The sequence below is a fragment of the Pseudorasbora parva genome, chromosome 1, assembly GCF_024679245.1.
Source record: "Pseudorasbora parva isolate DD20220531a chromosome 1, ASM2467924v1, whole genome shotgun sequence".
Taxonomy (NCBI): Eukaryota; Metazoa; Chordata; class Actinopteri; order Cypriniformes; family Gobionidae; genus Pseudorasbora; species Pseudorasbora parva.
Genome location: NC_090172.1, coordinates 61,983,964 through 62,560,679, shown reverse-complemented (window position 1 = coordinate 62,560,679; position 576,716 = coordinate 61,983,964). Strand labels below are relative to the sequence as shown.

Sequence of the window (576,716 nt, the reverse complement as noted above, 5' to 3'; positions counted from 1 at the left end):
CACGGGGCGTAGGCGTTAACGCTTGACAGAGGGCGTGGCTGAAGCTGGGTGCTGACGCGATAATAGTGACAAAAGCCAGTCACATTAACTTTCCGCTTGGACCAAAACACAAAACAACACAAAAAAGCGGCTTTTTATGACAGCTAGTCTGTGAGACGAAATGGATGCCGATTTGGTTGTATGTGCGAGTGCAATTGCCCGTGTAGTTGTTGTCAGTGCACTGCACAGGTGCTCGAAGCTGTTAAGTACATTAAATCCTGAAAAAGTGCCGACAGCGGGGAGAATATCACGTTCTGGTCCGGGAGCTGCGTCTGGATGGTTCACTGTTTGAGCAGTTATGAACGCAATTGGCTAGCGTCTGCTGTAGGATATTTGCATACGGCAATCTGATTGGATGACGCCTGCGCTGGTGCTTGAAAATTTGAGAAATCTTCAACTTCTGCCACTTGCAACGCGAGAGAAGCGCCGCGACGGAACCCACAATTCAGTTCGGCAACGGATGACGTCACCCATTCATAGTAAATGGGTTAGCGTTAACGACTATGCCCCGTGTGAATGCGGCGTAATGCTCTTCCTCACAGCAACTGTGACAAAACAATTCTTGTTCCGAGTATTATTTTACCTATGACACATAGCACACCTGCAATATGGCCATATGCCGGACAGTCATTGAAACAACCTGTTTGGATGGCCGTTCTCAGGCTCTCTAATTCTACATCATATGCTGAGATCTGCTCGACTTCCTTTGTGGTCAGGGCCCTGGGTGTCACACAAACAGCTATAACCCGCACATATTTCTCTGCGAAATGTATGTGTCTCTCCCCTTTGGCTAATGGGCCCAGCTGGCGTGAAAAAGGATCGGCACTGTTGTGTGTTCCAGGTATATGAATCACCTGGAAATCATTGCGTTGTAATATCAAAACCCACCTTTCGATTCATGCATAAGGCTTTGAGTGAGGGCTATAAATTGTTTCTAATGCTTTGTGGTATGTGACTAGATCAAACTTCCGACCATAAACATAAGGGTGCAATCGTTTGCATGCCCACACCAGAGCAAGTGCTTTGCGCTCTGTCTGTGAATACCTTTGTTCACACTCTGTCAAGCTTCTGCTCACATAGCAGACAGGAACCATTTCTCCTCTATGGTCCTGTACTAGTACTGCTCCGATGCCCTTTGGTCAAGCATCAGCAGTGACTTTTGTTGGTACGTCCTTGTCAAAGTAAGTCAAAGTTGTGGCCTCGGCCAGCTTATCCTTAATAGTTTCGAAAGCTTTCTTTTGATCACTTCCAAAGTGAAACTTAGTGTCTTTTTTTTTGTCAGTCAGTGCAAAGGTTCTGAGATGCTCGCAAACTGAGGTATGAAACGACTACTATAGCCAGCTCACCTCTGAAGCATTTTCAGGCTCTCTTGCTGCTCTCACCTTCTCTGCTGTCGGACCTATGCCCACTGATAACAGCAGGCCCATAAACACCAATTTGTCCACTTCTCTGCATTCAGAGTCAAGCCACAGCTCTCCAGTCTCTTTAGCACAGCATGCATTTTTATCTCGTGAGTCTCTTTGTCAGGTGCATGGATGTTGATGTCATCTGATATGTTCTCTACTCCTCCGATGCCCACGAGAACAGTGGCTATTTCATGCTGGTACTGTTCACTTGCTGATGAAACTCCAAACACCAGTCTTTTGAACCTGTATATCCCATTGTGAACAGTGAAAGTTGTGATGTCTCTTGATTCTGGAATCAATTCCAGCTGATGATACCCCCACTTCAGGTCTAGTTTGCTGAAAACGACTGACCCTTTCATTCCTTGCAATAGTTCATCCACTGTGGGAATCGGAAACCTCCCACGAAGGATTGCAGAGTTTGCTTATCTCATGTCCAGACACATCCTTATTTCCCCATTTGCTTTGGGCACAATGACAATGGGGTTTACCAAGGGGTGGCTCCATTGACGTTTTCAATAATGTCCATGTGGACCAGCTCATTTATTTTTTCCTCAACAGCCTCTCTTAGGTGGAAGGGAACACGCCTAAGGGGCTGTGCAACCGGCATCACTGCGCTGTCTGTGTAGGCTGACTTGTTTTGTGTTTAGTTTTTTCAACTCCACCGAACAATTTGGGGTACTGCTGTCGTATCATGGACTTCACATCACTCACCGATGCAACATTAGCTCCAATCCTCAGCAGTCCTAATTTCACTGATGTGTCTTTTCCAAGCAGTGGCTCCCCTTTTCCCCAAATAACTGTAAACTCAGCTGTTGTGCTGCATTTTCCGATTCCAATCTCACACCAGAAAATTCCTTTCACAGGCAGGGGCTCACTTGATGAGTATGCATACAGCTTTTTATCTGATTTGGCAGAACCGCATTTAATATTTTATTCTTTCAGCATTTCCCATGTTCCTTCATCCAAAATGTTGCTCGTTGCGAGTCAACTAACATGGGTAGCCTGACACCTTCAACTGAGACTGTTATGTAGCTCTCTTCTCTTACAACAAATGCAAATCCTTGATTTCTCTCATCTGATTCAACTCTTTTTACTGTCTGTTTTGAGCTTTCCTTTGTTTTACACATTTTTGGCAAATCTTCCATTGCACTTTCTACATGATTTTCCACGTGCGGGACATTTATAATCTTTTGCAAAATGACCCTTCTGGCTGCATCTGTAGCACGTTTTGTTTAAATCTGCACTTTGCTATATTGCATTCGTTTTTTTCTGATCTCTCACTCCTTTTCTGGATACAACACTCACCGTCTCTTTCCCTTCAGCCTCTGGGGAAATGTGCAATGCCGCCATCTGCTGTTCGACACGTTCGCACTGCGCTGCGATTTCAAGGGTGCAAGCACGTGTCAAATCTGTTCCTTCCTCCAGCAATTTTCTACGCACATATTCGGAGTTGCACCGACTCAAACCAGAATCCCTTATTTGATTGTCTTTATCAGCTCCAAAATCACAATCTTTTGCGGCTTGCCTTAAACATGCGGCAAATTGCTGCACGGTCTGTCCCATTTTCTGCTTTAGCTGATAAAACGTCTGTCTTGCAAACGCTGTGTTTACCTGAGGCACAAAGTATGCATTCCCTGCCGTTACTGCCTGCGCGTCTGTAAGCCCTCCTGTGTCAGCGAGTGTGGAGAAAATATCCTGCATGTCTGTTCCAGCATGATGTAAAAGCAGGGCTCTCCGTCTTTTCAGTCAGGATCAAACCCTTTCCATTGGCAAAAAGTTCAAATGCATTGAGCCATCTTGTCCACCGTGGGCCCAACGTGGCTGGATCGCTGTGGCAGTCCCGTCCATCATTAACGCAAGTCTCTTATCTCAGCTAAACTTTTCAATAAACTGAAGTTACTCTGAGTGACGGTCCTCTAACTCACTTTTGGATTTAACTAACGCGTGAGGTCTTGTGGCAACATCCTCGTCGCCAATGTTTGATCCGCCCCTTTTATCAAAGACGCATCGAGAAGAGACATCCCAGAATGCATCTCGCACCGACCAGCAAGCGTCAATTGCGGATGAGAAACCCATATAGAAACTCATGTGTAATTAAAAAATACTGTTAATGTGTCAAAAAATGTAGTTTTAAGACTTTTTAGGCGTGAATGTACTTGTTTAATGATTACATGTATTTATAAAGAGAGCGTCTAATTGGCAATTTGGTCTGCCGTTTTCGGAGTAGTGAGATCCAGTCGATCAGCGGGTGCTCAGCGCTCGTTAACCCGCCAAGAGCAGCCTTTCCTCGGCTACACCTCCTGACGTCTGCCGCTGACTCTGATGTAGTTAAACATCAAATATCAGAAACATGAGAAAAGAAGCAGGGTTGTTTTTTATATTTTGTTTTGTTATACATAAATATGCATATATAATCAAGGTATGCATTGCCTGAACCACATTTGTGTGGCTATAATATGTTTAAAAATATTTTATGAAAAAAAGAGGCAGGGTTTTGTATTTCTTTTTACTGTAGCCTAAAATGTGTGTTTTTTTTTTGTTTGTTTTTTTTTTTTAAAGGAAGAGTGGCATGTTGACAATTTCGTTTTATTATAGGCTAAATTTATTATTATTTATTTTTTTTAAAAAAGAGGCAGCTCATATTTTATGACATTTCGTCTTATTGTAGCCTAAAATGTGTTTTTATTTTTGTTTTTTTGTTTTTTTGTTTTTTATGAAAAAAAGGAAGAGTGGTGTTTGACATAATTTAGTTTTATTGTAGCTTAAAATGATTACATTTTTTGTTTTATGAAGAAAAAAAAAGAGGCAGCTCATGTTTTATGACATATTTCATTTTATTGTTGCCTAGAATATGTTTCTCAATACCAAGTGCGTAATTCAGACTTGCCAAGGTCGACTGGAGAACGAACTCCAGAGGGCGGGAGGACACACGTCAAGGCTACTCTGCTAATGAACAGCAGCGTTCTTGATACTAAAAGTGTAGAACTGTACATTTTAGGCTACAATAAAACAAAATAAAACACCACTCTGCCTCTTTTCATTTTCATAATAATAATAAAAAATGAAACATATTATAGCCACACAAATGTAGTGCAGGCAATGCATTATATTCACTGTATGTGTTTAACTGTTTAAAAGGCTCTGACATTTCTGGGTGCCTGCCGCTTTAAGACTCTTATTTTGTGTTTTCGGAAGAGAAAATGTGTGGTTAGTGGGTAGCCTACAGAAACAAGTTCAAGTTCAACAGCATACGGAAGAGAAAATGTGTGGTTAGCGGGTAGCCTACAGAAACAAGTTCAAGTTCAACAGCATACGGAAGAGAAAATGTGTGGTTAGTGGGTAGCCTACAGAAACAAGTTCAAGTTCAACAGCATAATTTAGACTACGTATCTGTGTTGTGCCGCTTCTTTAGTCCTTTCTGAGAAATCCAGCTTCCAATGTTCATGTGTTGAGTTAATGACGGAAAGTAAGTGACTGTCACTTGCTGTGTTTGTGTTTCTATAAATATTGAAGAATTGCTATGCATTATCATGTGTCAGCGTGCTGAGAGAGATTTATAGTGATAGAACGATGCCTTCAAACACTGTACTATAAGTTAACTAGTGTGAGCCTTCTGATGTATAATTTACGTGGTTACGTTTATAATATTGAGTTAAAGGAATTAATATCTTTCTCACGAGACCATATGCTGTTTGAGTAGTAGACTTGTCTGACCAGAAGATGGCGCCATTGCTCCTTCTGTAAACCATTTTTAATAAAGTTTAATGTCAACTGGTCAGTGAGATAGGTGAAGCTCCTTATATTTCTCCAAGTATTAATATTCATATTTATGTAATTGTAGATTATGTTCAAAGGATTATAGCAGTGTTTATTAAGATATTTATGTTTGATGAACCTGATTTGTATTATATGTGTGGATATAGTATTTACATTACATAGACATTTAAGTACTGTAACTGTTTACATGGCTGGACCTAATGTTGATTCATTTGTTTTATTATCAGACTATAATGACTCGGTACGCACCTCTAAGGTCACGGCCTTCAAAGGACGCAGCCCTTGAGTTGGGACAGAGCTCTGGAAAATGCTGCCATCGGAGGACACATTTCAAGGCAGGAAGGCCTCAAGCCACGTCTGAAACTAATGTTAGCTTCACTTTCTGTCTCCTGAGAGACCTTCATGTGATTTTTGAAGGCATCATACATGTATCATTCGCTGCCTTTGATATCCCACAATCCTGTGCTTTCCATTCAGTGGCAGTTGAGCTGGGGAAAAAGATGGCGTCCGAAAGTTGCGTTTGCTGGTCAGTTTGTGTGTAAATGTACGTTTCTTTACCAAGATTTTCCACTTCTGATGTCATTTCTAGCGAGAAATTACTAATTTAGTAATTAAATATGTGTTTAGTTCTCACCAAAGCTCGCTCTATTTTGCTGTAGATCATTAAAGTGTTACACTGCCTTAGAAGTCTGTCCGAAATCAGTTTTGTGAGGTGCCTTCATGAACCAACGCTTCCTTACAAGCCATTGCCTCATAAGGCAGCGACTCAGCTGCCTAGGTTTTTGGACATTGCCACTGTCTTTTGATATTGAATCATTAATAGATTTTAGAAAACTAGAATAAATATACAGAATTTAATGGTGCCATGTATGAAAACAAGCCAGGTCTGTGAGAGCCAGAATTTAGCTTTTTTGGTAGGTGACCAAATAGGTCCTTCTCAAAAAATTAGCATATTGTGATAAAGTTCATTATTTTCCATAATCTAATGATAAAAATTAAACTTTCATATATTTTAGATTCATTGCACACCAACTGAAATATTTCAGGTCTTTTATTGTTTTAATACTGATGATTTTGGCATACAGCTCATGAAAACCCAAAATTCCTGTCTCAAAAAAATAATAATTTTGTGTTTTTAATACAAAAAAGTCAACCTTCAAATAATTATGTTCAGTTCTGCACTCAATACTTGGTGGGGAATCCTTTTGCAGAAATGACTGCTTCAGTGCGGCGTGGCACGGAGGCGATCAGCCTGTGGCACTGCTGAGGTGTTCTGGAGGCCCAGGATGCTTCGATAGCGGCCTTAAGCTCATCCAGAGTGTTGGGTCTCGCGTCTCTCAACTTTCTCTACACAATATCCCACAGATTCTCTATGGGGTTCAGGTCAGGAGAGTTGGCAGGCCAATTGAGCACAGTAATACCATGGTCAGTAAACCATTGACCAGTGGTTTTGGCACTGTGAGCAGGTGCCATGTTGTGCTGGAAAACCAAATCTTCATCTCCATAAAGCTTTTCAGCAGATGGAAGCATGAAGCGCTCCAAAATCTCCTGATAGCTGCATTGACCCTGCCCTTGATAAAACACAGTGGACCAACACCAGCAGCTGACATGGCGCCCCAGACCATCACTGACTGTGGGGACTTGACACTGGACTTCAGGCATTTTGGCATTTCCTTCTCCCCAGTCTTCCTCCAGACTCTGGCACCTTGATTTCCGAATGACATGCAAAATTTGCTTTCATCCGAAAAAAGTACTTTGGACCACTGAGCAACAGTCCAGTGCTGCTTCTCTGTAGCCCAAAAGTGTCTTGACCTGGGGAATGCGGCACCTGTAGCCCATTTCCTGCACACGCCTGTGCATGGCGGCTCTGGATGTTTCTACTCCAGACTCAGTCCACTGCTTCCGCAGGTCCCCCAAGGTCTGGAATCGGTCCTTCTCCACAATCTTCCTCAGGGTCCGGTCACCTCTTCTCGTTGTGCAGCGTTTTTTGCCACACTTTTACCTTCCCACAGACTTCCCACTGAGGTGCCTTGATAGAGCACTCTGGGAACAGCCTATTCGTTCAGAAATGTCTTTCTGTGTCTTACCCTCTCGCTTGAGGGTGTCAATGATGGCCTTCTGGACAGCAGTCAGGTCGGCAGTCTTACCCGTGATTGCGGTTTTGAGTAATGAACCAGGCCGGGAGTTTTTAAAAGCCTCAGGAATCTTTTGCAGGTGTTTAGAGTTAATTAGTTGATTCAGATGATTAGGTTAATTGCCGGTTTAGAGAACCTTTTCATGATATGCTAATTTTTTGAGATAGGAATTTTGGGTTTTCATGAGCTGTATGCCAAAATCATCAGTATTAAAACAATAAAAGACCTGAAATATTTCAGTTGGTGTGCAATGAATCTAAAATATATGAAAGTTTAATTTTTATCATTACATTATGGAAACTAATGAACTTTATCACAATATGCTAATTTTTGAGAAGAACCTGTATTTTCCACCATCATTTGCAAAAAAATTCTTTAAAAATCACAAAAAAAAAAAGTTTTTCTGGATTTTTTTTCTTTCTGTCTCTTATAGTTGAATAAGACCTCTCTCATCTTTTTGAAGTGGGAGAACATGCACAATTGGTGGCTGACTAAATACTGTTTGCCCCACTGTATACTGCAGCTGTGGGTCTAAGACGAGACTCTGTGTTACACAAAAGGTATTTGTATCTCGTTAAAAGAACCACACACCACCTCATTTATAAAGTGTTCGCACGCACAGATTGTATTTTAGCATGTTTTAAAACACGTGCATACATGTGTTAAATGCAACAATGTGTGTTTCACACCACCGGTTCTTCACTAGAACTAAAGCTACAGAACTCACAGATTTGAACTTAGAGTGTGAGAACACTATAATGTTTACTGCCTCTGATGTAGAAAAGTGCTCAGCGTCACGTCAGGGTCTGAGCAGACGTACACACTTTCCCATGTCGGGGTATTGCACGGTTCTGGAAATCTACGCTATTCTTGCAGCTCAACATTATAAATGAAAGGATTTGGACGATGACTGGTGCACTTTTATATGCACCAGCTTGACATTAATTAGGTGAAGAACGGAAACCATTTAACTGTGCTCAAGTTCAAGATCATTTGCTAGTTCTAGATTTCAGAGGCAGAGGCTGGAAATAAGGGTCAAAAGTGTGTTGTAACTGCTGCTCGTATATGGAGCGGTTGTGTAGAGTTTTGGGTTATGTTGACAGTGACACTGACTGGACTGAACCGTCCCACCCTCCCAGTGCCGCTCATTTTTGCCCAGGTCCGACCAAAAATACAAATGAAATTCTGCCTACGCCACCGGAGGCGCTAAGTGGTAATATTTTTTCTCCATTCCCAGACTGATCTCATGAAATGGCATATATATGACACGCCAATTCGTATGCCATTTTGGCGTGCTATCAAGACGCATAATCGCTTTTTAGCGTGTTTATCAACGCCGTTTCATTCTATCCCCCTACACTGCCCCTACCCCTAAACCGACCCAACACACACACACACACACACACACACACACACACACACACACACACACACACACAGCCCCTAAACCTACCCATCACAAGAAACATTCTGCATTTTTACATTTTCAAAAAAAAAAACATAATTTAGTATGTTTATAAATCCATTTACCTTGTGGACACACAGACATATTCAGAAACATTTTGAACGCGTAGCTCAAACCCTTCCCTAAACCTACCCATCTGTATATTATAAAAAAACAGGATATAACAGGCAGATACGACTGCATACATAATTTATTCAGAAAGTACAAATATCCCAAATGTTCTGAGGCCAAACGATTGATTTGTGTGAAGAAAATCCCCAAAAGCGATCAGTAACGTCTGATAAAATGTAGGCAGAGTAACGTATTTCCAATGAGCCTGGGTTGAAATAAAATGTTAATCAAAATATTAATCAAAATGCTGAACAAATGTCATCATACATAGGTTATTCCGCGAAAACACCAGTCTTAACTCGGGGAGAACTGACTTCAAAATCTTTTTAAAGAATAACTGTAAAGTGTGTCAGAAAAAAGAGAAGTGAGTTCTGAGAAAAGCTTAAACATCTTTTGATGGCAGAGTCCACTTGGTTTACTGTGTCAGATGTAATGACACTCAGACACATCTATGAGAGATTTAAGTCTCCAAATACTGCAGTTATTTTTCAAGAAGACGGGCATGAGAATGAGAAGTGATAGAGAAGCTGATTGTGTGTTCAGTCACTGTTCTCAAGCTCTCTGAGCCTCTGATGGAGAGTTTATTTAAAGATACAGCATCATTCAACACTAACTCATATCAACACACACACATCAGATTCATCTCAACTACTTGCATGGGTATAGATTATGCAGAGGACGTGTCTTCCACACTTTTTATAACATTTTAATTTGTCCCCCGTATTCAAAAAACAAAAACAAAAAACAGAATAACTTACATAAATAGCATATTAAGCAAATTAAGCAAAAATAAAAGCCATCAATTAGACAAAGTTCAGGAAAAAAATGGTATAACACTGACATATAACCCCCCCCCCCACACACACACACACACACACTTCCGAAACGATGGCTACGTCCTGATCACTTGAAATAAAGGAAGAAACAGCACTACAACAAAAAGCCAAAGTACATTTACTGTACACACTGCCTCCATCTTTGACTTTATCACACAGATAAATGCATTATCAACCTCTTTATCTCATCAACACGCAACAATCACATTAAATCTGAACAATAAAGAATACGGTGAGGCGGTTCATAGTCTCTCCTACACAACAATCATTATTTTATCCCATCTTCAGCCGAATACATTGCATTAGAAACAAACTAACCAGAAGATAATAAAATACTCACAGAGTAAGAGCGGCAGTGCAGCGGAGCCCATACTGTCACATTAATCGACTGTTTAAACAGTGCTGAGCGCTAAAACAGACACTTCCTGTGTTCAAGCAGTCATTTCACACTTCAAAAAGAGACGAGGAAGGAGGAGACAATACTCAGAAATACAATGAAGAAAGAGAAAAGAAAAGAGAGATCCATTCTAATATATTTAGATATTGCATTCACTTTTGATGTATGCAAGTTTTTACATCTCTGTTCCTCTACTTGGGAAAAAAAAGTTTCCCGGTATTTGTTGTCACACTGCCGCTGCCACCGCCACACACACACACACAGACTGTGAATACAAAGTGAAACACCACGTGACATCAAATTCAGGCCACTCTTGTGCAAGCCCTTTCACACATTAACGCTGCTAATGCATAGCTGACCAATAATTTTTTTTTCTTGTGTATTTATCTCATGTTTTTCCATTTGGCTTTAACCTCGTCTGATGCACAACACACAACAGTAAATTAAGATCAATTAAGTTTGGTTATTAGGAAGGGGTGTGTATAACTCAGTCAGGTGTTGTTGCATTAACTAAAGGATCCGTCTCGACTCAGGAGGACAGAGTCAGGTTGATATGAGTTTCTGGAATGGTTAGGAAACACAAACTATCTATAATGCTTACGAGAATACTTCTGGTCAAACATCATGAAATCGCAGCTGAGTAACACATGCTTTAGCAACAATTAGCATCAAGCTACACATCACAATTTATGAGATTATGTATTCAGTGGAAAATTAATCATGTCGCTTCATCTCGTTCAGTGTGAAAGGCCTTTAAGCGGCTCTTCTTGAGTTATCCTCTCCTAAACAATGCATTGTGGCCGGCGGCTGAGCTGGCGGCTCATTTTGGAGAAATTGTGAAAGGCTCATTTAAGGATTCGAAAGGAGTCGTTTAAGAGGCCAAAGGCCTCATCTTGAAAGCAGACGACAGTGTAAAAGCATAAGACCATAGACAAGATGACGACTGTAAAAGAAGATGGATGACAAACCTTGACTCTCTTCCATTGTAGAAGTGACTCAGAAGATTTATAAAGTGATTTTGGTTCAGATCAGATGGACTGACGATTGACCACAACAGGATTTAAACGTGTCTGTTTCTTCTCTAAACGGAGCTTAGATTCATCAGGAAAGTGACTACTTTTAGAAATGGGAAGTGGTTCATTCAGGCCTTCCTAAACACACACAGATGGGTTTGAAGGGGAAGTCAATGAAAATGGCGTGCACATTTCACTGTGAAGCTCTGCTTTTGTGATATTATGAAACTAAAGATGCAGAAAAGACAAATATTTCCTCTCTCTTCTGGTTAAAACCACAGAGCAGAAACAGAGCAGAAGTCAAACCACAACTTTGAGCTCCACTCTTTTGTTAGGCCTCTTAAACTAGAGACCTTCTCTCATATTCTCTCTGCAATGAGCAGCTACAGGTAACAACACGTCTTCAAACTTCAGCTGAAAGAAACATCTGCAACACGTGGAAATGTAAGTTAGGGGATCAGCTGTAACTCTGAACTTTTCATTTTCTACCACTAAATATGAATGGCTAGAAACAACCCACAAAATACTGTGACTTCCGCTACACGGTGCCTATACCAAACCACACCAACTGAGAGAAATGACTGCAGAATGAGAACATTAAGGCAATTTATATTATAGGGCTGCTATCTATATATATATATATAATATGTTGTAATAAATGTTACTATAACAGTGGTCCAAGATATTTTTTTCCTCTAGTGGGAAAGGTCACAAACTGGTACAATTTGGGAATACTCTTCTGCAGATTACAATGGTTAAATCTCCCAGGATAATAAAAGCAGCGTCAGGATACATGTTCTCATACATCTCAATTTTTTTAGTGCAGCCTCCTCCTCATGCAGAGGTGGGGATGTATACAACACTCACAACGATACACTGCAGTTCTCTAGGTAAGTAAAAGGGTCTAAACCTTACAGTTAAAAACTCCATGTCGGATTTCCGGAAAGGAGTCCAGTAAACTAATGTCAAACAGTCCATTTTGATAACTCTCTCTAAGCTGTTTCAGGGCCTCTCGATCATATTTTATGTTTGTGTGTCCAACTGCCTTAACATGACACACAAGTACAAACGATAACAAAAACAATACAAATATGACTCGGAGAGCTCTGCAACGTCGCACACAGAGGAGTGCCATGAGCTTGTGTACGATTCGCTGCTCTCTAGGTACGCATTTTGTTGCATCTCGCATTTCGCCGGTTTCAGCGAGAAGAACGGCCTGTTTGAGTTTAAATGCAGTTTTCAATAAATTGCGTACTCTCTATTTTTGTCTCTTGCTCCTGTTTCTTCTTTTGGCATTTTGAAGCAGCACACACAACCCGGTTATGATCCACAAGTGCGAAATGTGTAAAACTTGCAATGCATCCCCTGGTCTTAAGATTTTGTTCAGGAGTGCATAGTGTGGCATGGTGAGAGGTAGTGTATAAACAATGTGTGGGTTGCTTCACAAATTGAATCCAGGCAGAGATAAAGCTACTGGTTTTCTTTTTAATCATCAAATCAAAACTCCAAAACTTACATTCATACAGTTTCTCTCTATATTTTCTAACAAAAAAAAAAAACAGACATTCTCTCTTTCCCCAGCTCATTAACAGCTTTTCTCCTTCACTCTGCCTCCACTGCTGAAGAACCTGGTAATTGTAGTCCGGGACCAGGTGGCCATCTTGGTTTGTTGTCCCCATTGCTGCAACCATCTATGTAGATGGCACAAACCTTCCCTGTACAACACACCCTCTCACTATGCTACAATATATCACATGATGATCAAATAAACAGCAAGCTTATATAGAGGTATAAAATATAAAAATATGGTTAATCTGTACACACACAAATATATACACATATATATATATATATATATATATATAGCAGAGGAGTTGATGCAGCTACTGACACAACACTGTCAAACTCGGCACCAGAGTGCAAAACTCTGTTGCAGTATAAGCTAAAACATGTGGTTAAAGTGTTCCTGGAAACAAAACAAACAGCAAAGTGACAACAGGCCTTGGCCGTGTAAAACCACACGCGATGAGATAGCAACAGCTCGGGTGTTGGTCCCATTTAGGGAACTCTTGGTGTGTGAGCGGCCCTTGGTGTGTGAGCAGCCTCACGTGTGTGTGATGGCTTCTATATCCGATTTTCATTTATCTTTGCAAATGCTGCCATGACAGCACAATAATGGCTCCTTTATGTTATTATGCAAATACAATTCTTTGTTAATATGGATATGAGAATTAGAATGTTTTATTGATGAAATCTGAAGTATCTGTCTGCATATATGTTTGTATCAGTTAACCATTAAACTATTCTGCTTCAAGCCTGATGGTCTCACCTTATGGTGTGTTGACATTTATAAATGACACATTTATCAAATAATAATAGGCTAATATTCAAACCAAAAAAGGAAGAAGTTGAAGAACAAGGAGGATAGAAACAGTGAGGGTTACCTGAGCAATTTGTCAAAGGAACTCTTTTTCTCCCTGACCTGGTTCAAGCTCAAACCGGTGCATTACGTTTTGCTACGTTCCCTTCTGAGGGAACTCCCACTGCATTGTAAGAATGACACTTATGGGGAATCTGAAGCATGAATGAAACTAAGACCAATCCTGATTGGTGCTACGTCATGACGTAGTATGAGACAGCATACCCGAAGTATAAAGGGACGCCATTTGACAACAGCGCTAGCCCTCTAGCTCTTCAGCAGCGGTCTGTTGTGTGTGTGTGAATCTGAGACTGAGACTGAGAGTATTTCTAGTTCAGTAAAATAAGAGTGAAAGATGATGAGTAAACCGTTCAAGAATTGTGTGCACCCCTGCCCTCTTTACATTACGGGTGAGGACACGCACTCTATGTGTGTGAACTGTTTGGGAGTGCAGCAGGCTCGGTTAGCTCTCAAGGGAGCTAGCTGTGAGCACTGTGAAGCACTTTCCATTAGAGTGCTGCACTCCTGCCTGGCCATGTTTGACAAGGCCAGCCAGGCTTGCGTTCCCCGCGGTTCGGGTCCTGCGTTCCCCAAGGGGGCGCGGTGGCTTAGATTGTGGGGATCACAGCAGTAAATGGCTGTTGAGATTGGGACTGCTGAGGCACTTTTCCAATCATCATCAGGTAGTTCTGATGCCCTTCCTCCCCGTGCAGAAGCCCACAATGTTTGAGCTGTTTGCTTCTGAGCATGTGCTCAGCATCAAGGCGGGTGACGTTGAGGCTCACTCGTCACCTCACGTGCCTGTTCATGAGGAGCTCATTGACTCGTGTTGTGACTGGTTGTGAGTCGTGCGGTGGCCAGACTAAACATCAGCTGGTCATCAGAACTGCAGGAAGTGACAGTAGAGAGAAGTAAGCTTGATGAGCGCTACCTGCTCCACAGATCACAACCTCAATGCCAGGGTATGCCATTTTTATATAACGAGTTATGTAAATCCTGGAACAAACCACACTCCTCCCTCCTCTCTAATCCAACAGTGTTGGATTACAGCAATATCTAGGGGGTGGGAGAGAATGGTTATGGGATGATGCCGCGGGTGGAGGAGGCTTTGGCCATTTATCTTTCTCCCAATGTGGCATCCTCCCTGAAAACCCCGGTGCTGCCCACCAAACCGGTGCTGCCCACCAAACCGGTGCTGCCCACCGGCATATAAGGCGGAAGCTCGAGCTGGTGCAAGTCTGCATACCATGGCTCTATTAAAGGCATATCAGGCCGACCTATTAAAAGACTTGGATGAAGGTGAGGGACCCACACCTGAGGATGTGGCTGAGCTCCGCAGAGCAACAGATTTGTCTCTCTGTGTCACCAGGGAGACAGCCCGCGCTGTGGGCCGCTCCATGTCAGCTATGGTGGCCACGGAGAGACATCTGTGGTTGAATCTGTCGGGCATCAGGGAGATGGAAAAATCTTTCCTCCTTGATGCTCCTCTTTCGCCTTCTGGCCTTTCGGCGATGCTGTCAATATGATTTTCGACAGGTTTCAGGGCCGACCAGCCCTAGCTGTCATCAAGCTCCTCATACCAGTAGGCACAAAATGAGAGCGTCACCTCGCCAGGGAGGTAAGCAACAGAGGTGGCGTTCTCGCCCAAAGCCGGCTCAGCAGCAGGATGACCTGAGGGCCGTCCTTCAGGCTATAGCCCAATTCGGTCGGGATTAGATTAACATGGGGACATGGGGGTAAAGTTTACCTCAGGACGTCTGTAATATTAATGGCCAATTCGCACGGGATAAGACATCTCAGTAAAACTAGCAGAAGTGGGAGGAGTAACTCGCTTTACGCACCTCCTTGACGTCATGTGCGTATGACCTTACCGTTATAACGTGAGCAAACACACAACCTGAGCGCCAGTCTGAACTCCGTCTCCAATATATATGTGTGTTTTAATAAACAGTTAGGTCCAGTCTAACGATTCTGATCGGATTATGTTGGTAATAGACACTTTCCTAGAGCTAAAATAAGTGTTGTGCCTCTAATATGTGCTTTTGATCTTCTTTTTGCTTTAAATGATATGCGGAAAATACTGGAAATTTTCCACAGATTTGTCCCACCACCTACAACGCAAGTGAATGCTTCAAGTGCCTCGAAGGTCGCAAAATGCGCTTTTTAAAAAAATGTTAAACAGGAAATGACGGAATTTTACCATACATTTTTACAGCAGGTCTATTCGAATGGGATTAGTATTACCCGAGGTCATTTTTCCAGACCTTTTTACAGAAGGTAAAAGTCTCGGTAATCTTTACTGACATTAGCCCTATTCGGACGGGATTAGATTAACATGGGGACATGGGTGTAAAGTCATTTTACCTCAGGACGTCTGTAATATTAATGGCCAATTCGCACGGGATAAGACATCTCAGTAAAACTAGCAGAAGTGGGAGGAGTAACTCGCTTTACGCATCTCCTTGACGTCATGTGCGTATGACCTTACCGTTATAACGTGAGCAAACACACAACCTGAGCGCCAGTCTGAACTCCGTCTCCAATATATATGTGTGTTTAAATAAACAGTTAGGTCCAGTCTAACGATTCTGATTGGATTATGTTGGTAATAGACACTTTCCTAGAGTTAAAATAAGTGTTGTGCCTCTGCTTTTGATCTTCTTTTTGCTTTGAATGATATGCGGAAAATACTCAGATTTTCCACAGATTTGTCCCACCACCTACAACGCCACCGAATGCTTCAAGCGCCTCCAAGGTCGCAAAATGCGTTTTTTTTTTTTTACTTTCAAACAGGAAATGACGGAATTTTACCATTCATTTTTACAGCAGGTCTACTATGGCATACACATACTATGGCATGACGTAGCACCAATCAGGATTGGTCTTAGTTTCATCCATCCTTCAGATGCGTAACGCTGTGGACGTTCCCCATAAGTGTCATTCTTACAAAGCAGTGTCTCGTTCCCTTCTCAGAACAAGGGTTATAGTCATAACCTGAGACGGTTTCCGGGTTAAAGTGGTGTGTAATGGGTTAGATTAAAAAATAAAAAAAAATTAACAATTAATTAAAAAGCAGCAACTGTTTACCCCGTTGCTTTGTAACGACGGCGAGCATGAAGGTGGCAAAATGAAGCATTGCTCACCTCACTTATATATTTTTGTTTTTGAACCGATGGTTTTGTTACCAAAGCTTCAGAAGGTAATGTCACTTGTGTCTGTCTGCCGGCAAATGCTCCGAAGAATGCTGAAGGTGAGCAGAAATGAGATCTACAGCCCTATGCTTTCAGTATGTCAGTCACGTTTATCAGGAAAATGAGTGTTGAAATCACAAACATGTCAACTCCAAATTTGCTTTGCAAAATTTACATTATGAACTAATTCATTAATGCATGGCTGTGAGAAAAAGATATAAAATAAATACACAAAGCCACATGCCTGCAAGACAACAGAAAACTGACAGATGTCAAAACTTGATCTAAACCCGTGTCACTAATGCCTAAAGGTACGTTCATGTTAAGTCAATGTAATGGCGCGTTGATGCGTGTCTGGAGGTCCTGTGGCGCGAGGGACGCGTTTTGCACGACGCGATTCCACGCGAATAACACAAATTTGAAGCGAATTGAGCGTCTTGCGCGATATGCGCGAGTGGTGCTTTTTGTGCATTCACGGGTTTGAAGCGAATTCGCGTCTACGCCCGGGTTGAAAAATTTGAACTTTGCCGTCAATTCGCGCCACGTTAACCAATGAGGAGCCTGCTTGCTGCTGTCACGTGGTAAAGTAACGAGATGAGAAACCCTGCATATAATTAAAGAATACTGATATTTTGTCAATAAATGTAGTTTTAATGCTTTTCAGTTGATAATGTAGTTCTTTAAAGCTAAAATATGTGGTTTACTTATAAAAACAGTGCCTATTTAAAAGAATACTCTTGCATTTTTGGAGTTGTGGGATCCAGGCAATCTCCGGGCACTCAGCGCTCATTAACCCCGGCGAGAGCAACCTTTCCTCGGCCAGTCCTTCTGGCGTTTGAGGACATATTTCACCTGGAGCGTCTATTTCGCTTCAAATGCTCGATTTCTATGCGCGTCCAATTTTGCTGCAGACACGTGAATGGAGTAAAAATGTTTATGCGTCAAACTAGACGCTCAATTTGCGTTTGGTGTGAACGCAGCACAACAGCTCATCATAACTGGATTTTAGGCTTCTGACAAATGATTGTTAAAGGGTCATGAAACCCCCTGTTCAGCAACAGTCAGTTCTCACCACAGTTTTGTGGTGAGGCGTTTTAACACAGGCGTGGTTTAGCGGCAGAGTGCAGGGGGGGTGAGGGGGGACTGACAGGTGACAGCCAGGGGCGTCACACCCGTGGGGGATGTGGGGATGTTTTAACCAAGGGGGTAATCTAGCGCTCGGAAAGCGTTCCACCCCTAGGGGCTGCCATTGCTAACCAAGCCATCACCTGCTGTTAGCATCCCATTGACTCCCATTCATTTTTGAGTCACTTTGACAGTGAATACCTTTACATCTGAGACGTTTAAAGACTCCATTTGTCCATTGTATATTTCTAAAGAAACACGACAATGTATAAAAGGCTCCATTACCTTGTATCTTACACTATCGCCCCGCAGAAGCTGTTTTTGTAAAAATAGGCTAATGATTGCGTCATAACCAACGCGACCCTGTCGCACAGTTGAGAAATTACCGTATAGACCTGAGGAGACGCTCGCAGGCAATCTTTTACTGTCTATGAGACAGTCGGGGGGACGTGGAGACATAAAGTCTGATAAAGTCAAGGGAGAAGAATGGGGAGAAGCCCATAGTGAGCCAAAAGCAACGGGAGAAAATATTTAAACAACGTGATTCAGATTTCGCTTTCCACATCTACTAGAAGACTCACAGCTGTCAGACAGGAGGCTCACGTCACATCTACGCCGTCAAGGCCCCTAGGTTGACTTCATTCTTTCGCCGTTGACGTCAATGGGGTCGCTGTGTCCATTTGTTTTACTGTCTATGGTTTTAACACCCACACTTTCCCCGGTGAGAGGGTTCAACACCCACACTTTTTCTGCACCTTTTCCTCAGTTTTGCACAAACGCATTGCAGCAGTCGCCCCTCCGTTTCTCTGGCCACTCTGTGTCTGCGCTCGCTCCCCTCCCCTCATTATTTTCACCAGCAGAAGGGGCTGTAAGATACGCTGACTCTACTTGGCCGTGCGCTCGCCAGTCACTACTACTACTTCATGAAGAATGTAACGAAGAGCAGTGCACCATTATCGTCAAATATTAAACAAAACATCATTAAACACTTTTCAAGGTAGTAACATACTAACTATTCATGTTAAATTAAAGAAATAATGTTGGCATGTATTTTATAACAAAGCCTCGACTGGGTCTGGGATTGTTTTGTCCCCAAAGGTTCTGCAGTCACAATACAGTGATTACATCTACAGGTCCTTCTCAAAAAATTAGCATATGTGATAAAAGTTCATTATTTTCCATAATGTAATAATAAAAATTAAACTTTAATATATTTTAGATTCATTGCCCACCAACTGAAATATTTCAGGTCTTTTATTGTTTTAATACTGATGATTTTGGCATAAAGCTCATGAAAACCCAAAAATTAAATAATAGACCAATAAAAGAACATTGTTTTTAATACAAAAAAAGTCAACCTTCAAATAATTATGTTCAGTTATGCACTCAATACTTGGTGGGGAATCCTTTTGCAGAAATGACTGCTTCAGTGCGGCGTGGCACGGAGGCGATCAGCCTGTGGCACTGCTGAGGTGTTCTGGAGGCCCAGGATGCTTCGATAGCGGCCTTAAGCTCATCCAGAGGGTTGGGTCTCGCGTCTCTCAACTTTCTCTACACAATATCCCACAGATTCTCTATGGGGTTCAGGTCAGGAGAGTTGGCAGGCCAATTGAGCACAGTAATACCATGGTCAGTAAACCATTTACCAGTGGTTTTGGCACTGTGAGCAGGTGCCAGGTCGTGCTGGAAAACCAAATCTTCATCTCCATAAAGCTTTTCAGCAGATGGAAGCATGAAGTGCTCCAAAATCTCCTGATAGCTGCATTGACCCTGCCCTTGATAAAACACAGTGGACCAACACCAGCAGCTGACATGGCGCCCCAGACCATCACTGACTGTGGGTACTTGACACTGGACTTCAGGCATTTTGGCATTTCCTTCTCCCCAGTCTTCCTCCAGACTCTGGCACCTTGCGAATTTGAAGGTATCCCAGTTATAATCATAAAAGGTACCGCCCCAGTGACAGCTTTTTTTAAACCTTTTTTTCTAATAGTGTAGAGAGGAAGTAACTTATCTTGGAATCAATATGTAAAAAATCAGCCAGATAGAGCATGCGCACACATGCGCACACACACACACACACACACACACACACACACACACACACACACACACACACACACACACACACACACACACACACACACACACACACACACGACACTTTCATCAAGACCTATTAAAAAGCTATAGCAATCTCATGTCATTAAATACGATAAACAGTGATTCTGCAGATCTGCGTCTTCCTTATCCCGTTAAAAAACATATTACAGTGTGTAACCATATTCTGTCCGTTCGAAAACCAGTAACCCTTATCAAAGTGTTAGGAATATCTGGTCCGTCTATATTTATAAATGTTTTAAAAATGGTTTCTTAAAGGTTTACAAACATTATTTAATCATTACTCGATACACATTATATTATTTTATATAATATTAATTATATTATATTATATTATATTATATTATATTTTATTATATTATATTATATTATATTATATTATATATATTTAGGGGGCCTACATGTCCATTTTGCTTGGGGCCCCAAATTTCTTCAAACGGCCCTGATTATAAGCATAAAGATAAGCTAAAAATATGGTTTATTATTCAAAATCTTATTTAAATGGGTTAGGTTAACAAACTCCCCATCCAGTTATCATATTTTCAAAGTCAGGCTCTTCTATGTTGGCTTCTTATATACGAAACCAAATGTAAATGGTCTGATAGGATTCCCAGTATCACCCATTTCAAGCTGACATGAAGATTTATTTCGAAATTTTCGGACTCTCAAACCGCAAAGCAATACGAACTTACAAATAATTCAACTCATCTTCTTTAATTTGACTACACATATAGGCTACCCTTATTTTTCGTGTCATTTTTTATGTACTTAAGAGGCTAGCCATAAACATTTACATGAGAATTATTAATAATAATAATAATCAAACATTACGAAATAAAATAAATGAAGAAAAAAAAAATCATACACTAAAAGGATTGGCTGGAGGGGGGGGGTGGAGCTGGGGAAGTTCACTGATTGGCTGGGAATGTTTCTACATTTTAGCCAATAGGAGACTGGCACGCGTTGTTTTATAACTCATCTCACAACGGGCAAAGGCATTTCTCTTCTTACAAACGTTACTTCGCATTCGCAATGAGCGGAAGAGGCAAAACCGGCGGAAAGGCTCGCGCCAAGGCCAAGAGTCGCTCTTCCAGGGCGGGACTGCAGTTCCCCGTCGGCCGTGTCCACAGGCTTCTCCGCAAAGGCAACTATGCTCAGCGCGTCGGTGCCGGTGCTCCGGTTTATTTGGCCGCTGTGCTCGAGTATCTCACCGCTGAGATCCTGGAGTTGGCTGGAAACGCCGCTCGGGACAACAAGAAGACCCGTATCATTCCTCGACACCTGCAGCTGGCGGTGCGCAATGACGAGGAGCTGAACAAGCTTCTGGGTGGGGTGACCATCGCTCAGGGCGGCGTGCTGCCCAACATTCAGGCCGTGCTGCTGCCCAAGAAGACCGAGAAGCCCCCCAAGTCCAAATAAATACACCAAAGCCTGCTTTTAGCAACTCAAAGGCTCTTTTAAGAGCCACACAATTTCTCATAAAAAGAGTTATTCTTTAATTCATTCACAATTTAATAAGTTAACCACATTTTTGTGTCGTCCATAATTCAAAAAATTAAAGCAATTTTAATGTAGTGTATTTTAAGTTTTATGTACGTGTGTATAATTTGAAAGGACCAAATAAAGTGCGTACATATACAAAACAATGTCAGTAAATTAGTGATTAAAAAATGATTAAAAAATAGCCCTATTACTATTAAGTTATTGCGAAAATATAAGAAAACAACTCGTCTGTGAGTTGTTTTATTAATTTACTTTACACCCGCCCATGATTGTGGTTTCAACCAGGTCCGCTAACTGACTATAAACTCTTCTCCAGTGTTTGTTCTTTATTCAGTTGCTGTGATTTGAAGAGTATCTGTCGACATGTCTGGAAGAGGAAAGGGCGGTAAAGGACTCGGGAAAGGAGGCGCTAAGCGGCACCGAAAGGTTCTCCGCGATAATATCCAGGGAATCACTAAACCCGCTATTCGGCGTCTTGCTCGGCGTGGCGGCGTCAAGCGTATTTCTGGCCTGATCTATGAAGAGACGCGCGGTGTGTTGAAGGTGTTTCTGGAGAACGTCATTCGTGATGCTGTGACCTACACTGAGCACGCCAAGAGAAAGACCGTCACCGCCATGGATGTGGTGTACGCGCTGAAGCGACAGGGACGCACCCTGTACGGGTTCGGCGGTTAAGAGATTCACGGAGAAGATAAACACCAACGGCTCTTTTAAGAGCCACACACACTTTCACACTTAGAGCAAGTTTCCAGGTGGTGAATTAATTTGTTTAATGGAGATGTGTCAATATTATTATAAGTTAGACACTGCATTTTAATAATATTAAGCGTCCCTGCTCATTGTAATATATTGACGGCAGGAGACCGCTTGTGATTTAACTAAACCGTGCAAACTTTAAGGACGTTGCAGTGGGCTTTGGGTCTTATCCAAACGGTCGTTTGAACTTTGCGTGTCTGTTTTACATCATCGGAACTTTATGTCGACTTCATTGCTCTTGGGAGATGAGGGGTGCGAGTGTGCGCGGTCCACTGCTGGATTAAATTGGTGTATCCGCTCGTCTGTTGTTAATCTTTTTATTTTGGGGTCTGTTATCTATATTAAGGTCTGACGTCCTGTAGAAAGTTATTAAATCCCTCCGCACCCATTCATCTATAATTGCCACATTGGCTAGCAATTCCTGGAAGAAGAGATTATTTTAACTTTTCTGTAAAAATAAAGGACAAATAAGTATATAAAAATGTGTCTTCCAATGTATACAATATGGTCTATGAAGATATGTGAATGTGCAGTTTATATTAAGTACACAGAGTTGCTTCTGAATCTAAATTAGCATTATTAAATTGAAACAATATATTATCGAGGTATGCAAAAGGCCTGGAATTATTTAACTTGTTAATTTCTAAAAATGCAGGAAAATGGAGTCGGGTGTGGAGGATGGCAGTCGTCGATGGGCGTGATTAACCTTTTAAAGCTTCTGATTGGCTCGCCTGCGTCACGGAGCGTTTAATGTGGCCAATGAAATCAGTCTATGGGTTGAAGACTCCCAATCACAGAGGCCGTTGTTCTCTTCTGATATTAGCATAGGGCAGAGCATAAAATCCCGCCTGCAGTAACTCAGCTTTATTGTTCTTGAGTTCATTGAAGCGTCATGCCTGAGCCAGCGAAGTCTGCGCCCAAGAAGGGCTCGAAGAAGGCCGTCACTAAAACCGCCGGCAAGAGCGGAAAGAAGCGCAAGAGGTCCAGGAAGGAGAGCTACGCTATCTACGTGTACAAAGTCCTGAAGCAGGTTCATCCCGACACCGGCATTTCCTCCAAGGCGATGGGAATCATGAACTCTTTCGTCAACGACATCTTCGAGCGCATCGCCGGTGAAGCGTCTCGTCTCGCTCACTACAACAAGCGCTCCACCATCACATCGAGAGAGATCCAGACCGCCGTGCGTCTGCTGCTGCCCGGGGAGCTGGCCAAACACGCCGTGTCTGAGGGCACAAAGGCTGTGACCAAATACACCAGCTCAAAGTAAAGCCGCTCTCAGCTCAACACACACACAAAGGCTCTTTTAAGAGCCACACACACTCTTTCTAAAGAGTTTGTTTTCCTGCACTGATTTTTAAAACAGTTTAATGAGTAACAGTGTAAAAAGCTCAGTATGCATGACACAGCATTTCACTCCCCCTTTTAATGGGCAGGTGCTGCGCGGTTACGAGTCATCAACCTATTAATGCTATTCGGGTCGTGGTCGTTTGAAACAAAGATGCCAATAAAACCTTTGCAATTTATATAGTTGGCTACTAGACACAATTTACCATGAAGAACATCGCCAATGAGGGATCCTCTGCTTCCAGCAGCAGTGAGCGCACATTCAGCTCCGCAGCTCGAGAAGAAACCTCAACCCACGGACGGCTGGTTCATTATTATTTCCACACAGCGCGAGGAAAGCTAAACATAAGTGGGCTAATCTGTTAAGGCGACCAACGGCACATTATAGTCCTTTTAACCCCTTTCCTGAGGCGGGACAAAATGCCCGATTGGCGATTTCCCAACACGTTGAGCTGAGCAATGCCATTTTAATAGGCTACTTTAAACCCTTTAACTCTAATCCCTAGAAGGAGCCAATGAGATAAATATTTTTCTTACAATTCTTATTATTGAACATGAAAAATGACCTCAGGCGGTTTTTTTGTAAAAAAAGAAAAGAAAAAGTTTTTAACTAAGATTTTAAACTCTACCGTACAGTTGAGATGTCAGTTTATGGTAAATCTTATTTTACATTAACAGTAGTTTATGATGCTTTTTGAATGTTGAATGAAACTTGTAACAATGTTAGTACAGTATATACTTATTGTACTATATACAACCAATCAGGCATAAAATTATGACCACCTTCCTATATTCTGTTGGTCCCCATTTTGCTGCCAAAACAGCCCTGACCCGTCGAGCCGTGGACTCCACTAGACCACACAAGGTGTGCTGTGGAATCTGGTACCAAGATTTTAGCAGCAGATCCTTTAAGTCCTGTAAGCTTTATCTTCCTATATATACACTGAATCGGCAAAACATTATGACCTATATCCTATATTCTGTTAGTCCCCATTTTGCTGCCAAAACAGCCCTGACCTCTCAAGCCATGGACTCCACTAGACCCCTGAAGGTATGCTGTGGTATCTCAAATATTCCTAAACCATTTGAGCTTTGTGTCAGGAGCATTATCCTGCTGAAAGAGCCACAGCCACCAGAATGCCGTTTCCATGAAAGGGTGAACATGGTCTGCAGCAATGCTGAGGTAGGTGGTATTGGCCAAGGTAACATCTACATGGATGGAGGACCCAAGGTTTCCCAGCAGAACATTGCCCAAAGCATGACACTGCCTCTGCCGGCTCGCCTTCTTCCCATAGGGCATCCTGGGGCCATGTGACACCCGGCCATCCAAGTGATGTAAAAGAAAGCGTGATTCATTAGACCTGGCCACATTCTTCCATTGCTCCGTGGTCCAGTTCTGAAGCTCACGTGCCACTGTTGGTGCTTTCGGCGGGGTCAGAGGTCACCCTGACTGGTCGGCGGCTCTGCCGCCCCATACGCAACAAACTGAGCTGCTCTGTGTATTCTGACACCTTTCTATCAGAACCAGCATTAACTTCTGGAGCAGTTTGAGCTCCAGTAGCTCGTCTGTTTGATCGGACCACACGGGCCAGCCTTCGCTCCCCACGTGCATCAATGAGCCTTGGCCCTATATAGCAGACGTTAATACAATTAGGAGTTTTAAACGAGTCGGTCTTGTTTACATACGGTGACTATCCTATGCTGGAGCAGCAACTCCGAGAGAGAATGCGACAGAGCATAAACAACACAGAGAGAGAAATAAGTTTAGCGCTTTCCAACATGCTCTCATTCATGGTGGCCTAATAATTCATTTTCACGGAGCTGTAATTAATAAGATTTTTATTATATAAATGTTATATAGCAGACGTTAATATAATTTAAGGAGTTTTAAATGAGTCGGTCTTGTTTAGCCTACGGTAACGTTAGCATATATGCTGGAGCAACAACTCGGTGAGTGAACGGCTGAATGCAACTGAGCATAAACACACAGAAAGAAAGAAATTCGGTGCTTTTACTTCCAACATGCTCTCATTCAAGGCTGTTTTGTTTCATTCATGTGAAGTTACGTCTTTATTGTGACATAACGAATTACCTGATGACTCTGTCAGTGAGTCATCTCTACAGTACAGTGCCAAGTTTAAACTATATAATATCTCATAACATCTTATTTGTGCATATCTCAATTGTGCATTAATGTTATGTCAAACAAAGTTTATTAAAGGGATGCAGGTTATTTTACCTTTAAACACCATTGTTGACTCATTTCCCCTCAGACAGTCCGTTAATGGCGCGCTTGTATGCAATTCTCAATACGTCCACAAGATGGCGCCATTTATCGGGAAATCCGATATTACAAAACCGATATCCGATTATGGGAAAATGCTTAAATATCGGGAAAAATATCGGGAATCTGATATAATGGTCGAACACTACTCTTTACAGCTGAGCTAATGTGGAATATAAGCTTAAAGGTGGAAAAGATAACCCTAACAAATAGAAAATGAGTAGAAATATTCTGTTAAAATCTCATCACTGTCAGTAAACATTATTATTAGGTCTGGTATAATATTAAAGCCATATATTATATAACCATGTAAAAGCAGAACACCCAAAAATATTTCTCATGTTTAATATCATTTATGTAGTTTTGTGAAACAACTTTCAGTTTCTCACAATGAACATGGCTTAGATGATGTCGGTTTATAAATGATGATACAAATGTGAGACAAAAACATTTATTACACACTTTTGGGCAAATACACATTAATTCGACATTTTTACAGAATAAAACTTTGGCCTGTATGATTACAAATGACAGAAACAATAGAAACAGATCCAGAACATCAATACTACTGAAGAACAAACATCACAGATATGATAGGCATTTTCTTTTAAAGTTATGATACATCTAAATAATAATAACACCAATAATATGGACCATATAAAAGCAGAACACAAAAATATGAAACAAGCGAAACCGAACCGGCAACCCTGAAGAACATCAATACTACTGAAGAACAAACAATCACAAATATATTTAATTTTCTTTTAAAGTTATAACACATCTAAATAATAATAACACCAATAATATGGCCCACACACCAAAATATTTCTCATATTTAATGACCGATGATATAAGGTAGATCAATTATGTTGACAGAAATAATGTAAATGATTTATTAATATGTTTAAACATTCAGAATGGTCCAGAGTTTCTTCAAGTTTCTTCCTCCGTTACGGCGAACTGACTTTGGTCTTCAACAGATGGAACTGAAATTAGAACAAACATTTATTACAAACACAATTCATTTATATTACAATATGTGTATATATTAGGAACAAACCAGCTGAAGTGTGTAAACACCAAATCACCTCAAATACAGAACACAAAGCCTTCAAAAGTGACACGATCGTCCATATGTTTCTAGTTACTAAAATCAATCATTATTCATGCACTGTTTGAAAACAACCCAGGCTCATTGGATATACGTTACTCTGCCTACATTTTTGCACACCCAAATTATATTACCTCCAGGTACGTTTACCTGCACTTTTGGGGTGAAACGTCCACCGGAGGCGCTAAGTGGTAATATTTTTTCTCCATTCCAGATGCGCAACATGACACCATGACTTCGAGTAAACATACACGCGCCAGCCTGAATGAATATTCATCAGAATGAATATTTATAGCCTAATTTTATATTTTGGAGCAACCAACTCCACTCCTACCCTAAATCTACCCACTCTCAACAATATAATACACATAACAGGCAAATAAATGTACAGTCACATGTAGCCTATTTATTGCAAAATCTGACCAGAAAACTGTATAACAGTATTAACTCGTGTTGCATTCCAAGTCTTCTGAAGTCAGACAATATCTTCATGTGAAGAACACAGTTGATCTTGATTTGAGTCGTTTTAGTCGTTGAAATGATGGTCACGCTCCTTTGCAAACAGAACACACATGCACTCGCTCATATTTCTAATTCAAATGATATACAGGGCAAGATTAGAATGACGCAATTGGTCACGAGACACACGAGAGCCAATGGCATTTTACAATCAGAGCTGACGTAATGACGCAATTGGTCACAAGACACACGACAGCCAATGCTGTCAAAGCTGATGTGACGTTTCTTCCGGCGGATGGACTCAACGTTACGGATCGCTTTTGGGGATTTTCTTCACACAAATCAATCGTTTGGCCTCAGAACACTTGGGATATTTGTACTTTCTGAATAAATTATGTATGCAGTCGTATCTGCCTGTTATATCCTGTTTTTTTATAATATACAGATGGGTAGGTTTAGGGAAGGGTTTGAGCTACGCGTTCAAAATGTGTCTGAATATGTGTGTGTGTCCACAAGGTAAATGGATTTATAAACATAAAATTATGTTTTTTTGAAAATGTAAAAATGCAGAATGTTTCTTGTGATGGGTAGGTTTAGGGGCTGTGTGTGTGTGTGTGTGTGTGTGTGTGTGTGTGATGGGTAGGTTTAGGGGCTGTGTGTGTGTGTGTGTGTGTGTGTGTGATGGGTAGGTTTAGGGGCTGTGTGTGTGTGTGTGTGTGTGTGTGTGTGTGTGTGTGTGTGTGATGGGTAGGTTTAGGGGTACCCATCACACACACACACACACACACTGCCCCAGTGTAGCGGGACAGAATGAATGATAGCGCCTCTAGTGGACGTTTCACCCAAAAGTGCAGGTAATTGTACCTGGAGGTAATATAATTCGGGTGTTGCAAAAATGTAGGCAGAGTCACGTATTTCCAATGAGCCTGGGTTGGTTTGAAAACATTGAAAAGCAACTACGGTATGTTTAATTCTGTTCGACTCTCTTTGTTTCCCTTTTTTTCAATGCATATTTAAAACCCAAAATGAATATCACCATAGAAAGTTTAATGAAAAATATTTCCTAAAAACAAAAATGAAGGTTCTAATCTGACATGATTCACAAATGCATAAAATAAATGTTCACAAAGGACATTCAGCACAACACATTCAACACAGTGAAAGAAAGAAAGAAAGAAAGAAAGAAAGAAAGAAAGAAAGAAAGAAAGAAAGAAAGAAAGAAAGAAAAAGAAAGAAAGAAATAAAGAAAGAAAGAAAGAAAGAAAGAAAGAAAGAAAGAGAAAGACAGAGACCGTCACGATACTCAGCTCTCTCTCTCTGTCTGCCTTTTCATCAGAGGCTGCTCCACTAGACGGGTTGATCTAATTCCCAGATGCGGAGCCAACGCCTCTTTATTCTTGAAATCAAGTTCTGATATTTCCAGTGATTGACTTTTCTATCAATGAGTGTTTTGTTGAGTTCTGGGAAAAGTCCACTGGCAGACTCACATCCAGACGTGCTCCACGAACTAAAGGCTCTTCCAATAGCCAATAAACAGACTGTGATCTCTCATATATCTTAAAAACAAAAAGACTCCACATGCACCTTCAAAATACTCTTATCAAATACTGGTAGACCAGAGGTGTTTAATTCCACTGGAAAAAGAGTTCTGTCCAGTCCCAGACTCAATATCGCATTTGCAACAGCACATCATTTAAAATCAGCTGAACCAACTAATAATCTTTGTACAAACTGAAACCTAAAGGTTGCTATTCTTCTTCTTCTTTGAAAACGCATTACGCCATGTCCGCCCTCCTCTTTAATCATGCAATTTATCCCAGAAGAAATCCACTAAAATAGCCGGGATTTTAGAACAGATGTGAGGAAGGATCAATACATGCAAACATAATGTGCCAGAATGAAGATGCAAATAAGTTATTTATAATTAAAATGTGTTCTCTATGACATCAGTGAAATGAAACATTTTCATTTATCCTTTAACTTCCTCAATGGGTGCGTTTACATCAGGGGTCTTCAACTAAAATAGATCGGGGTCCAGAAAAAAACCTTCTCACCGGCCGAGGTCCGGACAATTATATACCTAAAAACATGAATTGATGTCTTTTGCCAGACTAAAGAAATTAGTGTAGATTCAAAAATGTCTTTATTGAACAAAATATAATATGTAATATATATATATATATATATATATATATATATATATATATATATATATATATATATATATATATATATATAGATAGACATGTCTTTTCATATTGTTAAAGCAAACATAGGCAATCCTTCACAAAATGTATCTCATTTTGAGGTTGTTCTGTTTAAGTTGCTTTGGTACAAAATATCTAAATTCAACCAGTAGCCATGTCTGACAAAAAATATGATGAATGAAAAAATGCCTTCATCACTAAATCTGCACTGAAAATACATTAATCTCAACATTACTAGCAACTAAAGTGCCTTTTCTGCTGAACTGAGATAAAGAGTAACAATCAATGAACACAAACCCTCCTGGTTAAAAAACAAAACAGAAATCTCATAACATAATTTTACGTTTATTCACATGTATAGTTAGCATAGAAATCTAGACGCAACCTAGCGGCAGTAAATCTAATCTGCCTGCGAGTGTCGTCTAGCAACTCTCAATACAGCTCTGAGCTGTAAACGGCAAACTCTGGTCGGGTCAATCACGAGTCGTTGGGCGGGGCCATAATGACGACGGCCGAGTTGCGTTTGTGTTCTTCTAGTAAACACAGAAACTGGCGAACGGCGGCGGTCTTTCGAATCAGCTTTGACCGTGACTCTGAAAGACTTGGAGTTAAGCTTTTCTCTGAGAAAAAGACAAAGAACGGCACTGAAGTCATTCTTAAAAAGGAAAGATGTGTTCAGAGTTTTGCCGACCGGATGCGGCGAATGTTTAATCTGTCAACAAGCTCTGGTTGGTTGTAGCGCTGTCCAATTGTGTGCACGCCTTGCAGAGGGAGTTTGAAAGACAACCGTTTATCCAGAAACACAAACAGGTAAGAATAAAGTGCCACCAGTGTTGGAAAAATGAAAAAGTGCAAGAAAAATGTATCTCTTTATTTCAACTGTTCCTAAATAAAAAAAAAACTTAAATAACCTCAAATAACATCTCAAAACGCTGAGCTGAACTTAAAGATGGAACGGAAGCATTAAAATTCCTGGTTCCAAAACAAATAAAATAAAAATAAAAAAGTGCATATAGGCTACATTGTTTGAACTTCAGTGCATGTGAGAAATTGGCTCATTTATTTTCTCTGCCCTTACCTCAGACTGCTGAGGATAAAAGTGTCTTTAAAATGTGTATGGCTGAATCCGAAATTGCCCCTATACCCTAAATAGGGCATTATTTGAGGGGACAGCCATTTGTAGTGATGTCCGAAACCACAGTGGACATGTTTGAGTCTACTCATTCAATCTCATGTTGCACCGCAGTAATGAATGTACAGCCGATGTAGGCTACACACTACAGCTGTCCGACTTCACACACTCGTTTTCATTCACTCCTTCAAGTGAACTATAATAGTGGACTGTAGGGAATAGTGAATGAGGGTTAAGGGGCTAATTTCTGATTCAGCCTCTGTTTTGCGCGCCGCTTTCTGTTCTCAGTCTCTTTAACTGCACGCGTGACCGCATCTGAACATACAGTGAGCGTACTGTCTCCTAAATGGGGTCGCACACCGGAAGCGAAGCTCAGCGCCGCGTCTCAGGTATCTCACACCGGACGCTCACATACGCGCAAGCTCAGTTTTGAATCGACTTCTGACAGAAGAGCTGCACAATGTTTTACATTTATATTATATTTCCCTCAAATCGTCCATGTACATACTGATTGTGTACATACTACAAGATACACCCATCGTGCAGCTCTTTTGTCAGAAGTCGATTCAAAACTGAGCTTGTGTGTTTATAATGTGTGTGTCCGGTGTGAGATACCTGAGACGCGGAGCTGAGCTTCAGTCCGGTGTGCGACACCTTTAACTGTCAACCCAACCGTGGCGGCAACATAGGAAAAAACTGTTCTACTGAGCTGCCTGATATAAATGTGATTTTATTTATTTATTTATTTTAAATAATATATAACACTGGCCTAGTGGCTTTTGGATATTTTACTGCAAAAAAAAAAAAAAACTCCCTGCGTCCCAATTCGCATACTATCCATACTAAATAGTATTCAAAAATAGAATTAGTATGTCCCAAATATAGTAAAAGTGTTGATATAGTAAACAAAAGAGTATTCCAAAAACCATCCCGGATGGTTTAAAGTGCAGATCGACACACTCTAATGGCTGATATTACCCACAAGACATTGCAAGTTGGATGAGGATTCGATTAGAACTACAAATGCAGATAAAAAGTGTTAAAAAATTACAAACATGATGGATGTGCGAGTCAGACGGTAAGGAAGTAGATGGAAGTAGAGATGGAAGTAGAGAGGTTTAGATAAAGGGGTTTGAGTGATTAATTATCAGTATTTAACCTGACGGAAATATATTTATTCAATGTTATCCACATTATATTTCACCTGCAGCAGCATTGTGAACTTTTGTAATATGTTTGACATTAACTTTTAAATGAATCATTATATTTAAACTGCAAACACACAAAGAGAGTCTCTGCATTAAAGACCCACACATGGCAAATCAACGTGCGGCTACATTTCTCTCCGATACTGAAGGAAAGGAAACTGAATGTGGAGGTTTTGAACTGTGATGATGATTGACGGCAGTTTAAACAGTGATGGGATGCACGTAACTAAGAGTTCGTTAAAGATGATGAAGTAGTTTGTCAACGCGGTCATTCTCTTTTGCTACACTCTCAAAAGTATGTCCTTTTTCTCTTCACAAAATGAGTAGAACTTTTAGGTTATTAGATGTGTGTCCCATCTACGCAACACTAAGCGCGTTTCCATTACCCTTCAAATTACGCAAATTGAAATTGCGAATTGAAAATACGCCCAATGGAAACGCGGCAATTTCGCAAAAACTCCCATATATCGCAAAAAAGTTTTTACGCTCTCATGAGGTGGTTTTGATGTTGCGATGACGCATTGCTGCAACATAGGGCCTATATATTATATTTTCCACTCAATTGTGTCGTAATAACAAGATAATGTAGTTAAAAGGACATATATTTTCTCCTAATAAGGACTACAGGCTATATATACTGTAATTAAGACATATATTCAAGAAATGAATTAAAGCAGAAAGAGCCAGCCTGTATTTTCAGCCTTATACTCAAAGGCCGAGGAAACAGGCCAGTTACGCACGTCAATCCATTCCAGACGATCTTAGTTTGCTTCTTATCTAATAAACAGGCATCGATCAAAATAAAAACATCGATCAAAATAAAAATACAATTTATACAAAACTAAATGTATTTTTTAAGAAAGACTTTCTAGAAAATAAAACTCGAAGTGATCAAAATCATGTGACCCCAGGTCTCAAACATATTGCGATTCTTACTCATGCTGCTCACTTTTCATAATCAACATATAAATTAAAATAATAATATTACAGGCTAATGTTTAGGCCTAAACGCAGCCTATTTAGTTTCGTAGTTAGGCTATGTTTTCTTTAACCCACGGCCGATAAAAGCGCCGACGTTCTCAGTTTTCCTTCTTCCTTTAAGAGAGATGAAACAATTTACAATACTCTTGTCATTTTTAGCTATACAGATGAGTTCAAGACATAATTATATACTATAAACTGTCTATTTTTATTTGTGGACTCGGGGAACTAATTATTTTGCATGCACTCACTCCAAACGCGGTCTCCATTTCAAAAAAAATATTTTGTTTATTAAATAACAATTTTTTCTTTTCCAAAGCATTTCTAAATTCAGTTCAAATGCCAATCAAACCAAATATCTAGCCAAAATAACGAAAGTGGTGAAAATAAAAATAAAACATTTGAGTTAACATGCAAATTCAAACATTTCGCTCTTCTCTATATGCGTCAACCTGCCGCGCTTAAAAGGCGATCATTCTTTACAGATGATGGTTCAGTTTGGAGAGAAGACGAGATGGAGTTCTTTATTAAACTCATAAAAGACAATATAGGATTACAGTAATACTGGATTCTAAACACAGAAATGCTACATTATCATGAAGACCTTGAAGCAGATCTGACACACACACACACACACACACACACACACACACACACACACACACACACACACACACCTCATATCCGTGCCACTTAAGTAACCTAAGGGGCTTTCCTTGCCATTAATGCTTGGATAACACATATGTCTCCTTCCAATAAAAATAATGGCTAGTGTGATGGATGGGATGTACAAACCTACCAAGTGCCATCATTTTGGACTGACCTATCGCGAGAGGAAAGTAATATGTTTTAGTCGCATAACTGCAGCTATGGAAACGCTGTCATTTCGCAACAGTTTTTTATCGACATTTAAGAAATATCGCAAAAGTTTTTCGCAAATCTGCAATGGAAACGCAGCTAGTGACGCTCATCAGGTAAACGAGTGAAACACACACAAACACACATTTTTATCAAATCATACGTCATTAATAGCGGTTCACTTCCATGATTTAGTTTCGATTGCGTTCACATCAGCAGCGAACCGTAACGGAGTTCACATGACCTGGACCCCAGACCACCTTTTTAAGACGACTCAGGTTCAGTTTTGTGGGTGGCACCTGAGTTCAGAAGACAGCGTTCACATCATCCAAACGAACCGAACTATGACGTCAGTCGAAGCCGGGTGTGCACCATAAAGTGCTGTGCAAGCACCCTAAAGAGACTTGGTCAGCATTACTGGGAAGGCCCACAAAAATATCATATCTGTTTCTGCCGTGGGGGAACACAAGCGATTCGAATGAACAACTCGATCACACATAAATGCGTATAAATAGAGTGCATGATACTCTGTTTTTCCCGTGCATATGATACGCACTTTATGGCGTATATATGACACGCTCTCGTAGGTTTAGGGTGGTGGGGTTGGGGGTTCGTATGTATAATACGCCATAAAGTGCGTATCATATGCACGCTGTCGTACATTCCACGACATTGCACACTCGTACTATTTATACACATTTTCGTGAGATCCGGCTGCGAATGAACACGTAGACCTTGTTAGGCGCTTGATCTTTCATTTTTGTAATGATTACGATTGATTTTTGCTTGGTTAAGTGTAAGCAGTGGTGTTCTGGACCTCTAATAAGTTAAACAACCTGAAGTTTTATACTGCTGAATAAGGAGCAGTTTGTGAATACTGAAAGCCTGTGCAACACATGCAATACAATTAAACATGTGCTCTACATGATGCTGGTATTATTGTAAAGATGAAAAGAGGTAAGAGATTTCATTAACTGCAATGGCAAATATTTGTTCAACAAAAAAATGTTTATATAGTCATACTTGTCACGGGACTCGAACTGCGACAAAAAGCAGTCAACTTTGTTAAAGGGTTTTCAGGATGAGCAACAACATAATGTGTGAGGTTTTTGCTGTAAAAAACATTCAAAAGTCTTCTTTATTTCATTATGAGAAGGGCACATGTTTGTGCTTCAAGCTGATAAGTCACATTACATGTAAGACACTGGAATGACATTTTCTCGTCAAAATGCACGCTGGCTCCTCAATATTACACATAATAGCCATAAATCACCCAGTGTTTTGATGAAGATAGTTGATAAAGTAGCACATAAAAAAGTATTTGGGCGTAATTATCAACTCTAATCTCTCTTTTAAAGCACATATTAAGAAATTGTGTAATACGGTCAAGTTTAACTTAGCTAATTTTAGATATATTAGAAATGCACTTACTTTTAATGCTGCCAAATTATTTATGGATGCCATGATTATGAGACATCTAACATACTGTCTGACAAGCTGGGGACAAATGAACAAATTATCACTAAAACCATTGGCGATTCTTTATTAAAAAAACTCTTAAAATCTTAGACCAGAAGCCTAACAGTTCATATCTTTGTATTATCCTTAATAACTACAAACTGCTAAGCTGAGAAGATGTAATCAAATATAAAAATATCTGTCTGGTCTATAAAATCTTGCATAAGACTGCTCCTGCTCCTTTAAACTCATTCATAATTAAACGTAATAATAGTAGTCAGAGCACCAGGAGCACAACATGAGGTGACCTTCTTATCCCACTTCGGAAAAGCACATTTGGTCAATTATCATTTTCTGTTATAGCAATATGAAATTGGAACTCATTGCCCATTAAAATAAAATACATACATACGTATTCCTCCATTACTACACACCTTAAAAACTGTCTGTCCGACAATTATAACTGCACACATTAATCTGACAGATGGGATGTATTTGTGATGTGACCATGGTCATTGCTGCCTTTCGAATGTTGTTGCCTGCCTCACTGTTAGGTCTTGTGTCTTAATGTGGCCTTTGTATCATTATTCTGTATGCGAAATTTGTACTTTTTTAATGCATGAACTGCTTTTATGTCTTTGCAATTGATGTTTGTTTGTTTGTGCTTGTCTCAAGTGTGTGTGTGTCACACATTTGTACGTTTAGCCCTGTTGTAAATATTATTGTAGCTGACATATGCCTATTAACAACGGGCTGGGGAGTGGACTACAGCTGGAAATTAGCCGTAGAGGCTAAAGCTGCTCTTTTTTTTTTTTTTTTTAAAGGGACTGTCCACATTATAATAAACTAAACTAAACTAAACTAAACTAAACCTATAACATTGATTTACAATGACGCAAAATGAATGGCTCATATTTTTGCACAAAGAATAAAGTTATGCTTGGATACAGTTAGCCTATAGATGATAACCAGTCTGGCTTTATGCAAGGACGACATATCAGTAGGCCTAATAATATGCGATTTATTTTTGATTTAATTGACTATAAGGATTACATAACTGATAACAGTTATATTTAAGCCTTGGATTCTGTGAAACGTGATTTTTTTATTTGATGTATAGATACATTTATAGATATTGGTTTTGATCAGTACTTTAAAGGCGTGGTTCCGTGGTGTTTTTCTAGGCTTGGTTGTGTTTATGGGGCGCAGTGGTTAACATGTCTAAATACTTTTTTTTTTTTTTTTTTAAACGCGTGTTTAATGGACGTTAGTAAATGGTAAGTATTTTTGTAGTGTCACGGCTGTTAGTTATCTTTTCATACGCTGGTTAAAGTTTTACTGTATCCGAATACAAGACTGAGTAGTAGCCTAGCTTGTTTGTAAAGGTATTGTTTTATTTGTAGCATGAACATCTGGTTTATATATTTTAGTAATTTAGTTTTTCTCATATCTTTTACATTCGGTCTCTTGTCCATTGCAGTGGATGCAGAAGTCCAGCGGGATGTTTTCCTATTCTATGTAGGCTAATGAGAAATTGTAAACTATCATGCCCTATTAGACGTGAATTAAATTATACAGATGTCGTCGAGTGTCAGCTATGTCCAATTCTTGTTGCTATATTTGATTTATATGTCCCTTAATACCAAAGAGCTCTAAAAATTATTTACACTATTTCACTACTGAAAAATGCGGGAACTGAAACAAAGGAACGGAGTCGGATGTGGGGGATGGCAGTTGTCGGTGGGCGTGATTAACATTTAAAGCTTCTGATTGGCTCGCCTGCAAGCCATTGAGCGTTTAATGTGGCCAATGAAATCATTCTGGGTTGAAGACTCCCAATCACAGAGGCCGTTCTTCTCTTCTGATATTAGCATAGGGCAGAGCATAAAAACCCGCCTGTAGTAACTCAGCTTTATTGTTCTTTGAGTTCACTGAAGCATCATGCCTGAGCCAGCGAAGTCCGCGCCCAAGAAGGGCTCGAAGAAGGCCGTCACTAAAACCGCCGGCAAGAGCGGAAAGAAGCGCAAGAGGTCCAGGAAGGAGAGCTACGCTATCTACGTGTACAAAGTCCTGAAGCAGGTTCATCCCGACACCGGCATCTCCTCCAAGGCGATGGGAATCATGAACTCTTTCGTCAACGACATCTTCGAGCGCATCGCCGGTGAAGCGTCTCGTCTCGCTCACTACAACAAGCGCTCCACCATCACATCGAGAGAGATCCAGACCGCCGTGCGTCTGCTGCTGCCCGGGGAGCTGGCCAAACACGCCGTGTCTGAGGGCACAAAGGCTGTGACCAAATACACCAGCTCAAAGTAAAGCCGCTCTCAGCTCAACACACACAAAGGCTCTTTTAAGAGCCACACACTCCCTTTTTAAAAGAGTTCCAGTACTTCTTCCCAAACTGGTGTAATGGCTATACGGATAAATATGCTTTATTGCAAATTTTGCTTAGTTTCGTGAAGTTAATGGGATCCAGCTGAACAAATTTTAAGTGGTTGGTAACTTCTTGAATTTAATTTATTGCCTAAAGCTTTCCATTACCCTTAGTAAAATAAATAAAATTAGTAGCTATGATCTTATAGAACCCCTTGAATTGCGAAAAAAAAAAAAAAATACAACAAAAGCTTTTGTTTTCTGGACTGTCTTTGTTAATCAAATATATTCAATATTGAAAATATTTGAATTCATACATCCTAATAGTTGTGGAAACAGACACATTCAAATACTGATACATAAAATGTAAATAATGGTTTAGTGTGATTATCCAAGTTTGGTAATAACTTTATTTATAGCGTATGTCACAATAATATTTAAAAGTGTGTTAACTCTATGCTACAGAGTTTCCATTTTCTAGTAATTTCTTTGTTCAGAAAAATCAACAATGTTGCAGTATGGCAATTAAAAGGTCAAGCGTCGGTTCATCCCAATCAACCCTTTAATTTTAATCGTCTTTCTACGGTTAATCTTGTGTTTAAAATTAAGTGGTGCAACACAACTCGATTTAAAATAAAACCCAGATCAACAAATACTTGATTAGTGTTAAACTCAGCTTAATTTAACCAGTAGGCTATTGGTGCACCTCCCTACAGTTTTTTTTCACTTTGAGCGGTTTAAAAAATGTCCCGCTGTTTTGAGTGACTGAAATATTGCAGCAGGTGCTGTATATAGATCGACCACAATCTCATTGTTAAAATGCCCAACTTAAAAAAATAAAACAGAATTCTGAGATATAAACTTGCAATTGCGTGATATAAAGTCACAATTCTGACTGAGAAAAAAAAGGCAGAATTGTAACTTTATAACTCGTGACTGTGAGGGGGGAAAAAAATGATTCTGAGATAAAAATTCACAATTACTCTTAAAAAAATAATAATAATAATAATAATAATAATAATTTAGTGCCACAAAGGCTTCCATTTTATGAAGTCTCAAAGTTCTGTATAATTAAGGGTGAGGACACTTTGAGTAACAGGTTGTTTGCTGCTTGTCTGCTGTCTGTTAGTCATCACCTCAGCTCCGCCCACGTCCCGCCTCTTTGCCCATTCGGCTATCGGGGAGGCTATTTTTTTCCCAGGTTGGTAGGGGAAGGTACCACCTTTTTCATCTAAGATTGGCTATAAGGGCTCTACTCCGATTGGTTATACATCTCACGTTTCATGGCAGACTGTAAGCTAGTCCATACACACACACACACGCTTGTTTTTGTGACATATGGGGACATTCCTAGGGCGTATTGATTTTTGTACTGTAAAAACTGTATTTTCTATCCTCTTGCACTGCCACTGCTCCTAAACCTACCCATCACACACACACACACACACACACACACACACACACACACACACACAATGCGCCTAAACCTACCCATCACAGGAAACATTCTGCATTTTTACTTTCTAAAAAAAATTCATCCTGTATGATTTATAACCATTTTGAAAAGTGGGGACATGGCCAATGTCCTCATATTTCACCCTCTCCTTGTAACACCTGTCATACCCATGTGATGTCATTATACACATTTGTGTCGTCACTAAACACACACACACACACACAAAATTTACATTTACATTTATGCATTTAGCAGATGCTTTTATCCAAAGCGACTTACAACTCAGGAGTTCAGGAAGCGATCCGTCAAGAAGAGGCAAAGAAACACAAAAAGTGCCCCAAATACCAAGATTTATATACTCAGAGTAGCAAAAACCAGAGAAGGGAAGAAGAAAAGAGAAAAGAGAGAGGAGGAAGAGGTTATTTTTTGTTTTTTTTAAGTGCTCATGGAAGAGATGAGTTTTTAACTGTCTTTTGAATGAAGTGAGTGATTCTGTCGTGCGTATGGAGGATTGAAGATCGTTCCACCAACCAGGAACTATGAAAGAAAAAGTCCTGGAGAGGGATTTCATGCCTCTCTGTGATGGTACCACAAGGCATTGCTCATTAGCTGAGCGAAGGCTTCTGGTGGGGGTGTAGACTCGTAGGAGTGAGTCGAAGTATGCGGTGCTGAGCTTGTGGAAGATCCATAAGCAAGAATACTCAATATAAGAAACTGTCTCAGGGAAGCTCATCTGCATGCACGTCTTCCTCATCGGAGACTCGACCTGTCTGCAGCAGTTACTCTAACCAACTTGAGTGGGCAAATGCTTACATTTGATGGCATCTTACACTTTGGAGAGATGTTATCTCCTGGTTTTCACTGCACAGGACAGATGGTAGACAGCATGTATGGTGTCATGTGGGTGAGCGGTTTGCTGATGTCAACGTTGTGGATCGAGTGGCCCGTGGTGGCGGTGAGGTTATGGTATAAGCAGGCGTATTTTAAGGACAACGAACACAGGTGCATTTTATCGATGCCATTTTAAGTGCACAGAGATATCACGATCAGAACCTGAGATCCATTCATCTACGACCATCACCTTGCGTTGCATTATATAATGAATGGCTCCATGTTGAAGGATCTGTACACAATTCCTGGAAGCTGAAAAAAAATCCCAGTTCTTGCATGGCCAGCATACTCCTGGACAAGTCACTCATTAAGCATTTTTGGGATGCTCTTTATAGCCGTATATGAGGGCATGTTCCAGTTCCTGCAAATATCCAGACACTTTGCACAGCCATTGAAGAGGAGTGGAGCAACATTACACAGGCCACAATCCACAACCCGATCAACTCTGTGAAGGAGATGTGTTGCACTGCGTCAGGCAAATGGTGGTCACACCAGATACTGACTCCTTCTGGCCTGGGAGATTTTGGTGCTTATGAGTCCACAGATGCCACTGTGCTGTTGAGTATGAGGGGCGTGATGTGAGGCCGTTATGAGCAGACAGTCAGCTGTTCATCCTCCATCTACAGACACCCATCGCCGTCATGAACGAGGTAAGTGACTGTGGTGGTGTCATCTACACAGTTCATCTAGACACAAATAAAGGTGGCAAAGAGAGCGGGATCATTTCAGAATTAGGAAAATCAGTGTCTGTTTTTAAAAAAAAAAAGTTTTGAATCTTTTCCAAGCTTGTGTTCCCTGCTCAGCGTATGTCTGCTTGTTCATTTCAGTCACATTCCAAGTGAAACTGCAGAGGAAAAGTAGTTTTTCTGGCTAAAACATAACCATCACTTTGTTTTAGAGACTAAAACAGGTGACTTATTTAAACACTGTCAGATCAAATCCACAGCATTTATGTAGCAGGCTACTAGTGGGCAATGTCTGGGCTGAATAAACTGAATAAACCCACATGTCTGTATGACTGATCTTAATTTTGAGTGACTGTAAACTGAGGGCCGCTGAGACCAGTCAACCAGTTTAGTCTGGTTATAGCTGTGTTTTTCAACAGGTCCCTTAACATTCTCTAACTGTTGTCACAGCTCTTCTGTTTTTAAACATTTTATTCACAGTATCACACATGTGTAGAGCATTTCGCTTATTGTAACTCTGAAGAGAATATATGTGCAATAGTTTCTAACATGAAAGCAGTTTGGGTTGCATGTCAGGCCTTTCACACATCATGCATCAGTGGTTTATGAGCTGTCAGCTCATGCTATTTTCACCCATAGTGCACTTTTCAGCAGATCTGCAGTTCTACACGCATTCAATTATACCTTAAATATATTATAAATAAGTTACTATCACCATAAATTATTTATATTTAGTATATTGGATACATTAAAAAGTAGAAATTATACAATCGTTATTCTGATTGGGCCATTGAGAAATATTATAAACTTGATTTTCATTAAATCTGTTAATTTAAATTAAAACTGCTCTCTGAATTCTCCCGCATGTACTATATAGGAAGTGTTGTAGTCCTCGAGACCGGTCTTAACACCATTTTTTGAAGGTCTTGGTCTCGGACTTAGAGGACTCGGGATTTTATCTCAAGACCACAACTGCAAGGATAATATCTAAGGGTGTACTCCCACTAGGCACGGTTGCCATGAACCGAGTCCGAGTACGATTGTCAATGTTTTCTTTGTGGATAATTTTGTGTCGTTTGGTCCACGGTGGTCCAGAGCCCTCTCACAGCCTGTTGTTAAACGGATGTGTCGCCTTAGTGGTGCGAAAATTTCCACGTAATCGTGCTGCTCGTATTATGAGGTTTGCAAGGTACCAGCTGAAGTGCAGCAAGGACTTTGCAGCTTTAATTACGGACTCCAGCACGGTAAGCGCTCACACTGCATGTGAACCGCGCCCGAGTCCAACTGAACCGTGCTCTGGCCCACCTCTTCCAAGCGGGCTAGGGCCGGCTAATCGAGCCGCGCCCGGGCACGGTTCGGAGCACTCACACGGTTCAAACTGGCTAGTGTGAGTACACCCTAAATCACTGGTGCATTGTCTGATTTAACATCATTAATGTGATTTGATGTAAAGCGTATTGTTTTAAATGCAATCAATAACTTCTTCGTAATATGATTTATTTTGTTACTGTGCTGCCAGGTTTAAAATCAATGCAGCATTGTCTCAAAAATATCCCAAAATGTATATGAATGGCCAAAAAATTCTGAGGTTTAGTTTTGTATATAACATGGAACATAATTGAGCAATATCACAAATGCAAGAGAGCTGTTTTCATGAATATACGCATGATTGCAAATTATATTGATTCATACAAATGTTCAATAAACAAGAAGTTACTAATGACAAATTTTAAACTGTCTTGGTTAATTCGGCAACGTTTAGTTATTAAATTAATCAGCTGCTATGAACAAATAGATTGAATAAATGATGTTAATGTTTTAACGTTAAATTAATCTGAACATAATTTATGCAGGTGTAACTGTACCAATATTATTTATTTTTTATTCATTTTATTCAATATATTCAATTTATTCATTAAAGTCATTTCTCAGACAGTATAGATATGGATATTTTAGATGAATTGAAGGAGTGCTGGTCTGGTCAGGTCTTGATCTCAACCCCACAAAGCCTTCGTCTTGTCTTGGTTTCGGCACACGCTGGTCTTGGTATCGACTTGGTCTTAGTTTAGGTGGTCTTGACTACAACACTTTTTTTCCATTTAACTTGCATCCAGCCCATCAGATGTCAATAGGTGTGTAGTTCTTTCTAGTATTTTATGTCGCTTCTTAAAAAGCTACATTGTGAGAGATTATAATGAAAAATATAGTACATATTCAAGTTGTGTATATTTTATATAGTGTAGTATATATATAGTGTAGATTTTCAATGATATTCAAGTCTGGGGACTGGGATGGCCATTCTAGAACATTGTATCTATGTTTGAGCTTGAATTCATTGGTAAATTTGGAGCAAAGCTTTTGATCATTGTCCTGCTGAAACAACCAACCCTGGCATAACTTCAACATCTTGACTGAATCATTGCGTCATTCAACTTTGACAAGGTTTCAAGTATTGTGCTTGCTACACAGCCCCATAGCATGATGGACCCACCACCAAATTTTACAGTAGGGAGCTAGTTCTTCTCCTGGAGCGCTGTTCTTTTTCCGCCATACAAATCGAGTCAGTCAGTCAGTCAGTCAGACAGATAGACAGATAGATAGATAGATAGATAGATAGATAGATAGATAGATAGATAGATAGATAGATAGATAGATAGATAGATAGATAGATAGATAGATAGATAGATAGATAGATAGATAGATAGATAGATAGATAGATAGATAGATAGATAGATAGATAGATAGATAGATAGATGCTTATTTGTCATTACAAATGTACAAGTACACTGCAATGAAATGTCTTTTGGAGCAAGCCTCCGGGCTGCAGCTATTACCAGCGCTGCCACACGCTCTCCAGAGGAAAAAAATGCAGATTTTGCAAAGTCTGGTTATAGCTGTGTTTTTCAGCAGGTCCCTTAACACATTCTCTAACTGTTGTCACAGCTCTTCTGTTTTTAAACGTTTTATTCACAGTCTCACACATGTGTAGAGCATTTCTGCTTATTATAACTCTGAAGAGAATATATGTGCAATAGTTTCTAACATGAAAGCAGTTTGGGTTGCATGTCAGGCCTTTCACACATCATGCATCAGTGGTTTGTGAGCTGTCAGCTCATGCTATTTTCACCCATAGAGCACTTTTCAACAGATCTGCAGTTCTACACACATTCAATTATACCTTAAATACCTTATACCTGACAGACAGACAGACAGACAGACAGACAGACAGACAGATAGATAGACAGATAGACAGATAGACAGATAGATAGATAGATAGATAGATAGATAGATAGATAGATAGATAGATAGATAGATAGATAGATAGATAGATAGATGTTTATTTGTCATTACAAATGTACAAGTACACTGCAATGAAATGTCTTTTGGAGCAAGCCTCCGGGCTGCAGCTATTACCAGCGCTGCCACACGCTCTCCAGAGGAAAAAAATGCAGATTTTGCAAAGCATAGCATTCGTACATACAAGAATTTGTCCGGATCATAATCAATCAATCAGTCACTGATCCTCAGCGTTCCTGGTGCACGTCCGGTTCGTGGAGTGACTTGGACATTTCGTCCAATTTCATACCCAGACCGGTCATAATCCGTAGAAGTTCACCAGTCTGTCCTCCGATGGTGTCCACTCTTTTCTGTGTCTCCACAGTCCGAGCTGAGATGTTACGGTTCAGTTCATCGGTCTGTCACTCTCTGATCTAATACCTTCAGTCGGTCACGCACATCCCCGAACCACCCTATAATTTCCACAGACAGCGGGTGGGTGAATTTGCTGGCAGCTGTCTTACAAATCTTCCGATATGTCAGGGCAATCCCAAGGCCGAGAAATAGGAATCCCGCGATCAAAAATACAAATATGAATATATCCTCTGCATCCTCCACGGACAGGGCTTCCAGGCACAGGACTTGCCAGTTGTCCCAGGCGTCCCGCATGTAGCCCGCTGTGAAGGTCCCGTCCGGGCAGATGGGTTCTCCCGGAGCACCCTTCCTTTGTGGGAAAATCTTATCAATTGCGCTGAGTGACCAGTTAATCAATTCCATTTTCAGTATTTTCAGGAGTCCAGCAAGCAGGGGGTCAGAGATAAAAAAAAAGTTCAACAAGACAAAAAACAAGAGCAAATGCTAGAGCGGAGCGGGAGCAGTGGGAAAACATGTCTGCTCTGTATGAGATCAGGAAGTAGAAGACCAAATAGATCTAGGTTTCATCTGTCCACAGCACATTATTCCAAAATGATTCTGGCTTGTCCAGATGAGCCTTTGCATACCCCAAACACCTCTGCTTGTTGGCAGTATGCAGAAAAAGGCTTTTTTCCATCACCCTTCCATTGAGCTGTTCCTTGTGCAAAGTACACTGGACTGTAAAAACGATGTACAATGACACCATCAGCAGCAAGACGTTCTTGGAGCTCTTTGGAGGTGTTCTGTGGTTTGACCATTCTAACCATTCTTCGCCTTTGCCTTTCATATATCTTTCTTGGCCTGCCACATCTCTCCTTCACAAGGACTGTTCCTAGAAATCTAGACGCACCCTAGCGGCAGCCAATCTAATCTGCCCATGAGTGTCGTCTAGCAACTCTCAATACCCTTCTGAGCTGTAATCGCCAAACTCTTGCCGGGCCAATCACATCATGTATAGAGTCGGTGGGCGGGGCCATAATGACGACGGCCGAGTTGCGTTTGTGTGCTTCTAGTAAACACAGAAACTGGCGAACGGCGGTCTTTCGAATCAGCTTTGACCGCAAGCTTTTCTCTGAGAAAAGAACAAAGAACGGCACTGAAGTCATTCTTAAAAAGGGAAGATGTGTTCAGAGTTTAGCCGATCGGATACGTCGAATGTTTAATCTATCAACGACCTCCCCTTCACCTTCGTTGATCTGGTTGGTGTAGCGCTATCCTATCGCGTGCAGAGGGAGTTTGAAAGACAACCGTTTATCCGCCCCTCGGATTGAGCTGTCAATGGTGAGTTTCCAGACCAAACATCTTGATGTGGGTCTGGCTTGTCAGGCTAGTGATGGGCCGATTTCAAAACAACGTTTCGAACCGTTATGAATCGGCATATTGATTCATGATTCCGATTGTGTGTCAAACTGCTGAAATCACATGACTTTGGCGATCCAAATCCTGAATCAATACGCTGATTCATAACCGATCCAACCATAACTTTTTATATTCTTTTCCTGATACATTTTGATGAATTATCCTAGTTTGTAAGTCATTATGGAGTTCACGTGAGGTCCCGCTGTGCTTTCCAGTAGCAAATCAAAGAGAAGCACAGCTAGCAATTAGCTTGAACTTAACTTGAATATGCTTTTTCATGATTGGTTGCACCTACGTTTTCAGTCTAATGTCCATTGAGACAATTACATCTGTTTTTTGTGTTGCAATCAATCAGGATTAAATGACCACATGTATTCAAATCAACTATTGGAAGGGTGGCCAAACTTTTGCACCACCTATTTGTCACATTTTATTTTATACAACTCATTTCTGCTACACTAAGAATTTTTGTCTGAAAAACATATATTTATCAAGCTTTCTATGGGAACTAAATGGCGTATCACTAAGATATTTATTAAAAAGACTGAGCAAATTATCATGTAGCCTAATTTGTGCATAAAACTGTATCTCTATAGACCCTCCCTCTTCCTTGAAGTATGAAATGACTGTTAAAACACAGGATGTGTCTGGTTTTGAACACACAGCATTGTGGCACTATGGGGTCCCTCATCCTCTGTGAGTATTTGATTATAACAATAATTTTTTAAAAGTTAAACAATAATATTTTTTTTAGGGCCATGTAAAATCAGTTTTATTTAATTCCAGAGTTGAGTCATTTTAGTCACTTTTAACAGCTTTTTTTATGTTTGCAATTGTAATGCAATTGTATGACATGTTTTTGTTTAAAATGTTTTAATACAAGTGTATTATCAAAAAATGCAGTCAGGTTTAAAAATCGTTATTTTACAATGTAATCATGTTATAATTTCACAATTCCTTTTTTTTTTTTTTTTTTTTTTTTTTTTTTACTGTAATAACCAATAGAACCAAACCAAACTTTTATTTTGACGGGTTGTCGTGGACACCCTTGAGTTTGTGTGTGTGTGTGTGTGTGTGTGTGTGTGTGTGTGTGTGTGTGTATGATGTGCTGATAATTTTATCAAATTAAATGATAAATATATATATATATATATATATATATATATATATATATATATATATATATATATATATATATATATATATATATATATATATATATTTATTATTATATTTATTTTTTATTCTTTTTTATTTTTTTATTGTTGTTTTAAGTTATTACAAATGCAAGGGCATGTTCATTTATATTTTAATTTCAAATGCAAATAGCTGTGCATTATTTGTGCTATCAGAGGATATGTGGGTAATGTAGTCTAGTCTGTGTGAGTGAGCGTATATAACCATGTATAATATTTGTGAATTTTGTTGAGTAAACCATTCCACTGTGCTAATTTTACATTATTTTTCTATGTAAACATGTGCTTGGAGAACATTTTGACCGTTGCGTCCACGTGTCGCTCTGCTCTGTTCATAAAGCTCACTAAGCAGCGTTGCCATTTCCACTTGTTATAGGCATCTGTGGGATTAATTTTCCCATTTTAATAGGTAAAGTGTTACATCAGCTGGAGTGTGCAGGGCCTTTGTGCCAGTATCACTCAGTTCTTTTTAACTGAGAAAAATCAGCTGTTAAAGCCGTAAAGCTTGTGCAGGGCTGGCCAAGCTTCAATCAGGGTTGCACTGGCCATCCATGACCACCCTGTAGCTATTTGAGATTGCATGAACGGATTGGCCAAATAACACGGAATAGCCTACAAAAGAAAGGCGAGATCCAGTGCCGCCGCTCCCACCACGCGCTGCACCAAGTGCGGTAACACTTTAAAAGAATGGTCATTAGTTAACATTAGTTAATGTATTATCTGACATTAACAATGACCAATACATTTATTACTGTATTTGTTAATCTTTGTTAACAATAGTTAATAAATATCCAGCTGCTCATGGTTTGATCATGTTATTTCACAGTGCATTAACTAATGCTAACAATATTTCAATAATGTATTAGTAAATGTTGAGATTAACAGTCTATGAGATTTATAAGTGCAGTTCATTATTTGTTCATGTTAACTCATGACCATTATTTTAAACTTTTAAGTGTTACGGTGTGTGATTGTGTGTGTGTGTGAGAGAGAGAGAGAGAGAGAGAGAGAGAGAGAGAGAGAGAGAGAGAGAGAGAGAGAGAGAGAGAGAGAGAGAAAGAGCGAGTGAGTGCCTGTGCGTGTGAGAGGGAGTGTGGTGTGTGTGTGTGAGAGAGAGAGAGAGAGAGAGAGAGAGAGAGAGAGAGAGAGAGAGAGAGAGAGAGAGAGAGAGAGAGAGAGAGAGAGAGAGAGAGAGAGAGAGAGAGAGAGAGAGAGAGAGGTTGTGGTTCTTCATTCACCAATAAAAATAGAGGTATCTAACTCATTTTATTTCTTTTTATTTCTTTTCAACATTTGCTAAAGTGGATATTTTAAATAATGTACTTAAATATTACCGGAATTATCTTGCTATATGAAAATGATTTGCATAATTGTGATGTGTCATATTATATATCAATATAATGAAGATTGCTGCTGTATTGCAGTTGTGCAGACGAACCATAGATCAAGTTTGTAAAAAATCCATATTTTACACTCCCAACAACAATCCTATAGAGTAATCTTGTGTCTATGTACAATTTTAATAATTAAATAAAATAAAATAAAAAAGTTAAATAATTTTACTTTATTTCTTTATTTTTTCCATCCAACAACTGTTCATATCACGTGTTTTTGCATTGTTTAAAATAATATATTTCTGTATATTTTCTCTGTTTAGTGCTGATGCTGTTATTTGGGCACTCTGGACACACTCATGGTAAATAATGTCATCTTTCCTATTATCAAATCTCTGTTTTACCAGGAAATAAATATAAAACTGTGTAAGACCAATAACCTTATTTCTAAAGGCTAATTCACACTGCACTGACAAATACAGACCGACACAGACACACACCAGATAATAGCATGTCAGTGGTTTAGACATTCAATGGCCAAAGTCAACAGACACGCTGATGCGTGGAAACCCGGCAAACGTCTGTTTCCATTGGTTTGTGTCTGTCAGTAGAGTTTGAATTATCCTTGAATGACCAAATATTCTCAGCCAGCACAGCCATGTGGGGCCAGAAAGGGCTGGACTGGACTGGGGCTAAATTCAGCCCTGGCAAACCCAGCCCATCCGGCCCATGGGTTCCTCGTGAATGTTTTTGCTGGGGTTAGGGCCTTAAATTGGAGTAATTAAATAAAACTGAGGTTCTAGATCTATTAAAAAGTTTAGACATTTAAAGAGAAAAAAGTTTTGTCCTTAATGGATGGGACCCAAGCTTTAAAGCTGTTTAGTTGAATTATAATGATTTTAACTCTAGGCCAGTTTCATTAAATGTAAGATCATGGTAGTCACAGGTAAAACAATGCTCTTCCATTTCCATGGGTTTAAAGTTTCTAAAATATATAAACCAATAACAATTGAATTTTTAATAAATAAATAAAAATATTATAAACACGTGTAGGAAATATGAAAACAGCCAAATACAGAAAAATAATAGCAACATTTTTAATAAATACATTTCTTCCAAAATACCTTATTTCTTTACTGTTAGTAGCTGCAAGGTAAATTGTGGCTGTGATAAGTTGGTAGTTGTGTATAGCCGTTTTCCAGTTTACCTCGTCATGTATTTACATGGTCACGGGACTCGCGACTGTTTTCAGCTGATTCACCACAGAACCTAATGTTCTCATATCACACGACTGTGTAAAACTAAATTCGGAGTCAAAGTGCCGTTCATCAGTTCATAGAACAGCAGAAACGTAGCGTAGCAGCTTCACACATTACTGACCTTTTTGCTGCTATACGTTTACAGAACTTGTTTACTTATTGAGAATTATCAGAGGTTAACATGTTGATATTCTATTGAACATAAAAGTTTAGTTTGATGTTACAATTATTGCGATCAGTATTTTCTTTAGTTGACCTATTAACCCTTGACTTTTTAACATTAGTTTTAGTCTGGGTGTTTGTAATGGCAAGAACAACAAGTAGATCAGTGGATGTTGTCTCGTTGATAATAAGAAAATAGTCATCATGTTTTGGCTTAATTCGCTGACCTTATATTTGATTGTTATATGTGTGACGTGTTATCAATTTCTCTTTGATTTGTGTTGTGATTCTACAGCAAGAGACCCAGCACAGTTTAATGCACTGGACACTAAACACTTTTACTTTCACACAGACATCAAGAATCAGCTTATGAATCTTATCAATGGTGACATGTTTCATATCACAATGCATTCTGGGAGCCATGGATGATTTTTGTATGGTGCACCCATAATGCATTGTGGCTTGAAGCATGTCATCATGATAAGATTCATAGGCTGATTAACAATGTCATGTACAATGCGTTTCTAAACAGGGGTGGACCCAGATTACATCTGTATCCACACGTTTTTTGGCCATAACAGACACACGGGCATAGCCAGTGGGCGGACCCGACGGGCATAGGCCCACCCACTATGAGGACTTGCCCGCTCACTTTTGCCCAGGCCCGACTAAAATTCTGCCTACGCCACTGCAGACACAGCTACAACAACCAGACAAACTAATGCTAAATAGTCAAGGGTCAAGAGCCTCACTAAATCAAACACTGATCACCATAATGGTGACTTCAAATCATCAACATCTAAACCTCTGTTAATTCATCTGACAGAATTGTCAATCTTATTAGTAATAAGTGAAGCTGTTTGTGGAACTGTCCTATGATTTTATCTATAGCTGAAAGTATACTTATTTTTTATTAGTATGCGAGTGTATGCACACAGTCTAATGCACAGGCCTGCTTTCATCATTCACACACACATGAAGGCACTTGACACGAGCACAGTTTTGAACAATCTCTCGCTCAAGTTAAAACCCATGTACGTACTGAAAAAAAAAAAAAAATGTAAATGTGCATGTGCATGTGCGATCTGGGCAGACAATGTGCCAATACAGTACAGTAGTGCGTGCGTACTGTTCTGATGACAAAATTCACTTCCCCCACACTGTACACTGACCCTTAAGTGTGTGTAAGAAGTGAAGTATACTTTGGCCCTTAGACTGTTGCAGTTGTATTTCAGATATATTCAATAATGCTCAGTCATCATCACTCGATTATCTCATGAACTTCATTGACAAACACCCTGTAGTGTGCACACGGAGCAGTGTTCATTTAATCTGGGCTAACCCATGTGGAGCCTCCGTGGAAATTGAAGCCTCCCAAAATTGTCTGGCCCTAGGGCTGGACTGGTAATCTGGCATACCGGGCATTTTCCCGGTGGGACGACGCACTTTGGGGCCAATACAAGGTTATTTAATTATTTAATTATTTATTTGCCACTGACTGGCCCATCATGCAGGGACAGCGGCCCATTGGTTTGTCTTCTTCTGAATAGACAGGCCAAAGTGAGAGAGACCTCCCCTCCATAGGCGCTTTTATTTATTTAGGAGTGCATTGCACATGAAATTTTAAAATTAATATCCACACAGCGCTGCCGCTGACGAAATGCTGATGTGGAGTTGTTCATCCTCTGCTGTAGCCTGGTTAAAACTAGAGCATTCTCAGTAGTGACTGAGTTATGGTCTGGCAAAGCTTCATAGACAAATCATTTCCAAAAGGGCGTCACCAATGGACGATGACGATTGCAGAGCTACGGAAAAACATCTGAGACAGCAATTCTCTGTTTGGGATTTCGAGAACGATGTTGCAATGGCCTCTGACGACTTTTGCCGTCGTTGTAAAAGAAATATGTTAAGAGCTGATAATAGTGTCCACCGCCACTCCATCAACATTTCTGCAAAATTTGGGAAGCCTAATAGCATTTCAGACCGAAGACCGTAAAAAAATATAGACGACTCGACATCATCCGTTTCCGCTTGCCAGATTTGAAGCTTTCAGGCGGCCTGCACTGAGGCGCGAAAGCTTCAGTTTCTGAGAGGGATACTGGAGGCTTGTTTCAGACTGACTGGAACATCTATATTGACGGTCAAACAGAAAACATCCAGCTTGTTGTGAGGCATTTGTATTGCGATTAGAACGCGATTTGCAATATTTTGAAAATAAAATAATATTAATGAGTCTTTGGAAAATTGTGTCTCACAAACTTTATTCAAATTCAGTCATGTCAGATGTGTTAGATTATTTTCAGACTTGAGCATACTTATGCTAGTTATTTATTTACATTTATTTACATTTTTTACATGACTACCAGATCTAGTGTGAGGAAATAAGCACAGAAAGGCCAGATCCAGAGGTGTGTGTGTGTGTGTGTTAGTTCATGATCACACATGAGCTTCATCAGCCGGTGTAATCCACATCTGAGCCAAGTGTTGTTCTTTGCTCTTTTTTTTATTATTATTTTTTTAAGAAAAGTATAATCTGTTTAAAACAGACGTGATAGCTGATTTGATGATTTGAACAAGTGATGTTCCACGGCAGCATCCATCTTAGTAATGTACAAAATCTGCTTAACCGTCGCTGCGCTGTCGTCATCGCGTAAAGCCCGCCTGAACGTTTCTGATTGATGCTGCGATTTTGACGGATTAGAAATGAGCTTGAATGAGCTCTTTGCCAGACTACTTGAAGAGCAAATCTAAATTTGCCGGAAGTTATCTGGGTTTTCCCAGGCTACCTCTGCTGATATCTTCAGTTGATTTCATCTGGCTGCAGCTGATACTTGTTTCTCTATCCTTATAATGCAAATACAGTAATTATATTACGCAATATTGATATGTGTACGCCCAGTGCCCGTTGTTGTATCCCTTTCTAGTCTTTCCTGTGCGGGAAGTGGTGTAATGACATCACCGTTTTAAAAAATATACAGATTGGCTGAACACACAAAAACGCAAGGGAGTCTGTTTCATGCTCCAAAACGTCGGATCCGTGTGGACGAAGCACTGATACGATTGAAAAAAAATATATTTAAGTATACAGTTAAACGCGTCTCTGTGTGGATGGGACCTTAATTTTCATTTAATTTGGCCTGAAATGGCTGTGCTGGCTGGGTTATATCCGACTTCTGTTTGTGTCTGCAAAAAAATAAAAAAATAAAATAAAGAAAATGACAGATTACATTGCTTATTTTTTAATCCATGAATATATTTGCTTATGTGTCAACTCAGTGAAAGCCAAACCTGTAGTGAAGGTGGAACCGGATCAGCCTGTGTTCAGTGGAGAGACAGTCACTCTCACATGTGTCACACCGGAAGGAGGAGGAGACACTCAGTGGACATACAGATGGTTTAGAGATGGTTTATTCATCCACAACAGCACTGAGAGAGTCCACAACATCACATCTCATGTGTCTGATAGTGGTCAATACAGCTGTGAAGCAAAGAGATCAGAATTCAGTGATGCTGTTTCCCTGAATGTATCAGGTCTGGTCATATTCAACTCTTTAATGCTTATTTAAAATCTGTATTTGTGTTTTTGTTTTGTTTTTCTGTAGCAGCCACATCTGTACTTATAAGGCAGATTCACTTTAAGTGATTATTTTGTTTAAATACAGGACTAAAGATACAAGATAAAGATACTAAGATACAGTCATTATAGTATGAAACTGTGTAGCTATCAGTGATTTAGATACTCATGAATCCCTGTCTTGTGAAACCCACCAAAGAATAGTATATTAATTTGTGATATTAAATCGATTGTCAGCTAATATCTGCCTTGGAAAAATATTGAAATACTTCCACACTGTAAAACTTTGCAGTGCAAATCTTTACAGTTTTTTTTACTACATTAAAAAAAAAATTCCTAATCTATCTGTAAAATGCTGGCAGCACAGTTGAACTAAATTAAAACTCAAGTTAATGCATTTCATTTGCAGAAACTGACTGCCATAAAATGGCCAATTGCCTTTTTAAATTTATAGAGAATTTATAGAGACCGAGCAGGCCATACCCAGACCAGGGGGAAAACAAGCCAATGCTCTCTATTGACTTTGTATTGTGCGAAGCGGCCTCCTTGTCATTTCTGACTTATTACAAAAACAGAACAATGTCTAAAAGCTCATATGTGACAATGTGTACAGCAAACAAGCTAAAAAAATGAATTAAATAATAAACAGAACCACAAACCCATAAGTTTTTATAAGCTGTTGGGCCAAAAAAACAGCGTATAAAGGACTCAAAAGTGGATACAGGCAATAAGACGTAAAGCCTCAGCAGGAACATTTTGGGATCCTGACACTCAGGATGTCTCAGTATGCCTATGTGTGCAGTAAACATTCTGTCAAATGTCCAAATGTCAGTTTTATATATTATATTTCCTGTCGCTGACTAGTTTCCCCTCTAGTAGTTCTCAGTGTAATATAACATGTTGCGCTCTGTCTCAGTTGCCTGCATCCTCTTTTGTGTCCTTAAACACTTGTTGTTTGGGTACACAGCTTATAAAAATGTCTCGGTTCTTTTTTTTTTTTAGCTTGTTTGCTGTGAACACTGCACATATCAGCTTTTAGACATTGTTCTATTGTTTTTTTATAAGTCTGAAATGACAAGGGAGCCTGACATTACCACATTACCACAATTGTGGTACTGTCAATTATGACAAATGTTCAATCAAGCTGTTCATTAAAACATTTGAAATAAGGTATGTGCTAAACAAACAGACTTTAAGAATCAGTGTATGAATGTCAACAATGGTGATAAAATTATTCAGGTGTATGCATGAGACTGGGATGATGTTTCAGTCAATATTTACTCATTTGTGTCTTAATACAGAGATACCAACACCTGTAGTGAAGGTGAAGCCGGATCAGCGAGTGTTCAGTGGAGAGACAGTCACTCTCACATGTGACATACCGGGAGGAGGAGACACTCAGTGGACATACAGATGGTTTAGAGATGGATACACTGACTATACATCATCAACAGCAGAGTACAGTTTCACAGCTGATGTGTATTACAGTGTTAAATACAGCTGTAGAGGAGAGAGATCAGACCTACAGAGATCAAACATCAGTGATGCTCTTACACTGACTGTATCAGGTGAGTCTTCATATTCACATCTGTTTATTTAAAATCCATATTTCAACACTTATACTCTTCTGTATGTGCTGCATCTTTTCATATTAGAGGTCTAAATGAGTTTTTTTTCATAATTGTCTTTAGTTTCAGAAAATGTTTTTGTAGCTGAGCATTTATTCTGATCATAAATTAGGTGTACAAACAATTATACCATCAGGGCCATAGGCAGGGTTTCCCAGCCGTTTGCACAAATCGTTTGAATGAATGACTCTAGCTGTGTCTCATTTTCGTTAAATTTCGAAGGCTGCGTCCTCCAGAGGACATGTCCTGTGTAGGATGCAGTATACGGAGTGTCCTCAATCAGAATTAAACGAGTCGTCCTTCGTAGGACACACAGGCAGGAAGTATCACATTGCTATGCCAACAAGTTCAGCCTTGTTGCGCTCTCACGCCAGTTTATATGAATGAAAATTATTTATAACTTGAAAATGCCTATGAAATGTTTTTTGTCTTGACAGCAATGTACTGTTCTAAACGTTTAAAATGCACTAAACAGTTGTAATCCTGTTTACCACAACTATCTGTTTGAGGTAATAGAGCTTAAAAAAAAAGAAAGAAAAAAAAGCTTGAACTACTTCATTTAAACACCACACCTACGCTCACATGTATATCTGGCGGTGGTGCCGTTTTTTCATATAATATAAAAAAAAATATGACGGTTGTTAACAGAGACGCAAAGAATTGTGGGTTATCTCCAGCCGTGAAGGCTACACCTCATGCACACTCCGAAGTCCTCTGAAAGAAGGACGCATTCGAAGGTCGCATTTGGAGAGTCCTACTCACTTTTTTGAAATGAGACGGCTTTATGACGTATGCACCCTTCAAATGCGACCTCCGGAGGACGCAGCCTTCTGAAATGAGACACAGCTTATGTTGACGCTATCCTATAAGCCTTGGCATGGATGGCATGGTGTTTTCAACTCATAGCAAAGGAATCCAAGTCCAAGCATTAACTTTCTTTTCTCATTTATTATAAAAGGAAGACGTCGACAGTGCTGGAGGAACTCAGGGCTTACTGAGAAACTCACCTGAGTAATATGTGTACGCATGCAGTCCATTGAGTGGAATGGCACAGCAATCGAAGAAACCTGAGCCTGTCCGGTTACTGACCCCTTGGGGCGAGTGCACGAGAGGAACTGGCTACACTCAGAGATTATAGCTTAATCTAGCGAACATGTTGGGTATCGCCCAGCCTGCAGCTCTAAGCCTGTTAACGAGGCACCATACGCTAAGCCCAAGAGAAGAAAACACTCTGAAGCATAAGTTCAGTTGTGAGACAACCTCAGCTTGTAGAAAGCCTTCCTTTTCTGCTGCTCTCTGTCACAGACAAGAACTGGTCTGAGGTCCTGAACACTGCGACCGGTCTACGTAAGCGCAAGGGCGCGTACTGGATAGCGCAGTGCCACGGCAGCGCTTGCAGGTTCAGCACCTGCAGAGGTGGGAAACTTGAGCACAGATCCAAACTGGGGTCTCAGATTAACACGTGACAATTAGCCAGCTCAAATTCCGGCACACCTCGTCACCGAAAATGCCTGCAGGTCTCATACCCTGTGATAGGAGCCAACAGAAGCAATCCAGAGTGTCACTTTCATTGAATGGAACATACAACATAAAAGGACTGCGAGGGCTCAAAGAAAGCACTCAGCAGTGTAGTTAATACCACTGAGAGGCTACAAGATGGCATAAAGGCCTGCAGAACAGCTCGTGTTGTCCTACCATTTTAGAGTCAACCAGGTTGTGATGAGCTAATATAGCAGCCACCTAAACCTTCAGGGTAGAGGAGACAGCCATCGTTCCACCCTACTTAGAGGGAGGAGTGCACAGACCTGAATGGGCATTTCCTGGGCGTCTTCTGTGGATGAGTGCCAGGTGACAAAGAGGTTCCACTTCAATACATAGGCCTGTCTTGAAGACAAGGCCCTAGTGGAAGTGATGGTAGCCACCACCATGCTGGTAGGGTACAAAAACCTGTCGCGTCCTGTCAGGGCCCACATAAGTAGGATACCACCACCAGGGGCAAAGTTGCCGAGGGTGCTCCGTCTCTAAGGAGGGCTTTCCACAAAGGGATCATCCAGGGAGGTGCTGTCGCATGGAGTAAGAGTTCACAGAACCAGATCCGGCCGGGCAAATATGGGGTGACCAAAGGAGTTGCTCCTTGCCCTCAGTGATCTGCACAAAAAACTGTGCAAGACAGTGTAGGGGGATAGAATGTACAGTTTGTATGGTATAAAAACCATTACGTTCATGTTGAGTCCTCAAAAAGATAGTGAACCAGACGCGTGTGCGTGTGTGAATAACATAAAATAAAATAAATATAAAATAAAATAAGACTTTAGTTAAACATTTACTCTCCTGATCAGTCATTGAGTTCACACACATTTTTATTTTTTTGTGTGTTAATTGCAACGTGACCACAATTTTACAGTAAACTGCTGGCTGCAGTTTTACATGGTACTGTTATCTGCAGTTTGCTTTAAACTTCATTTAGAGTTTATTAATGTTAAAATACATTTCAGCAGAGGAGGATTAAACAACTCCACAAACAGCATTATCAGCTTGACTCATTACTAATCAAGGGTTTCCCAAAAGCATCATTAGCAAACTGTGGTCGCAAGTTCCATTAACGACAGAGCTTGCGGCCATAGTTGGCTCTGGAAAACTCCCAGTTAATGATGATTTAATTATCATGTCACAGCCTCATTCACTGATGTCCTCCAGAGTCAAGTCCGTTATTGAATGTTTTGTTTTTAATGCACTTTAATTTCACATTACCATAATTGTGATACAGCCGCAGTCAATTATGAAGATTTTTCAATCAAGCTGTTCATAAAAAAAAAAATTAAATAAGGTATGTGCTAAACACAGAGAGACATCAAGAATCAATGTATGAATGTCAACAATGGTGAAAAAATGATTCATGATTATGCATAGGACTGAGATGCTGTTTCAGTTAACATTTATTCATATGTGTATTAATACAGAGAGACCAAAACCTGTAGTGAAGGTGAAGCCGGATCAGCGAGTGTTCAGAGGAGAGACAGTCACTCTCACATGTGTCATACCGGGAGGAGGAGACACTCAGTGGACATACAGCTGGTTTAAAGATGGACAACCTTACGATACATCACCAACAGCAGAGATCAGTTTCACAGCTGATGTGTATTACAGTGTTAAATACAGCTGTAGAGGAGAGAGATCAGACTCACAGAGATCAAACATCAGTGATGCTCTTACACTGACTGTATCAGGTGAGTCTTCATATTCACATCTGTGTATTTCAAATCCATATGTCCACACTTATAATCTTCTGTATCCCCTGCATCTGTTCATATTAGAGGACTAAAGCAATTTTATTCATAATTTTCGTCAGATGAAGTACTACACATCTTGTGTGTTTTGCACATTTATCACTTGGTGTAATGATACGCTCGTCTCACGATTCAATATAAATCGTGATACTGAAATCATAATACGATATGTATCGCAAAATTTTTAACCAAATTAAAGAGTTTAAAAAAAAAAAAAAATTATTACCATTAAAATAATATTATTATATTATATTATTATCAGGACCCACACATATTCCCCCATTGCATCATTATACATTATATTCAACATTATATATAGTTGTTTAATGTATAATGTCAATGAAACTCCATAAACTTTCATTTTTTGGAAGTTTATGGACTTCCCTGCATCTTGGCAATTTTGTTTTTCACTTTTGCCCTTCATCTGAATTTTTTTTACTAATTAACTAGTAAACAGCTTATTTCTACATAGTTAATGCTTTTAAATAAAGCAATATACAGCATATTATCAATGTTTCTCTTCTTATCCTGGACTGAAGCACAGGCTCTACTCTTCAGCACAATAGTGACACATGGAACTCAGATAACAAACACTTTAAATTCTGGCATTACAGGCCATTAAACACGAACAGATCACGCCATGTCATTTTGTGTGTGTGTGTGTGTGTGCCCTTGTTTATATTACATTGTTGGGACATTGTCCCCATAAGGATAGTTAAACCTGAGATATTCTATATTGTGGGGACCAGCCAGCTAAGTGCAATTGGACCACAGTAAACTACTGGCAGGAGTTCACGTGGTACTGTTATGAAAAAGTTTCAAACACGCTGTTCATTAAAACATTGTAAATAAGGTGTGCGTCAAATACACTCAGATACATCAAGAATCAGTGTCTGAATCTCAACAATGGTGATATAATTATTCAGGATTATGCATGAGACTGGGATGATGTTTCAGTCAATATTTACTCATATGTGTATTAATACAGAGATAGCCAAACCTTTACTGAAGGTGAAGCCGGATCAGCGAGTGTTCAGAGGAGAGACAGTCACTCTCACATGTGACATACCGGGAGAAGGAGACACTCAGTGGACATACAGATGGTTTAGAGATGGATACACTGTCTATACAACACCAACAGCAGAGTACAGTTTCACAGCTTGTGATGTGTATCACAGTAGTGAATACAGCTGTAGAAGAGAGAGATCAGACCTACAGACGTCACACATCAGTGATAATGTTACACTGACTGTATCAGGTGTGTCTTTACATTCATATCTGTTTATTTAAAATCCATATTTCATATTAGAGGACTAAAGCTGCTTTTTTTTTATTATTGCCTTTTTTCATAATTTGTATGACCTCATTCGTACAAATTTGTACGTCTTGTCTAAACCCCAATGACAGGTAGGTTTAGGGGCGGGGTTTGAGGTCATTCATATGAATTTGGCAACTCGTCAAATACGTACTAGTTAGCAGAACAATTACACATTTGTACGAATGAGGTCGTAGAAATTCGTACAAATTAGCCACCTCATAAAATCGGTGTGAATTGCCGTGAGATTGGGTTGAACACTCATACCATTAGGGCCATAGGCAGGATTTCGCAGCCGTTTGAATGAATGACTAACTCATTACTGGTGGTTTAGTTTCATATTTATCAAAAAATATAACATTATTTAATGCAGTTGTTTTTTTTTGTTTTTTGTTTTTATAAAATACTTGATTTTAGACAGCTCTATAGTGTATTTGTATTCTAATAGCATTTATTGGTAAAATTTAAGAATTTAAAATGATTGATGAAAGCATACATCTAATAAAATTAGAAGAAGAAAAAAATAGAGAGGTAAAAAAAGCCCTCGTGGTATCACAAATATGCAGATTAAAATATGTCAGCTGACTATACACTGATGAGAATATTGCTTAACAATAAATTAGATTTACATTACAAAAAATCCCATGTTTTCCAGACAGGCAACATTTTTACTCGGACGGGATACATGTATGACCAATTTTGCAGTCGGTAGGCTAAACTTAAAGCGAAAGTCAGGGGTGTAACGATACACTTGTCTCAAGATTTAATATAAATTGCAATACTAAAATTCCAATATGATATGTATCGCAATATTTTAAACTTTTCTATTAATATTAAAATATTTGCATTATATTGTTTTATTAGGGACCCACACATATTCCCCCATTGCATCCTTATGCATTATAATCAACATCGTATATAGTTGTTTAATGTAGTATTGTCACTGAATTTTGTGTGTCATCAGAACCACTGATTGCAAACAAGCTATATAGTGTTAGCCTAGAAATGTAGACGCACCCTAGCGGCAGCCAATCTAATCTGCCCGAGAGTGTCGTCTAGCAACTCTCAATACCCTTCTGAGCTGTAATCCCCTAACTCTTGCCGGGCCAATCACATCGTGTATAGAGTCGGTGGGAGGGGCCATAATGACAATGGCCGAGTTGCGTTTGCGTGCTTCTAGTAAACACAGAAACTGGCGAACGGCGGTCTTTCGAATCAGCTTTGACCGCGACTCTGGAAGACTTTGAGTTAAACTTTTCTCTGAGAAAAGGACAAAGAACGGCACTGAAGTTATTCTTAAAAAGGGAAGATGTGTTCAGAGTTTTGCTGACCGGATACGCCGAATGTTTAATCTATCAACAAGCTCTGTTTCACCTTCGTTGCTCTGGTTGGTTGTAGCGCTATCCTATCGCGTGCAGAGGGAGATCCTGCCCCTCGGATTGAGCTGTCAATGGTGAGTTTCCAGGCCAAACATCTTGATGTGGGTCTGGCTTGTCAGGCTAATATAGTGTGCTAATAATGTGAGCATATTAAAACTGTGAACTTATTTCAATTGTCTAAAAAAAAAAAAAAAACTTCACTAGCAAACAGCTTATTACTACTGTAACGAACTGCTCTGAGACAGAAGGTTGGGTTGAAGATCCAAATGCAGTATTTATTGAAGGATAATCCAAAGTCGCAGTCTATAAAACACATAAAAGGTCATACACAGGCAAGCAGTCCGAAAAGGCAAACAAAACAGAAGGAACAGGCAAAAGGGTAATCCACGGAGAAGGCAAGAAATCTAAGACCAAGATACATGAAACGCTCAGAAATGCAGTTGTGACACTAAACAAGACTTCGCAATGAATGACAGAGATAACCAGGCTTATATAGACTGAGGTGATGAGACACAGGTGTAAATAGTGAGTGCTAATGAGTCCAGGCAAAAGATTATGGGTAATGTAGTTAGTGATGGAGTGACAGTCCGGGGTATATTGCCCTCTGGTGGTGATCACGGGCACTCACACTGGTGAATTGTGACAACTACACAGTTACTGCTTTTTTATATGCAGCATATCATCAATGTTTCTCTGCTCATCCTGGACTGAAGCACAGGCTCTGCTTGTCAGGATGGTAAAAGATGAGAAATCAGTTGCAGGTTAACCGTGTTTATTAAATGACAAGAGCAAACAAAATCAGGATCACAGAGAGGAAAAGTGAGTCCAGAAGGGGAAACAGGGATGATGCCAGTCAGGTATGAGGAAGTACTATGTCAGCCCAACAGGGGGCATAGGAGAAAGGATTCTCAGAGCATATGGCAGAGCAGGTTCAAACTGCAGCACTGGCAGTGGAGGCTGAAATCCTTTGTGGCAGGCAGGCAAGGAAGATCCAAAATGGAGTAACAGGATGGTCAGGATCTGGCAGCCAAAGTAGACAGGGAAGCTGGGAGTAAAAAGAAAAGGAGAGGGCAAAACAAACTAAAACTAAACTAGCCAGACAGGAGCTCAAAAACTGGCACCCTGAAAGTACCCAACACTCCAGTAGCAGCGCTGGACCCCTGGAGTGGTCCAAGATGTCTTGAGACGGCACCCAGCTTCTCTCTGCCGTTGGACTTGATACTTAAGTAATGTGGGATGGCCCTAAGAACCTGGGTGCCAGCTTGCATGCTGGCACCTTAAGGGGCAGGTCCCTTAAGAAAGGGCAGGTTCCATAATGGAAAGCCAAACCCTCTGCCTACAGATATACTTGGGTGCAGACATCTCCCTGCCCGGATGAACGCCTTACTGGCTCTTTTCCAAGTGGGCCTGCACCACAGGACAAAGGCCTGGGTAGAGGGGACAGTGGCATCAGGTTCCTGTGAAGCAAAAAGAGGAGGCTGATAACAAACATAACCTTGGAAAGCGGACAAACCAGTGGCTGCCACAGGGAGTGTATTGTGGGCGTAGTCTGCCGAGGTAAGCTGCTGGCTCCAGGAGGCAGGATTGTGGGATGCCTGACAGTGGAGTATCCGCTCCAAAACTTTTTTAGCTTGCTCGGACTGACCATTGACTGTGGATGGAATCCTGAAGTCGCAGAAGCTCGCAGAAGCACTGATTTGACTACAGAACTCCTTCCAAAAATGGGAAACAAACTGGGGCCCCCTGTCAGAGACCACATCTTTGGGATAACTATGAATCTTGAAGATGTGATCGACTACCACCAGAGCAGTTTTCTTAGCAGAATGCAATTTGGAAAGGGGAATGAAATGAGCCGCCTTGGGAAAACAGGGCACCACTGTCAAAACAAAGTATTGCCATTGGAAAAAGGGAGGCCAGTGACAAAGTCCAGGGCAATATGGGACTGGGGCGGATGGGTAGAGGCCGCAGCAGACCATCGGCAGTTTTGTTCTGGGCGCAAACCAAGCAAGCTGCCAGGAACTGTCTGACATCTTGGGATAGCAACGGCCACCAACATCACTGGCGGGCAGAAGCCACCCCTGGATGGCAGCGCCTTGTCCCCCGGGCTGGCAAAGAGACGAGACAGAGCATCCGGCTTAATATTCTTGGACCCAGGCCTGTAAGAAAGGGTAAAATGGAACCGACCAAAGAAGAGAGCCCACCTGGCCTGTCGAGAGTTCAACCTCTTGGCTGAACGAATGTATTCAAGATTACGCTGATCCGTCCAGACCAAGAAGGGCTCTGCTGCCCTTTCCAGTCAGTATCGCCACTCACCCAAAGCCAACCTAACTGCAAGCAGCTCCTGGTTATCGACATCATAATTCCGTTCATCTGGGCTCGGTGAGGGGATCTCTGAGAGAGGACCGCCCCAGACCTGACCTCAGAAGCGTCAGTTTCCACAATAAACTGCAGATCAGGGAACAGACAAAACAGATGCAGATGTGAACCATGATTTGAGTTTCGTAAAAGCTCCCTGTGCCTGCTCCACCTGAAAGGGACTTGAGTGAAGGTTAGAGCAGTCAAGGGGCAGCTGTCTGACTATAGTTCCTGATAAAGCACTGATAAAAACTGGTGAACTGCAGGAATCGCTGCAATGCTCTACCTGTACCTGCAGGAGAAGAGGAAGAGGCAGTGTTTTACAGCCATTTGAATGAATGACTCGCTCAATTAAACGGTCACTTGCTGCCACCTACTGGTGCTTTAGTTTTATGATTATCAAAAATATCAACATTATTTAATGTATTCGTAATTTTTCAGTGTAAAAATATTTCATTTGATTGGAGACAGCTTTATATTGTCTTTTTATTCTATTTACATGAATTCATCAAATTTAAGAATTAATTATTATCAGGACCCACAAACATTCCCCTATTGCATCATTATACAGTATATTCTACATTGTATATATTTGTTCAATGTGGTAATGTCACTAAACTCGTAAACTTTTTTTTTTTTCCTGTCTCGCATTACTTTAGCTTTCAATGCAGATGGCATCTCTCCCGGAGCTCACTATATCCCACCTCTCCCACTAAAAATGCCCTATACATATAAGAATAAACCATCTAAAATGCTTTAAATAATTATACTACTAAAACTAAATGTGATCTGGTCATATTAATAATGTTTCCACTTTGACTTTGAGGAGTGGCAGATAGTCAATGCAATGTCACAGATCTAATTGCAAAAAAGTATGTTAAAATGAGTATTCCCAAACTGTAAATTAGTTAATGCAAAAAAAAAAAAAAAAAAAAAATTCTGCATTTGCTCAGTGCACTGTAAAACAGTTAAACAAAATATAGTTTAACTTCCCTAACTCCCTTAACCATAAAGAAGGTGAAAAAGAGATACAAATCAAAATAAATTCGGAATCCAAGTCATAGTCAAACAGGCAATGGTCAGCTATTCAGGAGTCAGAAGTTAGGATTTCAGTAGTCTCATCCTCAGACATAACGCCCATAGACCATTGGCTGAATGTCTGATGAGTTGAATTCTACCGGATCTCTGCGAGATGAGTGTTTTGAGTTCTTGGTCCGCCTGGAAACAAATTTTGTGATGCTAAACTTCCTCGTAGAAGAACACAGTCGTGTTTACAACTGTGACAATGAGCATTTGCCAGGTTCAACTAAATGCTAGATTTTCTAAAGTATGTGAAGTTTGTGGCCCCATTGTTGAAGTAACCTTGCACAACATTCATGAATGAATAGTTTATAGATACACACCAGTCTATCATTGCAGGGATAAAACAAACTGTGATTGGTTGTGTCACATGTCAGTCAAACGTCCTCTTGGGCAGTCCTTGACCAATGAAAGCAGCAAAGAGTCCAGACCCTCTGCCTTCTGCTGCCTTGCATTAAACCTGTATTGACTGTTGAAACCATCATTCTCTCCACATCGCTCCTCTTTAAAGTAGCACTTGGAAACTTTTGCTCTCGGGGTCCCCCTACAGTTGGGAAAAAATAATGTCCTCGTAAACTCTGTCATCCTACAACAGGGGATGCCATCGCGCGTGCATTTGTTGACATGACAACCCTGATAGCCCTGAACTAGTGATGCGCGGGTCATCTCATAACCCGCGGACCCCGTATGTCTATTTAATGGTCGCGGGTGCGGGGCGCGTTGTAAAAATATATACAGTGGTGCGGGGCGGGCCAAATAACTTCATAAAAGCGTCCCGCGGGTTGGTGCAGCACTAACAGTTCCCCTGAACACTGCAGGAGGAGTTCACATGCAGGTGTTCTTCTGGCGGCGCGTGTGAAATGTCTTCATCCCAGGTACAGTCAGTGGCATATGTTTCAGCGTGTCATATGAATATAATTTCATTGGTTTTATTTTTTTCAAACGCCAAATAATCGCGATGCTCACGTTTACAAGCCAGCATCATTATTAGTAGTCTATTGGTTACCGTTTCACAGAATCTATATGATACTTCAGTTCAATGTTTGAGTGGTCGGTAATCACCATAACAAGCAGGACAGCATCGGTCGGGCACGCCTCCTTCAGCTCACGCCGACGAGCAAACGCTGGTCACATGTTGATCCTCGTCCTGCCTTTAATCCCATCACTTTTTCATTTCCTCTTATTGCTTTCCTCCAACAAAACCTTTTCTTTATAATTTGTCTCTGCTGCTTCGGACATGACTATATTATCCGACAAACAAAGTTGGGCTCGCATGTCCGAATGTAAGGAAGTGTGTGTGTTGGTGGAAGTGACGTATATGCCGTAAAGCAGTCGAATTTTGTAGTTCTTTTTGTTCTCGGGTTACTACCCGAAACCCGAAGTTTAAAAGTACGATTAAAAACGATACAGACCCCATCAGGCTATGGCAGACGTGTCATTCAACCTATTGTAAGTCGATGTATCATCACAAGAGTCTTGAAAATATATTATGAAGGTTGAAAAGTTACCTAGTGCTGCTTTAACATCTGTGTTACACAAATACAGGAACTCTTTCCCTTGAGCTTTTGATTCATAAAAGGTCATGGTAATATAAGATTAATTGCGATCGAAACAGATCAGATTGGACATGTAATGTTATGGGCCAGGGGGGCTCGCAAAGCCCAACATCCCAGGGCTATGTGTTTTCCAGACGGGCTACCAAAACTGCATGCTGGTGAATTTGTAATAGTGAAATAACATTCAGCAACATCTGTTGTTCACTCTCCTGACTTGATATTGGAAGAGCGCTCATGTGTGTGTGCGGCCAAGTAATACATTTTTTTAATAAATTGCGGAGAGAGAAATCATTGTGTTTGTTTGATAAATATGTTTTGAGACTAAGCCCTGTCAGAGAATTATTCCGGTTTCCGCTTTCAAAACAATCCCTCCCGTGAATTGACAAGGGAGTTGAAGATCATTAAATATACAAATCTTATCCTATAATTATAGCCGTGGGCGTTTTCTTCCAAGTCTCCAGTGACACGCCCACCAAAACTCAGCATTCAGGAGAGAGCCTTAAAACTAGTGTAGAAAATAACCTATTACTTATTAGTTAGGATGTTTTTGAATCTAAAAACCATGCAAATGTCATAAGTTGACCTCAGACAACAGCATAAAAAGGCAGTTCATGACACCTTTAAAACTAGATCTGATCAAGTGGTCTTCACCAGATGTTAGGTTATAGGTTATAGGTTAAAGGTGAAGACCAAACTCTGCATGTTTTGTAAGATTCACATCTTAATATGACTTGTTGTGTTTGCATGTTTGCTTGGTTTTATTGTATTTATATACATTTTTAAAATTTTAAGTTTTTTTAATTGTTTATAGCCTTAGATGCTGTCATGGCATAAAATAAAACAATCTGAATCTGTTTTCTGACTAGTTCACTGTAAGATAATGTCATGCCGTCTTTCTTTACAGATTTAATCACAACTTCAGTGAATATGACACCAACAACTTCTGCATTCATTGGAGAGACAACCAGTCAAGGCAAGGCAAGGCAAGGCAAGTTTACTTATATAGCACATTTCATACACAGTGGCAATTCAAAGTGCTTTACATAGAAAGGAATTAAAATAGGGATAAAAAAAAATGCATAAGAAAAAGAATACAATGTATAAAAATAAAAATAGAAACAGTTGTATACAGTTTTAAAGAGAATAAAAAATAATAAAATAATGAAATTAAAACTTTTTATAACTTATAAAAGTTATAAAAAGAATTTAAAAAAAGATGCATAGATAAGGTGAAACAGATGTGTTTTGAGTCTGGATTTGAATGTGGCTACTGTTGGAGCACATCTGATCTGTTCAGGAAGCTGGTTCCAACTGCGGCTGGCATAATAGCTAAAGGCAGACTCTCCTTGCTTTGAGTGAACTCTTGGTATTTCTAACTGACTTGATCCTGCTGATCTGAGTGATCTGTTGGGTTTGTATTTAATCAGCATATCTGCGATGTATTGGGGTCCTAGCTCATTGAGTGATTTATAAACAAGTAATAGTACTTTAAAATCGATCCTAAATGTAACTGGAAGCCAGTGTAAAGACCTGAGGACTGGTGTGATATGGTTATATTTTCTGGTTCCGCTCACAATTCTGGTAGCAGCGTTCTGTATGAGCTGCAGCTGTCTAATGGTCTTTTTGGGAAGGCCGGTGAGAAGGCCATTACAATAGTCCATGAAAGCATGAACCAGTTTCTCTAAGTCTTGTCTGGAGACAAAACATCTAATTCTTGCAATATTTGTCAGATGATAGTATGCTGATTTAGTTATTGCTTTGACATGACTACTGAAACTCAGGTCTGACTCTAAAATCACTCCAAGATTCCTGACTTGATTTTTTTGTTATCAGGCCTTTAGCCTCAAGATATGCGTTCACCTTGAGAATTTCATCTTTGTTTCCAAATGTAGTGATTTCAGTTTTGTCTTTGTTTAACTGAAGATAGTTTTGGCACATCCAGTTGTTAACTTCATCAATGCATTTGTCAGTCTGACATGTAAGATAAAGTCTCCTTGGGACCGTTCACACAGGAAATGTTCTTGTGTTCAAATCAGTTAGACAAATCAATGAAACTGAACACAGTGATCTCAAAACACATTATAAAGTGAAAGTTCTTTTTGAATTTATAAGCCATTTTAAGCACAGCGCTTACTACAGACTTGCGAACACAGACCTAAGCACTAGTCAAGAATAACAGATTGAGTAGTAGCCTGCCCAGTGCATTATGGGTTTCGAAGTTTTATTTAATTGGCAAAAAGGAAGACAACAGCCATTTTTTCACTGTTTTCCCCAGTCAGGTAGCACTGATTTAAAAAAAAAAAAAAATATATATATATATATATATATATATATATATATATATATATATATATATATATATATATATATATATATATATATATATATATATATATATATATATATATATATAGTTTCCCCTTCCTACCGCATAGGCAGCCACATTATACTGAGCCTATTTTGCCAGCATATATATATATATATATATATATATATATATATATATATATATATATATATATATATATATATATATATATATATATATATATATATATATATTAGTACTGGGCAACGATTGAAATGTTTAATCGCGATTAATCACAGTATGCGCAAAACTCAATAATGAATACGAAAGTGCTGCTAAATGCACAAAAGTGCAATAACATGGTTTGCAAACACTTTATACAAGTAAGGTGCTTTTTTAAAAGTTAGTTTAAAAAAAGTTTAAAAGTTAGTAACAGTTACAATATTTCTTGTAATATCAACTTAAACATTCATTTAATTAAATTGGTGGTATACATACATTGATTGTGTAGTAATATTCTCATCAGTGTTCAGTCAGCTTTAACATAGGCCGACTTAAATCTGCATATTTGTCATATTATCCCCAGGGCGTTATTTAATTTTATAAAGGCCATTTTTTAAAATCTTATTAAATGTATGCATCATCTTTCATGTAAAATTTTCACCTTTGATTAATAAATTCAGTTATAATAGTAAAAACACTATAGGCTGTTACTGTTAATTTAAACTGTAAAAAAATACAGCTGCAATAAATTATGTTATAAGATTTATGTTCTAAATAAAACATGCAATCATACTTTTAAACATAACCACCAATAGGGGGCAGCGAGTGATCGTCTTCATAAGCGAGTCATTGAGTCTATCATTCAATTGATTCATTCAAAACGCTGAATCATTTAGTATGAAAACACCGCGCTGAGTGTTGCTTTCCTCTGGAACTATTTTCGTCAGTGAAATCATCGGTGAAAAGGAACAAAAAAAGGTTGTTTGGATCTAAAATTTTAGTAACTTATTATTAATTAGGCAACTTGTTTATTGAACTAGGCTAGACCATTCATGCTACACAATTCACGATTGCAAAGTCGACTTGTGTTTTTAACAATATCATAAATCATAAATATCAACAACTACAAAAAACTCAGTTTTACCGCTGAGTTTGTATCGCTGCTCAATTGTTTTGATTTCTCCACGAATGTCTCTCACAAAGAGACAGGCAGCGCGAGCCTCAACGCAACAGATTCAGAGATACACTCATCAATTGCTGTTTACATTGAATATAATAAAAACAACAAACAAATCTGAATCATTCTCGCGTTTCTGGTTATTTTTACATTTTATTTGTCCCAGACAAATATGTCAAGCCCTTGTGCCTAATTTTTTGAGAAGGACCTGTATGTGTGTGTGTGTGTGTGTGTGTGTGTGTGTGTGTGTGTGTGTGTGTGTGTGTGTGTGTGTGTGTGTGTGTGTGTGTGTGTGTGTGTGTGTGTGTGTGTGTGTGTGTGTGTGTGTGTGTGTGTGTGTGTGTGTTGGTCTTTTTAATTGTAATATTTTTTAGCTACACAAAGTGATGTTATTGAAATAGGTTTATCAAAACTTATATATATATATTAGTGTCTGAACTTCATAAAATATGTTCACAGTACTGTTATGATCGCTATGGGTCAGCCGTAAACAGGAAAAAGGATGTCAGTCAAATTACCAGAGAGCTTTATTCACAATAAGGTTTTTAGCATCAGGGGTAGACAAGGGTAAAATAACAATACAAATTATCTTATTAGTAAAGAAAACAAAAATAAAATGTAACTTTCCGAACTCCAATCACCATAAACAAGATGAAAAAGAGATACAGATAAACCGGCAACAACCCCCCTACATCACTTTATTTGGTATTTACAGACGTACAGTATTTACAAAGTCTTGTGCCGGACACAAATTAAAATAAAATCAGAATCCAAGTCATAGTCAAACAGGCAATGGTCAGATATACCATTACACAAATACAGGAACTTAGACGATCAGATCATGTATTCTGACTAGACTTTTAATAAATTATAAAGCTACACTGTGTGATATTTCCCCCCATCCAGTGAATAATAGTTTCTGTTCCTCTCAATTCTGATTTTGTTTTAACTCCTACGGTGGCCGATTTAGTACAAGATTAACATGGCAATCCCCCTCTTCACATTCGACACGGTGCCATCGAGTGTTAAAACGCGAAAGGCGAAGCTTGAATTTACGGGTATGTCCCTCTTTGGCTAATGTACTTTCAAGATGGAGGGGCAACATGGCGACCGGCATTCGAACCCCTCACCCGTGTGTTTTCAATGGCATATTATAAACTTACGAGAATACTTTATTACTTGAAAGAAGTAAATATACATTAATGAGCACATATATTTTTGAAAGAACTACGTGATTTTAGCTAAGAATTAACTAAAAAAGTTACACAGTGTAGCTTTAAAACTAGATCTGATTAAGTGGTCTTCACCAGATGTCGTATAGGTCATACAAGTTTGACTCATGCTTTTTTGCTTAAAGGTGACGACCAAACTGCATGTTTTGTAAGATTCCCATCTTAATATGACTTATTGTGATTGTTTGCTTGGTTTTATTGTATTTATATGATATTTGTAGTGATGTATTTTTTATTTATTTTTTGCCATGAAAATAGCCTTAGATGCTGTCATGGCATAAAATAAAACAATCTGAATCTGTTTTCTGACTAGTTCAGTGAAAGATAATGTCATGCCGTCTTCTTTTCTTTACAGATTTAATCATATCTTCAGTGAACATGACACCAACAACTCCTTCATTCACTGGTAAGACAACCAGTCAGACATGTGAGATAAAGTCTCCTTTATATGGGGCCGTTCACACAGGATATGTTATGTTAGACAAAGCAATGAAACTGAACACAGGGATCTCAAAACACATTATAAAGTGAAAGTCCTTTTTAAATTGACATGACATCTTTAGCACAGTGGTCATGGAACCAATTGTACTGATAAAGAGACTTGTGAACACAGCCCTAAGTCAGTGAAGAATAACAGATTGAAAGCAATAACATGTCATGTGAGAATGGCCCCTTACACTTTAATGACATTCATTACTCATACGTTTTACAGTATTTCTTTAATTGTCTTTCTATGTCTGTCTGCCTTTAGTCGATCTTTGCACAAATGTAGCTTTGCTTTGGTCAAATTATCTTGTCATCTTATTTATTCTACACAAATAAGGATTTTTTTTTCCCGATAATGTGCTGTTCGCTGTTATGATAAATTGTTATGAATAGTTTTATCATGTTTTAATAGTTTTATTATGATATTATGAAGTCCATATGACTTGTCTTCTGTATTCCAGGTCAGAGAGACATATAGACAAAAATACTGAAGTGATGAGATTATTTTAGTCTACATCAGCCTGCGATCACAGCACATCAGATAGTATTTCTGTTAAAAAATAAAACTTCAGTGTATTGTGACTATACACCAATCAGGCATAACATTATGACCTAATATTGTGTTGGTCCCCCTTTTGCTGCCAAAACATCCCTGACCTGTTGAGGCATGGACTCCACTAGACGCCTGAAGGTGTGCTGTGGTATCTGGCACCAATATTTTAGCATCAGATCCTTTAAGTCCTGTAAGTTAGGAGGCATGGATCAGACTTGTTTTTTCAGCCAATCCCACAGATGCTCGATTGACACCTCAAACTCGTTGTAGTGCTCCTCAAACCATTCCTGAACCAGGCAGGGTGCATTATCCTGCTGAAAAAGGAAGCCGGCTCCATGTGGATGTTACTTTGCATGTACCACCACATGTCAAAGTAACGTCCACATGGTGCCGGCTTGCCTTCTTCCCATAGTGCATCCTGGTGCTCCCCAGGTAAGTGATGCACACACACCCGGCCATCCACGTGATGTAAAAGAAAATGTGATTCCTCAGACCAGGCCACCTTCTTCCATTGCTCCGTGGTCCAGTACTGATGCTCTCGTGCCACTGTTGGTGCTTTCGGCGGGGTCAGTGGTCAGCATGGGCACCCTGACTGGTCTGCAGCTGTGCAGCACGTATTCAACAAACTGCAATGCTCTGTGTATAATGACACCTTTCTATCAGAACCAATTTGAGTAGAGCTACAGTAGAGCTACAATTGAGCTCCAGTAGCTCGTCTGTTTGATTGGACCACACGGGCCAGCCTTCGCTCCCCACGTGCATCAATGAGCCTTGGCCGCCCATGACCCTGTGGCCGGTTCTCCACTGTTCCTTCCTTGGAGCACTTTTGATAGACACTGACCACTGCAGATCGGGAACAGCCCACAAGAGCTGCAGTTTTGGACATGCTCTGACCATGTCATCTAGCCGTCACAATTTGGCCCTTGTCAAATTCGCTCAAATCCTTACGCTTGCCCATTTTTCCTTCTAACACATAAACTCTGAGGACAATATGTTCACTTGCTGCCTAATATATCTCACCCACTAACAGGTACCGTGATGAAGCGATATTGAACAAATGATGAGATAAGAGTAGTGCTGGGCAATCGATTATTCGTGATAACAGCAAAATAACAGCAACAGACACTTTTTCGGATCATTGCGTTACCCATGTCGCTGTCTGTTGCCATGGTTGGTCTTTGTTTTAACCAACTTAAAATGTTCAGTGTTCATTGTATATCTGAGAAGTGACATATTGTAATCTGCTGATTTTCCACTTTGGTCTCCGTCGGTGTAGTGACAATTGATCTTTACACAAATAGGAACGTACTCGGTTACTTTCATAACCTCGGTTCCCTGAGAGAGAGGAACGAGTATTACGTATGGGGAAAACTCCTTTTCTCGAGAATATGAAGCAAAACTTTATTAATAAAGGTATCCATGTAAAGCGTAGTGCCGCTGTACGGCCATAGCCCAGTACAAGGAGTGCTCTGATTGGCCGGGCCGCGGCAACTGCAGGAACATATGGTGAGGCGGCTGAGAGGAACAAACCAATGGAGGGCATTCCAGAAAGCCCGCCATAAAAGGTGCTTATATTTGAATACAGGAGGCTATATAAGACCCTGATTCGCCATAGGTGTCAGGTTTTAAGATCGACTGAAGCGATACCTGAGAAGCATAAACACGGCACGGAACGTAATACTCGTTCCTCTCTCTCAGGGAACCGAGGTTATGAAAGTAACCGAGGACGTTCCCTTTCGAGAGAGGTTCCTCGTATTATGTATGGGGAACACAATGTAAAGTGCCGTGTGTGCTGACTGACCCAATATACCCAAAGCACATGTCAGTAAACCCCCGAGAGACCGTCAGAGGCGGCTTATGAATGAAGAACCGGAAGAGTCGGATCGTTTGAACAGCTGATCGGACATAGTCGGATCTTATGATGAATGAATGATGCTTAAGGACTAATGAGTACAGGCCAAAACGTAAGGCAATCTGTTTGCCAGGGTCAAGATAGAGCCTAGATGGAGAGAAGCCCTGCTTGTAGAGCTGGAACCTCCAATTTGTAGAATCTGATAAAAGTGGACGGAGAGGCCCAGCCTGCCGCCACACAGATATCTTCCAAAGAAATGCCACAAGACCAAGCCCAAGATGAGGCCATGCCTCTAGTGGAGTGGGCTTTAACGCCTATAGGGCAAGTCAGGTTTTTAGACTCATATGCCAGCGAGATCGCGTCCACTATCCAGTGTGAGAGTCTTTGCTTCGTGACAATCTCCTAGCCCCTTTAAGAAAACGTACAATGAGCTCACTTTTCCCTAGTGAATGTCCCGCGATCTGAGCGTGGTTAGCTGCTATGGCGGCGACATAAACTTTGAGCGCGGAGGGGGAACGACCCGCGTCCAGTAGCTCTTGGAGAAAAGCGTGCACTTCTGCTGTTTCGCATGAGCGTGCGTCGATATTTCGTACGGCACACCAGTTAGATAACACCGACCACTTCAGAGTATAGAGCCGCCTGGTCGCGGGGGCTCTAGCTTCCGCAATAGTGTTCATAACTCTGTCAGAGAGGTTTCCCGATACCAGTTGATGGGCCATATGTGGATGGCCCATAGTTAGGGACTGGGATGCCAGATCTTCCCCTTCGCCTGTGTGAGGAGGTCTTTCCTCAGTGGAATGGGCCATGGGGCTGTGTCTGACAGCTGGATCAGATCGGAGAACCACGTTTGGTTCCTCCAGAGCATGGCTATCAAAAGCACCGTGGATGCTGTCTCCCTGATTTACTTGATGGTTTGCGGTAGCATTGCGATCGGGGGGAAAGCATATAGCGGGAGACTGGGCCAGACATGGGCCAGGGCGTCCCTGCGTTTGGAGAAAAATATTGGACAGGGAGTGTTGTCTTCTGAGGCGAAGAGATCCACCTTCGCTCTGCCGAAGGTGTTCCAAATTAAGATAACCGTTTGTGGGTGAAGAGACCATTCCCCTGGGGGAATGGGTCCCCTGGATAACATATCCGGACCCAGATTCAGAATACCTGGCACGTGAGCCGCCCTCAGGGAGCTCAGGTTGTGCTCTGCCCATAAAAGGAGATGCTTCGCCATGCGGTGAAGAGAATGTGATCTCAGGCCGCCCAGGCGTTTTATATACGCTACCACCGACATGTTGTCTGTACAGACTAAGACGTGGTGGTTCTTTATATGCGGAAGGAAAGCTCTCAGCGATAAGGTGACCGCTTTCATCTCTAGACAGTTTATGTGCAGCCGTTTCTTTGTTTCTGTCCACAGGCCAGAGATCGGCTTGCCCTCGTGTAGGGCTCCCCACCCTCGAGTGGAGGCATCTGTCGAGACCACTTTCAACTTCGTAACCGTGCCCATAAGCACGCCCCTCCGATACCACTCTGTCCCCGTCCAAGGAGCCAAAGCTTTGACACCGCTGTGGTTCACTTTGACGGGAAGACGGCCCCATTTCCATGCGTAAGGAGGGACACGGGCGTGTAGCCAACGCTGGAGGGGACGCATGTGTAACAGTCCCAGCCTGAGCACTGACGGTGCTGAGGCCATAAGGCCGAGCATCCTCTGAAAATGTTTCAAGGGAACACGAGTCCCGGCTTTGAATGAAGCTACCATGTTCTGAACGGATAGTCGTTAGCCGCACGTTCATGAGTCTCGAGTCTAAAATTATGCCCAGAAAAGATATCTTTTGAGTGGGGGACAAAAGATATCTTTTCTGGGCATAATTTTAGACTCGAGACTCATGAACGTGCGGCTAACGACACCACGACTATCCGTCCAGAACATGGCGGCTTCATTCAAAACCGGGACTCGTGTTCCCCTGAAACATTTTTTCCCCTGAAACCCCTGAGACCCAAACAGTCTAAGTGGTTGAGGAGCCAGGATCTGTGTGTTAGTAGTTGTGCTCGAGACTGGGCTATCACTAGCCAGCCGTCGAGGTAGTTGAGCACCCGCATCCCTTTCAGCCTGAGCGGGGCTAATGCCGCGTCCATACATTTCGTAAACGTGCGGGGCACCAGGGATAACCCAAATGGCAGGACCGTGTACTGATACGCCTGCCCCTCGAAGGCGAATCTCAAGAATGGCATGTGGTGGGGGGCTACCGGAACGTGAAAGTACGCATCTTTCAGATCTATCGGGAAAAACCAGTCCCCGGGGCGAATGTGCGCAAGGATCTGTTTCACCGTCAGCATTTTGAAAGAGCGAGACATTAGAGCTTTGTTCAAATGCCTTAGATCTAGGATGGGCCTGAGCCCTCCGTCCTTCTTCAGAACGAGAAAGTATCGGCTGTAGAAGCCCGACTCGCTTCGGGATGGGGGAACGGGCTCCACCGCACCCTTCTCTAAACGTTTTCGAAATCTCGGTGCGAAGCACGTGACTGATGCTGCTTTTCACCGAGGTCTCGACCACGGCGCGAAAGCGCGGGGGCCTGCGAGCGAACTGTAGCGAGTAGCCCCTTTTCACTATGTTCACAACCCGGTTTGATACACCGGGCATGGCTTGCCAGGCCTGAGCCTGAAGCGATAGTGGCTGGAGCCGGCGCGGATAAGGGTCGCCTACTAGAGGGAACTCGGTAGCGCTGCCATTTTGAGCTTGTGACATAGAGGGGGTAATGCTTATGTGTGGCGGCATGCATTGTGGCGTGCACTTTTTCCTTGGCGCCGTCGACGGTAGAGAGCGCTGGGGTAAAGGCAGATCTCGCGTGAGAAGAGTAGGGCGACTTCCACGATTTAGTAAGCTCGTTGTGTACCTATGGGAAGAAAGGCGCGGGCTTCTGAGGAGAAGAGAGGCGGCGGCTTTCTAGGTACCACTCGACCAGTCTGCTGCGCGTTGGCTCTTCGGGCTGGGACCACTCGAGTCCGAGGTCTTCCACGGCCATAGAGAGCACGCGGATGAGTTCCGCGTCAACATTGGATTTGGAGCTTGTGGCGGTCTGCGTCGAAGCGGGGGGCTCCGAGACAGAAACTGACCACTCGCTACCAGAAGCGGCTGTGGAGAGGCTGTCCTCGTCTTCCTCTGGCGACGGGCCACCGAAGGAAACCGAACAGGCCGCTGCATGAGAGGGGCGCTGTTCCTCCTGGGTGAAGGTGACCGGTGAGGGCGAGGCACGCGGGGAGTCATCCGGCGTGCAGTCTCCTGACCGTTCTGGCAGTCTCTGGTGGCGGCGTTTCTTGCGGCGCGGCCCAGCGGCAGGAGGAGGGACCTGGTCGAAGGTGGCGAGGCGAGCCCGAAGGGTCTGCAGCGCCATCACATCGCACTCTGGGCAACCGCCCCGGGAAAGCACGAGCTGCGCGTGGTACCGTCCAAGGCATGCCACACAGATGACGTGACGGTCGCCGCCGAGGAGAGGAGCTCTGCATGAGCCGCAGGAGGTGCGAGGCATTTGAAACAACGCCTCGCACTCTTTTAGAAAGAAGAAAGAATAAAAGGATACAAGCGCCGGATGGCTTAGCTGGAACGGCAGAGAATGCGGAGAGGGAATCCGTCGTCCTCAATTGCAGGTTCCGCTGGTGCTTTTCGACGGCGGTGCTTCTTCCGGAGGTCAGCGAAGGTGTCGCTGAAGGAGATAAAATCTGACACCTATGGCGAATCAGGGTCTTATATAGCCTCCTGTATGTAAATATAAGCACCTTTTACGGCGGGCTTTCTGGAACGACCCGTACAGCGGCACTACGCTTTACATGGATACCTTTATTAATAAAGTTTTGCTTCATATTCTCGAGAAAAGGAGTTTTCTCCATACGTAATACGAGGAACCTGTCTCAAAAGGGAACTCAGATGATCCAATCATGCTTTATTCATGATTCATTGAAAGCACTCTCAGATACAGTATGTTTGTCTTCCTTCTCAGATTTACCCACATCTACAGTGACTGTAACACCAGCCAGATCTGTGTTCACTGGAGAGACAGTCAATCTGAAGTGTGAGACTTACAGTGACTGGAGAAGGAGAAATAACCTGACTTATTATACCACATATGACTGGAGATATAACGGGACTCAAGATTGGAGATATGAGTGGTATAAAGACAGAGTAAAGTTACAGACGTCTGAGCGTTACACTGTAGACAGAGACACTCTCACTATCAGAGGAGCTGCTCAGTCTGATCAGGGTCAGTACTGGTGTAGACGACATAGAGATGGAAGACCAAACTCATCACAAACAAGATCTGATGTTTCTCTCTCTGTGATGGGTGAGTTGAACATCATTGACCACATAAACTCATTCATGATCATTTATTCAGATGAGACACTTACACTGAATCAACAAGCTTCCGCAATTATTATATAAAACATAATTAAGTTAAAAAGAACAATACATAACACACACATACACACACTCATTCACTTTTAGTTTCATGATTGTTTCAGATGATCTGATGTCGATTATATTAAACCTGTAGTGAGAGTTTAGACGGAGGAGAGACCATCACTCTCTCGACATCTCTCCTCTTTAATATCTGTTACACAAATACAGGAACTCAGACGATCAGATCATGTTTTCTGACTATAGTTCACTGAAAGAGTTTGATCTTCTTTCTTCTCAGATTTACCCACATCTACAGTGACTGTGACACCAGCCAGATCTGTGTTCACTGGAGAGACAGTCAATCTGAAGTGTGAGATAGAGACTTACAGTGACTGGAGATTGAGAAATGGCCTGACAGACTGGAGTTATTACTGGACACAAGACTGGAGATATGAGTGGTATAAATACGGTTTAAAGTTACAGACGTCTGAGCGCTACACTGTAGACGGAGACACTCTCACTATCAGAGGAGCGGTTGAGTCTGATCAGGGTCAGTACTGGTGTAGAGGACAGAGAGATGGAAGACCAAACTCATCACAATCAAGCTCTGCTGTTTCTCTCTGTGTGACGGGTGAGTTGAACATCATTGACATCATAAACTCTCTACATGATCACATCCAGTCCAGAGATGGTGGTTTTGTTCAGAAACTACTTACTGAATTCAGCAGTATATACTTTATCTTCCTTTTTTACAATGGGGTTAGATATGTGTTGCATTATTCCAAATAAAATTGAAAATTGAAAATTAAAAAGTTATTATAATAATAATAATAATAATAATAATAATAATAATAATAATAATAATAATAATAATAATATACTAAAATAAATCACATGAAATTAGCAAATAAAAAAATATATTTCTACAAATGTGTGTTGATCCAGCGTCAAGATATTATGATCCAGCGCCGACTCGACTCACCGTCTACTTAAGCCAATCAGATAACAGCCACATTGCGCTGACCATTCATAGCATGTCCTTTCATAGCACGCTCTTGATCCAGTCAATCATGTTTGCCTTTGCACTCGGGGCGGGAACAGATTCATTCTGCACCCCTGAAAGGAACTGTTCTACAGGCACTTTGTTCTAGCTGAGCTAAAGTGCTTTTGGTGTGGGTAAAACACAGTTTCCAAAAGAGGCTTCTTTATATTTCCATCAAGATAAACTCAGGATTTTACAACAATTATGATCATTGACCAGAGATCACAATCATGAACATTAACACCGTCTCTACACCAGACAGCGCGTCAAAAGCAAGTACCCGTATGACCAAGCAGGGCGGGAAAGAGCCATGAGAGTGGCGCAAGAGAGGAACAGGCCTGGACTTATGTTTTGTTCAGGCCTCATCCTCTCTCGTCCTGGCCTAGAAATCTAGATGCACCCTAGCGGCAGCAAATTTAATCTGCCCGCGAGTGTCGTCTAGCAACTCTCAATACCCTTCTGAGCTTTAATTCACCTAAATCTTGCCGGGCCAATCACATCGTGTATAGAGTCGGTGGGCGGGGCTATAATGACGACGGCCGAGTTGCGCTTGCGTGCTTCTTGTAAACACAGAAACTGGCGAACAGCGGCGGTCTTTCGAATCAGCTTTGACCGTGACTCTGGAAGACTTGGAGTTAAGCTTTTCTCTGAGAAAAGAACAAAGAACGGCACTGAAGTCATTCTTAAAAAGGGAAGATGTGTTCGGAGTTTAGCCGACCGGATACGGTGAATGTTTAATCTATCAACAAGCTCTGCTTCACCTTCGTTGCTCCGGTTGGTGTAGCGCTATCCTATCGCGTGCAGAGGGAGTTTGAAAGACAACCGTTTATCCGCCCCTCGGATTGAGCTGTCAATGGTGAGTTTCCAGACCAAACATCTTGATGTGTGTCTGGCTTGTCAGGCTACTCTTGTCCTTCTCTGTCATCGCTCCTCCCTTTATGCTTCCGAGCTCCTCCGTGAGAGGATTCGTGTGTGACGCACATTTTCAACATTTTTTACTGAAAGAGCTTGATCTTCTTTATTCATAGATTTACCCACATCTACAGTTAGTGTGACACCAGCCAGCTCTGTGTTCACTGGAGAGACAGTCCATCTGAAGTGTGTGATAGAGTCTGATCACAGTGACTGGAGATATGAGTGGTATAAAGACAGCGTAAAGTTACAGACGTCTGAGCGTTACACTGTAGACAGAGACACTCTCAGTATCAGAGGAGCTGCTGAGTCTGATCAGGGTCAGTACTGGTGTAGAGGACAGAGAGATGGAAGACCAAACTCATCACAATCAAGATCTGATGTTTCTCTCTCTGTGGCGGGTGAGTTGAACATCATTGACATCATAAAAAGACAGGTCACATTATTAAACAATAATAATAATAATAATAATTCCAACTTTCACATTACCTCATTACATTGCAAATATAATGCAGTTCTCTTTTTTTACTCTTTTAATTTGTGTAAATATTGTATTAATATTGTATAAATATTTGTTTTCATATATCACATATCTGTGTCATAATTACCAGCATTTTATGTAGTTCATATTCAGATATTTTTATGATCATGTAAAATCCATATTTCATCACTTATTCTCTTCTGTATGACCTGTTGCAGACAAATACTCAGTGATGTGTGTGCCGCAGCTGAACTCTGACTCTTGAGGATCTGAATCTGTTCTTGTTCTCCTGCAGATATAAAGCTGAAGCCCGAACTCACATCAGATCCTGCAGGAGCTGCCCTGACAGGAAACACAGTGAATTTGACCTGTGGCATGGATCCGTCCACTGGACGCTGGGACTTTTACTGGTACAAACACACACTGAACCCTGAGACAGAGAAGACAGAAACAAACCCCTACAGCCTGAAGATTGATTCAGTGTCTGATGGAGGCCAGTACTGGTGTAGAGCTGGAAGAGGAAAACCAGTCTATTACACACAATACAGTGATGCACTGTGGGTAAATGCTACAGGTGAGAGAGAATGTGTGTGTGATGCAACATATCCAGATCAGAGACCATATCTACACAACGTCTAAAACTATAAATGCAATAATCTGTGTTTGTACAGAGAGTCCTAAAGCTGTGGTGACGGTACGACCTGATGAACGAGTGTTTAGAGGAGAAACAGTCACTCTCAGATGTGATGTAAGGGGCGGAGGAGACACTGAGTGGACATACAAATGGGAAATAGAGGAAAACAACAGCTGGTATAAAAACTCTGTCAGCCGAACCTCAACACAAGAGTTGATCATCAGCAGAGTTAAAGACTTTCACAGCGGTAAATACACCTGTACAGGACTGATGAAGACTCAACGCTCTCAGCGCAGTAATGCTGTTACACTGACTGTATCAGGTGAGTTTGTGTTTGTTGTGATCCGCTTCTCCATCAGTTTCTCTACGGCTCTTTAACTCATGATGTTTTGTTCAGCTAAAGCTCAGGCAGTCGTGCGAGTGTCTCCACAGCCGTGGCTGACTGAAGGAGAATCAGCGACTCTGATCTGTGAGGCTCCTGTTTCAGGCTCCTCTACAGGCTGGGCGTTTAGCTGGTTCAGAGATCATGATCATCTGTCAGACAGCAGCAGAGGAGCTGGAGGATCTTACACTCTCAGTCCTGCGTCTCTACAGCACACAGGAGTTTATACGTGCAGAGCAGAGAGAGGACGACCAGCCTATCACACACACACCAGCAGCACACAGCCACTGTGGGTCACCGGTGAGGATTTGTGTTTGTGCTCGTCCGTATTTCTGTTTCATTGCAGTCTCTGTGTGTCAGTTTAGATTGAGATTTTGCTCTTTTCAGGAGTTTCTGCTTCAGTGTCTCTGGTCATCAAACCCAGCAGAAGTCAACACTTCTCATCTGAGTCTCTCGCTCTGAGCTGTGAGGATCAGAGTAACTCTGCTGGATGGACAGTGAGAAGATACACAGACAAAGGCACTCAAACTTGTTCAGATCAAACAGGATCTTCATGTGTAATGGACTCTCTCAGCACATCTGACACTGGAGTGTACTGGTGTGAGTCTGAATCTGGAGAGAAACGCCGTCCTCGAAACATAACTGTACATGGTGAGTCCGGTTTATAATCACATCATCTGCTAATGTTATAATCTAAATTATAATTACAGTCTATATACATTTTCCACACAAAAAAATTACTTGTTCAATTTACTTAAAAAAGATGTGTCAAGTGGTTGCACACAACAATATTGTGCATTTTTTACAAATAAAAATGTAGTTATATGAACAAAAGAACAAAAGCTGACAACATTTCTTTGAGAAAATACAAACCATTTGAATTTGTCACTGTTAATAATATGTACACTCACCTAAAGGATTATTAGGAACACCATACTAATACTGTGTTTGACCCCCTTTCGCCTTCAGAACTGCCTTAATTCTACATGGCAGTAATTCAACAAGGTGCTGAAAGCATTCTTTAGAAATATTGGCAAATATTGATAGGATAGTGTTAGGGGTTAACAGCTTATGACCCAGGACCAGTGATGAAGAAATGAAGATAGAGTCAGGATTGCAATTAATTAAAAGAAAAAATTACTTAGAATAGTTTGCAGTTTCAAAAGCAGAAGCCAGCTTCAAGTCTCACAAGGAGTTCGTAGGCCTATCATACATACAATTGTCCCAACAGTTATACCGTTTTCAAGGTCTATCCACGTCATTACTGCAATGTGGATGGTTCTGATTGGCTCAGAGACAATGCACAGTCATCATAAATTTACACTCATGTCAGTTAATCTGATGCACGTTTCCATAGACGTGTCACTTGTCGATGCTTTCACCGCAGAATTAGACCCATAGTGATCTTCCAGATCTGGAGCAGGCGCCAGCTTGCCCAGAACAACAAGTCCACCCATCTCTTAGGGGGCCCATTGTACACCATTCTGATCTGTAACACAGAATATTGCGCACATACACAGATACACAGGCTCTCCAAGGTTGGAGCTGATTAAGCTCCAGTTCTAACTAGTTCTTACCAAAACATACTGATAGCATGTGCTTTCTTTCAGTGAGAGGTACAGACAATAGTACAGGCAATATTTATCTTGAGTCTTTAGTGTTTCAGTAAAAGGAAATATAAAATAAATAAAATATAATAGATTAAATGAAAGACAAATCCATATTCCATATCTAGGGCAGCCGTTCTAAATTAAACCACAACACAACAAAATTTAACCACAACACAAAGAAATTGGCACAACACAATGGAATTTAACCACAACACAAAGAAATTGGCACAACACAACGGAAACAAGTCACAACACAAAGAAATTGGCACAACACGACGGAATTTAACCACAACACAAAGAAATTGGCACAACACGACGGAATTTAACCACAACACAAAGAAATTGGCACAACACGACGGAATTTAACCACAACACAAAGAAATTGGCACAACACAACGGAAACAAGTCACAACACAAAGAAATTGGCACAACACAACGGAAACAAGTCACAACACAAAGAAATTGGCACAACACAACGGAAACAAGTCACAACACAAAGAAATTGGCACCACACAACGGAAACAAGTCACAACACAAAGAAATTGGCACAACACAAAGAAATTGGCACAACACAACGGAAGCAAGTCACAACACAAAGAAATTGGCACAACACAACGGAAACAAGTCACAACACAAAGAAATTGGCACAACACAACGGAAACAAGTCATAACACAACGGAATAGCCCACAAAACAACAGAAATGCTCCAGACCATGAGGAGGCTCTCGGAGTGCAATTGAGTAAATTTTCCTTGGCGATTTCGTTGTGTTGTGACTTGTTTCCGTTGTGTTGTGGCGATTTCGTTGTGTTATGGTGATTTCGTTAAAGACCCTGTAAAGTCAAAATTAAGTATGTGATCTGAGTTTGTCACACCACAGAAAAATATGTTATTAGCAACCCAGCCAAATTTGAATGATAAAAGAAGTCATCAAGTAAATAAAATAAGAGATCAAAATCTTTAAAAAATGAGCAGTATTCTCTGCTCTAAAAACGCTGGGGCGTGTCCGCTGGTTGCGCTAAAACCACCCCCACTCGCGGGAAAGCTACCACCGCCTCACTCAAATGTCACCGCTACAGCCTGAATGGATGTTCTAGCAGCTTATTCATTGGGTTTACAAAGCCATAGGCCTACGTGTTTGAGCCTCCAGAGCCAGAAACAAACTTAAGCACCATTTGCATGGGATTAGTATTATCTAGGGACCTCTGTGATTTAGAAATTACTCCCCCACATGATCTGAGTTTTGCGTGGCGCATTCGTACGGGATAAGCAAAGCCTGTGATTTTACTCAAATTTACTGACTTCTCCCAGATATGATGTCAAGACTTCGTTATAGATATAGCTATATGAAATCATAAACAGGCATCGATATCTTTTTGATTATAAATAAACATAATTTTGTTCAGTTAGATAACAGACGCCATGAACTGAGCACAGACCAGCAGCAGGAGTCAGAGTTCATTTATCACGAGTGAGAAGCTGACACACGGCGGATGATTCAGTTTCAATCCTAAATATAAAAGCGCCCATTTAAAAGCGCCCTTGTCATTGTACTGTTCTGTTATGTTTTTCATTAAGAATAGTATTGATGTTAATATTGAACGCACCATTCAATCAGTTTACTCCCAAATTGATACTCATTCTAAAGTGAAAGTATAATCCGTGCGGCTGCGCGGGAATTCATAACAGTGCGCATTATGAATGCAGCCTCCATTCTTTGTGAAAGATAAAGATAGCATAAACGTAGCCAAATGAAGTTAAGCTAGCAATAATATAGAATAAAGTGTATTTTGCCACTTTATAGACAGATATCAAACTAAAAGATAAAATACAGATATACAGATATATACAGGTTTACAGATATAATAGATGAAATCACTTGTCTAAGGAATCATATTGATGTAACCTGATGTAAACAAAAAATCACGTTAGAGGGTTGCAGGATTTAGTTACTGTGGACTAATATAACGTTACCTGCTGTAATTATAACACAAGCACTCAAGGAAACTTACACTCATTGGTGGGCACGTAATGATATTGCGGAAGATGCCGTCACCGGCTGTCGGCAGGACGAGAGGATGAAAGCGGGAGATAGTCGGTTCAGCCCCATTCACCAGTAACAGCGGATTATCAGTGAATCAGAGTTTTCTCAGACGAAAGTTTATAAAACTATCCTGTGTAAAATGATCACTACAGAGGCGGTTGTTGGTGGTGATCCTCAGCTCTCCATCAAAGTGGCTCTTCATAAAATGAATCCACCTCTTCTTGATTTGATCGTTTTTCAGAAATTTAAATAAGGACACCGATCTGTTTTGTAAGTGACTACATCCAGATGTATGCATTTCCGTGACGAAGGCATAGCTAGGTGGCAAACTGTAGGCTATAGTAACTAATAGTACTCGCGATTGAGCGGCAAACTGATGCGAATGTGCTCTAGTTATGAGCCTCAGAGGTTCCAGTGCGTCATCCACAGTAGGGGCGGGGCCAGGCTCAGAGGCTCCTGTGCGTCATCGTCAGTAGGGGCGGGGCCAGGCTCAGTGGCTCCAGTGCGTCATCGTCAGTAGAGGCGGGGCCAGGCTCAGAGGCTCCAGTGTGTCATCGTCAGTAGGGCCGGGGCCAGGCTCAGAGGCTCCAGTGTCATCGTCAGTAGGGGCGGGGCCAGGCTCAGAGGCTCCAGTGCATCATCGTCAGTAGGGGCGGGGCCAGGCTCAGTGGCTCCAGTGCATCATCGTCAGTAGGGCCGGGGCCAGGCTCAGAGGCTCCAGTGCATCATCGTCAGTAGAGCCGGGGCCAGGCTCAGAGGCTCTAGTGCGTCATCGTCAGTAGGGGCGGGGCCAGGCTCAGAGGCTCCAGTGCGTCATCGTCAGTAGGGGTGGGGCCAGGCTCAGAGGCTCCAGTGCGTCATCGACAGTAGGGGCGGGGCCAGGCTCAGTGGCTCCAGTGCGTCATCGTCAGTAGGGGCGGGGCCAGGCTCAGAGGTTCCAGTGCGTCATCGTCAGTAGGGGCGGGGCCAGGCTCAGAGGCTCCAGTGCGTCATCGTCAGTAGGGCCGGGGGCCAGGCTAAGAGGCTCCAGTGCGTCATCGTCAGTAGGGCCGGGGCCAGGCTCAGGCTCAGAGGCTCCAGTGCGTCATCGTCAGTAGGGGCGGGGCCAGGCTCAGTGGCTCCAGTGCGTCATCTTCAGTAGGGCCGGGGCCAGGCTCAGAGGCTCCAGTGCGTCATCGTCAGTAGGGCCGGGGCCAGGCTCAGAGGCTCCAGTGCATCATCGACAGTAGGGGCGGGGCCAGGCTCAGAGGCTCCAGTGCTTCATCGACAGTAGGGCCGGGGCCAGGCTCAGAGGCTCCAGTGCGTCATCGACAGTAGGGCCGGGGCCATGTTCAGAGGCTCCAGTGCGTCATCGACAGTAGGGCCGGGGCCAGGTTCAGAGGCTCCAGTGCGTCATCGACAGTAGGGGCGGGGCCAGACCCAGAGGCTCCAGTGCGTCATCGTCAGTAGGGCCGGGGCCAGGCTCAGAGGCTCCAGTGCGTCATCGACAGTAGGGCCGGGGCCAGGTTCAGAGGCTCCAGTGCGTCATCGACAGTAGGGGCGGGGCCAGGCTCAGAGGCTCCAGTGCGTCATCGAGCCACCGTTTTAGCCCCGCCTAAAATCCGGAGCACAGCAATGGTTAACTCCACAATTTAGTACTACACAGTTCACAGTCTTTGCAATGTGTTTTAGCAATACATTTCTAACATTTATAATGTGTTATAGAATTTTTTATAGAATTGCCTTTACAGGGACTTTAAGTTGTGGTTTTAATTATGTTGTGTTGTGGTGATTTCATTGTGTTGTGGTTTAATTTAGTACGGATGCACTACTGGGCCACTGTAAAAACCTAATACACAACTCTCATGACAGTTTGTAACTAAACTCACAAAGAATAAAGTATAATTCAATTGATAATATCAATATTTAACTTGAATTGTTTTTGCTGTATTCTTACTACTTGCAGTAAGCACAGATGTCTTGTGTTTGTAGATGGTGAAGTGATTCTGAGTTCTGTTGATCATGTGATTGAGGGAGAGACTCTGACTCTACACTGTTTACATCGATCTACAAACCCCTCGATCTTCAGCGCTGGTTTCTATAAAGACGAAACACTGATCCAGAATCAGACGACAGGAGAGATGAGCATCACTACTGTCTCAAAGTCACATGAGGGTTTCTACTACTGTAAAACAGAGAGAGGAGCGTCACCCCACAGCTGGATCTCAGTCAGAGGTGAGAGTCACGGGAGTCTGTATCTCAGAAATCAGAAAGAGCATGCTTATGAGAAAGTATGTTTATACACTCAAGGAATGTGTCCTCGTGACAAGTAGGAAAGTACAGACATTCACAATTGATTTGAGTCATCTCTAGGATAATTAGCCTATGGAATAGTATGAAAAAATATTAGTCTCTCCAGACTATTGAACCTATTCAGTTTAAATAGGTTATACAATTTAAGATTTTATCAAAATAAATGTATAATAAAAGCTGAGTGTTTTCATGGCAAAAGTGATTTGTTAGTGATTGTCAAACACAATTGAATAAATTCAAGGCCCACATTTCTATTATGCAAAGCTGTTTTTCTTTTAAATTAAAAAAGCAAGTCTCTTTTGAACTTCACTAAATGAAAGTGCATGTGCCACTCAAACCAGAAACAGATAAAGCAACAAGCGATCATCTCAGACAGACTGTGCTTCATTCAACATTAAACCACAAATCTGACTCTCCATAAATTAATTATTTTTAATTTGAAATCAGAAAGGAAGGAATCTGAATGTGATCAGTATTTTTGGAGTTAGGACTGGGTTCTCTTTTTATGTCAGTCACTTCGACATTGTGTCAAAAACCCTTTTGGGGAAATTCTTTCAGTAACCTATTTCTTAGTGAAAGAGTTTCCCCAAAAGCATTCCAGGAACCAAGGTTACTAAGACGTTTTTCATCCCCTTTTAAACATTCAAATAAATGACCATAAATCAATGTACAGACAAACAAATATTCTATTATAATTCTTTATAAAACTATATTTTTATAATTCTGGCCTACATTTGTCTCTAAGCCTTGTTTGCTGTCATTAAATACATGAATGATAATTAAAAGTAGGGCATTTTTCAGAGAGGCTAGCAATAGCAAGCTAGATTTTAAGCATAAGATCCCACCTTATCTATAGAGCGTCTCCAAAGCCACGCCTCCTCCAATACCCATGAACACAGCAGGGAGCAAACAAAAGCTCCACGAGAGACACTACCTCATGTCTCACAGCATATAACATTACGATAATAATGAATATAAGTCAAGTTCCTAAACGTAATTTAGGGAGGAGTGAGTCCATCTAATCTTCCAATCAACAGCCAAAGTATATAAACAGCTGCTTACCTCTCCTCAGACTCAGCTGTTCGAGCTGTTCCAGCATCCCACCATCTCCCCAAACTCTACCTTTACCCCAGGTACCTTGCCCTACATAATCATATCGTCGCTGCCCGATGAAACTCACGTATGTCCAAAACGGTTACTTTTCAGCAAGTGAAAAAAACACCGTATTTCAAAGGCAGTTGAATGTAGCGTTGTCATACTTGCTATGGCATCATTACATGTAACCATATTCTTGCCAGTGTAATGATATAATCCACATTTGACCAAAATTGAGTTTAAATGGACATACGTGCATATTTTACAGTAACAGTGGTCGATATGCTTTCTTCCGATCATTAATTAGAATGGCCAAGAAAATAATTTAAGCCTAAAGTAGCATACCTACCCTCATTGGCAGCTGTCTGAGAACCGTCACTTTCAAGTGAATCTAAGAATGACAGAGAGAAAAACTAGTTAACATTTCAGTAGGGCTCCTCCGATCACGATCAAATCCACTTCATTTTCAGCGTTTATTTGCGCATCTTCTAAATTAACAACGGCTGTGTGTAGTAACAGCTGATCTATGTGAAATCAGGCACCTGAGGGAATTTACCGCTGATTAGAGAACCGGCTTTACTGACGAGATGCGCATTAACGACCGGCTGATCGTGATCGGAGCAGCCCTACATTTCAGTAATGAATACAATGTAGACTTAATTGTTTGGCTGACTCAATTCTATTTTCCTACAAACCTTCCTCCTCATTGTTGACCCTCGCAATCGCCTCTATAACAGCCCTATCATAGTTATTCGGCTGTCCAGTGCTGAGCTTCGATGAAACTTCAGGAGACCGGCGAGATGCTTCCACAGGGTGGGAGATAGGCTACGTGGCGTGATTGTCAGCTTTGACACCAAATGGATATACGTGAAAATCAGATGGCATGATTTCACAACTTTTCAATGGTCATTTAGATATGTGAAGCACACTGTATACGGAAATGAACCTGGACATTCAATCCGTCGAAAAATCTCAAAATCGGCAAAATGGACATACGTGGTTTTCATCGGACAGCGACGATATACTATATTTAGTCACTGTGGGGGTATATCAGAGCTCGAGATGAAGCTGCTTCATTGAGCCTCTCATCAGTGGATGGCAAACAAACTCGTTAAACAACCTTAAGCCTAGTTCAGACTGCACGATTTTCAAACTCGTCGGGTCACTGCTCTATTCACACTGCATGACTATCTGGGGTATCATTCAGTCACTGCTGTGTTCACACTGCACGATGGTTTGACGACAGAGGAGTTCACACTGCATGACTGAACAAGAGGAAGAATCGCCGCTCTCCGGTGTGCAAACTATTGGATTCGGCGATTCTCTCTGACCGCGTCTTTGATCATTCATACTGCGTGATTGTCACTCGCATGCACGAGCACCGATTTGCCTGTGATCTCGGGCATTTGTTGGCGATTTCACAAAACCTGTCGGCGACTCAAAATCGGGGCAAAAATCGGGCAGTGTGAACGGATGCCAGCCGAACTTAGCCCCACCCACAGCATTTTTAGGTCGGGCGATTCGGTCTGGCCTTGCTTCATAGAGGAGTAATTAGGTGTGTTGGACATCAGCTGCGGCTGGATGCATGCGATCGGCGAGAGTAGCCGAGTGCAGGCGGGGAGGAGCTGAAAAAGGTGACGTGAAGTCGGACACTTTCTGCTTCCCGTGGTGACGCTTGCGCTGTGATTGCAAACTTTATCACAGCTGAAGTTAAATAAATGCAATGTTTCTCAAATACACAGATGTTTCAGATGACATTTTCATTCAATACTTGATGTACTGCTTAATAAAGTGTCTGTTCGGACAAGAATAAAGTTCATGTAGATTGTCTACAAACCGGAAGGTTGGTGGTTCGATCCCCGGTTCCACCTGACCAAGTGTCGAGGTGTCCATGAGCAAGACAGCTCAGAGGCTTAACCCCAGCTGCTCCCGACGAGCTGGATGGCGCCTTGAATGGCTGACACCGCCGTCGGTGTATGAATGGGTGAATGCGAGGCAAGACGTAAAGCGCTTTGGATGGTCATAGTGTCTGTTAAAAGCGCTATATAATTGCAGTCCATTTACCATTTACCATAGAAACCAACACTATCAATGAAGTGTTGTCAACGGTTTTTATCAGTTTTAGTTTGATAAACATGACAATATAACATCGCGACTACATGAAAAGCGGTTTTACTGTTATAAATAAATGATTTGTGAGCATTAGCGTAACATAAGGTTTTAGAATAAACACGAAACGCACATGATCGCTGTCATGCGGTGAATCCGGCCAATCGTGGATCAGCTGTGTCGTCATCAGAGCTCGAGAAACCTCCTGCAGTCCCCCTTTAGAATCTGCAGCGGCTGCATCAGCCGGCTGCTCTTGAATCGCTCTCACGGTACTTTGTTGACGTGCGTCACAGTCACGTGCCGTCGGCGCTGTCTCAAGGACAACATTTCTAACCGGCATGCACTGCTTTAAGTCAGCCGCCGATCGGTCTGCGCATCGCTAGTTGAAGTCGAACAAGCCTATTATCTCCGAACAGAAACTGTTCGGACCAATGAAATCATCAAGGGCGGGCTTTAGACGATGACGGACAGATGATCAACAGTAACTTAATCATGCACGTCATCAAAGGGGCTTGGATGTATATGCATTCACCATCTCAATTTCTCTCTGAAATGATGATCATGTTGGGTAAGTACTCTGTGTATCATTAAATTATTTTACAACACTGGCAAAAATCGTGTATTCCAGCCTGATTTCAGCGTACGTGCAGACAGGGTTGCCAAGTTTTTACAACAAAACGCGCCAACTACTAGCCTTAATAGCTTCTCGGGGGGTTCTCCGGGGGAAAAATGGCGTTTGGGGGGTAAAATGTGTGTTATTTTGGCAAGGTTGCCTGCTAAAATTCGCACTCATGGGTCTATATCACATAATAGTCGCTTCAACCCGCGGACATAGAAAAGAACCCGCAGAAAAAACGCGGTCTTGGCAACACAGTGCAGTTGAGCTCTGTTGACATTTGACAATGCGTCCCTTCGTTGCTCTCATTTGTTGTAGGTCTATGCAATTGATGTCTTCCCTGGTTCGGTTAAAAAACGCCTCATAATCACAGCCCAATGGAGCATCAGACTCATATTCTGACTAGAGCTGAGTATGACCACGTCAGGCTAAACCTTAAGAGCACTGACCTGTACCACCTGACGGCATTGATAGTGTTGCCTTTTGTAGTGCTGATGTCCTCCAACACAAGACTAGACCAGTTCTTGGTTTGGAAGGAATGGGGGAAAAATATATAAAACTTATACAGGAGACCAGAGGTTAAATAAAGAAATAACACTTTACTGTCGCACAGCAAACATAAAAAAGTAGTTGGATCAGTGGGGGGAAAAAATAAACAAAAGGTTAGTAAGCAAAACACAACCACATATAACAACAGAATAATACTACTACTACTAATAATAATAATAATCATAATATTAACAAGTTTTAAATACTATAACTCCGTTTTTCATACCATATGATACAGTTAATTGCATTCAATATGTGTAAAATACAGGTTCAGGTTTTGGGGAATTGTAGTCTTTCATCCCCATGAGACAAAAAAAAATATATATTTTTTTACATCTTTCTGTCTAGAAAGCACCAAAATCAAAAATAATTTCACATTTCTTTCTGGAGAGTTTTGTGCAAAGAAATGGAGAAATTGAGTGTTACATGATATGTGAAAAACTGAAGCAGACCAATCAGAATGAATGCCCTTCATGAGGCACGCGCACTAATGCGCAAGGTCTCTCGCTCCCCCTCCTTCTCTGCCGTGTGCGCTACACACGATTTGAGTATCTTGTCTCGCATGGTCGCTCACTCCAGATTCCGGGAGATTTGAACTAATTTTGCGGGCATCAGGGAGCCGCCCGCTATCAATATGCGGGAGACTCCCGGAACTTCCGGGAGACTTGTGATGTCTGCAGTAGGCAACTGACTGCAGGCACATCAGGACACAAACGAGCAGGCTTATGTGCCTGAGAGCCCAAGCCCAATTTAACCACTAAACTGGCATACACACACATTGAGACGTCTATACTACCATGTTTAAAAGGAGCTCGTGGGCTGCCTTTTCCTCACATGTATCTGTGATTATCTCAGAGAAGTGATTTACTGCGCACGCAAGCATCAGTTGTGTGCTCAGTTATTAATGGCATTTAAAAATGGCATTCAATATTATCCAGTAGAATGCGTGTAGTGATTCCGTTTTTGTGCTCTTACTTTCTTTAGCAATAGTGATATAAATTAAAGCCAGCAGCTGATTGGACAGATGCACAGACCCGTCACATATATCCAATCACCTGCTTTTTTATGTTTCTTATGGGCCAATGAGGGTCTTTTTTTTGTTCGCGCTGAAGTAAATATAGTAAAAAAAATAAATTAAAAAAGTCTGGCCAATCCGGGGCCCCCTCTACACGTGGGGCCCCTAGGCTGCAGCCTAGGTAAACCTGTGCGTTAATCTGCGCCTGGTGGCTACTGTTGGAGCACATCTGATCTGTTCAGGAAGCTGGTTCCAGCTGCGGCTGGCATAATAGCTAAAAGCAGACTCTCCTTGCTTTGAGTGAACTCTTGGTATTTCTAACTGACTTGATCCTGCTGATCTGAGTGATCTGTTGGGTTTGTATTTAATCAGCATATCTGCGATGTATTGAGGTCCTAGGTCATTGAGTGATTTATAAACAAGTAATAGTACTTTAAAGTCGATCCTAAATGTAACTGGAAGCCAGTGTAAAGACCTGAGGACTGGTGTGATATGGTCATATTTTCTGGTTCTGCTCACAATCCTGGCAGCAGCGTTCTGTATGAGCTGCAGCGGTCTAATGGCCTTTATTTGGCTCAGTGGCAGCATATACAGGTTAAATAGGAGTGGTGCAAGAATTGACCCTTGTGGGACTCCGCATGTCATGGACGTCCACTCAGACTTATGGTCTCCTATACTCACATAATAACCTCTCCCTTCTAAGTATGATCTGAACCATCTGAGGACCATCCCAGAAAGCCCAACCCAGTTTTACAGCCTGTCTAGAAGTATGTTGTGGTCAACAGTGTCGAATGCAGCACTGCGGTCGAGTAGAAATAGAATTGATGTTTTACCTGTATTAGTATTTAAGCGAATATCATTTATAATCTTTATGAGTGCTGTCTCTGTGCTGTGATGCGGTCGGAAACCAGATTGAAAATTGTTAAAGTATCCGTTTAAGAATTTGTTCAGCTGACTGAAAACAACTTTTTCAAGGGAGTTTGGAAAAGTCCCATAGAGAAGTGAGGAGTTTACCACTTCTAGGAGATCTGCTTCTAAACAGTTAAACACACTTTTGAAAAAAGAAGAGTATTTCGGAGGCCTGTAAATAATGATAAGCAGGATGCATGGAGCACCTTTTAACACAATACCCAGATATTCGAGAGACAATTAGTCACCAAATGACACTTGCTTACATTGATAGAAATCTTTAAAAAGAGCAGCAACACCGCCACCTCTCCGAACTGCTCTGCAAACACTCATAAAAGTAAAGTTAGGAGGGGCTGCTTCATTTAGGACTGTTGCACTACAGTTTTCTTCTAGCCACGTTTCATTTAGAAGCAAAAAAATGTTTGTGGTTAAGTTGCTGACTAGAAATGATTTGTTCTTAAGTGAACGGATGTTTAAAAGCGCTAACTTCACATTATTTTTTATGAAATTTCCCCCCACATTAATTTTAGTTTGACAAATAGCCTGAAACACACTTATGACTTGTGATGTCTGCACGAGCAGGTTCGCAGAAGTATAAGGAAATACCCATGTCGATATGCAGGTAGGACATTGTATGATGATTGTGCAAACATGTTATGGTCCTACATCGGCTATCAGGATGTGAAGAGACTTCCAAACAGCATAGCAAAATGTTTCTGGAACAAATTACCAACACAGCCTTTAATGGTTTGATTAAAGCACATAAACAATAATGTTGATGTATACAGTATACCCTGTATACTTTAGGCCCTGACAGCCCACCACTGCGTATACTGTACAATGAAGTAATCCAAATAATAGATGTAGAAGTGTGCAGAAGTAATCTAAAACAAGTTTAGTTTGTAGAACAATTCTATTAATATCTACTGGGCCCTTCAGCACATTGTTCAACAACATTACTGTGTATTGTGTTTGTGTTTCAGTGTCAGCTCAGATTTCTGGCCTCAAAATCTTCAGTTTTCTTCTGGCAGCTTGTCAGTATCTGATCGCCACAGTCGTGCTGCTTTACAAATGTTACAGAGCGAGAGGTAACACTTCTGTCTGATCTCTCTCTCTCTCTCTCTCTCTCTCTCTCTCTCTCTCTCTCTCTCTCTCTCTCTCAGTGTTGAATAAATGTTTGTATGTGTATTTCAGTTTCATCTGCTCAAGACCAAAGTCAGTTTGCCGTGACAGAGGACGAAACTTCAATCTGATATTAACAATAATAGTTTTAATTTTTACACATGGTATTCTTATTGTTTATGCGTGTTACCACTATTTTATTTCATTTCTAGTAAAGCACTTTGAATTGTCATCGGGTATGAAATGTGCTATACTAATAAACTTGTCCATTGGGTATGCCTTGCCTTACATCATTTGTAATTAAGCATGAGAAATATTTTAGTGTTCTGCTTTTATATAATCCGTATTGTTAGGTTTGTCATTACATTCAAAGAACAAGATGGACATCATATCTTTGTTTTTTTCTGATGTTGATTTTGTTAGATGTTTGATTTTGAGATTTGCCGGTTCCGTTTCACTAGGCTAATTTGTGAACATACGGAACAAAATGTTATTCTGAACCACAGGTTCTGTATAAATAAATTTAAATGAATGCGTAAATGCCAAAAAGTTAATAAAATCTGCATTTTATACAGTTTTGAACGTTTGTGGTCATTGTGCAATTTCGTATTGATTTTGTTAAGCAACACTTGTTCTTGCATTATGCATCTTTCAGTATGATCTGAAAAAAGACCCTCATTGCCTTCAATCTGCGTCCTGTAGATTGTAACTACATGACGTTTTAACATTTAACAGCTCTTAAAAAATCATGCCTTTTTCTATAACTTCTACTCAGTAAAATCCAGAACAACCATAAATAAGAAACGTTTTAAGCTCTTTTGAAAGCGTGTGTGTGGCTCTTAAAAGAGCCTTTGTGTGTGTCGAGCTGAGAGCGGCTTTACTTTGAGCTGGTGTATTTGGTCACAGCCTTTGTGCCCTCAGACACGGCGTGTTTGGCCAGCTCCCCGGGCAGCAGCAGACGCACGGCGGTCTGGATCTCTCTCGATGTGATGGTGGAGCGCTTGTTGTAGTGAGCGAGACGAGACGCTTCACCGGCGATGCGCTCGAAGATGTCGTTGACGAAAGAGTTCATGATTCCCATCGCCTTGGAGGAGATGCCGGTGTCGGGATGAACCTGCTTCAGGACTTTGTACACGTAGATAGCGTAGCTCTCCTTCCTGGACCTCTTGCGCTTCTTTCCGCTCTTGCCGGCGGTTTTAGTGACGGCCTTCTTCGAGCCCTTCTTGGGCGCGGACTTCGCTGGCTCAGGCATGATGCTTCGTTCAGGGAAATTCAAAGAACAATAAAGCTGAGTTATTACAGGCGGGTTTTTATGCTCTGCCCTATGCTAATATCAGAAGAGAAGAACGGCCTCTGTGATTGGGAGTCTTCAACCCATAGAATGATTTCATTGGCCACATTAAACGCTCCGTGACTGCAGGCGAGCCAATCAGAAGCTTTAAAATGTTAATCACGCCCATCGACGACTGCCATCCCCCGCATCCTTCGTTCAGTTTCATGTTCCCTCTTTGATTTAGGATTCTATTATTTTAATGTTTACTTCTAAATGTAGACTCCATAATTCAGTATAATTTCATAGAATTTAAGCATAGTAGACATACAAATGCATAAACAAGTGAACTGCAGCTGAAAAATTGCACTTAAGTTTTGCTAGAGTACAGACGCCCCAAACCATACGTAGTTTATTTATCTGCAGTTGTAACAGAATCGAACACTGGGCAAAATAACCTTAACTTTAAATAATTAGAGATAACTTTAATTCAACATAAAACATGTTGAGTTTTATTTCAAAGTTGCTCTTAGTGTAAAAGTGTGTGTGGCTCTAAAAAGAACCGTTTGTGCTTTTCCTTCTCCGTGAGTCTCTTAACCGCCGAACCCGTACAGGGTGCGTCCCTGTCGCTTCAGCGCGTACACCACATCCATGGCGGTGACGGTCTTTCGTTTGGCGTGCTCAGTGTAGGTAACAGCATCACGAATGACGTTCTCCAGAAACACCTTCAACACACCGCGAGTCTCTTCATAGATCAGGCCAGAAATACGCTTGACGCCGCCACGCCGAGCAAGACGCCGAATAGCGGGTTTAGTGATTCCCTGGATATTATCGCGGAGAACCTTTCGGTGCCGCTTAGCGCCTCCTTTCCCGAGTCCTTTACCACCCTTTCCTCTTCCAGACATGTCGACTGTTACTCTTCAATTTACAACAACTGAATAAAGAGAACAAACACTGAAGTAGAGGAGTTTATAGTCAGCTAGCGGACCTGGTTGAAACCACATGGGCGGTTAAGTGACACCAGTTATGCATTTACTAGACTTTGATGCTTAACATTTTGAATGAATTGGATTTAATGTAACATTCTTGGCAACCGCCATTAAACGTGAAAAGAAGAAGATGATTCTTCTGAAGACTTAACACTGAGAAAACAGTGGTGTTTTTTCCAGTTTTTTAGTTTTTTGCTTCAAAGACACATTGTTGCAATAATGGACAATGGTAAAAAATGTTTTTGTGAAAAACTATTTATTTCTTATCCAATTTATGTTCATATTTAATGCAAAACCATCATATCAAGTGACCATATCATCTTGATCCTCATCTCCATCTTCCACCTCTCCCTGCCGGATTGTCACTGGCCTCTTCCTCTTCACATTATGACACCTCGTTGTTTATACCTTTTTTAAGTGCAATAGAAAATGCGCAGCTCATAGCCTATGTGCAGTTATAGTATGTGAGCTACTATTGTTATAAATCCATTACAAATTCAGGCAATTTATGATTCTAGCTCTTTTCCATAAAAAATATACGTTTGTATTCAACCTTGTATGTGTGGTATGGCCTTATGCGATTCTGATGCAATGCTGCTTAAAGTAAAAAAGGTAGAAAAACACCTTTACTTATCAGTGAAGACAATTTTTTTTGTAGGTGATAAAAGGGATGGAAATTAGTGAAAATGTACTTTTCCACTGGAGAAAATATGGAGCCATGTGACCTGTGCAAAAACAGGACACAGAATTAACCCGTGGGTCATGTGATGACTTATTTGCTCTTATATTGACTAATTTAATTTTTCCCCGTTAGGTTTGATCAATAAATGGGTAGCTTGTTGTGGTTTTATTAAAAATAAACATCATTAGATTTTGTTGCCTTGAGGCAATCGTAAATCATATTAAGATTATATCTTTCAGATTTGTAACATAATACCATCTTGAAATGGAAGTTGTCTTTCAGTTATGGATGTGGCTCTTAAAAGAGCCTTTGGGGTTTGTGTGTCTGATATGGATCTAAGCGCGCTCTCCGCGGATGCGGCGGGCCAGCTGGATGTCTTTGGGCATGATGGTGACTCTCTTGGCGTGGATGGCGCACAGATTGGTGTCCTCAAACAGACCCACCAAATAAGCCTCGCTAGCCTCCTGAAGGGCCATGACAGCAGAGCTCTGGAAGCGCAGATCCGTCTTGAAATCCTGAGCGATTTCTCTCACCAGCCGCTGGAAGGGCAGTTTGCGGATCAGCAGCTCAGTGGATTTTTGATAACGGCGAATCTCTCTCAGCGCCACGGTACCGGGCCTGTAACGGTGAGGCTTCTTAACGCCACCGGTAGCTGGGGCGCTCTTACGGGCGGCTTTAGTAGCCAGCTGCTTCCTCGGGGCTTTTCCTCCGGTGGACTTACGAGCGGTCTGCTTGGTTCTCGCCATTGTTTCTGATGAGCTTTGCGGCTGCTCTGAACAGAACAAACGAATGAAGAGTTCACAAGAACGCAGCGCTTATTTAACCCTAGAGCTGCCATGCGCTGATTGGATGGAGTCTCATCGGAGGCATTCGATTGGCTAATGTCCTGATAACAGTTGGCCAATGTCTTTGCGTTTTCTGTTTTTAGACGACAGTTTGTGGTTCCCGCCCAAACGTCCTTTGTTTCACTAACACCAAAATTAAATAAGCCAACTCAAGTTATAATTGTGTACACCAAAAGACTTTTGAAGTCTTATTTTACATTTACATTTAATAATTTACCAGACGCTTTTATCCAAAGCGACTTACAAAAAAGGGGAGAGTAATAGAAGCAACGAAAAAGACAAGGCCAACAACCTGTAAGAGCTGTATTGAACAGAGCACGCCTAAATCCACAGCTTCATCAGCATCATGTATATACTTATATCACCACATTATTTATTCCATTACATTGTATTTATATAAATATAGCAGTTTAAAATGTATTAAACCATGCCAATGAAACCATATCATAATACATTACATCAGCAGTGACTAGAATTGTTTTCTCCTTTTCATTTTCAGGATTGAGAACCAGTGCCAATTAAAATTGCATTCTTCTGCATTTATTTTTAACAGAAAAGACTATAATAGAAAATCAAGTTAGGAAAAATCACTGAGATTTGTTACTCTTAAGAGAAAAACATTTGCAGGATTATTATAGAAGTTAAAATTGAGGTTATGCAAAAGTGGGCATTACGCTTAATGCCCACTGAAAAATCTGTCTTTCAGAAAGAATTTGTGTGGCTCTTAAAAGAGCCTTTGGGTCGCTAAAAGCAGGCTTTGGTTCCCCTGAAAAACCCCTGAAAAACCATAATATAGAAGAAAGAAAAAAATATTCTACCTTTTACATGTAGCAGTCCTCCAATGCAGAAATAAATGTTTTACATGTTTGATATTTAAGAAAGTTTTTAGGAAAATATGATATAATAAAAACATATATTTATATATATATGTAATATTTCAACGTTGGGCCACAGAATCTCATCAAATGTAGAAAATATCTGAGCGATCATTTGCAGGGTTTACTGCTCATGTATAACAGCTGCAAATATTTACATTAGTATACCACAATATTAATTTGAAATGTCTTCATTTGATGAAAAAACTATTATAAATGTTCTGATTTTATTTAAAAAACCTGATGAACTGAATGAAAACTTTGGCCTTTATGTGATTTAGGTCCAGGAACATCACCTGTGCATTGGATATAAACTATAAACTAAAATTGTGTTGGGCATTTTACTTAGTTAAATGATTTATCCAGAGCATTGAAACAAAAACACACACAAAAAAAATTCACCCAAAAGCAGTACAGACAAAAAAAAACACTGCAGGTTAATTTTAAAATACCTAAAATGTATGTAACAACTGTGTGCCTTAGATAGTAAAAAATGCTATTTTATAAAAATACTCTTTCAAGGAGAATTTGTGTGGCTCTTAAAAGAGCCTTTGGGTCGCTAAAAGCAGGCTTTGGTGTATTTATTTGGACTTGGCGGGCTTCTCGGTCTTCTTGGGCAGCAGCACGGCCTGAATGTTGGGCAGCACGCCGCCCTGAGCGATGGTCACGCCACCCAGAAGCTTGTTCAGCTCCTCGTCATTGCGCACCGCCAGCTGCAGGTGTCGAGGAATGATACGGGTCTTCTTGTTGTCCCGAGCGGCGTTTCCAGCCAACTCCAGGATCTCAGCGGTGAGATACTCGAGCACAGCGGCCAAATAAACCGGAGCACCGGCACCGACGCGCTGGGCATAGTTGCCTTTGCGGAGAAGCCTGTGGACACGGCCGACGGGGAACTGCAATCCCGCCCTAGAAGAGCGAGTCTTGGCCTTGGCGCGAGCCTTTCCGCCGGTTTTGCCTCTTCCGCTCATCCTTGAAGTTAAAGTTAACAGAATAATGAGCAGTGCCGCCACACACTGCCTTTAAAGGAGAGTGCCAGTCGCCCATTGGTTTAGAGTCTGAGGAGATTTAAACCAATCACTGAACTTCCCTCCAAAGCCCAACCCCCTTTCAGCGGGAATGATTTGGCCCAAGTAGTTTAGACAGAAGAGAAAAAAATGTTATAGAAAATTCAAACAAGTACAAAATATGGATATTAATCGCTGTTCATACCAAACACTATATATTCTGTTCAGAAAAGCTTCTGTGTTGATTGTATTATTCTATATTTTTACTTTTTATTCGTTTTTTTTCCCTTTTTCCATTGTTCCACTTTGAGATTCTTCGGAATGAAAAGTGCGTTATAAATAAAATATTATTATTATGTGCACAGTGGTCTGATACTGTAGTTGTATGTCCCTATTGTAGTACTGAAGTTTATCACTGCCCATATTGTTGTTGGGTTGTTTGTATTCTCACAATCCCCGTGTTGTGGTTATTCTGTACTGCTGTCTTTTAATTGTTTTGTTCTTTGCAATTTTTTTTTAATAAAAACAAACGGTTTTTTTGACTCGTTTTTTTGTGTTTTACCTAAACTTTGTGAAAACTTTATTGTAATGTTCAATTGATTGGCTTGTCTTCAAAATTCTAAAATCTATAAAATAAACGAGTTTTGCTCTTTATTTAGAGTTCGTGGGTGGCTCTTAAAAGAGCCGTTGATGAACAAACAGTAGATTTTTATCTCTTTTTGGGAGCTGCCCTTTTAGGCTTGGCGGCTTTAGGCTTTGCTGCTTTAGGTTTAGCCGCCTTGGCCTTTTTAGGGCTCTTGGCTGCTTTCTTAGCGGCTGCGGGTTTCTTTGCCTTCTTGGGGCTCTTCATCGCCTTCTTAGCGGCTGTGGCGGCGGGTTTCTTGGCCTTCTTCGGTGATTTCTTCGCGGCTTTGGGCTTCTTTGCTGCTGCAGCTTTGGGCTTCTTAGCGGCCGCGGGTTTCTTGGCTGCGGGCTTCTTCGCTTTAGGAGCCGCTTTCTTGGCGGGTTTCTTCTTGGTCTCGGCTTGCTGCTTGTTGAGCTTGAAGGAGCCGGAGGCCCCGGTCCCTTTGACCTGCACCAGGGCGCCTTTAGTCACCAGACTCTTGACGGCGATCTTGACGCGGGAGTTGTTCTTCTCCACATCGTAGCCGCCGGCAGCGAGCGCTTTCTTCAGGGCGGCGAGGGACACACCGCTCCTCTCCTTCGACGCGGACACAGCCTTGACGATGAGCTCGCCGACGCCTGGACCTGCTTTCTTGGCTTTCGCGGCGGACTTCTTCTTGGGCGATTTGGCCGGGGCGGCAGCAGCCGGGGCTGGGGCGGTTTCTGCCATCTCTGTCTCTCTCTGGTCAGATCTAAAGTCTTTCAAACGCTGTCTGGTTTGAGCAATGAATAGCGCTCGCGCGGCGCTGCTCTTGAATTACACATGAGAACCTCATAGACTCAACCTGCCCGCTCACGCGTCCGTGCGCGTCCACGAGCTGCTCACGCTTGTGTTTTCTTCTCGTACATTTGAGGAAAAACTGAAGCGGTAAAATAGTTTGTCACAGTCTAATTAAAGTGAACAGCAAGCAGAGGTTCTGGCCTTTCATCAGAGACTCAAATACGCGGAGAGGAAATGTTACTTTTGCCTTCGTCAGGTCAAATCCAAGGCGAGCATCAGGCACGGCGAAACTCTACATGTAAACCCGATGGATAATTTGAATGAAAACGTTAATAAAATCCTAAACACGTCCTCTGTGTGTCCAGCAAACAGTCTGAAAGAGACTTTAGTGAAAGCAGCATCAGTGAGGGTGTGAGGAGGCTTTCATACAGCTGTTGATTTGGGCAGCTTGAAGCACACGAACATCATCCGGAGTCTCGAGTCTGTCTGTGACTCTCATGCCCGGCCAGCAGTGTCCATGTTTTAACTCATTGTTAATTTACATCATATCACGACATACAAATGTTAATTGGAATATTCGGTTTCGTTATCTCATATATTACAGTTTTTTTCGAAAGCCAAACGACAGTGAGAACATTTGGAGCTACATGTGCAATACTAACAGTCTGAGCTAAACAGTTCACATCCAACACGATCTCATGGTCATGAATAGTACGAGTTTGCACTAACTCCAAGTAACACAACTCTTAATACATGGCTCAGAACAGGCTCAGTGCAGTAAACACTATGCACAACCCTCACTGAGAGAACACACACTCAGAATACACTGAGAGGAAAAATATATAGGCTAGCATCAAAAAAACAAACAAAAAAACTTCTTATCTTTACAGTTCGAACAATTTCAGTGATTTCATACAAAGTTACATTTTCTTCAAAGAACAGTGACATTCTTTCACATGATTTATTACATTTTTTAGAACATAAAATTTTATGTCTTCTTTTTCTTTCACCTGCCTCCATCCTAGCCTCTACCTTCATGTCCTCCTTCACTACATCCATAAACCTCCTCTTTGGTCTTCCTCTTGACCTTGAAGGATATTTTCATTTATTTCAAGGATATGTTCATTATTTTCATGTAGTCGCATATTATGATATGAAGTATTAGTCATGTGGCATATTATGATTCACAGTATAAAGTATTAAGTATACAGTATTAATTGTGTTTTTCACCATGAAGTATTAATGATTGAGTGATGTTCATTATGAATTGAGTTGTTCTTGAATTTGCTTATGATGATTTAACTTCCAAATGTACAGAAGATTAGGGAATCTGCTGAGATTTTTGCCGGACGCTATAAAGAGTGTGAAACGAAACTAAGGATAAGGATAGGTGGTACGGCGTGGTACGAGGTCAAGCAAGGGTTAGACAGAGGGGGTAGGGGATCTCCAAGACGGAAAATACCAGAGCTGTACTTTCTTTCTTTGTGTGTGTGTGTGTGTGTGTGTGTGTGTGTGTGTGTGTGTGTGTATGTTACCCTATGTTCATAGAAATGCTGCCAGGAGACGGATGACGCGGGACACCCCAATTGGAGAAGTTGGAAGAAATTGGACAGTACAGAAGAAGAAAGGAACGAAGAACAAGAATATAAAATATGCGTGATAAAGTTGTGAATTCATTCAAGAGCAGCCATAGAAGTCATCAGGATTTTCCTGATGCTGGTCTGAATCCTGAGCTCAGAAACCTTTTTTACTCGCTGTTACTTTAATAAATGTATACTTTTGATTGATAACTCGACTCATGGCCTTTTATTGAACTTGGGGAGGACTTTGGGGAAAAAAGTCCAACAACCTCCTCAGCATCCTTTTACCGATATATTCACTATCCCTCATGTCCAAACTCAACCTGGCCTCTCTTTGTCTTCAATAGTCTGAAGAAATTTACGGAATTACAGTAGCCTACTGAGAAGAAAAAAAGTCGAAACTAAAAGTAGATAATTGAGAGATTATAAATAATTGAGAGGCCTTTCAGCTGAAATTGCAATCAGCAGAGTTTGAAAGGCACAAGGCTGAAATTATGTTTTGTAGGCTATGTGTGTTTAACAGTTTCGACAGCAGTGTGTTAGCATTTGAACAAAGTGTTATAAATCCACAGTGTTGTTGTGTGTGGTTAAAGTCATGGGATAAGTGTGTAGAGTTTTGAAAACTGTGTTCAAGTAATGAAAACAAACCAGAGTTTGGTCCACATAAACTGCTGCTGTGCAGACCATGAGTTTTGCACGTGTGACTCCAGTTCTGGCCACTGTTGTGTCGTTAAGCAATCCAAAAAAAAAAGAAGAACAAAAAAAAAGAACCTGTAAACCATATGTGAACAGAAATTATGGAAATGATTGTTCATCATTTAAAGCAAGAGAGCACTTGTCATAATTTCCTTTTCATTAACTACACAGGGCAGACATTAGGGGGCTATAAAATAAATGCAGCCTTGGTGAGCAGAAGAGACAACTTTCAGAAACATTAAAAAGGTCTTATTGGCTGACACTTTTGACCAGTAGGTAGTGTAGCCTACACTGTAAAAATAAATAAATAAAATAAGTTCCCAGATGGATTCTGTAAAAATACAGTAAAAAGAACATTTTGCAGTCAATATTATTTAAATTACAGTATATTGCTGTTTTTATTATATATATATATATATATATATATATATATATATATATATATATATATATATATATATATATATATATATATATATATATATATATATATATATATAAAACTGTGGAAAAACAGATCAATTATGTCAAATGATGTATACTTTTTTAAGTTATCTGCAAATTTAAGGTCATTTTATAAATCTGCTCTGCCTGTAATTTAGTTTTAAAATGCAGGTTTTCCATTATTTAAAAACGCAGTAGGCACATAAAATCAAAAAGAAATATTTGCATATTTACAATATTAATCCTTATTTTTACAGAACCACTCACAACTTCAACCTCTAAATTACGTAGACCTACTTCTACATAATAGCAACCATTAGGCAGACAATTTTATACTGTAACAGAAGATACAGTCTATGGAAAAAGCAATATGTGCAGTGACAATTTCTAGTTAGTCTTTTTTTTTTTATTGTTAAACAGAAAAGAGCTAGATTGGGTCAAGTGTTCACAAAAAGATGCATCTTTAGCGGTCTCCTGAAATGGCTGGAGTTAGTCAGGTTATTCCACCAGCATGGAACAGTCAGTTAAAGGTCTGTGAAAGTGACTTTGTGCCTCTTTGGGATGGCCCCATAATGCACCATTCCCAGGGATTAAAACAAATGGACGCAGGGCCGGCGTTTGCTATAGGCGAGCTAGGCGGTTGCCTAGGGCGACAATTGTGTTAGGGGCGCGAGCGCGCTCTAGTGCCGCCCATTACTACCCATTAGAATTGGAACAAGCGAAATACAACATAATGTTCATTAAACATGATCATCATAGGGCGCCCCCTCAGCCACACGTTTTATTACTTATCAACCTGATTATTAGATTGAATTGATGGTGATTATTGATTATTAGTTCAGGCGTTAGGTCAGGCAAGTGCTCATCTTGCGCGTTCATCAAAAATGAGGCGTCTAAACCCCGCGGATGCACAGGGACGGGAAAAAGAGAAAAAAAGAAAGGAAGAAAATTGAAAGAAAGCCCAGTATAGAGGTTAGTCTTCTTATCTCAGCCAATAAGTTGTCAAACAAAATAAAATTACTTAGTATCAATCTTATCAACTAATATTTATTTTATAAATATTATTAATATTGTCACTAAGCTATCACTTGCTAGTTTTCTACATAATTACTATACGTATTGCAAACATAACTTCACTGACAATAATCTACAATAACCTACATGGATGTCATTTAAATATCAAAAGTCCAGTGCGTTATGAATATGGATAACGTATGCATGTTATTTATGAAAAGTACAAACGCTCTCTACGTGGGCGTCGGAAGGAAATAAATACGGCCTCTCGTTTTTTTTTTTTTTTTTTACTGGAGCAGCCTAATGAAAGAAAAACTCAAATCAAAGCAAAACTCCATCTCGCCTAGGGCAACCAAAGAGCTAGAGCCGGCCCTGAATGGACGTAATGTTGTTCTCGCAGCTTGATCTGGTCTGAGCAAACATTTTTTCTTGCGGGTGTCCGAGAACTATAGTGTGATTGGCCATAGCCTACATTTAAAGTGGGCGAAGTATGGGTACTGGCAAACTTTGTACTTCTTGCCTCGAGAAAACGAACAAATCTTTGTTCTTGCAGAGTAGGTCTATGCTCCAAGCTTAACCGGCGGCAAATTTGAATCTGCGTTACACACACACACACACACACACACACACACACACACACACACACGCACACGCACACACACACACACACACACACACGCACACGCACACACACACACACACACACACGCACACGCACACACACACACGCACACACACACGCACATTTGCAACTCCACTTGGAAAACCATCAAATTTTGGCTACATTGTTAATAGATGTGGGTAGGAAACTTAGGGAGAATTAGCAGTGCAAAATTATAGCATTTCGTTATTATTATTATTATTATTATTATTATTATTATTATTATTGGCAAGACAAGGTTGAAAGATAAGTACAATTTAAAGTCTACACATACTATAATACTGGATGTACAAATACTAATTTAACCTAAAAAAGTCACTTTAATTATGCAGCAGATTATCTCAAATAGTAAGTTGTTGTTGTTTTTTTGTTATTGTTGTTGTTGTTGTTGTTGTTTTTATGACTGCTGATTTCCGGCATATTGTTGTAAAACAAGAGGCATTTCACTGTATAGGCCTAATGAAAAAACGGGAAAATTAAAATAAATAAAAAATAGAGAACAGTAAAATTACTTTTATGTTTTACAATGTATGTTAGTATGAGGGAATTTAATGTTAATGGACACAAACTCTTTACTGTTATTTAGCCTAAACAAAATACTATTAGTTATAAAAAAAATTGATTGTATTCTTTCATGTTCATGTTGTTTATAAAATAATACTCTGACATTTGCAAATGTCTTATTCTGCCCAAATAATGTAATACAATGAACAAGTGAAAACGTGTTTCTCTGAATGAAAACAAAAATGACATTCATCAAATATTTCTAAAACAAGATATATATATATATATATATATATATATATATATATATATATATATATATATATATATATATATATATATATATAAAACATATTGGCTCATAATAAAAAGAACACATGCAAACAACAAATAATAATCTTAAACCACAAAACCATCATGGCATTTCTGCAGAAAGACTTTAAGTCTTTTCATCCCTCAAAACGAAATTAGTTTTTTTCAACTGCTTACACAAAAAATTGTTACTTGTCACACAATTTTTAAAACCTGACACACAAACACCAGAACCACACACTAAATCTGCAAAACCATACACTAATTTTTGGCCTTTTACTCAGTTTTCAATTTCATTAAACACTTTTTGCAAAACACAACACACAATTTTCTAGGCAACACACAAAAATCTGACAGGAAGTTTCTTGATTTCCTTTTATAAACACAACCAACCAAAATGCCACACTAATTCATCAGTGCCTCACACTAACTCCTCACATGTGCAAACTCTTGTTACTTTACTTAACAACAACCAATCATAACTTTAGTAGTGGCCTATAAATAGGCCAAAGGTCACGTAATAGCTTTTGGACAATGGATGCAAACAATGCAGACAGAGTAAGAGGAGTTGGGAGGGGAGCAGGCAATGGAGGAGGCATGTGGAGACATTGATGCTGCCTCCATCCAAGGTTGGATACGCCATACAAGAAGGTTCTTTCCACGGTGTCTGGCAAGAGGAAATATAGCATGTGACGTGGATGAAGTATTGTGGCCGGACCCAGCCCGGAGGAGAGATGGAGCCTAGATACACCCAACAATCTCCACATGCAAGCACACACATTATGTTTGCTTTTACACTACATGCTACAACACTAAATATTTTTGATGTGTTTTTTTTCTTTTCAAACTGTGTACACTAATATTACATTTACAACCACAAAGAGCAAAAAATAAATAAAAACATAAATAAAAAGTTTGGTTTCAATTTTGCTTTTGTTTTTACAGGTTTTTTTTTCAACTGTAAAAACAAGTTAAAAATTGTGTGACAAGTAACAATTTTGTGTGTAAGCAGTTGAAAAAAACTGTACTTTATATATTCAACAGCTCTCTCCCAATTACATTCATTCATGTACATGTGAGCTTTTAAAAGAAGAGCTTTAGGTTTTGAATAACAGTGTGTATATGACATAATCAAAAATATAACATTATGGTAAAGGTGTTTACAACGTAAGACAAATGTTTGCTTTTGAAATATGTTTGTGATATTTTGACTGTGTTGTTTCATTTTGAAAGAGATGTGAGGCATTTTGCATCTTGTGTGTGGAATTCTTGAAATTGTGTGTTAAGTTTTGAAAAAAAGAGGAAACCTTTGGAAAATGTGTGTAAGCAGTTGAAAAAAACTGTAATACGTTTATTATTATTATTATTATTATTATTATTATTATTATTATTATTATTATTATTATTAATGAATTAACATTAAGACAAATCACATATTTTGACAAATGCACAAAACAAACTTGAATTAATGACAAATCGTGAACTTGAAGACATTAAAACAGATTTAATATCCCCTCATTGCCTTAAAAGTAACTTTTACTTGTTCAAAGGTATGAACAGATAAGTTATTTTATATAAAAGTATTGTTTTTAAACATTTTATGTCGATCCGATTAAAATCCACTGAAGCAGCTTTTAACAAAAGATCTTCACTTGTGTGTGTAGCGCCGCTATCTCCCGGTTCTGCGGGGCTGCAGCTGGACACATTGGGGGCTGGCTTGACCGTTTTGTATTTTCAAGGCGTGGCTGGCTTGGCAATGGCGATTTCCTCCGTTACGGGTTTACTCTAGTTAAACTCTATCTGCGTGTTTGGTCATTAACTTAGAGAGATTTGATTCCGGGATCAAAACGAAACCAAACGCGCTTTACTGCTTTCTTCGTCGGGTAAGTGCTTCCACTGGGCGTTCGAGCGGTCGTTCGCTTAGTTTGGGATTCCTCCGGCTTCTCCCCTCTGCCCTGTTAGCCTGTCGAGTGTTTGAGAAATCTCCCTTCTGCATTTAGTTTGGTTTTGTTGTTGTTTTTGTTTATTCTTTAATTAGGATGATTTGTATGTGGCTTTGAGCTACTTCATGTTGTTTGTTTTATTTAGTTTTTTTTTCTTTATGAGGTATATGTAAAGTCTTTCAGTTTTCCTATTGTCTTTGCTTTTTGTTTATTATTATTATTATTATTATTATTATTATTATTATTATTATTATTATTATTATTATTATTATTATTATTATTATTATTATTAGTAGTAGTAGTAGTAGTATTAATATTATTATTATTAATATAACCAATTAATAATATAACCATTTTTTTGTGAGTTTGTAGCACTGAGTTTATATAGTGTGTATTTCTTTTGATAAGTGCTTCAGCCAGGAATCCTCCACGTTTCCTGTTTTCGTGTGTGCTGGATTGAGCAATGTGTGCACTGAGGAGCATGGATATTGTGTTGATAAATTATTTATTTATTTATTTATTTATTTATTTATTTATTTATTTATTTATTTATTTATTGTGCTCGACCATTATAGTAATTTATTAAAGTAATTTATGGTAATTCTTTTTTTTTTTCTTTTTTTTTTCTTTTTTTTTTTTTTTTGCTGCCAATATATTGGAGAGCAGGGTGACCAATATAAAGCTTATATCAAATATACATAATTTTATATATTTTTTAAAATGAATATTTAGTAAATTAGAAATATGAAAAAACAAACTCACACCCACCCACACACACACACATACACACACACCCCTATACATTTACACACTTGTATTTCACTTCTGGAATTATGTAATTACTAGACTGCACTATTATGGTTTGAATGTCTGTTTGTCTATCAATAAAAAAATTAAAATACAAATAAAAAACAAGTAATGTGAAAGCCAAAAAAATCTTTAAAATAAACATGCTTGTACTTCATGGCAACTTCTTGATTCTGCAATCATATTACAGTATTATTTCACAAATAAAGTAATAATTCAAAAAAATATTTGAATAAAACGACTGTAACACTATTAAACACTAACAGGGCCCTCAGTAATCTGTTTGTGCGCACTGGTAATCATAAAAAACTTTTGGAAAATGGGATTGTGGACAGAGAACTCTGTTATTGCCAATGCCTATATTTTAAAAATGCCAAATATCAGCTGATATGTTGACCTTGGCGACAGGGCCTATAGCAGTTTGGGGGCTATAAGCAGTTTTCCAAAAGGGGACTCCTCTACAGTTTGACCTATACCACCCCCAACCCATTCCAACACACATCCTATACTGACACCTTTTTGACCAAATGACATTTGACCAAATTGTCTTAATATATTTATCTTTCAAGATATAATAAGAAGATATCTTTACTTATGCAAACTTAACATTTTTGTATCAACATTTAGTGAATTAATGCTTTAATAAATGAGAAACACCTGCCATTGGGTTATTAAAATTACATAAAATTACATAGAGCATAGTATATTAATATTAATTATAAAAATAGAGAATACATATGGTTCTGAGCTGGCACGTTTTAGTCCAGATTAAAATGCCAATAACTTTATAAGTGTAAACACGTTTTAAAAGTATTTAGGAAGGCTTAATTAAATATTTTGTGTTGTTTGATTAACACTAAAATTAATACAAAAATCTGAATGGCGGTTTGAAAACATAAATAGTTAATACCATAGGCCGTAAAAAAAAAAAAAAACACTTGTGTACAGAGTCATTTGACTATGCCCGTTGATCACACCTCTTGTGCAGTAAAAATACAGATCAGACTCCAGACCAGTGTTCACATTTTAAAAGACTCAGCTGGTGATAAGTGATTGCATACAGTTAAGTAAAAAATTTAATGTTTTCCAAAAAATTGGGTCAATGTAGGTCTTAAAGGGCCAGACCTAATGTGATTAATGTCAATAATAAATAATAAAATAATGAAATGGAAAATCACCCCATGCTTGACTGATTACATTTAATATATTAATTATATATAGTTAATTTATAGTGAACACTATGCCATTTTTTTCCTTTCTTTTAAAACGATTTTTGAAAAATAAAGCACTTTTTGTCATATTATTTGTAATTTACATGTTTGCTTATTTTTAAATTAAATCTATTGTAATTATAAAATTACATTTTAAATTGAAATTACCCACATCATGAAATGCAATTGTATCTATCCAAACCTGTTCAGATAGTGAAAGGCATTATTATATTATGTATTATTAAATGCTAACATTTGTGATAATGGGATTGTTGCAAACATTTCCGTAAGGATGTGCACAGTGATGTCATTTCTATTGCACACGGCAAGAACATGACTTCTTCATACTTCCCTTTTCTCAGTCAACATTGGCAATGGCTCTTTTGACTCTGACAGTGATTCATAATGTCTGGTTTAGAGTGATCTCCATGATGCCCGATTCAGATATAGCATTGAAACAAATCAACTTTTGTTGAAGTCTGATGTAACTTTGCATTTATTCCTACAATAGTGCACTGTCAAAAAAATAAATGTATAAATAAATAAAACACCTACTATATTGTACATTTTAAGGTACAAGTGGCTGTCACTGGGCCTGCCCCCTTATAAGTCAGGGGTAGGCAAGTTCAGTCCTAAGCCCCTTTCACACTGCGATTCCGGCAAATACACGGATAATGCGGCCCGGCATTTGTTCCTGGGTCGCTAGATTTGGTCCATTCACTCTGCCAGCGAAATACCGTAATATGTGCGCTTTTCACACACAACCCGTAACGGTCGCGGGTCGAGTTGACACGTGACGTCCGGATGTGACGTATAATGTACGAGTCGAAAAAGATTGGCGCCAAAGAATAAGGAAAGGCAAAACAGAAGTGTTCTCATTGCTTTGTAAACATGGCTGTTGACCAGCAACTAGCGGCATTGTTGTTTATGCTAAATGCCCAATTTCTTTATGTTTTTCTATATTGACTTCTTTCCGGAGAGTTAATGAGATAACGCGTACGCTGGAAGAAAAGCTTGCTGAGAGTAGGAAACAAAGTGAAGCAGCGAGACTTAGAGCACAGAGGTGCCATCGGATGCTAAAAGCTACCACTCTGTGTAAACTGGGTGTTTCTGATAGAAGAATGTGGATGCTACGAAGACCTCAAGGTGCTGTGTTTTGGCTGTGTTAATGTCCTCGAAAACTTCACCGCCGATCAGTGGCGTCAGCACTTCTGCAACTTGTTGAGCGAAGTCTGAGACGAAAGTCTACAAACTGGAGAAGCCACTTGAACCACGCAGTAGATTGGCTATTGTTTTGTGGTGGTATGCTACCCCTGGCGAATACCGCACAATCGGTTGTCTTTTTGGTGTGGGGCTGTCGACTGTTTGTACTCTGGTTCATGAAGTGACCGCGACATTGAAGAGAACTTTTCAAACGTTTCATCACCTTGCCCAGAGGAGAAGCTCTTCAGAACACTATAAATGGATTCGCTCAACGTGGGTATCCATTATGTGCTGGTGCAATAGTTGGTAGTCACATCCCTATTATTGCTCCCCGGGAAGATGCTGCAGCTTACTACAATCGTTCAGGCTATGAAAACGCTCTTCTAACTTGTTTACACCAAAATAAAACATGTCAACAATTCTCAATAAAAAATACTTTATTTTGGATAGAATATAAAGTGTGTTGTGCCTGTTTACATAAAATGTAACCATTTCAAGTATACAGAAAACAATTTTTGTTGTGATCCAGCACTTGGTGAAACTTTTTTTTCAAAGCCTTCAGCTTACTTATAAATTGCGCTTTCTCTCTCGGGAAACCACGCTGATGTATTTTTATTTGCTCATAAACGACCGCATCACGTACCGTTCCACTGAGCTGGCGAACGATCTCATCTTCAGCGCGGATAGTAAGGAGCTCCGTGGTCTCAACTTGTGTCCAGTTTGCGCACATTTCTGCGTGTTTAATTTGTGTGCGAAAACTCTCTGCGTTTAAAACACCGACTAGCTCTTCTGGCACTGCAGGGTTGTATTATTGAAAAAAAAAACAAGCTCTAGGAGTCGCACGATAACTACGTCATCACTACGTCACATCCGTTGCGGCATTAGTTTCGGCTTTTGTTCACACAGCGCTCGTCCCGGGTCGGATACCGCAATATTACTAGGTCCCCGACCCGGGTCGGATTCAGTAATCAATCCCGGGACGTGGTTGCTTTCACACAGAAGACGACCCGGCAATGTTCCGGGAATATTCCGGGTCCGATGTGCTAGGAAAGGGGCTCTAGAGATTTGATGTCCTCCAGAGTTTAGCTCCAACCTTTCTAAGCCACCACAGTATAAAACTCATGTCTCCCAGCATGCCTCACAGCATTATAACTGATGCTCTGTCTCTCAAACAAAACAACAAACAAAACAAAAAAACAGTAATACAAATTTCGAAGGAGGCATCCACTGTATTACTTCACACAATGAGTTACATCAAAACATATATTTTTTTTTAAACCCATTTGATGATTGTTCATTTGATATGCAAACATGCAAATAGTTTCCCAACAAGGTTTTTTTAAAGGCTGAGAAGGAACAGCACACCATGCTGTCCTCTATCTTACTCTACTACTTTGTCATATTTTAACTACACCAAAGGAGCACACTTGGACCCCCTGGTGGTGAGGATGAAAACTACACTGTAACAAATTATATGATCAATAAGTTATGACAACAAATGTTTTTACATTGTTTTAACTCATCAAAATAAGTTAAGACATTTTAAACTTTTTTTTGTTAGTTATACAAGATGTAACTCATTTTTTAAAGTCAGTTTAACATAATTTAATTCGAAATAACTTAAACATCCAAGTCGATTGTACTGCAAAAGTTCAAAATTTGCCTTTTTTTTACAGTGTACAACCAATAAAACCATGTACAGTTCATGACACTGTAACAGCATTAAATATGTCACCATTGTTGTGATTCATATGCTGATTCTAGATATCTGTGTGGATCTTAACTTTTCCCCCATAGAACATCTGATCCCTGACAAGAAAATATTGTTGGTGGATATTCTTTATTTTTATTCAGTGATGAGTTTAGTCAAACATTATTCTTCATGATACATTTTGTTTATGGCTTTTTTTGTTTTGAACAATTATGAATTTTGTTTACACTGTAACAAAAACCACAAACTTACTTAAAAATCCAAGTCAAACTGACGAACTAAAAGAAACACTGATCTCCATAATGGTGACCAAAAACTTTCAAAAAAACATTAAAATCTAAACCTCTGTTAATTCTCAATAAGAGCTTCTAAGGCTATTTTCACAGCAAACGCGAATTGAGCGTCAAAATCGCGTCTACCGCATGTAGTTTGACGCGTGAACATTTTGAATCCATTCGCGCGTCCGCAGCTAATTGGACACGCGTAGAAATCGAGCATTTGACGCGAAATAGACGCGCGTTAAAGGCACTCCAGGTGAAATATATTAAGCATTAACAGCCACATGTGGTTCAGCCAACGCACTACCTGGATTATCTTCACTGCATGTATTTAAATAAAATATAAAGTAATGAAACTTCACTTTGCCCTCAGTCAAAATTATTTGGTAGGCAACAATAGATTAATTGGACCAAAGATCGCCCATTAGATGTACACAAGACGAAGTATATGTCATGTTAACCTCTACAGAGACATCCGAGCCAGCGGCAAACGCCAGAAGGACTGGCCGAGGAAAGGCTGCTCTCGCTGGAGTTAACGTGCGCTGAGCGCTCGGAGATCGCCTGGATCTTTTTAAATAGACATCTTAATACTATTTTTTTCTGCAATTGTTATTGTACATATTTTACATATCTGTATCAGCAATGCAACCCCCCTCAATACGCCATATAGTGCATATCATACGCACGCGAAAAACTGCCCGCCCCTCATACGTCAAAATGAGCTTTGGCGTGCATAGTATGCAGTTTTTCGCGTGCATATGATACGCAATTTATGTCCCACCCACTTTTTAAAACAAAGTTACGCCACTGACCATAAGGATGTCTTTCAGGGTTGGAGCCAAACTCTGCATGACAGTGACTCAGGACCAAACTGAGGAAAACAATGGTATAGTTGTAAGGACCAATTGTGTACCTTTAAAGGTGCAGTTATATGTTTTGTTCTCCAAGGAACATTGTACCTCCACTGCACCTTTTTTTCTGAGAGTGTGGACATGTATGAACATGCCTAATAAGACTTTTCTTTAAATGTCTTTAATGCTCTTTATTATTCTGAGGAAAGAGTTCCTCATAGTATAAGTGCATTTAATACATTTATTAAAAGAGGATCTGCTGCTGTTTTTGTTCTAAAGTCTTGTTGTGTTCTGAACTCAGGGAAATGTGCATGATAAAAGTGTTGTTTGATGCTAACTCTGACCTGAACTGCGTCTTCTTCTCTGTGTGTTTGTACAGGAAGTGTTGAGTCTATAAGACAGAGTGTGTGTTTGACAGCGTGTCATTAATACATCAGTATGGAGATCAGTTCACTTCCTCTAATGCTCTGTGAGTATGATTTTTATCATTTATGCCTCATTTATGTACTTAATGATGTAGTGAATCAGATCATCTCATATACTGAATTAGGGCTGGGCGATATGGCCCAAAAAAAAAATCCCCGATTTTTTCACCAAAAATTCGATTTACGATTTAAAACGATTTTTTTTCCCCTCCTACTTAAAATCAGTCTGCAGATGACAAAGAAATTGTTCAAAACAAGTTTTAACTTTATTTTGTTTAGGTAAAATTAAATATTTGCAGCTTGGTAGAAGTGCCACCTGGGGTGCAAAACTTTCCGCATGTGAATAACCCCCGACTATTCCACAGTATTAATGGGCACCATATCTTTTGCAATAAACAGTATACATATCAAAGGTTTATGAATTGATATGCAGATAAAATTAACTTTTATTAACAACAGTAATGTGCAAAAAAAGTATAGGGAAAATTTAAATGTAGCCTAATGCTCTTATTAAATATAGATTAGCATTGTTCTTCAATAGTCTCACACTGAACTGATCGACAGCTTCAGTGATTATTAAAGGAGCTCTTTACTTTACTGTAATTTAGTCACAATTTGAAGAAAAGTTTAGTTTTTCCTGAGACTGTGACTTCGTACTTTTCTCCATACATTAGGGAGTGGAAATCGCTAATAAATCAATAAGTGCTCTTCTGCTGGTTATAGTGGTGGGCATTTCATATCTTTTTTAAAATAAAAATGCTACAAAATGGATTACACATTTAAAAAAAATAAACTAAAAAAAACATTCGACTATTTCTTTCACAAGACCCCTTTAAACTTTTAGTTTTACAAACCATCACATTAAAAATAACATTACAATCGGATATCTAGAGCTTTGAAGTGCTGGAAATAAGTGTGAAGCTCTTGAAAACCATTGGAAAGTGCTTGAATTTCAATCTCAAAAGGTTGTACGAATCCTGAGATAAATAATGACAACAACAACATTAAATCCATGTGGTTTTACTACAGTACAATCGTGGTAAATGTTGGTGTTTTGTGACTGAAACCCCTGACCTTCGCTCTATGGGAGGCCGTTTCAGCATAAAAACGTTCCAGCGTTACTCGTCGTAATTATATTTTTACTAGTAATAATACAATTAAAGAGCTCTATAATTCAATTTGTATAGTAACAATTACAATTATAGAGCTCTATAATTCAATTTTTACTAGTAACAATTCCAATTATAGAGCTCTACAATTCATTTATTACTAGTCATATGTCTCCATTGGCTTCCATTCATTTTTAATTATAGAGCTCTGTAATTCAATTGTTACTAGTAAGAATTACAATTGTAGAGCTCTCTAATTGAATTCTTACTAGTAACAATTGGGATTATAGAGCTCTCTAATTGAATTGTTACTAGTAAGAATTACAATTGTAGAGCTCTCTAATTGAATTCTTACTAGTAACAATTGGGATTATAGAGCTCTGTAATTCAATTGTTACTAGTAAGAATTCAATTAGAGAGCTCTACAATTGTAATTCTTACTAGTAACAATTGAATTACAGAGCTCTATAATTAAAAATGAATGGAAGTCAATGGGGACATATGACTAGTAATAAATGAATTGTAGAGCTCTCTAATTGGAATTGTTACTAGTAATAATACAATTAGAGAGCTCTATAATTATAATTGTTACTAGTAAAAATTGAATTATAGAGCTCTATAATTGTATTATTACTAGTAAAAATATAATTACGACGAGTAACGCTGGAACGTTTTTATGCTGAAACGGCCTCCCATATTCGCTCAGCTCTGTTTGATCTGATATAGGTTTATAACAGAATTGTGCGCCGACCGCTTCCACTAGATCACAGTAGCAATGGTGTGTTGATTTAAACGCTCTCTCACTGGATCACCAGCGCTGTGTATCGTGTCTGTCACGAGATTGGCCCGTGTGTGAGCTCGCGCTGCGTTCGTGTCAGCGCAGCTTTAAATGAGTAGCGCCTAGCGCGGTTCCGTTCAGACTTCAAACACACTTTGCAGCGGGGTATTGTTAATTGTTCTGTGAAAAACTGAACCAATTACGAATGACACGGTATGTTGTTAGACGCGATCCTTGTTGTTTGTGTACCTCTGTGGCAAACGCGCGCGGGGAGGGCTGAGCCATTACGGGAGCTCAGAGGGGAGCGTCGGCGGATTTGAAAGAGAAAACCGATTTTCATTCACAAAAATCGTCGTAAACTAAAAACTCGAATTAATTCATAAAATCGATTTATCGCCCAGCCCTATACTGAATCTGTTTTTCATTCATGCTACTAATAATTTGAGTTTTAAATCCATCTGTAGCTCATGATATCTGTGTAACACCTCATTTATAAATAAAACTGGGTGTACAGTACGATCATTTCCAAGCAAAATGTACCATCTATCAATACGGATGCAAGCGATCGCTACGATCAATTCCCACATCAGGCCTCAGCTCGTGTACACAAGTTTTTAAAATCTGGTGGAGAATTGTATAAGAGCATTTTGTTCATTTAGATTATTTTCTTGAAGCTTGTTAATCGAGTATTATCCATTAACTCTTTCCCAACAAAGCACAGAATTTTCCATTATTTGTGAGAAAACGCTCTTGGCCAAACGCTGAACTTTCCGTGTTTGCACTGTCAGACACTAGGGGGCGCTATCACACATCTTTGGAATGAGTACAAAATATCCTGATCAAAACACACGCAAGGAAGATGCAGTAAAACAAGCGATTGCAGATGCATTTGCAAAATAACATGTTCATCAACATTAAAGGTGCCATGTGTAAAAATTGAGGTTAAAATATCCCAAAAATGACCTACACGCATCAAAAGATGATGTCATTAAAAACATGTCAAGTTATAGTGCTGCAGAGATATCAACCTTAATTAGCAGTAGCATTACTAGCCCCGGCCCGTCAGGTGTCGTAATACCAGTCTCGGCCATGGGAGGCGGTATACGGGCAACATAACCACCAGCCAACCTGCAATACACGAATAACTCGCACGGCTTGTGGGCGTACTTGAACCTGATGTCAATCGTGTGGAAAGTACAGCCCACTACTTCATTTCAGTTCAGGGAAGAGAGTGGACGGATGGCCAAAGCCCTTGGCCCCTTAAATGTATCTGATATGATAAAAATAGCTGTTTTTACCTGACTGGAAAAAGCGGAAGTGCGACTGTGTCCCGTCCCGTCATAATAAAAGTCCCGGTACTCACGAGCCGTTTAGAATAGGCGCCCTCCAGTGGACGAAAAGTTGCATGGTGCACCTTTAAACAACATATAAATCAAAACTACAGGAGCTACAGGACTGAAGCATTAGATCTAATGCATCTGTGTTTGATCATCACTCTGAATCTGATCTGAATGCAGTTTTTGACCAAAAAAAAACAAAAACAAGATTTTCTCTGTTTTTGTTTTGTTTTGTTTTTTCAAAATGTTGCTTTTTTAATTAAACTTACCCCTATTCAAGTGTTGATAAAAAAGGAATACATGAAACTTTTTCTTTTCTTTTTTTAAGAAAGTGAGCTTTCTTTTGATATATTGCATGCTCAGATATTCATAAAATAAAATATAATATGTGCTAAATTTAGGTGAAAAGATCAAAAACTCTGGCAGTGGCTGGCATCTTAAAAAAATGCTGGTGAGGAAAGAGTTAATATACAGTACATAGATAAATATAATTATTTTCAATTATAAGGTTAGCTGTGTTTTTTGAACGTAAGATCGATTTCTCTTTTGTGAGATACTTCCTCTTCTTGGCCAGGTTACGTATCTCCATGTAGTAAACTTTAGGGAGAACTGGGCAAGGCTTCTACAAACCGTGAATTTTTAGGGGCATGCTGTTCAAATGATGATTGTTTTGAGCCACCACATTTATCAATGTATAATTATTCGTACGATGGGATTGGCAGCATACAAATGTTTCATAAATCTCATGTGAACCCTATCATGAGTTCTGAGCTCGGATCTCTTTGTTGTCTTCAGTAGATCTTCACTAGCAGTTTGTGCATCTTAGGCTTAAAGATCCCATTCTTGAGAACATGAGTTCATGTTTTGCGTGTAAAAAAACACAGTATTTTTCACACAATTGACTTATCTGTACAGCGCTGTTTTCTCTGTCCTAAAAACGGCCTGATGATTTCCTTGTTCGATGAAGTCCCTCCTTCAAAAATAGGTAACGAGTTCTGATTGAGCCAGCGCTTCCCACGCTGTGATTGGACAGCAGCTTAGCACGTTGCCCGGAAAGGTCCCGCCTCTTATCATAACGGGTAGATACGCGCGCTCAATGTTATTGCAAAAATGTCTATATTGCCTTATCAATTTGAGTCGGAATCAGACCCGGAGAATATCGAAGAGGTGGATGTTTCAGAATGGTAAGCTGTCTATTCAGGAGTTTAAACTGATCATTACAAAAACCAACAATCGATGGTGTCTGAATGAATTACTACACTTTTATATGCTAAGTCTTTCGGATTAGTTTCAATTACCATATAAAGTTAGTTAGCAAAGCTAAACAGTGTTGCACTTTGTGTCATGAGTTACATAAACTGTTAAACGGACCAACTTAAATAATAAAATACACTTACCGGATGTGGCTCATTAACAACGCCTTCTCCAGACAAAGAGGGAACTGCGTCATCTTTGAAGAATAATCTGTCTGCGAATCCGGCATTAAACTGATTGAGATTGAGGAAGCAGTCCTCTGCAAAATGTGCTGCACATAGTTTTAAATTGTGATTATAATTTTCTGGAACCGAGTTAAACATAAACTGTAGCCATTGATCTCTACGTGCAGCGTCTGTGGGAAGGCCAAACAAAGGTGATTTGACTCCGGGATGAAAATAACAGCATTTCAATGGCATGGCAACAAACACACTCTACAAAAACAGCTTCCTATTCTCGACCTGCGAGAGCAAAAGGACAACGCCCCCGAATTTGCGTGTTCTTGTGGGTGGAGGATTCGTCAACAAATGGTTTTAGTTACGTCATTAAAGCAGGAAGTGCAGGGCTGTAGTCCAAACCGGCCGTTTGCTGTAGGCTTTGAAAGGGCACTTCTGTTAAATAAAATATCTCGCTTGGCATTGAACTTTGAGCTTTATAATTTTACAGGTATTATTTATGCTCTAACAGCAACATTACACACTAACTAAAGTTTGAAAGATGGAATCGCAAAGAAAGGAGCCTTTAATTGTGATGCGCAGACATTACTGAACAATATACCACTTCCCATATAGCACTGATGACATGCAAAATAACATCCGTTTGCGTAAGCTTCTCTTCACTGTGGTTTCAGTTATCATGACCGCATCACTAGATATTCTAAGGAATGAAGATGTTTTCTTCCCACTTCCTCTTTCACCCTCAATATCTCCAGTTATTATTGACTGCCATATTTAGATGTGTCTCTTTTTGCTTTTTAGTGCTGATTTCAAACATCCACCCTGGACACGCTCAAGGTGATTTGATATATTTTCTTCAAATCTTAACACAATGGAAAAGAAAGCCTTTATAGCACCAAGCAGAGGGTGTTTATTTTGAAATATTTGGACTTGTAAAAAGCGCTATATAAATATAGGTGATTTTGATTTCTGATTGTTTTATGTGACGTTATAGAAAGACCAAAGGCTGTAGTGATTATAGAGGCAGATAGATTTGACACTGCCATTATCAGATGCGAAATACCTGGAAATAAAGAGGAATGGACATACAGCTGGTTTAGAGACGGATCATCTCAGTCCTTCAGATCTGACAGAGAATTCAGGATTGCAATTGATGACTCTGACAGTAGCAGTACCATCACCTGTAGAGGAGAGAGAAGAAGTGATGGACATCTGTCTGAGATCAGTGATGCCGTTACACTGCCTGCATCATGTGAGTCTGATCATCTTCACTGCACAAGTTAAACTGAGAATTGATGATGTGATAAGAAGGGCTTTCATTTTTACAGAAGAAAATTAAGTTTATTGTTCTCGCCTTATAAGAGATTTAGTGATTTATTGATACTTTAACTGTATTGCACTATTATTGGACATAGATAAGAAATCTTCACCATCTTCTTTTATTCACTTATCTTGGATTCTTCCTGTTCTGTTTTTCATTAGTTTTTCCAGGGGCAATTAAAGCTGTTCTGACTGTTCAGCCTGAACCATCACAGATATTCAGAGGAGACACTGTCACTTTCACATGTGACATACCAGGGGAAGAATGGATATACTATTTGCTCTGTGAAGTTACAGCGTACAGCTCTGGTGATAAAGAATTCAAAATCCCTGTACAGTTCACACATATGTGCAGTTGTAAAGGCTGTAGAAGACCAGGCTGCTCTTACTGGAGTGATGAAGTGACTGTGGCTGTGTCGGGTGAGTGATTATCACTGATAGAAAGGATCGCCTCAAACGACACATGAACAGTTAATAAAGAGAAAAAAAACATTTCTAGAAGCTGCATGTTAGACAGACTAATTGGACAGGCCATGTCTCACAGGATCTTTATATCAATGCATGTTCATGATATGTCTCGTGACAGAAGAACAGCCATGGATATAGACAAGAAATACACACACTCCCATTTTCACTACCTTCTTTTATTCACTTATCTTGGTTTCTTCCTGTTTTATCATAACTTCTGTTTGTTCAGCTTCTCCAGAGACACCTAAAGCTGTTCTGACTGTTCAGCCCGAACCATCAGAGATTTTCAGAGGAGAGACTGTCACTCTCACATGTGACATACCGGGGGAAGGATGGAGATACAGATGGCTGTGCCATAATAGGCAGGATGATACTATGGGGAAAGAGTTCAAGTTCACTGCACAGTTTAAACAGAAATGCAGGTGTCATGGCTGCACATACACAGCCTGCTCTGAATGGAGTGATGCAGTGACTCTGAATGTGTCAGGTGAGGGATCGTCACTGACATCAGGATCTTGCTAAACTGGTATATCAGCTCAAAAGGTGGCCATTGTCTTAACTCCATTTCTTCAATTACAGAGTCACCTACAGCTGTTTTGACTGTAAAGCCTGAACCATCACAGATATTCAGAGGAGAGACTGTCACTCTCACATGTGACGTACAGGGGGAAGGATGGACATACAGATGGCAGTGTGATGATATAGATCACAGCTCTAATGAGAAAGAGTTCAGGATCACTGCAGAGCGCAGAGATATGTGCAGGTGTAAAGGCTGTAAAATAGCAGGCTGCTCTTACTGGAGTTATGTAGAGACTCTGATGGTGTCAGGTGAGTGATCATCACTGATAGAAAGGATCTGCTCAGAATAACTATGAAGCCCCAGAGTTTGAATAAAATGATGTTACATAATTAAAGAAATGAATGGATACACCATAACACATCCACATTGGCATAAACAAAGACACGCACATGTGCACACTGGTCAGTACATGAATAGGAGACCTCCTGGGAAAAGTATTGGTCTGTGTGGGTCCTAATGCCCCAGGATAGTGATAGGGACTATACTGTAACAAGCACCTAGCCTGGTGTTACCAGACTCTTGTACATTTCATTTGTACATAGAGTCTGGCCACTCTCCATTGACAAGGGTTTATTTCCGCGAAGGTGGGCACTCTGTTGAGGTTTAAAACTATTGGATCTGCCCTGAGCCACTCTGGATCTGCCATAACCAAAACTAACGTTTGGTCGAGACGTATGTCATGCGCCCTTCGCCTGTTTCACACATGGAAATCCGACAACATAAAAGTGCACTTGTCCAGGCCACCTCAGTGATAAAATCATAGGATAAAACCTAAAACTTGTGCATTCGGATTGTGATTTATTCACGCCACGGTGGAGGGGAGAGTTTTGTGATCGGGAACACGCTGCTCACGTGATCCGTAACATGATTGTATGCTGTAAATAAAATGTCATATGCCTGGTATTATAATAAATGCTGCTATAAATAACAGATTAATTCAAATGTTTAAGTGCTTTCATTTTAATTTGTTTGAGCGGTGATGAAATATATTGCTCTTGTAAATACTTGCCAGCATTTTAAAGAAATAGAAATACATCCAAATAACAGCAAAGCAACCGTATGGTGTTCTGCAGTGGTCAAAAATTATTATAAATAGTGAATTTTGAAGCAATATATTATTGAAAACTCAGAGATGTGGATTCGGACAGCTATTACATCACCACATGACCTTGGGCTTTGTCAAAAGCAATAGGTAACTCGGCCGGGTGAGAGACGGACAGCAATAAAATAACTGACCAGTCCCTGTAACTTAAATGATGGCAATACCTTCCGACCCCACGAGAAACAGTTACCGTCCGAAAAGTTTCAGCAATTCATCAGTAATGGAGCGAGCTAGAAAATCAAACGCATGACATCAACATCATCGTTCTCAGACTCTCCCTCTGTTCGCTGATTGGACCTGTAAAAATTTGTTCGGAGAAAACCTAAGAATACACCGCAGTCCCAGACGTAGTACTGAAGGAAACTGAAAATTGAGCGGAAGTCTATAGGAGGGCAGAGCCAGGCTAACAAGAACCATCCTTCGAATGAGATGTTAAACCCTGACTCTCTGTGGTCATTAAAAATCCCAGGATGTCCTTCGGAAAAACAGTAAGGGTGTAACCCTAGTATCCTTGCCAAATTTGCCCATCATGGCCTCCTTATCATTCCCCAATACAACTAGCTTTCTCACTCTGTCTCCTCTCCACCAATAAGCTGGTGTGTGCATTTTGGTGCAATATGGCTGCCGTCGGATCATCCAGTTGGATGTTGCACATTGGTGGTGGTTAAGGAGATTCCCCTCTTCTATCTGTAAAGCGTTTTGAATACCCCGAAAAGCATGGATGACCTTCGTCAGTCAGTCCTATGATGTTGGTTGATACTACGGGGCCTACTGAAGCTGGTGGGGTGGGCCCGTATGCATTTCAAACCAGCCAATGCATGATCATTGATACTAAAGGGAAAGGGAAAGTTGACAACCAGTTCACATTTTACATCACAAATACAGTTATCCCAACTATCACTGAAAAGCCAGTCAAAAGCCTAGGCAAGCTGTTTGACAGCTCTTTTTCCGCCATATCACCCTGTTGCCTGAGACTGCTTTCCCAATGAAGCTAAGCAGGGCTGAGCCTGGTCAGTACCTAGATGGGAGCCCAACTGGAAAAACTAGGAGCTGCTGGAAGAGTTGTTAGTGAGGCCAGCAGGGGCTCTCACCCTGTGGTGTGTGGGGTTCCTAATTCTCCAGTATAGTGATGGGGACACTATACTGTCAAAGAGCACCTTTGAATGAGATGTTAAACCGAGGTCCATTGACTCTGTGGTCATTATAAATCCCAGGATGTCCTTCAGAAAAAGAGTAGGGCTGTAACCCCGACATCCTGGACAAATTTGCCCATTGATCTCTGTCTATTACGGCCTCCTAATAATACCCATCTCCTGATTGGTTACTTGTTTCATACCCTGTTTGTACCAGCATGGCAGAATCCTGCGGCCCCTTCTTGTATATTTAGCACCAATTTCAACAGTTGAGATCTTGGAGAGGAAAGTCAGTAAAGACTTGTTTCCATAGAGTGGTGCAGTACAATACAGTACAGTCGGGACGGTAAACCCTGATCCTGCTTGTGTTTCCACCATCAACAGTACACTTACTTGATAGGTGTGGTGATGTCAAAGTAGCGATCAATGTCATTTTTGCGTGAAGAAAAAGTGACAGTAAACAACAATAGAGGACATAAAGCAGATTTCCTTCTTGCTTCTCGGCATGTGGTTGTTTGTTAGAAGACAAGCACTGACATTAGGCATTGCTCAATACCAAGTATGCAAATTAAAGACTTGCTAAGTCCGAGAATTAATTCCAGAGGACGCGAGTCCACTAATTCTGCAGATACATAGTCTCAAATAGTGTACAGAGGTTGATTTCATACACAGCCTAGGAAACTAGGGCAAACAAGACAAAAAGGAACACGAAACATAGAGACAATACAGTAGAACTAAATAAACATTTAAATAAATGTCCATGAACAGAATGTTTGTGACAGCTGTGCCATGTGTATTGAAAAAGTATTTTTTTCTACTTGTCAAAGATTCATTCATTATTTTTCTGATGCAGACAAATAGTCAATGATGTGTGTAGCGCAGCTGAACTCTCACTCTTGAGGATCTTAATCTGTTCTTGTTCTCCTGCAGAACTAAAGCCGAAGCCTGAACTCACATCAGATCCTGCAGGAGCTGCACTGACAGGAAACACAGTGAATTTGACCTGCGGCATGGATCCGTCCACTGGACACTGGGACTTTTACTGGTACAAACACACATTGAACCCTGAGACAGAGAAGACAGAAACAAACCCTTACAGCCTGAAGATTGATTCAGTGTCTGATGGAGGCCAGTACTGGTGTAGAGCTGGAAGAGGGAAACCAGTCTATTACACACAATACAGTGATGCTCTGTGGGTAAATGTTACAGGTGAGAGAGGATGTGTGTGAATTTTGTGTATGAATTTACTTTTGTAATATTATTACAGGGGCAAAAAATACACAGTAATAAATTACATATGTACTGTTGAGAAGTATTAACAAAATTGTTCATTTATATGTCTTATGTGGTTACCTGATCATGTTGTGTAATCGCAAGATGACTTAACTTCATTTTCTGGCCCCTCCTCTCTTTGATATTGTAATCTCATGGGAGCGGTTGGTATCTTTCTATGTTTATCAGAGATTAAAGGATCCAGTGAACTGCTGTCTATTGTCCCGTGTCCACATTACTACACAACGCAGACAAGTCATTCATAACTGGTGTTGCTGGATGCGCTTTAAGCTGGGGAAGTGCGAACCGACTGGATGCTTTATCATACAGTATCATATCACTCACGGACAGATGTGTGTGTTTGTCACGTTCTCCTCAACAGCTCGTCCATCATCTTCTCTTCTGGCCGTTGGTGTGTCTGTAGGATTGAGTGTTTTCTTCTTGTTCTTCATCTCTCTGGTCCTGCTGTGGAGACACAAACACAAGAAAGGTGTGGAGCAGTTCATGACATGATGAAAGATTAAACCACATGAACAGCAACAAATGGAAGTTTCAGAAGTCTACACATTCACTACACACTCTTAGAAGAAAAGGTTCTATATAGAACCTTAAAAGCGCTACGTATTTGGAACCCCTAAAAGGTTCTATATAGAACCCTTTTTAAGTGCCAAAAGGGTTCTTTCTTGTCATTATAGAACCTTTTTAGCCTAAAAGGCTCTTTGGAGTTGAGTAAAGAACCGTATGGTATACACTTCATTAGGTTCATTGGGGTTCTATATAGAACCATTTACTCAACTCCAAAGAAGCTTTTATGCATGTAGGGCTGGGCGATAAAATGATCATGATAATTATCGCAAAATAATTTTCCTTGATAAAATGATAACAAGAGTTCGATAAATTCTCGATATAATAGGTGCCATGCGTAATGCTACGCATGCGTTTTGCAGACCGGCCTTCTGAGTGCCACACGCGGTGTTGTTTACAGTCACAGTGGCTGACAGGCTTGAAGGATCGGAGTGAAGTGGAGCGAGAAAAATGAGTGATAGAGAAAACAGATAGAAAACTCAGTGCTCACAACCAGCTCGGAGGACACATATCATTGACAAAAAAAAAAAAATGCTCACATTCAGTGGTTTGGAAATATTCTGGCTATCCCATCCGACATAAAACAGAGCAACTGGCGTGCACTGCTTATCATAGGTTCACCACACGGAATATAATTATTAAATGATCTTGCTTATTCGAAGTTCTTCCATATAGCATTGAGCCCAACACAACAGTAAATCTACATTAGCCTAATATCAGTTCACGCATAGGCTCATCACATTTTTAGTTGTAGTGGGTGACTTACAACAAGCTAAAGTTACCAAACTGTAATCAATAAAACATCGGACTTGTGGAGAAATACATTGATAATTGTTTGTCTTTGGTGATGCATCATCGCCTGTATCAAAAGACACAATTTCATCCGATGTTTAAAGTGAATAAAATAGTCTTGACAGCTTACTGGAGTTCCACAACTACTGAACTTTGTACTCTCTCCCGGCCAGCCCACTATCGGTGAGGTGTGTGTGTGTGTGTGTAAGGTGCGTGCGTGTGTGTGTGTGTGTGTGAGAGAGAGAGATGCGCGGTGGACCAATCCACTATGAGGCAAGAGAGGAGGGACTCAAAATGTTTCTAAACTTATGCTTCTAACTTTTTTTTTTTTTTTCATTTGCGTTTTTAGTGTTTTACTACTTACACAATTAAGTATATATAATGATATTATTGATATATAGTATAGAGTAAAAAAATGCTGACCAAAGTTAAGATTTTTATTTTACTTATTTATTTTATTTATATTGTCGATGTCATTTATTTAAGGATTGGCATGCTAACCAGAAGATTTTTTTTATTATTACTTTTTTTTTTTCATTGACAGACATTATGTTTAAAACACTTTGCATTTACAGTCAGCAGAGCCAAATGTTATATTTCAGTTATAGATTTTACTATTAATATTTATTTTATATATTATATTTATAATCTACTCTATAAATATTGCTTTTATTATTAATAAATAAATCTACCCAAGTTTTAATAAAGTGTTCACCTGTTTGGGAAGTGTTTGTCATGTTTTGACAATAAAGGATAGTTTAAAACTAGTTTTCTACATCTTTCACTCAGGAGCAATAAAATGCCTTCAAACTTTAAAGAAATAAAGATTTTACATTTATTGTGATATTTATCGATATTGACTGATATGGAAAATTATATTGTGATATTTTTTGGGGCCATAATCGCCCAGCCCTAACTACATGTTTAAAAATGAGCAGCTGAAAGGCGTTTGGTCGGTGATTTCTTCTTGGGCGCGGTTGTCTCAGCTGCTTCTGGAGCGATTTCTGCCATGATTTCTCTCAGCGAATCTGGCCTGACTGTGATCAACAATGAACCGGAGCTGCGCATTTTTTGACCACAGCATGAGAACCGAGTAGACTCAACCTGCTCTGTTCAGTGTCTGCTCCTCCACTAACGCCTTTGATTGTGTTTATTTGGAACAAAACTGAAGTTGAAAGACAGTTTAGTAAAGCTAAAACAACATACGAGTAGAGATACTGAACTTTATTTAAAGACTAAAACACGCAACTATGAACATTTTATTTTGGCATCATCGGATCAAATCCATAGCGTGCGCCGGTAATGAGCAAGGCTGTGTGTATATTTAATGTCATTTTGTGTATTAACATTGATAATATATTGGCAATGTCTTTAATGAAAGGAAGATCTCTGAAGGACTTACAGTGCAGTGTTTCATTCAGAAGTTGTTTTGCTCAGATTGAATCTCATCTGTCACGTGTGTGTGTGCGCGCGCGCGCGCGCGTGTGTGTAGGCCTATGTGTGTGTGTGTGTGTGTTTTCTTCATCTCCAGTCACTGCTGAAGCTTACATGTTTCAAAGCTAAATTATTTTTTTTTTTAAAAATCTGACTATCTGACTGTCAAATATTCAAAGTTTATCCAAACAGTCAACGGCTCTGATCATACACACTTAAATTTAAAGAGCAATACTGTCAAATCACACAAGAATGCATGATGTATGAATGCATTAATATTACATTCTGTCATGTTTTTAAAAATGTGGATCCTTATTTTAAACAGTTTATCCTGTCATATAAAAAACAAAGCAAAAAAGGGGAAGATCATGTCATTTCTCTTCACTTATTACTTTGTGTGTGTGTGTGTGTGTGTGTGTGTGTGTGTGTGTGTGTGTGTGTGTGTGTGTGTGTGTGTCAACCTACAACCACAGTATAAAAGAGTATAAAAGGCCTGAGAGCAGAAGAAAGTCAGTTGTACTTCGACATGTTTTTCACTGCGGCTCTGTGGGTTTAACCAATCCAGACTCTGACCAAAATAATGACAGTCAGAATACTTATTGTCATTGGACTCAAAACCAGTTTTGAATCGCATACAGATTTCTCTTATGAAATACAGATCATCATTGTAAAGACCACCTCTGATATTATCACATTTTAAACTTCTATAAGGCCTTCATACACACACAGTTATGATGAGGTGCTGCAGGAGTTTGATTGACAGCTGATGAAGATGAATGATGAAGACTGGCTTTAAATTATTCTCACTGACATCCGGTCACTCAGGTATCTCACATTCTCATTCTGATGAAATCTAACAACAACAAAATATCTGTGGTTGAATTACCCTTTAACGTTTTGTTGTGAAATCACCCAGAAGTTCTTGGTAACACTGGTGTTCTCATCCTTCCCTTTTCTCAACCGCTGAGACTGTCAACATTTGGCAATACCTCGATGGACTCTGACAGTAATTTGTAAGGGTTGTGTTAAAGTGATCTGCATAAAGATCAGATCAATTATTGAAATAAATCACTTCTCATTCAGTCTGATGTAGTTTTGCATCCATCAATAACAAACCATCGGTATAATACACATATGAATATATTAAGGCTTTTCTTATAATGTAGGCAAAGCTCTTTATTGAGGAACTCTTTCAACATTTCTTAATAGAGGATTCTGCTACTGCTTTTGTTCTAAACTCTTGATAGTTTCTGAATTCAGGGAAGTACAGGTTCTTCTAAAAAAGTTCATTATTTTTCATAATGTAATGATAAAAATTAAACTTTCATTTAAATTAGATTCATTGCACTCCAACTGAAATATTTCAGGTCTTTTATTGTTTTAATACTGATGATTTTGGCATACAGCTCACGAAAACCCAAAATTCTCAAAATAATTAGCATATCACATGGAAAGGTTCTCTAAACGAGCTATTACCCTAATCATCTAAATCAACTAATTCACTCTAAACACCTGCAAACGATTCCTGAGGCTTTTAAAATCTCCCAGCCTGGTTCATTACTCAAAACCGCAATCATGGGTAAGACTGCCGACCTGACTGCTGTCCAGAAGGCCATCATTGACACCCTCAAGCGAGAGGGTAAGACACAGAAAGACATTTCTGAACGAATAGGCTGTTCCCAGAGTGCTGTATCAAGGCACCTCAGTGGGAAGTCTGTGGGAAGGAAAAAACGTGGCAAAAAATGCTGCACAACGAGAAGAGGTGACGGGACCCTGAGGAAGATTGTGGAGAAGGACCGATTCCAGACCTTGGGGGACCTGCGGAAGCAGTGGACTGAGTCTGGAGTAGAAACATCCAGAGCCACCGTGCACAGGAGTGTGCAGGAAATGGGCTACAGGTGCCGCATTCCCCAGGTCAGGACACTTTTGGGCTACAGAGAAGCAGCACTGGTCTGTTGCTCAGTGGTCCAAAGTACTTTTTTCGCATGAAAGCAAATTTTGCATGTCATTCGGAAATCAAGGTGCCAGAGTCTGGAGGAAGACTGGGGAGAAGGAAATGCCAAAATGCCTGAAGTCCAGTGTCAAGTCCCCACAGTCAGTGATGGTCTGGGGTGCCATGTCAGCTGCTTGCAGCTCGCTATCAGGAGATTGTGGAGCACTTCATGCTTCCATCTGCTGAAAAGCTTTATGGAGATGAAGATTTGGTTTTTCAGCACGACCTGGCACCTGCTCACAGTGCCAAAACCACTGGTCAATGGTTTACTGACCATGGTATTACTGTGCTCAATTGGCCTGCCAAATCTCCTGACCTGAACCCCATAGAGAATCTGTGGGATATTGTGAAGAGAAAGTTGAGAGACACAAGACCCAACACTCTGGATGAGCTTAAGGCCGCTATCGAAGCATCCTGGGCCTCCAGAACACCTCAGCAGTGCCACCGGCTGATCGCCTCCATGCCACGCCCCATTGAAGCAGTCATTTCTGCAAAAGGATTCCCCACCAAGTATTGAGTGTATAACTGAATATAATTATTTGAAGGTTGACTTTTTTTGTATTAAAAACACTTTTCCTTTATTGGTCAGATGAAATATGCTAATTTTTTGAGATTGAGATTTTGGGTTTTCATGAGCTGTATGCCTAAATCATCAGTATTAAAACAATAAAAGACCTGAAATATTTCAATTGGTTTGCAATGAATCTAAAATATATGAAAGTTTAATTTTTATCATTACATTATGGAAAATAATGAACTTTATCACAATATGCTATTTTTTTAGAAGGACCTGTATAAGCATGAAGTATAAGCAGAAAAGTGTTGTTTGATGCTAACTCTGACCTGAACTGCGGCTTCTTCTCTGTGTGTTTGTACAGGAAGTGTTGAGTCTATAAGACAGAGTGTGTGTTTGACAGCGTGTCATTAATACATCAGTATGGAGCTCAGTTCACTTCCTCTAATACTCTGTGAGTATGATTTTATCATTTATGCATCATTTTTGCATTGTTTATAATGATGTAGTGAATCAGTGATCATTTGTTTTTCATCTTGCTATCACATGTGAATGTGTATCAATAGTATGAGTGTGCAATCTCGTGAAATGTATAAGCCAAAATTAGTTTTCGCCTACATATGCTACACAGTTTTTCCGCATACCCACTTTATGGCGTATATATGACACACTCTTGGGTAGGATGGGGGTGGTGGGGTGGGTGTTTCGTGCCATTAAGTGCTATCCACGAGATTGCACACTCGTACTATTTACACATTTTCGTGAGATCGGGCTGCTTCATTACATATTGAATCTATTTTTCATTCATGCTGTTAATAATTTGAGTGTTAAATCATCTGTAGCTCATGATATCTGTGTGTGAAAGTGAAAAACACTTGATGTTGATCTGAATGAGATCAGTGTATTCAGATCCCGTGTACATTACCAGTGATGTCACTTCCTATAGCACTGATGGTATAGTAAATAATCTCCACAGTCCGTTAGCGTGAGCTTTTCTTCACACTGTGGTTTCAATCAAATCATGACAGCAGTTTTTCTTTATATTTCCTCTTTCACCCTCAATATGTCCAGTTATTATTGACTGCCTTAAATAGACGTGAAAGAATAGAGATCTCTTGCATCAAATCATAGTTTATGCTGCTCTTCTTTTTTCTTTTTTTTTTAAAGTTTCCTGTATGAGCCTATTTATATAACATTTAAGTGTGTGTGTGTGTGTGTGTGTGTGTGTGTGTGTGTGTGTGTGTGTGTGTGTGTGTGTGTGTGTGTGTGTGTGTGTGTGTGTGTGTGTTTGTACTTGTTTTTATTACACTATCACTAGATATTCTTTAAGATGTTTTCTTCACACTTCCACACCCTTCATTCTTCCTGTGAAAGAATAGAGATCTTGCATCAAATCAACTTCGTCGCTGCTTCTGTTTTTTTCTTTAAAAAAAAAGTACCCTGGATGAGCCTGTTTTAATGTGTGTGTGTGTGTGTGTGTGTGTGTGTGTGTGTGTGTGTGTGTGTGTGTGTGTGTGTGTGTGTGTGTGTGTGTGTGTGTGTGTGTGTGTGTGTGTCTTTTTGCTTTTTAGTGCTGATTTCAAACACCCGCCCTGGACATGCTCACGGTGATTTCCATATTTATATTTTCTTCAAATCTTCACACATATAACACACGGACAGAAAGCATTTATAGCAGCGTGTCAAGAGTGTTCCTGTCATTTATTGGGTCCTCACTGATGCTGATGAGCTGTGTACGAAACTAATGTCTCATATAATTAATGTTTAAACTATATCTGGATGTTTTAAGTGAAGTTATAGAGACCAAAGGCTAGCTTGACGTGGTCATACTCAATTCTAGAATATGAGTCTGAAACTGCTCCATTGGGCTGTGATTATGGGGCGTGTTTCAACTGAACCGGGAGAGACATCAATTGGATATACCTACAACCAATCAGAGCAACGGAGTGACATTAGTAGTCAAAATGTCAACAGAACTCAACTGCACTGTGTTGCCAAGTCAGTTAGTAATCGGACGGACAGTAATCATTTGTTTACTGATTGTCTACAACAACCTGTGCTGCTTTTGCTAGTTATGTATTGGTTTACTAAAGAGGTAATTAACAAAATGTCAATTTTGCAAGCACTTATAGGCTACTAAAGCGTATTTCTGAAAGCTTCTAAAGCTACATTTAAAATGAAAATAATGTATATTGTAATGTAATGTAACATCATCAGACAGAAAGAGCAAAACTAATATTTACTGAATGCAGAACGAACCTCGCAAAAGACTTTGCGGTTGAAAAAATGCGGTTGAAATAAAATGCTGCGTGAGCTCAACCAATCAGCATGTTCAGCGCCCAAGTCCCACCCCCGAAAGTTCCTGAACTTTGAAAATTTAATTGATTCCAGAACCAGGAATTGGAATTTTGTATAATTTATACAAAAATTTCAGAATCAAACAGCCCTAGTCTCACTTACTTCCTGTGGTGTGTGCGCGTTCTCAAGTGGCCAAGACTGCAACTGTGGGTATTTGGACAGGTCAAACATATCAAACATTAAACAGTGTATACTGTACTAAACTATAAATGGAATGTTATGTTCACAAAAAGAAAACTTACAATTATACAAGTAATGCAGTATAAAGCACTAAACTACTAGTTTACTGAGAGTATACTTCAAAGTGTAGCTGCTTTCATAAACTAAAAAAAGTGCTACAATTATTTGACTAGTAAAGTTTCAGTATACCTATATGTTAACTTGTAGTATAATTGCAGTACAAATGGAAAACGTAGTTCTATAAGTTTACTACTGTTACCCTTAAAGAAGTATACTTTTATACTTTAAAAAGTGGGCCATTTTGGCCCTAGTAGTATTGAAAAAGTACATTGACAAGTAAACTAGTACACAGATTAGTACATAAAATATACATCAAAATATACTTGAACTTTACTAATATACTTATTTTTCATAAGGGTAGTCCCAGAAAGTCCAGCACAGTACATGTAGAGAGTTTTTTTTATGGATATATAATAGTAGTCCTAAGTGTTAGGATTATTGTAGAAAATGCCTCTTCAGTCGTTTCTTTAAAAAATGGTTACAGACTCAGCAGTTCGGGTTGAGATGGGCAGGTTATTCCACCAGCAGTGAACAGAACCCAAGCTTCTGGAGCGCACATAAGTCTGGAGTAATGAGTTTAGGTACAGGGGTGCAGAGCCAGTGATTGTTCTGTAGGCAAACATTAGTGCCTTAAATCAAAGTCCCTTTAAGACAAGTCCTTTCACTCGGCGGCCATCTTTGAAATACCTCTCTGGCATGAGAGTGCAGCTCCATCTCTTCAAACGGGCAAACATCAAATTATACAAAACTTTTTGACACGCTTACGATTCAATTTCATATTTCAAATCACCAATGAATCTGACAACAACTGTCTCATACATTTGGTTTCTAGGTGCTTGAATTATGACGACAAACCTGCAGTTTTCAGTCTGAACAAAGCTAATGCGCAATCCTCTGAACACTGCCTGGTTCTATAGCAACTGGAGCTTTTAAAGGCAGCTGCAGGGACGCAGTGACTTTACTAATCAACGATTGGCTCTTTCATTTAAAAGGCGGGGCTTATTCGCCACATTGAGCTTTGCAATATCTCCTATTCATAAGTAATCAGAGTCCACTGTTCCTAAATATAAAGTCTTTGCTTTATTTTGAAAAAACGTGGCAATTGGCACCCAGTGCACATTTATGAGGAGAGGTTATCTCTTTGGCTTGTGAAAGATCATTCTCACTGATGCATTCTGGGATCAGCTGCAGCGGTTTGACTGATGCGGTAAGGCCATTACAATAGTCCCGTCTGGAGAGAACAAGAGCTTCGACAAGGAGTTGTGTAGCTCCGGTAGGAAGGGCCTGATCCTCCTGATGTCATTTAAGGAAAATCTGCAGGACCGGCAGTTAAAATAAGTTATGCTCAGAAGTATGATGACATGATAAGAGGGGCTTTTAATTGCAGAGAAGAAAAGGAGAAGGTTGTAAATCGAGTAAATGATGAGTTTATTGTTCTCTTATTGTATTTCAGAGCAGTAAGTGATTTAATGATATTTAATTTGTATTGCGCTATTATTGGACAAAGACAAGAAATACACACACTGCCATTTTCACTATTCTCACTTATCTTGGTTTCTTTGTATGTTGTATCATAACTTCTGTTTGTGCACTTCTTACAGAGAAACCTAAAGCTGTTCTGTCTGTAAAGCCTGAACCACCACAGATACTCAGAGGAGAGACTGTCACTCTCACATGTGACGTACAGGGGGAAGGATGGACATACGGATGGCTGTGTGATAGTGAAGATCAGCGCTTTAATGGGAAAGAGTTCAAGATCACTGCAGATCACACACAGAAGTGCAGGTGTTACGGCTGTAAAAGATCAGGATCAGGATCAGGATATTCTTGCTCTCAGTTTAGTGATGAAGTGACTCTGACTGTGACGGGTGAGTGATCATCACTGACATCAGGATCTTCTCAAATGATGAACAATTAATAAACTGCAAATGAAAAAATAAACTGTACTAGTAAACATTTCTGCTTCATGTTAGATAGACTGAACTGTGAGATACATAAGGATTTTAAAAAGCCATGTCTCACAGGTTCTGTCATCCTTTACTCGCCCTCATGTTGTTCTAAACCTGGGATCTGTTATTTGTTCCTCACTTAATATCTGAGATGAGTCGACAGATCCCAGATCTTCTAATCGTTATAACTGATCTCTGATTTGTTTCTTAAAACGAATTTGCCGATTGGATTAAATATCATTAAACTGTCTGAGATTATGGCACATCCTCATGATCGCTGAAGAGGGAAGATGCTTCGAAATCATGATCAGCAATGCAGCGATTGGCTGGCGGCAAGACAGCAATGTAATGACGTCATATCATTAATAAAAGCCACCTGGCAAAAAAACTGGACAAAAGAAAAGAAAAAAACTTTATAAGGAAACAGCCAATAAGCGACCAAAACAACATACAAGTTTTAATAGATAAATGTAAACAATAGAAAACAAGATTCCTGATTATTTGTTTATTCACAATTTTTAGTATTTGTACAGGCTTTACATTTTTATTTCAATGTTATAACTAGCATTTAATTCAATTTGAAGCAGATTTGTTACATGTAAGGGAAAATGTACACCCAGCCAGTTGTTATGGCAGAATAAACCCCCGATAGAGCGATCAGGACCCCGACTCTTGCGTCTCTCTGAGGGGGTTTATTCTGCGATAACAACCGGCTGGGTGTACATTATCCCGCTTATTACACGGCTAGCAGTTACTTGTCTCAAATAAATTATACACAAATTGTATACTCATATTGTATGAGTTTAAATATTTTATAAGCTCTTATGCCAACCCGATAACACATAAATGCGTATAAATAGTCGAATGTGCAATGTCGTGGAATGTATACGGCAAAACTCATTTTGGCGTGCATATGATACGCTGTTTTTCGCGTGCATATGATACGCACTTTATGGCGTATATATGACACGCTCTTGGGTAGGTTTAGGGTGGTGGGGTGGGGTGTTCGTATGCATAATACGCCATAAAATGCATGTCATATGCACGCGAAAAACAGCGTGCCATAGACACGCCAAAATGAGTTTTGGCGTATACATTCCACAACATTGCACACTCGTACTATTTATACGCATTTTTGTGAGAATACCCTGCTAATGCAAAGCTTCCGCAAAGAAAAACTGTTCCAAGCCTTTATCTATTGCTGAAAATATTTATTTCGTTTTTTTACCCTATATGTTGAAATTAATGCTGAAAGGCATAGGTCACCCATAAATTAAGATTAGCCCATGATTCACTCACCTTCACGTCATCCTAGGTGTACATGACATTCTTCTTTCAGATTAATAAAATCGGAGTCATATTTAAAAAGTTCTGGCTAATCCAAGCTTTGGCTGTAGTTGTAGCTCTGTTTTTGAAGTCCATAAAATGCATCTGTAAGGCGGATGCCAAGTCATCTGGCCTGAGAAACAAAGAACTCTCCAGAAGAATTAACATTTGAACACTCCCCTGCGACTCCACCACACATCACCTTCACACTCTGCATATTACCACCTGTACTTGCCTTTTCTCCCCCTCCAGGAAAACCAATACAAAAGCTATATAATGGTAATTGTGTACAATTAAAAAACTATGCATGTTGAGTATCATTTGAAATGTCTCAGTGCATCTGGTAAAGTGGTCTCATTCTCCCAACTATAATTCAAACCCCCAAGAAATTTTAATAAGTTAAAGGGTTAGTTAACCCAAAAAGGAAAATTATGTCATTAATTACTCACCCTCATGTCGTTGGACACCTGTAAGACCTTCGTTCATCTTCAGAACACAAATGAAGATATTTTTGTTGAAAGCTGATGGCTGAGAAAGGCTTCAGAAAGGCCTCCATTGGCATTCAGTACATTCCCACTGACCCACTCACAAGACCCAATTAGGCACTAAAGACTTCATTACAAAGTCCATCTCGATACAGTGGCTGTACAATAATTTTACAATGTTCGTATGTATAATACACCATAAAGTGCGTATCTTATGCACGCAAAAAACCGCGTACCATAAGCACGCCAAAACTCATTTTGGCGTATACATTCCACGAGATTGCAAACTCGTACTATTTATACGCATTTTCGTGAGATCCGTCTCATGGGTCTTGTGAGTGGGTCAGTGGAAATGTACTAAATGCCAATGGAGGCTTACGGTGCACAGTTCACGTTTTCTTCGAACCATCTCTGATGGACCGTCACGTCTCCTGCCAGCTTCTGAACCACAGACAGTATAACATTAGTGTTATTGTATGTATTTGAGTGAACTTGGATAAGTTATGACAACATAAGTTTTTACATTGTTTTAACTCATCAAAATAAGTTAAGAAATGTTAAACTTTTTTTTATTAGATACACAAGATGTAACTAATTTTTTAAAGTCAGTTTAACATAATTTAAGTTGAAAAAACTTAAATATCCATGTCGACTGTACTGCAAAGGGTCAAAATTTGCCTTTTTTTACAGTGTACATGGCATGAATAAGATACTTACATTACCAGCACATATTTTTTTTTTTTTTGTAAAGTGTCAGACTGTATACATTTGTGTTAATGTACGTACAATATTTGTTCATCAATATTGAAATGGTTTTACGTAGGCCTAAAAACAACGGAAAAGAAGCATTGCATATAACTTGCATGTTTATTCGTTTATCATCATCACTTACATGAGTATTACGCGTCTCAGTGTGGGCGGGGCCTGAGAGATCATTTAAAGGCCTTTGCAGGTGTTTTGAGTTAATTAGCTGATAAGAGTGTAGCACCAGGGGTCTTCAATATTGAACCTTTTCGCAATATTCTATGGCCCCATCCACACGAAGCCAGAGCCAATCCAATCTTCTTCTTTTTTTCAGAAAATATCGGATTCATGCTTCTAAAACGCCGGATACGTGTAAACGAAATGATGATACGTGTGGATGGGGCCTAATTTTCTGTGATACTGAATTTGGGATTTTCCTTAGTCGTCAGTTATAATCATCAAAATTAAAATAAATAAACATTTGAAATATATCAGTCTGTGAGTAATGAATGAATATAATATACAAGTTTCACTTATTGAATGGAATTAGTGAAATAAATCAAAATGTTGATGATATTCTAATTATATGACCAGCACCTGTGTGTGTGTGTAATTTATATATATATAAAGTTTTTTCTGTTTCTCAGGATGATGATGTTAAAATACTAGTAACACATTAAAGCAATGTAAAGGCAGACTAATTGATTAATAGATATTTTTAAAATTCCAATTATTGGTAAAAGTGATGACTTGTAAATTAATAATCATACATTTCTCACTGTACACTGCTATGGTGGAGCCGTGGCTTAGCCTGCACTTTACTGGAGCACCCTCAGTGGTTTGATTTCAGAACCGGGCTGTTCCCAATACAGTAAAGTCACAGTAAAACCAGGGTTTTTTTTGTTTGTTTGTTTTTTACAGTAAAGTTACCCAGTGTACATACTAGCCCAAAATCATCAGTAAAGTATTGTTGATTTTACATGACATTTCTGAGAGTGCAGTGACATGAAGAGTTTAGGGCATATCAAATCAATTCCCTTATGTTGGCTTCTTTGGGTGCTGCTGTATATCATAACCTCTGTTTCTTCAATTACAGAGAGACCTAAAGCTGTTCTGACTGTAAAGCCTGAACCATCACAGATATTCAGAGGAGAGACTGTCACTCTCACATGTGACGTACAGGGGGAAGGATGGACATACAGATGGCAGTGTGATGGTAAAGATCAGCGCTCTAATGAGAAAGAGTTCAAGATCACTGCAGATCACACACAGATGTGCTGGTGTTACGGCTGTAGAGGATCAGGATCAGGATCAGGATCAGGATCAGTCTGCTCTGACGCGAGTGATGAAGTGACTCTGACTGTGACGGGTGAGTGATCATCACTGACATCAGGATCTTCTCAAATGATGAACAATTAATAAACTGCAAATGAAAAAATAAACTGTACTAGTAAACATTTCTGCTTCATGTTAGATTGAACTGTGAGATACATAAGGATTTTAAAAAGCCATGTCTCACAGGTTCTGTCATCATTTACTCGCCCTCATGTTGTTCTAAACCTGGGGTCCGTTATTGGTTCCTCACTTAATATCTGAGATGATTCGACAGATCCCAGATCTTCTAATCGTGATAACTGATCTCTGATTTGTTTCTTAAAACGAATTTGCAGATTGGATTCAAATATCATTAAACTGTCTGAGATTATGGCACGTCCTCATGATCGCTGAAGAGGGAAGATGCTTCGAAATCATGATCAGCAATGCAGCGATTGGCTGGCGGCAAGACAGCAATGTAATGACGTCATATCATTAATAAAAGCCACCTGGCAAAAAAACTGGACAAAAGAAAAGAAAAAAACTTTATAAGGAAACAGCCAATAAGCGACCAAAAAAAAAAAAACGTACAAGTTTTAATAGATAAATGTAAACAATAGAAAACAAGATTCCTGATTATTTGTTTATTCACAATTTTTAGTATTTGTACAGGCTTTACATTTTTATTTCAATGTTATAATTAGCATTTAATTCAATTTGAAGCAGATTTGCTACATGTAAGGGAAAATGTACACCCAGTTCGTATGTATAATACGCCATAAAATGCATGTCATATGCACGTGAAAAACAGCGTGCCATAGACACGCCAAAATGAGTTTTGGCGTATACATTCCACAACATTGCACACTCGTACTATTTATACGCATTTTTGTGAGAATACCCTGCTAATGCAAAGCTTCCGCAAAGAAAAACTGTTCCAAGCCTTTATCTATTGCTGAAAATATTTATTTCGTTTTTTTACCCTATATGTTGAAATTAATGCTGAAAGGCATAGGTCACCCATAAATTAAGATTAGCCCATGATTCACTCACCTTCACGTCATCCTAGGTGTACATGACATTCTTCTTTCAGATTAATAAAATCGGAGTCATATTTAAAAAGTTCTGGCTAATCCAAGCTTTGGCTGTAGTTGTAGCTCTGTTTTTGAAGTCCATAAAATGCATCTGTAAGGCGGATGCCAAGTCATCTGGCCTGAGAAACAAAGAACTCTCCAGAAGAATTAACATTTGAACACTCCCCTGCGACTCCATCACACATCACCTTCACACTCTGCATATTACCACCTGTACTTGCCTTTTCTCCCCCTCCAGGAAAACCAATACAAAAGCTATATAATGGTAATTGTGTACAATTAAAAACTATACATGTTGAGTATCATTTGAAATGTCTCAGTGCATCTGGTAAAGTGGTCTCATTCTCCCAACTATAATTCAAACCCCCAAGAAGTTTTAATAAGTTAAAGGGTTAGTTAACCCAAAAAGGAAAATTATGTCATTAATTACTCACCCTCATGTCGTTGGACACCTGTAAGACCTTCGTTCATCTTCAGAACACAAATGAAGATATTTTTGTTGAAAGCTGATGGCTGAGAAAGGCTTCAGAAAGGCCTCCATTGGCATTCAGTACATTCCCACTGACCTACTCACAAGACCCAATTAGGCACTAAAGACTTCATTACAAAGTCCATCTCGATACAGTGGCTGTACAATAATTTTACAATGTTCGTATGTATAATACGCCATAAAGTGCGTATCTTATGCACGCGAAAAACCGCGTACCATAAGCACGCCAAAACTCATTTTGGCGTATACATTCCACGAGATTGCAAACTCGTACTATTTATACGCATTTTCGTGAGATCCGTCTCATGGGTCTTGTGAGTAGGTCAGTGGAAATGTACTAAATGCCAATGGAGGCTTACGGTGCACAGTTCACGTTTTCTTCGAACCTCATCTCTGATGGACCGTCACGCCTCCCGCCAGCTTCTGAACCACAGACAGTATAACATTAGTGTTATTGTATGTATTTGAGTGAACTTGAAGTTAGGACAACATAAGTTTTTACATTGTTTTAACTCATCAAAATAAGTTAAGAAATGTTAAACTTTTTTTTATTAGATACACAAGATGTAACTAATTTTTTAAAGTCAGTTTTTAAGTTGAAAAAACTTAAATATCCATGTCGACTGTACTGCAAAAGGTCAAAATTTGCCTTTTTTTACAGTGTACATGGCATGAATAAGATACTTACATTACCAGCACATCATTTTTTTTTTGTAAAGTGTCAGACTGTATACATTTGTGTTAATGTACGTACAATATTTGTTCATCAATATTGAAATGGTTTTACGTAGGCCTAAAAACAACGGAAAAGAAGCATTGCATGTAACTTGCATGTTTATTCGTTTATCATCATCACTTACATGAGTATTACGCGTCTCAGTGTGGGCGGGGCCTGAGAGATCATTTAAAGGCCTTTGCAGGTGTTTTGAGTTAATTAGCTGATAAGAGTGTAGCACCAGGGGTCTTCAATATTGAACCTTTTCGCAATATTCTATGGCCCCATCCACACGAAGCCAGAGCCAATCCAATCTTCTTCTTTTTTTCAGAAAATATCGGATTCATGCTTCTAAAACGCCGGATACGTGTAAACGAAATGATGATACGTGTGGATGGGGCCTAATTTTCTGTGATACTGAATTTGGGATTTTCCTTAGTCGTCAGTTATAATCATCAAAATTAAAATAAATAAACATTTGAAATATAACAGTCTGTGAGTAATGAATGAATATAATATACAAGTTTCACTTATTGAATGGAATTAGTGAAATAAATCAAAATGTTGATGATATTCTAATTATATGACCAGCACCTGTGTGTGTGTGTAATTTATATATATATAAAGTTTTTTCTGTTTCTCAGGATGATGATGTTAAAATACTAGTAACACATTAAAGCAATGTAAAGGCAGACTAATTGATTAATAGATATTTTTAAAATTCCAATTATTGGTAAAAGTGATGACTTGTAAATTAATAATCATACATTTCTCACTGTACACTGCTATGGTGGAGCCGTGGCTTAGCCTGCACTTTACTGGAGCACCCTCAGTGGTTTGATTTCAGAACCGGGCTGTTCCCAATACAGTAAAGTCACAGTAAAACCAGGGTTTTTTTTGTTTGTTTGTTTTTTACAGTAAAGTTACCCAGTGTACATACTAGCCCAAAATCATCAGTAAAGTATTGTTGATTTTACATGACATTTCTGAGAGTGCAGTGACATGAAGAGTTTAGGGCATATCAAATCAATTCCCTTATGTTGGCTTCTTTGGGTGCTGCTGTATATCATAACCTCTGTTTCTTCAATTACAGAGAGACCTAAAGCTGTTCTGACTGTAAAGCCTGAACCATCACAGATATTCAGAGGAGAGACTGTCACTCTCACATGTGACGTACAGGGGGAAGGATGGACATACAGATGGCAGTGTGATGGTAAAGATCAGCGCTCTAATGAGAAAGAGTTCAAGATCACTGCAGATCACACACAGATGTGCAGGTGTTACGGCTGTAGAGGATCAGGATCAGGATCAGGACCATTCAGCTCTCAGTGGAGTAATGAAGTGACTCTGACTGTGACGGGTGAGTGATCATCACTGACATCAGGATCTTCTCAAATGATGAACAATTAATAAACTGCAAATGAAAAAATAAACTGTACTAGTAAACATTTCTGCTTCATGTTAGATAGACTGAACTGTGAGATACATAAGGATTTTAAAAAGCCATGTCTCACAGGTTCTGTCATCATTTACTCGCCCTCATGTTGTTCTAAACCTGGGGTCCGTTATTGGTTCCTCACTTAATATCTGAGATGATTCGACAGATCCCAGATCTTCTAATCGTGATAACTGATCTCTGATTTGTTTCTTAAAACGAATTTGCAGATTGGATTCAAATATCATTAAACTGTCTGAGATTATGGCACGTCCTCATGATCGCTGAAGAGGGAAGATGCTTCGAAATCATGATCAGCAATGCAGCGATTGGCTGGCGGCAAGACAGCAATGTAATGACGTCATATCATTAATAAAAGCCATGCACCTGGCAAAAAAAAAAAACTGGACAAAAGAAAAAGAAAAAAACTTTATAAGGAAACAGCCAATAAGCGACCAAAAAAAAAACGTACAAGTTTTAATAGACAAATGTAAACAATAGAAAACAAGATTCCTGATTATTTGTTTATTCACAATTTTTAGTATTTGTACAGGCTTTACATTTTTATTTCAATGTTATAATTAGCATTTAATTCAATTTGAAGCAGATTTGCTACATGTAAGGGAAAATGTACACCCAGTTCGTATGTATAATACGCCATAAAATGCGTGTCATATGCATGAGAAAAACAGCGTGCCATAGACACGCCAAAATAAGCCAGAGCCAATCCAATCTTTTTTCTTTTTTTTTACCAATTACCAATTATTGGTAAAAGTGATGACTTGTAAATTAATAATCATACATTTCTCACTGTACACTGCTATGGTGGAGCCGTGGCTTAGCCTGCACTTTACTGGAGCACCCTCAGTGGTTTGATTTCAGAACCGGGCTGTTCCCAATACAGTAAAGTCACAGTAAAACCAGGGATTTTTTTTGTTTGTTTGTTTTTTACAGTACAGTTACCCAGTGTAAATACTTGCCCAAAATCATCAGTAAAGCATTGTTGATTTTACATGACATTTCTGAGAGTGCAGTGACATGAAGAGTTTAGGGCATATCAAATCAATTCCCTTATGTTGGCTTCTTTGGGTGCTGCTGTATATCATAACCTCTGTTTCTTCAATTACAGAGAGACCTAAAGCTGTTCTGACTGTAAAGCCTGAACCATCACAGATATTCAGAGGAGATACTGTCACTCTCACATGTGACGTACCGGTGGAAGGATGGACATACAGATGGCAGTGTGATGGTAAAGATCAGAGCTCTAATGAGAAAGAGTTCAAGATCACTGCAGATCACACACAGATGTGCTGGTGTTACGGCTGTAGAGGATCAGGATCAGGATCAGGATCAGGATCAGGATCAGTCTGCTCTGACGTGAGTGATGAAGTGACTCTGACTGTGACGGGTGAGTGATCATCACTGACATCAGGATCTGCTCAAATGAGGAACAATTAATAAACTGCAAATGAAAAGAAAAACTGTAGCAGAGGTGTAAAGTATTTGAGTAACTTTACTTGATACTGTTAAGTATTATTTGGGGGGATTTTTACTTTACTTGAGTACAATTAAAAATCAATACTTTTACCTAATAAAATTTTTTAAGAAAAAAAAGTAAGTTTTACTCCTTACAATTTTTTTTTTCTTTTTGTGCTTCTTTTGTGGGAATCACTTCATTTTATTTCCCTTTATTACCAAACCAGTTGAATTGCACTGATGCCCAGTTTAATGTAAATGTTATTTATTCTGCCAATGAGATTCGTTTTCACATTTCATGAAATCGGTCAGACATGTTCATTGGCCCTTTGGGAGAGACGTCATGTTGGATCAATTACCACAATGCACAGCGTCTTGACCTGGAAATTAGAGTGAGAGGCTTTTCAGCCCAAAAGAGGCTTGACACAATTTTGAAAATCAGCTTTTGCTTAAGTTAAATCTGAGGTTTTACAACTTTGAGTAGCCTGTTGCATATTGGCATTAGGTAGTAGTCTTATAGTTTGATTATTAAATACTAGGGGTGTGACGAGACACTAATCTGACGGGACGAGACGAGACACAAGATCGGGTTCAAGCGAACAAAACAAGACGAGATCTTTACATATTTTTAAGCAAATCACAATGATGAAATACATGACTAAAAATGTAAAATTGTTTGCAGGTGCATTTGAAATGTTTAACTAATCATCTTGTAATGAATGTATTTTCATTTTTAGCCTACTTTCTGAGTATGAATTATCATATAGCCTACAGTAAAAGACTTTCTAACTGAATTCCTTCCCACAAATTGATCATAGATATTAAGTGCATACAATAACCATAATCAAAGCTCAATATTCAAAGTGCAAACAGAGACAAGCATGATACAGGCATGAGAGATGGTTACGCATAAATAGTTTTCATATTGGGAGATATTCGCATGCCTAAGGGAGTCGCTTTCAAAAGCGGTAATGTATTAAAATCGCATTTGAATGCGCGTTCCCGTTTACTTTCATTTTATATTTCGCGATCGTTCGTATACTCTGTTATTAGGGAGCGGTGGTGCTGAACGTGCAGTTTAAAATATAAGTCTGGCGCTTCTGCTGCGCAACGAATCCTCCGCCACGATCTCGTCTACAAACATGTAACACACACTTGTAATACAAGTTCAATGTGAGCTCTTTAATAACTCGTAACCATAGACCGTAAAAATGTATGGACGACGCGACTTCATCCGTTTCCGGTAACAACAGTTGAAGCTTTCAGACGTCCCACACAGCGTTGACATCTTGGGACTGGAGTCTGCGCAGTAGAGAGCAGGAAGTACAGTCGCGATATCAAAAGCCCTGCCCACACTCTCACAGATGCAGGGCAATTAATTGTGTTGGTGTGAAATAAACAATTATGGAAATGTAGAAATTAAAGCTAAAGCTCCAATCTCCCAAAAATCCAGGAAAAAGTCTGTTAACGCCTCAGTGACAAGTTCACTTAGAGAAGCCGTCGATCTCAGCTGTCAATCATGACGTCACACCCCCCCTGTTACAGCATCAAATAACTAACTAAAGTCATTTTTAAAAAAAACAAACACTTGAAATTAAATCATCGTGATGATAACAGCCTACAATGAAAAAAACTAACTTTGGGGAAAAAATATTTGAAGTGTAATTTGAGAGTTTGCCTCGCGTCCATTAGAAAACACGAAGGGGCGGCTGGGACCGGCCACCTGGGGGCGATCAAGGCGCGGAGGCTTCAGTTTCTGAGAGAAGTGCTGCAGGCTTGCTTGATACCATAGACTGTAAAAAAATATAGACGTCATGTCTATCTGACGCAATGACTATAGACGGCAGATAAACGGCTATCCACATGTCACTCAAAGTAACCACACCCTTAATTATACAGAACTAAACGAGTTGAAGCCACAATTTGTACCAGCCTGTAAACATGTTTTTTTTCTGCTGTAAAGTTGGGAATTTTGACAGGGGGCTCAATAAAATTCTGCTCCTTCTGGAGCCTAGTGGCCAGTCGAGGAATTGCAGTTTACATTACTTCCGTAATGGCTTCAAGAGAGATCGCGGGAGGTTGCCGCTTGCTCGTAACACACAAGCCTGCTCCTCTCAAGCCCCTTTCACACTGTGATTCCGGCAAATACACAGATAATGCGACCCGGCATATGTTCCCGGGCCGCTAGATTTGGTCCATTCATACAGCCAGCAAAATACCGTAATATGTGCGCTTTCACACACAACCCGTAACGGTTCCGGATCGAGTTGACACGTGACATCCTGATGTGACGTATAATGGCAAGCGATCTCAGCTTCAGCGCGGATAGTAAGGAGCTCCGTGGTCTCGACTTGTGTCCAGTTTGCGCACATTTCTGCTTGTTTAGTTTTAGTTTCTTTCGTATACGAACACTCTCTGCGTTTGTATTATTGAAAAAACAAGCTCTAGGAGACGCACGATAACTACGTACACGTTGCGGCATTAGTTTTGGCTTTTGTTCACACAGCGCTCGTCCCGGATCGAACCCCGCAATGTTACTAGGTCCCCAACCCAGGGGGTGTCTCACATTACCCCTCTCCTCTACCTTCAACAAAAGCTTTAAAATTTAAGATAATAATCAAATTGCAGATGATTAGCTGACCTTAAAGTACTTGTATAATTTGACCTTCTGACCTTTTATTTCAGAAATATCTGGACCATCAAGAACTACAAGAACAACAAGATCACCGGGAACAAAAGGAACAACAAGATCACCAGGAACAAAAGGAACAACAAGATCACCAGGAACAAAAGGAACAAAAGGAACATCAGGAACATCAGGACCACCAGGTGGTCTGATGATTGCAGTGATTACAGGCCTGAGCACTTCATTTCTGCTCGTTTTTTACTAAAACTAAACTAGTAAACATGTTTCCCTTTATTTATGGTCTCAGGCGAGTTCAGCGCGACTCTAATCACCATTTGTCTTTATACAAACGTACACTTAAAGTTCTTGTTAAGAAACCAGTTCAATATTAAAGAAATATAAACTGCTGAGCTGGGAAAATATGATAAGCAAACGTATGCCTGATGTATGAGATTATCTAACTACTCCCACGCCAGGGTTGGGAAGGTTACTTTTAAAATGTATTTCACTACAGATTACAAAATACATGCTTTAAAAAAGAACATGAAGATGAAAACAGTCATAGATCATCAGGTAATGACAGACAGCTCAGATTCAAGGGTTTGAACATTTCTGAATGTGGCGATCGGTATAAATTCAGTCATTGTGTCTTGTGGAGTATAACGAAACAGTTTATTCAGGACAGCACTAAATAAAGTAACATGCAATGTTTCTGATCCCAGATCTCCCAGCCCTCCTCGATGATTACCTGAATTGACCTTTACAGCTTACATTGAATTTTGATGTCATTTATTTCATTTAAACATTAAACTATCACTTCCGTAATCTAAAATACTGTTTGGCTGTAACTGCACAGCACAATAATTACAACATTACATGTCATAAGTATTTATTGAGTATATCAAATATTTATGGGATATATTGCATGCAAATGATTCACACGATGAGAAATTGATTAGAAGTTATGAAGAGTTTGACAGTTTCACTGAGAATCAACTCATCAGTTTTTCTCAAGCCTGCGCAATTGCAGACAATACAGTATGACAGTACGAACTCTGTTGTTGCTGAATAATGTTCTTGTGTTTGTGTTTCAGTGTCACGTTCAGCTCAGATTTCTGGCCTCAAAATCCTCAGTTTTCTTCTGGCAGCTTGTCCGTATCTGATCGCCACAGTCGTGCTGCTTTACAAATGTTACAGAGCGAGAGGTAATACTTCTGTCTGATCTCTCTCTCTCTCTCTCTCTCTCTCTCTCTCTCTCTCTCTCTCTCTCTCTCTCTCTCTCTCTCTCTCTCTCTCTCTCTCTCTCTCTCTCTCTCTCTCTCTCTCTCTCTCTCTCTCTCTCTCTCTCTCTCTCTCTCTCTCTCTCTCTCTCTCTCTCTCTCTCTCTCTCTCTCTCTCTCTCTCTCTCTCTCTCTCTCTCTCTCTCTCTCTCTCTCTCTCTCTCTCTCTCTCTCTCTCTCTCTCTCTCTCTCTCTGGCCATTATTGGTGATGACTATTTTAGAATTCTTGAAAAATGTCTTCTTGATGGAATGCTTCCGACAAGTTGCCAACGTGCTGTTTTATCATTACTCCCAAAAAAAGGTGATTTGATCCTTTTAAAGATTTGGAGGCCGGTAGCGCTTTTATGCACTGAATATAAGATTATTTCTAAATGTCTGGCTAACAGACTAAATAATGTGTTACAAGAAATTGTGCATAAAGATCAATCTTATTGCATAAAGAAAAGATCTATTACAGATAATCTTCAGCTAATAAGGGATGTGTTTGATTTTACCTATTGTAATAATGTTGATTTGGGTTTGTTATCTTTAGATCAAGAAAAAGCCTTCGACAGAGTTGATCATGTTTTTCTTTTTAATACTTTGAAAGCCTTTGGTTTTGGGGATATTTTTTTTTTTCAAAAATTAAACTTTTATATACAGAGGCAACATGCATGATTAAAATGGCCGGAGGTTTAAGTACCCCTATTAGCGTGGAAAGAGGTATTAGGCAGGGTTGTCCGCTCTCAGGTCAACTATATAGTATCGTGATCAAACCCTTGCTGTGCAAGTTGAGAAGAGAGCTGAAGGGTCTACAGGTTGATACCCTGTGTCCAAACATTAAACTTTCTGCATACACTGATGATGTCACAGTTGTAGTTTGGGAGCAAAATGATATTCAGAGGCTTAAGGAGGCTTTAGAGAGTTATGGTAAAGCAATGTGGGGGAAATGTGAGGCTTTGTGGTGTGGAAGAGTTTTTAAAGGTCCTGTACTTCCTGGTGGCTTACAGTGGAAAAGAGATGGTTTTAAATATTTAGGAGTATTTATAGGGACTAAGGAGTATAAAATAAAAAAATTGGGAGGGCCTAGTGGAGAAAGTGTGTGCTCGGTTGTCTAAATGAACGTGGTTGCTACCCCAGTTATCCTACAGGGGGAGGGTACTGGTTTGTAATAATTTGATTACGCCTTTTTTGGCATAAAATGGCAATACTCGAGCCTCCTGATGAACTGGTGAAGAACATCCAGAAGCGACTGGTGGAGTTTTTCTGGTCAGGACATCATTGGCTGAAGGCGGCAGTGTTATATTTGCCTACGCAGGAAGGAGGCCAAGGACTGATCGATGTCGTATCAAGAATAAAGGCCTTCAGAATGCAGACGACACAGAGACTACTCTACGATGAGGATGTGAGCTGGGCTGGAGTTGCCTGTGCCCTCCTGAGGAAGGCAGGAAACATGGGGCTAGACCGCCATCTTTTCCTCATGGATATCAACAAACTAGACCTTTCTGGACTGAGCTCTTTTTACAGATCAATTTTAAAATCATGGACACTGTTCAAGTCTTCACGGAATATAAATGAGACACAGAGCTTATGGCTGAATGAAGAACCATTACTTTTTTAATCTAAGACTGGATTTGGACATTTGTCCAGTGTGATGGATTAACACAGAAAGTGTTAAATCAGATTATAGAGTCACTGCCACGACTATAGACGGGCAGTGGAATCTTTTGATGAAGAGGTGGACAAATGTGTGTTTCCAGACCTGAGTGTTTCTGCTGAGACTGGAAAATGGCAAGAAAGGGAAGGTAGTTTGCTAACTTTTAAGATACCACAGCTGTTGTTGTTTCGGGATGCTGGAAAAAAAGACTTTTATACACTCTGTGTTAAAATATGGCACTTGAAAACACTTGAGTGTGTCAAAGAGTCCAAATGGCTGGAGTTGTTCGGGCTAGGCGCTTCCCCTAAAGGTAGCTGGCGGGCCCTGTACAAACTACCGCTGGAGAAGAGGTCTGGAGACCTTCAGTGGAGAATTGTACACAGGATTATAGCTACAAACAGATACAGAGCACACCTTGATCCACAGGTAGCGGGGGGGTTGTCCTTTATGTGGAGAGCAAAAAAACGTTTTTCATCTGTTTTTAGAGTGTGAAAGGCTTCAGCCACTTTTTTTAGAAGAGTGGTGTAATACTCTGAGGGAAGTGTTTACACCAGGTTTATTCATCTATGGCCCAAAATACAGTAGAAAAAGGAGGGATATTCATGTTTTAATTAATTTTTTATTTGGGCAAGCAAAACTGGCCATATGGCTTTCACGGAAAAATCTTTTAAGAGGTGATGGATCAACGGATGTAGTGGCCATTTTTAAAGGTTTACTAAAATCACAGATCATAATAGAATTTACTTACTATAGATAAAGACATAGATAGGTTTAAATACAAATGGGGAGTAAATCAATGTATTTGTGATGTTGATGATGATGGCATGTTGCAAATTCATGTTTAATCTTTTTTTGCCCCCCCCTCTCCTAAGATACATTATTGTTAATACATTCTCTCTCTCTCTCTCTCTCTCTCTCTCTCTCTCTCTCTCTCTCTCTCTCTCTCTCTCTCTCTCTCTCTCTCTCTCTCTCATAAATGTTTTTGTATTTCAGTTTCATCTGCTAAAGACCAAAGTCAGTTCACTGTAAAAGAGGAAGAAACTTCAGTCTGACATAAACATTCATTTGATTGACCTTATATAATTTGTCATACACTCAAAAAATGATTCTAGCTGTTTGCTGAGTTTATTTAAATAAAATAAGCTGAAACAACACAAATCTTTAGTTTTTTACTTAAGTGTCATTTTACTTGATTTTATTAGGTTAAATGAAAAAAAAAATGTGTTAAATGTTAAGTTAACCTAAACAATTTGTGTTGAGACTACATGAATCATTTATGTTGCGCTGACTGAACTGGGCAGTGTATTTCTATTTCCCAGCATGCTTTGCATAGGGATGTCTCAGGAGAGTAAATGTTGAAATGAAGTGCTGTTTAATGTGTTTTTTAGTGAAGGGAAAGACATGTTAATGTTTTCATGTTATATTTGACAGTTATATTTGACATTTAAAAGTTATGTTGTGTTTTTTTTGAGGTTACCATTATCGTGAAGTGTAGATCTTGTGGTTAAGCTATGCTGTTCTGAAACTGTGCTAATGCCAGTGATGAGAGATGCTTTACTTGATTATAGACTTGCATGTTACAATTAGCAATTGATCAAGTGTTGTTGACTAATAATTTTTATAGAAATAAAGAAAACTAATTCATGTGACGCAGCTCCCATAGAATACATATGGGCATCAGTTCTATCCCTCTCTATCCTACTTTATCTAAATGGATTGACATACAATAATTTAGTCAAAACTACTAAAAAAATAATTTAATACAACAAGATTACAACAAATTTGTGTAGTTGAGCTGACACTATTAAAGTAAGCTGTGCCCAACCATAGTTAATAAGTTGAATCAACTTAAAAAAAATTAAGTTGACCCAACGTAAGTACATTAAATTGGAATAACAGAATTGCATAATGCTGAAATAAAGCAAGTTAATTATGTGGAAATATTTCCATGATTTTTATGTTCATTCAAAGTCATTTTTTTGAGTGTAAAACATGAGTAATATTTTAATGTGTTCTGCTTTGATCCATATTATTGGTGTTATTATTGTTATTGCTTAGATTTGTTGTATCCTTAAAAGAAAATGACTTTATCATATCTTTGTTTGCTCTTTCAATATTAAAATCTTTTCATCTTCTGTTCTTCAGTTTTCTTGGTTTTGTTTCACATATAAAAGATCAAATGTTTTGTATAAATAAATAACAGTTGGAATGAATGTGTATCATCATTTGTAAACCATCCTCTAAGCCTAAAACACTGTCTTAATGTCATATTTTCATGGCATTTCATTGTAAGATACTGAAAATTGTCCTACAAACACAAATTGTATATATATATATATATATATATATATATATATATATATATATATATATATATATATATATATATATATATATATATATATATATACAGGTCCTTCTAAAAAAATTAGCATATGTAATAAAAGTTAATTTTTTTCCATAATGTAATGATAAAAATAAACTTACAGCTCATGAAAACCCAAAATTCTCAAAAAATTAGCGTATCATGAAAAGGTTCTCTAAACGAGCTATTAACCTAATCATCTGAATCAACTAATTAACTCTAAACACCTGCAAAAGATTCCTGAGGCTTTTAAAAACTCCCAGCCTGGTTCATTACTCAAAACCACAATCATGGGTAAGACTGCCGACCTGACTGCTGTCCAGAAGGCCATCATTGACACCCTCAAGCGAGAGGGTAAGACACAGAAAGAAATTTCTGAACGAATAGGCTGTTCCCAGAGTGCTGTATCAAGGCACCTCAGTGGGAAGTCTGTGGGAAGGAAAAAGTGTGGCAAAAAACACTGCACAACGAGAAGAGGTGACCGGACCCTGAGGAAGATTGTGGAGAAGGACCGATTCCAGACCTTGGGGGACCTGCGGAAGCAGTGGACTGAGTCTGGAGTAGAAACATCCAGAGCCACCGTGCACAGGCGTGTGCAGGAAACGGGCTACAGGTGCCGCATTCCCCAGGTCAAGACACTTGTGGGCTACAGAGAAGCAGCACTGGTCTGTTGCTCAGTGGTCCAAAGTACTTTTTTTCGGATGAAAGCAAATTTTGCATGTCATTCGGAAATCAAGGTGCCAGAGTCTGGAGGAAGACTGGGGAGAAGGAAATGCCAAAATGCCTGAAGTCCAGTGTCAAGTACCCACAGTCAGTGATGGTCTGGGGTGCCATGTCAGCTGCTGGTGTTGGTCCACTGTGTTTTATCAAGGGCAGGGTCAATGCAGCTCGCTATCAGGAGATTTTGGAGCACTTCATGCTTCCATCTGCTGAAAAGCTTTACGGAGACGAAGATTTTGTTTTTCAGCACGACCTGGCACCTGCTCACAGTGCCAAAACCACTGCTAAATGGTTTACTGGCCATGGTATTACTGTGCTCAATTGGCCTGCCAACTCTCCTGTCCTGAACCCCATAGAGAATCTGTGGGATATTGTGAAGAGAAAGTTGAGAGACGCGAGACCCAACACTCTGGATGAGCTTAAGGCCGCTATCGAAGCATCCTGGGCCTCCAGAACACCTCAGCAGTGCCACAGGCTGATCGCCTCCATGCCACGCCGCACTGAAGCAGTCTCTTCTGCAAAAGGATTCCCGACCAAGTATTGAGTGCATAACTGAACATAATTATTTGAAGGTTGACTTTTTTTGTATTAAAAACACTTTTCTTTTATTGGTCGGATGAAATATGCTTATTTTTTAAGATAGGGATTTTGGGTTCCCTTATCGAGGGAACTTCCCACTGCGTCGAAACGCTTTGGGGATGCTCCCTAAGCATCAGCGAATCTGAAGTCTGAATAAACACTAGTCCAATCCGATTGGTCGTGCGTGATGACGTCATTGTGACGGCGTACCCGGAAGTATAAAAGGGGAGCCGGCGCATAATGGCGGCAGTTATTGCTCTTCAGCATAGCGCTCTCTGTTTGGTCTGTCTATTTACTGTTGTCTGTCCAGTTGCGAGTGTGTGTGTGAAAGATTTATTTAAAAAGTATGGAAGAGAGAAGGAGTGCATTTAGGCAGTGTGTGCATCCGTGTCCCCGTTACATCTCGGGATCGGATACACACCTGTTATGTGTGCAGTGTCTGGGTTTTCAGCACGCTCGGGAGCCGCCTGTGAACACTGCGAGCGGCTGACACTCAGACTGCTCCGCTCTCGGCTGGCCGTGTTCGATGAGACCGGCCAGCCTTGAGCCCCGTGGTTCTGGACCCGCGGTCGCTGAGGCGGCTCGGCGTCGCAGATCATGGGGCTCACAGCGGGACTTGTCAGAGGGTTTCGGGACTGCCGCGGCACTTTCCCAATCCTCCTCTGACAGTTCCGACGATCTTCCTCCCCGTGTGGAAGCCCGCTTGGCGGCATCTTCCCCCGGGTTGGAGGGTCCGATGCTTGAGCTATCTGATTCTGAGGAATTAGATGTGCTCAGCATCGAGGCGGGTGACGTTAAAACACCATACACACTGCTTCATTCATAAAATAAGGTGCTCAGGCAGTCCCCGAGGGGGCTGCCTGTAGTAACCCGGTGTTCTCCGTTCCCGTGCGGAAGCCCGCGATGCAGGGAGAACCAGATGCTTGAGCGATCTGATTCCGAGGAATTAGATGTGCTCAGCGTCGACGGAGTGAAGCAAACGAGAGCTCGCCACCTCATAATGCAGGCTCGATCTCGCGTTGCCGAGGCAGCGCGTGCATTAAGGGTCTGCAACAGAAGTGAACACACGCTATATGTGTACATGTGATACTGTTTAGCGAGGCTTGCAGTCAGCTCCTGAGGGTGCTGGCTGTGGTCGTTGACAAATGTCTCGTAGCGTACAGAAACGTGCGTTTTCGAGTGTTTCAGCCTCGCGCCTGTGGTCTTTCATCTCGAGGGATGAAAGCCAAATATGTTGGGAACGATTCGAATCTCGCGTTGCTGAGGCAGCGTGTAGATGACGAGTAGTTGAATACATATTTAAACAGTATGGCTGGTGATTAGGGCTGCTTTTAATTCTGAGGAATTTAAATTAAACATTATCTGACTTTGAGGAGTTAGTAGGGGTGTCCATGGTTAACCGATTGACCGATTAACCGTTAAAAATTGCGTAACCGAGTGAAACATTTTGCTCGGTTAAGTGGCGTCAATGACGTGCTTTGAATTTAGTTGTAATATATGTTTGCACCCCTAGAGAGTGATGGGGCAAAATGCAAGTATTGCAATGCAGTGCTTACCGCATTTTTCAGGCTATAAGTTGCTCCGGAGTATGTGTCGCATCAGTCAAAATATGCGTCATGAAGAGGAAAATAACATACGTCGCACTGGACTAAAAGGGCAGAAGCAGAGCGCGAGCCGCGCGCGCTGTGCATAACGGATCAGAAGAAAGAAAGTTTGAAGTGAGAAACTTGTGAATGACTAGAGGAAAGCAGACGTTACTTTAACTGTAATGAAGAAAACAAAAAAGCTAATCGCGGACTGAAAGCAAGATGGCCAGAGCTGAAGGAACGAGTCCACAGATGCTTGAACTCTCTGCCGGGAGAGGCTCAGCCGCGCGAGTCAAATGCTCTGTCTGTGTGAAACATTCTCGGCTGCATATTTTACTACATAATAATAATAATAATAATAATAGATTTTATTTATAATGCACTTTTCATTCCGAAGAATCTCAAAGTGCAACAAGGGGGGGGGGGGGGGTAACAACAAAAAATGAATAACAAGTAAAAATATAGAATACTACAAACAATCAACCAACACAGAAAACAGAACAGAAAACAGAGCCGATGGTGAACAGAAACAGAGCTGATGGTGAACAGAAAACAGCTGATGGTGGAAGTCTCTGTTAGCTCCGCAGCACACTGGTCCACTCCATGTTTCAGATTTCTCCCAGCGGCAGTGTCCCGATGACATCGCCGAGGCAGGACAGCTGAAGACCAGATGATGGGTCTTCATGACGATTCAAACGATGGGGATCGCCGCAGCACCATGCAGGAGGCAGAACATTTTTTCGGGCACTTCTGTGGACACACCGGGGTCGGCGCAGAAGTCCAAGCCGCTCCACGGCCGCAATGCAGGGCGGAACAGCGGCGCAGCCGAGAAGCGGAACATCCCAACATCATGCCGGACGCCGATTACGATGGCCCAGATGACGCTAGCCCGGTGCAAACTTCAGCCACCATGCAGCTTAAGCCCGAGGGAGACCACCAGTGAGCAGTCGCGACGAGAAACATCAAATGTCCACCAAACCAGAACCAACCAACCGCAGCAATTCAAACGTAAACATTAGAAGCGGTGGAAAACGGCGAAACGACGAACAACGTCCTCTCAGTGGCTGCCAGCAATCAGCAACAGCCCCAATTGTAGCTCTGACTGTTAGACTAGTCACAAACATAAGGAAATAAAATAAAATCTAAATCTAATAATAGTACATTAACATGATCATTTGTGGGTGGAGAAGCGGCGAACAGACGACGCCAGCGTCCTCTCCCCCACGTTATTCTCATGCCCTAATCATGCAGGCGCCCTCGCGGCCACTCGCATTGCTCGTGAACTGAAGCGCGCATCTCATCCTAATTTATCGAAACTCAGCATACGCCTCGCAGACATGAAATAGATCTTAAGAAACTTGAAATGTCTTTTAACAATTTAAAATTAAAAGAAATAGGCTACTCTCTGATTATGTAATCCATGATGTGCATTTCTCTATATAGGCGCGTTCACTACGGAGATGGTGGTCATCAAATTAATAAGCTAAAAATAACCCTGACGCACACTATGGTTAACCGAGTATTAACCGCTAAGGGCCTCGGTTAACGGTTAATGAAAAACTTGAAAACGTGCAGCCCTAGGAGTTAGATATGTCGATTCAGCCTATCATTCAGCATGTTCATGTGATGGGTGATTATGGTGGCATTTATTTCTGAGGAATTAAATGGGATTTATCTAACTTTGAGGAGTTAGATTATCAGCCTATCATCCCAGTTGTGTTCACTATTTGGGTGTTTTTGGTGGCATTTAATTCTGTGCAATTAAATGGGATTTATCTGACTTTGAGGAGTTAGGTATTTCAGCCTATCATCCAAATTGTGTTCGCTTGTATATTTATTGCTCCCGGGGAGCGTTCAAGATCGCCTCCTCTGTGGAGTCTTCTGGAAGTCGATGCTGCGATCCGCCGTCTACGACGCTCGGGCCACATTGGCTTCCAGCGAACGCATGCTGCTCTAGCCGCCTCTAGAAAGACTGCAGCTGGGCAGCAAACGCGTTCGCACACCGAAAATCCTCCCCGACTAAGCCCTGCCGGGTGGCCGCTTCAGGGGGTCGGGCAGGAGGCTCGGTGGGTACCAGAGACCAGCCTTGAGAGGCTGGTTCCCCTAGTAGAATATATCAGCGCATAGTCATTATGCTCCTGAATATATCTGCTTGGGCCCTGTGTACCATGGGCAAAGGGTGCAGACTGCAGTTCAGTGTTCCAGTACCGAAGTCATCGGTGTGGTCTGAATGGTGGTGTGCCCAGCCCAGTGGCCTGCTGGCCAGCCCCCTCTCCAGAGGAGCGATCGAGGTCGCCTCCTCTGTGGAGTTTTCTGGAAGTCGATGCTGCGATCCGCCGTCTATGACGCTCGGGCCACATTGACTTCCTGCGAACGCATGCTACTCTAGCCGCCTCTAGGGAGACCTCGGCTGGGCAGCAAACGTGTTCGCACACCGAAAATCCTCCCCGACTAAGCCCTGCCGGGTGGCCGCTTCAGGGGGTCGGGCAGGAGGTTTGGTGGGTACCAGAGACCAGCCTTGAGAGGCTGGTTCCCCTAGTAGAATATCTCGGCGCATGGTTATGCTCCCGAATATATCTGCTGGGGCCCTGTGTACCTTGGGCAAAGGGTAGAGACTGCAGTTCAGCGTTCCACCACCGGGGTTCATCGGTGTGGCCTGAATAGTGGTGTGCCCAGCCCAGTGGCAGGTAGGGAACAGGAAGTGTGCTCCCTGAGGGTAAAGGAGGCTATATTGTGTATCCCTCCGCCAGACAGGGAGTCCGGCTTTATGGTCGCTACTTCATGGTTCCCAAAGAGGATGGAAGGGTGCGTCTATTATTAAATCGGAGGTACATGAACCGTTCTCTGAGGAGATTCAGGTTCAAGATGCTCAATATCCCATCGTGAGTCAGATCCAGTTCGAGGACTGGTTCGTCACGATGTATCTAAAGACGCATATTTCATATCTCCATCCTTCCTGCCCACAGGAGGCCTGAGGTTCGCTTTCGGGGGCGAGGCGTACCAATATCGGGTTCTTCCCTTCGGCCTCACTGTTAAGCACACCACTGTGAAGCACTTTCAGAGAGTGCTGGGGCACATGGCAGCAGCGTCCAACGTGATACCGTTCGGCCTGCTACACATGAGACCCCTCCAGTGGTGGTTTTCCCCCAGAGGGAATCCCTTTCGTATGATCAGGGTAACGCGCAGATGCCTTCGTTCCCTAGTCATATGGAAGAAACCTTGGTTTCTGTCCCAGGGGCCAGTGTTGGGAGCGTCCTGTTGCCGGAAATCCATTTCAACAGAAGCCTCCCTCACTGGTTGGGGCGCGGTCATGGACGGCCGCTTTGCGAGGGGCCCGTGGGAGGGCCGTCATTCCTCCTGGCACATAAATTGCCTGGAGATGATGGCGGTCTACAAAGCTCTCAGGAGCTTTTTTCCGGACCTCCGCGGCCAACATGCCCTGGTGCGGACAGACAATACGGCTGTCATAGCGTACCTCAATCGCCAGGGAGGGTTAAGGTCGCGCCCTCTGGGCAGACTGGCGCATCTAATCCTCCTGTGGTCCCAGTGGAAACTGTTGTCCATCAGGGCAATGTACGTCCCGGGGGTTCAAAATCAGGGAGCAGACATCCTGACGAGGCAGGGGCTGAGGCCCGGGGAGTGGCGGCTCCACCCCGAGGTGGTGGAGGCCATGTGCATGTCGGAGAGTGTCCGTCGGCAGGGGATCAGTCTACTTCTGGTAGCGCCCCGTTGGCCGACTCGAGTTTGGTTCTCAGATATCATAGCCCTGCTGGCAGGTCATCCATGGCAGATTCCTCTGAGGAGGGATCTCCTGTCTCAGGCGGCGGGTACGATATTCCACCCCCGGCCAGAGATCTGGAACCTTTGGGTCTGGCCCCTGAGGGGGCCAGGTACCTAGAGGCTGGCCTGTCGGCAGAAGTGGTAGAGACCTTACTCAGTTCCAGGGCTCCGTCTACAAGGGGACTGTACAGCCTCAAGTGGAATGTGTTTTCCACTTGGTGTAGGGGGCGTAAGGTGGACCCAGTTAACTGCCCAGTGGCTCCAGTGCTGGAGTTCCTCCAAGATCGCTTCTCTGCGGGCCTAACCCCGTCCACACTCAAGGTGTACGTGGCTGCCATTGCGGCTTTCCACACTCCTCTGGGTGATGGGCCTCTGGGTAGGCACCAGTTGGTTGTACAGTTCCTCCGTGGGGCTCGGAGGATGAGGCCTGTGGCTCAGTCCAGAGTTCCAACCTGGGATCTGGCAGTGGTTCTCGAGGGGCTGGCTGAGGCCCCCTTCGAGCCATTGGAGTCAGCAGAACCGAAAAATCTGACCCTCAAGGTGGCTTTTCTCCTCACCATTACCTCTCTGAGGAGAGTGGGAGATCTCCAGGCCTTGGCAGTAACACCGACTTGCCTGGAGTTTGCCCCGGGTGGAGTGAAGGCCATCTTACACCCTAGGCCAGGCTACGTGCCTAAGGTCCCATCGAGGGTGGTCAGGTCTTTGGTTCTGCAGGCATTTCATCCTCCGCCTCACGTGACGGCGGAAGAGGGGAGACTTCACCTACTCTGCCCGGTCAGGGCAGGGTGTATCTGGCGAAGTCTGCACAGTGGAGGAGATCACAACAACTGTTGGTGTGTTTCGGCTCACCCAAGAAGGGGTTGCCTGCGTCTACTCAGACAATCAGTAACTGGATTGTCCAGGCGATAACCATGGCTTATCAGGTGCGCAGTTTGCCTTCACCTGTAGCCGTGAGGGCACATTCCACCAGAGGTATGGCCTCTTCGGTGGCACTCCTTTCTGGGGTCCCCTTGCAGGATATCTGCGAGGCGGCGGGGTGGGCTACCCCACACACTTGTATCAGGTTTTACAGCCTGGATCTCCCTGCGACGCCTGGCGCGAGGGTGCTCCAACCCTAGTTGTGCCCGGTTTCCGGCTTCACACTAGGACAGGCGCTACCCTCGGTGTGGCCTAGTGGGTACTCGTTCCCCAAAGCCTTTCGACGCAGTGGGAAGTTCCCTCGATAAGGGAACGGCTCGGGTTATGTATATAACCCTTGTTCCCTGAGAGGGAACGAGCACTGCGTCGTTCCGCCACACCTCGGCACGCCTGGAGCGCATGCTTCAGAGCAAAGAACTGCCGCCATTATGTTGCCGGGTCCCCTTTTATACTTCCGGGTACGCCGTCACAATGACGTCATCACGCACGACCAATCGGATTGGACTAGTGTTTATTCAGACTTCAGATTCGATGATGCTTAGGGAGCATCCCCAAAGCGTTTCGACGCAGTGCTCGTTCCCTCTCAGGGAACAAGGGTTATATACATAACCCGAGCCGTTTTCATGAGCTGTATGCCAAAATCATCAGTATTAAAACAATAAAAGACTGAAATATTTCAGTTGGTGTGCAATGAATCTAAAATATATGAAAGTTTAATTTTTATCATTACATTATGGAAAATAATGAACTTTTATCACAATATGCTAATTGTTTTTAGAAGGACCTGTATAAGCATGAAGTATAAGCAGAAAAGTGTTGTTAGATGATAACTCTGACCTGAACTGCGGCTTCTTCTCTGTGTGTTTGTACAGGAAGTGTTGAGTCTATAAGACAGAGTGTGTGTTTGACAGCGTGTCATTAATACATCAGTAAGGAGCTCAGTTCACTTCCTCTAATGCTCTGTGAGTATGATTTGATCATTTATGCATCATTTTTGCATTGTTTATAATGATGTAGTGAATCAGTGATCATTTGTTTTTCATCTTGCTATCACATGTGAATGTGTATCAATAGTGTGAGTGGGCAATCTCGTGAAATGTATACGCCAAAATGCGTTTTGGCCTACATATGCTACACAGTTTTTCCGCATACCCACTTTATGGCGTATATATGACACACTCTTGGGTAGGATGGGGGTGGTGGGGTGGGTGTTTCGTGCCATAAAGTGCGTATCGCCAAAACTCATTACATTCCACAAGATTGCACACTCGTACTATTTATACGCATTTTCGTGAGATCGGGCTGCTTCATTATATATTGAATCTGTTTTTCATTCATGCTGTTAATAATTTGATTTTATTTATATTTATTTGTTTATTTGTCAGGGACAATGCAGTGCACATTATTACATACATAATTATCATAGACAAGCCACAACAAAAAATGTGTAGATGTGTTGCATAAAAGGTTTCTAGCCAATAGGCTAATTTGCAACCCCAGTCCCTGGTCAGGCCTTTCTAAAAACATATACCCAATTTATAACCACATTACACAAGACAACACATCATATCCCACACAGACAATCCATTAGAACTAAAATAGCTCAATTTCCACATATTTGATTTTCTTTCAGCCAGAATTTCACCTTTCTATTAAATGTTTTCAGGTCCGTTTCTGTTTTTATTTCTGTTGGTAAATCATTCCAAAAACGGGTCCCTATCACTGAGAAACTTGACTGGCCAAAAGATTGTTAAATCATCTGTAGATGATGATATCTGTGTGTGAAAGTGAAAAACACTTGATGTTGAGCTGAATGAGATCATTTACATTTACATTTATGCATTTAGCAGACGCTTTTATCCAAAGATCAGTGTATTCAGATACCGTGTACATTACCAGAGATGCCACTTCCTATAGCACTGATGGCATGATAAATAATCTCCACAGTCCGTTAGCGTGAGATTCTCTTCACACTGTGGTTTCAATCGAATCATGACAGCAGTTTTTCTTTATATTTCCTCTTTCACCCTCAATATGTCCAGTTATTATTGACTGCCTTATATAGACGTGAAAGAATAGAGATCTCTTGCATCAAATCATAGTTTATGCTGCTCTTCTTTTTTTTCTTCTTTTTTCTAAGTTTCCTGCATGAGCCTATTTTAATAACATTTAAGTGTGTGCGTGCGTGTGTGTGTGTGTGTGTGTGTGTGTGTGTGTGTTTGTACTTGTTTTTATTACATTGTATCACTAGATATTCTTGAAGATGTTTTCTTCACACTTCCACACCCTTCATTCTTCCTGTGAAAGAATAGAGATCTTGCATCAAATCAACTTCGTCACTGCTTTTGTTTTTTTTCTATTTAAAAAAAGTACCCTGCATGAGCCTGTTTTAATGTGTGTGTGTGTGTGTGTGTGTGTGTGTGTGTGTGTGTGTGTGTGTGTGTGTGTGTGTGTGCGTGCGTGCGTGCGTGCGTGCGTGCGTGCGTGTGTGCGTGTGTGTGTGTGTCTCTTTTTGCTTTTTAGTGCTGATTTCAAACACCCGCCCTGGACACGCTCAAGGTGATTTCTATATTTATATTTTCTTCAAATCTTCACACATATAACACACAGACAGAAAGCATTTATAGCAGCGTGTCAAGAGTGTTCCTGTCATTTATTGGGTCCTCACTGATGCAGATGAGCTGTGTATGAAACTAATGTCTCATATGATTACTGTTTAAACTATATCTGGATGTTTTAAGTGATGTTATAGAGACCAAAGGCTAGCTTGACGTGGTCATACTCAATTCTACAATATGAGTCTGAAACTGCTCCATTGGGCTGTGATTATGGGGCGTGTTTCAACTGAACCAGGAGAGACATCAATTGGATAGAGCTACAACCAATCAGAGCAACGGAGTGACATTAGTAGTCAAATGTCAACAGAACTCAACTGCACTGTGTTGCCAAGTCTGCCACCCCCACCCCCTCCCAGTTAGTAATCGGAGGGACAGTAATTATTTTTGCGCGACAAATGTCTACAACAATAAAGTATGGAGGAGATTCAACCTGTGCTGCTTTTGCTAGTTATGTATTGGTTTACTAAAGAGGTAATTAACAAAATGTCAGAAAAGAGCACTGATAGGCTACTAAAGCGTATTTCTGAAAGCTTGTAAAGTTACATTTAAAATGACAATAATGTATATTGTAATGTAATGTAACATCATCAGACAGAAAGAGCAAAACTGATATTCACTAGATGATGTTCTAAACTGTGTAGTTGTAGTAGCTACTGATAAATAGTATTAAGTAATTATTGATGAATAAATCATCTTTTCATAAATGTGATGCCTAAATTACCTAGTTTCGCTGTACATGCATGCAAAACAGTTAAAATGTTATATTCTGATCAGTCACACCATCTCACATTCTTGCCTGTCACTCCAGGGACTCAAATCTTTCCATAATGGATTTCTTTAACTTTCGGGTTACTTTGCTCATTCTGGCCGCTCTCGGTAAGTTATTTAAAAACAAAAAACATGTCAAGCGTGTTACGTTTTACATTTAGACTTGTTTGCATTTAAAAAACTAAAATTGTGGATCTAAATCTCATGTTAAGTCTCGCTTTTACCTGTGTCCTGACTTAAACAACAAAATCGTTCTCTTATAGGATGCTGTTCCCAGGCTCTGCTTCTGGGAGACAAAACTTATGGCGTTGTAGGTGAGTGTGTGTGTGTGTGTGTGTGGATCTAATAAGATATTATACTTTTTTTCTATAATTACTAATGTCTATGTTTTCATTTTCGAATTTAACATCATTTTGGTCTTGAAGTTAAACATGTATAGGTGGTGGTGTAACTGTCTGGAGAGCTTTTGTTATCAGTAATTTGTTAGTTTTTCCAAAAAAAAAAAAAAATTAAATATTTTTTTTTCTTAAAAAAAAAAAAAAAAAGGGACAGTGTTATTATTATTTAAGAATCTGCCCATTACCAAGACATTTTTATATCATGTGACAAGCACAGTTTTTGAGTACTTTAAATACCATCTATCCATTAAATCCAATGTCTTTAAATCGAAATATTTGTTATGTTGGTATGAAACAATGAATAAAATGCTCTGATGTGTTTCTAAAAACAGAACTTGTCAACTAAATTTCTTCTCATCTCATTGAACCAGGGGAAAATGTAACCTTCAAAACAACAATCGCCACGACAGTGGGTCTTTCGACCGTATTATGGTCTTTCAACAATGGCCAAAGCATTGCATCAGTATTCACACACGTACCAGTAACGAACATCCTAAGAACCAATCCGTTATACACAGGCAGAGTCAGCTATAATACGACGACATGCGAGCTTCAGCTTGGACCGCTGAAGAAGAAGGATGCAGGGAAATATATTCTCAATATAGTCAATGCTGAGGGAGAACCACAGTCAGGAGAGATTGAGCTTACCGTTCTTGGTAAGTATTGAATATCAACTGAAATCTTTTCAGGTATTTAAAAAGAACATTAGAGAAACTGGGGTAGTGAAGACTAGTGGTTGAAGGTCTTACTAGAGGGATGAATAGTAGTGGTTAAGTCCTACATACGTTTGTTAAAAGCATTACTGAATACTTATAAACTTTAGCCGTTCTTAAAGACTCATGCCAACAATGTTGCACTGAATATAATATATATATATATATATATATATATATATATATATATATATATATATATATATATATATATATATATATATATATTAGGGGTGTAACGATACGCGTATTCGTATTGAACCGTTCGGTACGAGGCTTTCGGTTCGGTACGCGGTACGCATTATGTACCGAACGGTTCTTGGACTAATTAATTAGATTTGGAAAATAAAAAAGTGTGTGAAATATAATAATATGCGTTCAACAAGGTAGCCCAATAACCAAAACGACATAACAGGCAATGCCCCTGACACCGCCGAAGTGAAAGGAAAAAAAAAACACCAAATATGTTTTAGGCTGCTGAGTCAGGTGCTCGCTTAGCCTACTCAGTAGGCTACGCGCTGAATGCTCGTGGCAAAGATGTTGGCAAGATTGATGGATTAAAAAACAACGGTATGTCGCATTTGCTGATGGTACAGCAGCGGGAATAATTCATGTCATGTCAATCAAAGCCGACAACAAGACGATCTTGTTGTCTTTACGCTGACAACAAGACGATAAAAAGGAGAAACAGCTACAAACTATCCCACAAACTATCCCCGCAGCATTTAGACAGACATTTCCAACTTATTCAAATGGCAAAAGACATCACCGCGGCGAGTGGTCCATTTATAGCCGCGGATATGAGACCTAACGCCCGTTTCACACATACTCCGTCTGCAGTGCGTGTGCGTTGCGTATTTTTTTCCGTACCCATGTTAAGGGATGACAGCTTTCACACTGCACGCGGGTGCTGTCCGTCAGTCCGTTCCAGGTGCGTTGCGTCTGCAGCAGTGCACGGATCGTTTTCGTACCGAGTCTATTTTTTGCTGCGCTGCGCTGCGTTGCGTTGCTGCATTAAAGTGATAGAACATTGTTCGCATTAAAATAAACATGTACTGACGCGAAAATCTAGTAATTTCAACACGGATGCATATCATTTAAAATATACTCTTGTTTCAAAGTCAACACATGGCTTTTTTTCCTCAAGTAAAGCAACAAAACGACACCTTACCTGGCATTTAGGTAAAAAATGTGCCATAATGGAGAGCACTCGTACTTTCTTGGAGGTGAAATGCAAAGTTATTTTTGACCTGCAGGATTTCTTTTCAAAGGGTTTAAAAACGAAAGAAAAGACGAGAGTCGGCTGTTTTTGAATAGCCTATTCTAAGTTTCTAATTTAAAATGTTTATGATTTTAGGCTATAACCTATGTTTAAATGTTTTGCCTTTTGTGTGCGCTAAATCTAAAGTATATTAATATATAAATATTAATTAATGAATTGAAAAAAATGTTGTTTAAATGTAGGCTTGTAGCCTACGTTAACCTGTCTACTCAGAAAGATTAAACAAAGAGAATTGCAATTCTGATGAGCCAAGATCAGTAACAACTTCTGGATTTTAAATAAAAAATCATTAATAAATGCTGTGTTTGTGGTATGTAAAAGCGGATCAGTTGCGGACTGCAAACGCAGCATATGTGAAAGGACTACAGGGTGTAGGGCTCCTGCAACGCACACGCAACGCAACACGCACCGCACACGCACCAGTGCGTGTGCGGTGTGTATTTTTTTCCGTACCCATGTTAACGGATCACAGCTTTCAAACTGCACGCGGGTGCTGTCCGTCAGTCCGTTCCAGGAGCGTTGCGTCTGCAGCAGTGCACGGATCGTTTTCGTACCGAGTCTATTTTTTGCTGCGCTGCGTTGCTGCATTAAAGTGGTAGAACATTGTTCGCATTAAAATAAACATGTACTGACGCGAAAATCTAGTAATTTCACCACAGATGCATATCATTTAAAATATACTCTTGTTTCAAAGTCAACAAATGGCTTTTTTTTTCTCAAGTAAAGCAACAAAACGACACCTTACCCATTTAGGTTAAAAAAAAAGTGCCATAATGGAGAGCACTCGTACTTTCTTGGAGGTGAAAAGCAAAGTTCTTTTTGACCTGCAGGATTTCTTTTAAAAGGGTGTAAAACGAAAGAAAAGACGAGAGTCGGCTGTTTTTGTATAGACTATTGTAAGTTTCTAATTTAAAATGTTTGTGATTTAAGGCTATAAACCATGTTTAAATGTTTTGCCACTTGTGTGAGCTAAATCTAAAGTATATAAATATGAATAAATGAATTTAATAAAATGTTGTTTAAATGTAGTAGGCTACGTAACCTTACTTCTATTAAAGAGTACTCTTTAATAGAAGTAAGGTTACGTAGCCACTATAGGCCTATTTAAACAACATTTAAATGTAGTAGGCTCGTTACATGCCTCGTCAGAATTCCAATTCTCTTTGTTAACAAAGAGAATTGGAATTCTGACGAGGCATGTTCAGTTAAAACTTTTGGATTTTAAATAAAAAATAATGAATAAATGCTGTGTTTGTGATATGCAACAGCGGATCAGTTGCGGACTGCAAACGCAGCATATGTAAAGCACTACAGGGTGTGGGGCTCCTGCAACGCACACGCAACGCAACACGCACCGCACACGCTAATGTAAAGAGCTAATGTCTTATTCCTGTAACTACATAGAAGATGGGTAAAATCATACAAAAAAAAAATCATACTTTGTTAGTTTTAATAAAAAATTATTAAAAAAGGTAATTTCTGCCAATTTTTTCTTTTTGTTGTATCTAAAACATACCGAACCGTACCGAACCGAACCGTGACACCAGTGTATCGTATCGAACCGAACCGTGAATTTTGTGAACCGTTACACCCCTAATATATATATATAAACTGTTCACAAACAGTGATTAATAGGGTGGATAATATGGAGTTTGCATTGGGTTTTATGGAACGAGGACTGATGGGATTGAATCAACCCTAATGGATAGTGATGAGTCACTTAATTTAAACTTGTGATTGCAAAATGACTAACTATAATGACATTCACCCAGTGGCTGTTAATCAAGCTTCTACAGAGGTCTTTCTTTGGTCTTGGAGATCTAGATGTAAAATATATGCTGTCAAATCTCAGGGTTGGTTATCTAAAGGTTGTTGGTTTGATCTCCCAAGAAACAAGTCATGAGTCATGACCTGTCACTATTATGTCTTGAGCAAGCTTAACCCTAAGTTTCTCTAAGGTTTTATTATTTGGGAAACTCTAAGCAAGAGAAAGAATATGTTTCTGAATAAACACTATCCATGATTTTCTTTTCTTCCATCCAGAGCCAATAACTGATGTCAAGATTTCATCCAGTCTCCCTGAAGCTATAGAGTTCAACAGCACCGTGGTTCTGACCTGCACTGGCAAAGGCTCCTTTACTTACAAGTGGTTCAATGGTTCAGACGCTTTGACGGTGGATGGCACGCACATGAAGCTGAACGCAATCGGCAATGAGCTTACTATTACTGATGTTCGCCGTACAGATCTAAGAGGACCCATCTTTTGCAGAGCAGAGAATGCACTTAAGTCAGGGATGAGTGCTCCCTTCAATCTCACTGTGAGCTGTATGTATCTGATCACACACACACATTCATATTCTGACACATAAATACACAAGCACTGTTTGCCTTAAAGGGACAGTTCACCCAAAAATGTTATTTACTCACCCTCATGTTGTTTGAAACCCATATGATGTATTTTAAAACCCATTTGCGCAGTACTTTCCATGGAAGCTCAGCTATGACTCAGCTGCTGTATACATTCAGAAGTTTTTTTGAAGGGGAAAACAACTGTTTAAAGATTAAAAAAATAATAATAATTTAAATAATGACACTACATTTTTCTGAACAGTATGATGGAATTGTGTTTTTAAATTCACACATAAATTCACACATTTCTGCACATAAAAATATCAAAATGACCAATTAACAGCTGTACTGGACCTACCGAAGATACTTCTTTCGTTTTTACTGCCTGCAGTCTTTGTCTCTGCAGATGGTGTGCGCTAGAAAGCACACATGACAGCAGAGATCTAAAGAGACTTTCTAGTTCAAACAGGTTCTGGTGCAGGAAAAAATGCAGGCTGAGATTAGATCAAAAATACAGTTGTTAATGAATGAGCCTGTAAACAGCAGAAATATTGTGTTTGTGTGTTCATGTGTGCATTTACATTCCAAGCAGATCAAACCCTTTTTTTTAAAGCATTTGCCAGTGCATGGTTTGGTGATAAAGCAAATGCACTCAGGGCTTGACATTAACACACACTAACCCGCCAAATGTGGGTGGATTTCAGCACTTCTACTAGTCACTTTGGCGATTGGATTTAATTTGTGTAACCCCTTCTTCCTGTGCTTCTAGTACTGTAGCAAAAAGTAGCAAAACTACTGTAGTAAATGTGAACACAAGATAGGGCCCTGGGTCTGGTTAAAAAAATAAAACTAATAAACGCCTAACTTCATTGTTGAGCTTCTTTTTTATAACTATTGGTTTTAAACAAAACTTATTAGCGGTGCCTCCATTTAGTAGTAATGCTAAGTTTACTTTCAATTATCCCACTAGGAATGTGACCTTTAAATCACGGTTGTAACTTCAAATAACACAACAAATTGTGAATGAAAGAAATTATATACACTTTACTGAAATAAACAAGAGATATAGTATTCAGTAGAAGGAAATAACTTGGGGTAAATGGACAAAAGAGTTAAACACTATACAATACAAAATAAACCAGTTCCAATATGAACCCTCTAGTCAAACTGGCACAAGGTCAATGTAACTGCAGTAGAATGTCAGTATAATCAGTGGGCCCACACACACACACACACACCCCGGTCTCACATTCACTCAGTCATAATAACCCAAAAATGTGTTGCAGGCCTGTGACGCTGCTTGAGAGCGTGGTGGCCAAAAACAAAACTGGCCGCTTCACTTTAAAAGCAAACACAAAAATATAGAGTACCTGCGCGGGCTTTGTAGTTTGAAATCCAGTTGCAACGAACGTCAGGCACAACTGTACCAGGTGGCAAAGTCAGGCAGATGGCAGATAACACTTCAGCATGGAATCCAGTGAAGAATATCACGAATCATCAGCAGGAATAGACGAGGAGGTTATCCCGGTCAATAAACAAATGACTAAAGAAACAACTGTCCGTTTCCTGTGTAAAATATTATATCACCAGTCCCTGTAAGTTACAGGGACTGGTGATATAATATTTTGATATTATATCACCAGTCCCAATGTTTGTAATTTATTTGATAAGTTACAGTAACTTATCAAATAAATTACAAACATTACTAGTGACCATAACATCGGGTGCAAACATCCTAACAATCACTAACTGTTTGCTAAACATGCTATTCGCGATTAGCGCTTTTTCCAGCATTATGTCAAATACACAGCATAAACACAAAACAGACAATTTACCTTCAGATCAGTAGATAAGCATCCCAGCAGAGCACAACGATTTGTCATCCATAACATTGGGTGTAACTTATCACATTTCTTAGAGAATGCGGTTTGCAAGTTCTTGTTTTTTCTTTCCTCCTCTGCTTCAAGTGCTGCGCACATCTCCTAAGCCCCGCCCACTCATGAACAGTCAACACGGGGCAAATACCCAATCAGAAAATAGTCAAATAAAGATGAGCAGGTATTTTAATGCATGCCAGTTAGTGTGTATGAGCCATAGACCGTAAAAAAATAATGACAACTCGACATCATCCGTTTCTGCTTGGCAGATTTGAAGCTTTCAGGCGCCCTTGCACGGCGCGTACATCTTGGGACCGAGTCTGCGCAGTAGCGATTTCGGGACCGGAGTTGCGCAGTAGAGCGCAGGAAGTAGAGCAGGAAGTACAGCTGCGATATCAAAAGCCCGCCCACACTCTCGCAGATGCAGAACAATTAATAATGTTGGTGTGAAATAAACAGTTATGGAAATGTAGAAATTAAAGCTAAAGCTCTAATCTGCTCCCTAAAATTTCGAAAAAAGTCCGTTAGTGCCTCAGTGACAACTTCACTCAGAGAAGCCGTCAGTCTCAGCTGTCAATCATGACGTCACACCCCCCGTTTTTATAGCATCAAATAACTAACTCAAACTAAACTTATTTTTAAAACGAACACCTGAAATGAAATCATTGTGATGATAACTGCCTTTAGTGACATAAACTAACTTTGGGGAAACATTTTTGAAGTGTAATTTTATTATTTAGTTTGTCTCGCGTCCATTAGAAAACACAGAGGGGCGGCTATACTGGGACCAGTCACCGGGGGGCGATCGAGGCGCGAAAGCTTCAGTAAATGAGAGGGAGACTGCAGGCTTGATATGAGCAGCCTGTATTTATATATGCATATAAATAAACTTCCCTCTGGGCTACATTTGTATATATGATATATATGCGTTTCATATTTTGTCTTTAAAAAGGCATCTGAAATAATAAAGTGTAATGTAGTGCTGTCACAAACCCACCTCCCCTCACTCACTCGTTTAATTTTCTCTGGATAAAAATTGTTGGTGTTACAGGGCTTGAATTTCTACGTGGGATTGCACATAAATAGCTCATAATTTAATTAATTCCCACAAATATTGAGCTCATACCCAAAGTGCCCACACATAAAGCTACCTCTCAGTAGTAAATTTAGTTATTTATCGCTGCTTATTGCGCATAAACCTTTGGTGCTCTTTGTGTGTCAGTCAAAAATAATTATTTAAATTAAACAAATGTACTCAGCAAAAAAAGAAACGTCCTCTGACTTTCAACTGTTTTTACTTTCAGTAAACTTAATGTGTGTAAATATTTGTATGAACACTAAAAGAGTCAACACGATAAGACATAAACTAAAAATGTTTTACAGACATGTGACTAACAGAAATAGAATAATGTGCCCCTGAATGAAGGGAGGCTCAAAATCAAAAGTACCAGTCAGTATCTGGTGTGGCCACCAGCTGCTTGAAGTACTGCAGTGCATCTCCTCCTCATGGACTGGACCAGATTTGTCAGTTCTTGTTGTGAGATGTTACCCCACTCTTCCACCAAGGCACTTGCAAGTTCCTGGACATTTCTGGGGGGAATGGCCCTAGCCCTCACCCTGCGATCCAACAGGTCCCAAACATGCTCAATGGGATTGAGATCCGGGCTCTTCGCTGGCCATGGCAGAACACTGACATTGCTGTCATGCAGAAACTCATGCACAGAATGAGCAGTATAGCTGGTGGCATTGTCCTGCTGGAGGATCATGTCCGGATGAGCATGCATAAAGGGTACCACATGAGGGAGGAGGATGTCTTCCCTGTACCGCAAGGCATTGAGATTGCCTGCAATGATAACAAGCTCAGTCCGATGGTGATGTGATATACCGCCCCAGACCATGACGGACCCCCCACCTCCAAATCGATCCCGCTCCAGAGTACAGGCCTCGGTGTAACGCTCATTCCTTCGACGATAAACACGAATCCGTCCATCACCCCTGGTGAGACAAAACCGTGACTCATCAGTGAAGAGCACTTTTTGCCACTCCTGTCTGGTCCAGCGAATGTGGGTTTGTGCCCATAGGCGGCATTGTTGCTGGTGATGTCTGGTAAGGACCTCTCTCAGCCTATTACGGACAGTCTGAGCTCTGATGGAGGGATTGTGTGTTCCTGGTGTGACTCGGGCAGTTGTTGTGGCCATCCTGTACCTGTCACGCAGGTGTGATATTCGGATGTACCGATCCTGTGCAGGTGTTGTTACACGTGGTCTTCCACTGCGAGGATGATCAGCTGTCCTTCCGGTCTCCCTGTAGCGCTGTCTTAGGCGTCTCACAGTGCGGACATGGCAATTTATTGCCCTAGCCACATCAGCAGTCCTCATGCCTCCCTGCAGCATGCCTAATGCACGTTCACGCAGATGAGCAGGGACCCTGGGCATCTTTCTTTGGGTGTTTTTCACAGTCAGTAGACAAGTCTCTTTAGTGTCCTGCGTTTTTAGAACTGTGACCCTAAATGCCTACTCTCTGTGAGCTGTTAAGGTCTTAATGACCATTCCACAGGTGCATGTTAATTAATTGATTATGGTTAATTGAACATGCATGGAAAACATTGTTTAAACCCTTTACAATGAAAATCTGTAAAGTTATTTGGATTTTTTACACATTATTGTTGAAATACACAGTCCTGAAAAAGGGACGTTTCTTTTTTTGCTGAGTTTATATTTAAGTTCAATAATATTTTATTAAGATTTTGTATTTATATATATATATATATATATATATATATATATATATATATATATATATATATATATATATATATATATACATATATATATATATATATGCTGTAGGTATAATCACTTATTTATTAACTTTTTGAGCATAAACTGGAAATGAAATAAATGAACTTAAATCGTAACTCTCGAATGCTTTAGAGCTAAAATTTCTTTTCAAAGGAGATACTTGGCAGAATATTGCTGAACACAAAAAAAATGTTTAAAAAGTGAACTTAAAAAATTACAGAATTTTATGTTTATTGTTATGAAAAATCCACATAAAAATCCTCAAAAAATGAGGATTCAGTAAGATTGAAAGAAGTTTGGGCGGAATACCAAAAGTTTCCTCTAGATTGATCTACAATAAATTTCCAATTTTCCACCGCAAGTCCAAGTGTGAAAATGTTTCACTCCCGAATAACTATCAATGAGCAATGAGGCAGGACTTTGTGGCGCTGAGGTGCCTGGTTGCTTGAACCATGCCAGAGTAGCTCGACCATAGTGACATTAGACCTTTAATTTTAAGGCTTAATATTATTTAAATTGATGAGTAATACAATTCTTACCCCTCATAATTGTCATGAAAGGCAAAATGAGTTGGTATAGACCAAAACCACTTTTGGTATCAGGCTATAAACATATTTTATTCTGCTGTAAAGTTAGGCATTTTAACATGGCGGGGTCAATGGGATTGAGTCCCTGTTGGACCCTGTCTTTAGCGACCAGTCGATGAATTGTTGTTTAAGTCACATCCATGTTTGCTTCAAGAGAGATTTGCTGCTTGGCGAGTATTCACATAAACGCAGTCAGTTAAGTTTTAAATGAACGTAAACATTTGAGAAAGAAAGCGCATAGCCGTTTAATGAATCTGTGTGTCAGGACTTAAAGTGACAGCAGCAAAATATACCTGCTTCCAAATTATGAGATACTATTAAAAATATCTACACATCCTATTGTAAATATATCCTCCTCTTTTATAGATAACATTTGCAGCATCTTAATAAAAAGGGAGGATGTCAAATGCTAACATGGCACATTGTTTGATATTTTTCTTCTAGTGAAAAATAAATTCTCAGTTATTTCATGTTGTACCTTTTATGTCAAAAACTAGAATAGCACTTCCTTTAAAAAAAATAGAATGGGAGGTTTTAAGACTTTAATCTTAAAAGGTCAAGAATCCTGGAAACATAGCTGCTTGCAAGCGCTTTAATAAACCTTTACTTGACCTTCTTTTCATCATCTCCTTTTGTCCTTGTGTGTCTAGATGGCCCAGAGAAAATCGTCATGACGCAGAATCCAACCGATTCATTCCTTAAGAAAGGCTCTAACTTAACACTCACATGCTCAGCCGATTCTGACCCTCCCGCTCAGCTCCGGTGGATGTTTAACGGTGCAGAACTGCTTCAGAAGGCCAACATCACCCTCAGCAATTTGGATGTAAAACACAGCGGCAATTATAGCTGTGTGGCCTACAACGTGAAGACCAACCGCAACGTTGCCTCACCGGTTGTTTTGGTGACTGTTCTGGGTGAGTCAAAAACCTAAAGTCATGCACCGTGAAGTCATGTACCGATGCTTTGAATACAAACGGAAGTTCCATTGTTTCTCTAGTGCAAGTATTACAGGAGTTATAATATATACAAATACATTCCGTACACTCTTAAAAATACACTCCCATTGAAAAGTTGGTTTTATTTATTCAGCAAAGATGCCTTAAATTGATCAAAAGAGACTATAAAGACATTTATAATTAGGACTGGGACGGTTACCGTTTAACCGAAATACCGCGGTCACGTGATGCCTACCGTGGGTCTGAGATCGTCACCGCCACCACCGCAAAAAAAAAAAAAAGGTTTACATTCCAGCCTTCATATTTTTTTGCTAGAAAAACTAGCATGTTCACTTTATCGTGTTTTTTTTTTATTTTAATAAAAATATATAATTTACTATAGGCTACTCATTTTATCTCTTTACATAAATATATTTTCTACTTAAAAACTACATTTTGTTATTTTACTAACCCGAATAAGGACTCATTTACGTTAGTTTGCACGTGAGGGGAAACATTTGCTTACTTCCACTTAGAAGGAGTTGTGCACTTTTTATTTTAATATCTCCTTTCATACTATTTTCTACTTAATTAAAACTATAATTTCGAACTATAATATTGACCCAGTGTTTTTTTATGTGAACGCGGTTTTACGTGATTTTTACCACAGGGGTGAAGCACAAAGCTTTTAAAAGGGAAATAAATTTGCTGATGTTACATCGCAGCCATGAAAACAGGCTATGGACTCATGCCGAATGACAGAGGGAGGCTGAGCCCAAATTTATTTATTTTTTGACAAAAGATTAAAAACATGAGTTACTGATTCTGCTATCCGCTGCCACTTTTAAAAGATAAGGATCTAGGTTATCTGGGTGGGCCTACAGATGCTTTGTGGTCAATGTTCTTCAAAGCTGTGCAAACTTGACTTACTAAAACAGGTTTTAAAATAAAGCACATCAAAATTCCCAATCACTGGGATACCCACAAAACATGGGTTAATTTCATTTGCATTTAAACTATCAAATAGGACCAGCATGGATAAAGTGTTTATTTAACTGATTGATCATAACAGCTTTATCCTTTATTTTATCTACGTCAATCTGAATATATTCTGGAAGTCTAGAGGCTACATGAGTACTACCTGACAAGGATTTAATTAATTTCCAAGATTTTGAAAATGTTATTTAAATTTTCTGAAACCGACTTTAAATAAAACTCAGATTTAGACTTTCTAATCATCAACGTGCACTTATTCCTCAGTATTTTAAATGTAGACCAATCAGCAGGAGCATTTGAGAATCTGGCTTGCGTCCATGATTTATTTCTCAAATGAATTAGCTCTGAAAGACTGTCTGAAAACCAGGGATTGTCCCTACCGCTGATCCTGATATTCTTAACGGGATTCAAATATAATTGTTATAATACACAACTTTGATAGTCCATATGCTACTGGCCTGGAAAAACCTAGCAGCAAAATTGAGTCCTTAATTCAGAAAAAAATCATTTTCCAGTAAGTAGAATCCTGATAGTCCTTGGCCTCAGCAACCCAAAAATAAGACAAAATGTATGGCCATCCAGTAACATCCAAAAAGATGCACAAGATCCAAACCTCACCTTCAGGCCTCAAACCAGGGTCCACAGCTCTGATAATCCATGTACTACTGAAGGCCAGGAGAAATCCAACTGGGTCAAATCCATAATTCAGGTTTGGAATAAGGCTGTAATCCACTGTGAAATAAAAATACCATTAAATATTGGTTGATTCTAAACTTACATTTAAAGCTCAGGTATTAAAAATTGTTTGTAAGAAGATAAAGTTTAATCTTAGAGAGATTGCGTTTTAGAGATGTTATGCATTCTGTGGTCATTTTCCCCTTTATCTATGGTCTCAGGCGAGTTCAGCGCGACTCTAATCACCATTTGTCTTTATACAAACGTACACTTAAAGTTCTTGTTAAGAAACCAGTTCAATATTAAAGAAATATAATCTGCTGAGCTGGGAAAATATGATAAGCAAACGTATGCCTGATGTATGAGATTATCTAACTACTCCCACGCCAGGGTTGGGAAGGTTACTTTTAAAATGTATTTCACTACAGATCACAAAATACATGCTTTAAAAAAGTTATTTGTAATATATTTTGTTAGATTACACAAATTTTGTAACTTAATCTAAATACTTTAGAAAACGAATCAGGTATGTAACACCAAACATAGGACTTGGTTTTCCTTTATATATCATTTAATTAACTATTATTATAATATCAGCGACAACACACACACACACACACACACACACACACACACACACACACACACACACACACACACACACACACACACACACACACACACACACACACACACACACACACACACACACACAAAGAAGGGCAGTTACTAAATAAATAAAAAAATATGATCTTTAAACGAAATAAGAACAATTTACACATCATCCCATTCACTTAATGCATTAAGTTTTAAGCTTTTTTCTGCCAAGATATAAAAATAAAAAAACCTTACAATTGTATTGTGAGATTTAAACTTGTGTGTTATAAAGTCAGCATATAAAAAGTCACAATTACCGTTGCTTTGGAGATGAACATGAAGATGAAAACAGTCATAGATCATCAGGTAATGACAGACAGCTCAGATTCAAGGGTTTGAACATTTCTGAATGTGGCGATCGGTATAAATTCAGTCATTGTGTCTTGTGGAGTATAACGAAACAGTTTATTCAGGACAGCACTAAATAAAGTAACATGCAATGTTTCTGATCCCAGATCTCCCAGCCCTCCTCGATGATTACCTGAATTGACCTTTACAGCTTACATTGAATTTTGATGTCATTTATTTCATTTAAACATTAAACTATCACTTCCGTAATCTAAAATACTGTTTGGCTGTAACTGCACAGCACAATAATTACAACATTACATGTCATAAGTATTTATTGAGTATATCAAATATTTATGGGATATATTGCATGCAAATGATTCACACAATGAAAGAATGTTTAGAAGGTATGAAGAGTTTGTGTTTGTGTTTCAGTGTCAGCTCAGATTTCTGGCCTCAAAATCCTCAGTTTTCTTCTGGCAGCTTGTCCGTATCTGATCGCCACAGTCGTGCTGCTTTACAAATGTTACAGAGCGAGAGGTAACACTTCTGTCTGATCTCTCTCTCTCTCTCTCTCTCTCTCTCTCTCTCTCTCTCTCTCTCTCTCTCTCTCTCTCTCTCTCTCTCTCTCTCTCTCTCTCTCTCTCTAATAAATGTTTTTGTATTTCAGTTTCATCTGCTAAAGACCAAAGTCAGATCACCGTAAAAGAGGAAGAAACTTCAGTCTGACATAAACATTCATTTGATTGACCTTATATAATTTGTCATAAAACATGTGTAATATTTTAATGTGTTCTGCTTTGATCCATATTATTGGTGTTATTATTGTTATTGTTTAGATTTGTCATATCCTTAAAAGAAAATGACTTTATCATATCTTTGTTTGCTCTTTCAATATTAAAATCTTTTTATCTTCTGTTCTTCAGTTTTCTTGGTTTTGTTTCAGTGATTTGTGAACATATAGACCAGAAGTTATCAAATGTTTTGTATAAATAAATAACAGTTGGAATGAATGTGTATCATCATTTGTAAACCATCCTCTAAGCCTAAAATAATGTCTTTATGTCATATTTTCATTGCATTTCATTGTACTGAAAATTGTCCTATAAACACACACTATTTATATACATGTCATTCTCAAAAAATTAGCATACGTGATAAAAGTTCATTATTTTCCATAATGTAATGATAAAAATTAAACTTTCATATATTTTAGATTCATTGCACACCAACTGAAATATTTCAGGTCTTTTATTGTTTTAATACTGATGATTTTGGCATACAGCTCATGAAATCCCAAAATTCCTATCTCAAAAAATTAGCATATCATGAAAAGGTTCTCTAAACGAGCTATTAACCTAATCATCTGAATCAACTAATAAACTCTAAACACCTGCAAAAGATTCCTGAGGCTTTTAAAAACTCCCAGCCTGGTTCATTACTCAAAACCGCAATCACGGGTAAGACTGCCGACCTGACTGCTGTCCAGAAGGCCATCATTGACACCCTCAAGCGAGAGGGTAAGACACAGAAAGACATTTCTGAACGAATAGACTGTTCCCAGAGTGCTGTATCATGGCACCTCAGTGGGAAGTCTGTGGGAAGGAAAAAGTGTGGCAAAAAAAACGCTGCTGTGGAGAAGGACCGATTCCAGACCTTGGGGGACCTGCGGAAGCAGTGGACTGAGTCTGGAGTAGAAACATCCAGAGCCACCGTGCACAGGCGTGTGCAGGAAATGGGCTACAGGTGCCGCACTCCCCAGGTCAAGACACTTTTGGGCTACAGAGAAGCAGAACTGGACTGTTGCTCAGTGGTCCAAAGTACTTTTTTCGGATGAAAACCAATATTGCATGTCATTCGGAAATCAAGGTGCCAGAGTCTGGAGGAAGACTGGGGAGAAGGAAATGCCAAAATGCCTGAAGTCCAGTGTCAAGTACCCACAGTCAGTGATGGTCTGGGGTGCCATGTCAGCTGCTGGTGTTGGTCCACTGTGTTTTATCAAGGGCAGGATCAATGCAGCTAGCTATCAGGAGATTTTGGAGCACTTCATGCTTCCATCTGCTGAAAAGCTTTACGGAGATGAAGATTTGGCTTTTCAGCACGACCTGGCACCTGCTCACAGTGCCAAAACCACTGGTCAATGGTTTACTGACCATGGTATTACTGTGCTCAATTGGCCTGCCAACTCTCCTGACCTGAACCCCATAGAGAATCTGTGGGATATTGTGAAGAGGAAGTTGAGAGACGCAAGACCCAACACTCTGGATGAGCTTAAGGCCGCTATCGAAGCATCCTGGGCCTCCATAACACCTCAGCAGTGCCACAGGCTGATCGCCTCCATGCCACGCCGCATTGAAGCAGTCATTTCTGCAAAAGGATTCCCCACCAAGTATTGAGTGCATAACTGAACATAATTATTTGAAGGTTGACTTCTTTGTATTAAAAACACTTTCTTTTATTGGTCGGATGAAATATGCTAATTTTTGAGATGGGAATTTTGGGTTTTCATGAGCTGTATGCCAAAATCATCAGTATTAAAACAATAAAAGACCTGAAATATTTCAATTGGTGTACAATGAATCTAAAAAGTTACAATTTTTGTTTGAAAGTTACATTTTTATCATTACATTATGGAAAATAATGAACTTTTATCACATATGCTAATTTTTTTAGAAGGACATATATGCCAGTGATGAGGTTTGAGCAGATATTTCCACAAACATTTTTTTTTTTAACTTAAAGGGATAGCACACTTAAAAATGAAAATTACATTATGATTTACTCACCCTCAAGTCATCCTAAGTGTGTATGAAAGTCATTCAAAGTTAACATCAGAATTATAAGCAGCGCCTCCACACACTGACTTTAAACGAGTGCCAGTCGCCCATTGGTTTAGAGTCTGAGGAGATTCAAACCAATCACTGAACTTCCCTCCGAAGCCCAACAGCCAGAGCCATAGAAAAATGTTTTTCAACGGTTCTGACAAAACCCTTAAAATCATTCGTTTATATTTAGTTGTATCACTGCCCGTATTGTTTTCTCACAATCCTCCAGCAGTTGTGTATATATTCGGCATATGTATTATACGGCTTTTTTTCCTCATGAATACAAATGATTTATTCAATTTTGCCTAAACTCGGTGACTTGTGTGTCCAGATTGCTCAAGTCAATTGTCTAAAATTAAACGTTTGGATTTTTATGTTCAAAATAAATTAAAATAAGAGTTTTGCTCTTTATTCAGAGTTAGTGGGTGGCTCTTAAAAGAGCCTTTGTGTGTGTTGAGCTGAGAGCGGCTTTACTTTGAGCTGGTGTATTTGGTCACAGCCTTTGTGCCCTCAGACACGGCGTGTTTGGCCAGCTCCCCGGGCAGCAGCAGACGCACGGCGGTCTGGATCTCTCTCGATGTGATGGTGGAGCGCTTGTTGTAGTGAGCGAGACGAGACGCTTCACCGGCGATGCGCTCGAAGATGTCGTTGACGAAAGAGTTCATGATTCCCATCGCCTTGGAGGAGATGCCGGTGTCGGGATGAACCTGCTTCAGGACTTTGTACACGTAGATAGCGTAGCTCTCCTTCCTGGACCTCTTGCGCTTCTTTCCGCTCTTGCCGGCGGTTTTAGTGACGGCCTTCTTCGAGCCCTTCTTGGGCGCGGACTTCGCTGGCTCAGGCATGATGCTTCGTTCAGGGAAATTCAAAGAACAATAAAGCTGAATCATTACAGGCGGGTTTTTATGCTCTGCCCTATGCTAATATCAGAAGAGAAGAACGGCCTCTGTGATTGGGAGTCTTCAACCCATAGAATGATTTCATTTGTCACATTAAACGCTCCGTGACTGCAGGCGAGCCAATCAGAAGCTTTAAAATGTTAATCACGCCCACCGATAACTGCCATCCCCGCATCCGACTCCGTTCCTGTTTCCCGCACTTTTCGGAATAATTTCAGTGTTCTTTGGTATTAAGGGACATAAAATAAATATGGCAAAAATGGGACATAGCGGACACTGTGTAATTTAATACACGTCTAAGAATAGGTCATGCTGGTTTACATTTCTCATTACATAGAATATGAAAACATCCCACTGGACTTTACATCCACTGCAATATACAAGAGACAGTAGACTATGTTAAAATAGAATGTAAAAGATATGAGGAAGAAAGAATTACGTTAGAAATACAAGCTGGAAAACTAAATAGGACATTAGACAATTTGCTGGGGAAAAAACAACGTCAGGGAAATGCAGTATCCTATTGAATTATTTGATACTGGGACAATTAAAATAATGCAATATAACGTTTTTTCCCCCTTTCCTCCCCAAATTCAAATACCCCTCTGTTTAATTTTCCCGCATGAATAAGTGAAAAATTGTGAGTAATTTCAGAGTTCTTTGACTAAATTATTCGATTTTAACGTTTAATGTAGTTTACTTCTCAGTGCAGATTCCACAAATGCACTGTAATTTGAAATACAGACATATAGATGCAAGAACTAACATTCATCTTTTTAAGAAAAGGGAAAAAAATGCAATAATCCCTAGCAAGCGCCAAAAACTTCCAACACATTTCACTGCAGTTGCAACGCAGAATCGACCATTATACGTTAAAAAAAAAAAAAAAAAAAAAAGGATTCAAACATGATATATGATTATATTAATTCATCATTTATAAACTTGCTCTTAGTGTGAAAGTGTGTGTGACTCTTAAAAGAGCCGTTGGTGTTTTTCTTCTCCGTGAATCTCTTAACCTCCGAACCCGTACAGGGTGCGTCCCTGTCGCTTCAGCGCGTACACCACATCCATGGCGGTGACGGTCTTTCTTTTGGCGTGCTCAGTGTAGGTAACAGCATCACGAATGACGTTCTCCAGAAACACCTTCAACACTCCGCGCGTCTCTTCATAGATCAGGCCAGAAATACGCTTGACGCCGCCACGCCGAGCAAGACGCCGAATAGCGGGTTTAGTGATTCCCTGGATATTATCGCGGAGAACCTTTCGGTGGCGCTTAGCGCCTCCTTTCCCGAGTCCTTTACCGCCCTTTCCTCTTCCAGACATGGCGACAAATACTGTTCAACTCACAACAACTGAATGAAGAACAAACACTGGAGAAGAGGAGTTTATAGTCCACTAGCGGACCTGGTTGAAACCACAATCATGGCCTGTTCTGCGTGTCACCCAACACGCTGCTGCTCATTGCTCCTCCTCTCTGGGCGTCATTGGTTGAGTTTGACTAGTTAAGCTCCACCTCTTGATCTAATAAGTGGAGGGAGAATTATGGGTGGGACTGGGGTGTGATTGGACCGTCTAACTTCATCTCAGAGCCGTCTTTTTCTATGGCTCTACTTCATCCATTACGCACAAGTTACATCCCGAGAAAGGGAGTTGGTCGCGTACCATTTATGGAAATACTTTTATAATAAGATGAAATACTTTACTTGGAAAAGCAGCACATTGTACTGTTCTTAAAATTTCGCTGGCCAAACGTATTTAAAACAATTCCTAATTCTAATGTATCCATTTTAGATAGATAATAATCAACACATCAGTGTTAACTCATGGAAATGATCTTTCAGTTATGGATGTGGCTCTTAAAAGAGCCTTTGGGGTATGTGTCTGATGTGGATCTAAGCGCGCTCTCCGCGGATGCGGCGGGCCAGCTGGATGTCTTTGGGCATGATGGTGACTCTCTTGGCGTGGATGGCGCACAGATTGGTGTCCTCAAACAGACCCACCAAATAAGCCTCGCTAGCCTCCTGCAGGGCCATGACAGCGGAGCTCTGGAAGCGCAGATCCGTCTTGAAATCCTGAGCGATTTCTCTCACCAGCCGCTGGAAGGGCAGTTTGCGGATCAGCAGCTCAGTGGATTTCTGATAACGGCGAATCTCTCTCAGCGCCACGGTACCGGGCCTGTAACGGTGAGGCTTCTTAACGCCACCGGTAGCTGGAGCGCTCTTACGGGCGGCTTTAGTAGCCAGCTGCTTCCTCGGGGCTTTTCCTCCGGTGGACTTACGAGCGGTCTGCTTGGTTCTCGCCATTGTTTCTGATGAGCTCAGCGGCTGCTCTGAACAGAACAAACGAATGAAGAGTTCACAAGAACGCAGCGCTTATTTAACCCTAGAGCTGCCATGCGCTGATTGGATGGAGTCTCATCGGAGGCATTCGATTGGCTAATGTCCAGATAACAGTTGGCCAATGTCTTTGCGTTTTCTGTTTTTAGACGACAGTTTATGGTTCCCGCCCAAACGTCCTTTGTTTCACTAACACCAAAATTAAATAAGCCAACTCAAGTTATAATTGTGTACACCAAAAGACTTTTCAAGTCTTATTTTACATTTACATTTAATCATTTAGCAGACGCTTTTATCCAAAGCGACTTACAAAAAAGGGGAGAGTAATAGAAGCAACGAAAAAGACAAGGCCAACAACCTGTAAGAGCTGTATTGAACAGAGACGCCGAAATCCACAGCTTCATCAGCATCATGTATATACTTATATCACCACATTATTTATTCCATTACATTGTATTTATATAATTATAGCAGTTTAAAATTTATTAAACCATGCCAATGAAACCATATCATAATACATTACATCAGTGACTAGAATTGTTTTCTCCTTTTCATTTTCAGGATTGAGAACCAGTGCCAATTAAAATTGCATTCTTCTGCATTTATTTTTAACAGAAAAGACTATAATAGAAAATCAAGTTAGGAAAAATCACTGATTTGTTACTCTTAAGGGAAAAACATTTGCAGGATTATTATAGAAGCTAAAATTGAGGTTATGCAAAAGTGGCCATTACACTTAATGCCCACTGAAAAATCTGTCTTTCAGAAAGAATTTGTGTGGCTCTTAAAAGAGCCTTTGGGTCGCTAAAAGCAGACTTTAGTGTATTTATTTGGACTTGGCGGGCTTCTCGGTCTTCTTGGGCAGCAGCACGGCCTGAATGTTGGGCAGCACGCCGCCCTGAGCGATGGTCACGCCACCCAGAAGCTTGTTCAGCTCCTCGTCATTGCGCACCGCCAGCTGCAGGTGTCGAGGAATGATACGGGTCTTCTTGTTGTCCCGAGCGGCGTTTCCAGCCAACTCCAGGATCTCAGCGGTGAGATATTCGAGCACAGCGGCCAAATAAACCGGAGCACCGGCACCGACGCGCTGAGCATAGTTGCCTTTACGGAGAAGCCTGTGGACACGGCCGACGGGGAACTGCAGTCCCGCCCTAGAAGAGCGAGTCTTGGCCTTGGCGCGAGCCTTTCCGCCGGTTTTGCCTCTTCCACTCATTCTTGAAGTCAAAGTTAACAGAATAATGAGCAGCGCCACACACTGCCTTTAAAGGAGAGTGCCAGTCGCCCATTGGTTTAGAGTCTGAGGAGATTCAAACCAATCATTGAACTTCCCTCCAAAGCCCAACCCCCTTTCAGCGGGAATGATTATGTGCAAGTATTTTAGACAGAAGACGAGATTACAACTTTGAAAAAGATTTGATTGAAAATTATAATCGATAATCGATAATCGCTGTTCCCACCAAACACTGTATATTCTGTGCACAGTGGTCTGATACTGTAGTTTTATGTCCCTATTGTAGTACTGAAGTTTATCACTGCCCATATTGTAGTGTTGGGTTGTATTCTCACAATCGTGTTGTTTATATTATCTGTAGTTATGTTTCATATTTGGACTGTATTTATTATTATTATTATTATTTTACCAACTATGAATTCATTGTTGTTTTTTGAGCTACCAAGAGTTTAACGTTCAATTGCTTGGCTTATTTTCACAATTATCTATAATACACGAGTTTTGCTCTTTATTTAGAGTTAGTGGGTGGCTCTTAAAAGAGCCGTTGAGGAACAAACAGTAGATGTTTATCTCTTTTTGGGAGCTGCCCTTTTAGGCTTGGCGGCCTTAGGCTTTGCTGCTTTAGGTTTAGCCGCCTTGGCCTTTTTAGGGCTTTTGGCTGCTTTAGCGGCTGCTGGCTTCTTTGCCTTCTTGGGGCTCTTCGTCGCCTTCTTAGCGGCTGTGGCGGCGGGTTTCTTGGCCTTCTTCGGTGATTTCTTCGCGGCTTTGGGCTTCTTTGCTGCTGCAGCTTTGGGCTTCTTAGCGGCCGCGGGTTTCTTGGCTGCGGGCTTCTTCGCTTTAGGAGCCGCTTTCTTGGCGGGTTTCTTCTTGGTCTCGGCTTGCTGCTTGTTGAGCTTGAAGGAGCCGGAGGCCCCGGTCCCTTTGACCTGCACCAGGGCGCCTTTAGTCACCAGACTCTTGACGGCGATCTTGACGCGGGAGTTGTTCTTCTCCACATCGTAGCCGCCGGCAGCGAGCGCTTTCTTCAGGGCGGCCAGGGACACACCGCTCCTCTCCTTCGACGCGGACACAGCCTTGACGATGAGCTCGCCGACGCCTGGACCTGCTTTCTTGGCTTTCGCTGCGGACTTCTTCTTGGGCGATTTGGCCGGGGCGGCAGCAGCCGGGGCTGGGGCGGTTTCTGCCATCTCTATCTCTCTCTGGTCGTATCTAAAGTCTTTCAAACGCTGTCTGGTTTGAGCAATGAATAGCGCTCGCGCGGCGCTGCTCTTGAATTACACATGAGAACCTCATAGACTCAACCTGCCCGCTCACGCGCCAGTGCGCGTCCACGAGCTCCTCACGCTTGTGTTTTCTTCTCGTACATTTCAGGAAAAACTGAAGCGGGAAAATAGTTTGTCACAGTCTAATCAAAGTAAACACCAAGCAGAGGTTCTGGCCTTTCATCAGAGACTCAAATACGCGGAGAGGAAATGTTACTTTTGCCTTCGTCAGGTCAAATCCAACGCGAGCATCAGCCACGGCGAAACTCTACATGTAAACCCGATGGATAATTTGAATGAAAACGTTAATAAAATCCTAAACACGTCCCTTGTGTGTCCAGCAAACAGTCTGAAAGAGACTTTAGTGAAAGCAGCATCAGTGAGGGTGTGAGGAGGCTTTCATACAGCTGTTGATTTGGGCAGATTGAAGCACACGAACATCATCCGGAGTCTCGAGTCTGTCTGTGACTCTCATGTCCGGCCAGCAGAGTCTACATGTTTTAAACACATCGTTAATGTACATCATATCGCGACATAAAAATGTTAATTGCAATAAAAAATAAATTAAAAAAAATAGTCTCCTGATTCGGCATTCATCTCATATACTGAAGCATGTGAATACAAATCATGGAAATTATTGCTCATCATTTAAAGCAAGAGACAGCACAGGTCATAATGTATTTTTGACAACTCTACCAATTCACAACACATTCATTACAATAGGCCATTTCGTTTGATTTAGACAGAAAGAAGAGTTTCTCACTTTTTTAATTTTACCACAAATGTTTAGATGGTTTCCACAAAAATTAAGCATCACCAAGAGCAGCACAACTGATAATAATCATAAATGTTTGTTGATCATCTAATCCTCATATGAGAATGATTAGTTAATGATGATAAATTCAGAAATAAATTACACTTTACTATATATTCACATAGAGAACAGCTGGTTTACATCAGAATACATACATACATACATACATACATACATACATACATACATACATTTTTTTTTTTTTTTTTTTACTTTGCATAAAATCTATGGAGACTTGATGCACAAGTGTTTGTAGTAAACCAATCATAAAATTGGCATAAAATATAGGAGAAAAATATTATAGATATTAGTGGTTATTGCTCAGCAGTGTATTTAATATCTTACCAAATTAAAAGCAAGAGATGTGATAAATTATATCGGTCCAAAAATATACTGGTATTACAACATTTCTGTCCCCCTCACTCCTGAAAAGATGGCTACGCCCCTGGTAAGGCACATCAGTTCTGGCTGTTTAGCAGCCTGATAGCCTAATAGAAAAAGAAGTCGTCCCCCAGTCAGCTTGTGTGGGACCGGTGCTGCAGAGAGAGCAGTCCGTGGCTCGGGTGGCAGGAGTCACTGATGAGCCTCTGGGCTTTATACATCGTCTGGAGGGAGGAAAGCTCACCTCCTACAATGTGGTTTGTAGGTTGCCAGCAGTGCAGTTTATGTACCAAGTGTTCTTGATGCTCCCCACAGTGCAGATACAGAATGATCTAAGGATGTTGGGGTTCATTCCAAACGTCCTCAGGCACCTGAGGTGTTGAAGTGCATATGTGTGCGCAAACCACACGAGATCTTTAGTTAAGTGAATGTGAATTTAAAGCTGTTGACCTGCTCCCTACAGGCATCCCGTCGATGGTTACAGGGTGTGTTCTCTGTCCTTTCCCCTGAAATCCACCACCAGCTGCTTGTGTTGTTGATGTTGAGTTAGAGATGGTTCTCCTGACACCAGTGTTTCTTGAAGCATCTCTCTACATTTTCCTCTTCCAGTGTAGCCTAGAGGATTCAAAACTGTTACACAAGAATTTTACATGACCTTATTAGTGAAGTTAATAAACGTAATTTCGGGAGGAGTACGTCCATCTAATCTTTCAATTAATACCAAGGTATAAATCCAGCAGCTTACCTCTTCCCCTTTTTAGTTCCTGAAGCATTTGGCCTGCCCAACTCTGCTTGACTGGCTACGCTGCTCATTTCACCTGTTGATCGCCAGATGGCCGGTCTCTCCGCTCCACATAACACCTTGCTCAAGAAGACCTCTCTCTTCTTCCATCTAGAATCATCACAGGGCTCAGTCGATCCTCATCTTGATGCATCGAGGCCTTCATCAACATCATCCTCTTCAGCAGTAACGTTAAGCCTCATACCTCCTGTTGAGAAATGGTCCATCAACGCGCTCAGGCAAGCGTTATCCAACCCTGGTTTTCCATTTAACCCAGAGGAATTCCACGAGAAAATCTGCTCGTGCGGCCCTTAATTCGGCCGCGTTATTGTGGCCGCAGACATTAGTTCCGCGGCCTCTTCGACAGTGACTGTTACCTTTCCTCCTCTCATAGGTAAGTATAGCTTCTTCTGTTCTTCTTTCCACGCTTCCAATATTTCTGTTCTTTCTGGCTTTTATTCTCTGTTAAATCGAGAAAAGCTATATCTCTCACTCTATCACTCTATCTACATCTCTCCTCTGCTATTGGCGCAGACCCAAAGCGTGAGGCTGCCTCCGCAAACGGTCTCAGCTGCTTTCAATTTCTAATCTACAACCATCCATCCAACCATCGATGATCTCTAAGTTTTAAACAAGAACCCCATCCGTTTCCTAATCAAAAGCAATAAACAGATCAATTTTAAAAAACTGCCTTTAGATTCCTATCTTCAGTCTCCCAACACCCATCCAGCAATATCACTATCTTTCCTTCTCCCTTGCCACAGGGAGGCGCAGATCTCCTCACATCTCGACCCGCTATTTGCTGATGAGAACAACCTTCCTGTCACCAGGCAGTGAAGTTCATTAAAAAAGCTTTAGCAAATACCCACCCACTCTGGTATTTAGGCTTACTTGTATTCACCTCACTTCTTCCGCAATGGAGCAGACACCACCGCAGGCCAAAAAGGATTGCCAGACCATCAATTAAACTACTGGGTGGGTGGTCTTTAGAGGCCTTTCGATTTAACTTTTATTCGGACCTCAGCCTCATCAAATAAGCCACATTCGCTTGATGCTGCAGTGCTCTGCCAATTTGATACTGCCGCTGCAGTATTTGGCTTTACATCACCATTGTAGTCCTTCACTTGATGCCACAGTCCCTCGCTTGATGCTCCAGGGCTTTGCTTGCCACTACAGTGCTCCTCCAGTTTAATGCTGCCACTGCAGTGCTCCTCCTATTTGATGCTGCCGCTGCGTTGCTCCTCCAGTTTGATGCTGTCGCTGCAGTGCTCCTCCTATTTGATACTGCCACTGCAGTGCTCCGCCATTTTGACACTGACGCTGTGCTCCTCCTATTTGATGCTGCCGCTACAGTGCTCCTCCAGTTTAATGCTGCCACTCCAGGGCTCCTCCTTTTTAATGCTGCAGCTGCAGTGCTCCTACTATTTGATGCTGCCACTGCAGTGCACCTCCTATTTAATGCTGCCACTGCAGTGCTCTACCTATTAAATGCTGTCGCTGCAGCACTTCGCCATTTTGACACAGCCACTGCAGTGCTCCGCAATTTGACGATGCCGCTGCAGTGCTCCGCCATTTTGACGCTGCTGCTGCGCTCCGCAATTTGACGCTGCCGCTGCAGTGCTCCACCATTTTGACACTGCCGCTGCAGTGCTCCGCAATTTGACGCTACTGCTGCAGTGCTCCACCAATTTGATGCTGCAGTGCCCCTCCAGTTTAATGCTGCCACTGCAGTGCTTCGCTAATTTGTGACTGCCGCTGCAATCCTTTGCTTGATACTGCCGCTGCAGTGCCCAGTGCTCCACAATTTAATACTGCCGCTGTAATGCTCCTCCAATTTGATGCAGCTGCTGCAGTGCTTCTCAATTTGATACTGCCACTGCAGTGCTTCTCAATTTGATACTGCCACTGCAGTGCTTTGCTATTTTTTGACTGCCGCTGCCATGCTTTGCTTGATACTGCAGCTGCAGTGCCCTGCTAATTTGTGACTGCAGCTACAGTGCCCTGCCAATTTGAGACTGCCGCCGCAGTGCCACGCCATGTAAAGACTGCCACTGCAGTGCCCCGCCATCTTGAGACTGTCGCTGCAGTTTTTTGCTCAATGCTGCTGCATTGCCCCGCCGTTTTGAGACTGCCGCATGCATTGCCACACCATTTTGAGACTGCCGCTGCAGTGCCCCGCCAATTCGAGAATGCTGGAGGCTGCTGCAGTTCCCCGCCAGTTTGAGCAGTGCTTTGCTTGATGCTGCTGCAGTGCCCCGCCAATTCGAGAATGCTGGAGGCTGCTGCAGTGCCCCGCCATTTTGAGACTGCTGCTGCAGTGATGCAGTGCACAAACTCGTGAAGTGAAGTTAATAAACGTAATTTCGGCAATCGGAGCTCGGTTAGAACATCCTCTCTGAGCCCCTCTATAGCAGACAGCAAGCCAAATCTGTTTACCACTTTCACTAAGATTATATGGGCACACAAACTCGTGAAACACTAGTATACATGCATGCACATCCATGTGAATACTATTCTTGTTGCATTTTGCAATCAAATACCTATTAAACCGTTATCACCAGATAAGCAGTGTTTAAATGTTTTATGACAATGTCTACAGGTCTCCGATTCTTTTTGGTCGACAAATGTAGACTCCGAAATGAGACAGCTCCTGATAAAAAACTCACCTGCCTTTACTTAGTAACCCTGAAGACACTGATCAGCTGGTTCAGGTGTGTTTGATGGGTTGGAGCTGAACTCTGCAGGACTGTGACCGAAACTGCACATCCCTGCTCCAAGGCCTGAAATAGAGAGGTCATATAAGGGAGACATTCAAAATGTGTACCTGTTGGTTTGCCTCCAAGAACAGAGTTGGGAAACACTGGTCTAAACAGCAAATGTGTGCTTTCACAAGAATGAGTTCCCACCAGAATCTATAATGCAAACATACAAGACCCAAGTTTACAAAAGCAGGATCACAGCACCTCAATGAACACATGAAGCATTTCTCTGGCAACAATGAGGCATACAAAACTAACAAAAACAATGACTGACATGATCATTAAACACTTTTCTAAACATCACTACTGACAGCAATTTTCCTTAATACAGAATGCACATCCTATGGGTGCAGTTAGTACTTGAGAAAAACATTTATTCTGTATTTTAATCAGAAAGATACTGTAGTTACAGTATACGGGGGTAAAACTTGAAATTAGCTCGTAACACTGAATGTGCTGTTACCTTGTCCGTTGTTTCATCTGCATCCTTCTGCAACAAATGTGCACTATCTTCCTAGAAAATATTAATTGGTTATTACTAATATTCCAAAATTTAAGTCAAAAATAGCTTGAACTCACATAATCTATTCCTTCCCTTCTTTATTATTGACACCAGCAGATTCACTGATAAGAGTCATGCTAAAGCACAGTAGATGCATTCAAAAGGACATTTAAAACATCCCAAAATACATTTTGTAATTATTTATCAAAAGTATAATGCTTAGTAAAGTCAAACTCCCAGTCCAGCGCAATATTCAGTATAGTACTTTTTTTTCCCACATTTTTATAACAATTATGAAAATCAAACTACAGATTTGAAGACACCTAAAAAAGGAATATCCCAGTGTTTTACAAATGATTAAACATGCCCATCATTAATGTTGTGTTAGAAATGTCACGTCACAGACAAGGGAAAATGGTGCAAGGACTCAAGTGCAGGAAAAATGTATTAACAAAATAAAACATAAATACAAAACAAACACCCACGTGGGGGCAAAACACATAATAGAACATAAACTCAAAACTCAAAACATACCAAAAGAAGTCACTGGGGGAACGGGAGACGTAGACATTACACAAGGATCCAACACAGACTGACAAACACAAGAAGCTTATAAAGGGAAGAAATCAAGAAGGAACAGGTGGGAGAAATCAACACTAATCAGATAACAAGGGGGAGGGATCAGACAATGACTACGTTTACATGGACAACAATACTCCGATATTAATCTGATTAAGACAATACTCTGATTAAGAGGATACCATGTAGACAGCGATTTCTAATTACCTTAATCTGATTAAAGTCATAATCTAACTAAACATAAATCGGATTAAGACATGTGGAGTATGCCTATTTTAGTCGCATTATCAGAGACATGTACACACCTTAATCTAACTATTAATGTCATGTCGGAGATTTCACCGCATTTTGTGACAGGACACATACCGTTACGCACAACAGGGGAGTGCAGAGGGGAGGCTTTGTGGGTTGGAGCCTCTGCCCTTTTTGAAAATTAATCAAAAGTGCCCCTTTCAACAATCATCGATAATATTGTGGCCAATAAAACATAATTGGAATTATACTTAATATAACAACGTGTACAAAACAGTAACAAATAGTGGAAAAGTCGCGTTTATCTTTTACGGATCTGTCAGTCTGAAAAGTCGTTGCCATAAACGTCGTTGCTATGGGCGGTGTGTGTTTTACTTGACTGTTCATTGTGAACACTGCGTCCTCTCTCTCTATTTTTATTTTTGTTGTAATTATTATGCTCATTGTAGAAGTAAAATACAATAAGTTTGTATCTGTAATCGCAAACCAGATGGGTCATTCAGTGAACGCCTGTGGCTCGACGGCAGGAAAAACAATCCAAAGAGTCATGATTTTTAAACCTTTTTCATAATTAATCAAAGCTATTATTATAAATGTAGGCTGTCAATAAGGAGGAAAGAGGGGCAGTGTCTCTTCAAAAAAAAAAAAAAAAAGAGGCAATACATATTACAAAAATAAATCAACGTAAATGTAGATATAAAACATTATAAAAACGCATGTTTTGTTATACTTCTTAATGTAAAGTAACACTGTCCAACAGCGACACCCGCAGGTGAAGTTAGCGGGTTTACTGAGCCCATAAAATTAACACACCTGCCAAAGTCACGCTATGATTGGATGTTGGAGAACATAGCGTGGCATGGGCACGTAATGACGTGCCATAATCGATCTATGTTCTAGCACATGTAAAACGGGAACATGAACGGAGTACTCTAAAAGCAACTCATGTAAACACCTTAATCAGAATATTGTCTTATTTAGAATAAGGTCAATAATTAGATTACTGCTGTCCATGTAAACGTAGTCACTGACAGGAGCACATGCAAGACATGACAAAACCCACATGTACACACAAGACAGGGCAGGCATGTGACAAGAAAAGCCTGCTCTTTTACTTACATTTCTTACCATGAACATAAATATTCCACAATCTCCAGTGTTTTGACTAGTTAATGTTTGACAGACTACGGCTGATGATGCTAATTAAGGGCGCCTGTCCGTGAACGCGTAGTGCACTGTCTTTATAAAGTATCTTATTATTAAACTGTTTGTACACTTACTAAGTTCTCAATTCTTCGGTTTGCATGTAGGGACCCTCATTATCCTACTGTGTTAGTGTGAGGCTATTTTAAACCTTGTTCGTGGTATTAACTAGTGATTTAATTTCACTACCCTGTGCCCCATAGACAAGCGTTATAAGCTAATCTGTTTTCAGAGATAAAACTCTTTACATTCGATTTTCATGAAAACGCATCCCAGAGAACGATCTACTCTGTAACCATCTTTCATTTCTCACCGGAGTTGTCCTTTAACTGTAAAATCACTGACACAGATCCTCTGCCGAGCGAAGACGAGTCACAAACAGACTCAGATAATATTTGTGTGCTTCAAGAGCCACTCACCAACTCTAAACAAAGAGCACAACTCTTCGATGTAACCGATTTGACCTGAACTCTTGATTGTTGCTGATGTCATTTGAAGAGCTTATGTTTCACTACTTCAGTTCAAAAATATTTTACACATATTGACTGAGTCAAAATCCACAAAGTTAAATGAATATTTAGGAATCCATTTTCTCTTATTCTTTTGAGATATTTAATTGTTTTATTTTTTTCTCTCTGTATTCTTGACTGTCCCAACTTAATAGATTTAATAGAGTGAAGATGATTAAACCTATATCTCTCAATTTCCTGAACAACTCCTCTCTTTTGTATGAGGTTTCAAGATAGGTTCAGGAGGCAGGGCAGGAGAGTGTTGGGGTTTAACAATTTAGGACCCAAGACCAGTTGTGAAGAATGAAGGCCAAGTGTCAGGAGTGCAATACATTAAAGAAATAATACTGAAGAATAGACTTTAAGTCTCACAAGGAATTTTTCAACCGTTTTTCAAGGTCAACTCCCCCCTTAGTTTGGGACACTAGTCAAGGTATTTTACCTTGGCTGTATGAGAACACTGTACAGGAGGCTGCCCAGTCATTTATAATGAATGTAAAGGGGGAAGAGTTGGTCAGCTAATTTATCTGAAAGATTGGTGAGATAATTTGTAGAGCCCATATATTATCAGAACAAGGAAGACACAACTGTAATAAAACAGATTTTATTAACAAAAGATAAACATAACAATTAACACTAATAAGTAAATACAATGAATGATAAAGGAATAAAGTGCAGAAGATGCATAAAATACATGTGAGTAAGTTAAGTGTGGCTGTAGAAGTGTTACGTTATCTTATGGAAAGATAAACTGTTGTTTCTCTGAAATTAAGGTGAAGAACCTTATTATGCATCAAACAAATAAACGAAAGATTATTTGTTATTAACTAGCATCAGATATATTACCTCTAATGTAAATTAGAAAATCATATACTGATAATATACAACAATGCCAAGGTCTCTAGAGAGAGGTTTGGTTAAGTGATATTTACGTTCCACGTGGTTGAGTAAGCAATCTGATGGTGATGACTTCTTCCACTGGTTTTGCTGGGAGACAATGCAGAAGAGAAAGGAGTTGGAATCAGTTTCAACTGTGAAGTAATGAAGGTGGACTGGTTTTAGGTAGATTTGGCCATCACCATGGTGTGTCGGTAAGAACACGGAGACAGGAACCCCATTTTAACTACTTTATTGTCCATCAAGTTCACTGGTTACATTGGTGTCTGTCTATGTGTATGTGTGGTCTATACAAAGGAAGGGAAAAATAAAATACATAAATTAAGTGAATCTAGAAAAACAGGGTAACATTATCCCCTATAAATAGCCAGATAACATTACAAATGTAAAGCTGTTCACAGCACTGTAATACAATATATATAAATACTGTGCATCCTTCAACGTGTTAGCTTTATGAACCAAATACACATATGCAAATATAACTGTACCTTTGACAGATTAATCAAACTTCCAAATTAACTATCATTTAAATTTAGGCGGAAATGTCACAATGGCATTAACAAGCTCACATAAGACCATTTTGAATATTCTGAATGTTATGCACACTAAGTATAAATTGCGTATGTTTACACAAACATTCGCTCGCGCGGGGCCGCGGGTCTTCCATGTCATCTTACATATGAACATCTCTGTCAATAATCTTATTATGCAGTAATAGTAGGGAGGTTAAGTGACTTTTGACTTCAAGTCATGATGCAAAGGTCCCCTTTGGTATGGAAGTACCTTAGGGTCATACAAATAAATTTATCCTAAGACACAAGTGAGATCACACTTTTTATCAGAAATAAACAGGTTTTTTTTAAAAATGGCCGCCAATGTGCCGAAAATACTCTAGAGCCCATATCTTTGCTTCTGTTATCGCTATAATGACAAATTTGGTGTCAAAGTGTACATTTTTGGAGTCAGGGAATCCAATAAAATTGGTTTCAGGTTTTAAAAAAATAAATATTTTCCCATACTATGACAACTGGGGGTAAATATGCACATTTCACATAAAAATGATGTCATCAGAGTGACTTTTTAATTATCCCAGATAGCAGACAAACAGTGAATCAGCGTTGAATCAATGTTAATGCATCAACTAAAATATCATTGAATCAATGTTGAGATGTCAATGTTGAGAATGTTGATTTTTCATCAGGTTTGCACCCTGAAATAATGTTATTTCAACGATGAAAAATAGATCAAGATGGGCTTCAAATTAATAGTTTTCCAACTAAAATTAAACCACTTATTTAAGTGAATCAATGTTGAATCAATGTTAATGCATCAATCAAAATATCATTGAATCAGTATTGAAATATAACATTGATTTTTCATCAGGTTTGCACCGGGAAATAATGTTAATTCAACAATGAAAAATAGATCAGTCTTGCTTTATGTACAGCAGGATTCTATGCCAGTTAATTTGTCTCTTTATTTTATTCATTTTAATCAGAGACCATGTGTGGCTGCAGTCGAGATGATTTTGCATCAGAAAGTCACTCAAAGTAAACGGCATCCTTCAGTTTACATGCAAATGTATTTATTTATGCCCCCACAGTTACAACAGGAAATCTCACATTGACTTAAAACAATTACATCTGAATTCATGACACAAATGAGAAGAGCCTGGAAAAACATGACAACCTGCATCTGCAAAATGGAAGTAAATACAAATGTAAACTTGCCAATAAATACAGAAATGACACAGTACTACTGAAAGAAAGAAGGTAGAAGAAAGAATAAAATCCTCCAAACTCAGGGGGTTCCACCATGAGCAATGCCCCGAAGCCTTTCAGGTTGTAATGGAGACAGTTTTGCACCGTCCCAGCAAAGATAAACTCTGATGCCTCTTTTTATCAGCATTCACAGCATCTAAAACAACAAGTTAGTAAATATTTGGAAATGTGATTAATTATACATTAAAAATATAGCCTACTACAAAATGAAGTGAAACTTGAAATTTTATCAAAATCTTGATATCCCAGTTAAAACGGTAACATTAAATTCAGGACTATTAATGCATTTTAAAATAGACTTTAGAGGACCTGCAGGCACACAATGAATGAAAAAGCAAAGTGACTATATCTGGTGTTTTATCTAATAATATTATTGTATTTAATAGTAAATAAATAAAGTGTGAAAATGAAACAAGTAAATGAATGACCAAATAGCTAAATTAAGAAAATAAAAGAGGAGCTGTATAGGCTACATGGTGGTTTGGAAGAGATTGTTCTTCCATTTACAACACGAACTGGAGGCACAACTGTTTACTAAATTTCTGTAGTTTGATATAGCTGCCTACAGAACTTAAAGATCTCACTCTTTTCTTTTTTTTTCTTGCTGCATTAAAGATTAAACTGTAATGATGCAATTGTGATCTGCTCTCGTGATGATATCTCACAGCTGAAGCAGAGCTGAACTGATTGTATTTCCCCTCACCGCGCTAACAGGTCAATCAGTTCTAGTTCTGCTTCAGCTGTGAGATACTCTCACGAGTGGCCAACACAATTACTGACAAGCCAGAAATTCATCTAACCTTCCGATCGCCTCTCGTTTATACACTGGACAAATATAGGATGATACAAAATGATTCATCTGTGTGCAACGAGTAAGATACGTTTGTGGATCCGCGCCGCGCATTCATTGACTTGTGAGTCGATCCTATATGGTCTCAAAATCCAAATGAATCAAATAGGATCGACTCACAAATCAATGAATGCATGTGCAGCACCGTTTCAAAAAAAAAAAAAAAAAAAAAAAAAAAAAAAAAAAAAAAAGAGTTGCACGAGTCAGAATTTGGACACAATTCATAGTGTATATGCCAATCTTAAAAAAAAAAAAAAAAAGATTACAAATATGATATGGTTTGGTGAAAAACAAACTGAAACTCAATGTATTAAGATTACCCTGGCCGTTGGTTGTGTAACTTATGAGGGCGCTCATGTGACTATTATTAACATTGCAGTTCACTCTAACTCGCTGAGGAGAAGCACACAAGTTGTAAAACATAAAGATAAATAAAAACACTAAATTAAAATTGAGATGAATTTTATAATTATATTTTTGTAGGCCACTTACCTCTAAAAAACATGGTCGTCGTCCTGTGTCTCTTTTTCGCGATTGAAGTCTGTTTGGTTCAGCTGCGCTTGCTTTGGTTGATTGGTGGATGTCTTGAAGGTGCATTACCGCCACCTGCTGGATTGGATTGTGGCGCATTCGATATTCGATAGGGACACATATTCTAAATTCTTTATTAACTCTGTATTCTTTAGATAAATAATGAAATGCATGTACATTCTACATGATTTAAATAATAATAATAGGCTACATTTTTATTTATTTCAAACTGATAGACTAAATTTATGGTAGAAGTTCTTTTTTTTTTTTTTTTACATTTTTTATTATAATAACATGAAACACAGAATGACAACATTACATGCCAGTAAGCAGGAAAATACCACCTTTTAAAAAGATTCATAGTTTTTACAGCTTTCTTATTGGAAGAGTCAGAAATCAAACACGCATACAATTTTAACTCTTCCAGAAAAATTTAAAGAAAGGCTTACAATTACAAAATTTACATTTATGTATTCTTTGTGAATCCACATACTCGTTGGTGTACTCATCGTATCCTTTGAGGATAATAAATGTGCTCACATTCACACAAATGTGCCCAATTGATTTGGACTTGCCTTAACATGTTGAATAATGTGACAGATAGATTGACTGTAAGCCTCACCGGTGGAGAATTAAGCTGACCAAACATCAGCATTGATTCAATGTTTGTCTTTTCAACACTGAAAAGCATGGAATTATCAACATTGATCCAATATTATTTAGCAGTGAATTTTCAACATTGGTCCAGTATGGTGTTAGCATTGAATTTTCAACATTGATCCAATATTACTTAGCATTGAAGTTTCAACCTCAACCAAAATGATGATTCTGATGGAATTTCAACATTGAATCAATGTCACCATGCTATCTGGGCAGTTTCCTTATACCATTCCTGACGCCTCATACCATTACAGGAAAAACACCAGCGGAGCTGGTTCTAAAGTGCCATATCAGAACGCGTTGTTGAAGCCTGATCTGTCCAAAGTTGTTCATGAAAAACAGCAAGAGCAAAAGAAACATGACAGAGGAAAGAAAGTTCTAAGATCTTTCGTTGAGGAAGAGCCAGTACCAGTCAGACATTTCAGAGGAGGACAGGAGAAATGGTTGAGGGCAACTGTGCTCAAGCGAATGGGTCCTGTGAGTTATCTAGTACAGGAGGGTCAAAGAAGGCGCACCAAGTGTGGCGGGGCGGTAATTGGTAAAGATTCACACTAGTGTACAACTAGAACAAAGCAGACTACGCCACCCCGTTTCTATGAACAGGGAAATTTAGACCCAAAAATAAAGCACACGTTAGTTTCCACTAAGCACAAGAGACGGGGGTATAAATACAAAACACTTTTATTTCACAATAATAATAGTTAAAACTGTAGAAAAACGATTGACCAGACAAATGAAATCAAGAAAATCAAACACTTTTCAGGCTGAGGCTTACCAGTAGGGTGGTTAGCTGCACAGTGAGTATCTTAGGGCACACCACTCGCCCAAGTATGCTCCACACAAAACACTCACACCACACACACACACACTCTAAGTGAGGGAGATGCAATGGTCACGGCAAAAACACTCTGTGAGAGAAACACCACCACCACAGGGTCAAACAGCTAGCTTCCCTCACTGGAGGCCTACAGCTCCTGAAATAAAAAAAATAAAAAAAAACAACAACAATTGATCAACACACAGAATTCACAATTTGTATTGGATCAAGCTCAAACCATAGATGATGAATATGGACAAGCCACTGGCCACAATGGTTCAAACGAAGATAGAACCTGTTACGTTTAAACCAAAAGCTCATGAACCTAATCACAATGACAAATCTTAAGAAAAGAACAAAAGCAAAACTGAAAATATAAAAAAAGCAAAAAACAATCGGAGTTCAAATCAAAAATCACAAATTAATCAAGAAGAAAACATTAAAGACATTAAGAAATACTCAAATCAGTACATTTAAACCAACAAAAACAACAAATTAAACCTCCCAAGGACCAGATAATAAATGTTCTTCCAAGGCGTCCCTAGGAAGAACACAGGCCAAGAGGAAAATAAAAACAAATCAACACGCTGCGGATGGCGATTACCAGTGGAGCTAATGTGCTCTATTAACGGCACATCTCTCGTTAAGTGACGGCTCGAACTGGCCACCGTTCTCAAGCCACCAGCATCAGCGCGAAGCAACAAAACAAACAAAAAAACAGAAATCAAATGCCAATGGTCACAAAAATACTACAAATATAGCAGCAGAACAAACAGTGCAGTCTTCAATGTTGTATAAGGAGTAACTTATTCGCCCTGCAACATTAGCCAAACATCTACATACCTCCCGCAAAGCTGCGTGCACACAGCCACAAATGACAATGATTGTATCATGCCCATTCAGGTGCGTAAACTACGTCTTAAATACACATGGAGCGGCAGCCAATAGGCTGTCACACCAGTCATTCAGGCGATAGTCGCGTTAAAAAGGCGGTACCCAGACTGCCCCACTACACATGCATGTGGACCATATTCTGCCAGGAAGTGTTGCCAAAAGTTCTTCTTCGTAGGGTGTGTTAGAGGTCCCAAATCCAGTTATCAATGTTGACGACATAGAAACCCATTCCTTCTGTCAGTGGTAACCCTTTGCCAGTGGGTGAGCCAGAGATTTCGGGAAACGCTCTAGTGAGCACCACACCCTCAGAGACTGTTGCTCGTAGATATCCCCAGAGGGTCCGTACTGCTCCAAAAAGACTAGATCTATAAGCATCTGTTTCTATGACTAATGATTCTCAGTGCACGAGTTCTTTGAAGTTCACGGATGTAATGTTTAATTGGGTTACCTTGACTTTTCTATGCACACACATAGATAGATAAAAAAGGGTTGTTTAAATCTTAAAGGGGAGGAGTGTAATGTATGTGCTGATTGGCTGGAATGTTAAGCCACGCCCCATTGTATCTATTGCTGCGTTCTGGTTCGTTTTTATCATGCCCTTCACTCGCAAACTTCCCTCCGTCTCGTTCACTCGGATGTGCGTCATTGCTTACCCTTTGCAATGGACTGAACTGGAACGCCCTAAGCCCTCGATCACTTGGAATCCACTATGGAGTTGATTTATTATTATTATTTTTTTAATTGTTTAATGCAGCATTCTATATATATATATATATATATATATATATATATATATATATATATATATATATATATATATATATGGATGTGTTTGGGTTGTTTTAAATGTTTTTAAAAATATCATAAAGTTGTTTGTGGTGGGGTAAATTAAACACAATATGTGGTGATGTCACAATCACGTTGCATTGTGGTATATGAAGCTGCCTGAAGTGTACATGAAGTAGACTCACTCACTCGGTCAAAATCAAGGGAGCAAGGGTCTGTCCATATAAACTCCCCTTGTCCACTTCACGAAGTGGCACGCACTTCAAAATGGCGGCGGGGATTCCCCCAAGAGGAAGTGCTTAGGGAAGTTTGCAAGTGTGTGTCTTAAAGTGGAGTGGAACGCAGAATATGTGAGTTATATATATGTGAGTATATATGTGTTCGAGCACTCAGTAAAAAAAAGTGAACATGCAAGCGTGCGTCTGTCGTTCATCTCTCCAATCCATTTTCAGATCCTATATTACAATAGCAAAAGTAAATTTCTTACTTAAGTTTAATTTTTGTCTCTGTTTTTATTTAATATAAGATCAATCTGGTATTATTGTAATATTACATCTGTTATTTAACAGTTGAGATGGTTCTTTAATGCTGATCTAACAGCAGAAGACATGAGCCACGGTTTAAATCTCAGTCATGCAGGTAGGGTGTGTTGTAACACTGTACAATGAGCCCCTATTATAAATATGATATTTAATATTTAAAATGACCGAAATTGTGTATTTAAAACACTCGGTGTGGTTATGGGAAGCTTTTCAATTTGGGTAGGCCAAATCCAGGCGGAAATCCCAAAAATGGTCCCGGATTTTAAGCGGTATTAGCAATGTGCTTTTTGTCAAAATCAAAAAAGTGTGTATTTTTATGTTTAAAAAAAATCATATATTTTATTTCAAAAAGTTCATAATACTATTTTATTGACAAAATATTTTAGTTTGTTTTGGATAAAAACATTTTTTATTATATCAGATAACATTTGAAGCTGGCATGTTATCGCATTTCACTTCCATTCTTTCGAGGTAAATCAAGAAAAAAGTATACACTGTATTAATGAAACAAAACCACATAATTGTACTAGACATGTGTGCAATCAATGTGGGAAAAAATAAATACTCTGAACCCCAAGTGGATTTACACAAATTGAGAGTCAAAAAGCGTAAGGTTGTGCCCTGCTCTCCCTTACATGAATATATTAAGGCTTTTCTTATAATGTACAGTGCTCATTATTATGAGGAACTCTTCCAACATTTCCTAAAAGAGGATTCTGCTACTGCTTTTGTTCTAAACTCTTGTTAGTTTCTGAATTCAGGGAAGTATAAGCATGAAGTATAAGCAGAAAAGTGTTGTTTGATGCTAACTCTGACCTGACCTGCGGCTTCTTCTCTGTGTGTTTGTACAGGAAGTGTTGAGTCTATAAGACAGAGTGTGTGTTTGACAGCGTGTCATTAATACATCAGTATGGAGCTCAGTTCACTTCCTCTAATGCTCTGTGAGTATGATTTTATCATTTATGCCTCATTTTTGCATTGTTTATAATGATGTAGTGAATCAGTGATCATTTGTATTTCATCTTCATTATATATTGAATCTGTTTTTCATTCATGCTGTTAATAATTTGAGTGTTAAATCATCTGTAGCTCATGATATCTGTGTGTGAAATTGAAAAACACTTGATGTTGAGCTGAATGAGATCAGTGTATTGATCATTACTGTGATTCTTCAGTCGTTCAGTTTATGGTTTGTAATGTTGAATCGCAGATGCTGTCGTGATCTGTTACTGTCTGTTGTCTTCAGTAGATCTTCACTTTCAGCAGTTTGAGTCTTAATTGTGATATGGTGACGTTACTGACCAATGATGTCACTTCCTATATAGCACTGATGTCATGGTAAATAATCTCCACAGTCCGTTGGCATGAGCTTTTCTTCACACTGTGGTTTCAGTTGTCATGACAGCAAAGATATTCTTAAATATGTCTTCTTCACACTTCCTTTCTTTCACCCTCAATATGTCCAGTTATTTCAGAATCGCCCTTTATATATAGGCAAATAAACTGCCGTAACTTTAAAAGACAATATCTCCGATTGCATTGAACTTTCAGCGCTGTAACTTTGCACATACTGTTTATGCTCAAGCAGCGACATTACACACTAACTAAAGTTAAAAGGTGAAATCACATGCAACCACCCCTTTAATTTATCTTGCTAATATTTTGTGTGTGTGTGTGTGTGTGTGTGTGTGTGTGTGTGTGTGTGTGTGTGTGTGTGTGTGTGTGTGTGTGTGTGTGTGTGTGTGTGTGTGTGTGTGTGTGTGTTTTGTCTCCCTTTGCTTTTTAGTGCTGATTTCAAACATCCGCCCTGGACACACTCAAGGTGATTTCTATATTTATATTTTCGTCAAATCTTCACACATATAACACACGGACAGAAAGCATTTATAGCAGCGTGCCAAGAGTGTTCCTGTCATCTATTGGGTCCTTACTGATGCAGATGAGCTGTGTATGAAACTAATGTCTCGTATGATTAATGTTTAAACTATATCTGGATGTTTTAAGTGATGTTATAGAGACCAAAGGCTGTAGTGATTATTGAGTTTGACAAACCTGAAACCAGCTATCCATGTTTCCACTGTTATACCAAAGGGGGCGCTATTACACATCTTCAAAAACAGTGCAGAATATCCAGATGAAGACACAGGTGAAGAAGTGAGATGCTCAGATCATTTTACTGATCCGGATCTTTGAATCTCGTTCAGCAAAATGAATCATTTGAAATTAGTCATTTCGGTAATATAATTAAAATGTTACATGTTAAATTTTCCAACACATTTAGTACTTTTGGAATAAAAAATAAACTATAAGTTCATGGAGCCATAGACAGACTTTGAGCAAGAAATTCATCAAGGCACCTACTCCATAATTCCTTATAATTATATTGTTTTACCTAAAATGGCAGTCAAAATCAAGGATATGTTAACTCATTTATTTATTAACCTATTATGTCAAGTTTTCGCATGCATTTTAAAGACGTGGGACGTCAAACAAGACATCAAAACACGTGACATCACCGCATAACTCAAATAATGCGCTGTCACCACGTTATGGCTCATGCGTTTTAAAGGGATCCCCTGGTGTTGAGACTTGTATGGCTTAATATAACATAAATGATGTCTCTTACTGAATTATGTGGTAGAAAACCCATGAAAGATCTACGTTATTTAAAAAATCGATTTTATATTTGGACCATGGGCGGCGCCATTTTGTTTGCGTTCTAGGTTGATGACGTAGAATGGTTGAACTCCTCAATCAGCTGGCGTTACCCGTAGCTATTTTTACCACAACGCAACTCGAAAATTGTTTCAGAGTTAAACAAAACCAATGAATTGCTTTGTAATTGTACTTAAAACACACTCAAACATACATGTGCACACAAACTCACCTACACAAGTCACAAACAGATCGGCGGCCGGGCACACACACCTGGCAGACTGCGCTGTCTCAATCGAGATGTTGGGCTGCTCAGTCTCCACGACAGGGGCTGAATCCAAAATCGACCCCCTATACCCTGAAATAGGGCATTATTTGAAGGGACGGCCATTTGTAGTGTTGTCCGACATCATAGGGACATGTTCGAGTGCAGTCATTCAGTCTCACGTTGCACCGCAGTGTACAGCCGATTTACAACAGCTGTCCGACTGCACGCACCCAAACATACATGTGGACACAAACTCTCTCGCTCACACAGACTCACACACACCCCAACAGATCGGCGCGAACACACACACACACCCCAACAGATTGGCGCGAACACAAACGCACTGCGTGCGCGCATACATAACCCTCAATCACATTTCCTGTGTTGATATCTAGACTGTTGATATGCAGTAGATTAACTGTAATGCCTAATGTATCCAGCAGAGGGAAATATCTAGGTAGGACGATGGGATAAGTTAACGTGAGGAAGAGAGGCAGGATGTTTTGGTGATGATGCATGGGATTGGTTTGTGCATTAAAGTTTGAGCACAAGCTCAGTGAATTAACCTCAATCTTTAAACTTTCACTTTTAAGACACAAATTACTTTCGCTACTTTTGTTCACTAATACAACTTGAAGGAGTTAATGAAGACGATCGAGTGCGTGAAGTCGGACAGCTGTTGTGTGTAAATCGGCTGTACACTCGTTATTGCGGTGAACGTGAGACTGAATGACTGCACTTGAACATGTCCCTATGGTGTCGGACAACACTACAAATGGCCGTCCCTTCAAATAATGCCCTATTTCAAGGTATAGGGGGTCGATTTCAGATTCAGCCCCTGTCGTGGAGACTGAGCAGCCCAACATCTCGATTGAGACAGCGCAGTCTGTCAGGTGTGTGTGTGCGCGCCCGCCGATCTGTTTGTGACTTGTGTAGGTGAGTTTGTGTGCACATGTATGTTTGAGTGTGTTTTAAGTACAATTACAAAGCAATTCATTGGTTTTGTTTAACTCTGAAACAATTTTTGAGTTGCGTTGTGGTAAAAATAGCTACGGGTAACGCCAGCTGATTGAGGAGTTCAACCATTCTACGTCATCAACCTAGAACGCAAACAAAATGGCGCCGCCCATGGTCCAAATATAAAATCAATTTTTTAAAATAACGTAGATCTTTCATGGGTTTTCTACTACATAATTCAGTAAGAGACATCATTTATGTTATATTAAGCCATACAAGTCTCAACACCAGGGGATCCCTTTAAAGATATGTGATATATAAAGAATGCAATGTATCATTTTTTTTACAGTCTATGTAGGCTCAGGGCCGTTTCTAGCCTTTCTGGCACCCTTTCATATGTTGCAAATTCCAAAAGAAATGGACAGAGCGATCCCATTGACGTCAACAGCGAAAAAATGAAGTCAACCTAGGGGCACTCACTTCCTGATGGCTGAGCGAAGTGCGCAGGCTCAGACTGAGCTTTACGACGTAGAGTGAAGTCAGTAAAGGAGCACTCACTTCCTGATGGCTGAGCGAACTGCGCAGGCTCAGACTGAGCTTGACGACGTAGATGTGACGTGAGCCTCCTGTCTGACAGCTGTGAGTCTTCTAGTAGTTGTGGAAAGTGAAAGCTGAATCACGTTGTTTAAATATTTTCTCCCGTTGCTTTTGGCTCACTATGGGCTTCTCCCCATTCTTCTCCCTTGACTTTATCAGACTTTATGTCTCCACGTCCCCCCGACTGTCTCATAGACAGTCAAAGATTGCTCCCGAGCGTCTCCTCAGGTCTATACGGTAATTTCTCAACTGTGCGACAGAGTCGCGTTGGTTATGACGCAATCGTTAGCCTATTTTTACAAAAACAGCTTCTGCGGGGCGATAGTGTAAGATACAAGGTAATGGAGCCTTTTATTCATTGTCGCGTTTCTTTAGAAATAAACAATGGACAAATGGAGTCTTTAAACGTCTCAGATGTAAAGTTATTCACTGTCAAAGACGCAAAAATGAATGGGAGTCAATGGGATGCTAACAGCAGGTGATGGCTCGGTTAGCAATGGCAGCCCCTAGGGGTGGAGCGCTAGATTACCCTCTTGGAACACAGTGACACAAAGACTAAAAGATGGGACGAAGCCGTAGCCGAAGCCTCGCGCCAGTTTCATATGTTTTAAAGGTTAATCACATATTTTTTTAGGGGGGGCTGATGCATAAATTCATAAAAACGGGCCTAGAAAGACCCATGGTTATGACAGTATTAGCCTACTTGATCAATTTACACTAAACAGCTATCTCTGATGTAAAAAAAAATTATTCAAATGAACTGCTATAATGTTCTGCACCTGAAATGAGCATGGCGTGTGGTCCGTCCAGTACTAATATTCAGTGTAATGTTTTGCTCAACGTTATGATAGAGCGACCAGCTTAGTAGAGAACAAGTAACCAATAAGTAACTAACATACCTGTATATTTCGCTTTCGTTTTTAATATTTCTTATTTTTTCTTTTTACGATACTGAGCCCCTGATGGCTTTGACCTTTTCTGGATGATGAAACTAAAGCACGCTGTAATGAATAGAAGTGTGGCCCCTTTAAGAGTTGCGCGCGCTCCCTGCAAACGAAGTCTGCATTTTGTGTATGTGCGCGAGTCTTGAGCTCCCATGTGTGGGGATTATTTTCTGTTTTCTGTTGCTAACAGTCAGTCATTTTGTTTTATTAAGTAATGCTGTGGACGGAAAGGGAGTTTGTGATGAGAGTTCAGCGGGAATAAAGTGCGATCTGTTTGATGTTAATCGCCTCCATGTTTGCATCCACTCCAGTTACATTAAGTGAGCTATCCGCATTTTTCGGACACAAGCGTTACAACGCTACGGATGGCGACGTTCCCTGCCGCCCTCTACATGATCTCATTCCATTACAGCAGCGCCACTATCACCATGGCGACTTCATTCCAATGATCGCAACTAATCATAATGCCTTGAAATAGCAAAAGTACGAAATATTAATAATAAAATATATATGAAATAACTAAAAAATCTTGTTGGGGCGGGGGCTCATTGGCGCCCCCCAGCTGTTGGCGCCCTAGGCGACCGCCTAGTTTGCCTATGCCTAGAAACGGCACTGTGTAGGCTATATAACATACGTGACTTCAGCCCGCTATCTCGATTTTTTCAACTTGTGTGTTTCGCACGTCAAACGCTCAATTTGCGTCAAGCACGCACCGCATTCAACCAAAAAATATAGAGATTTTTTCTCCATTTCACCCTGCCCAAGTTAATAGCCAAACATATCATTACAAAAGTTCACAATGCTGCTGCAGGTGAAATATAATGTAGATAACACTGAATAAATAAATTTTTGTCAGTTTAAATATTAAGAATTGATCACTCAAGCATTTTTATAGTTTTTTAACATTATTTATCCACGTAGCCTCTGTATTTCCAATTAAATCCTCGTCCAACTCGCAATAGATTGTGGGCAATAGCCTGTCAGCCGTTAGAGTGCGCGTTGATCTGTCTGTTGCGGGGTAGCACCTTTAGCAACCTTAATTAATTTTCAGTTCTGCTGACGGACAATTATGGACAGTGATTCCGGTAAGAGAATCAGGCACGGGAGAATGATATCCTCTTCAAACTTCTCTTTAATAACATTTGTCAGGCAGTCAGTGACATCCATTTACAATGTGAGGATGGTAGAAACATAATGGAATGTAATGTTGTGGTCTGTAAACAAATAATAAAGTAAACAATATGAATACAATATGTCTTTACATATTCACTACAAAATACCTCACAAAGTAATAATAAATGGGTAAACAGTCATCACAATGAATACTCGAATGTTAGCTGTTGTTATACATTATATAGCAATATAAACATCAATATACGGCATGATGCAGCATATAACAAACTGCATGATCATCCTAACGCGGCTAATCGGATTAGCGTCAATCCGCGATCACGCCCGCGATCGTCATTTGCATAATCACAATAATTCACTAAACATCTGACCTTCATAATAACAGCTACAAAGTGTATACTAAACATTCTTTCACATGATTACTCACATTAGTTGCATGAACGCACAACATTGAACAATGTCAGGAGCACACAGGTGGAGCTGTCGTCAGATCAGTCTACAGGAAGTGGCAACTCTGATATCAGTCCGTCAGAACGCGCTACAGATTTTCTGTTCCGGGACGGTCTTTCTCACACAGCCGCCCCCAATTATCAGTCAGGATAATTGTATTCCTTAAGAAAGGCCGTTCGAAGAATCTGTATCATCTGTCATTTGGGGAAGTTGTATTAGTTTCACGACAGGGCGTGTGTACATCTTGTCTCTTACTTGGACTTTGGCTGTCCGAATTCTCCCATCAGCTCCTGCATAGGTCTCTGTTACAGTACCCACAGGCCACAAAGCTCGTGGGAGTTGATGATCGATTAGCAGTACCACTTGTCCCACTGCTATCTCTTTGCCATCCGTTCTCCATTTCGGTCTACCTTGTAGTTCTGGTAAGTAGCAGCGGATGAAAGCACTCCAGAACTGATCGGCCAATACCTGGCTATGTCGCCACCTGCGTTTCCCCAAGAGTTCGTTGGAGTCATAAAGGACTTGCGGCAATGAAGCATCATGACGTCCCATGAGTAACAGGTTGGGAGTCACAGGATCCAGGTCTGCAATGTCCGATGAGACATAGCCAAGTGGCTTGGAATTGAGTATGCCTTCAACCTCCACTAGCAATGTTTGCATGACAGGTTCAGGCACAGATTGTTCCCGAAGAATGACTCGCAAGGCTGTCTTAATGGATTTCACTTCTCGTTCCCATGTTCCACCGAAGTGCGGTGCGCTAGGTGGGTTAAAGCGAAACTGGATCTGCTGTTTGGCCAGCTGTACCTGAAGTTCAGGAGCCATTCGACTAAAGGTGTCCTTCAACTCGTGATCACCTCCAGTAAAGTTAGTGCCATTGTCACAGAGTATCTCAAAAGGCTTTCCTCGTCGGGCTATGAAACGTCGCAAAGAAAGGAGAAAGGCATCTGTGTCCAGGTGTTCAAGGAGATCGAGATGTAAACATCTGGTTGTTAAGCACTTGTATAAGATCCCCCATCTCTTTTCCTGACGACGTCCTATTTTTACATGAAATGGACCGAAGCAGTCTGTGCCGGTGGAGTAGAATGGTGGCTTGAAGAGACGTAGCCGACAGGGAGGAAGATCCGCCATCTGTGGGGTCTGTGGCTTAGCACGCCAAAACTGGCAGTCCTGACATGAATGTTGGTGTTTGCGTACAGCTTCGCGGCCTCTAAGCACCCAGTATCTACGGCGTAGCTCAGCCAGAACTCGCTCTGCACCAGGATGATGGAGCTGTTGATCCACATCTTGGATGAGTAGCTTTGTGATATGATGTTGGGGATCTAAGACAATTGGGTGAATGATCTCTGAATCTAGGGTTTCAGCACGGCGAAGTCGCCCACCTACCCGGATAAGCTCAGTGTCCTTATCGTACTCTGGGGCAAGAGAACTCAGGCGGCTGTCTGGTGGAATGGACTGTCCAGCCTTCAAGGCTCTGAATTCGTCCGGGAATGAATCAAGCTGTGCCTGTGCTAAGAGGAGCTTCTCTGCCTGTATGTACTTTGAGGCTTCACAAGGTGTGTCAGTGTTGGCCGCCCCTTCGGCGGACTCGACAGTAACTTGAACTAGCTCCTTCCAAGTTCTGAATTGACTGAGGTCTGAAGGTACTGAATGGCGAATGACAGTAATTGCTCCCATGAAGGATGCTCTTTTCATCTCACACAGGTCAGGTTCAATATCTGTGTTGGGTGTCAGCGGCCACATATCTTGTGATTCAGTTAGGAAGGATGGCCCAGATCTCCACTGGTGTGGTCCTGCTAACGTTGCCAATGTGAGACCTCGGGTGATATGGTCGGCTGGATTTCGAGCAGAGTCAACATACCTCCACCTGGTAACATCTGTTAAAGTCTGAATCTCGGCTACTCTAGACCCCACAAAGACCTTGTATCTGCATGACTCCGATATCAACCAATGCAACACAGTAGTGGAATCTGTCCAATATGTGACTTGATGAATGGGAATGGTAAGTTCAGTCTGTATCACTTTGGCCATCTGAGCTCCAGAAAGTGCAGCGCACAACTCTAAGCGGGGCATAGATAGACATTTACGGGGAGCCACTCTGGATCGAGCCAGGACAAAGGCAATATGGACCTTCTCACTCTCATCTGTGCTGCGAAGGTAGGCCACGGACCCATATACCCTCTCTGAAGCGTCACAAAAGACATGTAACTCCCTAACCGTGGAAGGAGTGTCATCGCCGCCAAACGCATAATGCCGAGGGAATTGTAGTTCGGTGATACTGGAAAGCTCTGCAACCCACATTGACCATTTCTCACGCAGATATAGGGGTTCGATAGGGTCATCCCAGCTGAGGTTTTGTTTCCAGAGATCCTGGATAAGAGTCTTAGCCCTGGTGGTGAATGGGATGATAAATCCCAGTGGGTCGTATTGGCTTGCCAATGTCTTATAAAGGTTTCTCATAGTGGGCTGAACAGGCTCTGCTAAGCGGTTCTTATACCCAAGGGTGTCGTCAAGGCAATTCCATTGTAGGCCAAGGGTAGGTTCTTGCATGTCTGTGCTACTCTGAGACAACCAGCACTCGCTACTAGCTGACCTGGCTTCTGATGGAAGGTGCCTGAGAACTGATGGGATATTGCATGCCCATTGTCTGATCTCGAAGCCTCCCTTTAGCAAAGACTGACGCAGTCCATCTATTATGGCTTTGGCCTCACCCTGGTCTGTAGTACTGTGAAGGCAGTTGTCGACATAAAACGAGTTCTCCACAATGTCAACTAAGCCAGCCATGGTGTCTTTGTGTTCCTGGGCATGAAACTGAAGGGCATAAATGGCGCAACACGGGCTGCAGGTCGTACCAAAGGGAAGTACCTGCCACTCGTAGATGTCTGGGTCAGCTTCCCTATCCATGTTCCTCCATATGAATCGCAGTACTGACTTGTCACCGGCTAACAGACGTACCTGGTGGAACATGCCCTTGATGTCCCCACTCACTGCAATGGCATGTTGTCTGAACCTCAGTATGACGCCTAGCAAAGATGGCCCCAGTGTTGGCCCAGGAAGGAGTTGTTCATTCAAGCTTTGACCATGGTACTGGAAGGAACAGTTGAAGACTATTCGATCTTTCCCGTTATGATGCACCATATGGTGCGGAATGAACCAGGACTCTGTTGACCTGTCTGCCTCTTCTGAAGATATTTTCGCAATGTACCCTGCTGATTCAAGCTTTTGGATTTCGGAGCAGTAGGTCTGAGCTTGCTCAGGGTTCTTGGCCAGCTTCCTCTCAATGTTTCTGAGACTGGGGAGCACAGCCTCTTTGCCTGTACGGAGCAAGGTGATAGGAGTACGCCTTAGCAATGGGGTAGCATACCGCTGAACACTGTCCACGTTCACTCTGACCGTAGCCGACTGTAAGAGGTTGTAGCAGTGTTGGTCCTGCTTTGATCTTGTGATCAGCTTTTCGTTGTATGGCAAGGTATCAATTTGCCATAAGCGCTCCACATGCTGATATAGCTCATCACGTGGCGGAGATGTCATAATGTGCAGGCATTGTTGTTGACCTCTAGGGGGCTGAATCGGACACATTGGGCCTTGCAGTACCCAACCAAGCCTTGTACATATGGCAACAGGACCACCCAATGTTCCTCTGCGTACTGGCTGAGTAGGAGTCAGGAGGTGTGGCATATCAGACCCTATGAGTAGCAAAGGTTTAACTCTGTCTACGGGTTGTAGTGGCAGACCTTTCAGGTGGCGATATGCTTTCTGCAGAGCTGCCACTGGGTAATTGTGTTCAGCAAGACATAGACCAGAGGCTGTAAAGGCATTGCGGATGATATACCTCTCCGTCGGTTTAGTGATGGGAGAAATCTCTAAGGTTACTGTGGACCCCTCAAGTTTGGTATGACTCTGTTGGATTGTCTGTAGAGGGAGAACCTCTGCATCTCCACATAGCCCAAGTTGCTGAATTACAGAAGGAAGGATGATGGTTCTTTCAGAGCCGTCATCAAGAACAGCATGTGCTTCCATTGTTTGCCCACCACTGTGCAAGAGAACTTTGACAACTTTAAGCATAACCTTCTGCGAGCGGTTAGGTCTGTCAAGATAGATTTGTGTGGATGGCAAACTCACCATAAGCACAGCTCTTGAAGCATCTTTAACAGAGTCATGTAGGACAGTAAGGTGCAGTTCTTTGCAGACTTTACATGGCCGCTTCAGGTTACAGGAGTCCACTGAATGATTGCGACCACATTTCCAACAGCGTTTACCTTCTGTGATCCATGTGACGATTTGGGTGGTGGTCAACCTCTTGAATTTATCACAGGAATTGAGATAATGATCTCTGTTGTCGCAATGAGGACAATAAGGCTTGGGAATGGCTTTAACCTGGGCTATTTCTGAGGGCTTGACAGATTTCTCGGAGGTCAGAAGTACTGGTGTTGAACGCTCTCGATGATATGGAGTGGCTTTACTTTTCCCTGATGACTTCGCTGTGTCGGACTGAAACACTGCAGCAGCTCGGCTAGAAATGCGCTTCGCTTGTGACTTTGTTTGTAACCAAGACGCTAAGTCGGGGAGAGTGTAGGTTCTATCTGTGCCAGTTTGAAGGATACTATGACTTAGACAGTACTCTACAAAGCTGTCTCTGTAAGCGGGTGGCATCTTGCCCAGAAGGCGATCCACGTGAGAACCACACATAAGCTCATATCCATTTTGTCCCTCCAGCGTCCTCAGCATGCCCACCAAGGATTGGACAGATAAGGCGAATGAGTCGAAAGCATTGGTATCACCCATTCTGAGTGGTGGAGTGTTCATGATGGCACCTAGCTCTGATTGTACAAGCTGTCTGGGCTGGCCATATTTCTCCTGCAACGCTTGCAAAGCAGCGGTGTATGGTTGTGGGTGGTGCATATATGCCTTAGCCAACTGTTGAGCACTAGCAAACTTAAGGTGACTCAATAGAACTTGGTATTTGTACTGCTCGCTGATGTGGGTATGGTAGCTTAATAGATTGTCTAAAGCCAATTTCAACAATGCAAAGTCACTTTCTGTGCCACTCTCAAACACTGGTAATGTGGGCCGAGGGATACCGTAGGCTGCTGCCATCAGAAGCTCTGTTCCGGGTTGAGGCATGTAACCAGTTTGGGGAACAGGTGGAAGCAGACAGGGTTGAGGGCCGATGGATGTGTTAGATGAGACCGTCACTCTCTGATGGGAAAGGCTTGAAAAAGGCTGAGTACGGGGGGCTACCTGGCTTGGTAACAGAGTATTTGCATTTGAGGTCGATGCAATGGGTGCAACAGGGGGCACAGTGTGCGATATCAGAACCCTATCTGTGTGCGGTAGTGCAAATTGGGTTGCTGCTGGTTGCATGGGGTTGAGTTGAGGTAGTGGCATTGAGACAGGGCTGGGCTGCTGTGTGGCAGGTGGCATGCTCTCTCCTGAATATGCGGCTTGTGGTCTTCCTTGGACTTGATTGACTACACATGAAGACAATTGCGATGTGAGATCTGATACTCGTGCAGGCATAGTGGCTTGTAGTGCTAACTGAAGAGGTAGCTTGGGTGTTGACTGAACTGTGTGTGGGACCCTTAATGTGCTCTGTGCCTCTGGAACTGTCCGTGTGGCTTGCATCATGGATGGTGAGGGGCAAGGCGACTGTTGAAATATGGATGAGTGGGCTGAGCTGGCATGAGGGAACTGCGATGGTGGTCCAGTCGTGTCTGGCGATGCTTGGGGCTCCGTATTTGTCAAACTTGGATCCTGGCTGAGCAAGGAACTCACCAGCTTGGCCACTTCTAAATCAGTTTCCGCTCTTTTCAACTTGCGTCGTCGTTCTAGCTGGTTAGATAAGGCTTCTTTTGCTCTGAGAGCCTCTTCTTGAGCATGTTGAGCCTCTTTTGCTTGGGTTTGTAGTCTCTGGTACTCTATTTCTGCTAGTGTGTCATCCTCTATCTGTTGAAGGAGGTTGTCATACTGCCGCTGTTTTAATCTCTCCTCCACTATGGCTGCCTGGCTGTTTGTGAGTGCAGATGTAGCATGAACACCAGATATGATGGAATGACAACTGGATCTAGATCGAGAGCTGGCTTTACTATGGGACGTTTTCCTCGATTGGCTCTTATGTTGGCTGTGACAGCGAGAAGAAGCGATTGGAGGAGGGTCCATAGGAGGTAGGTTGCCAACCTCATAGTCACCCAGATAGGAAGGCAGTTTACTCTGTCTCTTGGGTCTATCCACAGTCTCGGATGCATCGCTAGCTGCAGTGTCCATAATGTTTACCGTTGCCAGATCCGGCTCGAAGGACCAAATGTTGCGGGGTAGCACCTTTAGCAACCTTAATTAATTTTCAGTTCTGCTGACGGACAATTATGGACAGTGATTCCGGTAAGAGAATCAGGCACGGGAGAATGATATCCTCTTCAAACTTCTCTTTAATAACATTTGTCAGGCAGTCAGTGACATCCATTTACAATGTGAGGATGGTAGAAACATAATGGAATGTAATGTTGTGGTCTGTAAACAAATAATAAAGTAAACAATATGAATACAATATGTCTTTACATATTCACTACAAAATACCTCACAAAGTAATAATAAATGGGTAAACAGTCATCACAATGAATACTCGAATGTTAGCTGTTGTTATACATTATATAGCAATATAAACATCAATATACGGCATGATGCAGCATATAACAAACTGCATGATCATCCTAACGCGGCTAATCGGATTAGCGTCAATCCGCGATCACGCCCGCGATCGTCATTTGCATAATCACAATAATTCACTAAACATCTGACCTTCATAATAACAGCTACAAAGTGTATACTAAACATTCTTTCACATGATTACTCACATTAGTTGCATGAACGCACAACATTGAACAATGTCAGGAGCACACAGGTGGAGCTGTCGTCAGATCAGTCTACAGGAAGTGGCAACTCTGATATCAGTCCGTCAGAACGCGCTACAGATTTTCTGTTCCGGGACGGTCTTTCTCACACTGTCTATTTTCGAATAATATCTATATATCCAATTTGGGACGCAGCAATAGAAGATGTAGATATGGGCACTGGTCAATTAAAATAAATTATGCTCAGGGGTATGATGACATGATAAGATGGGCTTTTAATTGCAGAGAAGGAGAAGGTTGTGAATAAAGTGAGTTTATTGTTCTCATCTTGTATGAGGTTTCCAGAGCAGTTAGTGATTTATTGATAGTTTAATTGTATTGCACTATTATTAGACACAGACAAGAAATACACACACTGCCATTTTCACTATTCTCACTTATCTTGGTTTATTTGGATGTTGTATCATAACTTCTGTTTGTGCAGCTGTCGAGAAACCTAAAGCTGTTCTGACTGTAAAGCCTGAACCATCACATATACTCAGAGGAGAGACTGTCACTCTCACATGTGACGTACAGGGGGAAGGATGGACATACAGATGGCAGTGTGATGGTAAAGATCACCGCTCTAATGAGAAAGAGTTCAAGATCACTGCAGATCACACACAGATGTGCAGGTGTTACGGCTGTAGAGGATCAGGATCAGGATCAGGATCAGTCTGCTCTGGCCCGAGTGATGAAGTGACTCTGACTGTGACGGGTGAGTGATCATCACTGAAATGACGGATCTTGCTAAACGGTATTTCTGCCCAAAAAGTGTCCATTACCTTATCTTCAATTGTACAATTCTTTTAGATCTGCCTTTTTGGATGCAATATCATAACCTCTGTTTCTTCAATTACAGAGACACCTACACCTGTTCTGACTGTAGAGCCTGAACCATCACAGATATTCAGAGGAGAGACTGTCATTCTCACATGTGACGTACAGGGGGAAGGATGGAGATACGGATGGCAGTGTGATGGTAAAGATCACCGCTCTAATGAGAAAGAGTTCAAGATCACTGCAGATCACACACAGATGTGCAGGTGTTTCGGCTGTAGAGGATCAGGACCAGGACCAGGCTGCTCTCACTGGAGTAATGAAGTGACTCTGACTGTGACGGGTGAGTGATCATCACTGACATCAGGATCTGCTCAAATGATGAACAATTAATAAACTGCAAATGAAAAAATAAACTGTATACATTTCTGCTTCATGTTAGATAGACTGAACTGTGAAGCATCTGATTTTAAAAAGCCATGTCTTGCAGGATCTGTATCTTCATGTCTTCTTAATGAGATGGGGGGGGGGCTCAATTTCCCGCCAATTGAATTGCAGTCAAGCTTAAAAAAATAATAAGCACGAATCAAAATTTTACGAAATAAAACGCACATTAAAACTGAAAAATCAATGCAGAATCACAAACAATGCAGTCATTAGAAATAATAAGCGCGAGTCAAACATTTAAACAAGTTTAAAATTATATTGCTCAAAACTGAATCATGAATTCAAAATTATCTGAATCGCACACAAAATCATGTTTTCTGCTCTTATTTTCATTTTTTGTTTGTCTGTGCTCTTTTCTCCTTTGCTTTTGTTTCCACATTGCGCTTTCGTTTCCAAATGTTGCAGTTTGAGTTTCATGTAAATCAGGGGCGGGTCTTAGCATCACCATTGGTCCACTAGTTTTAGATTGACAGCTTATCCTGTAGCCAATCAATCGAAGAGGGAAGTTGACGTCACAAAGCCACTCATGCCGCTCAGTTCAGCCAGCCGCTGTTGACTTCAGCTACGAGTATAACGCGCTCTAGCACTGTATCGGCAGGGAAATGCATTATTTTATAGTTATGAATATAATTTTAATTTTTAACTGGATATTAACTCAAGATCATGATCAAAAGTTATGTGGACCATTAGATCTCTTAAACCATCTAGAGCAAAAGATAAGTAGGCTATAGTATGTATTATGCTTAAAGAGTCTAGTTCAATATTAATTAAACCTATTACTAAAATAATTAATCTTAGTAGTTTATCAATATAAATTCAATTAAATAATGGTTGATTCTAAACGTATTTAAAGCTCAGGAATAAAAAATAAAAAAACGGTTTCTAAGAAGATTGTTTAAAGTGTGAGCAACCCAGCGAGCGAACTTTCTTTCCAATTGGAATGGGGGATACAGCTCTATAACGCTACGGATATTCTCAGTCTGAATGGCCCTCATTTATCAATCTTGCGTAGAAACGGGCGTATATGTTGGCGTATGATTATGCTTACACTCCTCTCACCGCCTGATTTATGAAACTGTGCGCACCTCTGCAATCCAGGTGTACGCAATACCTGCCCTTGATAAATGCGGCTGCTGAAAACGATCGTCATTAGAATAACACGCCCCTATATATTCAAGTCTCCGCCTCCCCCACGCCCTCATTTTACACCATGGACAAACAGAAGACGGCAAAGAAGCGAAACTTCTCCGACGTGGAGATCGGGCGCGCTCAATCATCTCACTAGTCCACTAGTCAGGGCACTGATTAGGGCATAAGTTAATGGGCTGACTCCCTGATCAGTGCCCTGACTACTGAACTATTGAGATGATTGAGACGCGCCCATCGAGACCATCACCAGAGAAGTGGAAAAAAACCCGAAATTGAAAGTTTAAAGAGTGGGAATAAAGGCACCTACAAAAACAAAACATGGACACAAATAACGAGTACTGTTAATAGTGTGGAGGTTGAGAAGCGCACTCCAGCAGTTTAAATGGCTGTTTGGATGATAAATTACCATCACTGCATTATTTTACAGCACGTTTTGAAAAAATTAGCATTTAATTTCGTATCACGAAAATTGTATGTATTGGGGTACAATAGTGATGATGATGTGATGTGGAGTAAGATTCATTCACATTAATAATTACATGACGATTTGTAAGATTCTTCTTCTTATTATCATTATTATTATGATTATTATTCTTAATGACGCTGGTTATTTATAGAAGAATGTCGTTTTTATTGATTTTATTATTATTTAAAAGAAGAAGGTCATTTTTATTATTTTGTCAGTCTGAATTATTTTAGTCCCAGTCCGTGCGCAGCTGCCGGGCCAGGCGGGCCTGAAACGTCAGATAAAGCGCACAGGCTCGCGACTGGAGGAATACATATGCCTACAAATCAAACGCTTTGGTAAAGTCACACAAATTAAACATTGACGTTCATGTTGCACAAAAATAAACACTGAATGTTGTTGTTGTGGTTTTTAACAGTGGGTCATATAGGATATCTTGTCAGTGCGTTTTGGTGTTAGGAATTGCTTTTCTGCGCATTTTCTCACTAACTCAAACGTGCGTACACCACCTCCTGAGCTGCCGTAGGATTGGAGTGTGTGTGTATGTGTGTGTGTGTGTGTGTGTGTGTGTGTGTGTGTGTGTGTATGTGTGTGTGCGTACACCACCTCCTGAGCTGGCGTAGGATTTGAGCGTGCAGTACGCCTACGTCCATATTGATAAATCTCAAAGTCACCGTGGGTTTGGGTGTACGCAAGATGTACGCTGGAAATTTGGTGTACGCACTTTTGATAAATGAGGGCCAATGAGAGCAAGCTCCGCAGCTGCTCATCATAATATTCGGCTTCAGAGGGTAAAAGGTAAGAATATCTTAAACTGTGATGTCAACACAATAAAAATACTGTCAGTATTTGCCAACTTCATCCGTATTTTATACCGCCAGGTGAAGGTTTTTGTTAATTTTGAAAGGAATGTCTTATTCTTTTTTTTCATTTTGTTGTGTAAAATTTTTAAAACATTATGTCTTGATTACCTGAGAACATTAGTGCTGTATGTTTGATATTAAAAGGAGGGAGGAGAATTAAGGAATTTAGAAACTGTGTTGTTCATAATAGTATGAAAACAAACAAAAAATAAACAAAGAATGTATTTTATGATTTAGAGCCTTTACTGAAAACCAATATTACATAACAGAAGATTGGATTAAATTAAATTAGCATGATTTTTAGTGCATCTGATGGAGTTGACATAAATTAATTTATGGAGTGAATCATTTATTTTTTATTTTTTAGAAAAAATATTTAGAAATAAACCTGTTCCCTTAAATGGTTCATTATCTGAGACCTTTGTCTAATATATATATATATATATATATATATATATATATATATATATATATATATATATATATATATATATATATATAGTCTTGTTCAAAATAATAGCAGTACAATGTGACTAACCAGAATAATCAAGGTTTTTAGTATATTTTTTATTGCTATGTGGCAAACAAGTTACCAGTAGGTTCAGTAGATTGTCAGAAAACAAACAAGACCCAGCATTCATGATATGCACGCTCTTAAGGCTGTGCAATTGGGCAATTAGTTGAAAGGGGTGTGTTCAAAAAAATAGCAGTGTCTACCTTTGACTGTACAAACTCAAAACTATTTTGTACAAACATTTTTTTTTCTGGGATTTAGCAATCCTGTGAATCACTAAACTAATATTTAGTTGTATGACCACAGTTTTTTAAAACTGCTTGACATCTGTGTGGCATGGAGTCAACCAACTTGTGGCACCTCTCAGCTGTTATTCCACTCCATGATTCTTTAACAACATTCCACAATTCATTCACATTTCTTGGTTTTGCTTCAGAAACAGCATTTTTGATATCACCCCACAAGTTCTCAATTGGATTAAGGTCTGGAGATTGGGCTGGCCACTCCATAACATTAATTTTGTTGGTTTGGAACCAAGACTTTGCCCGTTTACTAGTGTGTTTTGGGTCATTGTCTTGTTGAAACAACCGTTTCAAGGGCATGTCCTCTTCAGCATATGGCAACATGACCTCTTCAAGTATTTTAACATATGCAAACTGATCCATGATCCCTGGTATGCGATAAATAGGCCCAACACCATAGTAGGAGAAACATGCCCATATCATGATGCTTGCACCTCCATGCTTCACTGTCTTCACTGTGTACTGTGGCTTGAATTCAGAGTTTGGGGGTCGTCTCACAAACTGCCTTTGGCCCTTGGACCCAAAAAGAACAATTTTACTCTCATCAGTCCACAAAATGTTCCTCCATTTCTCTTTAGGCCAGTTGATGTGTTCTTTGGCAAATTGTAACCTCTTCTGCACATGCCTTTTTTTTAACAGAGGGACTTTGCGGGGGATTCTTGAAAATAGATTAGCTTCACACAGACGTCTTCTAACTGTCACAGTACTTACAGGTAACTCCAGACTGTCTTTGATCATCCTGGAGGTGATCATTGGCTGAGCCTTTGCCATTCTGGTTATTCTTCTATCCATTTGTATGGTTGTCTTCCGTTTTCTTCCACGTCTCTCTGGTTTTGCTCTCCATTTTAAGGCATTGGAGATCATTTTAGCTGAACAGCCTATCATTTTTTTGCACCTCTTTATAGGTTTTCCCCTCTCTAATCAACTTTTTAATCAAAGTACGCTGTTCTTCTGAACAATGTCTTGAACGACCCATTTTCCTCAGCTTTCAAATGCATGTTCAACATGTGTTGGCTTCATCCTTAAATAGGGGCCACCTGATTCACACCTGTTTCTTCACAAAATTGATGACCTCAGTGATTGAATGCCACACTGCTATTTTTTTGAACACACCCCTTTCAACTAATTCAACTAATTGCCCAATTGCACAGCCTTAAGAGCGTGCATATCATGAATGCTGGGTCTCATTTGTTTTTTTGACAATCTACTGAACCTACTGTTAACTTGTTTGCCACGTAGCAATAAAAAAATATACGAAAAACCTTGATTATTCTGGTTAGTCACATTGTACTGCTATTATTTTGAACAAGACTGTATATATATATATATATATATATATATATATATATATATATATATATATATATATTATAATGTAGTGTTAGTTTTTATTTTATTTGTATATCTAAAACATGATTTGTCCCTTATCTCAAGAATCAGTGCTATATTAAACTGTAGACCTATAGCCTACACTGCAAGTTATTATTTAAAGGTCCATTGGCATGGATTGTTTTATTATTTTATAATTTTTTTTTTCCTGAGGTGTACTTATATTGTTAGTATGGTTTTTACATCAAAAAATCTCATAATTTAGAAATAAAAGGCATTTTTTCTATACTGATATTAGCTCTCTGTCTGGAATGCTCTGTTTCAAGAGGCGTGTCTGCTGTGAGACTTCAGTGAAAACACCCACTGTAGTAGTTTCTGTGTGTGGTCATTCACAATGTGTGTCGTGGTGAGAGGAAGGATGACACGAAGTAAATCTGTTAACTCTTTTTTAATAACAGCCAAGGCCTCGTAACAGCCCACAACACCTTACAACACTTCAGATCACTCCGCCTCAAAGTGGGCACTATTTAACATTCGTATATGTACGCAGCACTATATACTACATCCTCCTTTCTTATAATACACAAAACAAAAGTTTATCTTTAGCAGAGAAGATAAATGTTGCTTAGCTGAAATTATATTTTAATGTGTATCAATCAGGGATACATTAAACTTAAACTGAACATATCATTGCCTATCTACCTTTTCCCCCCTCTTTTTTTCTAACTGTTTACACACACAAAATAAGCCGAATATTGTATGCACTCATTGGCTTAACACATTGTCTCTGAATCTCACTGGTGGCCTAATAACTCGGCTGCTTCTGGTTAGTACCGACTGTGGAGGAGAAGAAGGCTCCATGCACGCAGTCTCATCAGCACCGGTGGGAGCATCCGGGGTGCTGACTAGCTCATCCTCAAGACTGTCCGGTTCAGTGTACACCTGAATGTGGCTGGGTGTCTTCCTCAGGTGTCTCCTGTTGCGCCTGTACTGCTGTCCAGAAGATGTCACTATGTCGTAGGACCGTGGTTCAGCACGTGTCGCCATGACAACAGCAGGACGCCATCCCCGTTCAGTTTGCATGTGAACCGTTCCACCGGGCGGCAGCACCGGAAGTTTCCTTGTGCCTCTGTTATAATATGCGCGCTGTCTGCGCTGAAGGTCCTGAAGAGAAGAATGTGCTTCAGTTGGTACTGCAGGTTGCAGCACTCTGCTTGAGCTGGGTAAAGTGCTTCTCAGGACCCTACCCATAAGCAGTTGTGCTGGAGAATAGCTCATACCTGTGACAGGTGTGTTCCTGAGAGTTAGAAGTGCCAGAAATGGGTCAGTGTTGGTTTGTTTGGCCTTCTTTAACAGGTTCTTGTCCTCACAGTTCTCTCGGCCAGGCCATTTGACTGTGCATAGCCTGGACTGGAGTGAGTGAGCTTAATTCCCCATGCTGTGGCAAACTTTCTCATGTCTTGGCTTGCAAAAGGCATATGGTCGCACACAATCTCTTTAGGTATACCAATTCTGACAAATACCGATTTCATCTTATTAACAATTGTATGTGCCGTCTTGTCTCTGATGTTTAGTACTTCTGGGTATTTGGAAACATAATCCATAATCAGAAGAAATGGGTGGCCGTTGATTTCAAATATATCCACTCCTACTTTCAGCCAAGGAAGCTCTGGGATTTCATGAGAGATCATCGGCTCCCTCTGGTGAAGAGGCTGGAACTGCTGGCAAGTTGCACATGACTCCACCATTTTTTCAATGTCTCGTCACACCGGGCCAATACCAGTGTACTCTGGCCAGAGCTTTGGTGCGCTGCATACCTTGGTGTGCCACATGCAGCCTCTGTAACATGTCTGACCTAATTTTACTCGGTAGAATAATTCTGTCTCCTGCAAACATTATTCCTTCTCTTATTGACACTGTGTGCCTAATAGGCCAGTACTGTATCACCTTTTTGTCAACTTGTTTTCTGTGATGTGGCCAGCCGTGCATGTGAATGTCTAGCAACTTTTGCAATATGACGTCCTTTTGTGTCTCATCCTTTAACTGTATCAGAGTCTCTGGACTCAGGGCCTCTGTTGGCTCAAGGGCATATATTACTTTTTCATCAAAAATGTCACACTGTCTATGTTGCTCATGTGTCGTTGCTCGTGAGAGTGTGTCTGCGATCAGTAACTCTTTACCTGGTGTATATATTACATTCAGGTCGTAGAGTTGCAGCTGAAGTAGCATCCACTGTAGTCTGGACGGAGCTGTTCCAAGTGGCTTTCTCAAGATCGTTTCCAAAGGTTTGTGATCCGACTGTACATTAACTTTGACTCCATAGACGTACTGATGAAAGCGCTTCACTGAGAACACGATAGCCAGAAGCTCCTTCTCTATCTGTGCATAGTTTTTTTTCATTATCCGTTAGAGCTCTGGATGCATAGGCGATAGGATGTCCATCTTGCATTAGGCATGCTCCTAAACCGTCCTTGGATGCATCTGCTTGTATCATGACAGCTTTCTTTGGGTCAAAGAATTTGAGTACTGGGGCTGTTACGAGTGCATCTTTTAGGTTCTTTATAGCTTGCTCATGTTCATGCTGCCACTGCCATACACTGTCCTTCCTCAGTAGTTTTCTCAGTGGCGCTGTAGCTGTCGCCTCTCCAGGTATGTACTGTGAGAGATATTTGATCATCCCAAGCATGCGTTGCAGTGCAGATCTGTCTGTGGGCGATGGCATGTCGACTATTGCCTTAACTTTTGCCTCGTCAACTTTAACACTCTCTGATGTCACAACATGACCCATGTATTTGACACTGTTTACCTTGTATTGGATCTTCTCTTTGTTGAATTTGACGTTAGCGTCATTCGCTCTAGTCATCACTTTTTGCAATATTTCATTGTGTTCCTTTTCTGTGGATGCCGCAATAATCATGTCATCAGCAATTATATGAAAACACCCGTGATGTCCCCGAATGTCTCACAGTTGCGCTGCTGAAAAACTTCACTCGCCGGCTTGATCCCAAATGGTAGGCGCTTAAACCTATAGTGCCCCCATGGCATGTTGAAAGTGCTCATCCAGCACTGAAGAATTTCTTACCCGCAAGTTTGCACAACACCTCATCTACTTGTTCAATAACATCTGCTTTTAACAGGTCATCAAGCGTGTCTCTCAGTCTATCCATAACTGCCAGTGGTATTTTCCTGCAGCCGTGTATGACAGGAGTGACCGTAGGGTCAATGTGGATGTGATGTTCACCTGAGAACTCACCAAGTCCTTCAAAGACACTTGCATGTTGCTTTAGAAATTGACTGAGCGTGTCAATGTCCATCCTTTTTATCAGACCCAATGTTTCACATGCATCCTTGCCTAGGATAGCTGTGTCTGAGTGGTTTGACACATAAAACAGCAGGTTGGATTTAGTTTGGGCACTGGAGCACTCCAGTGAGACTGTTCCTTCCGGTTTCAGCTTAACTCCACCATACGCCACCAGCACAGTCTTTGTCAGTCTCAGTTGCAAGTTTATTTGTTTTTCACACCTGGCTTTTCTCTTCAGTGTTTTGTACACAGCCTGCGGTAGTACATTTGTTTCTGCACCTGTGTCTAACTTAAACTTAATAGACATGTTTCCAGCATCAATGTCTGCATACCAGGAATTGTCTCTTTTAGTGCTTTTAGTGGTCAAAGTTCACTGTCCCAATGAAAAGTGTGTATATTTCTGACCTCAAATTTTGCATTTTCATCTTATGTGTTGCTTTTGTAGACTTACACATCTTTGCATAGTGATTGAGCTTGCCACACTTACGGCACGAGACTCCAAATGCTGGGCAAAGCCATGGTTGATGTGACTTTCCACATTTCCTGCACAATTGATCTTTTAATTTCTTACTGTCACCCTGGACTTGTGGATTTCTTCCTTGTTTCCACTGTTGGTTGTCTTTGCCTTTGGTCTTGTTCACTGCATGTATTGCGTTTTCTTGTGTTGTAGTGCAGGGGTTTTCAAATCATTCCTGGAGCCTCCCCAGCACTGCACATTTTGGATATCTCCCTTATTAGACACCCCCAGCTCAGGTCATGGAGTACTTAACTAATCAGCTGATGAATTTTACAAAACTTTCAAAGAAAAAATAATAGTTCCACTTTTTAACATGTATGAAGAAGCATTTAAAAATGAAGTTCTCCCACCCACTTTAAGACAGGTAAACCTCCTGCAGAATGCTCATCTTTCAGACCAATAAGTCTGATGGGGGTTGACACTAAAATACTCTGTAAAGTTTTAGCAAAAAGATTGGACCCATTTATTTCAAATCTAGTCCACAACGATCAAAATGGTTTTGTACCAAAACGTCAAGGGTTTCATAATATAAGAAGAGTTCTGAATATAATTCATGAGAAATTTGATGCTAAAGATACGGCTTTACTATCACTTGATGCCCGTCAGGCCTTTGACAGAATAGAGTGGTCATATTTATTTAAGGTTCTTCCGAGGTATGGATTTGGATCTAACTTTCTTAAATGGGTTAAACTTTTGTATACGGATCCTAAAGCCAGTGTCTTGACAAACAATATAGTCTCTAAACCTTTCACATTGGAACGTTCCACTCGCCAGGGATGCCCCTTATCTCCAATGTTATTTATTTTAGCTATGGAACCCTTAGCAATGACGATAAGAAAACGAATTGATATATTTGGCATCCAGTTAGGAGATCAAGAGCATAGATTGGCCCTATACGCTGATAGAGAGAATAGAGGGCACCATGTGTCAGATTTGATTGATTGATGGGGTAATAAAAATTCCATAACCCCCCCTCCCTCCCACCGGACTGGACACCTGTTCCTGGACACAATTTCCGGACACCTGTTTTATGACTATCAGTTTGACCATCTGTTTTCTTACCACCCTCCTCCTCCTATACACCCCCCTTTCAAAGGAATTTATGACTGTTTTTGTAACTTTGTGTATGTGTGTTTTCGTAACTGTTTGAAAACAATCAAAGAATGTTTCAAATGTACTCTTGAGTGGGGTTTTGGGATAGGAATAGCAGTGACAAGTATAAGATCATGGAAATCAGTTTTTATTAAACAAAGATTGTATTTCACATACATTTTAGATGTTTTTAGATGTTTTTTAAAAACGTCTCTGTTAAATACAAGGGTATGGTATGTTTAAAGATAAAGACAAGTTAAAGTTGTTTTTCTTTTTGACATACATACAGCTTGTTGTTAAAAAAGTCAATGTTCAATCATTTAAAAAAGTCAATGTTCAATCATTTAAAAAAGTTTTTCAGAAATATAAAGTTATAGAGTAGGTTCAAAAAAGGTATATGTATTAAACATATCAAAGAAAGAAAGTACGAATAATGTTATTTCACTTACACGAGTTTTCTTTAGGAAAAAAACAATGTTTTCTTATGGAGCTTGGTGTAAAAGCGTCCTCTCTCTCCGATGGCAGAAGCGGAATGAGCTGTGGGAGCGTGTGTAAAGACACACCCTCAGTCTCCGCCCCCAACACGCCCATCGGCGCTGGAGAATGCACCTGCTCCCCCCCACACTCCTTGCGGTGTGTGTTTAAAAGGCCGAGCAATTCAGCAGTCTATCTAAACACAGAAAGCAGCTTGTGTTTTATTTTTGTTTTCAAATAGAAAACTATTCTGTAACAATGGCTGAAGCATCTGCACCTAAAACTCCAGAGAGAACCGTTGTCGAGTCTATGGATCATCTATCTTTAGCCCCGAGAAAGAAACATGGGCCTTGCCTATCCAGGTTTCTCCATGAACCGCTGGATAATGTCAAATACGATTTTCATTTGACGGGGACTCGTGTGTGTAGTTACAATTTTAACAAAAACGCACGAGAGGTTAGGTTGATCAATATCGACAACGATGATAGATACACGGCGAATACACCGGATGACCCAAAACTGGTTTTCACAGAAAAGGAATGGATTCTATTTTATACACAAGTGTGGCGCGATTTGAAAGACGGAGGAGACGAGCCCCTGTTTATAGCCGAGTGGAACGGGTTGACGGGGACGAGATTCAGACTGCTCGGAGATCATGTTAACAAACACCCCGAAGATTATGTGTACATACTCGGAAGCGATTTTGGAAAGGAACTGCCGGAGCGTACGTGGCCCATATCTGAGGCGGATCATTTGAAATACTATCGCATTAAATTTATGTTTCAGTGGAAAGACGTACCTGTGCTGGAAGATGTATTTTTTAAAATAGACAGGATGTTTAAGTGGTGTGAAGCGTTTGATCGCTACAACAACGTCAAAGTGAAGCTATTTCACCCTGAATGGTGCGTTCCTAGTAGGCGTGGTGTTCATGTAGCCCCACCCACATTCTACAAACATTAAATATCTGCCGCAGAAGAAGCCTCTACAGCATTCAAGCATCATGTCTCAAGAAAACGAAGCTACACCTCTCAACACCGAACAACTTTCATTGTCTACAGATGGATGTCATCACCAAAAATGCAACACCTGGCTGACTACGCTCTGCACAGAACTGGGCTTTAATAATCTGGCATTCCTCGCAAACTATTCTCCCCCAGGACCCCTCGCCGGGGTTCCCGATGAGGATAGTGTGGATGGCTGCATTGGTGTAACGGGGCACAGAATCATTAAGGCCGTCGTTACAGTCCTTCTGGAACACCTGATCGATAAGCGAATGAAAAAGGAATGTGCAGGCTGCGAAGTGGATCACCCGTCGCAAACAAGACACTCATGTCTGTTTGAACCTGCTCCCTATTATTTTTACGGCTGTTACGACGAGATCAGTCAAAAACTGCTTAAGCCCGAGCTAAAAAACATTTTAGCAAATACGCTGAAGCCGTTCGGTCTAACACCTCATCTGCAAAGAATCCAAGGTACTGTTGAATCTGTCTTGTGCGATCTAAGAGATGAGATCTACATTGTGGAAGAACTGGCCTCTATGAGGCAGAAGCTTGTGGATGAAAGCTGCGAGGAAGTGATTTACAACGCCGTTGACAACTGGAAGTTAGCCGCCGAGGCTGCTGCTGCCGTTGTTGATTCTACCTGCTGATCCTGCAATGGGAAACCTTCTCTGCTCTAACTGCCTGTCTGAATATTTCTTTAAACAACGGGTCAGGTGTGAAATATCAAATTTGCTGTACAAGATTGTTAATGTAACAGACAGTGATGTGTGTAGACGATTAGTGAAATTAAAGATCCAAATGAATGTTGTGAGGAGATTGTCAAACGAATGGGGCGATATGATAAACATGGCTATTGGCTGCAATGGTATACCATGTACAACTATAACAAATATTCTCGAAATGATGCCTGAATGTAAAGAATCCTTTAAAATAGGCAACATATTATGTCTTTGTACTTATGTGACTGATGTATGTGTAATACTGATGACAAGAAATGAACCTGACGATGTATGTAAAATTATAGATACATTGGTTGATTACATGTTAGTGAAAAATTATGCAACGTGTGTGAATTTTCTTTTTTATTTGGACGAGATATAATTTGTCCTTGTAAAACATGTACTTTTTATATATTCTGAAATAAAAATTTGTATGTCACCGTTCATCTGATCATTATTTTGTGAAACGCAGAGAGAGATAGACGACATGTCTGAGCTCATGAAAAAAATATATTACAATCCATCAAGCCCAGGCGCTTTTGGTGGTAAACAAAGATTAAAGCAAACAATATTACAAGAATATGGTATACGTCTGAAAGATAAGGATGTGACCGACTGGCTGTCAAGTCAAGATACCTATACACTACATCGGACGGCCCCTATAAAATATAAGCGAAACAGAGTTGTAGTGTACGGAAAAGATGTACAGTTTCAAGCGGATCTGGTCGATATGTCTGCTTATTCAAAGGATAACGATAACATTAAATTCTTACTAACGTGTATAGATGTATTTAGCAAATATGCATGGGTGCGACCGTTGAAGAATAAGACGGGACAGGAGGTGACTAAAGCGTTTGAATCGATATTAAAAGAGCAGCGGGTGCCAGAAAAGCTCCAAACGGATCAGGGAAAGGAATTCCTCAATAAACATTTTCAGCAATTAACAAAAAAGTATAACATACATCATTTTACCACAGCCAGTGATTTAAAAGCTTGTGTGGTCGAGAGGTTTAACAGGACTCTAAAAGGCCGCATGTGGAGATATTTAACGGCCGTCAACTCTACACGCTACTGCGACATCTTACAAGATCTAGCCGACGGGTATAACTGCAGTTATCATAAATCCATACGAATGAGACCAATTGATGTTCATAAAGAAAATGAAACAACCGTATTCAACAACTTGTACGGAAAGCTCCGTAAAGAGACACCTGTCTTTGCTTATAAGATAGGCGATGTTGTTAGAGTGTCTAAAGTCAGAAATATATTCTCTAAAGGATATGAACAGAATTACACAGAGGAGTACTTTACTATAGTAGCGTGTATACCCCGACAGCCACCGGTATACAAGATACAAGACTACGATGGAGAGGTTATTGATGGGTGTTTTTATGAAGAGGAACTACAGAAAATTATTGTGAGTGATGATAAATCATTCAAAATAGAAAAGATTTTAGATAGACGTTGTAGGGGTAAAACTATGCAGGTTCTTGTAAAGTGGTATGGCTGGGGCCCAAAATTTAACTCCTGGGTATCTGAAAAGGAGGTGGTGAACTTACAGAAGCCCTTAAAGGCTTAGGGTTTGTAAGACACCTGTCATTTAAGGAGAAAAAATTATTCATCATGATCGAAGAGGGTTTCTACATTACATTACCGTGCAATGCATCGAGGGTCGTCTACCCAGAAAACAGAATATCTAATTACAGAACCCGACTGGGAAAAACTATAAATCTGAAGGGGCCGTGGGAAGTGGCTCTAGCTGAATTTGAATATCCCATATCATGGCATACGTTTAATGAAGAGGACGCTTCCTTTATTATCAACTGTGACCAAAAGCTGCTACAGCCTGTTGCCGGGGAACATTTTAACGTTAGTGACGGTATTAATATACATATCGATAATAAGGCTCAAACTATACCCGTGCTGCGTAATAGTTTAAAGTCCGGATATTATGAGGATGTACCATTTTTGCTCCGGGAGATAAATGCGTCGCTACCTCCACAAACACATCTCGGGTACGATCATATAAGGAATAAGGTTTTTCTAAAATCCTCTCAAAGGATCTCATTAACATTTTATGGAAAACTGGCGGTCATCCTGGGGGTCCAGCCAGGGGTTTCTATAGAAACGACCCCTCACATCCATGAAGGTCAAGAACCCAGAGCTGTGACTATAGTATATGCACCGTACCAATCAGACATAAGGGGTGGATTTTACACGTTATATCTGTACACAGACATTATAGATTATCAATCGGTCGGTGACGTATTTGTTCCTTTATTAACAACCGTACATATAGACGGTGAGCCAAACAAGATAGTCAGTGTTAGATACGACAAGCCTCATTACGTACGTGTTAATAAAAGCACTATTACAGAGATTACAATTGAAGTGAAAGACGACCAAAATCAAGACGTACGGTTCACTTACGGAAAAGTAGTCGCCAAGCTTCACTTCAGACCTGTGAAACATCACCTGTTTTAAAATGGCTCATCTCACTCCATACAGACCCGATCCCGATCGATATGTTGAATATTATCGGAACCAGGCCGGTAGCGGTTTGCCGGGTTTTATTGGGTCGAACGCAATGTATGGTTCTGGAATCGGTGGAATTTTTAAAAGTTTTTTTCGTGCGGCCCTACCGTTCTTAAAAAGGGGATTCAGTATAGCTAAACCTCATTTAAAAACGGCTGCGAAAAATATATTCGGCGATGTTGTTACTACAGCTCTAACAAAGCCTTATAATAATAATAATAATAATAATGGACAGGACGGCAGTGGGTTGATGGTCATGACCCGTAAAAGCTATAGGCCCCCGGGGGTTCGGGTGAGAAGGGGGAGTGGCCGTCACGTGAAGAAGAAGACTAGAAGCACGAGCAGAAAACTCTCAGTTGCAAAGAGACCTCGGAGTCGTCGTGTGAAAAAATCTACAAGAACTAAAAGACGCACAAACACTATTTTCTAAAAGTATGGCGCTGTTACATTGCATGTCGGATGAATGTATTAAATCGGAATTAGACCTTTTTACAGTGCCTTTGACGCAAACGGCAATTGAAAAAAATACCTATGTGGAGGTTCCGCCCATTACGGCTATAACAGACAACTCTCCACTAGAGTTTTTCATAGCAGGTACTGGCGAGGATTACACAGATTTGAATAATACCCTGTTATATACACGAGTCAAAATCACAGGACCGGATGGCTCTAACATACCCGACGGTGCACCTGTCGGTCTGATAAATTATCCTGGAGCGTGTATATTTTCACAGGTTGACGTCTCTTTGGGGGACCGTCTGGTTTCACAAAGCTCCAATACTTACCCTTACAGGTGTATCGTGGAAGCGCTTATGAACTATGGAAAAGATACCCTGGAGAGCAACTTTTCACCCGGTCTTTTTTACAAAGATACGGCCGGTCATATGGACATCACAGATCCTGCAGGTGCAAACGCCGGTTTAACGAAGAGGGCCGCTTTCACAAACGCGAGCAACATCGTAGAATTATTAGCCCCAATCCATAGTGATATTTTCTTTCAGGAGAAATTACTGCTAAACGGTGTCGATATAAAGATTCGTATGACCAGGGCAAAAGATGAATTTTGTCTAATGAGGAGTGACGCTGTTGCTTATAAACTCAATATTTTATCAGCATCTCTTTTTGTGAAAAAAGTGACGGTTTCACCGGCAGTGCGTCTGGGCCACGCCCAAGCCCTTCTATCTACCACTGCAAAGTACCCCATAGAACGAGTGTGTGTAAAGAATTTTTCCATACCTGCTGGCTCACGAGTGTCTAATCAGGAAAATCTCTTTCTCGGGACACTACCGAAATCTATCATCGTGGCGATGACAGATAACTCTGCTTTTACAGGTGCATATGATAAAAACCCCTTTGCCTTTAGACATTTTTTTCTTGAATTTATGGTTCTATCGGTCGACGGAGTGAGCATCCCATCCCGTCCGCTCCAGCCGCAGTACGATAACGGGTCTGCTGTTAGAGAATTTTATCAGCTGGTCCTAGCGACAGGAAAACATCTCAAGAATCAATCAATGTCTATAGACCGTGAAGATTTCCTCAACGGCTACACACTCTATGCCTTTAACCTTAGCCCCGATGAAGGCTGTGGTCAGCATGTGTCTCTAATTAAAACAGGTAACATCAGATTAGAAGCACGGTTTCGAGAGCCTCTCAGACAGACCGTTAATATCATCATTTATTCGATCTTTGATTCTATCATCGAAATTTCCAACAGAAGACAGGTACATGCTGAATACTACTGAGTGAAATGAATACGATACAGCTGACAGGTGTCATGGAGAAAATCTCCTGTAACGCTCATTTTTTAGGAGTATTCCCATGTGATCACCTCCCCAAAGAGCCATTAATGGACTTACCATGCTATTTTATAGCAAACACCGACCCCGCAAACATGGCTGGCGAGCACTGGATTTGTGTATATCTAAACAAAGATGGAGTGGGATGCTTTTTTGACAGTTTCGGCAACAAACCAGACGCGGAGTGCTTTCCATTATCCTTTCAAGACTTTCTAAAAAACAACTCTCGGCACGTTCAGTACTCTAACAAACAAGTTCAGGATTATGCATCTGATGTTTGTGGACAGCATTGTGTGTTTTTTCTGTATCACATATCAAGAGGTTGCAATTATGAGGATGTTATGAAGTTGTATAATGATGATTTAATTAAAAATGACTTAATGGTATCTCTTTTTGTGAAGAAATTGAAGCCTGGGTCATGCTGTGGTAAAACATCAGATGCATAATCCTGAACTTGTTTGTTAGAGTACTGAACGTGCCGAGAGTTGTTTTTTAGAAAGTCTTGAAAGGATAATGGAAAGCACTCCGCGTCTGGTTTGTTGCCGAAACTGTCAAAAAAGCATCCCACTCCATCTTTGTTTAGATATACACAAATCCAGTGCTCGCCAGCCATGTTTGCGGGGTCGGTGTTTGCTATAAAATAGCATGGTAAGTCCATTAATGGCTCTTTGGGGAGGTGATCACATGGGAATACTCCTAAAAAATGAGCGTTACAGGAGATTTTCTCCATGACACCTGTCAGCTGTATCGTATTCATTTCACTCAGTAGTATTCAGCATGTACCTGTCTTCTGTTGGAAATTTCGATGATAGAATCAAAGATCGAATAAATGATGATATTAACGGTCTGTCTGAGAGGCTCTCGAAACCGTGCTTCTAATCTGATGTTACCTGTTTTAATTAGAGACACATGCTGACCACAGCCTTCATCGGGGCTAAGGTTAAAGGCATAGAGTGTGTAGCCGTTGAGGAAATCTTCACGGTCTATAGACATTGATTGATTCTTGAGATGTTTTCCTGTCGCTAGGACCAGCTGATAAAATTCTCTAACAGCAGACCCGTTATCGTACTGCGGCTGGAGCGGACGGGATGGGATGCTCACTCCGTCGACCGATAGAACCATAAATTCAAGAAAAAAATGTCTAAAGGCAAAGGGGTTTTTATCATATGCACCTGTAAAAGCAGAGTTATCTGTCATCGCCACGATGATAGATTTCGGTAGTGTCCCGAGAAAGAGATTTTCCTGATTAGACACTCGTGAGCCAGCAGGTATGGAAAAATTCTTTACACACACTCGTTCTATGGGGTACTTTGCAGTGGTAGATAGAAGGGCTTGGGCGTGGCCCAGACGCACTGCCGGTGAAACCGTCACTTTTTTCACAAAAAGAGATGCTGATAAAATATTGAGTTTATAAGCAACAGCGTCACTCCTCATTAGACAAAATTCATCTTTTGCCCTGGTCATACGAATCTTTATATCGACACCGTTTAGCAGTAATTTCTCCTGAAAGAAAATATCACTATGGATTGGGGCTAATAATTCTACGATGTTGCTCGCGTTTGTGAAAGCGGCCCTCTTCGTTAAACCGGCGTTTGCACCTGCAGGATCTGTGATGTCCATATGACCGGCCGTATCTTTGTAAAAAAGACCGGGTGAAAAGTTGCTCTCCAGGGTATCTTTTCCATAGTTCATAAGCGCTTCCACGATACACCTGTAAGGGTAAGTATTGGAGCTTTGTGAAACCAGACGGTCCCCCAAAGAGACGTCAACCTGTGAAAATATACACGCTCCAGGATAATTTATCAGACCGACAGGTGCACCGTCGGGTATGTTAGAGCCATCCGGTCCTGTGATTTTGACTCGTGTATATAACAGGGTATTATTCAAATCTGTGTAATCCTCGCCAGTACCTGCTATGAAAAACTCTAGTGGAGAGTTGTCTGTTATAGCCGTAATGGGCGGAACCTCCACATAGGTATTTTTTTCAATTGCCGTTTGCGTCAAAGGCACTGTAAAAAGGTCTAATTCCGATTTAATACATTCATCCGACATGCAATGTAACAGCGCCATACTTTTAGAAAATAGTGTTTGTGCGTCTTTTAGTTCTTGTAGATTTTTTCACACGACGACTCCGAGGTCTCTTTGCAACTGAGAGTTTTCTGCTCGTGCTTCTAGTCTTCTTCTTCACGTGACGGCCACTCCCCCTTCTCACCCGAACCCCCGGGGGCCTATAGCTTTTACGGGTCATGACCATCAACCCACTGCCGTCCTGTCCATTATTATTATTATTATTATTATAAGGCTTTGTTAGAGCTGTAGTAACAACATCGCCGAATATATTTTTCGCAGCCGTTTTTAAATGAGGTTTAGCTATACTGAATCCCCTTTTTAAGAACGGTAGGGCCGCACGAAAAAAACTTTTAAAAATTCCACCGATTCCAGAACCATACATTGCGTTCGACCCAATAAAACCCGGCAAACCGCTACCGGCCTGGTTCCGATAATATTCAACATATCGATCGGGATCGGGTCTGTATGGAGTGAGATGAGCCATTTTAAAACAGGTGATGTTTCACAGGTCTGAAGTGAAGCTTGGCGACTACTTTTCCGTAAGTGAACCGTACGTCTTGATTTTGGTCGTCTTTCACTTCAATTGTAATCTCTGTAATAGTGCTTTTATTAACACGTACGTAATGAGGCTTGTCGTATCTAACACTGACTATCTTGTTTGGCTCACCGTCTATATGTACGGTTGTTAATAAAGGAACAAATACGTCACCGACCGATTGATAATCTATAATGTCTGTGTACAGATATAACGTGTAAAATCCACCCCTTATGTCTGATTGGTACGGTGCATATACTATAGTCACAGCTCTGGGTTCTTGACCTTCATGGATGTGAGGGGTCGTTTCTATAGAAACCCCTGGCTGGACCCCCAGGATGACCGCCAGTTTTCCATAAAATGTTAATGAGATCCTTTGAGAGGATTTTAGAAAAACCTTATTCCTTATATGATCGTACCCGAGATGTGTTTGTGGAGGTAGCGACGCATTTATCTCCCGGAGCAAAAATGGTACATCCTCATAATATCCGGACTTTAAACTATTACGCAGCACGGGTATAGTTTGAGCCTTATTATCGATATGTATATTAATACCGTCACTAACGTTAAAATGTTCCCCGGCAACAGGCTGTAGCAGCTTTTGGTCACAGTTGATAATAAAGGAAGCGTCCTCTTCATTAAACGTATGCCATGATATGGGATATTCAAATTCAGCTAGAGCCACTTCCCACGGCCCCTTCAGATTTATAGTTTTTCCCAGTCGGGTTCTGTAATTAGATATTCTGTTTTCTGGGTAGACGACCCTCGATGCATTGCACGGTAATGTAATGTAGAAACCCTCTTCGATCATGATGAATAATTTTTTCTCCTTAAATGACAGGTGTCTTACAAACCCTAAGCCTTTAAGGGCTTCTGTAAGTTCACCACCTCCTTTTCAGATACCCAGGAGTTAAATTTTGGGCCCCAGCCATACCACTTTACAAGAACCTGCATAGTTTTACCCCTACAACGTCTATCTAAAATCTTTTCTATTTTGAATGATTTATCATCACTCACAATAATTTTCTGTAGTTCCTCTTCATAAAAACACCCATCAATAACCTCTCCATCGTAGTCTTGTATCTTGTATACCGGTGGCTGTCGGGGTATACACGCTACTATAGTAAAGTACTCCTCTGTGTAATTCTGTTCATATCCTTTAGAGAATATATTTCTGACTTTAGACACTCTAACAACATCGCCTATCTTATAAGCAAAGACAGGTGTCTCTTTACGGAGCTTTCCGTACAAGTTGTTGAATACGGTTGTTTCATTTTCTTTATGAACATCAATTGGTCTCATTCGTATGGATTTATGATAACTGCAGTTATACCCGTCGGCTAGATCTTGTAAGATGTCGCAGTAGCGTGTAGAGTTGACGGCCGTTAAATATCTCCACATGCGGCCTTTTAGAGTCCTGTTAAACCTCTCGACCACACAAGCTTTTAAATCACTGGCTGTGGTAAAATGATGTATGTTATACTTTTTTGTTAATTGCTGAAAATGTTTATTGAGGAATTCCTTTCCCTGATCCGTTTGGAGCTTTTCTGGCACCCGCTGCTCTTTTAATATCGATTCAAACGCTTTAGTCACCTCCTGTCCCGTCTTATTCTTCAACGGTCGCACCCATGCATATTTGCTAAATACATCTATACACGTTAGTAAGAATTTAATGTTATCGTTATCCTTTGAATAAGCAGACATATCGACCAGATCCGCTTGAAACTGTACATCTTTTCCGTACACTACAACTCTGTTTCGCTTATATTTTATAGGGGCCGTCCGATGTAGTGTATAGGTATCTTGACTTGACAGCCAGTCGGTCACATCCTTATCTTTCAGACGTATACCATATTCTTGTAATATTGTTTGCTTTAATCTTTGTTTACCACCAAAAGCGCCTGGGCTTGATGGATTGTAATATATTTTTTTCATGAGCTCAGACATGTCGTCTATCTCTCTCTGCGTTTCACAAAATAATGATCAGATGAACGGTGACATACAAATTTTTATTTCAGAATATATAAAAAGTACATGTTTTACAAGGACAAATTATATCTCGTCCAAATAAAAAAGAAAATTCACACACGTTGCATAATTTTTCACTAACATGTAATCAACCAATGTATCTATAATTTTACATACATCGTCAGGTTCATTTCTTGTCATCAGTATTACACATACATCAGTCACATAAGTACAAAGACATAATATGTTGCCTATTTTAAAGGATTCTTTACATTCAGGCATCATTTCGAGAATATTTGTTATAGTTGTACATGGTATACCATTGCAGCCAATAGCCATGTTTATCATATCGCCCCATTCGTTTGACAATCTCCTCACAACATTCATTTGGATCTTTAATTTCACTAATCGTCTACACACATCACTGTCTGTTACATTAACAATCTTGTACAGCAAATTTGATATTTCACACCTGACCCGTTGTTTAAAGAAATATTCAGACAGGCAGTTAGAGCAGAGAAGGTTTCCCATTGCAGGATCAGCAGGTAGAATCAACAACGGCAGCAGCAGCCTCGGCGGCTAACTTCCAGTTGTCAACGGCGTTGTAAATCACTTCCTCGCAGCTTTCATCCACAAGCTTCTGCCTCATAGAGGCCAGTTCTTCCACAATGTAGATCTCATCTCTTAGATCGCACAAGACAGATTCAACAGTACCTTGGATTCTTTGCAGATGAGGTGTTAGACCGAACGGCTTCAGCGTATTTGCTAAAATGTTTTTTAGCTCGGGCTTAAGCAGTTTTTGACTGATCTCGTCGTAACAGCCGTAAAAATAATAGGGAGCAGGTTCAAACAGACATGAGTGTCTTGTTTGCGACGGGTGATCCACTTCGCAGCCTGCACATTCCTTTTTCATTCGCTTATCGATCAGGTGTTCCAGAAGGACTGTAACGACGGCCTTAATGATTCTGTGCCCCGTTACACCAATGCAGCCATCCACACTATCCTCATCGGGAACCCCGGCGAGGGGTCCTGGGGGAGAATAGTTTGCGAGGAATGCCAGATTATTAAAGCCCAGTTCTGTGCAGAGCGTAGTCAGCCAGGTGTTGCATTTTTGGTGATGACATCCATCTGTAGACAATGAAAGTTGTTCGGTGTTGAGAGGTGTAGCTTCGTTTTCTTGAGACATGATGCTTGAATGCTGTAGAGGCTTCTTCTGCGGCAGATATTTAATGTTTGTAGAATGTGGGTGGGGCTACATGAACACCACGCCTACTAGGAACGCACCATTCAGGGTGAAATAGCTTCACTTTGACGTTGTTGTAGCGATCAAACGCTTCACACCACTTAAACATCCTGTCTATTTTAAAAAATACATCTTCCAGCACAGGTACGTCTTTCCACTGAAACATAAATTTAATGCGATAGTATTTCAAATGATCCGCCTCAGATATGGGCCACGTACGCTCCGGCAGTTCCTTTCCAAAATCGCTTCCGAGTATGTACACATAATCTTCGGGGTGTTTGTTAACATGATCTCCGAGCAGTCTGAATCTCGTCCCCGTCAACCCGTTCCACTCGGCTATAAACAGGGGCTCGTCTCCTCCGTCTTTCAAATCGCGCCACACTTGTGTATAAAATAGAATCCATTCCTTTTCTGTGAAAACCAGTTTTGGGTCATCCGGTGTATTCGCCGTGTATCTATCATCGTTGTCGATATTGATCAACCTAACCTCTCGTGCGTTTTTGTTAAAATTGTAACTACACACACGAGTCCCCGTCAAATGAAAATCGTATTTGACATTATCCAGCGGTTCATGGAGAAACCTGGATAGGCAAGGCCCATGTTTCTTTCTCGGGGCTAAAGATAGATGATCCATAGACTCGACAACGGTTCTCTCTGGAGTTTTAGGTGCAGATGCTTCAGCCATTGTTACAGAATAGTTTTCTATTTGAAAACAAAAATAAAACACAAGCTGCTTTCTGTGTTTAGATAGACTGCTGAATTGCTCGGCCTTTTAAACACACACCGCAAGGAGTGTGGGGGGGAGCAGGTGCATTCTCCAGCGCCGATGGGCGTGTTGGGGGCGGAGACTGAGGGTGTGTCTTTACACACGCTCCCACAGCTCATTCCGCTTCTGCCATCGGAGAGAGAGGACGCTTTTACACCAAGCTCCATAAGAAAACATTGTTTTTTTCCTAAAGAAAACTCGTGTAAGTGAAATAACATTATTCGTACTTTCTTTCTTTGATATGTTTAATACATATACCTTTTTTGAACCTACTCTATAACTTTATATTTCTGAAAAACTTTTTTAAATGATTGAACATTGACTTTTTTAAATGATTGAACATTGACTTTTTTAACAACAAGCTGTATGTATGTCAAAAAGAAAAACAACTTTAACTTGTCTTTATCTTTAAACATACCATACCCTTGTATTTAACAGAGACGTTTTTAAAAAACATCTAAAAACATCTAAAATGTATGTGAAATACAATCTTTGTTTAATAAAAACTGATTTCCATGATCTTATACTTGTCACTGCTATTCCTATCCCAAAACCCCACTCAAGAGTACATTTGAAACATTCTTTGATTGTTTTCAAACAGTTACGAAAACACACATACACAAAGTTACAAAAACAGTCATAAATTCCTTTGAAAGGGGGGTGTATAGGAGGAGGAGGGTGGTAAGAAAACAGATGGTCAAACTGATAGTCATAAAACAGGTGTCCGGAAATTGTGTCCAGGAACAGGTGTCCAGTCCGGTGGGAGGGAGGGGGGGTTATGGAATTTTTATTACCCCATCAATCAATCAAATCTGACACATGGTGCCCTCTATTCTCTCTGCTGATGATCTGATAGTTTTTTTGACAAGGCTGTCCACCAGTGTCCCAAACTTAATGCAACAAATAGAGCTATTTGGTCGATTCTCTGGTTATGAAATAAATGATTCTAAATCCTCTATTCTATTTTTGAATAGAGACGAGAGGCTAAACCCAGTCATACAGACCCCATTTATCAATGCAAAAGAGGGATTTGTGTATCTTGGTGTTAAAATTACCCCAGACATTAAAACCATTGTACCAATGAATTATGATCCGTTGATTAGTGAAGTAAAGGAGTCTTTAGATAAGTGGGCAGTAATGCCCGTGTCAATGATTGGTAGAATAAATATGATAAAAATGAGCATATTACCAAAATTTTTATATCTGTTTCAGGCACTCCCTTTGCCTCTCTCAAAACAATTTTTTGATGAATTAAACACCGTCCTTAATAGATTCATTTGGAATAATAAAAAATCTAGGCTAAGGCTTCGCCTGCTTTACCTGCCATATGAGAGAGGGGGGTTACAACTCCCTAATTTTAAATTATATTATTGGTCTGCACAGCTGCGCTCAGCCATGTTCTACTTTGTAACTGAGACACCCCCAGCATGGATAAAAATTGAACAATTAGAAACCAAACTTAAATTGAATCTGTATTTATATTCTGCATGCCCCAAAAAATTGGGAAAAATGACAAAAAACCCCTTTTTAAAAAATACAATTGATATTTGGTATAGGGCTCATCAATATATGGGAGGTATTCCTCCCATCTCTCCTTTTTCGCCTATTTGGGGCAACACAGGTTTTAAGGCAGGAAGAGCTGATGGGGGTTTCAAAAGCTGGGCAGATAAAGGTGTACAGAAGCTGGCAGACCTTTATAAGGATGGCAACCTTCTTACATTTGAGCAGTTAAGCCAAACATATAACATTCCAAAGAAACATTTCTATAAACACTTACAAATTAAACATTTCATTATGTCAAAATATAAACAGATTGAGTCTGAACCAACACTTTCAAACCTAGAGAATATTATATTGCAAAATCTTGAAATGAGAGGCCATATTTCTTTATTCTATGCAGTCTTATTAACACATGATGAGGAATCCACCGTTGATAAGCTGGATGCATGGAGATCTGACATTCAAGAGGAGATAAAGGTGGCAGACTGGGAAGCTGCATGTTTAAAAGCCCAAAAACAGTCAATTAGTACTAGGATGAAACTCCTCCAATATAAATGGCTGATGAGAGTCTACATAACTCCAGTCAAACTGAATCGTTGGTCACCTAATATCCCAGATAGCTGTAGTAAATGTTTAGATGGGAAGGGTACTCTTTTTCACTGTGTATGGGATTGTCCAAAATTACATCAGTATTGGAAGTCAATCATACAGACTTTGTCAAAGATTGCTGGAGTAAACATACCTGCTGAGGCAAAAATTTGTGTATTGGGTATATATCCAGAGAACTGTGTTTTCAGCTCCAGACAAATAAAACTGATCGATTTTGGACTTTTGCAGGCCAGACGGTTAATATCTCTGTACTGGAAGAAAATGGATGTACCCTCAAATCATATGTGGGTGAAGGAGATGGCATCATGTATTGTATTGGAACGACTCACTTATATTGTTAGAGGAAAGGGAGAACATTTTGAAGAAATATGGTCACCATTAACTGAGTTTCTGAGACATTATGAAGGAAACTAAGAAAATAAGCTGACTGCCGAGTTTTTTTTTTTTGTTTTTTTTTTGTTGTTTGTTTTTTGTTTTTTTTGTTTTTTGTTTTTTTTGTTTTTTTGTTTTCTGGGGAGATTAGGCTGTGAAATATGAAGTTTATGTCAATGTATCATCTGTTTGTTTTGTTAAAAATTCAATAAATATAATGTTCAAAAAAAAAAAAAAAAAAAAAAAAAACTAATCAGCTGATGAGTTAATACAGCTGTGTTCAATAAGACACCCATCCATCATATGCAGTGCCTTTTACTATACAGAAGCCTAACCCTTTAAAAATCTGAAATCGGATTGGAAAAGTAGTGCAAGTAAACATATCTATTGAGATGCATTTCTTAGGGGGCTGCATATGTTGGACGAGTGTCTTATTTAACACAGCTGTATTAACTCATCAGCTGATTAGTTTAGTACTCCATGACCTGAGCTGGGTGTGTCCAATAATATCCAAAATGTGCAGTGCTGGAGAGGCTCCAGGAATTGTTTGAAAACCCCTGTTGTAGTGCACATCGCTTGTATTTGTGCTTTGGCAGTTTCAGCTGCTCTGCAGATGTCAATCGCTCTCTCCAGCGTGAGATCAGACTCTCTTAACAGCCTTTCTTTGAGCCGTGGATCATTCAAACTGAACACAATCTTGTCTCTGATCATGTCGTTTTCAGATACACCAAATTCACAGTCTTTACTTTTCTGTCTCAACTCTGTCACATATTTCTCAATGGTGACTGATTCTGTCATGGGATGAGCCCAAAACTGATGTCTTTCGAACACTGTGTTTTTTCTTTGGCTGTCAATATGCTTTAAATTCATATAAAATATCATCCACTGTTAGCTCTGCCTCATCAACCCAGTCTCCTGCTACTGCGTATCTATACCACGAGTTTGCAATTTCATTTGGCGTAGTATTTACACGCCAAAGTCACATTTGGCGTATGTATGGTACGCGACACCCTCCCGTTAAACTTCCATTGATTGACAATGCGTATGTATTGCACGCAGATATTTATTATAGTCAATGTCATCATCATCATCGTCCCGCCCCTTCAATCGGACGAAGATTCACGATTTCATCTCGTGCATGTGCCGAAGCAGCATGCAGAAATGTTGATTTAGAATACTTATTTCGAATTATTATTATTATTATTATTATTATTATTATTATTATTATTATTATTATTATTATTATTATTACAGAAACGTATTGTATATAACTTACTCAATCATTATCTCGAGTGGGGACGAATGTTGCCACTACATCTATAGCGCAACTGAGGATCATAATAATTTGAGGGTTTTTTTTACAGTGTAATTCTAAACAATCCCCGACGGGGAAAGAAAAATGCTTGCAGAAGCTTCATTAATTCAATGTGAATAAATTATTGCTTGTTTACTTGTTCTATCTGCTTTTTTTTTATGTTAAACGCGTTTTATTTGGTTGTGATTGTATTTGTAATAATAAAACTATAAACAATAAATATATAAATAAACAAAGAAATAAAGCAATAAATATTCCTTTGCTGATTTAGGAACCACCCACTCCCGCTTGGAAACCAATCAAAAGCATTTGTTTTAGCGCCATCATATCCCGCCCCCTCATTGTATGGTGCTCAAGTTCACCTCGTGCGACGTCATCATAGTCCAAGTCGTCAATCATCAGAATACCGAGTAAGTAATTAGCAAAAACATATATATGTAATTATATATTTAAAAAGTATCAGTTATTGCTAACTCAAATTATTGTAAATACAATTAATCGAACTTTTCTAAGTGAGCATGCTCATGTCGGCCTACAGTTGTCAGGCGGTTAATATCAGTTTAAAATAATTTCTCATTAAATGTTTTAGGGATAACATTTAGTGAGGGTCAACTGTGCGCAACCATTACTTTTTATTGATGCATCATATGTTTTTTGGTTACGTTATGATGATGAGCTCACACTACTGTATGCCCATGCCAGGCATTACGTGTAGATCACAGATGTGTGAATTAATCAATTCACTGTAAACCTGACTTAGCCCAACTTGTTTTTAGTAGGTAATTTTCCCTTATTTTACATTTTGTTCAAGCAGAATGTCCACAGGCTCTTTAGAAGCAGCACTTGTGCTTGGAGATGTGTTTCTTGATCAGATACAGGTAACTTTAGAAATTTTATCTTAAATATTTTTTTTTTATTTTTTTCCCATGTTAAATAATTTTAAAGAAAACTACAAATGAATAGTTATATAGGGTAATGTATTGTTAATGTAATGCAAGCATAAACTACTTTAAAACCTGTTCAATATACTATTTGCATTTTATACTATATACTATTTTTTAGAAAGAAGAAAAAAAGCCAGCCAAGAGGGCGAAGCCACATCCTACAACTGTGAAATGGAGGCAAAGAGACAGAAATGGGAATGTTGTGAGGTCGCTTCGAAAAAATCCCTCAATAAAACAAAAATTTAAAAAAAAGGCTCCTAACCTCGGTGAGACAGTTGTAAATTCACAGTTATTGTTTAAATTTGCTGTTATTTCCAGTTGTGATTTATATTTCCCACATTAAAAAATACTAGTACTTTATAGTAAATACTATAGTATTTTTAAACCATACTATAGTAAAGTACTTGAATTAATTTGTCTTGGTAATTCTATAATTGATGTGGTAACATAACAACTATAGTAATATATATTTTACTTTACCCAATACTGTAGTAAGTTTTCTATAACTATAGGGTATATTATACAACAATATACTTTACAGTTTACTGTAGTGAAAACTAAAGTATACTACAGTATTCGTTACAGTCTTTCAGTTCAGTATAGTTAATACTACAGAATGCTGTTACAGCATATAAGTGTTGTAAATACACAATAATATAATATATATATTATATTACAATTTACTATAGTATGGTTCAAAAACACTATAGTATTTATTATAAGTTACTATAGTATTTTTTCCTGTGTGTTTCTCGATATTCAATAAATGTTTAGATTTATGCAGTCTGTTTAATCTTTATGTGCTCTTAATTACATATAGAACCCCAAAGCATTATGTATTATTAAATTTGCTTAAATAACACAAAAACTATTTTAATTTTATTTTGTTTAAAGGTCCCACCAGTGTGCCCATCCAAGAGGAATTTGTTTATCGAGTAGAAACTGGTAACTACACTATGGTTATATGGAATGGCATCTGGTTAATAGTTTAAGTAATATTCTGCCTGCTGCAATCTACATAATAGCATTTTTTTAAATAAATGAGATCCTTGTAACACTGTAGAAAACTGATCCTGCATTAATGAGTTACTACACAGGAACAAAATAGTAATGCATTATTAACATTTTAGTAACTACTATTAACTAACAAGAAATTCTGATTTATGAATTAGTAAGTTACAGTGCTCAGTCGAATTAGGTAGTTCACTATTAGCTAATCAGTAACTATTGTTTTTCAAACCTCCCAGGGAACTACTAATAACTTATACAGGTTCATAATTAACATGAATAATGCATAATGTATAATTAATTCTCAAGAGACATTCATGGTAACCCACTAGTAATGACTGAAGTATTACCAAATCCACAGAAGGAATCACTAATTATTTGGATCAGTATTCTAAAGTGAAGATCACGTTAACTCACTAGTAATTGCTTATTGCTTAAGTGTTACCAAATACATCAGAATGAATTACTGTACAAAACTGTACAAAAACCTCAAAATGTTACAATGACTTCAGTAGTTACTAGAGAGTTACCATGTTTCTCACTTTAGAATACTGATCCAAATAATTAGTGATTCCTTCTTAAAGAATTGGTAATACTTCAGTCATTGCTAGTGGGTTACCATGATCTTTACTTTAGAATTAATTATACATTATTCACATTAATTATGAACCTGTAGTCCTTAGTAGTTCTCATGGAGCTATGAAAAAAAACAGAAGTTACTGATTAGCTAATAGTGAACTACCACCTTCAACTGAGCACTGTAACTTACTAATTCATTAATCAGAGTTTCTTGTTAGTTAATATCAGTTACTAGAGTGTTAATAATTTCCATTACTCATTTGTTCCTATGTAGTTATTCATTCATGAAGGATCAGTATTTTAAAGTATTACCGAGATACTTGTACAATATCTCCATAAAACTGATTGTATTGTGTACTGACTATAACGCTGTTTCTTGTTTCTCCTTCCATGAAGCCTCACTCATTGAAGAATTGGAGCATATCCTAAATGACGAGTGTGTTCAGCCTGAAGAGGTGTCTTTTGCCACTACCTGGCAAAAAAGGCAATCCCTAAGCCATGAAAGATGGAACATTGCAAGGGAGGCCATGATTAAGAATCTTTTGGCAGCTGAAAATGTTCAGAAACACATATGCCAACACTGTCTTACAGCAGAGTCTATTGTACGGTGCAGGGACTGTCTACCTAGGCAGTTTCTATGCACCGTGTGTGATGGAGATGTTCATCAGCACCTACCTCTTCATAACAGAGACTCTATGGCCCATGGGTTCTTCAAGCCATTGTGTCCAACCACTGCAGTGAAGAGACATTCCGAGGGCATTGAGTTCTCTGAACAGGGTATGCCTTTCATGGGTCCCATCATTCTTTTCAGTCTGTACATTTTAAATGGTTGTTCATTAGTGTATAATTATAATATATATTTAAATAGTTATGATATATTATCATATTTTTAATAAATATATATTAGACTATATTTAATTTTACCTTGTTTATGAATCCTTAAGGAGTTTATAATCATTGTTTTGCTTTTGAATTTTTAGTCCGATATCTTCCACTACTTTTACCAGAGAAAATTTGTGCCTGTTCAGAAAGTTTGTGCAGGTTGATCAGTGGCAAGCCCATTATTGTAATAAATTTTAATGGTAAGATTAAGTTTTTTCTCTTTATGATAACAACACAAATGATTAATACTTGCATGTAATATCTGCATGGAATTTTAAATCTGTTGTGATGCAAGTGAACTTTTTTTTATTATAGGACGGTACAATCTCACCCTGCCATCATTGGAGAGCTCATGCTGTGGGAAAACATGGGAAGTGGGGCTGAGTGATCTCCTCAACTCTGGGTACTGGCCAGCCTCTATACATTTTGAGACCGTGTATGAGGCTGGCCTTTTTAGGTCTTTTCTGGATTTAAAACTTTTTGCTCCAGGTCTATCTCGTCAAGGGTTCCTTGGAATGCTTGATCGGAGAACAGAATACAATGGCAGGGTAAATATTCAGTGTATATTGTTTACATGATGTTTGTTTCTTTAAAATGATAAAATTATTGGTTTGGTTATTTCAACAGAGTGGTAAAATATGTGGAGACACATTTCAGAAGGCCTTGCTGGAGTGGACCTTTGCCAGCATGAGGTTGAGAGGCTTTGTGGTGTACAGCCTTTTAAATGTCCTGCTTGCAGTCCGTCCATGCATGCCATCTCAGTGGATGGTAACAGGAAGCTGTACAGGTTCCATAATGCACATGGGTATGTTTTTTTCTTTATTTTTTATTGTACTACTTAACTGTCTATATATCATGTTTCTCTTTCTCATTACAATTAAGCACAGAGAAGGGATATTTCGATGGGACATTTATAATGAAGGATGAAGATGTTTCCTCCTTTGTGGGATATGTTCATGAAAAGACCAAGCATGTAATAACCCTTAACTTATTGTCATATTGTTTATTCATATTGCCCAGCTATATTATTATTATTCATATTATTATTCATTTTATTGTAATGTCTTGTAGGCCACAGGTAAAGGGGTGTGTGGCTCTTCTCAATGGACAGCAGCCAAGGAGTCTGCAAAAAAGTCAACATCAAAGATTGATGAGGAAGGCCTTGAGATTGTTGTGTGCCGACATGGAGGACTTTTAAAGGGCCTAAATATGTTTAGAGGGGAAATATTCGCATATCCCCTGTTCCTTCAAAAGGCCCTTTCAAAAGAAAATGTGTCATTCTTCTGCTCAGATGTCGCCTGCAAGTACTGGCCATACTTAAAGAGAGTGGTGGAACACTGTCCAGAGCTAAGGCCTTTATTAAATATGCGGCCACTATTATCAGTTATGCATGCCAAAGCACATCAGTGGAGTTGTGAGGTAAGATTTTTTCTTTACATTAAATTATATGAATTATATTTTTGTGGTAAGGACATGTACTTTTATTTGAACAGCCATTGTCTGTTTTGTTTTTGTTTTTGGTAGATAAAATGGTCTGGAAGAAACCAAGAAGGAGCTGGTCTTACAATTGGAGAAGAGGTGGAGCAAGTCAACTCATTCTTGTCGAGAGCTGCAATTTGCACTAAATACATGTCCAAAGCTGGTAAAAACATTAGATAAACACTACTTTTAACATATAGTTATTTCTAAGTATCAATGAGATATGACTATAACTTTTTTTAATATATTTTTTTGACCATCTAATAATAGCACGTTCAGACATGCTCACTGTTCTTGCTTCTGCATGGAACAAACGGAAGTCTGAAAATCTGGCCAAATGTTTGTCTCAACGATACATTAAGGTATTTTACTGATGCTAAAGTCAACCTTGTTCTTATTGTACAAAAAGTACATTTAAAGGGTTAGTTCACCCAAAAATTAAAACCCTTTCATTAATTACTTACCCTCATGCCGTTCCACACCTGCAAGACCTTCGTTCATCTTCAGAACACAAATTAAGATATTTTTGATGACAGAATGCTGTCAAATTTCCTTCCATAGACTGCCTTTGTTACTGGAACTTTGATGCTTCAAAAACTCCAAACTCGATAAAGAGATAAAAATAATCCAAATAAATTGAGTGGTTTATTCCAAATTTTCTGAAGAAAATCGATTGGGTGTTATGACTTACAGATTTAATTTAGGCTTTTACTAGCATGTAAACATTGATCAGCAAACGTAAGCAACCGAACTTGACTAATGTACACGAGAGCAAACCTCTTTCGAGGCTCAAACGTGCTGCGTAACCAATGAGGTTCATTCTTCATCTGTTCATCATAACAAGTGATCGATTCTCTTCAGAAAATGCGGTCTAAATCGCTTGATTTATATGGATTAATTTTACGATGTCTTTATGAACTTTTCAAAGCATCAAAGTGGTAGTTACAAAATTATGTGTATGTGGTATGTGCACCAGTATGTGAAAGGATATCTTACAGCCTTCTGTCATCAGAAATATCTTAATTTGTGTTCTAAAGATGAACAAAGGTCTTACAGGTGTAGAACGACATAAGGAAGAGTAATTAATCTCATTTTGGGGTGAACTAACCCTATAACATAATTTAAGCAATTACATCTATTGCATACATTGTTGAACTATAAACCTTTATGATCAAATTAATTTGATAGTGTTTTGATATGTATTTAGACAACCGAAAGACTGAAAGTGGAAAGAGAGAGCTTTGAAAGCCTGCAGGCTGAGCTTAATGTTAGTAATGATGACATTCAGCAGTGGGTCAGTGATGTCCAGCAGTGTGCCACAGGTAATAGGCCTACATTTTAAAGAGCCTGTTTTAATTTTTTTATGTAATAACATTTTTCCCAGAATAAAGGTTTTGCACAGAAGGTAAAATATATCAAATGTGTAAAGCTAATTCTTTTTTTTTAGATGTAGTATCAAGTGCAAAGGATGACACTGGACTTGAGGGCAGAATTCGCGGCCTTTATGTCAGCATAAAGCTGAGAAAAATGAATCTGTACCATCAGACAGGTCAGATAAGATGATGATGATAAAAAAATAATTAAGCTAAGGAATGAACTTGAATGATGTTATAATAATGTATTTTGTTGATTTATTAGATAGCAACAAGAGAAGGCACAAAATAAGGAGGAAAATTAACGAAGACAAGTCAACCTTGGCAGCTGCCATTAAGGACTTCAATGAACAGTCAGTCCACCAGCTTCCTTCCGTGGATGAACTGCTTACAGCTGATAATTTCCAATGGCCATGGGAGTGCCCTGACACTAGTAATTAACTTTAAAAAAAATATTCAGTGTATTTGATAAGTATTTGTCTGAGGTTAATACAGTCCTCCTCAGTGTTTAAAATATGGCAATTTTTGGACCTTCATTAATTGCAGGTAATGGCAACCTCTCAACTAAGAAGATGGTCTTTGACCGGTTCATGATGCTTTCCCGACTAAAGGAGGAGGAGCAGATCATAGTGATGGAGGTGAAGCAACACTGGCAATCATTGAAGGAAGCTGAATGTTCCCTGAGGGATCTCTCAGTTCAAATACAAACTAACAGTGAGTATCCATAACAAATGCAATAATTCAAAAAACATTAGGGATTGATTTTATTTATCCTCTTCAATGATTTCATTTCTTTTTGTGTAGACAGTGACTTTGAGCTTTCAGAGGAGAGCGCCAATGGACTACTGTGCCTTCTCAAGAGAAAACTGGAAGATCTTCAGTTTCTGCAAAATAATGCTAGGATGTTATACCGACAATGTGTTCTGGGACAGGCTTCTGACAGCATTCTATTTGATAACATTTCTGATGAAGAAACTGAGGCAGTAAACTACAACTCTGATGAAACAGACAGTGATGAGGGCTAAACCTGAGCATATAAAATAGACATATCCTGAAGAAATATGTAATAAGCTGTATTTCTTTCTTTCTTTTTCCCTGTGAGAAACATTTTAGCATAGAATCGATTTAATGTTTTTCTAGGTTTTTTGAACCTAGAGTTTAAGGTTCAGTCGCAGTACAAGTTTGGCTATTTAAATATGAATGTAAATCTGTTTATGTAAGACAGGTGTTTAAATCTACACATTTTTATAGTCCGTTTTACAAACAGCGTACAACCTCCATCCCTATTAATTCTTTTCTATTATTTCCATTTTCCTTAGCTCTCATGGGACCATGCAGTGTATATCTGTGAGGGATGTTTTGCAGTGTGTACATATCTTGCATTGATAGAAAGTAAAGTTTTCACCAAATAATTTTTTTCCCTCACTGTATGCAAAATAAAATACTTATATAGTGATCTACGAAAACAGTCTTGTCTTTTTATCTCCTCTCTGCTCAGGCAGGTTTTGCATGTGATGTGTAGATAATTCTGCAGTATATTCTCTTGATTAATACATACTGTTCTGATAAAAACTATGACAGTCAGTGCAGGCCTTACAAATTGTAGTCTTCCTAATTCCAAATTACATGACAAATTGTTGACAATAGGTTTTTTTTACATAATCCATTACATTACACATTTAAGGTTATAGACTATGATTTGTATTTAATTTGTTTATCTGCAAGTCATGTGACCATTAATGGAAATCAGAGAATAAAAATATTATTATTTTCTTTTATTGTTAACCTAACTTAACTAAAAATCTCAGGGCTTACTTTAAGTGAAATTATTAGTGGGTCAAAGAGGTTAATTTGACAAAAACTATCAAGAAATTGCATTCATGTTAATATGAAATTGTACATTTTAGTGTGTTTGAAAGACAAAAGCCTTTCACAATATATATAATTTACTGCCATTGTGAGATTAACATGTAATCATGTAATCAGTAAAACAAAAACCCTATAGACTAATTATGAGTATTTAAAATGAAACTTTTAATATAATGTTAATGTAATGTAATCTTTTATGTGTCTAATTAGATGTATACAGTAAGATATATATATTCATTCATTCATTCGACTTTATTGTCCACCTTAGTGGAAATTTGTCTTCGACTTCTCCGAACAGAAATACATCAATGACACCACATTTAAACTTACATTAAAATACACACAGTTAAGAGTAAAATACTACCACCATCAACATACAACAACAGAAAATGGAAAACAGCGCAGCTGATTAAAATAAGCTGGATTTCGATCTACAATAAACTCATTTTTAAAACAATTTCAGTTTAGATTAAGTTCCTGTATGGCATGGGGAATAAAAGATTTCTTATAGATGTTCCGGCTCGCCCTTGGGACCCTGAATCTACGGCCAGATGAAAGCAGTTCAAACTCTGAGTGTAGTGGGTGTAGGGTGTCTGTTTATATCTTACGGGCCTTCCTGAGCACCACCTTGTCAAATACATCCCTAAGCTGCTTCTGGGACTTGCCAATCACCTTCCCTGCCGTATTAACAATTTTAGAAAGCTTGTTTTTATCTTTTGCATTCAGGTTACCATACCAAGCTGTTATATTAAACTGTAAAATACTTTCTACAAGGCCCCTATATGCCATCTCAAGAATATGCTGACTGACCCTGAAACTCCTCAGTTTTCTAATTAAAAACAATCGCTGATTAGCTCTCTTAAAGATACTCTCTGAGTTAACATTAAAACTTAAAAGTGCGATCAATGATTGTACCCAGGTAAAATTTTCAAGTACTTCCACAGGCTGACTGTTAAGTACAACAGGGTTGATGTTACTGGCCCCTCTTAGTTTCGTTTGTATTATAAGTTCTTTATAAGTTTATTATAAGTTTTAGTCACGTTGATTTCCAATTTAACAGTCTGACACCAATCCTGCAATAAAGTGACTTGCATGGCTAAAATAAGCTTCCTCGTGTGCTGCATTATTTTCTGTGAGAAGTCCTACCAAGGCCATGTCATCAGAATATTTAAGTAAACTAACATTGGTGCTGTGCACAGTCATATTATTTATATAAATTGAAAACAACAAAGGTGACAACACAGCCTTGTAGTGCTCCAGTATTTATAACAAGCTCATCTGAGTAGACCCCATTCATTAAGACTCTCAGAGGGCGGTCAGTTAAGAAACGTCTAATCCAGTGAATGAGCCCACCATTCATTCATCCTATAAAATTGTTCTAAAAGAATGTCAGTTTGCATAGTATTAAAAGCAGAAGTAAAATCAATAAAAAGAACCCGAGCAAGTGACTCGGTTGTTGCAAATGTTTAGCTATTTGATTTACAAGAGTAAGAGTTGCGTCCTCTGTGCCCCTGTGTGACCTAAAGGCAAATTGAAGGGGGTCAAGTTGATTCCCAACAGAAGACATAAGATGGGTGCTGACCACTCTTTCCATAGCTAAGAGTGGAGTGAGTGCCACTGGTCTAAAGTCTCCAAGGGCTATAGCCCTAGAGACTTTAGGCACAGGTATTATTGTGAATTTCTTTCATGAATTTGGAAAAACACCACAATTCAGCAAAATTTGAAACAGCTGAGTGTGAACCCCTTTAAGCTGCTGAGAATTTAACACCCTTCCTTGGACGACTACTTTTTTCAAGGACTACTTCCTTGCATGTAACCAAGAACATTTTTTATTTCACCCAGAATGTGGACTATTTTATCAGTTTATAAACATATCAACTCACCTGAATTTCATGTTGTATGCTATAATGTAATCAATCGATGCTAAATTTAGTACTAAATCAGCCTGTCAAGACTACTTGTGCTCATTTTTTAAGTATTACTTATTATATTACAGTGATTGGTTAAATTATAAAGTACAATGACTTTTGTTGGTCCTTTTGATGTGAAGAATAACAAAGTATGAGTTAAGCATTACAAGCAAGGTCACAATGGATAAGGATGTGTTATAAATCAATGAAATGTCACAATGTATTGGCCGTTTAAATTGGTGTCTTTGTTTACTGTCAACACTGTATTCTTAAATTAACGGAAGCCCATTCCAAATGGGCTTTTATGATGATTTTGGGGGCCATGTTCTTGTTCTGTTCTGTTAACTAGGACTGGATGAACTTGCAACAATTTACATAATTGCAAGTTGTTGAAAAAACAATGTAACTGTCATTCAACACACTTTGTTGTCCATGATGAGAATAATGTACGCCGTTTTTAAAAAAGGCTATGAAAAGATGGCATAAAGGTGTTTTACAAAGTGCTCATAGTAAAATACCAAATTTCATTCTGCCTTTCAAATATGTCATAGAGGTTTGCACAATGAACATGATTAAATATCCCTTTGTTTATTAAAGATAGTACTTTATCCAGTTTGTTATTAAACCTTTTAAACTACATTACCCATAAGCCTATGTCAATTTACCGAAGGAACGCAAAAAATATGGCGCTGTTATTTGTAGTTCAGAGAAAATATGCTAGGGTTAGGGTTAGGATATCGCTAATGGGGGTAATTCCTCACAACACAGCAACACCACATTGTTAACTGAATGCATTACTGACGTAATAATAACAGCAAAACGTACTTTGCAACATTAAACGTTTTGTATATGGGTAAAAAAGATTATCCAATCACAGCGAATCCCACGTGTGCCAAGCGGTGCCAAGGGAAGATGAGTAGAAGCGTCACACGAATTTATCCATATATGGTCATTTATGACAGCATCTTCCAGGTTCATGGGGTGAATGGACAGATAATTTAAAAATGTATTTGTAAGCATTTATATACAAACAGTTACCGCTGAGAAAGAAACTGTGTGAGGATAAAACTTTTGTAAAAAAAAATAATAATAAAAAAAAAAAATATATATATATATATATATATATATATATATATATATATATGCATACATATACACATTTTTTTGAAATATATATATATATGCATACATATACACATTTTTTTGAAATATATATATATATATATGCATACATATACACATTTTTTTGAAATGACAAAACAAAAGTTTTGTCCTCACACAATTTCTTTCTCAGCTGTAACTTTTTGTAACCCAATATATTTTGTTCAGAAGGAATGTGTGCACTATTATCTGTATTATTGTACTATATTTTATACTATTAAAAGCATTGTTTGACTATTAAGGATACATTTGCAACAATTTCACTATAGTATTTACTAAATATCTTATGCATTAATGCAGTAGTGGCACTTCACTTTCTCTAGACTCAACTCACTGGTCCCATTTGGAGCAATCTGTTTATGTGCTTATATATGACACTATAATATACCTTGTACATCTAGCCTCTAGTCTTGTGAGAATTCATATCCATATATTTACTAAATAGAAAAGTATATATGATACTGTACATACACAACTATGTAAGACTACAAATGACTTCATATTTTCATGAACCCTTCATGGTTTTTCCCAGTGTTGCTGTGGGTTTCCTCAGGGTGCACCAGTGTCTTTTGCACTCCAAAAATATGCAGGTATAGCTAATCAGGAACTGGAGACTATATTGTCAACACAGTCTCACCCCTACTCGTCAAATGTTGCCGAACGGTCAAGGGACCCTGACGTCAGCTGTTGACGCACAGGGTACCCCTAAATCGCCATTTTTCGACGTACTGGGTAATCCACTGATTTCAATGAGAAACCTAGGACGTCATAAACAGACGTGTTGGGCATGTGAATGTTATCGTTATGATGGAATATATTGGGTTATAATTTTTACATTATGACATGTTGGAGTGTGATTCTCAATTTAATCAGCCAGCACAATTGTATTTACATTTATTTACGCTACGATACACGTTTGAAACAGCAGTCAAACCCCACCCCGCCCTAAACCTACCCATTTGCGTATTATATGATATAAAACACAGACTGTAACAGACAACAGGCACACTTCATTGAAAAAGTCCAACTATTCCGAGGCCAAACGATTGAATTGTGTGAAGAAAAGACCCAAAAGCAATCACCGTCTCTATCCGCGCCGCGCGCCGCGCGCGCCCCGGCGTCACACTGAAGACGCCACAGGTAGACCCCTCGGCGTCACGCGATGGACGAACTGGGAATTGCTTTCAGTGGGAAACCTTTGGCGTCAACATTAGACGGCAATTCTATCAGTATGAAATCGCGCTGAAGAAGTCTCATTTAGAACACATCGCGATGTTTGGCATCAGATCACGTGTGCCACATGTTGGTGAGTAGTCATACATATTATGTCCTAATATTTGATATAAAGTATTTTCTGCTTGTCGTTATCGATCATGTTCAGTCACTGCACTGTATCTGTCATCATCTCCACTGAGGCTTTGCATTTCTTTGCTTTCTAAATAAACACACCTTGCTAATAGGGTGATTAAACACTGTCACGTGACGTGCTATAGACCTTTAAACATTTGTTAATATTTAATAATAATTACTAGTGTAGTTCCAACGTGGCATTTGTAGTAGAAGCACAATAAAAAAAAAAAAATAATAAAAAAAAAAAAACACTTGTCATGCGTTTACCACAGTATTGGTAGTTTTAATGTGATATTTGTTGTAAATAAACAGTAACCACAACAATTACCATGCTTTAAATGCATTTTAATGTAAAAACCAAATATTGTTATTTAAATAGTATAGTATATCCAGAGCTGTATTTGTATATGAAGAGTTCAGATGCAAAAGCCTCAAAAAGCCACTTCGGTCACATGACATCAGATATTCAATTATTTTTTATTATTATTAACGTCCCGTTTGCATGTAAATAATGTATGTGATCACAAAATCAAGTGCGTTATCTACATTTTCAAACAAATTCATATGATATAGCTTGCTATTATATACTTTTAATAATGGGAATGCACACATATCTGTGAACTTATTACATAAATGTATTTAACATTTAATTATGCATCGTTTTTTACAGAAATAAATCCTACAGTTATGTATAAACTGACAACATCATCATCATGTCCTGTCCTGGGCACATTGGGCAACATGTGTCCTCCAACATATTCGATCTGTGGCCACGTTTTCACATCTTCTCATGGAACACCGGCATTGAGGTCTTCGTGAAACATCTGTCTCATATCTTCCTTGGTTTTCCCTGTCTCGTGCGTCCTCCTGGTGGTGTCCACTTCATAAGTGTTTTTGGGTGTTGTTGTTTGGGCATACATGGGACATGTCCAGTGAAGTGCACCCTTTGCTCTGTCACAGTGTCTCAAAGTCTTCACGTGGAGTCTGTGGAGCCTTATGATCTCTTTGATATATGCAGAACCAATATTCATAAACTGTTCTTGATGTCTGCCTATGCCTTTATCATCAGGAGATTTAGTGAAGGACATATCTATTGCCATCTACTAGTTCTAGTCATGCATTGACTTCATGATGCTATAGTCCAATGTATATTTCTGCATTTGTTGTTTGTTTGAACAAATGAAGATAGTGAGAGTTAATACCTTTTGAAATCAATAATTATTCATTAAAACTTTTATTACAATGGTCACTAAAGTACATGTCCACCATAACTACCTCTATCATTATTTCACTATCATTATATCACTACCTTGTTAATGTAACTGTAACATGAATGTACTTTATAGAAGTATTTTCTTACTGAAAATGGTTAACATTTACAATAATCATCAACTATTTTAATTGGCATTTAATTTAGTTACAATAAAAGTGAACAATAATCGCAAATATATAGTATTAAAGTTTAGAATGTAAAATGTTATTTTTTTGCATATATATATATATATATATATATATATATATATATATATATATATATATATATATATATATATATATATATATATATATATATATATATATGGGCACTACATTTGTATTTAAACTGTTTGACATTAAATATTGGAATATGCTTACAAAATTGTGTGCATTCATTGTGCTTTTGTTATATTTGTTTTAATTCCAAGAGTTCAGATTGTAAAGGATGGCTTAAAGAAGTTTATGCTTGTAGACCATTGCATAGAAAAAGGATTCTCTTTCAAATATATTTATTATGCATCAGTTTAACCACACAAAGAAGACTTTCATTTTAAAATGTGAGTTTTATTATTTAATTAGAATAAATAAATATTTAGCCTATATTTAGAATAAATAATATTTAATATTTATTATAATAAATATAATATTTAGCCTAAATATTAATTCTTTAAGGAATCTACCCCTTCAGTTGAACCGGATGAGATGTGATATAATTTACCATAAATGGACAAGTAAGTGTGACGCCTCTGTTCAGCTGGGTTGTCATTGGCTGTGACTTTATCGCAGAACGCGCTGTGATTGGACTATCTGTTTTAACTCATATAAAACGGCGTTTCATGTTACAAAGTATGTTTTGGTGTTATTACGTCAGTAATACGTTAAGCTAACTATAAAGTGTCGCTATGTTGTGAGAAATGACTCCTTTACTGAGAACCCAACCCTAACCCTAAGCATTTCTGCACACTTCTATGAACTACAGCGCCATGTTTCCCATTGCATTGATACAATGACAGATATATGGGTAATGTAGTTTAAAAGGTTTCATAATGAAACAATAAATGTTAAGTAAATAACATATTTAATGGACAACTGGATATTAAAATATGTTCATTGTGTAAACCTATATGACATATATGAGGGCCAAGCTGAAATTGTATATTTTACTGTGAGCACTTTTAAAAAAACCTTTATGGCAGCTTTCCATATATGTCTGAAAACTGTGGCCAACATTATTTAGTAAACATTGCATATGTAGTTGTCCTGCCAATTTTCTCTGTGATACGCTAACCAGACTTTGAGTTAAAGCCATTTGAAATATGCTTTTTTTTTGCTCTTCAAGGGGCCACTACTGGGTCCCTGGAGGTGTAAGGGCAGTACAACATACACAGATCTATTCTCCTCATCACGGACAACAAACTTTGAGTCACATTTAAATATCAGAGTATTTTGTCTTTTCTATTCTAACGTCATGCTTGTGTATAGGTTTTGATATTGTAAGACCATCTGATGAAATACAGAAATATTTGAAAGAAATGTTGTAAAATAATAATTATTACGTTTTCTTTTATTTTATGGATAAACACTAATAAATATAATGGATGAACCTGCAACAACTTGCCATTATCCACTTTCCAGAGTAAACAAAAACTATTTATATTATTTACACTTCATTATTACTATTAAATATAGGACCATGCACCATTAAGTAAAATAACAAGAGACATTGTCACAATTTCATCTACACCCTCTTCACGTACCTGGCATCGAAAATGTGCATGCTTTAATTTTTATTGCAGTAGTAGATGTACCAGAATGATCAACATGGATCATCTTCAGTTAAGCTTGAAGTGTTTGTAATCCTTCCCTTTATTTCTCTGAAAACTGACATACTTGTCACAGCATGCAAGTATATACAACTTTTTGGAGCATTGTACCAAATATAATATAACCAGATAAAAAATGTTTACTTCTCAAGTAAAAATATTCTTGGTAATTAATTAGATAACCTAAATAAACTTGTTGAATGTGTATTTACTGTACCAAACACCATACACAATACTCACCATACTTTATCACTCAACACTTTATTGGAGGATACAGTATACAGTTGATAAAGTAGAATAAAGTCAAATAAGATTCAAGATATATAAAAATGGGTTTTAAAAAACACATTAACATCATATTAATCCATTCACAGCTGCTGAAGCCACACAAATGAGTGCCACATAATCCCATCCAGTCAACTATGATACAGAAAACAGATTTGATATAGTGTTGGAAAATAATGATTCATTATTACAACTAGACTGGTTTCTGTCTCTTCCCTCTATCATGTTCATGTTCTTCTTCTTCTAAACAGTTCGCCCACTTGTACCCTACAGTATAATCAATGTACAGATGATGTGATCACTGATGTTGTGTCGCCTTTTCTCAACCAGAGGAAGAAGTCGTATAATCCGGCGTTCTCCAGTCCTGGTCTAAAAGTAAAACAACAAACACAATTCATATTAAGTTTAATGTACAGTCAGGTTAACCTATGTTCTTCAGTAAACTCTCCACCTCAAAATGGGCAGAAATGCCAATTCCTGATTTAAATTTACAAAGCAGCAGTCAGTACATAAAATAATATACACATTGAAGCATTATGTATAATATTTCAGCCCATAATATTAGCCAAGTACTGAACAAAAACTAATTTACCCATATCAACAGCAACCTTTTAAACAGTAGATCTTTTAGAAAGAACTAACCAGATATTTCACATAATTCAAAGAACATTTACTATTTGATTCCTAATATGTCCCAACTCATTATCTTCTAAAGCTACCCAGAACCATCCATGGTCTACAAAACAATGGAGAAATACATGGAGTTTATAACAACTAAATGCTTTTTCCCACACTTGTCTGCTTTTATCTAAGACAAACAGACGGTGCAGTTTTTAAGAACTGAAGGCCAAAAGTGTAATAATAATTGTATCAAAAAGGGAAAACAAATATTTACCATTTTAAATAAATCCAAGATACAGAACCTCATTTGCTTATTTTAGGAGTTATTAAAATATTTAGACATGAATAATGGTACGTATTTTATCAGAGTAGAAAGAATGATCCCTGTTGAAATGAATAGTCCTTTGAGAGATCAACATCAAATTTTGTACTACATATTACAGCATCGCTTCAATACAAGACATACCAATGGACTTGCGCACTTTTCTGTCTTCTTCGGGCACAAGATGTCCATCTTCCTTCCTCACCCTAAACAAAGGACTTATTTTCTTAGCTTGCTTCGATATAAGGTCTGGTCTTTCTTCTCTTCTGTAAAACAAGAAAGTATCATTTACTCTGTGCAAATACTATTGTTTTTAAAACATATAAATTAAGACAGTTAAAAGTATGTAATAGCAAGCTATATCATAAGAATTTGTTTGAAAATGTAGATAACTCACTTGATTTTGTGATCACATAAATTATTTACATGCAAACGGGACGTTATAAACAGTGCAACTGATCTGATTAAGAAAAAATAATTGAATATCTGATGTCATGTGACCGAAGTGGCTTTTTGAGGCTTTTGCATCTGAACTCTTCATATACAAATACAGCTCTGGAAAAAAAATTAAGAGACCACTTAACATTTAGAAATCCATGTTAAGTGGTCTCTTCATTTTTTTCAGAGCTATATGTACGAGAATCATACGAATTTGACAACTTGTTAAATCTTGTGAATTATTAAGACTTCGGGAATATGTTCTTACTGATTGAGATATGGGATTTGTAAGAATAAGTAACAACAAATGCTAAATAAAATGTTTGATAAAGGGTTCAAACCAACACATACATACCATTACAAATATTTGCTGTTGCAGCTTTTGGTTTTCTCCGTTACTTCTCCACAAACAAGAATGGGTTGACTGAGTCCGAGAGGCCCTTTTGGTCTTTTCAGGTAAAAAAAAAAAAAAAGAAAGAGAGAAAAAAGTCATAATATATAATATATAGCATTATAAAGTATACTATTTAAATAACAATATTTGGATTTTACATTAAAATGCATTTAAAGCATGGTAATTGTTGTGGCTACTGTTTATTTACAACAAATATCACATTAAAAATATCAATTGTTGTGGTTACTGTTTATTTACAACAAATATCACATTAAAACTACCAATACTGTGGTAAACGCATGACAAGTGTTTTTTTGTTATTATTTTTTTTTTTATTGTGCTTCTACTACAAATCCCACGTTGGAACTACACTAGTAATTATTATTAAATATTAACAAATGTTTAAAGGTCTATAGCACGTCACGTGACAGTGTTTAATCACCCTATTAGCAAGGTGTGTTTATTTAGAAAGCAAAGAAATGCAAAGCCTCAGTGGAGATGATGACAGATACAATGCAGTGACTGAACATGATCGATAACGACAAGCAGAAAATACTTTATATCAAATATTAGGACATAATATGTATGACTACTCACCAACATGTGGCACACGTGATCTGATGCCAAACATCGCGATGTGTTCTGAATGAGACTTCTTCAGCGCGATTTCATACTGATAGAATTGCCGTCTAATGTTGACGCCAAAGGTTTCCCACTGAAAGCAATTGGGTTCCCAGTTCGTCCATCGCGTGACGCCGAGGGGTCTACCTGTGGCGTCTTCAGTGTGACGCCGGGGCGCGCGCGGCGCGCGGCGCGGATAGAGACGGTGATTGCTTTTGGGTCTTTTCTTCACACAATTCAATCGTTTGGCCTCGGAATAGTTGGACTTTTTCAATGAAGTGTGCCTGTTGTCTGTTACAGTCTGTGTTTTATATCATATAATACGCAAATGGGTAGGTTTAGGGCGGGGTGGGGTTTGACTGCTGTTTCAAACGTGTATCGTAGCGTAAATAAATGTAAATACAATTGTGCTGGCTGATTAAATTGAGAATCACACTCCAACATGTCATAATGTAAAAATTATAACCCAATATATTCCATCATAACGATAACATTCACATGCCCAACACGTCTGTTTATGACGTCCTAGGTTTCTCATTGAAATCAGTGGATTACCCAGTACGTCGAAAAATGGCGATTTAGGGGTACCCTGTGCGTCAACAGCTGACGTCAGGGTCCCTTGACCGTTCGGCAACATTTGACGAGTAGGGGTGAGACTGTGTTGATATTGTGTGTGTAAAATCAAGTCACTTTTTTGTATATAGCACTTTACAAGCAGCTTTACAGTGATAACTGGTATATAATTTTGATAAAAAGGTAAAAAGATATAAACAGACATTGTAAACCACAAAACTTTATTTGCCCACTATAACAGTGGCTCAAAAAAACAAAAACAAATAACGGTCATAATGTAGCGGTAATGTAATTAACATTGAGCAAGTGTAATTTCAACATGATCTTCAGGCTGCCAGGTGGGTGGCCAAGTCTTCCTACTGGAAAAAAGAGTCAAAACAACAAATAATAAATGAGAACTATAGTGGTGCATTAAGTTGCCATATAGGTTTACTTATTCTTACCAGGATGGACATGGCAACCAATGCACCAGCACCTCTTTACGTCCCTGTGAATTAAGTAAGAAAAAAAGAGCCAAATACAAAAAAAATCATTACATTTCCATCTTTAAACATCATTACCTCACTTACTTCATTTTTAAAGCATTCAATGTAACTTAAAAACTTTGAACAAAGCACCATTGACAGCCACCCCCATCATCCTCATGGGGTATAACTGTGGTACAGGAACACACCAGCACAAAAACAGAGACGGGTAGCTGCAGGTCGGAGTAATGGGTGTACTGAAAGGTGGCGTGCTGAAAAGTGAATGCTACAACAGAAACGAACCCTTAACCCTATCCCTAACCTTAACAGACAGCTTTCACTACCAATTATAAAGACCTAACATGCCCCAACCTTTCTCCACACCCAATGCTCCAACATGGCATGACCCACACCTGTAAAAAACACACTAAAGTAGGTTGTCATCAAAGCATGAAATATGACATTTCAATTACAATTCATAATTTAGGATTCTTATCATCTTAACCAAAACTGACCCATAAATGCAACTCAAACAAAGCGTAACAGACTGAAGTGCAACTGTACATGCTGTATAGTTAATAAATTATATTACACTGTAGAAGCCAACACTGTATAAAGTAAGCACTCCATTCAAGATGTTTAATTTTTTGCAATAAAGTACTCTTCACATTAGCATACATTCAATGTGAACTTATTAACATTACAAAGGAGCTAAATATTTTGGAATTCTGATGCATTCATAGGTTGAACAAAAACATACATTAACTACTTAATTTAATACATTTAATAAATTATTTAAATACATTTACTGTACATGAAAAGGTTATGCTATTATGAAACACAGCATTGACAGATTGTAGATACAGCTTAATACCAACCTTTCTAAGACGTGTCTTGGATACAAATTCCACTGGAAATACATCCAGAGACGCATGGAATGGACAATCTGTACAAATGTAATTTGGTTAGAAATGTATTAATTACTTAATAACTAGAACAGAAAATTACAAAGCAACCCCATTTTTAAACATCAAAAAATCTAAACAGCACTGAAACAAAAAATATAAACATCAATATTTTGAGAATTTTCCAAATGGATGACAATGTAAAATAGACTACTTATGCAAAAAGCCAAAACACTGGTCTGAAACTGTTCCTAGAGGGCCACAGCTCAAAACAGTTTTGCTCCAACCCTAATCAAACACACCTGATCCAGCTAATCAAGGGGAACATTCAAGCTTAAACCAGTGTGTAACGTTTTGCTACAGTTTCCAGGTTGAATACCATATTAAACAAAATAGACATGTTTCTTTGGAAACGGTGGGTTTAAGTGTTTTCTCTTGTTTGGTGGGTGTGTCAAAATGCCCAATCAGCAGAAACATGAATATAAGCCATGCGGTATTAAAGAGACAGGACAATGCACAATGGGTCCAAGGAAATTCTTTTACAAATGTGTCTGCTGCAGCTCGGTATACACAACAATTGAAGATATTAGAAGACATGTTTGTCATAAGAGTTTCATAGTAAAAATACAGCAAAAATATAAAAAAGAATAGCCTTCTCAGCTGCCATAGTTGAAACTTATGTCATCAGAACAGCCGTTTCCATTAAAAAAACGTTTGGCAACATTTTGTCTTGGCTAAAAGCAGCCCAGGTCTTCAACATTACTACCTGGTGTGAGTTGGAACTGGTTGTAGCTAAACTGTGCATGGCTGTGGTCCTTTCATTTTAAGACCACTGAAAACTGAATTGTTAAACATTTCTTACCTGTGTCTGTAGTTGTTTGCCGCTTTCTTTTGGCTGCCATGTTGACAGCTGATTTGCTGTAAAGTAAAAAATAAGTTTTTGGTTTGTTCAAGTACATGTCAAAGAACAGTTTTCATTGAGCCTGAGTTCACATTGTTCTTTGCTCATTGTACAGGCTTTACTCAAAGTCCCGTAAAGACACAAAGTGATCATCTTTAAAACAGTAGTGACTTTTCTAATCAATGATTGATTATATTATTTAGAAGTTGGGATTGATTTGCCATGTTGTGCGTTACACTTTCTCCCCTTAATGAATAATAGGACGGTAATGTTTTCCTATGTCTAGAGTCATTGCTTCGCCTCATCTTTTTCTACTTACCAATCTGGTTTTAATACGACTCCCTCTGTCTCTTTTCTCTCATCCATTTCATCCATCTTAAGTGCACTAATCTTTTGTTTCTTTGCCTCTTTCTTCTTCGTCTTTGCCTGTTTAGTCTTTTTTGTCACTTTCATTTCCCCTTCTTCAGGCCTCTCTAGTTCTCCCCCCCCACTTTCTGGAAGTTGTTCTTCGATCTGCTCTTCATCATCCAATCTTTCCTTCATCCTCACTTCTACATTGTTCTCTGATAAAATGTCCTCTTCATCTTCTAAAGCCTCGTTTATGTCCTGACTCTCTGTTCTATTACCCTCTGTCTCCTCTTGATCTTTTTCTGGACTTTTGAAACTCTGTTCCTCAACAGGCCTCTCTGGTTCTTCCTCCCCACTTTCTATCTGTTGTTCCACTTCTACATTGTTCTCCAGTGTAATGTCCTCCTCATCTTCTACAGTCTTGTTCAAGTCCTGCCGTTCTGCTTCATTACCTTCTGTGACCTCTTGTTCTTTTTCTGGGCCGAAACCTTAAAAAGTACAATTAAAGTCATATTAAAATACATATTAAAAAATAACTTTAAAATAAACTGCAGTTTAACGTAGTAACTTGTACAGCTACAGAACTTTCTGTACACAATAAAATTTTATACAATCATTTAAGTATCAGTGCTTGCCAATTTTTTATTTACCTTTTAAAATATGCTCAAAGAGTATGAGCATTTTTTCCATCACCTGATGTCCCTCATGTGGGAACTCAAAGGGACACTGGACCTCCGCTGTCCACTTATGGGCCTTTGAACACTTCCCCAGTAGAAGAAGAGGAACATATCCCAGCGCTTTAAGTTTTTCCATCTAAAATAGAATGTCAAATAGTACAGCTTTCAAAAATGAGAAAAAAAAAGTTCAAAACATATAGTAAAATTAGCAATAAATCCGACATGACCAGTGTCATAAGATCAAATACAGTAGAGTTAAACCTGTAGATTTTGTTTTGATTTAGTCATTGTGCATGTGCAGTAGTTCAACTTTCTCTTAGAATCAGAGCTTCTAATGGCAGCTGCAATGATGTATGACTTTCCCAAATGCTTATTAGCGCTTTTATTTATAAGAGTTCTAACATTTACATTTAATCATTTAGCAGACGTTTTTATCCAAAGCGACTTACAAAAAAGGGGAGAGCAATAGAAGCAACGAAACAGACAAGGCCAACAACCTGTAAGAGCTGTAAGAAGTCTCAGTTAATTAGCACAGTACACACGTTTTTTTTTAATTTTATTTGATTTTTTTATAGCCATCTACAATAGCCATCTACAATAGCCACCTACAACAAAAACTCACGTACGCAAAGTGCCGAACACTGGATTTTGATAGCTATGATAACAACCCATTAGGACTAAGGCTGTTGCCCCAGCTGTTGTCGTTAATGCAGATTCAGTGGCCCAATGGGTTGGTTTTGTATGGCATTCTAGCTAAACATGCAGCAATAGCCATCTACAACAAAAACTCACGTACGCAATATACAGTACACCGGATTATGATACCTATGATAACTATGTAACATACCCGGCTGAAGGCACAAATCCGGATGAGAGACGTAGATATGATCCAGGAGTGTGCGCTTTTGGTCGTTGCTGTGGTGATCAGTAAGTGCTATTCTGTATTGGTCAAGTGCAATTGGAAAAGATGTGTCTTAAGATGTTTTTTAAAAATGGCTACAGACTCGGCAGCACGAATTGAGATCGGCAGGTCATTCCACCAGGTGGGAACGGTCCAGGAAAATGTCTGTGAGAGCGATTTCATGCCTCTTTGGGATGGAACCACGAGGCGCCGCTTTTAATTTTATTAAATTACTATTTATCCATGCAAATGTATTAATGTATTATGTACTTGTTTGTAAAACATCTTTATATTATAAAGTCTCTTACATAAATGTTTTAGTTTAGAACAAAGTGTGAAGTAAAGAAATTAGGATGCTGAACTTACCATGATGGCTAAATTGTCAAGGACTTTTGACTGATTCCGTGACTTAACTGTTGTTTTAGCCCACTGATGGGCTTGGTCACGAAATTTTGCCAAACGCACTGATTGCTTATATTTAAAATCAAGCAATTTTCCACACTACAATAAGGAAAAGCATAATTAAATTGAGTATTAAAACAAATGCAATTCCATATAAATAAACAGTGTTAATTATGCACAATCACCTTAACACAAGACCGGTGTCTGCAGTTCATCTTGATCCGGCAGTGTGGACATTGGCGTAAAGTTGCACCTGGCATTTGGACTATACTAAAACAAAACAAAATGTGTAAATTTGACATAGCATAATAGATAGATATCACATACAAAACTTAAAGATAAATTAATCTTTGATAAGTATATAGTTTGAGATATATATATATATATATAGCTCTGGAAAAAAATAAGAGACCACTTAAAATTGATTTCTTGAGATATGTATGTATGTATGTATGTGTGTGTGTGTGTGTGTATATATATATATATATATATATATATATATATATATATATATATATATATATATATATATATATATATATATATATATATATATATATATATATTACATACATACATACATATCAATTTTAAGTGGTCTCTTAATTTTTTTCAGAGCTGTATATATATATATATATATATATATATATATATATATATATATATATATATATATATATATATATATATATAAACATACACACACCACCATTCAAAAGTTTGTAAATGGTAAGATTTGCTGCTTAAGAGTTTTATTTTATTATTATCAATGGTGAATAGAAAGTTTAAAATAACAACATTTATCTGAGATATAAAGCTTTTGTAAAATTATGCATTACCATTCAAGCGTTTGGGGTCAGTAAGATTAGTTTTTTTTTCCTTTTTAAGAAATGAAAGAAATTAATACTTTTATTCGGCAAGGATGCATTTAATTGATCAAAAGTTGATAGTAAAGACATTTATAATGTTGCAAATTATTATATTTAAAATAAAATACTGTTCTTTTGAACTTTCTATTCATCAAATATTTCTGAGAAAAAAATATTGTACACAATAAAAGTTTCTTGAGCAACAAATTCTCTAAAGACTCTAAAGACGGGAGTAATGATGATAAATTCAGCTTTGATCACAAAGTATAAATTACTTTGTAAAATATATTCAAATAGAAAACCATTATTTTTAATTGTACTAATATTTCACAATACTACTCTTTTTATTGTATTTTTAATTAAATAAATGCAGCCTTGGTTAGCAGAAGAAATTTATTTTAAAAACCTTAAAAGTCTACCTCTCAAAAGCAACATACTTATTAAAGAATAATAAAGACTAATTTATTTTCATGAAAAGTATTTCAGGAATGGCAAAGATAAACACCCTAAAAGAATGTGATTATTGTGCAGGGCTGTAAATCCACACATCTGTGATCTACACGTAATGCCTGGCATGGGCATACAGTAGTGTGAGCTCATCATCATAACGTAACCAAAAAACATATGATGCATCAATAAAAAGTAATGGTTGCGCACAGTTGACCCTCACTAAATGTTATCCCTAAAACATTTAATGAGAAATTATTTTAAACTGATATTAACCGCCTGACAACTGTAGGCCGACATGAGCATGCTCACTTAGAAAAGTTCGATTAATTGTATTTACAATAATTTGAGTTAGCAATAACTGATACTTTTTAAATATATAATTACATATATATGTTTTTGCTAATTACTTACTCGGTATTCTGATGATTGACGACTTGGACTATGATGACGTCGCACGAGGTGAACTTGAGCACCATACAATGAGGGGGCGGGATATGATGGCGCTAAAACAAATGCTTTTGATTGGTTTCCAAGCGGGAGTGGGTGGTTCCTAAATCAGCAAAGGAATATTTATTGCTTTATTTCTTTGTTTATTTATATATTTATTGTTTATAGTTTTATTATTACAAATACAATCACAACCAAATAAAACGCGTTTAACATTAAAAAAAAAGCAGATAGAACAAGTAAACAAGCAATAATTTATTCACATTGAATTAATGAAGCTTCTGCAAGCATTTTTCTTTCCCCGTCGGGGATTGTTTAGAATTACACTGTAAAAAAAACCCTCAAATTATTATGATCCTCAGTTGCGCTATAGATGTAGTGGCAACATTCGTCCCCACTCGAGATAATGATTGAGTAAGTTATATACAATACGTTTCTGTAAAAATAATAATAATAATAATAATAATAATAATAATAATAATAATAATAATAATAATAATAATAATTCGAAATAAGTATTCTAAATCAATATTTCTGCATGCTGCTTCGGCACATGCACGAGATGAAATCGTGAATCTTCGTCCGATTGAAGGGGCGGGACGATGATGATGATGACATTGACTATAATAAATATCTGCGTGCAATACATACGCATTGTCAATCAATGGAAGTTTAACGGGAGGGTGTCGCGTACCATACATACGCCAAATGTGACTTTGGCGTGTAAATACTACGCCAAATGAAATTGCAAACTCGTGGTATAGATACGCAGTAGCAGGAGACTGGGTTGGCCTCATCCACCTGTACAACGTCTAGTGTGTTGTATACTTCAAGAGCGTCTTCTCCGAGTGCATGCAGAAAGATAGCTACCTGTACTTTAACTTCCTTTCCTTCAGCACCACTTGCAGTCATGTATATTTGAAAGCGTTGTTCCCATCTTCTCCTGTTTTTGCTTATGTTGCCTGTTAACACCAGCGTGGATGGTAATTTGAACTGCTCCATCACTTTACCTTTCAAAGCATAGCTGCCTGCTTGCTCACGCTAGCTCAACCGTCAGCAAAATCCGTGTCTAACTTCGGCAAAAATATATTTTTTTCAACAACAAAAAAATGGCACACTGGACCAGCTTCTAACACCATGTAGTAGTTTCTGTGTGTGGTCATTCACAATGTGTGTCGTGGTGAGAGGAAGGATGACACAAAGTAAATCTGTTAACTCTTTTTTAATAACAGCCAAGGCCTCGTAACAGCCCACAACACCTTATAACACTTCATTTTATTTGCACTATTTAACATTAGTATATGTGCGGCACTATACACTACACCCACTGCTGTGATTGGCTGACATCTGCATTTGAAATGAGATTACGTGCGGAGGGGGCGTGGTTTAGCTGGAGCAGCTGCAGCGCTACCAGTCCAGAGAGAGACGGAGCTGGGAAAGATTGCTGAGGAATAAACACGAGTGAAATTTGCAACGTTATTTCTCTCACAAAATGCTTTCACCACAGCTAACAACAAGCACATGACATGAATACAGTAAAAGCTTCTGTTGAGCATAATGAGCAGCGTCATTCATACGGCAGTTTGGGCAAGTGTGCACTGCAAATAAATGTGTGATTGACCGATCCAAATATTATAAAGAGTGTACTTTGATAGCTCTCTGTAGTTTAATCATTTAAATAACAGATTTGTTTGATGCTGCTAACAAAAACGCTGTTGATGGTTTTAGTCACTGCTTGATTCACTGATGCATCAAGACGGCCAGCGGCGGGACTGACAGTTTTAAAAGATTTAGAAAGAAAGTCTGTGTGAACTTAAATGATTAGCTACACATCAGACCTCACTGATCCCAGATCAGGCATTAATGAACACTGTTACTCACTGTTTGTGGCAGTGCTGTCGAATCCATATGGTAAAGCCTGTGCTGCTGACATCGAGACTGATAAACTGAATCCATTTTCTACTAATTCTCTGGGCGGGAGAAGCAGAGGAAGGGGCGGTACCCTTTCCTGAGGACGTCATAACAGGAGAATTCAAGATCATCTCGTCTGAGCTCTCATTTTCTAAGGCAGAACTCAGTTTACACCGATCAAAATTTCTAGCGACTTAGGGACAACATTCAGGCGAGGGGGAACTCATTAATGTTGAAAAACCTCATAAAACAAAAATGTCATGCCATGGGACATTTAAGGCAGGGTGGGGCCTATTCACTTTATTATTCAATATGTTTTTACCTGTACAATAGTACCAGGCTTGCCAGCTGTCATCTGGGAAAGGCTGTCCTTCAACACAAGCAAATTTGACTTGAGAATTTCGGACCCGCTTTATAATAGGTGGCCTTGACTACTATGTACTAACATTTTAATTAATCATTTGATACAATGCACTTATTGAGTACATACATGTTTTTAAACTGTACTTAATACCTGCATGTAGTTACGTCTGTAATTCATTTCTGTAGTTACATTTGTAATTACACTTTTGGCACTTCCCTTACACCTAACCCTGCCCTTAAACTGACCCACACCACCACACCTGGGCCTAAATCTACCCGTATCCCATCTCAATACCGGCAAAAGTGTTTTGAAATACAATTTGAACACAGTAAGTACATTGTACTTATTTTTTAATGTAAGTACATAGTACTTAAGGCCACCTAATATAAAGTGGGGCCGAATTTCTAAGGTTGGCAGAAGGTTGCCATAGTAGCAATCATCTCCCTGTAGTATGTCTAATGTGACAGCAAGAGTTCTTGACACTACACAATATTTCTTCAGGAACTGATACTCTCGCTCAGCGATGCCCTTTAAACTCAATCTAGAAAAAATGATGTTTAAATCTCTGATTGGGATTTCTGTGATGAGAGACAAGGCGTCATGAGTCGAGTTCCAGCGTGTAGCAGGGGGTATGATGAGCTTTCTTTTTAGCCTTCACAACCTGGTCTGAAGCCACAGTAGAACGGCTAGTTTTTGTCCAGAGAGCTGCACACTTGACTAAAGCACTTCTTTAAACTGCTTTACAGTCATTGTTACTGGTCAGCCATTTCTACAGGTCATTTTTTGAGATGAGGTTTAGCGTATGTGGTGCACAACGCAGATGAGGCGGCAGTGAAAATGTTTCATCTGATTCTGAGAAGACTGCTTCAGCAACATCAGTAAAAGTGACCTCATCCTCCTCATCAGATGGCTCGTCAGGGTCTGACCCATCATCAGGATGGGATTCAAACAGTCTAAAGGCTTTCACAAAATTGCTGCCATTATCGGTGACATGCTGTTACTTTATGTGATAGTCCAAAGGCTGAATGAACTTGTTCAATTTCGCTAGCTATGACATCGTAAGCGTGTCTTCCTCTCACCCTCTTGCAGGCAAGAGCAGCCTTCTCCCGTTTAAAAATAATGCTGTCTATCGTGCACTGTCATTCCTAAATAACTTTTGTTGTTGGCGGACCAAATGTCCGCGGTGGTAGACACATTATTCAGGGACTCTGAAGTTCTTTTGAGCTTCGATTCCATGTCGGAAAAACACTTGTCCAAGTAATCGAAAATGTTTTCCTGTTGGATGTTGGCTTGCGAGTCGCGGGTATTTTATCTAATATTTTTCTAAAGCTGGGCGATTCAATAGTCGACAGGGGAAGCATGTCTTCTGCAATGAACCCTGCAACTAGCCTGTTCATTTAGTGTTTGTGTTACCTGCTGGGCTCCAACTCCAAGACATGAGAAAAGCTTAGCTTGTTTAGGTGGGGTCGGCTGCTGAGTGACTCCTTCAAATGACCGGTGAGCCAAGTTTTGTATTGCCATGCTGGGCTGACAAATGCTTAGACAGGTTGCTCATTGAGTTGGCAGCCGTTGAAAGACACTTGTCACTTGTCACTTTTCACACAAATATTTGTGTCCTTTTGAGCAATAAACTGAAAGCAATGTGAATATCGCCTCTGGCCAAAACCCCCTGTCTCCGTCTCCATTTTTTCCCCTCTCTCCTTTAGCAGGCAGGAGCTACGTCACTCAAATCGATCTCTATTACAACGGTTACGATGCCCCAGGAGGAAAGCACACACACAAGCAGCACGCGCGCAGCACAGATCAGAACTTTACACAGCCAAATGGTTGGGTAACGCAGGAAAGCAAATTACTATAGTCTAGTAAAGTGGTGTAGTTACCAACATTTTTAGTGTAACGCGGTACTTTATTTCGTTACCCAAAAAAGTAATACCGTTACTGTAATCTGTTACTTTGTAACTCGTTACCCCCAACACTGCTCATAGACAGTAAAAGATTGCCTGCGAGCGTCTCCTCCTGTCTATACGGTAATTTCTCTAGTGTGCGACAGAGAGTCGTGTGGTTGTGAAGCAATCGTTAGCCTATTTTTACAAAAACAGCTTCTAAGGGGCGATATTGTAAGAAACAAGGTAATGGAGCCTTTTATGCATTGTCGTGTTTCTTTATAAATCAACAATGGACAAATGGAGTCTTTAAACGTCTCAGATGTAAAGTTATTCACTGTCAAAGTGACTCAAAAATGAATGAGAGTCAATGGGATGCTAACAGCAGGTGATGGCTTGGTTAGCAATGGCCGCCCCTATGGGAGGTACGCTTTCCTTTGTTGGATTGTTGTGATATAGTCTGTGACGTGCAGAGCATCTCCGGTATTATGCTGAACATGGAGAATTCAGAACAAAAACATGGTTACCGAGTGGATCATTCTCTGGGATGCGTTTTCATGAAAATCGAATGTAAAGATTTTTATCTCTAATAAAATCTTAGCTTAGCTAGTGTATGCGACATAGATTAATTAAAATGAAACCGCTAGTTAATACCACTAACAAGGCTGAAAATAGCCTCACACTAACACGGTAGCATAATGAGGGTCCCTACATCAAACTGAAGCATTGAGAACTTTGTACGTGTACAAACAGTTTAAAAAGAAGAAACTTTATAAAGACAGTACATTACACCTTTGCAGACAGGAGCCTCGATGAGTTGAGCCAGGAATGCTAAAAAAAGTAATTTGTAACGTTTTGTTTTTTAGATTACACAAGTTTTATAACTTAATCTAAATACTTTAGAAAACTAATCAGGTATGCAACACCAAACATAGGACTTGGTTTTCCTCTATTTATCATTTAATTAACTATTATTATAACATCAGCAAAAACAACACACACACACACACACACAAAGATGGGCAGTACTAAATGTAAATATATATATATATATATATATATATATATATATATATATATATATATATATATATGATATTTAAATGAAATAAGAACAATTTACACATCATCCCACTCTTAATGGACTGAGTTTCAAGCTTATTGTATGACAGTACAGACTCTGTTGTTGCTGAATAATGTTCTTGTGTTTGTGTTTCAGTGTCAGCTCAGATTTCTGGCCTCAAAATCCTCAGTTTTCTTCTGGCAGCTTGTCCGTATCTGATCGCCACAGTCGTGCTGCTTTACAAATGTTACAGAGCGAGAGGTAACACTTCTGTCTGATCTCTCTCTCTCTCTCTCTCTCTCTCTCTCTCTCTCTCTCTCTCTCTCTCTCTCTCTCTCTCTCTCTCTCTCAGTGTTGAATAAATGTCTGTATGTGTATTTCAGTTTCATCTGCTCAAGACCAAAGTCAGTTCGCCGTAACAGAGGAAGAAACTTCAGTCTGATATTAACATGGTTAAAAAGATTCAGAATATTATTATTATTTTATTCACCTTATATAATTTGTCATTAAACATGTAATATTGTAGTGTGTTGTGCTTTTATATGATCCTTATTATTGGTTATTATTTTTATTATTCAGATTTGTCATATCCTTTTTTCATATCTTTATGATGTTTGTTCTTCCAATAGTAAAATCTTTTCATATTTTGTTCTTTAGTTTTCATGGTTTTGTTTAATTTGTTTCAGTAATTTGTGAACATACAGACAAAGTTTTATTCTGTATCATGTTCTTTAAATAAATAAATAACAGTTGAAATGAATGTGTATCATCATTTGTACACCATCATCTAAGCCTAAAACAATGTCTTAATGTCATATTTTCATGGCATTTCATTGTAAAATACTGAAAGTTGTCCTTTTATATTTTCAGGGCCACAAAACTGTTTAAACTGCATTTGACAGCAATTGTATACCAGGCATAATAAAAAAAGGATTAAAAACTTAGAGATAAAAATGAAAATTACCTCATGATTTACTCACCCACAAGCCATCTGAAGTGTGTATGAAAGTCAGTCAAAGTTAACAGAATAATGAGCAGCACCACACACTGACTTTAAACGAGTGCCAGTCGCCCATTGGTTTAGAGTCTGAGGAGATTTAAACCAATCACTGAACTTCCCTCCAAAGCCCCTTTTTATCATTCTTTTATATTATGTAGTTGTATCACTGCCCATATTATTCTGTTGGGTTGTTCATATTGTCACAATTCTCCTGCAGTGTTGTTGTGTATACTCTGTGTTTGGCCAGCTCCCCGGGCAGCAGCAGACGCACGGCGGTCTGGATCTCTCTCGATGTGATGGTGGAGCGCTTGTTGTAGTGAGCGAGGCGAGACGCTTCACCGGCTTCTCATACATTTGAGGAAAAACTGAAGCGGTAAAATAGTTTGTCACAGTCTAATTAAAGTGAACAGCAAGCAGAGGTTCTGGCCTTTCATCAGAGACTCAAATACGCGGAGAGGAAATGTTACTTTTGCCTTCGTCAGGTCAAATCCAAGGCGAGCATCAGCCACGGCGAAACTCTACATGTAAACCCGATGGATAATTTGAATGAAAACGTTAATAAAATCCTAAACCCGTCCTCTGTGTGTCCAGCAAACAGTCTGAAAGAGACTTTAGTGAAAGCAGCATCAGTGAGGGTGTGAGGAGGCTTTCATACAGCTGTTGATTTGGGCAGCTTGAAGCACACGAACATCATCCGGAGTCTCGAGTCTGTCTGTGACTCTCATGTCCGGCCAGCAGAGTATCCATGTTTTAACTCCTTAAACACATCGTTAATGTACAACATATCACAACATAAAAATGTTAATTTCAATAAGGGATTTTTTTTTGTCTCCTGATTCGTCATTCATCTCATATATTGAAACATGTGAATAGAAATTATGGAAATATTGCTCATTTTTTAAAGCATGTGACAGTTACAGGTCCTACTTTTGACAACTATACTAATTCACAACACATTCATGTATTTGCAATAGGCCATTATGTTTGATGTAATCAGACAAAGCTTTAAGTTTGGAACAACATTAGGGCAAGCGAGTAAATTATGACAGAATTATTGGGTGAAATCCGATATTATAAACAAATAAGCCTTTACATGATTAACCTGTTGCACATGATCTACTAGGCCTATATGCCTTCTGTCTGAATGATGTAGACTATAGTTTAGAAAACGTCTAAATGGGATGTAACACAAGCTCTCTTCTGGCCAAACGTGAATTTTGAGTCCAGTCATCACGAGACAAATTTGTAAATGTATATAATTCAAACATTTTGAAAGAAAGAAATTTCATTTTTGAAGAACGATAACTGCCCACTGCCCCTTCGGTGTATTTCTAATAAGTGATTATGATCAGGATCCTAATAAATATTTTCACTTCTACATATTGATTTGAAGGATTTATGTAGAATTACATGTCTGTTTACTGGAACGTATCTCCATGTTTTTGCGAGAGGTACCGAACATGTTAAAACATATACCGGTATCTTTTTTAGATGACCACGACACCCGAGAGTTATTCAGCCTGTCGCTTACATGGCCAATCCTTAAAGCATTTACTCCAAAACGAATAAAAATGAATTGTCTGTCTCACTAAAGAAAAAAGAAAATTTTATCTCTATGCTTTGGTAAACTTTCCTGCAAAGCTCGACCATTTTCAACCCTGTGTATAAAGAAGTTGTGTGTCCTGTGTATCTGTGTGTGTGCATTAATATTCGTTGTTACAGTACTGGAGGGGGACAAGCTGGCGCCTAGAAATGCAGCTCACTCGTACCTAAACCAGAGGCCTTGATGTCAGCCGTATAGTCGATGCTCCTGAATATCAGTCCATGTGTGGAAAAATTCTGTTGATATTTCTTAGCCAATCAGAATCATTCACCTGCAGTAATGACAGAGATGTAGGGTATAATTGTGGTGTTAAAATGTTTTTATGCAGAACTTCTGTTGATGAAATTGCAAAATAATCTGCTTCTTTTTTTGTTTGTTTTTTCTATCTCTTTCTTTTAAGAGCCACTCACCAACTCTGAACAAAGAGCACAACTCTTCGATGTAACCGATTTGACCTGAACTCTTGATTGTTGCTGATGTCATTTGAAGAGCTTATGTTTCACTACTTCAGTTCAGAAATATTTTACACATATTGACTGCGAGTCAAAATCCACAGTTAAATGAATATTTAGGAATCCATTTTCTCTTATTCTTTTGAGATATTTAATTGTTTTTTTCTCTCTGTATTCTTGACTGTCCCAACTTAATAGATTTAATAGAGTGAAGATGATTAAACCTATATCTCTCAATTTCCCGAACAACTCCTCTCTTTTGTATGAGGTTTTAAGATATGGTCTTCAAGTCTCACAAGGAGTTTTTAAACTGATTTCAAGGTCAGGGTTGAAACTCAGGCCATATGTGCTCTAGCACCCTGGAAATCAGCTATGTATATATGCTAGGTAAACCAAAGAACTGGAGCTGTCTCCTGCAGGGGAAACTCGGCTTTGTTAATTTGAATAAAGTCTTTCTGAAATCAAATGATCTTTAGGAAATGATTTTTGAGAGAAGAACATTTCTAACAAAGTGTGTGTGTGTGTGTGTGTGTGTGTGTGGGGGGGGGGGGGGGGTAATTACAGCTCAGACAACATATACTCACATGTTGATTGTTGATACCTCTTTTTTTATGTCAATTCAAATGGTTTCCTTTAAAATGACCAAAACATTGTGTATTTAAACCACTGTATGTGGGTATGGGAAAGCTTTTCAATCTGGGTAGGCCAAATCCAGGCGGAAATCACCAAAAATGGTGATTAGAGAAGATAAAAGTGAGTTGGTCCAGTATGGTCTTAAAAAGTGTACATACAACGTTTCTGATGCCCTTGGTAGAGATACTGAACTTTACTTAAATACTAAAAAATGTGACAAATTAACATTTTATTTTAGTACTGTTGGATCAAATCCAAAGCGTGCAGAGCGTAATGAACAAGGCTGTGTGTGCATTTAATGAAATTCTATGTATTAACATTGATAATCTATTGAGTGTGTCGTCCTGGTTCTGAACTAGCACTTTGACAATGTCTTTAATGAAAGGAAGATCTCTGAAGGTGCAGTGTTTCATTCAGAAGTTGTTTTGCTCAGATTGAAGCACATCTGTTACATCTGTGTGTGTGTGTGTGTGTGTGTGTGTGTGTGTGTGTGTGTGTGTGTGTGTGTGTGTGTGTGTGTGTGTGTGTGTGTGTGTGTGTGTGTGTGTGTGTGTGTGTGTGTGTGTGTGTGTGTGTGTGTGTGTGTGTGTGTGTGTGTGTGTGTGTGTGTGTGTGTGTGTGTGTGTGTGTGTGTGTGTGTGTGTGTGTGTGTGTGTGTGTTAACCTAGGTCTGCAACCACAGTTTAAAAGAGTATAAAAGGCCTGAGAGCAGAAGAAAGTCAGTCAGTTGAACTTTGACATGTTTTTCACTGCGGCTCTGTGGGTTTAACCAATCCAGACTCCGACCAAAATAATGACAGTCAGAATATTGTCATCGGACTCACAACCAGTTTTGAATCGCATACAGATTTCACTTATGAAATACAGATCATCATTGTAAAGACCACCTCTGATATTATCACATTTTAAACTTCTATAAGGCCTTCATACACACACAGTTATGATGAGGTGCTGCAGGAGTTTGATTGACAGCTGATGAAGATGAATGATGAAGACTGGCTTTAAATTATTCACACTGACATCCGGTCACTCAGGTATCTCACATTCTCATTCTGATGAAATCTAACAACAACAAAATATCTGTGGTTGAATTACCCTTTAATGTTTTGTTGTGAAATCACCCAGAAGTTCTTGGTAACACTGGTGTTCTCATCCTTCCCTTTTCTCAACCGCTGAGACTGTCAACATTTGGCAATACCTCGATGGACTCTGACAGTAATTGTTAAAGTGATCTGCATAAAGATCAGATCCATTATTGAAATAAATCACTTCTCATTCAGTCTGATGTAGTTTTGCATCCATCAATAACAAACCATCGGTATAATATACGAATATATTAAGGCTTTTCTTATAATGTAGGCAAAGCTCTTTATTGAGGAACTCTTTCAACCTTTCTTAAAGAGGATTCTGCTACTGCTTTTGTTCTAAACTCTTGTTAGTTTCTGAATTCAGGGAAGTATAAGCATGAAGTATAAGCAGAAAAGTGTTGTTTGATGCTAACTCTGACCTGAACTGCGGCTTCTTCTCTGTGTGTTTGTACAGGAAGTGTTGAGTCTATAAGACAGAGTGTGTGTTTGACAGCGTGTCATTAATACATCAGTATGGAGCTCAGTTCACTTCCTCTAATGCTCTGTGAGTATGATTTTATCATTTATGCATCATTTTTGCATTGTTTATAATGATGTAGTAAATCAGTAATCATTTGTTTTTCATCTTGCTATCACATGGGAATGTGTATCAATAGTATGAGTGGGCAATCTCGTGAAATGTATACGCCAAAATGAGGCCTACATATATATACGCAGTTTTTCCAGATACCCACTTTATGGCGTATATATGACACACTCTTGAGTAGGATGGGGGTGGTGGGGTGGGTGTTTCGTGCCATAAAGTGAGTATCATACGCCAAAACTCATTACATTCCACGAGATTGCACACTCGCACTATTTATACGCATTTTCGTGAGATCGGGCTGCTTCATTATATATTGAATCTGTTTTTCATTCATGCTGTTAATAATTTGAGTGTTAAATCATCTGTAGCTCATGATATCTGTGTGTGAAAGTGAAAAACACTTGATGTTAATCTGAATGAGATCAGTGTATTGATCATTACTGTGATTCTTCAGTCGTTCAGTTTATGGTTTGTAATGTTGAATCGCAGATGCTGTCGTGTTCTGTTACTGTCTGTTGTCTTCAGTCGATCTTCACTTTTAGCAGTTTGAGCATCTTAGTCTTAATTGTGGTGTGGTGACGTTACTGACCAATGATGTCACTTCCTATATAGCACTGATGTCATGACAAATAATCTCCACAGTCCGTTGGCGTGAGCTTCTCTTCACACTGTGGTTTCAGTTGTCATGACAGCAAAGATATTCTTAAATATGTTTTCTTCACACTTCCTCTTTCACCTAGCCTGACAAGCCAGACCTATGTCAAGATGTTTGGTCTGGAAACTCACCATTGACAGCTCAATCTGAGGGGCGGATAAACGGTTGTCTTTCAAACTCCCTCTGCACGCGATAGGATAGCGCTACACCAACCAGAGCAACGAAGGTGAAGCAGAGCTTGTTTATAGATTAAACATTCACCGTATCCGGTCGGTTAAACTCCGAACACATCTTCCCTTTTTAAGAATGACTTCAGTGCCGTTCTTTGTTCTTTTCTCAGAGAAAAGCTTAACTCCAAGTCTTCCAGAGTCGCGGTCAGAGCTGATTCGAAAGACCGCCGCCGTTCGCCAGTTTCTCTGTTTACTAGAAGCACGCAAACGCAACTCAGCCGTCGTCATTATGGCCCCGCCCACCGACTCTATACATGATGTGATTGGGCCGTCCAGCTTTTGAGGAACACAGCTCAGAAGGGTATTGAGAGTTCCTAGACGACACTTGCGGGCAAATTAAATTTGCTGCCGCTAGGGTGCGTCTAGATTTCTAGGCTATCTTTCACCCTCAATAAGTCCAGTTATTATTTACTGACTTATATAGATGTGAAAGTCTAGAGATCTCTCGCTTTAGGGGTTAACAGTTTATGACCCAGGACCAGTAGTGAACAAATGAAGACCAAGAGTCGGGAGTGTAATTAATTAAACGAAAAATTGTACTGAAGAATATTTGCAGTTTTGTCAGCAGAAGCCAGCTTCAAGTCTCACAAGGAGTTCGTAGGCCGCGCTCCCTCTCTCACCGTCTCGTTGCCTCGCCCTATCGTACATACAATTGTCCCAACAGTTATACCGTTTTCAAGGTCTTATCCACGTCATTACTGCAATGTGGATGGTTCTGATTGGCTCAGAGACAATGCACAGTCATGGTAAATTTCCACTCGAGTCAGTTAATCTGATGCACATTTCCAATGACGTGTCACTTGTTGAAGCTTTAACCCTGGAATTAGGCCCTAAATGACCTTCCAGATCTGGAGCAGGCGCCAGCTTGCCCAGAACAACAAGTCAACACATCTTTTAGGATGCCCACAGGATTTAGGGATTACACAGGATTTTAGGATACACAGTCTCTCCACGGTTGGAGAATATTAGGCTCCAGTTCTAACTAGGGGTGCACCGATCCGATATTAGGATCGGATATCGGCCGCGATACTGACGACAAAGCTGGATCGGGGATCGGAAAAATGAACAGATCCACGGGCCGATCCAGGTTTTTTTTAATTTTTTTTTAAATCACAGCAGAACCTACGTCATTCGTCAGCTTCACGTGTGTTGCATGCTCGAAGCAACATGGAGCGAGCCAGAGAGTCGGATGTGTAGAGAGATTTTATGCTTGCCATGCCAACTAGTTCATCTGTCGGCAATACTACCAATATAATCCAGAAACACTATGTTATAAAAAGCACACTGCAATCCTGCAGCTCAGCAAAACTAAAGGAGTGGACAATACAGCCCAGCAACTAACTTTGCACTATGCAAAGGATTAATTTAGTGTAAGTGACTGATAGTGGATATGGATAAAGGCTAATGTAATGAACTGACGGTAACAACTCGCGCATCTTGAGGAGAAATCAAAAAAGCGCCACTCACACATAGTAATTGCGGTAAACATTCAAAATGTTACGTCTTTATCTTTATAACATATGATACAGTTAAACAACATCACACAACCAAATGTGCTGTTTTCCTGAACACCATCACGATTGAAAATGTCACCGATTTCCTATGACAGCTCCATAAACAATCATTAACATTAGTCACTTACATTTTAGATGCAATATTGAGTCTTTTTGTTCTATTTCAGCTGCGAAAATAGTTCCAAACAAAGATTCAAAGCAACACAGTTCCAAACAGCAGAACCATAACATGTCTCACGTGTTTTGAACGATTCAGTGGTTGAATCAAAGATTCAGTCGTTTGAATGAATCGTTTGAATTAATGACTCAATGACTCACTCTTTAAGACTCACCTACTGCCACCTACTGGTTTAGTTTCCTATATTTTTCAACATTTATTTAGTTTATTCAAAAATACAAATCTCATAACATTATTTAATGCAGTAGGAATTTTTCTGGGTAAATAATTGAATTTGATTGTAACATCCCTATAGTGTTTTATTTGAATTTAATGTAGAGATCAAATTTAAGAATATAATATGAAACTTGAAGCATAGCTTATATTTAATAAGATTAGGGGAAAATGGCAATGCCCTTTATAAAGGTAAAATATCACAAATATGCAGATTTAAAATATGTCAAAGCTGATTGAACACTGAGAATATTGCTTCAGAATAAGTTATATTTACAACACACACACGAATCTAACTTTTTTCCAGACAAGCACATTTTTTATTCTGACAAGTGAATAACCATTTTACTTATCCTAAGGAGAGACATGAGCATGCTTAATGTCGAGCCGTAAATTATATTTTAGATTTGAATGCACAATTGTTTCTTAAATAAATAAGAATTCAATACTTTGCATACATCTGTTATTTTGTCTTATTATCTTTATTTAGTAAAGTCTGGTGCCTTTAGTCTCTCCAAGGAAGGTATACAGTTTATTATTAATTTAACAATAGTATTGGATCGGTATCGGGTATCGACAGATACATAAAGCCCAGGCATCGGTATCGTTATCGAGACTGAAAAAGTCGGATCGGTGTACCCCTACTTCTAACCAGTGCCTACCAAAACACACTGATAATGTGTGCTTTATTTCAGTGAGAGGTACAGACAATAGTACAGGCAATATTCATCTAGACTCTTTAGTGTTTCAGTAAAAGGAAATATAAAAGGAATAATATATTAAATGAAAGAGATATCCACATTTCATATCTAGAAGCTGGGCTAAGTGAGCAAACCCTGTTACTGCACTCCTGACATGTTAGGGGTGTGTGATGCCTCCAAAATCAAAACACACGACCTTGTTGCCAGTGTTTAGTGACACATCACACATCTCTAGGCCAGACCCTCAGTCACTCCTCAGAGACCAAATACACACTTTAGAAAACAAGAAACTAAAAGCAAATTCATAACTGGATAGAATCATTATAATAATATAGGAAGATATTGATTGATTAAGGTTTTGTTTAATGAATTTAATTAGGATATATATACAGGTATATTGAAGCAGCAGTGGATTTCAGAATCAACCTTTTTATATATAGGCAAATAAACTGGCGTAACTTTAGAGGTCCCGTTCTTCGCGTGTTTTCGAAGCTTTGGTTATGTTTACAGTGTGCAATATAACATGAGATCATGTTTCGCGTGTAAAAAAACACAGTATTTTTCACACAGTTAACTTATCTGTACAGCGCTGTTTCCTCTGTCCTAAAAACGGCCTGATGATTTCCTTGTTCTATGAAGTCCCTCCTTCAGAAACACGTAACGAGTTCTGATTGGGCCATTACTTCCCGTGTTGTGATTGGACAGCAGCTTAGCGCACTTTGCCCGGAAAGGTCCCGCCTCTTACCATAATGGGGAGATGCAAGCACTGAATGAGCGCTCTTCTCTAGAGGTCGACCGATAGTGGATTTTACCGATACCGATAGCTAGGTTGGACCTCGCTTGCCGATAACCAATTAATCGACCGATAGTTTTTAAAAAGATACTAGATTAAAATATAATAATAATAATAATAATAATAATAATAATACATAAAATAACAGGTAAAAAAAGCAGTGCTGAACTTTATTACAAGAAATTTAAAAAAGTACTGAATCATGAAAATGTGTTAAATTTCATATGTAAATATGAAAATATTAAAATGAGTTCTAACAGAAAAAAATTCTACAGTAAATAACTAATACATTAAAATATTACAAATAAATGTTTCTTAAGCTATAACCTAGAAACGTGTGTAAATGTCAGGTAACAGACTGCAAATCCCCTTTGTTAACAATGATGTATTTATTTAGCTAGCTTACATGAACTAAATGCATTATGTAATGTACATTTTACAGCATGTATTAATATTCGATCAATAAAAATCTACCTTAATCATTCATGTTAGTTCATAGTGCATAAAAAAGGTTAACAGATAAAACTAACAATGAATAATACTTCTACAGCATTTATTAACCTGACTTAATGCTACAAAATGAATACTATTGTATTATATTAAGTGTTATCATTTCATATAAAGCCAAACAGTTCGCTTTTTTAGAACACAACGGTTTTCTTATCAAAATAACAACATATGTATTGACGTCTAATGTAGGGCTGGGTTTCGATTCAAATTTCAAGAATCGATTTGATTCCAATTCTCAAGATCTTGAATCGATTATCATTATTTAATTCGATCCGATTCGATCTTCGAGATTTAGATAAGTGTTTTTGAAGAAAGCATTTTTTTTCCAGCTGTTACCTGAATTACAGGACTGTAGTTATGCAACATATTGATACTATTATTATACTTCCAGAGTGCTCTAGTCAGCGAACGCGCACTGTGGAGCTGTGCTGTCGCGCACCGTCATGACAACGCAGCCATTACAACTTCCTTGGCAGTAAGAGCGCGCTGCAGTGAGAACGGCTGTGTTCTTCAGCACGTGACGGCGGTATAACGTTAGGCCGTGTCCAACAAAGCATTTTAGCCAGCTCCTAACTCCTCGCTGTGAGCGCTTGAGAACGTTTTGGCAGGCAGCGTTTTTTCTCCTCAGTTGAGACTTGCTTGTTGTTATGATACGGAAAATCCGCGGAGGTCTTTTTAATTTCACAGGTAGTTTGTTCCTGTATTGATTCTATATAAAATTGCAGATGCAATGTAAAGTATTTGCTCTGGCATTTGTTTTAAATCATTTTGTTTTGTTATTATTTGCTTGTTGTCATCTGATGACGACACGCAGAAGGTGGAAGTTGGTCTGTGTTGTGTTTGTCCCGCCCCTCCTCCACTGTGATTGGACAGCTGGGTGAAGAGTGACAGTGATGAGGGCTGCGTCAACTCTCGCAGACCAGTAAAACTCGCTGAGCGTTCAACGCGTGAGCATGAAATACTCGCTCAGCGCCTCGGTGTGCTCCAGGGGTTCTTAAAACCCGGCGCTCTCTTTGAAAACAATTGAAAACGCCAGCCAGTATTCTCTGTCCGCGGCGTTTCTGGAGTTTTCAAAGTTGCCATGTTCATTGTGTTAATGTCCTTCCACCTCGTGCGCATGCGCATTCAATGACGCGGCAAATTAAAATTCAATGTAGGCCTATTATTAAATTGATCCTCTGAGATACTGATCGATCTTTAGAAATAAATATGAAAATCGATTCAGAATTGGTGAATCGTTTTTTTCAACACAGCCCTAGTCTAATGTGTTTATATTTCTGTTGGATGCATGATACAGTTTCTCACATCAAAAAAGTTTCTCAGTTACATCGCTTTTATTCCTGAGGTAACCGTTGCTGCTAATATTAACGTCCTGTCAGCCTCGACGACAGTACATATACTGCTGTTCTTCCCCTGCTAAAGCATCTAGTCAACAAATCAATTACTTTATAATGATTTGGCAACGTACTGAAGTGTTCTGTATTCATACCTTTTCTCTGTTGGTGTTTTAAACGCGCATCAGATGTGTAAGCGCGCTCTGTGCAGCGTGAGCTGTGAAGCGAGGAGCCTCACATGGCCTCACGTGTTAACGTAATCAGTGATAGTTTTTTATTTGGCCTGTAGAGGCCGCTCTCGCGCTATATAATGTAGGCAGACCCTTCTCAGAGCTCTCGTAGGCTACTGTGTAATGACAGCAGCCTTCTCAGCCACTCCCGCAATGGACGCAAACCGGAAAAACTATCGGTATGAATTTTTGCCGATAACCGATTTTTCCACCAATCAGCTATCGGTGCCGATTAATCGGCAAATCCGATGAATCGGTCGACCTCTACTCTTCTCCACGTGGGAGAGCAACAAGACCACGCCCCCTATTTTGCATGTACTTGTGGGCGGAGCGTTAGTCAACAAACAGTTCTAGTGATGTCATTCCTGCAGGAAGTGCAGGGCTGTAGTCCAAACCGGCCATTCACTGTAGGCTTTGAAAGAGAACTTCTGTTAAATAAAATATCTCGCCTAGCATTGAACTTTGAGCGTTATAATTTTACTGGTATTATTTGTGCTCTAACAGCAACATTACACACTAACTAGAGTTTAAAAGATATGGAATCGCGAAGAACGGGACCTTTAAAAGACAATATCTCCGTTTGCAATGAAGTTTCAGCGCTGTAACTTTGCAGATACTGTTTATGCTCAAGCAGCGACATTACACACTAACTAAAGTTAAAAGATGAAATCACATGCAACCACCCCTTTAATTTATCTTGCTAATATGTGTGTGTGTGTGTGTGTGTGTGTGTGTGTGTGTGTGTGTGTGTGTGTGTGTGTGTGTGTGTGTGTGTGTGTGTCTCTTTGCTTTTTAGTGCTGATTTCAAACATCCGCCCTGGACACACTCAAGGTGATTTCTATATTTATATTTTCTTCAAATCTTCACACATATAACACACGGACAGAAAGCATTTATAGCAGCGTGTCAAGAGTGTTCCTGTCATCTATTGGGTCCTTACTGATGCAGATGAGCTGTGTATGAAACTAATGTCTCGTATGATTAATGTTAAAGCTATATCTGGATGTTTTAAGTGATTTTATAGAGACCAAAGGCTGTAGTGATTATTGAGTTTGACAAACCTGAAACCAGCTATCCATGTTTCCACTGTTATACCAAAGGGGGCGCTATTACACATCTTCAAAAAGAGTGCAGGATATCCAGATAAAGACACAGGTGAAGAAGTGAGATGCTCGGATCATTTTACTGACTCAGATCTTTTTATTAATATAATTAAAATGTTACATGTTAAATTTTCCAACACATTTAGTACTTTTGGAATAAAAAAATAAACAACCTGATCTCACAGATTTCCGTGAAATGAACACGGACCCTTAACTCAAAAATCTGTGGTAGTTTCACAGAATCGCCGAAAATTCCGTGAAGGGTTCACAGAAGTGATGCGTATGTAACGCCCGTTTCACACATACTCCGTCTACAGTGCGTGTGCGGTGCGTGTTGCGTTGCGCGTGCGTTGCAGGATCCGTAAGCCCTGTAGTGTTTTCACATATGCTGCGTTTGCAGTCCGCAACTGATCCGCTGTTGCACACCACAAACACAGCATTGATTCATTATTTTTATTTAAAATCCAAAAGTTGTTACTGAACATGCCTCGTCAGAATTCCAATTCTCTTTGTTTACTCTTTAATAGAATTCAGGTTATGTATCCGAATACATTTAAACAACATTTTGTTAAATTCATTTATTCATATTTATATACTTTAGATTTAGCTCACACAAGTGGCAAATATTTAAACATAGGTTAGCCTATAGCCTTAAATCACAAACATTTTAAATTAGAAACTTACAATAGTCTATTCAAAAACAGCAGACTCTCGTCTTTTCTTTCGTTTTTACACCCTTTTAAAAGAAATCCTGCAGGTCAAAAAGAACTTTGCTTTTTACCTCCAAGAAAGTACGAGTGCTATCCATTAAGGCACCTTTTTTTTTTTTTTACCTAAATGCCAGGTAAGGTGTCGTTTTGTTGCTTTACTTGAGAAAAAAAAGCCATGTGTTGACTTTGAAACAAGAGTATATTTTAAATGATATGCATCTGTGGTGAAATGACTAGATTTTCACGTCAGTATGTTTATTTTAATGCGAACAATGTTCTGTCGCTTTAATGAAGCAACGCAGCGCAGCAAAAAATAGACTCGGTACGAAAACGATCCGTGCACTGCTGCAGACGCAACGCACCTGGAACGCATCCGCGTGCAGTGTGAAAGCTGTCATCCGTTAACATGGGTACGGAAAAAAATATGCACCGCACACGCACTGCAGACGGAGTATGTGTGAAACGGGCGTAAGTCAGCATCCGTGGTCCACACACAGATTCCCTGTTCCAACACCTTATAATTGTCAGTTTGATTCAGTCAGCATAATTTATTTACTTTTATTTGTATTCAGACACATTTTGAACACTTAACTCAATCCTTTCCCTAAACCTACCCAATTGTGTATTATAAAAAACAGAATATAACAGGCAGATACACAGATACTGCAGGCACAATTTATTCAGAAACTACAAATATTCCAAGTGTCCCGAGGCCAAACGATTGATTTCTGTGAAGAAAATCCCCAAAAGCGATCAGAACGTCGAGTCCATCTACCGAATATTAATACATTTCAAATATTGCCGTGGAAGAAACGTCAGGTCAGCTTTGACAGCACTGGCTGTTGTATGTCGCGTGACCAATTGCGTCATTACGTCGTTTTGAAAGATTATTTTATCTTTAATCGTGGGTGCTTTCCGGAATGCAATAGAAGGAGATTCAGGCATGACTTATCTTAAGGATCACTCATAACTATTTCCCAGTTACTTTTTATAATTTTCTTAATTCTGTTAGCCTCTGTACTATACTGTGTCACGAAATAAACCGAATTATCAGGATCTTGTGATTCACGTTTATGTCGTATAGTAGCTCGTCTCTACTAATGTTTCTCACTTTATTGTAGGCTCTGTTAATCACACTATTTTTGTACCTTAGTTCCCTAAATCTTTGACTCATATCTTGTGCCTTGATGTTAAAATCTTCTTCCTTATCACATATTCTTTTTAACCTCTGGAACTGGCCAACAGGAATGTTCTCAGTCATAAATAAAGGGTGAAAGCTATCTGCTCTTAATATGGTATTTCTGTCCGTTTCTTTCCTAAAAATGGTGGTATGCAACACTCCATTACTTTCTTTAACGATTTTTATGTCCAAAAAATTAATGAGTGTGTGAAAAATCTTGACTCAAATTCAAATTTACGTTAGTATTATTTAAATATGTGTGAAAAACTACACTGTAAAAAATTATTTTATGGCAAAGTAAATAAAACAGGAAAAACTATGCATATTTTGCTTAGAATAATCTTGTAAAAGTGAAAACTCTAGAGTATTAAGTAAAATCTAAACATGTACTCAATTTTTACTTGTAAATATTAGACATCCAGCAGACAAGTAAATTTCACTTGTGACTTTCTGGCATATTTACACAAATTAATGAAGTACATGAAGCTATTTTTAAAAAATCAAGTAAAATTTACGTCATCTTGAAGCAAGGAAGCTGCGCATGCGCGGAAAGAACCGCGACCGCTGAGGGCTTCTCCGATCTGCACTCAAGTCTCGTCCATGGTCTCGACAGGTAAGCAATATATAGCTTTATATAGTCGATTTTTAGATTTAATTTATTCAGTAAATGTAGTTTCATGCAATGGTTGTGCTGTCATCACCTTATTCTGTATATTTCAACAGTTTGAGTGTTTTTAATGATGAGCTAACTTCCTAGAACGTTAGCAGTTTAAGGTTAGCGTTTGTTAAGTTGAACAAATTAGTAGTTACAATGTAGACACGACTGAGTAAACTGAGAGAACAAATCCTTAATTCGTGGTCAGGGTATATTTCTCATGTTGTGCATCACATGCTAGCATTATTGTGAGGAAATGGCAACGAGAACCTCGTATTACATTAATGCAAGAAGTTTGAATGTGTCTTATCTGATTTGGTACGTTAGATAGTTATGATGACGTTTTGTTGAGTTCTTCTTCAAACATGCTTTGCGTTATGACATTCTGGTCAACAGACTAAACAGCAAACAAATGTAAAACTCACAGACGCTCTGCATGGGCTTGTTTTTATGTTAGAGATGTTTCAGCAGTTTCAAAATTATTTTTCATCATCAAATTAGTGAAAGTAATGCAAATATTAATATTAAAATATTTGCTGTTTACTGATTATTGTTTTTTTGTGTGTGTTTTTTCTTTATTTCAGAATATTTAGCATGTGCATCCAGTCCTTTGTGCATTTGATGTAAACTGGTTGCGAGGGACAGAAGAGAGAGACCAACTTATGGTTGTCCTGAAGTCTACTCCGTGGTACAGTTGATTTGGTGGCTTGGTTAAAGGGTTAGTTCACCCAAAAATGAAAATGTGATGTTTATCTGCTTACCCCTAGGGCATCCAAGATATAGGTGACGTTGTTTCTTCAGTTGAACACAAAATAATATGTTTAGCTCCAACCGTTGCAGTCTGTCAGTCATATAATGCATGTGAATGGAAACAAAATCCATAAGAGTTAATAAAATATGCATGGAGAAATCCATATCAAACCCTGCGGCTTGTGGCGACACATTGATGTTCTAAGACACAAAACGATCGGTTTGTGTGAGAAACCCAACAATGTTTATATCATTTATTACGTTGAATGTGACGTCCAATAGCCTTCAGCGCACGATCACTTGAGGTCAGTGTACATGATCTGGCGTAGAGATATGCGTGAGAGATCACTTCCGGTGCTCCGTGTCTTAGGACATCTTAGTGTCGTCACGAGCCGCAGGGTTTAATATGGATTTGTCTGTGCATGTTTTTCTTGCTCTCATAGATTTTGTTTCCATTCACACATATTATACGACTGACAAACTGCAGCAGATGGAGTTAAAAATCTTCATTTGTGTTCTCCTGAAGAAACAAAGTCACCTATATCTTGGACCCCCTGGGGGAAGCAGATAAACAGCAAATGTATATTTTTGGGTGAACTCTCCCTTTATTGGCTTTAATTGTAACAGTAGTCTGTTAATGTTTTGATACTAATAAAGAACTTGACTGACTTTACATGTTTCCATCCAAAAGCAATTATCTGTCTTGTTTTTTTTTTTTTTTTTTTTTTTTTTTTTTGGAGAACTGTACCCTTGAGAAAACCTGTACCCTGTGACATCCATAATGTTGTGTGTAACCTTTACATTTACACTTGTATTAGTTGCAGATTTCTTATGTTGTATTACAACATCTGAGTTGATAATGAGGGTTTAAATCTTAAAATGTTTTTACATTTACACATTTCTGAATTTGTATTTCATGTTTTGTTTCAGTGTTTAGTTTTAAATGCTTTCTAAATGTTTTGATCGAGATTAAGATGCTGTCTTAAACATCTTAAAGGGGGGGTGAAACACTCAGTTTCAGTCAGTGTCATGTCAATCTTGAGTACCTATAGAGTAGCATTGCATCCTGCATATCTCCGAAAAGTCTTTATTTTTTTAATAATTATATAAGAAAGATGCGCTGTTCCGAGTCTTTCCGAAAAAAGCCGAGCGGGTGGGGGCGTATCGTGTGAGCGGAGCTAAATAATGACGTGTGCAGCAGCGCGCTGCTATTGTGTTGAGTCGAGTGCGTCGTAAAGCTGTGTCATCCCTAACAGCGGGAAAAAAACTTTATTCAAAATAAAAATATGGCTTTTAATCAGATACAGCCATACATCTATGATCCGGAATCAGACCCAGAGGCTGCAGTTGAACAGGAGCAGCAGCAAAAACGACTAGAGCAGGACGTCTGTATGTGGTACAAGTTATACACTAACTATATAATATGCTTAGCGGCTTGTGTTATTTACATATTTATACTTGAATTATATCGTCGTATTTTTGTCTTTGAAGGTGTACATGTGGGAAGTGCAGTTGTGCACGTGTGTGTGTGTGTGTGTGTGTTTACGCGTGGTTTGTGTAGACAGTAAGCGGACTGGTTTTGCACGGCAGGCTAAGTTAGTGTTTACATAGAAAGACACGGAATAGTAGCGCATTTGAATGAAGAAGAGCGCTTATTTAGTTCAACATATTTCCCCCCTCTTTGTGTATTGTTGTTTGGATTGCTTTTACAATACACAAACATAAAGTTACACATATAGTGGCCAGCTAAACAAATGTACACGCACTACACATCGCATGCTCCATTGATCAATTAACTATACGTGATCATGTTTGGGCTACTTGATGAGCATAGGCAAAAACACAGACATTTGAAGCAGTCTCACTCACCGCCTGCGGTTCTAACGTTGGGACTGCTCCATCCTTCAGCATTAGGCGATCGGAAAATCCGGCGTCGAGCTGGGCCTTGTTTATGAAACAGTCGGCACCGAAATGCAGCGAACAGATGTAAACATTCGCGCAACTCAGTTGCTGATCCGGAAAAGCAAATTACATCCACTGTTGCCTTAACGCGGGGGTTTTGGGGAATCTGTGCAGGACTGTCTTGGTCTGGCAACCAAAAACGCACTTTTTTGGTGACATTGTTATGTGCACATCACCTGTTCAGCGCATCCTACAAGCCAGCGCTTTGATGGGCGTAGCCTGTTACTTTCGCTCTCTCCCTCTCTCTCTCTCACGCGCTTCCGGTAGTTAATTAAATTCCGCCCCCATTAACGTCAAAGGGGACGCATGATCTTAAAAAACTTGCCGAAACTTATGACTAACCGGAAGTAGTATTTTTGACAAAGAAATACTCCCATCAAACGTCCACCTTAACTTTTGAAACTTTGTCTATGTTTAGTATGGGATTCCAAGTCTTTAACAGTGTAAAAAGATCAGTATGCATGAAACAGCATTTCACCCCCAATAAAACATGTAGGTGTCCTTTCAGTAGATGATCTCATATCCAAATAGCATGATAATGCTTCCAACCCATCCTTATGGTCTATGTTTGTGTACAGTGATTCAACGTCCATTGTCACCAAAATGGTGGATTCAGTAGTTTTCATTTTTTTTTGATGGTATTCAACACATGGGTTGTATCCTGAATAAATGAATATATTTTAGATACTAAAAAAGGCACGTTGTCAAGCTTGAACAAATATCAACGCCAATCTAATGTTGCCATAGTTAGCTGTCAGCTCAAGACAAAGTACAATTATGTTCATAACAGTTATTTCAAACTTTTCAAAGATCATTTACCTCAATACAATGAAGTCACATTTCTCAGGAAATCAGAAATAAACAACTACATTTTGCAAATAAAATATAATTTACATGTACTCTTGTAACTTAAAAACTAATCTTGTAAGTTAAGTAAATACAAATCTTACCTGATGTACGGATGAAAGACAACTTGCCAGAAGAAAACTTTTAAAAAGCTTGTTGCAAAAAAACAACAACTAAAAACATTGCCAAAGTAATCCATATGAATATCATGGGTTCCGCAAAGACCTCTGAAGAGACTTCGCGTTTAAATTTAGATTGTTTTTTTGGCATTCAAGCAACACGCACAAATGCACAGCATCTGATAAACAGAATCTCTGAGGAGAGCTCATTATTATGAGAACCAATCAGAGTCGTTCAACGGCTCTGGAACCAATCAGGTTTAATTATGTGTGGTTTGAATTTAAACAAGTAAAAACAGGAATTTTTATTAAAGATTTATAATTTATGATCACTGTTCTCTGTATAGATCGGTGCTTATGATGCATTTCTAATATGATGTTAAAATCCGTGTGGGAATTTCAGTCGTAGCCTGTTAAACGTATCACTGTAACGGATTCACAGAGGCAGGATTCAATTGCAAGTAACTCAGTTTATTGACAGAAGTGTCACAGAAGCCAAAACTCAGAACACAGAAGAAGTCCGGATAAGACGGAGCAGTGAGAGAGACTCTGTTGGCGACACGGGCAGGCTGTGAGCAGCAGTGACTCGGGAGCGCGGTTGAGGTAATCCGGGAAGGGATCCAGCGTTTCACAGAAGGGGGAAACGACAACCAACACGGAGACACAAGGGGAACATCCAACAACGCTCTGACAAAGACAAGAGAGAAACAGAGAGAGTAAATAGGGTGAAGGTGATGAGTTGCAGCTGGTGCAGGTGATCAGCCACAGGTGCGTGATGAGCCAATCCCAGGCTCCGCCCTCACCTACATTCAACACGCACCCAAGAGTGAGACAGGGAATCCATGAACCGTGACAGTACCCCTCCCCCTAGGAGCGTCCCCTGACGCTCCCAGCCGACCTTACCTGTTGATTGTAATCATCAATAAGGGAGTGATCCAGAATGTCCCTAGCAGGAACCCAACTTCTCTCCTCCGGACCGTAACCTTCCCAGTCCACCAAGTACTGGAAACCGCGTCCCCTCCGTCTAGAATCCAGAATGCGATTAACCGAATAAGTTGGTTCCCCATCTACGAGTCGCGGCGGTGGGGGAACCGGGACTGGCGGATTAAGGTGGGAGTGAAAAACAGGTTTGATTTTGGATACATGGAAGGCGGGATGAATCCTCCTGTACGCCGGAGGGAGTTTGAGGCGGACTGTCACCGGACTAATGATCTTGGTGACAGTGAACGGGCCGATAAATTTGGGAGCAAGTTTATTAGATACGGAGCGGAGAGGAATGTTCTTGGTAGAAAGCCACACTTTTTGACCGACGACGTAAACGGGAGGCTTAGACCGGTGGCGATCGGCTTTAGCCTTGGTGCGCGCTCCCACCTGGAGCAGAGTCTCACGGGCTCTGGTCCATGTGCGATGACACCTCTGGATAAAGGCGTGAACAGAGGGGACCGCGACCTCGGAATCCAGACTAGGAAAAATAGGTGGCTGGTAACCTACACTACACTCAAATGGCGAAAGGCCCGTAGATGACACTGGTAACGAGTTATGAGCGTACTCAACCATAGAGAGTTGCTGGCTCCAGGATGAAGGATTCTTGGATACCAAACATCGCAACACTCTCTCCAGATCCTGATTGGCTCTCTCGGTCTGACCGTTGCTTTGGGGGTGATAACCCGAAGACAGACTAACCGTGGCTCCTAGTAATTTACAAAACTCCTGCCAAAATTTGGACACAAATTGGGAACCTCTGTCGGAGACCACGTCCATCGGGAGGCCATGTAACCGAAAGACGTGATCTACTACAGATACCGCTGTCTCCTTGGCTGAGGGTAATTTGGGCAAGGGAATGAAATGTGCTGCCTTCGAGAATCGGTCCACGACGGTCAAAACGACCGTCTTGCCCTGGGAGGGCGGGAGGGCGGTAACAAAATCTAGAGCGATGTGGGACCAGGGTCTCGAAGGAACAGACAGCGGCTGAAGTAACCCCTGGGGAGGTTGGTTAGATGTCTTACCAACCGCACAGACCGAGCAAGCCAAAACGAAACTGCGAATGTCGCGAGCCATAAGTGGCCACCAAAATCGTTGCTTTATTAAACTGCAAGTGCGGTTTACCCCTGGATGACAGGCAATGTTGGAGCAGTGACCCCATTTGAGGACCTCGGATCTTAACCCCTCCGGAACGAACAAACCACTCGGTGGGCCGCCGGGCGGGGGCGTTACCCCTTCTAAGGCCACTTTGACCTTCGATTCGATCTCCCATGTGAGTGTAGAGATAACTATCTTCTCTGGCAAAATACACTCGGGAGTAACCGGGCGTTCGGAAGCATCAAAAATACGAGATAAGGAGTCGGGTTTGATGTTTTTAGACCCGGGGCGGTACGAGAGAACAAAGTCAAAACGTCCGAAAAAAAGTGCCCACCGAGCCTGCCTGGAGTTGAGTCTTTTAGCAGATCTAATATATTCAAGGTTCTTATGATCCGTCCATACAATAAAAGGTACCCCCGACCCTTCAAGCCAATGACGCCACTCCTCCAACGCTAACTTGACGGCCAACAACTCTCTGTTACCAATGTCATAATTGCGTTCGGCAGGAGAAAGACGATGGGAGAAAAACGCGCACGGGTGCATCTTGTCATCTGAGGGAGAGCGCTGTGAAAGAACCGCTCCTACCCCCACCTCTGACGCGTCGACCTCTACCACGAACTGACGTGTGGGATCAGGGGCGACTAAGATGGGAGCCGAAACAAAGCGGCTTTTCAGTTTGGCGAATACAGCCTCGGCTGTATCGGACCACCTGAACGTCTTTCGGGGAGAGGTCAAGGCAGTTAGAGGTGCGGCTAGTTGGCTGAAATTGCGAATAAAACGCCGATAGAAATTGGCGAACCCCAGAAACCTCTGTAGGGCCTTACGGGAATCTGGACTTGGCCAATCCATCACAGCCTTAACCTTGTCGGGATCCATGCGCATTCCCTCCGATGACACGATGTACCCTAAAAAAGGAACAGACTGTGCATGAAAAGCGCATTTCTCCACCTTGACAAAAAGCCCATTCTCTAGCAACCTCTGAAGCACTCGTCTGACGTGTCGAACATGTTCCTGGAGAGACGAAGAAAAAATCAAAATGTCATCCAGGTAGACATATATGAATTGGTCGACCATGTCTCTCAACACATCATTGACGAGTGCCTGGAAAACCGCTGGGGAGTTGGAAAGGCCGAAAGGCATGACCAAGTATTCAAAATGCCCCCTGGGGGTGTTAAATGCGGTTTTCCATTCATCCCCCTCCCTGATGCGAACCAAATGATAAGCGTTACGTAAGTCCAACTTCGTGAAGACGGATGCTCCCTGTAACCTCTCGAAAGCTGAAGACGTCAACGGCAAAGGATAGGTATTCTTTACCGTGATGTTATTCAGCCCTCGGTAATCAATGCAAGGTCGCAAAGAACCATCCTTCTTCCCCACGAAGAAGAACCCCGCCCCCGCTGGAGAAGAGGAAGGGCGGAAGAATTTGGAGGCTAGAGAATCAGAAATATATTTCTCCATGGCCTCCCTCTCTGGAATAGAAAGAGAGTATAGTTTGCCCTTAGGCGGAGACTTACCTGGGAGTAAATCTATAGCACAGTCATAGGGACGATGCGGAGGGAGAGAAGCAGCTCGGGACTTACTGAACACTTCCTTCAGGTCGAGGTACTCCGGAGGCACGTTAGACAGATTCACCGTCTCACTCTGAAAAACAGAACGAGAAACAGACGAACAAGCAGACACCAAACAAGACTCATAACATTTATCACTCCACGCAGACACAGAGTTTTGTCCCCAGTCAACCCTTGGATTGTGTAACTCCAGCCAAGGGTGACCAAGGACAACGGGAGCCAAAGGGGAGTCCAGGATGAAAAATGAAATGCGTTCGGTGTGGTTGCCGGAAGTGATCAGTGTAAGTGGTTCAGTGGTGAATGAAATGTCAGGGAGAACTTGTCCGTTGAGTGCGTTGACAGAGATGGTGTTCTTGAGTGCAATGGTGGGTATGTTAAGTTTGTGAGCAAGGGCAGAGTCAATGAAGTTACCTTCCGCTCCCGAGTCGAGGAGGGCGAGGCTGGAATAATCCTGAGCTGCCCACAGCAATCTCACAGGGAGGAGAGTGGAGGATGAGGTCTTTTCCACGGAGATCCCGCCCGACAGTAGCCTTCCTTTTACCGCCGGGCGTGGTCTTTTACCGGGCAGGAGTCTAGCAGGTGTCCGTTCCCGCCGCAGTACAGGCAAAGACCACGGGATCTCCGTCTCGCCCTCTCCTCCCGGGAGAGCCGAGCTCGACCCACCTGCATGGGCTCCGGGTCGAAGGTGTAGCTGACCGCATCCGTAGTGCTGGCCTGAGGGCATTCGACACTCCCATGCTGAGGCTCCATCCTGGACCTCAGCCGACTCAGACGAGCGTCCACCCTCAAAGCAAGATCAATGAGACCGTCAATCTTCTCCGGAAGGTCGATGGCGAATATCTCCTTCTGGATGCGGTCAGCCAGCCCATGCAGGAACATGTCCCACTGTGCCTCCTCGTTCCACTTGCACTCGGCGGCCAGGGTGCGGAACTCGATGGAATAATCCGAGACCGAGCGGTTACCTTGGCGGAGCTCTGCGAGTTGACGTGCCGCTTCTCTTCCGGTCACCGCTCCGTCAAACACCCTTCTCATCTCTGCCGCCAGCGTCTGGAATGAGGAGCAGCAAGGATGTTGGTTCTCCCACACCGCCGTTCCCCAAAGTGCGGCTCGTCCGGAGAGCAGGGTGAGGACGAATGCCACCTTGGATCTTTCTGTGTTGAAAGTCTGCGGTTGAAGAGCGAAAAACAAGGAACACTTGGTAAGGAAGGCTCTGCAATAATTGCTCTCACCGGCATAACTCTCGGGGGTAGGCAGACGTGGTTCCGGTTGTCGCGATGCAGATGGTGTGTGGGGAATCGGCGGTGGGTCGGGCACAGTGGGACCGACGAGTTGTTGCATCTGTTGGGTCAGCTCGGCCACCCGTGCCACCAAGGTGTGTACTGCCTGTCCTGTGGCAGTTAAGTTCGCCTCCTGCTGGTCCAGTCTCTCGTTGCTGCTGGTCAGTAGGGCGTTGATACTCGCTGAATCCATGGTTGGTCAGAGCGTTCTGTAACGGATTCACAGAGGCAGGATTCAATTGCAAGTAACTCAGTTTATTGACAGAAGTGTCACAGAAGCCAAAACTCAGAACACAGAAGAAGTCCGGATAAGACGGAGCAGTGAGAGAGACTCTGTTGGCGACACGGGCAGGCTGTGAGCAGCAGTGACTCGGGAGCGCGGTTGAGGTAATCCGGGAAGGGATCCAGCGTTTCACAGAAGGGGGAAACGACAACCAACACGGAGACACAAGGGGAACATCCAACAACGCTCTGACAAAGACAAGAGAGAAACAGAGAGACTAAATAGGGTGAAGGTGATGAGTTGCAGCTGGTGCAGGTGATCAGCCACAGGTGCGTGATGAGCCAATCCCAGGCTCCGCCCTCACCTACATTCAACACGCACCCAAGAGTGAGACAGGGAATCCATGAACCGTGACAATCACGCAATGAACAAAAGCCTTTAAAGAAGTAAAGGTGAACAACATATTAATAAGTATGCATATTGCAATCCTTAATAATAGTTGACAAATGTTTGTGTGTGTGTATATATATATATATATATATATATATATATATATATATATATATATATATATATATATATATATATATATATATATATATATATATACAAACACAAGCATATTTAATAAAATATATTAAATATGTAGTGTATGCATTGCATTTATCTTTAATGTTTTCAACATTAATGTTAAAATCATTAAAAATAAATGCAATGCATACACTACATATTTAATATATTACATTATATAAGTATTATTAAGAAAAAATTTTAAGTGTTAGGTGTTAAGTGGTCTCTTAACTTTTTCCAGAGCTGTATATTGCATAAATACACTAAAACTTCACTAAAAGTCTGCTTGTGTTTAGCATATTTCAAAAAAAAAAAAAGTATATTTAAGCATATATTTACTACCAATGTACTTTTAATATACTTTTTAAAAATATATTAAAATGCAATTCAGTATTTTTTAATGCACTTCAAATAAGCATACTACCCGCATTTCAAGTATATTTTTAATACATTAAATACCGCACCTTTTCCACCTGGGTTGTGAATAAAGTGAGTTTATTGCTCTCATCTTGTATGAGGTTTCCAGAGCAGTTAGTAATTTATTGATATTTTAATTGTATTGGACTATTATTGGAAACAGACAAGAAATACACACACTGCCATTTTCACTATTCTCACTTATCTTGGTTTCTTTGGATGTTGTATCATAACTTCTGTTTGTGCACTTCTTACAGAGAAACCTAAAGCTGCTCTGACTGTAAAGCCTGAACCATCACAGATATTCAGAGGAGAGACTGTCACTCTCACATGTGACGTACAGGGGGAAGGATGGACATACGGATGGCTGTGTGATGGTAAAGATCAGCGCTCTAATGAGAAAGAGTTCAAGATCACTGCAGATCACACACAGATGTGCAGGTGTTACAGCTATAGAGGATCAGGATCAGGATCAGGAACATTCATCTCTCACTGGAGTGATGAAGTGACTCTGACTGTGACGGGTGAGTGATCATCACTGACATCAGGATCTGCTCAAATGATGAACAATTAATAAACTGCAAATGAAAAAATAAACTGTATACATTTCTGCTTCCTGATATAAATATAAATGAAATGTGCATTGTTTATTTTAAACATGATTGCCAATTATTTGTATATTCATGCTTTTATAGTATTTGTACACCTGTTACATTTTTATTTCAATGTTGTAATTAGCAATTCATTTAATTTATAATTAAATTTTAAGCACGTGACAGCATTAATTAAAGTTTCTAATGGGTCAAGATCAACCCCGATCACATGTAAATGTGTATAGTATGAGTGTGCAATGTCGTGGAATGTATACGGCAAAACTTATGTTGGCGTGCATATGATACGCACTTTATGGTATATATATGACGTGACGCGCTCTTGGGTAGGTTTAGGCTGGTGGGGTGGGTGGTTCGTATGTATAATACGCCATAAAGTGCGTATCATATGCACGCGAAAAACAGTGTAGTAGGCTATAGGCACGCCAAAATGAGTTTTGGTGTATACATTCCACGACATTGCACACTCATACTATACGCATTTTCTTGAGATCCGCCTGGTTATCTGCATCTCATTCGCTGCATCCAGCCATCCCATAATATCCATCATCACTCAAATTAATGCACGCTCAGATTAACTGTACAGTGTGTGTGTCAGACTCTAATAAAATGATAAAGTAATTATTCTATCAAATAATAAGTCTCTCAACCAAGTGTCTATAGTATTATAAACCTTTTACACAACATTATAATATTATTTTCAAATCAAATGTTATATTATTATTGTTATTTAAACAAATTATTACCTCTGGTTCAGTCACTCTGGGACAGATTTTAAGTATCAACACCGCTTAAAAAGCAGGCTTAAGCTTACGGACGTGTTGCGTTGAAGAACCAAACATGGTCCAAGATCATGCCAAATCGCCAACGATCAAATCCGTATGAAGAACAGACCCCTGCACGAGTTTCTGCTGTTGAACACAAAAGAAGATATGTTGAAGAATGTTGGTAATCAAACAGTTGACGGAATTGACTTCAGTAGGTGCTGTCAATATGGGGGTAATGTTGTAGCTTTATTCCAAACAGATATATTGTTATCCACAAAGAAATGTAAAGCCATTCACAAAAAATAAATAATTTCACAAATCAATAGAATGAGATCCACAAATATATGCAGGAGTTTCACAAAAATGAATTAGATTCACAAATAAATACAATGACATATGTGAATAACAAAAAATCCACACATATATTTTGATGTCACAAACACACAACTCTGGCTTGCATAAGTTGCATTCATTTGTGAATCGAGTGTATTTTGAAACACTTCTAGCATCTAGACTCAAACAAATCCACAAATACATAGACTCCACCCACCATCTACTTAAGCCAATCAGATAATGGCCATTTTGTGCTGACCAATCGTAGCACGTTCTCGCTCCAACCAATCACGTTTTGGCCAGTGCCTGAAAAACAGAGTTATGACCACTGATCTATATAACTCTATATATCCATATGTCAACTCTCTGGCTACAAACATTATTGAAAATATTTTCTTTTGTGTTCAACAGAAGAACGAAACTCATACAGGTTTAAAACAGAGGGTGAGTGAATGATGACAGAATTGTCAGTTTTGATTGAACTGTCCCTTGAAGATTGTCATTAAATATTTGCTTACAAACTTAATATGAGGATTTACCATTAAGATTTCCTATTATTGTTTTCCATTCACTTTTTCTCAAGAATGTCATTAAAGCTGTCGTTAGATTATAATCATATCTTTAAAATATTGTAAGGTAAATTCTGTAATACCCAAAGCTCGAATATCTCTTATAAGATCAAATCTTTCCTGTTCGTTTACGTCGAAATCAAAAATGATCAAGTCTCCATTTATTGACATACTTTACATAAACCAGAGTTGTGTTTGCCCAAGTGTTGCATTAAGATTAGTGTGACCCTTTCTTATTCTTGTAAATGTAATACATACCTCATTTTATGTTACTTTGTATTCTATATTTCTTTCTTGCTTGCATCCATCTTCTGCCATTTTACTCCCATTTACTTTGCAAGTTTCAAAAAGACTTTCCTTCTGCTCTGCTTAAGGTGTCTGCTGTAAGTAAGAAGAGCATTTTTTGCAGTATAATCAGTATTTCTGTCAGTTTTACTTCTACATAACTGAAAGTTTTGCAAGCTTGAATGTGATGCCGAATTAAAACTTTACTTTCAGAGCCAAATAATTCTGCTTTAAATGCGGATGTTGCATCAGCTAATCTTGCTTTATTCACACTTTTAAATTCTGGTACGCTGCACCTTGTTTCAGGGTTTTTTGATCCGTCAGTCAGCAGCGGCTCGTCCAAAAGAGGGCGCTGAGGCGCTGACCTCCCGCCGACATGCCTGCCTGTTTTTGTTTTTATTATTATTATTTATTTTTTAATAATCTCTCATCTTGAAACATAATGTGTATTAATTATATGCTAATAATGGTTTTACTTAAGAATGTGTTTAGAACTCACTCTGATATTTGCATTCACTTTCAACGCCGTTACGTTTATCATGTTACTGCAGCAGCCAATCGGCTGTCTTCTGGGGCTCCAGTTTGCTCAGCCCCGCAGTGCTGTAATTTAAGTCAATGGTTCTCCGGTTTCTACGCAAAAAAAGTTCATATTTCACCAATCATTGTCGTTGAATTTTATGGTTTTGGGGCGCTGAAAATATCTCGTGTAGCTCTGAGATTAGAGCAGTGCACTGCTGAACCACGGGACACTCAGCCTGCAGGCGGGACGGGCGAAGTCGAGTAGAACTAATGTAGTTGTGGGAGTTAAACTTGCCCCAAATTAAGTTAAATTGCTACGAAAGAAGAACATTAGCAGAAAAACTCCTTGTAAAAGAACTCGGAGCAGACAAGCTAGAAGGGAATATGCGCGAGACAAGAAGAAAACCTACAAGAGAAGCTTTTTCCGAGGTTGGTTTGATAGAAAGGCTTGGCTAACTAAGTTAGCTGTGGCAGGCCCGGTTCTATGGGGGTGCTAGAGGGTCCTCAAACGCAAGCAAAATCACCCTCAGTTGACACAGTAATAATATTGGCGAAACAGATTTGGTAGATTTTCACATTTGTGTCTGAGCTCTGGAGAGCGTCAAATGCCTCTATTTACAGCGTGTTTTTGCAGCTGTGAGTGGTGTAGCCAATCACAGACTCAACGGTGAGGGATGCAGCCAATCACAGATAGTTGTTGATCTCTGGAACGCGATCAGAATCTCACCACTCGAAATTGCAGAGCTCATTCAGTGCGGCGTTAATGCAGGCTCGCGAAACCTCTTAGTAACAAACAAAGTCAAGCCACTATGTAAGTAAGAGATTTATTGTTGACAACTTCACTTTTATAGCGAAGCTTTGTGAGATCACGATGAACTGACAAAGCAACAGCATTGCAGTGATCGTAGAGATCTTGGCTCTTTCGAGGCTACAGTCATTCATTTATAAAATCGACGGCCAATATGCTTGCTGCAAAGTTTTGGAATTGACATCGAAATATAGATGGAACTCTGCACGAGACAGAAATATCCCCCTGAGACCCAGATTAGAGGTTTGGCATCAGTAGAAGACATTATTTAGCGAATTTCTCTAACAACATACAGTTTATATTCTTATAGAATATACAACATTCTTATGAAAATATTATTACATGTCTTTCAATTTACATATAGCCTAGAAATCTAGACGCACCCTAGCGGCAGCAAATCTAATCTGCCCGCGAGTGTCGTCTAGGAACTCTCAATACCCTTCTGAGCTGTAATCGCCAAACTCCGGTCGGGCCAATCACATCGTGGATAGAGTTGGTAGGCGGGGCCATAATGACGACGGCCGAGTTGCGTTTGCGTGCTTCTAGTAAACACAGAAACTGGCGAACGGCGGTCTTTCGAATCAGCTTTGACCGCGACTCTGGAAGACTTGGAGTTAAGCTTTTCTCTGAGAAAAGAACAAAGAACGGCACTGAAGTCATTCTTAAAAAGGGAAGATGTGTTCGGAGTTTAGCCGACCGGATACGGCGAATGTTTAATCTATCAACAAGCTCTGCTTCACCTTCGTTGCTCTGGTTGGTGTAGCGCTATCCTATCGCGTGCAGAGGGAGTTTGAAAGACAACCGTTTATCCGCCCCTCGGATTGAGCTGTCAATGGTGAGTTTCCAGACCAAACATCTTGATGAGGGTCTGGCTTGTCAGGCTACATTACATTTAGTCCCAAAACACATTTAAAATGCTAATTAGTAGCCTAAAATGGTAGCCTATATCAAATTATTCTAGGCTACATCTTTCATTAAAAAAAAATCTTATACAAAGTTTGGGTAAAATAAATGGATTGGATGAATGAAAATAAAATCCCATTTTTTGTCTATTCATGTCTTTTAACATTTTTTTAACAGTTTTAATTACCGTTTAAAACAAGTGTGATAGCTCGTGGACACAGATCTGAAACATATCTAATATAATTTATCCTTATGCGTTTGCACTTCTGGACATGGAGCATAATAAACATGCAACTTGTTCATTATCATTACCTGTGAAACTGTTGATTTCTATGGCAGTTAAATTAATATTGTCTTTTTTAATATACTATTGGTATTGACTGGTTTAAATTCTTTTATTGGTTTAGGCAAGGGAAATGGCCTCAAACGCACCATAATGCAGGAAATCACATCTACGAAATAAAAATACAAAATTCTGGGGGAGGACCCCAGACCTCCGCAAAAAATAGCCCCACCTCTACTATTTTTCACCAGCCGCCACTGCCGTCAGTGTGCACCTGTTTTGTTTTTTGTTTATGATGTCTTTTATTTTGTAATTCATGCTCTTAGTCATGATTTCTGTTTGTCATGTGCTTCCCTTGCTCCATGTGATCATGTGATCATGGCCCTGTCCCAAATGGTTCCCCTAACACTTGCAATCTTTCTACGAGTCAGGATTTATATAATCAATTATAAATCAGATAAAATTATTATGTTAAATAATTATCATTAAAGCCAGTACAAATATTATTATTATTATTATTATTATTATTATTATTATTATTATTATTATTATTATTATTATTATTATTTGTACTGGCTTTAATGATAATTGCTTAACATAATTTTATCTGATTTATAATTGATTTATATAAATATATAATTAATATATCCTTAATCCATTGCACACAGACAATTTTAAGTTTTTTTTTTTTTTTTTGCACAAAACACAGAACACAGATAAACAGGCGCCTGTAGCCAGCAAAACTGTTTGATGGTACAGACCCCTGGTGTCCTCCATGATTCCCTTTATGGTTTATTATTTGGTGACACTCAGCAGTTATTGAAAAAAAAAAAAAAAACTTGAAAAAAACCACACAGAATAAAAATAACAATACAAATAAACAAATTTGTAAAAAATACAAACTGCTAAAAGAGAGTTAGCAACACAGATAAAAGCCATGAGGTGATGTGCTGTAGAAATACAGTATGATGATGTTTGTTTAGAGTCATTTTTGTACTGTCCAATACTGTAAAGTCACAGTAAAATAAATTCGTTTTTTTGTTTGTTTGTCTGTTTGTCTTTCTTTTTTTTGTGCTGTACAGTGTAAATTGCACAAAACCAGTAAAGTAGATTTTACATTGATACAAGTTAAGTCCTATACTGTGAAATACTGATTATTAACCTGTAAACTATTAAACTGACATTTCACACAAACATATTTAACAGTGTATCTTCGTTTGTGCAGTGACATGAAGAGTTTAGGACAGATCGAGTCAGTTCACTTATGTTGGCTTCATTGGGTGCTGCTGTATATCATAACCTCTGTTTCTTCAATTACAGAGAGACCTAAAGCTGTTCTGACTGTAAAGCCTGAACCATCACAGATATTCAGAGGAGAGACTGTCACTCTCACATGTGACGTACAGGGGGAAGGATGGAGATACAGATGGCAGTGTGATGGTAAAGATCAGCGCTCTAATGAGAAAGAGTTCAAGATCACTGCAGATCACACACAGATGTGCTGGTGTTACGGCTGTAGAGGATCAGGATCAGTATCAGTCTGCTCTGACACGAGTGATGCAGTGACTCTGACTGTGACGCGTGAGTGATCATTACTGACATCAGGATCTGCTTAGATGAGGAACAATTAATAAACTGCAAATGAAAAGAAAAACTGTACTAGAAGAGGTGTAAAGTATTTTGAGAAATTTTAATTGATTACTTCTAAAATATTATTTTGGGGGATTTGTACTTTACTTGAGTACAATTAAAAATCAATTTACTTTATTACTTTTACTCAAGTATGATTCTGACCAGATACTTTTACTTTTGAGTAAAATTTTCACTTACTTGTGCTTTCACTTGAGTAACATTTTTGAGTACTTTTTACATCTCCGTGTACTAGTAAATATTTCCAGATGTTTCATGTTAGACAGACTGAACTGTGAGTTACAGTAAGCCATGTCTCACCGGATCTGTATCTTCATGTCTTCTTTATGAGAGCTCTTATATTAGACGAACATAAAACAGCCACACAGTCACACATTACTCATAATGACAGAGCAAATAAGCTGAAGGGTGGGGTAAAATTAAGATGCATTTAGTATATTATAGAAATAATAAGCAGAGATAGATGATGACTGAAGACCGGATATTAACTCAAAACCATCATGAAATATTTACAGACAAACCCAGAGTAAGTGTGAAGCCCCAGAGTTCAGTGTTCACTGGAGACACAGTTACTCTGAGCTGTGACGCGAGACGCTCAACTGGACGGAGGATTATCTGGTACAAAGACTCCAAGAGAATAAAAACTGGAGATGAAACGAGTTACACACTGAGAGATGTGAGAGTCTCTAATGGAGGAGAGTACTGGTGTGGTGTAGAAAACCTAACACAAGGTCATAGAGTCACGCTAACAGTAAGAGGTGAGAGCTGTTTTACAGGACAAACTGATTTAATAATAGAAATATTATACAAATTAATGTCATCCGTCAACACTATCTTGTACTGTCAGTTAAACATCAAATAAGGTCTTTGCTCTCTTCACAGAGAGACCCAAAGCTGTATTGCGTGTTCATCCTGATGGACGAGTGTTCAGAGGACAGACGGTCACTCTCACATGTGACATACAGGAGACAGACGTCACTCGCTGGACCTACACCTGGAATAAAGATAATTCAGAGATTCCTGACAGTCAATCACAGAAATACAGAATCAGTTCTGTTAGTGAATCTCACACAGGTCATTACAGCTGTAGAGGAAGAGAGACGGGAGGATCACGACACACACACACCAGTGATGAAGTTACACTGACGCTCTCAGGTGAGTGTGAGAATCTCTCCTGATCATCATGAGGAAAAAATGTCTACAGAGAAGAAATAAGAAGCATCCAACATGTTAAAAATAAAACAAGCAGTGAGTAATTTAGCAGAGAACAGAATAAATTACAAGAATTACACTGAATAAAACAACAAGTAGAATTTACTACATTTTTATTTTGCAAGTTTTTGCACGACATTTTTTCAAGTAAATTTAACACCGAAGGAAATTAAGTAAATTTACTTAACTAAGCTGAGTAAAATTTAAAAAGTGAACTTGGCCTGTTAAATTTTATTGAGTAATTTTTACTTACAAATTGGATGTAGTTAATCTAATGAAGTAAATCTATTGACTCATTTTAATGCATTTACTTGTTTTATACAGTGCTGGTTATTACCATATTTTATATTAATTTAAATCACTGATCATTTTAATACAGTTTACTTGTTTTATGCAGTGCAGGTTATTTTAAATTAAATTAAATGTTGCTTTTATAATGTGACAAAATAATACTGTGCCAATGCCGTTAAGGGTAATTTATTGACAAGAAATAAAAGAGCACGTATACAGAAACATGTAGCTGATGCTTCACTCAGGTTTAAATGTTTAAGACAGCATCTTAATCTCGATCAAAACATTTTGAAAGCATTTCAAACTAAACACTGAAACAAAACATGAAATACAAATTCAGAAATGTGTAAACGTAAAAACAGTTTTAGATTTAAACCCTCATTATCAACTCAGATGTTGTAATACAACATAAGAAATCTGCAACTAATACAAGTGTAAATGTAAAGGTTACACACAACATTATGGATGTCACAGGGTACAGGTTTTCTCAAGGGTACAGTTCTCCACAAAAAAAAAAAAAAAAAAAAAACAAGACAGATAATTGCTTTTGGATGGAAACATGTAAAGTCAGTCAAGTTCTTTATTAGTATCAAAACATTAACAGACTACTGTTACAATTAAAGCCAATAAAGGGAGAGTTCACCCAAAAATATACATTTGCTGTTTATCTGCTTCCCCCAGGGGGTCCAAGATATAGGTGACTTTGTTTCTTCAGGAGAACACAAATGAAGATTTTTAACTCCATCTGCTGCAGTTTGTCAGTCGTATAATATGTGTGAATGGAAACAAAATCTATGAGAGCAAGAAAAACATGCACAGACAAATCCATATTAAACCCTGCGGCTCGTGACGACACTAAGATGTCCTAAGACACGGAGCACCGGAAGTGATCTCTCACGCATATCTCTACGCCAGATCATGTACACTGACCTCAAGTGATCGTGCGCTGAAGGCTATTGGACGTCACATTCAACATAATAAATGATATAAATATTGTTGGGTTTCTCACGCAAACCGATCGTTTTGTGTCTTAGAACATCAATGTGTCGCCACAAGCCGCAGGGTTTGATATGGATTTCTCCGTGCATATTTTATTAACTCTTATGGATTTTGTTTCCATTCACATGCATTATATGACTGACAGACTGCAACGGTTGGAGCTAAACATATTATTTTGTGTTCAACTGAAGAAACAACGTCACCTATATCTTGGATGCCTTAGGGGTAAGCAGATAAACATCACATTTTTGGGTGAATTATACCTTTAAAGGGTTAGTTCAGCCAAAAATGAAATTGATGTCATTAATGACTCCCCCTAATATCGTTCCACACCTGTAAGACCTCCGTTCATCACCGGAATACAGTTTAAGATATTTTATATTTTAGTCCCAGAGCATATGCAGTCAATGCCCACTTCACTGTCCATGCCCAGAAAGGGAATAAAAACATCATCAGAGTAGTCCATATGAGACATCAGTGGGTTGATTAGAATCTCTTGAAGCATCGAAAAAATATATTTTGGTCCAAAAATAACAAAAACTATGACTTTATTCAGTATTGTCTTCTCTTATGTGTTCCTCTAATCTTTTTGGAGAAACACAGAAGAGAGAACAATGCTGAAAAAAATTTATAGTTTTTGTTATTTTTGGACCAAAATGTATTTCCGATGCTTCAAGAGATTCTAATCAACCCACTGATGTCTCATATGGACTACTCTGATGATGTTTTTATTCCCTTTCTGGACATGGACAGTGAAGTGGGCATTGACTGCATATGCTCTGGGACTAAAATATAAAATATCTTAAACTGTGTTCCGGTGATGAACGGAGGTCTTACAGGCCCATGCAGAGCGTCTGTGAGTTTTACATTTGTTTGCTGTTTAGTCTGTTGACCAGAATGTCATAACGCAAAGCGTGTTTAAAAAAATGATCAAAAGAACTCAACAAAACGTCATCATAACTATCTAACGTACCAAATCAGATAAGACACATTCAAACTTCTTGCATTAATGCAGGGCTATTCAAATCTTACCCTGGAGGGCCAATGCGGTGCAGAGTTTAGCTCCAACCCTGATCAAACACACCCATCTGTGATTTTCTAATGATCTTGAAGACATTGATTAGCAAGTTCAGGTGTGTTTGATTAGGGCTGGAGCTAAACTCTGTACCGCATTGGCCCTCCAGGGTAAGATTTGAATAGCCCTGCATTAATGTAATACGAGGTTCTCGTCGCCATTTCCTCACAATAATGCTAGCATGTGATGCACAACATGAGAAATATACCCTGACCACGAATTAAGGATTTGTTCTCTCGGTTTACTCAGTCGTGTCTACATTGTAACTACTTATTTGTTCAACTTAACAAACGCTAACCTTAAACTGCTAACGTTCTAGGAAGTTAGCTCATCATTAAAAACACTCAAACTGTTGAAATATACAGAATAAGGTGATGACAGCACAACCATTGCATGAAACTACATTTACTGAATAAATTAAATCTAAAAATCGACTATATAATGCTGTTTATTGCTTACCTGTCGAGACCATGGACGAGACTTGAGTGCAGATCAGATCAAGTTCGAGCTCGAATCCCTCCCCCCGGACACCACGCCAAATACGCATTTATATTACTCTATATAATTATATGTAAGTGTGAACTCGTGAAATAACTTTTGTTGTTGGTGGACCAAATGTCCACGGTGGTAGACACATTATTCAGGGACTCTGAAGTTCTTTTGAGCTTCGATTCCATGTCGGAAAAACACTTGTCCAAGTAATGGGAAAATGTTTTGGATGTTGGATGTTGGCTTGCGAGTTGCTGGTATTTTATCTAATATTTTTCTAAACCTGGGCAATTCAATAGTCGACAGGGGAAGCATGTCTTCCACAATGAACCCTGAAACTAGCCTGTTCATTTAGTGTTTGTGTTACCTGCTGGGCTCCAACTCCAAGACATGAGAAAAGCTTAGCTTGTTTAGGTGGGGTCGGCTGCTGAGTGACTCCTTCAAATGACCGGTGAGCCAAGTTTTGTATTGCCATGCTGGGCTGACAAATGCTTAGACAGGTTGCTCATTGAGTTGGCAGCCGTTGAAAGACACTTGTCACTTGTCACATTTCACACAAATATTTGTGTCCTTTCGAGCAATAAACTGAAAGTAATGTGAATATCGCCTCTGGCCAAAACCCCCTGTCTCCGTCTCCATTTTTCCCCTCTCTCCTTTAGCAGGCAGGAGCTACGTCACTCAAATCGATCTCTATGACAACGGTTACGATGCCCCAGGAGGAAAGCACACACACAAGCAGCACGCGCGCAGCACAGATCAGAACTTTATGTGATAAGCATTCAGCATTCAGATCAGCATTCACAGCCAAATGGTTGGGTAACGCAGGAAAGCACATTACTATAGTCTAGTAAAGTGGCGTAGTTACCAACATTTTTAGTGTAACGCGGTACTTTAATTCGTTACCCAAAAAAGTAATACCGTTACTGTAATCCGTTACTTTGTAACTCGTTACCCCCAACACTGCTCATAGACAGTAAAAGATTGCCTGCGAGCGTCTCCTCCTGTCTATACGGTAATTTCTCTAGTGTGCGACAGAGAGTCGTGTGGTTGTGAAGCAATCGTTAGCCTATTTTTACAAAAACAGCTTCTAAGGGGCGATAGTGTAAGAAACAAGGTAATGGAGCCTTTTATGCATTTTCGTGTTTCTTTAGAAATAAACACTGGACAAATGGAGTCTTTAACTTCTTAATCCGCACCGGATCGTGGGCGGGGCGTCTGACGCAAGTGGGCGTGTCTCTACTTATAATTACTTTTGTTTTATACAAACTGTTCAATCAACTATCACAAACTATGCATCATTTGAAAGCTAAAACACTCAAGATTCATGTTCTGAACTCGTTTTTGCAATAAATACACCAGAGAGGAAAGGGTTAAATTAAATGCTAAAGCAGTGGCTATTTAAACATTAGCATAATGAACGCGGTACTCATCTTTCATCTCCTGACGTTCAGATCAGATCGGACGAATCCACGAAACAACAGCATACATGTCTGTGTAAGAGTCCACTCTTCAAAATGCATCCCACTTTTAATCCAAAACAACGAAAAAATAAGGGGAAAAAACTAAAAATCCTCCGTTGTTTGCATAAGCGTTTTGTGTTAAGAGTAATCAATCATGTCCATTTTCAATGAAATAGCGATTGTAAGCCTTATTTTGACAATCTCCCCTGTACTGTGGACTGTTCCGGTCTTGTTAAACCCTCCCAGGTCTCTCTCCTTCAATCAAAAGCTGACTAGGACACATAAATAGAAAGGGAGCGCGTCACTGGGTGATGCATCTGTCAGTCAAACTCGCCGGTTGTCCGTATCTGATCGCCACAGTCGTGCTGCTTTACAAATGTTACAGAGCGAGAGGTAACACTTCTGTCTGATCTCTCTCTCTCTCTCTCTCTCAGTGTTGAATAAATGTCTGTATGTGTATTTCAGTTTCATCTGCTCAAGACCAAAGTCAGTTCGCCGTAACAGAGGAAGAAACTTCAGTCTGATATTAACATGTTTAAAAAGATTCAGAATATTCATTTTATTTACCTTAAATCATTTGTCATTAAACATGAGTAATATTGTAGTGTTGTGCTTTTATATGATCCTTATTATTGGTTTTGTTATTATTTAGATTTGTCATATCTTTAAAAGACAATAACTTTTTTCATATCTTGAAGATGTTTGTTCTTTATAGGAAAATCTTTTCATATTTTGTTCCTCAGTTTTCTTGGTTTTGTTTGTTTCTGTAATTTGTGAACATACAGACAAAGTTTTATTCTGTATCATTTCTTTATAAATAAATAACAGTTGAAATGAATGTGTATCATCATTTGCACACCATCATCTAAGCCTAAAACAATGTCTTAAAGGGGGGGTGAAACACTCAGTTTCAGTCAATCTCATGTCAATCTTGAGTACCTATAGAGTAGCATTGCATCCTGCATATCTCCGAAAAGTCTTTAGTATTATTATATTTATAAAAGAAATATGGGCTGTACCGAGTCTTTCCGGAAAAAAACGAGCGGCTGGAGGCGTATCGAGTGGGCGGAGCTAAAGAGCAGTGACGTCCTCAAGCGTGGAGAAACTCATGGCGATCAGATTCAGCTAATACAGATATGATCCAGAATCAGATTCGGAGGCTGAAATAAATTGAACAGGAGAAACAGCAGCAGCAGGACGTCCGTCTCTGTGGTATGGACTGTATTTAGTGGCCTGTCAACATTTGTGTGTGTTTACTCTCAGTGTATGAGGACATGATTCGGTTTATGGACTATTGTATGCAACTAAACGGTTTTGCACGTCAGACTAGTGTAACGTTATACATAGAACAACAATGGAGTAACCGTTAGCGCATTTGAATGACGAAGCACGCGATCGTGTCGTTTACTGATGTTTACTTACGCGACGATAGCCAACAGCACAGACATTTGAAGCAGTTTTACTCACCGGCTGCTTCCAAAGCAGGACCGAACCTTTATCGCTGGGACCGCTCCGTCAAAAACACACTTCTTTGGTATGATTTGGTGAAGTCCTGTGACAGCAGTGACCGTGGAAATCCACTTTGCGACGCGACTGAAGCGATGCCTTGAAGCTTCCCGTCATTTCTGCGTTCAAATCGGTTCAAATGCAGCGCTGCCTTCCCGGAATGCTGTGCTGAAGCGTTGATGTCGCTCAACGTCCCCCATAGGAATAAAGTGGAGCATGGCGCGCCAGAAGTGTTCACGGATAACTGGATCTGCAGCTGAGCGAGTGACCAGAACAGTGGGGGGTGGGGGGGGGGATTTAAACCAATCACTGAACTTTCCTCCAAAGCCCCTTTTTATCATTCTTTTATATTATGTAGTTGTATCACTGCCCATATTATTCTGTTGGGTTGTTTATATTGTCACAATTCTCCTGCAGTGTTGCTGTGTATATTCTGTGTATGTATTATAGTTTAATGTTTTTTATTATATACACACAGACAAAATTAACTTTTCTAAACCATTATATTTCTGATACAAATTGTTCACTCGATTTTGCCTGAACTCGGTGACTTGTGTCCAAATTACACAAGTCTGTGGTCACATCATAGCTTGCCTATTTAATATTAACATATACAAATGATGTTTGCTCTTTATTCAGAGTTAGTGTGTGGCTCTTAAAAGAGCCTTTGTGTGTGTTGAGCTGAGAGCGGCTTTACTTTGAGCTGGTGTATTTGGTCACAGCCTTTGTGCCCTCAGACACGGCGTGTTTGGCCAGCTCCCCGGGCAGCAGCAGACGCACGGCGGTCTGGATCTCTCTCGATGTGATGGTCGAGCGCTTGTTGTAGTGAGCGAGGCGAGACGCTTCACCGGCGATGCGCTCGAAGATGTCGTTGACGAAAGAGTTCATGATTCCCATCGCCTTGGAGGAGATGCCGGTGTCGGGATGAACCTGCTTCAGGACTTTGTACACGTAGATAGCGTAGCTCTCCTTCCTGGACCGCTTGCGCTTCTTTCCGCTCTTGCCGGCGGTTTTAGTGACGGCCTTCTTCGAGCCCTTCTTGGGCGCGGACTTCGCTGGCTCAGGCATGATGCTTCAGTGAAACTCAAAGAACAATAAAGCTGAATCATTACAGGCGGTTTTTTATGCTCTGCCCTATGCTAATATCAGAAGAAAAGAACGGCCTCTGTGATTGGGAGTCTTCAACCCATAGAATGATTTCATTGGCCACATTAAACGCTTCGTGACTGCAGGCGATCCAATCAGAAGCTTTAAATGTTAATCACGCCCACCGACAACTTGCTTGCCATCCCCCACATCCGACTCCGTTCCTTTTTTCATTTTCAATGAAAAAAAAAAGTGAAATATTGGGAATAATTTCAGAGCTCATTGGTATTAAGGGACACTCAATATGGCAACAATGGGACATATATGACATTCGACGACATCTGTATAATTTCATTCACGTCATGCTGGCTTACATTTCTCATCACATAGAATAGGAAAACATCCCGCTGGACTTTTGCATCCACATATACAAGACAGTGGAGTGTGTTAAAATATAATCTAAAAGATATGAAGAAAAAAAGGTGGAAACGAATTATTTGACTGAGACAATTAATATATAATATGAATATATAGTTTTCCTCTCACCCCCACATTCGATCGTCTTGTGGTCAAGAGTACTTTGACTAAAGGATTGGATTTTAACGTGCATTTATAAGTACAAACAATGTAGTTTATTTCTCAATGCAGACGCCATAAAGGCACTGATTTGAAAGACATGCATATATAAACGCAAGAACAAGCGTTAGTAAGCTTTTTAAGAAAAATAAAAATCCAATATCACCATGCGCCATATATTTCACAGCAGTTGCAACGCTGAATCAAAGACCGGGCAATAAATTGTTTCAAAAGTAACGTAAAACAAATATGATCTTGGTATATTACGAACATACTTCTTCTAAAAACTTGCTCTTAGTGTGAAAGTGTGTGTGGCTCTTAAAAGAGCCGTTGGTGTTTTCCTTCTCCGTGAATCTCTTAACCGCCGAACCCGTACAGGGTGCGTCCCTGTCGCTTCAGCGCGTACACAACATCCATGGCGGTGACGGTCTTTCTTTTGGCGTGCTCAGTGTACGTAACAGCATCACGGATGACGTTCTCCAGAAACACCTTCAACACACCGCGCGTCTCTTCATAGATCAGGCCAGAAATACGCTTGACGCCGCCACGGCGAGCGAGACGCCGAATAGCGGGTTTAGTGATTCCCTGGATATTATCGCGGAGAACCTTTCGGTGCCGCTTAGCGCCTCCTTTCCCGAGTCCTTTACCGCCCTTGCCTCTTCCAGACATGTCGACAGATACTCTTCAATCCACAACAACGGAATCAAAAACAAACGCTGGAGAAGAGGAGTTTATATTCCGCTAGCGGACCTGGTTGAAACCACATTCATTGGGATGGTCTAGTCTGTCACCCGACACGCTGCTGCTCATTGCTCCTCCTCTCTGGGCATCATGGGATGAGTTTGACTAGTTCAGCTCCACCTCTGGATCTAAAAAGTGGAGGAATAGAGTAAGAGTTATGGGTAGGGCTTGGCTGTGATGGAACCGTCTATTCATCCTTTACGCACAAATCAGTCGAATTGTCCTTCAAAGCTTGATTCTGGAATTATGGGGTTTAAATAAAATAAAACAAACGGCAAACAAGCACAGTGACATGTTCTGCATACCATTAACGGGAATAATTTTAGAATAAAAAAAATACTTAATCTTGAAAAAGCAGAACATTGTGTTCTTAAATTGGGCAAACGTATTTAATTCATCCCTAGTTAGATACTGCATATATCCATCTTTACAGTAATAAAAAAATACAATGTTAAATCAGAACATAATTGCGTTAACGCAAAGATCAGTAATGGAAATGATCTTTCAGTTATGGACGTGGCTCTTAAAAGAGCCTTTGGGGTTTTTGTGTCTGATGTGGATCTAAGCGCGCTCTCCGCGGATGCGGCGGGCCAGCTGGATGTCTTTGGGCATGATGGTGACTCTCTTGGCGTGGATGGCGCACAGATTGGTGTCCTCAAACAGACCCACCAAATAAGCCTCGCTAGCCTCCTGCAGGGCCATGACAGCGGAGCTCTGGAAGCGCAGATCCGTCTTGAAATCCTGAGCGATTTCTCTCACCAGCCGCTGGAAGGGCAGTTTGCGGATCAGCAGCTCAGTGGATTTCTGATAACGGCGAATCTCTCTCAGCGCCACGGTACCGGGCCTGTAACGGTGAGGCTTCTTAACGCCACCGGTAGCTGGAGCGCTCTTACGGGCGGCTTTAGTAGCCAGCTGCTTCCTCGGGGCTTTTCCTCCGGTGGACTTACGGGCGGTCTGCTTGGTTCTCGCCATTGTTTCTGATGAGCTCAGCGGCTGCTCTGAACAGAACAAACGAATGAAGATTTCACAAGAACGCAGCGCTTATTTAACCCTAGAGCTGCCATGCGCTGATTGGATGGAGTCTCATCAGAGGCATTCGATTGGCTATTGTCGTTACAGCAGTTGACCAATGACATCTCCTGTTTCCAGACTACAGTTTGTGGTTCCCGCCCAAACGTCCTTTGTTTACAAGAAAATATGCAAATAATAAAATAAGTGAAGTGTTATAATTGTGTACACCGATTTTCTTTTTCAAATCGTATTGAATAGAGCGCGCCTAAATCCACAGCTTCATCAGCATCATGTAGCAACATCACAATTTATTCCAACATTATTTATTCCATGTCATTGTATTTATATACATAAATTTAGCAGTTTAAATATATTTAACCATGCCAATTAAACCATATGCATTTTCATATATGGGGTAAATCACTGAGAAATATTGTGACTCCTATTTAGAGAAAAGAAAACAATTATTTTAAAGAAGCTGAAATGTGTTCTTACAACAATGGGCATTACAGTGAAGAAAAATCAAATATGGAATAATTCACTCTCTCTGGGAGAAATTGTGTGGCTCTTAAAAGAGCCTTTGAGTTGCTAAAAGCAGGCTTTGGCGTATTTATTTGGACTTGGCGGGCTTCTCGGTCTTCTTGGGCAGCAGCACGGCCTGAATGTTGGGCAGCACGCCGCCCTGAGCGATGGTCACGCCACCCAGAAGCTTGTTCAACTCCTCGTCATTGCGCACCGCCAGCTGCAGGTGTCGAGGAATGATACGGGTCTTCTTGTTGTCCCGAGCGGCGTTTCCAGCCAACTCCAGGATCTCAGCGGTGAGATACTCGAGCACAGCGGCCAAATAAACCGGAGCCCCGGCACCGACGCGCTGGGCATAGTTGCCTTTGCGGAGAAGCCTGTGGACACGGCCGACGGGGAACTGCAGTCCCGCCCTGGAAGAGCGACTCTTGGCCTTGGCGCGAGCCTTTCCGCCGGTTTTACCTCTTCCGCTCATCTTAAAAGTCAAAGTTAACAGAATAATGAGCCGTGCCGCCACACACTGCCTTTAAACGAGAGCGCCAGTCGCCCATTGGTTTAGAGTCTGAGGAGATTTAAACCAATCACTGAACTTCCCTCCAAAGCCCAACCGCCTTTCAGCGGGAATGATTATGTGCAAGTATTTTAGACAGAAGAGAAAAAAATGTGTCAAACACTATCTAATCTGTTCAGAAAATCTTTTGTGTTGATTGTTTGTATTATTCTATATTTTTACTTTTTATTCGTTTGTTATTTTTCCCTTTTTCCATTGTTACACTTTGAGATTCTTCGGAATGAAAAGTGCGTTATAAATAAAATATATCATTATTCTGTGCACACTGTCCTGATACTGTAGTTGTATGTCCCTATTGTAGTACTGAAGTTTATCACTGCCCATATTGTTGTTGGGTTGTTTGTATTCTCACAATCCCCGTGTTGTGGTTATTCTGTACTGCTGTCTTTTAATTGTTTTGTTATTTGCAAAAAGTTTTTTTATAAAAACAAACGGTTTGTTGGCTCGTTTTTTGTTTTACCTAAACTTTGTGAAAACTTTATTGTAATGTTCAATTGATTGGCTTGTCTTCAAAATTCTAATATCTATAAAATAAACGAGTTTTGCTCTTTATTTAGAGTTAGTGGGTGGCTCTTAAAAGAGCCGTTGATGAACAAACAGTAGATTTATCTCTTTTTGGGAGCTGCCCTTTTAGGCTTGGCGGCTTTAGGCTTTGCTGCTTTAGGTTTAGCCGCCTTGGCCTTTTTAGGGCTTTTGGCTGCTTTCTTTGCGGCTGCTGGCTTCTTTGCCTTCTTGGGGCTCTTCGTCGCCTTCTTAGCCGCTGTGGCGGCGGGTTTCTTGGCCTTCTTCGGTGATTTCTTCCCGGCTTTGGGCTTCTTTGCTGCTGCAGCTTTGGGCTTCTTAGCGGCCGCGGGTTTCTTGGCTGCGGGCTTCTTCGCTTTAGGAGCCGCTTTCTTGGCGGGTTTCTTCTTGGTCTCGGCTTGCTGCTTGTTGAGCTTGAAGGAGCCGGAGGCCCCGGTCCCTTTGACCTGCACCAGGGCGCCTTTAGTCACCAGACTCTTGACGGCGATCTTAACGCGGGAGTTGTTCTTCTCCACATCGTAGCCGCCGGCAGCGAGCGCTTTCTTCAGGGCGGCGAGGGACACACCGCTCCTCTCCTTCGACGCGGACACAGCCTTGACGATGAGCTCGCCGACGCCTGGACCTGCTTTCTTGGCTTTCGCGGCGGACTTCTTCTTGGGCGATTTGGCCGGGGCGGCAGCAGCCGGGGCTGGGGCGGTTTCTGCCATCTCTGTCTCTCTGGTCGGATCTAAAGTCTTTCAAACGCTGTCTGGGTTGAGCAATGAATAGCGCTCGCGCGGCGCTGCTCTTGAATTACACATGAGAACCTCATAGACTCAACCTGGCCGCTCATTCGTCTGTGCGCGTCCACGAGCTGCTCACGCTTGTGTTTTCTTCTCGTACATTTGAGGAAAAACTGAAGCGGTAAAATAGTTTGTCACAGTCTAATTAAAGTGAACAGCAAGCAGAGGTTCTGGCCTTTCATCAGAGACTCAAATACGCGGAGAGGAAATGTTACTTTTGCCTTCGTCAGGTCAAATCCTTTGAAATCATTTGAACGTGGGGGAGAGGACGCTGGCGTTGTCTGTTCGCCGCTTCTCCACCCACAACAAATCATGTTAATGTACTATTAGATTTACATTTTATTTTATTTCCTTATGTTTGTGACTAGTCTAACAGTCAGAGCTACAATTGGGACTGTTGCTGATTGCTGGCAGCCACTGAGAAGTCGTTGTTCGTCGTTTCGCCGTTTCGCCGTTTTCAACCGCTTCTCTAATGTTTATGTTTGAATTGCTGCGGTTGGTTTCTGGTTTGGAGGACATTTGATGTTTTTCGCCGCGGGTGCTCACTGGTGGTCTCCCTTGGGGTTAAGCTGCATGGTGGCTGAAGTTTGCACCGGGCTAGCGTCATCCGGGCTCTCGTCGTCGGCGTCCGGCATGATGTTGGGATGTTCTGCTTCTCGGTTGCGCCGCTGTTCCGTCCTGCATTGCGACCGTGGAGCGACATCTGCGCCGGCCCCGGTGTGTCCACAGAAGTGCCCGGAGGAATGTTCTGCCTCCTGCATGGTGCTGCAGCGATCCCCATCGTTTGAATCATCATGAAGAAGACCCATCATCTGGTCTTCAGCTGTCGTGCCTCGGCGATGTCATCGGTACACTGCCGCTGGGAGAAATCTGAAACATGGAGTGGACCACAGTGTGCTGCGGAGCTAACAGAGACTTCCACCATCAGCTGTTTTCTGTTCACCATCAGCTCTGTTTCTGTTCACCATCAGCTCTGTTTCTGTTCACCATCAGCTCTGTTTTCTGTTCTGTTTTCTGTGTTGGTTGATTGTTTGTAGTATTCTATATTTTTACTTGTTATTCATTTTTTGTTGTTATTCCCCCCCCCCCCTTGTTGCACTTTGAGATTCTTCGGAATGAAAAGTGCATTATAAATAAAATCTATTATTAAATCCAAGGCGAGCATCAGCCACGGCGAAACTCTACATGTAAACCCGATGGATAATTTGAATGAAAACGTTAATAAAATCCTAAACCCGTCCTCTGTGTGTCCAGCAAACAGTCTGAAAGAGACTTTAGTGAAAGCAGCATCAGTGAGGGTGTGAGGAGGCTTTCATACAGCTGTTGATTTGGGCAGCTTGAAGCACACGAACATCATCCGGAGTCTCGAGTCTGTCTGTGACTCTCATGTCCGGCCAGCAGAGTATCCATGTTAGTAACAGTTTTTAAACACATCGATGATGCACATCCTAAATATCACGACATAAAAATGTTAATTTCAACAAGAGATTTTGTCTCCCGATTCGTCATTCATCTCATTGAACGAATAGAAATTATGGAAATATTGCTCATCATTTAAATGACAGCACATCACAATGTACTTTTGACAACTACTCTAATTCACAACACATTCATGTATTTACAATAGGCCATTATGTTTGTATTCAGACAGAAAGCTATAAGTTTGGAACAACATTAGGGCAAGCGAGTAAATTGGGTGAAACCCTATGAAGCAGCTGATATTGATTAACCTGTTGCACATGATCTACTACATGCCTTCTGTCTGAATGATGTGTAGTTTAGAAAACGTCTAAATGGGATGTAACACAAGCTCTCCTCTGGCCAAACGAACCTAGAGTTAATTTTGATTCTAGTCATCACGAGACAAATTTGTGAAGTGATATATTCAAACATTTTGAAAGAAAGAAATTTCACTTCTGAAGAACGATAACTGCCCACTGCCCCTTCAGTGTATTTCTTATTTAATAAGTGATTATGATCAGGATATTAATAACTATTTTAACTTCTAAATAATGATTTGAATGATTTATGTAGAATTACATGTCTGTTTACTGGAATGTGTCTCCATGTTATTGCGAGAGGCACCCAACATGTTAAAACATATACCGGTATAGATGACCAAGACAGGTTATTCAGCCTGTCACTTACGGCCAATCCTTAAAGGACAATTCTGGTGAGAAATGACCCTGGGGGTAATTAACAGATACCGAGTATATCGTTTTCTGGAATGTGTTTTCATGAAAATTGAATGTAAAGAGTTTTATCTCTAAAAACAGATTAGCTAATAATGTTAATAAGTATGTTAACATTAATTTATAATAAGTACAATTAATTTGCTAGTTAATACCACTAACAAGGCTCAAAATAGCCTCACATAAACACAGTAGCATAATGAGGGTTCCTACATGCAAAACGAAGCATTGAGAACTTTTTAAACAGTTTAATAAAAAGATACTTTATAAAGACAGTACATTACGCATTTACAGACCAAAGCCATCTTGGAAAACAGTCTCGACAAGTCGAGCCACGAACGCTGTGCTACAGCGCAACAACACCACATCTCTTTCTTTTAAGAGCCACTCACTCACTGGGTCTTGTCCCATCCACATACAATGGTTCTGCCCATTGAGATACTGAACTTTATTTAAATACTAAAAAAGCAACAAATTAACATTTTATTTTAGCATGTCAGATCAAATCCAAAGTGTGCACCGGTAATGAACAAGGCTGTGTGTGTATTTAATGTCATTTTGTGTATTAACATTGATAATCTATTGAGTGTGTCGTCCTGGTTCTGAACTAGCACTTTGACAATGTCTTTAATGAAAGGAAGATCTCTGAAGGACTTACAGTGCAGTGTTTCATTCAGAAGTTGATTTGCTCAGATTGAAGCACATCTGTCACAACTGTGTGTCTGCTCTTCATTTCCGGTCACTGCTGATGTATGAATAAAAGTTCCTGTATATATATCAATCTTGTTAATCTTGAGAAGTCCTGACTATATCTGACTGTCAAATATTCAAAGCTTATCCAAACAGCCAACGGCTCTGATCATACACACTCTAATTCAGCAATAAACAGCAATACAGTCAAATCACACAACAACTGCAACAAAAATGACATTAAGGTTACATTTTATTATCTGCCATGTTAAAAATGTGGATTATTTTAAACAGTAGATCCTGTCACAGAAATATAAAAACAAAGCAAAATAAAGGGGAAGTGTTTGTTTCCATTGAATAATAAGATGAACTCCATCCTGATCCTCATGCTGTGATCACTTATTACTGTGTCCGTGCATGCGTGTGTGTGCATGCGCGTGTGTGTGTGTGTGTGTGTGTGTGTGTGTGTGTGTGTGTGTGCATGCGTGTTTGTGTGCCCTTGTTTATATTTCAATATATAATCTGAGATCGCCTACATTGTGGGGACCAGCCAGCGGTCTCCACTTTTCAAAAGGCTTATAAATCATACAAGATGAGTTTTCTAGAGAAAGTAAAAATGCAGAATGTTTCCTGTGACGCGTAGGTTTAGGGGCAGGGATGGGGGATAGAATGTACAGTTTGTACGGTATAAAAACTATTACGTCAATGGAGAGTCCCCACAAAGATAGTGAACAGGACGTGTGTGTGTGTGTGTGTGTGTGTGTGTGTGTGTGTGTGTGTGTGTGTGTGTGTGTGTGTGTGTGTGTGTGTGTGTGTGTGTGTGTGTGTGTGTGTGTGTGTGTGTGTGTGTGTGTGTGTGTGTGTGTGTGTGTGTGTGTGTGTGTGTTTGTGTGTGTCAACCTACAACCGCAGTGACTATCAGAGGCCTGAGAGTGGAAGAAAGTCTGTCAGTTGTATTTTTGACACTGCGGCTTTGACACTGTGGGTTTAACCAATTCAGACTCAAAATAATGACAGTCAAAATATTTATTGTCATTGGACTCACAACCTGGTTTGAATCAAATACACATTTTATTTATGAAAAACAGATCATCATAGTAAAGACCACCTCTGGTATTATCACATTTTAAACTTCTATAAGGCCTTCATACACACACAGTTATGATGAGGTGCTGCAGGAGTTTGATTGACAGCTGTAGATAATGATGAAGACTGGCTTTAAATTATTCACACTGTCAACATTTGGCAATACCTCGTTTGACTCTGACACTAATTTGTAAGGGTTGTGTTAAAGTGATCTGCATAAAGATCAGATCCATTATTGAGATAAATCACTTCTCATTCAGTCTGATGTAGTTTTGCATCCATTACTAACAAACCTTCGGTATAATATACATATGAATATATTAAGGCTTTTCTTATAATGTAGACAAAGCTCTTTATTGAGGAACTCTTTCAACATTTCTTAAAGAGGATTCTGCTACTGCTTTTGTTCTAAACTCTTGTTAGTTTCTGAATTCAGGGAAGTATAAGCATGAAGTATAAGCAGAAAAGTGTTGTTTGATGCTAACTCTGACCTGACCTGCGGCTTCTTCTCTGTGTGTTTGTACAGGAAGTGTTGAGTCTATAAGACAGAGTGTGTGTTTGACAGCGTGTCATTAATACATCAGTATGGAGCTCAGTTCACTTCCTCTAATGCTCTGTGAGTATGATTTGATCATTTATGCATCATTTTTGCATTGTTTATAACGATGTAGTGAATCAGTGATCATTTGTTTTTCATCTTGCTATCACATGTGAATGTGTATCAATAGTTTTGAGTGGGCAATCTCATGAAATGTATACGCCAAAATGAGGCCTACATATGCTGCGCAGTTTTTCGCATGCATATGATGCCCACTTCTTGAGTAGGATGGGGGTGGTGGGGTGGGTGTTTCGTGCCATAAAGTGCGTATCATACGCCAAAACTCATTACATTTTACGAGATTGCACACTCGTACTATTTATACGCATTTTCATGAGATCAGGCTGCTTCATTATATATTGAATCTGTTTTTCATTCATGCTGTTAATAATCTGAGTGTTAAATCATCTGTAGCTCATGATATCTGTGTGTGAAAGTGAAAAACACTTGATGTTGAGCTGAATGAGATCAGTGTATTGATCATTACTGTGATTCTTCAGTCGTTCAGTTTATGGTTTGTAATGTTGAATCGCAGATGCTGTCGTGTTCTGTTACTGTCTGTTGTCTTCAGTAGATCTTCACTTTCAGCAGTTTGAGCATCTTAGTCTTAATTGTGATGTGGTGACGTTACTGGCCAATGATGTCACTTCTTATATAGCACTGTTGGCTTTAAGCACAACTTTTTCCCTCATCGATACTTTATTTGGAACAACCGAGATATAAGAATAAGTCATTATTTTTTGTTAACTGGTTTCAGGAGAAAATGTTGACTGTTTCCCAGTTAATCAATTCAGAAGGTCATATTTTAAATTATGAAGAATTTTTATGTAAAATTAATTTCCCAGTAACTCCCAGGGAATTCTCCATTGTAATGGATGCAGTCCCTAAAGGAGTTGTTATGCTTCTAAGAGAGTTTGTTAAATCATCTCACACTTTAGGCCTACCTATTTCTTTAGACCCATTTGATTTTCCAGTAGGAAAACTGTGCTTTTTGTCTCACCCTTCATCACGTAATTATAGAATTAGATCTCTGTTTCAAAAGGAGCTAGTAACAATTTCATATGTGGCGTCATATTGGAAGAATTCGGTTGATCATATTGATTGGAAAAAAGTATGGACTCTACCTTTGAAATACATCATTACTAACAAGGTCTCATTCAAATTATTACACAAATTTTAAAAGCTAATTTTTTTTTTTTAAAGGTTTAAGTCAGATATAGACACAAGTTGTTCTTTCTGTGGTGCCCCTGATGAAACTGCTCTTCATATTTTCTGGGATTGTCTTCACACTCAACTATTTTGGGGTGAATTTTCTGAATGTATTAACTACAATGTGCTTCCGGATTTCTCTTTGTTTTTAAAGGATGTACTGTTTGGCTTCTTTAATATACAAAAAGCCCAAAGGAGTGAATACTTTATTATTATTAACCTATTATTGCTCCTTGCAAAATTTCACATTCACCGCAGTAAATTTACTAACCAAAATCCTTTATTCATTGTTTTTGTAAAGGAGGTCCAACAGAGTAAATCCAAACTATTTCATCATCTAAGAATCTTAAAGATCTTAAGACAACAAATTTGTTTCAACTTTTTAATTTATTCTGTTAAAATCTTCTTTCTGTTTTATAGGCCTATGTCTGTATGCATGGCGGTTTACTTTTATTATTATTTAATTGTATGTAACCTTTGCAATTGTGTTATGTACTTGTATTTTTGATACCTTGGCATTTCATAAAAATAAAAAAAGAATATAGCACTGTTGGCGTGAGAAAAAATCTCCACAGTCCGTTTGCGTGAGCTTCTCTTCACACTGTGGTTTCAGTTGTCATGACAGCAAAGATATTCTTAAATATGTTTTCTTCACACTTCTTTTCTTTCACACCTCAATATGTCCAGTTATTATTTACTGCCTTATTTAGATGCGTTTTTTTCCCCCTTCTACATCCCAGCTAACAGGGAACGTTCTCAGAACGTTGGCTAACGTTCTCTGAAAGTTCTCTCAACGTTATCAAAAACGTTCTCGCAGTAACGTTATTAGAACGTTGTGCCAATGTTATTTGCTATTGAGAAACGTTCTAAAAACATTAGCTATAAAACGTTATTTTTACATTGTTAGTGGAACGTTTTAAAAACGTTACTACATTAACAAAAGTATTAGTCATTAGTCATACAGCTTTTTTCTCAAACTTCAGATACATAATTTGTATATCCAGAGATAACTTAATGACACTTAAATGCTATTTTCGTGTATATAATTAATTTTTTACAATCAGAAGAAAAATCTAGTAAACTAATTATGTACTAAATATAAATGTAATATAAGTATAAAATTCAATTATAAAAGTGGTTTTAGCTTTTTTTAAGAAAGAATAAGATGTCAATAAACAATTTAAAGGAGAAAACAGGAATATTTTATTTGATCATACTCCACACCCTTATTAGAACGTTATTTAACGTTCTTAGAACCTAATGAGAACGTTAATACAACGTTCCACAAACTGGACATTTCAACGTTCCTAGAACATTCAAAAACGTTTTTAGAACTTAATGGGAACGTTAGGGAAACGTTCTTATAACCTAAAATTGTTAGCTGGGATTTTATTTCATGAGCCTGTTTAATCAAAAAAATTTAACTAATATTAAATGTGTGTGTGTGTGTGTGTGTGTGTGTGTGTGTGTGTGTGTGTGTGTGTGTGTGTGTGTGTGTGTGTGTGTGTGTGTGTGTGTGTGTGTGTGTGTGTGTGTGTGTGTGTGTGTGTGTGTGTGTGTGTGTGTGTCTCTTTTTGCTTTTTAGTGCTGATTTTAAACATCTGCCCTGGACACGCTCAAGGTGATTTCTATATTTATATTTTCTTCAAATCTTCACACATATAACACACGGACAGAAAGCATTTATAGCAGCGTGTCAAGAGAGTTTGTGTCATGCTATCCATGTTTTTACTGTTATACCGTATTTTATTTATATATATATATAGCTTCAAAAAGAGTGCCCAAAGAAAAATAATATCCAGACAAAGACACAGGTGAAGACAGAGGTGGGTAGTAACGAATTACATTTAATCGAGGACATTTTTTGGGTAACTTGTACTTTTAGAGTATATTTAAAAATGGGTACTTTTACTTTTACTCAAGTACATTTCTTGTGAAAAAACTGTACTTTTACTGTGTTACAATCGGTGGGGTTCCTCCGCTACTGTCAATGATAATAATTAATTATATATTTTAAAACAAGTTGATATGACTTGTTCGCAAGTCTTGCAAAACGTTGGAGAGGCTGCTTACCGAGAGGTGTACGCATCACCCGCATTTAATTAGCGCGCGTTTAGTCAGATGATGGCCAAAGCAGAGGAAGATCACGGAGATGTGTGTGTGTGTGCTATGGGAGGCAGATCACCCGTTCCCTCTAGTTCATGTTCTCACTCATGTCAATAAGAATAGTTTCATAATGCTATACTGTGTGCACCAAAACGAACTGACATCTCAGCATACAAGAATTGCAGCTCCAACCTGAAAAAAACACGTAGCGGTAAGAGTAACAATGTTGCTTATATTTGAACACTATTAATGGTAATTTGGTAACTGTGGGCACTTTTCCCTTATTGTAATACTATTTCACACACTGTCTGAGTGTTTTCAACAAAAATTAACTCTAGAGGCAGAAAAACAGCTTTTTTTATTGTTTTGTTTAACCATAGTCCATGATTTGTAAACAAATACATTTTGGATGTTGTCTTTTCTTACCTGTTAAGCTTGCTCGATAGCTCAGCTGACCCAGTCAGCAAATTTCCTTTGGCCCAGATCTGGCCCAGATAAACAGCTTAGATGTGGCCCAGATTAGTTTGTGTTTGCCAGCCCAGATCTGGCCCACTTCTTCTTTACCACAGCTCAGCCAAAGCAGTGCCATAACTCCACCAAACGTGAGGCAAACAATACAATTGTATGTGGCCCTTATGGAATTTTAGTATGGCTGAGTTTTGTTAAAATCTAATGGCCCTTATGTGGCCCACGTGCAACTTAGAGCATTATGTAAAAGTCTTATTAAAAAATTTCAAGTGTGTATAATGCTAAACTAGCAATGAGAGTTGAAGTAGAAGGGAAGGGGGAAATCACTGTAATTTGCTAAAGATAAAAAAAACCAACAACTTCACAAGAGAAAAAAAAAGTCTCTAATTGTAAAGAACCGCTCTGAGACAGAATGTAGGAGATCCAAATGCAGTATTTGTTAAGAGGGTAATCCACAATCATAGTCAAAAACAGGCAAAAGGTCATACACAAGCAAACAGTCCAAAAAGGCAAACAAGACAGGAGAGACAGGCAAACGGGTAATCCAGGAAACAGGCAAGAAATCCAACAAACCAAGAGACATGAAACCGAGGAAAATGCTCAGAAATGCAGTGTACACAAAACAAGACTTCACAGTGAATAATAGAGATAACCAGGGTGAGGAAAACAGAATAAGACACATGTTTAAACAGTGAGTGCAGTCCGGGCAAAGGATAATGGGTAATGTAGTTTATGATAGAATGACAATCCGGATTGGAGTGCCCTCTGGTGGTGAGCACGGGCACTCACACTGGTGAATTGTGACACTAATCAGTGTTGGAAGTGTGTTGCTGGGACTGGTGTTGTTTCAACGAACTGCTCCTGCAATAAAAAGTTACATTTAAATAATGTTAACAGCAATACAACCTGGAAGCTAGGTCTGCATAATTATGATTAAAATAAATCTTAAACCTAGCTTTCCTGTAGCTCAACCAGTAGAGCGTGGAGCTAGCAACACCAAGGTCATGGGTTCGATTCCCAGGGAAAGCAAGAACTGACAAAATGTAAAATGTGTACCTTGAATGCAATGTAAGTCGCTTTGGATAAAAGCGTCTGCCAAATGCATTAATGTAAATGTCTTAAACTAAAGGGATAGTTCAACCAAAAATATAATTCTGTCATGATTTTTTTTCACTTTTTTAAATCATTGTAATTTATCATTAGCCAGGTTAAGATTTGAATTTATTAATTTATTTTTTTTGCGCCCAAAAAAAAAAAAACTAACTAACTTTGTTGCGGCCGCAACAAAACTAAACCCGGGTGCACACTGTCAGATTTATTATAGTCCTTCACGATTGTTCCTTGTCAGGCTGTACAAGCGGAATCAGTGCTGTAAGCCATGTCACACTGTAAGATCAAAACTGTCATAAATGTCAGACTGTACGATAGTTAAGGCGCGTTAAAAACGGACGCACGCAAGAAATAGTCCGGAGTTTTAAATCATCAATCAGTGACTCATTTGGTGACTGTGTGCTGCACTACACATGGGATTGAAATAGAAAATACACTCAACTGAGGCTAATTCGACACTCTCCTCAAACAAATACATGATGCTGCACAAAATAACCTTAAAAAGGCTTTGAAATGTCAAAACTTCACTTTCCTGAAGATATGCATTACCAAAACTCATGATGACAAAATGGTGCCGTATCAGTCAGATTCATTCCACTAATGAGATGCAACCTGAGGTGTGAAACCTCGGATGTCAGCTGCGCTGCGCTAAAAACCCAACGTAACAAATGCCAGATTCACGCACATCTGTTCCGGAAAAAAAACTAAGCTTAGCGCCACCCAGTGGACATTTCACTTTGAAACTGTCGTGATATGTAAGTATTGGTACATATTTTGTGGTTTGCAAAACCGTTGCCACAGCTACGTTTTTCCTATGAGACCAGGCTAAAAACGAAACAGATAGCCTAATTCAACGTCTTGCATTTATACACACATCCAGACAGACAACAGTCTGAAGTGTATACATACAGATAAAAACGGGATTGTATGTTATTCGTACCTAAAGAATGCATACTTATAAAAACATAAGAACAAAGTATGTTTTAAACAGAGCTCTGGTTAGCCCAGCACACCATTAATTTACACTGTTTAACCATTAAACACACACACACACACACACACACACACATATATATTAGGGGTGACCCCGAATAGTCGAAGATTCGATGCATCGATATACGGAGCCGGATTCGACCACCGATCTCACGGTCGAATCTTCGCGGGTGTTATAAAACGAGGATCATACCATTTTGGCAATATGGGGTCGCTCAATATTTTAAAGACGTGTCGGCGCTGAGCTGAGCTGAGCATCGGTGTGCGACCCCTTTAAGGGCGCGGAGCTTCGCACCACGCCTTTAAAATTTGAACACGTTCAATGAAGCTGTGTCTCATTTCGTTAAATTTCGAAGGCTGCATCCTCCGGAGGACATGTCCTGTGTAGGATGCAGTATACGGAGTGTCCTCAATCAGAATTAAACGAGACGTCCTTCGTAGGACACACAGGCAGGAAGTATCACGTTGCTATGCCAACACATTCAGCCTCGTTGCGCTCTCACGCCAGTTATATGAATGAAACTTATTTATAACTTGAAAATGACTATGAAATGTTTCTTGTCTTGACAGCAATGTACTGTTCTAAACGTTTAATAAGCACTAAAGCGTTGTAATCCTGTTTACCACAACTATCTGTTTATCTGTTTGAGGTAATAGAACTTAAAAATAAAAACAAGCTTGAACTTACATTTTAAACACCACACCTACACTCGCATGTATATCTGGCAGTGGTGCAGTTTTTTCATATAATATTAAAAAAAAATATGACGGTTGTTAACAGTGACGCAAAGAATTATGGGTTATCTCCAGCCGCGAAGGCTACACCTCATGCACACCATAGACAGTAAAAGAAATGGACCGAGCGATCCCATTGCCTTCTACGGCGTTAAGTGATGTCAGTATAGGGGCACTCACTTCCTGATGGCTGAGCGAACTGCGCAGGCTCAGACTGAGCTTGACGACGTAGATGTGACGTGAGCCTCCTGTCTGACAGCTGTAGGTCTTCTAGTAGTTGTGGAAAGTGAAAGCTGAATCACGTTATTTAAATATTTTCTCCCGTTGCTTTTGGCTCACTATGGGCTTCTCCCCATTCTTCTCCCTTGACTTTATCAGACTTTATGTCTCCACGTCCCCCCGACTGTCTCATAGACAGTAAAAGATTGCCTGCGAGCGTCTCCTCAGGTCTATACGGTAATTTCTCAACTGTGCGACAGAGTCGCGTTGGTTATGACGCAATAGTTAGCCTATTTTTACAAAAATAGCTTCTACGGGGCGATAATGTAAGATACAAGGTAATGGAGCCTTTTATGCATTGTCGTGTTTCTTTAGAAATAAACAATGGACAAATTGAGTCTTTAAACGCCTCAGATGTAAAGTTATTCACTGTCAAAGTGACTCAAAAATGAATGGGAGTCAATGGGATGCTAACAGCAGGTGATGGCTTGGTTAGCAATGGCCGCCCCTATGGGTGGAACGCTTTCAGAGCACTAGATTACCCCCTTGATGCACACTCCGAAATCCTGTGAAAGAAGGACGCATTCGAAGGTCGCATTTAAAGTGTCCTACTCACTTTTTTTAAATGAGACAGCCTTATGACATATGCACCCTTCAAATGTGACCTCCGGAGGACGCAGTCTTCTGAAATGAGACACAGCTTGAGTGTACACACACCGGCGGCAGCATTCAGCGCCTGTCCGCGACCACAGAGCGCTTTCGTGCAGCTCATCTGTCAGTCAATTCAAAATTGAGCTCGCGTGAATATAATGTGCGCGTCAGGTGGCAATGCGAGTGAGATGTTGAGGCGCGGGGCTGAGCTTCGCGTACGTCTTCACCCGCTTTAGGCACAATCGGCTTCAGAATGTGCATGTAATCGCACTCAAAGTGTTCTTTTCCTCTCTAGGCAGGTATTTGTTTAGGTTTATTTATCAAAATATAATATTATATATAATATAAAAAATATATATTTGTGTGATGTTCTGTATTTCGATCGCGGCTTTAACATGTTATGAGAAAACGGTTTATTAATGTTTATCCACCACATTACCTTTTAGGCTATTTAAACCTAAATAAGAAAGCCATTGTCAGTTCGTCTGTCAGTTGGCAGGCAGTTGGTCTGCTTTATTAAAAGTTGTTGCTGTGTGCAGTGTGTAAAGGAAAATAAAAATAGTTTTACCTTTCTGCTGACAGTGTCGTGCCCCTCCCAACCCATTCACACACAGATGATTCGACTATCAGTCGACCATAGAGAGATTCGACAATTCTGATTCGATTGTCCTGAATATATACATATGGAGGTCTGTGAAAGCTCTAGTCTGAAATTCAGGGTTTTCGCTGCTTATCAATCAGATCGAAAGTAACTAGTAATGTTAGTGATTGTACTAAGGACTGTACAGCACTGGTTTAAAATAGCTGTGCTCGCACTGGTGTGTCAGTCAGAAGACAGAAGGCAGGAATCAGAAATACCAGTCTTTTATTAAGCACAATAAACGGCACAGTCAGACCACAGGGCATTGCGTGGCATTATATTATCAGACATGATATCTGATGTAGTATGTTGTGTGGTCTGAAACAGTAAAAAGTAAACACAATTAGAGAATATATGAAACATTTCCATCATTAATAATAATAACTGCCATTTATCCCAATGTTCGATTAGAAACATAACATTATCTACGGTAGTACAAGTTTTCCACTAGCCACTAGCGCTCATAAACGGAATAATCTGAAACATCTTGCTGCGTCATTAAACAATAAGCTATAAACGATATACAATCACAGATAGGATCTACACACTAACCAAACACATTATTCCGTGATCATTATTATAATGAACTCTAGTGTATTTAGAGTGTTAAACAACCATCTTAGGCTAGATGTAAGCACAGTCGTCATCACTTCGCGGACGATCGAACTCACGATGCTGTAATTATTCATAGGAATAGGAAAGTCGATAGAGAACACTATTAAAGGACTTACATGGTTTCATCGACGCACAACTTAAAACATATCCAGTTTGACCATGAAAGTCAATCTCAGTCCACATGCTGGAGAAACCCAAGAAGTGACGAAAGTGACTGACATAAATGTAATAACAACTGATCGGATTGGTTGTTACTTCACAACAAGTAACTGAGTACTTGAGTAGTTTTTTCATTGAATACTTTTTTACTCTTACTCAAGTAAGACTACTTGAGTAAATATTTCCGTAAGTACTTTTACTTTTACTTGAGTAAATATTTCCGTAAGTACATTTACTTTTACTTGAGTAAATATTTCCATAAGTACTTTTACTTTTACTTGAGTAAATATTTCCATAAGTACATTTACTTTTACTTGAGTAAATATTTCCATAAGTACATTTACTTTTACTTGAGTAAATATTTCCATAAGTACTTTTACTTTTACTTGAGTAAATATTTCCATAAGTACATTTACTTTTACTTGAGTAAATATTTCCATAAGTACATTTACTTTTACTTGAGTAAATATTTCCATAAGTACATTTACTTTTACTTGAGTAAATATTTCCATAAGTACATTTACTTTTACTTGAGTAAATATTTCCATAAGTACATTTACTTTTACTTGAGTAAATATTTCCATAAGTACATTTACTTTTACTTGAGTAAATATTTCCATAAGTACTTTTACTTTTACTTGAGTAAATATTTCCGTAAGTACTTTTACTTTTACTTGAGTAAATATTTCCATAAGTACTTTTACTTTTACTTGAGTAAATATTTCCGTAAGTACATTTACTTTTACTTGAGTAAATATTTCCATAAGTACATTTACTTTTACTTGAGTAAATATTTCCATAAGTACATTTACTTTTACTTGAGTAAATATTTCCATAAGTACATTTACTTTTACTTGAGTAAATATTTCCATAAGTACTTTTACTTTTACTTGAGTAAATATTTCCGTAAGTACTTTTACTTTTACTTGAGTAAATATTTCCATAAGTACTTTTACTTTTACTTGAGTAAATATTTCCATAAGTACATTTACTTTTACTTGAGTACAGATACTCTAGCCACCTCTGGGTGAAGAATAGTAGTGAGATGTTTGGATCATTTTACTGACTCTGGATCTTTAAATCTCGTTCAGCAAAATAAGCAAATCTTTTTTCAAGTCATTTCATTAATCTAATTAAAATGTTACATTACATTTTTTTCAACACATTTTGTACTTTTGGAATAAATAAATAAAAAACTATAAGTTAATGCAGCCATGGCCAAACTTTGAGAAAGATATGAATTAATTGCTTAGCTTGCTTCAGGGTATGCAGTCTGTTAGTTCACCTCACCTGCCAAACTAAATCGTTCTTTCTTTTGTCACTTCACATTTAATCCCGTCTGTTCCCTGGAAAGATTAGTTCATCTCTCGAGTCATCGTTCGAGTTGTTCGTTCATCAAGTCCCAGTCCCATAGAAAAGGCTATTGCACCGAAACAGAAAAGATTATTTCACCTCTCGAGTCTTCGGGTACAAATCTCGTTCTCTTGTCACGTGACCACTTGCCAGCTGAGTCTCTTGCAACATATAAAACAACACAGTCATATTATTGACTGCATGTTGTAATATATTTATTATTATAAAATCATCAGAAAAATATGTGTAATAAACATGTATGTTATGCCTATCCATTCTGACCAACCTAATGTATCCAGTCTTCACAGGAAAATCAATTATTATACTAGCTAAAAAAACGGAAGAAAAATAATAATAACAAAAATATATACGCACTTGTTTTTAAGGAAGGTTGTGAATTAACTCATTTCTGTATCCAACACGGCTGTCATGTCACGTGACAAAAGAACGAGACTTGTACCCGAAGACTCGAGAGATGAACTAATCATTTCTGTTTCTGCATTCAGTCTATGGGACTTGAACAATCTTTTAAATGAACGTAAACATGAAAAATGTCACCGCCATCATTTTTGTCATATTCACAAGTTTCATGGCCCACGGAATACCAAAACATGCCAATATATCGAAAGAAAGAACAGATCCTCTGCTTTATTCTAGCATCATGCATTCGTTTTTAATCAACACTTGAATATGGGTAAGTTTAATGAAAAAACCAAAATCGCATTTTTGTAAAAGACTAACATTACATCAGATTCAGAATGATGATCAAAACACAGAGGAAGTAAATGTTAGATTGAGTCCAAAAACAACGTTTCAGTCCAACAGCTCGTCCTGGGTCGACATTTCATTCAATAACACAGCCGTTTAGATTTAGATGCTGTTGCTGATGATCGCATTATTTTTCATATGCATTGCTTATATGAGATCGCTCGTTTCTGTTTGTTCTTCGCCTTTGTTTTGATCAGGAGATTTTGTACTCATTCAGGAGATGTGTAATAGCGCCCCCTAGCGTAAAACAGGGAAATCTGGAAAATATTTGTCAGTGGCAGAGAAGTGTATCAGTCTAGGGTCCTTAAAAAAGACCTGATGAAAAAAAAATCCCTCGCTGTTCTTGACTGAATAACTTCAATAAGGGTTAATCTATATTTATACAGTGAAGACTATGCAGTGATGTTTGATTACTATTTCTGTAGCCTACCTGAAAATCTAGTTTAAACCCATGAACAACCTGAAAAAAACAGTTTTTCATGTTTGTTCTGTTGCTCATAATTCTATTTTTTTTTTCTTATTTCATTACAGACTGTCTTTAGCAATATTTAAAATATATATAATAATGAGTTAAAAAAAATATATATAAAAATATGAGTTAGGCTTTTTGGAGTCAATATTTATCAAGATTACGTGGATCAAAGACAACAAAAACTATAACTGCCTATTTTATTTAGTTTTATTTATTACATTTTTTCTTGTGGTGGGGCCAATAAAATTGTCAGGGTAAGTAAAAATTTTAAGCAAAAAAATCCTTAGCGTTCACACCTGCAATATCATAACCTCTGTTTCTTCAATTACAGAGAGACCTAAAGCTGTTCTGACTGTAAAGCCTGAACCATCACAGATATTCAGAGGAGAGACTGTCACTCTCACATGTGACGTACAGGGGGAAGGATGGACATACAGATGGCTGTGTGATGGTGAAGATCAGCGCTCTAATGAGAAAGAGTTCAAGATCACTGCAGATCACACACAGATGTACAGGTGTTACGGCTGTAGAGGATCAGGATCAGGATCAGTATATTCTTGCTCTCAGTTTAGTGATGAAGTGACTCTGACTGTGACGGGTGAGTGATCATCACTGACACCAGGATCTGCTCAAATGATGAACAATTAATAAACTGCAAATGAAAAAAAAAACTGTACTGGTAAATATGTAAATAACAGTCACATTTTTAAAGCTTGATCTATTTATTCTACAGCTTATTAAATATCTGTATGAATTATTAAGCATTTAGTTTAAATGAATATTAAACAAAAATTGTCTGCAATGGATTAAGAATATTAATTATATTATATAAATCAATTATAAATCAAATAAAATTGTTATATTAAGTAATTATCATTAAACCCAGTATATAGGGTGTGACGAGACACTAATCTCACGAGAACGAGACGAGATTTCTACATAGTTTTTTTTAAGAAATCCTCAATGAAATGCATGACGAGAAAAAAATGTTTGCAGGTGCATTTGAAATGTTTTAACTAATGAACTTGTAATGAATGTCATTTAATTTCTACTTTTTGAGTATTATCTCCAGTTTCCCACTGAAGCTAAGCAGGGCTGAGTCTGGTCAGTACCTGGATGGGAGACCAACTGGGAAAACCAGTTTACTGCTAGTAGAGGTGTTAGTGAGGCCAACAGGGGGCGCTCACCCTGTGGTCTGTGTGGGTCCTAACGCCCCAGTATAGCGATGGGGACACTATGCTGTCAAAGAGCACCGTCGTTTGGATGAGACGATAAACCAAGGTCCTGACTCTCTGTGGTCGTTAAAAATCCCAGATGTTCTGTGACAAAGAGTAGGGGTGTAACCCCGGCATCCTGGCCAAATTTACCCACTGGCCCCTGTCCATCATGGCCTCCTAATAATCCCCATATATGATTGTCTTAATCACTCTGTCTTCACTCCACCAATCAGCTGGTGTGTGGTGGGCGTTCTGACGCAATATGGCTGCCGTCGCATCAGGGACGTCGTTAGGCCTATTTTAGGGGGGCTGAAGCTACCCCAAAATGTTCCTAAGCCCCCCTAAATGATAATGAACAACAATTTGATTTATCAATAACGTATCCTCATTCATATGTAGACGCAACAAATTATATATATCCAAAAATAGCCAAAAAATCGGAAGTGGGACAGAAGTACAAGAGTCGTTGTGATGATGCACCGCACCATCTCGTTGCAACTGTGGCAGCTTTCAGAGCGTTAATTGCTGACCGGAGCGCTGCTGCAAGTGACGCCCGTTTCACACATACTCCGTCTGCCGTGCGTATGCGGTGCGTATTTTTTTCCGTACCCATGTTAACGGATTACAGCTTTTACACTGCATGTGGAGGCGGCCCGGGGAACTGTTCCAGGAGCGGCCCGTACAGAGCAGTGCGGCAATCGTTTCCGCACCGAGTCTACATTTTTTTTTGATGTGCTGGATGCACTGAATTAAAGTGACATTGTGCATTGTTTACAATAAAAAAAAAAAATGTATTGACGCGAAAATCTAGTAATTCTTTATGACCTGCTTAATTTCTTGAAAAAAAAAAAAAAAATTTATGAAATAAAAGACAAGCTTTGCCTTTCGTGTTTTAAAACTTGATGGCACTGTGTCGAATGTAAAGAGAGGGGGGGGGGGGGGTGCCACATAGATATCCATAATAAAGGCTAGATGTCTCGTGCGCACCGTTGGCAAATGGAGGTCACCGTCCGCAACTGGCGGCCATCTTGTCACAGGCAGCTCGCTCACTCGTAACAGTGTTTTAATGGTGCATGTACTTTTAAAAAGCCATAACTTGCTAAAATTTCAACGGATTTTCGAACTGTTTCGTTTGTTATAAACATCAGAGATGTAGTTATGACACTACATACTTATGAATAATTATAACCATGGACTTCAAATATGAAAGTAACATTGAACAGAACAGATAGGTGCAATGAATATACACACACAAGGTATTTATGTTAAATCAATATCTAGTCTACTAAAACTGTGCAAAAATATTATATATATATATATATATATATGTATGTATATATATATATATATATATATATATATATATATATATATATATATATATATATATATATATATATATATATATATATATATATATATATATATATGTATGTATATATATATATATATATATATATATACATACATACATACATACATACATACACACACACACACGCACGCACGCACGCACGCACGCACATTATTTATATATATATATATATATATATATATATATATATATATATATAATCTTGGACTGAATCGACCACCGTAGGAGTTAAAATCAAATCGGTATTGAGAGGAACTATGGGGAAAATATCACACAGTGGAGCTTTAAATACTGCATTTCAATTTATTAAAACAGATGTAATAAAAGCAAAAGCATAAAGGTCTGATTCTACATAGCATGGCTTAAACATTAATTAATCTTGCACTGTAAAAAAACAATTCAGGTCTCCAGTTGAACATTTTCTATACTGATCACATCTAAATATTTCAGTTGGCCAAACCGAATTTCTGTGACTTTATGCAATTTAATTCACAGAAATTCAATTGGACCAACAATTTTTTTGATGTGATCAGACACTAGAACATTTTCAATTGAAGACCTGATTTTTTTTTTTTTTTTTTTTTGCAGTGTGCAAATTTCCAAACACTCCTCCCACAACGCAATTTATTGGTCATTAAAGAAGAAACAAAATAGAGTAAATTGCACATTAGTTAATGAAGAATTGAGACAGAAACATAAACATTTGTTTTTATGAGAATTGTAAACATGCATATTCAAAGTCAGAGCATGACAAACTTTAAATATGCACTTTTAAAAAGTAGTAAAAAGTACTCATTTTTAAAAAAGTATACTTTTTGCACAAGAGCTTGTTGTGAAGCCCATGGCCACGTGATGAGCTGCTCCCACCTATGTTCATAACAAGTTTTTGCAGAGCTTCAGAGGTGTATTTCATTTTACTTGGGGTAGTCGTTATTGACACAACATAAACTAAAATCAGATACAGATAACTGTAAGCAGATGCACTGTACACACGGGACACACTGCAAGCGTGAGCATCTCGGCTGCGTGCATGGCGTGTCCGTTTTTTTTTCCGTCTCTTATGTTAACAGGTTAGAGCTTGCACACTGCCTGCCTGACACGTGGAAAACACGTGCATGCTAGAGATAGAAGAGACACCTATTTTTCACATGACACGCGAGCGTGTTGGAAGCGTTTCCAGGCAAAATAGAATAGGAAAAAAAGAAATTTGTTTGTATGTCATTTTGACATGAATACATATTAATAAATGACATTTTCATGTTTGAAAGTCTCTAATATAAATGCAGATATAGGCCTAATTGTAATAATAATAATTTTGAAATATTGCCCCTGTCAATACAGAACGAAATATTCTGTGGCCTATTTTGCCGTCATACCAAAGATATGTATGGTTAACAGGCCACTGCTGACGTGGTCTTTGCTGTATCAGGATATTTATGTGCTTCCCTGTACATCAATAGCAGCAGCAGCGCCGCGTCAGACACGCTTCTGATGTGCAAAGAACGCCAGGCAGCCGTCCGCAGCTGATGCAACAGAAACGCCGCGCTCAGGCCACGCTTGCAGCCTAAGATTACATCTGTTTGAATATATTAGAGAAAGCATTTTGCCCATTTTCTGTTATCCGGGAGTGACACGTGCTGACTCGCTGGCAAGATAGCGACGACCAGCTCGTCTCTACTTTACACTTCAGAACGGCTCATCGGAATCCTATGGGTGACGTCACGGATACTTCGTCCATATTTTTTTACAGTCTATGGTTGGACCACACGTGCAAAGATAGTGAACACTGTCATATCGCTTGCATTAACTTCACAGAAATATGAATATTTTCATCATCAGTACGTTTAAACATATAATACAACAAATAGCAATAAACACAACACGAATATCAATAATTACACTTTGGGCTGCTTCCAGCATGTATAATTAATTTAATGACACTGGAATATTGCATTTATATCACTGTATATGGTGGTGGTGGAATGGGGTAGCGGGGTTGGGGGAGGGGCAAAAAGGGGGGAAAAAGGGGGGGTCATCCCATCAGACCCATTTGAGTAAATCTTGCATACAACATGACACAGACAAAATTCTTTTTTCCACTCTTTTCTGTAATTTAGTGGAAGCAGCCCAAACTGCAGGTTCCTAGAGCACACAGGGCCTGAGTTACACACTTTCAAAAATGAATTTATGGGGAAAAAAATCAAAAAGCGCCTACTTTTTTGGGGCGTTGTAACAGCTTACACAACATGTACTTACATGTTTATCACTTTTAGCAGTGTTTTATGTAACTTCAAAGGGTTTTCTGTAAAATGACACCCAAAATTTTGAACCTAGACCACTGTATGTGTGAATGGAAAGCTTTTCAATTTGGGTAGGCCAAATCCAGGCGGAAATCCCAAAAAATGGCAATTAAGTGCTCGTGCACGCGAGTGACAATCATGCATTGTGGATTACCAAAGACGCGATCAGAGAGAGTCACCGACGCCCGTGAGATATTTGGCATGGTAAATATCTGTACCTGTCTGAGATTCAAACTCCTGCTGTGTGAAATGTGTTCTGACTGAAAATTACATCGGTGATGACGACAGCCAATGAGAGAGTGAGATACAAGGGGGAGGAGTTATAGACAATTCTATCAAACAGAAACAATGCCCAAACATTTGTACGTCCAGCCGCAGCAGCAGCACGTTACAAAATGATGCATTTACCTCAAACTCTCTTTGCAGAACACAGTCCTTGCTCCCTCTGTCTCCTCAACAATTTCCTCCTCTAGCCTATAATCTTTTTTCTTTTTCTTCACAAATCAGAACAGACAATTTGGAACAAACTTTGTGCACTTTTACACGCAAGTGATCTCGCAGTGTTTACTTGTCACATCACATGTGCGTTTAGTTGGGAAACATAGTTTGTGCACCAGAGAGAGTTGTTGGCTATTCTTCCCCTTGTACTGTCGCTGATCCATCGGTCAGTGTAAACACAACAGGGACTGAATGCTACCCCAGATAGTCATGCAGTGTGTAAAGAGCAGTGACTCGACAAGTTTGAAAATCTGCAAACTGAACTAGGCTTAACTCACACTTGTAGCACATCTTCTCAAGGTCACATGATTAGTGCTGTGCAAGACTCAAACAGCTTGATAGAGATGAGCTGATGGAGTTAAAGCAACCATTACGACCTGTATTAAATTGTTTTTATTTCTATAAATTGCATATGCATAAGAAATACGAATAAAAAAAAACAAAAACAAAAAACAAGGATAATTAAAACAGTTGTATAGATCCCAACAGAATAGATCCCTATTATAAGCAAAGATAGATGATGACTGAAGACTGGATATTAACTCAAGATCATTGTGAAATATTTACAGACAAACCCAGAGTAAGTGTGAAGCCCCAGAGTTCAGTGTTCACTGGAGACACAGTTACTCTGAGCTGTGACGCGAGACGCTCAACTGGACGGAGGATTATCTGGTACAAAGACTCCAAGATAATAAAAACTGGAGATGAAACGAGTTACACACTGAGAGATGTGAGAGTCTCTGATGGAGGAGAGTACTGGTGTGGTGAAGAAAACCTAACACAAGGTCATAGAGTCACGCTAACAGTAAGAGGTGAGAGCTGTTTTACAGGACAAACTGATTTAATAATAGATATATTACACAAATTAATGTCATCCATCAACACTATCTTGTACTGTCAGTTAAACATCAAATAAGGTCTTTGCTCTCTTCACAGAGAGACCCAAAGCTGTATTGCGTGTTCATCCTGATGGACGAGTGTTCAGAGGACAGACGGTCACTCTCACATGTGACATACAGGAGACAGACGTCACTCGCTGGACCTACACCTGGAATAAAGATAATTCAGAGATTCATGACAGTCAATCACAGAAATACAGAATCAGTTCTGTTAGTGAATCTCACACAGGTCATTACAGCTGTAGAGGAAGAGAGACGGGAGGATCACGACACACACACACCAGTGATGAAGTTACACTGACGCTCTCAGGTGAGTGTGAGAATCTCTCCTGATCATCATGAGGAAAAAATGTCAACAGAGAAGAAATAAGAAACAGTAACCAACATGTTCAAAATAAAACAAGCAGTGAGTAATTTAACCAAATGTCACAGAGAATAGATAGTGTGTATTAATGTTTAATAATCTAATGTACTATTTATTGGATATTATATTTAACAATAGTGGTAAGTACCTTCAACAAAAGCTTAAAAATTGCCCTAGCAACTGCTAAGCAATGCTGTAGCAACCACCCAGAATACCATAGCAACCACCAAGAACACCTTAGCAACTGCCTTGCAACAACCCAGAATATCTTAGCAAATGCCTAGCAACCACCCAGAACACCTTAACAACCACTCACATTTTCTTCAGGAAATGAACATTCTTTAGGAAACAGCCAAACAACCAAACCAACATAAAAGTTTGGCTTGTCAAGGAGTGTATGATAATGTCTGCAGCTTTGCTGGGGTCGTCGCATCTCTGTCTGTGTGGGAATGTATTTAGTCGAAATGTGTTGCTGGAAGTATCAAACAATAAAATTAGTCAGGATGTGGACAAGGACATCTAAAACATTATTTGATGATCAAAGAGCAAATATCTCCCCCCTTCCTTTCCTTTCCCTTCCCTCCTTCCTTCATCCTTCCTGATCGATTCGTCAAATGTGGTCAATTTGACCCGTAGTATGTAGGATAAATAGGTTAATATATTCATTCTGTCTGTCCAGGAGTGCTGACAACAAATGGTTGGTTTTCTTTATTCAAAGAACAAAGATCGCTCTTCCTTTCCTGACTCTGAAATGTCTAGAGATCACCAAATGTGGTCAGTTTGACGCATTAATCACAGATCAATAGTATCGGAAGTCTGGAAGGTGTCAACCAACTCTGAACATTACACAGAATCTTTCCTCTAGAGTTATTCTGTTGGGAAAGTGTGAAAAAAATATTTTACTTGTTGATTATGTTTGTTGTTAGCCTGACAAACCAGACCTATATCAAGATGTTTGGTCTGGAAACTCACCATTGACAGCTCAATCCGAGGGGCGGATAAACGGTTGTCTTTCAAACTCCCTCTGTACGCGATAGGATAGCGCTACACCAACCAGAGCAACGAAGGTGAAGCAGAGCTCGCTGACAGATTAAACATTCGCCGTATCCGGTCGGCTAAACTCCGAACACGTCTTCCCTTTTTAAGAATGACTTCAGTGCCGTTCTTTGTTCTTTTCTCAGAGAAAAGCTTAACTCCAAGTCTTCCAGAGTCGCGGTCAAAGCTGATTCGAAAGACCGCCGTTCGCCAGTTTCTGTGTGTACTAGAAGCACGCAAACGCAACTCGCCCGTCGTCATTATGGCCCCGCCCACTGACTCTATACACCATGTGATTGGCCCGACCAGAGTTTGTCGTTTACAGCTCAGAAGGGTATTGAGAGTTGCTAGACGACACTCGCGGGCAGATTAGTTTTGCTGCCGCTAGGGTGCGTCTAGATTTCTAGGCTAGTTTGATGTAATATTGGTATTCTTCCGTGAGTTACAAAAGTTACTATCATTAGACTTTATTAAACAAAAGCTATAATTTTTTTAATTACAACTAGGCTATGTTTATTTATTTATTTTAATGTTAAAATAATAATAAAAAATGTGTGTATATATATATATATATATGTTGGATTTTGTGTCTTTAGGGAGTGGTCTTTATAGTTAGATAATGGGGGGAATATCTTGCCACCCAGAGTTTTACGACATGTTTCTGGACCCTATCTCTCTGGCTCCTTTCAATCTGTTGGAAGTTGTTGTGATTGTGTTTCCTTTGATTGTTGGGAGGTGAAAGTCACACAAGCAAGTTTTAACTATGTTGACACCTCTGAAGGATCAGCAATGTTTGACATTCAGGGAATCCATATACGCCACACTCGCTATATCTATCAAAATAACATGCCTGGGCATGATCTATATGGAACACCTGTGTTTGTGTTGCCAACATATTAGTACTTGAACTATAGGTTAATGTTAGTGCTTAAGACAAAGAATCCAAAATATCCATCAAGCCAAAGAGTCCTCATTACCGACCCAGCCATTTTTTCTTCTCAACAATGTTGAAAACTTTTAGAACATCTGTGTTTCCAGATACAATGAAAGGATCTATGTTAGTGTGTGTGTGTATGTGTGTGTGTGTGTGTGTGTGTGTGTGTGTGTGTGTGTGTGTGTGTGTGTGTGTGTGTGTGTGTGTGTGTGTGTGTGTGTGTGTGTGTGTGTGTGTGTGTGTGTGTGTGTGTGTGTGTGTGTGTGTGTGTAGCATCATGTTTTACTGGTCTCTAGTCTAGTATTGTTTGTGTGATCCGCTGTTCAGTGAGTTTCATGATATTTCAAGTCAAGCTTTGTCCAGTCTTTTGTTCATTTTGTATCGTTCATGTTGTGATTCTTAATAAACTGCCATTGGGTTCTGCGAACTCTCCTACAGTGGACATTTATTACAGGGTGACATTCAACAGATTAAAAACAAAACAAAAACATAAACCAACAATTCAAAATAAACTAACAACACAAACTGCTAAAAGTGTCTCAAAAAAGAGTCAGCAGCTCAGATAAAAGCAACTAGTGTAATCTAATCATGCTGCAGTGCATGCTGGGTAATGTGCTGTAGAAATACAGTATGATGATGTTTGTTTAGAGTCATTTTTGTGCTTTCCAATACAATAAACTCACAGGTAAAGGTTTTTTTTATTTTATTTTTTTTACAGTACAATTACCCAGTGTAAATACTTGCACAAAAGCATCATTAAAGTACTGTAGATTTTACATTAAGACAAGAGAAGTCCTACTGTGAAATACTGATTATTAACCTGTAAACTATTAAACTGACATTTCACACAAACATATTTAACAGTGTATCTTCGTTTGTGCAGTGACATGAAGAGTTTAGGACAGATCGAGTCAGTTCACTTATGTTGGCTTCTTTGGGTGCTGCTGTATATCATAACCTCTGTTTCTTCAATTACAGAGAAACCTAAAGCTGTTCTGACTGTAAAGCCTGAACCATCACAGATATTCAGAGGAGAGACTGTCACTCTCACATGTGACGTACAGGGGGAAGGATGGACATACGGATGGACATGTGATGGTAAAGATCAGCGCTCTAATGAGAAAGAGTTCAAGATCACTGCAGATCACACACAGACGTGCAGGTGTTACGGCTGTAGAGGATCAGGATCAGGATCAGGATCAGGATCAGTCTGCTCTGACGCGAGTGATGAAGTGACTCTGACTGTGACGGGTGAGTGATCATCACTGACATCAGGATCTGCTCAAATGATGAACAATTAATAAACTGCAAATGAAAAGGAAAAAAAAAAACTACAAGTAATTATGTAAATAACAGAAGCTGCATGTTAGATAGTTACAGTAAGCCATGTCTCGCAGGATCTGTATCTTCATGTCTTCTTTATGAGAGCTCTTATATCAGAAGAACATAAAACAGCCACACAGTCACACATTAAAATAAGCTGAAGGGCGAAGTCAAATTAAGACAAATTTATTATAAATGATAGAAGTCAGAGAAGCAGAGATAGATGATGACTGAAGACTGGATATTAACTCAAGATCATCATGAAATATTTACAGACAAACCCAGAGTAAGTGTGAAGCCCCAGAGTTCAGTGTTCACTGGAGACACAGTTACTCTGAGCTGTGACGTGAGACGCTCAACTGGACGGAGGATTATCTGGTACAAAGACTCCAAGATAATAAAAACTGGAGATGAAACGAGTTACACACTGAGAGATGTGAGAGTCTCTGATGGAGGAGAGTACTGGTGTGGTGTAGAAAACCTAACACACGGTCATAGAGTCACGCTAACAGTAAGAGGTGAGAGCTGTTTTACAGGACAAACTGATTTAATAATAGAAATATTATACAAATTAATGTCATCCATCAACACTATCTTGTACTGTCAGTTAAACATCAAATAAGGTCTTTGCTCTCTTCACAGAGAGACCCAAAGCTGTATTGCGTGTTCATCCTGATGGACGAGTGTTCAGAGGACAGACGGTCACTCTCACATGTGACATACAGGAGACAGACGTCACTCGCTGGACCTACACCTGGAATAAAGATAATTCAGAGATTCATGACAGTCAATCACAGAAATACAGAATCAGTTCTGTTAGTGAATCTCACACAGGTCATTACAGCTGTAGAGGAAGAGAGACGGGAGGATCACGACACACACACACCAGTGATGAAGTTACACTGACGCTCTCAGGTGAGTGTGAGAATCTCTCCTGATCATCATGAGGAAAAAATGTCTACAGATAAGAAATAAGAAACATCCAACATGTTCAAAATAAAACAAGCAGTGGGTAATTCAACCAAATGTCACAGAGAATAGATAGTGTGTATTAATGTTTAATAATGTAATGTGTTATTTATTGGATATAATATTTAACAATAGTGGTAAGTATCTTCAACAAAAGCTTAAAAAATTGCACCAGCAACTGCTTAGCAATGCTGTAGCAACCACCCAGAATACCATAGCAACCACCAAGAACACCTTAGCAACTGCCGTGCAACAAACCAGAATATCTTAGCAAATGCCTAGCAACCACCCAGAACACCTTAACAACCACTCACATTTTCTTCAGGAAATGAACATTCTTTATAAGGAAACAGCCAAACAACCAAACCAACATAAAAGTTATAAAAGATTAATGAAATGTGCATTGTTTTTTTATAAACATGATGCTCAATTATATGTTTGTTTGTACCTATAATGTTGGTTTAAATAAGATTTTCACAATAAATAGGCAAGAATAAACAGGGGCCTGTACCATGATGGTAGCTGGACAAACTCAGGGTTAGTTTTGAGTTGACAAAACCAATCCAATCCGGTTTGTTGGTACCATGATGCTGATCAACAGCTTCCTCTGTCAGCTCAGGCTTTGATCTAGCCTGGGAAAACCCAGACAACTTCCGGCAAATTTAGATTTGCTCTGCAAGTAGTCTGGCAAAGAGCTCATTCAAACATATTTCCAATCCGTCGAAATCACGCCACCAATCAGACACGTCGGGGCTTTACACGATGACGACAGCGCAGAATCTATGGGGTTTTACACAACACAGAGACAACCTGTTACATACGTCCACAAGACTGAAAGTGCATATGAAGTGTACCATTTTGGACAGGGCCCATGTCTTGTGCTTCCCTCATGATCTGATTGGTTGTGTTTGGAAATGTGTCCCATGTTCTTATTGGTTGCTTGTCGTATATGTCATGTTTTGATTGGTTCATTGAGTTCTACTGTTTCTTGTTTTGTCATTAGTGTGTGTGTGTGTGTGTGTGTGTGTGTGTGTGTGTGTGTGTGTGTGTGTGTGTGTGTGTGTGTGTGTGTGTGTGTGTGTGTGTGTGTGTGTGTGTGTGTGTGTGTGTGTGTGTGTGTGTATAATCATATAGTCTCTAGTCTAGTATTGTTTGTGTAATCCGCTGTTCAGTGAGTTTCATGATATTTCAAGTCAAGCTTTGTCCAGTCTTTTGTTCATTTTGTATCGTTCATGTTGCGATTCTTAATAAACTGCCATTGGGTTCTGCGAACTCTCCTACAGTGGACATTTATTACACGGTGACATTCAACAGATTAAAAACAAAACAAAAACATAAACCAACAATACAAAATAAACTAACAACACAAACTGCTAAAAGCGTCTCAAAAAAGAGTTAGCAGCTCAGATAAAAGCAACAAGTGTAATCTAATCATGCTGCAGTGCATGCTGGGTAATGTGCTGTAGAAATACAGTATGATGATGTTTGTTTAGAGTCATTTTGTGCTTTCCAATACAATAAACTCACAGGTGAATTTTTTTTTTTTGTTTTTTTACAGTACAATTACCCAGTGTAAATACTTGCACAAAATCATCAGTAAAGTACTGTAGATTTTACATTAAGACAAGAGAAGTCCTACTGTGAAATACTGATTATTAACCTGTAAACTATTAAACTGACATTTCACACAAACATATTTAACAGTGTATCTTCGTTTGTGCAGTGACATGAAGAGTTTAGGACAGATCGAGTCAGTTCACTTATGTTGGCTTCTTTGGGTGCTGCTGTATATCATAACCTCTGTTTCTTCAATTACAGAGAAACCTAAAGCTGTTCTGACTGTAAAGCCTGAACCATCACAGATATTCAGAGGAGAGACTGTCACTCTCACATGTGACGTACAGGGGGAAGGATGGACATACAGATGGCAGTGTGATGGTAAAGATCAGAGCTCTAATGAGAAAGAGTTCAAGATCACTGCAGATCACACACAGATGTGCTGGTGTTACGGCTGTAGAGGATCAGGATCAGGATCAGGATCAGGATCAGTCTGCTCTGACGCGAGTGATGAAGTGACTCTGACTGTGACGGGTGAGTGATCATCACTGACATCAGGATCTGCTCAGATGAGGAACAATTAATAAACTGCAAATTAAAAGAAAAAAAACTACTAGTAAATATGTAAATAACAGAAGCTGCATGTTAGATAGTTACAGTAAGCCATGTCTCACAGGATCTGTATCTTCATGTCTTCTTTATGAGAGCTCTTATATCAGAAGAACATAAAACAGCCACACAGTTACACATTAAAATAAGCTGAAGGGTGAAGTCAAATTAAGACAAATTTATTATAAATGATAGAAGTCAGAGAAGCAGAGATAGATGATGACTGAAGACCGGATATTAACTCAAGATCATCGTGAAATATTTACAGACAAACCCAGAGTAAGTGTGAAGCCCCAGAGTTCAGTGTTCACTGGAGACACAGTTACTCTGAGCTGTGACGTGAGACGCTCAACTGGACGGAGGATTATCTGGTACAAAGACTCCAAGATAATAAAAACTGGAGATGAAACGAGTTACACACTGAGAGATGTGAGAGTCTCTGATGGAGGAGAGTACTGGTGTGGTGTAGAAAACCTAACACAAGGTCATAGAGTCACGCTGACAGTAAGAGGTGAGAGCTGTTTTACAGGACAAACTGATTTAATAATAGAAATATTATACAAATTAATGTCATCCATCAACACTATCTTGTACTGTCAGTTAAACATCAAATAAGGTCTTTGCTCTCTTCACAGAGAGACCCAAAGCTGTATTGCGTGTTCATCCTGATGGACGAGTGTTCAGAGGACAGACGGTCACTCTCACATGTGACATACAGGAGACAGACGTCACTCGCTGGACCTACACCTGGAATAAAGATAATTCAGAGATTCATGACAGTCAATCACAGAAATACAGAATCAGTTCTGTTAGTGAATCTCACACAGGTCATTACAGCTGTAGAGGAAGAGAGACGGGAGGATCACGACACACACACACCAGTGATGAAGTTACACTGACGCTCTCAGGTGAGTGTGAGAATCTCTCCTGATCATCATGAGGAAAAAATGTCTACAGAGAAGAAATAAGAAACAGTAACCAACATGTTTAAAATAAAACAAGCAGTGAGTAATTTAACCAAATGTCACAGAGAATAGATAGTGTGTATTAATGTTTAATAATGTAATGTGTTATTTATTGGATATAATATTTAACAATAGTGGTAAGTACCTTCAACAAAAGCTTAAAAAATTGCACCAGCAACTGCTTAGCAATGCTGTAGCAACCACCCAGAATACCATAGCAACCACCAAGAACACCTTAGCAACTGCCTTGCAACAAACCAGAATATCTTAGCAAATGCCTAGCAACCACCCAGAACACCTTAACAACCACTCACATTTTCTTCAGGAAATGAACATTCTTTATAAGGAAACAGCCAAACAACCAAACCAACATAAAAGTTATAAAAGATTAATGAAATGTACATTGTTTTTTTAAAACATGATGCCCAATTATTTGTTTGTTTGTACCTATAATGTTGGTTTAAATAAGATTTTCACAATAAATAGGCAAGAATAAACAGGGGCCTGTACCATGATGGTAGCTGGACAAACTCAGGGTTAGTTTTGAGTTGACAAAACCAATCCAATCCGGTTTGTTGGTACACTGTAAAAAGATAACTGTGAAAAATACAGCAACTTGCTGGCAGCAATTACCTTGTAAGTTGCTGTATTTCATTTCACAGTATTCTTACTGTAAATATAATCGCAGTAACTTTTTAATTACTGCAAAAAAATGTACAGTAATAATCACAATACTGTATTTTATAATTATACTGTAATCAGGATTACTGCATTAATTTTGTGTACTGTAAAAAAAAAACAGTCACAAATGCCATTTATTTTCTCACTTTTAATTTCAAAAATTCATAAAAAAAAATAGTATAGCATAATTTGTTCAATGTTACAATTTATCTGTACATTTTTTATTTCATCACTTTTCTGAACATACAAAAAAACACTTTTCTGAACAAACAAAATCAATATTTATTAAAATGTTTGGATAAAATTACAAATGTATAAAAATGTAATTATTTAAAAACAGCAGGATTTCAAATCTATATATTTTCTGAACATATACATTTTTTTCAATAAGTTAACATTTCTCTGTGAACAATTTATTTCATTTCAGCACTTTTTTGAGCAAACAAAACAATCAATATGTATTCAAATGTTTGGGTAAAATTACAAATCTATAAAAATTAAATGATTTAAAGGGATTGACTTCCCATTGACTTCCTTAGTAGAAAAAAAATACTAAGGAAGTCAATGGGACCCATCAACTGTCTGGTTACCGACATTCTTCAAAATATCTTTCTTTGTGTTCAGCAAAAGAAAGAAATTCATACAGGTTGAGGGTGAGTAAATGATGACACAATTAAAATTTTTGGGTGAACTATCCCTTTAAAAACAGAAGGATTTCAAACCTGAATATTGTTTTTCTCCAATAATGTTTTTTTTCCATAACTATTATTCTTTTAAAACTTGACCTGGACTTCCTGGGCCTGAGTCTTCTGCCCTGTAGAAGAAGAAATGCATTATTAATGTAAAAGTTTAAAAGTAAGACAGATGGGTTGATGACATATCGAGTCAGTTCACTTATGTACATACACATAAAGTTTTAAATAAATATTAGTATTTTTTATATGCTTTGTTGGTGGTTTGTGGAGTAGCATCCCCCGGGGCTGCTATTTTTTTATAGCTTTACAAAAGATGTAAAATGTGAATGTATTTTCGTTAACACAAACTGTAACATCTGTAAAAATAACAACCTGTTTTTAAAAGATAAAATGTAAATATTATGGAGTTGCAACTCGACTCTTATTAGACAGAATTAGTTTCTGTCATTTGCCATTACTTTAATATTTAATAACTGTCTACATGAATATTATAAAATTGTACATGAATATCCCACATTTCTGCCACAATACCATGTTTGCAGTTAGTGATACAACAGTGAAATTTATGTTTGTGAGTTCTGAATGGAAAAGTATTCTAACTGGCTGGTGTTGTCACACAATGTTCCTCCTGTTTTTCATGTCAGTGTTGTTGAATCACCTTGTGTTGACGCTGTAAAACTGCCTGATTTGAAAATGATGCTTGGCAGGCCTAAAGGGATAGTTCACTTTAAAATGAAAATGCTATTATCACATACTCAACCTCAAGTTGTTTCAAATCTGTATGAATTTCTTTCTCCTGCTGAACACAAAAGAGGATATTTTGAAGAATGTCGGTAACCAAACAGTTAACTGGAGCCAGTGACTTCCATAGTTTTTTTTTTTTTACTATTATGGAAGTCACTGGCTCCAGTTAACTGTTTGGTTACCAACATTCTTCAAAATATCCTCTTTTGTGTTCAGCAGAAGAAAGAAATTCATACAGGTTTGAAACAACTTGAGAATAAATTTTAAAGTGAACTATCCCTTTAATAGACAAGTTGCTGGCCACCCCTGACTTTCAATCACCATTTAAAGGTATTCAAGGTAACAATGAAAAGTCTCACCTGGAATTAGTTGTTCTGCCAGTCATACTCGATGAAGTCCCTGATGACCACCTTCCCAGTTTGTCTGCTAATCTGGACCTTTGAATTGCACTCGCTGTGCTCTGGGTTAATTCTGACGAAGAATCTGAAAATAAAAACATTAGGCTATGCATTACCCTATCCAAGAAAAAAATACCTATTTTTTTTCTATTGGATCAGTAACAACTAGAGATTTTTGGAATGTAAGTGCAAGATGCTTTATATGTGAAGTAACCCTTAATATTGGCATCTATTGTGTATGTTGAGTGCTTGGATCTTACCGAGCATGATGAGTCTGGGAGTGTTTGGCAGGAAATCTGAGCCTCAGCGTTTGCTTAGGTGGAAGTTTCTTGTAACACAAAATAAAACGAAAACACAGTTTTAGAAATCACAAGTTCAATATTCATAAGAGAAAGGGTGTGGCAATACTGTAAAAAATTACAATTTCAAATAATTTTTATTTAAAGCTAACGTAGCTACTATTTAATAAAATAAAAGACGTTATAAATGTAATTTCGCCAGATAAGACAAATATTAATACAATATATGCTCCCAAAAGTCGGGAATGGCACTCTATTAACAATCTAACTTATAGTTTCTGCAGCTTGAAGGCAATGAAGTTCAGAAAAATCATGAAATTATTAAGAATATGTTAAGTAACGTAGCTTAACAGATGTTACCTCTGTCAGGGTATTTACATGGAAAGATGTCATTCACTATCCAGTCCACTAGGGGGACTCGGGGAGTTCTGTACGAGAGAGATATACAGACGCAGAGTAAGAGTGTGTTCCTGATAAAACGTGTGTTCCATGGCTCTTCAATAAACATCCGAAATACGATTAATGCCTCCTTGCAAATGCATACTAGACATGGTGTCAGAAGTATAAAGAAAAGAGAAGAGCAAGATGTCAAAATTTAGTCCGCCAGAAAGTTTTAACTTTGATCGTCCAACAGAATGGCCAACCTGGCGGCAGAGATTTGCACGCTACAGGACTGCTACAAAGCTGAGTAAGGAAGAAAAAGAGGTACAGATCAGCACTTTAATATACGCTATGGGCATCGAAGCTGAGAACGTGTTAAAATCGTTTACTTTTACGGCAGAGGAAGATGCAGGGGATTACGAGACAGTTCTGGGAAAATTCGATGTGTATTTTTTGCCGAAAAAGAACGTGATACATGAGCGGGCATGTTTCCATCAGAGAGTGCAAAGGCACGGAGAAAAGGCGGAGTGCTACATCAGAGCCCTTTACGAACTCAGCGAGAACTGCGAATTCGGCGCGAGTCGAAACGAGCATATAAGAGATAGACTTGTAGTCGGAATTCGGGATAAAGAGCTCTCAAGGAGAATGCAGCTGATGGCAGCACTTACGCTGGAAACGGCGGTGCAAATGACGCGGCAGGCCGAGGACGTCGCGCAGCAGATAAGCCAGCAGGAGGGTCAGTCAACGGGCAGTGCGCAAGAGGTAGCAACCAGACGTTTTTCAAGAGTAGCAGAAAGGCCCTGGACAAAAGAGAAACACAAAAGAGGCGGTGAGAAAAGAAGAGAAGACACAGAGAACGAATGTGGCAGGTGTGGTAGAACAGGACACAAAGATATCAGAAAATGCCCAGCAGCAGATACTGAATGCAAGAAATGTAAAAGAAAAGGACACTGGGCGAGAATGTGCAAATCAAAAACGGTGAGACAAGTGACTGCGAAAGAAGTGAGTGAAGAGAGCTTTTATCTGGGCGCAGTGAGTAACAAAAATGTGTCAGAAGAAGCTAAATGGACTGTGGTGCTTAAGATAGGTGAAACTCCAGTTAGTCTTAAGATTGATACAGGAGCTGACGTAACCATAATAAACACTGCAACATATGAAAAGCTTCACCCAAGAGCTCAGCTTGTTCATTCAAACATACTACTAGACAGCCCAGGAGGATCACTAAAGTGCATCGGACAGTTCACTGCAGAAGTGGAGCATAAAGGTAAAAAGCATGCCATCACAATGTATGTGGTAGCAGGGAGAACTGTTAATAACCTTCTAAGCCGACAGACAGCTGAGGAGATGGGGCTAGTCAAAAGAGTAGAGCAGATAAGCGCAGTATTTGAGGCAGGGGGCACAATGAAAACAGAGCCGGTAAAAATACATCTGAAAGAAGGTGCTGTGCCATACGCGGTACATACTGCGCGAAGGGTACCGTTACCGCTACTGCCTAAAGTTAAAGCAGAACTGCAGAGAATGGAGGAACAAGGTGTTGTGGAAAGAGTCACACAGCCTACAGATTGGTGTGCACCCATGGTACCAGTCACAAAGCCTAATGGTGCCATCAGAATTTGCGTCGGGCTAAATAAGCTGAAGGACAACATAAAAAGAGAGAGATACATGCTTCCCACGACAGATGAGATACTAGCCAAATTAGCTGGAGCAAAAGTTTTTACATCATTGGATGCAGCGTCAGGATTCTGGCAGATTCCGTTGTGTGATGAGAGTAGTTTGCTGACGACATTCATCACTCCAGTGGGGCGTTATTGTTTTAAGAGACTCCCATTTGGAATCAGCATAGCTCCAGAGATTTTCCAAAGAAAAATGAACGAGCTTCTAGCAGATATGGAAGGAGTCGCTGTATACATGGATGACGTGATTGTGTACGGGAAGGACAGGGCAGAACACGACATTCACTTGAAAAGAGTACTAGAAAAGATGGAAACTGTGGGACTCAAACTGAATAAAGACAAGTGTGTATTCAGGAAAGCAGAGCTGAGTTTCCTGGGACATGTCGTGGATGCACAAGGTGTCAAAGCAGACCCGGAGAAGGTGCGTGCAATAAGCGATTTGCAAGAACCGGAAAATTTAAATGAGTTGAGGAGGGCGTTAGGCCTCATAAACTACATGAGCAAATACATCCCAGACTTGGCAACGAAGGGAGGTCCGTTGTATGAGATGCTCAGAAAAGGACGTGCGTGGACATGGGATCAACCTCAGAAAAGTGCATTCGGCTTACTTAAAAGAGCGCTTACGAAAGCTCCAGTCCTGGCACACTATGATCCTGGAAAGGAAACGGAAGTATCAGCGGATGCAAGCAGTTACGGTATCGGTGGCGTTCTACTGCAAAAGCATGACAACAGCTGGAAACCGGTTGCGTACTGTTCTAGAAGGCTGACAGATTCTGAAACAAGATACGCCCAGATAGAGAAGGAATGCCTTGCAGGCGTATGGGCGTGTGAAAGGTTCCAGAAATACTTGGTGGGTATGGACTCATTTAAGTTGATCACTGATCACAAGCCGTTAATACCGCTGATCAATAGTAAAGACTTGGACACTGTGCCAGTGCGATGTCAGAGACTCTTGATGAGACTTATGCGGTTTAATGCAAAAGCGGAGTATGCACCAGGCAAAAGCTTGGTTGTTGCGGACGCATTGTCACGTAGTCCATTGAACACTACAGAAGACTTTATGGCAGCAGAGGTGAGTTGTCACGTAAACGCAATCATCGGATGTCTGCCAGTGTCACAGAGTAAATTGACAGAAATAAAAACAGAGACACAAAAGGATGAGCAGCTACGAACTGTAGAGAGATTAGTAACAGAAGGATGGCCAGAATATGCTAAAAGCGTTCCTAACAGTGTACAGAGCTTTTACAAATGGAAAGACTCTTTGTCAGTGAGTGAGGGACTGATTGTGCTGGGGAAATCGCATTGTAATCCCAAAAGTGATGAGACCTGAGGTGCTTAGCAGAATTCATGACGGACACCAAGGGTTGTCAAAATGCAGAGCACGGGCTCAAGACACAGTGTGGTGGCCGGGAGTTTCTGAGGATATTAGACAAAAGATAGAAACATGCAAGTTTTGCATAGAAAACAAACGTGCCCAGCGCAAGGAACCTCTACAGTCAACACCACTGCCAGAAAGACCGTGGCAGCGAATAGCCATAGACTTGTGTATGCATAAAGGAAAACAATATCTGGTAGTATCTGACTATTATTCGCGCTACTTAGAAATTCTTCTGCTACACACCACTACAACAGAGCATGTCATTCAAAGGCTTAAAGCGTTGTTTGCAAGATTCGGCATACCAGAACAAATTGTTAGCGACAATGGACCGCAGTTCGCCAGTGAAGCTTGGAGAAGCTTCTGTGGTATGTACGATATTCAGCACATTACATCCAGCCCGTACAATCCACAGGGGAACGGACATGCTGAACGGGCAGTTCAGATGGCGAAACGCATTCTGAAACAGGATGACCCGTTAGTAGCGCTCATGTGTTTTCGAGCAACCCCTACCTCCTCTACAGGGGTCAGTCCGGCGGAATTGCTCATGGGAAGGAAAATTCGTACTACCCTACCTACCCTACCGAAAAACCTGAAACCAAAGTGGCCAAACAAAGCAAGTGTAAAAGAGACAGATAAAGCAGCGAAAGACAAGCAAGCGTACTACTTTAACAGACGACATGGCGTGAAGGACTTGCCAGTTCTCAGACCAGGGGACTCAGTCTTGTTAAAGCTGGATGATGAATCACGATGGAAAGGACCTGTTACAGTAATGAATGAAAGCAGTACTCCAAGATCTTACGAGGTCTTCAGTGAAAAGGAGGGAGAGAAAAGGAGAAATCGCAGGCATCTTCAGCTGCTGCCAGATGGAGTTTCTGGAAGCACTTTAAAAAATGAGCAGAATTCAGAGCAGTCACCATTAAAAGTGCAACTTCATGGGGACTCTGATTTACCTGAAGGGACGGTTGCTAGGAAATCTAACATCACTAGGTCAGGCAGAGTAAGCAAACCTGTTGAGAAACTGGACTTATAATAGAGATAAAGTTATAATTTGCTGTCAATAACAAACATCTTTATTAAGTTAAGTGACCAGGCTTGGTTATAACTGAATAGTAAGGAATATCCTGAAATGTGAATGTGAGGAATTCAGAAATGTTGTTTTAGGACAGCATTGCAAAGAGAAATGTTATGTTAATTTAAAGAAAGCCTGTTCTGGTGAGTTCTAGAGGGTTAAATACATTGCCTTTGTTTTGGAGAGAAGTAATAGAAATTTATGTTATAATCTGAACGAAAATAATGTAAACCTAAGCTGTTTAAAGTGTTTGACTTAAAGGGGGAGGTGTCAGGGTATTTACATGGAAAGATGTCATTCACTATCCAGTCCACTAGGGGGACTCGGGGAGTTCTGTACGAGAGAGATATACAGACGCAGAGTAAGAGTGTGTTCCTGATAAAACCAAGGGGGTAATCTAGCCCTCGGAAATCGTTCCACCCCTAGGGGCTGCCATTGCTAACCAAGCCATCACCTGCTGTTAGCATCCCATTGACTCCCATTCATTTTTGAGTCACTTTGACAGTGAATAACTTTACATCTGAGACGTTTAAAGACTCCATTTGTCCATTGTTTATTTCTAAAGAAACACGACAATGTATAAAAGGCTCCATTACCTTGTATCTTACACTATCGCCCCGCAGAAGCTGTTTTTGTAAAAATAGGCTAACGATTGCGTCATAACCAACGCGACCCTGTCGCACAGTTGAGAAATTACCGTATAGACCTGAGGAGACGCTCGCAGGCAATCTTTTATTGTCTATGAGACAATCGGGGGGACGTGGAGACATGTCCTGGAGACTAGTCTGATAAAGTCAAGGGGGAAGAATGGGGAGAAGCCCATAGTGAGCCAAAAGCAACGGGAGAAAATATTTGAAACAACGTGATTCAGCTTTCACTTTCCACATCTACTAGAAGACTCACAGCTGTCAGACAGGAGGCTCACGTCACATCTACGTCCTCAAGCTCAGTCTGAGCCTGCGCAGTTCGCTCAGCCATCAGGAAGTGAGTGCCCCTAGGTTGACTTCATTCTTTCGCCGTAGACGTCAATGGGAACGCTCTGTCCATTTCTTTTACTGTCTATGGATAAAACATGTGTGTTCCATGGCTCTTCAATAAACATCAGAAATACGATTAATGCCTCCTTGCAAATGCATACTAGACAACCTCTAGCTGCGTTTTCTCAGCCCGCTTAACTTCAATGTCTGATTCCTCAGGCGGCAACAGCAAGCAAGAGAAAAGAAACGAGAGATTATTAAACGGCTACCGCGCCAATAAATACAAAAAATTACACCATTTTAAATTAATGTAATTTCCCAATGCTAACGTTAGTCTTTAATCAAATTAAAGACGTTAAAAATGTAATGTTGCCGGATAAGACAAATCTTAATACAGTACAGCCCATGCATGCTCCCACAAGTTTGAATAGCATTTTACCAATCTAGTTTCTGGGGGTTTCCATTCAGAAAAATCATGATTAATCACTATGAAAAATATGTTAAGTTAGGCCTAACGTACATACCTCAGCTGCGTTTGCTTTCAGCTCGAGACCGTCGAGAGTCTGCAGGCTTTGGCTCACTGCCTCACGCGCATGTGGTGACAGGAAAAAAAGCGATCACATTATGTGACGGATCAGCACCAAAAGAGATCACATCCACAATTTAATTTTTATTTAACAATACTATCCTTCTATAAATTAATGACGTTATCAAATGTTGCCAGACTAGAAAATATATCGAAATCATGCAGAAATATTTGTGGAAATAAAATTATAAAATGCACACACAGCATGAGACGAGTTTACTAGAAAGTGTGCCGCTCATTACTCTTTTCTCTCTCAGTGCACTCTTAAAGTTGAACAAACAGTTGACTTTACAAGAGTAAACTTTGGAAATACATTATGTTACCTTTCTGAAGTAAAAATTCGGATGAAAGTGGGGAATCTCGTAGCTTTCCTTGGCTGAAAAAAAAAATATTCTAGAAAATGCTGTATTGTGATTCACAGGAGAGAAAAAAAATACTGTAGAATTTACTCGCCATTGAAAAAAGACCATGATGCTTTGCAGATCTACAGCAACAAGCTGTATACAGGTTCTACAGTAAGTATGTAAAAACTGCTGTTCACTCTATCATCTCTTTTGGTTCGGAGGATTTGAACGGCTACAGGATGTCCTGTTAGAACATGACGTCTCACACCAGTCTGGACTTCAAGATGCTTTATTGAACAAATGTTGGTGTATGTGTGTGTGTGTGTGTGGTTAATTAGCTGCACGCACGCACGCACGCACAATCCACACAGCCGTTGTTAATGACACTTCTGACTAACTTTAAATGTTCATAAACTATATACCAGCCCATCTCTGTTTCCTCACTCATTGCTTTCTTGTTGACAACTCCGTGGAAAGTTTTGGAGCGGTCCAAATCACGGACAGAGGTGGGGGAGTTTGGAAGAGTCCATTTGTGAAGGGTGGCCTTTTTTTACAAAGTATTTTCTCATTTTACAGTAATAATGCTGTGAAAACTACAGATATTGGTTACAGTGTACCATGATGCTGATCAACAGCTTCCTCTGTCAGCTCAGGCTTTGATCTAGCCTGGGAAAACCCAGACAACTTCCGGCAAATTTAGATTTGCTCTGCAAGTAGTCTGGCAAAGAGCTCATTCAAACATATTTCCAATCCGTCGAAATCACGCCACCAATCAGACACATCGGGGCTTTACACGATAACGACAGCGCAGAATCTATGGGGTTTTACACAACACAGAGACAACCCGTTACATACGTCCACAAGACTGAAAGTGCATATGAAGTGTACCATTTTGGACAGCGCCCATGTCTTGTGCTTCCCTCATGATCTGATTGGTTGTGTTTGGAAATGTGTCCCATGTTCTTATTGGTTGCTTGTCGTATATGTCATGTTTTGATTGGTTCATTGAGTTCAACTGTTTCTTGTTTTGTCATTTGTGTGTGTGTGTGTGTGTGTGTGTGTGTGTGTGTGTGTGTGTGTGTGTGTGTGTGTGTGTGTGTGTGTGTGTGTGTGTGTGTGTGTGTGTGTGTGTGTGTGTGTGTGTATAATCATATAGTCTCTAGTCTAGTATTGTTTGTGTAATCCGCTGTTCAGTGAGTTTCATGATATTTCAAGTCAAGCTTTGTCCAGTCTTTTGTTCATTTTGTATCGTTCATGTTGCGATTCTTAATAAACTGCCATTGGCTTCTGCAAACTCTCCTACAGTGGACATTTATTACACGGTGACATTCAACAGATTAAAAACAAAACAAAAACATAAACCAACAATACAAAATAAACTAACAACACAAACTGCTAAAAGTGTCTCAAAAAAGAGTTAGCAGCTCAGATAAAAGCAACAAGTGTAATCTAATCATGCTGCAGTGCATGCTGGGTAATGTGCTGTAGAAATACAGTATGATGATGTTTGTTTAGAGTCATTTTGTGCTTTCCAATGCTGGAAACTCACAGGTGATTTTTTTTTTTTTTTTTTTTTTTTTTTTACAGTACAATTACCCAGTGTAAATACTTGCACAAAATCATCAGTAAAGTAAAGTAGATTTTACATTAAGACAAGAGAAGTCCTACTGTGAAATACTGATTATTAACCTGTAAACTATTAAACTGACATTTCACACAAACATATTTAACAGTGTATCTTCGTTTGTGCAGTGACATGAAGAGTTTAGGACAGATGGAGTCAGTTCACTTATGTTGGCTTCTTTGGGTGCTGCTGTATATCATAACCTCTGTTTCTTCAATTACAGAGAAACCTAAAGCTGTTCTGACTGTAAAGCCTGAACCATCACAGATATTCAGAGGAGAGACTGTCACTCTCACATGTGACGTACAGGGGGAAGGATGGACATACGGATGGCAGTGTGATGGTAAAGATCAGCGCTCTAATGAGAAAGAGTTCAAGATCACTGCAGATCACACACAGATGTGCAGGTGTACCGGCTGTAGAGGATCAGGATCAGGATCAGGATCAGGATCAGTCTGCTCTGACTCGAGTGATGGAGTGACTCTGATTGTGACGGGTGAGTGATCATCACTGACATCAGGATCTGCTCAGATGAGGAACAATTAATAAACTGCAAATGAAAAGGGAAAAAAAAACTACTAGTAATTATGTAAATAACAGATGCTGCATGTTAGATAGTTACAGTAAGCCATGTCTCACAGGATCTGTATCTTCATGTCTTCTTTATGAGAGCTCTTATATCAGAAGAACATAAAACAGCCACACAGTTACACATTAAAATAAGCTAAAGGGTGAAGTCAAATTTAGACAAATTTATTATAAATGATAGAAGTCAGAGAAGCAGAGATAGATGATGACTGAAGACTGGATATTAACTCAAGATCCTCATGAAATATTTACAGCCAAACCCAGAGTAAGTGTGAAGCCCCAGAGTTCAGTGTTCACTGGAGACACAGTTACTCTGAGCTGTGACGCGAGACGCTCAACTGGACGGAGGATTATCTGGTACAAAGACTCCAAGATAATAAAAACTGGAGATGAAACGAGTTACACACTGAGAGATGTGAGAGTCTCTGATGGAGGAGAGTACTGGTGTGGTGTAGAAAACCTAACACAAGGTCAAAGAGTCACGCTAACAGTAAGAGGTGAGAGCTGTTTTACAGGACAAACTGATTTAATAATAGAAATATTATACAAATTAATGTCATCCATCAACACTATCTTGTACTGTCAGTTAAACATCAAATAAGGTCTTTGCTCTCTTCACAGAGAGACCCAAAGCTGTATTGCGTGTTCATCCTGATGGACGAGTGTTCAGAGGACAGACGGTCTCTCTCACATGTGACATACAGGAGACAGACGTCACTCGCTGGACCTACACCTGGAATAAAGATAATTCAGAGATTCATGACAGTCAATCACAGAAATACAGAATCAGTTCTGTTAGTGAATCTCACACAGGTCATTACAGCTGTAGAGGAAGAGAGACGGGAGGATCACGACACACACACACCAGTGATGAAGTTACACTGACGCTCTCAGGTGAGTGTGAGAATCTCTCCTCTTGGCACATCTACGTCCTCAAGCTCAGTCTGAGGCTCGCAGTCGTCCATTTATTTTATTGTCTATAGATATAAGTAGTTTGTATTAATTGTATAACCCTCTTTTGGACTAATATTAATGTATACATGTGCTTAAAAGAATATTGTATGATTTGTGTTCGTGCTGCATGATAATTGTGGTACATATATTATAATATCCAGTTTGTTCGCATCATTATAAAACATGCATGAGGGTGAATGATGAATTTGATCACCAATGTTTAATGTTTTCAACAGAGTAAAAGTCTGTCTTCAAGAACATATTGGTATCCGTGCTGAGTTTTACACAACACAACGCTATTTTCTAACCCAGAGATTTTTCTAACTCTGTGCTTTCTATAGTTGCACGTGAGGGAAAAAGCTTCCTCTTAAGAATAGTTGTGCACTTTTAAGCACTTTTTTAATAACCTACAGCATGTCTCTTTACATCATTTTTTATACGTAAAAACTATCATTTCGTTATTTTTCTGACCCAACTAATAACTCATCCTCGTTTCCAATAGTTTGCACGCACTTTTCTCAATCCATTACGGAGATATAACATTTTGATATTGCATATTGCTTTTAAACGGTTGTTCGTTTAGTCTAGTTAATGTGACCACTTTACAATATTTCAACAACAGTTTATTTTGTAGCCTAGGCCTATCTGTATTTTAACTTAAATGCCCTGGGGTCGGACACAGGATGTGAAACTCAGCGCTGCGCAACGTCTTTAAAACACACAATGAACAAATTCAATGAGTGTACACACACCGGCGGCGGCGGCATTCGGCGCCTGTCCACGACGACTCAGGAAGTTGTTCAAAATCCTGCCACGCCACAGAGCGCCATTTCAAGAGAATATATTAAATGTAGGGCCGGGACTCGATTAAAAAAAATAATCTAATTAATTAGAGGCGTTGTAATTAATTAATCGAAATGAATCGCATTTTAATTGCATAAATATTTGACCTGAGAACAATGAGAAGTCATTTTTCACATGTATTTTTAGTATACCATTGAATAATGACTGAATACATAAGCTTAATCAACAAAATATTGTTTATTTATTTCAGTCCAGCACACCAGCGCAATGTTTGCCATTAAGTTTAGCAAAAGCATATTTGTGATATTTGAGGCTCGATGTGCTGCGGTGATACGCAAATTCCTTGTGGTATAGCTTGCACATAACCATGCTCTTGACGACGCTTCCATTCTTTCGTTTTTTAAAACAAAATTTCCCATCACGGCCAAGCAACGCAGCCTCATCAGCTTCTTCGTTCATGTTCACTCATGGTTTGTTGTTGTCGTGACTCCGAAACGCTGGTGTTGGTGTTCCAGTATAATCGGTCCGTCGAAACTCATTCATTGAAAAACGTTCCGCGGTGCAAAAATAAGTGTGGTTAATTTTTTTTTTTTGCATAATTAATTAACGCGTTAAAGTCACGTAATTAATTAATCTTAATTAACGCGTTAAAGCCCCGGCCCTAATTAAATGTATATTATCTTTCTCTCAAATCATCAGTGAAATCTACTGATTTCTCCCTGTGCTATAACATACACCCATCGTGTAGCTCTTCCGTCAGAAGTTGATTTTAAAATTGAGCAAAGTACCCACACTTGTCTACTACAATTGGCAACAATTTAAATTTCTCCAACTATATTACAGACTTTTTGAGATGATGACAAATACAAGGTGGTTCTTTGTTACAACCTACCCCACTACTGGGCTAGGTTGTAACACATACTGGGGTTAGTTGTAACAGGTAGACAAAATGCACAAAAACACAAAAAAGGGTAATCCAAGTGTTATGCCACAAAAACAAAAAAGTTTCATTTTAAATCAATAGCTGATAATTAACATATTTACCCCCATTCCACAGAACGAACAAATGAAATGCATTCTTTATCAGTCACAATAGTGACAAAAACAAACAAACAAAGTCACAATGGTGACAAGAACAAAACAATTAAAGGGGGGGTGAAATGCTGTTTCATGCATACTGATCTTTTTACACTGTTAAAGACTTGGAATCCCATACTAAACATAGACAAAGTTTCAAAAGTTAAGGTGGACGTTTGATGGGAGTATTTCTTTGTCAAAAATACTACTTCCGGTTAGTCATAAGTTTCGGCAAGTTTTTTGCGATCATGCGTCCCCTTTGACGTTAATGGGGGCGGAATTTCCTTGTATGGGCCTTACGGACAATTCTACCGGAAGCGCGTGAGAGAGAGCGAGGGAGAGAGCGAAAGCAACAGCCTACGCCCATCAAAGCGCTGGCTTGTAGGATGCTGGACAGGTGATGTGCACATAACAATGTCACCAAAAAAGTGCGTTTTTGGTTGCCAGACCAAGACAGCCCTGCACAGATTCACCAAAACCCCGCGTTAAGGCAACAGTGGATGTAATTTGCTTTTCCGGATCAGCAACTGAGTTGCGCGAATGTTTATATCTGTTCGCTGCATTTCGGTGCCGACTGTTTCATAAACAAGGCCCAGCTCGACGCCGGCTTTTCCCGATCGCCTAATGCTGAAGGATGGAGCAGTCCCAACGTTAGAAGGGTGAGTGAGACTGCTTCAAATGTCTGTGTTTTTTTTAGTCCGCTTACTGTCTACACAAACCACGCGTAAACACACAAACACACGTGCACAACTGCACTTCCCACATGTACACCTTCAAAGACAAAAATACGACGATATAATTCAAGTATAAATATGTAAATAACACAAGCCGCTAAGCATATTATATAGTTAGTGTATAACTTGTAACTTACCACATATAGACGTCCTGCTCTAGTCGTTTTTGCTGCTGCTCCTGTTCAACTGCAGCCTCTGGGTCTGATTCCGGATCATAGATGTATGGCTGTATCTGATTAAAAGCCATATTTTTATTTTGAATAAAGTTTTTTTCCCGCTGTTAGGGATGCACTCGACTCAACACAGCGCGCTGCTGCACACGTCATTATTTAGCTCCGCTCACACGACACGCCCCCACCCGCTCGGCTTTTTTCGGAAAGACTCGGAACAGCGCATCTTTCTTATATAATTATTAAAAAAATAAAGACTTTTCGGAGATATGCAGGATGCAATGCTACTCTATAGGTACTCAAGATTGACATGATGACATGACATGACTGAAACTGAGTGTTTCACCCCCCCTTTAAGCGCATTCTTAATCAGAGTTACAATGGTGACAAATGAAATTGGTCAGGCCTGGAGTGCATGCCTGGTGGGCCCAAAAGCTACATAAAACACACTTGACCCACACTTCTTTGGGTCTTGAATTTCTAAATGGTTCCATGCAGATGACACAGAAAGAAGGAGTTATCAGGGGGTTTTTTACATTCTTTTTTTCTCGCCCAAGTTCTAGGCATTCTGTAGTATTATTAAAATCACAAAAAGTTTCTTATTTGTATGTATGGGGATGGTTGTAACACTTTCCAAACACGTGTTACAACCTACCCCACCACTGTCACCCAGTGTTTAGCTAGCTGTATTAGCATGGTGCTTTGAAATTAGTCGGAGGTTGATACACCATTCTTTACTAGAGAAACTAAAGTTTGACCTGATACAACTCATACAACAATATCTACAACAGTAGAAGTACTAAAAAATATATCTTTTTTTTTTTGTACCTCAGAATTTGCTTTTTAGCTGTAGCTTCAGGAGAGATGGCAACACAGACAGCAAAACCTCCATGTAAGATCAAGGAAGTCTGAAAAAACTGAAACTGTCAGATGACTCCTATCTTATCCCTGATTCATGGAAATGGTAGTGTTACAACTGTCCCCGTGTTACAACTATACCCGGTCTCCCCTATATAATTTGCCTGACCGATGAGCGACCCTCTTCAGATACATGAGATGCGACGCCGAGCTTCGCGTCCGGTGTGCAACCCCCTTTAATCAGCTCCCTAGTTCACTAGTCAGGGCACTGATCAAGACATAAGTCAATGGACTGACTCCCTGATCAGTTTTTACAAATGTTTCACATAATTCTTTGAACATTTCCATAAGATCGTGAAACCAAAATAATAATAAAAACATAACATAACATAAGAAATAATAATAATAACAAAAAAACAAAAACAAAGTTTAAAACAAAAACAAGGTTTTATGTCTTTTTAAAAACTTTGTTGGATAAACTGTATGTATAATTTAAAAATATATTTCATTAACTTTATTATCAACACAATATTTGTTATTATAAGTCCAGATCAATCTCCAATTAATATTCTCAAAATGGTCATTCCAAAAGTATCTACCTCGAAATGTTACAGGGCAATGAATAAGACTTCTAAAAATTTTATTATTGCATTTGATATCCTTAATATCAAAAAACCTGATGGTATTGCATCAAATACAATACTATACTATACTATACTAACTCGTGGAGATATTGGAATACCACATGTCTTTAAAAACTCAGTATATGTAAATAAATAGCCCTCTTCGTTTACTAATTGAGAGACCATTAGAATATCATATTTAACACAGTTGCCGTAGAAGATTGATTTTTTTTCTTATATTTAACAATCTTATTATTCCATATTAACTGTTTATGGGGTGAAAAAATATGTTTGTATATAAGAAGCCAACATAAAAGAGCCTGACTATGAAAATTGGATAACTGGATGGGAAGTTTGCTAACCTCAAAATCACTTTTTTTTGTGATCAACTTTTTATTGTTTCACATATAACAAAATAAAATCCAATCAAACAAACCAACAGGGAAGGGGAAGCAACAGATGAGTCATCAATAAATTAATCAATAATAATAATAATAATAATAATAATAATAATAATAATAATAATAATAATAATAATAATAATAGAAAAATAAATAAATATGAATAAAAAGATAATATTAATATATATTAAAAAATCAATAATAATAAAAAATATTAATAATAAATAAATAAATAAATAAATAAATAAATAAATAAATAAATAAATAAATAAATAAATAAATAAAAAACAATAGAGCTACTTTACATGATTATTCCTTTAAATATTCCAATATGCTGGAGGAAAAACATTGCCATCGTCAATCGTCTTGGGTTTAGCCTTGTTAATTCGTGCTGTTGTACATTCACAAATCACAATTATAAGAAGGCTATGTACCCAGTAAGTTTTTAAACACATGTTCAGGGTAAACCAGTTCTGTATTATTGTCTTCTTTGCTGCTGTAAACCCAGCAAACAACATTCTCTTTTGTAATACTCAAAATCACATTTTAAAAGGAACTCTATACCACCAACTTTTTCAAAAATAAGATTTGGAATTATTTACCATAGCTTATCTTTATGTTTAATATAATGTTTAATCCAGTTCAGCTAAAAAATTGTATTAGAAGTAACAAAATCAAGTACATTCAAGCCTCTTTGGATATAAGAATTACATAAAATATTTCTATTGAAATAGAGAGACTTGTTTTTCCAAATCAAATTGAATAAAATTGAATCAGTTTTTTTAATAAAAGATTTTAGTACATCTAATACTTTCGCAGGATAGACTAAACGAGAACTCTTCCTTTGAGTGGCAAATCCCTTATGAGCCACATATTGAATTTATTTTTAATTTTCACCATAAGGGGCTGGAAATTAGATTAGATAAGTTACTTCCTCTCTAACTGGGATGCCGTCAAATTCAATTAAGAAAAAGGCTAGCCTGACAAGCCAGACCCACATCAAGATGTTTGGTCTGGAAACTCACCATTGAAAGCTCAGTCCGAGGGGCGGATAAACGGTTGTCTTTCAAACTCCCTCTGCACGCAATTGGATAGTACTAAAACCAACCAAAGCAACGAAGGTGAAGCAGAGCTCGTTGACAGATTAAACTTTTGCCGTATCCGGTCGGCAAAACTCAGAACACATCTTCCCTTTTTAAGAATGACTTCAGTGCCGTTCTTTGTTCTTTTCTCAGAGAAAAGCTTAACTCCAAGTCTTCCAGTGTCGCGGTCAAAGCTGATTCGAAAGACCGCCGCCGTTCACCAGTTTTTGTTTACTAGAAGCATGCAAGCGCAACTCGGCCGTCATTATGTTAAGCCCCGCCCACCGACTCTATAAACGATGTGATTGGCCCGACCAGAGTTTGGCGTTTACAGCTCAGAAGGGTATTGAGAGTTGCTAGACGACACTCGCGGCAGATTAGATTTTGCTGCCGCTAGGGTGCGTCTAGATTTCTAGGCTAGAAATTTTTTTTTTTTTTTTTTTTTTTTTTTACATTTAAAGATAAACCTGAAGCTTCAGAAAATGTATTGAGACATTCCATAACTTTTTAAACTTGTGATATATCTTTCAAAAAAATTGCTGTATCATCAGCAAGCTGACAGCATTTAATTTCTCTTTCCCTAACTTTAATACATTGAAAATAGTTATTATGAATGTATAATGCCATCGTTTGCATGACCAAAAGAAATAGCAAAGGCACTGCTGGATTGCCCTGTTTTATGCCCCGGGAAATTCTAAATCTATGAGTAGTTCCCCATGTAAGCAGAACTGAACTATAACAGTCACTATATAGAATTTGTATGAATACTTTGTAAAATTCACCTGTAAGCCCATCGTTTCCTGGGGATTTATTATCTTTTTGTAACGATGAGTCAACAGAGTGGGGATCCAAATGCAATTTTATTAAGACAATGATCCACAATAGAAGTCCAGAGTACAGGCAAGGTCACAATAAATGTAGGCAGTCCAAACAAACAAACACAAAAAGGCAGGGAACATAGGCAAGAGAGTAGTCCAGAAACAGACAGGTCTGCCATCCAAAACCAAGAGACATTAAACATGATAGAATGCTCAGAATTGTAGCGTTGCACTTTACACGACTTTGCACTGAATGGCAGAGTGAACATGGTTTATATAGACAGAGGCTAATGGCACACAGGTGTAAACAATGATGGCTGATGAGTCAGGGCAACCGGTTATGGGTAATGAATTCTGGAGTGGGGATTACTATTGAGGTGAAGGAGCCCTCTGTTGGCGATCAGAGGGAGCCCCAGAGGTTTGATTTGTGACAGAGCCCCCCTCCTAAGGAGTGGCTTCCAGACACTCCTATAATTGTGAAGGAGGGTGGTGGAGCGGTGGCAGCGGTGGGATGGAGGGTCAGGCCCATGGAGCGGAACAGGACCTGGGCCCTGGCTTGACCTAGATGGGCCTGGGTGTGTAGGCAGACATGGCCCATGGAGTGTGGGTGGACCAAGACCGTGGAGCTTGGGAGGACCTGGGCTGTGGCGCTTGGGAGGACCTGGGCGTTCTAGAAGCCATGGAGGTGCAGGCCGTTCAGGGGACCACGGGGGCACCGGAAGCTCAAGAGACCACAAAGTCGCCTCTGGACTTGTGATCTGGAGCAGAGTCCTCTCTGGAGGCTGTTCCTTAGCTGATCACGGCAGGGCTAGGCACCTGGGCGGCGAGGGCAGAGCAAGAAGCCTGGGTGGCGAGGGCAGAGCAAGAAGCCTGGGTGGCGAGGGCAGAGCAAGAGGCCTGGGTGGCAAGGGCAGAGCAAGAAACCGGGGTGGCAAGGCCAGAGTAAGAAACCGGAGCGGCAAGGGCAGAGCAAGAAACCGGGGTGGCAAGGCTAGAGCAAGAAACCGGGGTGGCAAGGGCAGACCAAGAGTTCTGGGCGGCGAGGGCAGAGCAAGAAACCTGGGTGACGCCTTCAGGACGGCAGCATCCTCCGGAATGTTCTCTGGGCTCGGGATCCCTGGACTCCTCCTCCTGCGCTTTCCTGGTCTGACTTCCAAAAAGGAGGAGTACAAAAAGCCTGCAGTTTTACCGGCCCTACAACATTAGTAGGGACTTAAGAAATATAACCCAAAAATATCGCTTTAAGAGTGAGAAACTTCTCAGGAACTTCTTCAGTTGGCTCAAAAGGTGCCAAAGAAAGGCCCTGTAACACAATGGCCAAGTCCCATGCCGGCACCCTGGTGCGAACCAGAGGCCTATGTCTCAAAGTGCCACGAAGGAAACGAGTAATAAGCGGGTGTAATAATGCGTTCAGAGGCAGCCTCGGCCACTCCTGTACCGAAGCGCCCTCCTCAAAGAGTGCCCGGCGGGAGCGCAGCGTTCTTATTGGCAAGCGCTTGCAGTGCTCACAAGCAGCCCCCTCGAGGGCTGCCTGAGCGTGCTGCGCTCCCAGGCAAACAACACACATGCTGTGTGTATCCCCACCCGTGATGTAGCGTGGGCAGGGATGAACACACTTATGGAAATTCTCATGCAGTGATTGTTCGCTCGCCATATTTAACTTAAATGTGTGTGCAGTAGGGCTGGGCGATAAAACGATAACGATAATTATCATGATATAATTTTCCTCGATAAAACAATAAGAACAGTTCGATAAATTTTCGATATAATGCTTATGCGCTATGGGTAATGCTGCGCATGTGTAGTGCAGACAGGTCATCTAGGTGCTGCACGCGCTGTTGTTTACAGTCTGTGGCTGACAGGCTTGGAGGATCGGAGTGAAGTGGAGCGATAAAAATGAGCTATAGTGAAGAAAATGCAGCTCTCACGACCAGCTCGGAGGACACAGATATCGTTGACAAGTTAGTTCGCTCAACTTCAGTGGTTTGGAGATATTTTAGCGATCCCATCCGACATAAAACGGAGCGACATGCGTGGGCTGCTTATCATAGGTTCACCACGCGGAATTTATTATCGTGCTTCTTCGAAGTTCTTCCATATAACATTAAGCCCAACACAGCGGTAAATCTATAAACTACATTCACGCACAGCAGGCTTATTACCTTGTTAGTTGTAGTGGGTGACTTGCAAGCTAACGTTACCAAACTATAATCACTAAAACATCGGACTTGCACTTCGCTATCATAATTGTTTGTCTTTGGTGATGTATTAATGACTCAGCATCGCATGTATCAAAAGAGAAATAATTTCATCCGATGTTTAAAATGAATAAAATAGACTAGACAGAGCTCTGGAGATCTGCAAATACTGAACTTTGCTCTCTCTCCCTCACTCCCGACCGGCCCACTGTCGGTGAGGTGTGTGTGTGTCGGCGTCAGTGAGATGGGCGTGTGTGTATGTATGTGTGTGTGTGTGTGTGTGTGTGTGTGTGTGTGTGTGTGTGTGTGTGTGTGTGTGTGTGTGTGTGTGTGTGTGTGTGTGTCAGTGAGAGAGAGCGATGCACATTGGACCAATCCACTGTGATGCAAGAGAGGGGGGACTCAAAATGTTTCTTAACTTAAAACGCTTTTCTTTTTTGCCTGTTTGCATTTTTAGTGTTTTACTACTTACACAATTAAGTGATAATGTTATTGATATACAGTGTAAAGTAAAAAAAATGCTTACCACAATTAATATTTTAATAAATAAATCTACCTCAGTTTTAATAAATTGTTCACCTGTTGGAAAGTGTTTGTCATGTTTTGACAATAAAGGATAGTTTAAACCCACAGTTAACTGTCTGTTTTCTACATCTTTCACTCATGAGCAAAAATATGCCTTTAAATTTTAAAGAAATAAAAATGTTACATTTATCGTGTTATTTATCGATATCGACCATATTATGATCAGAAAATATAGAGGGTTCTATTTTGTTTTTTTCCACACTATCTAGTAACTCATTTAAAATGAGCCAGAAGTCAATCCTGGATCTCTTAGATAAATCTTTGCAATTCCAAGTGAACTGGATTTGATGTGGATTTTTTAGTCTCCATATCTCACAGCAATTTAAATGCAGACAAAGATTATTAAATTTTCCATAAGTGTCTCTTAAAGATCTTTGAGGTTGACAGTCTTTGATGGGGTCACTTATGCAGTTCCAATCACCCCCCAAAATTTGTTGAGCATTGATGAAGGAATTCAATAATACATTTATTTGTTCTTTAAATTCCATAAACAAAAGTGTGTTTCTATGACTATTATTATGACCATATATGTTACCCAAAATAAAGATATCCTCCATATATTCAATAACCAAAATATTCCATCTTCTTGCATCAAGAAACTATATTTTTAAGAATTTTTCCCTAAAAGGAACCTTTTAATATGGCAACGCCGGCCGATTTGCTACTTCCATAAGACATCCAGGGGCGGCAGTGGCTCAGTGGTTCATGTAGGTTGTCTACAAACCAGAAGGTTGGTGGTTCAATCCCCGGTTCCACCTGACCAAGTGTCGAAGTGTCCATGAGCAAGACACCTAACCCCAGCTGCTCCCGACGAGCTGGATGGCGCCTTACATGGCTGACATCGCCGTTGGTGTATGAATGGGTGAATGTGAGGCAAAAATGTAAAGCGCTTTGGATAAAAGCGCTATATAAATGCAGTCCATCCATTTAAATGCAGTCCATTTACATCCAGATATTGTCTCCCAACTGATTTTTCCAGAAATTAAAATCTGAAGCTAAGGCATGAGTTTCTTGTAGAAAATAAAATTTTGCCTTGAAAGTTTTGCAAAATAAAAATACAGCTTTCCTCTTAATCCGTTCTCGTATACCCCTTACATTAAGTGAATAAATTGACAAAAACAAGCTGAAAGTTAGAACAAGAAATAGATTGATAGAAAAATTTGAAAAGAAACTGAGCTTTATGTAGAACAAAGAAAACAAACATTTTCTACACCTTTTAAGTGTTTAATAGAACATGCAAACATGGACTTATAAATCTCTGAGCTTTTATCTTTCAAACATATAGCAGCATATCGCTAGCCGGACCCACATCAAAATGTTTGGTCTGGAAACTCACCATTGACAGCTCAATCCGAGGGGCGGATAAACGGTTGTCTTTCAAACTCCCTCTGCACGCGATAGGATAGCGCTACACCAACCAGAGCAACGAAGGTGAAACAGAGCTTGTTGATAGATTAAATATTCACCGTATCCGGTCGGCTAGACTCCGAACACATCTTCCCTTTTTAAGAATGACTTCAGTGGCGTTCTTTGTTCTTTTCTCAGAGAAAAGCTTAACTCCAAGTCTTCCAGAGTCACGGTCAGGGCTGATTCGAAAGACCGCCACCGTTCGCCAGTTTCTGTGTTTACTAGAAGCACGCAAACGCAACTCGGCCGTCGTCATTATGGCCCCGCCCACCGACTCTATACACGATGTGATTGGCCCGTCCAGAGTGAGGGGAATACAGCTCAGAAGGGTATTGAGAGTTGCTAGACGACACTTGCGGGCAGATTAAATTTGCTGCCGCTAGGGTGCGTCTAGATTTCTAGGCCAGCATATCTCTATATAGCTCATTTAAAACACGGAACTTCTTAAAGGATATAACATTGCTTTCCTTTAGCGTAATATTACGTCAGGGCAATCATTACATTCTTTTTTCTTTACCCTAAATGATGGCTTTGGCTCCGAAAAAGAAAGCTTTTTTCCCTTGCTTTCGTGCTTCTTCAATCTGTGGCCATAGTTTAATACGTGTCTCTTTGTCTTTTGTAAGTCTTCGCCTAACTTTAACTTCGTTTTGAGGAATTCCGAATTCTTTGCAGATTTCCATACCTTTTCTTTGGTTGATCTGAATGCAAACCTTGTAATCACCGGTCAATTTTTTCCATTCTCTCTCTGTCCGATCCTATTGCTTACGTCAATGTGGGCTCGAAGATCCTTTTCGGGATCTTGAAGGACTGCCTTACAGATGTCAATCATGCGCTGTTTAACGTCTTCTCCTTCCTGTTCTGGCAGGCTATACAGCCGCAGGTTCCATTTTCTGTGATATCGTTCCATTTCATTCAATCTATCTTCCAGGCCATTTATTCTCTTCTGGTGATCATCAGTTGCCTTCTTAACTGTTGTCATTTCTGTTTTCACATCTTGAACTTTGTTGAAGATAAACTCTGATGAATCCTTTAAAGCTTCAATGGTGTCTGCATTTTTCTTTATCAGGCCTGCAAGATTGTCCGCATTCTCTTTTATTTTTTCAGCCATAAGCCTCATGATGTTATTTTGCAATTCAGAGAGTGTAGGTTCAATTTTCCCCTTCTTCGCAGCCGGAGTGCATGGAGCTGAGTCAGGAAGATGGACAAATCCTCCGTCGTAACTAGTGTAGTAGTGTATATCACCTGCTTTAACAACTTACATAACATCCTCAGTGAATGAAAGCGATTTGTTTGTCTTTTTACCTTGGTCTCTTGGTCTTTTGTCTGTCATCTTTGATGTTTTTAACACTGTTACAACACGTAGCCACTGTTTAAAACAAACTCACGTTAAAAAAAAGTGTCCAAAAACGTCGTTTTTTAAGATAACAACGTAAAGATATATTTTCAGTTGTTTGCACTAATCTAATTTTGTGTTTATGGTGAGAAAATCATTAATTATTTCTTAGCCTTGAATATCGCCAACTGTTCCTTTTGCCATCTTGTGCACCCCCTGACTAATAAACTAGGGAGCAGATTGAGACGCATGCATTGTGAAGATCGATATCTGTAGCCTGCCTGAAACAATATTTTCACAGATATCGCATCAATCATAGACTACAGCAGCCTATTTAAAATGGCACATGCATCTGTTATATTCTCAATTTAATTTACTGAGAAATCCTTGCAACGTTTTTAGGTTAACTATAGAAGAGGATTAGTGTGTGTCGCATTGGCAAGACTCGCATCGGGGTGCGTGACATCAGGATGGTTTCGCTCCATCGTGATGTCGGTCAGCCGTTACGACACAACCCTACTGAAAACTACGATGAACTTACAAGCACATTAAATGAAAGGCATTTAGGAGATTATCCACAACTTTTCCTCCGGCCTTTATTTGTTCGTGCTGACCACGCCCCCAGCCACTATCAGAGGCACGGCGTTTAATTTACTACAGGCTTTTATTTGAGGAAATACGGTATATAATTATATATATATATATATATATATATATATATATATATATATATATATATATATATATATATATATATATATTTGTTCATTTTGTATCGTTCATGTTGCGATTCTTAATAAACTGCCATTGGGCTCTGCAAACTCTCCTACAGTGGACATTTATTACACGGTGACATTCAACAGATATAAAAATTAAAAAACATAAACCAAAAATTCAAAATAAACTAACAACACAAACTGCTAAAAGTGCATTGTTTTTGCAGTACAATGCTTGCACAAAATCATCAGTAAAGTACTGTACATTAATACAAGAGAAGTCCTAATCTTAAATATTTATTATCAGGGGTGGTAAGTAATCAAGTAAAAATACTTTGATACTTTACTTAAGTATTTTTTTCGGGGATCTGTACTTTACTTGAGTATATTTTATTTGCATCTACTTTTACTCTTACTCCACTACAATATTAAAGGCAAAGTTTACTTTTTACTCCAATACATTTCCCCATGCCCACTCCAAGTATTAAGTATTTATTACACTTGATTTCCAAACCGGTCTGGTCATTCATGGATGATCCAGTCGGGTATAGACTTGGAAAAGCTGACAAGTCAGGTTTGCCACACTAACGTTAGCTCAGTGTTTCCCCAACTTTTTTATTTTGCGGCACACAATTTACTATGAAAACATCAGTAACATTTTACAATACAGGTGCACTATTATAATTCATGGCTAACTAATGCACAGATAATCATGAGTTAATGTATTACTAATGAAGAACTAAACCATTTATTAATGATTACTGCATCAGCAACTAATGAACATTCTCTATTATTAATAGATTAAGTATGAATTGCTATTAATTAAATATGACATCATTAATTCCCTAATAACATATTACATTAACTAATAATGTAAATTCATGTATTCAAAGCCATGCATTCCGACTCTCAGTTGTCTGTTTAATTAATCATTAATCATAACAATTGGCAAAATTATATTATGACTTTACTTGTTGAGGCACATGACTATTAACGAATTGTTACGTAATATGTCATTGTGGTTATGGCTTTTGAATTAATTTTGAATTAGTTAATAGTATCTTGCTCCTCATCTGTTTAATGTTATGTAACATGTCTATTTTAAGTTTAACCCCTATACTGTGTTAAGGTGCTTCATTGTCTCCTATTAATTGCAAATCTAACAAATTCTTAATTGCAGTATCTAATCTTATCATTTGTTCAATTAAAGCATTGCATATCAGTCCCAAAATATTTCATCTGCTTAATTATTGATATTTACAGTTAATTTGAATATTTACTTTTTACTTTCGGTACTTGAGTACGTTTTAAATCTGATACTTTTGTACTTTTACTCAAGTGATGTTTGAATGGAGGACTTTCTACTTTTACTGGAGTATTTTTTTATTTAGGTATATATACTTTCACTCGAGTATAATTTTTGAGTACTTTTACCACCTCTGTTTATTATTAACCTGTAAATTATTAAACTGACATTTCACACCAACATATTTAACAGTGTATCTTCGTTTGTGCAGTGACATGAAGAGTTTAGGACAGATCGAGTCAGTTCACTTATATTGGCTTCTTTGGGTGCTGCTGTATATCATAACCTCTGTTTCTTCAATTACAGAGAAACCTAAAGCTGTTCTGACTGTAAAGCCTGAACCATCACAGATATTCAGAGGAGAGACTGTCACTCTCACATGTGACGTACAGGGGGAAGGATGGACATACGGATGGCGGTGTGATGGTAAAGATCAGAGCTCTAATGAGAAAGAGTTCAAGATCACTGCAGATCACACACAGATGTGCTGGTGTTACGGCTGTAGAGGATCAGGATCAGGATCAGGATCAGGATCAGGATCAGTCTGCTCTGGCGTGAGTGATGAAGTGACTCTGACTGTGACGGGTGAGTGATCATCACTGACATAGGGATCTGCTCAAATGATGAACAATTAATAAACTGCAAATGAAAAAATAAACTGTACTAGTAAACATTTCCAGATGCTTCAAATTCATGTTAGAATGAACTTTGAGTTACAGCATCTGATTGTATAAGCCATGTCTCGCAGGATCTGTATCTTCATGTCTTCTTTATGAGAGCTCTTATATTAGAAGAACATAAAACAGCCACACAGTTACACATTAAAATAAGCTGAAGGGTGAAGTCAAATTAAGACAAATTTATTATAAATGATAGAAGTCAGAGAAGCAGAGATAGATGATGACTGAAGACCGGATATTAACTCAAGATCATCGTGAAATATTTACAGCCAAACCCAGAGTAAGTGTGAAGCCCCAGAGTTCAGTGTTCACTGGAGACACAGTTACTCTGAGCTGTGACGCGAGACGCTCAACTGGACGGAGGATTATCTGGTACAAAGACTCCAAGATAATAAAAACTGGAGATGAAACGAGTTACACACTGAGAGATGTGAGAGTCTCTGATGGAGGAGAGTACTGGTGTGGTGTAGAAAACCTAACACAAGGTCATAGAGTCACGCTAACAGTAAGAGGTGAGAGCTGTTTTACAGGACAAACTGATTTAATAATAGAAATATTATACAAATTAATGTCATCCATCAACACTATCTTGTACTGTCAGTTAAACATCAAATAAGGTCTTTGCTCTCTTCACAGAGAGACCCAAAGCTGTATTGCGTGTTCATCCTGATGGACGAGTGTTCAGAGGACAGACGGTCACTCTCACATGTGACATACAGGAGACAGACGTCACTCGCTGGACCTACACCTGGAATAAAGATAATTCAGAGATTCATGACAGTCAGTCACAGAAATACAGAATCAGTTCTGTTAGTGAATCTCACACAGGTCATTACAGCTGTAGAGGAAGAGAGACGGGAGGATCACGACACACACACACCAGTGATGAAGTTACACTGACGCTCTCAGGTGAGTGTGAGAATCTCTCCTGATCATCATGAGGAAAAAAAGTCAACAGATAAGAAATAAGAAGCATCCAACTTCTTAAAAATAAAACAAGCAGTGGGTAATTTAACAGAGAACAGAGAATAAAACACAAGAATTAATGTTCAATAATGTTATGTGCTCCACTAGTTATTTAATGGATATAATATGTAACACTGATGGTAAGTACCTTCAACAAAAGCTTCACAATTTAGGCTAATAATCAAATTACAGATGATTAGCTGCCCTTAAAGTACTTGTGTCATTTGACCTTCTGACCTTTTATTTTAGAAACATCTGGATCATCAAGATCTCCAGGAAAAACGGGACCATCGGGAACAACGGGACCATCAGGAACAGCGGGAACAGCAGGACCATCAGGTGCTCTGATGATTGCAGTGATTACAGGCCTGAGCATCTCATTTCTGCTCATTTTTTACTGAAACTAAACTAGTAAACATTTCCACATGCTGCATGTTAGACAGACTGAACTATATGAGAGCTCTTATGTTAGAAGAGCATAAAACTATGGAAGCCCTGAACGGCCATGGATAATATATATTTTTTCTGTGTTATGTCATGATCACAAGTTAATTTTCTCGTAATCTCAAGATAACAAAAGTTGTTTTCTTGTGATAACGACAAAATTTTCTCGTGACCACGAGTTTCATTCTGACTGCACTGTACCAGAGTCTACTGTTGCTGTAGCAATGAACACAACTTTCAAGCACATCTGATCAACGGATAATAAACCATGTGCTGGATCTTTCAGCAAAATCTTTGCTTCACATAATAATAATAATAATAATAATAATAATAATAATAATAATAATAATAATAATAATAATAACAATAATGATAATATATTTTATTTATAACGCACTTTTCATTCCAAAGAATCTCAAAGTGCAACAAAGGGAAAAAATAAAAATAAAAATGAATAACAAGAAAAAATATAGAATAATACAAACAATCAACCAACACAGAAAACTGAACAGAAAACAGAGCTGATGGTGAACAGAAAACAGAGCTGATGGTGAACAGAAACAGAGCTGATGGTGAACAGAAAAAGAGCTGATGGTGAACAGAAACAGAGCTGATGGTGAACAGAAAACAGAGCTGATGGTGAACAGAAAACAGAGCTGATGGTGGACAGAAACAGAGCTGATGGTGAACAGAAACAGAGCTGGGGCCTATACCATGAAGCCGGTTTAGCTGGCTAGCCAGATATGTTTAAGCTTAGTTTGTGCCAATCCTGGGTTTTAGGTACCATTAAAGTAGCTCGGCTTTAATCAGTGTTCGTTGCCATGGTATCTTACGCTGCACGGCTAACCTGCTCCGGGGCAGGTTATGTTCTGGATTCGAGAGCTCAGATTTAAGTGTGACCAATCAGCTGTGAGCAAATAAAAAATATAGATGACGTAACAAATTCTCAGAGTCTGTTGCAATGGCTTCACCTTTTCTACCAAATCCTGTGGACATCTCCGCGCAAATTGTTAGAAGAGCACTTCGTAGAGAAAGAGTTTTTAGGGACAGACAAAATCCTCTTGACTTTCCTGATACGTACTTATATGAAAGATACAGATTTTCCGCAGAAGGAATCTGTTATATTTGCGAACTTCTTGAGCCGCACATTGCAAATGTGACTCGTCGAAGCCATGCCCTTACTGTACCGCAAATGGTATGTATTGCGTTGCGATTTTTTGCAAGTGGTACATACTTGTATGCGATCGGTGATGCAGAGAACCTTGGGAAAAACACGGTTTGTCGAACCATTCGCAAGGTGGTCCTTGCACTGCAGGGGTACATAAATGGCTTCATTGTGTTTCCTGGACATTTATCGACCATGTCCATAAAAGAGGGCTTTTATAAAATTGCCGGTAAGATATTGATAGCGTGACATATGAACAATTTTACCGTTCACATGCAGGATCTTTATTTGTTTTATTTTTTTTTAAAGCAGATTTTATTTAGAGCACTTAAATATATTATACCTTAGCTTAAGAATAAATATATTTGTTTAAATCCTATAATAGGATTCCCTAGAGTCATAGGAGCAATAGACTGCACACACGTTGCAATCTCCACTGCTCTAGGAGAACATGAGGCTGATTATGTAAACAGAAAGTCCTTTCACAGCCTTAATGTTCAGGTGAGAGGATTTTTCATTTGCATTGAGATGAACATTTCACTGAATAATAACTTTAACAGGACAATGATTTACCGTACATTTAATCTGCAGATGACTTGTGATCATGAATGCATGATCACAAGTTTGGATGCTAAATGGCCTGGCTCAGTGCATGACTCCCGAATTTTCCGTGAGTCTGTGTTGTGTCAGCGCTTTGAGGAAGGCAAGTTAAATTTGGTACAGTACAAGACACTCTGAAGTGTTCATTTTAGTTGTGACAAACTTACACAATTTTCCCCTTTTCTGTTCCATGACAGGGCTTTTTGATGGCCTGTTGGTAGGAGACAGGGGTTATGCATGCCAGAGGTTTTTGCTAACTCCCCATCCTGATCCTCACACAGGGCCACAAAACCGCTTCAATGTGGCCCTCAGTAAAACCAGGGTCAAGATCGAGATGACCTTTGGCATCCTAAAGGCACGTTTCAACTGCCTTCGGCGCTTAAGAGTGTCACCAGAGCGGGCATCTCAGATAGTGGCTGCATGTGCCATTCTGCACAATATAGCCACCATCAGAAAGGAGCGAGTACCACCACAAAACCAGCTTCTCCCCGATGAAATTGACCCCATCACACTTGACCACCCAGCTGGGGCAGCTGTCAGAGATGCAATCACAACACAATATTTTACTTAATAAAAGCACATTGACACTGTAGACTGGTCTCAAACTGTTTTATTGGTCTTCTGGCTAGGGAGGAAGAAAGAGCAAAAGAAAGTTCACTTAAATTAATAAATATTCATAGAATGTTCATACTAAAGTGTTACTTGGTTAAATAAGGTCACATACTGAGATCTGTTTTTCCAGCTGTTTGATCTCCAATTTAATTTTTTTAATTTGGAGCCTTCTCAGCTCACAGTCCAGCTCCTTTAGGGAACAGTCTAGTTCTAGACTCCTTTTATAAAGGACCCTGACGGAGTCTGTTTCCACCTGAAACATAATTCCACCACAAACAATTTAAAGTTTTCTGGAGGCCAAATAAAAAAAAAAAAAAAAAAGTGGCATGACTAGGACTGACTGTAATTTATGTCAATGGTTTAAAGCATTACTTTGTTCACATTCCTCCTGTAGCCCATTGAAGTAGAGGCCTCAGTTTCTAGGGCAGGTTGTGAAAAATCCTATAAAGATAAGTGTAATGGCCAGTCACTTATTTATGACACATTCAAATGTGTGTCATAATAAAAAAAAGTCCAGTGCATTCACCTCAGCAGCTGTTTCAGAACACACAGAGAGAGTGTCTTCATTTGCGTTACCCTAATAAATAAAAGTAGGCCAATGTAAAGCATAACTGTTATAAAGCAGGCTATGTTCATGCATGGTGTTCTGTCTGCTGCATACTGACATCTGTGTGAGAGACTGCGTGCATGTGTGCAGGCTTCAACAGGGACACTGCATTGCCCTCTACTGCAGAAAGTTAGAAAAATTAGAAGTTATTAGAGTAATCAAATAAAATAAAATATAGTAATGCATTGCACACATACCCATTGTCACTTGCTTACAGGAGCCAGCACCAGGGTCAGATTGCACAGCATCTGTAATGCCATCCATAATTGGCCTTCCCTTATTATTACTTATAGCCAACTCCTCCGCCACAGTGTATTCTGGAGGAGGTGGCCCTCCCCCAGTTTTACGTATTTCAGACTTTTTTCTGTTTGCTGCAAACAAGTGTTTATGATAAAATGTTCGCAAAAATAATACAAGGTTGTGGTAAATACTCACCACTTTGAATTATATTTTTATATTTTGTCTTGATCTGCTGCCAAGAACGTTTGGAGTTGGGGTTGCATCTAAAAGTCAATGAATATAATTTTTTTTAGGATGTAATAGCCAATACATTGGCACATATGTTGTGTGATATCTATCCATCTACACACACACACACACACACACACACACACACACACACATTTAATTTTAGCATTTAAAACATTTTTTAAAATCAATAGTTGTAGCTGTTAACATTAGTTAGGCCTTAGTTAACATTAGTTACTTCACATTAGCACAGTGAAGTAAAATGAAGAATTGTTGCCATTAGCATTAACAAAGAAAAAAAAATCAATGCAAAACTTATGTTCATAGTTACTTCATGTTAGCTAATGCATTAACTTATTTTAACAAATATCTTATTGTAAAGTGTTACAAGCAAACACACATATACAGTAGCTGCATTACAATGCAAAAAAAAAATGCTCTTTAGTAGTTTCTCGGTTTCCAAAATTTTTAAATCAAGATGTATTTACTAGATAATTAAATGACATAATATATATATTTAGTTTTTTTGTGTGAAAATAAAAATAAAAATTAAGTGAGTTGCTTAAAACAAACAAAAATATCTGCCAATGGAGAGAGGAAAATAATCTTATTTCTGTTTGGGACAAAACAGAAATTCTCTTGGTTTTGTCCCACACAGAAATACAATTATTTTTCTCACCCCATTTAGCTTGTTTTAAGAAAAAACTCAATTAATTTTGATTTTATTTTCAAGAAAAAATATCTTATGTCATTCAATTATCTAGTAAATGCATCTTGATTTAAGAATTTGTACATATTTAGACTAGAAACAAGACAACATTAAGTAAGAAGAGCATTTTTGCAGTGTAGCTTATACACATAATTTTACATGAATGACCTATAGAATGTTTTTTTTTTACACTTACGCATTAATGCAATCAGCAATCTTCCTCCAACATTCTTCTCTTGCTTTGGCAGCAGACACAGTGTTGCTGCGTGCTTGAAATACAGCCTTATATTCTTCATATTTCTGAAGAATAAGCTGTTGCTCCTCCGCGGAAAAATATATAGCTCTCGCTCTATCCATATCGAACGCGATTGGTTGTTTAGTGCCGACGTCACTCTTTTATGTGCACGCGCGTGAAGAAATCATAGCTTAAAGATTAAAGCCTGAGTTGACAGAGAAAGTTGATGAGCTGCATCATGGTACCAATTAAGCCTGATTGCATCGGTTTGGTTTTGTCAACTCAAAACTAATCCTGTAACCCTGAGTTTGTTAAACTACCATCATGGTACAGGCCCCTGATGGTGGACAGAAACAGAGCTGATGGTGAACAGAAACAGAGCTGATGGTGGACAGAAACAGAGCTGATGGTGGACAGAAAACAGAGCTGATGGTGAACAGAAACAGAGCTGATGGTGAACAGAAACAGAGCTGATGGTGAACAGAAACAGAGCTGATGGTGAACAGAAACAGAGCTGATGGTGAACAGAAACAGAGCTGATGGTGGACAGAAACAGAGCTGATGGTGAACAGAAACAGAGCTGATGGTGAACAGAAACAGAGCTGATGGTGAACAGAAACAGAGCTGATGGTGAACAGAAACAGAGCTGATGGTGAACAGAAACAGAGCTGATGGTGGACAGAAAACAGAGCTGATGGTGGACAGAAACAGAGCTGATGGTGAACAGAAACAGAGCTGATGGTGAACAGAAACAGAGCTGATGGTGAATAGAAACAGAGCTGATGGTGGACAGAAACAGAGCTGATGGTGGACAGAAAACAGAGCTGATGGTGAACAGAAAACAGAGCTGATGGTGAACAGAAACAGAGCTGATGGTGAACAGAAACAGAGCTGATGGTGAACAGAAAACAGCTGATGATAAACAGAAACAGAGCTGATGGTGAACAGAAACAGAGCTGATGGTGAACAGAAAACAGCTGATGGTGAACAGAAAACAGAGCTGATGGTGAACAGAAACAGAGCTGATGGTGAACAGAAACGGAGCTGATGGTGAACAGAAACAGAGCTGATGGTGAACAGAAACAGAGCTGATGGTGGACAGAAACAGAGCTGATGGTGGACAGAAACAGAGCTGATGGTGGACAGAAACAGAGCTGATGGTGAACAGAAACAGAGCTGATGGTGAACAGAAAACAGAGCTGATGGTGAACAGAAACAGAGCTGATGGTGAACAGAAACAGAGCTGATGGTGAACAGAAACAGAGCTGATGGTGGACAGAAACAGAGCTGATGGTGGACAGAAACAGAGCTGATGGTGGACAGAAACAGAGCTGATGGTGAACAGAAAACAGAGCTGATGGTGAACAGAAACAGAGCTGATGGTGGACAGAAACAGAGCTGATGGTGGACAGAAACAGAGCTGATGGTGAACAGAAACAGAACTGATGGTGGACAGAAACAGAGCTGATGGTGAACAGAAAACAGAGCTGATGGTGAACAGAAACAGAGCTGATGGTGAACAGAAACAGAGCTGATGGTGGACAGAAACAGAGCTGATGGTGAACAGAAACAGAGCTGATGGTGAACAGAAAACAGAGCTGATGGTGAACAGAAACAGAGCTGATGGTGAACAGAAACAGAGCTGATGGTGGACAGAAAACAGAGCTGATGGTGAACAGAAAACAGAGCTGATGGTGGAAGTCTCTGTAAGCTCCAGTACACTGTGGTCCACTCCATGGATTACATTTCTCCCAGCGCTAGTGGCTCTATTGCCACATATTCCCAAAGGGGGTAATCTAGCACCCGGAAAGCGTTCCACCCATAGGGGCGGCCATTGCTAACCAAGCCATCACCTGCTGTTAGCATCCCATTGACTCCCATTCATTTTTGCGTCACTTTGACAGTGAATAACTTGACAGTGAAAGACTCAATTTGTCCATTGTTTATTTCTAAAAAAACATGTTTACAGCCTGGTACAAATTGTGGTTTTCACCTATAAGGCTAATTTTGACCTTCATGACAACAGTGAGGGGGGTGAATTTTTTTTTTTTTTTTTATAACTCAGTCGTTTACGTTAAATAAAGCCTTAAAGTTCTGCATAAGTAAGGGCATGGTCACTTTGAGTGACAGGTGGATAGCCATTTACCCGCCGTCTATAGTCATTGTCACCTAAGCTCCGCCCACATCCCACCTTTTTGCCCATTTTCTGTTATCCGGGAGTGACACACGATGACTCGCTCACAAGATGGCAACGCCCAGCTCGCCCCTACTTTAAGCTTCAAAATGGCTCATCGGAATCCTATGGGTGACGTCACGGACACTACGTCCATATTTTTTTCCAGTCTATGAGCGGACCGAATGCTGATGAAGCTAGCCCGGTGCAAACTTCAGCCACCATGCAGCTCAAGCCCGAGGGAGACCACCAGTGAGCAGCCGACACCCAGAAGAGAGAGCAGCCGCAGCGAGCAACATGAAATGTCCTTCAAACCAGAAGCAACCGCAACAATTCAAACAAAAACAGCAGAGAAGCGGTGAAGAACGGTGAACAACGTACTCTCAGTGGCTGCCAGCTAGCGTAGCAGCCTACTCCATATTTCTAAAAACAAAAAAACATTTAATCTAGTTAATATACAATCTCAGGATGCTGTTTGAGAAGAGTTGTATGGTTTGCTACAAAGAAATGTATAAAATACAATCGTTTTAATTACACTATCACTGATTTAAATTAGGCTGCTATACAGATCTTTACATGCTTTACATCTCATTTAGGCGATCCATTGAGTGATACAATGTGGCAAACTAACGGTTATTTAAGCTGCTGATCGAAATGGCATCTTAATGCACAAAAAGGTGCAAACAGAATACAGTGACATCAAAATGAGTTAAACAGTAAGTTTAGTATCACACAACGAACGCTATTGCCATAGCAAACTTATCACATTAGACTCTAATGTGATTAGTTAGACCATTTAGTTAAATTAATTGCTTAATGAAAAATGAACCTGGGGTAATGTTCTGATTTAGGGTCAATTTATCTGGATCAATGTGCGCTGACCGCCACAGTGTTCTTGTCAGAGAACTCAGTCATTGACAGATGACAGCCTTTTAATGATTGCTTTGGAATCAACATAGATGGACATGTGCAAGGTTTTTTAAACAATGAAAGATAAATAATAATTAAAATATTGATCACCTAAGTGTTACATGATAGATCTTATAAACAGAATCTGCAATGAATACACTTGCAATATAACATTAATATTCAAATAACACTGGACTTGTTACATTACTCATGCAATGTCCTTAAAGTGTGAGCAATCCAGCGAGAAAACTTTCTTTCCAGTCGGAATGGCGGATGCAGCTCTATAACGCTACGGATAATCTCGGTCTAAATGAGAGCAAGCTCCGCAGCTGCTATAGACAGTAAAAGAAGTGGATACAGCGTCCCCATAGACTTCAACGTTGAAAAGTGAAGTCAGTTAGAAGCGCTCAGTTCCTGATGGCGGAGCGAACTGCAGGCTCAGACTGAGCTTGAGGACGTAGATGTGAGGAGAGCAACCTGTCTGACAGCTGTAGGTCTTCTAGTAGTTGTGGAAAGTGAAATCTGAATCATGTTATTTAAATGTTTTTTTTCCGTTGCTTTTGGCTCACTATGGGCTTCTCCCCATTCTTCTCCCTTCACTTTATCAGACTTTATGTCTCCACGCCCCCCCGACTGTCTCATAGACAGTAAAAGATTGCCTGCGAGCGTCTCCTCAGGTCTATACGGTAATTTCTCTACTGTGCGACAGAGTCGCGTAAGATGCAATCATTAGCCTATTTTTACAAAAATGGCTTCTACAGGCCGATAAAGTAAGATACAAATGTAATGGAGCCTTTTATACATTGTCGCGTTTCTTTATAAATAAACACTGGACAAATGGAGTCTTTAAACGCCTCAGATGTAAAGTTATTCACTGTCAAAGTGACGCAAAAATGAATGGGAGTCAATGGGATGCTAACAGCAGGTGATGGCTTGGTTAGCAATGGCCGCCCCTATGGGAGGTACGCTTTCCGGGTGCTAGATTACCCCCTTGGCAGCTGCCCTTGTTGCGCAATAGTCTGTAATCTGCAGAGCATCTCTGGTATTACAGGGTATATGCAGGAATCCTGAAGTTAATTTCAATACCTTTTTAAGACTTTTTAAAGACCTTCTCAAAATATTTTAAGACCTCCTTATTAATGTGAAAATTAATACTACAAGCTCTACAATGGCTTCCAGTTTTATGGTTTTTAGTCCCAACAATGAAACTATTCGTTATGGCATCTTTGAAGCGTGTTGACAACATACGAGCAGAACATTGTCAGTAGGGATGCACCGAAATCAAAATTCTTGGCCGAAACCAAAGAAGAAGAAATCAAAGCCGAAAACCGAAAAATAAAATTCAAACTAAAATGTTTAACTCGACCTCACTCGTGTGTACATTAAATAATAATGCACATGCCTACTGGCCTGCAGAATAAAGTAATCAAATATAAAATAACTGCATATTTAACTGTTTAAATGAAAGATTTATCCTTATTAAACTTACAAAAGCTATTCAATCAAGAGCATTGATTTCGAGTTTACCCGCCACAACTCAAAATCAGCCGCTGGTGGCGGTGCTAATGTCCATCCCTGGCGCGCGCTCCGAGCCGATCTCAGACTGAGCGCCCCGTTGTTTTTAAATACGTATGGGGATGAAAATAAATATATTCATAAATACTTTTTGGAGTCAAGCTCTTTTGACAAAGCTTGAGCAAAATACTTTCAAAATTTAAGACTTTATAAAGCCGTGATAAGACTTTTTAATACTTTATAAGGGTCTTAATTTCCCCAAAATTGATTTATCACCTTTTAATACTTTTCAAGACCCCGCGGATACCCTGTATTATGCTGAACATGGAGAATTCAGAACAAATGAATTTTAAAAAGAATGTAAAGAGTTTAATCTCTAAAAACAGATTAGTTTATAACGCTATGTGTATGGGACAGAGATTAAGTGAAATTAAATCGCTAGTTAATACCACTAACAACGCTGAAAATAGCCTCACACTAACACTGCAGCATAATGAGGGTCCCTACATCAAACTGAAGCATTGAGAACTTTGTACGTGTACAAACAGTTTAATAAGAAGATAATTTATAAAGACAGTACATTACACCTTTGCAGACAGGAGCCTCGATGAGACGAGCCACGAACGCTAAAAAAAGTAATTTGTAACGTTTTGTTTTTAGATTACACAAGTTTTATAACTTAATCTAAATACTTTAGAAAACTAATCAGGTATGCAACACCAAACATAGGACTTGGTTTTCCTATATATATCATTTAATTAACTATTATTATAACATCAGCAAAAACAACACACACACACACACACACACACACACACACACACAAAGAAGGGCAGTACTAAATTATATATATATATATATATATATATATATATATATATATATATATATATATATATATATATATATGATATTTAAATGAAATAAGAACAATTTACACATCATCCCACTCTTAATGGACTGAGTTTCAAGCTTAGTACAGACTCTGTTGTTGCTGAATAATGTTCTTGTGTTTGTGTTTCAGTGTCAGCTCAGATTTCTGGCCTCAAAATCTTCAGTTTTCTTCTGGCAGCTTGTCCGTATCTGATCGCCACAGTCGTGCTGCTTTACAAATGTTACAGAGCGAGAGGTAACACTTCTGTCTGATCTCTCTCTCTCTCTCTCTCTCTCTCAGTGTTGAATAAATGTCTGTATGTGTATTTCAGTTTCATCTGCTGAAGACCAAAGTCAGTTCGCCGTAACAGAGGAAGAAACTTCAGTCTGATATTAACATGGTTAAAAAGATTCAGAATATTCATTTTATTTACCTTATATCATTTGTCATTAAACATGAGTAATATTGTAGTGTTGTGCTTTTATATGATCCTTATTATTGGTTATTATTTTTATTATTTAGATTTGTCGTATCCTTAAAAGACAATTACTTTTTTCATATCTTTATGATGTTTGTTCTTCCAATAGTAAAATCTTTTCATATTTTGTTCTTCAGTTTTCTTGGTTTTGTTTGTTTCTGTAATTTGTGAACATACAGACAAAGTTTTATTCTGCATCATGTTCTTTATAAATAAATAACAGTTGAAATGAATGTGTATCATCATTTGTACACCAATCTAAACCTAAAACAATGTCTTAATGTCATATTTTCATGGTATTTAATGGCACAAAACTGTTTAAATTGCATTTGACAGTAGTTGTATACCAGGCATAATAAAAAAGGTTTAAAAACTTAAAGAGGTAAAAAGTACCTCATGATTTACTCACCCACAAGCCATCCGAAGTGTGTATGAAAGTCAGTCAAAGCTAACAGAATAATGAGCAGCGCCACACACTGACTTTAAACGAGTGCCAGTCGCCCATTGGTTTAGAGTCTGAGGAGATTTAAACCAATCACTGAACTTCCCTCCAAAGCCCAACCGCCTTTTTTGTCATTCTTTCATATTTAGTTGTATCACTGCCTATATTATTGTGTTGTTCATATTGTCACAATTCTCCTGCTGCGTATATATTCTGCATATATATATATTATATTTAAATGTTTTTATAATTAAATATACACTTTTAACTAATAAATATAGGAGTTGGTCGAGCTGTCCTTCAAAGCTTGATTCTGGAACTATGGGGTTTAAATAAAATAGAACAAATAGCAAACAAGCACTGACATACTGTTCTGCATACCAGTTATGGCAACAATTTCAGAATTAATAAAATCTTGAAAAAGCAGAACGTTTTGTGCTGTTCTTAAATTTAATTGACCAAACATATTTAAATCATCCCCACTGCATGTATCCATGTTAGATAAACAATAACATATGAAATGTTGAATCAGAACATAATTGCGTTAACACACAGAACAGTAATGGAAATGATCTTTCAGTTATGGATGTGGCTCTTAAAAGAGCCTTTGGGGTTTGTGCGTCTGATGCCGCGGTGGATCTAAGCGCGCTCTCCGCGGATGCGGCGGGCCAGCTGGATGTCTTTGGGCATGATGGTGACTCTCTTGGCGTGGATGGCGCACAGGTTAGTGTCCTCAAACAGACCCACCAAATAAGCCTCGCTAGCCTCCTGCAGGGCCATGACAGCGGAGCTCTGGAAGCGCAGATCCGTCTTGAAATCCTGAGCGATTTCTCTCACCAGCCGCTGGAAGGGCAGTTTGCGGATCAGCAGCTCAGTGGATTTCTGATAACGGCGAATCTCCCTCAGCGCCACGGTACCGGGCCTGTAACGGTGAGGCTTCTTAACGCCACCGGTAGCTGGGGCGCTCTTACGGGCGGCTTTAGTAGCCAGCTGCTTCCTCGGGGCTTTTCCTCCGGTGGACTTACGGGCGGTCTGCTTGGTTCTCGCCATTGTTTCTGATGAGCTCAGCGGCTGCACTGAACAAAACAAACGAATGAAGAGTTCACAAGAACGCAGCGCTTATTTAACCCTAGAGCTGCCATGCGCTGATTGGATGGAGTCTCATCAGAGGCATTCGATTGGCTAATGTCGTGACAGCAGTTGACCAATGACGTCTCCTGTTTTCAGACTACAGTTTGTGGTTCCCGCCCAAACGCCCTTTGTTTACAAGAAAAATTGCAAATAATGAAATAAGTGAAGTGTTATCATTTTGTACACCGAAACCCGTTATTATATATATAACAAATAATGTGCTTCTAGTTTAAGAATTTAAAATTAACACAATTGAAAATCTGATTATAAAAGTAATATCAGACAAAATGCTCTTGAATTACAGCAATTTCCATAAGAAACACTTAAACCTGTGACTAATATTTTTTTAATTTTCAGTATAGTATAATATATTATTAGTGCCAATCCAAATTACATTCTTCTGCATTTGTATTTTATAGAAAAGGCTTTATTGGAAACTCAAGTAAAGATGGGATAGATCATTTAAATATTGTGACTCTTATTGAGAGAAAAAAAAATGCAGATTTTTTTTAGAGAAGCTAAATGTGTTATTACAACAATGGGCATTACGGAGTTAAGAAAATTCAAATATGGAATGAAATCACTCTCTCAAGGAGAAATTGTGTGGCTCTTAAAAGAGCCTTTGGGTCGCTAAAAGCAGGCTTTGGTGTATTTATTTGGACTTGGCGGGCTTCTCGGTCTTCTTGGGCAGCAGCACGGCCTGAATGTTGGGCAGCACGCCGCCCTGAGCGATGGTCACGCCACCCAGAAGCTTGTTCAGCTCCTCGTCATTGCGCACCGCCAGCTGCAGGTGTCGAGGAATGATACGGGTCTTCTTGTTGTCCCGAGCGGCGTTTCCAGCCAACTCCAGGATCTCAGCGGTGAGATACTCGAGCACAGCGGCCAAATAAACCGGAGCACCGGCACCGACGCGCTGGGCATAGTTGCCTTTGCGGAGAAGCCTGTGGACACGGCCGACGGGGAACTGCAGTCCCGCCCTGGAAGAGCGAGTCTTGGCCTTAGCGCGAGCCTTTCCACCGGTTTTGCCTCTTCCGCTCATCCTTAAAGTCAGACTTAACAGAATAATGAGCAGTGCCGCCACACACTGCCTTTAAAGGAGAGTGCCAGTTGCCCATTGGTTTAGAGTCTGAGGAGATTTGAACCAATCACTGAACTTCCCTCCAAAGCCCAACCCCCTTTCCTCGGATCATTTTTTAATGATTATAACTTCGCCTTTTTTACTCTAGATAGAAAAGATGAAAACTTTGAAAAAGATTTTATAGAAAATTCAAACAAGTACAAATATGAATATTAATCGCTGTGGACATGTCTGTGCACATTGGCCTTGTGATGCTGTAGGTTTTGTTATCTTATTGTAATAATAATTGTATCACTGCCCATAATGTTGTGTTGGGTTGTTTGTATTCTCGCAATCCTCCAGCAAGTGTTGTGTGTAAAGTTATATATTCGGCATATGTATTATATATTAACTAATTTATTATGAACACATTGCTTACTTTGCTAATTTATTTTGCCTGAACTCTGTGACTTGTGTTCAAGTCATCTATTGGCTATTTGCTTTCAAAAAAAACAAATTATTAAAATACACAAGTTTTGCTCTTTATTTAGAGTTAGGGGTGGCTCTTAAAAGAGCCGTTGAGGAACAAACAGTAGATTTTTATCTCTTTTTGGGAGCTGCCCTTTTAGGCTTGGCGGCTTTAGGCTTTGCTGCTTTAGGTTTAGCCGCCTTGGCCTTTTTAGGGCTTTTGGCTGCTTTCTTAGCGGCTGCTGGCTTCTTTGCCTTCTTGGGGCTCCTCGTCGCCTTCTTAGCGGCTGTGGCGGCGGGTTTCTTGGCCTTCTTCGGTGATTTCTTCGCGGCTTTGGCCTTCTTTACGGCTGCAGCTTTGGCCTTAGCGGCCGCGGGTTTCTTCGCTTTAGGAGCTGCTTTCTTGGCCTCGGCATGTTTCTTGTTGAGTCTGAAGGAGCCGGAGGCCCCGGTCCCTTTGACCAGCACCAGGATGTCATTAGACACCAAGTTATTCAGGGAGAACTTGATGCGGGAGTTGTTCTTCTCCACATTGTATCCGTCGGCAGCGAGCGCTTTCTTCAGTGCCGGGAGGGACACACCGCTCCTCTCCTGCGATGCGGACACAGCCTTGACGATGAGCTCGCGGACGCCTGGGCTAATTCTCAGGCGTTTGGTCGGTGATTTCTTCTTGGCCGCGGTTGTCTCAGCAGCTTCTGGAGCGATTTCTGCCATGATTTCTCTCAGCGAATCTGGACTGACTGTGATCAACAATTAACCGGAGCTGCGCATTTTGACCACAGCATGAGAACCGAGTAGACTACACCTGCTCTGTTCAGTGTCTGCTCCTCCACTAACGCCTTTGATTGTGTTTTCTGCTTTCATATTTGGAACAAAAATGAAGTTGAAAGACAGTTTAGTAAAGCTAAAACAACATACGAGTAGAGATACTGAACTTTATTTAAAGACTAAAACACGCAACTATGAACATTTTATTTTAGCATCATCGGATCAAATCCAAAGTGTGCACCGGTAATGAGCAAGGCAGTGTGTATATTTAATGTCATTTTGTGTATTAACATTGCCAAAGTGCTAGTTCAGAACCAGGACGACACACTCAATATATTATTAATGTCTTCAATGAAAGGAAGATCTCTGAAGGACTTACAGTGCAGTGTTTCATTCAGAAGTTGTTTTGCTCAGTCTGAAGCACATCTGTCACGTGTGTGTGTGTGTTCTTCATCTCCGGTCACTGCTGAAGCTCACATGTTTCAAAGCTACAAACTAACATTATTCGTTTTATTCAGTAATAGTTATTGGTAAAGTGTGCAAGTATTTGTTGAAATGACAACATAATTTTTTTGATGGAAGAGTAATGCAAATTGATTTTTTTTTTTTTTTAAATACTAAAGTTTAATTGTTATTAAATGAAACACTAATGACATTATTAGACATAGGCCCATCTTCCAGGAATATAGTGTTGAGCCTCTTTAAATAAATCCGTCACAAACACATTTGTAAATGTTCATAATGTAGAGGTTTTGTGCTTGATTTATATTTTTTTCACGAGAGAATTCACACAGCATTACTTTAAACCAAAGCTATTAAGATATTTGCATACTGGTGTGGATGAAGGACGGTGAAGGAACATATGAATAAAAGTCTCTTATATATCAATAAATCTTAAAAAGTCCTGACTATATCTGACTGTCAAATATTCAAAGCTTATCCAAACAGTCAACGGCTCTGATCATACACACTTAAATTCAAAGAGCAATACTGTCAAATCACACAACAAGACTGCAACAAACATGACATTAAGGTTATATTGTTAGATGTAGACAGTTTTGACCCATAGATCAGATATGCAAAATGAAGACCAGGAGTCAGGATGTTCAATCATCGGAGAGAATTTTACTGAAGAATAGTTTGCAGTTTCATCAGTAGAGTCAGCTTCAGAGTCTCTAGGGCGGTGGCAGGCCAGACTCTACTCTACACAACATTACCACACCAGTTATACAATTTCAAGGGCATGATTTACATCATTACAAACACGTGGAATATTACTGATTGGCATAAAGTCTAAACAATGTGTCACACGAGAATAGATAGGAGATGTTGTTGTTGTTAACCAGGATGTATACATCAGACAGTCCCAAGATTGGGGTAGTGTTGACTTCAGGGGAGTCCTAGAAAGACACCAAGAGGTCTAGGGTGTGAGAAAAGCGGTCCAATCCATTCCATAGACCTGCACAGAACATGTAACACACACACACACACACACACACACACACACACACACAAGACTCTAGGGCACATCTCTCCTCCAAGGTTAGCGCAGCAGTGAGCTAATCAACAGAACAAGATATCAACACCACATGACAAACGAATCTCCAGAAAGAAAAGTATGTCTAATGTCATCTACCTCATTCTATAAAGAAATATAAAGACAAAAATGTACTTCTATCAATGGGAAAAATCACCCTATATAAATGGGAAGAAATCAAAATTGGGAGACTCAAATCCTCCCACCCCTTCCTGTCCTGGGGTTACTAACAACAGGCAGGATTCACCTCTTGGAAGTTCTAGCTTTCTCTCCAAGGCCCTGTTGGTCAGGACCCAGAGATAGAGGTCAGGCTATCTATGTCAGGGCACAGAGATAGGGGTCAGACTGTCTTTGTCAGACCGTCTCTGGAAAGCAACTTAGAAACCATACAGCAGACATAGAGTCAAAATCATATTAAATAATAGTTAAATGTATTAATGATCACATAAAATTGATTGTCAATAATTTATTATTTTAAAAGGATAATAACTGATTATTTAATTATTGAGGTTATTAAAAATCATTCAAAAGGATAAGATGCATATGATGAAGATGCATATGATAAAGAGGCAAGGGTGTCGGCCCACTCCCCTCTTCAATATTCTCTGTCATGTTTTAAAAATGTGGATTATTATTTTAAACCATTGATCCTGTCACAGAAATATAAAAACAAAGCAAAAAGGGCAAGATCATCATGTCATTTCTCTTCACTTATTATCGTGTGTGTGTGTGTGTGTGTGTGTGTGTGTGTGTGTGTGTGTGTGTGTGTGTGTGTGTGTGTGTGTGTGTGTGTGTGTGTGTGTGTGTGTGTGTGTGTGTCAACCTATGTCTGCAACCGCAGTGAATATAAAAGGCCTGAGAGCAGAAGAAAGTCAGTCAGTTGAACTTTGACATGTTTTTCACTGCGGCTCTGTGGGTTTAACCAATCCAGACTCTGACCAAAATAATGACAGTCAGAATATTGTCATCGGACTCACGACCAGTTTTGAATCGCATACAGATTTCACTTATGAAATACAGATCATCATTGTAAAGACCACCTCTGATATTATCACATTTTAAACTTCTATAAGGCCTTCATACACACACAGTTATGATGAGGTGCTGCAGGAGTTTGATTGACAGCTGATGAAGATGAATGATGAAGACTGGCTTTAAATGATTCACACTGACATCCGGTCACTCAGGTATCTCACATTCTCATTCTGATGAAATCTAACAACAACAAAATATCTGTGGTTTAATTACGCTTTAACATTTTGTTGTGAAATCACCCAGAAGTTCTTGGTAACACTGGTGTTCTCATCCTTCCCTTTTCTCAACCGCTGAGACTGTCAACATTTGGCAATACCTCGATGGACTCTGACAGTAATTTGTAAGGGTTGTGTTAAAGTGATCTGCATAAAGATCAGATCCATTATTTAAATAAATCACTTATCATTCAGTCTGATGTAGTTTTGCATCCATCAATAACAAACCATCGGTATAATATACATATGAATATATTAAGGCTTTTCTTATAATGTAGACAAAGCTCTTTATTGAGGAACTCTTTCAACATTTCTTAAAGAGGATTCTGCTACTGCTTTTGTTCTAAACTCTTGTTAGTTTCTGAATTCAGGGAAGTATAAGCATGAAGTATAAGCAGAAAAGTGTTGTTTGATGCTAACTCTGACCTGAACTGCGGCTTCTTCTCTGTGTGTTTGTACAGGAAGTGTTGAGTCTATAAGACAGAGTGTGTGTTTGACAGCGTGTCATTAATATATCAGTATGGAGCTCAGTTCACTTCCTCTAATGCTCTGTGAGTATGATTTTATCATTTATGCATCATTTTTGCATTGTTTATAATGATGTAGTGAATCAGTGATCATTTGTTTTTCATCTTGCTATCACATGTGAATGTGTATCAATAGTATGAGTGGGCAATCTCGTGAAATGTATACGCCAAAATGAGGCCTACATATGATGCGCAGTTTTTCCGCATACCCACTTTATGGCGTATATATGACACACTCTTGATTAGGATGGGGTGGTGGGGTGGTGGTTCATGCGTATAATACGCCATAAAGTCCGTATCATATGCACACGAAAAACTGCCAACCATAGAGGCCAAAACTCCTTTTGGTGAATACATTCCACGAGATTGCACACTCGTACTATTTACACCCGTCCTCTGGAGTTGTTTTTCATGAAATCCGGCTGCTTCATTACATATTAAATCTGTTTTTCATTCATGCTGTTAATAATTTGAGTGTTAAATCATCTGTAGCTCATGATATCTGTGTGTGAAAGTGAAAAACACTTGATGTTGAGCTGAATGAGATCAGTGTATTGATCATTACTGTGATTCTTCAGTCGTTCAGTTTATGGTTTGTAATGTTGAATCGCAGATGCTGTCGTGTTCTGTTACTGTCTGTTGTCTTCAGTCGATCTTCACTTTCAGCAGTTTGAGCATCTTAGACTTAAAGGGGTTAAATTACACCCTAAAATGTAACTTCTGTCATTAATTCCTCACCCTAATGTCGTTGGACACCCGTCAGACCTCCGTTCATCTTCACACACAGATGAAGATATTAGTGTTGAAATCCGATGGCTCAGAAAGGCCTTCACTGACACCAATGTCATTTCCTCTCTCAAGACCCATAAAGGCACTAAAGAAGTCTTAGTCTTAATTGTGATGTGGTGACGTTACTGACCAATGATGTCACTTCCTATATAGCACTGATGGCATGAGAAATAATCTCCACAGTCCGTTGGCATGAGCTTCTCTTCACACTGTGGTTTCAGTTGTCATGACAGCAAAGATATTCTTAAATATGGTTTCTTCACACTTCCTTTCTTTCACCCTCAATATGTCCAGTTATTATTAACTGCCTTATATAGACGTGAAAGTCTAGAGATCTCTCGCTTCGAATATTTTTTAAAAAAATATATTTAATTTGTTGTGAGTCCGTTTAGCATATCTTGCTAATATTAAGTGTGTGTGTGTGTGTGTGTGTGTGTGTGTGTGTGTGTGTGTGTGTGTGTGTGTGTGTGTGTGTGTGTGTGTGTGTGTGTGTGTGTGTGTGTGTGTGTGTGTGTCTCTTTTTGCTTTTTAGTGCTGATTTCAAACATCCGCCCTGGACACACTCAAGGTGATTTCTATATTTATATTTTCTTCAAATTTTCACACATATAACACACGGACAGAAAATGGATATAGTGTTAAGAGTGTTTGTGTCATTTATTGGGTCCTTACTGATGCAGATGAGCTGTGTATGAAACTAATGTCTCGTATGATTAATGTTTAAACTATATCTGGATGTTTTAAGTGATATTAGAGACCAAAGGTGATCATAAGGCCTGACAAACCTGAAACCAGCCATCCACGGTTTCACTGTTATACCCAAGGGGGCGCTATTACACATCATTAAAAAGAGTACAGACTATCCAGATGAAGACACAGGTGAAGAAGAAGCAGAAAGAAGTGATAGAAGATCACTATCAAATATAAATGTCCTGTCCAAATACCCACACTTGCAGTCTTTGCACTTGACCACTTGTCTACTTACATGATGTATTTCCTGTATTTGGCCAGAGTGTTCAAATAATCATCTCAGGTAACACCAGGAGGTTTATATACAGCAGACTTACCTCTGTTCCATCACAGTTTGCAGCATCCCTCCACCACCCCATCTCCTCACTTCTATCTTCTAACTATTTCTATCCTGGGATGGGGGAGTACTTTGGGTTTGGGCTAAATTCAGAGGGTCCGATGTATTTTGTTGTCTGCGCAGACTTGCGCATATGATCCGCATCTCGAGTCTCTAGTCAACGGCTCTGATATTAACTATAGTTGTGCCCCATATGATGCACTGTTCACTATACACTACATAGTCAACCGTGTAGTGTATGAACTCTACATGGTCATTTTGTCATTTAACATCTGTATTTTGTAGTTCCTCCTCCTCCACTATGGCACTAAAGCTGTGACAGTCGAGTGCATTTCACCATGTAGGAAATAGTAAATGTGTGATCAGACTGATTTCAACGACAGCGAAGCGTCTATTATAGTGTAGAGGGCGGGATGCTTCAGATTCTAGAGAGCATTTGATTGGACAGAAGATGTGATGAGAAGATGAAGTCTGCGATGATGTCATCAAAATTTGTGATTCATTTTAGCAGAAGTGAGAGACTGTAAGTTTTGAAAGCTTACATCTCCTAAATGCGAATTTTGTCATTGTTTTGGAACACACCAGCTTATTCATAACCTTAAGGCTAACATAGTCATGCTACAAGCTAAAAAACTTCAAAAAACTAGTTTTGATTTTCAGTTTGATTTCGAGTCTTTAATTGTATGTAACTGTGACCTCATAAGGTGTATTGAACTTTCAATTACCCGATGGGACACACTTATAGTAGCCTGACAAGCCAGACCCACATCAAGATGTTTGGTCTGGAAACTCACCATTGACAGCTCAATCTGAGGGGCGGATAAACGGTCGTCTTTCAAACTCCCTCTGCACGCGATAGGATAGCGCTACACCAACCAGAGCAACGAAGGTGAAACAGAGCTCACTGACAGATTAAACATTCACCGGATCCGGTCGGCAAAACTCAGAACACATCTTCCCTTTTTAAGACTGACTTCAGGGCCGTTCTTTGTTCTTTTCTCAGAGAAAAGCTTAACTCCAAGTCTTCCAGAGTCACGGTCAAAGCTGATTCGAAAGACCGCCGCTGTTCGCCAGTTTCTGTGTTTACTAGAAGCACGCAAACGCAATTCGGCCGTCGTCATTATGGCCCCGCCCGCCAACTCTATACACGATGTGATTGGCCCGGCAAGAGTTTGGCGATTACAGCTCAGAAGGGTATTGAGAGTTGCTAGACGACACTCGCGGGCAGATTAAATTTGCTGCCGCTAGGGTGCGTCTAGATTTCTAGGCTACACTTATAGTGTTTACAGAGTTTTTTTCTATGTGCACTCCTTTATATTTTAAAATAAATGTCTAAATGTCATTCAGTTGTTTAAAATGTTGTTCTAATTAAGTGATGAAAAGAAGTTACAAATGTTGTACAAAATACACACAGCCTACTCATCTTTGCACAAATAAAATCTGCAGCACTATGTTTTACTATCAAATTAATGTCTAATTAAATTAACTTGCAGTGGAAGGTTTTTCTCAATATCTCACGATTTCAGGACACACGAGTTCCCGAACAAAATGCATGATGGAATACGCTTAGCCTCAAACACCGCTCCGAAGTGTGGGTTTACTGTGCATTAAGAGCACTACACTTTGGTATTTTTAAGATATGGGACAGTCTTGCGTAGGGCTGGGAATCGATTTCATAGAGGTGAATCGACTCATTTTTAAGAGCCCTTTTCAGTTGTCTCTCTCTCACTCTCTCACTAATAGTGATTGGAAGTAAACTTAAAACTTAATTTAAGTTAAACTCCAAAACTTCATTTTATAACAAAAGAGGCAGGTCTTGAAACTAACTATCTATTTGATTAATATAGATTTGTACTTGCTCTGCAAAAAAAATTACGACACACACAAAAAAAGTATTAATAGTATTTTAATAATTATTAAGACAAGTAAACAGTCAGTACTAAAATACAAACAAATGAACAATTTACAAGCAGCACAAATAAACTGGGGGACCCTAGGCTTGAGTTTATGTTTTTAGGCCCTTTATGCTACAAATGACCTCAAAAATAACATAATTATAGAGCTACAAAAAATATACAAACATTTTAATATACTTTGAGTTCCTAGAACAATTAATATGCGACATGCCTACTCTAGTCAAAGAGTCGAGAGAAGATCGAACCCCTGAAATAAAAAACCAAGCACCCATAAGGCCATTTTATGAGCATCCACACTTAGAATACTAGTAGCTACATTGATATTAGTACATAAAATATACTTAAAAATACACTTGAACTTTACTAATATACTTAATTAAATGAATTTGAAGCATACTTATTTCCAAAGGGTAGTCCCAGTAAGTCCAGCACAGTACATGTAGAGAGGTTGTTTTTTTAAATGGATATAGAATAATAGTCCTAAGTGTTAGGATTATTGTTGAAGATGCCTCTTTAGTTGTTTCTTTAAAAAATGGTTACAGACTCAGCAGTTCGGGTTGAGATGGGCAGGTTATTCCACCAGCAGTGAACAGAACCCAAGCTTCTGGAGCGCACATAAGTCTGGAGTAATGAGTTTAGGTACAGGGGTGCAGAGCCAGTGATTGTTCTGAAGGCAAACATTAGTGCCTTAAATCAAAATCCCTTTAAGACAAGTCCTTTCACTCGGCGGCCATCTTTGAAATACCTCTCGGGCATGAGAGTGCAGCTCCATCTCTTCAAACGGGCAAACATCAAATTATACAAAACTTTTTGACAAGCTTATGATTCAATTTCATATTTCAAATCACCAATGAATCTGACAACAACTGTCTCATACATTTGGTTTCTAGGTGTTTGAATTATGACGACAAACCTGCAGTTTTCATTCTGAACAAAGCTAATGCGCAATCCTCTGAACACTGCCTGGTTCTATAGCAACTGGAGCTTTTAAAGGCAGCTGCAGGGACGCAGTGACTTTACTAATCAACGATTGGCTCTTTCATTTAAAAGGCGGGGCTTATTCGCCACATTGAGCTTTGCACTTTCTCCTATTCATAAGTAATCAGAGTGCACTTTTCCTATATATAAAGTCTTTGCTTTATTTTGATACACGTGGCAATTGGCACCCAGTGCACGTTTATGAGGAGAGGTTATCTCTTTGGCTTGTGAAAGATCGTTCTCGCTGATGCATTCTGGGATCAGCTGCAGCGGTTTGACTGATGCGGTAAGGCCATTACAATAGTCCCGTCTGGAGAGAACAAGAGCTTCGACAAGGAGTTGTGTAGCTCCGATAGCAAGGGCCTGATCCTCCTGATGTCATTTAAGGAAAATCTGCAGGACCGGCAGTTAAAATAAGTTATGCTCAGAAGTATAATGACATGATAAGAGGGGCTTTAAATTGCAGAGAAGAAAAGGAGAAGGTTGTATATTGAGTAAATGATGAGTTTATTGTTCTCATCTTGTATGAGGTTTCCAGAGCAGTTAGTAATTTATTGATATTTTAGTTGTATTGCACTATTATTAGACACAGACAAGAAATACACACACTGCCATTTTCACTATTCTTACTTATCTTGGTTTCTTTGGATGTTGTATCATAACTTCTGTTTGTGCAGCTGCCGAGGCACCTAAAGCTGTTCTGACTGTAAAGTCTGAACCATCACAGATATTCAGAGGAGAGACTGTCACTCTCACATGTGGCGTACAGGAGGGAAATGTAACATACACATGGCAGTGTGGAGAAAATAAACAGCTCAAATCTAATGAGAAAGAGATGAAGATCACTCCAGATCACACACAGAAATGCATGTGTCAAGGCTGTGGTCGAGGCTGCTCTTACTGGAGTGATGAAGTGACTCTGAATGTGTCGGGTAAGTGATCCTCACTGAAAGGATCTTGCTAAACGGTATTTCTGCCCAAAAAATGTCCATTACCTTATCTTCATTTGTGCAGTTAGTTACAATTCACTTAGATCTGCCTTTTTGGATGCAATATCATAACATCTGTTTCTTCAATTACAGAGAGACCTAAAGCTGTTCTGACTGTAAAGCCTGAACCATCACAGATATTCAGAGGAGAGACTGTCACTCTCACATGTGACGTACAGGGGGAAGGATGGACATACAGATGGCAGTGTGATGGTAAAGATCAGCGCTCTAATGAGAAAGAGTTCAAGATCACTGTAGATCACACACAGATGTGCTGGTGTGACGGCTGTAGAGGATCAGGATCAGGATCAGGATCAGTCTGCTCTGACTCGAGTGATGAAGTGACTCTGACTGTGACGGGTGAGTGATCATCACTGACATCAGGATCTGCTCAGATGAGGAACAATTAATAAACTGCAAATGAAAAAATAAACTGTACTTGTAAACATTTCTGCTTCATGTTAGACAGACTGAACTGTAATTTACAGCGTCTGATTGTACAAGCTCACAGGATCTGTATCTTCATGTCTTCTTTATGAGAGCTCTCATGTTAGAAGAGCATAAAACCGCCATACAGTCACACATTACTCATAATGACCGAGCAAACAAGATGAGAGTAAGTTAAAATTACGATGCATTTAATATAAATGAAGATAAGCAGAGATAGATGATGACTGGATAACTTAGTTCTGTCATCATTTACTCGCCCTCATGTTGTTCTAAATCTGGGTCCGATTTTGTTAATCTGCACCCGCCTGTACCATTAAACCGCTTCTGACCCGTTTTACGACATGGAGCACTAATTCAAATCTTCACCTGACCCGACCCACTTAAAATAAAACCGGCACCCGAAATAAAAACAGTTTAGCATATAACATTATATAGGCCCACACATTTTTTGCTAGGCCATACAAAAGTAATTACAGCACCGCGCCACGTCTTTAAAATTCGAACACATTATTTTCAATGAGTGTGCGCACCAGCAGCGACATTCGGCGCCTGTCCGTGGTGACTCAGGAAGTTGTTCAAAATCCTGCCGCGCCACAGAGCACCAATGTACTGATTTCACCCTGTGCAACAAGATACACGTCGTGCAGCTCTTCTGTCAGAAGTGGATTAACTGAGGTCACGCGTATATAATGTGCGTGTCCGGCGCTGAGCTTTGAGTCCGGTGTGCGCGACCCCCTTGAAACCTTGTGTGAGTTTTTGAAAGTGAGAGAATCCAGGGAGGGCGCGTGGCGGCGAGACACAAAAACACAGATTGTTTTGAAATTATTTTATTAACTTGAAATACAGGCAAGACATAATTTTGTAGATGTGTTCCTAAAAATATGCATACATTTTTTATGTTGGCACGTTTTTCCCCCTTGTCCGACCTGACTCGCACCCGTATCCGACACAGTTGGATGTTTTCACCTGTTTCAGCTAAATTTGCGGGTCGACCCATCGGGTAGCTACCCGAACCCGTGAGATGATTCGACAGATCCCAGATCGTCTAACACGGCTCTGGGGGCTTCTGAAGCGAATCGCTGCGTTTGTGTAAGAAAATTGTCCATATTTAAAACTTAAAGCTCCGGCCGATCGCCTTCCATGGAAAAAGAGTTGAAAGTGCCTTCTCGCAATTCAAGATATATGTACAGCCTTTTGAACTGCAGGCACTTTCAACACTTTTCCCATAAGTTGAATACGGAATGCGATCGGACGATATGCCTTTATCATATCCCCAGAGCCATGGGGAACACGTTATTTGACGGACAGATGCAGTTTTAATGGACTTCAAAAACAGAGCTACATCTACTGTCATTACAAAGCTTAGATTAGCCAGGACTTTCTATATATATATATATATATATATATATATATATATATATATATATATATATATATATATATATATATATATATATATATATATATATATATATATATATATATATATATTTGATTTGTCTGAAAGAAGAATGTCATATACACATGACTCGATTCACGTTAAGAATATAAGTAGTACCGGTCAATATAACTCGTAGTACCCAGATGAGCGATGTGTTATTAAATTTTGGCGGTTGTTATCTGGGAATAACATAGCCAGAGTCACGTAATAAACAGCATTAATTAAAGTTTATTAAAGGGCATATTGCAGGTTAGAGTCAGTGAAACAATGTATTAAAAAATAGTGTAATGTAAACTAGATTCCATGAGAATTTTTGCGAGAAAATGTTGCTTCCGCATCTAAAAATGCCAAAACCGGAAGTGACGTAACGGGAGGGAGTGCAGTGAATTTCAACGACAGGAAAACGAATCGCAATGACATTTCAGACGCTGAGGAAATTGTGAATGTTTATTAATAGTCATATGGCAACCACAGACGTACAATTATGACACAGAATTACAGGCCAGGGTTAGACAGAACAACGGTCAGAGGAGACACAATGGCCCTCATTTATCAAAAGTGCGTACACCAAATTTCCAGCGTACACCTTGCGTACACCCAAACCCACGGTGACTTTGAGATTTATCAATATGGACGTTGGCGTACGGCACGCTCAAATCCTACGCCAGCTCAGGAGGTGGTGTACGCACGTTTGGAGTTAGTGTGAAAATGCGCAGAAAAACAATTCCTAACACCACAAAACACACTGGCCCTCATTTATCAATCTTGCGTAGAAACGGGTGTATATGTTGGCGTAAGATTATGCTTACACTCCTCTCACCGCCTGATTTATGAAACTGTGCGCACCTCTGCAATTCAGGTGTACGCAATACTTGCCCTTGATAAATCCCACGGCTGAAAACGATCGTCATTAGAATAACACGCCCCTATATATTCAAGACTCCGCCTCCCGCACGCCCTCATTTTACGCCATGGACAAACAGAAGACGGCAAAGAAACGAAACTTCTCCGACGTGGAGATCGGGCGCGCTAAATCATCTCACTAGTCCACTAGTCAGGGCACTGATTAGGGCATAAGTCAACGGGCTGACTCCCGGATCAGTGCTCTGACTAGTGAACTATTGAGATGATTGAGACACGCCCATCGAGACCATCACCAGGGAAGTGGAAAAAAAACCCGAAATTGTTTTATTTGGGAGTTTAAAGAGTGGGATTAAAGGCACCTACAAAAACAAAATATGGACCCAAATTACGAGTAGCTACTGTTAGTGTGGGGGTTGAGAAGCGCACTCCAGCAGTTTAAATAGCTGTTTGGATGATAAATTACCATCACAATGCATTATTTTACAGCACGTTTTGAAACAATTAGCATTTAATTTCGTATCACGGCACATGTATTGGGGTGTACAATAGTGATGATGTATTGTGGAGTAAGATTCATTCACATTAATAATTACATGACAATTTGTAAGATTCTTCTTCTTATTATTATGATTATTATTCTTAATGACGCTTGTTATTTAGAAGAAGAATGCCGTTTTTATTGATTTTATTATTATTTAAAAGAAGAAGGCCATTTTTATTATTTTGTCAGTCTGAATTATTTTAGTCCCAGTCCGTGCGCAGCTGCCGGGCCAGGCGGGCCTGAAACGTCAGATAAAGCGCACAGGCTCGCGACTGGAGGAATACATATGCCTACAGATCAAACGCTTTGGTAAAGTCACACAAATTAAACATTGACGTTCATGTTGCACACAAATAAACACTAAATGTTGTTGTTTACGGTGGGTCATATAGCATATCTTGTCAGTGCGTTTTGTGGTGTTGTTGTTTTTCTGCGCATTTTCTCACTAACTCAAACGTGCGTACACCACCTCCTGAGCTGCCGTAGGATTTGAGCGTGCCGTACGCCAACGTCCATATTGATAAATCTCAAAGTCACCGTGGGTTTGGGTGTACGCAAGGTGTACGCTGGAAATTTGGTGTACGCACTTTTGATAAATGAGGGCCACTGACAAGATATGCTATATGACCCACTGTTAAAAACCACAACAACAACATTCAGTGTTTATTTTTGTGCAACATGAACGTCAATGTTTAATTTGTGTGGCTTTACCAAAGCGTTTGATTTTTAGGCATATGTAGCCTATTCCTCCAGTCGCGAGCCTGTGCGCTTTATCTGACGTTTCAGGCCCGCCTGGCCCGGCAGCTGCGCACGGACTGGGACTAAAATAATTCAGACTGACAAAATAATAAAAATGACCTTCTTCTTTTAAATAATAATAATAATAATAATCTTCTTCTAAATAACAAGCGTCATTAAGAATAATAATCATAATAATAAGAAGAAGAATCTTACAAATTGTCATGTAATTATTAATGTGAATGAATCTTACTCCACAATACATCATCACTATTGTACACCCCAATACATGTGCCGTGATACGACATTAAATGCTAATTGTTTCAAAACGTGCTGTAAAATAATGCATTGTGATGGTAATTTATCATCCAAACAGCTATTTAAACTGCTGGAGTGCGCTTTCTCATCCACTCTATTAAGCGTAGCTACTCGTAATTTGGGTCCATATTTTGTTTTTGTAGGTGTCTTTATTCCCACTCTTTAAACTCCCAAATAAAACAATTTTGGGGTTTTTTCCACTTCCCTGGTGATGGTCTCGATGGGCGCGTCTCAATCATCTCACTAGTTCAGTAGTCAGGGCACTGATCAGGGAGTCAGCCCATTGACTTATGTCCTAGTGAACTAGTGAACTAGTGATATGATTGAGCGCGCCCGATCTCCACGTCGGAGAAGTTTCGCTTCTTTGCCGTCTTCTGTTTGTCCATGGCGTAAAATGAGGGCGTGGGGGAGGCGGAGACTTGAATATATAGGGGCGTGTTATTCTAATGACGATCGTTTTCAGCCGCGGCATTTATCAAGGGCAAGTATTGCGTACACCTGGATTGCAGAGGTGCGTACAGCTTCATAAATCAGGCGATGAGAGGAGTGTAAGCATAATCTTACGCCAACATATACACCAGTTTCTACGCAAGATTGATAAATGAGGGCCATTGAGTTGTTGTGTGAGGAGAAACAGTGGAGAAAAGGGCAGTTTCTCGATGAGAGACCAGTGTTAGCTAATGATATGAACACTGTACTCGGATTACAATACTGTACAGATAATTATCATGTATCAGGCAATAGCAAATTGGTCATCTAGGAGTCTCGATTCTTACCAATAACAAAAACTAATAAGCTTTGACCATCATGCATGCACACTCACTAATATCTGTCCACACTAAACATTATGTGATATAACATTAGCGGTTTCTCATTATGACTGATTTGGTAGTTATCAAATGTTTAAAAAATCAAGATTTACGGTGCACAGTTCACGTTTTCTTTGAGCCTCATCTCTGAAGGACCATCACTCCTCCTGCCAGCTTCCAAACCACAGACAGTATAACATTAGTGTTACTGGCCCTCATTTATCAATCTTGCGTAGAAACGGGTGTATATGTTGGCGTAAGATTATGCTTACACTCCTCTCACCGCCTGATTTATGAAACTGTGCGCACCTCTGCAATTCAGGTGTACGCAATACTTGCCCTTGATAAATCCCGCGGCTGAAAACGATCGTCATTAGAATAACACGCCCCTATATATTCAAGTCTCCGCCTCCCCCACGCCCTCATTTTACACCATGGACACACAGAAGACGGCAAAGAAACGAAACTTCTCAGACGTGGAGATCGGGCGCGCTCAATCATCTCACTAGTCCACTTAGTCAGGGCACTGATTAGGACATAAGTCAACGGGCTGACTCCCGGATCAGTGCTCTGACTACTGAACTATTGAGATGATTGAGATGCGCCCATCGAGACCATCACCAGGGAAGTGGAAAAAAACCCGAAATTGTTTTATTTGGGAGTTTAAAGAGTGGGATTAAAGGCGCTCACAAAAACAAAATATGGACCCAAATTACGAGTAGCTACTGTTAGTGTGGGGGTTGAGAAGCGCACTCCAGCAGTTTAAATAGCTGTTTGGATGATAAATTACCATCACAATGCATTATTTTACAGCACGTTTTGAAACAATTAGCATTTAATTTCGTATCACGGCATGTATTGGGGTGTACAATAGTGATGATGATGTGATGTGGAGTAAGATTCATTCACATTAATAATTACATGACAATTTGTAAGATTCTTCTTCTTATTATTATGATTATTATTCTTAATGACGCTTGTTATTTAGAAGAAAATGCCGTTTTTATTGATTTTATTATTATTTAAAAGAAGAAGGTCATTTTTATTATTTTGTCAGTCTGAATTATTTTAGTCCCAGTCCGTGCGCAGCTGCGGGCCAGGCGGGCCTGAAACGTCAGATAAAGCGCACAGGCTCGCGACTGGAGGAATACATATGCCTACAGATCAAACATTTTGGTAAAGTCACACAAATTAAACATTGACGTTCATGTTACACAAAAATAAACACTAAATGTTGTTGTTGTGGTTTTTAACAGTGGGTCATATAGCTTATCTTGTCAGTGCGTTTTGTGGTGTTAGGAATTGCTTTTCTGCGCATTTTCCCACTAACTCAAACGTGCGTACACCACCTCCTGAGCTGGCGTAGGATTTGAGCGTGCCGTACGCCAACGTCCATATTGATAAATCTCGAAGTCACCGTGGGTTTGGGTGTACGCAAGGTGTACGCTGGAAATTTGGTGTACGCACTTTTGATAAATGAGGGCCATTGTATGCATTTGAGTGAACTTGAATGTACATACATGGCATGAATAAAATACTTACATTACCAGCACATAATTTTCATACGTACATTAGCACAAATGCATACAGTCTCACACTTTTCATTAATTTGTATTCATCAATATTAAAACTGGATTTACGTAGGCCTAAAAACATATACTATTTCATACATGGTTATAAATTCATTTTGGAAAAAAGAATGTAACCTGCAATATGCCCTTTAAGGATCAAGATCAAGTTATCTGCTTCTCTTGTGCTACATCAAGACATCCAATAATATCTGTCATGACTCAAATTAATGCACAGCTCAGATTAAAAGGCTACGCCCAGTTCGTAGATCCTAAAGTACTTAAGAGGCGAGGACCAGCCTGCCGCATTACAAACATCCTGGAGAGGAGCCCCAGACAACAAAGCTTTAGAGGCAGCCTTACCCCTGGTAGAGTGGGCCCGGACTGCCAAGGGGGAATGCTGTCCGGCCACCTCATAAGCGAGTGAGATGACCTCGACCACCCACTTGCTTATCCTCTGCATAGATGAAGGGTACCCTCTTTTAGGTGCGCCAAAACAGACAAACAATTGATCAGCTTTTCTCCACAGGGCAGCTCTGTGGACATATACATCTAGTGCCCTAACCGGACATAGCAGATTGAGTTTATCTTGGTCTGACGTCTGGAAAGGAGGAGGACAGAAGGCCTGCAGAACAATAGGACCGCTAGGAACCTGCAAACCTTAGGGACATAACCTGGTCTAGAAAGGATAAAAGCTTTCACCATACCGGGTGCAAATTCCAAGCACGAGGGAACCACCGAAAGGGACTGAATGTCTCCAATTCTTTTAAGAGACGAAATAGCCAGAAGAAAGGTAGTCTTTAGTGTCAAAAACTTGTCTGACACCTCCTTTATAGGCTCAAACAGAGCCACAAACAGGCCCTGAAGCACAGTGGCCAAGTCCCATTTGGGAACCCTTGTACGAACGACGTACACCTTTATTGTGCAGGGGGTCAACCCTGCTGAGAATCTGTCCTGCAGGAACTCCAGCACTGTACCAATCAAGCCTGCATTATCCCTCTCAGATACTAAAGCTTTTGCGGAATCCAAGTCTTTAACAGTGTAAAAAGCTCAGTATGCATGAAACAGCATTTCACTCCCCCTTTAATGAAAGCCGCTCACAATGCTCAAAGCAGCCCCCTCGAGAGCTGCTTTGGCATGCTGTACTCCCAAGCAAGCAACACACATAGAATGTGTATCCCCACCCGTGATGAAGCGAAGGCAGGGATGAACACATATAGTGAATTGCTGTTGCTCGCCATATTTCTCTTTTTTTCTCTTTATGTTTCTTTCAATATTTAACAAAGGTGGAAAACTCCTGCCTAGCATTCACTAAAGACAGACAAAAACACCAAATTTTGACAGACAGATTCACACAGATTGCTTACTGAAGGCGCAGAAGCTAGTTTCTGTATTTTCTATAGTTTCTGGGTCTATGACGTCACCCGCCCATATCACGTTCCATTTTCCGATTGGACTGATTCGACACACGCTTCATGACGCAATCACACAGAGGCGTTCTCACAGCATTTCGACACAGCTCGAGTTCTCTGAAAGGGAAGTAATAATTCTATCAAAAAATAATTTGTCTATAGTATTATACGCAATATTATAATATTATTTTAAAATACAGTTTTATATTATTATTATTAGGGGCCAAGCACTAAAAGAGGCACCCATTGTATCCATTCCCAATTTTTTTTTTTCTGCCATTGAAGTCTATGGCAGCCCATAGAACCGTTTGTGGGAAAGTTGTAATTATTTGACATTCTGAAAGAGGACAGTCCCAGCATTAAATACACCAATTTTGGTGTCTCTAACGCAATCCCTTTAGCACCACCACCTGTCCAAAGTTGCACTCATGTTTATGATAATAACTTTTGAACTTTAAGGGATAGAAGCAAAATTCATCCACATTTTCCACTGATTTTCATTGGATTTCACCTTATGACATAATTTCCGTCATTATATATTTCCCGCCATTTTGAATTTTCCCAAAAACCTACTTTTGCAAACTCGTCCTAGACGGTTCATCCAATTTTCACTAAAGTTGAACCAGATCATCTTCAGCCTGTGTCAGGGATTGGGGATTGAATTCATGTTGATTCGTCAAATTGTTTCCGATAAACACACAAACACATTTTACGTAGCATTGCTTATACACAAAAAGTGTAACTTGTGTATTATATTCATTCATTACTCACAGACTGATATATTTCAAATGTTTATTTCTTTTCATTTGGATGATATCTCAGGAAATTAAAATTTTACTTAAGACGAATACAAAGAAAGGAATTTTAGAAATCTTGGCCAACTGAAAAGTACAGTCCCTGACAAAAGTCATGTCACTTGTGTACAAATTGACCTTAAGTGCCGCTGAAATATATTTCTAATCAAGATTTTTTTACAAGAAATGGCTCATTTTAATCCCACCAGCTTTTGTGATAATGTTTCAGTGAAAAACTAAACTTTCAAAAAGTATTCCAATATTCACAGCTTGGTAAAGCCCATTGAATCAATTTTTGCAAAGACATAAGTGTTGTGGCCTTGTCATATGAGCTTCACCTTTGACTAATAATGGATCAATTAGGTCTCAAGTGTGTATAAAAAGAACCCCAGTACGCTAGACCTTCACATCAACTGCAACTAGACCTCTGCAAACATGCCTAAGATTCACCCAGAGACTAAAGTTTTGATTATCAAGAGGCTGAAGACCAGATCCACTGCTGATGTGGCAGACACCTTCAATGTGTCTCAGCGTCAAGTACAGAGGATAAAAAAAAGATTTGAAGAGACTGGAGACGTTTTTGACAAGCCCAGGTCAGGCAGACCCCGCAAGACAACTGCTCGAGAGGACCGTTTGTTGGCTCGAAAATCCAAGGCCAGCCCATTTTCCACTGCAGCAGAGCTCCACGAGACCTGGTCACCTGAAGTCCCTGTGTCACCCAGAACAGTTTGTCGGATTCTGTCTCGAAATGGCCTCCATGGTCGAATCAGTGCCCAGAAGCCAGCACTAAACAAAAGACAATTGAAAAACCGTGTGGCATTTGCCAAGGTCCACAGCCTGCTAAAAGGATGGATGCTGGAAAAGTGGCAGAAGGTGGATTTTTCAGATGAATCTTCTGTTGAATTACACCACAGTCGCCGCAAATATTGCAGGAGACCTATTGGAGCCAGAATGGATCCGAGATTCACCCAGAAAACAGTGAAGTTTGGTGGCGGAAAAATCATGGTCTGGGGTTACATCCAGTGTGGGGGTGTGCGAGAGATCTGCAGGGTGGAAGGCAACATCAATAGTCTAAAATACCAAGAAATCTTAGCTACCTCTTATATTCCCAACCATAAAAGAGGCCAAATTCTGCAGCAGGACGGTGCTCCATCGCATACTTCCATCTCCACATCAAAGTTCCTCAAGGCGAAGAAGATCAAGATGCTCCAGGATTGGCCAGCCCAGTCACCAGACATGAACATCATTGAGCATATGTGGGGTAGGATGAAAGAGGACGCATGGAAGACGAAACCAAAGAATATTGATGAACTCTGGGAGGCATGCAAGACTGCTTTCTTAGCTATTCCTGATGACTTCATCAATGAATTGTATAAATCCTTGCCAAACCGCATGGATGCAGTCCTTCAAGCTCATAGAAGTCATACAAGATATTAAATTTGGATCTCACAGCACCACAACTTAATTTGCTGACATATTTTTGTATTTGCTGTAAATTTGTTCAATTTCTGTATAGGCGACACAACTTTTGTCTTGCCAAAATTTGACCTTTCCGTCTTGATTAAATGATAAATATTTTTTCTGTGAACATTATTTATTTCAGTGCATTAAACATCATTTGGGAGGGTTTAAGCTTTTCATATGAGCTATTTCTAACACCAATTAATTAATTAAAAGTCAGGTTAATATCAGGTATTTCTAGAAAATAGATAAGCGACAAGACTTTTGTCAGGGACTGTATGAACGTGAAAAGTATGAACATGTACAGTACTCAACACTTCGTTGGGGCTACTTTTGCCTGAATTTATGCAGCAATGCGGCGCATACCTGTCAACATTTGGTTATCAAAATCCAGGAGATTTTTGTTGGTGCATAAATCCTCACATAAACCCATAATAACAGTACATTTCATTTGTACCTTTGCTCTACCTACCTGTATAACAACAAGTAGGAAATATACATAAATTGTAATCAGTTTGCACTGCATAAGTTATGAATTATATCTAGATTAATCCTTATTAAAGGTACTGAAGTTATTTAGTCAAGAGCAGAGCATATTTAGTGAGCAATTACTTTTGTTCTTTACATTGTCATTATAAGTGGTTACTGTCACTTCAAAAGATCTTCCGCTGTCGCACATGATACGGATGTGAGATGCTGAAGTTGCAGTTACAAAGTGCGTGACTGTCCCCCATCCTGCTCCTCTTCAGAATATTAAATTCACTGTCCCATCACGAGGGTTTTGTTTTTTTGGCAGGAGTGCCTTCCGTCTCTATCATTATATCCATCATCCGTTCTCTGTTTTGTTTTTTGTTTTTTTCCCGCGTTGTCAATCGCCATCTGACCTCACACACTAACCTCGTGACAACTGTCACCTACAGTACTGTAGGGCAGGCTACTGCAGATGGCAGTATCGCGAGGCTAGTTACAGATCTCAGATTGGAAACGTTTTTTTTTTTTTTTACTCCGGTATTATTATTTTTTAATAACGCAGATTAAAATACAGGAGATTTACAGTAAAATACTAATACGGTAGGACGGCGGGAAATAAGGGTAAAATACGGGACTTTCCTGGCCAAAACGGGATACTTGACAGGTATGATGCGGCGTGGCATGGAGTCGATCAGTTTGTGGCTCTGCTCAGGTGTTTCACGAGTTCACACTTACATCAATTAAATAGATAAGTATTATGCATATTTGGCATGCTTTCTGGGGAGGGCTCCATGCTGATCAGATTTTTTACCCAAACCCAGAGTAATCAAGTGTTTAATTAGTTTTAATTGTCTGAACATGCTTCTCCCGAATTTTTTTTATAAAACATCAATATGAAAGCCCAGGTTGCTCTGATAGTGGCCTTCAGCTCTTCTGCTTTGTTAGGTCTGTCTTATCGCATCTTCCTCTTAACAATTACACATAGATTTTCTATGGGGTTAAGGTCAGGTGAGTTTGCTGGCCAGTTAAGAATAGGGATACCATAGACCTTAAACCAGGTACTGTGTGCAGGTGCCAAGTCCTGTTGGGAAATGAAATTTGCATCTCCATGAAGTTGGTCAGCAGCAAGAAAACAAGAAGTGCTCTAAAACTTCCTGGTATACGGCTCTGTTGAACTTGGACCTCAGAAAACACAGCGGACCAACACCAGCAAAAGACATGGCTCCCCAAACCATCACTGACTGTGGACACTTTACACTGGACCTCAAGCAACATGGATTGTGTGCCTTTCCTCTCTTCCTCCAGACTCTGGGACCCTGATTTCCAAAGGAAATGCAAATTTTACTTTCATCAGAGAACATAACTTTGGACCACTCAGCAGTCCTTTTTATCTTTAGCCCAAGTGAGACGCTTCGTACACTGTCTGTTGTTCAAGAGTGGCTTGACGCAAGTTAATTAATAATAATTAATTAACAATTAATAATTCATTACATGTATATAGCACTTTTCTAGATACCGAAAGCGCTTTATGGGAGAATCTCCTCAGCCATCACCAATGTGCAGCATCCACATGGATGATGCGATGGCAGCCATATTGCGCCAGAACGCTCACCACACACCAGCTGATTGGTGGAGAGGAGACAGTGATTTCGCCAATCATTATATGGGGATTATTAGGAGGCCATGATGGACAAGGAATGTGAAGCTGAAACCCATGTCTTGCATACATCTGTGTGTAGTGGTTCTTGAAGCACTGACTCCAGCTGCAGTCCACTCTTTGTGAATCGCCTCCACCCTAGCATCCGTATATATGAAATCTAAAATCTTTTTGTCTGGTTCTCAGGAAAATGACATTAAAATACTAGTGACACACTAAAGCAATATAAAGGCAGACTAATTGATTACTAGACAATTTGTAGCAATTTTTTTTTTGAAATTCCAATTATTGGTAAAAGTGAGGACTTATATCATAATAAATAATCATACATTTCTCACTGTACACTGCTATGGAGGAGCCGTGGCTTAGCCTGCACTTTACTGGAGCACCCTCAGTGGTTTGATTTCAGAACCGGGCTGTTTCCAATACAGTAAAGTCACAGTAAAACCAGGGTTTTTTGTTGTTGTTGTTGTTGTTGTTGTTTGTTTTTTACAGAACAATTACCCAGTGTAAATACTTGCCCAAAATCATCAGTAAAGTATTGTTGATTTTACATGACATTTCTGAGAATACAGTTAAATACAAAAGAAGTCCTAGTGTGAATTACTGATTATTAACCCGTAAACTATTAAACTGAAATTACACACTGACATTTTTTAACTATGTGTATTTTGTGCAGTGACATGAAACGTTTAGGACAGATCGAGTCAGTTCCCTTATGTTGGCTTCTTTGGGTGCTGCTGTATATCATAACCTCTGTTTCTTCAATTACAGAGAAACCTAAACCTGTTGTGACTGTAGAGCCTGAACCATCACAGATACTCAGAGGAGAGACTGTCACTCTCACATGTGACGTACAGGGGGAAGGATGGACATACAGATGGCTGTGTGATGGTAAAGATCACAACTCTAATGAGAAAGAGTTCAAGATCACTGCAGATCACACACAGATGTGCTGGTGTTACAGCTGTAGAGGATCAGGATCAGGATCAGGATCAGTCTGCTCTGACTCGAGTAATGAAGTGACTCTGACTGTGACGGGTGAGTGATCATCACTGACATCAGGATCTGCTCAATGAACAATTAATAAACTGCAAATGAAAAAAAAAACCTGTACTAGCAGAGGTGTAAAGTGTGTGAATATTTTTAATTGAGTAATATTTTCATTCAGTATTTGTCCTTTTACTTGAGTAATATTTTTGAGTACTTTTTACACTTCTGTGAACTAGTAAATATTTCCAGATGCTTCATGTTAAACAGACTGAACTGTGTGTTACAGTATCAGAATGTACAAGCCATGTCTCACAGGATCTCTATCTTCATGTCTTCTTTATGACAGCTCTTGTATTAGACGAACATAAAATAGCCATACATAAAATAGTCATGATGACTGAAGACTGTGTGATGTTTGTACGTCTTATGGCAGAATAATGAAGCAAACACAGGCACGAGTGTATAGTCTCTCTTTACTCTTTTTTTTCTATCCTCCTCCTCTCCTCTACTGCCATCTGGTGGCTACACAATACTTTTGCAAACACAACATTTCCCATTTCTTTGAAGCATTTATATTGGGGGTATTGTACTAGAACATTACAGCATAGTAGTGTAATCTTTTCTAAACACCAAAATATAACAAGTACTGAGGCTGTAAGCTTGGTTTCACTTCTGGTGTACTTTTTAAACTTATCAACACCCTATTAAATCGTTCCACTGCCCCGTTGGCCTGTGGATAATATACACTGGAGTACACATGATGAATGTTACGCTCCTTCAGAAAAGCAGCAAAAGCAGCAGATGTTAGTTGTGGACCATTGTCAGACACTAAGCAGTGTGGATTTCCTTCTCTACTAAAGATGGTGTTCAGAAAGTTTATGTTGACATCTTGCGATGCTCTGGCCACTTACTATAGTAATCCACCAGTGTTATGGCATAGCAGCATTTCCACGTAGCAGACTCAAATGGTCCCACTATATCGATGGCTACATTTTCCCATGGACCATTAGGTAGTTCCACAGGTATGAGAGGTGCAGGTGCCGGCTTGGCTGTTTTGTCATTCAACTGACATGTTAAACATGAGGCAATTAGAGTCTCTACACTTCTGCCCATTTTTGGCCACCAGTAGAGCTCATGCGATCTTTGTTTTGTCCGTACAATGCCTTGGTGTCCTTCATGAGCTAAATTCACCAGTCTTGTACGTAGTGATAATGGGGCTACTATAGGCAATGATCACCCAGTATATTCAACAGACCTTCCACCGAAAGCTCATGTCTGATGTGAAAGTAAGGCTCTAGTTCTTGTGTCACTGACTTCTTATTTTTAGGCCAGCCATTCACAATCTGTTAAAGGCAGCTCTCTGATGCAGAAGAGAATTCAGAGACTGACATGGCAAGTAAGTGGGAAACAGTGGCAACCATTTCTGGTTCATCTGTTGAATCACTGGTCTCAGGTAAAGGAAGCCGAGAGAGGCCGTCTGCTGTTGTGTTGTTCCTCCCAGGGTGGAATGCCACATTATAGGAATAGCATAACAGACGGGCTGACCACCTAGCAATTTCGCATGCCAGCTCTCCCTGTTCCTTTGGATGTAAGAAGTGTTGTAAGGGCTTGGTGATCGGTGCGCAGAACAAAATGATCTTTCAGCAGATCTATTTCCAGCAAAGGTGAGCCTGACTTTACTATGTAGAAAATGCCCACCACTGTAGAGAAACAACCAAGCGCTGGAGTAGTCTCTTTGGAATAGGAGACTAATTTTACTTTAGCTGGATTGAAGGTGCATGAAGAAAAAATGTTTACGGTAGATGCTCTCGGATATTATGGATACTGATGAGCCTGTGTCCACAATTAACTCCACTGGCTGACAATGTCCATCATTGGTTTTAATTTGCACCGAGCAGAGAATTTTGTCTGTCACAGTCATAGGGTCGTTCACGTACAATACAGTGAGCTCTGGTATCTCAATCTCACGTACCTGTTTCTGTGATGAGCGGCAAACTTTGGCAAAGTGCCCAATTTTTCTGCATGAATTACATACTGCTTTGATCGCCGGACATGAAGGTTTGTTAGCCAGATGATTGTTGGATCTGCAACGGTAACATGAACATAGTTGTCTCGTGTTAGCGACTGGTCGCTCTGACGAAGAGGAAGGTGTTACCTTTCTGTCCCGTTGTTTTACATGCTATCGAAACAGCATTATTCAGAGTGAGGTCTGGTTCTAGCAAAAGTCTGTCCTGAACATGTGAATTAGCTGCTCGCTCCACAAGCTGATTACGTAGCATTTGTTTTTCCATGTCTCCGAAATCACATGCAGCCGAAAGTTCCCATAAGCAGCAAGGAACTGGTTAACCGTTTTATGAGTCCGCTGTGTACTCTGTCTGAATTTGTGTCTCTCTGTGACATTAACTGCAGGAACAAAATATTATTTCAGTGCAGCTACGGCTGTAGTATAAGTATTGTCTGTGTCTGGTAAGTTATAAAACAGTATTTGTCCTTCTGTGCCTAAAGTATGTACAAGAACAGCTCGCTTTCTTTAGCCTGACAAGCCAGACCCACATCAAGATGTTTGGTCTGGAAACTCACCATTGACAGCTCAATCCGAGGGGCGGATAAACGGTCGTCCCCTAAAACTCCCTCTGGATGCGATAGGATAGCGCTACACCAACCAGAGCAACGAAGGTGAAACGGAGCTTGTTGATAGATTAAGCATTCACCGTATCCGGTCGGCAAAGCTCTGAACACATCTTCCCTTTTTAAGAATGACTTCAGTGCCGTTCTTTGTTCTTTTCTCAGAGAAAAGCTTAACTCCAAGTCTTCCAGAGTCGCGGTCAAAGCTGATTCGAAAGACCGCCGTTTGCCAGTTTCTGTGTTTACTGGAAGCACGCAAACGCAACTCGGCTGTCGTCATTATGGCCCCGCCTGCCGACTCTATACACGATGTGATTGGCCCGGCAAGAGTTAGGCGAATACAGCTCAGAAGGGTATTGAGAATTGCTAGAGGACACTCGCGGGCAGATTAAATTTGCTGCCGCTAGGGTGCGTCTAGATTTCTAGGCTACGCTTTCTTTCCTTCGGCCATGCGTCGCCAGTAGCATCGACCACGAGTAGGTAATTTTCAAACATTTTGAGCCAGACTGTAAAAGTAAGTAAAGGCTCACCAGGGCATGGCAGGAATGGAGCCGGTAAAGGCACTGTAATCGACATCCTCCTCGCCAAATGTGATGTTTGTACGTCTTATGGCAGAATAAAGAAACAAACACAGGCACGAGTGTATAGTCTCTCTCTTTACTCTTTTTTCTCTCCTCCTCCTCTCCTCTACTGCCATCTAGTGGCTACACACTACTTTTGCAGACACAACAATCTGGATATTAACTCAAGATCCTCATGAAATATTTACAGACAAACCCAGAGTAAGTGTGAAGCCCCAGAATTCAGTGTTCACTGGAGACACAGTTACTCTGAGCTGTGACGCGAGACGCTCAACTGGACGGAGGATTAACTGGTACAAAGGCTCCAAGAGAATAAAAACTGGAGATGAAAAGAGTTACACACTGAGAGATGTGAGAGTCTCTGATGGAGGAGAGTACTGGTGTGGTGTAGAAAACCTAACACAAGGTCATAGAGTCACGCTAACAGTAAGAGGTGAGAGCTGTTTTACAGGACAAACTGATTTAATAATAGAAATATTATACAAATTAATGTCATCCATCAACACTATCTTGTACTTAGGGGTGCACCGATCCGATATTAGGATCGGATATCGGCCGCGATACTGACGACAAAGCTGGATCGGGGATCGGAAAAATTAAAAGATCCACAGGCCGATCCAGGTGTTTTTTTGTTTTGTTTTTATAATCGCAGCAGAACCCTACGTCATTCGTCAGCTTCACGTGTGTCGCGTGCTCGAAGCAACATGGAGCGAGCCAGAGAGTCGGATGTGTAGATATTTTATGCTTGCCACGCCAACTAGTTCATCTGTCGGCAATAATACTACCAATTTAATCCAGAAACACCATGTTAAGGAGCACGCTGCATTCCTGCAGCTCAGTAAAACTAAAGGAGTAGACAATATAGCCCAGCAGCTAACTTTGCAGGATGCAAAGAATTAATTTAGTGTAAGTGGTGACTGATAGTGGATAATGCTAATGTAATGAACTGACGGTAACAACGCTGTAGCAAAGTTCGATATAATAAGGAAGGAAGAGGACAAGGGGTCGGCTGGACGGTTGATGCTTTCTCTTTATTTTCTCAATATTTGTCAGCACACACACATTCAAGTGTGGAATCTCATAACACGATCTCTCGATCACTTCCGGGTCGGCACTTCCGGCTTCCGGTACTCAGTCTCAATACATGGGGGGGGTTCGCATCAACCGTCCGGGTTCTCTCTCCCCCTTGATCTCCGGTTCCACTGCTGTTTTATCCCCTCTCCGCGCTCATTACTAAAACAAGAGACAGGTGTTATTAATCTGCTTCCAACCCACTCACGTACCGCTTGTCCCGCGGCTCTCTCTCCCGCTGCAGACCTCGCTGAACCACGCCCCCCTTGCCACATACCCCCACCGCCCGACTCAGGCCGGGGAGCCGTCCGGCCTGCAGCCCCCCCCCCCCCCCCATTTCTGGAGAGGAAGTCGGCCACAGCCATCTGAGCACCCGGCCTGTGGACCACCTGGAACTTAAAAGGCTGAAGAGCTAGATACCAACGGGTGATCCGCGCGTTGGTATCCTTCATGCGGTGGAGCCACTGGAGAGGAGCGTGGTCCGAACAGAGGGTGAACTCCCGCCCCAGAAGGTAGTAGCGGAGGGTGAGAACGGCCCACCTGATGGCAAGGCACTCTTTTTCGATGGTGCTGTACTTAGCCTCTCTCTTCGAGAGCTTACGGCTAATGTACAGCACCGGCCGCTCCCCCCCCTCCACCTCCTGGGCCAGGACTGCGCCCAGCCCCCTGTCCGACGCGTCAGTCTGCAACAGAAAAGGGAGAGAAAAGTCAGGGGAGTGTAAAAGCGGCCCGCCACATAGAGCAGCCTTAACTCGGGTGAAGGCCTGCTGGCACGGCTCCGTCCATTGGACCGTATCTGGTAGCCCCTTTTTAGTAAGGTCAGTCAGAGGGCTGGTGAGGTCCGAATAATTTGGTATAAACCGTCTATAATATCCCGCCAGCCCCAAGAACTGCCTTACCTCCTTTTTGGTCTTGGGTCTCGGACAGGTTGCAATTGCGGCGGTCTTATCAATTTGGGGACGCACCTGCCCATGACCCAAGTGGAAGCCCAGATACCTTACCTCCACCCGCCCAATTGCACACTTCTTCGGATTGGCCGTGAGCCCCGCTCCCCTCAGCGACCTCAAGACCGCCCTGACATGCTGCATATGCCGCTGCCAATCGTGACTGTAAATCACGATGTCGTCCAGGTAGGCAGCAGCATATGCGGCATGGGGACGCAAAATCCTGTCCATGAGGCGCTGAAAGGTAGCGGGTGCCCCGAACAAACCGAAGGGAAGTGTGACGAATTGGTGCAATCCGAACGGCGTGGTGAAGGCTGTTTTTTCTTTGGACAATGGAGACAAGGGGATCTGCCAATAGCCCTTCGTTAAGTCCAACGTCGAATAAAATCGAGCCGTGCCGAGCCGATCAAGCAACTCGTCAACCCGCGGCATTGGATACGCGTCGAATTTCGACACTGCGTTCACCTTGCGGTAGTCCACACAGAACCTGACCGAGCCGTCGGTTTTAGGGACCAAAACGATCGGGCTCGCCCAGTCACTGTTGGACTCCTCTATTACTCCCATATCGAGCATTGCCCCTAATTCTTCCTGAACTACTTTTTTTTTGTGTTCAGGTAAACGATACGGCCGGCTGCGAACTACCACGCCCGGCTCGGTCTCGATATGGTGCTGAATTAAGTCGGTACGGCCCGGTAGGGGCGAGAACACGTCGGCGAATTCCGCCTGTAGTTTTGAGAGATCAGTGAGTTGGGACGGTGAGAGGTGATCTCCCCCAGGGGCCAGTGCGACCGATTGTGCTTTGATGCTCGCCTCTGGCCCGAGATCATCCTCTCCCCCGATCACCGTCGCCAATAACACTGATTCGACCTCATTCCATTTCTTCAGGAGATTAAGGTGATAAATTTGCCGTGCTCCGTTCCTATCGGACCGTATCACTTCATAATCGAGGTCTCCAACCTGTCGAGCGACCTCAAACGGCCCCTGCCATTTCGACATTAATTTAGAGCTCGATGTCGGGAGTAATACAAGCACTTTCTCTCCCGGTGTGAATTTGCGTAGTCTCGTACCCCTGTTATACGACCGGCTTTGGCGGTCCTGGGCTTGCAACAAATTCTCCCTAGATAGCCGCCCCAAGGTGTGGAGTTTTGTTCGCAAGTCCAGCACATATTGAATTTCGTTTTTGGCCAAAGAAGGCCCCTCCTCCCAAGTTTCTCGTAGTACGTCCAGCACCCCACGGGGCTGTCGTCCGTAGAGAAGCTCGAAGGGGGAAAACCCCGTGGAGGCTTGCGGGACCTCTCGCACAGCGAATAAGAGGGGTTCTAACCACCGATCCCAATTTTTGGCGTCTTCCTGTACGAATTTACGGATCATGGATTTAAGAGTGCGATTAAATCGTTCGACCAAGCCGTCTGTTTGTGGGTGATAGACGCTTGTCCGAATCGATTTGATGCCCAATAACCCGTATAATTCGCTTAACGTGCGTGACATAAACGCCGTGCCTTGATCAGTGAGGATTTCCTTCGGAATCCCCACTCGGGAGATTAAACGGAAGAGTGCGTCCGCAACACTCTTCGCCGAGATGTTGCGGAGAGCCACTGCCTCCGGGTATCGTGTTGCGTAGTCCACGATAACTAGCGCAAAACGATGCCCGCGTGCGGATCGCTCTAATGGCCCGATGAGGTCCATCGCAATTCTCTCGAAGGGGACCTGCATTAATGGAAGGGGGCGCAATGGCGCTTTTGGGGAGGCCAGAGGATTCACCAACTGACATTCAGGACAAGACGCGCACCACCTGCGCACATTGTCGTGAATGCCTGGCCAAAAAAATCGGGTCATTAAACGATTCAGCGTGGCCGCCTGTCCCAGGTGGCCCGCCATCGGGTTCGAGTGAGCCGCCTGGAAAAGCATTTCCCGGCGGCTCTTTGGTACTAACAACTGGGTTGTATCCACTTTTGTCTGAGCGTCTTGGGTCACTCGATACAACCTATCCTTAATTATGGCAAAATAAGGATACGTGACGGGCAAGGCAGGTTGAAGGGACTGGCCGTCGATAGTGCGGACCTGTTGGAAAGCATGTTTTAGGGTATCGTCTTGAGACTGCTCCAGAGGGAAGTCATCGCGGTCCGAGAGAATCAGTCTCTCAACCCCGCTCGGTTCCTCTGAAGCAGTTCCCGAGGGTCCCGTATCAGTCTCACCAACCTGCACTCGCACCGCCCCGTTCCTAGCCTTGTTCCCCCAAGCGGCATCCGCACATATCGACCCCAATAACGCCGGAAAGGCGGGCCAATTTGTCCCCAGAATTAGCGGATGCCGGAGGTGGGGACTAACCGCCACCTCAACACTATGATTTTCTCCCCTAAACTGTATCGTGACTGGGACAACCGGATATTCCACCACATCCCCGTGCACACACCGCACCTTAACCATGCGGCTTGTATCCAATGCCCCAGGCTGCATCAGGCTTTGATGGATCGAGGTTTGGTTACAGCCTGAATCCACCAAAGCCTGATATGTACCCCCCTTGATACTCACAGGAACTTGGTACTCTCCTGCTTGATCAGGGGTGGCCCGCTGAACGTCCGGGACCCGGATCATTGTCCCGATGTCCATCATTGGACATCGGTCCACAAAATGGTCCGGGTCGCCGCACCGCCAGCAGGCCAGCCCAGGCCTGCCCGCCGCCCCTGCGGCGGGGAGTGGGTTGGAATATGAGCGCGGAGGGGGGGTGGAACCGGAACCGTTATCCCCGCCCGACCCCAGCAGCCCCGCCCCCCTGGGCGGGGCCCTCGAACTCCCGTACTGCCCTGGGCCCATTCCACCCCGACCTCTGGGGGGAATGCGAGGGGGCCCTGGAGGGCGGGACCTAGGGAGAGGGACAGGGTGAGAAGGAGAGACAGAGGGGGGAGAGAGAGAGGGAGAGGTTAGTCGGGGTTCGCCGACCCCTGGGCACGCCACCAGATGGTCCTCCGCCAGGTTGATGGCCGTCGTCAGCGACGTGGGCCGGTGGCACTGGACCCACTCGGCGGTCTTCTTGGGTAGCCGAGTGATGAACTGCTCCAGTACCACCAGATCGACGATGTGGTCCACGTCGCTTCCACCGGCCAATAGCCATTTGCGGCAGGCGTCCCGGAGCTGGTGGGCCATCGCGAAGGGCCGGCCGGTCTCCCCCCACTCTAGCGAGCGGAAACGCTGACGGTGCTGTTCGGGGGTCCGACCGACCCGCTGGATGATGGCCCTCTTCAGATCTTCGTAATCCAGGAGGTTCGCCACCGGCAGTTGTTGGGCGGCCGCCTGGGCTTCTCCGGTGAGCAGTGGAATAAGGCGCACCGGCCACTGTGCCCGGGGCCACCCGCAGGCCTCCGCCGCTTTTTGGAATAGGTCAATGAAGGCCTCGGGATCGTCCTGTGGCCCCATCTTGTGTAGGGGCACGTGGACCGGTGCGCTGGCGAGCCCGGCGGCTTCGGTGCGAACCTCCCGGTCTATCCAGCTCCGGAACCTCTCGCGGTCCTCTTGCTGGCCGCGGACGATGGCCTCGAATCGACGCTCCTGGTCCGCCCGCAGCTCCAGCATGGACTGATGTTGTTCCTGGTGGAGGGCCGCGAGAGAGGTGATAATGTCCGCAAACGGCGTGGCGGAGGGCGTTGGAGTAGTCATGGCGGCGGCGCGGTCCTACTTCCTTCCCGGGTTTTGGCACCACTGTAGCAAAGTTCGATATAATAAGGAAGGAAGAGGACAAGGGGTCGGCTGGACGGTTGATGCTTTCTCTTTATTTTCTCAATATTTGTCAGCACACACACATTCAAGTGTGGAATCTCATAACACGATCTCTCGATCACTTCCGGGTCGGCACTTCCGGCTTCCGGTACTCAGTCTCAATACATGGGGGGGGTTCGCATCAACCGTCCGGGTTCTCTCTCCCCCTTGATCTCCGGTTCCACTGCTGTTTTATCCCCTCTCCGCGCTCATTACTAGAACAAGAGACAGGTGTTATTAATCTGCTTCCAACCCACTCACGTACCGCTTGTCCCGCGGCTCTCTCTCCCGCTGCAGACCTCGCTGAACCACGCCCCCCTTGCCACAAACGCGCTGTTGACGCTCGCGCATCTTGAGGAGAAATCAAAAAAGCGCCACTCACACATAGTAATTGCGGTAAACATTAAAAATGTTACGTTTTTATCTTTATAACATATGATACAGTTAAACAACTTCACACAACCAAATGTGCTGTTTCCCTGAATACCATCACGATTGAAAATGTCACTGATTTCCTATGACAGCTCCATAAACAATCATTAACATTAGTTACTTACATTTTAGATGCAATATTGAGTCTTTTTGTTCTATTTCAGCTGCGAAAATAGTTCCAAACAAAGATTCCAAGCAACAAAGTTCCAAAAAGCAGAACCATAACACGTCTCACGTGTTCGGAATGATTCAGTGGTTGAATCAAAGACTCAATAACCTGTTCGTAAACGACTGTCTCATTCTTAAAGGAATCAGTCGTTTGAATGAATCGTTTGTATTAATGACTCAATGACTCACTCATTAAGACTCACCTATACTGGTGGTTTAGTTTCCTATATTTTTCAACATTTATTTTGTTTATTCAAAAATACAAATCTCATAACATCATTTAATGCAGTAGTAATTTTTCTGGGTACATAATTTAATTTGATTGATAACACCCCTATAGTGTCTTATTTAAATTTAATGTATAGATCAAATTTAAGAATATAATGTAAAACCTGAAGCATAGCTTATATTTAATAAGATTAGGGGAAAATGACCTTTATAAAGGTAAAATATCACTAATATGCAGATTTAAAATATGTCAAAGCTGATTGAACACTGAGAACATTGCTTCAGAATAAGTTATATTTACAACTCACACACACACACACACACACACACACACACACACACACACACACATCTAACTTTTTTCCCGGACAAGCACGACAAGTGAATGATCATTTTACTTATCCTAAGGAGAGACATGAGCATGCTTAATGTCGAGCCCTAAATTATATTTTAGATTTGAATGCACAATTGTTTTTTAAATAAATAAGAATTCAACACTTTGCATACATCTGTTATTTTGTCTTATTATCTTTATTTAGTCAAGTCTGGTGCCTTTAGTCTCTTCAAGGAAGGTATACAGTTTATTATTAATTTAACAATAGTATCGGATCGGTATCGGGTATCGACAGATACACAAAGCCCAGGCATCGGTATCTGTATCGGGACTGAAAAAGTCGGATCGGTGCACCCCTACTTGTACTGTCAGTTAAACATCAAATAAGTTCTTTGCTCTCTTCACAGAGAGACCCAAAGCTGTATTGCGTGTTCATCCTGATGGACGAGTGTTCAGAGGACAGACGGTCACTCTCACATGTGACATACAGGAGACAGACGTCACTCGCTGGACCTACACCTGGAATAAAGATAATTCAGAGATTCATGACAGTCAATCACAGAAATACAGAATCAGTTCTGTTAGTGAATCTCACACAGGTCATTACAGCTGTAGAGGAAGAGAGACGGGAGGATCACGACACACACACACCAGTGATGAAGTTACACTGACGCTCTCAGGTGAGTGTGAGAATCTCTCCTGATCATCATGAGGAAAAAATGTCTACAGATAAGAAATAAGAAACAGTAACCAACATGTTTAAGTTATTTAATGGATTTAATATGTTGCCTTTTAACTCTACTAGTAAGTACCTTCAACAAAAGCTATTTTAATAAAACAATTTTACAGAAATGTAAATTAATAATCAAATTGCAGGTGCTTAGCCTAAACCGACTTCATAAATTTGACCTACTGACCTTTATTTTAAAACAGAAGGATCTCGTGCTCTGATGATCGGAATTATTACAGGCCTGAGCATCTCATTTCTGCTCATTTTCTTACTAGTCCTGCTGTGGCGCTGCAAACACAAAAAAGGTTATTCTCACCTCCTCAAATAAACATACAGACAAACTGCCTTATAATTATATTTAAAAGTGTCTTAAAGTCAAAGATAATTTTATATAAATACCTGTGGGCAGGAAAGTCATTTTTGTGTTTTGAAAAGCTGGTCTTTATGAATCATTGCTCTGTGTCTGAGCAGGTGGAGGATCTCTGTCTCCCTCTACTGACCATCAGCAACACAACATCAGACAGACAGAAGAACAGAAGAGGAGCGAGCAAACACCACAGCAGTCCGGTCAGTCTACCATCAGACACAAATACTCACAATATCTTTAACTGAAATAATCTACTTTGACATTTGAAATTAGAGTATACAAAATGATAAAGATTCTAAGAAATTAATGGAAGAGAGATTGTTTTGGCTGTATAGCAGCTTTAGAAAAAAAAAGTTATTATGCACATAAAGTAGGTTTTTGATTGATTAATATCTGTTGTAAAAAATAATTAGTTATTTCCTTATGCAACACATTATTTTATTTTTTTTACCAAAAATAGCACATTTATAAACTTAAAAAGTTAAAACTTAAAAAGGAGCATAGTTGTGAAGACACTGCCTTTTCTAGTATCTTTGACAGAAAAGGTAGATTTGAGATCGGCCTGTAATTGACTAATTCTGTAGGATTAACTTTTTTATAAGCGGTTTAATAATAGGCAGCTTAAAAGTTTTCGGTACGTATCCTAATGACAAAGATAAATTAACGATATTAAGGAGGGGATCGGACCTCTGGATCTATGATCTCTTTTAGTAGCTTAGTCGGTATAGGGTCTAGCATACATGTTGTTGATTTTGATGATTTGAAGAGTTTAGTCAATTCTTCTCCTATAGCAGTAAATGAATGGAATTGTTCCTCAGGGACACGACAATGCACTGTCTGATGCAATACTGTAAACAGTTGTATAGTTATAATTTTGTATCATCAATCTTTGAAGTAGAGAAGTTCATAAAGTCATTACTGCTGTGCTGTTTGGAAATGTCAGAAGTTGAAGCATAATTTCTTGTTAGTTTCTGTAAATAAATAAATACCAAGGATTGTGTTTCCTTTCTTCTAAGAGAGTCGAAATAAGCAGATCTAGCCATTTTTAAGGCCTTTATGTACGCGGTTGTTCTCTCTTTCCACGAAATGCGTAAAACCTAGTTTTGTTTTCTTCCAGCTATGCTCCATTTTTCAGATTGACAGACAGACAGATAAATAGATGACATTTATTTTCCATCATGGATAACAAAATAGTAGTCATCATCAGTTCTGAACAGAAAAGAGCTCAATAACTACACATATTTTATTTTAATGCAGAGATTGAAATGACCTACAGTGAGATTGACCTGAAATCAGTGAAGGAAATAAAGGAAAACCAAGGTATGACCACAACACATCTGCATGGATGGATGGATGGATGGATGGATGGATGCATGGATGGATGGATGGATGGATGGATGGATGGAAAATAGTATCCATCATCAGTTTTGAACAGAAAATAGTTAAATAACTACAAATATTTCTATAATGCAGACAATGATGTGACCTATAGTGAGATTGACCTGAAATCAGTGAAGGAAATGAAGAAGAACAAAAAGAAAGAAAATAAAGGTATGACCACAACAAATCTGCTTGCATGTATATATTGTTAATATATCAACTATATTGATGTGATTTGGTACATAATGAAGACGACTGGACTCTTGTCGTCTATTAGGAAAGACGGGTGAGAGTTCTGACACGGTTTACTCCAAACTGAAGATCGGAACAGGCTGAGCTGAGATCAACTAAACACAGCACAGAAGATCACAATATCACGCAATTACAAAAATACACATTTATACTTGTGTTTGTATGATTTCAGGTGATCATAACTGATCAAATGAGAGACAAACTCAGTGTTGGGATTCAAAAATGTAACAAAAGTTGATGAACTGGATATCATATACATTAATCATATAGTTTAATTTAGTAATCATAACCAGCAAATATCAATAATCATGAGTGTTATAAGATGTTTTGTGTCAGTGGAGGTCAGCACAACAACACATTCAAATTTGAAATTTGTCATTTTTACTTCATGCTGCAGTTGAAATGTTGAGACTGGTAAAGTCAGTCAAGGCCAGTTTTTCCTGTTAGTGGCCTATAAAGTTAGAAGGTCTAAAGAAACCGTCTGCAATGTCTTCTCTTATCTGCATTCATCTTACATTACTGTCATAGTATTACAGAATTATGAATACTATAAGAAATAATAGCAAAACATTTGTAAATATTCTAGAAGCCAGTTCTGGAGTTTAATCCTGTGTGTCATTTTAATGCATTATCCTCTCGTTGTCCAGCAGATGTCAGCATATAGAGATGGTTTAGATGTTTCATGTCATTGTGTGATAGTTTTTGATTTGAACATGTTTTAGTGTCTTCTTGTGATATTTGCTGTGTTACTCTTCTCTTCATACCTGCACTGCTTGAGCTTCAGTCATGTCAATAAAATAGTTTTAAGTGGTTTGTGTCTGACCTGTTTAACGAATGATCACTAATGTTGAGCTCTGGCTCCACAACAAGTGTGACTCTAAAGAACAAACAGCAAACATTATATCAATAATTTTCATTGTAGTTTAGATTGTGTTATTGTGATGTAGGGAATATTTTACACCAGAGTTATATATATGATAAAAAAAACTCAAAAGCCTTAATGTAAACAAATTAAACAATAAGATTGACCAAATAAAATTTAGATTTTCAAAAGGGGTGGTTTATTTCTCTTCTAATCCAAACGAGAGGACATGTTAACACTTGATTGCATGGGTTAAAAACCAAAACTGAAAGGACTGCGCATGAGCAATGACGTAGAAATAGCGTAATGACGTATGACGCACGTTACGAGCGGTTCTTCCTGTTGAATAAAGTGTCATATAAATGATTGTCCAGTATTATAAAATTCTTCCTTCATGTCTGTGATGTCACAGGGTGTTTTGGTGTAGCTTCATGTTTTTGAGATTATCATGTTCACAGTCATGTTTTGTCTTGCACTTCCTCATTCGTCATGTAAATTTGCCATGTTCTCCTTTGTCTTGTGCGCCCATATCATGTTGTCATTGGTTTATTGGTTAATCATTGTTCACAGATGTGTCTCGTCTAGTCCTCAGTCTTTTATTGTTAAGTGTAACCACTGTTGGTGAGTTTCCGGTTTAGTCAAGTCTTTTGTTTAGTTTTGCCAAGTCTTTGTTTTATGTTTTGATTTTGATGTATGTTATGTTTAAATAAACTGCATTTGGGTTCTCAACCTTGCCTCCCAGTGGATCAATCTTAACATGTGAAGTGGAGCAGGACAACATCCCACCAGTCCTTGTTTTAGGTCCTCATCTACAGGTGAAGGTTTTGAGCACATGGAGGGGCATTTTTACTGTGAAAAATATAAGCAGCATATGCTCATTGTCTCCAGATTATGACCAGAAATGGATAAATATTAAGTCTGCTGTATAAAACAAATAAAGAACCAATGAAGGAGAATAGTTATTATGCACAAACAGCGATAAACGGTATATTTGTGCAGTGTGAAAAAAATCTGGTCACTTCATAAACACTACATTCAGATTCATCAGTCAGAATGAATTCAGTCCGATTGAAACAAAAGTTGTGTGTGTAAAGAAAGCCAGTGAGTGCTTTATTTTGTATCATTTTTCTTGATTCTCGGTTGTGTTTGTCCTGCATGGAGTAGATCCACTTGGGCAGTTTTGTTTCTAGCTCCAGGCTAAGTTTTTTTCCTCCCGCCTCCAGCTAGCCGAGCTCTGCTCTTGTCGGCTCATCCTCATGTTTCGTCCAGTATCTGATTCTCCTGAGGTCAATGTCGAAATGTCTCTCGAGTTTTCCTCCGCATACTTTCAACTTTTAAAAATGTTAAATCAAATTTTTGTATGGATGCCATAGTCCTCAAATTTTGTTTTCAATAAAGTTGTTGAAAAGTTCATCACTAGCACTAAATGAGATCCGTGTTACATCCAATGTAGCCACTGCCGTCTATTGGCACCTGTATGTAACGGACGCCAGCTAGTTGTTCCCGTTGCGAGTAAACCTCACTCCTTTGACCTCAAGAGACGCTTTAGCGACTAATGCTAGAGACTATAGCCTTTAGCCTCCTTGTAAGAGAGTCCGACTCTCATGTCGACGGATCCGGTTTCAAGTCCCGCTTGAAGCGGGCGTTTCGAACAGGAGGGGTTACATGTACATTACGATGAACTTGAATGCCCATTAAATGAAAGGCACTTAGGTGATTATCCACACAAATGTTTTCCCGCCCTTAATTTTTTCCCAGCCTTTATTTGTTCGTGCTGACCACACCCCCGTTCACTATCAGATGCCCGGCGTTTAATTGACTACAGGCTTTTATTTGAGGAATTATGGTATGAATATAACAAGACTTTTCATAAAATGTATACAAAGCTCTTTATTACTATGAGGAACTCTTTCAACATTTCTTAAAAGAGGATTCTGCTACTGCTTTTGTTCTAAACTCTTGTTAGCTTCTGAATTCAGGGAAGTTTAAGCATGAAGTATAAGCAGAAAAGTGTTGTTTGATGCTAGCCTGGATGCCAGCCGAACTTAGCCCCGCCCACAAAATTTTTAGGACGGGCAGTGTTCGGACAATGAAATCATCAGGGCGGGCTTTAGACGATGATGGACAGAAGATCAACAGTAACGTAATCATCACGTCATCAAAGGGGCTTGGATTATATTTTCTCGAATCCTAAACGGAGAGCTTGTTTGTATCTGCATTCAACTTCATAATTTCTCCCAAAGATGATGATCATGTTGGGTAAGTACTCTGTGTATCAATAAATTATTAAATTTTTTCACAGAGATCTTATTTAAGATCGTTTATTCCAGCGCGCGTACAGACAGGGTTGCCAAGTTTTTACAACAAAATCCGCCAACTACTAGCCCTAAACAATAGCTTCTCGGGGGGGTTCTCCGGGGAAAATGGCGTTTGGAAGATAAATTGTGTGTTATTTTGGCAAGGTTGCTGCTAAAATTCGCACTCATGGGTCTATATATCACATAATAGTCGCTTCAACCCTTGGACCGCAGAAAAAAATGTGGACTTGGCAACACAGTGCAGTTGAGCTCTGTCTGTTGACATTTGACAATGCGTCGCTTCGTTGCTCTGATTGGTTTTCTCCATTGGGCTGGGATTATGGGGCGTGTTTCAACTGAACCAGGAAAGACTTCAGTTGGATAGACCTACAAAGGTCTATCCAATTGATGTCTTTCCTGGTTCGGTTGAAACACGCCCCATAATCCCAGCCCAATGGAGCAGTTTCAGACTCGTATTCTGACTAGAATTGAGTATGACCACGTCACGCTAGTTTGATGCTAACTCTGACCTGAACTGCGGCTTCTTTTCTGTGTGTTTGTACAGGAAGTGTTGAGTCTATAAGACAGAGTGTGTGTTTGACAGCGTGTCATTAATACATCAGTATGGAGCTCAGTTCACTTCCTCTAATGCTCTGTGAGTATGATTTTATTATTTATGCGTAAATTAAAAAATATATATAATGATCATTTGTATTTCATCTTCATTATATATTGAATCTGTTTTTCATTCATGCTGTTAATAATTTGAGTGTTAAATCATCTGTAGCTCATGATGTGTGAAAGTGAAAAACACTTGATGTTGAGCTGAATGAGATCAGTGTATTGATCATTACTGTGATTCTTCAGTCGTTCAGTTTATGGTTTGTAATGTTGAATTGCAGATGCAGTCGTGATCTGCTGTCTTCAGTAGATCTTCACTAGCAGTTTGAGCATCTTAGTCTTAAACTGGGAATACACTGTGCGATTTCTATGCGATTTCAGCAAGTTTACCTACTCACACTGTACGAGTAGATTACATGCGATGTAAAGCCAAAGCTCACGATTTATTTGCTCACACTGTGCGGTCCGACCGTCGAGCACGACTTGTCTGCTCACACTGTACGGGTGAAAAATGCCCAATAAAACCCCCGTGGCCCCCGATAGACCATGGTGTACTGTAGGCTAAAGAGATAGCCTATCAAATGCATCAGCTATCGATATCAAGAGGATTTAGAATTTATGTATAAAAAAAGGCCTACTTTTATTATTAAACTGATATTACATTAATTTGCACCCCCTCCCCCAACAATTTCGTAATGCATAATCGACACACTGCATAATAAAATAATAGATAGATTACTCCTCGCTATTTAAAAACATTTAGTCCGATTAAACAAGGATTTATAGGTCTATAATTAAATGATTATAATATCAGAACACTGCAATGTCAGTCCTAATGAAAAGAGCAAGCAGATTTATCTAAAACAACTTGTTTAACAGGAAATGGGCCTACTTCTCTTCTATTATTTTCTCACAATATGGACCAAAAGAGAAATATTAAGAAAATAAATTAAGACAGTTATAGGCTACGTTATCAGCATGTTGAAGTAGATTTAGCTCTCGTTGTCTCTGAGAATATGCACCGAAAGCTTGTCAGATTTTTCTTTCGCTTTGTGTAGTGAATAATTGACTGGGTTTGAGATGCGTTTGCACATTGCGTGATATCCACTGATTCGCGTTCATGAATTAAAACGGGAAAAGAAAAAAGACAAAAAACATCACCAGCACAGCTCCAGGACTCTCCCTGCTCGTTCTTTATAATATTCAGATAAAATTAGTATGGGCGGCCTGTCTAATTATTATATGGGATAGTTTTATTTAAAAAAAAAAATCAGCCCAGGGGAAGTGTTTTTGGTTTGGCTTTGTTGAGTCTCGCTGTAGTGAGTTCTAACAGGGCAATGTATTTGAATTCTAGGAGCCATAATTTGGCTGCTGGAATTGCAGGCTCATGCCAAATCTTAAAGATTATCTTTTTGGTCGCAGTTAGAGCAGTGTGAAGAATCCTGCGCTGGCTAACAGTAAGATCCAGATCAGCATCATCATTCAGCAAACAGAGACTGGGGTGTTTAAGGATAGTCTTATCACATAGTTCTGTCACAACTTGAAAGACCTCATCCCAGAAGTTGCCAATATGTTGGCACTCATTAAACATGTGCATATAGGTGCCCACAATGTTTAAATTACAGAGTAGGCAAAAGGGGGTAGGCAAGCGCTTCATTTTGTGCAAGATATTTGGAGTGGCATAGGCCTTATGAAGCAGTTTGTAATGTATTAACTGATGGGCAAGATTTTTTGACATCGTTGGGATTGAGTCCCATATCCAGTCACAGTTTGGTTTGCAAGGAGCCAGTTCCTTTTCCCATATCGTGATAATAGGGAGCATACCACAGCCGTGCTTGAGCAGCCTGTTGTAAATGAAAGACACTGCTCCTCGCGCCTGCACAAAATTCACACAGTCCATCAGAGGGAATTGAACTTCTCAACCTTAAGTACAGAAAATAAGAGTGACCAGGAAGATTGTAACACTCTTTCAGATCTTGAAAGGACCTTAAGCCCTGATTACTGATTAAATCACGCAGAGTATATAGACCTTGATCCGATCATGGCTTAAAAACAAAGGGTCTGTTGTCGGATTATAAATTATGATTATGCCAAATCGGAGATTCAGATGTGAACTTAGATGAAATTACCATGTATTTGCACACCTCATACCAGATTTTAGGAGAATTGCACACACTTGTATTCCCAAACGTTAGGTCTTTTTTTGATAAACCCGTGAATAAAATGTCCTGGAGCCAATGCGGAAGCACAGCTGATGCTTCCACGTTCCACCAGGCGATCTGTGAATCAACCTTTAACCAAGTCTTGAGCGAACGCAGCTGGAATGCCCAAAAGTACAATTGTAAGTTCAGAAGTGACAAGCCTCCTTTGTCAGATCTTCTCTGTAAGGTAGAGAGTTTGATTCTTGGTCGTTTCTTGTTCCAAATGAATATTGTAATCAAGGAATCCTTATCTTTAAAAAGGTTCTGTGAGGAGATAAAGGGATCATAGAGAACAAAAATAAAAGTCGATGGAGGATATTCATTTTAATGATTGCAATCCTTCCTTGCAGTGAGGCTAGAATAATGTCCCATCTTTGTAAATCTTGTCTAATAGTAGTAAATAGCGAATTATAATTTTTCTTAGAAATAGTCTGTAATGAGGAAAAATCTGAATTCCTAAATATTTAAATGATTTACTGATTGGGATCAGGGAGGATGCTAATGTAGTATTGGACGACACTGACAAGGGCATTAATACAGATTTTCCAGTTGATTTTATACCCACTTATGACGTTAAAGTCCTTAAATACTTTAAGACACTGAGGTAGACAAGAGGAGACATTAGACATCTAGAGAAGGAGATCATCAGCGAAAAGAGAGATAGAATGCTTGGAGTCACGTATAGTAATCGGAGAGATAATGTGGTCCTGCCGAATTGCCTGTGCTAAGGCTGTAATGAAAGGGCAAATAGCAGGGGCGATAAGGGGCAGCCCTGACGAGTGCCTCTATTCAATGGAATTGCATCTGAGCAGCACATCCCCGTTGAGACCTGTGCAGAAGAGTTCGCATAGAGCAGGGCTATTCAAATCTTACCCTGGAGGGCCAAAGCAGTGCAGAGTTTAGCTCCAACCTTAATCAAACACACCTGAACATGCTAATCAATGTCTCCAGGATCATTAGAAAATCACAGGTAGGTGTGTTTGATCACGGATGGAGCTAAACTCTGCAGTGCATTGGCCCTCCAGGGTAAGATTTGAATAGCCCTGGCATAGAGAGTCTGGATCATATGAATAAAACGAGGGGCCAAAGCCAAAATGGGTTAGAACTGACCATAAATATGTCCACTAGACCCGGTCAAAGGCTTTCTTAGCATTTAGCGAGAGGATAGCACGTTGATCGTTAACCGGATCGGGTGAGTTGATAATGTTCAGAAGACGCTGCATGTTGTCCGTAGCACAACGTTCCTTAAGAAATCCTGTCTGGTCGTGGGCGATTAGGGAGCTGGCGACTGTTCCCAGATGATAGGCTAGAACTTTAGCGTACAACTTGACGTCTGTACCAATGAATGAAATCGGCCTGTAGCTAGAGCAGAATAGGGGGTCTTTCTTCTTTTTCAGCAGCAGAGAAATATGAGCTGTGTTCTGGTCTCTATGAAAACAGCCTGTATCTATAGCAAAGTTTATAGAGTCGAGGAGGAGTGGTCCCATTAGATCCCATCCCGCCAGATACAGCTCCGGGGGGTAGGCCATCCAGACCGGGGGCCTTCCCCTTATTCATAGCCTCTAAAGTCTCCTTCAATTCTTTTAATTCTAATGGAGAGTCAAGAAAGACACATTGCTCCTCGCTTAAAGGGATAGAAGCGAGGAGTTTAAAATTAAAATTATGTCATCATTTACTCACCCTCAAGTTGTTTTAAATCTGTATGAATTTCTTTCTTCAGCTGAACACAAGGGAAGATATTTTGAAGAATGTCAGTAACCAAACAGTTACCTGGAGCCATTGACTTCCATAGTAGGAAAAAAAAATCCACAAAAAGAAAAGAAAAAAACACCACAATTTACCCCCTCGTAGCTCGTAGGAGTTGATGCGCTCCTGGCTCCTTGAAGGATCGCCTGTCGGTCATTGTAGCGAAGAGCCTTGAAAATCAAAGTGCGCTCTCTATCCCTGGAGGAATCCTCATTCACGTACACTTGATCTCGATCGTCTTCCCTTGTAGAGCCGGAATCCACTTGTGAATATGGGTCTGCACGAACTGAATTGCATTCCCTCCTTCAGCTCCTTCCCGTAGGCCCACCAACCTTAGGTTATTTTGTCTGGATTTATCTTCATAAAGGGATAGTTTCTCCTGGAGCTCCTCTAAGCAGGACTTGTTAGCAATCGAGTCCCTTTTAACATCCCTCACCGTGGCCTGCATGCTGTCACATCTATTGTCATTCGATTTGACATCCTTTTCCAGCGATTCCAATCGTGCTGTAATCGTCGATATTTCCTCATGGACAATCGTCGTCATGCTTAGCTTTTTTTCACTCCGTTGCTTATCGAGCATTTCAGCAATGGCATCGTGAAGACGCTCTTCGTCTTTATACTTTTTCTTCACCGGGGAGTGGATTAATTCTCATTTAGAAGCCATCTGTATTGCCACTTTAACAAGGGATTTACATGAAATATGGCCTTTAACTTAGTAGGGATTGATAAAATCGAAAAATAGACAACTTGATGAGGTAGAGCGATTTTAAGCAGCCATCACCGTCCGCTGCGCATGCACATCCCGCACTGAAGTCATTCTTAAAAAGGGAAGATGTGTTCTGAGTTTTGCCGACCGGATACGGCGAAAGTTTAATCTTTCAACGAGCTGTTTCACCTTCGTTGCTCTGGTTGGTTGTAGCGCTATCCTATCGCGTGCAGAGGGAATTAAAAGACAACCGTTTACCCGCCCCTCGGATTGAGCTGTCAATGGAGAGTTTCTAGACCACAACGGTTTCCACTTCCCATCATAATAAGATTAAGTAGGCTAAATATGAATTAATATTAAATACAGGTAAACAAATAAATAAATAAATAAAGTGTGAAAATAAAAGAAGTAGCCCTAAATTAATGATCAACTAGCTAAATGAATAAGAGGCTCTGGATATGATGCTTTACACTGTGGTTTAGAATACTAATTATCCATTTTACAACAAACTGGAGGCACAACAGCTTACTTTGTAAGTGGAATATTTATTTTATAAGTGGAATATTACTTTCCGATAAGATAATTTATTTTATAAGTGGAATCCGATTGCCGATCGGGAGAGGTTTGTCACCTCTCATTTCCCCCTGTACACTCCATGAACATCTCCCGACAAACGACTCACGATAAACCAGAATTCGGCTGGAAATCGGACGAAAATTGCACAGTGTATGCCCAGCTTTAATTGCGATGTGGTGACAACCAGTGTTGGGAGTAACACATTGAAAAAGTAATGCATTGTAGTAACATATTTTTTGCTGTAACGCAGTAGTGTAAGGCATTACTTATCAATTTTCAGTAATATTTTACTGTTAGGCTTGCGTTACAACACACTTTTAGCCCAATTTTTTATTTTTTATTTTTTAAACCAAGACCGCGAGACATTAACGAATGAAAAATGCAAGTTAGCTGTTCGTGGTCAGTCAATAGCCGCGTGTGGTGTCCAAGTGTGTAAATAAAGACTGAAAGCTTCTGATATATTTGTAGGTTATAGCAATTTATCTCCCTCTTGCTGGTGTACTTTTTATTTGTTGTTTGTAGGCGTGTTTAGGGCAGGTTTTACAGGAGTGCCGCAATGCATGATTTCGGGCTCTGTGTGTGCTCGCACTGACCGGTGGAAGAGCGGCTAAAAGGCTTAAAGGTGCTACTGTTTCAAAGAATAGCATAACGGCGAGTATAAACACCTCTCCAAATGGAGTCAGCGGAGGCTCGCACTGCGGAGCCAAATGAAAGTAAACAGGCTTAGGCCAGCTACACACTGCATGCGTGGCATGGCGTTTCTGTTGTGTGTCAGCTGTGTGGCATTTTCTATGTCTTTGCAGACCAGAAGCATGTCTGACGAGATGCGATACAAAATGATAATTATGTTAGTTTTTTAAAGCTGCACTATGTAGGATTTTTGCGCTAAAATATCCAAAAACCACTAGGCCAGTGTTATATATTTTGTTCAGTTGAGTTCTTACAATATCACAAATCCCAAACACAGAGTAACGTCATAACATCATTTAAACACACTCATATGTATCTCATATGATAAACAGAGCTGCGTTACCTCATACTCATGACCGGAGAAGAGGAAATGGCGCCGGCGACTGTGTCCTGACATAATAAAAGTCCCGTTGTTAGCGAGCTGTGTGTTTGCATAACAATCAACTTCAGCGACCTCGATGAGCTCCATACTACAGTGACGTTAATAATAGAGGTGTAACAATACACTCATGTGACGATTCGATATGTATCTCGAAACTGAACTTACGATACAATATGCATCCTGATATTTTAAGCTAAAATAAATTTTAAAATGTTTTACTTTTTTTATTATATTATTATTTGCGGTTTATTATCAACACCCACAAATATTCCTCCATTGCATTTTTATACATCATATTCAATATTATTTATAGTCGCTGTATGAATCTATGTAATAAGATTATTAATGCAATAATGTCACTGAAATTTTTAAAACTTTTTTTTTCCTTTACGCATTACTCTTGCTTTCAATGCAGGCAGCATCTCTCCCTCCTGCCTCTCCTGCTACTAATGCAGCATGTAAGGATGAACCATCCAAATTGCTTTCAATAATCATACTACTAAAACTAAATGTGATCTGGTTATTTAAATAATGGTTGCGCTTTCACTAAGGAGTGCTGATTTAAAGCAGCACTAGGCAACTTTTCAACCTTCATAATATATTTTCAAGACTCTTGTGATGATACATAGACTTACAATAGGTTGAATGACATGTCTGCCATAGCCTGATGGGGTCTGTATCGTTTTTAATCGTACTTCGGGTTTCGGGTAGTAACCTGAGAACAAAAAGAACTACAAAATTCAACGGCATATTCGTCACTTCCACCAAAACCACCACTTCCTTAAATTCGGACCTTCGAGCCCAACTATTGTTTGTTTGTCAGATGTTATAGTCATGTCCGAAGCAGCACAGAAAAATAAGAAAGCAAAGGTTTTGTTAGAGAAAACGAAAAAGTGATCGGATTAAAGGCAGGACGAGGATCAGTACTTCTGCCAGAAGCCTTCACTCGGCTAATGAGCAATGGCTTGTGGTACCATCACAGAGCAGCCTGGTCTCATCCTTAATACGTAGGTATTAATACGTTACTTTCAAAGAGACAAAACGTACGTCTTAGTACGTTTGGAGAAGTGCTAAAATGTAAAATATAGACGTATTTGCAACATTTAAACGTAGTATTATTACATTTTTACAGCTAAAAAACGTGAAATATTTACGAATCCATCATGAAATCTTTTTTTTTAAGAATACAAAACTTTATTCTGGTAAAAACATTTTTTTTGTTTTGTTATATCATAAAGATATCTATATAATTTCCCTTTGACCATTTTATTGATTAATCTACGATCCCTTAACACTACCCAAAACCTAAACCTACCAATTTAATACAGAATATAAAGAAAATAAAAGGTAAAACGTTGGAAAATGACGATTTTGGTAACAATATAGCATTAAAAAAAATATTTTGAACGGCTAATCCTACACTTACCCCTAAACCTACCCATTAGCATTTATTAAAACAACGTACTGTTATAAATCAAAGCATAACAGACAGACCAGTGTACTCACAATAATTTATTTATTGCAAAAATGTCAAAAGCGGTACCAAAAGTAGTTCAAATGAAGATGTGTTGCAGTCGCAGTCCTCTCTGGTGGTATATAACGTTAATAGTTTTGTATGAGGTACAGAGCAGAATGTTAGCTTAGCTATTAATCAATGAAAATATTAATCCGGCTTCTCTCCGTGAAGTTGCGCGTTTCCCATTTCAAATACAAATCGACTGAAACACGACATGTCAAAATGTTATTTTATATTTCTGTTATTATATATTAGGTTGATTAACTTAGTAAAATGCATTTAATAAATGTGACTGAAAACATGTATTGATGTGACTATTGGATATAAAATAAACAATATTAATGCCACGATTTATGGGAGCCGGTGGCTGGCTGCTTACACCTTAACAGATACGTCGATAATTTACATTTTAGTGCTGTCAATACGTCAATATTGTACATTTTAGTGCTGTTAATAAGTCAGTATTGTACGTTTTATTGTGTGTGAAAACGTTAGTAAATGTACGTGTAGTAGAATCCCACTTTACGTAAAAATACTCACGTATTTTCATGAGATCACGTTGCACAGAGAGGCATGAAATCCCTCTCCAGAACTTTTTCTTTCATTGTTCCTGGTTGGTGGAACGATCTTCCATCCTCCATACGCACGACAGAATCACTCGCTTCTTTCAAAAGACAGGTACAAACTCATCTCTTCCATGAGCACTTAATCTTATCATACTTTTTTTTTTAAATTCCCTCTAAACTCTTCCTCCTCTATTTCCCTTTTCTTCTTGCCTTTTCTTCACGGGACTTCAGCGCGAGTTACAGCTAGCCGGCTAAAACAGGTAAATTTAAACAATGGCTAAGTGGCTAAACTCATCTCGTTGTCGTGTGAGGGACATGTTCATGTTGGACAGACATTTTAATTGCATTTTGTGTCTGTTAAGAGGCCCAAAGACACCCGTTACGTTATGCCCCCAAAGCTACCGTTTTAGCTGGGGGGGGGGGGGGGGGGGATTAACTGCTCTGGGCCTTAACTGTAATAACTCCGCGTTGCAAGCAGCAATCCGGTTCGTTTTTTTTTTTTCTTCTATAGACTGTACTCACAAAGATATAACGATCAAGATAAACTTAAAAATTCGCCGGAGTTGTCCTTTAAGTTCTACTGCTGTAGTTATTTTGGTCAAAGTAACTCAAAAGTTATACAGGAGTAATGTAACGCATTACAATTCTGAGACAGTAATATTGTATTGTAAATAATTTTTTTTGAATAACAGTAACACATAATCTATAATGAATTACAGTTTGGAAGTAACTTGCACAAAACTGGTGATGACCAATGATGACCAATGATGTCACTTCCTATATAGCACTGTTGGCATGATAAATAATCTCCACAGTCTGTTCGCGTGAGAAATAATCTCCACAGTCCGTTAGCATGAGCTTCTCTTCACACTGTGGTTTCAGTTGTCATGACAGCAAAGATATTCTTAAATATGTTTTCTTCACACTTTCTTTCACCCTCAATATGTCCAGTTATTATTTACTGCCTTATATAGACGTGAGAGGCAGGCCTGTATTTTTAATTCCATCTGTTGGAAAAATAAAAATCTTAGTTAAATTAAAAGCGATAGCATTCCAGTGGACAGATATCATTGATTTTTTTAAAGAAACATTTGCAAAAATACCACATAACTAGCCTGACGTGGTCATACTCAGTCATACTGCTCCATTGGGCTGTGACTATGGGGCTCGTTTCAACCGAACCAGGAAAGACCTCAATTGGATAGAGCAACAACCAATCAGAGCAACGAAACGACGCATAACGTTAATGGTCAAATGTCAACAGAGCTCAACTGCACTGTGTTGCCAAGTCAGCGTTTTATTCCGCAAGTTGTTTTCTATGTCCGCTTATTGAAGCGACTATTAGGTGATATATAGACCCATGAGTGCGAATTTTAGCAGCAACCTTGCCAAAATAACACACATTTTTCCTCGTCTAAAGCCCGCCCTGATGATTTCATTGGTCAGAACAGTTTCTGTTCTGAGATAATTACTCCTCTATGGATCGAGGCCAGACCGAACCACCGACCTAAAAATTTTGTGGGCGGGGCTGAGTTCAGCTGGCATCCAGGCTACCACATTACAGCCAGAAGGGCAACAAAGCAATTTAGGTCAGAATTACGGTAGCCTAATCGGTAACCATGCCATTTTGAAAAATGTTAAATGTTTATTTCAAAGACAGTTACAAACAAGGTTGTTTGTTTGTTTTTTGTTTGTTTGTTTTTTTACAGGTAAAATTGCTAGTAGATAACAGTACGGCGTACGGATGTCATGCGCTAGTTTGAGTCGTAGTTCAGTAATGGCGGCGGAGAAAGATGCGAACCAAACCATTCATTCCGTTGTGGCACCGCTGCCGAATATCCAGAAGTTAAAGCCGGAGCAATAACAATCTTTGCTGGGGTTTGCTGACCCTCCTCCCCAACAGGGTAAATTAGGGAAAAGTTTAACTTTTCCAGCTTGCTCCGTTAGTGGTGAAGGAGTTGCTGAAGCCCTATTCGGACGGTAATTGTTTAATGTGGGGTCGGAAGTATTGTCATCATTTAAGTTAGTGAGGCTAGTCAATTATTTTATTGCCGTCCGTTTCCCACCACCCGTGTAAAAATCCCCAGCAGAGCTACCTACTGCTTTTGACAAACATCACGGTCATGTTGTGATGTAATAGCTGAGTTTTCAAGAATATATCACTTCAAAATTCACTCTTTATATCCTTTTTGACCACTGCAGAGCACCGTACGGTTACCTCATCCATGACCATGATTTAGGCCGAGTCCTTAATGGGTGAAGATGGCAGAAGACGACTGTACATTTGTATGCTCATTACTTTGAGTTTGTCAGAGATAAGGAAAAGAAAAATGTAATAGTAAAATGCAAATGCAGTCAAATGCAATCTTTGTCTAAAACCGAAAGAACTACCGGCGTCACGAAATAGCACTAGCAATTAAAAAAAAAAAAAAAAAAAAACATCTCTTGCACTTTTTGTACTTGTGTGAGCGGAGGCCAGCACCGCCTAAGATAATAGATAAATTATGAATATTCACACTTACAGGTTTTCCAAACAAATGGAAAGAACAAACAGAGGTGTGCACAAACAGTCTTTAATTTACACACAAAGGTTTAAAAGGATAATCATACAAAAATTCCGAGCCCGGAGCCCGGAGCCCTCCACCGGACAGCACGCCAAATACGCATTATCTTTACTCTATTTAATTTGATGTAAGTGTGAACTAGTGAAATAAATGTTTTAAAAAAAACCTGTGAGAACGCGTGAGAAATAATCTCCACAGTCCGTTCGCGTGAGCTTCTCTTCACACTGTGGTTTCAGTTGTCATGACAGCAAAGATATTCTTAAATATGGTTTCTTCACACTTTCTTTCACCCTCAATATGTCCAGTTATTATTAACTGCCTTATATAGACGTGAAAGTCTAGAGATCTCTCGCTTCAAAAACTTGTTTTTTTCTATATTTTATTTCATTAGCCTGTTTAATTAATCTAATTAAAGTAATATTAACTGTGTGTGTGTATATATATATATATATATATATATTCTTATTTTATTTTAAGATTTCCAGTGAAAACACTAGTAACTTGTACCTTATGAAAGTACATTTACACTTTGAATTAAATATTCTCTCATCAATGACATAAGCTCATTGGAAAAGGATAAACAATGCCGTTCATTTTGTTTGCACTAATAAATGCTGCTGCCTCGCAGCTGCAATAACCAATAAAACTTTGTTCCATATATTTGTTTCTATGAATATCGTTATCACAAATATTCTTGAAATATCGTGATATAATTTTGAGGCTATATCGCCCACCCCTACATCATGTCATCCAGTCTCAAAACAAACAACAACAAATCTGAAGTAACGCTACTCCGGATACCATAACATTAAAGTCAAAAGACATTCCTAATAGCACAGTCAACTGCCGGTCTCTAATATCATTCAGCTGCTAGCATAAACCGAAGTAAATTCTTAAAAATAACATTGTTGCAGCTTACCATGATAAATTAAACTGTGTAATATTAACCTGTGACAATATTTGCTGGTCAGTCCTCCTCCTCCTGAGTAGCTTTGCTCCGGTTCTCCCGGCCCTGTTGGACCTGATCGAGTGCAGACCTGAAGCAGAGGATGAGGTTATCTTCGCTCCCGTCAGTTTTCACAGACAGTCCACAAACTTTGAAAGACTTTTTGATCATATCCACGTCCAGTTTGTTCCAGATGACGATCACCCAGTCCACAAGCAGGCGTCAGACAGGGGCTTTTTTAAAGGTACCTCCAGCTGTATACTCCTCATCGGCATCCCCTGCACTGCAAAAATGCTTTTCTTACTTAGTATTTTTTGTCTTGTTTTAAGTCCAAATATCAAAAAATTCTTACATTTAGAAGAAAAAGTTTTGGTGGAAAATAACTCAAAATGAAGTGAGCTTTTGCTTAAAATTAACAAAATAAACTGCCAATGGGGTAAACTAAATAATCTTGATTTAAACACAAAACAAGATAATTTTGCTTAAACCAGGACAAAAATACTAAGTAAAAAAAGCATTATTTTTTTTGCAGTGTGCCATCCGCTGATTGTAGGCATTGTGCTCGTCTGGAAGGGTTGGTTCCACATCACATCTAACCTGGCTCTGCCCTCCTACGTATTTCGCTCAATTTTCATTTTCCTTCAGTACTACGTCTGGGACTGCTGTCCAATCAGCGAACAGAGGGAGTGGCTGAGAATGATGACGTTGATGTCATGCGCTAGTTTGAGTCGTAGTTCAGTAATGGCGGTGGAGAAAGATGCAAACCAAACCATTCGTTCCATTGTGGCACCGCTGCCGACTATCCAGAAGTTAAAGCCGGAGCAATAACAATCTTTGCTGGGGTTTGCGGACCCTCCTCCCCAACAGGGTAAATTAGGGGAAAGTTTAACTCCGTTAGTGGTGAAGGAGCTGCTGAAGCCCTATTCGGACGGAAATTGTTTAATGTGGGGTCGGAAGTGTTGTCATCATTTAAGTTAGTGAGGCTAGTCAGTTATTTTATTGCCGTCCGTTTCCCACCACCCGTGTAAAAATCCCCAGCAGAGTTACCTACTGCTTTTGACAAACATCAAGGTCATGTTGTGATGTAATAGCTGTCAGTATCCACATCTCTGAGTTTTCAAGAATATGTCACTTCAAAATTCACTCTTTATATCCTTTTTGCAACATGACATCATGACTTTGCGTAAACATACATGCCACTTTCTAAAGGCAACGTGAAATAAAAAACTACCGAAGTCACGAAATAGCGCTAGCATTTAAAAAAAAAAAAAAAAACATATCTTGCAATTTTTGTACTTGCAGTGACATTTTTGTGTTGTGAACCTCTTATTGCCAGATAATCCCTTTATCTCTACCATACTTTTAACAGACTTGGATAGTTTGTGATTCTATCTGTCATCCTTTCTTGCATTGTCTTGTGTCTTCACTTTGCCAATTATATGCTTTCTTGTTAGTAGCTTGGATAGCCCACACTCATTTTGTCATTTTAGGATGTTAAGTTCTACTGCTGTAGTTATTTTGGTCAAAGTAACTCAAAAGTAATACAGGAGTAATGTAACGCATTACAATTCTGAGACAGTAATATTGTATTGTAAATATTTTTTTTAAATAACAGTAACACATAATCTATAATGAATTACAGTTTGGAAGTAACTTGCACAACACTGGTGATGACAATGATGTCACTTCCTATATAGCACTGTTGAAGTAACCAGATCAAGTGTCTTTCTAAATGGAATGGAACTTGAACTGGTGTCAGAATTTAAATATCTTGGGGTAGTCCTTAATCGAACATTTTGCTTCAAAAGTCATGTAAAAAAGTAGCACAAGTTGTCAAATTCAATCTTCAAAATTTTAGACCTATTCAAAATAATTTAACCGTGGGTGCGGCTAAAACATATTTTTATGCAATGATTATTTCTAATTTTGACTATTGCTTGACTACCTGGTCTCTCGCATGCCCAGCAACACTTCAAACCATAGAAAGTCTTTACAAAAAGGCATTAAAAATATTGGATAAACACTCAGTGTCACATCACTACTGTCATGTTTTGAAAAAACATAGACTATTGGATTTTCAGAATATGCTCAATTTGAAAATGGCCTGTCAGATTTACAAGGATTTACATTCCCTCGCTCCTTCACCTCTGAAGGATTTTATCAAAACTGAAGATTTTTCACAAAGGACCACGCGAGCCTCCACCAGAGGAGACTTGATAATACCCCACAGGTATACCACGAGTCCTGTCTGTCCGAGGTGGGAACATGTGGAATAGTCTTCCTCTAACACTGAGAGAATGCCCTACATATTGTTTTTTCAAAGTCCAATAAAAAAATGGTTATGGGCAAACCAAAGTTGCACACATTAGTGAGTATGTTGCGTCTTATTTTAACTTTTGTATTTCGTCACATGCATATGGATGTATTTGTGATGCCGAATTAATCTTTGAGTCTTGTGTAAATATAGTTTATAGGACATTTGATAACTTTTGTTTTTGTGAGCTATGTGACTTTAGCCCGTGGGACTACGGATGGAAATTAGCCCTTGGCTACAATCCGGCATGTTTACATGCATGTATTCCATGTTGTGTTTATTAACATATACTGTCCCAATCAAATAAATAAAAAATAGCACTGTTATGTGAGAAATAATCTCCACAGTCCGTTAGCGTGAGCTTCTCTTCACACTGTGGTTTCAGTTGTCATGACAGCAAAGATATTCTTAAATATGTTTTCTTCACACTTTCTTTTTTTTCAATAATGAATTACAGTTTGGAAGTAACTTGCACAACACTGGTGATGACCAATGATGTCACTTCCTATATAGCACTGTTGGCGTGAGAAATAATCTCCACAGTCCGTTAGCGTGAGCTTCACTTCACACTGTGGTACACTGTCGTATATTCTTAAATGTGTTTTCTTCACACTTTCTTTTTTTTTCAATATGTCCAGTTATTATTAACTGCCTAATATAGACATGAAAGTCTAGAGCTCTCCAATGATTCCAAATAAAAACTTGTTTATTTTATATTTCATGAGCCTGTTTAATTAAATGTGTGTGTGTGTGTGTGTGTGTGTGTGTGTGTGTGTGTGTGTGTGTGTGTGTGTGTGTGTGTGTGTGTGTGTGTGTGTGTGTGTGTGTGTGTGTGTGTGTGTGTGTGTGTGTGTGTGTGTGTGTGTGTGTGTGTGTGTGTGTCTCTTTTTGCTTTTTAGTGCTGATTTCAAACACCCGTCCTGGACACGCTCAAGGTGATTTTTATATTTATATTTTCTTCAAATCTTCACACATATAACACACGGACAGAAAGCATTTATAGCAGCGTGTCAAGAGTGTTCCTCTCATTTATTGGGTCCTTACTGTTATATCAAAGGGGCCGCTATTACACATCTTCAAAAAGAGTACAGAATCTCTTGATCAAAACACAGGTGAAAAGAAGCAGAAAAAAGTGATTGAAGATTGCTTACACAAATATAACTGCCCTGTCCAAATATCCACACTTGTGGTCTTTGCACTTGAACACTTGTCTACTTATATTATGTATTTCCTATTTGTTCAAGTATTCAAGTAGTCAACTCAATTAGCACCAGGAGGTATATATGTATACAGTGGATTTACCTCTGTTCCAGTTTTCCAGCATCCCTCCGTCACCCCATTTCCTCAAATCTAACTATTCCTATCCTAACCTGTGATAGGGGGAGTACAGGGCTTGAAGCCTTCCCCTCAGAAAGCGTGGGGGGTGGGGGATTTTCGAGCCCAGAGTCCTCCCCGGACAGCGCGCCAAATACGCATAATCTTTACTCTATTTAATTGATGTAAGTGTGAACTCGTGAAGTGGACAATGTATGTCAGCGCTGATTATTATTTTAAGTTTATATATATATATATATATATATATATATATATATATATATATATATATATATATATATATACATTTTGAATTTGATTTTTTTTTTTTTTTTTTTTTTTGAAGAATTTATTTCACACACTTTATCATTTTAAAGACAAATGAACAATAATTACAGAAAGGTTATTGTGTGTAAAAATGGGAAACCCCAAAGAAGCTACTGAAAGCTTTTAGGAGGGGGCCCAATAACACCATACAACATATAACATACAAGAACAGAAGCTCAATCCATAAACACAAATAAATATAAATACAACAAGACAAACACTACACCAAACAGACAATCCCAGTACAAATGTAACACTTTCAAAATGATCAAAAAGTATATGTTAAAAGCACTTTTTCCTTAAGGTTTTTCTTGAAAACAGAGACAGAATGCAACAATTTAAGGTTTTCCTCAAGCTCGTTCCAAATCTGTGGACCTCTACAGACAACACTCAGGCTCGTACATTTCAATCGTCGTTGTGTGATATGTATACTGGGGACGGCTAATTGGGACAAGTTCACACAACCTGTAATTTAACTTATGAACAACCTGGAATATCATACAGGCATTATGAAAAGTATTGTATTCAGTAAGTCTTAATAGACCAAGACGATGAAACAAGAGACGCGAAGGGGTATTTTGCTCAGACCACGTTAATACCCATTAAAAAAAAATCTGTAAAGACTGTATTTTTTTTAGGTAACTAGTAAAAGTGTTACACCCTATGACGTTGCAATAGTTTATATGGGACTCAAACAAGGTTTTATATAAGATGACAAGTGCTGACTGTGGAAGAAAATGTCTTATATTGAAAAATAATCCAACGTATTTTGATAATTTTTTTTATTAACTGATCAATATGACATTTAAATTGTAGACATTCATCAATAAAGATTCCCGAGAAATTTAGTGGTATTTACTCTTTCAGTATTTTTTTCATTTATAAGACAGAAATGCTTATTTGCCAATTTATTTTGTTTGGAATGAAATACGATGTAGTTTGTCTTGTTCTTGTTGTATCTTAAGAGATAATTTACTGCACCGAAACCAGATAGAAACATTTCTTAGCTCTCTATTTATTATTTCTTCCATTACATCTGGACTCTTATGTGACATAAATAAGTTTGTGTCATCAGCAAATAAAACCTTGTGTAAAACCATTGTGTAATTTTCAAAATCATTTATATATATAAAAAAAAGAAGAGGGCCCAAAATGGATCCCTGAGGGACTCCACATTTAATGGGTTTACTTACTGAAATTTGTTCATTGATACTTACATACTGCTGTCTACCAAAAAAAATACTTCTGAACCAGCTAAGGTCTAATCCTTTAACTCCATAATGGTGTAATTTATTCAATAGGATGTCAAAATCAATAGTATCAAATGCCTTAGATAAATAAAATAAAAATACCAATACCGCTATTGCCTTTATCAATGGCATCATTGATCTTTTCAATCAGATCGAGTACCGCCATGCATGTGGTTCTTTTTCTTCGAAAATCATATTGAGAAGAAGCAATAATATTTAATTTATCCAGGTAGCCATATAGCCTACTGTACACTACTCTCTCTAAAACCTTAGAAATTGTGGGCAAGATTGATATTGGACGATAATTGCACATTTACTTTTGATGAATTATGTCATGAATTACGATTGGATTTTACTAGATGTATATAGCCTAAAACAATCGGCACAAATAACACTGTTGGATTTAATCTTCATGATAATGTGGATTTAGCATATGAAATAAATGTCATTAATTCTTATAATCATTCCTCTCACATTTATTTTCTACAGTTATAACTTCAGTTCACGATCTAACTTCAGTTCACGACTTCACCCTCTGTGTCGCCAATTCCTTTTGTCTCCGGAATGTGCATACACATGGCTCAAAGTTTGCTTAAAGTTGCGCACATTCTCCCGTCAAGTTTGTTTTTTATAGATCACAACCTTTGCATGGGAACTGGCGTACGTACGTTTCCAGCCCCATTTTGTGCGTACGCACACCTTATAAATGAGACCCCTGGTGAGTAGCTTCTCTGTCTAGATGAAGCATGTTGAGAACATTGTTTGTGCTGTTTCTTTAAATCGCTGACTTCCATTCTGAGAGAATTAACATCATTTGCTTTACTGCAGTCATGATTTCAGAAGAAATGTCCCCAGTTGAAGTTGCCTTTGTGGACACCATAGCAGAAAGCGATTCTCTGCTGAGTAAAGTTGCAGATGAGCTCGGAGTCAGGCTGGTCTCTTTACTCACATGAGACAGGGGTGTGAGTCTGAGAACTTCCTGGGCCCGTTTAATATCATGCTCATGATATTTTGCTTGAAGAACAGGATCAAGACCGTTTATGAACCTTCTAATCTTTCCATGGCGATTGCAGACTTACCATAATTAGGAAATGCTTCCAAAACAAGCCTCGTCTCAGCGGCAAATACGGCTCTTGGCCATTCACGGTCTGGCATTCAGAAGAAACGTCTACAAATGAGGCAAAAATAGCTTTCTTCAAAAATATTTCATGCAGCAACACACGGTTCATACTCCCGTTGTATCTCAGGAGCCAGAGAGAGCCAGTAAGCTAAAGCATCTCCACTCAACCTCGTAGGCAAAATGGCAGCCAAATCTTGTGTCTGCACATCCGCACAGGCCTTAACAGCGAGCTCTAATTGGGCTTTCCATAAGGAAAAACTGTCTTTGTCCCTATTGTCCCTGTAGAAACACGGTGGGAGATCGACTTTGAAGTGCAGCACCTTTGTGGTGTGATAAGACGAAGCTAATGAGCTATTGTTTCCACTTAATCGTTCTCGTTTGGCGATGGAGAATGTGTGAGAAGCATGCGGGAATCAACAGACATTTTGTCGGAGATTTGGACTGTTTAACTTTGTATGGCCCTTGCGATAGTCTTTTGGAAACTGATTAAATGTCTCATCAAAGTGCACTCACCACAACGCTTCACGGTGCAATGAAAAATATGCCATCTTAGTTGAATACCACTACCATGAAACTTCCAGAAACTCATGAACTTGAAACTGCTGCCACCAGTCTGTAACCCTTTTTTCTTGTCTTGTGTACTCCAGTCTCTTCTGCGTTAAAGGTGCACTATGTAGTATTTTTGCAGTAAAATATCCAAAAACCACTAGGCCAGTGTTATATATTTTGTTCAGATGAGTTCTTACAATATCCCAAATGTTTCCAACTATTTGTAAATTGTAAGAAAATTGCTATTTTAACTCAGGACCGGGACGTGTCAGCATAGCGGTTGAGCGAGTCGGCTGTCAATCGCGTCATATCTGCGTTACGCTCGGTTTTATTCTGCAGAAGCGCTTTACTCTTAGCAGTGTGAACATGTCACAGCAGCGCCGAGAGAACGCACAGAGGAACGTCATAACATCATTTTAAACACACTTAAGGTTACAATATAATACTTTTAACAATAAAAGACTATTATTAGCTTTTCTCCAATTGAAAATTTTCTAGTGACTGATCACATCTAAATTTTTCAGGAGGCCATATTGAATTTCTGTGAATTGATGAAATTTAGATTATGTGAATTTAGATGTGATCAGTCACTAGAAAATGTTCAATTTGAGGCTTGAATTTTTTTTTTAAAGGTCCCATGGCATGACATTTTTATTTAATGAGGTTTTTCAACATTAATGAGATCCCCTAGCCTGGATGTTGTCTCCAAGTCGCTAGAAATTTTGATCAGTATAAAACGAGTTCAGGCTGTCTTTCTCTGCCTTTGAGAAAATGAGAGCTCAGATGAGCTGATCTAGAATTCTCCTGTTATGACGTCATACCAGGAAAGGTTACCGCCCCTTCCTCTGCTTTGCCCGCGCAGAGAAAGGATTCAGTTTATCAGTGGATGTCAGCAGCACATAGCCTAGAAATCTAGACGCACCCTAGCGGCAGCAAATTTAATCTGCCCACAAGTGTCGTCTAGGCATTCTAAAAAAGGGAAGATGTGTTCGGAGTTTAGCCGACCGGATACGGTGAATGTTTAATCTGTCAACAAGCTCTGTTTCACGTTGCTCTGGTTGGTGTAGAGCTATCCTATCGCGTGCAGAGGGAGTTTGAAAGACAACCGTTTATCCGCCCCACGGATTGAGCTTTCAATGGTGAGTTTCCAGACCAAACATCTTGATGTGGGTCTGGCTTGTCAGGCTAAGCAGCACAGGCTTTACCATACGGATTTAACAGCACCACCACAAACAGTGAGTAACAGTGTCCATTAATGCCTGATCTGGGATCAGTGAGTTCTGATGTGTAGCTAATCATTCAAGTTCACACAGACTTTCTTCCTAAATCATTTAATACTGTCAGTCCTGCAGCTGGCCGTCTTGATGCATCAGTGAATCAAGCAGTGACTAAAACCATCAACCTTACCCTTACGCAACAAAAATATATTTCTCAATATATTAGTTGACAATATATTTCATGTGTCTCCATATATTGTGAAATTTACATGGTAATATATCATATGATATATTATATAATAATATATTATATATGCAAGTTATATATTGCAATATATGGGACAATACTGCAATTATTGCCGTTTTCATATATTGAATAAATACATATTATTATACTATTCAATATATTGCTATGTTTATTGAAATATATCCTACAATATATGAAATTATATATTGAAAGAGTCATTGTATATATGTAAATATATATGTAAAATTATATGAGATAATATACCTCAATGTACTGGATAATATAATCAGATTTATATGGGAACATATGTCTTAAATATATTGATTTATATTACATAGTATATAATTATCATATATATATTGTATACATGGTAAATATGAAATAATCTAATGTACACTGTCTGTCATATATTTTAAAATATAACAGATTTAAATATAATATAGAAATTAGGGCCACGACTCGATTAAAAAAATGAATCTAATTAATTAGAGGCTTTGTAATTAATTAATCGCATTTTAATTGCATATAAATATTTGACCTGAGAACAATGAGAAGTAATTTTTCACATATATTTTTAGTATACCATTGAATAATGACTGAATACATACGCTTAATCAACAAAATATTGTTTATTTATTTCAGTCCAGCAGACCAGTGCATGTTTGCCAGTTTAGCAAAAGCATTTTTGTGATATTTGAGGCTCGATGTGCTGCGGTGATACGCAAATTCCTTGTTGTATAGCTTGCTCACAACCATGCTCTTGACGACGCGTCCATTCTTTCGTTTTTTAAAACAAAATTTCCCATCCCCGGGGCCAAGCAAAGCAGTCTCATCAGCTTCTTCGTTCCATAGCTTCGTTCATGTTCACATGGTTTGTTGTTGTCGTGACTCCGGAGCGCTAGTTGGTGTTCCAGTATAATTGGTCCGTCGAAACTCATTCATTGAAAAACGTTCCGCGGTGCAAAAATAAGTGTGGTAAAAAAACATTTTTTTTTGCGTAATTAATTAACGCGTTAAAGTCACGTAATTAACGCGTTAAAGTCACATAATTAATTAATCTTAATTAACGCGTTAAAGTCCCGGCCCTAATAGAAATATTTTCTAAATATAGAAAATATATTGAATGTCATGCACCATCTGATTTGGGCTATTGTTAATCAACCTCTGTAAACATATGCAGGAGCTTGCTTAACTCACAAAAATACTTTGTTTCAATAAACATACATGAAATAATTCAGTTTTGTTTGTATATCAATGTATTTTAATATATGAATCAATATATAGCAATAGGTTGTCCATCCATATATTGCTATATATTTTCAAGTATATGAGGAAGTTTCTGATACATTGAAATATATTTTCTAATGTATTGCAATATAAATTCTAGTATATTGCAATATATTTTTGTTTCGTAAGGGTACGTCATTTCTGTTAGCAGCATGAAACAAATATGTTATTTAAATGATTAAACTACAGAGAGCATTCAAAGAATACTTTTTATAATGTTCGGATTGGTCAATCACCCGTTTGAATGACACTGCTCATTATGCTCAACCGAAGCTCTTACTGTATCGTGTCGTTTGTTGTTAGCTGTGGTGAAAGCATTTTGTGAGAGAAATAACGTGTGTAACACTCGTGTTTATTCAGAGCTCTCAGATACAAATTTTTCTCCTCTCTCCTTTGTCCTCCTCCTCCCGTTCCTTCATCAACTCTTACAGCTGATGACTTTGCATCATTTTTCACAAACAAAACATCTCTCATCAGCAACCAGTTCTCCTCACCACAAACTGACCCGCACATCTCAACAACTAACACGAACACGCTTCCATCCTTCTCTCCGCTCTCCGAGGCAGATATTTCTAAACTCATCCTTTCTAATCACCCTACTACCTGTCCACTTGATCCTATACCCACTCACCTCCTTCAGGCCATTTCTTCTTCAATCACTCCTGCACTCACTTACATTGTCAACACTTCTCTTCACACGGGATCCTTTCCCACAGCATTTAAGCAGGCTCGGGTAACCCCACTGCTTAAGAAACCCTCTCTGAATCCAGCACTTTTAGAAAACTACCGACCGGTATCCCTTTCATTGCAAAGACCCTTGAGCGAGTTGTGTTCAATCAACTCTCTATGTTGCTTGAACCGGACAACCTCCTAGACAACAACCAATCCGGCTTCAAAAGCGGCCATTCGACCGAGACTGCCTTGCTCTCTGTAACTGAGGCACTGAGACTGGCAAAAGCAGCTTCCAAATCCTCAGTGCTCATTCTGCTGGATCTGTCTGCTGCTTTTGACACAGTTAACCACCAGATCCTCCTGTCAACACTTAAGAGGACGGGGATCTCAGGAACTGCTCTCCAGTGGTTCAGGTCTTACCTCTCTGGTAGGTCCTACAGGGTGTCATGGAGAGGTGAAGTGTCTAAGTCACATCATCTAGCTACTGGGGTTCCCCAGGGCTCAGTGCTTGGACCACTTCTCTTCTCCATCTACATGTCATCATTAGGTTCTGTCATTCAGAAACACGGCTTCTCCTATCACTGCTATGCGGATGACACTCAACTCTACTTCTCATTTCAACCAGATGATCCTACAGTCAGTGTTCGTATCGCTGCCTGTCTGACAGACATTTCTGACTGGATGAAGGAGCATTACCTTAAACTCAATCTTGCAAAGACAGAATTACTTGTTTTCTCAACCAACCCAGCACTTCATCAAAATTACTCCATTCAGCTTGGTTCATCGACCATAACTCCATCCAGGAGAGCCAGGAACCTTGGAGTTGTGATTGATGACCAGTTAAACTTCCCTGACCACATTACTGCAACAGCCCGGTCCTGCAGATTTGCTTTATACAACATTAGAAAGATTAGACCCTTCCTATCAGAACAGGCTGCACAACTCCTGGTTCAAGCTCTGGTTCTCTCCAGACTAGACTATTGTAATGCTCTTCTGGCTGGGCTTCCAGCATGCACTATCAAACCCTTGCAGCTGATCCAGAATGCAGCGGCGAGAGTGGTCTTTAATGAGCCGAAGAGAGTGCATGTTACGCCTGTCTTCGTCAAACTGCACTGGTTGCCAATGGCTGCTCGCATCAAATTCAAGGCACTAGTTCTCGCCTACAAAACAACCACTGGCTCTGCACCAATATACCTAAACTCGCTTGTTCAGACTTACACACCCTCCAGAAGCTTGCGTTCTGCGAGTGAGCGGCGCCTTGTGGTTCCATGCCAAAGAGGCATGAAATCGCTCTCACTGACATTTTCCTGGACCGTTCCCACCTGGTGGAATGACCTGCCAATCTCAATTCGTGCTGCCGAGTCTGTAGCCATTTTTAAAAAACATCTTAAGACACATCTTTTCCAATTGCACCTGACCAATACAGAATAGCACTTACTGATCACAACAGCAACGACCAAAAAGCGCACACTCCTGGATCATATCTACGTCTCGCATCCGGATTTGTGCCTTCAGGCGGGTATGTTACATAGTTATCATAGCTATCATAATCCGGTGTACTGTATTTTGCGTACATGAGTTTTTGTTGTAGATGGCTATTGCTGCGCGTTTAGCTAGAATGCCATACAAAACCAACGCATTGGGCCACTGAATCTGAATTAACGACAACAGTTGGGGCAACAGCCTTAGTCCTAATGGGTTGTTATCATGGCTATCATAATCCAGTGTTCTGTATTTTGCGTACGTGAGTTTTTGTTGTAGGTGGCTATTGTAGATGGCTATAAAAAATAAAATAAAAATTGTGTACTGTGCTAATTAATTGAGACTTCTTACAGCTCTTACAGGTTGTTGGCCTTGTTTGTTTCGTTGCTTCTATTGCTCTCCCCTTTTTTGTAAGTCGCTAAAAGCGTCTGCTAAATGATTAAATGTAAATGTAAATGTACAAACAAAATAAACTTGCGCTCTCAAAAACTCTGTACAATAACACTTCCTCAGCAATCTTTCCCCAGCTCCGTTTCTCTCTGTCTCTCTCTCTCAACTGGCAGCACTGCAGCTGCTCTGCTCGCCGTGCCTAACTAAACCACGCCCCCATCCGCACGTTATCTAATTTAAATGCACAGATTTCAGCTAATCACAACAGTGGGTGTTTTCACTGAAGACTCACAGCAGATACACCTCTTGATACAGAGCATTCTAAACAGAGGGCTAATATCAGTAAAGAAAAAATGCCTTTTATTTCTAAATTGACATTTTTTGATGTAAAAACCATACTATCAATATAAGTACACCCCAGGAGACATTATAAAACAATAAAACAACCCATGCCATGGGACCTTTAAGTGCAGCGTTTCGACGCACTGTCTCATTCCCTTTGCAGTGAACATAGGTGCATGCGAAACCAAGACGTTTCCATGACCGCAAGTGCAAACATTTCAAACTTTAAACAGCATATACGTTCAAAATTAGCTTTTTTTAATGAAACACCCACATTCAAGTGTAAATAAAACTTATGCATGGAGCTAGAATAAAATATTTTTACAGTAAAGGTGTATTTCAAGTATAAAAAAAATCCTAAAAAAGGAACATAGTAGTACACTTGAAGTGCAAAAACATAAATAGTAAACTATAAGTATGATAAGCATCTCTGAACACTGTCTGTTTATAAATATATATATATATATATATATATATATATATATATATATATATATATATATATATATATATATATATATATATATATATATAGATTGATCGATCGATCGATCGATCGATAGATAGCTATAACTAAATTGTGTACAATGAAGATAATCTTTGGAAAAAATCACTCTGAGACTTAATAAAAAGTTCATAGGAATAACCTCAGACTGGTTGTTACTTGTTTACTTAAAAGGTAAGTTTCAGAATAATACAAAATAAAATACAACAAAATACAAAAATGTACATTTACATTTATGTATTTGGCAGATGCTTTTATCCAAAGCGACTTACATTGCATTTTAAGGTACACATTTTAACATTTTTGTCAGTTCTTGCTTTCCCTAGGAATCGAACCCATGACCTTGGCGTTGCTAGCACCACCCTCTACAGTTTAAACTACAGGAAAGCCAACGAAAAATAACTAAACAGCGTGTACATTCTTCACCCGGAGTATCTCTATCGGAGTATTCATATAATGCAATAGGTGTTAAATGTTTTAAGTAAGTCATATCAACTAAACAATAGATTATATCACATCTAGAGTATCATGAAAAAGGATTTTATCACATCTAAGGTATCATGAAAAAATATTTTATCAGTATCATGAAAAAACAACACCTTCTGCAAGGCAAGTTCGTATCTCCTTATAAGTCCAGACCTCTGATCTTCTCTTGCTGTTTAATTATTTCACAATTTGAGCATTCCTATTCACTTTCCAACATAAGATTTTAATGGCAAATATCACACGTCTGTTTGATCTCTCCATTTGTCCAATGAGGGTAAGCATTTGTTTTCCTCTCCAGGTCAAATCTCTACCAGGAGAAGTTATCTTTTCTTGGGGCTTTAAATGTTCTTTTCTCTTTCCTCTCAGTCTTCCTGAAATGTTTGGCGAGCTGCCTCTTACGTCATTGCGCTAAAAGATCATCCATAAACCATTCATTTGACTTTTTTTTTTTTTTTTTTTTTTCATTCATTTGACTTTGACACTGTTATTGTCACGCCCTCACAGTCATCAGTCACTGCCACGCCCACTCGTTCCCCATCACCATCATTCTGATCACCTGTGCACTATCACCAGTCATCACTACATAAGCACTCCTCACCTTCACTCTCACTGTCTGGTCTCGCAACGATCCCATCATTGACTACCTGTCCTGTCTAGAAGCCTTCACCTGTACCCATCTTCATCTTCGTCGTCACCTTCATCATCTTCACCATCATCGTCCTTCATCTGAGTGTCACCATCCCACTAAGTATCACCTGTGTCTGAAACCTCTGATAATAAACCTTGCACTTGCACTAATCCCTCTGTGTCCTTGTCTGTGTATGACAGAAGACCAGACCAAATGCAGAGCTCTTCGGACACAGGCGGGGACCGCACCGCAGACCACTTCCCCACGCTGGTTCATGCTGTACGGTCCTCACTAGTTCACGACACTCCCTCCACCGCTACTCAAGCTAGCGTGTCATCACCGGCACCCGTTACTTCGTCAGCTGCCTGCGTAAGTCCCATGGCCCGACCAGCGACCTACAGCTGCGCAGCAGAGGATTGCAGCGGGTTTCTCTTGCAATGTTCCCTGTATATGGAAGCGAACACTCATCTGTTCCACAGCGAGAGAGGCCGGGGGTGAGAGGCCGGGCGAGAGAGGCCGGGGGTCCTGCAATGGGGTGAGAATTGCTTTGATCGTTGTATTCATCGTCCTCGCCGAAAAGGTCCATCATCATCATCATCAGTTCCTTCATCATTACCTGTCCAGTCCACCTCAGTAGAGAGTCCCGAAACTCCAGTCAATGTGGCCATTCCCCCAGCTTACCGGGCGTTCCAGGATGTCTTCAGTAAGCAGTTGGCTGCCAAACTACAACCCCATCAGCCATGGGACTGCGCCATCGACCTCCTGCCTGCGGCTACTCTACCGAAGGGCCGCGTCTATCCTCTGTCCATCCCGGAACAGAAGGCCATGGAGGAGTACGTGCACAAAGCGCTACAACAAGGGTTCATCCGTCCATCAACCTCCCCTGCCTCTTCGAGCTTTTTCTTCATGGTCAAGAAGGACGGAGGCTTGCAGCCGTGTATTGCGGCCGTGCCGTGTACTACCGTCACCTAAATTCTCAGACTGTCAAGTTTAGTTATCCTCTTCCTCTGGTCCCATCCATGCTAGAACAGCTCCGTGGGGCCACCATCTTCTCCAAGCTTAATCTCAGAAGTGCCTACAACCTCATTCGCATTCGCAAGGGAGACTAGTGGAAGACAGCCTTCATCACTCCCTCAAGTCACTATGAATATCGGGTGATGCCGTATGGGCTGTCCAACTCACCCTCCGTCTTCCAAAATTACATGAATGAGGTATTTTGTGAATTCTTAAACAAGTTTGTCATCGTCTATATCGATGATATCCTCATCTATTCTAGTGACCTGAGGGAGCATGAGGAGCATGTTCGTCAAGTCCTGCAAAAGCTCAGAGACCATCACCTTTATCTCAAGCTTGAGAAGTGTGAGTTCCACGTCTCCACTGTCCAGTTTCTTGGGTACATCATAGACAACCACGGAGTCAAGATGGACCAGAGGAAGGTGGACACCATCACCCATTGGCCTCAGCCCACCAACATCAAAGAGCTGCAGTGCTTCCTAGGATTCGCTAACTTCTACCACCGCTTCATAAGTAATTGCAGCCTGCTCAGCTCCTCACTTACCTCTCTGTTCCAGAACTGGCCCAAGTCTCTGTCCTGGACTCCATCGGCCACGGAGGCCTTCCACAAGCTGAAGAACGCCTTCCAGTCCGCTCCGATCCTGGTCCATCCCAATCATCATCTTCTGTTTATCGTCAAAGTGGACGCCTCATCGACTCGGGTCGGAGCGGTTCTGTCTCAGCGGCAGGGGACACCCTCACGGCTCCATCCATGTGCCTTCTTCTCCAAGAAGCTATCCCCGGCGGAGCAGAACTACAACATTGGGAACTGGGAGCTCCTGGCGATCAAGCTCGCCCTGGAGGAAAAGAGCCACTGGCTGGAGGGAGAAGAACATCCATTTGAAGTCATCACCGACCATCGAAACCTTGAGTACCTTCGAGATGCCAAACGGTTGAACCATCGTCAGGCCCGCTGGGCCCTCTTCTTCACCAGATTCAATTTCAAGGTGACGTACCATCCAGGGAACCAGAACAACTGGGCGGATGCCCTTTCTCGTCTCCACCAAGCCGACCCTGAGCCAGAGCACCTTGAAACCATCCTCCCTCCAGCCATGGTTGTCAGCCCAATCCAGTGGGCGCTCCACGAGCAGATCCAACAGGAGAACGCCCAGCAGCCTGCTCCGCCGGAAGGTCCAGAAGGGTGCCTCTACGTCCCGCCTTGCCATTGCCTGACCCTTCTTGACTTGGCTCATTCTTCACCGGGCTCTGGACACCCAGGCAGGAGAAGGACCCTCTCGCTCCTTCGCCACCGTTACTGGTGGCCCGCCATGCCTCGGGACATCTCCCGATTCGTCAAGGGCTGTTCAGTCTGTGCCATTGCCAACACCCCTAGGAGACTCCTCGAGGGCAAGCTGGTCCCTCTTCCGATCCCAGAGCGACCCTGGAGCCATCTGGGGATCGACTTCATGACCGACCTGCCATCATCCCAAGGTTTCACCTGTATCCTAGTAGTTGTCGACCAATTTTCAAAATCCTGCAAACTCATCCCCTTCAAAGGCTTACCTATCGTGTTGGAAACCGCGGAGGCACTCTTCAACCAAGTCTTCCAACATTTTGGGCTTCTGGAAGACATCGTTTCCGACCGAGGACCCCAATTCATCTCCAGAGTGTGGACCGCCTTCTTCCGTCTCCTAGGGGCATCCGTCAGCCTCTTGTCAGGTTACCATCCGCAGAACAATGACCAGACTGAACTGAAGATCCAGGAGATCTGGAGATTCCTGAGGGTATACTTCCACCAGAATCAGGAGAGCTGGAGCCAGTATCTGCCCTGGGCTGAATTTGCCCAGAATTTGCTCCAGCAGTCCACCACAGGGCTCAGCCATTCCAATGTGTCCTCGGCTACCAACCACTGCTCTTCCCCTGGACGGGTGAGCCCTCGGAGGTCTGGAGTGTGAGAGGGTCTGGGACTGCAAGTGCAACTCCAGCAGACAGTCCGGAGACACAAGCACCATGTTGATGCCAAACTCAGACCCACGCCGCAGTACCAGCCAGGCCAGAAGGTCTTGCTATCCACGAGGGACGTCCGTCTCTGGCTGCCTTGCTGTAATCTGAGTCCCCAATACATCGGACCATTCACAGTAGACAGGCAGCTGAACGAAGTCACTTACCGCCTTCACCTTCCACCCACCTACAAAATATCACCATCATTTCATGTGTCCTTATTCAAGCCCTTCACTGAACCTGTCCCTTCTTCGCCCACAGATCCTGGTGATGGTGCCGTACCTCCTCCTCCTACCATCGACGAGGACCCATCAGTCTACCGGGTGAGAGCCATCCTCGACTCGCTGCGACAGGGTTCCCGGATGGAATACCTGGTAGATAGGGAGGACTACGGTCCTGAGGAGCGGAGCTGGATCGCCAGGAATGATGTGCTGGACCGTAATCTTCTCACTCAGTTTCACCAAGACCACCCTGACCGACCTGCTCCTCAGGGCCTTGGTAGACCCCGTTGCCATCATCGCACCATCACCAGTCATCACTACATAAGCACTCCTCACCTTCACACTCACTGTCTGGTCTTGCACTGATCCCATCATTGAATTCCTGTCCTGCCTAGAAGTCTTCACCTGTACCCATCTTCGTCTTCATCATCATCATCTTCGTCTTCACCTTCATCGTCTTCACCATCATCGTCCTTCGTCTGAGTGTCACCATCCCTTAAAGCCCCTTTCACACTGCACGTCGGACCCGCAATATTCCCGGAAAATTGCCGGGTCGCCTTCTGTGTGAAAGCAACCACGTCCCGGAATTGATTACCGAATTGAACCCGGGTCGTGGACCTAGAAACATTGCGGGGTTCAATCCGGGACGAGCGCTGTGTGAACAAAAGCCAAAACTAATGCCGCAATGTGTACGTAGTTATCGTGCGACTCCTAGAGCTTGTTTTTTCAATAATACAACCCTGCAGTGCCGGAAGAGCTAGTCGGTGTTATAAATGCAGAGAGTGTTCGTATACAAAAGAAACTAAAATTAAACAAGCAGAAACGTGCGCAAACTGGACACAAGTCAAGACCACAGAGCTCCTTACTATCCGCGCTGAAGCGGAGATCACTCGCCATTATACGTCACATCCGGATGTCACGTGTCAACTTGATCCGGGACCGTTACGGGTTGTGTGTGAAAGCGCACATATTACGGTATTTCGCTGGACCAAATGGACCAAATCTAGCGGCCCGGGAACAAATGCCGGGATGCATTATCGGGTTGCGTGTATTTGAAAATTGTCCAGATACAGTTTTACAGGTCCATTTACAACCCTATAATGTCCCTAGGATGTAATGCTCCGTTTTTGCCTTATTTGGAAGAGTCATGAATATTAATGTTGAGCTCTGCTCTGATTGGCTTATTTCAGCAGCTAACAGCTCACAGCAGTTCAGCTGTTCAGCTCGTGAGTTCTGACAGAACACAGACCAACTGAATGACACTTTAAGCGGAACATCTCAAACGGAGATTGATAAAATGCAGCCTACTTGTTTATTGGTGTTTTCAGATCATCCACGCGTGAGAGAGTTTGTGCGGTTGCCAGATTTCAGTCATTTAAATCCCCCAAACAGAGTTTTTTTTGTGTGTGTGAAAAGAACACATCTGGTGTTTTACCTAAACATGTCCAATCTGGCAACCATATGCACGTGAGCTCTCTCTCGCGCGCGTGGATGATCTGAAAACACCAATAAACAAGCTGCATTTCAACCATCTCCATTTGAGATGTTCTGCTTAAAGTGTGTCATTCAGTCTACATTTTAGACTTTTTTTCGTCAACAATATTGCATGTTTATATAACGTTAGTCACAATGTAGGCTACGAAGTGACTGTGATTTCCTCTTCATACAAGCATGCAAAAACATGAATGAATGAATGAATGAGGCATTTATATAGCGCTTTCAAATGTACAACTGTACACCCAAAGCGCTTCACACTCATGTCAGGGGTCTCTCCTCAACCACCACCGCCACCACCACCACCACCACCAGGCCAAACATCATAGGCCTACTTCTGTTCTCAAAAATATAAATATATAACTTATATTTTTACAAAATGAATAGCCTTGTCAAATGACTGCCGTTTTAACTTATATGGTGGAAAAGGTGACGTTTGCTAGACGGATTAAAGGGGGGGTGAAATGCTGTTTCATGCATACTGAGCTTTTTACACTGTTAAAGACTTGGATTCCCATGCTAAAGATAGACAAATTCGTTTCAAAAACGAATGTTGGACGTTTGATGGAGTATTTCTGTGTCAAAAATACTCCTTCCGGTTTCTCACAAGTTTCGGAGAGTTTTTTTTCGAGTATGGCTCGGCTTGACATGAACAGAGCGGAAGGTCCTTGTATGGGCCGTACGGGCTCTTCTCCCGGTAGGGTGCGCGCGCGTGTGACTAGAGCGAGAGAGGAAATGCATGACCATAAACACTCTTTCAAGGTGCAGATCCAGTCATCCGTGAACACTTCTGACGCGCCCTATGGTCGCGCCGCGCTCCACTTTATTCCTATGGGTGACGTCGAGCGACTTCAACACTTCAGCACAGCATTCCCGGAAGGCAGCGCTGCATTTGAACCGATTTGAACGCAGAAATGACGGGAAGCTTCACAACATCACTTCAGTCGCATCTAAAAGTGGATCTCCACCATTCACTGCTGTCAGGACTTTACCAAATCATACCAAAGAAGTGTGTTTTTGATGGAGCGGTCCCAGCGATAAAGGTTCGGTCCTGCTTTGGAAGCAGGCGGTGAGTAAAACTGCTTCAAATGTCTGTGCTGTTGGCTATCGTCACGTGAGTAAACATCCGTAAACGACACAATCGCGTGCTTCGCCATTCAAATGCGCTAACGGACTTCATTGTTGTTCTCTGTATAACGTTACACTAGTCTGACGTGCAAAACCGTTTTGCTTGCTACTGCTAAAGTTTAGTCGCATACAGTAGACCATAAACCGAATCATGTCCTCATAAACTGAGAGTAAACACACACAAATGTTGACAGGCCACTAAATACAGTCCATACCACATAGACGGACGTCCTGCTGTTGCTGTTTCTCCTGTTCAATTTATTTCAGCCTACGAATCTGATTCTGGATCCTATATCTATTAGCTGAGATCGATAGCGGTGGGCTTCTCCACGCTTGAGGACGTCACCGCTTTGCGATCGTCATTCTTTAGCTCCGCCCACACGATACGCCTCCAGGCGCTCGGTTTTTTTCAGGAAAGACTCGGTACAGCCCATATTTCTTTTATAAATATAATAAAACTAAAGACTTTTCGGAGATATGAAGGATGCAATAGTACTCTATAGGTACTCAAGATTGATATGAGATTGACTGAAACGAGTGTTTCACCCCCCCTTTAAGTGAACGATCTAAGCAATGTATCTAGGGTTGTATTTTGTAATACAAAATAATATTACCCTTTATTGGCATTAGACACACTATTTAGTTTTGTATGGTACTTGGAGTTTCCTATTGTTACTGTATTAGCATCTTGCGTCATCTAGACAATGCGGTCTCTCTAAGAAACTTTCAATTTTATCAGAAATTGTTAAAACAGTCAATAAGTGGATAAATCGCTATACTGCTTGCAGGAATACAGTCGCCCCTTTCTTCAGTTTAAGACGCTGAGCAAAGCTTGCTTGAAATGGGCCAAACAAGCGAACGATTTGTTGTGGTATCCAATATAATAAACCTTAACCATGACTGTTGACATATGACAACAGTCCCCAGCCTAAACATGACGTGTGTCATGAGAGCCGTTTTTGCTATCTTCGAGTGTCTTGTTTACCATCAGTAGATTCTGCTCCGTCAGTTCCGCCTGACAATGAACATGTTTGGACAGATGCAAATGTTGGGGGCGTGCATATAAATGATCCCTAATGCTTGTGTTACGGTTGGCCTTATGTTGAGAAGCACTTCTTTTTCCGTGGTGTTTTTCATGCACAAGATTTACATAAGAAGTAGGAGGCGATGTTGTTTGAGACTCACAGTATGTGATATACTGAACACTTATTATTTCACCATGGCAAGGTTAATTCAATTTTTCATTCTAGGGCACCTTTAAATAAAGCGTATCAGCAGGAGATTTACGGCTCATATTATCCCTCATGAATTTCCAGATGCCGCGTTTAGACTGAACTGATATATGTTCTTATTTCATGTAAAACACTCACTCGCTCTGTCTGGATGCATTTAAATCTGCTCTAAATTTATGTTTTTGTCAACTACCACACTTGCGCACTTCAATAAGCCGACAGAAAGCAGGTTTCCACGTTTACAGGGCCATGTGCATTGTCGGCTTATTAGGCATAATCGGCTTAAGAATGTGCATGTAAACGCACTCACTGGCATCAGGATCATTCAACGACACAGACGTTATGATTTAGATGCTGTTACTGATTATCACATTATTTTTCATATGTATTGCTTATATGAGATTGCTTGTTTCTGCTTCTTCGCCTGTGTTTTGATAAGGAGATGTTGTTCTCCATCAAGAGATGCCAAACTTTTTTTATTAAGGTTACATGGATAAAAAAACAACTAAAACAATAACTAGGCCTATTTTTATTATTATTACTTTTTTGTGGTGGGGCCAATACAAATTTGGCAAGGTAGATCAGAATTTGAATCACAAAAAAAACAATTAGCGTTGACCCCTGCAATATCAAAGCCTTTATTTCTTCAATTACAGAGAGACCTAAAGCTGTTCTGACTGTAAAGCCTGAACCATCACAGATACTCAAAGGAGAGACTGTCACTCTCACATGTGACGTACAGGGGGAAGGATGGACATACGCATGGCTGTGTGATGGTAAAGATCAGCGCTCTAATGAGAAAGAGTTCAAGATCACTGCAGATCACACACAGATGTGCTGGTGTTACGGCTGTAGAAAATCAGGAACAGTTTGCTCTCACTGGAGTGATGAAGTGACTCTGAATGTGACGGGTGAGTGATCATCACTGACATCAGGATCTGCTCAAATGATGAACAATTAATAAACTGCACATGGGGAAAAAAATACTAGTAAATATGTAAATAACTGATGCTGTATGTTAGACAGACTGAACTGTGAGTTACAGTAAGCCATGTCTCGCAGGATCTGTATCTTCATGTCTTCTTTATGAGAGCTCTTATATTAGACGAACATAAAACAGCCACACAGTTACACATTACTCATAATGACAGAGCAAATAAGCTGAAGGGTGAGGTAAAATTAAGATGCATTTAGTATAAATGATATAAGCAGTGATAGGTGATGACTGAAGACTGGATATTAACTCAAGATCCTCATGAAATATTTACAGACAAACCCAGAGTAAGTGTGAAGCCCCAGAGTTCAGTGTTCACTGGAGACACAGTTACTCTGAGCTGTGACGCGAGACGCTCAGCTGGACGGAGGATTATCTGGTACAAAGACTCCAAGATAATAAAAACTGGAGATGAAACGAGTTACACACTGAGAGATGTGAGAGTCTCTGATGGAGGAGAGTACTGGTGTTGTGTAGAAAGCCTAACACAAGGTCATAGAGTCACGCTAACAGTAAGAGGTGAGAGCTGTTTTACAGGACAAACTGATTTAATAATAGAAATATTATACAAATTAATGTCATCCATCAACACTATCTTGTACTGTCAGTAAAACATCAAATAAGGTCTTTGCTCTCTTCACAGAGAGACCCAAAGCTGTATTGCGTGTTCATCCTGATGGACGAGTGTTCAGAGGACAGACGGTCACTCTCACATGTGACATACAGGAGACAGACGTCACTCGCTGGACCTACACCTGGAATAAAGATAATTCAGAGATTCCTGACAGTCAATCACAGAAATACAGAATCAGTTCTGTTAGTGAATCTCACACAGGTCATTACAGCTGTAGAGGAAGAGAGACGGGAGGATCACGACACACACACACCAGTGATGAAGTTACACTGACGCTCTCAGGTGAGTGTGAGAATCTCTCCTGATTATCGGGAAAAAATGTCTACAGATAAGAAATAAGAAACAGGAACCAACAGTGTTGGGCAAGCTACTCTGAAACTGTAGCTTTACAAGCTACTTTTAAAGTTCAAGTAGTTAAGTTACATTTAAGCTACACTTTTGAAAAACTAGTTAGATACACTACAAGTTACTATCAAAAAGTAGCTAGCTACATTTTTCTTTTACAATGACATTGTAATGTCAATGAAGAATGTTGTACTTTTTAGGGTTTCAAGCAACATAATGCAAACGTAATTTATTTCAAAGATTGGGACACTTTTAGTCATTTCAATGGCAAAAACTGTCAGAATCATTTGATTTTGTAAACTATCTGATAGACACTCACATATAACCTACCTCAAACTGGCTGTCAAAGTGCAACATGGCTACAAATTTTACATCTACGTAAGAACAAAATGGAAGCTTTAAGTATTGTTAGTGTGATCCGCTGTTCAGTGAGTTTCATGATATTTCAAGCCAAGCTTTGTCCAGTCTTTTGTTCATTTTGTATCGTTCATGTTGTGATTCTTAATAAACTGCCCGTGGGTTCTGCGAACTCTCCTACAGTGGACATTTATTACACGGTGACACTCAGCAGATAAATCACAACAAAATAAGCCAACACAAACTGCTAAAAGTGTCTCAAAAAAAGAGTTAGCAGCTCAGATAAAAGCAACAAGTGTAATCTAATCATGCTGCAGTGCATGCTGGGTGATGTGCTGTAGAAATACAGTATGATGATGTTTGTTTAGAGTCATTTTGTGCTTTCCAATACAGTAAACTCACATTTAAACAATGGTACATGCACAAAATCATCAGTAAAGTACTGTAGGTGCTGGCCGTGCCGAAACCACCCCCACTCGCGGGAAAGCTACCTCCGCCTCACTCAAATGCTCCAGAGCCAGAAACAAACTAAGGCCGGTTTCACACTGCACACGTTTTTTTTTCGGTGCCCATGTTAACAGATTAGAGCATTCCCACCGTTTACTAAAAATACTCACCGTTAATAATCACACAAATTATTAAACCCAGAGGCATATTAAGGTTACTTTTATTATATAAACTACCTATACAACATGTTATATGCATGTGTTTTTGGGACAGAGGGGAAAGCGTTCGAATTTACAGGACATATGCTTCCCATCATAAATCAAAGCACGAGAATGACAGTGTCGGAGGAGAACGAGCCGCGGTTCATCTGCGCGAGACGAACGCTGCCGGTGTGAATGCACAACAGCCACGGCTCCCGCTCTCCATACGCACTGCTCCTGCCCTGCCAATGACCTGTTCCGCGTGCAGTGGGAAACCGGCGTTAGAGGACATTGACATATTCGATAACCAACATCATCCCCCTCTATCTGCAACAGAATGGTCCGTGCTTTTTTCCTCTCCGTTTTATGCAATTTAGCTAGTTATGTAACTAGCATAAACTTAGCCAAATAAAGGTAGGCTAGCAATAAATAACATAGAATAAAGTGTATTTTGCCACTTTATAGTCACAAATCAAATAAAGCCCCTTTCACACTGCGATTCCGGCAAATACACAGATAATGCGACCCGGCATTTGTTCCCGGGCCGCTAGATTTGGTCCATTCACACTGCCAGCGAAATACCGTAATATGTGCGCTTTCACACACAACCCATAACGGTCCCGAATCGAGTTGACACGTGACATCCGGATGTGACGTGTAATGGCGAGCGATCTCAGCTTCAGCGCGGATAGTAAGGAGCTCCGTGGTCTCGACTTGTGTCCAGTTTGCGCACGTTTCTGCATGTTTAATTTTAGTTTCTTTTGTATACGAACACTCTCTGCGTTTAAAACACTGACTAGCTCTTCTGGCACTGCAGGGTTGTATTATTGAAAAAACAAGCTCTAGGAGTCGCACGATAACTACGTACACGTTGCGGCATTCGTTTTGGCTTTTGTTCACACAGCGCTCGTCCCGGATTGAACCCCGCAATGTTTCTAGGTCCCCGACCCGGGTTCAATTCGGTAATCAATCCCGGGACGTGGTTGCTTTCACACAGAAGGCGACCCGGCAATGTTCCGGGAATATTGCGGGTCCGACGTGCAGTGTGAAAGGGGCTTAAAAGATATATTACAGATATTACAGATATAATATACAGGTTTACAGATATAATAGTTGAAATCACTTGTCTAAGGAATCATATTGATGTAACCTGATGTAAACAAAACAAAATCACGTTAGAGGGTTGCAGGATTTAGTTACTGTGGACACACATTGGTGGGCACGTAATGTTATTGCGGATGATGTTGGCACCGGCTGTCGGCAGGACAAGAGGATGAAATCGGGAGATAGTCGGTCCAGCCCCATTCACCAGTAACAGCGGATTATCAGTGAATCCCAGTTGTTTCCGACGAAAGTTTATAAAACTATCCTGTGTAAAATGATCACTACAGAGGCGGTTGTTGGTGGTGATCCTCAGCTCTCCATCAAAGTGGCTCTTCATAAAATGCATCCACCTCTTCTTGATATGATAGTTTTTCAGATATTTAAATAAGGACACCGAACTGTTTTGTAAGTGACTACATCCAGTATGCATTTCTGCGACAAAGGCATAGCTAGCTAGCAAACAGTAGGCTATAGTAACTAAGAGGACTCGCGATTGAGCGGCAAACTGATGCGAATGTGCTCTAGTTATGAGCCTCAGTGGCTCCAGTGCGTCATCGACAGTAAGGGGCGGGGCCAGGCTCAGAGGCTCCAGTGCGTCATCGACAGTAGGGGCGGGGCCAGGCTCAGAGGCTCCAGTGCGTCATCGACAGCAAGGGCGGGGCCAGGCTCAGAGGCTCCAGTGCGTCATCCACAGTAGGGGCGGGGCCAGGCTCAGAGGCTCCAGTGCGTCATTGACAGTAGGGGCGGGGCCAGGCTCAAAGGCTCCAGTGCGTCATCGACAGTAGGGGCGGGGCCAGGCTCAGAGGCTCCAGTGCGTCATCGACAGTAGGGGCGTGGCCAGGCTAAGAGGCTCCAGTGCGTCATCAACAGCAGGGGCGGGGCCAGGCTCAGAGGCTCCAGTGCGTCATCGAGCCACCGTTTTAGCCCGCCTAGAAAATCCGGAGCACAGCAATGGTGAAAAACTGTTTAACAGTCTAACTCCACAATTTAGTACTTCACAGTTCACAGTCTTTGCAATGTGTTTTAGCAATACATTTCTAACATTTCTAATGTGTTTAGAATATTTTCATAGAATTGCCTTTACTGGGACTTTAAACATAAATTTCACATTAAGATTTTTTTATACCAGTGTATCTTTGTTTGCGCAGTGACATAAAGAGTTTAGGACAGATCGAGTCAATTTGTAATTCGCCGGATTTAACATCGGAAACGGAAAGAAGGAAAAATATCTTCTTGGGTCTGGGCTCACCAAAAGCAGATAACTTCTAATATTTGGAGTCCCGGGTTCGGGGTCTCACACCGTACACAGAATCAATAAAAATCTATTGTGTTGATTTGTTTACAGTACTAACTGTAGAAAAACTATTTATTTACGAATAAATAAATGCAGTAAAGATTAAATAAAGAAAAAAAAATGAATGAATGAATGAAACACATTCAATGAACAGTAATTGTATTTATTAGGGGGTTCTTTCTTTTCTTTTTTTCACTTTATTTTAAGTTCAATATGCACTTAACACTTTGCACAAAAAATCTCAAGAACAAAATTTGCCCCTTTTTCAAATTACCAATTGAACACCAGGTATATTTCGTTCAACAATAACAATAATTACAATTTTTAAAAATGTGTGTGTGTACAGCAGTCCGTAGTGTAATATGTTTGTATTTGTCTCAGTTCAGTTTGTGTGGATGTGTGAATGCCTACTAGCCTGGGAAAACCCAGACAACTTCCGGCAAATTTAGATTTGCTCTGCAAGTAGTCTGGCAAAAAGCTCATTCAAAAACATTTCCAATCCGTCGAAATCGTGCCACCAATCAGACACGTCGGGGCTTTACACGATGACGACAGCGCAGCGACAGTGAAGCAGATTTTGTACATTACTAAGATGGATGCCGCCGCAGAACATCACTCGCTCTAATCAGCGATCGCGTCTGTTTTAAGCCATTTAAACTTTTCCTTTTCGTTAAAACCCGAGCAAAGAACAACACTCGGCTCAGATGTGGATTACACCGGCTACTGTGATGAGGAGGATGGGGAGTGTGATCATGAACTAACACACACACACACCTCTGGATCTGGCCTTTCTGTGCTTATTTCCTCACACTAGATCTGGTAGTCATGTAAAAATTGTAAATAATTGTAAATAAATAACTAGCAATACTATGCTCAAGTCTGCAAAAGTTCTAACACATCTGAAATTACTGAATTTGAATAAAGTTTGTGAGACACAATTTTCCAAAGACTCATCAAACGTCGTCAGAAGCCATTACAACATCTTCCTCTTAATCACAAACCGAGAATTGCTGTCAGTCTCAAATGTTTCTCCGTCGCTCTGCAATCGTCATCTTCATCGCTCTGATTGGTTTTATGTCTATCCAACTGCGCCAAGAGACATTTGAGCGACGTCTGTTGGTGACGCCCCTTTGGAAATGACTTGTCTATGAAGCTTTGCCAGACCATAAATCAGTTAGGGGAGTGTGGGGTAAAGTGAGACAGTTTTTTCCAGCTTAGGGGTAAAGTGAGACCAGACCAGAGCGGTAAAGTGAACGACTTACTTTTTTTACTCTCAAACTACCATAACAACACATGTAACAGTTTGAATCCTGACAGCTAGCTTGACAATCACATGCCAGAACTAATGTTGGACCAGTAACAGAATCATGGGGAACTAATGTTGGACCAGTAACAGAATCATGGGGAACTAATGTTGGACCAGTAACAGAATCATGCCCAGATAGCAGACAAACAGTGAATCAGCGTTGAATCAATGTTAATGCATCAACTAAAATATCATTGAATCAATGTTGAGATGTCAATGTTGAGAATGTTGATTTTTCATCAGGTTTGCACCCTGAAATAATGTTATTTCAACGATGAAAAATAGATCAAGATGGACTTAAAATCAATAGTTTTCCAACTAAAATTAAACCACTTATTTAAGTGAATCAATGTTGAATCAATGTTAATGCATCAATCAAAATATCATTGAATCAATATTGAAATATAACATTGATTTTTCATCAGGTTTGCACCCTGAAATAATGTTAATTCAACAATGAAAAATAGATCAATCTTGCTTTATGTACAGCAGGATTCTATGCCAGTTCATTTGTCTCTTTATTTTATTCATTTTAATCAGAGACCATGTGTGGCTGCAGTCGATATGATTTTGCATCAAAAAGTCACTCAAAGTAAACGGCATCCTTCAGTTTACATGCAAATGTATTTATTTATGCCCCCACAGTTACAACAGGAAATCTCACATTGACTTAAAACAATTACATCTGAATTTATAACACAAATGAGAAGAGCCTGGAAAATCATGACAATGTGCATCTGCAGAATGGAAGTAAATACAAATGTAAACTTGCCAATAAATACAGAAATGACACAGTACTACTGAAAGAAAGAAGGTAGAAGAAAGAATAAAATACTCCAAACTCAGGGGGTTCCACCATGAGCAATGCCCCGAAGCCTTTCAGGTTGTAATGGAGCCAGTTCTGCACCGTCCCAGCAAAGATAAACTCTGATGCCTCTTTTTATCAGCATTCACGGCATCTAAAACAACAAGAAGTTAGTAAATATTTGGAAATGTGATTAATTATACATTACAAATATCACTACAAAATAAAGTGAAACTTGAAATTTTATCAAAATCTTGATATCCCAGTTAAAATGGTAACATTAAATTCAGGACTATTTAATGCATTTTAAAATAGACTTATACATTTTAAAATGAAACAAGTAAATGAATGACCAAATAGCTAAATTAAGAAAATAAAAGAGGAGCTGTATAGGCTACATGGTGGTTTGGAAGAGATTTTTTTTCCATTTACAACACGAACTGGAGGCACAACTGTTTACTAAATTTCTGTAGTTTGATATAGCTGCCTACAGAACTTAAAGATCTCACTCTTTTCTTTTTTTTTCTTGCTGCATTAAAGATTAAACTGTAATGATGTAATTGTGATCTGCTCTCGTGATATCGTACAGCTGAAGCAGAGTTATGAGCTGATTGTATTTCCCCTCACCGCGCTAACAGGTCAATCAGTTCTAGTTCTGCTTCAGCTGTGAGATACTCTCACGAGTGGCGAACACAATTACTGACAAGCCAGAAATTAATCTAACCTTCCGATCGCCTCTCGTTTATACACTGGACGAATATAGGATGATTCAAAATGATTCATCTGTGCGTGCAACGAGTAAGATACGTTTGTGGATCCGCGCCCCGCATGCATTCATTGGCTTCTGAGTCGATCCTATATGGCCTCAAAATCCAAATGAATCAAATAGGATCGACTCACAAGTCAATGAATGCATGTGCAGCACCGTTTCCACAAATGCACATTTTACTCGCACAGATTAATCATCTTAATACACTCTAAAAAATGCTGGGTTAAAAACAACCCAAGTTGGGTTGAAAATGCACCGACCCAACAATTGAGTTGTTTTAACCCAATGGTTGAGTTGTTTTAACCCAGTGGTTGAGTTGTTTTAACCCAGTGGTTGGGTTAAATGTTGCTTAAGACAACCCAATTGCTGGGTAAGAACAACTCAACCATTGGGTTGTTTTAACAACCCAATTGTTGGGTCGGTGCATTTTCAACCCAACTTGGGTTGTTTTTAACCCAGCATTTTTTAGAGTGTACTAAAATCATCTCATAAAATAGATGAACACCTCACAACAAACGACGCACGACAAAAAAAAAAAAAAAAAAGAGTTGCACGAGTCAGAATTCGGACGCAATTCACAGTGTATATGCCAATATTAAGAAAAAAAATGAATACAAATATGATATGGTTTGGTGAAAATAAACTGAAACTCAATGTATTAAGATTATCCTGGCCGTTGGTTGTGTAACTTACGAGGGCGTTCATGTGACTATTATTAACATTGCAGTTCACTCTAACTCGCTGAGGAGAAGCACACAAGTTGTAAAACATAAAGATGAATAAAAACACTAAATTAAATTGAGATGAATTTTATAAATATATTTTTGTAGGCCACTTACCTCTAAAAAACATGGTCGTTGTCCTGTGTCTTTTTCGCGATTGAAGTCTGTTCAGCTGCGCTTGCTTTGGTTGATTGGTGGATGTCTTGAAGGTGCATTACCGCCACCTGCTGGATTGGATTGTGGCGCATTCGATAGGGACACATATTCTAAATTCTTTATTAACTCTGTATTCTTTAGATAAATAATGAAATGCATGTACATTCTCCATGATTTAAATAATAATAATAGGCTACATTTTTATTTATTTAAAACTGATAGACTAAATTTATGGTAGAAGTTCTTTTTTTCTTTTTTTATTTTTTTACATTTTTTATTATAATATCATGAAACACAGAATGACAACATTACATGCCAGTAAGCAGGAAAATAATATACCTTTTAAAAAGATTCATAGTTTTTACAGCTTTCTTATTGGAAGAGTCAGAAATCAAACACGCATACAATTTTAACTCTTCCAGAAAAATTTAAAGAAAGGCTTACAATTCCAAAATTTACATTTATGTATTCTTTGTGAATCCACATACTCGTTGGTGTACTCATCGTATCCTTTGAGGATAATAAATGTGCTCACATTCACACAAATGTAGCCAATTGATTTGGACTTGCCTTAACATGTTGAATAGTGACAGATAGATTGACCGTAAGCCTCACCGGTGGAGAATTAAGCTGACCAAACATCAGCATTGATTCAATGTTTGTCTTTTCAACACTGAAAAGCATGGAATTATCAACATTGATCCAATATTATTTAGCAGTGAATTTTCAACATTGGTCCAGTATGGTTTTAGCATTGAATTTTCAACATCGATCCAATGTTACTTAGCATTGAAATTTCAACCTCAACCAAAATGATGATTCTGATGGAATTTCAACATTGAATCAATGTCACCCTGCTATCTGGGTGGGGGTAGATCAATTAAGCAAAAATAATAATAATCTAAACACTTGAAAGTAACTCTGAACAAAATCAAATACAACATAAAATTAAATTCAAAATGTTTTAATTAACATTCAAGTAACAGAGCCAGATAGATTAAAACACAGTCTGTGGGTCAGAACACAGGACCGTTAGAGCCAGCTAGAACAGCCTGGGACTCAGAAAACAGGACTAGACCCACCTGGATTAGAACATCAGCCTATTGTCATGCTCTACAATTAGGCCTATACTCTACAGTCCAGCCCTGAAGGTCTCAGGGAAAGATGAGGAGTTGCTCTCTCCGTGTAGTTCCTCCAGGCCTTTTAGGTTGAGGCAGCTTCTTCACCACATCACTCATATAGGAACATTTGCCCCAAGTGCTTCATGGTGTATTGCCTTGGCATGATGGCTTTTCTACAATGTTTATGACATTAAAAATAAAACACACAGTCACTCGGTAGTGAAATCCAGCGTGGCTCTCTCACTGAGCGCTGAGACAGTCTGAATTCCTTGAGCTTGCGATGCAACGCCTTACTACTAATGCAATAAAACAGTTCAGACACCCATTTTAGTAGTGATGTTACGTCTGACACAGACGATCCGAAGCTTGCTTTAAACTCGAATGGTCCTTGCAATGAACCACAGCTTCGGCGCTTGTCTCATTATGTCACTGGTCACGTGAAAATGCCTTCTGAAGCAAACACACTGCTTCACTCCTGTAATGAACCACCTGACTGCTTTGACAGCCCGATCCAGTGTTGACAAGTTTAAAACCTGGAGGCTAGAACTATTACTGGTTTTCATGGGAATTGTATTGGTTGTAATGGGAATTATAGTGGTCTCTGTAGGTATCTACTGATATGTGTTGGGTTATATTGGTGGGGGCGTTACATCCTAATGGAATATGTCCCAAACACACTACAAAAAATAATTCTGTAGTGTTTTATATGGTAAAAGCCAATGGTTACTATTGGTATTTTAATAGAAGCTATTAGAATTTCTGTGGTGGTTTCAAACTTTATTTAAGCTGGTCTGATTTTCTGTCCTTATCTAAAGAAATAATTACACACACACACACACACACACACACACACACACATGTTGGTCTATGTGGTTTACAGGGACTCTCCATAGGCGTAATGGTTTTTATACTGTACAAACCGTATTTTCTATCCCCTTACACTGCCCCAGCCCCTAAACCTACCCATCACAGGAAACATTCTGCATTTTTACTTTCTCAAAAAAACATCATTTAGTATGTTTTTAAGGCCGTTTGAATTATGAGGACATTTGATATGTCCTCATAAACCACCTTTATAGTGTAATACCAGTGTAATACCCATGTAGTTATACAAATTTGTGTCCTCATAAACCACATAAACAGGCTCACACACACACACACACACACATACACACATCGTGCTTAATGTTTATTATCAAGGTGAACACATGCAATTTATCAGTAGCTATAAAATTCAACAACATAATACGTTTCACAGCACTGATACTGTTTTAGCTTTGATCGCCTCGGTAAACGCGTAATAAACGGGGTGTTGTCTACTTCCATTTTAGGGTTGTCAGCTTTGTTACATTACATTTACTTCACCAGGAGATGGTGCTGCAATTTCTATCTGAATGAAGCTTCAAGTAATTAACTATTTTCAACACAATCAGAAAGCAATAATACTTCTAAACGCTTAATTTGGCCATCACTACCATTTAGAAAAAATATTGATGAAGATGGATAAGATTAACAGTAGACACATATGAAGCTCACATCTCTCTCTCTTAAACTAGCTGCCATGCATGGAACATCTTCTTCTCTCTTTTTTTTTTTTTTTTTTTTTTATTTAATAGTGGTTGGCATCCAGCTTATTGGTGCATTACCGCCACCTTCTGCTCCGGAGTGTGGATCAGATCAAACATTTACAATCTACTTTTTCCTTACCATTGTTCCCCATTAATACATTCAAATTACCCATTCACCCATAGCCTTTACCACACACCAAAAGAGAGAAGAGGAAAAAATGATTTAATTTTCTAAAATACCCAGCTCTGTTCTTCTACTCATTTCCTTTTACAATACTTCTCTCACATTCTACTAAATCTTCTTCAAGTCTTATTGGAAACCCATATATATATTTTATATATATATTAACCCATAAATATTTTGAGCTCAATAATCTTTTTAACGTCAACTCCTGCACCCCTATCTCCCTCAGTTTATGAAAATACACGAAAATGCAGCCTCAATTTTATGAGTGAGGTACAAATGCACTTATATTTTTTATGGCTTCTTTGGGTGCTGCTGTATATCATAACCTCTGTTTCTTCAATTACAGAGAAACCTAAAGCTGTTCTGACTGTAAAGCCTGAACCATCACATATACTCAGAGGAGAGACTGTCACTCTCACATGTGACGTACAGGGGGAAGGATGGACATACGGATGGCAGTGTGATGGTAAAGATCAGAGCTCTAATGAGAAAGAGTTCAAGATCACTGCAGATCACACACAGATGTGCAGGTGTTACGGCTGTAGAGGATCAGGATCAGGATCAGGATCAGGATCAGTCTGCTCTGACTCGAGTGATGAAGTGACTCTGACTGTGAAGGGTGAGTGATCATCACTGACATCAGGATCTGCTCAAATGATGAACAATTAATAAACTGCAAATGAAAAGGGAAAAAAATTACTAGTAAATATGTCAATAACAGATGCTTTATGTTAGACAGACTGAACTGTGAGTTACAGTAAGCCATGTCTCACAGGATCTGTATCTTCATGTCTTTTTTTATAATATAAGAGCTCATTACTCATAATGACAGAGGAAATAAGCTGAAGGGTGAGGTAAAATTAAGATGCATTTAGTATAAATGATATATGCAGAGATAGATGATGACTGAAGACTGGATTGTTAGGGGTTAACAGCTTATGACACAGGACCAGTAGTGAAGAAATGAAGACAGAGTCAGGATTGCAATTAATTAAAAGAAAAATTTACTTAGAATAGTTTGCAGTTTCAAAAGCAGAAGCCAGCTTCAAGTCTCACAAGGAGTTCGTAGGCCGCGTTCCCTCTCTCACCGTCTCGTTGCCTCGCCCTATCGTACATACAATTGTCAACCAACAGTTACATACATTGTACATCCAACAGTTATACCGTTTTCAAGGTCTTATCCACATCATTACTGTGATGTGGATGGTTCTGATTGGCTCAGAGACAATGCACAGTTATGGTAAATTTCCACTCATGTCAGTTAATCTGATGCACGTTTCCACTGACGTGTCACTTGTTGAAGCTTTCACCGCAGAATTACGCCTTTAGTGACCTTCCAGATCTGGAGCAGGCGCCAGCTCTCCCAGAAAAACAAGTGAACACATCTTTTAGGATGCCCATTGTACACCAATCTCAACACTAATCTGTAACACAGAATACTGCGCACATACACAGATACACAGTCTCTCCACGGTTGGAGCTGATTAGGCTCCAGTTCTAACCAAAACATACTGATAACATGTGCTTTCTCTCAGTGAGAGGGACACACAATAGTACAAGCAATATTTGTCTTGAGTCTTTAGTGTTTCAGTAAAAGGAAATATAAAAGGAATAAAACATGATAAATTAAATGAAAGAGAAATCCATATTTCCTCTCTGGAAGCCGGGCTAAGTGAGCAAACCCTGTTACTGTACTCCTGACATGTTAGGGGTGTGTGACACCTCGAAAATCCAAACACACGACCTTGTTGCCAGTGTTTAGTGACACATCACACATCTCTAGGCCAGACCCTCAGTCACTCCTCAGAGACCAAATACACACTTTAGAAAACAAGAAACTAAAAGCAAAATCATAACTGGATAGAATCATTATAATAATATAGGTAATATAGGAAGGTAAATATTGATTAAGGTTTTGATTATGAAGTTAATTAGGATATAAATATATACAGGTATATTGAAGCGGCAGTGGATTTCAAAATCCACTTCAGGATATTAACTCAAGATCATCATGAAATATTTACAGACAAACCCAGAGTAAAGTGTGTGAAGTGAAGCCCCAGAGTTCAGTGTTCACTGGAGAAAAAATGTCTACAAATAAGAAATAATAAGCATCCAACATATTAATAATAAAACAAGCAGTGAGTAATAACAGCAAATTCAACAGAGAATAGATAGTGTGAATTCATGTTTAATAATGAAATGTGCTCCAGTCTTCTCTTACTCAAGTTAAGTGATTTTGAATGTGTTGGGTGAGTGATCATCACTGATAGAAATGATCAAATGGTATTTCTGCCCAAAAAAGTGCCCATTACCTTATCTTCATTTGTGTTTGTTGTACAGTTAGTTACAATTCACTTAGCTCTGCCTTTTTGAATACAATATCATAACCTCTGTTTCTTCAATTACAGAGAAACCTAAAGCTGTTCTGACTGTAAAGCCTGAACCATCACAGATATTCAGAGGAGAGACTGTCACTCTCACATGTGACGTACCGGTGGAAGGATGGACATACGGATGGAGGTGTGATGGTAAAGATCAGCGCTCTAATGAGAAAGAGTTCAAGATCACTGCAGATCACACACAGATGTGCTGGTGTTACGGCTGTAGAGGATCAGGATCAGTCTGCTCTGACGCGAGTGATGAAGTGACTCTGACTGTGACGGGTGAGTGATCATCACTGACATCAGGATCTGCTCAAATGATGAACAATTAATTAACTGCAAATGAAAAGGAAAAAAAACTACTAGTAAATATGTAAATAACAGAAGCTGCATGTTAGATAGTTACAGTAAACCATGTCTCGCAGGATCTGTATCTTCATGTCTTCTTTATGAGAGCTCTTATATTAGAAGAACATAAAACAGCCACACAGTTACACATTAAAATAAGCTGAAGGGTGAAGTCAAATTAAGAACAATTTAGTATAAATGATAGAAGTCAGAGAAGCAGAGATAGATGTTGACTGAAGACCGGATATTAACTCAAGATCATCATGAAATATTTACAGACAAACCCAGAGTAAGTGTGAAGCCCCAGAGTTCAGTGTTCACTGGAGACACAGTTACTCTGAGCTGTGACGCGAGACGCTCAACTGGACGGAGGATTATCTGGTACAAAGACTCCAAGATAATAAAAACTGGAGATGAAACGAGTTACACACTGAGAGATGTGAGAGTATCTGATGGAGGAGAGTACTGGTGTGGTGTAGAAAACCTAACACTAGGTCATAGAGTCACGCTAACAGTAAGAGGTGAGAGCTGTTTTACAGGACAAACTGATTTAATAATAGAAATATTATACAAATTAATGTCATCCATCAACACTATCTTGTACTGTCAGTTAAACATCAAATAAGGTCTTTGCTCTCTTCACAGAGAGACCCAAAGCTGTATTGTGTGTTCATCCTGATGGACGAGTGTTCAGAGGACAGGCGGTCACTCTCACATGTGACATACAGGAGACAGACGTCACTCGCTGGACCTACACCTGGAATAAAGATAATTCAGAGATTCATGACAGTCAATCACAGAAATACAGAATCAGTTCTGTTAGTGAATCTCACACAGGTCATTACAGCTGTAGAGGAAGAGAGACGGGAGGATCACGACACACACACACCAGTGATGAAGTTACACTGACGCTCTCAGGTGAGTGTGAGAATCTCTCCTGATCATCATGAGGAAAAAATGTCTACAAATGAGAAATAAGAAGCATCCAACATGTTCAAAATAAAACAAGCAGTGAGTAATTTAACATCAAATGCAACAGAGAATAGATAGTGTGAATTAAAGAGTTCCGTTCTTTGCGTGTTTTTGAAGCTTTGATTATGTTTACAGCGTGCAATATAACATGAGTTCATGTTTCGCGTGTACAGTATTTTTCACACAGTTGACTTATCTGTACAGCGCTGTTTCCTCTGTCCTAAAAACGGCCTGATGATTTCCTTGTTCTATGAAGTCCCTCCTTCAGAAACACGTAACGAGTTCTGATTGGGCCAGCGCTTCCCGTGTTGTGATTGGACAGCAGCTTAGCACACTTTGCCCGGAAAGGTCCCGCCTCTTACCATAACGGGGAGATGCAAGCGCTGAATGCGCGCTCTTCTCCACGGGGAAGAGCAACGAGACCATGCCCCCTATTTTGCGTGTTCTTGTGGGCGGAGGGTTAGTCAACAAACGGTTCTAGTGACGTCATTACAGCAGGAAGTGCAGCGGTGTAGTCCAAACCGGCCGCTCGCTGTGGGCTTTGAAAGGGCACTTCTGTTAAATAAAATATCTCGCTTGGCATTGAACTTTGAGCTTTATAATTTTACAGGTATTATTTATGCTCTAACAGCAACATTTCACACTATTTAAAGTTTGAAAGATGGAATCGCGAAGAACGGGACCTTTAATGTTTAATAATGTAATGTGCTCCAGTACTTATTTAATGGATGTAACACTAATGGTAAGTACTTTCAACAAAACCTTTTAAAAAAAATAATAATAATAATAATAATTAATAATAAATAATTAAAGGGTTAGTTCACCCAAAAATGAAAATTATTTCATTTATTCCTCACCCTCGTTGGACACCTGTAAGACCTTCGTTCATCTTCAGAACACAAATGAAGATATTTTTGTTGAAAGCTGAGAAAGGCTTCAGAAAGGCCTCCATTGGCATTCAGTACATTCCCACTGACCCACTCACAAGACCCATAAAGGCACTAAAGACGACATTATCAAAGTCCATCTCACTACAGTGGCTCTACAATAATTTTACCAAGTGACGAGAATAGTCTTTGTGCGCAAAAAAATAAAAATAATGACTTTATCCGCCAAGTTATTGTCTTCCATGTAGGTCTCAGACGTGAACTCACCTGGAACTCACTCGATAGCGGCGCTCCTCCTCTTCCGGGTCATGTATTCGCTATGATTCGAACGGCGGAGCTGCGTCATATTCTCGCGCATGCGTCAAGTTCACGTCAATAACTTGGTGGATAAAGTCGTTATTGTGATTTTTGTGCGCACCTATTTTCCTCGCATTGTAAAATTATTGTACAGTCACTGCAGTGAGATGGACTTTAGTCTTTAGTGCCTTTATGGGTTATGTGTAGCCTAGAAATCTAGACGCACCCTAGCGGCAGCAAATTTAATTTGCCCGCAAGTGTGGTCTAGCAACTCTCAATTCCTATCTGAGCTGTATTCCTCAGAATCTGGACGGCCCAATCACATCGTGTAGGTAGGCTATAGAGTCGGCGGGCGGGGCCATAATGTTGACGGCCGAGTTGCGTTTGCGTGTTTTTAGTAACACAGTCTTCTAGTAAACACAGAAACTGGCGAACGGCGGCGGTCTTTCGAATCAGCTCTGCCCGCGCCTCCGGAAGACTTGGAGTTAAGCTTTCCTCTGAGAAAAGAACAAAGAACGGCACTGAAGTCATTCTTAAAAAGGGAAGATGTGTTCTGAGTACTGCCGACCGGATACGGCGAATGTTTAATCAGTCAGCGAGCTCTGCTTCACCTTCGTTGCTCCGGTTGGTGTACCGCTATCCTATCGCGTGCAGAGGGAGTTTGAAAGACAACCATTTATCCGTCCCTCGGACTGAGCCCTGTCTATGGTGAGTTTCCAGACCAAACATCTTGATGTGGGTCTGGCTTGTCAGGCTAGGTCTTGTGAGTGGGTCAGTGGGAATATACTGAATGCAAATGGAGGCCTTTCTGAAGCCTTTCTCAGCCTTCAGCTTTCAACAAAAATATCTTCATTTGTGTTCCGAAGATTAACAAAGGTGTTACGAGTGTCCAACGACGTGAAGGTGAGGAATTAATTAAATAATTTTCATTTTTGGGCAAAATAACCCTTTAAGTTAAAAATCAATTTGCAGATTATTAGCTACCCTTACCTTAACTGACAAGCAACAGCCTAGCAACCACCCAGAATACCCTAGCAACCACCCTGAGTACATTAGCAACCACCCAGAACACCCTAGCAACCGCCTAGCAAACACCCAGAATACTCTAACAACCGCCTAGCAACATCCTATCAAAACGAATTACAACCTCACATTTCTCCTTTATTTCTTTCCAAAAAATCTGTCTATCTTCATCCTTTCAAAATCCTCTTCATTATCACATCTTATTCTTTTATTCCTTTATCTTTTTATTAATCATCAGTCCCCTCTTTCCCAGGCGGTGCCACACTCAATCCATTTTCTCCCACCTATACCTCCGATCCATTCACGAAGCAGTCGTGCTCCACCGCCTATTAATATGATCCAAAACTGCAATCCCAATTTTTCGTCAGTTCAAAAACCCACCCAGACCTATTAACATTTGTCCCGTTACCTGATCCGTGCCCAGGATAAATCACACACACTAAAATCATTCCAATTAAAATGCTTTATTTTTTTATCTGGCATCTCTCTCAACATCACAACAGTGTCATGAATGGCTAATGAAACAGGCTGTGCCTTTTAAGAATCACTGTCAACAATTTTAGATCCACTCACCAGCTTTACTTTTACTTCATCCATTGCTACTTCTGCAACGCTCGCTCCAACTGGGCTGCGAGAGGCATCAACTAAAGTCGCATTGTTGGTGACGTGATGGGTCAAATGCCGTATCGTTGTTGTGTATGTGTAATGGTAACTTGGACATAGAAATTGTAATACAGTGTTCGGGGGGAAGAAGGAGGCAGGAACCGGCGAACATTTAAAAGACTTTAACCAAGCAAAACAAACAAAAGTAACGCAGGCAGCCCCTCACGGACAACTGATGCACACACATAATAAAACATAAACACAACTCAATGTAAAATCCAGGCCTGGTCCTCTTTCGTCCTTCACTGGTGTCGCTCGTCCTTATATGCCTCCGAGCTCCCTCATGAGAGGACTTGATACTGGTGTGGCTCGCAGGTGACGCTTATTCGCCATCACACCCCGCTCTCGCTCTCGCTCTCTCTCTCTCTCTCTCGCCCGTCAACTGAAATTTCACACATTTTTAACAGTTTATCTTCGTTTGTGCAGTGACATAAAGAGTTTAGGACCAATCGAATCAATTTGTAATTCGCCGGATTTAAAGGGTTAGTTCACCCAAAAATGAAATGTATGTCATTAACTCCTCACCCTAATGTCGTTCCTCACCCGGAAGACCTCCGTTCATCTTCACACACAGTTTAAGATATTTTATATTTAGTCTGAGAGCGTATGCAAGTGTAGGCACACTATACTGTCAATGTCCAGAAAGGGAATAAAAACATCATCACAGTAGTCCATATGATTCAAACCTATCTCAGGGAAGAAGAACTCAAGTACTAATCAATGAAAGTGCAAAAAATGGATCACATGATCCACAGGGGTCCATTTTGTGTCCTGTTTCAGCACATGTGCACAGATCACGTGACTCAATATTTTCTCCAATGGAAAGGACAGTTTTTCACTAATTTCCATCCAGTTAATCACCCACTAAAAATATGATTAAGCTTTACTGTTTAGTAAAGAAGTATTTAAGAACTTTACATTATATATCATCAAAATGTTTTAGAGTAAATAACTAAAAAACTGTGTGTTGCCTCAAGGCAACATTGTACCATAATGGAATCGCATAAGGCCATAGCAGACACACTAGGTTGGATACAAATATAGTATATTTGTAAGAAAAAAAGTTGTTATTCTCAAAATATATTTGCATTTTTGCACAATATAACAATTAATGTATAAATATAGTTATACACATACTATAACTGCACATATTATGATCTGCACATTTTCTATAGCACTCAAAAAAAGGTATAAAACACAACTGATGAGGGTGAGGATGAGGTGTCATGTGATGAGGAAGATGAAGTCATAGTGACAATCCAGGAGGAAGAGAGAGATGGAGATGAGGATGACGATAGATATGATGTTTTGATGTAATAGTTTGGTAACGCTTGTGTTCCACGATGGTCCAATGATGCCTGAGAGCAACAGCTGAATTTGAAATGTTACTTTTTATTAAATATTAAATTTGTAATACATTATAAACTGGATAAATGTCTTTGTTCAGGTGTCTGGTTAAAGAACTTGATATTTTCATATATAATATATTTACTTTTTCTACATGAAAATGTAAAATGTTTAAATTTGTCCGTTTTGGTACAATGTTGCCTTGAGGAAACAAAATTAAAAAAATAAAAATAAATACAAAAATTATGAAAATTTGTGTTGCTATTGTTAAAGTGTCCTATTTGAAGCAGGGGGAAAAAACACAAATACTTTTTTTTCTCATTGAAATCATACTGTGTACCACAGAGGGTTAAATCGAAGTCCTCGGATGACAAAATCACTCCGTAGTGAAATCCCGCGTGTCTCTCTTACTGAGCACTGAGACACTCTGAATTCCTTGAGCTTGTGATACAACTTCGAACCGCTAATGCAATAAAACAGTTCAGACACCCATTTAGAAAAATATTGATCAAGATGGATAAGATTATCGATAGCCATGTGACTCACACATCTCTCTTCAACTAGCTAGCACACATTAGTGATGTTACGTTCGTGAACGAATCTTTTAGGTGAACGAATCGTTCTCATTCACGTAGTCTATTGACTCATGTTTCTCGTTCACTGAAATTCCTCCCTCCACCACAGTGTGGCGCTATTAGCAGCGAGCACATGCGCAACTCTGTCGACTGTTTCATGTGTCAAAGAATGACAAAACCTCAAGCCAATAGCGTTCGAGTATGAGATGTGACGGAGCATGTGATTTGTTGAATTCAGTGAACGAATACGCCCTTTACTGACCGAGAGGCTTTGAGTCTGACTCTGAACGAGAAATGTCGTTTGTGAACGAATTGGTACATGTCGTCCGTTCGTGAGCGAAATGAACCAGTTGCGGAAGGATACTGATAGCGAATAGCTCGGCTCGTGTAGGTGACATATTTGCAGCAAAGAAAGAAATCTACACTTTACCACTGTAATGAAAACAGTGTAATAATGCAGGTTGATGGTTAAATGATTACTACAGAGTAAAGTCAAGTGTGTTTGTATTTTATGTTTTGAACCGTTTTGTTCATTACGTTTGAGTCATGTCATGCACTTCTCTAAAAACTGTAAAACAAATAAAAAATGTGACAGTAGGCTATGGTTAAACAGATCTCGTGTGTCACGTCAGTAAATAGCATTCTGAGCTACTGAACGAAAGAGAGAGAGAGAGAACTCGTTCGTGAACGAAATGAACCAGCTCTGAACGAGAGAGAGAGAGAGAGATCTCGTTCGTGAATGTACTGCTAACGTTACCTCGGTCATTTAGCATGCGTGTCAGTCTCGTTCAGATATCAGCAGAAAGCGGATGCAAAGCACAGTTATAGACAAACCTCATGTTTATAACCCCGTATTTATCATAGTCCCAGAATCTCTAAATGTCTGACCAAACAATTAAATGTTAATCATGCAAGAAAACATGCTTTGGTCATCTGAACCACTTATTTAGACTTATTTTATTTAATGAGTAGATTATGCACATTTTAATAAAGCCAAATCAGTTTTTTTTGTAAGTAAATATGTTCGTTGACTTAAGACATTACACATAAACACTTTTTTTCGTCACCTGCGGTCACAATTATGGGTAATGTAATATTAAAAAAAAAAAATTACTGAACGAATCAATGAACAAATAATTTTGGTGAACGAACTGAAAATGAATGACTCTCTTAAAAGAATCAAAATTTCCACCACTAGTACTGCGTTCCACTCCACTTTTAGACATGCACTTGCAAACTTCCCTAAGCACTTCCCCTTGGGGGAATCCCCGCCGCCATTTTGAAGTGCGTTCCACTCCGTGAAGTGGACAAGGGGAGTTTATATGGACAGACACTTGCTCCCTCAATTTTGACAGAGGGAGCGAGTCTACTTCATATGTACACTTCAGGCAGCTTCATGTACCACAATGCAACGTGATTGTGAAGTCACCACATATCGCGTTTAATTTACCCCACCACAAACAACTCTATAATATTTTTAAAAACATTTAAAACAACCCAAACATTTACATTTACATTTAATCATTTAGCAGACGCTTTTATCCAAAGCGACTTACAAAAAAGGGGAGAGTAATAGAAGCAACGAAACAGACAAGGCCAACAAACTGTAAGAGCTGTAAGAAATCTCAATTAATTAGCACAATACACAAGTTTGTTTTTTTGTTTTTGTTTTTGTTTTTTGGACAAACAAACAAAAATTAATGGATAGTTAAGTGCTATTCTTTATTGGTCAGGTGCAATTGGAAAAGATGTGTCTTAAGATGTTTTTTTTAAAAATGGCTACAGACTCGGCAGCACGAATTGAGATCGGCAGGTCATTCCACCAGGTGGGAACGGTCCAGGAAAATGTCCGTGAGAGCGATTTCATGCCTCTTTGGGATGGAACCACGAGGCGCCGCTCACTCGCAGAACGCAAGCTTCTGGAGGGTGTGTAAGTCTGAACAAGTGAGTTTAGGTATATCGGTGCAGAGCCAGTGGTTGTTTTGTAGGTGATAACTAGTGCCTTGAATTTGATGCGAGCAGCCATTGGCAACCAGTGCAGTTTGATGAAGAGAGGCGTAACATGCGCTCTCTTCGGCTCATTAAAGACGGCTCTCGCCGCTGCAATCTGGATCAGCTGCAAGGGTTTGATAGTGCATGCTGGAAGCCCAGCCAGAAGAGCATTACAATAGTCCAGTCTGGAGAGAACAAGAGCTTGAACCAGGAGTTGTGCAGCCTGTTCTGATAGGAAGGGTCTAATCTTTCTAATGTTGTATAAAGCAAATCTGCAGGACCGGGCTGTTGCAGTAATGTGGTCAGTGAAGTTTAACTGGTCATCAATCAAATCTCCAAGGTTCCTGGCTCTCCTTGATGGAGTTACGGTCGATGAACCAAGCTGAATGGAGAAATTTTGATGAAGTGCTGGGTTGGTTAAGAAAACAAGTAATTCTGTCTTTGCAAGATTGAGTTTAAGGTGATGCTCCTTCATCCAGTCAGAAATGTCTGTCAGACAGGCAGCGATACGAACACTGACTGCAGGATCATCTGGTTGAAATGAGAAATGTTGTCCATTGCAAAGTTTCCGCCAGTAGTGGGCACTCTTGCAACGTAAGCAATGACGCACATCCGAGTGAACGAGCAGGAGGGAAGTTTGCGAGTGAAGGGCATGATAAAAACGAACTGGAACGCAGCATAGCACACACATAACAGCTTCTTCTTCTTTAGATTTTTATTGGCGGCTGGCAAACCAACTTAAAGATGCATTACCGCCACCTACTGGACTGGAGTGTGGACATCCACTTATGAGAGAAGGATGAGTTAGAGAAGAGGAGAAAAAAAACTATAAATTACTATTAAATTCTTTCACTTATCCCAATATTTTTCAAATAATTTATTAGACTGTACATTTCCCAAGACATAATTTTCCCCAATATGTAACAGCTTCTTCTTCTTCTTCTTCTTCTTCTTCTTCTTCTTCTTCTTCTTCTTCTCTTATTTAACGGCGGTTGGCATCCAGCTTTATTGGTGCATCACCACCACCTTCTGCTCCGGAGTGTGGATCAGCTCAAACATTTACAATCTACTTTTCTTTAACCATTGTTCCCCATTAATATGTTCAAATTATCCATTCACCCATAGCCTTTCCCACATACCACAAGAAAGAAAAAGAAAATTTTAATTTCGATTTCATTTTCTAAAATACCCAGCTCTGTTCTTCTACTCTACTCATATCCTTTTACAATACTTCTCTCACATTCTACTAAATCTTCTTCAGGTCCTATTGAAAACCCCTGATTCTCTTAACACATTTCTGGTCTGTGTCCTATATTTTGAGCTCAGTAACCTGCACCCCTATCTCCCTCAGTTTATGAAAATACACAAAATACAGCCTCAATTTTATGAGTGCGGTACAAATGCACTTATGTTGGCTTCTTTGGGTGCTGCTGTATATCATAACCTCTGTTTCTTCAATTACAGAGAAACCTAAAGCTGTTCTCACTGTAAAGCCTGAACCATCACAGATATTCAGAGGAGAGACTGTCACTCTCACATGTGACGTACAGGGGGAAGGATGGACATACAGATGGCAGTGTGATGGTAAAGATCAGCGCTCTAATGAGAAAGAGTTCAAGATCACTGCAGATCACACACAGATGTGCTGGTGTTACGGCTGTAGAGGATCAGGATCAGGATCAGGATCAGGATCAGGATCAGGATCAGTCTGCTCTGACTCGAGTGATGAAGTGACTCTGACTGTGACGGGTGAGTGATCATCACTGACATCAGGATCTGCTCAGATGATGAACAATTAATAAACTGCAAATGAAAAGAAAAAAACTGTACACGTAAATATCTAAATAACAGATGTTTCATGTTAGACAGACTGAACTTTGAGTTACAGTAAGCCATGTCCCACAGGATCTGTATCTTCATGTCTTCTTTACTGTCTAGTACCGTATAACTTTGATAAGAGGTCATTACTCATAATGACAGAGGAAATAAGCTGGAGGGTGAGGTCAAATTAAGATGCATTTAGTATAAATGATATAAGCAGAGATAGATGATGACTGAATATTAATATTAATATTATTATTAACTCAAGATCATCATGAAATATTTACAGACAAACCCAGAGTAAGTGTGAAGCCCCAGAGTTCAGTGTTCACTGGAGACACAGTTACTCTGAGCTGTGACGCGAGACGCTCAACTGGACGGAGGATTATCTGGTACAAAGACTCCAAGAGAATAAAAACTGGAGATGAAACGAGTTACACACTGAGAGATGTGAGAGTCTCTGATGGAGGAGAGTACTGGTGTGGTGTAGAAAACCTAACACAAGGTCATAGAGTCACGCTAACAGTAAGAGGTGAGAGCTGTTTTACAGGACAAACTGATTTAATAATAGAAATATTATACAAATTAATGTCATCCATCAACACTATCTTGTACTGTCAGTTAAACATCAAATAAGGTCTTTGCTCTCTTCACAGAGAGACCCAAAGCTGTATTGCGTGTTCATCCTGATGGACGAGTGTTCAGAGGACAGACGGTCACTCTCACATGTGACATACAGGAGACAGACGTCACTCGCTGGACCTACACCTGGAATAAAGATAATTCAGAGATTCATGACAGTCAATCACAGAAATACAGAATCAGTTCTGTTAGTGAATCTCACACAGGTCATTACAGCTGTAGAGGAAGAGAGACGGGAGGATCACGACACACACACACCAGTGATGAAGTTACACTGACGCTCTCAGGTGAGTGTGAGAATCTCTCCTGATCATCATGAGGAAAAAATGTCTACAGATAAGAAATAAGAACCATCCAACATGTTAAAAATAAAACAAGCAGTGAGTAATTTAACAGCAAATGCAACAGAGAATAGATAGTGTGAATTAATGTTTAATAATGTAATGTGCTCCAGTACTTATTTAATGGATGTAACACTAATGGTACCTTCAACAAAACCTTCAACAAAAACAAAAAAACAAAAAAAGTCACAAATCAATTTGCAGATGATTAGCTACCCTTACCTTAACTGACTTAACTGACTAGCAACAGCCTCACAACTACCCAGAATACCCTAGCAACCACCCTGAGTACCTTAGCAACCGCCCAGAACACCCTAGCAACCGCCTAGCAACCACTCAGAATACTCTAACAACCGCCTAGCAACGTCCTATCAACAGGCTGTTTTGTCCCCCTGAAGTATTGAAGTATTTTCTGGTTCCTTTCTCTATGTCATCAGGGGGCAAGGGCTCTCGCATTTCAAAGTTTCGACCATCTTCTCCTTTTTGCGCTGCGTGGGAACTTCCCGGTGACTCGCTGAAAAACACGAAAGAACAACATGAGTGTTTGACTGGGAGATTTCTTGCTTCGTCCGCTGGGAGATCAATGCTCGCCATGCGGAGAGAAAAAAGCCCCCGGTGGGCGGCCCAGAGGGTTTTAATTAATAAGGGTTTGGTGAGCTTTTTTGATGTGGAAACGGTTGGTCCTGATATAACTTTGAAAAGCGTCTGAGTACCATCTCCCGAGACCTTGGATCTGCTGTTGGGAGAGGCCTTTTTGAGCTGCTGTGGTGGCAGCGCCGATGCGGAATGAATAGCTTGAGAAGTTTTCTTGCTGGAATACCTGACTGCTTGAGAACGGATTTGAGATGTTTTTGGAACCAAAAGCGTGTCACGGGTTTGTTTGATTCGTCTGTGAGGTTCCAGGGAAGATTTAGCTTGAAAACTTCTCCATTAAAGATATGCCAGAACTGACTGGTATGGATGGATTGGTGACGAGAGGTTAAAAATGTAAACATTTTTATCAATTTTTTTTTATTTTTACCTTTTTTGGTTTGGTCAGTCTTACTTCGCTTAATCAAAAAAAAATGTTTCTCCATCTAGTACTGATAAGTCTGAGATGGTGGGGTGGCTTTTGGGTCGAATTTTGAAGTGATAGCGAGTTCTGGGCATCTAAAAAAAAAAAGAAAAAAGCTAGGATAAACATAGCATCGAGTGTTTGGGCGGGATTGAGAGGTTGATAGCCTGTGGGCAGGGTACGGATACATTTGTTGAGGATGTCTAATGTTATAGGTTGTCTGGTGTCGGGACAGGTGGGCTGAGATTTTTGAATCCCTTTGATCAGGAGGGAGGTTTGCAAGTTATTTATCTCCTGAGAAGGAGCGCCATACATCAGTTTGTGGAAAAACTGAATGCCACTCAGGTAACCTTTAATGGACCTGACTTGGAGGCCTTTTATGATATTGAGGTGGGAAATAATTGAGGTGATTGAAAGGAAAGTAAAATCAGGGAGCGGTATGTTGTAGGAGATTTGGAATGCTCTAAAGTTTCTCCAAGCGGTCACTCATCTTCATTATCACTTCTTACTCTTTTATTCCTTTATCTTTTTATTAATCATCAGTCTCCACTTTCCCACTCCACACTCTTCATTTCTCCCTTTGTTATAATGCATTTTCTCCCACCTATACGTCCGATCCATTCACAAAGCAATCAAGCTCCTCCGCCTATTAATACGATCCAAAACTGCAATCCCAATTTTTCAACAGTTCAAAAATCTGCGCTCAACCACAGACAAACTCAGCTGATTGACTTCTGCCTCCGTTGACATGAAGCTCGCTGTCCACACAACTCTATTTTAAGTCCATAAGACTTAAAATGCATATGAAGTGTACCATTTGGGACAGGACCCTTGTCTTGTGGTTCAGAGTCCTGCACGGGTCCATTTTTGGAGACCCGCCCCCGCCCGTACCCGCGAGGTTCAGCACCAGATCCGACCCGTGAATCATGAAAATATCAAAATTAAATCCGCACCCGCCCAGACCTGTTAATATTTGGCCCATTACCCGAACCATGCCCAGGATAAATCACACACACTAAAATCATTCCAATTAAAATGCTTAATTTTTTATCTGGCATCTCTCTCAACATCACAACAGTGTCATGAATGGCTAATGAAACAGGCTAAAGTGCCTTTAAAGACTCATTGTCAACAATTTTAGATCCATTCACCAGCTTTACTTTTACTTCATCAATTGCTACTCCTGCAACGCTCGCTCCAACTGGGCTGCGAGAGGCATCAACAAAAGTCACAGTGTTGGTGACGTGATGGGTCAAATGCCGTATGGTTGTTGTGTATGTGTAATGGTAACTTGGACATAGAAATTGTAATACAGTATGTTCGGGGGGAAGAAGGAGGCAGGAACCGGCGAACATTTAAAAGACTTTAATCAAGCAAAACAAACAAAAGTAACGCAGGCAGCCCCTCACGGACAACTGATGCACACACATAATAAAACATAAACACAACTCAATGTAAAATCCAGGCCTGGTCCTCTTTCGTCCTTCACTGATGTCGCTCGTCCTTATATGCCTCCGAGCTCCCTCATGAGAGGACTTGATACTGGTGTGGCCTCGACAGTACCTGCAGGTACCCGACCCATTGCAGGACTCTATTCTGCTTCCCTCATGTTCTGATTGAGTGTTTTGGCCATGTGTCCTATTATAGGTTCCTCTTATAGGTTCAGCCTGGTCAGTACCTGGATGGGAGAGCAAATGGGAAAACCAGGTTGCTACTGGTAGAGGTGTTAGTGAGGCCAGCAGGGGGCGCTCACCCTGTGGTCTGTGTGGGTCCTAATGCCCCAGTATAGTGATGGGGACACAATACTGACAAAGAGCACCGTCCTTCGGATGAGACGTTAAACCCAGGCCCTGACTCTCTGTGGTTGTTTAAAATCCCAAATTTGCCCAATGGCCCCTGTCCATCATGGCCTCCTAATCATCCCCCTCTCCTGATTGGTTTCATTACTCTGTCTCCTCTCCACCAATCAGCTGGTGTGTGGTGGGCGTTCTGACGCAATACGGCTGCCGTCGCATCATCCAGGTGGATGCTGCACATTGGTGGTGGCTGAGGAGATTCCCCCCTTCTATATGTAAAGCGCTTTGGGTGTCTAGAAAAGCACTATATAAAAAATGTAATGAATTATTATATTTCCCCAGACGTAATTTTCCCCAACATCTAACAGCTTCATCACCACCACCTTCTGCTCCTGATTGTGGATCAGATAATACATTTACAATCTACTTTTTCTTTAATATCATTCCCCATTAACATGTTCAAATTACCCATTCAATCATACCCTTTCCCACACACCAAAAGAGAGAAGAAGAAAAAATGATTTCATTTTCCAAAATACCCAGCTCTGTACTTCTACTCTACTCATATCCTTTTACAATACTTCTCTCACATTCTACTAAATCTTCTTCAGGTCCTATTGAAAACCCCTGATTCTCTTAACACATTTCTGGTCTGTGTCCTATATTTTGACCTCAATAATCTTTTTAACGTCAACACTTCCACCCCTATATCCCTTTAGTTTATTAAAAGACATGATAGTAATATACCCTCTGTTTTATGGGTGGGTTACAAATGCATTTATGTTGGCTTCTTTGGGTGCTGCTGTATATCATAACCTCTGTTTCTTCAATTACAGAGAAACCTAAAGCCATTCTGACTGTAAAGCCTGAACCATCACAGATATTCAGAGGAGAGACTGTCACTCTCACATGTGACGTACAGGGGGAAGGATGGACATACAGATGGCAGTGTGATGGTAAAGATCAGCGCTCTAATGAGAAAGAGTTCAAGATCACTGCAGATCACACACAGATGTGCTGGTGTTACGGCTGTAGAGGATCAGGATCAGGATCAGGATCAGTCTGCTCTGACTCGAGTGATGAAGTGACTCTGACTGTGACGGGTGAGTGATCATCACTGACATCAGGATCTGCTCAAATGATGAACAATTAATAAACTGCAAATGAAAAGAAAAAAAACTATACTAGTAAATATCTAAATAACAGATGCTTCATGTTAGACAGACTGAGCTGTGAGTTACAGTAAGCCATGTCTCACAGGATCTGTATCTTCGTGTCTTCTTTATAAGAGCTCTTATATTAGACGAACATAAAACAGCCACACAGTCACACATTACTCATAATGACAGAGAAAATAAGCTGAAGGGTGAGGTAAAAGTAAGATGCATTTAGTATAAATTATATAAGCAGAGATAGATGATGACTGAAGACTGGATATTAACTCAAGATCCTCATGAAATATTTACAGACAAACCCAGAGTAAGTGTGAAGCCCCAGAGTTCAGTGTTCACTGGAGACACAGTTACTCTGAGCTGTGACGCGAGACGCTCAACTGGACGGATGATTATCTGGTACAAAGACTCCAAGAGAATAAAAACTGGAGATGAAACGAGTTACACACTGAGAGATGTGAGAGTCTCTGATGGAGGAGAGTACTGGTGTGGTGTAGAAAACCTAACACAAGGTCATAGAGTCACGCTAACAGTAAGAGGTGAGAGCTGTTTTACAGGACAAACTGATTTAATAATAGAAATATTATACAAATTAATGTCATCCATCAACACTATCTTGTACTGTCAGTTAAACGTCAAATAAGGTCTTTGCTCTCTTCACAGAGAGACCCAAAGCTGTATTGCGTGTTCATCCTGATGGACGAGTGTTCAGAGGACAGACGGTCACTCTCACATGTGACATACAGGAGACAGACGTCACTCGCTGGACCTACACCTGGAATAAAGATAATTCAGAGATTCCTGACAGTCAATCACAGAAATACAGAATCAGTTCTGTTAGTGAATCTCACACAGGTCATTACAGCTGTAGAGGAAGAGAGACGGGAGGATCACGACACACACACACCAGTGATGAAGTTACACTGACCCTCTCAGGTGAGTGTGAGAATCTCTCCTGATCATCATGAGGAAAAAATGTCTACAGAGAAGAAATAAGAAGCATCCAACATGTTAAAAATAAAACAAGGAGTGAGTAATTTAACAGCAGATGCAACAGAGAATAGATAGTGTGAATTAATGTTTAATAATGTAATGTGCTCCAGTACTTATTTAATGGATGTAACACTAATGGTACCTTCAACAAAACAAGTCACAAATCAATTTGCAGATGATTAGCTAAAAAAGCTAGGATAAACATAGCATCGAGTGTTTGGGCGGTATTGAGAGGTTGAGAGCCTGTGGGGAGGGTACGGATACATTTGTTGAAGATGTCTAATGTTATAGGTTGTCTGGTGTCGGGACAGGTGGGCTGGAATTTTTGAATCCCTTTGATCAGGAGGGAGGTTTGCAAGTTTTTTATCTCCTGAGAAGGAGCGCCATACATCAGTTTGTGGAAAAACTGAATGCCACTCAGGTTTCCCACTTTCTCAGGGTCTTCACTTTCCCACTCCACATTCTTCATTTCTCCCTTTGTTATAATGCATTTTCTCCCACCTATAAGTCCGATCCATTCACCAAGCAGTCGTGCTCCTCCGCCTATTAATACGATCCAAAACGGCAATCCCAATTTTTCAACAGTTCAAAAATCTGCGCTCAACCACAGACAAACTCAGCTGATCGACTTCTGCCTCCGTTGACATGAAGCTCGCTGTCCGCACAACAACATTTTAAGTCCACAAGACTGAAAATGCATATGAAGTGTACCATTTAGGACAGGACCCTTGTCTTGTGGTTCAGAGTCCTGCACGGTTCTCTTTTTCGCAAGGTTCAGCACCAGATCCGACCCGTGACTCATGAAAATATAAAAATTAAATCCGCACCCGCCCAGACCCGTTAATATTTGTCCCTTTACCTGATCCATGCCCGGGATAAATCACACACGCTAAAATCATTGCAATTAAAATATTTTTTTTTATCTGGCGCCTCTCTCAACATCACAACAGTGTCATGAATTGCTAATGAAACAGGCTGTGCCTTTAAAGACTCATTGTCTACAATTTTAGATCCACTCACCCAGCTTTACTTTTACTTCATCCATCTACTTCTGCAACGCTCGCTCCAACTGGGCTACGAGAGACATCAACAAAAGTCACAGTGTTGGTGACGTGATGGGTCAAATGCTGTATCATTGTTGCGTGTGTGTAATGGTAACTTGGACATAGAAATTGTAATACAGTATGTTCGGGGGGGAAGAAGGAGGCAGGAACCGGCGAACATTTAAAAGACTTTAACCAAACAAAACAAACAAAAGTAACACAGGCAGCCCCTCACAGACAACTGATGCACACACATAAAACATAAACACAACTCAATGTAAAATCCAGGCCTGGTCCTCTTTCGTCCTTCACTGGTGTCGCTCGTCCTTATATGCCTCCGAGCTCCCTCATGAGAGGACTTGATACCAGTGTGGCTCGTAGGTGTACAGTACCCGCGGGGTACCCGACCCATTGCAGGACTCTATCTGCTTCCCTCATGTTCTGATTGAGTGTTTTGGCCATGTGTCCTATTATTGGTTCCTCTTATAGGTTCCATGTCACATGTGTCACGTTTCAAGTGGCTCATTGTTTCATTGTGTTCATGTTTTCTATGGAACTCAAAGAGCTTTACATTGAAGGGGGGAATCTCCTCGACCACCACCAGTGTGCAGCATCCACCTGGATGATGCGACAGAAGCCGTATCGCGCCAGAACGCTCACCACACACCAGCTGATTGGTGGAGAGGAGACAGAGTGATTAAGCCAATCATATATGGGGATTATTAGGAGGCCATGATGGACAGGGGCCAGTGGGTAAATTTGGCCAGGATGCCGGGGTTACACCCCTACTCTTTATCGAAGGACATCTGGGATTTTTAATGACCACAGAGAGTCAGGACCTCGGTTTATCGTCTCATCCAAACGACGGTGCTCTTTGACAGTGTGGCAAGGGGGGCGTGGTTCAGCGAGGTCTGCAGCGGGAGAGAGAGCCGCGGGACGAGCGGTAAGTGAGTGGGTTGGACGCAGATTAATAACACCTGTATCTTGTTCCAGTAATGGGCGCGGAGAGGGGATAAAACGCCCGTGGAACCGGAGACCAGGGAGAGAGAGAGGCGGACTGTTGATGCGACACCCTGACCCTGAGTTTACCCTGGAGCCGGAAGCGCTGTGAAACGGAAGTGATTGTCTATGAATTTGTCTGAAGCACACGCTGAGTGTGACACTGAGTTTGATACAGAAATAAAAGAGAGCATCAACAGTCCAACCGACCCCCGTGTCCTCTTCCTTCCTCACATTACGAATTTACTACACTGGTGCCAAAACCCGGGAAGGAAGTAGGACAGCGCCGCCGCCATGCAGACCTCGCTGAACCACGCCCCCCTTGCCACAGACAGCATAGTGTCCCCATCGCTATACTGGGGCGCTACCACACAGACCACAGGGTGAGCGCCCCCTGCTGGCCTCACTAACACCTCTACCAGCAGCAAACTGGTTTTCCCAGTTGGTCTCCCATCCAGGTACTGTCCAGGCTCAGCCCTGCTTAGCTTCAGTCGGAAACCAGTCTTGGGCTACAGGGTGATATGGCTGCTGTGTGTGCTCTAGTCTGGTATATCTAGTCACTTCCGGTTCACAGCGCTTCCGGCTTCCGGGTAAACTCAGGGTCAGGGTGTCGCATCAACAGTCCGCCTCTCTCTCTCCCTGGTCTCCGGTTCCACGGGCGTTTTATCCTCTCTCCGCGCCCATTACTGGAACAAGATACAGGTGTTATTAATCTGCGTCCAACCCACTCACTTACCGCTCGTCCCGCGGCTCTCTCTCCCGCTGCAGACCTCGCTGAACCACGCCCCCTTGCCACACTGTCAAAGAGCACCGTCGTTTGGATGAGACGATAAACCGAGGTCCTGACTCTCTGTGGTCATTAAAAATCCCAGATGTCCTTCGATAAAGAGTAGGGGTGTAACCCCGGCATCCTGGCCAAATTTACCCACTGGCCCCTGTCCATCATGGCCTCCTAATAATCCCCATATATGATTGGCTTAATCACTCTGTCTCCTCTCCACCAATCAGCTGGTGTGTGGTGACTATCTTGGGGAAGAAGAACTCAAATACTAATCAATGAGTGCATTTACATGCACATTCTTAAGCCGATTATGCCTAATAAGCCGACAATGAACATGGTCATGTAAACACAGTAACCCATTTTCTTTTATCGGAGTAATGTCATAAAAGGCATAAGCATAAACCGGTCGGAACAGGTAGTTTTTTGCCTCTTACGTCGATTTTGCGCTGCATGTAAATGCATTAACCTGCTTTCTGTCTACTCATATCCTTTTACAATACTTCTCTCACATTCTACTAAATCTTCTTCAGGTCCTATTGAAAACCCCTGATTCTCTTAACACAATTCTGGTCTGTGTCCTATATTTTGAGCTCAATGATCTTTTTAACATCAACTCTTCCACCCCTATATCCCTCAGGTTATGAAAAGACATGATGGTAATATACCCTCTGTTTTATGGGTGGGTTACAAATAAACTTATGTTGGCTTCTTTGGGTGCTGCTGTATATCATAACCTCTGTTTCTTCAATTACAGAGAAACCTAAAGCTGTTCTGACTGTAGAGCCTGAACCATCACAGATATTCAGAGGAGAGACTGTCACTCTCACATGTGACGTACAGGGGGAAGGATGGACATACAGATGGCAGTGTGATGGTAAAGATCAGAGCTCTAATGAGAAAGAGTTCAAGATCACTGCAGATCGCACACAGGTGTGCTGGTGTTACGGCTGTAGAGGATCAGGATCAGGATCAGGATCAGTCTGCTCTGACGCGAGTGATGAAGTGACTCTGACTGTGACGGGTGAGTGATCATCACTGACATCAGGATCTGCTCAAATGATGAACAATTAATAAACTGCAAATGAAAAGAAAAAAACTATGCTAGTAAATATGTAAATAACAGATGCTTCATGTTCGATAGACTGAACTGTGAGTTACAGTAAGCCATGTCTCGCAGGATCTGTATCTTCATGTCTTCTTTATAAGAGCTCTTATATTAGACGAACATAAAACAGCCACACAGTTACACATTACTCATAATGACAGAGCAAATAAGATGAAGGGTGAGGTAAAATTAAGATGCATTTAGTATAAATGATATAAGTAAGGGATAATGTCCACCCAGCCGGTTGTTATCGCAGAATAAACCCCGACAGAGTGATCAAGACCCCGACGCGAAGCGGAGCATCACTCTGAAGGGGTTTATTCTGCGATAACAACCGGCTGGGTGGACATTATCCCGCTTATTACACGGCTACTAGTCTCAAATAAATAATTATTAGACACAAAATATTGTCCCGAGATTAAATATTTTATTAGCTCTTATGCAAAGCTTCTGCGAAGGAAAACAGTTCCAACCTGCTTTAAGCCTTTATCTATTGCTGCTAAATGTTGAAAATGATGCTGAAAGGGTTAGTTCACCCAAAAATGAAACCAAGCCTATGATTTACTCACCCTCAAGTTATCGTAGGTGTATATGACATTCTTCTTTCAGACAAATACAATCGGAGTTATATTTAAAAAGTCCAGGCTAACATTAATCCAAGCAGTTGTTGTAGTTTGAAGTCCATAAAAAATGCAGCTGTCCGTCAAATAACGTGCTCCACACGACTCCGATGGGTTAATAGAGCCTTCTGATTCGAATCGATGCGTTTGTGTAAGAAAAAGATCTATATTAAAAACATTATAAAGGAAACCTGCCTTGAAGTCTTCCATTGTAACCCACGGTTGTTTAAGCCACAAGATGGCGCCAGCGTTAAGCACAGAAGTAGTACCGGTCAAGATAACTCGTAGTACCCGGATGAGCGTGTGTTATCTGGGAATAACGTACCGCTGGAATGCGCGATTGACCAATCAGAATCAAGTATTTCACAGAGCCGTGTAATAAGCAGTGATAGATGATGACTGAAGACTGGATATTAACTCAAAATCATCATGAAATATTTACAGCCAAACCCAGAGTAAGTGTGAAGCCCCAGAGTTCAGTGTTCACTGGAGACACAGTTACTCTGAGCTGTGACGTGAGACGCTCAACTGGACAGAGGATTATCTGGTACAAAAACTCCAAGATAATAAAAACTGGAGATGAAACGAGTTACACACTGAGAGAGGTGAGAGTCTCTGATGGAGGAGAGTACTGGTGTGGTGTAGAAAACCTAACGCACGGTCATAGAGTCACGCTAACAGTAAGAGGTGAGAGCTGTTTTACAGGACAAACTGATTTAATAATAGAAATATTATACAAATTAATGTCATCCATCAACACTATCTTGTACTGTCAATTAAACGTCAAATAAGGTCTTTGCTCTCTTCACAGAGAGACCCAAAGCTGTATTGCGTGTTCATCCTGATGGACGAGTGTTCAGAGGACAGACGGTCACTCTCACATGTGACATACAGGAGACAGACGTCACTCGCTGGACCTACACCTGGAATAAAGATAATTCAGAGATTCATGACAGTCAATCACAGAAATACAGAATCAGTTCTGTTAGTGAATCTCACACAGGTCATTACAGCTGTAGAGGAAGAGAGACGGGAGGATCACGACACACACACACCAGTGATGAAGTTATACTGACGCTCTCAGGTGAGTGTGAGAATCTCTCCTGATCATCATGAGGAAAAAATGTCTACAGAGAAGAAATAAGAAGCATCCAACATGTTAAAAATAAAACAAGCAGTGAGTAATTTAGTAAATGCAACAGAGTGTGAAGTAATGTTTAATAATTGAATATGCTCCAGTAGTTATTTGATGTCATTTGATATAATATGTAGTCTATTTACTCTTATGGTCAGTAAACCTTTTTTATTTAGCACCTTTAACACTGTTTACAAAGTGCTTTAGAGAAATACAGAGACATAAAATATAAACGCATAGAAATATGAGTGAAATTACCAAAAATTATAAATAGGCGTAATAATAATTCATAATTTTGAAGAGTAAAGTAGAGACGAACTGGCCATTGCCATATTGGCAGCTTGTTACTCCCAAATAATAGACAATGGCCAAAGAGGCGGGATGTGGGCGGAGCTGAGGTGACGTGATGACTAACAGACAGCAGACAAACAGCAATCCACCTGTCAATCAAAGTGGCCACGCCCTTAATTATGCAGAACGTTAAAGCTTCATAAAATGTTAAACAAATACGTTTTTGTAAACTCCACCTGTTTGGCCCAAAGTAGGAATCCAACAGCTGGTCGAAGGTGTTAGGGGTTAACAGCTTATGACCCAGGACCAGTAGTGAAGAAATGAAGACAGAGTCAGGATTCCAATTAAATAAAAGAAAAATTTACTTAAGAATAGTTTGCAGTTTCAAAAGCAGAAGCCAGCTTCAAGTCTCACAAGGAGTTCGTAGGCCGCGCTCCCTCTCTCACCGTCTCGTTGCCTCGCCCTATCGTACATACAATTGTCCCAACAGTTATACCATTTTCAAGGTCTTATCCACGTCATTACTGCGATGTGGATGGTTCTGATTGGCTCAGAGACAATGCACAGTCATGGTAAATTTCCACTCGAGTCAGTTAATCTGATGCACGTTTCCACTGACGTGTCACTTGTTGACGCTTTCACCCAGAATTAGGCCCGTAGTGACCTTCCAGATCTGGAGCAGGCGCCAGCTTGCCCAGAACAACAAGTCCACCCATCTCTTAGGGTGCCCATTGAACACCATTCTGATCTGTAACATAGAATATTGCGCACGTACACCGATACACAGTCTCTCCAAGGTTGGAGCTGATTAAGCTCCAGTTTTAACTAGTTCTTACCAAAACATACTGATAACATGTGCTTTCTTTTAGTAAGAGGGACACACAATAGTACAGGCAATATTCATCTTGAGTCTTTAGTGTTTCAGTAAAAGGAAATATAAAAGGAATAAAACATAATAAATTAAATGAAAGACAAATCCATATTTCATCTCTGGAAGCCGGGCTAAGTGAGCAAACGCTGTTGCTGCACTCCTGACATGTAAGGGGTGTGTGATGCCTCCAAAATCCAAACACATGACCTTGTTGCCAGTGTTTAGTGACACATCACACATCTCTAGGCCAGACCCTCAGTCACTCCTCAGAGACCAAATACACACTTTAGAAAACAAGAAACTAAAACAAAATCATAACTGGATAGAATCATTATAATAATACAGGATAAATATTGATTAAAGTTTTGATTATGAAGTTAATTAGGATATAAATATATACAGGTATATTGAAGCGGCAGTGGATTTCAGAATCCCCCCCTTCAAAGGACTTCTGCGTGTGTCTTTTGCAGGTGCTTCTAGAAAGAACACTGCAATTTATTAAAGTGTGAAGATCCAGTTTTAAATCTGACTCCATGTTTGAATTTAATCTGACTCTAATTGTATGTAATTTCATTGAGTTTGTTATGTTTATAAATTTACGGCTGATCGATGATTAGTTGTGATTATTTTAGATCTTTGAGTATCTCTACTTGTCACTTTCTTCGTTCATCAAGGGACCCGATATCGCTCAGAGACATTAACGTTCGTGATTACATTTGCTCACGGCCGCAGACTGATATTAGTCAGAGGATTACAGAGTGAATATTTTACCTTTAAGTGGTTGCGCCTGCTCCCTCATCTTAAAGCGTAATGAGAATAATAATCACAGGAACTGCAACTTGCTACTACAGTGAGAGTCAGAAATCAGATTATCCCTAATGCTGTGCGCCATGCTCCAGTCATTGAGTCCTACGGTTTTATAGCCTAGAAATCTAGACACACCCTAGCGGCAGCAAATCTAATCTGCCCGCGAGTATCGTCTAGCAACTCTCAATACCCTTCTGAGCTGTATTCGCCTAACTCTTGCCGGGCCAATCACATCGTGTATAGAGTCGGTAGGCGGGGCCATAATGACGACGGCCGAGTTGCGTTTGCGTGCTTCTAGTAAACACAGAAACTGGCGAACGGCGGTCTTTCGAATCAGCTTTGACCGCGACTCTGGAAGACTTGCAGTTAAGCTTTTCTCTGAGAAAAGAACAAAGAACGGCACTGAAGTCATTCTTAAAAAGGGAAGATGTGTTCAGAGTTTAGCCGACCGGATACGGCGAATGTTTAATCAGTCAGCGAGCTCTGCTTCACCTTCGTTGCTCTGGTTGGTGTAGCGCTATCCTATCCCGTGCAGAGGGAGTTTGAAAGACAAACGTTTATCCCGCCCCTCGGATTGAGCTGTCAATGGTGAGTTTCCAGACCAAACATCTGGATGTGGGTCTGGCTTGTCAGGCTAACGGTTTGATCTATCCTGGCACCAAATCTGTGGTAATAAAGGACTCCGACTGATCCATACTAAAAGAAGCGGCCTTAGAAAAATACAAGATTAATCAAAAGTAATGTTTATTTTAGCCAGGCAAAAACATCAAAATAAAGAAATTAAAAGATAATTTTACACAACTGATCAGCATACAATATAACTCAATTATAAAATAATATAAACATAGTTTGAAAGAGTCATCATTTACCTGCACTGTAAAACATTTAGCACCCAAATATTTATGCAGCTTTTGGTTCTTTTCTCGTACTCAAAAGGTCCCATCTATCCTTGAGGCCTGACAGCAAATGTTTATCAAAAGATCTTTATGAGCATCCGCCCACACCAGAGGAACAAACCCGGTTGTCCTTCTTTTACGACCTGTTTTACTAGAGCTGGAATGTAACCTGTTCCACTGATGTGAGGATGAAACCTATTTACCAATCACACCAAAAGTATTAATACTGACCATACAAAAACAGCTTGTGGCAGTATCTGTGAGATCCGCATGTTTGTGTGGCCCTGATACAGAGGGCGAGAGGGTCATAACTCGGCAGGGGTGAGGAAATAGGATTGGACCAGGTGTAGTCTTGTTTTCTCTTGTATTTAGATGAGTGTCTTATTGCAGCTTTGATCCCTTGAGTTTGTTCTCAGGAGAAATCCATTCTTACATTATAAAAACATTCACCCCCCTCACGGTTGTCATGAAGATCAAAATTAGCTGTATAGACCAAAACCACAATTTGCCCCAGGCTGTAAACATGTTTTTTTCTGCTGTAAAGTTGGGCATTTTAACATGGGGCTCAATGAGATTCTGCTCCTTCTGGAGTCTGTCTCTAGGGGCCAGTCGAGGAATTGCAGTTTAAGTCACTTCTGTATTGGCTTCAGGAGAAACTGGGAGAGGTTTCCGCTGGATTTGAAAAAGTAGCAAATGCCACAGAGCGCCATTTCAAGGTTTTTATAAAATTAAATCGTCAAATCGTCAATGTACTGATTTCACCCTATGCTACAAGAGACACCCATTGTGCAGCTCTTCTGTCAGAAGTCTTCTGCGTGTATAATGTGCGTGTCCGGTGTGAGATCCTGAGACGCGGAGCTGAGCTTCTCGTCCGGTGTGTGTGGGACCCCCTTCAGGCACAATCGGCTTAAGAACGTGCATGTAAACGCACTCAAATGTTCTTTTCCTCTCCAGGCAGTTATTTTTTTATAGCCTGGATGCCAACCGAACTCAGCCCTGCCCACAAAATTTTTAGTTCGGGAGGTTCGGTCTGGCCTCGATCCACAGAGGAGTAATTATCTCCGAACAGAAACTGTTCGGACCAATACAACCATCAGGGCTGGCTTTAGACGATGATGTACAGATGATAAACAGTAATGTCATCATGTATGTCATCCAGTGATGCCAGTAACGCGTTACATAGTAACGCGTTACTCTAATCTGACTACTTTTTTCCAGTAACGAGTAATCTAACGCGTTACTATTTCCAAACCAGTAATCAGATTAAAGTTACTTATCCAAGTCACTGTGAGTTACTATTTTAGTCATTTTCCTTTGTAAAAACCGACAGCTTATCAAAGTTCTCAGCCCGAGTGCTGGAGCCGTGTTTTTTATTTATTTATTTTATTTTTTACACTGTTGCAGCCATTAAAATAGTTCAGTTTTGTTTTTAATGTCAAAGTAGTTATTTTTCGTTTCGTTTTTTATTATCCTAATTTTGTTTGTTAAATTAAAGTTTATATAGGCAAGACAATTCAAGAGTTGGTTTGAGAGACTAGGCTATTAAACATGCGGTTAACTCACTGGGTCGTCACATAAAAAAATTAAAACTTTAATTTAACAAACAAAAATTGCTCCAAACATTTTTCTAAATGAACTTAAAAAATAAACGAAACGAAATATAACTACTTTGACATTAAAAACAAAGTAGGCTAGTTATTATACCACCACAAAGGCATTTCTGACGAGCTGAGGCAGGCTGATAGATTAGCCTACTGCTCACAACATGCTCGCAACGGTGCTCAAAAAACCCGAAACGGGCTACACAATCTAAACAAAAAAAAAAAAAAGTACAGGCAGGTTGTCTTATAGCCTACCTTACACTTCAGCAAAATTAATATAAATCCGATCTTCAATTCCCGCGGTATATGCTCATTTAACGGAGTTCACATCAAAGCAAAAGATTCCAGCATTTTATTCAGCAGCTCATTTTAAATTCAATGATCGCAATATGAGAGAGAGAGCGACCTAAGCACTGGTAAGATCATTAGTCTCATTATTTTATATTGAAGATGATTGTGTTTTGTGTGACTTATTTTAGAGTTTCATTTACGGCCATATGCGTTGGCTTGCTTTACTCATCTGCAGCGATGTTGCAGTAGCACCGTCATATCTATCTGACTACAACATAACACGCTCTCACACATTTATTTTTTAATTATTTGCCAGGAGTAAAATTTACACATGTGGTTTAAACAACCAGATATATTTACATTTGTCCGGTTTAGTTTGAAATGCTTTCATGCACCTTCTGAATTGGTTTGTTTGAGTGATCGGAATTAAATACGTCTGGAAAGACTCTCGGAAGGCATTTAGGCCTACTCCTGGTCATTTCGCAATCAGATAGATAGGCCTACCTGGTCAGAGAAAACGAATGAAGGAACCAGTTGTAAAAAGGCCATAACTCTAGCAGCTGCTCTGAAGAAACGGACTCTTTAACCCTGCGCGAGCCATATCTTGACAGTGGCGCAAGCTATCATGGTCTCATGTTGTTTCCACCAGCACATCTCATTGTTCATTTTAATTATTAAAATAAATATAAAACGAAGGAGAAGCCTAAAAAAGGGGGCGTAAAAAAGTCGGGACCGTCAGTCTCGGGCATAAATACAATAAAGTGTGTTGCCAAAAACGGTTGTCATTTCTATTTTGAGGCGGCAGCGGTGTTGTCGGCAACTGCTGAATGTAACTAATAAAGTAACTTGTAATCTAACTTAGTTACTTTTAAAATCAAGTAATCTGTAAAGTAACTAAGTTACTTTTTAAAGGAGTAATCAGTAATCAGTAATCAGATTACTTTTTCAAAGTAACTGTGGCAACACTGATGTCATCACGGTTCGGATTATATTTGTTCAAATCCTAAACGGAGAGCTTGTTTGTATATGCATTCACCTTCACTATTTCTCTCAAAAAAATGATGATCATGTTGAGTAAGTGCTCTGTGTATCATTAAATTATTTTATTTTTTTACAACACCGGCAAAGATCGTTTATTCCAGCGCGCATGCAGACAGGGTTGCCAAGTTTTTACAACAAAACCCGCCAACTACTAGCCCTAAACAATAGCTTCTCGGGGGGTTCTCCGGAAAAAAATGGCGTGTGGGGGGTAAAATGAGTGTTATTTTGGCAAGGTTGCCTGCTAAAATTCGCACTCATGGGTCTATATATCACATAATAGTCGCTTCAACCCGCGGACATAGAAAACAACCTGCGGGAAAAAACGCGTACTTGGCAACACAGTGCAGTTGAACTCTGTTGGCATTTCACAATACGCCGTTCCGTTGCTCTGATTGGTTGTCGGTCTATCCAATCGAGGTCTTTCCTGGTTCGGTTGAAACACGCCCAATAATCACAGCGCAATGGAGCATCAGACTCATATTCTGACTAGAATTGAGTATGACCACGTCAGGCTAATTTTGTTAGGTTTATTTATTAAAATGTTCTTATATTTGTGTGATGTTCTGTATTTCGATCACGGCTTTAACATGTTATGAGAAAACGGTTTACAAATGTTTATCCACCACATTACCTTTTATTTAAAGCTAAATAAGAAAGCCATTGTCAGTTTGTTGGCAGGCAGTTTTGGTCACTTTATTAAAAGTTGTTGCTGTGAGCAGTGTAAAAGAAAATAAAACAGTTTTACCCTCCCACTGACTATTGTCGAAGTTCGGTTCTTTTCCGCGAACCGGTTCTTTCGGACAGTTCGTTTCAATGATCCGGTTAAAAAAACCGGATCACCGGTTCTTTTTTACGTCTTTACATAATGATGTCATTTCTATCATCCCGGCGGATGAAAATACATTCAAACACATCCATATAAAGTATTTGTAATCAAAACGTAGTATAGTAATAATTATTATTGATATCATCATCATCTTGGATAAAAAAATTTATATATGTTTTGCAACAGCACTCAGTACAGTGTTTTACACAGATTAAATAAACTTACATTGACATAACATAAACTTACACAAATCCTCAGTTCACCCGTGCTCATGTATTATCAGCATCAGCTGTCCCAGTCCGAGAGAAACAGTTCGGTTACGACGCTATTACGCATGCTCAGTATCTCCGCTCACCGGTTCTCAGAATCGAACATGTCCGAAAGATCGAACGTGTCCGATAGAAACGGTTCTCGATTCTGTTCTGGTGATCCGAAAGATCGAACGTGTCCGATAGAAACGGTTCTCGATTCTGTTCTGGTGATCCGAAAGATCGAACGTGTCCGATAGAAACGGTTCTCGATTCTGTTCTGGTGATCCGAAAGATCGAACGTGTCCGATAGAAACGATTCTCGATTCTGTTCTGGTCATCCGAAAGATCGAACGTGTCCGATAGAAACGGTTCTCGATTCTGTTCTGGTGATCCGAAAGATCGAACGTGTCCGATAGAAACGGTTCTCGATTCTGTTCTGGTGATCCGAAAGATCGAACGTGTCCGATAGAAACGGTTCTCGATTCCGTTCTGGTGATCCGAAAGATCGAACGTGTCCGATAGAAACGGTTCTCGATTCTGTTCTGGTGATCCGAAAGATCGAACGTGTCCGATAGAAACGGTTCTCGATTCTGTTCTGGTGATCCGAAAGATCAAACGTGTCCGATAGAAACGGTTCTCGATTCTGTTCTGGTGATCCGGAAAACCGCTGCAACCCGGTCGATCTGACTCGAGAACCGCTGTATTAGTGTGTGTGTGCTGAGCTGCGACTGCTGCAAGCTGAATATGTAGTCTGATATCAAACCTACTGTTTTGATTACATTTTAAAATGTGTATCGACTTAGAAATTAAATAAGAAAAAAGCTGTTCCTGAAAATATCATGCATTATTGATAAAACTAATAAATGTTTAATTTGATTGTTTTACAATCCATTGTTTCCAAACTTTAATATAATACAGTGATTAGACAGCTTTGTGTTATGATGTTTCCAAAAGTGATTAGTTTTATACACTTAACCTGCATTTCGTTCAACAACACTGAACAAATAACATGCATGCGCAGCTTATCGGTTCTCAGTATCGAACGTATCCAACAGAAACGGTTTTCGAATATAAAGATCCGGTTAAAAAGAACGATTCGTTCGCGAACCATCACTATTTTGTAAGTCTGCAGATCTGATACATACACAAACAGCCACAAAACACAATAAAGAAAAAAGAAAACTAGAAATCACATCATATTACCCCTTCAAAAGTGCATAGCGAGTCAACAAGTAGTCAACAAAAATTCTAAATAAATATATTATTTAATTTAGTTAATAATCAAATTGCAGATGATTAGCAACCCTTAAAGTACTTGAATAATTTAACCTACTGACCTTTTATTTTAGAAACATCTGGACCTTCAAGATCTCCAGGAACAACAAGATCTCCGGGAACAACTAGATCTCCGGGAACAACAAGATCTCCGGGAACAACAAGATCTCCAGGAACAACAAGATCATCGGGAACAACAAGGTCTCCGGGAACAACAAGATCTCCAGGAAGAACAAGATCATCGGGAAGAACAAGATCTCCCGGAACAACAAGATCTCCAGGAACAACAAGATCTTCAGGAACAACAAGATCTCCAGGAACAACAAGATCTCCGAGAACATCTGGATCTCGTGTTCTGATGATCGGAGTTATTACAGGCCTGAGCGCCTTATTTCTGCTCGGTTTCTTACTGGTCCTGCTGTGGCGCTGCAAACACAAAAAAGGTTCTTCTCACCTCCTCAAATAAACATACAGACAAACTGCTTCATAATTATAGTTGGAAGTGTTTTATATAAATAAAGATACATAGTACGTATAGGCTATATCATTTGATATCTCTCTATGGTACACAATATGATATCAATGAGGGAAAAACAACTAGTGATGTTTTCCTGACAATTAATGATTATTTTTAAATGTATTCATTTGTTCAAAATGTGTTGCCTCAGGGCAACATTGTACCTGACAGATGTATGTAGTTTTTAACATACAAACTTGATTCCAAAAAAGTTGGGACACTGTACAAATTGTGAATAAAAAAGGAATACAATAATTTAAAAATCTCATAAACTTATATTTTATTCACAATAGAATATAGATAACATATCAAATGTTGAAAGTGAGACATTTTGGAATATCATGCCAAATATTGGCTCTAATTTTGGATTTCGTGAGAGATACACATTCCAAAATTTGGGACAGGTAGAAATAAGAGGCCAAAAAGTTAAATGTACATATAAAGAACAGCTGGAGGACCAATTTGCAACTTATTAGGTCAATCGGCAACATGATTGGGTATAAAAAGAGCCCCTCAGAGTGGCAGTGTCTCTCAGAAGTCAAGATGGGCAGAGGATCACCAATTCCCCCAATGCTGCGGCAAAAAATAGTGTAGCGATATAAGAAAGGAGTTTCTCAGAGAAAAATTGCAAAGAGTTTGAAGTTATCATCATCTACAGTGCATAATATCATCCAAAGATTCAGAGAATCTGGAACAATCTCTGTGCGTAAGGGTCAAGGCCAGAAAATCATACTGGATGCCGTGATCTTCAGGCCCTTAGATTGCACAGCATCACATACAGGAATGATACTGTAATAGAAATCACAACACGGGCTCAGGAATACTTCCAGAAAACACTGTCGGTGAACACAATCCACCGTGTCATTCACTGTTGCCGGCTAAAACTCTATAGGTCAAAAAAGAAACCATATCTTAACATGATCCAGAAGTGCAGGTGTTTTCTCTGGGCCAAGGCTCATTTAAAATGGACTGTGGCAAACTGGAAAACTGTTCTGTGGTCAGACGAATCAAATTTTTGCGAAAACTGGACAACCCAAGTGGTATCAGCTCTCAGTTCAGAAGCTGCATCTCTGATGGTATGGGGTTGCATGGGTGTGTGTGGCATGGGCAGCTTACACATCTGGAAAGGCACCATCAATGCTGAAAGGTATATCCAAGTTCTAGAACAGCATATATTCCCATCCAGACGTCGTCTCTTTCAGGAAAGACCTTGCATTTTCCAACATGACAATGCCAGATCACATACTGCATCAATGGCTGTGTAGAAGAAGGATCCGGGCACTGAAATGGCCAGCCTGCAGTCCAGATCTTTCACCCATAGAAAACATTTGGTGCATCATAAAGAGGAAGATGCGACAAAGAAGACCTAAGAAAGTTGAGCAACTAGAAGCCTGTATTAGGCAAGAATGGGACAACATTACTATTCCTAAACTTGAGCAACTTGTCTCCTCAGTCCCCAGACTGTTATAAAAAGAAGAGGGGATGAAACACAGTGGTAAACATGGCCTTATCAACTTATTTTTCCCTTAAAATTATACATTTTCTCACTTTAAACATTTGATATGTCATATGTGGTATTCTGAATCAAATATTGAAATTTGATACTTCCACATCATTGCATTCTGTTTTTTATTCACAATTTGTACAGTGTCCCAACTTTTTTGGAATCAAGTTTGTATTACGCATTTTATATTTAATAAAACATAACATTGAAAAGTGTCACCAAACCATCATATCACGTGATCATATCCTCCTCGCTCTCCCCCTCACTCTCTCCCTCCCGTCATTATGACCTCCTCTTCCTCATCAAGACAACTCATGCTCACTTTCATCAACTGGAAGTGCTACCTGTGCTTTATACCTTTTTGAAGCGGATAGAAAACATGCAATTTATCTCCTGCATTAAATCATAATGCGCATTATATGCAGATATAGTATGTGAATTACTATTCTTATAATTGCATTAAAAATAATGCAAAAATACAAATACAAATATATTTGTATTCCATCCTAGTATGTCTTGAGGATACACACATTGTTGTTTTTGTAATTTCCTGAGACATTTGATGACAGCCTATATATAATGTAGCATTTTTAATACTTCTTTACTTACCAGTGAAGGTTATATTTTTTGTGGGTGATTGACTGGATGAAACTTGAAAAAGAGAACAAAATGGACCCATGTAGGGCATGCCGAATATTTTGCACTTTCATTGATTAGAATTTGAGTGCTTCTCCCCCGAGTTTGGCCAATACATGGGGGTGTCACTTTATTTAAACAAACGTGTATAATAGGCCTGGAGGCAACATAGTACCAGGGATATAAATACCTGTGGTAAACTGAGGCCAGTTTTGAAGTTCTGAGAAGCTCTAGTTTAGGAATCATTGCTCTGTGTTTGAGCAGGTGGAGGATCTCTGTCTCCGTCTACTGACCATCAGCGGCACAACATCAGACAGACAGAAGATCAGTCTGCCATCAGCCACAAATACTCACAATATCTTTAACTGAAATAATCTACTTTGACATTTGAAATTAGAGTATACAGATGGAGGACAAAATAGTAGCCATCATCAGTTTTGAACAGAAAAGAGCTCAATAACTCCAAATATTTTATTTTAATGCAGACACTGATGTGACCTATAGTGAGATTGACCTGAAATCAGTGAAGAAAATGAAGAAGAAAAAGAAAGAAAAGAAAGGTATGACCACAACAAATCTGCGGCAGTGCATTTTCTCCTTTCTTATGGATGGATGGATGGATGGATGGATGGATGGATGGATGGATGGATGGATGGATGGATGGATGGATGGATGGATGGATGGATGGATGGATGACAAAATAGTATCCATCATCAGTTTTGGACCGAAAATAGTTCAATAACTACACATTTTATTTTAATGCAGACACTGATGTGACCTACAGTGAGATTGACCTGAAATCATTGAAGGGAATGAAGAAGAACAAAAAGAAAGAAAAGAAAGGTATGTCCACAACAAATCTGCAGCAGTGCATTTTCTGCTTGCTTTTGGATGGATGGATGGATGGATGGATGGATGGATGGATGGATGGATGGATGGATGGATGGATGGATGGATGGATGGATGGACTAATTCAAATAACAAAATAGTTTCCATCATCAGTTTTGAACAGAAAAGAGTGCAATAACGACAAATATTTCTTTACTGCAGACACTGATGTGACCTATAGTGAGATTGACCTGAAATCATTGAAGGGGATGAAGAAAGAAAAGAAAGGTATGACCACAACAAATCTACTTGCCTATATATATTTTTGTTTTATCAACTATATTGATGTGATTTGGTACCTAATGAAGACGACTGGACTCTTGTCGTCTGTTAGGAAAGACGGGTGAGAGTTCTGACACGGTTTACTCCAAACTGAAGATCGGAACAGGCTGAGCTGAGATCAACTAAACACAGTGCAGAAGATCACAATATCACGCAATTACAAAAATACACATTTATACTTGTGTTTGTATGATTTCAGGTGATCATAACTGATCAAATGAGAGACAAACTCAGTGTTGGGATTCAAAAATGTAACAAAAGTTGATGAACTGGATATTACCCTATCATATACATTAATCATATAGTTTAATTTAGTAATCATAACCAGCAAATATCAATAATCATGAGTGTTATAAGATGTTTTGTGAAAATCAATCAAGGCCAGTTTTTCCTGTTAGTGGCCTATAAAGTTAGAAGGTCTAAAGAAACCGTCTGCAGTGTCTTCTCTTATCTGCATTCATCTTACATTACTGTCATAGTATTACAGAATTATGAATACTATAAGAAATAATAGCAAAACATTAGTAAATATTCTAGAAGCCAGTTCTGGAGTTTAATCCTGTGTGTCATTTTAATGCATTATCCTCTCGTTGTCCAGCAGATGTCAGCATATAGAGATGGTTTAGATGTTTCATCTCATTGTGTGATAGTTTTTGATTTGAACATGTTTTAGTGTCTTCTTGTGATATTTGCTGTGTTACTCTTCTCTTCATACCTGCACTGCTTGAGCTTCAGTCATGTCAATAAAATAGTTTTAAGTGGTTTGTGTCTGACCTGTTTAACGAATGATCACTAATGTTGAGCTCTGGCTCCACATCAAGTGTGACTCTAAAGAACAAACAGCAAATATTATATCAATAATTTTCATTGTTGTTTAGATTGTGTTATTGTGATGTAGGGAATATTTTACACCAGAGTTATATATATATATATATATGATAAAAAATGTTGAGTTTAAATAACATTTTACATGCAACCAAATAATCCATTAGTAGTCAGACTGAAAGCCTTCATGTAAACACATTAATCAATACGATTGACCAAATTAAATTTCGATCGGATAGAAGGGGTGGTTTATTCCTCTTCTAATCCGAACGAGAGGACATGTTAACACTTGATCGGGGTTGAAAACCAAAACTGAAAGGACTGCGCATGAGCAATGACGTAGAAATAGCGTAATGACGTATGACGCACGTTACGAGCGGTTCTTCCTGTTGAATAAAGTGTCATATAAATGATTTTCCAGTATTATAAAATTCTTCCTTCACGTCAACGTCCCACCAGTCCTTGTTTTAGGTCCTCATCTACAGGTGAAGGTTTTGAGCGCGTGGAGGGGCATTTTTACTGTGATAAATATAAGCAGCAAATGCTCATTGTCTCCAGATTATGACCAGAAATGGATAAATATTAAGTCTGTTATATAAAACAAATAAAGAACCAATGAAGGAGAATAGTTATTATGCACAAACAGCGATAAACTGTAAACTGGTCCTTCTCAAAAAATTAGCATATTGTGATAGTTCATTATTTTCCATAATGATAAAAATTAAACTTTCATATATTTTAGATTCATTGCACACCAACTGAAATATTTCAGGTCTTTTATTGTTTTAATACTGATGATTTTGGCATACAGCTCAAAAAAATTAGCATATCAAGAAAAGGTTCTCTAAACGAGCTATTAACCTAATCATCTGAATCAACTAATTAACTCTAAACACCTGCAAAAGATTCCTGAGGCTTTTAAAAACTCCCAGCCTGGTTCATTACTCAGAACCGCAATCATGGGTAAGACTGCCGACCTGACTGCTGTCCAGAAGGCCATCATTGACACCCTCAAGCGAGAGGGTAAGACACAGAAAGACATTTCTGAACGAATAGGCTGTTCCCAGAGTGCTGTATGAAGGCACCTCAGTGGGAAGTCTGTGGGAAGGAAAAAGTGTGGAAAAACGCTGCACAACGAGAAGAAGTGACCGGACCCTGAGGAAGATTGTGGAGAAGGACCGATTCCAGACCTTGGGGGACCTGCGGAAGCAGTGGACGAGTCTGGAGTAGAAACATCCAGAGCCGCCGTGCACAGGCGTGAGCAGGAAATGGGCTACAGGTGCAGCATTCCCCAGGTCAAGACACTTTTGGGCTACAGAGAAGCAGCACTGGACTGTTGCTCAGTGGTCCAAAGTACTTTTTCGGATGAAAGCAAATTTTGCATGTCATTTGGAAATCAAGGTGCCAGAGTCTGGAGGAAGACTGGGGAGAAGGAAATGCCAAAATGCCTGAAGTCCAGTGTCAAGTACCCACAGTCAGTGATGGTCTGGGGTGCCATGTCAGCTGCTGGTGTTGGTCCACTGTGTTTTATCAAGGGCAGGGTCAATGCAGCTCGCTATCGGGAGATTTGGGAGCACTTCATGCTTCCATCTGAAAAGCTTTATGGAGATGAAGATTTGGTTTTTCAGCACGACCTGGCACCTGCTCACAGTGCCAAAACCACTGGTAAATGGTTTACTGACCATGGTATTACTGTGCTCAATTGGCCTGCCAACTCTCCTGACCTGAACCCCATAGAGAATCTGTGGGATATTGTGAAGAGAAAGTTGAGAGACGCAAGACCCAACACTCTGGATGAGCTTAAGGCCGCTATCGAAGCATCTTTGTAGCTGCATTAGTTTGTTATTAAGAATGAAGTTGTAAAGGTCTTGATTTTCCTTCTCCCTTTTAATTTTTTAGATCTCTAATTGCAGTTTTGTCTTCTGTAGGATGTCTCTTTGTAGTTCTAGCACTTTTTCTCTTGTCGCGGCTGGAGAGGATATTTGCGTCTTTCTGCAATTCACAAGTGTTTTGAAGGAATAATGAAAAAAATCTAAAAATTATATCGAGGCTGTTCTAAGTAAAATTAACAATAGACTAAAATAATTGTTAACAAAGAAGCAATAAAACCTCACTTTGCTGCATGATTTGGCGTGCTGCTGGCGCTCTGCCGGTGTTGAAGCTGATTTTTGCTGAGAAGGTCTAACGTGTGAAACAAATAACGTTACCAAGCATATTATTTTATTTTGTCGTGATCTTCAAATCGTTTATCCTCAGCAGTGATCATTTTTATTTGATTTAAGACAATAATGTTCTCTCACTCCGTGTAATATTCCTCTTGTTGAATCTCAGCTGCACTCTCTAACCCGCCAGCGTACCGTGTCTATGGCAACAATAGAATTTTATAACGGTAAAACCTGGGTCGCAGTCGTGAAACACTTAGCGGCGTCCCTTACCTAAGAGAACCGTTTAAGGGATTATATGCAACACCCTTAAATCATTCCCTTAGATAAGGGGAAATCACGCCTTAAGTATCATACTTAAGGGAAAAACTTAAGGTGTTTTATGCAACCGGGCACTGGGCCTCCAGAACACCTCAGCAGTGCCACAGGCTGATCGCCTCCATGCCACGCCAAATTGAAGCAGTCTCTTCTGCAAAAGGATTCCCCACCAAGTATTGAGTGCATAACTGAACATAATTATTTTAAGGTTGACTTTTTTGTATTAAAAACACTTTCTTTTATTGGTCAGATGAAATATGCTAATTCTTTGAGACAGGAATTTTGAGTCTTTGTTTCCATTTCTGGATAATTAGATGAACTCGATATTGATTCTCATTTCTGTGATAATAATGCCATTTCTCTACACTTATTACTATTATATAAGTGTGTCAACCTACCAACATTGAAATAAATCACTTCTCCTTCAGTTTGATGTAGTTTTAACCATCAGTATAATGTACATACCGTAATTCCTCAAATAAAGACCGGGGCCTTTATTGACCTGAACTGCAGAAGGGAACAGGCTTTTATTTGAAGCTGGCTTCTGTTAGAGGCAGGCCTGTATTTCTAATTACATCTGTTTGAAAAAATAATTGTTTTAAATAAAGCGTTTAAAATTAAAAGCGATAGCATTCCAGTGGACAGATATCATTGATTTTTTAAGAAACATTTGCAAAAATACCACATAACAACAGCCAGAAGGGCGACAAAGCAATTTAGGTCAGAATTACGGTAGCCTAATCAGTAACCATGTCATTTTGAAAAATGTTAAATGTTTATTTCAATTGCTGATAGATTACAGTAAGAGCATACGGTAGCTATGGAAAACACATGCAACACACACACACACACCGATTTCTGATTAATGATAGCTAACGGTAACGTTATTGTAACAGTAGCTATGTAACCAGCATAAACATGACCAAAAAAAATGCATAGTCTGCTTCCTCAGAGCTACACATTAGCTATGCTAAATTATATCACATCAGGGGCTGGATATATTTAGTGCAGCCTCCCGGGATCACCACTGTTGTGATATTGCATCTAGTTTTAGTTCCTCTTTGGTGGCGGCACTGATGTGGCAGCAGTACGAGTCCCACGCCAGCAGCCGCGGGGTGAAGTTGAATTTTCCCACCACAGACTTCAGCCAATCAGTGAGAGAGTCATTCATCCAGCCATTCACAGAAGTGGAGATCACTGCACTGGAGATCTGCTGCATCACCTTCACTTCACGAACAGTCCCTTTAAAAACGGCATAAGGCTTCAGTTTGATGCCCTCTGCCTTTCCAGAAAGGACAACGCTGAGATGTCTTTTCTCGTGTCCTGTGGTTTTTAGAGCCACACTCTTTGCTGCTCGTGTGTCAACAGTAGTGGGAGACACCACGTCAAACCAAACTGCAGTCTCGTCCTTTGCATTGATGTCCTTCTCTAAAATATTTTTAAGACTGACAGCAGGGATGGAAATTATCTTTCTTGTTCAACGGCCACTATGGCTTGTGGATTTCAAAATCTACCAGCCACTCAATGTTTTTACCGGCCACTTTCTTGTTTTTAACCCACAATGTGTAACCGCACGTGAAAATTAATACTACAAGCTCTACAATACTTAAGCAGTTTATTTAATCTCAAGTCTCAATGAAATACTGACAATTTCTCTTATACACACACAAACCATGAACTGATATACATTTCATTAAATGAGTAGGGCTCTGTGCGCTCTTTTTTTTTTTTTTTTTACCTGGAAGTGGCATTTAGATGATTTGTGGTCTTTTATGGCTTCCAGTTTTAGGTTTTTAGTCCCAACAATGAAATTACTAGTTTTGGCCTCTTCTGAAGCGTGTTGACGACACACCGAGCAGAACATTGCCAGTAGGGATGCACCGAAAACACAACTCTTGGCCAAAACCGAAAGAGAGGATACCAAGACCAAAAACCGAAACACTAAAAGAAGTGATGCCAATTATTAGTACCAATGCATTTATGGCTAATGCTATGACTGTGTAACTTTACTAAAAATCAAGGCATTGCCATTGCATTAATTAATATTAAAGTTTCAAATAATAGATCAATTACAAATTATGCAAATATTTATTTAGCACATTGCAACAAAATAAAATTCAAACTAAAATGTTTAACTTGACCTCACGTATGTGTACATTAAATAATAATGTACCGGCCTGCAGAAAGGTACAGAAATTGAATAAAGTAATCAAATGTAAAATAGCTGCTAAAGATTAATCCTTATTAAACTTACAAAAGCTATTCAATCAAGAGCAGTGAGTGATGTCTTTATCTTTTGTTTGACATTAAACAGAGCAGTAAAGGCTACTGCCCCTTTAAGACCTAATGGAAGGATTTGCTCGTCTTTCTCGACTGTATTCAGTTCTCTTAAGGCATATTCAGACTATGTTTGCTTGGATACTCATCAAGATGGACATGTTGACATACTTTTTTGTGGGAGTTTGTCCCTTTAAGCGCAAGACTTGAAAGAGAACTCAATATTTGCGCGCTGTGAGACGAGAGCGCGCTTTCGGATGATGCACAGAGACAGATCTTCTCTCGGCGCGCGCGAGTTATTATTTGCGTCTTCTGGCTCTACATCCAGGTAATGACGGTGAAAACGACCGGTCATATTCGGACGGCCGCACTCGCATGCATTGAACAAAGTTTACATAGAGAGGAAACAGTATGCTATTTTAATTTACCTGCCACGGTGGCCGGTAGGTGAAGCGAGTTTACTCGCCACAACTCAAAATCGCCCACATTTGGCTGATGGTGGTGCTAATGTCCATCCCTGACTGACAGCCTTGCTAACGTTGTCAACAGGGCTCTCAAGTTTTGAACTGAGTTCAGAGTGAGATTTCGGCCGTGGCGGCAGCAACGGGGGTTCGGCTGGGTACGGGGGTCTGATATGAAAAATGACAAAAAATTCGTACAAATAAAATATGTATTTAATTAGTGTGAGTGTGAGTGTGTGTGAGAGAGAGAGAGAGAGAGAGAGAGAGAGAGAGAGAGAGAGAGAGAGAATGGTTAGTGTTGTTTATTGGTGTTGGTAGCAGGTTTTTGAGGCCTTCAGCCCAGAGGTTGGTGGCACCTTAACATGAGCGCGGTTGCGCTGAAGTGAGCTGTGGTTTACAACAGAGATTATTTTACTCTCAAATAATCTTAGACAAGCTGCCTATGATTATTGTTTGCTATATCAGTATGGTTGTATTTTTTCCTCTCTTCATGGCAGTGGAAACAACTCCCACACCAATACGCCATCATTTTTAGCCATACAGATAGGCTAAGTACAAGACATAATTATAAACTGTCTACTTTTATTTGTGTACACTCAAAATAACAGCAAAGGCGCTGGATTCAGGGATAGGAACAACTTGGAGCAACTGTGGATTCAGCAACTCCAAACTTTTATTTTCTTTTATTTTCTTGTCTTTATTTCAAATATGTAATTTATTTATTAAAAGCAAAGTTTTTAATTTCAAAAGCATTTCTCAATTCAGTTAAAATAACGAAATGTAAAAAATAAAAAATAAACATTGCACCATGCAAAATTTAATTAATGCTTGAATAACACACCTATGTCCCCTTTCCATTAAAAATAATGGCTAGTGCGGTGACTGGGATACGTGGCATAATTTTTGGAATGACTTAGGCTAAAAAAAATACAACTATACTGATAAAGCAAACAATAATAATGCGCAGCTTGTCTAAGATTATTTGAGAGAAAAAATATCTGTTTAAACCACAGCTCACTTCAGCATGACTTTGTGTTGCTCCTCTTCATCTGGCAGTAAACGGCTCGAATATCTCTGCTGCCGCCATGTTTCCAGCACCTGACAAAATGCTAAATGCATTTCATGCCAATCATGATTGAGACAAATGCTTCCTTTATGTTTTGTTGAGGGTTTAAGAGCAGAAAACACAAAGTGCTGTCAGAAACTTAACTTAACACCGTTATCTGTGTGTCTCTGTGTCTGTCATCGTTGCTTGTAGTTGCCAACTAACGGTACTTCAGTGAGCATTTGATGGAATGAGCGAGGCCGTGGCGTGAATCACAGAATGTGACGTTGGAATCAAAACGTAAACGTTCTTGGGTGGAGGGAATATCTAGATCTTACCCAGATACAGCAAATCTATTTTATAATTGGCTGTTCGGTATCTATATTTTTTATTAGATTAACTGGTGCGTGGCCGGGCCGTCAGAACTCTATGGGGAACTCGCTTGATTCCTCTAATAGCGCGCAACTTAGTGTGTGTTACCCTGGCGATTTCTCTGCGTGAGAAATACAAGGTGTGAGCGTGTGAACAGGTTAAAATGCGCCCAAAGCGTGAGACTTGAGAGCTCTGGACTGTCAACGTAAGCAACAAGTTTCTCAGTAATCAGACCTGGGTCTTTCTGCGCCATGGCGATGCGACGTCAAAGTGAGAAACCATTGCGCTGTAGAAATCTTTGTAGCCAACTCCTGCTAGCCACAAACAAAACTCCCCCATCACTCAGGGAATTTTAGATCTCCAACGCTTTATTTTGTATCATTTTTCTTGATTCTCGGTTGTGTTTATCCTGCATGGAATAGATCCACTCGGGCAGTTTTGTTTCTAGTTCCTCCCTAGTTTTTTTCCTCCCGCCTCCAGCTAGCCGAGCTGTGCTCTTGTCGGCTCATCCTCATGTTTCTTCCAGTATCGGATTCTCCTGAGGTCAATGTCGAAATGTCTCGCAGATTTTTCCTGAGCATACTTTAAACCTCATTGTTTAAATGTTAAATCAAATTTTTGTATGGATGCCATAGTCCTCAAATTTCGTTTTCAATAAAGTTGTTGAAAAGTTCATCAGTAGCACTAAATGAGATCCGTGTTACATCCAATGTAGCCACTGCCGTCTATTGGCACCTGTATGTAGCGGACGCCAGCTAGTTGTTCCCGTTGCGGGTAAACCTCACTCCTTTGACCTCAAGAGACGCTCTAGCGACTAATGCTAGAGACTATAGCCTTTAGCCTCTTTGTAAGAGCGTCCGACTTTCATGTCGACTGATCCGGGTTTGAGTCCTGCTTGGATAAACTGGAATGCCCATTAAATGAAAGGCACTTAGGTGATTATCCACACAAATTTTTCCCGGCCTTTATTTGTTCGTGCTGACCACACCCCCGTTCACTATCAGATGCCCGGCGTTTAATTGACTACAGGCTTTTATTTGAGGAATTATGGTATGAATATAACTAGACTTTTCGTAAAATGTAGACAAAGCTCTTTATTACTATGAGGAACTCTTCCAACATTTCTTTAAAGAGGATTCTGCTACTGCTTTTGTTCTAAACTCTTGTAAGTTTCTGAATTCAGGGAAGTATAAGCATGAAGTATAAGCAGAAAAGTGTTGTTTGATGCTAACTCTGACCTGAACTGCGGCTTCTTCTCTGTGTGTTTGTACAGGAAGTGTTGAGTCTATAAGACAGAGTGTGTGTTTGACAGCGTGTCATTAATACATCAGTATGGAGCTCAGTTCACTTCCTCTAATGCTCTGTGAGTATGATTTGATCATTTATGCATCATTTTTGCATTGTTTATAGTGATGTAGTGAATCAGTGATCATTTGTATTTCATCTTTATTATATATTGAATCTGTTTTTCATTCATGGTGTTAATAATTTGAGTGTTAAATCATCTGTAGCTCATGATATCTGTGTGTGAAAGTGAAAAACACTTGATGTTGAGCTGAATGAGATCAGTGTATTGATCATTACTGTGATTCTTCAGTTGTTCAGTTTATGGTTTGTAATGTTGAATCGCAGATGCTGTCGTGATCTGTTACTGTCTGTTGTCTTCAGTAGATCTTCACTTTCAGCAGTTTGAGCATCTTAGTCTAAAAGGGGTTAAATTACACCCTAAAATGTAACTTCTGTCATTAATTCCTCACCCTAATGTCGTGCGACACCCGTCAGACCTCCGTTCATCTTCACACACAGATGAAGATATTAGTGTTGAAATCCGATGGCTCAGAAAGGCCTTCATTGACACCAATGTCATTTCCTCTCTCAAGACCCATAAAGGCACTGAAGACAGTCTTAGTCTTAATTGTGATGTGGTGACGTTACTGACCAATGATGTCACTTCCTATATAGCACTGATGGCATGACAAATAATCTCCACAGTCCGTTAGCGTGAGCTTCTCTTCACACTGTGGTTTCAATCAATCAATATTTCCTCTTTCACCCTCAATATGTCCAGTTATTATTGACTGCCTTATATAGACGTGAAAGAATAGAGATCTCTTGCATCAAATCCTAATTTATGCTGCTGCTTCTTTTTTTTTCTTTTTTTTCTTATTTCTTAATTATTATGTGGTGATGACCAGTGTTGGGAGTAACACGTTACAGAAGTAATGCATTACAGTAATACATTTCTTTTTTTGGTGTAACGCATGTAAGGCATTACTAATGTTCAGTAATATTTAACTTTAATTATTTCCAGTTAGGCTTGCGTTGCGTTACAACAAACGTTTAGCAAAAAATTTCATTGTAAAAAAATAAAAAATAAAACACGACCGCGAGACATTAACGAATGAAAAATGCAAGTTAGCTGTTCGTGGTCAGTCAATAGCCGCGTGTGGTGTCCAAGTGTGTAAATAAAGACTAACTGAAAGCTTCTGATATATTTGTAGGCTATAGCGATTTATTTCATTGATCTCGCTCTTTCTGGTGTACCTTAATTGTTGTTTGTAGGCATTTAGGGTGGGTTTTACAGGAGTGATTTCGACCTGTGCTCGCACTGGCCAGTAGCCTGACAAGTCAGACCCACATCAAGATGTTTGGTCTGGAAATTCACCATTGACAGCTCAATCCGAGGGGCGGATAAACGGTTGTCTTTCAAACTCCCTCTGCACGCGATAGAATAGCGCTACAACCAACCAAGGCAACGAAGGTGAAGCAGAGCTTGTTGACAGATTAAACATTCGCCGTATCCGGTCGGCTAAACTCCGAACACATCTTCCCTTTTTAAGAATGACTTCAGTGCCGTTCTTTGTTCTTTTCTCAGAGAAAAACTCCAAGTCTTCCAGAGTCGCGGTCAAAGCTGATTAGAAAGACCGCCGCCATTCGCCGGTTTCTGTGTTTTCTAGAAGCACGCAAACGCAACTCGGCCGTCATTATGGCCCCGCCCACCGACTCTCTACACGATGTGATTGGCCCGACCAGAGTTAGGGGAATACAGCTCAGAAGTGTATTGAGAGTTGCTAGACAACACTCACAGGCAGATTAGATTTGCTGCCGCTAGGGTGCGTCTAGATTTCTAGGGTAAAAACGCTTAATGGGTGAAGATGGCAACTTTTATGAGAGATTGTATGCTCATTAATTGTATCCACTCGGGCAGTTTTGTTTCTAGCTTCAGGCTTCAGCTTCAGCTTCAGGCAATTCAGTTTTTTTTCCTCCCGCCTCCAGCTAGCCGAGCTCTGCTCTTGTCGGCTCATCCTCATCTTTCTTCCAGTATCGATTTCTCCTGAGGTCAATGTCAAAATGTCTCGTAGAGTTTTCCTCCGCATACTTTAAACCTCGTTGTTTAAATGTTAAACCAAAATTTCGTCTGAGTGCCACAGTCCTCAAATTTCATTTTCAATAAAGTTGTTGAAAAGTTCATCACTAGCACTAAATGAGATCCGTGTTACATCCAATGTAGCTACTGCCATCTATTGGCACCTGTATGTAACGGACGCCAGCTAGTTGTTCCCGTTGCGAGTAAACCTCACTCCTTTGACCTCAAGAGACGCTCTAGCGACTAATGCTAGAGACAATAGCCTTTAGCCTCCTTGTAAGAGCGTACACTGTACAAAAGTAAAGGCTTAATGGGTGAAGATGGCAACTTTTATGAGAGATTGTATGCTCATTACTTTGAGTTTTTCAGAGATAAGAACGTACTTATCTTAAGAACGTATGAATGAGGCATTTATATAGCGCTTTCAAATGTACTACTGTACACCCAAAGCGCTTCACACTCATGTCAGGGGTCTCTCCTCAACCACCACCAGTATTACAAGAACGTAATAGTCAAATGCAGTCAAATGCAACCTTTGTCTAAAACCGAAAGAACTACCGACGCTTGTACCTTTTGCACGTGCAATGACATTTTTGTGTTGTCTTGTATTCAAAGAGAATAAAATAATGACAACAATTAGAAAATACAGCAACTAATGTGGATCTTGTCATGGCATTAGAGTTCACATGTTGTGTCTATTATGAATAGACCCAAGCTATTGCCAGATAATCACTTTACCTCTACTTTAAACAGACTTGGATAGTTTGTGATTCTATCTGTCATCCTTTCTTGCATTGTCTTGTGTCTTCACTTTGCCAATTATATGCTTTCTTGTTAGTAGCTTGGATAGCCCACACTCATTTTGTCCTTTTAGGATGTTAAGTTCTACTGCTGTAGTTATTTTGGTCAAAGTAACTCAAAAGTAATACAGGAGTAATGTAACGCATTACAATTCTGAGACAGTAATATTGTAATGTAAAAGATTTCTTTTAAATAACAGTAACACATAATCTATAATGAATTACAGTTTGGAAGTAACTTGCACAAAACTGGTGATGACAATGATGACCAATGATGTCACTTCCTATATAGCACTGATGTCATGGTAAATAATCTCCACAGTCCGTTTGCGTGAGCTTCTCTTCACACTGTGGTTTCAGTTGTCATGACAGCAAAGATATTCTTAAATATGTTTTCTTCACACTTCCTTTCTTTCACCCTCAATATGTCCAGTTATTATTTACTGCCTTATATAGACGTGAAAGTCTAGAGATCTCTTGCATCAAACACATTTTTTTTCTTCTATATTTAATGTTTTGTGAGTCCGTTTAATTAATCTTGCTAATATTAAGGTTGTGTGTGTGTGTTTGTGTGTGTGTGTGTGTGTGTGTGTGTGTGTGTGTGTGTGTGTGTGTGTGTGTGTGTGTGTGTGTGTGTGTGTGTGTGTGTGTGTGTGTGTGTGTGTGTGTGTCTTTTTGCTTTTTAGTGCTGATTTCAAACACCCGTCCTGGACACGCTCAAGGTGATTTCTATATTTATATTTTCTTCAAATCTTCACACATATAACACACGGACAGAAAGCATTTATAGCAGCGTGTCAAGAGTGTTCCTGTCATTTATTGGGTCCTTGCTGATGCAGATGAGCTGTGTATGAAACTAATGTCTCGTATGATTAATGTTTAAAGCTCCACTGTGTGATATTTTCCCCGGGTGACCGGACCCTGAGGAAGATTGTAGCCATTTTTAAAAAAACATCTTAAGACACATCTCTTCCAATTGCACTTGACCAATAACGAATAGCACTTAACTATCCAATAATTTTTATTTGTTTGTCCCAAAAAAAAAAAAAAACTGTACATTAACTGTACTGTGCTAATTAATTGAGACTTCTTACAGCTCTTACAGGTTGTTGGCCTTGTTTGTTTCGTTGCTTCTATTGCTCTCCCCTTTTTTGTAAGTCGCTTTGGATAAAAGCGTCTGCTAAATGATTAAATGTAAATGTAATACATATTTAATCAAAATAGGACCTTTTAGGAATAAAATAAACAACTATTTGTTATGCTTAACAAATTTAAATAATTGCATCATCCAATAGGCTACTATAGAATTAACAATAGACTATAAAAACAGAATAATACATAAATATATTTACTTAACTTACCAAAAATAAAAATGTTGTTAAGTGTTTTATTAAAATAAGAAATGATTGTAGACATTATATCATTTACAGTTATTTAGGTGTGGTTTCACTGTTTGGATGGTGTTACTGCAAACAATGACAAATATTTTAGTCAAAATCTTTGTTCACAACACTATAAAATTACTCAAGTTAATTAGCAATTTCTTATCCTACTCCCCTCTAGGTTACAGCAGCTGTAGTTTGTTTTTTATTGTCATAGCTGTGTATTATACTGAGTGCATCTGTTCACACTGATTTCAATAGCAGATATCCTATTATAATGTCCATTGGTATCAATCTTAATATATATGCAAATTATGAAAACATCTTTTAAGTTATGATATACGACCACTGCACTGGCACACCATCGGGACTGTGGTCATCGTGGCCCCAAGGGGTGTGGCCACCGCTGCGGCAGGCGTCCCTTATTTTTCTGTATTGAAGGTGGCAACCCTAGTGATGCATGCTCTTAAATATCATTACACAAAAAAAGAAAAACATACTTTACAACATGTAACCCTTTTTTTCTGTGCTTTTAGTACTGTCGGTAGCGAAACTACTTTAGTAAATGTGAACACAAGATAGGGCCCTGGGTCTGGTTAAGAAATAAAAATAAAACTAATAAACGCCTAACGTCATTGTTGAGCTTCTTTTTTATAACTATTGGTTTTAAACAAAACTTAGTAGCGGTGCCTCCGTTTAGTAGTAAAGCTAAGTTTACTTTCAATTATCCCACTAGGAATGTGACCTTTAAATTACGGTTGTAAATTCAAATAACACAACAAATTGTGAATGAAAGAAATTATATACACTTTACTGAAATAAACAAGAGATATAGCATTCAGTAGAAGGAAATAACTTGGGGTAAATGGACAAAAGAGTTAAACACTATACAATACAAAATAAACCAGTTCCAATATGAACCCTCTAGTCAAACTGGCACAAGGTCAATGTAACAGTATAATCAGTGGGCCCACACACACACACACCCCGGTCTCACATTCACTCAGTCAAAATAACCCAAAAATGTGTTGCAGGCCTGTGACGTTGCTTGAGAGCGTGGTGGCCAAAAACAAAACTGGCCGCTTCACTTTAAAAGCAAACACAAAAATATAGAGTACCTGCGCAGGCTTTGTAGTTTGAAATCCAGTTGCAACGAACGTCAGGCACAACTGTACCAGGTGGCAAAGTCAGGCAGATGGCAGATAACACTTCAGCATGGAATCCAGTGAAGAATATCACGAATCAGCAGCAGGAATAGACGAGGAGGTTATCCCGGTCAATAAACAAATGACTAAAGAAACAACTGTCCGTTTCCTGTGTAAAATATTATATCATCAGTCCCTGTAACTTATCAAATAAATTACAAACATTACTAGTGACCATAACATCGTGTGCAAACATCCTAACAATCACTAACTGTTTGCTAAACATGCTATTCGCGATTAGCGCTTTTTCCAGATTATGTCAGAATGAATACACAGCATAAACACAAAACAGACAATTTACCTTCAGATCAGTAGATAAGCATCCCAGCAGAGCACAACGATTTGTCATCCATAAACTGGGTGTAACTTATCACATTTCTTAGAGAACTAACGCGGTTTGCAAGTTCTAGTTTTTTCCTTTTCTCCTCTGCTTCAAGTGCTGCGCACATCCCCTAAGCCCCGCCCACTCATGAACAGTCACCACGGGGAAAATACCCAATCAGAAAATGGTCAAATAAAGATGAGCAGGTATTTTAATGCATGCCAGTTAGTGTGTATGAGCAATTATAAATTCTAGCAGCCTGTATTTATATATGCATACAAATAACTTCCCTCTGGGCTACACCCTCCCCCTTCTTAAAGTCTTGATGTCCTCATCAGACACTTTTATCAATCAATGATTCATTTGTTTTTTCAGGAAAAGTTTGTTTGTTTGGGGTTTTTTGTTTTTTCACAGACTGAGCAACCAGCATGTGTTCTATTGGTACTTCTCCAATTCTCCTGGAAATCTGAGTAGCCACTGATTTGAATCATCATTCCTCTATGAATGATAGTTAATGGCATATCCGAAGGTTTTCCAGGTTCATCGTAGGTCAAACGAATGACTGGCTTCACAACTCGTCTGGATACGCGAGAACCTGAAGCCTCCCCATCCTCCACTGATGCACTAGAATCAAGGACGTCTCCTTCTTCTAAATCTGTGTCCACCACAGTATCAGGAAGTGGATGTGTAACTTCAACTTCCAAACCCTCCAAACCTGTTGTTTCTTCCGAATCTTCATTCACCTGATATGAACTGTGTTCAACCTCCTCAATCGCTCCATTGCCTACATTAGGGATGTTCTCCTGAGGTACTGAGGTTTCTCGGACTTCCGTTTGGAATTCATCTAACTTGAAACGAGGAGGTGGGTAAGCATGGTCATCCTCAGAATCTGAACTGCCTGGTTGTCTTCCTTCACCTGAACTGGATAAGTCAGGATTCTTTTCCCTGGTCTGCTGTTTGGCAGTTTGAGCTCGGGTGACCCGTTTCTCAGCCACTCTCTCCTTTTCCACAAAAGTAGACATCCTAACCAGGTACCCAATTGGTAACAGATGGTCTCTGTGAAGGGTCTTGATAACACCAACCCCTTGTTCAGGCTTGACACGGTACACTGGTAAGTTCGGCAACTTCTCTACTATCACATAGGGTACCGACTTCCACCGGTCTTGGAGTTTGTGTTTTCCCGTAATTCCAACATTTCGGAGAAGTACTCGATCACCTTCCTCCAATGATTGATTTAGAACCCTTCGGTCATATCGTGTTTTGTTTTTCAGATGACTCTTGTTAGCAGCATCAGAAGCAAGTTTATAAGCTTTCTTTAAGTCTCTTCTCATCTCACTGACATACTTCTGGTATTGGATCTCATTTTCACCATCAGGTGAGGTACCAAAACAGATATCAACCGGCAAGCGAGCTTCCCTTCCAAACATTAGGAAGTACGGGGAGTAGCCAGTGGCATCGTTTTTTGTGCAATTATATGCATGGACCAGATGACTGATGTATTGACTCCATTTCTGCTTTTTGGAAGGGTCAAGGGTTCCAAGCATTGACAAAAGAGTGCGATTAAATCGCTCTGGTTGAGGATCTCCCTGGGGATGATAAGGTGTGGTATGGGATTTTCTAACCCCCAGCATTGACAAGATCTCCTTAATTAATCTACTCTCAAAATCAGTGCCTTGGTCGGAATGTATTCTGGCGGGTAAACCATAGTGCACAAAGTACTTTTCGCATAACACCTTGGCTACAGTAATGGCTTTTTGGTCCTTGGTAGGGAAGGCCTGAGCGTAGCGGGTGAAATTATCGGTTACCACCAACACATTGGCAATTCCTCTAGAATCAGATTCGAGGGACAAGAAATCAATGCACACAAGATCTAATGGACCATTGCTGGTGATCTGATTCAAAGGAGATTTCTGTGGTAGTGACTTTCGGGATATACATCTTCCACAGTTTTTGATGTATTGTTCTATCTCCGAGTTCATTTTAGGCCAGTAAAACCGGTTCTTCACAAGGTCAATAGTCCTCTCTACTCCAAGATGACCAGACTCATCGTGAAGAGATCTTAACACCATATGCTGGTATTTCTTGGGTAAGACAAGCTGTTTGATTTCCTTTCCTGAGGGCTTTTGAGTTACTCTGTGTAACAAACCATCCAATATCACCAATTTAGAACGCTCACGTTGCAGAAGACACAACCGAGGATCATTTCTCGTTGTTGTAGTAGTTATTTCGCCTGATTCTATTTCTCTCTTCACTGTGTTTATGAGAGGATCGACATCTTGAGCTTTCTTCAACTGCTGAGGGGTTAGATGCTCAAGAGAACCCAACTCCAGCTGGGTGGGAAATGCATATGCATCCGGAATAATGCTGGATGACACTCCAAGCTGGTCTACCATTCGTAGTGAAACTTCAGGTGGCTGCAACAGATTGACTTGATGACACACAGCTTTAATTCCTGACAAAGGGATTTCTTTCCACTCTTCCAGTGACTCTGTGGAACAGTTTCTTGACAAAAGATCTGCATCAATGTTTTGGCGTCCTGGACGGTACTGGATGGTGAAATCATATGTTGCCAAAGCAGCAAGCCAACGATGTCCAGTGGCATTGAGTTTTGCCGTGGTTAACACATAAGTCAAAGGGTTATTATCTGTCCTTACAGTAAATCTGGCGCCATAGAGAAAATCATGGAATTTATCCACCACAGACCATTTAAGTGCCAGAAACTCTAATTGATGGACAGGGTACCTTTGCTCTGATGGACTTAGTTTCCTACTGGCAAAAGCTACTGGTCTCAAACCTTCTGGATGCTCTTGGTTTAACACTGCTCCCAATCCACTCGTACTTGCATCAACATGTAGTATATATGGTTTGGTTGGGTCTGCGAAAGCTAGAACTGGAGCATTGGTCAAACAGTGGAGTATGCTATTAAATGCCTCAGAGCATGCTTGATCCCACCTTATGCCAAAAGGCTCAGACTCCTTGAAGTAACAGGTTGACTTGTCTGTCTCAGCTTTTCTGTTACGTTGTGTGGGAGGGTAACCTTTGGTAAGCTCAGTGAGTGGCCGCACAATAGCAGAGTAATTGGCGATAAATCTGCGGTAATATCCACAAAAACCAAGAAAGGATCTCAAAGATTTAAGATCAGTTGGCTGCTTCCAACATTTCACTGCCTGAACTTTTTCTGGATCTGTGGCAATGCCAGCTTCAGACACAATGTGCCCTACATACTTCACTTGAGGTTGACAAAACTGACATTTGTCTATAGAGATCTTTAAGCCCACCTCCTCCAGTCGATCGAGAACCTTTAGAAGGCGTTCTTCGTGTTCTTCCATGCTCTTACCGAAGACGATTATGTCATCCAAATAGACAATGACTTGAAGAAGATGCATGTCCCCCACGGCTTTCTCCATAAGCCTCTGAAACGTAGCAGGGGCCCCAGAAATGCCTTGTGGCATACGCTCAAATTGAAAAAACCCAAGAGGACATATAAAAGCGGTCTTTTCCTTGTCTTCTTCTGCCATCGCTACTTGGTAGTATCCACTTCGGAGATCGAGAACAGAGAACCATTTACTTCCAGATAAGCACTCTAGAGCATCCTCAATGCGGGGCATCGTATACTGATCAGGAATGGTACGCTTGTTTAACGTGCGATAATCAATGCACATACGAACACTGCCATTTTTCTTCCTAGCTATGACAATAGGAGAGGCATATGGACTGCGAGATTCCTTCACAATGCCAGCTGCCATTAGCTCTTGAATGTGGCGGCGTACGTCATCAATATCAGCTGGGGTCAAACGCCTCGATCTCTCTCTGAACGGACGAGTATCGCTGAGCCGGATCTGATGTTCTACACCTTTAGCCAGACCTACGTCCCATTCATGAAGAGAAAAAACATGTCGTTCTGCCAACTTATGACTCAGTCTTTTTTTCCACTCCTCAGAAATGGGCGAGTTACCAAAGTTGAAGAGCTTAGGATCTAGACGAGCAATCTTGGTATTATCCTTCTGTACCACTGTCACTGTATCAGTGACATACATATGAGCAAGGACCGTGCCCACAGGCAGGGAGATTTCCTTTAAGGACTCATTCTGCATCAACACAGGGAACCTTTTCTCATCCACCCTGGAAGAAGGGAGTACAAAGGACTGTACTAACATACCAGCTGGCAAAGGAAGAGAGCTAGGTGCTTCAACAAGTAGGATATCTTTGTCTGTCTGGGAAAATTTCTCCACTTTGCAGGTAACCAAACACTCTTTTCTAGGAGCCATAGTGAGGGGACCCGGGCCTAGCCATTTCACTTGTCCTACAGCATCATCTTTTACTTTCTCCGGGACGGACAGTTGTTTCTGTTGAAGAACTTGCGAAATTAAGGGCTGTAGCCTAAGACATTTAGCAGACATATTATCTGGTATCTCCTGACAGAGATCAGCTAGCCGTCTGAACAAATAGGCATTTGTTCCAATAATGACAGGAACTTGGTCTGAGTTTCGGGGTTCCGGACATATCAGGGCAAGTACTGATAAAGACCCTGCAATCCCTAGGTCTTTGGGGAACTCAATGTCTACCACAACATAACCTTTGTAGGGGTAGCTTGACTCACTCAGTCCCCATATGGCCAAACCGTTAACTGGCTGGATGGGTACATCTGACAGATGTTTGGAGTACCACTTCTCGAAAATAATGGTGACTTGCGAGCCACTATCCAGCAGGGCTTCACACAGATGACCACAAATCTTAATATCTACTGTAGATGAAGGCCCTACTAGTCCCCTTGGAATGTTAGATTCTTGCTTCAAAGTTTCAACAGTGCTCCTCTTCACATAACAGTTTCTCGTTGACTTAGTCTGGGTGGATTTTTTTTCCTCCTTCAGCCTTCGCAAGACATGAAGCAACTTCTGAATCACCTTTGTTGGATTCTCTGGAACACTACATCTTGTAGCAATATGCCCATCTTGACCACACCGATAACAAAAAAAATCATCAGGATCTTGGAAAAATGTGCTTCTCCCTTGTATAACTGAGCTGCTTGAAGTGTCCACGGATTGAGTCTTGGGCTCTTTCCAATCATTAGCAGACTTTACCGCCATAGTGGTCAACTGAGTCTGTAGCTCTTTCACTTGCTTTCTCAACGCTTGCACTTCACTATTCTGATCTGCTTTAGCTGGCTTCTTCGGTGCAGTAACACTACTACTATTTACAAGAACAGTAGGTGTGGCACTCCCTGGGGTAGACAACTCTCGCACCATTAACCGCAAATCCTTTATTTCTGTACGTAAATTGGAAAGTTCAGATTCTTCCAAATTTACAGGTTGGCTGATCTGCGCAGTTCGAACATGCGGTCTCCTCACAGGCGCACTGAGCTTGTGCCGTGCGGCATCCTGTTCTTCCTCCTCACGAATTTCGTTAAGGAGCTGCAAAAAAGTAGGAGGATGGGTCTTTCGTTCTCTCAGTCGTAAACGCAACAGCAGGATCTCTGACTCGGTAGCCCCCCTTATAAGCTGCTCCACCCGTGCTTTATCAGCTAATGTGGACTCTAGGCCTCCTTTCTGCAATACCTTGGTAAGAGATCGCTCCACCCTGCTCAAAAATGCAGATAATAGCTCACCAGGATGCTGGCGCAGCAGTCGGAAAGAGAAGTACAGATCTTCGCCTGACTCAGCTGTTCCAAACACACTTTCTAACGCCTCTATGTATTCCATAGGACTGGCATTTGGATTCGTCATTCTCACAGCTTGAATGATCTCCAAGGCTGGACCCTTTAGACTTTCTACAATCCTTCTCCTCTTCTCTTTGTTTGAGCAGTCACACTCTTCAATCATGAGTCTGGCCTGATTGCTCCAACTATCTAAAGACTCTTCCCCAACCGGAGTAGGACTTACACCTGATAGGGTTCGTAGACGACGATAAGCACTGCTCTCTGGAATGGGTCTAGCTGTTTTCTCTAACAGTTCCCCAACGGCTCTAATGATAGACTCAGGGCTATCTCCAGATGTTAATTTAGAAGCTTGAATAGCTTGAAAATCCTCCCAAGTCTTTCCTTCTTCTCTTAGTAATCTGGACAATTTCTCTGTGAAACTATCAGGATCATTTGTCTCATTCTCCTCATTGACCACCGTTATCATCCAAGCATTACCTCCACTCAAGGGTACAATTTCAGGAGGGATTACTGCTGCATCTACTCGTTCACGACATTCGCACAACACATTTAGGCAACTTTGCTCTGGCTTAAATACTTTCCCTCTTACTCTTACTCTACCAAGAGCTTTGATCATCCCCATGGTCTCCTCAATGTGTGCCACATCGGAGTCTTCTGGCACTCTGGATATCATAACTGCATGAGCCGGATCAATTCCTTCACCCCTACACCAATTACGGAATTCAGCCATCATTGCAGTTCTCTGTGTGCTAGCCATGGCTGCTCTGCTTTGCCTCAACTAAATCTCAGCTATCCACTTGCATCAATTGCACAAAAAAAACAAAAAGATCCCAGCGGTGCCTCCATTTATGTAACCCTTTTTTCCTGTGCTTTTAGTACTGTCGGTAGCGAAACTACTTTAGTAAATGTGAACACAAGATAGGGCCCTGGGTCTGGTTAAGAAATAAAAATAAAACTAATAAACGCCTAACGTCATTGTTGAGCTTCTTTTTTATAACTATTGGTTTTAAACAAAACTTAGTAGCGGTGCCTCCGTTTAGTAGTAAAGCTAAGTTTACTTTCAATTATCCCACTAGGAATGTGACCTTTAAATTACGGTTGTAAATTCAAATAACACAACAAATTGTGAATGAAAGAAATTATATACACTTTACTGAAATAAACAAGAGATATAGCATTCAGTAGAAGGAAATAACTTGGGGTAAATGGACAAAAGAGTTAAACACTATACAATACAAAATAAACCAGTTCCAATATGAACCCTCTAGTCAAACTGGCACAAGGTCAATGTAACAGTATAATCAGTGGGCCCACACACACACACACCCCGGTCTCACATTCACTCAGTCAAAATAACCCAAAAATGTGTTGCAGGCCTGTGACGTTGCTTGAGAGCGTGGTGGCCAAAAACAAAACTGGCCGCTTCACTTTAAAAGCAAACACAAAAATATAGAGTACCTGCGCAGGCTTTGTAGTTTGAAATCCAGTTGCAACGAACGTCAGGCACAACTGTACCAGGTGGCAAAGTCAGGCAGATGGCAGATAACACTTCAGCATGGAATCCAGTGAAGAATATCACGAATCAGCAGCAGGAATAGACGAGGAGGTTATCCCGGTCAATAAACAAATGACTAAAGAAACAACTGTCCGTTTCCTGTGTAAAATATTATATCATCAGTCCCTGTAACTTATCAAATAAATTACAAACATTACTAGTGACCATAACATCGTGTGCAAACATCCTAACAATCACTAACTGTTTGCTAAACATGCTATTCGCGATTAGCGCTTTTTCCAGATTATGTCAGAATGAATACACAGCATAAACACAAAACAGACAATTTACCTTCAGATCAGTAGATAAGCATCCCAGCAGAGCACAACGATTTGTCATCCATAAACTGGGTGTAACTTATCACATTTCTTAGAGAACTAACGCGGTTTGCAAGTTCTAGTTTTTTCCTTTTCTCCTCTGCTTCAAGTGCTGCGCACATCCCCTAAGCCCCGCCCACTCATGAACAGTCACCACGGGGAAAATACCCAATCAGAAAATGGTCAAATAAAGATGAGCAGGTATTTTAATGCATGCCAGTTAGTGTGTATGAGCAATTATAAATTCTAGCAGCCTGTATTTATATATGCATACAAATAACTTCCCTCTGGGCTACAAACATAAGAGTTTATTTAATTTAATTCAGTATCAGTTTAACTTCAATACATTTCAAACTGCTACACATACTTTCGGGTGCAACTCTCATTTGCCAAACCAGTACACATGGATATATTTAAGCTAGCATTTGCTCATCAAAGGTTACTTCATCTAGTTCTGACCTCATGGGGGAGGGAGAGAACCTGGGATGTAAGTGTTTTCTTATATGTTTTGTCTTTATGGTTTTGAGCTCTGTACATGTTAGTAAATGTAAATAATATATGTTGTAGAGTTAAAATGTTGTGAAGGTTTTTTTGTTTATGTCTTGTCATCTGTTTTCCCCTAAAATGGTATGCTCCAGAAATAGGAGGAGCCAAAGCCTATAAAAGAGGCAGCCATTTAAGGGAAAAAGGGGGATAGTGTGAAGAGATTGAAATTCGGTTCGATACGATACACTGTTGTCACGGTTCGGTTCGGTATGTTTTAGATACAGCAAAAAGACCTTTTTTATATAATTGTTTTATTAAAACTAACAAAGTATGATTTTTATTTTATTTTATTTTTACATTGAACAATGAATGACGGAGTTATACTTTACCCATCTTCTATGTAGTTACAGGAATAAGACATTAGCTCTTTACATTCGCTCTCTCCACACTTTTTTCACACACTACTGCTTCTGTCATCCCTTTGGCCAAATCCTCACTTGTGTGACTCTCAAGGGGTGTGTCTGAAGAACGTGGCTGTTCAGCTCCCATTCATAATGTAATGTGCCGTTACAGTCAGGTAGCTTTGTGTAGCCCTTGACATCTAGCCGTTTATTGTCAGAGCAACCGTTGTTGCTTTGACCAGTTGGTTCTCTGTTTGTGCTTTTGTTTTTTGGTACAAAGCAGGAATTACTGGCTGAAATGGGCTCGTGAAGGAACATTGTAACAGGGCTCAATTACTTTAAGCACGTTCTTAAAACTCTGTCTGCGGTGCAGGAGCCGCACGCCCTGTTGTGCTTTCACATATGCTGCGTTTGCAGTCTGCAACCGTTAACATGCGTACGGAACAAATACGCACTGCATAGACTACGCACTGCAGACAGAGTTTGTGTGAAACGGGCATAAGGTCTCATATCCGCGGCTATAAATGGACCACTCGCTGCGGTGATGTCTTTTGCCATTTGAATAAGTTGGAAATGTCTGTCTAAATGCTGCGGGGATAGTTTGTGGCTGTTTCTCCTTTTTATCATCTTGTTGTCAGCGTAAATGAGTTGATTGACATGACATGAATTATTCCCGCTGCTGTACCATCATGTAGCAAATGCGACATAACGTTGTTTTTTTATCCATCACTCTTGCCAACACCATCATAGCTTACAAAGAATCCAAAGTTCACCTAAACACCAGACCTGTTGGTTATTGGAGGATCTTCTATTTCTGGTTTGTTAAACGCAATAGCCATTTTGCCACGAGCATTCAGCGTGTACTGAGTAAGTGAGCACCTGACTGAGCAGCCTAAAACATATTTGGTGTTTTTTACTTCTTTCTCTTCGGCGGTGTCAGGGGCATTGCCTGTTACGTCGTTTTGGTTATTGGGCTACCTTGTTGAACGCATATAATTATATTTCACACACTTTTTTATTTTCCAAATCTATTTAATTAGTCCAAGAACCGTTCGGTACACAATGCGTACACCGCGTACCGAACCGAAAGCCTCGTACCGAACGGTTCAATACGAATACGCGTATCGTTACACCCCTAATATATATATATATATATATATATAATTTTTTCTCCTTTCACCTTGGTAAATAAAACCACTGGACCGTGCATTTTTGTCCCCAGTCATCTATTTTACACCTCTGTCGGCTGGTACATCCTAACACTTACAATTACATTTCAAATTTCAAATCACCAATGAAATCTGACAACAACTGTCTCATAAATTTGGTTTCTAGGTGCTCGAATCATGACAAATACCTAATTTTTTAGCCTGGACAAAGCTAATGCGCAATCCTAAACACACATCTCTGAACACTGCCTGTTTCTATAGCAACTGGAGCTTCCAACAGCAGTGTAGTGACATGACTTATCATTACTAATCAATGGCTCTTGGCTCTTTCATTTAAAAGGCGGGGCTTATTCGCCATTTTGAGCTTTGGGCTTTCTCCCATTCATAAGTAATCAGAGTCCACTGTTCCTATAGACCATTTCAAGGACGTAAACAATAACAAACGCGTTGGAACGCTACTGCGCATGTCTGGTCCTGAAGCATTTCCGGTGGCGCCACAGAGCAGTCAAAACAAAATGACTAGCGCATACTTTTTAAGTCTAGCTAAAACAGAACAGATAAGATATTTACAGAAACTAAAAATAAACGATAACATGGAACTACCGGACCCTTTAAGTCAGACGTTGAGGCGACAACTTTTCATTCAAAACGTAAAATCTTTACCTGAACTAACGTATCCAGACGTGTACCATTATCTGGTTGAGACCGAGTGCGCATACACGAGAGAAGCGGTAAAGGCATATCGTAGTCTCGATGCTTACAACTACTTCCTTAGCGGAAAAGTTGGTAACATTTGTTCCTACAACGTAGACGATGTTTGTCTTGTGTTTGGTGAAGTTGGAGCAAGTCAGACTGTGTCAAAAACGTACTCTGCATGGTTTGTTGCTAAGGTGACCAGGGAGGTTATTAGTGGGCATTGCACTTGCATGGCAGGGTAAGTAGGTAACGTTATGTCTATGTAAATAATAAATCACATTGCTAACCGAATTCTAGTAAACGAATTGTTGTTTCATTATTAACTAGTGCATACGAAATTATTGTATACGTTTCAAAATGTTTGTGGTTAGGTTAGGTGAAGTGTGTAGCCATGTTGCTGCGATTCTTGTTGCTGTGGAACAATGTGTGAGAGAGGGTTTGAATGCTCCATCTGTGACATCTGAGCCCTGCATGTGGTCACGAATAAACAAGAAGGTGAATACAATTTAATTCTGGCTGGTGTCTTTTTTTATTCTAATTCATATTAAATTCGAATTCATCACATCCCCTACTAAAATTAACCATGACAATAATTGAAGTTATACCATGATAACCAAAAAGTAACCATGGTTTTGCTACACCAACCTTGGTTTAGCCATGGTATTTGTAAAAACACAACATGGTTACTGGACTTTTACCAGGTCAATAAACCATAGTTAATTTTCATAAGGGATGTGTTGCTGCTTTTAGATAAAAGACGATACTTGCAGATTAGTTAGAATCACGTTGAAGGAGAGGGTTGAAGATGGCGCCGCTATGTTTGGCCGGCCACTTGCTTGTCTGTTCTTTCGTGTTTGTTTTCCCTACAGTCTCGTCGCTTACTGTTTACGACCGCACCACACTACTGGAATTGCGTCTCACAACTCACCGCCTCCTAAACTCACAGTCTTTTAATCTTCCACCACCATTGTTGTCACAAATTCCCCCTTTTCTGAGACGCCCTGTCTGTCTGCTATCAGGCGGTAAGCGCCGCAGAAGGCGCGGTCGGAGAGGCGGACAACATGTCAGGCTGAGGATTTACCTGGATTCATCGTTGCAGAGGTGTGGAAATCAGCCTGGATTTGGCGACGCTAGAAGATCGCGGGATTGCTACCGGTGGCTTCGGCCGGTAAGCCCCTTCACTTGCGTCCCTTCTCCGTGCTCCCGCCGTGTTGGAACATCTATCCGGGGTTGCATTCGTAGTAACCTCCGTCCAATTCAGTGCGTGACATCGCTGCCTGTCAACAGCTTGGCTACGCTCCACATGGCACTTTGCAACACCAGATCACTCAATAACAAAACATTTGTCCTCAATGACATCATCTCTTCTCATAATCTGGATTTGCTTTTCCTCACCGAAACCTGGCTTCCCCCAGGTGACGTCAGTGCTTTCTCGGAGCTCCTCCCCTCTGGCTACCTTTACCTAAACTCCCCGCGGCAAGTGGGTAGGGGCGGGGGGATAGCCACCGCACATAGACAGTCTCTGAAGTGTCGCCAGTTGTCCACTAGAGGGTATTCCAGCTTTGAGCTGCAAGTATTTGTACTAACACTACCCAGTCCTATTTTATGTGCAGTAATCTACCGCCCACCCAAATTAAATAAAGTTTTCTTAACTGAGTTCTCAGAGTTCCTAACAGAGTTCCTGGCAAAGTTTGATAACATTTTAATTTGTGGTGATTTCAACATTCATGTTTGCTGCCCCTCTGATAAACCGGCTAATGATTTTAAGGCACTTTTAGCTTCATTGGATCTGGTTCAGTCCATATCTGGTCCAACTCATAGGTTAGGTCACACTCTTGACCTTATCATCTCTCGCGGGGTGATTGTGACAGCTTGTGAGGTTGTGGATTTTGCCATCTCGGACCATTCTCTCATTCAGTTTGACATCAGTGCCGTATCATCAGAACCTACAACTACTGCCCCTCATCGTCGTCGCATTATCACCTCATCTACTGTTGAAGATTTTATTGCTTCATTTTCCACTTCTGATTTTGCTTCTGTTGAGTTAGCACCTCCTTTTTGCCCGGACCATTTCATTTCTTCCTTCAACACCGTCTGCTCCCAGATTATGGACTCTGTTGCACCCTTTAAGGTGAAGTCGACTAAGGGTCCTCTGGACCCGTGGCTCAATGATACAACTAGGTCCCTTAGGCGTCGATGCAGACAGATAGAGCGTAAATGGAAGAAGGATAGGTTGCAGGTGTCATTAGAGATGTTTAGAGACAGTCTGGCCACATATCAGAGAGCACTGAAAAAAGCTAAAGGACAATATCTCTCCCATCTCATCAACAGCAATAGCCACCGTCCTGGAATTTTATTCAATACTATTAATTCTATCATTAATCCGGTGTCTTTTGCCTTGAATGATGTGTCTGAAAGAACTTGTAATGCATTCAAGCAGTATTTTGTGGACAAGGTCTTGGTTGTTAGGCAATCCATTATTCAAGACTCTACTGTTGTCATGCCGACTGGTGCGGCGCAATGTGTGTTAGAGAACTTTGAGGGAGTTACTCTTGGGGAGCTCAAAAAAGCTGTCCTTGAACTGAAACCTACCACCTGCCCTTTAGACACTGTTCCTGCAAGGATTCTGAAGGAGGCTGTTGACATCATTGGTCCCTGTCTTGTCTCCTTCATAAACAGCTGTCTTACTTTGGGTATTGTTCCTACCGTCCTCAAACATGCCATCATTAGACCGTTGCTTAAGAAACCCAACCTTGACCCCTCCATTCTATCAAACTTCCGCCCTATTTCTCACCTTTCATTTCTGTCAAAGTTGATGGAGAAGCTTGTTTACTCCCAGCTCCAGGCTCATCTGCAATTACACGGCATTGGGGATACGTTCCAATCTGGTTTCAGGACCAGACATAGTACTGAATCTGCGTTACTGAGGGTGCATAATGACATTCTTGAAGCACTTGATAGAAAAAACTCTATGGTTCTAGTTTTACTGGACCTTACCGCTGCATTTGACACTGTGGATCATACAATTCTCATTTCTCGTCTTCAACATGTTGCTGGTCTGCAGAAAGTGGTGCTGAATTGGTTCACCTCATACCTCACTAATAGAACCTTTTCAGTAATGCTCAATGACTTTTCCTCCTCAGCTGCCCCTATGTCATCTGGAGTACCACAGGGTTCCATTCTCGGTCCTATTCTGTTTTCTCTCTACATTCTGCCACTTGGTCAACTCATCTCCAGACACAACGTTCATTTTCATTTCTATGCCGACGACCTCCAGATCTACCTTCCTGTGATACTGAGTAATCGGTCGGCACTGGATCCTCTCTATAATTGTCTTCAGGACATCAAACAGTGGCTTTCCCAGAATTTCCTTCATTTAAATGAAGAAAAGACTGAGTACATCCTGTTCAGCCCGGATTCATCCAGCAGTGCTTTTACCTTTGGACCTACGACACCTCAGTTTGCTCCGTCTGTACGTAACCTGGGCGTTATTTTGGACAAAAACATGCTGTATGATAAACAGATTGGTGCAGTAGTGAAGGCGAGTTTTTACCAGCTAAGACTTCTTAGTAAGGTCAAATATTTTTTGTCCAGAGCCGACCTTGAAAAAGCAATTCATGCCTTCATCAGCTCGAGGATCGACTACTGTAATGCCCTCTACACTGGACTAAATACATCTCTTATCAGTCGCCTTCAACTGGTACAAAACGCTGCCGCACGTCTTCTCTCTAACACATCTAAACGGTCACACATCACCCCTGTCCTCCGCTCGCTTCACTGGCTCCCAGTGCAGTTTAGGGTGGAGTATAAAATCCTATTGTTTGTGTTTAAGGCCATCCATGGATTGGCCCCAGTATACCTCACTGAACTAGTAAAAATATATCAGCCAGCCAGGACACTCCGTTCCTCTGATCAAATTTCTCTGGTTACCACAACATACAGGTATAAAAAGTTTGGAGGCCGATCATTTAGTGTTCTAGGACCTAAGTTGTGGAATGCACTCCCTGTGCACCTTCGAAACATCACGGTGCTGAGTATTTTCAAAGCACATCTGAAAACACACTTTTTTAATCAAGCTTTTGACTTTTAGTCTTGTTCTTGTTTGTTTGTATTTGTCTTTATGTTGTTGTTTGATGTTTGTTCTGGAAAGCGCCTTGTGCACCTTTTGGCTGCTGTAAGGCGCTATATAAATAAATTATTGATTGATTGATTGATTGAGTTAGTGTATAATCCCACTTTGTTTTAGATAGATCCAAAACCAGTGGCAGACATTGACTTTTCGAAGCCTGTCAGACAAAGAGCAGCTCAGAGTAGGGAGCCCATCTCATCCACTGTAGTAATAATAATAATAAATTTTATTTATAATGCACTTTATATTAAACAAAATCTCAAAGTGCTACAGAATTTAAAAACAAAAACAAAAACAATCAACAACAATAAATAAATAAAACCGAAAAATAAAATAAAATAAATTAAACAAGTAGCAAGTCAATTAAAAGTCAATTAAAAGCTCTGCTAAAAAGGTGGGTTTTAAGACCACGCTTAAAAGTATCTATAGTCTGTGGAGTCCGCAGGTGGTCAGGGAGAGCATTCCACAGACTGGGGGCTGCAGAGCAGAAGGCCCGATCCCCCATAGTACGGAGATTGGCTGTGGGAGTTTTGAGGCGATACAGCGAAACAGAGCGGAGGTTACGAGTGGCTGTTTGTGTGGTGAGGAGTTCCTTGAGATAGGAGGGAGCATCACCATGGATGCACTGGTGGGTAAGGAGAGAGATCTTGTACTCGATCCTGAACGACACAGGAAGCCAGTGGAGTGATTTTAGAATGGGGGTGATATGGTCGTATTTGCGCACCCTCATGAGGATCCTAGCAGCGCTGTTCTGAATACACTGCAGCCTCTGAAGATTTTTGCTAGGGATGCCAATAAGGAGCGCATTGCAGTAGTCCAGCCTGGAGGAGATAAAGGCATGGACAAGCTTCTCCGCATCAGCCAGTGATAGAATGGGACGAAGTTTGGCAATGTTTCTGAGGTGAAAGAAGGAGGTCTTACACAGGTGTTTGATGTGCGCTTCAAAAGTAAGCTGTGATTCCATTCTGACCCCCAGATTCGTGACTGAAGTGGAAAGAGGAATGACCTGATCAGAGAAAGCAATGCTGGTGATAACGGACTTCTGGACCTGAAGTGGAGTGCCGACTAGGATAGCTTCAGTTTTGGAGCTGTTTAGCTGCAGAAAGTTTTGCTTCATCCACGCCTTTATCTCATCCAGGCAAGTGATCAAAGTGGAAGGTGTGAGGTCAGCAGAGGGAGATGAACTTGTCCTAAAGTAAAGTTGAGTGTCATCAGCATAGCAGTGGAAAGAAATCCCATGCCGGTTGATGAGACGGCCAAGGGGGAGCATGTAGAGTATGAACAGGGTGGGTCCGAGCACAGAGCCTTGAGGGACACCGCAGGTGACATTGTGTGACAGGGATGTAGCTTCTCCTAACGCAACATATTCAGTTCTCCCAGTGAGATAAGAAGAAAACCAGTTGTGGACCGAGTCAGAGAGACCAATGGTGGAATGTAAACGGTGAAGGAGGATGTTATGGTCAACTGTATCGAAAGCTGCAGTTAAGTCCAGGAGGATGAGAAGGGATGGGGAACCAGCATCTGCCGCCATCAAAAGATCGTTTGTGACCCTGACCAAAGCTGTTTCTGTGCTGTGTCCTGAGCGGAAACCAGACTGAAATTTCTCAAAAAGATGGTTATGCTCCAAATGGACCTGAAGCTGTGCAGCAACAACTTTTTCCAGCACCTTAGAGAGGTATGGGAGGTTGGAGATGGGCCTGTAGTTGTCATTAACATCTGGGTCTAAAGTAGGTTTTTTCAGAAGTGGTCTGATGATAGCAGTTTTAAGAGATGAAGGAACATGGCCAGCCTGGAGGGAATTATTAATAATCTTCACACCAGTCTCACCCAGTATGCTTTTTAGGTCCTTTAAAGTAAGTAAAACATTTGCAGAAACCTAATAAATGACAATATATGCAAAACACATGACATGTTCCCAAATGTTTTTTCATGGATATATCCATACATGGGTATATAGTGACTAGATCCATAAATGCTTCCATGTACAGCTCTCGAAAAAAATTAAGAGACCACTTAACATTGAGAAATAAATGTTAAGTGGCCTCTTAATTTTTTCCAGAGCTGTATGTATCAATGTATGTGATTACAACATGACATTGTACATATCTGTATTGCATTTGGCTTACATTATATCATGCGTTATAACATATGCAACTAGTCAGTAATCAGCATATGTATTCACTCTTAGGTATATGTATTAACTTGTAGTTTTGTTTTTTTTTTGGAAATGTTCTGTATTCGTGAATAAATAAATAAATAAATTTAACTATGACTTAAATGTGATTCGCATTTAAGTCATAGGAGAGCAGGAGAGCGCAAACAGGGTTGACTTTCTGACTACAGCTGAGGCAGTTTCCAATGAGTTACAAGTAGCGGTTCAGAGTGACACACCTTGTGCTGACAGCACTGTAGATGTGACAAACTTGCCAAAGCCCCTTACACATCTGTTTGATGAGAAGCACAGTTTGTTGTCACAAGATGACCTACAAAATGAGCTTGATAAAATCATGCAAACCATCCCTGCTTACTTTAGTGAACTGAATTGTAAGCACCTCCAAGAGAGTACATTGGGTCAGTTGTCTTGTGAACAGTGGTTTGAGCAGAGACAGGGCCGAATCACTGCAAGCCACTTTAATGAAGTGTTAAAAAGCAAGACAAGTCAAGCTAGCATAACATCTAAAATCATGGGATACACATCCAGCAGAAACACACCAGCCTTAACTTGGGGTAAGAACAATGAAAAACTAGCTAGAGAAGCCTTTACTTCAAACCAGATGACTTGTCATGACAGCTTGACAGTGGATGAAATAGGGTTGGTAGTAAATCCAAAGTTTCCTCATTTAGGAGCCAGCCCAGATGGAATAGTCCATTGCAAGTGCTGCCCACCTGCTACACTTGAAATAAAATGCCCCTTAAAGTATGCAAATATGTCCATTAATAATGCTATCAAGAACAAAGATTTCTGTCTGGGAAAAAACTTTGAGCTTAAAAAGAACCATGCATATTATGCACAAGTTCAGGGGCAAATGGCAGAGTGTGACATCAACACATCTTACTTTGTCATTTGGACAACAGAGGACTGCCACATTCAGAAAGTTAAGTTCTCTGAAGAGTACTGGGATCAGATCAGACCCAAACTGGATCTCTTCTACAGGCAGCACATTCTCACAGAAATTTGCACGCATAAACTGAGGAATCAATTTCTGATGGTAGACACTTCCTGTTTGTGTAAAAGTAGTTCTAAAACATCTGTTACACAGTGCTCTGTCTGTCACAAGGTGTTTCATCTGAAATGTGTAGGCTTAAAAAGGCACCCTGGTGAGGAATGGTTTTGCTCAGTGTGTTCACCATAATCCACATAAATAGGAAATCATACACAACCTTCTTAGTAATGTTAAAAATTAATTTAATTTTGTTTTGAAATATATTCAATCAATTGCAGGACAGCAAATGTTCGTGTTAAATAATTGTAGTTAGAAATAAAATAGATTAAACAAATCCAAGAACAATCTATATACAACAGATATTTACAATGCAATAGAACAATTTCATTTGTTAAATCTGCCACTAATGTTAATACTGTACACAGTCATTCAATCAACAACAAAATAAAAGGTTTACAATCACTTGACAGTGTCTAATATATTTTTCTACTGAATTAATGACTTATCCAAATTAGATAATGCAGAACAAACAAGTAAAATTTTATCAACAGTTGCCACTGTGTCTTTGGATCTTCGCTTTACCAAGTTTATGGGGAGTGTTTGTCGCAAAATGCAGTATTTTTTAATACGACCAATAGCTCTTTCCACATGAATCCTCAACCTTGACATGTGACGGGACACAGACACTTCCTGTCCTGAAAGCTGTGTCTTCCCATGAGTTGAAGCTGGTATAAGTAGCTGGACTCCTTTCGCAGCAAAATACTCAGGGAAACTGAACCCCCTGTCAGCCATGACAATGTCTCCCTCCTCCAAAAGATCAATCAAACCAGAGGATTTGGGGATTGTTTTGTCACTGGTTCTCCCACCCCAAGACTTGGAAAGGAAGGTGACCCTGCAGGACTGATGCCAACCAGGAATTTGATGGTGTTGTGGGACTTATAGTTGGAGTAGGTCATTGTTCTTGCACTGAGTGATGTTGGTCGGTCAATAAAAATCTCGCTGCAGTCTATGATGCACCTCACTGAATTAAATGGGGGGGCACTGAAAAGGGCAGGAAGATTCTTTTTAATCTCATCCCTAGAAGGCCAATGAATTAGAGAGCTGAAACGCTGTGTCATTACGTTCAACCAGTCATGAAATATTGCAGAGATTGTTGCACAACTGCAATGAAACCTGAAGGCAAGATCTTTATGTGTGAGACCAAGTCTCAGTTTCATTAAGACTAGGTAAAACTGGAGAGCTGTTGGAGGACTCTGTGTTCTCGGACTCCAAGCAGTGGTGAGGTATGTCAGAAGTGCGAAGAACACTTTGGATGAGCGAAGGCCAGTGTAGAAGTGAATGATATGATCATCCTTTAAATCCACATCAGATTTAAGTTGTTTCCTCTCACAGCTGAGTGTTTGTACCTTTGACTCTAGGCTTCTTACATTTACATTTACATTTACATTTAATCATTTAGCAGACGCTTTTATCCAAAGCGACTTACAAAAAAGGGTAGAGCAATAGAAGCAACGAAACAAACAAAGCCAACAACCTGTAAGAGCTGTAACAAATCTCAATTAATTAGCACAGTACACAACTGTTTTTTTTTTTTTTTTTTTTTTTTTTTTTTAATAGCCAGCTACAACAAATACTCACGTATGGAAAATACAGAACACTGTATTTGGATAGCTATGATAACAACCCATTAGGACTAAGGCTGATGCCCCAACTGTTGTCGTTAATGCGGATTCAGTGGCCCAATGGGTTGGTTTTGTATGGCATTCTAGCTAAACGCGCAGCAATAGCCATCGACAGCAAAAACTCACGTACGCAAAATACAGAACACTGGATTTTGGTAGCTATGATAACTATGTAACATACCCGCCTGAAGGCACAAATCCGGATGAGAGACGTAGATATGATCAGTAAGTGCTATTCTGTATTGGTCAAGTGCAATAGGAAAAGTGCAATTGGAAAAGATGTGTCTTAAGATGTTTTTTAAAAATGGCTACAGACTCGGCAGCACGAATTGAGATCGGCAGGTCATTCCACCAGGTGGGAACGGTCCAGGAAAATGTCTGTGAGAGCGATTTCATGCCTCTTTGGGAAGGAACCACGAGGCGCCACTCATTCGCAGAACGCAAGCTTCTGGAGGGTGTGTAAGTCTGAACAATTGAGTTTAGGTATATTGGTGCAGAACCAGTGGTTGTTTTGTAGGCGAGAACTAGAGCCTTGAATTTGATGCGAGCAGCCATTGGCAACCAGTGCAGTTTGATGAAGAGAGGCGTAACATGCGCTCTCTTCGGCTCATTAAAGACTACTCTCGCCGCTGCATTCTGGATAAGCTGCAAGGGTTTGATAGTGCATGCTGGAAGCCCAGCCAGAAGAGTATTACAATAATCCAGTCTGGAGAGAACAAGAGCTTGAACCAGGAGTTGTGCAGCCTGTTCTGATAGGAAGGGTCTAATCTTTCTAATGTTGTATAAAGCAAATCTGCAGGACCGGGCTGTTGCAGTAATGTGGTCAGTGAAGTTTAACTGGTCATCAATCACAACTCCAAGGTTCCTGGCTGTCCTTGATGGAGTTATGGTCGATGAACCAAGCTGAATGGAGAAATTTTGATGAAGTGCTGGGTTGGTTGAGAAAACAAGTAATTCTGTCTTTGCAAGATTGAGTTTAAGATGATGCTCTTTCATCCAGTCAGAAATGTCTGTCAGACAGGCAGCGATACGAACACTGACTGTAGGATCATCTGGTTGAAATGAGAAGTAGAGTTGAGTGTCATCAGCATAGCAGTGATAGGAAAAGCCATGTTTCTGAATGACGGAACCTAATGATGACATGTAGATGGAGAAGAGAAGTGGTCCAAGGACTGAGCCCTGGGGAACCCCAGTAGCTAGATGATGTGACTTAGACACTACACCTCTCCATCACACCCTGTAGGACCTACCAGAGAGGTAAGACCTGAACCACTGGAGGGCAGTTCCTGAGATACCCATCGTCTTAAGTGTTGACAGGAGGATCTGGTGGTTAACTGTGTCAAAAGCAGCAGACAGATCCAGCAGAATGAGCACTGAGCTTACTTGCTCTTTGTAAGATGTGTTCAGTTTCTGCATATCTTCAGTATCCCTCATTGTGAGATCTGTTCCAACACACATGTCATTGTAAGACTTAACTTCTGTTACATCTATGTCCATGTCCTCTGCTACTTCCTCAGTATGCTGAACTCTAATGCTCATCTCAAAGACCTCTGATAGTCGTTTCAGAGATCTCTGATATCGGGCCATTTTTCTGGAGGTGTCAGGTCTGTGAGGAAGCTTTGATGGAATGTAGTCTGGACTTAGAGGGTCATCTGATGGCTTTCCTAAAAACAAACATAGGAAAACATGATTGGGATAGGCTATAGATTTCACACATCACTGGTTAAAGACAGATGATGACAATGGCCAAGAGAATCTTTGGTTAAAGGTGAACTATGTAGTATTTTTGCAGTAAAATATCCAAAAACCACTAGGCCAGTGTTATATATTTTGTTCAGTTGAGTACCTACAATATCCCAGAAGTTTCCAACTATTTGTAAAATATTTCATGATGATCTTGAGTTAATATCCAGTCTTCAGTCATCATCTTCCGACAGCAAGTTTGTCCCGGGCCTGAGAGAGCATCCGACCACCGAACAACATGGTCCTAATTTTAATGTTGACATTTTAAATCGCATGGATAAGTAAACTATAGTAATATCACCGTCTATGTTGATCCTCTCGCTGATGTTTAGAATGTGCGCGCTAACTAACCGGAAACGTCCAAGGACCACACACGTCACTTCCTTACATCTACAAATAGCCGTTGAAATGGTCTATATATAAAGTCTTTGCTTTATTTTGATAAACGTGGCAATTGGCACCCAGTGCACGTTTATGAGGAGAGGTTGTCTCTTTGGCTTGTGAAAGATCGTTCTCGCTGATGCATTCTGGGATCAGCTGCAGAGGTTTGACTGATGCTGAAAGGCCATTACAATAGTCCAGTCTGGAGAGAACAAGAGCTTGGACAAGGAGTTGTGTAGCTCCGATAGGGAGGGCCTGATCCTCCTGATGTCATTTAAAGGGTCATGAAACCCCCCTGCTGCAGCGGTGTTTTTTCACACCTTCGATTTGAAAAAGCTTGTTAAAAGGGGAGTGGTCGACTGTGAAAAGGTGGGATGGTATTGTGTGGAAAGAGGGAAAGTTTGCATAAATAGGGGAGTTTCAGTAGGTGCATTAAGATTAGCGATATCAACAGCAGCAGTTACAGCGGTTCTGAGACATGTTCTTGGTTCCCGTTGGCATTGTTTACCACAGTGAGATTAAATGAGGGACGAGTACAGCGAATGAGAGAGCTATGAGTGGCGTGCAGCAGAGATCGCAAATCATTCAGCTCTTCAAACCAGCATAATTCAGTGAGAAATGAAAATAAATGTTATTCTGCATGACGAAATATTTTGCAAACGTGATAAAACTATATTTGTCCAAATATGCACGCTGTTTGGCAAGATGAACAACGCGCCGACGTGATAAGAGAACGTAAACCACCCAACATGCGATGTGACAGAGATGTGTAATTCTAGATCGGTGTAAGAGCCAATTTAACATAGCAATAAAGTTTATATTATTATTGCAGATTTTTTGGCATTAATAACTGAAAGTATTATGTAACGTTCTTTGAGAAGCAATTCTGATATTTCCTGTGGTTTATATATTTCAATATTATTTCCTATGTTTATAATGTATAATTTTGTTCTGTTTCTTTAATGGTTTACGCCCACTTCGCGTGCGCAGAAGATTGAGTTTAGGAAGAAAGAAGGGAGAAACAGTTTTCTTACCGTCTCGTCGATCTTGTCAATTATGGATAAATCTTGTGTTTAAACGTTTAAGGTAATACAAGATAAGGTTTGACAAGTGTCATAGGATACAGGAAACAATAGGATTTGTACATTTTTGTATTTTTTGTGTTTGATTATTAAACTCCCACTGGTTTACGGATTTTGACTGACTTTTTGACGAGTAAGAAGAACCCATCTTTTTCAGCCACTATTAGTACAAGTAAAGCTAAGGACTTTGCATCAACATATAAGTAAGAAAACTTCTCTTTTCGTGCGAATTGGATGAGCAATATTTTTGTTTTTAACAAGAGGATTGTCGAGTGATTCGCGCATCATTAGAGACCATCATCGGACTATACTTGGATTTAATGCACCATCGCGGCTGAGATTCTCCGATGGCATTTGGGATTACACACACAACTGATTTGGCTGATCGGACTTTGGTGAACTTTGGCAATAGTTTGGACGTTTAGGGATATTATTGGACTTTGGATATGGTTGAATTGTGCTGCGTCATGGACTCGCCATGTGCGCTCCGTCAAACAATGTCGCAAGAGGGCGATCTCATCTGCTTTCGTGATGAATACAATGCGCGCTTTGAACACGAACATTGATTACTATGGAATCAGAGGAATTGAACGCGACCTCTAAACGAGTGCCGAAGATGACTGTTAAAGCACAAGAGGAACGGCTTAACCAGTTGATGGGAAGTAGAAGAGCCAAACTGGGACATTTAACAAGGCAAATGAGAGAAATTGAAACTTTGCTTGAGGACTCTGGTAATGTTGACACTGTAAATGAATGCATAAATGGTGAGTTTGCACAGTCCTTTATTGCATTTCAAGACATTAATAATGAAACCAGAGAACTTATGTCTGTTGATGAGGCATATTTAGATCAGATACATTGGTTTGAACCCAAGTCTCAAGCATTTAAGCACTTTGTAGACAAGGTCAAAGATTGGATTGAAAGAGTAAATCTCCAATCTAAAGAGGCAGAGCAATGTGATGCAGAGGTCGAATGTACTGACAGTGCCTCAATGGTTATTTCTTCTTCACAACTGCCTCTCTTTCAAAAAAAATCTGGTAGTCAGGTGGCCTCAGGGGTTTCATCTACAGCTTCTTCTAGGCTGAAAATTGAAGCTGAAAGGGCAGAACTGTTGGCACGTGCTAATACTTTGAAGCAGAAACAAGATCTTGAGAGGGAAGAAGCTGAGCTCAAAGCAAAAAAGGAAAATTTAGAGCTCCAAACTGCTATTGCTGCGGCTGAAGCCAAACTGAAGGTTTTTTCAATGTATGAACCATCGCGTAGCGTTTCTGATGCATCTGGTAGTGCAGCAAGAGCAGCCACAACTAAAGAGAATCTTAAAGCTACATCTGACAAAGCAGTAAGACCAAAAACATTTCGTGAGTTAGCACCTGATACTGATGACGTACCAAGAGTCAGCGATGTGCAACAGGATTTTGCTAAATCACAGCCACCAAGAACAGATGTGAGCATTCCTTCACATGTTGAAACAGGGAGCTTGTTCAACATCATGCAACGTCAAAATGACATTGCTGAGATTTTCATAAAACAGCAGTCTTTATCTACTCTCCCTCCAATGGACATTCCAGTATTTAGTGGAGACCCGCTAGAATTCACATTCTTCATTCGAGCATTTGAGCATGGAGTAGAGAATAAGACCCCAAATAACAGAGACAGATTGTACTTCTTAGAGCAGTTCACCACAGGGCAACCAAAGGTGCTGGTACGCAGCTGTCAACAAATGCTTTCTGAAAAGGGCTACAATGAGGCTAAGAGACTACTCTACCAACATTTTGGCAATGAGTACACAATTGCCACTGCCTATACAGAAAAAGCACTGAACTGGCCAGATTTAAAGCCTGAGGATAACAAAGCCTTAACAGATTTTGCTCTTTTCCTTACTGGTTGTCGCAATACTGTTGACAGTGTGGAATATGTTGAGGAGATGGTAACAATAGCACGCATGTTGCTTGGACTGTCCAAGCTTCCTTTTAAACTGAGAGAAAAGTGGAGAGTAGTTGCCTGTGAGCTTCAGGAAAGGACTGGCTTGAGAGCAAGATTTTCCGACTTGGTTAGTTTTGTAGACAAACAGGCAAGAATTGTTTCACATCCACTGTTTGGCAATATCCAGGATAACAAAATGGGTAAAGACAATCTCAGATTTAAACCAAACAAATCAAGTAACTTACAAGTGAAAGAAAGGAAAACAACATTTGCCACAAGTGTGACACCTGTTCCAGAGCTCAATAAACAAAGAATAATGGTAAAAGAAGGAGCAAAGGCAAGGCATGGAACTCACTGCTTATACTGTAATAAAGAGCATGGATTGGACGTTTGCAACGCTTTGAAGCACAAGCCACACAAGGAAAAGCTGGACTTTCTGAAAGCTAAGGGCTTGTGCTATGGTTGCTTATTACCAGGTCACATGAGTAAAGGTTGTGTGCAAAGACTTGTTTGTCAAAAATGCTCACTAAAGCATCCAACCATTCTTCATCTTCCGGAAAAGCCAGCGCTTCCAGGATCACAAAATGGAGACAGTTCCACAACTGTCGCTGAATCATGTACCACAACCAGCGAAACTTGTGGCTGTACGGGGGCTGGTGGATTTGTGTGCTCTTTGGCCATTGTACCAGTCAGAGTTAAATCCCAAAAAAGTAATCATGAGGTTACGACCTACGCCTTCTTGGACCCAGGAAGTTCTGCAACATTTTGCACAGAACAACTAATGAAGGAGTTAAAGCTAACTGGTAGGAAAACAAACATCCTGCTGCGTACTATGGGACAGGAAAGGTCTGTTAGTACACACATTTTCACCGAACTGGAAGTAAGTGGACTGAATGAAAACAGGTTTGTGGGTCTCCCTCAGCTGTTCTCACAAAAAGAGATTCCAGTTAAAAGAGAAAACATTCCGCAACAGAAGGATGTTAAGAAATGGAAGTACCTTGAAGAGGTGCATCTTCCTCAGATCAATTCAGGTATTGGCTTACTAATAGGAACAAATGTACCCAAGATTCTTGAGCCATGGAAAGTTATCAACAGCAGAGGAAATGGGCCTTATGCTGTCAAGACCATCCTGGGCTGGATTGTAAATGGACCTTTGGAAAGAGAGAACATCCAAACTGACAGAAGCACAGGATGGCCACAGGTGATGGCAAACAGAATTTCAGTGGTAAGCTTGGAGAACCTAATTCAACAGCAAATGAGTTATGATTTTCCTGAATGTAAGCAAGCTGAAAATTTGGAAATGTCTATAGAGGATAGACAGTTTATGGAGTCTGTATCACAGTCAGTAGAGCTTGTTGATGGACATTACTGCATTGGCCTTCCTTTGAGAAAAAATGATGTAGTGTTTCCAAACAACTATGTTGTTGCATCTCTGCGCGCTCAATTTCTGAAAAGGAAATTCAAAAGAAATTCAGCTTTCCACAATGACTACTGTAGTTTCATGGATGACATGTTAGTCAAAGGTCATGCTGAGAAAATCCCTGCATGTGAAACTGAAGGAAACTCTGGCAGAATCTGGTACATTCCACACCACGGGGTGTATCACCCGCAGAAACACAAACTTCGAGTGGTGTTTGACTGCGCAGCAACCTACCAAGGAAAATCACTTAACTCTCAACTGTTACAAGGACCCAACTTAAATAGTTCTCTCATTGGTGTGCTGACAAGGTTCAGACATGAGCCGATTGCCCTCGCAGCAGATGTAGAAGGAATGTTTTATCAGGTCAGAGTTCCTGATAAAGACAAAGACCTGTTAAGATTCCTTTGGTGGCCAAAAGGAGACACTGCGCAGGAAATGGAGGAATACAGAATGACTGTGCACTTATTTGGTGCTACATCCTCCCCAAGTTGTGCAATCTACGCTCTGCAAAGGTGTGCAAAAGACAATAGTGCACATCACAGATCAGAGGTAACTCAGACAGTCCTTAGAAATTTCTATGTGGACGACTGTTTGACGTCTGTGGCTACGGAACAGCAGGGTATTGCTCTATTGCATGAATTAAGGGAGGTGTGTGCATCAGGAGGATTTAACTTGACCAAGTGGATGTCCAACAGTCGGACTGTTCTTGCATCCATAAGTGAAGACAGCAAAGCAAAGACAGTGAAAGACTTGGATCTGGAGAAAGAAAAGTTACCATTGGAAAGAGCCCTAGGGGTTCAGTGGTGTGTAGAGACAGACACTTTACAGTTCAAAGTAACTCTACAGGAAAAGCCTCTTACAAGGAGAGGAATCTTGTCCATGGTCAGCTCAATTTATGATCCCCTTGGAATACTTTCTCCAGTCATTCTTCCTGCAAAACAAATACTGCAAGAGCTTTGTAGAACAAAACATGAATGGGATGACAGTATTCCAGAAACGCTCAGACATCAGTGGAACCTGTGGTTGGCTAGTCTTCAGAACTTAAATGACTTTCAGGTTGAGAGATGCATGAAGCCACTTGACTTTGGAGAAGTCACCTCAGCACAGCTGCACCATTTTGCAGACGCCAGTGAACTGGATTATGGCACGGTGTCTTACTTGCTCATGGAGAACTGCAGAGGTGATCAACATTGTGCCTTTGTAATGGGTAAAGCAAGGGTTGCTCCAGTAAAGTCAGTTACTGTGCCACGTCTTGAGCTCACAGCAGCTACAATGGCTTCTAGAATGGACAATATGCTGATATCTGAATTGGACTTGATTCTTCAGGAGTCTGTATTTTGGACAGATAGTACTTCAGTCCTGAAGTATCTCAACAATGAAAGCACACGGTTCCGTACTTTTGTGGCCAACAGGGTAACTGCCATCAGGGAGCTCTCAAAGGTGTCGCAATGGAGGTATGTGAAATCTTCTGACAACCCAGCCGACATTGCCTCAAGAGGACTCACTGTAGATGCTTTCCTTAAAGCAAATTCATGGCTCACAGGTCCATCCTTTCTGACTAAGCCAGAATCGGAATGGCCAAAAATGCCAAATCACACTCTTAAGATAACTGGCAATGATCTGGAAGTTAAAGAAGTCTCTGTCAATGCAGTGTGTGCAGATAATTATGACTATACTTCTCAGTTCTTTTTACACTACTCAGAGTGGTACAGGTTAAGAAGAGCCATTGCATGGTTCCTTAAATTAAAAACCATTCTGAAGGCACTGGTAGAAAAAAGAAAAGAGCTGTCCCACAGTCTAAGAGTGAATTCTGATCTTGAAATGGAAATGGAAACCTTCAAAGCTTCACTGTCAGGTGTTACATTGACTGTAAGTGATGTTGAAAAAGCTGAGAAAGAGATCATTCGCTACAGCCAAACAATCATGTTTCCCGGGGAAATAAAAACCCTCCAGCAAGGTAAAAATGTGAAATGCAGTAGCCCTCTTTACAGGTTGTCACCAGTTTTGCAAGATAAAATCCTAAGAGTAGGTGGCAGACTAAGCAGATCAGCTATGCCTGAGGAGTCGAAGCATCCTGCTATCTTAGCAAAGGACCATCATGTTGCACATCTGATTTTAAGATCAATTCATGTAGATGTAGGTCATAGCGGCCGTAATCACATGTTGTCAAAGTTGCGAGAAAAATATTGGATTCCAAAATCGCAAACAGCCATCAGAAAAATTCTGTCTCAATGCACAGTTTGTAAACGTCAGCACGGCATTACAAGCACACAATACATGGCTGATCTTCCCCGTGACAGACTTTTGCCAGATGAACCCCCATTCACAAATGTGGGCATTGATTATTTTGGCCCATTTGAAATCAAAAGAGGAAGGACATTGATTAAAAGATATGGGGTAATCTTTACTTGCCTGACCTTAAGAGCTGTTCACGTTGAGATTGCTAGCTCTTTGGATACGGACTCGTGCATTCATGCACTAAGAAGATTTATTTCTAGAAGGGGTCAGGTTCAAACAATCAGGTCTGACAATGGAACAAATTTCATTGGGGCAGAAAGGGAGTTGCGAACAGCCATACAAAGTTTAAATAATGACAGGATTCAAACCACATTGCTTGCAAAAGGTGTACAGTGGATTTTCAACCCCCCAACTGCATCCCACCATGGAGGAGTTTGGGAACGACAAATACGGACTGTCAGAAAAATTCTGAACTCCACTGTAAAACAGCAGTCTCTCGATGAAGAAAGTCTTCAAACGCTCTTATGTGAGGTGGAGGCAATAATCAATAGTCGTCCCATCACTAAGGTCTCCAATGACCCAAATGACTTAAAGGCCCTCACTCCAAATCATTTGCTGCTGCTCAAAGTAAAGCCGTCCATGCCTCCTGGGGTATTTGACGAAAAAGACCTGTATTCCAGACGTAGGTGGCGCCAAGTTCAGTATATGGCTGACCTATTCTGGAAGCGCTGGATCAAAGAGTACTTACCAGACCTGCAAGAAAGACAAAAGTGGCAAAGCCTAAAGAAAAATCTCAAGCCTGGGGACATTGTATTGGTTGCAGACAATTCTGCACCACGAAACTCTTGGGTTATGGGACGTGTGCTACAAACATTCACAGACAACAAGGGTCTTGTGCGGCAAGCCCAAGTGAAAACCAACACGAGCACTCTTTTACGGCCTGTTACTAAGCTTTGTTTACTTTTAGAGGCAGATTTATAATCACGTACACATAATCCTGTATGTAGTATCTGTATGAGTCCGATACGTTAATTCAGGTCTTATTGGAACATTTTTACTCCAATTTAGTGAAGAATATTTTTGCATCTTTAATTTACTTGGCTCTTTAGTAAATAGATTGGTAATTGTTTTGTTGAACACAAAGACAATTAGGGGCTGGTATGTAAGAGCCAATTTAACATAGCAATAAAGTTTATATTATTATTGCAGATTTTTTGGCATTAATAACTGAAAGTATTATGTAACGTTCTTTGAGAAGCAATTCTGATATTTCCTGTGGTTTATATATTTCAATATTATTTCCTATGTTTATAATGTATAATTTTGTTCTATTTCTTTAATGGTTTACGCCCACTTCGCGTGCGCAGAAGATTGAGTTTAGGAAGAAAGAAGGGAGAAACAGTTTTCTTACCGTCTCGTCGATCTTGTCAATTATGGATAAATCTTGTGTTTAAACGTTTAAGGTAATACAAGATAAGGTTTGACAAGTGTCATAGGATACAGGAAACAATAGGATTTGTACATTTTTGTATTTTTTGTGTTTGATTATTAAACTCCCACTGGTTTACGGATTTTGACTGACTTTTTGACGAGTAAGAAGAACCCATCTTTTTCAGCCACTATTAGTACAAGTAAAGCTAAGGACTTTGCATCAACAATCGGGGTAAAAGCGAAGGGGTTTGAAGCAAGTCTCGACTGCGGATCTGAAGCACAGAGCGACGCGCGCTGGGTTGCTGTGACGATCCGCGCTGTCTATCACTCGGCAGCTAAATCTATATTTGTCCAAATATGCAGCACGCTGTTTCACTAAGAGCCCGAACACATGCGGTTTAGTGCATGGCTGTGACGACAAATAAAACGGAGAGGACGTGGCTTTTGTTCATTAGCCTAGAGATTACAGATTGCTTATTTTGCACTCCTGACATAGATAGTCAACGCTTGCAGGTTCGGCGTGCGATTCCTCAGGTGAATTTTACTTTACCGAGCCTTTGTAGCAAAGGCTTCCACAGACGGCGCCGGTTACAGCTCGCTCGGCGCCCTTTACGTTACTTCGTATCTGCACAACGCCTAGCTTTCCTCTGTGACTTTTCTGCACGCTGCTTCCAAAACTTCCCCACCATATCTCTACAATAATGATGGAAGACGAGCCTGACAGAAGTGACTGTCTCATGCATATTAACTAAATTATCTTGTATGCATACTACAGCGCAGGGATTGGACTGAATGAGCTTCATGTCATGAATATATATCGAGAATCGCTCGGAGCGGTCGACGTCAGCATGTCCCCAGCAGCCCATACTTGGGCCGAAAAGCCCGCGCCGACGTCAGCATTTGTGACGTGGCTCCGACTAAGCTTTTCAAACCGGAAGACAGAAATCGCTCTGAAAAATGCAAAAAATAACTATTTTCACATATGCATACCATTAATGAGTACCCTTAGTGTTTTCAATGATGTGCAGCCTATACATATCTGTTTACATCTAAATAGCCATTTTCACTATTTTCACTTATCTTGGTTTCCTTGGATGTTGTATCCTAACTTCTGTTTGTGCAGCTGTCGAGAAACCTAAAGCTGTTCTGACTGTAAAGCCTGAACCATCACAGATACTCAGAGGAGAGACTGTCACTCTCACATGTGACGTACAGGGGGAAGGATGGACATACAGATGGCAGTGTGATGGTAAAGATCAGCGCTCTAATGAGAAAGAGTTCAAGATCACTGCAGATCGCACACAGATGTGCTGGTGTTACGGCTGTAGAGGATCAGGATCAGGATCAGTCTGCTCTGACGCGAGTGATGAAGTGACTCTGACTGTAACGGGTGAGTGATCATCACTGACATCAGGATCTGCTCAAATGATGAACAATTAATAAACTGCAAATGGAAAAATAAACTGTATTAGTAAATATTTCTGCTTCATGTTAGACAGACTGAACTGTGAGTTACAGTAAGCCATGTCTCACAGGATCTGTATCTATTAAAAGAACATAAAATAGCCATGCAGTTACACATTAAAATAAGCTGAAGGGTGAAGTAAAATTAAGACAAATTTAGATGATGACTGAAGACTGGATATTAACTCAAGATCATCATGAAATATTTACAGACAAACTCAGAGTAAGTGTGAAGCCCCAGAGTTCAGTGTTCACTGGAGACACAGTTACTCTGAGCTGTGACGCGAGACGCTCAACTGGACGGAGGATTATCTGGTACAAAAACTCCAAGATAATAAAAACTGGAGATGAAACGAGTTACACACTGAGAGATGTGACAGTCTCTGATGGAGGAAAGTACTGGTGTGGTGTAGAAAACCGAACACAAGGTCAAAGAGTCACGCTAACAGTAAGAGGTGAGAGCTGTTTTACAGGACAAACTGATTTAATAATAGAAATATTATACAAATTAATGTCATCCATCAACACTATCTTGTACTGTCAGTTAAACATCAAATAAGGTCTTTGCTCTCTTCACAGAGAGACCCAAAGCTGTATTGCGTGTTCATCCTGATGGACGAGTGTTCAGAGGACAGACGGTCACTCTCACGTGTGACATACAGGAGACAGACGTCACTCGCTGGACCTACACCTGGAATAAAGATAATTCAGAGATTCATGACAGTCAATCACAGAAATACAGAATCAGTTCTGTTAGTGAATCTCACACAGGTCATTACAGCTGTAGAGGAAGAGAGACGGGAGGATCACGACACACACACACCAGTGATGAAGTTACACTGACGCTCTCAGGTGAGTGTGAGAATCTCTCCTGATCATCATGAGGAAAAAATGTCTACAGAGAAGAAATAAGAAACATCCAAGAACATGTAAAAAAAAAAGCAGTGATTGTGATTGGCCCAAATACCTTAAGTGTGTGACAGAAATGTCACGCTCTTACCATATTTGGAACATCAGCTCCCAAAGCAATATTGACAGATGATAATGTCGGTACTACCTTATCGATTTGAGCCTGAATCTGATCCGTAAATGCTAATGACCAAGCTGAATGATCAACAATACCAGCGTGACTGGACTGGAAAGTATCAGATCTGTAAGTTTGCATTTGTAGAAACAACAAACACACACTACTCTATACTGCACAAAACTTGTGTTCGAATCATAGACTGTAAAAAAAAAATATGGACGTAGTGTCCGTGGTGTCACCCATAGGATTCTGAAGAGAAGTTTTGAAGCGTAAAGTAGAGACGAGCTGGCCGTTGCTATCTTGGCAGCTTGTTACTCCCGAATAACTGACAATGGGCAAAGAGGCGAGACGTGGGCGGAGCTTGTGACGTGATGACTAACAGACAGCAGACAAACGCCAATCCACCTGTCAATCAAAGTGGCCACGCCTCTTTGAAAGAGCCTATCTCTAGAGGCCAGTCGAGGAACTGCAGTTTAAGTCACTTCTGTATTGGCTTCAACAGAAACTGTAGGGGGGTGCCGCTTGATTTGAAAAAGTAGCAAATTCTAAAATAATGAAAATAAAATACTTAAATACTTACAGGTGTCTGAGATACAGAAGTGTCAGACTGTACTTGCAAAGATTGCCCCACTTTTCACAGAATCAGCCTTTGCTCTCTCAGGTGCTAGAAACAGTCCTCTGAAAAATATGCAGCACAAAGTCGAATATTTGGGATGTACTCTTCTGGAACAGAGTTGTAAATAAAGCTTAGCCTGTTTTCTGTGCCCTCTTTTGGAAGGTCAAACAAAGTCATTTGGATTTTGCAACAAAAACACAGCCATCACATGGCAGTTTCAGCGGCAACAACTACAGCGAGAATAAAATATATTTTTTTGCATATACATTTGGGCGCTGTTATGAAACTCTGCCTCCAGACTGACGTAGATTTGTGGGGGTGTGTTTGAATTAAGCATTTTAGGACGGCTTGGCTGAGCCTTAACTTTCACAAAGTTGAGCTTTGTAAGTCTGTAGATCTGACACATACACAAACAGCCACAAAACACACTAAAGAAACAGGAAAACTAGAAATCACATCATATTACCCCTTTAAAAGTGCATAGAGAGTCGATAATAAGTAGTCAACAAAAAAATCTAAATAAATATATTATTTAATTTTGCTAATAATCAAATTGCAGATGATTAGATACCCTTAAAGTACTTGAATAATTTGACCTACTGACCTTTTATTTTAGAAACATCTGGACCTTCAAGATCTCCAGGAACAACAAGATCATCGGGAACAACAAGATCTCCAGGAACAACAAGATCATCGGGAACAACAAGATCTCCAGGAACAACAAGATCTCAGGGAACATCAGGATCTCCGGTAACATCAGGATCTCCGGGAACATCTGGATCTCGTGTTCTGATGATTGGAGTTATTACTCTAGGCCTGAGCGCCTTATTTCTGCTCGGTTTCTTACTGGTCCTGCTGTGGCGCTGCAAACACAAAAAAGGTTCTTCTCACCTCCTCAAATAAGCATACAGACAAACTGCTTCATAATTATAGTTGGAAGTGTTTTATATAAATAAAGATATATAGTATTTATAGACTATATAATGTGATATCCCTCTATGGTACGTAATATGATATCAATGAGGGAAAAACAACTAGTGATGTTTTCCTGCTATATTAATGATTATTTTTAAATGTATTCATTTATTAAAAATGTGTCGCATCAAGGCAACATTGTACCTGATAGATGTATGTAGTTTTTAACATACAAACCCGACTCCAAAAAAGTTGGGACACTGTACAAATTGTGAATAAAAAAGGAATGCAATAATTTAAAAATCTTCAATGTAAAAAATTCAATTTTTGAAAAAGTTCAATGTACGTATAACAAACAGCTGGAGGACCAATTTGCAGCTTATTAGGTCAATTGGCAACATGATTGGGTATAAAAAGAGCCTCTCGGAGTGGCAGTGTCTCTCAGAAGTCAAGATGGGCAGAGGATCACCAATTCCCCCAATGCTGCGGCGAAAAATAGTGGAGCCAAATCAGAGTTTCTCAGAAAAAAATCGTTAAGAGTTTGAAGTTATCATCATCTACAGTGCATAATATCAACCAACGATTCAGAGAATCTGGAACAATCTTTGTGCATAAGGGTCAAGGCTGGAAAACGTCTCGGGTTATGTATGTAATCATGGTTCCCTGAGAGGGAACGAGACGCTGCGTCAGAACGCCTCTGCGTCATGAAGCACTCGTGAAATCCGTCCGATAGTGTGACGATACGTCATATAGGCGGGCGAAGTCATCGACCAGGAAACTATAAAGCACCCCCGGACCAAACAGCGTTAGCTTCTGAAAATGTCGAACAAGTCGGTCACAGGCATGCTGGGAGTATGGCAAAGCGACGTAGTGCCTCGTTCCCTCTGAACTGATTTCTGTACCTTTTTCCTATAGTCTGCAGGACCCAATCTGAGATATTCAGCAGAAGTTTCCACTCTGCCAAAAAATCCACTAAAGGAACCAGCCTCTCGAGGCTGGCTTCTGGATTTTTTCAGCTCGGTGTCCTGAAGCAGCGTACCAGCAGGGAGCAACCAAACTGACCTCTCGTGAGCCCTCCTGAGAGAGCGCGAACATCCCCATGCCGCTATGTTTCCGGGCGGACATGGAGATTTGTGTTTGCTGAGGACCGCTCCGCCCTGAAGCACCAGAGGTGGCAGGGTTGGCAGACCGGCCCCCGTACCGCTTCCTCTCGGAGGGGACTGCAATCGGAAACCCTGTGCTTCTGGTGTCAGTGCTTCTTTGTCGAAGCCTTCCTAGAGATAATGACAGAACTCAGATCTGTCCTACCTCTGGAAGACTTCAGCTGAGAGTGCTGCCCCGACCTCCGGTCTCTCTGTGGGAGAGACCGGGACGCAACACTCTCTTTTTGTTGCGTTCTGTGCGAGGAGGACTCACTCGGCTGGGGCTGCTCCCACCCAGGAGCCCCAGTCATCCCTTGGGGGATTTTCAGGGGAGAAATCGTTGGAATGCGGCCGCTTTTTTTTTTAGCTTCCTGAAATCTCTCGACGACCGTATTAACAGAATTGCCGAAGAGGCCAGTTGGGAAGATAGGAGCGTCCAACAAAAACTTGCTGTCGCAATCTTTTATGTCGGAAAGATTTAACCATAAATATCTCTCCGTGGCCACCGAAGAGACAAATCAGTGGCTCTCCTAATCTCCGCAGTCATTTCTCTCCCCACTTCCTTACACTCATCATCAATATCCCTCAGCAGGTCAGCCTGATATGCTTGCAGAACCGCTACAGTGTGTAAACATGCGGCCACCTGACCTGCTGCCGAATACGCCCTGCCCACTAATGCTGATGTTGTTCCCATTGGGCTTAGCGACAATGCTGACTCGGGGGAGAGATAGCTTGCAAGCGTCTCTTCCACCTGAGGCATCGCCATGTAACCGTGTCTCTTCAACCCCCTAATGTTGGAATATTTGGAAGTCGCGGGGTTGGAAGACGGAAAAAAACGACAAGCCCCGCTTTGGAGGTTGCGATCTTGACGGCAGGAAGCGCTCATCTAATTTGCTTGCCTGTCGGGCTTCCTGTTTCTCGGCTGGACAGTCTAAGCTTAACCTGGCCACAGCGTGAGTGACAACCTCCAAAAGCTCTTCTTGAGCATGTGTGTGGTGGTAAAACATCATCATCCAGGCTCACAACATCCACTGTGCTTCAACACGAGCAGAAGAAACCACTGATCGTCCTTCCAACTCATGAACTGAAGCACCAGATCCAGCGGGTAAGGGCAGAGATAAGGGATCACCCATCTCTAACCCCGCCACCAGATCCATCTGCGATCCCCAGGATGCAAGCCTTCGCTGTGCTTCGGCAGTAGTGGGACCCGAGCCGAAGCACCCTCCAAAAAAAAGAGTGCTCGGCGGTCTCGAAACGTTTTCATCGATAGCTTCCGAAATGCTCACAGCCAGCCCCCTCGAGAACTGTCTGGACATGCTCCAATCCCAAACACATTACACACAGGTCGTGTATATCCCCACACGTGATATAACCAGGGCAGGGAGTAAAACACTGTTTGAACTGTTGCTTATTCGCCATGATTTTCTTTATCTTTCTCAGAGAGACAAACACACATCAAATAGACAGACAATTTGGTCCTAACGCTGTTTGGTCCGGGGGTACTTTATCGTTTCCTGGTCAATCACATCACCCGCCTATGACGTATCCTAGCACTATTGGACGGATTTCACGAGTGCTTTGTGACGCAATCACACAGGGGTGTTCCCACAGCGTCCCTCGATAAGGGAACCACACTGGATGACCGTGATCTTTGGGCCCTTAGATGGCACTGAATGATGGCACAGAAATGCTACACAGCATGGGCTCAGGAATACTTCCAGAAAACTTTGTCGGCGAACACAATCACAGTGCCATTCGCCATTGCCGGCTAAAACTCTTTAGGTCAAAAAAGAAGCCATACCTAAACATGATCCAGAAGCGCAGGTGTTTTCTCTGGGCCAAGGCTCATTTTAAATGGACTGTGGCAAAGTGAAAACATTTTTTTTTGTCAGACAAATCAAAATTTGAAGGTCTTTTGGGAAAACTGGGATGCCATGTCATCCGCATTAAAGAGGACAAGGACAACCCAAGTGGTATCAGCTCTCAGTTCAGAAGCTGCATCTCTGATGGTATGGGGTTGCATGAGTGTGTGTGGCATGGGCAGCTTACACATCTGGAAAGGCACCATCAATGCTGGAAGGTATATCCAAGTTCTAGAACAACATATGCTCCCATCCAGACGTCGTCTCTTTCAGGGAAGACCTTGCATTTTCCAACATGACAATGCCAGACCACATACTGCATCAATTACAACATCATGGCTCTGTAGAAGAAGGATCCGGGCACTGAAATGGCCAGCCTGCAGTCCAGATCTTTCACCCATAGAAAACATTTGGTGCATCATAAAGAGGAAGATGCGACAAAGAAGACCTAAGACAGTTGAGCAACTAGAAGCCTGTATTAGACAAGAATGGACAACATTACTATTCCTAAACTTGATAGAAAACATGCAAATTATCTCCTGCATTAAATCATGTGCAGTATGTGCAGATGTAGTATGTGAATTACTATTCCTATATAAAATTATAAAATCATACAAAAATAAAAAAATTTTTACAAATAAAATATATTTTTATTCCATCCTAGTATGTCTGGTATGGCCTTTTGCAATTCCATCACAGTACAATGTTGTCTTGAGGCAACACACATTGTTTTGTTTTTTTGTAATTTCCTGAGACATTTGATGACAGCCTATATATAATGTAGCGTTTTTAATACTTCTTTACTTTTTACTTTACGGTTATATTTTTTGTGGGTGATTAACTGGATGAAAGTGTGAGAAAAAAATGGAGCCATCTGACTTGAAAGAGAACAAAATGGACCACTGTGGGGCATGTGACCACGGTTTTGCATTTTAATTTGTTTGACCAATACATGGGGGTGTCATTTTATTTAAACAAACGTATATAATAGGCCTGGAGGCAACATGGTACCAGGGATATAAATACCTGTCGTAAACTGAGAAGCTCTAGTTTAGGAATCATTGCTCTGTGTCTGAGCAGGTGGAGGATCTCTGTCTCCCTCTACTGACCATCAGCGGCACAACATCAGACAGACAGAAGAACAGAAGAGGAGCGAGCAAACGCCACAGCAGTCCGGTCAGTCTGCCATCAGCCGCAAATACTCACAATATCTTTAACTGCAATAATCTACTTTGACATTTGAAATTAGAGTATACAGATGGATGACAAAATAGTAGCCATCATCAGTTTTGAACAGAAAAGAGTTAAATAACTGCAAATATTTTATTTTAATGCAGACATTGATGTGACCTATAGTGAGATTGACCTGAAATCAGTGAAGGGAATGAAGAAGAAAAAGAAAGAAAAGAAAGGTATGACCACAACAAATCTGCTTGCCTGATGTAAAATAGTGCAGTAAAATAAATGCATAAATAAATGATTCTTGTAACTATGAGAACTATATTGATGAGATTTGGTACCTAATGAAGACGGGACTCTTCATCTGTTAGGAAAGACGGGTGAGAGTTCTGACACGGTTTACTCCAAACTGAAGATCGGAACAGGCTGAGCTGAGATCAACTAAACACAGCGCAGAAGATCACAATATCACGCAATTACAAAAATACACATTTATACTTGTGTTTGTATGATTTCAGGTGATCATAACTGATCAAATGAGAGACAAACTCAGTGTTGGGATTCAAAAATGTAACAAAAGTTGATGAACTGGATATTACCCTATCATATACATTAATCATAGTTTAATTTAGTAATCATAACCAGAAAATATCAATAATCATGAGTGTTATAAGATGTTTTGAGTCAGTGGAGGTCGGCACAACAACACATTCAAATTTAAAATTTGTTTAAAAATAATAATAATAATAATAATTAAAGCTGCAAGCAGCATTTATCGGGATTCGAGCAATTAAGGCCTTTAAGGCATGCATAAAAGTTTTACATTTTATTTAGCAAGCTTATAAACATCTTGATCATAGAGAGAAAAGACCATTTATAGCCAATACAGGCAGTTTACCATAGGAAACCTGTGGTATTAAGAAATATTGAAGAAATATTAAAGCTTTTTAACAACTATAGTGCCACCTCCATCTCCATAAAAGTTTCCGTGCTTCTTTAAAGTCATATGTTCCATGTGCCCATCTTGTGAGATCTATCAAATGATATGCATTTAGTGTGGATATGTCAAACACCACGTGATTATAGAGCTGTAAAGCTCGTTAGAGCCAACTAGTGGTTTATTTCTTTCAAAATTCTTACAGACATCTAGGACCACGATTGATTTGCTTCAAATCCATAGTATAACTTTATGTTATTTGTGTAGTTATACAAATGGTAATCCATAAGGCAAAAACACGGTTTTATTATAATAACCTCCCGACTTAAATTATAATAGCCTCAGGAATACATGAGTTAACATGAACTAATAATGAACTGCACTTTTAAAGCATTTATTTATCTTAGTTAATGTTCATTTCAACATTTACTAATGCATTATTCAAATCTTGTTAACATTAGTTAATGCACTGAACTAACATGAACAAACCAAGAACAGCTGTATTTTTAATAACTAACGTTAACAAAGATGAACTAATGCTAAACAGAGGTGTTGTTCATGGTTAGTTCATGTTAGCTTATGCATTAACTAATGTTAACTAATACAACCTTATTGTAAAGTGTTCCCAAAATATTTCTGTCTAGAGTTCCTAATGTCCTGTAATGTCAACTTTTATACAGTAGTACTAGTCAGAATTTCAACACCAGGCATGCATCAAAGGGATGTTAATACTTTACTAGAGTAAAACTACTGTAAAACAACATACTGCAACGTATAGATGATGGGAAATATGGAATGATTTACTATCAGATATTACATATTTTAAGTTTTAAAAAAAGTTTTTTTAAATCTTTAAAGGAACATTTAATGGCACAATAGTAACTCGATAATTTTTATTGACTTTTTATTGTAGTGGATTTAATGTAGTTTTGTGTTTTGTACTTGTTGGGATAAAGGAAGAGTATCCACTGCCTGGGTACTGGCTGATGGGGATCCAAATAAAGAAATGAACTTGGATCATAGATGAAAAAAGAAAATGTAGAATTTGTAATGTTTTTTAGCAGTCTTGGCTCCTCAGAGTGTGTCCATGCATATGTGTCAAATTTGTTATAAATATCTCATTTCATTTTGAAGTTCTAGACCAGGGGTGTCACTGTCCTGAACTTTAGCTACAGCTTGCCTCAATAGACATACTCGAAACTTCCAGACAGGTGTGTTAAGATCTTGATTAGCTGGTAGAGGTGTGTTTAATTGGGGTTGGAGCTAAACTCTGCAGAACTGTGGCCTTCCAGGAGCAGGATTGGCCACCCCAATATAGATAGTTACAGTATATTTATGAGTATAAAAATGACCCATGGGCAACATTGATTGGATTTCACTTCCTATCATAGTATTGACATTTGGACATTATTGTTTAGCTATTGACCTATGTTATTAAATTTCCTTTGGTGGTTTTGGCTCATTTGGACTAGCAGTTTTGAAGATAATCGCAAAAGTTCTGTAAGTGCTAAATTACACTATTACACAAACCATAAGGCAAAACCTGCCATGTTTGTGATTGTTGGACTTGGCAAGGATTCAGGAGTATAAGGAGGTGACTTCTGTGAAAAACACTGACTTTAAACTTCTTAGGCTACTTCAAGGCATTGTGCTGATGATGCAAACTATGTTTTTTGAGATACGCCAATGTTCTCATAGACGATATGGCACACTGGACAAAGGGACTGCATGCCACTTATCAGATTAATGGTTGGGAGTGGTTATAGTCATTTTCTATGACATTTTTTCCTCTTACAGCGCCACCAAGTGGACAATCATCGCAATTTTCAAATTTCAAGTGACCAAAGTTTGAGCTCATAGACATGTGAGAAGTTTTGCAAAAATATCTCTTTCCATTCACAAGTTATAGTCATTTTCGTAAAATCGGCCCTCAACACTATGAACATTTTGGTTCCCCTTAGCGACCATGAATCATAATTATTATTTTTTTTTCATAATTATTAATAGTCTTGCTCCAAAGAACATTTCTACAGTGTTTTGGTTCCAATCAGGGAAAAGATGTGGGAGAAGTTTACAAAAGTAGGTTTTCAAAAAAACAAAACTTTCTTGAAATTGGCGCCTGAAGGGCGAGCCAATCCGAGGCATGCGTTTTGTCCGTCCCGAGCCAAGGGTTCCAACGATATAAGACACTTGAGCCCACGCCTAACGGTTAAGGAGTTATGAGCCGTTTCGTACTTTTGCTCGCTGTAGCGCCCCCGTCAGGCCGATCGGGGCGTGCCTCGGTGACGTAGGTAGTCGGTTTGAGTACCACCAGCCCTGAAAGTTTCAAGTCTCTACGACTTACGGTTTGGTCTGCCCGATCAGTTTTAGATGGAGAATGATGCATCATGGGAAAATTGACAATAACAATAGGGTTTCAGCCCTTCAGGGTCGAACCCCTAATTAAAAGGGCATAAAAAGAGCCTTAAAAAGCCTATTTAAAAAACTATAGGGTCTCAGAACTTTGAGCTGCTGGTTGCAAAAACTTTATCAAGCGTTTTGACATGCCCATCAAAACGGGGGGGGGGGGGGATTTTCAGCTCATTTATCATGGGAATGTGGTGTTTTTTTAAACCTTTTAAACTGTAAAACCTCTACCGATGGCCCGATGTCCGTAAAAGTTTGCACGCTTCTTTAGGATAATATGGCGCACGTGCTCAGCCGATTTGGTGATGTTTTGCGCAGGGCAGACCCTTTTTCGGTCATTTAAAGGTCATTTTGCACAGAATAATATGGAGCATTTTTCACCTTTATAAGAGTTAAAGCACCATATAGTCTGCCAGCTTCTTTAGGATCACATGACGCATGCGCACGCGATCGGGGCATGCCTCGGTGACGTACCACCAGCCCTGAAAGTTTAAAGTCTCTACGACTTACGGTTTGGTCTGCCCGATCAGTTTTAGATGGAGAATGATGCATCATGGGAAAATTAACAATAACAGTAGGGTTTCAGCCTTTCAGGCTCGAACCCCTAATAATTTAAAAAAGCAGTTGAAATGTTGAGACTGGTAAAGTCAGTCAAGGCCAGTTTTTCCTGTTAGTGGCCTATAAAGTTAGAAGGTCTAAAGAAACCGTCTGCAGTGTCTTCTCTTATCTGCATTCATCTTACATTACTGTCATAGTATTACAGAATTATGAATACTATAAGAAATAATAGCAAAACATTAGTAAATATTCAAGAAGCCAGTTCTGGAGTTTAATCCTGTGTGTCATTTTAATGCATTATCCTCTCGTTGTCCAGCAGATGTCAGCATATAGAGATGGTTTAGATGTTTCATGTCATCGTGTGATAGTTTTTGATTTGAACATGTTTTAGTGTCTTCTTGTGATATTTTCTGTGTTACTCTTCTCTTCATACCTGCACTGTTTGAGCTTCAGTCATGTCAATAAAATAGTTTTAAGTGGTTTGTGTCTGACCTGTTTAACGAATGATCACTAATGTTGAGCTCTGGCTCCACAACAGTGGAAGATGCCGCTCATTTACACACCGCACCTTTAAAATATGTCATTTTTAAGTCAAGGTAAAGGGCTGTTTTTTAAATTATTCTAACTTAGCTATTTGAATTTCTTATCTGGTTTACCAAAGCTAAATGTGAACTTCCTGTGTGTGCTGTCTGTAAAAACCACATCGGTTTCATTATATGTGGAAATCTCTAATCATACACCTTCATCTGGAACTCATTTTATAACCTGAAAAGTTAATATCGTCCATACATGAAATGAGTGCAGCAAATAAATAACAGATGAGCAAAAACGATTAATAAGCAAATGCCTTTATTTTACAAAAATACAACTTTAATTTTACATAAAATGACAATATTCTAGCGCCATTTCCAGTCATACCTGTCAAGTATCCCGTTTTGGCCGGGAAAGTCCCGTATTTTACCCTTCTTTCCCGCCGTCCTCCCGTATTCGTATTTTCCCGTAAATTTCCCGTATTTTAAACTGCGCTATTAAAAAATAATAATACCGGAGTAAAAAAACAAAACAAAATTTTTTTCCAATCTGAGCTCTGTAACTAGCCTCGCGATAACTTCCATCTGCACTAGCCTACAGGTGGCCGTTGTCGCGAGGTTATAGTGTGTGAGGTCAGATGATGACGAGTGACAACGCGGGGAAAAACAAAACAGACCCAGAGACGGATGATGGACGTAGCTAACGATAGAGACGGAAGGCACTCCTGCCAACAAACCCAAACCCTGTGTAAATACCGTGATCAATGGGACAGCGAATTTAATTTTCTGAAGAGGAGCAGGTGGGGGACAGTCACGCGTTTTGTAAGTTTTTTAAATGCGTCTCATCATGTGCGACAGCGGAAGATCTTTTAAAGTGACAGTAATCACTTATAATGACAATGTAAAGAACAAAAGTAATTGCTCACTAAATACTGTATGCTCTGCTCTTGAGTAAATAACTTCAGTAACGTTACCTTTAATAAGGATTAATCTATATATAATTTATAACTTATGCAGTGCTAACTGATAACAATTTATGTAAATTTCCCACTTGAGAAGTTGTTATAACAACTGTATATATACAGGTAGGAAGAGCACAGGTACAAATAAAATGTATTATTACTATTATGGGTTTATGTGAGGATTTAACCCCCCCATCCCGGATTTTGGTACCCAAAAGTTGACAGGTATGTTCCAGTGATGAACGAACTATGGACGATATGTGCAGTGATTTTTAACATTTGTTCCATGACTCAATATTTGGACAAATTTTCAAAGATTATGACATTATTACACAAAATAGAAATTAAAAATGCAAAAAGTAAAATTGCTGGATTAAACATGCTACACAATGAGGCCACTGGACAACAATACAGGACTGTTTTCATCGCACACACTCTTAAAAATAACGGTTCTTCATTGGCATCAGCGGTTCCAAGAACCTCCTTTAAAATCCATGGAGCCTTTCCATTCCACACAAGCTTCTTTTAGAATGTTCTGATCAACTGAAGGTTCTTTTAGAATGTTCTGATCATCTGAAGGTTCTTTTAGAATGTTCTGATCAACTGAATGTTCTTTTAGAATGTTCTGATCATCTGAAGGTTCTTTTAGAATGTTCTGATCATCTGAAGGTTCTTTTAGAATGTTCTGATCATCTGAAGGTTCTTTTAGAATGTTCTGATTATCTGAAGGTTCTTTTAGAATGTTCTGATCACCGGAAGGTTCTTTTAGAATGTTCTGATCATCTGAAGGTTCTTTTAGAATGTTCTGATCATCTGAAGGTTCTTTTAGAATGTTCTGATCATCTGAAGGTTCTTTTAGAATGTTCTGATCACTGTAAGGTTCTTTTAGAATGTTCTGATCTCCGGAAGGTTCTTTTAGAATGTTCTGATCACCTGAAGGTTCTTTTAGAATGTCCTGATCATCTGAAGGTTCTTTTAGAATGTCCTGATCACCTGAAGGTTCTTTTAGAATGTCCTGATCACTGTAAGGTTCTTTTAGAATGTTCTGATCTCCGGAAGGTTCTTTTAGAATGTCCTGATCATCTGAAGGTTCTTTTAGAATGTTCTGATCACCTGAAGCTTCTTTTAGAATGTTCTGATCACTGTAAGGTTCTTTTAGAATGTTCTGATCTCCGGAAGGTTCTTTTAGAATGTTCTGATCATCTGAAGGTTCTTTTAGAATGTCCTGATCACCTGAAGGTTCTTTTAGAATGTCCTGATCACCTGAAGGTTCTTTTAGAATCTTCTGATTATCTGAAGGTTCTTTTAGAATGTTCTGATCATCTGAAGGTTCTTTTAGAATGTCCTGATCACCTGAAGGTTCTTTTAGAATGTTCTGATCATCTGAAGGTTCTTTTAGAATGTTCTGATCATCTGAAGGTTCTTTTAGAATGTTCTGATCATCTGAAGGTTCTTTTAGAATGTTCTGATCATCTGAAGGTTCTTTTAGAATGTTCTGATCATCTGAAGGTTCTTTTAGAATGTTCTGATCATCTGAAGGTTCTTTTAGAATGTTCTGATCACTGTAAGGTTCTTTTAGAATGTTCTGATCATCTGAAGGTTCTTTTAGAATGTTCTGATCACCTGAAGGTTCTTTTAGAATGTTCTGATCACCAGAAGGTTCTTTTAGAATGTTCTGATCACCTGAAGGTTCTTTTAGAATGTTCTGATCACCGGAAGGTTCTTTTAGAATGTTCTGATCACCTGAAGGTTCTTTTAGAATGTTCTGATCACTGTAAGGTTCTTTTAGAATGTTCTGATCACTGTAAGATTCTTTTAGAATGTTCTGATCATCTGAAGGTTCTTTTAGAATGTTCTGATCACCTGAAGGTTCTTTTAGAATGTTCTGATCACCTGAAGGTTCTTTTAGAATGTTCTGATCATCTGAAGGTTCTTTTAGAATGTTCTGATCACCGGAAGGTTCTTGTAGAATGTTCTAAACTCTGGAAGGTTCTTTTGGAATCCAACGATGGTTCTTCTTTTGACGTCACACCCTTATATAAACGCCCAACTCAAGAGCAAAACAAGGCTTTCCTCCTTTGCCTGCCATTCATTAATGAACTAAGACAGCTTCATAACACCAAATTCAATACACACCTCACTGATGATGCATACTCTATACAAGCGAGCAGATGGATACAGAATATAAACACAATGCACAGTTTCTCCATATAAAACCATTATAAAGAAACTGCGTAATGTGTTCATATTCTGGAGGTTTTGCTCTCCGGGTCACATGACTGGAAACTATGACTTGCTTTGCTACAAAAGTCCCCTTTTTGAACCTTTATTTTTAAGAGAGTAATGCAAAGTTTCATAAAAAATATCCGGCAGCATACAATGTATATGACCATATAATGCTTAACTGAGCCGACACATCTATCCGGTGATAAAAAAAGTAAAAAGCACACAATGTGCAGTTTTTCTGCTGTGGTTTAAGTCTCTGGTGTCTGGCGTGTCATATCTCTCCCAGTTTGCAGTAAACCGTGTTTATTTGTTCCGAGTCGGGTTCGTCTGCCTGGTGTACCGTCGCTTGTACTTGAACAGTTCTGTCGGATCCGGCTCGCTGTCGCTCCTGGTTATCTATCATCACCGTCACACTGTTTACCTGACGGACCTTGGGCTGAGAAAGACACAAACCAACAAAAGTCAAACTGAGTTTCACTGCGTCTGCTAATATGAGGTAAAAGTTCAGACCTAAAGGCGTAACACACATGTCGTGTCGGAGTGTCATAGATGGTTCCTTCTGCGCTGCTGTCAGTGTGGTTTCCTGGAGGATTCTGGGACGCGACTGGCTTGTTCACTGTGCTGTAGATGGTTTCATGATGCTGTTCGATCACCGTATTCCTGGCTGTGACAACATGACTGGACTGATAAAGAGAAAGAAGAGAACATTTGTTTTTAATGTAAAAAAGACTAAAGAGATGATGACCCAAGAGCAGTGAGAGATCGTGCTCCTGTTATAATTGGTGATAGTGGGATTGAGCAGGTCAGCACTTTCAAATATCTTGGTTTTCTACTGGATGGTAACCTAATAATGAATGATCATGTGGACTATTTAGTGCAGGCGACTGGCCCAAAGGGTGTTTGGTGTAAGCAGGGCAGTCACGGGCGTCTTTTAATCTGCAGTTCTAGAAAGTATTATCAGATACAGAATGGCTGCATGGTTTGGTGGTATCACAGTCCAACCAAATCCAAACATCATAAAAACAGTGATGAAAGCGATAGGCCAAAAATACGTGCCTTCTTTGCAGTCCATCTACGAAGGCACTGTTTCTAGATTGGCTCATAGGATTGTTGAAGGATTGTTAACGATCCCTCTCACATTTTATTTGCCGAGTATGAGCTTCTTCCCTCAGGCAGAAGGTACAGAGCTTACAGACAGCGGCGTAGCACCAAATTTTGGGCCCTGGGGATAAACCATCTTGCTGGGCCCCCGTACCAAATACCATAGTCATACCAATGGGTGGGGTATTGCATTTTTATCATTTAAAACGTAAAAAAAAAATAAGCCAAACTCTGATTAATGTATAACTATATATAGAAAACTGACTTCTAAGGGCCTCCCCTGCCTCGGGCCCTGGGTACTCGGTACCCTTTACTCCCCCAGTCCGACACCCCTGCTTCCAGATGGAAAACTAACCGACTGAAGCTCTCCTTTATTCCTACATCCATTACTCTGCTTAATAAAGAGGCCATTCATTTATTTGATCTTATATTCCTGCACATTCTGATCTGCTCTCAGGGCCGGCCTTTATTTATTACTTATTCATTCATTTTTGATCATGTTTTTTTTTGTAGATTAGTTTTAGCCGATCTCAGGTTTTATTTTTTATCTTTGCTTAGAGCCAGTTGATATTATTGATTTGACATGCAGCATTTGTACAGATTGTGTATGGTTATAATTGTTTATGTTGTGTATGTTGTACATTTACTAGTGATGGGGAGTCGACTCCAAAAGAGTGGATTCCTCGACTCTGAATAGCCCCAGGGTCGGGGTCGACTCCAGTACAGGAATCGACTCTCGGTGTCGACTCTGTTGTGTGTCCGAAATCGCTCTATTTCACTGAATCTCTCATCTAAAGTGCATGGAAGTTGAGTGCACAATAAGCAAGGAGGGAGTGAAATGAAGCGAGCAGCGAGGTAATACACTGACGTCGTGTACACCGCGTCAGAGAGCTGTCGCAGAAACTGTCACACATTTATTTGAGAGCTTCTTTTAGAAATATAAAAAACAATCACAGAGACGTTAATTTGTAATTATAGGCTTCCTCCATGCTAGCTTTAGTTTATAGCCACGAAATAGCCACGAAAGTCATCGCTAAATTAGACTAATTTGGATGGCCACGCTAAAAGTGTGCGGTTTTAATGAGAGGAATTTAGGACTTCGCATTTGGAAGAAATATTTTAAGTGTGTAACAACAGCAATTTTGTCTGATTTCTAACCCTGTATTGATGTAAAGATAACGGAGTCGAGGAGTCGATTCCAAAGACTCCCACAGTGAGAGTCGGGAATCGGAGTCGACTCCAAAAAACCGGGAATCGAACACCCCTAACATTTACGTATGTACTTTTGTTGTTTATCTGTGTACTGTATGTTACTGCTGCTGTGGCACTACACCCAGTGGCGCCACCAGGGGGTTTTTAAAAACATGTCGAGCTCGCATCCACAGTTTGAACGCAAGAGGATTTCCAGATATAGGGTTGAATAGAAAAAAAGGTGTCATGAGTGGGTCTGTCCAGTAACTTAAGATGAACCTAAGACAAACTGCACAGTTTGCAGAGAAGCATTTCAGTGTCTCAGACTGTCTGACTGAAAGCATGCGATGACAGACACATCCGAGAACTAAAGTTAGGCCTATTGTTTTTTTAATGGATAATATAATATAATATTCCATACATTATCAGAGCTTGGCAGACTTATTTTTCTAGACATTAGAGCGGTTAATTAATATATTATAGCCCAATTAATGTTATCAATTTATCATTTAGCAGTTTGACATTTAAAAAATATTTAGATTAAAATGGGACAAATAATTACATAATAATATAGTCATAATAGTAAATTAATAAAGAGGATTAAACATTTTTGAATTTCAGATTTGTCAGTAAAGTGGTTACTGGTTCAGAATGACTGCTTAAAGAGACAGTGCACCCAAAAATGAAAAATCTCTCATAATTTCCTCACCCTCAAGTTGTTCCAAACCTGTATGCATTTCTTTATGTAGAACACATATGAAGACACATTCCTACCATGGAAGTCAATGTTGCCCCCAAAGCAAATATTTGGTTACAAACGTTCTTCAAAATATATTATTTTATGTTCAACAGAACGAAGAAACTCGTACAGGTTTGGAACATCATGAGGGAGAGTAAATTATGACAGAAATTTCATTTTTGGGTGAACTGGTTTCTAGTTTTGGTGTGCCACCCCAAGATTTTAAGTGGCCCCATCTGGCCACCCCTATGAAAAATTTCTGGAGGCGCCACTGCTGCGCCTAAGAAAAATTTCCCTTTGGGACAATGAAGTATATTTGACTTGACTTGAACAGACGTGAGATCGGCAGTCTCCGAGAGAGAGTTAGACCGGTACCTGCGGATGAACTTTTGAAGTCTTTCTTTTCTTCACAATTACTGCAATCAAACCCATGAGCAATCCCAGCGCGACACCGACCCCAGCGGCCACGGCGATCCAGAAGAGGAGGGTCGGTGGAGAACGCACATCTCTCTGGAGCTTTTCATGACCTGAAGATGAACAGACACATTCAAACGTTATAGAAAGAGAAATCAAACGCTATTTTATAATGTTAGTTTTTTAACTTAAATTAAATGTAAAATAAACCAAAATAAAATGTTATTTTACATATCGAAAATGTTACATATCAACAAAACAACAACAAAACCACTATTTACCCTAGGAACACCCGACCCGGGTTTATTTAGGATGATGGCATGTAGCTTATATGCTATACAGCATATAGTTCAATACCTAATAATAATCAATAATTTCTGAATATTTACTATCAGTCTTTATTCAAACTTTTTCTCATGGTTTTTGAAAAGAATTAATAAAAGTATAGAATATAATAGCGTAGTGCTAATAGGGGCTTATTAAATTGAAGTGTGACAACATGCCCCGCCTGCTCATCTGGGATTTAAACCCCGGCTCACGTCTTCTGCTGTTAGATCAGCATTAAAGGGGGGTGAAATGCTGTTTCAAAACTAATGTTGGACGTTTGATGGAGTATTTCTGTGTCAAAAATACTCCTTCACGCGCGTGCGTGACTAGACCGAGAGAGGAAATGCACGCCCATAAACACTCTCTCAAGGTGCAGATCCAGTCGTCCGTGAACACTTATGTCGCGCCGCGCTCCACTTTATTCCTATGGGTGACGTCGAGCGACTTCAACACTTCAGCACAGCATTCCGGGAAGGCAGCGCTGCATTTGAACCGATTTGAACGCAGAAATGACGGGAAGCTTCACAACATCGCTTCAGTCGCGTCGCAAAGTGGATTTCCACCGTCACTGCTGTCACAGGACTTCACCAAATCAACAGTTACCAAAGAAGTGTGTTTTTGACGGAGCGGTCCCAGCGATAAAGGATCGCGGTCGTGCTTTAGAAGCAGGCGGCGAGTAAAACTGCTTCAAATGTCTGAGCTGTTGTCTATCGTCGCGTGAGTAAACATCAGTAAACGACACGATCGGGTATAATGTTAGTTAATTTATCAATGGAGCATGCGATCTATGCTGTGTGTTTAAATACATTTGTTTAGCTGACCACTATAGGTGTCAGTTTGTTTATTGTAAAACCACCCAAACATAAACCTAGCGTTCTCACAAAGCGTGCTTCGTCATTCAAAGTAGTGATGTGTCGTTCATGAACGATTCGTTCATTTTGAACGAATCTTTATTATGACTCGGGACTACCGAGTTGTCTCAGATAGTGATTCGTTCATTTTGTGTTGACCGCGCATGCGCATTACGCAACATATGGCCTCTGAATGAGCTCTGAATCTCCGAATGATTAGTTCTTTTGAGTCTCGGGTTTGAGTCTTTCGTTCTTCCTGTTAGTCCCATAGAGTCTATGCTGTCAATAACGGAAACAGAAAAGATTAGTTCTTTTGATCGAGTCTCGGGTTTGAGTCTTTCGTTCTTCCTGTTAGTCCCATTGAGTCTATGCTGTCAGTAACGGAAACAGAAAAGATTAGTTCTTTTGAGTCTCGAGTTTGAGTCTTTCGTTCTTGCTGTCAGTCACATGCTGTGTGTGTGTGTGTGTGTGTGTATATATATATATATATATATATATATATATATATATATATATATATATATATATATATATATATATATATATACACACACACACAGTTGATTCAAAATTAGTCTAATTGAATTTGTGATGTTAGACTTGAATAGTCAATATATTTCCCATGTCTGATATTAACTGAGAATAATATAAAAAATAAAATAAATAACTACGTGCTTTTTACTAAAAAGGTTGTGAACTTGTGGTCTATACGGTGACAAGTCACGTGACAAAAGAACGAACGACTCAAACCCGAGACTCGATCAAAAGAACTAATCTTTTCTGTTTCCGTTATTGAAAGCATAGACTCTATGGGACTAACAGGAAGAACGAAAGACTCAAACCCGAAAGACTCGTAAGAACTAA

The 576,716-nt window shown here is 40.0% G+C and overlaps 36 protein-coding genes and 2 long non-coding RNA genes across 45 annotated transcripts in view; 14 read left to right on the top strand and 24 right to left on the bottom strand.

Moving 5' to 3' along the window:
• Window positions 1-21,035: 21,035 nt before the first annotated feature.
• Window positions 21,036-21,646, top strand: LOC137079980 (histone H2A-like). The gene has a single exon (XM_067447550.1). It carries the CDS (start codon window positions 21,068-21,070, stop codon window positions 21,452-21,454), a length of 387 nt encoding a protein of 128 aa, XP_067303651.1. The 5' UTR covers window positions 21,036-21,067; the 3' UTR covers window positions 21,455-21,646.
• Window positions 21,647-21,901: 255 nt separating this feature from the next.
• On the top strand, window positions 21,902-22,213 carry LOC137071370 (histone H4). Its single transcript, XM_067439352.1, has one exon. The coding sequence runs from the start codon at window positions 21,902-21,904 to the stop codon at window positions 22,211-22,213; it is 312 nt and encodes a 103-aa protein (XP_067295453.1).
• Window positions 22,214-23,186: 973 nt separating this feature from the next.
• Window positions 23,187-23,573, top strand: LOC137087500 (histone H2B-like). Its single transcript, XM_067452064.1, has one exon. It carries the CDS (start codon window positions 23,187-23,189, stop codon window positions 23,559-23,561), a length of 375 nt encoding a protein of 124 aa, XP_067308165.1. The 3' UTR covers window positions 23,562-23,573.
• Window positions 23,574-37,275: 13,702 nt separating this feature from the next.
• Window positions 37,276-37,807, top strand: LOC137087484 (histone H2B-like). The gene has a single exon (XM_067452063.1). It carries the CDS (start codon window positions 37,278-37,280, stop codon window positions 37,650-37,652), a length of 375 nt encoding a protein of 124 aa, XP_067308164.1. The 5' UTR covers window positions 37,276-37,277; the 3' UTR covers window positions 37,653-37,807.
• Window positions 37,808-40,645: 2,838 nt separating this feature from the next.
• On the top strand, window positions 40,646-95,277 carry LOC137071310 (Fc receptor-like protein 5). The gene is made up of 13 exons (XM_067439222.1): window positions 40,646-40,706; window positions 50,038-50,127; window positions 53,019-53,273; window positions 54,618-54,884; window positions 56,250-56,360; window positions 57,905-58,171; window positions 80,639-80,917; window positions 81,015-81,299; window positions 81,375-81,659; window positions 81,747-82,010; window positions 86,983-87,225; window positions 94,580-94,684; window positions 94,791-95,277. Exons 1-13 carry the CDS (start codon window positions 40,646-40,648, stop codon window positions 94,847-94,849), a joined length of 2,571 nt encoding a protein of 856 aa, XP_067295323.1. The 3' UTR covers window positions 94,850-95,277.
• A 282-nt stretch (window positions 95,278-95,559) lies between these two features.
• Window positions 95,560-96,012, bottom strand: LOC137080109 (histone H2B-like). The gene has a single exon (XM_067447559.1). It carries the CDS (start codon window positions 95,968-95,970, stop codon window positions 95,596-95,598), a length of 375 nt encoding a protein of 124 aa, XP_067303660.1. The 5' UTR covers window positions 95,971-96,012; the 3' UTR covers window positions 95,560-95,595.
• A 569-nt stretch (window positions 96,013-96,581) lies between these two features.
• On the bottom strand, window positions 96,582-96,893 carry LOC137071237 (histone H4). The gene has a single exon (XM_067439093.1). It carries the CDS (start codon window positions 96,891-96,893, stop codon window positions 96,582-96,584), a length of 312 nt encoding a protein of 103 aa, XP_067295194.1.
• Window positions 96,894-97,679: 786 nt separating this feature from the next.
• LOC137079783 (histone H3) lies at window positions 97,680-98,431 on the bottom strand. Its single transcript, XM_067447536.1, has one exon. The coding sequence runs from the start codon at window positions 98,403-98,405 to the stop codon at window positions 97,995-97,997; it is 411 nt and encodes a 136-aa protein (XP_067303637.1). The 5' UTR covers window positions 98,406-98,431; the 3' UTR covers window positions 97,680-97,994.
• Window positions 98,432-99,906: 1,475 nt separating this feature from the next.
• LOC137079900 (histone H2A-like) lies at window positions 99,907-100,354 on the bottom strand. Its single transcript, XM_067447545.1, has one exon. It carries the CDS (start codon window positions 100,345-100,347, stop codon window positions 99,961-99,963), a length of 387 nt encoding a protein of 128 aa, XP_067303646.1. The 5' UTR covers window positions 100,348-100,354; the 3' UTR covers window positions 99,907-99,960.
• Window positions 100,355-100,934: 580 nt separating this feature from the next.
• Window positions 100,935-102,029, bottom strand: LOC137079592 (histone H1-like). Its single transcript, XM_067447523.1, has one exon. The coding sequence runs from the start codon at window positions 101,714-101,716 to the stop codon at window positions 101,093-101,095; it is 624 nt and encodes a 207-aa protein (XP_067303624.1). The 5' UTR covers window positions 101,717-102,029; the 3' UTR covers window positions 100,935-101,092.
• Window positions 102,030-108,729: 6,700 nt separating this feature from the next.
• On the top strand, window positions 108,730-359,642 carry LOC137071174 (Fc receptor-like protein 5). Its single transcript, XM_067438964.1, has 20 exons — window positions 108,730-108,861; window positions 115,362-115,451; window positions 120,863-120,898; window positions 121,056-121,313; window positions 121,544-121,801; window positions 122,079-122,336; window positions 122,429-122,677; window positions 125,595-125,873; window positions 135,454-135,720; window positions 298,867-299,133; window positions 305,008-305,268; window positions 305,853-306,095; window positions 306,220-306,492; window positions 320,886-320,894; window positions 334,576-334,842; window positions 340,571-340,849; window positions 344,465-344,707; window positions 344,832-345,104; window positions 346,977-347,249; window positions 359,362-359,642. Exons 2-20 carry the CDS (start codon window positions 115,421-115,423, stop codon window positions 359,640-359,642), a joined length of 4,305 nt encoding a protein of 1,434 aa, XP_067295065.1. The 5' UTR covers window positions 108,730-108,861; window positions 115,362-115,420.
• On the top strand, window positions 163,817-174,695 carry LOC137082047 (carcinoembryonic antigen-related cell adhesion molecule 1-like). The gene is made up of 5 exons (XM_067447689.1): window positions 163,817-163,865; window positions 164,021-164,071; window positions 164,527-164,811; window positions 168,194-168,475; window positions 174,415-174,695. Exons 1-5 carry the CDS (start codon window positions 163,817-163,819, stop codon window positions 174,693-174,695), a joined length of 948 nt encoding a protein of 315 aa, XP_067303790.1.
• Window positions 180,483-181,009, bottom strand: LOC137080092 (histone H2B-like). Its single transcript, XM_067447558.1, has one exon. It carries the CDS (start codon window positions 180,983-180,985, stop codon window positions 180,611-180,613), a length of 375 nt encoding a protein of 124 aa, XP_067303659.1. The 5' UTR covers window positions 180,986-181,009; the 3' UTR covers window positions 180,483-180,610.
• On the bottom strand, window positions 182,908-183,376 carry LOC137079719 (histone H3). The gene has a single exon (XM_067447531.1). It carries the CDS (start codon window positions 183,340-183,342, stop codon window positions 182,932-182,934), a length of 411 nt encoding a protein of 136 aa, XP_067303632.1. The 5' UTR covers window positions 183,343-183,376; the 3' UTR covers window positions 182,908-182,931.
• Window positions 184,090-184,588, bottom strand: LOC137079964 (histone H2A-like). Its single transcript, XM_067447549.1, has one exon. The coding sequence runs from the start codon at window positions 184,586-184,588 to the stop codon at window positions 184,202-184,204; it is 387 nt and encodes a 128-aa protein (XP_067303650.1). The 3' UTR covers window positions 184,090-184,201.
• On the bottom strand, window positions 185,085-186,002 carry LOC137079656 (histone H1-like). The gene has a single exon (XM_067447528.1). It carries the CDS (start codon window positions 185,791-185,793, stop codon window positions 185,173-185,175), a length of 621 nt encoding a protein of 206 aa, XP_067303629.1. The 5' UTR covers window positions 185,794-186,002; the 3' UTR covers window positions 185,085-185,172.
• Window positions 207,843-215,394, bottom strand: LOC137079509 (uncharacterized). 2 transcript variants are annotated; one of them, XR_010905528.1, is made up of 2 exons: window positions 208,386-215,394; window positions 207,843-208,041 (listed from the first exon to the last, which is right to left on the bottom strand). XR_010905528.1 is itself a non-coding variant. In XM_067447463.1 (2 exons), exon 2 carries the CDS (start codon window positions 214,667-214,669, stop codon window positions 208,571-208,573), a length of 6,099 nt encoding a protein of 2,032 aa, XP_067303564.1. In that variant the 5' UTR covers window positions 214,670-214,912; window positions 215,257-215,378; the 3' UTR covers window positions 207,843-208,570. The 2 variants fall into 2 exon arrangements, 1 of the variants encoding a protein (XP_067303564.1); XM_067447463.1 differs by having other exon boundaries at window positions 207,843-214,912; window positions 215,257-215,378.
• LOC137087468 (uncharacterized) lies at window positions 246,783-250,634 on the top strand. The gene is made up of 11 exons (XM_067452062.1): window positions 246,783-246,916; window positions 246,996-247,173; window positions 247,251-247,341; window positions 247,440-247,787; window positions 247,893-248,010; window positions 248,118-248,209; window positions 249,055-249,169; window positions 249,295-249,396; window positions 249,486-249,653; window positions 249,767-249,934; window positions 250,025-250,634. Exons 2-11 carry the CDS (start codon window positions 247,007-247,009, stop codon window positions 250,243-250,245), a joined length of 1,590 nt encoding a protein of 529 aa, XP_067308163.1. The 5' UTR covers window positions 246,783-246,916; window positions 246,996-247,006; the 3' UTR covers window positions 250,246-250,634.
• Window positions 258,970-261,536, bottom strand: LOC137087457 (uncharacterized). The gene is made up of 4 exons (XR_010907535.1): window positions 261,248-261,536; window positions 260,612-260,704; window positions 259,963-260,084; window positions 258,970-259,244 (listed from the first exon to the last, which is right to left on the bottom strand). It is a non-coding gene; the product is annotated as an uncharacterized lncRNA (long non-coding RNA).
• LOC137087421 (histone-lysine N-methyltransferase, H3 lysine-79 specific-like) lies at window positions 262,056-270,155 on the bottom strand. 3 transcript variants are annotated; one of them, XM_067452058.1, is made up of 10 exons: window positions 270,090-270,155; window positions 268,173-268,311; window positions 266,628-266,712; window positions 266,407-266,541; window positions 265,113-265,275; window positions 264,434-264,950; window positions 264,076-264,131; window positions 263,187-263,254; window positions 262,288-262,331; window positions 262,056-262,203 (listed from the first exon to the last, which is right to left on the bottom strand). In XM_067452058.1, exons 2-10 carry the CDS (start codon window positions 268,235-268,237, stop codon window positions 262,137-262,139), a joined length of 1,200 nt encoding a protein of 399 aa, XP_067308159.1. In that variant the 5' UTR covers window positions 268,238-268,311; window positions 270,090-270,155; the 3' UTR covers window positions 262,056-262,136. The 3 variants fall into 3 exon arrangements, with proteins under 3 accessions (XP_067308159.1, XP_067308162.1, XP_067308161.1); XM_067452061.1 differs by having other exon boundaries at window positions 262,056-262,200; XM_067452060.1 differs by lacking the exon at window positions 270,090-270,155 and having other exon boundaries at window positions 268,173-268,332.
• LOC137080141 (histone H2B-like) lies at window positions 312,803-313,437 on the bottom strand. Its single transcript, XM_067447561.1, has one exon. The coding sequence runs from the start codon at window positions 313,435-313,437 to the stop codon at window positions 313,063-313,065; it is 375 nt and encodes a 124-aa protein (XP_067303662.1). The 3' UTR covers window positions 312,803-313,062.
• On the bottom strand, window positions 315,268-315,767 carry LOC137079735 (histone H3). The gene has a single exon (XM_067447533.1). The coding sequence runs from the start codon at window positions 315,742-315,744 to the stop codon at window positions 315,334-315,336; it is 411 nt and encodes a 136-aa protein (XP_067303634.1). The 5' UTR covers window positions 315,745-315,767; the 3' UTR covers window positions 315,268-315,333.
• On the bottom strand, window positions 316,152-316,780 carry LOC137080012 (histone H2A-like). The gene has a single exon (XM_067447553.1). The coding sequence runs from the start codon at window positions 316,778-316,780 to the stop codon at window positions 316,394-316,396; it is 387 nt and encodes a 128-aa protein (XP_067303654.1). The 3' UTR covers window positions 316,152-316,393.
• On the bottom strand, window positions 317,324-318,135 carry LOC137079624 (histone H1-like). Its single transcript, XM_067447526.1, has one exon. The coding sequence runs from the start codon at window positions 318,103-318,105 to the stop codon at window positions 317,482-317,484; it is 624 nt and encodes a 207-aa protein (XP_067303627.1). The 5' UTR covers window positions 318,106-318,135; the 3' UTR covers window positions 317,324-317,481.
• LOC137080188 (uncharacterized) lies at window positions 349,240-357,099 on the bottom strand. The gene is made up of 4 exons (XR_010906062.1): window positions 356,754-357,099; window positions 351,068-351,135; window positions 350,769-350,892; window positions 349,240-349,784 (listed from the first exon to the last, which is right to left on the bottom strand). It is a non-coding gene; the product is annotated as an uncharacterized lncRNA (long non-coding RNA).
• Window positions 359,643-359,931: 289 nt separating the features above from the next.
• Window positions 359,932-375,385, top strand: LOC137071105 (B-cell receptor CD22-like). Its single transcript, XM_067438835.1, has 4 exons — window positions 359,932-360,223; window positions 360,348-360,620; window positions 369,053-369,061; window positions 375,099-375,385. The coding sequence occupies exons 1-4, from the start codon at window positions 359,932-359,934 to the stop codon at window positions 375,383-375,385; spliced, it is 861 nt and encodes a 286-aa protein (XP_067294936.1).
• Window positions 375,386-375,692: 307 nt separating this feature from the next.
• Window positions 375,693-387,158, top strand: LOC137071027 (B-cell receptor CD22-like). The gene is made up of 5 exons (XM_067438711.1): window positions 375,693-375,984; window positions 376,109-376,381; window positions 376,688-376,777; window positions 386,900-387,004; window positions 387,081-387,158. Exons 1-5 carry the CDS (start codon window positions 375,693-375,695, stop codon window positions 387,137-387,139), a joined length of 819 nt encoding a protein of 272 aa, XP_067294812.1. The 3' UTR covers window positions 387,140-387,158.
• On the top strand, window positions 377,602-379,239 carry LOC137079551 (putative nuclease HARBI1). Of its 2 annotated transcripts, XM_067447508.1 has the most exons (4): window positions 377,602-378,276; window positions 378,433-378,548; window positions 378,639-378,750; window positions 378,845-379,239. In XM_067447508.1, the coding sequence occupies exons 1-4, from the start codon at window positions 377,844-377,846 to the stop codon at window positions 379,216-379,218; spliced, it is 1,035 nt and encodes a 344-aa protein (XP_067303609.1). In that variant the 5' UTR covers window positions 377,602-377,843; the 3' UTR covers window positions 379,219-379,239. The 2 variants fall into 2 exon arrangements, with proteins under 2 accessions (XP_067303609.1, XP_067303607.1); XM_067447506.1 differs by having other exon boundaries at window positions 378,433-378,750.
• Window positions 379,218-381,594, bottom strand: LOC137079557 (uncharacterized). Of its 3 annotated transcripts, XM_067447512.1 has the most exons (8): window positions 381,240-381,594; window positions 380,302-380,369; window positions 380,064-380,237; window positions 379,925-379,986; window positions 379,786-379,836; window positions 379,632-379,700; window positions 379,372-379,512; window positions 379,218-379,272 (listed from the first exon to the last, which is right to left on the bottom strand). In XM_067447512.1, exons 1-8 carry the CDS (start codon window positions 381,398-381,400, stop codon window positions 379,258-379,260), a joined length of 741 nt encoding a protein of 246 aa, XP_067303613.1. In that variant the 5' UTR covers window positions 381,401-381,594; the 3' UTR covers window positions 379,218-379,257. The 3 variants fall into 3 exon arrangements, with proteins under 3 accessions (XP_067303613.1, XP_067303610.1, XP_067303618.1); XM_067447509.1 differs by having other exon boundaries at window positions 379,232-379,512; XM_067447517.1 differs by having other exon boundaries at window positions 379,232-379,512; window positions 380,082-380,237.
• Window positions 387,159-388,001: 843 nt separating the features above from the next.
• On the bottom strand, window positions 388,002-388,719 carry LOC137079767 (histone H3). The gene has a single exon (XM_067447535.1). The coding sequence runs from the start codon at window positions 388,717-388,719 to the stop codon at window positions 388,309-388,311; it is 411 nt and encodes a 136-aa protein (XP_067303636.1). The 3' UTR covers window positions 388,002-388,308.
• Window positions 388,720-389,382: 663 nt separating this feature from the next.
• On the bottom strand, window positions 389,383-389,839 carry LOC137079868 (histone H2A-like). The gene has a single exon (XM_067447542.1). It carries the CDS (start codon window positions 389,837-389,839, stop codon window positions 389,453-389,455), a length of 387 nt encoding a protein of 128 aa, XP_067303643.1. The 3' UTR covers window positions 389,383-389,452.
• Window positions 389,840-390,420: 581 nt separating this feature from the next.
• Window positions 390,421-391,323, bottom strand: LOC137079688 (histone H1-like). The gene has a single exon (XM_067447530.1). The coding sequence runs from the start codon at window positions 391,037-391,039 to the stop codon at window positions 390,458-390,460; it is 582 nt and encodes a 193-aa protein (XP_067303631.1). The 5' UTR covers window positions 391,040-391,323; the 3' UTR covers window positions 390,421-390,457.
• A 2,132-nt stretch (window positions 391,324-393,455) lies between these two features.
• On the top strand, window positions 393,456-428,126 carry LOC137070960 (B-cell receptor CD22-like). Its single transcript, XM_067438591.1, has 11 exons — window positions 393,456-393,501; window positions 399,855-400,109; window positions 400,260-400,526; window positions 413,465-413,731; window positions 417,080-417,322; window positions 424,227-424,499; window positions 424,753-424,854; window positions 425,021-425,116; window positions 426,174-426,236; window positions 426,390-426,467; window positions 426,574-428,126. Exons 1-11 carry the CDS (start codon window positions 393,456-393,458, stop codon window positions 426,630-426,632), a joined length of 1,749 nt encoding a protein of 582 aa, XP_067294692.1. The 3' UTR covers window positions 426,633-428,126.
• Window positions 428,127-498,679: 70,553 nt separating this feature from the next.
• LOC137070891 (B-cell receptor CD22-like) lies at window positions 498,680-556,803 on the top strand. The gene is made up of 4 exons (XM_067438464.1): window positions 498,680-498,971; window positions 499,096-499,368; window positions 507,509-507,529; window positions 556,547-556,803. Exons 1-4 carry the CDS (start codon window positions 498,680-498,682, stop codon window positions 556,801-556,803), a joined length of 843 nt encoding a protein of 280 aa, XP_067294565.1.
• LOC137079491 (uncharacterized) lies at window positions 525,196-533,624 on the bottom strand. 2 transcript variants are annotated; one of them, XR_010905525.1, is made up of 2 exons: window positions 525,912-533,624; window positions 525,196-525,719 (listed from the first exon to the last, which is right to left on the bottom strand). XR_010905525.1 is itself a non-coding variant. In XM_067447447.1 (2 exons), the coding sequence occupies exon 2, from the start codon at window positions 532,343-532,345 to the stop codon at window positions 526,304-526,306; it is 6,042 nt and encodes a 2,013-aa protein (XP_067303548.1). In that variant the 5' UTR covers window positions 532,346-533,242; window positions 533,435-533,624; the 3' UTR covers window positions 525,196-526,303. The 2 variants fall into 2 exon arrangements, 1 of the variants encoding a protein (XP_067303548.1); XM_067447447.1 differs by having other exon boundaries at window positions 525,196-533,242; window positions 533,435-533,624.
• Window positions 556,804-557,032: 229 nt separating the features above from the next.
• On the top strand, window positions 557,033-564,040 carry LOC137070828 (B-cell receptor CD22-like). Its single transcript, XM_067438334.1, has 6 exons — window positions 557,033-557,324; window positions 557,449-557,721; window positions 559,273-559,392; window positions 563,512-563,607; window positions 563,769-563,843; window positions 563,982-564,040. The coding sequence occupies exons 1-6, from the start codon at window positions 557,033-557,035 to the stop codon at window positions 564,038-564,040; spliced, it is 915 nt and encodes a 304-aa protein (XP_067294435.1).
• A 5,426-nt stretch (window positions 564,041-569,466) lies between these two features.
• On the bottom strand, window positions 569,467-571,092 carry LOC137070759 (leucine-rich repeat and coiled-coil domain-containing protein PF3D7_0703800-like). The gene is made up of 2 exons (XM_067438218.1): window positions 571,036-571,092; window positions 569,467-570,948 (listed from the first exon to the last, which is right to left on the bottom strand). Exons 1-2 carry the CDS (start codon window positions 571,090-571,092, stop codon window positions 569,467-569,469), a joined length of 1,539 nt encoding a protein of 512 aa, XP_067294319.1.
• Window positions 571,093-571,219: 127 nt separating this feature from the next.
• si:ch1073-220m6.1 (SLAM family member 6) overlaps window positions 571,220-576,716 on the bottom strand; it is an 11,011-nt gene continuing 5,514 nt past the window's right edge. Inside the window, exons 4-6 of the mRNA XM_067452057.1 lie at window positions 574,636-574,787; window positions 571,757-571,912; window positions 571,220-571,665 (exon numbers count right to left, since the gene is read on the bottom strand). Of these exons, the coding sequence (XP_067308158.1) occupies window positions 571,501-571,665; window positions 571,757-571,912; window positions 574,636-574,787 (473 nt within the window). The 3' untranslated portion in view covers window positions 571,220-571,500. The remainder of the gene's footprint in view (window positions 571,666-571,756; window positions 571,913-574,635; window positions 574,788-576,716) is intronic.

Bases quoted from the DNA above. Each gene is read 5' to 3' on its own strand.
- LOC137079735 (XM_067447533.1), bottom strand. From the start codon at position 315,744: ATGGCGAGAACCAAGCAGACCGCCCGTAAGTCCACCGGAGGAAAAGCC.
- LOC137087500 (XM_067452064.1), top strand. From the start codon at position 23,187: ATGCCTGAGCCAGCGAAGTCTGCGCCCAAGAAGGGCTCGAAGAAGGCC.
- LOC137079688 (XM_067447530.1), bottom strand. From the start codon at position 391,039: ATGGCAGAAATCGCTCCAGAAGCTGCTGAGACAACCGCGGCCAAGAAG.
- LOC137079656 (XM_067447528.1), bottom strand. From the start codon at position 185,793: ATGGCAGAAACCGCCCCAGCCCCGGCTGCTGCCGCCCCGGCCAAATCG.
- LOC137079509 (XM_067447463.1), bottom strand. From the start codon at position 214,669: ATGGACACTGCAGCTAGCGATGCATCCGAGACTGTGGATAGACCCAAG.
- LOC137079551 (XM_067447506.1), top strand. From the start codon at position 377,844: ATGGCTTCACCTTTTCTACCAAATCCTGTGGACATCTCCGCGCAAATT. The intron at 378,277-378,432 runs GTAAGATATTGA...ATCCTATAATAG, and splicing joins GGGCTTTTATAAAATTGCCG to GATTCCCTAGAGTCATAGGA. The intron at 378,751-378,844 runs GCAAGTTAAATT...GTTCCATGACAG, and splicing joins GTGTCAGCGCTTTGAGGAAG to GGCTTTTTGATGGCCTGTTG.
- LOC137079557 (XM_067447509.1), bottom strand. From the start codon at position 381,400: ATGGATAGAGCGAGAGCTATATATTTTTCCGCGGAGGAGCAACAGCTT. The intron at 380,370-381,239 runs GTAAGTGTAAAA...ATTGACTTTTAG, and splicing joins ATTGCTGATTGCATTAATGC to ATGCAACCCCAACTCCAAAC. The intron at 379,701-379,785 runs GTGAATGCACTG...TTATCTTTATAG, and splicing joins GTTCTGAAACAGCTGCTGAG to GATTTTTCACAACCTGCCCT.
- LOC137071174 (XM_067438964.1), top strand. From the start codon at position 115,421: ATGGAGATCAGTTCACTTCCTCTAATGCTCT. The intron at 122,678-125,594 runs GTGAGTGATCAT...GTTCTCCTGCAG, and splicing joins AGAGACTCTGATGGTGTCAG to AACTAAAGCCGAAGCCTGAA. The intron at 347,250-359,361 runs GTGAGTGATCAT...CTTCAATTACAG, and splicing joins AGTGACTCTGACTGTGACGG to AGAAACCTAAAGCTGTTCTG.
- LOC137071105 (XM_067438835.1), top strand. From the start codon at position 359,932: ATGACTGAAGACTGGATATTAACTCAAGATCCTCATGAAATATTTACA. The intron at 360,224-360,347 runs GTGAGAGCTGTT...CTCTCTTCACAG, and splicing joins AGTCACGCTAACAGTAAGAG to AGAGACCCAAAGCTGTATTG.
- LOC137079719 (XM_067447531.1), bottom strand. From the start codon at position 183,342: ATGGCGAGAACCAAGCAGACCGCTCGTAAGTCCACCGGAGGAAAAGCC.
- LOC137079783 (XM_067447536.1), bottom strand. From the start codon at position 98,405: ATGGCGAGAACCAAGCAGACCGCTCGTAAGTCCACCGGAGGAAAAGCC.
- LOC137079624 (XM_067447526.1), bottom strand. From the start codon at position 318,105: ATGGCAGAAACCGCCCCAGCCCCGGCTGCTGCCGCCCCGGCCAAATCG.
- LOC137079868 (XM_067447542.1), bottom strand. From the start codon at position 389,839: ATGAGCGGAAGAGGCAAAACCGGTGGAAAGGCTCGCGCTAAGGCCAAG.
- LOC137079900 (XM_067447545.1), bottom strand. From the start codon at position 100,347: ATGAGCGGAAGAGGCAAAACCGGCGGAAAGGCTCGCGCCAAGGCCAAG.
- LOC137080109 (XM_067447559.1), bottom strand. From the start codon at position 95,970: ATGCCTGAGCCAGCGAAGTCCGCGCCCAAGAAGGGCTCGAAGAAGGCC.
- LOC137082047 (XM_067447689.1), top strand. From the start codon at position 163,817: ATGGATTTCTTTAACTTTCGGGTTACTTTGCTCATTCTGGCCGCTCTC. The intron at 164,072-164,526 runs GTGAGTGTGTGT...TCATTGAACCAG, and splicing joins CAAAACTTATGGCGTTGTAG to GGGAAAATGTAACCTTCAAA. The intron at 164,812-168,193 runs GTAAGTATTGAA...TCTTCCATCCAG, and splicing joins GATTGAGCTTACCGTTCTTG to AGCCAATAACTGATGTCAAG.
- LOC137070891 (XM_067438464.1), top strand. From the start codon at position 498,680: ATGACTGAAGACTGGATATTAACTCAAAATCATCATGAAATATTTACA. The intron at 498,972-499,095 runs GTGAGAGCTGTT...CTCTCTTCACAG, and splicing joins AGTCACGCTAACAGTAAGAG to AGAGACCCAAAGCTGTATTG. The intron at 507,530-556,546 runs GTCAACAAAAAT...AGAAACCTAAAG, and splicing joins GCATAGCGAGTCAACAAGTA to CTGTTCTGACTGTAAAGCCT.
- LOC137071310 (XM_067439222.1), top strand. From the start codon at position 40,646: ATGAGCAGACAGTCAGCTGTTCATCCTCCATCTACAGACACCCATCGC. The intron at 40,707-50,037 runs GTAAGTGACTGT...GTGATTCTACAG, and splicing joins CCATCGCCGTCATGAACGAG to CAAGAGACCCAGCACAGTTT. The intron at 81,300-81,374 runs GTGAGTTTGTGT...TGTTTTGTTCAG, and splicing joins TGTTACACTGACTGTATCAG to CTAAAGCTCAGGCAGTCGTG.
- LOC137070828 (XM_067438334.1), top strand. From the start codon at position 557,033: ATGACTGAAGACTGGATATTAACTCAAGATCATCATGAAATATTTACA. The intron at 557,722-559,272 runs GTGAGTGTGAGA...CGGTAACATCAG, and splicing joins AGTTACACTGACGCTCTCAG to GATCTCCGGGAACATCTGGA. The intron at 563,844-563,981 runs GTATGACCACAA...TTCATCTGTTAG, and splicing joins GAAAAAGAAAGAAAAGAAAG to GAAAGACGGGTGAGAGTTCT.
- LOC137079491 (XM_067447447.1), bottom strand. From the start codon at position 532,345: ATGGCTAGCACACAGAGAACTGCAATGATGGCTGAATTCCGTAATTGG.
- LOC137087484 (XM_067452063.1), top strand. From the start codon at position 37,278: ATGCCTGAGCCAGCGAAGTCCGCGCCCAAGAAGGGCTCGAAGAAGGCC.
- LOC137070960 (XM_067438591.1), top strand. From the start codon at position 393,456: ATGTCTGCAACCGCAGTGAATATAAAAGGCCTGAGAGCAGAAGAAA. The intron at 400,110-400,259 runs GTAAGTGATCCT...CTTCAATTACAG, and splicing joins AGTGACTCTGAATGTGTCGG to AGAGACCTAAAGCTGTTCTG. The intron at 424,855-425,020 runs GTTATTCTCACC...GTGTCTGAGCAG, and splicing joins GCGCTGCAAACACAAAAAAG to GTGGAGGATCTCTGTCTCCC.
- LOC137080092 (XM_067447558.1), bottom strand. From the start codon at position 180,985: ATGCCTGAGCCAGCGAAGTCCGCGCCCAAGAAGGGCTCGAAGAAGGCC.
- LOC137070759 (XM_067438218.1), bottom strand. From the start codon at position 571,092: ATGGCAGGCAAAGGAGGAAAGCCTTGTTTTGCTCTTGAGTTGGGCGTT. The intron at 570,949-571,035 runs GTGTGACGTCAA...TCCGGTGATCAG, and splicing joins AGTTGGGCGTTTATATAAGG to AACATTCTAAAAGAACCTTC.
- LOC137071027 (XM_067438711.1), top strand. From the start codon at position 375,693: ATGACTGAAGACCGGATATTAACTCAAGATCATCGTGAAATATTTACA. The intron at 375,985-376,108 runs GTGAGAGCTGTT...CTCTCTTCACAG, and splicing joins AGTCACGCTAACAGTAAGAG to AGAGACCCAAAGCTGTATTG. The intron at 376,778-386,899 runs GTGCTCTGATGA...TTTGTGTTTCAG, and splicing joins GGGAACAGCAGGACCATCAG to TGTCAGCTCAGATTTCTGGC.
- LOC137079592 (XM_067447523.1), bottom strand. From the start codon at position 101,716: ATGGCAGAAACCGCCCCAGCCCCGGCTGCTGCCGCCCCGGCCAAATCG.
- LOC137071370 (XM_067439352.1), top strand. From the start codon at position 21,902: ATGTCTGGAAGAGGAAAGGGCGGTAAAGGACTCGGGAAAGGAGGCGCT.
- LOC137080012 (XM_067447553.1), bottom strand. From the start codon at position 316,780: ATGAGCGGAAGAGGTAAAACCGGCGGAAAGGCTCGCGCCAAGGCCAAG.
- LOC137079980 (XM_067447550.1), top strand. From the start codon at position 21,068: ATGAGCGGAAGAGGCAAAACCGGCGGAAAGGCTCGCGCCAAGGCCAAG.
- LOC137087468 (XM_067452062.1), top strand. From the start codon at position 247,007: ATGTGGAGACACATTTCAGAAGGCCTTGCTGGAGTGGACCTTTGCCAG. The intron at 247,174-247,250 runs GTATGTTTTTTT...ATTACAATTAAG, and splicing joins AGGTTCCATAATGCACATGG to CACAGAGAAGGGATATTTCG. The intron at 248,210-249,054 runs GTATTTTACTGA...ATATGTATTTAG, and splicing joins TGTCTCAACGATACATTAAG to ACAACCGAAAGACTGAAAGT.
- LOC137079964 (XM_067447549.1), bottom strand. From the start codon at position 184,588: ATGAGTGGAAGAGGCAAAACCGGCGGAAAGGCTCGCGCCAAGGCCAAG.
- LOC137079767 (XM_067447535.1), bottom strand. From the start codon at position 388,719: ATGGCGAGAACCAAGCAGACCGCCCGTAAGTCCACCGGAGGAAAAGCC.
- LOC137071237 (XM_067439093.1), bottom strand. From the start codon at position 96,893: ATGTCTGGAAGAGGAAAGGGTGGTAAAGGACTCGGGAAAGGAGGCGCT.
- LOC137080141 (XM_067447561.1), bottom strand. From the start codon at position 313,437: ATGCCTGAGCCAGCGAAGTCCGCGCCCAAGAAGGGCTCGAAGAAGGCC.
- LOC137087421 (XM_067452058.1), bottom strand. From the start codon at position 268,237: ATGGTGCTCAAGTTCACCTCGTGCGACGTCATCATAGTCCAAGTCGTC. The intron at 265,276-266,406 runs GTAAGTTCAGCA...ATTCTATTTTAG, and splicing joins TTGACAATTTAGCCATCATG to ATGGAAAAACTTAAAGCGCT. The intron at 262,332-263,186 runs GTTGGTATTAAG...CTTAATTCACAG, and splicing joins CCAAGACACGTCTTAGAAAG to GGACGTAAAGAGGTGCTGGT.